The following is a 472815-nucleotide window of genomic DNA, read 5'->3' as shown; positions in this document are numbered from 1 at the left end:
GCGGAAGGCAGAGGCTTTAACCCACCGAGCCACCCAGGCGCCCCCAGAGTAGGTTTATTTTAAAGCCAGATGCTGTTTCTTTGAAAATGCTTTCCGGGGCGCCTGGGTGGCTCAGTGGGTTAAAGCCTCTGCCTTCGGCTCAGGTCATGATCTCAGGGTCCTGGGATCGAGCCCCCATCGGGCTCTCCACTCAGCGGTGAGCCTGCTTCCTCCTCTCTCCCTCTCTGCCTGCCTCTCTGCCTACTTGTGATCTCTGTCAAATAAATAAATAAAATCTTTAAAACAAACAAACAAAAGAAACCAAAAAAAAAAAAAGAAAATGCTTTCGTCCCAAGTGCTATCCGGGCTCTGCCAAAGCCCGTCCTATGTACCTACCAGGGGTTCCCCCGCAGGTGGTGTGGTCTTTCTGGTGGAGAGGGGACTCACGCGCCGTGGCTGCTGAGTGTCACAAGTTCCCGTTGTGAGCAGAGCGTGAGCAGGGACCAGTGTCCTAGTGGTCGGGGCGGGTGGGGGGGGGCGGAAGACGGGAGGGAGAAGCGGCATTCAGACAAAGGGCAGCGATGGGGTCGGTGCCCATCTGAGCGCCCACCCCATGCCGGTGCCCGGGGTACAATAACTCAGCAGCAAACAGAATACGCCCCAGCATTCGTGTTTCTTTGAGGAAAGACCTTTGTGTCATGAAGGTGGAATGTGTAACGTCGAGTGCTCAGTGACAGGGCAAGTGGCCGCTGAGTGGAAGGGGAGAAGGGTTGGGAGGGAGCATCCCAGAGCTTGTCGTCGGGAGGTCCTGTGTTGGCGGAGGACTTTTGAGCAGACACTTGAACGAGGGAGCGCATATGCATGCCAAGCCTGGGCAAGGAGGTCTCCAGGCAGAGAGGCCAAGCCCTTGGGGCATCAGTGTCCTCTGGAGGGCCCAAAGGTAGCAAGCAGGCCCGTCTGGGTAAGGGGGAGAGCGCTAGAGCCGTGGCGGCCCCAAGTAGCCAAAGACCGGGTGGTTTAAGGCTTAGGTAGCTCCAATTCCCTTAGTGTGAAGTAGAAGTCAGTGAAGGGTTTGGGGGCGATGAGTCACGCGGTCCTATTTGTTGGCAGAAGCCCCTTCCGACCGCTGAGTGGAAAACAGCCTGTGGGGGTGTGGATGGGGGCTCGTGGAGGAAGGGAGACAAAATAGGAAATTGTTGCCCAGTGTCCCCAGGGGAGGGCGGCAGCGGGGACACAGGTGGGAGCAGTGAAGGCGGGAGGTGGGCTCCGACCTGGATAGTCTGACGTCAGAGCCCGCAGATCCGCTGAGCCACCGCGCGGAGCCGGGGAGAAGGGCAACGAGCGACGTGTGCTGGGTGCGTGGAGCGGGGTGCAGTTGCCTTAAAATGAAGATGGGAGAAGGCGGGGGGGGCTCGGTGAAGGATTAGGTTCTGGTCACGCTCACTCGGAAACCCGACATTTGCACCTGACTCCGCAGCCACTGAGGCAGCTGGACTCAAGCGGAGAGGTGGGGCGTTTGGGATTTGTCAGCGCGAGGGGGACCGAGCCAGGCGGAGGCGAGGAGGCCCGGGAACGAGTAGCCGCTGAGAACCGAGGCTCGAGTCCTGAACCCCGCCACCGGGACAAGCCAGGAGGGGGAGGACGGACGCGAAGCAGGGGCTGGTGGGGAGAGAGGGACACGGCAGCCGGGCTGAGGACGCGGTGAGGACGGGCCCAGTGAGAACTGTGTCCAGGGCAGCTGCGACAGGTTAAGGTCGAACCGAGCAGCGACCTCGGGTTTCGGCAACAGGGAGGTCCAGGACGTGTGGGGGAGCCAGAGCCGACCTAGAGATAATAAGGCTCGCAGCAGATCAGAATAATCTTGATTACTATGAAAGGTTCTGTCAGAGTGTGAGGGTTCGAGCGTTGGCGCCCCGACTCCCGGCCGGTCTCCTGAGCAGGGATTCTGGCTTGCAGCCTGCGCTGTGGCCCAAGTCCCGCATGTCTGTGCAGCTTCCAACGGGGACGCCTGTGCTGCTGTCCTGGGCCTCCTCCGAGGTGCAGAAGGAGAGAGGAACAGCAGACTGTCCGGTGGGGGAGGGGGGCAGGCGGGTCTTCCTGGAGGAGAGGAAGTGGCCGGGCTGTCCATACTTTCCAAACTCGCACCGACCGCTTCTCTCCCGGGGTTCCGTGAGGGGCTGGCAGGAGCAGGAAGGTTCCAGTAACGGAGCCCACTTCACGTGGGAGGAGACGTCAGGAGTGTCTGCCCTAGCAAGGTCCTTGGTGAGTAGAGCAGCAGTCTTGAGTGGTGCCAAAGAAAGCCCAGCTGGGGTAGGTTCAAGGGAAAAGGGGAGGAGAGGAGGTTGCAATGGTACGGCTAATTCTTCCGGAGCAAGGACAAGGACACGGAGTTTTAAAGGAGAGAGCTTTACGTCCAGACGTGTGTGTGTGTCTGTGTGTGTCTGTGTGAGTGAGCAGGAAGGGAAACCTGGCGCCGGGAAGCGAGCGGGGTGGAGAGCTTTGCTAGAGCCATACCCTGGAGGCTGGGGCGGGGGCGCGCTGGGTCTCAGCCCCCCAGGGGCTCCGGGAGGCCTGGCACGGCGGCGGGAACACACGCAGGGCCGCTAGTGGTTGCCACAGCTTCTCTCCGTGGGCCTCCTCAGCCTTAGAAGGTGGGAGGGCTCCAGGGGTTAGGCCTTCCTGAGCCCCACCGGACTATGCCCTGACTCTGACTTGCTCTCACAGAGTGGGGTGTCACCTGCAACCGGGCCTCATCCTGGCTCGGGAGCACTTGGTCCCTCCCCAGGGTCGCTCTCTTGAGAGTCGCCACGTCTCTCACAAAGCGGGCACGTGGGACGTCAGGAGGTCCCCTGGAGCAGCGCACACTGAACGCATCACTTTTCTACCGGGTGCTTCTTGTCATGCCACTTGCCGTCGGGTTCCCTTAGGAGCTCTTTGTCTCCGCACAGCCCCTTGTAACCCAGCTTTTTGCGTACTTCACCTGCTTGCTCCCCTGGCTTTTGAAGATATGGTGTCCTGGCTTTTTCCCACGATTGCTCCTTCTGGGTCGCAAGTGAACGAGTCCTTTGAGTTCAGATGCGGGGGTTAGAGCAAGCGAGTGGCAGGGCTGGGATTTTCAGATCTGCCCCAACTAGGATGTTTGTTAACTCAGACACCCTCTTACGTAAATCTAAAAAGGATTCTGCTCTGGGAGAGTTGCACACAAGGGCTGTTTCTCTAGAATTCATAGCCGTGCTTTGATCTGGGATTTGCGGATTTAGGGCAAGGGCGAAAAGTTAAGGTGAATAATAACGTGAGTTGACTTTCTTAAGCCTGGTAAGCCAAGCATTTGAGGATTTTCTAAAAACTAAAGGTCAGCTTGCTCCGGCTCTAACAAGCCTTGGCTTTACTCCGTTGGTCTCCGGGAGAGACTTGCCTTTGTCCCCGCCCAGCCGTTGTGCGTGGGTCTCAGCCTATGGACCCGCGCGTGGTGGCTAGACCAGCCCCGTGGTTGAGGATTTTAATTGCAAGGTGCCCTTCAGCAAAAACAATCAGGAAACTGGGGAACAACAACAACAAAAAAGTTTGTGATTTTAATAGGACCTGGAAATTGCCTGGCACTCCTGGGGCCACCCAGCAAGGTCGCAGTGAGGGCGCCCAGGCCTGGGGCTCTGCTTCCGTTAGGGGAGGGGGTCCAGGGTTTAGCTGGGTTCACTTTTTTTTTTTTTTAAAGATTTTATTTATTTGTCAGAGAGGGGGAGAGAGCACAAGCAGGGGAAAAGGGAGAAGCAGGCCCCCCCCCCGGAGCAGGGAGCCAGACACAGGGCTGGATCCCAGGACCGCAGGATCATGACCTGAGCCAAAAGCAGACACTTAACAGACTGAGCCACCTGGGCATCCCTGCGCTCACTCTTTATTGGTGAATTTAAAACAAAAGAAGGAACTTAAAGGGAGGAGGAATAAACAAGTGGCCCAAATGATCAATTAATCAAGATCTCTAAAAAACAGGAGCCTGGGGAATTGGGGAGAGCGGGACGGGCTCTCAAGTAGCCTGGCTGCAAGACGTCTGAGATCCCCTTCAAAGCTGAAGTGTCAGGGACTTAGAAAAAAAAAGAAAACCCAGCTGTCACTGTACTGACACCTGTCCTCTCCTAAACCAGTTCGCGGCATGTGGCCAACAGTCCTGGGAAGCAGCATTTTTTTGCGGGTTGTTAGCCCCTTAGCAGAGAAACGGGACAGGTGTGCCGCAGGTAGCATTAGTAATATAAGGAAACAAACGGGGGCTGTTGGAGTCGATACTTAAACATATTTGCCTAAAGCAAGGCCTGTTCAGTAATAACTTGGGTGTGTGCAGATGTTTAGTCACATTGACTCAGCATAATTTCTCTCTTGCCAAATCTCAGACTAGAGCAATCAACTTGTTCCTGCTGCCAAACCTGGTGGTCAGGCTTCCTTGCAGCCGAGCCCCACGGAAAGAGGGAACCCTTGCAACAAAGCTGAGAGGTGTGCGGGCATCGAGGCCCTCTTGAAGGGAGCCGCCGTGACAAGTCCCACCTGTACGATTTCCAGAAGGGCTGTTGGTTCTCTGAAACTAGTCACAGGAAGGCCATTTCGATTTAGCTTTCCCTTTAAAGTCAACTGAAGGTCACTAACATGCAGCAAAACTCCCCAGTTTCGCTGGGGAGACATGTCTCTGTGAGCCTCCTGACCACAGACGGCCTGCCACTCCCATGAGGACGGAGTACCGGCTTCTGCCTCTGCCAGCTTGGCCCAGGTTCTGTTCTGCCTCTAACTGGCTGAGGAAGTCCGCTTCCCTGCACCGCGTGCCCTTGTCACGTTAGATAAAACGGCGTCTTGAGGGGCGCCTGGGTGGCTCAGTCGGTTAAGCGTCTGACTCTTGATTTTAGCTCAGATCATGATCTCAGGGTCATGAGATCAAGCCCCAGGTTGGGTTCTGCTGTGCTCAGTGAGGAGTCGCCTTCTCTCTCTCCCCCTGCACCGCCCCCCACGCTCTCTCTCAAAAAACATAGCAATTTGAAGTTTGCGAGGAACTTTGCTATATATTAGCGGACTTGGCTCTGCCCGCCCTCGGAAGGAGGCGGTACAGACAGGAGGTCGTCCTGCAGTCAAGGACCCTACAAACTTCTTCTCTTTTTTTAAATAAACTCTGCCCGGCCTGGGGCTCAAACTCCAGGTCAAGGGTCGCATGGTCTGCCGACTGAGCCAGCCAGGCTTCCGAAGGACCTGCAAACTTTTGTTAGCCCCGGGGGGAAAACAAGAATTGGGGGAGGTCCCTGATGCCTTCGAGCTCTTCAAAGCTTCTCGGTGCACGTTGTGCTTCTTGGTGGCTCTCGTCCCGTTACAGGACGAATGCCAGTGGAGGCAGCCCTGGCCCAGAGTCTGTTTCATTTTCCGCCCAGATCAGTGTCTGGAAACCCCCAGACCCTGACCACTCTCTGACGGACTCAAGGTGAAGGCCCTCACGGCCAACCAAAGGACAGTACTGTGGAGGGACTGATGAAGAAAGTCAACTCGATCTTTAAAATGGATTTGGCTGAACTTTTATTTAACAGGTTTGGCAGCAGCAGTGAGACCTGAAGCGAACTTCCAGCAGCACTTGGGGACAGAGAGGAACCGGTGTGATACCCGTGAACCGGTAGAGTTCACTGCCTTTCTCACTGTTTCCAAGGGCTTTTGGATCCGTGAGTTCCTCCCGGATCTAAGCTCTGCCCTTTTTCTATTCCGGCTCCTGATCCAATCAGCTCTGCGTTACAGGGTCGGTCAGTTTGAGTGGCAGAGAGTGATGCCCGGAGCCAAGCCCGTGGCCTTTCAGATCACAGATCACAGGTTCTCCCTGCTGGGAGAACCTCCGCAGTGTCCCCGGGTAGCGGCGGCGGTGCCCACGGGGCCTTCTTGCGGCCGATACTGTAACATCTCTTGGTCCTGCCAATGCGTTAAGATACACGTTTGTTTGTCTGGTTTCATAGAGATACAGGCTTACTAGCGGGGATCACAGAAGAGGCCTAAAAGCCCCAAAAACTGGTGGGCCAGGCTGAACATTTAAAGACGGTCTGAGCACTTGCCACCTCCAGAAGACTCCTGTGATCGGATCACGCTGGTCATGGAACAGGTTAGACCGACCTCAGGTCACCCACCGACCTCAAAAAAGCTTCATGCAACGAGGTGCGCCGTCCAACACACAGTCTTGGCCTCGCCGCACCTCCCGTTACGTATCAGCTCGGCTCCAAGAAACCCAAAGTCTTAGCTAACAGGATCCTTAAATTCTAAAGAGTCGGGGCGCCTGGGTGGCTCAGTGGGTTAAGCCTCTGCCTTTCGCTCAGGTCATGATCCCAGCGTCCTGGATCGAGCCTCGCATCAGGCTCTCTGCTTGGCGGGGAGCCTGCTTCCTCCTCTCTCTCTCTCTCTCTCTGCCTGCCTCTCTCCCTACTTGTGATCTCTGTCTGTCAAAGAAATAAATAAAATCTTAAAAAAAAAAAAAAATTCTAAAGAGTCACACACGCTCAACCTTCCAGCAGCCCACCTGCTTATTTTATGTGTAAGAACAACAGAAGCTTTTCTTGAAGTTGCAGAACTAGCAAAAACAGCAAAATCTCTCTTGGCTTCTTTTGTGTCCTGGGAATTTGGTTCTGGAACTGGCAGTCCGGAGGCCCCAGAACAAGGCCAAACAGAACCTTGTGTTGCCTGCCATGGGCAGGGGATACGGCTGTACACAAGTCCATTTGCAGCCAGGGTCCTACGGAGCTGCCGCAAACCCTCAGAATTACAGCCTAAAAATACAATCGCGCCTGAGGGGAATATTCCAATTAGAAAAGCTCAGTTAGGAAGTACCCTTGGAAGCAAAGTTTCCCAAATTAAGCCAAATGGGATACCTGTTTTAATTGGCAAGTAGAAGCCTCTAAAAGCCTTCAAAACCCCAAAGTGGTTTCATTAAGATTCATTGCGAGAGGCTAATGAAAAATCACAGAGGTGAGAGGAGCCTAAAAACAAAGCCTAGAAGCCTGATAAATCCCTGTTCCCCTCTGTCCTTCCAGTGCTCGCTCTGCTAATCCTCTGAATGGTTTCTCCACTCTGGAAGGACTACAGAACTGTAGACAGAAGTCCACCAAGCGAATGGCCTTACCCACACACCCCATCTACCTTCGAAGAAGGGCGCCACACGGGCCCCTCCAGAGTTGATGGAAGGGAGGGGTTTTCTGGTAAACAGGCAAGGGGCAACTCTGGTAGATCCCAGAGCCAGCAGCGGGGATCCTGGAGAAACTGGCAGAAGCCAGCAAAGGGTGGAAATTCTTACCGGGATCAGCTCTTCGGAATCTCTCTGCTGTGTCCAGTTTCGAGCGGAAAATTTCATGTGGTCCCTTTCCCTCCAGACCCGCTGGTCATTGATTCTCTGCGTCCAGCGGCTGCCGCCTTGCTCCTCTCACTCATGCAGCCGGGCTTGGCCTTCTGCCTGCTTGGGACTTGCGGTTGTGTTTCTTTCTTTTGGCTCTCACGGGGAGCCATTCTGGATCTTGGGAAGTTACTGTCCTTCGCACCCTCTTTGTGGGCCGTCTTACACCAAAGGGGGGATTATTCAATACTGCCAGAAATATTTCAAATTAGAACTATGGACCCAGGGGTGCCTGGGTGGCTCAGTGGGTTAAGCATGAGCCTTTGGCTCAGGTCATGATCCCAGGGTCCTGGGATCGAGCCCTGCGTTGGGCTCCTTGCTCTCAGTGGGGAGTCTGTTTCCCCCTCTGCCCAACTCCCCTTTGCGCTCTCCCTCTCTCAAATAAATGAATAAAATCTTAAAAAACAACAACAACAACAACAACAACAACAAAAAACTGTGTACCCAGAGGGAAAAAAACAAATTGAGATAATGTAGTGGGGAAGGTAGATGACCTAGGATATCATTTAAGATACAACCCAATTGTTTGATTAACTGAAAGCAACTACCCTTATGGTTCAAATCTTTACAGAACTAGAAATGCAGCTCTAGAAGCAATTCAAAGTTCACCTGTTTCTTTCACAGTCCCCAAATTTCCCCTGATTATCTTAAACCACTTGTTAACTATTGGCTTTAAGAAACCAAAGTCCTTCTAGAGGAACGTGCATTCTTTCTCTGTCCCTCAAACTTAACACATCGTATCAGGACTTTGAAATGCAAACACAGCCCACAATCACCTGAGATTGAAGGGGGAAAAGGGGGGAAAGAGGCCTTTTAATAATATAAACCACTAAAAGGTTCTCATGCACTTCTTCCTCACAATCAATTCCAAGAACAAAGACAAGTCTTGAAAATCGTCTCTGCAAATACTAGAACGACAGTGTCCCTGCGCCTGCCTGGGTGTCCTTATGTACCTATGGTACAAATGTGACATTTTTCTACCTCCGGTAGGATTGCTTAAATTAATTTGTCAAAGAGCTCTATTTAGTTGGACAAGTGCTTGTCCAGATAGAGGTATTCTAAAATTCTCAGACGCGCAGAAGCTAATCCAAACGCTTTTTCAAGTTCACGTGATCTGGGAAAATATTCCGTTCCTGGTTTAATTAAAGTAGACTTGTCTCTAGAGTTATCAGCATTAAAATTAAAATTTTCATTCTGCCTGAGTTTACTGAAAGTCAAACAGGTTGATATCAGGATCTCTTGCACAAAATGTTTTTTTGTTTCCTTTTTAAGTAGCTCGGAAGAATGATGGACTTTGGTGTCTCATGAAGTTTCTATATACCCATAAAGATTTTGGTAACCTAAAATCTTAAAGTTTTGCTGAGTTAAGTTAAATGATGAATTAAGTTAAATTCATTAAATATGTAGATCAATAAAGATATAACACTAAAATATTAGTTACTGAACATAGGTTTATTTACTTTTGGTTTCCTACTTAACAGAGAAACTACAGATAAATTTGGGTCATTAGTAAATGTGGGTGGGGTTTTTTATTTATTTTTTTAAGTTTATTTATGGGGGGGCGCCTGGGTGGCTCAGTTGGCTAAGCAGCCAACTCCTTTTTTTTTCTTTCTTTCTTTCTTTTCTTTCTTTCTTTTTTTTTTTTTTTTAAGATTTTACTTATTTATCTGAAAGAGAGAGATATCACAAGTAGGCAGAGAGGCAGGCAGAGAGAGGGAGGGGGAATCAGGCTCCCCACTGAACAGAGAGCCCGATGCCGGTTGATCCCAGGACCCTGAGATCATGACCTGAGCGGAAGGCAGAGGCTTAACCCACTGAGCCACCCAGGTGCCCCTTGAGCAGCCAACTCTTGATTTTTGACTCAGGTCGTGATCTCAGGGTCCTGGGATCGAGCCCCGCATCAGGCTCCCTGCTCAGTGAGGAGCCTTCTTCTCCTTCTCACTCTCCCCCTGCACTCTCTCTCTCTCTCAAATAAATAAAGATTTCTTGGGGGGCGCCTGGGTGGCTCAGATGGTGGAGCGTTTGCCTTCGGCTCGGGTCATGATCTCCGGGTCCTGGGACTGAGCCCCATGTCGCGCTCCCAGCTCAGTGCGGAGTCTGCTTCTCCCTCTCCCTCTGCCTCTCCCCCTGCTTGCGCTCTGTCTCTCCATCTCTGTCTCTAAATCTCTCTCAAATGAATAAATAAAATCTTTAAAATATATATATATGTTTCTTGGGTTTTTTGTTTTACTTTTAGTCTGCTTAAGTCTTTCTGACCTGGAACATTCCAAAGGATTTGTCCAACGAGTTGGCCTTCTCTGCTGTGTTAAATTGCACGGGAAGCGTCGTCAAACAGGAAACAAAACTCAGTTTTCTTTATGCTGCACTTGTACAGTGGCGGCAGATGCGCATAAAGTCCCTTCTGCTCCTACAGTAACGGCCCCTCGTTGCCAGGCCTGCCACCCTGACGTCCTGGTACCGGGGCAACAGTCCGCTCCTGAATCAGAGGAGATAAGGGCGCTGACCCGCGTCTGTAAATTACCCGAACCGCCAGGGCCTCGGGCAAACCAGGACGGCACTCGGTGCTTCCCAATTTCCCGGCAAACGCCATTTTTCCATTTCTGCAATCCCCTACCTACCATAGGGCATTTCAAATAAGATGACTCAAATTATGGGCAGACATTGGTGGAGAAGCTTCTGTATTACAGAAACAGTCTACCTGCAATGTCTACTTGTCAGGTCCGTAATCCCTAATCCATAATCGACTTCGAACACCTGCCGCTGGCCTTCGCTTTCCACCTAGTGTGAGTTCCCGTTTTCCAGGTGGGTTAACGTCTTTCCCTGCCTCATGGCTATTGGCCTCACAATGGCAAAGAAACCGTTAAAAATGTGTTTTTCATTTGGGTGTATCTTCTATAATCTCCAGTGATCAAGGCACTCACTTCACTGGGCAAATCACATGAGCCTTAATGAAAACCTAACGAACTGACATTCTATCGGCGTAGGACCTTCTGTCAACTACCGTTAAGCCTCCGGTGTCTCCCACGTAAGTCTGTCACCGAAGTTCAAGAGGCCTTCCCAGATCCCAGTTCAGAGGATCTTGTGGGTCCCAGTCCAGAGCCTGATGAGTGGGTGTCCTGCCACGTGAGCCGTGCAAGACAGCCCTCGAGCCCCGTCGGAAGGGACCATGGCAAGTCCTGCTGACGGTGTTAAGCCTCAGGTTCATGTCCCACAGCTGAACCAGGTGCCACCTGCCACCTGGCCCGGCATAGACGCTGGAGACCTCACGAGTCCAAGTGCAAGGAAGAAGAGTAGCTGATGCCAAGGCATCTTTTTTGCCGAAGCCAAGGGATCAAGTCTCCTTACTTTAAACACAAGAACGTTCTCCTTCTTTTCCTTTCTTTTACTCTGGCATTGTCCTGGACAGATAACGCTTTCCTCTCTATGTCCCAGGCCACAGCTAAGGGGAAGAGTCCAACCTCAGGACTCACAGTGACCTTTTATTTCAGGCTACGAGAAAATCAACCTGTGCTCCTGACTTTTCGCAAGCGAAATCAGACATCTCGTTGGTCAACTGCCCTGCCAGGAGGCTTTTGTGATTCTGGACACACTCCTTTCCCCCTCCTTCCCTGGTTAGGGATGGATGTCGGCGAGGGCTCTACCATCAGGAACGTCTCCTCGGCTCTGGAAATGACAGCAAAATCTGCTTCTGATTTCAGAGCTCACAGTTCAGGAGCGCTCCACCAGCAAACCTAGGACTTTCCGGCCAAAGTAGTTCTTGATAACAACATAGCCCTGGATGACACTCCAGCTGAGCCAGGAGGCCTCTGGCCGACACCACCTTCTGCACCTGGATCGACACTTCCGGGAAGTCAAAACAAAGTCACTTGACCCAAAGAGTACCTCCTCCAGCCGGGGCTTGCTTTGACTTACCTGATTTTAGTTTGGTTCTCAGGGACCATGGCTTCAAAGTGTACACCAAACATTGGAAGTTATCCTGCTCGTAGTAATCATAATAATCTCGCGGTGTGTTACGTGCTCCCAAAAGCTTTACATGCTTGTTTGCAGCCACTAACCCACGACAAACGATCTCCCTGAGCCCTGAACGTCAGGAAAGGAATAAAGAGGACAAGCAACTTAAAAACTGTGCACCCAAGGGCACCTGGGTTGTTCAGTGGGTTAAGCCTCTGCCTTCGACTCAGGTCATGGTCTCAGGGTCCTGGGATGGAGCCCCACAGGAGGCTCTCTGCTCAGCAGGGATCCTGCTTCCCTTCCTCTCTCCCTCTCTGCCTACTTGTGATCTCTGTCTGTCAAATAAATAAATAAAATCTTAAAAAGAAATTGTGCACCTGAAGTCATGACTATGCCAGAGAATAAGTAAAAATGTCACGAACTGTGAATACCACACAAAGAATCGACAGAAGCTTCCAGAAATAGCGCATTAGCTGAGAGTGGTGTTAATGCCTTAAATTTTGATCGTGTCTCTTAGCTAAGCGGAGAGTCTGATCAAAAGAGGGAATTTTTTTTTCTTTTAAGATTTTATTTCTTTATTTGACAGAGAGAGACACAGCAGGAGAGGGGACACAAGCAGGGGGAGTGGGAGAAGCAGGCTTCCCGCTGAGCAGGAACCCGATGCGGGGCTCGATCCCAAAACCCTGGCACCATGACCTGAGCCGAAGGCAGATGCCCAACAACGGAGCCACCCAGGCGCCCCAAAAGAGGAAATGGTTAAAAAGAAACCACAGGCCTGAGGCCCCTGGGTTAAGGCCCCAAGTCAGTAAACAAACAATACCTAATCTAACTACAGTTTCGACACCCCCCCACCCCAAACCCACCTCTAAATGTGTAACCTTTAACATGAGAATTTCCTGGCCAGCATTAGGAAATTTACAGAGAGACTCTTCTGTTCTCATTAGGAGGGCAACCTTGCCTAAAGCAATGAAATCTTTTTTTTTTTAAGATTTTATTTATTTATTTGACAGACAGAGATCACAAGTAGGCAGAGAGGCAGGCAGAGAGAGAGAGGAGGAAGCAGGCTCCCTGTTGAGCAGAGAGCCTGATGATGTGGGGCTCGATCCCAGGACCCTGGGATCATGACCTGAGCCGAAGGCAGAGGCTTTAACCCACTGAGCCACCCAGGTGCCCCTAAAACAATGAACTCTCTGCGAACAATTTCCTTTTTTTCCCACTTTCTTCTCTACCTTTAAAAGCCTTTCCTTTTCTGGGTGGGGGGATAGGCTAGCCCGGTGACGGGCATTAAGGAGGGCACGTGTCGTAATGAGCACTGGGTGTTCTACGCAAATAACGAATCATGGACACGACATCAAAAACTAATGGTGTACTGTATGGTGACTAACATAACATAATTTAAAAACAAAAAAAGCCTTTCCTTTTCTGTAGCCCTTTGGAGCTCTGCTCTACTTGCTAGACAGGATGCTGCCGATTCATGAATCAGTAAAGTAAATGAAATCTTTAAAATGGACTTGGTTGGGGGCACCGGGCGATCTCAGTCAGCAGAAGGTGTGACTCCTGTTCTTGGGGTTGTAATGTCGAGCCCCACATTGGGTGGGGCTATCTATCTAAATAAATAGATAGATAAATAAATAAGATGTACTTGGTTGACTTTTTGTTACTTAACAGATTCAAAGAGGAACCGTTCGTGGTGGTGAGGGATCACTACAGCAGGAAGATAGAACCATTATAAGCATTATCTGCACCTAACCGGGGCATAACATACGAGGCAAAGACAAGCGAAAGGAGAAGTGAACAACTGAAAATTCATGATAAAAATCCTCAGCAAATTAGAAATAATCGAATTTTCTCAACATAATGAAAGACATCTATGAACAACCTAAAACATCATGCTTAGTGATGAAGACCTGATGCTTTCCCCCTAAGATTGGGAACAAGGCAAATCTATCTCCTCTTACCACAGCAACACAACAGTGTACGCGAGGCGCTCTCCAGAGCAAAAAACAAGGAGAGTAAAAAACAAATTGGAAAGGAAGAATTAAAACTGTGCATTCACAGATAGCGTGATCGCAGATGACAAGGCGTTGGGACACGACAATCAACGAACAACAATTAGTTGGTTTCTAAGTACCAGTAATGAACAGTCCGAAACTGGTCACGGGAAAGTCCCATTCACAACGACACCAAAAGGAGTCTTTGGAATTCAGTTAACAAAAGTGCAAAGTTCCTGCACTCAAACTACAAACATTGCCGGAGCAAATTAAAGAGGATCTAAATACAAGGAAACATTGTAACATGTTCATGGCTTGGAAGACTCAATATCCTTGAGGTGGCCATTCTCCCCAAATTAACTGTAGATTCAGCGCACTCCCAATAAAATCCCAGGGTGCTTCTCTGTAGAAACTGCAAATCTCATCCTACACTTGATCTTAGCCAAAAGGCCAAGAAGCGATTGAGCATCTCATTCTGAAATTTATATGAAAATGGCAAACGACCTAGAATAGCCAAAAAAAAAAAAAAAAAAGACAAGTGTTGCTTGAACAGTTGGATATCCATATGGAAAAAATATGAACTTAGACCCTTCCCTTACATGTCATACAAAAATTAACTCAACATGGGGCGCCTGGGTGGCTCAGTGGGTTAAAGCCTTTGCCTTCGGCTTGGGTCATGATCCCAGGGTCCTGGGATCGAGCCCTGCATCGGGCTCTCTGCTCAGCAGGGAGCCTGCTTTCCTTCCTCTCTCTGCCTGCCTCTCTGACTACTTGTGATCTCTGTCAAATAAATAAATAAAATCTTAAAAAAAAATTAACTCAACATGGATCATGGATCTACATGCAAGAGCTAAAATTATAAGAGTTCTGGATGAGAACAAAGGAGAAAATCTTTGTGACCTTGGCTTAGGCCGAGATTTTTTGGATATGGCACCGAGAGCATGATCAATTGAACTTTATCAAAATCATAAATCTTTACTCTTTAGAAGACACCGAGAAAATGAAAAGACAAGCCCCAAACTGGGAGAAAAATATGTGCAAATCATATATCTAATAAAGAATTTGTATTTAGAATATACAAAGACCTTTAGAACGCAGTAAGACAAACGCTCCTACTTTTTAAAAAAACAAACAGGCAGAAGTAGGCTGTACTTACGTAACGGCTTCCAAAGAATAGAACATGGGAAGGAGGAAAGAGATAACTTAAAAGTTAAAAAATAACTTACTAGTTGGAGGGGCTGGACAGACACCGCCTCGGCTGGTGGTGAGTGGTACCATCCTGGTGAAAGCCTGTACCTCTGCCGTGATGACAAGAGAATGGCAGTTTACCTCGGCGGCATTCTTCCACAAAACCCACAACCCCAGTATAACCAAGAGAAAAAACGTGAAAAAAAAAAATCCAAATCGAAGGACATTCCATGAAATCCTTGACCAGCATTCCTCAAAATGAAGGTCACAAGGGGCACTTGGTGAAGTCGATGGAGCACGTGATTTGAGCTTGGGTTTGTAAGTTCGAACCCCACGTTGGGAGTAGACATTACTTAAGAATAAAATCTTAGGGCGCCTGGGTGGCTCAGTGGTTTAGGCCGCTGCCTTCGGCTCAGGTCATGATCTCAGGGTCCTGGGATCGAGTCCCGCATCGGGCTCTCTGCTCAGCGGGGAGCCTGCTTCCTCCTCTCTCTCTGCCTGCCTCTCTGCCTACTTGTGATCTCTCTCTGTCAAAATAAATAAGTAAAATCTTTAAAAGAAAAAAAAAGAATAAAATCTTAAAAAAAAAAATGAAGGTCATTAAAAACAAGAAAAGACCAAGAAATTGTCATAGCCCAGAGGAAACAAGACAAGATAGCTAAATGTAATGTATCCTGGTTAGCCCCAAACAGGAAAAGTGCATTTATAGAAAACACTGTTCTAATGAAGTCTGGAGTTCAGTGAACAGTATTATACCAATGTTGTGCTTTCTTAGTTGTGACAAATACGCCACGGTAACGTCAAGATGTTAACCACAGGGGAAACTAGGTGAAGCCTGTAAGGTTACTCTCTGAACTTCTGCGACTTTTAAAATAAATCTAAAATTTATTAAAAACAAACAATGGGGGCGCCTGGGTGGCTCATTCGTTAAGTGTCTGCCTTTGGCTCGGGTCGTGATCCTAGGGTCCTGGGATCAAGTCCCGCATCGGGCTCTCTGCTCCGCAGGAAGCCTGCTTCTCCCTCTCCCACTCCCCCTGCTTATGCTCTCTCTATGTCTCTCTCTCTGTCAAATAAATAAATAAAATCTTAAAAAGTTTAAAAAAACAAGAATAAAAACAAACAGTGAAGGGGTGCCTGGGTGGCTCAGATGGTTAAGCCTCTGACTCTTGGTTTTGGCATAGGTCTTGATCTCAGGGTCATCGAGACCCTCATTGGGCTCAGCAGTGGGCATGGAGACTGATCTCCCTCTCCTTTCCTGCTTCCTTCTTTCTCTCTAAACAAAAGAAGACAAAACAAAACAGGCAAAAAAAAAAAAAAAAAAAAAACAAGGAGAAATTTGAATGACTATTTCATCAGAGACAATACATGAATAGCAAATGAGCATCTGAAAATATGCTCATCATCATTAGACATTAGGGAGATGCAAACTGAAGCCACAAGGAGCTACCCCCTCACGCCCACTGGGATGGCTGGGATCACTCAGACCGCACTAAGCTTTAGCGAGGATGCGAGAATCAGGAAGGCTCCCACACTGCCCGCAAGGATGGAGAATGGTGCGGCCGCTGTGGAACCAGCTCAGCCCCTCCTCAGAAGTTAAACACATACCACTGGGGCCGTTTCTGCGAAGTGTCTACCCAAGAGAAATGAAAACATGCCCACACGACGATTTTGTATGTGAACATTCAAAATTTATTCATTTATTTTTATTTATTTATTACTGATTTATTTATTACTTTTATTTATTTACTTACTTTTTAATTAATTAATTTATTTGCATTTCCAAACGTCCATCAACAGACAAATTGCGTGGCTAGGTGACGCACAGCGGACTACCACTGGGCGATAAACAGCAAGTACCGTTCATTTGTGCCGCAGCACGGACAAGGCTCAGAAACGTGCTGCGTGGAGGAAGCCAGACACGAAACATCACACCCTCCAGTCCTACGAAGTTTCTAGGACAGGCAAAACCACAGAGACCAGAGGTTGCCTGAGGCTGGTGGGTGGGAGCAGAAGTTGACTACAGACAGGCACAAGGGAACATTTTTGGGGTGACGGGGGCTGGTGAGTGTCACACTGCACAAACTAACTAAAGTCGTCCGACCATACACCTACCATCTAGGGATTGTGTGGCCCATGAATTACACTTGGAAACATTTTCTTTTCCAGCTTTATTGAGGTAGGGTAGGAAATTTAAAGTCTGCCTCCTGATGGTTTGATATACACCCACACTGTGAAAGGTACGCGTCCCATCTAGGCAACGCGTCTATCACCTCATTACTTGTGTCTGTACGGGTCTTTGGGAAAACATGCGAGTTCTACTCTCTCAGCAAGGGTCAGTCATACAGTATCGTGTTATCAGGTGTAGGGTCCGTGTCCACATCACATCTCAGAACTTGCTCATCTCCCAGCTGAAAGTCTGTGTCCTTTCACCAGTCCCTTCTTTCCCGCACTCCCCTATACGTCAATAGATCTTTTTTTTTTTTTAAAGGATAGCCCTATGAAGAAGTTGTGACATATTTTTTTTCTATGTAAGCTCTATGCCCAACATGGGGCTCGAACTCATGACTCCGAGATCGAGAGTCACAGACTCCACCGACTGAGCCCACCCGTCACCCCAGCATACGATTTTTTTAAAAGATTTTATTTATTTGACAGACAGATCACACCAGCAATGATTTTAAGCCAGCATGCCGATAGAGTTTATCATTCAAGCCAGAACAATTTAGAGAGTGAGAAGGATTGCTTCTAAAGCTATGCAGGAAAACATGTGTGAGTGAAGGCTATTCCAGACATCTGCCTGAACTGTACCCCTTTAAAAAACAAAACAAAACGGTATAAACCAGACATTTGACAGCAACAGTTAGTGAGTGGCCATCCGTTGTGTGGAAGGCACAGGAAGGTGATACAAACACACAGGACCGAGATAGACATGGTGTCTCTGCTGCTGCCCCCTACCTGGGATCCCCTAAGGGGGTGTAGGGCAGAGACAATGACTATGGGGAAGAGATAGGCTGCTTGGAATGACACGCATTTGGATGAGGAAAACAGATATTGTGCGATTCAAGGGTAGGTCAGGGGAAGTTTTTCCATAGCGAACAACTCAAACAATGGAGCATTTTATCACCAGCTGAGTTAGAACTACAGGAACCGCTCAGAAGCCTTGCAGGAAGCTGCAAGGTTGCTTTTCTGTGTCTGTCCCCAGAAGGCTGGGAGAAGCCTGGGAGAAATGCTCTGATTCAATCCTACTTTCCACTACAGTTCGCATCTCTTCTGTGTCCATTCCATAGAAAAAGACAGAGGCCAGCATGTCCCTGTTGTGTCATTTCACCCTGGAGCTACCCTCTGAGGTTTTGTCTTTCCTGTTTTACACATGAAACTCTTGAGACTCGATAACTGGCCCCAAATTGCACAGCTGGAAAGAAGCGGAACCGGAGCGAGCGAAGGACAGTGTGGCAGCAAGATCCACTCTTCCCCTTCTCTAGCAAGCAGCTTCCGGATCATCTGAGCAGCCGTCTGATGGGACTTCTGCGAGCTGTCCTACCACTGAATCCGTCTCCGGACCCCAGGGTCCACTGAGGGGGACCTTGGAGAGCATCTGTCCCCAGAGGGGCAGTTCTGATGTACGTCCCCAATTAAGCCAGTCTCGGCTCTCTGAACCTCAATTTCCTCCTCTCTGAACCAGGAGTTGGGCTAGATCTGTGGTTCGCAAACCACTGCTCTCAAACCCTTTTATACTCTTAAAAAGGACTGCTGATATACAGAGAGCTTTCGTTTCTATTCTATGAATATTTACTATTTTAGAAATCAAAACAGAGACGTTTTTGAATAACAATTTCCCCCCAAAAAAGGAAACTCAGTGATACGTGTCATCGTTGGACAGTTGTGAAACCTAATGTCTGGCTTACTACAGTTTAAGACAGCTGGATTCTCTTACTTGCTTTCTGCATTTAATCTCTTCCCTAGCACCTGTCTCAGAGCCTCTAGAAAACTCCACTGGACACTTGTTAAGAGAATGAGGACGAAAAAGGCAAGTCACATCTTGCTAGTGCTATCGAAATGGCAGCAAATGCCCACTTCTCCCTGGGACCTCCATGGTCATGGACCACCCTTCAAGAACTATTGCAAAAGGTGGTCCAGAGACCATCTGGAGTGAGAATCACGGGGTGATAAAAGGCACTTCCAGACCTACCCCAGATCTGTGAAATCGGAGTTCATATTTATCAAGCTTCTTTGCACACTGAGTGTGGAGACACTTGGTTGGGAGAGCCCCAAGATTCCTGTCAGCTGGGTCCATCCGAAACTACAAGGTCGCCGAAGCTGGGGTGAAGACCCAGGTCCCTAGGCCTCGGCGGTGACCAGTGGCCGGTGACGGCAGCGGCTCTGCCCTCCCTGGTTTTGCCTGCTCCGGCAGCTCCCCATCTCCATGTTCACTTCCTTCCCCCTTCAGGGAGGTGCTGAGGGCAGCGGGCATCTCGCTTCTAGCTTTAAAATACATTCTGGGGTGGTGCCTGGGAGGCTCAGTTGGTTAAGCATCCGACTCTTGATCTCAGGGTCGTGAGTTCAAGCCCTGAGCTGGGCTCTATGCTGGGTGTGGAGCCTACTTGGAAAACAAACGCACCAATTTGAAAAGATGTATGCACCCTTATGTTTATAGCGGCAGTATTTCCAGTAACCAAACTATGGGAGCATCCCAGTGTCCGTCGATGGGTGAATGGATAAAGACGATGCGGTAAATATATATAAAAGATTCCTATCGGAATCTTACTCAGCCTTAGAAAGAATGAAATCTTGCCTTTTGCAACATGGATGGAGCTAGAGAGCATCATGCTAAGTGAAGTCAGTCAGAGAAAGACAAGTACCGTATGATTTCACTCACAGGTGAAATTTAAGAAACAAAACAAACGAAAAACAGACAAACCAAAAAACAGACTCTTAACTGTAGAGAATAAACTAATGGTCACCAGAGAGGAGGTGGGGGGGGGGATGCGTGAAACAGGTGGAAGGGATTAAGAGTGACCTTATTGTGGGGTGCCTGGCTGGCTTAGCTGGTACAGCGCGTGACTCCCCAAGCCCTTCATTGGGGGTAAACATTACTTTTTCAAAAAAGGGTTCACTTATTGCGATCAGCACTAAGTAATGTAGAGAATTCTTGAGTCACTACACTGCATACCTGAGACATATTAAAATACAGCATGTTAACTATACTGGAATTTAAAAAAAAAATGACTAATGCTGAACCAATACATAATTAAGATAAATTCTGGGCTTGCTTCCAAGCCCGTATTTCTGCAACCAGGAAAAGCAAGAAGGAATGAAGGAAAGGGCCTCATGGGACAGGGCCTTTTTCTTCCTCAGAAGGAAGTTCTGTTCTAATCTTGGCCCCACCTGGACATTGTACAGTGGGTCAACCACAGAGCTCATGAACACCACCCTCCACGCAGGAGAGGAGAGAAAGAAAATTCCAACTTCAGGACTGTGAGCCCTGGCAGGTACAAAACAGGCAAACAGGGAAGCAACTCAAGGAGAGGAACAAATTAACAGAATCCCTTCAGTGCAGAAAATAATACAGGAATATTTCTACATCCAAGACAAATCCTGAGATTTTAAATATTCAGAGTGAGATTCCATTAGCATTCAAAAATACTGTTAACTGTGATTCACTCAGACCTAACTTCCAACAGGAAAAGACACGATCGTGGGACACAGCTTACAGGTAAGTTATTACAGTGTATCTCTTAACACCTGTATTACAAAGTAACTTGTGCAGTTGCTGGGATGGAACTAGCTTTGGCCTTGAAGGGGTCACAGCTGCGCCACTAACTAGCCACTAACCAGCTGCGTGACTCCTGCTTCTGATGAGCACTTACTACGTGCAAGGGTGCAAGGTACATGTTAGATGAGATGAAGCGTTCACAGAAGAAACAAATCATAAAATGTACTGGAGGCGCCAACCCGAGCGTCCTCTGCTCCGGGGTCCGGGTGGAGCCGCCCGCCGTCCCTCCGCCGGTGACCGCGAGCCGCCGGGCCCCCAGTGCCCGTCCCGGGAGCCCTCACCGCGCCCCCTGTGTCAGTCCCGGGAGCCCCCTGCTCCCGACCCGGCCCCCTCACTTGTCCCGGCGCCCCCGCTCCACCAGTGGTCCTCGCGCCCCGCCCACGCCCCCGTGCCCGTCCCGGGTGCCTCCCGGCCTCCTGCACCTGTCCCGCCTCCTCCACCAGTCCCGGGCGCCCCCGCCCTGCCTGCCTCGGCGTTGCCATCGATGTGCTCGGCGCTCTCCTGAGCCAGCCCCGAGAGTGGGCGGGTCCGTTTGTCTCAGGTGGTCTAACAGGCGCCGGGCAGGGCCAATGGCGTAGCTACAATCCCCGCCCCTTCCTTCCGATTGGTCGGCGCCGGAAGGCCGCGGCCAAGGCCCTGGGGACCAGAGCAGGAGCGGGACTCAGCCTCGGTCGCCGCGCCCTGCGCTCTCCGCTCTTCGGTTCCGTCCACTCCTGCCGAGTCTGCCGCCGCCGCCGCCGCCGCCATGGCCCAGTGAGTGACGGCCCGCGGGCCGCGGGGGAACTTTCCGGGGGCCGGCGCCGAGGGTGGAGCCACCCCTGACGCCGCCTTGACCACGGGGGTCGCGGGAGCCCGGCCTCGTGGCGCCCGGAGTCCCGGACCTTCAGGGTCTCAGCCCCGTCGGGCCCAGGCCCTCTGCCTCTCGCGGCGGTGCCGGGCGGATCCCCGTGTCCGGAAGGAGCCCGGCGGGGAGGGGACCGGCATGAACGAGGGAAGCCCGGGCCGGAGGGGAAGTGCCTGGACGGTCGGCGGCTGTGCCTGCGGGGCTTCTTGCTGGCGTGGGGGCGTGGGGGCCGGGGGCAGCCGCAGTGAGTCATTCGCGGGTGGCCCGGGGCAGAGCAGAGGTTGCACGGCCTCCTGCAGGATTAGTGGATGTCGAGAGAACCACTCGAGAGCGCGGGGAGGCCCGTCTGCGGTGGCCTGGGAGGTGCACGCCTGGTTCTCCAGGGTGAGGCGGGGCGGGGGAAGAGGGAAGGCAGCTTGCTCGTAGGAAAAGCTGGGACACTCTGGGTCTCCGCGTTGGAATGGATTAAGTGGAACTGACGCGTTTTCTTTGTTCCCTTTCCTGGTCTTTTAGAGCCGACATTGCACTGATTGGACTGGCTGTCATGGGCCAGAACTTAATTTTGAACATGAATGACCACGGCTTTGTGGTAAGTTGGGAGACACACACTTGGCTTGTGGGTTCTCGGTGTGTCTTGGTGCGCTGCTGCTGATTCCCAAGATCCTATGTAACTGCCACTCACTTCTGACAGATGCCCTGTTGCTGCTCATGAGGGTTTGCCAAGGAAGGACAAGCACCAGTTCGGGTGTGGGCGGTGGGGCTGCGGGTGCAGCTCCACCGTTCTCCAAAGGAAAGTCTTGCTAAATGCATCTGTAAGGTTGCAGCCGGAAGAAACCTATCCGGATCTTTCTTTTCTTTTTTTAAGATTTTATTTATTTATTTGAGAGAGCGGGAGAGAGAAAGTACGAGCAGGGGTGAGGGGCAGAGGGAGAGGGAGAAGCAGACTCCCTGCGGGCGGGGCTCCATCCCAGGACCCCAGGATCACGACCTGAGGGGTAGGCAGACGCTTAACTGACTGAGCCACCCAGGCGCCCCATCTTGCCCATAGCTGGAGGAGGAGGAATCTGCCCTGGGTTGGAAGAGCTCTAACTTCATTGTCTAGTGCGAACTGGGGTGAGTGAAAGTTGAAACAGTACAAACACTAAGCTTGTTCTGATCCAAAGAGTATTGGTGATAAAAGATAACAGTTTGCAGCATCGGCCCCTTGATTGGAATCTGAGTCCCAATCAGCTGGTGACAGACTCGGGCCTGATTGGCCTCGGGCAGCTGACCTTTGCTTCTGTTCCTTTCTCTGCCGGTGGAAGTTTCACTGCCACTTCATCTACGGTCTGAAGGTCTTCTGTGTCCCGGATCTCCTGAGCAGACCTTTTTTTGTCCTTCTAGGTTTGTGCTTTCAATAGGACAGTCTCCAAAGTTGATGATTTCTTGGCCAATGAGGCAAAGGGAACCAAAGTGGTCGGTGCTCACTCCTTGGAGGAGATGGTCTCGAAGCTGAAGAAGCCGAGGCGGGTCATACTGCTGGTGAAGGCCGGCCAAGCGGTGGACGATTTCATCGACAAACTGGTGAGGCCAGCTCTGCTCCCAGCTGCAGGCGGGACGGCGGCTCTTCAGCTCTGTCACCTCTTTTTACTTAAGAGATTTTTTTTTTTTTTGCCTCTTTGGTGTCTGGATGTGAGCTGCTTAGTTCAGACGAAACAGTGCTTCGATGTCTCAGTGTTGGTTAACCTGATCCGCACGGATTAAGTCACAGCGTATCCTCAAGTGGTAATAATTCCATATATACGAAATTCTGGGACACCAAGAAACATTTCAATTAGAATTCACTAACAGTAGGAGCAGAAATAATAGGGAGCTCGGTCTGTCTCTGTCGTCGATGGTCAAAAAAATTTACTGTTTTGGTTGTGGATTGTGCGTGCTTAGAGCTGTTCACCAATAAACCGTGGTGTCCAAATTTAGAAGTAGATTTCACTTTTTTCAGCATTTGTATAAAGTAACAATATGTAAATCGTTGTATAATTTAATATAAATGATGAGATCCCCTTAGGGAATCCTGGGGATACCTTCATGCTGGGTACTTATTTCTGAATGATTTGTTGGCTCTAGCAGGTATATCTTTTTTGGAAGAAAAAAAAACCTGTGTGTATAGGCTGCGATGGCCTTGCGAGGACAGGAGGGTGACCCTCAGGCAGGTGCGCAGAGAGGGCGTCTGTTGCGCTTCCGGCCCTGAGTCTCAGCTGTAGGGGGACCGCTTTGTGTAGGAGCTGATTCTGTTTCTGACTCCTTTAGGGTTTCCCCCGAGGCCCCAGGGCGAGGGGGCGGTGGGCCTCCCTGTGTGCTTCACCAGGCTGTGCCCTCCTGAAGGGCCATCCGCTCACCGGCTGGGATGGCAGACCACAGCTTCTTCCGCAGGGAACGTGCCCAGCAGCATTTGGTTGAAGCTCTGTTGCTGTGAGTGGTTTCTGGGGCGCCTCTGGGGCTCTTCCTCAGCACCGCTCACCGCCAGGCAGTCGGTGGAGACAAGCTCGCCGCCAGTGCCCTGCAGCCTTCGCGTGCTTTTCCCGCCAGCAAAACCCACAAAGCCACACACAGCATATGGGCGAAGGGGAACGTGTGGCAATAACTTACGAAGATAACTCACATTCTCAGTGACAGCTCTGGAAAAACCAGGGCATTAGCTGTGAGAACGCAGTGATAGACAAAGGCAAGGGAGGAACATTCCTTTTCTGCGGGAGTCCTGTTAACAGTGGAGGGTTCTCTGCAGGGAGCGGAATTTGTAACCAGTGTGTTACCACTTCAAAAAAGAATGACCTAGAAAGGAAGAATGCTGTGATAAGGAAAGGACACACCAAGCTTTTCGAGTAGCGAGATGCTAAGCTGATCATGATTAGCTATACACAGAGTGGCCTGGAAGGCCCTAGCTTATTCGCCAGCATAAGAAAGTACGAAGTCGGGCGCCTGGGTGGCTCAGTGGGTTAAGCCACTGCCTTCGGCTCAGGTCGTGATCTCAGGGTCCTGGGATCGAGTCCCGCATCGGGCTCTCTGTTCAGCAGCGAGCCTGCTTCCCTCCCTCTCTCTCTGCCTGCCTCTCTGTCTACTTGTGATCTCTCTCTGTCAAATAAATAAAATCTTTAAAAAAAAAAAAAAAGTACGAAGTCAAGTTCACTGGATCCTTGTGCGGGGAGACGGAAGAATAACTAGTAAAGTCAGCCTCGTGGTGCCCTGTAGGAAGACGTGCTTGTCTGAGGCCTGGTCTCCTCCTGCCACCTCCAGACAGGGCTGGTCATGGAGTCACGCACCAGACCCGCTGATGGCTGCTTACTGGGCCCCTCCGCCGCTGTGGGCAGATTCTGTTGGAAATGATGGGATCCTTTAGAACGAGTCCCATTGCTGGGGTTTGGGACTGTAAAACAGCCGGTGGCACCCAGTGGAAACACAGAATTTTTCAAGCAGGTTTTGGTTGTTGTAAAATTTTAAATCTCGTTTTTTTTTTTTTTTAAGATTTTATTCATTTATTTGTCAGAGAGAGAGAGAGATCACAAGTAGGCAGAGCAGCAGGCAGAGAGAGAGGGGAAAGCAGGCTCCCCGCTGAGCAGAGAGCCCGATGCGGGGCTCAATCCCAGGACCCTGAGATCATGACCTGAGCCGAAGGCAGAGGCTTTAACCCACTGAGCCACCCAGGCGCCCTGGTTTTGGTAAAATTTTAAAGAGAACAAGCTTTAGGGGCGCCTGGGTGGCTCAGTGGATTAAGCCGCTGCCTTCGGCTCAGGTCATGATCTCAGGGTCCTGGGATCGAGCCCCGCATCGGGATCTCTGCTCCGCAGGGAGCCTGCTTCCTCCTCTCTCTCTGCCTGCCTCTCTGCCTACTTGTGATCTCTGTCTGTCAAATAAATAAATAAAAAATCTTTAAAAAAAAAAAAAAAAAAAAGAGAGAGAACAAGCTTTATTGCGGTGAGTTCTGACTGGGTTGCAAGCCTTCACGTACATAGGCTCCACTCTAGCCATGGAGGATTACCGAAAATTAAACGTGCTTTTATTTTTTATTTATTTTTTAAAAGAAAGATTTTATTTATTTATTTGACAGAGACCATAAGTAGGCAGAGAGGCAGGTAGAGAGGGGGAAGCAGGCTCCCCGCTGAGCAGAGAGCCCGATGCAGGGCTCGATCCCAGGACCCTGAGATCATGACCTGAGCCGAAGGCAGAGGCTTAACCCACTGAGCCACCCAGATGCCCCAACATGTGCTTCTAGATTGGATTTATCTGGGATAAATTCTCATTTGTTTTAATTGGTCAAGGTACGTTCTATTTTGTCTTCCATTTCTTTGGCCCACCGTAATGCTTGCGTCTGGTTACAGGTACCGTTGTTGGACGCTGGTGACATCATCATTGATGGAGGAAATTCTGAATACAGGGACACCACAGTAAGTATTCTTAGTCTGAGTTCTTCCTGGTTCTGAGAACATTCTAGAAAAAAGTATCAGCATTGCACACGTGCTAAAAGAGTGGACCGTCCTTCTGCAGTGCTGATCCTGGGGTTTGGTGCAGACGCTGCTGTCCTCCGCCTCTGTTTCGGCTAAGACGTCCTTGAGGTCACCTCAGGCATACGTGTAACTCAAGAGGAGGGCTTCCGTGTAGATGCAGGAGGTAGACGGTGCACGCTTAGCTCTTCCCTTCTCCGCCAGCAGCCCGTGATGCGTCCGTGAACAACGTGGTTGAGAACCACGGCTTTACTGGCCTCGTGTGCTGGGAGAAGACCCTGTATCATCCTAAATGCCGAGTGGCAGGAAGTCATACTTGTATGAAGCCGACTCTTTTTTTTTTTTTTTTTTTAAGATTTTATTTATTTATTTGACAGAGAGAGATCACAAGCAGGCAGAGAGGCAGGCAGAGAGAGAGAGGAGGAAGCAGGCTCCCCGCGGAGCAGAGAGCCCGATGCGGGGCTCGATCCCAGGACCCTGAGATCATGACCTGAGCCGAAGGCAGTGGCTTAATCCACTGAGCCACCCAGGCGCCCCTAAAGCCGACTCTTAAAAACCAAACCCGCACCCCCCAAAGCCCACCAGCTCTTACTGGAGTCTGACGGTACTAGACGTTCCAGGAAAATGAGATTTATTTATTATTTCCCTTTGGGGGAAGGGTAGCTATTTTAAACTTCCATGGATTTTTTCTTTAATATTTTACTTATTTATTTATTTGTCAGAGAGAGCACAACCAGAGGGAGTGGGAGGCAGAGGGAGAAGCAGGTCCCCTGCCGAACAAGGAGCCTGATGTGGGACTTGATCCCAGGAGCCTGGCATCATGACCTGAGCCAAAGGCAACGCTTAACCACCTGAGCCACCCAAGTGTCCCAGATTTTTTTTTTTTTTTTAGTTAAGTAATTTCTACACCCTACGTGGGGCTCAAACTCACAACCTCGAGATCAAGAATCACACACGCTTTACTGACTGAGCTAGCCAGGCTCCCCGGATTTTTTTTTTTTTTTTGTCCTGACTCCCAAACTGAGGGTATTAAATCTCTTTAAAATTATTTATTTCTTTTTATTATTTATTTTTTAAGTAGGCGCCACACCCAGCATGGGGCTTGAACTCACAACCCTGAGATCAAAAGTGGCATGCTCTACCACTGAGCCAGCCAGGTGCCCCGGGATAAAATTTCTGGAATGATCAGGTTATTCTTGGATCCTGGGGTCATTTCATGTCCCCATTATGCTGTCTTATGGAAGATTTCTTATGAAATCCCCATTTCATTATGCTGTCTTATGGAAGCATAATGAAATTCTTTTTCTGTCACGTAGAGACGATGTCGCGACCTCAAGGCCAAGGGAATCTTGTTTGTGGGGAGCGGAGTCAGTGGTGGAGAGGAGGGGGCCCGGTATGGCCCCTCACTTATGCCAGGAGGGGACAAGGAAGCCTGGTGAGTATCAAAGGTGCCACCCGTTTCAGCCCAAGGGAGGCTGAGCTGTGAGGGAAGTGAGCCGTGGGTACCTCTTGCTACCCTGATCCCTGTGGGGCCTGAGTGGCGGAGATGCCAGGAGTAGTTTTTCTGTCTGTACATTTACTGCTTTGACATCCTGTGCGCGCAGATTCTCTTTTGCTCTTTGTTCTGTTATTCCCTCCAAGACTGATACTAGAAGTTCTTTTTTTTTTTTTTTAAGATTTTATTTATTTATTTGTCAGAGAGAGAGAGACAGAGAGAGAAAGATCACAAGTAGCAGAGAGGCAGGCAGAGGCAGAGGGAGAAGCAGGCTCCCTGCCGAGCAAGGAGCCCGATATGGGACTCGATCCCAGGATGCTAGGATCATGACCTGAGCCGAAGGCAGCCGCTTAACCAACTGAGCCACCCAGGCGTCCCCTGATACTAGAAGTTCTAAACAGGCTTACCGAGTTCAGGGGCTTTAAGGCAGCCGTTTGAATAATGTCCTGGGCGCCGTGTGGACTGAGAAGTAAAGTCTGCCTCTCTAAGTGGTGCCCAGTCCTAGGATAACTGCTCGTTTAATAATTGTGAGTGACGGAAAAGTCTGACGGGGCCTGTTTTGTCCCTGGGAGCGTGAGGTGGAAGTTTCGTATCTGACTTGGGGACAAAACAAGTTTTACACTGTGCACTGTGCTGGCCGTAAGAGGAAGTGTTGGCCTTGGCGTCGGTGATGTAAGAGCAGGGGTGCACGAGGTGTGGGGGGGGGGGGCAGTGAATGGGACAGAATCAAAATGAAAAGGTAGGAGTAATAATCACACCTGACACAGACGGAGGGAAACCCGTGAGATTGCAGAGAGAGCAAGCCAGACGGAGGGAGGTGGGCGAGCAGGAGAGAAAGAAAAAGGGATCCTTTTGAGGGAGACATGGAAAGGTACCATTCTTTTCTGAATGAGTTTGATTTCCAGTGTGCTAGAATTATATTAGGGGTTAAAGTAAGGAGTGATCAAACCTAATTCCCAGAGGTAAAGGGTTTCCTGGGGAAGTTATTCTGTAAACTAGCTCTCTGATGAGTGACTTGGGATTCTGTGCAGCATGTGAGATCGAAAAATTTTATTTGTTTCTTTATTTATTTGAGAGGGAGAGAGAGCGTGTGGGTCAGTGGGGGAGAGGCAAAGGCAGAGGGAGAGAGAGAATCCCAAGCAGACTCCCCACCTAGCGTGGAACCCAAAGTAGGACTCGATCCCAGGATCCTGAGATCATGACCTGAGCTGACATCAAGAGGATGCTTAACCCACTGAGCCACCCAGGCGCCCCTGTAGTGTGTGAAATCTGGAAGTCGATAGAGGCCTTCCTGCTTCCCAGAAGTTTACAAACATTGATCTCGGGCTAGACATGCACACGATACACACGAAGATACTTGCTAAGGCAGCGACGCCCCACTCACTCAGTGACTCCTTCTCTCAGACCGTCTGGCAGTCGCAAGCATACGGAGGACTTGTTCAAACTGTTCGCTCAAAGTAGTCAGAACGATGGTTAATACAGTGTTTAAAGGCGGTTGCCTGGGTGGCTCAGTTGGCTGAGTGTCCAACTCCAGATTTCGGCTCAGGTCATGGCCTTGGGGTGGTGAGATCGAGCCCCAGCAGAGGTAGGAGTGGCTCCGTTGCCCAGAATGCTCCGAACGAGTTCAGGGAGGTTCTGAAGCTTCACGTGAAGCTGTCTTAGCTCTGATCCTGGGCATAAACTTTTGCAACCATGGCAGTCCCGTGCCTTTACCAAAAACTTTTTGGGAAGAAGCCTTCAGTGGTCGGTAGCGAGGAGAGCATAAGCAGAAAGCCTCGTGAGTTCGCGTCTCCTCCCCGGGAGCAGTGGGAGGGATGAGGAACAGCCGCCTTTTCTCCGTGTGATAACGAAGCTGCCCTGGGAAACCTTGCCCGGTCCTGCGGATGCGGAATCCCGCCGGGCCTGAGGCCTCATGTCCAGACCGATGACAAGCATCTCCCCAGGGCCTCCCTGTTGCTTGCTGTTTGAGTCACAGCGCCCGAGAAATTTCTCCTGCTGCTTTGGTGCTTCCGGCTGGCCTTCCTGTCTTCTCTCACCAGCCAGTCTGCAGCCTCTGCGGGGCTTACCTCGTGGACTTGGCACATTCGTTACCTTTTCCACAGTGGGGGGTGGGGGGGGCCCTTCCACCTCCCATCCGCAAGAAAACGATTGGGGTCGGGGAGTCCTTGAGTGTTTAACTGAGATCTCCGTCCCTCTTTTCAGCAGCTAAACTACATGGTTCCTTCCCACAGGCCCCACATCAAGACAATCTTCCAAGGCATCGCTGCAAAAGTAGGAACGGGGGAACCCTGCTGTGACTGGGCAAGTTCTGGCTCCTTTTTCAAGCCGGCTGGTAACACGGGCACAGACGGGACAAAGCGCACAGAGCCAGGACCACCTGGGGGGCCACAGTTAGTTTGGTGACCAGCTTCACGGTCTTGAAGTCGCTAGCGCAGCGATGGCCTAGGACGCGAGCCTCTTTCACGTGGCCTTGCCTCCTAACTGAGTATTGCAGAGCCTCGAGGCTGGTGTTAGAAACAGCCCTGCTCCATTCATCTAGAAGTTGGATTCTTCAAGAAGGCACAGCAAGGACGAGGTGAAACGAGACTCGTGTCATTAGTTGTGTGACTTCACGAAAATGAAGAAAGTGTCACAGTCAAAGGTGGGCTTTGCCTGCCTGCACGGAAGGAGGATTGAGGGGCTGGTGCGGTGCGCTCAGAGGTCCAGGCCACAGATATGGAAAATCTGTCCCGTAGCTCGGGATCAGGTGTTCTGTGCTCGAACGGAGCCCGCGACGTCAGGCCTTTCGCCCGCACGAAGCAGGAGGGAGGCCTGGGCTTGTTCCTGTGCGCCTCCCTCCCTGCGTTTTGTGTTGCCGCTAAGATCAGTTCCGTCCCTATCTCAGGCCGTGCCATGGGTGGGCAAAGCGCCGGCCTGAGAGACCTGGCCTGTCCTCCCGGCTCTCCGTCCACTGGGGGCCGTTAGCGAGTCAGTCAGGAAAGAACGCGGGCTTCAGTGTTTTGTCCCTAAAATGTGGGGTGAGGGGCTGGTCTCCAGGGTCTCTAACTCCTAGTCCTCTCTGTTGGTTTTACTTCGTGTGAGGGAGGGAAAAGGCAGAGATGGAGGAGACCTGAGGCGGACGAGCCCATGCGGGGGAGTCCTGATGGGTGCCGGCTGCAGGAGCCCCCGGTCTGGTCCGTGCCTCTTAACCAGTGTCCCCAAGCCCGGCCCAGTCTGCTTAGGGTGGAGAGGGGCGGGGCTGGATCTAGAGGGTTGAGGATGCTCCCACTAGTGTCAAGGACTATAAAGGGAACATTCCAGCCTCGTAGTCAATTACTGCAGTGAAAGGACAGCCGCAGTCACTCCCTTGTAGACGCGCTTGGGACAGATCATGACGAGAAGCCAGTCCTGGCCCTGCTGGGTCTTGACCGAGTCGGGGGCTGACATTCCAGAGCCTCTGGGCTTATGCTCGGGCTGTCGAGAAAGCTGGTGTGGATACTGAGAGCAGGCGCTCCTTCGTTCACTCCAAGTTCCAGGAGCGACGGGGTGAAGTAAGACGTTGTAGGCCGTGGTACGTGGCAGCCACAGAAGGCGTCAGGATCAGAAGGGGGCAGGTCAGCAGCGGAAACGCAGACGGCAGGAGTCTGATGGAGAGGTCAGTCGTACGGATCCCAGCGGTGACAGCAGAGAGTGCGCAGGTCAAGCAAACCTTGGGCCACCGCGCACGTGGATGCCTGTCGTGGAGATGGCTGCGCCCGACTGCGGAGCTTGTTGCCACCGGATGTTTGACCCCGAAACTCCCTGTGTTGTGATTCCTGGCCCACCGAGCAATTTTCAGATGCTTTGGTTCCCAGTTCGTCCGTTGGGACTGAGACTTGTAACCACTAAAATCTGCAGTTACTTTAACCTGAATTCACAGACCGGTGTTCCGACTGGCGTCTCGCCAGCTTTCTCATAAACCCGTATCTCGTCAGCTGAGACGCTGGCACGATCACATTTTGAGGCTTACCGGGTGGACGGCCAGACCGGGGGTCCAGGGTCATTTTACCCCTTGGTAGCCCCTTAGCAGCAACTACGACACAGTTACATGTTTTCTAACTTGCTGGTGGTTTAAGCAGCCAACGGCTGTAAGCCCCGGCGGTGGGAGAGTGGTGACTTCGGGAAGAGGAGGTCTTTCACTGAGCGAGGGCCCTTCCTAGCAAGGGAGGGCGGGAGATGGAGGTTCATGAGCTGCGCGTGCTTGCAGCGAGTTGGGAGGCTTGGAAAAAGCTCGAGAGGAACAAGTTCAGAGTGAGGTTGAGGGAACACTCGAGACTGGATGGGAGCTTTTACTGAATTGTTACGTAGTGATGCTTAGTCTTAAAATACTACAGATACTTGCATCCAACCTGTTATTTTTTGTATGGGGAGGGACCCTCGCCAAAGAATGTGCCGTGGGCTTTTCCGGGGTCCTGCCTCTGAAGGTCGCCTGGTGCCTGTCGCCCTGACAGGTGGGAGACGAAGGAGCCGGCCACTTCGTCAAGATGGTGCACAACGGGATCGAGTACGGGGACATGCAGCTCATCTGTGAGGCCTACCACCTGATGAAGGACGTGCTGGCCATGGAGCACGACGAGATGGCAAAGGTGAGTCCCAGGCCTGCGTCTGGGCTGCAGCGGGCCCTCCTGCTCAGGTGAGAGGGATTTGCCTGTGGCAGTAAAGCCTTCCTCCGCCTCCTTCCAGCAGTCGTGCTGGTGGCAGGATGGACTCAGCCCAGGGGCATCCAGGAGGCTCCGTCGGTGAAGCGTCTGCCTTCAGCTCAGGTCATGATTCAGGGTCCCGGGATCGAGTCCCGCATTGAGCTTAGCGCGGAGCCTGCTTCTCCCTCTCCTCCCCGAGCATGCGCCCTCTCTTACGCTCACTCTCACAAGTAAATAAAAATCTTAAAAAAAAAAAAGGATGGACTCAGCCCGATTTAAGGGAAGCTGTATGATGGGATAGCTAGCCACGGAGCCAGATGTCCCCTGAGAACCTTGGCATTGATCACTAGCTCCATTTAATGGCCCTTCCTGTGTTGGGCCTGTGTCCTTTCATGGTCGTTACCTCATTTGGTCCCGCATCATCCCACGGGGAGGCGGAATGGAAGCTTGCTTTCCTGGTCAGGTTGGGACTGGCTGTTGGACAATTAATCAAAAGTTAGTCAAAGTGGGGGAAACAAACATTCCCCCCCAGGGCGCCTGGGTGACCTAGTGGGTTAAATCCTCTGCCTTTGGCTCAGGTCATGATCTCAGGGTCCTGAGATTGAGCTCCGCATCGGGCTCTCTGCTCAGCAGGGAGCCTGCTTCCTCCTCTCTCTCTGCCTGCTTCTCTGCCTACTTGTGATCTCTGTCTGTCAAATAAACAAAATCTTAAAAAAAAAAAAATTCCCCCCATCATTTTATTAGGAACCAGATGTTCAAACACACAGCAAAGTTGAAAGAATTTGGTCGTGAATATCTGTGTGCTCACCACCCACATTGTCCTACTAGCATTTTTCTTGCTTTGTCGAATGTCTGTCCGTCCCTCTTTTATCAGTTTGATCTTTTAAAAATATATTTCAAGGGGTACCTCAGTGACTCAGTGGGTTAAGCCTCTGCCTTCTGCTCAGGTCATGATCTCAGGGTCCTGGGATCGAGCCCCGCATCGGGCTCTCTGCTCAGCGGGGAGCCTACTTCCCCCTCTCTCTCTGCCTACTTGTGATCTCTGTCTGTCAAATAAATAAATAAAATATTTTTAAAAAATAAATAAGATTAAAAAATAAAAATACATTTCAAGGTAAGCACCAGTACTCTTGTCTCTAAAGACTTCAGCATTGTCACTAGGTAAACATCTATTTTAACTGGAAATAGAGGAAGACACATTCCTCACCCATCCAGTCCTTTCCTCCAAGTGTGGCTCTGCTGGCCAGCGCCATAGTCCTCTTTCTCGTCGTCTCAGGTTTCCCCTTCCAGTGCCTTCGAGTGGAACATGATTTAGGGACACTTCCTTGCAAGGTGCACGTTGCAGAATCCTTCCAGACTTTTTACAGTTTCTCCCCCTCATGTTTTGTTTTAAAGATTATTTTTTTTAGTAAATCTCTACACCCAAGATGGGGCTCGAACTGCGAACCCCGAGATCCAGAGCTGCAGCTCCCCGACTGAACGCTCCCCCGCCCCGGCCGCCCCTCCTCCCAACTTTGAAACGTGTCATCCCTGCTCTGTGTCGCTGACCTGCCTTCACTCTTCTAAAACAATTTAACTTTATTTTCGTAGAAACAGTGCTACTCTTGTTGTGTTCAGATGTAATCAATTTACTGAAAACAGCATATTTATGGATACGAGTGCAGTCCTATGTGCTGGGAACCGTTCTCGGGGTTGGGAATGTAAAAGCAGAACAACCAAAGCCCCTGCCCCCTGGCCGCATGGAGCTGGGACGACACGATGTCGCTCCGCGGTCAGTGTGCAGCTGGCTGGCAGGAGCTTATGCAGGAGAGGAGGGGGGCGTAAGGAGGTCCAGTGAGCGGGGACGGCCTCCGAGGAGGCGACGGTGCGAGCAAACACAGCTGACTCGTAGGGAGCAGCAAACTCGACTCAGGAGCGGGGCTCAGACCCGTATGCGGAGCGAGTCGTGAGCGCCGGTCGCTGCAGACGAAAGCCGGGGGCCCGGGGGGCTTCTGCGTGGGCCTGGTTTCTCTCACGCTGTTCCTCCCACGTCCCGCGCTAGGTGTTTGAGGAATGGAATAAGACAGAGCTCGACTCCTTCCTCATCGAGATCACGGCCAACATCCTCAAGTTCCGAGACAGCGACGGCAGACACCTGCTGCCGAAGATCAGGGACAGCGCGGGCCAGAAGGGCACGGGCAAGTGGACCGCCATCTCGGCCCTGGAGTACGGCGTTCCCGTCACCCTGATCGGTAACGTGCGCTCCCCGCCGAAGCCCCTCGTCTCTCTTCCGCTCTTGCTGTCCTTCTGGGATGCTGGTGTAGACCGGCCACTAAGAACGGCCTTCGGGAGCTTGTGTGCGGTGCTCAGGGGCGTTCAGTGCTTTCTGCTTCTCCAGCGCGGGAGCCTGCACTCGAGCGTCTCCTCCTGCCAACCTTCCCTCCGTCATACGGGCTCTAAGGGGCCTTTGGGAGTTCCTGGCTTTCTTACCCAGTTCAACCTGCTGGCTGGCTTTTGTCTTGGGGACTGAACTGTGGTCAGTGACCTCCATGACCTTCTAATGGGGAAGGTCACGGTAACGAAATTGTTTATGAATGACATGAGTTTCCGTCCTCAACATTTGTTAATATTTTGCTGTGGTTCCCCCTCCCCGATATTTTACTTATTTTTTATTTTATTTATTTTTTTAAAAAAAGATTTTATTTATTTATTTGACAGAGAGAGATCACAAGTAGAGAGTCAGGCAGAAGGCGAGGGGGAAGCAGGCTCCCCGCCGAACAGAGAGCCCGATGTGGGGCTCGATCCCAGGACCCTGGGATCATGACCTGAGCCAAAGGCAGAGGCTTTAACCCACTGAGCCACCCAGGCGCCCCTATTTTTTATTTTATTTAAAGGTTATTTATTTATTCTTAAGTAATCTCTACACCCAACATGGGGCCTGAACTCATGACCCTGAGGTCGAGAGTCACATGCTCTTCTACTGAACCAGTGAGACCCCCTTCCCCCAGATATTTTAAAAATAAAATACAGCCTATACATTTCAGGTCCTTTAGGAACTCTCTTCCTTTGTTCCTTCCCTTTCGTTTAAGGAAAGCCACGATCCTGACCATTGGCAGGTGTCCTTTTCTTGGATGTTGTGTTTTAGAGCAGCGACCTCAGCCTCAAACTGGAAGGTATAGGGCGATGGAAGCTGTAGAAAGCAGAAATGAACAGATGACAAATAAGAGGATTCATAAAACAAGTTGGTCCTTTAAGAATAAAACAAGATACTCTTCTGGCAAGATTGCAAACAATAGAACAAGGTGCCTGGCGTGCTGACTGAAAGGCTCATCTCCGCTCCTGGCAGAGCGGCTCCCCTTCCAAAACCAGATTTTCCTCTCTGCTCGGCCGTTAGAGGCTGCCTTTCCCCCCGCCGAGTCTCCTCCCGCCTTTCCTTTTCCTATGGATTAGGGCTCCCCACAGCAGGGCTGTGAGTCACGCAAGGAGAAGCGGGTTGCTTAGCCAGCTTGGTGCAGAGGGCAGCGGCCGCTCTTGAGCTAACGTGAGGGCTGCCCAGGGCAGGGGAACGAGGGAACAGCCGCCAGGAACAGTTTCTTGGTCCCCGACGCCGGTGGAAGGGCGAGGGAGGGTCAGAAAGGCTCCTGCTCTCGGGTGGAGAATGGCCCACTTCTCCCGGTCGGAGGCAGGCCAGGCTTCGTCCCTGGGTGGGCGCCCTTCGTGTTTGCTGGACCAACGGGGAAGGAAGTCTTCGAGCTGACCCTTGGGTAACACGGGGTGTTGGGCCACCCTGGCCTCCTTGCGCCAGCCGCGTCACACTGACACTTCCGTCCCCGGTGCCGAGTCATCGTGTGTGTGCAAGGCTGCGAGGGCCGGCCCACTGGGCCGCCCCGTGATGCCGGTGTGTGTTCCGAGTTTGGGCAGCGCTGTCGGGGGTGTGGCCGGTCCCCTTCCCTCGAAAACAAAGCCCAGAGGTTTTACTTCATTTTATCTGCGGGGGACGGATTCGTGTGTGTAATTTACTCTAATTGTGTAACGTGTCAGTTGAGCAAGTCGTCTTTTCGAAGGGCAAACTTTTGAGAAGTTTAAATGTCTTGATATTAAAATACCGTATTGAAATGTTGTTCATTCAGATGAAACAAAATTATGGTGAGTGTGGACGCACTGGAAAAGAAATTTAAATAATTAGAAAATGGGGTTTTTGGGGGCTCCTGGGTGGCTCAGATGGTGAAGCGTCTACCTTTGTTTCAGATCATGATCCCCGGGGTCCTGGGATCGAGTCCCACATCGGGCTCCCTGCTCGGTGGGGAGTTTGCTTCTCCCTCTGCCTCTGCTGCTCCCCCTGCTTGTGCGCTCTGTCTCTGTCAAAATAAGTAAAATCTTAAAAAAAAAAAAATGGAGTTTGTTGAGGGGCGAGTCTGCTGTTTCTCCGTGTACTGGCTGTTGCAGACAACCCCCCAGGTCAGGGCGACACCACGGTAGTTGAGCACAGAGCAGAAGTTCAAGGCTGCCTGCTGTGAGCTAGTTTTGGAGGGGCAGTGAGCGCTCCTAAAGAAGAGTCTTTGGTGAGCATTCCAAAATCAGAGCCCTCCCAAGTGAACTTGAAATTTTACATGTGGACCCACAGAGTAATTCTGAACCAAAGTGGTTTTACTTCCTTGTTTTTTTCCCTAGAACTCCTCCCGTTTACTTTTTTTAAGATTTTTTTTTTTTAAGAATTTTTTTTTTGACAGATCACAAGGAGGCAGAGAGGCAGGCAGAGAGGAGGAAGCAGGCTCCCCGCTGAGCAGGGAGCCCGATGCGGGGCTTGATCCCAGGACCCTGGGATCATGACTTCGAGCTGAAAGCAGAGGCCTTAACCCACTGAGCCACCCAGGCACCCCAAGACTGTATTTTTTTTAACAATTTTATTTATTTATTTGACAGACAGAGATCACAGGTAGGCAGAGAGGCAGGCAGAGAGGGAGAGAGGATCCCCATACCAACGTGGGATTCGAACTTATAACCCCGAGATCAAGAGTCGCAAGCTCCACCGGCTGAGCCTGCCAGGCGCTCAGAGCTGCTCTTGTGAATTAATTGCACGTTGATCATTGTGACTGTACCTGTGTTTATGCTGGAAGATTGATTTCTTTGGAGTTTTAATTATCAAATCAGCTGTCCAGAGGGTTTTATAAGTTCAAAACTTTTTATAAGTTTGAAAATTCTTTTTTTTTAAGATTTTGTTTATTTATTTGATAGAGAGACAGAGATCACAGGTAGGCAGAGAAGCCGGCGGGGGTGGGGGAAGCAGGCTCCCCGCTGAGCAGAGAGCCCGATGCCGTGCTCGATCCCAGGACCCTGAGATTATGACCTGAGCTGAAGACAGAGGCCCAACCCACTGAGCCACCAGGCGCCCCAAGTTTGAAAATTCTTTCTGAGCCAGGTTCAATTTTGCGGCCTAAGGTTGAGACTTCAGCTCTTGGTACAACTGGAAATCCGTTCTTTTACTAATTCCCCTCATTCTTTCTGGCGTGTGTGTACTCTTTTCCGGCCCGCTTCCTGAGTGAGCGCCGGTCACGTTCTCCCCTCCCCTCCGCAGGAGAAGCGGTTTTTGCTCGATGCTTGTCATCTCTGAAGGACGAGAGGATTCAAGCTAGCAAAAAGCTGACAGGTCCCCAGAAGATCCAGTTTGAAGGTGATAAGAAAGTGTTCCTGGAGGATATTCGGAAGGTGGGGCCCAGTCCCTGACCTCGGTGGCTGTGGGTGCCTTGGGCGGCAGTGGGGGCGGGAGGCCACGGGAAGCCGCAGAGTCCAGCGTGTCCTGTTGCCACCGTCCACGACAGGCCCGGCCTGCTGGCAGGTAGGACGCGACTAACTCTCGCTCGCACGGGTCCATCCTTCCTTAGGCCCTCTACGCTTCCAAGATCATCTCGTACGCGCAAGGCTTTATGCTGCTGAGACAGGCGGCCACGGAATTCGGCTGGACCCTCAACTACGGCGGCATCGCCCTGATGTGGAGAGGGGGTTGCATCATCAGGAGGTGAGTGTGGGGCAACCCCCCCCCCACCGTGCGCCAGGGCGGTGCTCTTGGCACCCATGTGGACAGTCTCCCCGCCGACTCCTTCTTCTGGTTCCTGCCAGGCGCTCAGTGCGCCCAGGTTAAGGCGGTGCTTTCTTCCCTCCTGATCATTTCAGCGTGTTCCTAGGAAAGATAAAGGATGCGTTTGACCGGAACCCACAACTCCAGAATCTCCTGCTCGATGACTTCTTTAAGTCAGCTGTCGAGAACTGCCAGGTAGGCCGCCAGAGCTGGGTGCGGGGGTCTGGTTTTTCACTTCCCAGCCGCGGCGCTCGTGGAATTCTGTCACTTGGGAAGGAAGCAGGCGTCTTCCCTGCGGGCTGACCCCTCGTCTTTGGCTTGTTTTGGCTCAGGGCGCATGGCGGCGGGCAGTGAGCACCGGGGTCCAGGCGGGCATCCCGATGCCCTGCTTCACCACCGCCCTGTCCTTCTACGACGGGTACAGACATGACATGCTGCCGGCCAACCTCATCCAGGTGAGCTGTCCGCGCAGGTGGTCGGCGCTGACCGGGCGGCGGCCCGTCCCTGTTACTCCAACCACCCGACTTCTTGTCTTCTAGGCTCAGCGGGATTACTTCGGGGCTCACACTTACGAACTCTTAGCCAAACCCGGACAGTTTATCCACACTAACTGGACGGGCCACGGGGGCAGCGTGTCGTCCTCTTCATACAATGCCTGATCAGACCAGTCACCTGCCACGGTTCCCGGGACAGGGGGAGACATTCCAGGGGCCGCCCGACGCTGCTCACCCAGCCCTCCGCCCCGCTCTCTGCTCAGACCTTTTCTAAAATAAAGTCTCCTAAGGGACCCTTGACAAGGTCACGTGAGTGTCCATGTGCAGTGGCCCTGGGAGAAGCACGGTGCCCTCTGCCCTGGCGTCCTGGGGCCGAGCAGGAGGCCAGCCTGTGCGCCCGTGGGCCCCAGCCCCACGCGACCGTGTCCCCTGCTCGAGGCATGCGTTGGGGGGGACGTCGCTCAGACTGGAATATTTGCATCATGTGGTAGGTTTCCCGCTTTTCTCCACATAATAAAAGGTAGATCCTACGTGTGCCTGTTCTCCCGACTCCTCAGTGCTCTCCCCTCGGCCACACGGAGCCACCGGTTTCCTCCCACTGGAGCCCGTTTCCTTCCAGCCTCGTGCGCGTTTTCTTCTCTGTTTTCTTCTTAACCCACTGAGCCCCCCAGGCGCCCCATCTCCGTTTTCTTTTTAAAAAGACTCCCAAACAATACAAGAAACACAGCAGAGTTAGCGTCATGGTTACCTGTGCGGGGAGGGACGAGAGGGCGACACGGGACACGAATGTTTTCTCGGGTTGGGTGCTGGTGTGTGGCTGTTCGTGGAAAAGTCTACGTGCCTTCTCTGTGTCACACTTCACGCTGAACGTGTCAGGAACTACATTTAAACGACGTGAGGGGCTCAGTGTGCCCCCCTCTTCCTGTTTGTCCCTAAGCCGGGCGCATGGGTGTGGGGTGGGATTTTTAGCGACCTGGGCCTAGTCTTCAAATTGGGCCTGTTCGCTTGATCTTGTTTACTCAAGAGAAAGAATCCTGCTGGCGTACTTACTTACTGGTAGGGTTACGTGGCCTGGGGCCAGTGGAATTGCTTTATTCTAATAGCTTAACTCCAGAAGAGTTCTCTGGAACGCTCTACACAGTCCTGCGAGAATCCTAGCATAGAGCAGAGTGCTTCCTTGTTTTGACAGCTGGCGTTACTCTGGCCTCTGGCCTCTTTCAGAAAAGCGCAGGGGCTCGCAGAGCTGGCCCGAGAGCCCGTCCTTTTCATTAAATGCTCAGCTTTTGAAGTTCTCAGCCTGGACGTGAAGCCTTAGCTAGACGTGGCCCTGTCACCCCTCCCCGCTCCCCACGTTCAGATCTCAGAGGTGCTGAGTCACTGCCCACGACAGTGTTTTTTCTTTCTTCAAAGATTTTATTTGTCAGAGCGCACAGGCACATCGGAGAAGGAGGCTCCTTGTTCAGCAGGGAGCCCGATGCGGGGCTCGATCCCAGGACCCCGGGATCATGACCTGAGCTGAAGGCAGACACTTACCTAACTAAGCCTCCCAGGTGCCCCGACAGGGCCTTTTTTTTTTTTTTTTAATTTCAGCTGGCCACCGAATGTAAGTACGTCCTTAGTTTCTGACGTAGCGTTCAGTGATTCACGTGTTACATAGAACACCCGGTGCTCGCCACACACGTGCCCTCGCCCCCTGACGGGGTTCTGTTTTAGGGGATGGGAACCCCTCGATGCAGCGTCTCTCACAGGTGATCTCTGACCACCTGCGCCGAGGCAGGCAGGTGCCCCTCGGGTGGAGAGCGAGTCCTTGGAGAGCAACACTAGGGCGGGGCGGGAGGCCAAGTGTCAACAGCGTGTGACGCAGAGCTGGACCGTCCAGAGGAGTGAAATCCTGCTATCGCGCGCAGCAGAACTCTTGGCCCTGCTCACCACCCAGAAGTTACGGAGCTTCAGATCCAGCCCCTCCCTGCCCCCCCGCCACCTACTGCCGAACCCCTGATGCTCCCTGCCCTCAGTTTTCCCGTGTGTAAAATGGGATAATAGGGCCGGTCTGCTCACGGCTATTTTGAGGACTCCAGTGAGAACAGGCCAACACCTGCAGGTAGTAAGCCCCTCTGTGCGGCATTACTGTTCCCGCTTCGGGCTTTCTGCCGGTTGGAAACCACATTTGCGTCCCAGCACCCGCGGCGAGTTCACTCTGCAGACCAGGCCTTGGGAGGCCCCCGGTGGGCTCCCCTGCGTCTGCCGGTGGGGCGTGTCGGTCAGGACCGACATCTTCCAGAAGGCCAGAGGAGGCCAGTGGTGCTTCTCCAGTTGTGGTCAACCCCCCAGCCCCGGGGAAGGGTCTCGAGAAAAAGGGCAGATTCGGATTCAGCAGGATGGGGTGCGGCCCCACGCTGTGCGCATCCGATGAGCTCCCCGCTGCCGCTGCGGTGGCCCCTGGACCCGAGAAGGGCCTGGGCGCATGGGGAGGGCGGCCGGGCCCTGGGGGTGCGCGCCCCAACTCTGCTGGCCAGCAGCAGCACCGGAGGCCTCCGACCGCCACTTCCTCATCTGCGGAAGCGGGTTAAACGCTTCCCCGTCCCCGGGGACGGTAACGCTGTGTTAAGTGGTCAGCCCAGTACCTGGCACAGCAAGGCCATAATGAACGGCAGCTGTTCTCACCGTGGGAGACTAACGGCCTCTGCCCATGCCCTTGGTGGGGAGACTGTTCCTACCAGATCGCCTTTTGGGTTTCTTGAATTTTATATCCCGTGACTGCCTTGAAGAACAGACCGGTAAGGACTGTTAGCTCCGGTAAGGCCTGCCCGGCTACCCGGCGAGGAGCCCGGGTCCCCTGCTCAGCCCAGCCGCCAACTCACCGCCGCACCGCACGTTACTGACCCTCTGGGCCCGAGCGCTTTCTCAGCAGCAGAGGCCACCGCGCAGGGTCCCGGTCCGCCTCCTCTTCCCCGGCCCCTGCGGGGGGTGAGCTGGTCCGCAGTTCCCAGCGCAGTGGCCGTGGCCGCCCTGGGGTTCGGCCCCCCGCTGAGTCTGTGTCCTTCGGCCTGGCCGCGCAGGGACAAGCCAGTGGCTACTCCGGGAAAGGGCCTCTCTGGGCAGACACCCTAGGCCTACTCGTTTCGGGACACAGACAAGTTGGTTATAAAGAGCGACGGGTCAGATGGGAGCAGACAGGATTTCTCAGCAAGGAGACTTCAGGCAGGGGCTGGACGAGTCACACATTCCTGGAGGAAGATGCGGAATGTCCTTTCAGGACAGGCAGGGGGACTTCGGGATAAAGGTCCTATGTTATAGTACGCTCACATGTACATTAGCGCGTCTGTGTTCACTGCCCGGTAATCCTGCGTGCTGTCGCAGTTACTGCTGCGGGGTACATAGCAAAGCACCCTAAGAGCGGGTAATAACCATTAGTCCCCTAATTCTGTGCGTCAGGAACTGGAAGGCACAGAGGGCATAGCTTGTCTCTGTTCGACGGTCTCTGGGGCTCAGCACAAAGACCTGAAAGCTCGGGGCCACTCCATGGCCGGGGGTACTCGGAGGTGTCTGTCCTCTTCGGTCATCTGGTGGCCCGTGCTGGCTGCTGGCTGGGGCCTCAGCGAGGCTGAGGAAGGTACGTGTGGCTTCACCAGGTGGCCTTGGGCCTCCTCATGGCCTGGCAGCCCCGGGCTGGGCTAACGTCTTACCTGGGGGCGCGCTCCAAAGTGGAGTTCCCGCGAACAAAGCAGACATGACCTTGGCCTTTTAAGACCTAACCGTGGATGCCGTGGATGCCGTGCGGCACTGTTTCAGCCACATCCTGTCAGTTACGAGCAAGTCATCAGCATCCCAAACCCAACAGGTGGAAGGCAGCGCGGCAAGCTTCCAGGGGAAGCATGTGGGTCGGGAGAGGGGAGCTCGATTTTTTGAGCCAATAGCGGCCACATATGCTTCTCTGGAAAAAGGCGATTTGTTACATGAAGCCGGGGGCTCTGGCCCTATTCGGGAGTTTTCCCGAGCGTCTCACACCGTATCGATGGCACATCCACGAACGTAATCAGAACTGTGGGCCAGACACTGTTTGTTTGTTTATTTATTTGCCAGAGATCACAAGTAGGCAGAGAGGCAGGCAGAGAGAGAGGAGGAAGCAGGCCATCCCAGGACCCTGGGATCATGACCTGAGCCGAAGGCAGAGGCTTTAACCCACTGAGCCACCCAGGCGCCCCCAGACACTGTTTCAAGGGACTTATTTACTACAACACCCCTGAAGCGGGTACCTTGTTACCCTAGCTTACAGTCGAGACACAGGGATGTGGAGGAACTTGTCCGAGGTCACAGGCCCCCGAAGGCCTGTCGCTGGAACACGGCCACCCCGCCAACACCCTCCTGCTCCACGGGCACAGTAACTCCTCCACGTGGCCCCCCGCATGCTTCCTGTCATCTCCACGTGCCAGGCACGGTGGCGGGGACCCCTCGTCTGTGCAGGGAGCAGACAGGAGGTCCTGAATCCTTACGACGGCCAACCGAGATCGAGTGTTCGGAGTCAGCATTTTACAGGGCAGTTTTGGAGGAAATAAGTGATGACTGTTAGTGAACTAAGTGTTCAGGGCACCCTGTTTAAATGCAGCTGAAAAGGATCCAGGAAACTCGCAAAGTTCCGTCTGACTTAGGGCGAGGGCTCAGAAGTCGGGCGGCCACTCGTCAGATCCGGGCTCCACCATTTCCCAGAGTGTCAGCCTCGAGCAAAGTCCTCTCGCCTCGGTGACCCTGGCCCCTCACGTGTCAAATGGGGCCCAGTAGCCACCTGTGAGGGCGCCTAGAACAGCCCAGGAGCCTAGTAAGCCCTCACCCTCGCAGGACCTGCCTGGTGTCACAATGTGGCACAAGGCTGACATCTAGTGGCCATTGTCATGGCTGAGTCTTCACCAGGGAAAATCCGCTCCCTCCGAATCGGTCCATTTTCTGTGCGGTAAGGTCTCAGCTCCAGACCCTCTCCATCAGACTCTGAAGTGCGTGGGTCCCCCACGGATCCCTACAATAATGTTCTTTTGCCCTGGGAAGCGACTGATTTTATACATATAGATAGATGTGTGTGTGTGTGTGTGTGTGTGTGTGTGTGTGTGTGTGTGTGTCTTAGAGAGGGCGGGGAGGGCAGAGCAGGAGGGAGAGTCCCAAGCGGACTTCACACCTAGCGCGGAGCCCGACACAGGTCTCAGTCTCATGATCCTGAGATCACAGCCTGAGCCGAAATCAAGAAGAGGACGTCTAACCGACGGAGCCACCCAGGAGCCCTGGCAAGCAGCTGCTTTAAAATGGGGTAACATGCAAGGGACAAGGCATAGACACGGCCCAGGAGATAACTATTTCTTGAGCACTTAGGTGCAATTCCGGCCTCACAACCACTCTCTGACATTAGCGCTAGGGTCCCCACTTTATAAATGCAGGAACTGGGGCTTGGAGAGGTTCTGTGGCTCGCTCTGGGTCACAAAGCTTGTGATAGGGGCTGGGCTCTGAGCCTGAGGTCTGGAGCTCCCCTGCTCCCAATCCACGCCACACCCCCCAACCTCGGGGCCCCCTTCTTTGCTGCTGGAGACCAGAGAGTGGCAGCCGGGGGGAGCAGGGTGGCTTCCGACGGGCAGAACCGAGCCTGCTAAGGCAGAGGCCGCACGTCAGGGACGTCCCATGAGAGATTGACCCTGCATGGCACTGGGAACCATCCCAGAAGACTGGACACTGGGATGGTCTCAGGGAGCAAGAGAGGAGGCCGGAGGCACCTGTCATCTCAGAGTCCATGGAAACTGATCAGAAGGCCGATTCCTCCAAAAAGAGGTTCTCTGGTCTCAGCCATCTGCACTCCTGTGGGGCCTGGGGGGCACTTCTGTGGAAAAGACCAGGAGTGGCTTATGGGCTTCCCTTTACTTGTCACACACATACACACACACACATGAGAAATGTGGAATACAGGAAAGTACGAAGTGAAAATCTGAGTGTCTTTCTCTGCCTTCTCCTCAACTCACTGCTCAGAAGTCAACTGTGTTTATCACGGGTCCTTCTGGCTCTTTTATTCCTTTCAAGTATCCCACATCTCCACACAGATGCGCATGCTCTTTTTTTTTTTTTTAAACAAAAAATCTTATTCGGTTCATACCGGTCTGTCTGCAAGTTTTCTCTCCCTTAGCATCATCATTCTATAAAGTGGCAATTAAAATGTCAAAGGGAAATCCCTGTGGGATTCTGCCCTGCAACTTCTCCCCCTGGCCCCGACCTTCTCCACACAGGTGGCAAGTGGGGAGGTTGCCTGTGTGTTCTCTCGGTTGAACACATGCCAAGCGCCCTGCTTTTCTTTCTTAATTCTGTTATTTGTCAGGAAAGGCCAGCGATTTCCCCTGCACCGGGAAGGGGTTGGAAATATCCTCAGCGGCTCTCAACGCTCACCTCCGGCTGTAACCAGGAATGAACACAACCCTAAATCTTAAGTGTGGGGAGGCCCAAGGACAATGTCTGCTCCCTAATGACTGCAGCGACACCAGAAAAATATACAACCAGGTCAAAGGCCTTTTGAAAAACTGGGGGCCCTGGGGTGCCAGGCTGGCTCCGGAGGTGGGGTTCCTACTCCTGATTTCAGGGCACGATCTCAGATTCCACGTGGCTCCGAGTCTGCTTTCTCCCTCTCCCTCTGCCCAAGCACACGCTCTCTCTCTTTAAAATAAATAAATAATTAAAAAACAAAAACTTGGGGGCCCTGGAGCACCTGGCTGGTTCAGTTGGACCAACATTAAGTCTCCGGTGCGTGAGTTCGAGCCCCATGTTGGGCGGAGCTTACTTTTTTTTTTTTTTTTTAATTGGGGGCCCTTGGACTGCTGATGAGTGACTGAGCCTCTGCTGTGTCACCTACTCATTGACCGTGCTGCCGAATGGGACAGTCATCCAGCAGGTGTCTGCAGTCTGACGCCCTAACGCAGCTGTTGGCGACACAGTTACGGACACTGAGTGGATTTTGCAAGGCCTGCGACGGTTAGAGGCACACGCATTTTATTTACGGGGAAGGGTGCCGCCCGGCGACGCCGTCCCCGTTCCAAGGGCTCGACTGAGCCACCAGCCAGGGGCCGAGCCGCGGGGAGCCGGTGGGGGGATGGCTTTGCGCCGCCGGGCCCCACCCCCGGACCGCGAAGGACCGTTCCCGGAACGGCCGCCAGAGGGCGCGCGCGGCGCGGCGGTCTGGTGCTTCGCGCTTTGAACCCCCGCGCGGCCCGTCGCCCGGCGCCGCGGCGGGAATTCCGACGCGCTCCTCCCGGCCACCGCCTCCTGCTCTCGCGCGCCTGCCGGGGTCTCCCCTGCTGTGATGGAGGAGGAGGAAGAGGGAGCGGCTGAGGAGCAGCAGCGATTCTCCTACCGACAGGTACGGGAAAATCGAGTCCGCCGGGCTGGAGGAGGACGGCGTCGAGCTTCCGGAGAGGGAAAGCCTTCGAAACCTCCCCCGCGCGCTCCTCGGGGCGCGTTCCCGGGGGCGGAGAGCGCGCTCCGGCCGCCTGCGCCTGCGCCAGCTGGGCTGCCGCGGGGGGTGCTGGGAGGCGGTCTCCAGGGCAACGCGGGTCGGAGTCGGGCGGCGGGGGGCCACCTTCTGGCTGGGACCGCCCGGTCGGCCTTCTCATGACAGGGCTGCAGTGAGGATAGGGTGTGCGCCCCGAAAGGGGATCCAGGCGAAGCCCTCCGCGCGGGGCCCGGCTCGTCGCCGCCGGAACGTGCGCGCTCCGACGTGCAGACGCGGGGACGGCGTGCGAGCCCGATGGCCGGCCGGCTCCTTCCCGCGTGGGTCCCAGCCCGGGCTCCGCCCCGGCCCGGCTGGCCCGCCTGCAGAAGCCGAGCGACCCGAACCTCCTCCCAGGGCGGTTGCGGGCAGCGCCGGGAACCAGCGCCCGGCGCGGAGGCCTGAGAACGAGCCGCAGCGCCCTGAGGAGGTAAAAAGCAAGAACCAGGGCGGCCGCCGGGAAGAAGGTGAACTGAAGAGCCGGGAATGAGCTCAGGGCCCGGGAGCTGTTTGCGCACCAGCTCCCTCTCTCTCGGGAAGCGCACGGTTTCGGCACAAGTTGCGAGAACAGTGCACGCAGCAGCCGCGCGCCCCTCACCCGGAGTCACCCGTTGCTAGCGCTTGGCTGCGTTTACTCCTTTGCTCTCTTTTTCTGATCATTGGAGATTTCGTTGCGGGTATCTTCACACTTTCCCCTTAGTTTCAGTACCTTCGTACGCCTCACCCAGTGACCGGGGTGTGCATTTTCGTCCGTGACCTCCAGTACCACACTCAGGACGTCTACTGTTGGGAAGATCCTGTTGTCCCACGTTCAGTCCGTTCGCACAGTTCCCCAGTTGTCCCGAAGCTGTTTCTCCTACTGGCCTTTTTTCTCTCATCCAGCATCCAGTCAAGGGGCATAGCTTGAATTTAGTCTCTTTGATCTTACCTGGAATGGTTCTCCTCCACCTTCTTGTTCTTTCCCGAGGTGGTCTTTTGAAGAGCCCACTGATGGCAAAGGTGTCCCGGGAGATCACTCTGAAAGCTGGGCTGTCTTCTCCAGTTTTGTATTCTCAGACCCTAGTACAGAGCCTGGCCTCCCGTGGACAGTCGGTGCTCGCTGAAGAATCGAGTAAGGCTGCAGAGATGGGCCGAGCAGGCAGAGGGTCCTGCCGCTCATTGCGCCCGCTGTTCTTGGCGCTGGGTGGATAAGAGGGAATGAAACTGACAGGGTCCTGCCCTTGAGCGATTCAGGATCTAGGGATTCAGCCTTGAAGTGCAGTGTTGTCTGCAACACTGAAGAAGGCACTTGGCCCCGTCCAGGAAGCATGCAGAAGGAGGAGGGACAGAAAACTTCTGGAACATTCAGGAAGGTCCATGTCCTGTTCCTCTAAGGACACTCCCACATGTACATAAAAAAGATGACCGGGGAGGCTCTTTATCCCTCCCAGGGTGATGGCCTCTTTGTCTCCTCCTACCATAGGCCTCAACCTACTTTTTGACATCTGAAACTAAGAAAGGTCATTACCCTTGCTTATCTGTCTGGCCTTTCCCCGGGGGTCCTGGACCTGTGTTTCTGCAGTTCGTCCTCCTGTCTCAGCTGTGAACACTTGCTAGGAGAGTTTATGCTGTTTGGGGTTCAGCTGCCCCCCTGTGCAGCTCAGTTCTGTCTCTGGCATAGAGAAGGAGCACATCCAGGGCGCAGTAAGTTGGTTGATGGCAGACTGAGATCTTGGCTTGGCTTTGTTTTGCTTCTTTGCTCTTCTGCAAGGGAGAGCTCTGTTCTTGATTATCTAAAAGGGTTGCTAGGGAACAGTGAAGGTCCTGGTAAGGAACAAGGAGGGCTAGCAAGCCAACAAATCAAAAGAAGGTAGGATGTGCCCTCATAGGCCTTTCCCAGCATGGTCCTGAGTGTTCGTCCTTTGTCGCATGCGGGCCTGAGGCTGGCAGAGACTCGCAGCAGCGGGATGGGATCCTTTCGCATTTCACTAGAGTAACCCTTGTCTGGTTTTTCATTGTTCCCGAAACACCTAGCATTTGCCTTTGCGCAGCAGGAGCGGGTACACGTTTGTGGAATATCTGGGTGAAGTCGTGCAAATATTTTGCAAGTGCGAGTCTCACTGTCCTCCCCGCTGACCTGCCATTGTAATTCCTTATCTTTACTTGACCTAAATCATAACCATTAGCAAGGAAGTAATGTTTCTCCAAGTCACACTCCAGAGGGCCTCACTAATTTATTAGTACACTTGAAAAGTCACACAGCCATTATGGAAAGTGCTGAAGGAATTAGGCTGAGCAGACCCTCTCCTCGGTCTTAATTTTCGGAGACGCGGAAAGCTCTTATTTGCAACCTCACCCATGAAGTATTTTGCTTTTTTGCTTCAGAGGCTTAAAGCAGCCGTCCACTACACTGTTGGGTGTCTCTGCGAGGAGGTCGCATCAGACAGAGAGATGCCTTTCAGCAAACAAACCATCGCAGCGATCTCGGAGCTGACCTTCCGGCAGTGCGGTATGAAGCCAGAGCCTTCTCTGTGGATAGAAATCCCCCAATTAGCTTTGCCCGGGAGAAGCGTGTGGCTGGTCTTACCAACAGATGGAGAACGTTACCGTCCGTGCTATTCATGGAACATTCCTTTTCTTGGCTTAAGATTCAGATGTTTTATGGAAACATCTATTTCTGTTACCTAACAGTGGGCGTGAACCCCTGTATTTCTCCTGTTTTAAACTGCCGGGAACATTAGCGTAATAGACATTGTAATAGACATGGCATTGTAATAGACAATGTAATAGACATTGCATTGTTATCTCATCGCCTTATAACATTTTTTTTAAAGATTTTATTTATTTATCCAACAGAGAGAAAGATCACAAGTAGACAGAGAGGCAGGCAGAGAGAGAGGAGGAAGCAGGCTCCCTGCAGAGCAGAGAGCCCGATGTGGGGCTCGATCCCAGGACCCTGAGATCATGACCTGAGCTGAAGGCAGCGGCTTAATCCACTGAGCCACCCAGGCGCCCCGCCTTATAACATTTTTATATGGCCCCTGCCATGTTCATGTAACAGCTGAGCTTGTGACAGTGGTATCTGCCCGCCATGCAGGGAAATGAATGTCCTCTCAAGCCTTAACTTGGAGCGAAATTTGAAGCTAAGGGCTAGTTTCATGGAAGAAGAGGTGTGGCCACAATGACCACAATTATGACAAGGAGGTCGTAATGAATAAAATACACAACCCAGGCTAAAGGCTCCCAAAATAGAAAAAGCCAAAAACAGCGGAAGGCTCCTGTCCAGGGATGGGGCAACCCGGAGTGCCTCCTCCCGCCGCGGAAGGGGCTTGTCGCACTAGTCACTGGGTTGCGGGAGCCGAGGTTGCACTTTGCCTCCTTCCGAAATCAGATTGACATGAAGATCACTAAAGTACTTCTTTTTCTCTTTCAGAAACTTTTGCCAAAGACCTTGAAATGTTCGCAAGGTGGGTAGAGAGCTTGCATGCCTAATGCCGTGCGTGTTGACGTCCTATTCGCGCTTTCCATCTGGTGGTGCATTTCAGGAGAGCTTTCGGCTTTTGTGTGTGTGCGTGTGTGGATTTACTGGAAGCTCATCCCTCATCGTGATTCTGCAAGAAGAGAACATCTGCTTTAATCACATTCATTCAGACTTGATTTGGCCTTTTTTTTAAAATCTCTTCTGAGTACTTTTTGTTAAAGAAGCAGATTTGTTCAGTTCCCGGTTAAAAAGGAACAAAGAACAGCTCGAGGGCTAGGAACGCGCAGGGCATGTGTGTCCCGCAGGGCGCCGTGTGCCCGGTGTGACAGCGCCCAGCACCCAGCTGCCGGCACCCAGCGCCCGCCCGCGCTCAGCCTCGGGTTCGCGGCGTCTGTCACCAAAGAGACACACTCCTTGAGAAGTGGGTGACTTGCTTTCAGCGGGGAACCTTGAGCTTTTACATGTGATTTATGCTCATCTCTTCAATTAGTATCTCAGGTAATTGAAAACAATCGCAACGAACTGCTTTTACGGGGCAGTCTGAGTGACGGGGCCGCGAAGGGCTAACGCTTTCCAGTTTGCTCCCACCTCTGAGGCGGTGCCAGCCTCTCCCGCAGCCCGAGCTTTCACCTTGCTCCTCTCAGCTCTTTGTCGCTGCGGTGAGGATTTTGAATGAATTAAAGCAGTAGGTCTCAGAGGGCAGACTCTAAATCTTTCCTGTCCCTGTGTATATGAATCCCTAAAAACCGCTCAGCATCGCCAACTTGGCCAAGGGGTAAGAGAACATTATGGGATACTAACAGCGCCTGCCATTTCTTCGTTGTAAATCCAGGTGGTGGCTCCTCACGCGGCAACCATTACCTCCCCACGTGTCCCCTGCGGTGACGTTTGTCGCCCCTCTTGCCACATCTTTCCTTTGTTCGGAAATTACAACTTCTGTTTATTACGAAGGGTGGCACAGAAATTAAATATGTAAGCACCTGATTATTTGGTTTGAACATAAAGTTGATCGGCACCGAGCTGGGTTCTACATCTCAGCACCGCTGGCATTTTGGCGCGGCTCATTCCGGGTTGCGGTGGGGCCTGTCCTGCGCATTGGAGGGCGTTTCTGGGCCCCTCCGGCCTCTCCCTGGTAGATGCCAGCAGGAAGCCCCCAGTCGCGACTTTACCTGCCTTTTCTATGTTCGCTGTGGGAAAAGACAACCAGCGTTTTTAGATGCTTCGGTAAAAATACTAGAAATAAGAACGGAATTGGAAATATTTAGCATTGTAATACATTGACTTTCAGGTACTCTGTGTTTTATGATTGCGTAAAGAGGTTGATTTTCTTTTGCTCGCTGCTTGGTGGGTGGGGGAGAGGGGTGTGTGTCGCTTAGACTGTAAAAGCTCCCCAGGGAGGGCATCACCTAAGTTAGGGGATCTGTGTACGGAGGCTGTCTGGCTGCTGTCGTCTCAGTGGGAGAGGAGGAGGCTTACTGAGTAAGAGATGCCTCCCCTCCCGCGTGTCGGGGATGTCCTCCCGAGCTGTTCCCGCTCCCCCCCGCCCTCTGAACCCTGAGCCAACACAACTGTGGATTTTCTCTGAAGACTCGTCCTTTGTCTAATTTCATAATACTTCAGTTTGCTGTCATATAAAAAAAAATCTGGTTTTAAAGTTTATCACAAGGTGGGGGTAAGGGAGCTCCTGGGTGGCCCCGTCCGTTAAGCATCTGCCTTTGGCTCAGGGCCTGATCCTGGGGCCCTGGGATCGAGCCCCGCATCGGGCTCCCTGCTCAGCAGGGGGAGTCCGCTTCTCCCGCTGCCTCTCCTCCCTGCTCATGCTCACTGTCTCGCTCGTTCTCTCTCAAATAAATAAAATTTAAAAAAAAAATAAAGTTTATCATGGAATGGAATTGATATTCCCGGAAGGTAAGCTCTGTTTATCCTGTGGTTTTGTGTTTTCCCTGAGGCCACTGTCTTCTAGAACCATGAGTCCTGCAAAGAGTCTGAAGGACTGTTTCAGGCAGCTGTGTATTGAATGGTCTTTGTAAGCTGACTGGGAACCTAACTGGGATTTGTAACATTGTTTCCATGAGAAAAGGGGTTTAAATTTGATACAGTTCACCTGTAAACTATGGAAAATCATTTCCCAGTTTAAGTTGCGAATTTCCTTTACTTGGCTTTGAAATCTCCAGTCACCTGATACCTTTAACGGGTTAAAGATGACACGTTTTGAAGAAGATAGATACGAGACAGTAAATAGATTCTAGGAACATTTTGGGACTAGTCTTTGAAACCTGTGTTGCTAAAAGTGTTGCATGAAAAACTGCTCTGTAATTTTCCTGCTGGGTAGTTTTCTGGGTAGTTTTCTGGAGTCGGCTGTTTGATTTAGAGTGTCCGATGTGCGGGGCCCCTCTGTTGAGGGAGGCGCTGGCATTAAAGCAGGGTCCAGAGCTGGCGCGTACCCGGCTGCGTAGCGGAGAGGCTCGGCCTTGCCGTTTCCCGAACACTTCCCCGCGAACAGGTCAGCGAACCTCACTCTGCAGACAGGTCACTATGCTGCTTCCTCCTGCTTGTTCCTTTTGTGGCACTTTGCGAAGAAAGTGAAAATGGGCAGAGCGGCCCGAGCGCGTGGCTGAGGACCACACTGTGTCCGTGGCACCTAGCCGCCCCCTCCCCCTCCCGGTACGACTGTGGCCCAGCGCCTTGCTTTGTGGCTGCTGTGATCTCCCCTTCTGACCGTTCCCCTTCTCTGCTGGGCCTCACGGATGGCTAATTAGAAGTTGTCTCCTGAAGTGGAACCTGTCGCCACAGGCGGATGCTGTCAGTTCTGAGGCGAGGACATGGGCCACCTGCTCATTTAGCGGGATGTGATGGTTTAGTTCAGCCAAATTGTGGAGTGTAATTTCTGTGATTTTGTCTTTAATGGAACAAATAGCGAGGACTGTGTTGGCCAGTCTAGTGGTTATCAAGGTTACAAAGATGCCTACTTATTCCTGTGCGCAGGAAGTTTTGGCGAAACTGAGAAATGGCAAGAAATGGTGCAATTAGGGGCGCCTGGGTGGCTCAGGTCATGATCCCGGAGTCCTGGGACTGAGCGCCATGTGGGTGTCCCTGCTCGGCGGGGAGTCTGCTTCTCTCTCTCTCTCTCCCCCTTCCCCCTGCTCATGCTCTCTCATTCTCTCAAGTGAATAAATAAAAATCTTTAAAAAATGGTGTAATTAGACCAATAAATTATTCACTAGACCTTATTATCTGAAATTACCTTTTAAAGCAAAGTTAAGAGGCCTGGAATGAGAATTCGCGTCCGAGTTGTGAGCAAGACACGGTCCCCGGTTGAAAGGACGTTCTTCGTTCTAGCCCGGCTGCGTCTTGCTGGGAGGTGTGGTGTGGGGGGGACGTCTGCCTGAGCTGCTTCCTGTCATTCAGCCTTGGAGACGAGCTCCAGGGTCTTGGGATCTTTGTTCTTCTGCTTCACGTCGGTTTAAGCAGAGGCGATCTTTGTGCCGTAAGGGACAGTGCCATTTTCTCCTCCCGCTAAAGGCGTGCACAGACGTGCCGCACGCGCTTCCCGCGGTGTTCCGTGTGGCCGTTGTGCCCAAGCAAGTGCCCACTCGGGCCCCCGTGGTCTCAGGTGGAGGACGACAGATGGGCTGCTGCTTCTTTGGTCTCTTTATTTAATTAGTGTCTTGGCGAAGTCACTCCACTCATTTTTATGTCGTTGTTGCTTAATGAATTTAATCTAAAAATATGGGCTACTTAGAGATCCTTGCTAGTTTGGAGTCTGACCATGAACTTTTGGGTTCCATCAAAACTCGAAGTGGTACTAAACATTTGGTGAATTGTTCCTGCCCTTTCTACAGACACGCGAAAAGAAGCACAATTAACACTGAAGACGTGAAGCTCTTAGCCAGGAGGAGTAATTCACTGGTGAGAGATGAATTTCTTTCCTCACTCCCCTTTCCCATCAGAATACATTATTCCCAATTAATCACTTGCGGCCATGGAGCGATTCCCCAGGGCACCTTGCATTAAAAACGAGAGACGGTTGAACCATTCAGACCTGCCCGCAATTTATAGTCTCTCTTTCATTATGATGGATCTTGCTAAGCCAATTTGAAATTTTCTAATCAGCACTCTCTAGATTTCATAATTTGCCTTTTTCGTAACATCTCAAAACTTTGGCCCTGTGTTTCCTTTAGCGCGTGGTGGCAGAGACAGGCCACAGGCTAGAGCGTGTGGGGAGAGTTGTGCTGTGGTGCCCATACCTCTGATGGGCCGGGTATGGAAGGAGGGTCCGCACAGCCAGGATAGGCAGAAAACTGAGCACATTTTCTATCTCTCCAAAGAAATCTAGATGTCATCTTGGCCATGCCTTCATTTTCCAGCTGATGCTGTGATCATCCCTGGCTGTGGCCGTGACTCAGGGCAGACCCAGGGCAGCCGAGGTTTTCTGACTTTGTCTAATCCTGGCCGTGAGGATCCTTTCCATTCCCCATTGTGAGAACGCCACCGGACTGGACCTTTGTCTCTCCTCTGCTCCATCTGCGGAGCCTAGAATAGGGTCTGGCATACAGCAGGAGCTCAATAAGTCGTTGTGTAACAGTTGACAGTTTGCAGGGGGCTTTTGTAGTTATTATTTTACATATATTATTTAGACCTCATAACCACTCCCTAAGGGTTTTTCATAACACCATTTATTAGCCTGATTTTACAGGGGTGGCCGCTGGAGTTCCGGAACCTCGCAGAGCTAAACACAGAGCTCTTGGGTGGGTAGCCGAACCCAGACGGTCTAGCCCGGAGTCTGGAGCTGCTTCCACCGGGCTCTCTTTTCTAATACCCTCTCTCCAAAGTAGAAGTCAAGGTTAAGGATGATGTGATTTCTAAGGAAAACAGCTAAGGGGGCGGGCAGTGCTATGTGTCCGCAGGGAAGACACTTCCCTCTCTCCCGCCGTTCTGTGCGGGTCACAGCTGGTAGCTGGCTGGCTTCAGCGAGCCGGGTCTGCCTTTTGCAAGGGAATGGGCAGTGCCAGTCGTCTTAGAATATTAACTGGGAAGTTACCTGTTTGTTGGGCATATGTTTGCTTCCAAATACTGTTTCTATTTTGGGCTCTTAATTTTTTTTTTCATGACAGAGTTGTGGAGTTGGTAAAATTTACGCACTTTTGTAAAATTCTCTCCGATGGCTGGGACCGGAGTTATTTCCCCGTATCCCGGGCCCTGGTGCGTAGGAGCTGCTCCGCGATGTTAGCTGGATGCGCCGAGGGGTGTGGATGGTCCTGGTGCTTGGCAGTGTACGTAGGCCTGGCGGGCCTTCTGCTCGCCCCACATTTTAACTCTTCCGATCACTCGAGGAGCTCCTGCCTGTTGGGTGGCAGCGTGGGCAGCCGTCGCTTGATCTCTGGAGTGGACTGCTTCTTCCAGAAACAAATTGGAAGTTCTGGTTCACTCTGAGGAATGTAACCCAGGGTTTTCCACCCGAATTCTTTGGGCGGGGGGCAGTTAGGAGGGGTGTAGACTCCCCTCCCCTCCCCTGGGCTTATAGAGTGGCTTCACAACCAGCCAAAATGTAATTCTTTAATTGTTTTTTGGTAGCTAAAATACATCACAGAGAAAAACGAAGAGCTCGCTCAGTTTAACACAGAACAAAAAGCAAAGAAGAAGAAGAAGCTAGAGGATGACAACGCAAAATCAGTGGCCGCGGCCGCGGCTGCCGACAAGGACGGTTCTTGACCCTGGGGCCACCGGCAGACGCGGCCTCCGGCAGGGGGTGCAGCAGGGAGCAGCGCTGCCACGAAGGGATTTTCGAAGGGATCAGTAGAGATTAAAATAAAAGGCTAAGAGGCTTTCTGGGCTGCGTTCTCTGAGTCATTGGCTGAAAAAGCTAGTGTCTGAGCCGGAGGTGCTTGAGCGTAACGCTCTGTGTGTCCCCCCGCCGTGCCAGCACAGGGGTCTGAGTGGTCACTGGCGTCGTTCCTCAAGTGTGGCCGCAGTGCCATGGGCTCGACTTTTTCAATCACCCATCTTTATCTCTTTCTTCTTCTGCGTGAGTCTTCAGGCTGACGGTCCCTGAGAGAAGAATAAAGCTGTTTAGTTAGTTCTGTCGCTCGCCAGTGTGGTTTTTAAGCCTGCATCGTGTGACCACGAGGTAAATGGGGCGCTCACAGGTGCACGTTTGGAAAATGTCTGTTTTTAAAGGTGATTTCCTCCAGAAACAGCTTATGCCACTTTTCTCTGGCCATCTTGTAGTTTAACTGTGGTTCCACGGGGTGAAGACTTTGCTTGAGAGGAAAACCTCCATTTGCAAACGCTTCCGTGTGTGGGGCTCTGGTTCGGTCCGTGAGGGCCGGAGCTTCCGGCCCTGCTGTCTCCCCTGTGGGGTGTCGGGGGCGCCCAGGGCATGCCCGTGCCTGCTGGGGCAGGAGGGATAAGGAACCGGACTGCATTCGGGAGCCCTCTCTGGGCCAGGCCTCCCCGGGGCTCCGCATAGCACCTCCGTGCCCCCTCACGGCCTTAATGGGGTGGATCTGATTCTCCCCACTTTACCGATGTGCAGACTGAGGCTTGAAGAGGTTGGCACGCTGCCCGGGTCTGCTGACTGGTCGAGCCAGTATTCATCCTGGGGGGTGCTCACCCCCAAAGAGGGGGCGAGAGAACAGGACAGGTGTTCTGGATAGAACAGACACGGATCAGCAAGAGACACCCCACAACAGTTGGCTCTCGAGGGGACACGATAAGCTGTGGGCACAGGAGGGCCCCGAATGCAAGCTTCACAGCCTTGGGGTCTGTCGGTGACTCCTCCTCTCCCCTCAGAAGAGGGCTGTGACATCCATGTGTCACACCAGGTGAGAGAAGGGAACCCTAAATCTTCTGTCCGGACCGTCCTACTCCCGCCGAGATCCGTATGGCGCAGCTTCCTTTCCAGGTTGGCTCTATACGTCCACATCAGGCGACCCGGGTGGCCGGACGCGGCGGACTCGCCACAGGGCCACAGACGGGGACGGACCTCCGGGTCTCGCGACTCTGGTGGCAGTGTGACTCCCTGTAGCTCTGACTTCTCGTCAGCGAGACAGGGCATGCGCGACAGGAAGAGGGAATGAGGAGGACTGCTGCTGGGGGTCTCGTTTTTATGGCTTCCATAGCTCTCTGAGCTCCGCACCCACGGGACTGGAAGTGGAGAAGTCTGGGCACCATGGGGTCCCGCATCTGGTTACAGGGCGGGGGGGCAGGGAGGCCCTGGCCCTGGCCTGGGTACGTTGGTGAAGTTTTCTAGCCAAGGCGGAAACTCGACTTGATGTTCGTGTAATCTTTTGGTGTTTTTGCACATTTATGTATGATTATGTTTTTGAGGATTTCATTTATTTGAGCGAGAGAGAGAGAGAGAGAGTGAGTGAGAGAGAGAGCACGTGTGGGGAGGAGAGGGAGAAGCAAACTCCCCAAGTTGCTGGGAGCCCGATGCAGGGCTCGATCCCAGCACACCTGAGATCCTGACCTGAGCGGAAGGGAGCTGCTTCCCCCACTGAGTCACACACATGTCCTGTTTATACTTCAGATGAGAAGGCTTACAACACGTTTTTCACGGCTTGTAGCACAGGAGGGGTCAGATTCTGCGAGGAAGAGCCGGCTCCCTTTCCTGGGTTCTCTGGAGTGGCCTCCCTGCCCCCATATGCTCCACGTGGGGTTTTGCTCACTCTGGGAAGTCCACAGTGATGCTGATCATTCTGTGTGATTCTGTCTTTGGGGACAGATGGCAGAAGGGACTTGTGGAGGGCCCTGCTTCCGTGGCCTGGCTTCCGCAGAGTCCTGGAAGCTCCCCTAAACTTGAACCTATTAACCCTTTACCGGGTGATGAACCAGATAAGGAAGTGGGTGTCTTTGGAAGGAGTGTGTCCTGGTCGCATAGATGAGGGCAACTTCCTTTTATAATACTTGCTGTCTTCTTGTTAGACCAGTTCCTTGAAGCACTTGAAATAAAGGGCCGCTGGCGACGTGTTATTACTGAAATTCAGCGGAGTCAGGGAACTTTGAAAGCCTCCCTTTCTGCACACAGCGGCAGCTGGAACGCACCAGGAGAGGTCTCCGCGGGCTCGTGAGCAGCTGAGGCTTTAAAACCTGTAAGGCCCAGGGGTGCCTGAGTGGCTCAGTGGGTTAAAGCCTCTGCCTTCAGCTCGGGTCATGGTCTCAGGGTCCTGGGATAGAGACCTGCATTGGGCTTTCTGCTCCGTGGGGAGCCTGCTTCCCTTCCTCACTCTGCTTGCCTCTCTGCCTACTTGTGATCTCTCTGTCAAATAAATAAATAAAATTAAAAAAAAAAAAAAGCCTCTGCCCTCGGCTCAGGTCATGATCCCGAACCCATGATCGAGCCCCTTATGGCGGGGGGGGTCTCTGCTCAGCGGGGAGCCTGCTTCCTCCTCTATTGCTGCCGCTTCTCTGCCTACTTGTGATCTCTATCAAATAAATAAAATCTTTAAATAAAAAATAAATAAATAAAACCTGTAAGGCCCAGAAAGGCTCCACTGAGACATGCTTATTCCTTTACTGAACTGTGGAATTTCCAAAGAGCTCCTTGGGGTCCTTTAGTCCAGGTTCCCCTCCACCTGGGAACTCTTGCGACGTTCTCCAGGGACAAGAGCCCTTCCGGTCACGGGACGCTTGCTCTTAGGTTTCTTCTGTACTTAGAGAAAAGTTCTCCACCCTTGAACTTTCTCGGTTCCATTTGGACCTTTAGAAGGAGCACTCTTGTTTAAAATAATTCAGGACTGAGCTTCTTCTAATCAGAATTTCCCATTTGACATCTTTCCAGGAACACGTGCTTGCCTAAGACCTTAGGTTGTCAGCTTCCGGAGGGCAGGCTCTGGGCTGGACAGGTGAGGGCGGGCGCCTTGTGCGGTGTGGGGCTCGCGGCAGGCGCCCGGGATACCCGAACCCCAGCATGTAAGATGTGCTGGTGGAATAAGTGGGAGCGCTTGGGTTGCTCCGTTCTTGGGGGGGGGGGCCCACATGGAGAAGGACGGAGGATGTCTTCTTCTTAGCGCTGCCCAATGTCCGTGCTTCTCGTGGGTTCCGCGTGGGCTGGGTGCTTTATGGGACCTTCGTTGGTCCTCACAACAGCTCTCGGGGGGGGGGGGGGGTAAGTAGGACTGTCTTTTTGTAGCCCCATTTTACAGATAAGGCAGCAGGCCACAGAGAGGCCAGGAGCCAAGCCTCCAGCCCTCTCCTCGAAGGACCAAGACAGGTGGCCGCTGGCTTGAAGGCAGCCCGTAACGAGAGGGCACGTGGCCTTCCTCCGCCCGTGGCACCCACCCTCCCCGGCACACTCCCGTCGCGCTGGAGCCGTGCTTCCGCTCGTGGGCTGTGGGTGCTACCCCCCCCCCCCCCCCCCCCCCCCCCGGCTAGGCTGTCCCGGCCCTGCTGGCCTGGGCGGCGTGTGTCCCGCGCAGTTCTGTGGATGCGACTAGGTGCTCGGAGCGTCCGAGGAGTCCGTCCAGTGAACTCGGCAAGAGGAAGCCGGCCAAGCTGCTGTGAATTTCTTTTTTTGCTGTGAATTTCTTGTCTGTAAAATCTCTCCATCTGGGGGGCACCCGGCCGCCTTAGTTGGTAGAGGAGGGGACCCTTGATCTCAGGGTCATGAGTTCAAGCCCCATGTTCACTTCTGGAGAGAGCCGTCCCCTCGGTGCCTTCACCCTTCCGCTTGGAACCTGGCCATGGCTGTTGGCCCCGTGTGGCAGGTCTGTGGCCTGTGACTCAGTTTACCAGCTGTCTCAGCCGGATGAAGACGGTCTGTGCATTTGCCTGTGGAATTGGGAAACCGGGGCCAGAGAAGGGGAAGCCCCGGCGGGCAGCGCAGAGGAGGACTCCTCGCTCCAGCCTGACCTGGTCAAGTGCAGGTCGTCGAGCCGGAAGGGGCAGGTCCCTCCGGCCGGCCCCCACGCTCTGGGTTTGCAGCCGCCCTGTCTGCGGTTCGGGGACAACCTTCCGGGTGCTCAGAGCGCCTCCCTGCACCCCTCCAGCTCCCCCTTGTCTCTTGGGCCCACGGCGGATCCCGTCACACCTCCCGTGGGCGGAATTTCAGCTCCTCGGCTCCTCAGCCGCCGCTGATTTTCTATTGTGCGAAATCACTCGGCTTTGTGCTCCCGCTTCCTGCCGCCGCGCGCGTGTCGCGAGGAAGCGGGCCCCGGGGGCCGGCGCACGTGTCCTGCCACGTCAGCAGCTCCGCTCCCAACTCGCGCCACCGTCGGCGGCTTTAATGAAGGGGTTAACTCCGTTCCAAAGGCGCTTTTGTGGGCCGATGGCTTGGGCAGGTGCGTCACTGCCTGAGTGTGAGGGAAGCGGGGGCACAGGCTCTTGACAGGCACGGAGCCCCCAAACACAGCCGCAGGTGGAGCTTAATTACAATGCCCCCCGCGCCCCACCCCTCCACGAGACCCAAGTGCACAAAACACCGACTTCGGGGCTGCCCAAGACGAGCAGCCCCAGAGCTTCGGCCCGCAGAATGCCGCCACCTCTCTGCTTGCTGCTGCTGCTGCTGCTGTCGGGGGCCACGGCCCCGGCGGCCCTGCCCCTGGAAGGTGGCCTCGCGGGACACGACGACCAGGTGAGTAGTGCCACCAGCAGGAGAGTCCGCTTTCTGGCCGGCTCCTTCCTTGGCCTCTTCGGATCGCCCCCGTCTCCAGGGCCGAGTGTGGGCAGGACAGACAGCAGGCAGGGCTGACCGTTGCGGTGTGCCCTTCAGCTGCCCCCGGGGCCCAGGATGTCCCCTCTTAGACCACGGGTTCTCGTTCACCTTCGACGGTCCCAGCAACCTGCAGAGAGCTCAGACACTCAAGGGGGAGCCTCCCTGCCGGGCCATCTCCATCGCGTCATCTTCGAAACGTTGAGTGATCATACACCAGTCCATCGTGGGGCAATCACGGGCACCAACGCCCGCATTATTCACACAAGCTTCTAGAATCTTAATTTATAGGTATGGGGACTCTTCTCACCGGCTCAGATTCATTGACATCATTATAGTTTCCGTCGTGAGAATTCGTAACTTTGTAAGGTGATTTATTTTTCTCTTTTTTTTTTTTTTCCGATTTTGAAAAAGTTCCAAGAAAGAGTACATAAAGTTGGCCATTAAAAATGGATTTTTCTCTAAAATTACCAGATGAGTTTCAGACAAGTCATTTATCATCAGGTTACTCCTAGAAGCTTTCTAAGGAATTTGAAAGAGGGGACTATCACGTCTCAATCTGATCTGTCTCAAAGAGTAATTTGTGGACATCCAGGAGTCAGACCGAGCACTTGGCGGCGGGGAAAATGATAGATTTCCTGACCTCTTCTAATGAAGGACCTCAGCCAAGATTATGGGCCAAATAAGCCATTTGTTTTCTTTGAAAATGCTTTACTTTTCCTTCTCTAATTAGAACTATTTCATTAAGGTGTTCTCTTGAGTTCTTCAGCCTTTATTTTATCTTTTAACTTCCTCATCCTTTAAATGGAAATGTGATTTATTCTTCTGAAACATCTTTTTTTTAAGGAAGGAATTATGGATCTTTTAATGCTGGCTGAACCAGATGGTTGATTATTTTTCTTTCCTTTGTTCTCTGCTTCTTTTTAAAAACATCTGCAGGAAGGGATGGAAATGAAGAAAAACAGCCTCTTGACTTTCCTGGCTGGGTGGTACCGGTGGGTGTCCCAGGCGGGTGCAGCTCCCTTCACAGGAGGGGGAGCCGGGGAGGCGGCCAAGCGACAGGACGTCCCGCCCCCTCAGCGGTCACTGCGGGAGAAGACACCCTGCAAGGATTTCTTCTGGAAGACCTTCTCCTCCTGCAAATAAAACTCCACCCCCAGTCACTCATGCAAAGGAGTGTAACAAGCCATCTGAATAAATGTATTAACAGCTGTCATCTTTCTTCTACTTCCCGTGTAATATGGGTTAAAGCCTCTGCCTTCGGCTCAGGTCATGATCCCAGGGTCCTGGGATCGAGCCCCGCATCGGGCTCCCTGCTCGGCGGGGAGCCTGCTTCCTCCTCTCTCTCTCTCTCTTTCTCTGCCTGCCTCTCTGCCTACTTGTGATCTCTGTCTGCCAATAAAATAAAATAAAAATCTTAAAAAAATATATTTTATTTTTAGTAATCATCACACCCAACGTGAGGCTTGAACGCAGAACCCCAAGATCGAGAGTCCTGTGCTCCACTGACTGAACCAGGTGCTCCCTGAAGTGAACATTTTTGATAAAGATTTTCAAGTTTTCTGCTGTAGGGGACCCACTGGGCTTTCTTTCCACCTTCCTTATGTGCTTGGAAGGTCTTCCCTTATCTCCCTTCCTTTGATTTTAAACGGCTAAAGGTGACATATTTAGGAATCCAGAATGACATCTTATTCAGTTTGTTTTCATAGAAATTGTCTAATTTTAAAAAATATTCCCCTCATATTAGAAGCCAATTTTTAACATCGTGCTCCAAGGGCAAAATGATTACTTCTTGTGTTTTGGCGAAAACCAATTTAGAAACAAATGTCATGCTCTCAAGCATGATCTCCTGTTCACACACTTCTCCGAAGAGTTCCATTCAAACCTGCTCTGGTAAATACCCACACTGGTTTTCATTAGCAACTGAATTTTAATTTGTTACAGTTCTTTCACGGACCAGAGCTTCTACATTTGCGTCTTGAAGAATGAAGTGTTTGTTCCAAGGCCTTATTTCAAACCAAATACACAGCAGGGCTGCTGTCTGGCCTGGTGGCCTCAACTCTAATTCCAGGCTATCAGGATCACAGGGTCCAGGTTTTGTTCCGTGACAGATGATACGTGTATTTTAAAAAAATATATTATATTTATTTATGTAAGACAGATAGAGCGTGCACACAAGCAGGGGGGCGGCAGGCAGAGGGGGAAGCAGGCTCCCCGCAGAGCAGGGTGCCCGATGCGAGACTCGATCCCAGGACCCCGGGATCACGACCTGAGCCGAAGGCAGACGCTTCACCAACTGAGCCCCCCAGGTGCCCCCAGATTCATACACGTATTGGTGTCGTTAGGTGTATCATTGTGATATTTTCCCGATCCCCAAGAATTTCCACAGAAGGGACAAGGAGTGATGGCTTCACAGGAGGGGAGTTCCTTTTTCTGTCCTATGAGGCCGAGCAGCTGTCAAGCCCCACGCGGACGGGGATTTGGGGCTGGTCCAATGAAATGAGGGGTGAACAACTCAGTCAGTTTCTAACCCCCGATCAGGTCTTTATTCTCCCCATAGCCCCAACGTCCTCGCTTGGTTCCGTGTATCGTTTATGGCTCTTGAATGACAGACTCTAACGGAAACTTCCAGGGTGACGGTATTTAGATGCTAAACCTTGCAGTTCGGAGATTGCTACCCGGAGTTACGGGAAGTTTCTGAGGGTCTAAGAGGAGGAAGCTTGGCAAAGGCTGGCTGGAGGGGCATCGTCATCGTCTTCTCCTCTCTGGACACCAGGGGAGCAGGCGCGAAGGACTGCTGACCGTTCCGTTCTGTTTTCTGCAGCGCTGAGCTCGTGTTCATAATTACTAGCTGAGGAAAGTATAATGTGTTCGAGGAGCCTTAATAGCACCCGCACTTCCAAACACAGCAGCTTTCAGAGACCGGTAATTGGGTCAGTGCCCTGGTGCAGGATGCCGGCCTGAAGGGCCAGCTAACCTTCAGAACTTGGTCTTTTAAGATTTTTCTAGAAGAAATAGCATGCTCACTGTTTTTCAGTTTCAACTGGGGTCATACGTACAGAGTCCTTAGGATTGGGGGCTCTTAACTTTGAACTAAGTAATATCTGAAGGATAATGAGACTCTGCTAATGAGACCGGCAGGACATCTGTCAAGGCGAAGCTTACCTTACTTGGTTCGGGGGCTTAATAAAACGTTAAGTGGCCGCAGCTGCATGGTAGGCTGGATTAATACGCTCATGATGAATACATTAGGGTGAAATGGGTATATTAGGGTAATTTTCTACCATCAGGTTTCGGGTAGACTTTTCTCGAAGTATACCTTTGTGTATGTAGTTCAACATAGACAAGTGCGTAGATGTGGTCGTCGGCACCTGGACAGCTTGAAATTCATTCTTGCACACTTCTTTTTTAAAGACTTTTATTGTTTGAGAGAGAGAGAGAAGCACAGATGAGTGGGGGTTAAGGGCAGAGGGGGAGGGAGAGAATCTCAAGCAGACTCCATGCCGTGTGCAGAGTCCAATGCGGGGCTCGATCCCACGACCCTGAGATCCTGAGATCATGGGCTGAAATGAAGAGTCATACGTTCAACTGACTGAGCCACCCAGGCTCCCCTCTTGCATTTACTTCTAATATTTGGCATCAGAACGGATCCTTAACTGCTGAGAAAGAATTCAGGGTGACACGAACACTGGACAGAAATCCTTCCGAGTCGTCCTATTTCAGGACTGATGGCAAACCATTCCAGGCTTTAGGAAACTCAGACCAATAGGCTCATGGGAGACACTTAAAAAACTTGATTTAGTGGCACCTGCTGAAGGGCTCACCCACATCCTAATACCAGCTTCTTCAGTAGAGCTATGGGTTCCATTTTTAAAGTTTATTTCAAGAACCTCTACAGCCAGCGTGGGGCTCAAACTCTTGAGATCAAGAGTCGTACGCTCTGCCAACTGAGCCAGCCAGGAACCACTGGGTTCCATTTTGAACAAATCAGAAGAGGAAGAGTTAGGTAGGCATTAAAAAGAAGGAAAATTTCAGTTTTTAGATGAGAAAGGAAGAGGCAACAGGCAGCTGGGCTACCCACTATTTCTAGCTTGTCGTGACACTAATGAAAGTAATACTGATTTATCTCTTCCACTTATAATTAGTTAAGGGATCAAAAATACACGTGCTTGTCTTGTTGAAATAATTGTAAACTGGAGGAAAAGCTAGATTTTTGGTGATAGTTCTTGCAACACTGTTGGGCAATACTGAGGAAAATCCACTCTCTGTCCATTAACCTGTTGGTTCACTTCCTTGTAATTGCAAAGTGTGCTCTTTTTGAAAAAAGATTTTATTTTCGAGTAATCCTTACAACCTGCATGGGGCTTGAACTCACAACCCTGAGGTCCAGAGTAACATGTTCTATACCGACAGAGCCAGCTGGGCGCCCCTGCAAAGTGTGTTTGGATTTAGTTTGAGCGAACAGTGAACTCTGAGGTTCTGCAATCCGAAAATTCAGTGCATTTCCTGGGAATGAGTTTATCCCCCTCACTGGAAGCCTTCCAGTGGGACGGAGGACCCCACTGTCAGAGGACTCAGGCAGTGGCTGGGTGTTGAGAAATACCACTTACAAAGTCCTTAAAAACTTCAGGTAATGCAAGACACAGCAAGATATTCTAAGGCAAAACCCTACAAATAAAATAGAATGGAGAAAACCCCTGAAGGCCGCCCCCCCCAAAAAAAGAATAAAAGAAAAAATTGAGTGGATGGCTAAGAAAAAAAAAAAAGAGCTAAACAATCTGGTTAGTAAAGGCACATTAATCATTTTTGTAATTAAGGAAGGTTTTCTTTTCCCAGACTGCTATTATTTTATCCCTTTCTCTCTGGAAAATGAAAAACCCATTAGTTTTTCTTCCCTTTTGCTTTTCCCCAGAAATTAAAGGTTGGTAAGTGGTAATTAGCACAGCTCCTGTCAAAGCCAATTGCCTAATGGGGACCGACATCCGACTTGCGCTGAAAGAACGGAATGTGGCTAATGCGGGGCTCATGAGTCCCAGCTGCTTCCTTTGACATTCTTTTCTCCTACCGTAAGAACGGGCTGCCCTGCTCACTCTCTCCTATTTTTAGACATATTGCTGGCTGCTACGTTTCTGTTCTGGAAGGCTTGGAGGCACAGCGGCGCGGGGAAGGTGAACGGCACCGGGGCAGTATCATGTGTTTGCGGCTGCCGGCGCTACGCATTTTGGGCCCGGGTTTGCAGACTAAGGTCTTTGCCCTGTGGATCCGTAGCTAGGGGTCCCCTCACGCAGCTCTGTCTTTGCTCCTGCCCCGCCCCTGGGGGGACTAAGGGAACCTGCTCTCCAGCCTGCGCTAGGTACTGGGCTCCTCCTCAGACACTACTTCATTTAACCCTTTCAACAGTGGGCTTGGTTCCCTCCAAGCCTACGGTACTTTCCCCGTTATTCTAGGCAGCCAAGGGGCTTGGTGGATTGGTTTCTAGCAGAGCACACCAGCACCGACACCCAGGCCAGCCAATGAGAGCTCTCCCGCGGATCGGACACACATCACGAAAGACAGTATTTTTAACTCCGTGGGGCAAGGATGGAGATGACGTTAGGGCTGGTGAGTAGAGGTAGCGGTGTTCCTGGAATCCAGGTTCACCACGGGGCTCACTGTGCAGTGCTCGCGGGGCTGTTTCCTTCACTTGCACCACCAGCACTGTGCCCGCAGTCAGAAATCTTTCGGCAGTTATGTTGTAGGCACAGGCCTTTTCCAGTTCGAGCCGACTCCCACGTCTTAGGTTGGTGTGACAAAACCAGTGATCTGGATGCAAGAGGACAAGGGCGCGGACCCAAGAGAAAACACCTGTAAGTGGGAAGATCACCGGGAACCCGGGTGGCTCGGCCTTCAAGCGTCTGCCTCTGGCTCAGGTCATGAACCTGGGGTCCTGGGATCAAGCCCCGCATCGGGCTCCCCGATCGGCGGGGAGTCTGCTTCTCCCTCTCCCTCTGCCCCTCTCCCAGCCTGTGCATGTGCTTTCTCTCTCTAACAAATAAATAAAATCTTTAAAAAGATAAGTGGGAAGAGTACTAGAATTCGAACCAGAATCCTGGCCCTCCAATTAGCCTCCTGCCCTGGGGCCAGTCTCTGCGCCGCACGGAGCACGGCTTTGCTCATGTGTGTGAGATGACGAGCCACACCCTGGCCGGCTCAGCTTTGTGAGGCTCCAGGATGGTCGGTGCCGGCGCGGAGCAGACCGTAACATGCTAGAAGAAATCCCCATCCGGCATTAGTGTCCCTCCAGGGGCATATCCTGAAAGTGTGTGGGGATGTTTCCAGTTGTCTCGGGGCCTGCAGACTGCCCTGGCATCGAGCGGGTGGAGGGAGGTGGGCGATGCCAGTTCTGCCTGCCGAGTGCAGGAAGATTCTGGATAACGAAGAATCGGCCCATAGCATGCATGAATTTGAATGTCATGCTGGACATTCATCTGGATGGAAATCTGTTCCAAGTCAGAGTACAAGACCTAAAGACCAAGTCTGTACAGAAACAGGAAGTAGACAAACCAGAAGGCTCCGCTTTGCACCCAGAGAGACTCACAGTCATGTCACACGGAGATCGATTTAATGACCTTTCATCCCCCCTGCTGATAAAACATATTAGAAAACTGGAAACAGTCTCACAGTGGTAACAGATATAATTTCACAATTAGAAATGGCAAATTGCACTCACCATATCCCTGTGGTCTGCAAACTTAATATGTGTCTTTACACAAACCAAAAAACTCATTAACTTGAGACGCGAGTTTGTGGCTGTACATCAACTCCGTTCTGTCGCCTTCTCGGCTATCATTTGTGTTTAGAATTCTGCAGTTCTGGCTTCAGAACAAGGATAGTGCGTCTGAAGTTTCTTTTCACTGTCGTTGACGGTTTCTTTCAAACAGAGAACGTAAGAAGCTGTCATCAGAAGAGGCGGGGTTCTGTTGACACAGCCTCGTCATTCAAACAGGTGGAAGGGCGCTTCTGGAAGGGAAGGAGGCCAGTCCTCCGGCCTGTTCCGGGAGAACACCCTGTAAGGCGGGGGTGGAGGGGCAGGGAGGGGTGGTAACAGTAAGGCAGCTGCTCGGGGAGTTAGACTGAAGGTATTTCTTGCGAATAAAATCAAGGTCGGGGGCTCTCCAGCGGTGGCTACACGGGCTCTTGTTTGGCTCGCTTGGGCTCCGGCCGTTCTCCGGGCGGCGAGCTCTTCCTCGCGGACATGCTCCGGAGAGAACGCAGGCTCTGCACCTGCTGGAGACGCAGGCTGAGCTCCTGGTGACAGGCCTGCTGCACCGTTTCCGTCTTCTTGACGTCCCAGCTCAAGGCAACGGCGAGTGCGCTGGGCTCTTCCTTGATGACCAACTGCGGCAAGAATGAGAACCACTGAGAATCAAGACCTCTGCTCTCAGGCTCCCGTGGGCCTCTTTAGGGGAACAAGACCAGGCCGCACCAGCCTGGGCTACGTCCTGGCGCGGAAACGGCAGAGTTTTCTTTCGCATTTGGCGGCCACGGGCCTTTTCTTACCCTCCAACACCGCCAGGAAAGGATCTCTGGAAAGTCAAGTCCTCCACTTACAGGAAATGTAGCCCAGTGCAAGTCAACAGGCTTCCTCCCTCCCAGCGACACTGGGGAGGTGCTTGGGACAGGGACAAGGATGAAGAACGAGTGGCATCAGGCTTCTGGTTCCGTGGCTGCGGAGCCAGCAAAAGAGGACCCCCCGCAGGCGTGCCTCCCGCTACATCCTGCACGTGCCTCACCGACTACGGATCGTCCTCCGGGGCCGACAGGACCAGACACTTGAGCCCTGCCATTCCTCCCTGTCAACGTTTGCTCACTCCATAACCCGCTGTGCCCCAGAGAATAATGTTTGACGATCTGAGGGAGTTCGTGCCGTTTTGCTCAAGCCATGTGATACAGATTAAATGAGATGCTTTGCAAACGGGCAGCTGTGAGTCAGGGTCTGCAGGGGCGGAAAGCACTCTCACACGCGCCTCTGGAGGGCATCGCTGCACCCCCGGGGGGGAGTGGCTCGGTGCAGCTCAGGGTCCCTGGTTCTCGCCCACCTCCAAATCCCGACTAGACAGACTCAGCTCTGGGGCCGGCTTCTCCTTCAGTGCGGTAAGGACCTGGCTGGTAAGGGTGACTTCGGAGCTCTCGCGGTTAGTCCCCGCATCGACTGCATCCATGTCGTCACTGAAGCCTGCGCTGGACTCTGCAAAGCAGAGGCGACAGAGACGGCACAGTGTGAGCGCACCGCCGCACACCCAGCAAGCAGTCAGGCAGGACGGAAGCAAGTCACTTCATTTCAGGACCCCAGCAGCTGCAGCTGCTCGCCTGTCTGACCCCATTATAAACCCCGGTTCTCTCCCCAGGAAAGGCTCTCCAGGCCCTCGGCCCTCAGGGGGACTCCCCTGGCCAGCGGTTCCTACCTTGCTGCTTTGACAAGATGCTGCCCTCCTTCTCCAAAGCCCGGAGGTAGAGCTCCAAGAGCTGCTTGGACTGACGGGCTTCCTCCCTCTGGTCAAGCACCTGCTGGAGGGTGTTCTGAAGCCCCTGCACCGTGATGCAACTTTGGCAGAGTTCCTGAGCCAGGTCTGAACACGGAACGTCAATGAGCACCTAATGAGCAAAACAGACTTTAAGAAACCTACAAATAGGGGCTCCTGGGTGGCTCAGTGGGTTAAGCCTCTGCCTTCAGCTCAGGTCATGATCTCAGGGTCCTGGGATCGAGTCCAGGGGGGAAGCAGGCCCCCCCCCCCAGCTGCTCTCTGCCTACTTGTGATCTCTCTCTGTCAAATAAATAAATAAAATCTTAAAAAAAGAAAGAAAGAAAGAAACCTACAAAAACTTTCAAAACCCAATGGCCCTGACCCGGCAGGCTCTCTCCTTCCTTCAGCAATTCATGTCCTTGCCGCCTCTAGGGAACCTGCCAATGTTTGCCAACTACACTTCTGAGGATTTATTCTATAGAAAGCATGTGGGTGAGAGGACACTGGTCTAAATTTTTGGTCACACTGTCTGGACCAGCAGGACTGATGACAGCCCAAAGGTCCACCCGATGGGGATGACTCCTTAAATAAGTCATGGTACACCACAAAATGGAATACCATGCAGTGGTAAAAAAAGAACAAGTGTCTTTCAGATACTGATTTAGAATAATCTCCGAATATTTTTTCATGAAAGATTTATTTATGGGGCACCTGGGTGGCTCAGTCATTAAGCATCTGCCTTCGGCTCAGGTCATGATCGTCCTGGGATCAAGCCCCCCATTAGGCTCCCTGCTCAGCGAGAAATCTCCTTCTCCCTCTCCTACTCCCTTGGCTTGTGTTCCCTCTCTCACTGTGTCTCTGTCAAATAAATAAATAAAATCTTGAAAAAATATATAAAATAAAATGAGTTGTTTGTCTGGGAAAAAAAAGATTTATTTTTTTTAGAGAGAGAGCACATGTGCGTGCGTGAGCGGTGGTGGGGGACAGAGAGGGAGGGAGACTCTCCAGCAGCCCCCTGCTGAGCAGGGAGCCTGTAGCGGGGCTCGATCTCATGACCCTGAGATCATGACCTGAGCCAAAATCAAGCTGGAGACTCGACCGACTGAGCCACCTGGGTGTCCCTCTCCAATTATTTCTTTAAAAAAGAGGAGATATGTTTCCACTTGTGTAATACAGGGGAGGAGAAAATAGACTTGTATTTACTGGTATATAAAATAGCCCTAGAATGGGAATCTGAGAGATTGGTTATCTCTGGGAAGGGAAACGTGGTGGCCAGGGCAGGAGTTAAGATTTTTCATGTATATCCCTCCCCCTCCCCCGGCACCCCCTCCCACTCCCCTCCCCACCAGGCCAGGCAAACAGCTTTATTGAGATATAATTCACACACCTCACAATTCACCCATCGGACGGGCATACCTAGGTGGGTTAGCACCTGCACAGAGCTGTGCAGTCCTCGCCACGATCCAGGTCGGAACATTGGCGCCGGCCGGAAAGAACGGTACTCCCTGTTTCTTCTCCAGGTTCCCCCAACCGCGGCCCTAGGCAGTCCACTCGCCTACCTTCTACCGCTATGGATTTGGCTATTCCGGCCCCTTCATATAAATGCAACTGTAAATCCATGGTCTTACACGTCCGGCTTCTCTCAGCACAGTATTTTGAGGCTTGTCCGCGTCACAGCGCGTGTTAATACGGCATTCCTCTAAGGGCTGAGTGACACGCCATCGTGCAGCTCGGCCACACTGTACTCACCCGTTCATCAGTGCCTGACGTTTGGGTTGCTTTCACTTCTGGGCTACCGGACACCTTTCCGTACCTCTTGGATGCTGAGCCATGTGACTGTATTCATATTATTTACTAAGTTTATAAGTTTAAACAATTACCAAAGCCACTCCTTGAAGGGGCCTCCCTTGACCTCCCCAACTAGACCACTGGCCTGGCTGCTCTCGGCACACTGCCCTACCTGCAGTGCAAGACGCTTCCCTCCATCAGAATTCTGTGTCTGGCTTGTTCACCACTGTACCACCTGGACAGGACCCTGCCAGGCACAGGGCAGGAACTCAAGAAATATTTTGTGGAATTCACACATACTATTTTTATCCCAGTTTTACTGGACAGGAAATGCAGGCAAAGAGGCTAAGTTACTGGCTCAAAGTCCTAGTGAAGGAGCTGGGATTTCATTTGGCTCTTCTCAACTCATACTCTTTGGCACTACGTCCTTAACTCCCCGCCCCGCTCCGTGAGCCTAAATAGGTCTAGTGGGGCCTGGATGTCTGTATTTTCTTTTTTAAGATTTTATTTATTTTGAGAGAGATGGAGAGTGAGAGAGCAGGGGGAGGAGCAGAGGGAGAGAGAGAGAATCTCAAGCAGATTTCATGCTGAACACAGAGCCCGATGCGGGGCTCCATCTCACCACCCTGAGATCATGACCTAAGCCAAAAATCAAGAGTTGGGGGGGCGCCTGGGTGGCTCAGTGGGTTAAAGCCTCTGTCTTCGGCTCAGGTCATGATCCCAGGGTCCTGGGATCAAGCCCCACATCGGGCTCTCTGCTCTGCGGGGAGCCTGCTTCCTCCTCTCTCTCTGCCTGTCTCTCGGCCTACTTGTGATTTCTCTCTGTTAAATAAATAAAATATTAAAAAAAAAAATCAAGAGTTGGACACTTAAGTGACTGCGCCCCCCAGGCGCCCCTGAGCTTCTGTATTTTCTACTCTAGGTGCGAGAATTAGAAAATGAAGAGTCTTGGCTGTCACCAAAGCCGTGTTTGAAAATTAAGAAATAATGAAATTATTCTGGCAAGATGCATAGAAACTAAGGGGCTGGGGGCAGCGGAGGCCAGGTGAGCGATGGCCGCGGGCTGTGGAGGGGGCTTACCTGGAGGTCTTCCTCGGATAGGAGGATGATGCTGGACAGGTCCTCCTTCAGCCGCCTGGCCACATTCTTCCACTTCAGCCCTGCCCCGCTGTCTGTTTCATCCACATCGAAGGACTCTTGGGCAATCCACGCTGTGCCTCCATCTGACATGGGGGGAGCCAGTCACGGGGAGACCCGGGGTGCAATGTTCACCTCGTCCTCCAGCACACAGGCCTCGAGGACGCTGTACGCGCTTCCCTGACCAGTTAGGGTAATTTCAGTAGTGAAGGAAGAGCCTTTCTTCAGGGGATCAGAGGAAAGCCAATCCTCATCTGGGACCTCTATTTCCCCTTCCTTCCCACCTTTGATTTTTTCTGTTTGAAACTGCTCTGTACCCTTCTTACGGAAAGAAGCCGCTTTAAACCTGCTGCACGGTCGTGTACACCCAGGACCCTACCACACTTCCCTTTAGGTGGGCTGTATTTCTGCGTGCGCCCCGTTTCCGTACACAAAAACGTTCATTGTCCCCAGCACTTCTCCTGTGCTTGGGGTTAGTCTCGTCCTTGACTGGAGGAGCTGTGGCCACTGTCTGCTGTCCCTGGGGCTGAGTACAAAGGTGGCTGGTAGAACCACTGCTGGAGGGTGACTTCTTCAACCGAGCGGCATGGTGGCTTTCTGCAATGCGGACATTTCTTAGCCTTTGACCCTTGCTCATCAATATTAGTCCCTTTTGTATCTCCAGTGATGATGATGGTGTAACACTTACTGAGCGCTTTCTGTGGGTCAGGCAAGATCTACAGGCTTTTTAGTCAGCGGTTCTTCTTTTTTTAATTTTTTTTTTTTTATTTTTAAAGATTTTATTTATTTATTTGACAGACAGAGATCACAAGTAGGCAGAGAGGCAGGCAGAGACAGGGAAAGCAGGCTCCCTGCTGAGCAGAGAGAGCAATGTGGGGCTCGATCCCAGGAACCTGGGATCATGACCTGAGCCGAAGGCAGAGACTTTAACCCACCGAGCCACCCAGGCGCCCCTAATCAGTGGTTCTTAACTGGGAGTGATTTTGCCTCCCCTCAGAAGACATCTGACAATGTCTGAAGGCATTTTTGGTTGTCACAATTGGGGTAAAGAGATACTGCAGGCATCTAGTCGGCAAAGGCCAAGGGTGCTGTCAACATCCTGCAATGGGCAGAACGGTCCCCGTAACAAAGAATTCTCCAGCACAAAATGTCAATAGTATTGTTGAGAAAGCCCGGTGTGGTATATACTATGTTCCATCAGCCCTACCACACCTAGGAGAGAGAGGTACTAAAATTATTACCTCAGTAAGGTGCTAAGAAGTTAGAGAACTTGCTCCAGGTCCCATGGCTAGCAAACAGTGCTCTGGAGTGAATCTGGACAGCTTGACTCTGCCTGGATCTCCCTGCCATGCCGCATTTTAGTTACTGCTGGTCTGTAAAGTTATTTAAGAACCGGGCCCACGTCTCATTCATCTTTACCCCAAGACTCAGCACCATGCCGTGGCATGCAGAAGGTGCTCAGTAAATGTTAGCTGCCTAAATGCTGAACCAGACAAACAGCAACTAGGCGTCTGTGCAGTAAAACAAATCACGGGGGATGCTGTATTGCATAGATGACTTTATACGCGGCCAGGGTTTCTTACCTGAATTGCTGTATGCCCACTTCTCATTATTGGCCAACGCTACAAACTTGGTATTGGAAGGCAGACACAGGAAGTAATCGTCATCATCCACAATGGTGCCATCCTCTGCCAGAACCAGGGTGACTGGAGCCAGGGACTTATCAATGGCCAGAATGTCACAGGCTGAGAGGAATAAAATATTTGGCAATTGACAAAGTATCCATAAGGAAGTTATATCTGTCCCTGTACTCTCACTATATATATGCTCCCAGAGCATAGCAGAATTCCTGGTAGTTAACAGTAACTACAATACCAGCTAAAACTACTGGCAAATATACCACTTACCACATGCCTGGTACTAAGTGCTTTCCGTATACAGTCTTCTCCTAAAAATCCTCTAAGTATAGATGATTGTTATTCCCATTTTACAGATGTCAAACCCAAGGCTCAGGGAGGTTAAGTAACTTGTTCAAAGTCACACAGTAAGTGTCAGAGCTGAGATTTAAACCCACCGACTGACTCTTGAGGTAGCTTCTCTACCTGCACATTAGAAGGCCCTCACACATCTTTACTTGAAAGGTGGTTTTGGTTTGAAAAACAAAGCAAAGTCTGATTTGATTCCATGGGAATGAGCCGTCTTTCATTCATTTATTCGGTGGTCATCTTAAATTCTCCGGTGCCAAAAGTCAAAAGAAAGAAAGAAAAGAGAGGAGAGAAAAGAAGGAAAAGAAAAGAAAAAAAAGAGAAGACTAGAAAAAAGGAAATGCTTTGTGTTCTTTGAAGCATTGCTTTCTGCAGCCTTTCTAACCTACAGGAAGGCACAAGAGAAGCAGACGTTTGTGTCGGTCGCTTCTCATCTTTATTGTCACAGGGCAAGAGGCTTGTCCAGGGAGGTCTGCACCTCCCACTTGGTGACGACAAAGTCTAAAACGCGACTGGGATGAGAGTGAGCAGCAAAGTAGCCACGAGATGAAATATATGGTCGGGCAGTGCTGTCCAGCACCCAGACAGAACCGTGAGTCTTGCAAAGGCTGAGCTCCAGAGGACACAAACACGTATACAAGCTTCTGTGCCCACTGCATCCAGCTGATGCACTCAAGGGGAACTAAAACTTAAGCACCCTAATGTCCAGAAAAATATGTTCATGTAGGTATGGCAAAAACCATGTCACTAAAGCATTTATAACGCTTTGGCTGCTCCTGGGTCTCTGAAAGCTTCCTGTCTGGTATCTTTCGGGTCTTGGTGACTCTGAGAAAAAGCACTGAACACTGACATCCCCTTTGACTACATTCCTGCGGACCGCTCGGCTCACACCTTTAACCAGTAGAACTTCTGTGGATAAACAATTCTTTGCTACCGGCTCATAATACTTGTAAGGCATGTAAATGCATCATCTGCTTCGAGAGTCCCAACGATCCTGTGAAGCAGGGCTGGAAATATTCTACCCATTTTGCGGATGAGAAAACTGAGGGACGTGGGCTGCTTAAGTACAAGGTCAAGCTGCGAGTCAGGGCGGGGCTGGGACTCGGAACTCTGGTCACTCACAGCACCTGCTCCTTGCCTGGAACTCCAGAATGGTCGGTAGCATTTCCCTCTTGGCCGCACAAGCGCCTGCTAGAACTGACGGTGGAAAGGCGCTCCCACCCCGCCCGGGGGGCTCAGCCGGGGGCGCCGGCATCACCGTACGGAGCCCGGGTGACAGGAAGACACCCCGGGCTGGGTCTGGTCCGAGGTCTGAGTGATTTTAGGCAATGCACCCAAGTCGAGTCGGTCTTGATTTGCATATTGCTTCCCGTCTACCTTCCCACTATTAGGAGTCTCACACGACATAATCGCTTTGAAACTTGTCAATCGCTATGCCCACATCGGTTATTTCCGGCCCAAGTCGCTCCTGCTGACCCGGCTTCGCCCCCGCCAGATATCCTCACCCGGGCCGGCTCCCCGCAGCCACAGCCCCGGCCTCGACCCCGGCCCCGGCCCTCACAGCCTCCGCCCGCGTCCCGCGCCCACCCTTGTTCCTCAGCTCCTCGAGACAGGAGGCCGCCACGCCATGCTGCTCACGGCTGTGGTTGCGGCGCAGCAGACAAGGCTTCAGAGCCCGGGTCTCAGTCTCGGCTTCCCCGACTACCTCCATTCTCTTCAGGGTGGGACCTGACTGACTCGGGGAAGTCAGGGAGGTTCGGCGCGGCGCCCTCCTCCCACCCGCGGCGCGCCGGGAGATGTAGTTTTCTTTGCGGCAAATCACGCGTACGACCAAGGCACGCCGGGAGATGTAGTTTTAGTTGTGGCTAATCACGTATGGCTTCGGGGGCATGCCTGGAGCTGTAGTCTCTTGGTTCGAAGCCTACTTCGTTATGTTGCTCAATTCGGCCCAGAGGAGTGTTTTTGTACTTTATATTTAGGAGTTTCAGTACCGGGATCAAAATGAGGTCAACAGGGATTTATTTTGCATTATGAAAGACACGCATATATATTCCCTTGGGTTTTTAGAGCACTCTTGTTTACATATATAGATGCATAATGTTAATATTTAAATGGAACAATCTGTCATTGTACTGTATTCGTTTGTTTTCCCTCTCCAAACTGAAAAGATCTGTAAGATGTCCCAACTTTCAGGATAATCTGAAGGAAGTCAGTTTAAAAATTGATGACTGTAGTTTTCAGTCCTGCTGAAAATGTAACAGAGAAGCATAAGATACATTTCCACCAGTTCGATTCCCTGCTTTAGCTGTGCAAATTGGGTTGGGATCCCGGAACAAAATGCTTACATAACTAGATTAAACATTAAGGTCTCAAAGAAATCAGAGGGGAAAGGGAAAATGCGAACCACATTAACAGTTTGAGATTGTCCAGATGCTGCTTGGCAATAAATTCATCTTCGTTCTAATACTGCTACTTACCCACTCTGAAAAAAATAAACATTAAAATAATAACAAAAAAATCAGGGGCACCTGGGAGGCTCAGTGGGTTAAGCCTCTGCCTTTGGCTCAGGTCATGATCTCGGCGTCCTGGGATTGAGGCCTGCAGGGGGCTCTGCTCAGCGGGGAGCCTGCTCCCCGGCCTCCCCCTTGCCTACTTGTGATCTCTCTCTCTCTCAGTCAAATAAATAAATAAAATCTTAAAAAGTAAAAAAAAAAAAAAAAAAAATCAAAAAGTTTCCTCGTTTAAAAGTGGGGGCATATTATGTAAACAAGAAATAGCCCATATTCACTAAGTCTCTTTCATATTTTGTTTATAAGAAAATAAGATATCTCCTAAGAAAAGAGTAGGCATTTAAAACGCTTTTGGTAGGGGGAATTGTTACTTGAGGCAACCGTTTTGAACACTCCATAATCAATCACAAAACACAACTGCAATACGAACTAAGTTCTAATACATGTAATCTTTTCGTGTAATTTTATAGTTAGCTTAAAATCTAACTACTATAAAGTAAGAATGTGGAAGCCTCTCCTCTCCAAAAAAGCTCCATTCAGCGTTCTTCTAATAGATCTGCAAACCTTTATCAGACTCCTACCTCCAAGATGCTGTAGTTGTGTGTGCAGGAGCTGAGTCTTGGATCTTTTTATTTCTAGCGGTTACCAAAGTGCCTGGCAAATAGTAGGCATTCAACAAAGGGTACTGAACTGAACCATAAATTAATTAATTTCCAAATTTCTTCCCATTCATTCATTTATTAAAGACTTCGTGAGTCCCTGCGTGTACCTAAGGCATCGTGGGGATGGGCAGAGATTTAATTCAATGGGAATAATACGCATATAAAAATGCAAAAAGGACGGACTTAGGATCTTCCTGGCCAGTGGAGACCTAATGGCAATAGCGTGAGGTGACCCAAACGTGGGAGTTCACTCTCCTCCCTATGTGCATGCCATCGACCAGCTCAGTTCCGGCTACTTCGGTCTGGGCGTATGTGCGAGAGCGAGGGCGCTTGGGAGAAGCCTCGCCCAGCGGCGATAGATTAGTTAGGCCTCAGAAAGATGGCGTCCTCGGAGCAGGCAGAGCAGCCGAGCCAGGTAAGGGGAGTGGGACTGCCCTGCCGTAGTGATGGGGACCCTGGCTGGAGGGGGCGCTCGGCGTGCGGCTGGCAGCCGGGCGAGGGCCCAGAGCCTCCGCAGCGAGTGGCCCCGACCTCTTGCCCCCTCTTGGGCCCCGCCCCTCCTCAGGTCCTAGCCGTCCGGCCCCTCCCCCGGTGACCCCTCTTAGACCACATTCCCGAGCTCGGGCTCGGGGGCGCCCGCGGGCCCCTACTTCCAGCCTGAGGGCCCCTCGGGCCCCACTTGCGCTTGGGCGGGACGGTGGCAGGACCCTTGAGAAGCCTCCAGCCCTGAGCTGTAAGGGCCCCCGCTTGAGAAGATAGGGGTGAGAGGCTCGATCGTTCTCGGTTGTCCCCTCCAAGGAGGGCCCTGACTCCATCAGGGTTCCCACTTTCCCACAGCCTCAGCCTCGCTGAAGTGGCCCCACTGCCAGCCTCTTTGTCACCTTTGCGCTTCCCCTGCCAAATTGGAGGGTCGGAAATGTGCTCGGACCCTCGCAGTGCGCTGGTAGGAAAGGGACTCACTTGTAAACAACAGACGCCACCAGGCTTTTGCTTGAGGATCCGTCCTCGCTTCCCAGAGTTTGGTTTTCTCTGCCAAAGGACTCCGTTCTGGCGTTTCAGACACCGATTCAGCTAACTCCCATTCCATTTAGGGGACCTTGTGGGCCAGTGCTCTTCCCTGTCGGGAAGCAGTAGATGATAAGGCCTAGAAAAGGATTTGAAATTCAGAGCTGGGGTGGGCTGGAGTGAGATGGATGGAGTAAGCGGTACTTAGCATTTACTGAGGGTGTGCTGTCGTGCTGGGGACAAATTAACGTTTATGGTTGCTTACTGCTCATTATGATCTTTATGAAAATCAGGCTATTAACCGCCATTTCACAGAAGTGGATGCTTAAGGTCTGTAACATGCCCTAAATCATGTGTCTGATTGGGCCTGGATTTAAACCCAGATGTGTGATTCCACTAGTTACCACACATGCTTAAATTCAGTTAGGATTAGACAGAGGAAAAAGAAAATGGTTCCAGTCCGGACTTCATCATTCACCTCCCACCTCCTTGAAACACCTGTAAACTTTTCACAGGTTACTGGTATTTTCCTTCCTTGGGAGAAGAACATTGCTTAAAGTTTCTTACTGTTATATTCTTCATGATAAGTCTATTACAGGAATAGCACTTAGAGGAGCTGCGTGTTCCCCAGACCAGCTTCTGTTAGCAGAGTGCGTGATTATTCAGAAAGATGTCTGGATTGTAAATTATGGGAAATAACTAAGACTGATTCTGGCCTTCCCACTGTCAGAAATTCTGGAGGGTAGGAGTGTCTCAGAGGAGGGGGCCTTCTTTCTTGCCTTCTCCCACTTAGTTTGCTCAAATGCTGAGGCTTCTCAGAATCTAGGCCTTTCTGAACGGTTATATGTTAGGAATGTTCACAGCCTGAGATTAAAGGTGTCTTCGGTCTTGATTCTTCTAGGACTTTTAATTTGCCAGTGCTGTGAAGGTTACTAAAACACTTGCCACTTGGAACCATTGTAGCGCCCGAGGATTCCTTTGGTTCTGGAAATTGTCCTCTCTGTACGTGTAGAAGGGATCTAAGGTCCTTTCAGAGGGTTTGGCCAGCTCTTGTTTGGTTTTCAGCTCTGCTTCTCCTTTGCCCTCCTTTCCAAAGCTGGTAGAGATGGGATTGCATCAGAATACGCTGGCAGTCTTGGGAGAATTTGAGCTCTTCATGCCAAATTCTGTCACTGTCTAACAATAAGCTGCAAATGCACACTTACTAAATGAACTAACTCTTTTCAGCGGTTGCTTGTCATTTTATTTTCAAGTCCTGATCTACTCGGCTTCTCATTCCTCCAGTCAAAGCAGAATGGAATTGAAAGGACTATTTGGATGATTCCCTGAAAATCTGGTCTGTAAGAAAGAACACATTTTGCCTTTGGGGCTGAGTCAGTATTTGTTTCCAAAAAGGTCTGTTGGTTGGCTTTGTGGCCTCAGTCTCTCATTTTGAAAGATACAGGGTGATACCCCTGCCAGATTGGAGGGTGATACCCAACCCTTTCTTCCTTTGAGGACAGTGTAGAACAGTGGTGTGGGCTCCAAAGCCATCCCTATTGGCTTAGAATCCTAGCCCCACTACTTAACAGCTGTGTGGTCTTGGGCAAGATACTTCTTTGGCTTTAGTTTCTCCATCTGCACAATAGGAATAACACCAGGGTCTATCTCAAAGGATTTCTCTGAGGATAAATAAACTCACTTATTTTATTTATTTATTTAAAATATTTATTTGTTTATTTTTAAGATTTTATTTATTTATTTGACAGACAGAGATCACAAGTAGGCAGAGAGGCAAGCAGAGAGAGAGGAAGGGAAGCAGGCTCCCCGCTGAGCAGAGAGCCCGATGCGTGGCTCTATCCCAGGACCCCAGGATCATGACCTGAGCTGAAGGCAGAGGCTTTAACCCACTGAGCCATCCAGGCGCCCCTATTTTAAAGATTTATTTATTTGAAAGAGAGAGTGCACACGTGTGCGCCAGCAGGTGAGGGGCAGAGGGAGAGGGAGACAGTCTCAAGCAGACTTCCCACTGAGTGTGGAGCCTGATGGGGACTTGATCCCACAACCCTGAGATCATGACCTGAGCTGAAACCAAGAGTCAGACACTTAACCAATTGAGCCACCTAGGTGCTTCTAAATTAACTTAATTTTAGAACAGTCCTTGACATAGTGTGTTATCTGTTATTATTGCATTCATTAAACTCTGGATTTTCAGTTACAAACAAGAAATCCTTTTTCAAGTCTTATAATGTTTTTTGGGGATATGATTTTTCACATATTGACTGCCAGCCCACTAAAGTTCTTTTATTTGTTTTGGAGTAATTTCCTTCCAATTTACAGGAATATCCTGAACTCTGGCGTTTATTCTACCTGTCCTTTGTGACTTTTAGAAATCAGCGACATACTTCCTTTTTTTTTCATAATGGTGGTCTTTTTAGTCTTTCTTCAGGATGGTGTGTTGGAGTTAGAAGTCACATTTATTGCTTCCTATCCTTACTCTGTTTTCTTCATGTTACTCTGGTGTGCATGGTTGTTCTTACGCGAGGCCCTTCTAGTCTGTATGTGGTGTGGCCCATAGGAACGGGAGCTGTTATCCCTGTTTCTGTACGTCCCCGCCAGTTGTCTTCAATGAAGAGCAGAAGCACGGTTCAGTCTGATTGTTTAGTGGTTCCTGACTGTTGAGTATATTACAGAACATAGATTTCAAATCTGTCGAGATTCCCTGGATATAGTATATTTGGGATTGAGAAAACCCAGAGCAGGGAAGGGAGAAGAGCACAGTGAGGACAGTAAGGAGTAGAAGAGCGTGACCTTGTATCCTGACAGACTTTGAACTCCAGCACTCACGCGCTATGGGACTTGCCACTCCACCTCTCTGACCCTGTTTTCCCCTTTGTAAAATAGCGATTACCCTGCAGGGTTGTTCTGAGGGTCCACTGAAATCGTGGACGTAAAGAGCATCTGCTTCAGTCGGTGCTCAGTCTGCGTTGGTTCCCTTCTCCGGGAATCTATGGGCAGTTTTGGAAGTCTGCTGAACTCTTGAACCACAGTAGTTCAAATGAGCTACTTTCCCCCTCACCTTTTTTCTATTTTGAAAAATTTCCAACCTCTAAGAATGTTGAAAAAATAATACAGAGAACTCTTGTAAAACTCCTATGAAAACTTCAAAATACACAGTTTACATTTTTGCTGAATTTGCTTTATTTCTGTCTCTTTACATATATTTTTTTAAAGATTTGAGGGTGAGTTACGGACATCATGGTATTCCATTCTAGAATACCGCACCTTGTCATAAGAGTGAGGTTATTCTCTTAAATAACCATGATGCCATTATCACACAAGAAATTTAGTATTGAGGGGTGCCTGGGTGGCTCAGTGGGTTAAAGCCTCTGCCTTCGGGTCAGGTCGTGATCCCAGGGTCCTAGGATCGAGCCCCGTATCGGGCTCTCTGCTCAGTGGGGAGCCTGCTTCCTCTTCTCTCTCTGCCTGCCTCTCTGCCTACTTGTGATCTCTGTCAAATAAATAAATAAAATTAAAAAAAAAGAAATTTAGTATTGATAAAATCTTATTTACTAATATAGTTCACATTCAGATTCTCCCAATTAAGAAAAACCCAAATCCAATCAAGAAATAGGGATTGCATTGATTTTTCTCTTTCGTATGCTTCAATCTAGAATGATCCCCTAGTCTTTAAATTTTTTCTTTTTCTTTTCTTTTTTTTTAACTGAAGTTTAACATACACTCAGAAAGTGTACAAATTATGAGTCCAGCCTGGTGAATTCTAACAGTGAAAATACTTGTGTAACCAGTACTTACATTAAGAAATCAAACATTACCAGGACTTCGGAAGCCCCTCTGATGTCCCTCCTGTCCAGCCCCCTAAATGTTGCCCCCATCGTGACTTAAAATCCATATATTAATTTAATAGCTTATTGAGTGACAAAGTCCTTATGGCCAAAAACTTTATTGTGGAATTTTAAGAGGTGTGTTGTAGTCAGTTTAATGAGTTTTGACAAATGTATATACCCGTGTAACCACCACCACGGTCAAGATTAAAACAGTTCCAGTTTTCCTAAGTGTCCCCTTATGCTTTGTCCCAGTAAATCCTAGCCCTTGGCCTCAGGAAATCTGAACTACTTTCTGTCATATTGATTATATTTGTCTTTCCTAGAATTACATATGAATGAATTCATAGTGTATTTGTTCTTTTGTGTCTCACTTGCTCAGAGTAATGTCTGTGAAGCTTACATTGTTGTATCAGTAATTCATTACTTTTATTAGTATGTAATATTCTCTTATATAGACACACCACAATTTGTTGATCTGTTAGCCAGTTTATGGACATTTGGATTCTGTTAATTATCTATTTCTGCATAACAGCATTACAGCAAATTTACATAAAGTACCAAAAAGAGCACGCATTTTTTGTTTCAGTTTCTACGAGTCAGGACACAGTTTAGCTGAGTCTGACAAGACAAGAAATCAAGGTGTCTGCTGGGGCTGTGAACTCATCTGTCTTGGCTGGGGAGGGATCTGCTTCCTAGCTCGTGTGGCTGTTGGCAGCATTTAGTTCCTGATGGCCTGCAGACTGAGGACCTCAGTTGCTGGCAGTGAGCCAGAGGCTACCAACATGTTTTTTGCCACAGGGGTCTTCCTAACATGGTTTCTTGGCTTCTTCAAAGCCAGTGAGGAAGAGAGTCTCTTAGCAAAATGGACATGATAGTCTTACATAGTGTAACCACATACATGAAATTATGTTCATCCTGTCGTGTTTGCCATGTCCTGTTGGCCAGAAGCAAGTCACAGGTCCTGCCCGTTCTCAGTGGGAGCACACAGGGGCAGAATACTAGGAAGTGGGGGTTCTGGGAATTACCTTTGAGTCTGTTCCCCCACATGATTGGTTCTAGTGGGGCTGCTCTGAATACTCATGTATTGTGAGGAGATATGTTTTCATCTTTTTTGGTAAAAACTTATGAGGGGAATTGCTGGGTCATATGGTAAGTTTATGTTTAGTCTTATAATAAACTGCCTAAGTGTTTTTGCACAGTTATACTTTTTATTCTCACCAGCAGTACGAACTGCTGGTGAGAATAAAAAGTACAAATACGAACATTCCACTGTCCTACATCCATACCCACACTTGATATTGTGTCTTTTTAATTTTAGCCTTTCTACTGAGTATGTATGTAGTGGTATTTCCTTGTGGTTTTAATTTGCATTTTTGTGATGACTAATAACATTAGGATCTTTTCATGTGCGTATTGGTAGAGACCGGGGTTCACTGCCCCCCATATGGATATGACTTATTCCAGTATCATTTCTTGAACAGGTTACCCTCCCTCCATTGAATTATCTTGCCACCTTTGTCAAAAATTAAAAAATTGAGGGCACCTGGGTGGCTCAGTCTGTTAGGTGTCTGCCTTCGGCTCATGTTGTGATCCTGGATCCAGTCCCGGGATTGAGCCCCACATCGGGCTCCCTGCTCAGCAGAGAGTCTGCTTCTCCCTCTGTCTCTCACCCCACTCATGTTCTCTCTCTCAAATAAAAATCTTTTTAAAAAAAATTTTAAAATTGTATATATGTAGGTCAGTTTCCGAGCTCTGTTTTGTTTCTTTTATCTTTATGTCTCTCCTAATGCAAATGAAATACTGTCTTGATTGCTGTAGATTTATAGTAGATCTTAAAATCAGGTGGTGTAATGTCTTTTGACTGATTTTTCATAATTTGTATTTCCATACAAATTTTCATTTCAGGGGCACCTGGGTGGCTCAGTGGGTTAAAGCCTCTGCCTTCGGCTCAGGTCATGATCTCAGGGTCCTGGGATCGAGCCCCGCATCAGGCTTTCTGCTCTGCAGGGAGCCTGCTTCCCCTCTCTCTCTGCCTGCCTCTCTGCCTACTTGTGATCTCTCTCTGTGTGTCTAATAAATAAATAAAATCTTTAAAAAATTTTTTTCATTTCATGTCATTTATTATTATTATTTTTTAAGATTTTATTTATTCATTTGAGAGAAAGAGACAATATGAGCAGGGGGAGGGGCAGAAGAAGAGGGAGAAGCAAACTCCCTGCTGAGCAAGGAGCCCGACACAGGGTTCGATCCCAGGACCCCAAGATCATGACCTGAGATGAAGATAGATGCTTAACCGACTGAGCCACCCAGGCACCCCTTCATACAAATTTAGAATCACTTTACAGAAAAGCTTGTTAGAATTTTTGTTGGGATTGTGTAGAATCTACAGATCAATTTGGGGGAGAATTGACATCTTGGCAATATTGATCTTTTAATTCATTAACATGATAGGTGTCTCATTTAGCTTGTCTTTTATTTTTCTCAGTAGTGTTTTGTAGCTTTAAGTTTGTGGGTCATGTACACATTTTGTTAAATTTCTCCTCTAATATTTCATATTTTGGCATGCTATTTATGGATGTCATGTTAAAATTTCATTTTTAATTGTTGAATGCTAGTATATAGAAATAAAATAAAATTGTATCATTGTTTACAATAGTCATACTATGGAAACAGCCCAAATGTTCTTTGATAGATAAATGAATAAAGAAAGTGTGATATATATTTATATATATGTATATATATGAATATATATAATGGATTTTTTTTTTAAGATTTTATTTATTTACTTGAGAGTGATATAGCAAGCACTAGGGGCAGAGGGACAAGCAGACTCCCCCCTGAGCAGGGAGCCAGACGTGGGGCTCAATCCCAGGACCCCGGAACCGTGACCTGAGTTGAAGGCAGACACTTAACTGACTGAGACACCCAGGCGCCCCTGTATAATGGAATATTAATTCAACTATAAAAAAAGAATGAAATCTTGCCATTTGCAACAACATAGGTTGAGCTAGAGAGTATAATGCTAAGTGAAATAAGTCAGAGAAAGACAAATACCATATAATTTCACTCATATGTGGAATTTAAGAAACAAACGAGCAGAGGGAAAAAAATAAGAGAGACAAACCAAGAAACAGACTCTTTTTTTTTTTTTTAATATTTTATTTATTTATTTGACAGAGATCACAAGCAGATAGAGAGGCAGGCAGAGAGAGAGAGAGGGAAGCAGGCTCCCTGCTGAGCAGAAAGCCCGATGCGAGACTCGATCCCAGGACCCTGAGATCATGACCTGAGCCAAAGGCAGCGGCTTAACCCACTGAGCCACCCAGGCGCCCAAGAAACAGACTCTTAACTGTAGAGAACAGACTGATGGTTGCCAGAGGGGAGGGGGGTAGGGGGATGGGTGAAATAGGTGATGGGGATTAAAGAGTGCACTCATCATGATAAAAAATAATAATAATAAAATAAATAAAATTGGGTTTGTATATTGATCTTGTATCTGTAGCCTTGTTACACTCACTTATAATTCTAATAGCTTTTTTTGTAGATTGGGTGATTTCTCTGTAGATGATCCTCGCATCTGCAAATGAAGATAGCTTTACTTACTGCTTTCCGATTTAGGTGCTCTCTAGGACTTCTCAGGCAGTGTTAAGAGGAGTATTGAGAATAGATATTCTTTTTTTTTTTTTTTAAAGATTTTTATTAATTTATGTGACAGAGAAAGGGAGAGATCACAAGTAGGCAGAGAGGCAGGCAGAGAGAGAGAGGGAGGCAGGCTCCCCGCTGAGCAGAGAGCCCAATGCGGGGTTCAATCTCAGGACCCTGGGATCATGACCTGAGCCGAAGGCAGAGGCTGAACCCACTGAGCCACCCAGGTGCCCGAGAATAGATATTCTTGCCTTATTCTTTATCTTAGAAAATTCAGTCTTTACATTTAAATATGATATTAGCTGTAAGTTTTTTTGAAGGTGCCCTTTATCAAATGCAGGAGATTTAATTTTTTTCAACTTTTTGATTTGTTGAGTGTTTTTGAAAAAATTATGTGTGTTTTGACTGTTGTCATGTGCTGTTTTGCTATGTGTTCATCCTGTTGTTTTCTTTATTAATATGATGCTTCATGTTGATTGATTTTCAAATGTTAAACCAACTTACTATTTGTGGAATAAATCCTACTTGGTTATGATGTGTTACCCATTTTATAGATACCTGGATTTGGTTTGTTAGTATTTTGTTAAGGGTTTCATCATATGGTTTTTTTTTGAAGATTTTATTTATTTATTTGACAGAGAGAGAGAGAGATCACAAGTAGGCAGAGAGGCAGGCAGAGAGAGGGGGGAAGCAGGCTCCCTGCTGAGCAGAAAGCCCAATGGAGGGCTCAATCCCAGGACCCTGAGATCATGACCCGAGCTGAAGGCAGCGGCTTAATCCACTGAGCCACCCAGTCGCCCCATTGTCATTTATGTTTAAGAGAGGTATTGATTTGGGGCGCCTGGGTGGCTCAGTGGATTAAGCCGCTGCCTTCGGCTCAGGTCATGATCTCAGGGTCCTGGGATCGAGCCCCGCATTGGGCTCTCTGCTCCGCAGGGAGCCTGCTTCCTCCTCTCTCTCTGCCTGCCTCTCTGCCTACTTGAGATCTCTCTCTGTCAAATAAATAAATAAAATCTTAAAAAAAAAAAAAAAGAGAGAGGTATTGATTTGTAGTTTCTTTTTGCGTGTGTGAAATCGCTGTCTAGTTTTCATATTAAGGTAATGTTGCAAGGTAATGTTGCCCTCATAGAATGAATTGGGAAATTTTACCATTTTTTTCTTTTTTTCTTCTGAAGTAGTCTGTATATGGATGCCTGACTGGCTCAGTCGGTTGGGCCACTGCCTTCGGCTCGGGTCATGATGCAAGGGCCCTGAGATCGAGTCCCACACTGGGCTTCTTGCTCAGCGGGGAGCCTGCTTCTCTCTCTGCCTCTGCCTGCGTTTGCTCGATTGCTTGCTCTCTCTCTCTCTCTGACAAATAAATAAATAAATAAAATCTTAAAAAAAAAAGTTTGTATAAGATTGGCTGTATTTTTTCCTTAAATGTTTACTGGAATTCACCAGTGAAGCCACCTGAGCCTAGAATTTTTTTTTTTTAAGTTTCATTACATACTTAATTTCTATTTTATTTTATTATTTATTTTTTAAAAGATTTTATTTATTTATTTGACAGAAATTGAGAGATCACAAGTAGGCAGAGAGGCAGGCAGAGAAAGAGCAGGGGAAGCAGGCCTCCTGCTGAGCAGAGAGCCTGATGCTGGGCTCAGTCCCAGGATCCTGAGATCATGACCTGAGCCAAAGGCAGAGGCTTTAACCCACTGAGCCACCCATGCACCCGTATTTATTTATTTTTAATGATTTTATTTATTTTGAGCTGAGAGAGCATGTGAATAGGGGAAGGGCAAAGGGAGAGGGAGAGAGAATTTCAGGAAGACCCCTTTTTTTTTTCTTAAAGATTTTATTTATTTATTTGACAGACAGAGATCGGAAGTAGGCAGAGAGGAAGGCAGAGAGAGAGAGGAAGGGAAGCAGGCTCCCCGCTGAGCAGAGAGCCCGATGCGGGGCTCGATCCCAGGACCCTGGGATCACGACCTGACCCGAAGGCAGAGGCTTTAACCCACTGAGCCACCCAGACACCCCCTCAGGAAGACCCTTTAAAGGTTATGATCCTGGAGTCCTGGGACGGAGTCCCACATCAGGCTCTTTCCTCAGCAGGGTGTCTGCTTCTCCCTCTGACTTTCCCCCTCTCCTGATCGCTCCCTCTCATTCTCTCTTTCTCAAATAAATAAATAATATCTTTTAAAAAAATAAACTAGAAATCGATAATAGAAAAAAAATCTGGAAAAATCCCAAATGTTTGGAAATTAAACAACAGATTTCTAAATTATGGGTGAAAGAAGAAATCATAGGGAAGTAAAATATTCTGAGCTGAACAAAAATGAAAACAATATAATTTAAATTTGTGGAATGTAACCAAAGCAGTGCTGGGAAGGAAATAACATTTTGAGTACCATACTAACTTTAGAAAATATGCTAGAGAAATAAGAGCAAATGAAACCCAAAATAGAAGGAAAGAAATAAATGAGAAATTCTACACGTTGCAAAAAACATGGAATATTTTCAGATTTGCATGTCATCTTTGTGCAGGGGCCATGCTAATCTTCTCTGTGTTGTTCCAATTTTGGTATATGTGCTGCTGAAGCAAGCACGTATTTTATTTTGTATTTATTTTTGGAATAGATTTTCACTGGATATAGAATTCTAGGTTGACAGTTTTCCCCTCACAGGCATTTTAAAGATATGGTGCTATTATATTTTTTATATAATATATATTATATATAATATCTTCTGATTAGGAGTCTGAATTCATTCTTAGTCTTGATTAATATTTGTAGGTAATGGTTTTCTGTTTTCTGGCTGCTTGTAAGATTTCTCCCTTTTCATGGGTTTTTAGCAGTTTGATTGTATAGTGCTTTAGAATGCTATGTGTTTGCTTTGCTTAGGATTTGTTGAGCTTCTTGGACTTAGGAGTTTGTAGTTTTCATCAAACTTGGAGAATTTTCAGCCATTATTTCTTCAAATATTTTTTGTTCTTTTTCTTTTTTTCTTTGCCTTTCATTTTGGTCAGTTTCTGTTGCTGTGTCTTCAAGTTCACTTACCTTTTTTTCTGCAGTATCTAATCTACTGTCATTCCCATTTGGTGAAAAAAAATTTTTTTTTTAAATATTTATTTATTTGACAGAGAGAAATCACAACTAGGCAGAGAGGCAGGCAGAGAGAGAGGAGGAAGCAGGCTCCCCGCGGAGCAGAGAGCCCGATGCGGGGCCCGATCCCAGGACCCCGAGATCATGACCCGAGCCGAAGGCAGAGGCCTTAACCCACTGAGCCACCCAGGTGCCCCTATTTGGTGAAATTTTTATTTCAGATACTGTATTTTCATCTCTTGAAGTTTGACTTGTTTTATGCAGTATATTTCTCTCCTTACTACGATCCTGTTTTCCTTTGAATTTTATTGAGGCATAATTGACATATGTCATGTTAGTTTCAGGCATGCAACATAATGATTCAGGTACGTATTTTTAAAATTGCATTAAGTTCTTGAATAAAGTTATGACACCTGTCTTAATGTTGTCTGTGAATTATTTCTTCTAATTTTTCTTATTATTATAGATTACACTTCCCTGTTTTTTGACATCTTTGAGATTATTATTATTTTTTAAAGATTTTATTTATTCATTTTACAGAGATCACAAGTAGGCAGAGAGATGGGCAGAGAGAGAGGAGGAAGCAGGCTCCCTGCCGAGCAGAGAGCCTGATGTGGGGCTCGATCCCAGGACCCTGAGATCGTGACCCCAGCCGAAGGCAGAGGCTTAACCCACTGAGCCACCCAGGTGCCCCCATCTTTGAGATTATTGATTGGGTGCTGGATGCTGTGAATTTTTATGTTGTTGAGGGTCTGGATTTTGTGGTCTTACTTTGAAAAGTGTTGAGATTTATTCTGGTAGGTAGTTGGGTTACTTTCTGTTCATTTTGATCCCATCAAGTCCCGTTTTTAAACTTTGTTAGGGTGGACCTAGGATGGTCTTTACCCTAGGGATAGTCTGCCCTTCCCCTGCCAGGCTGTGGTCCTTCCAGGTCTCCACTGAATGCTCTGACCGAACAGTGAGGACACCCCTTCTGGTGCTCATGGCTCACGAGGGCCTGTGAGGGCTCCGGGGCCATTCACCTCACAGCTTCTTCATTGCTGTTTCTCAGCCTGTGGAGTTTCACTCTGTGCTTGCACACATTTACTCAGGGACCCTCTGTGCAGGTTTCTGGAGCTCTCTTTTGGCGTAGCCCTCTCCTCTCTGGAACTCGGTCTTACAGCTTTCAGCTGCCTTAACCTCCCTGACCCCTAATCTCTGTTTCCTCAATTCAGCAAGAGACCGCCATGTTCTGCTGGGATCCCCTCCCCGTGACCCCATTCCCCTTCTTCGTCTGAAACATGCCTCTTGGCAGAAAACCAGAGTGACCGTAGGGTCATATCATTTGTTTCTGTTCTGTCTGGAATCAGTACTATCCAGTGTCTACAAACAGTGGTGTTCTGTATTTTGTTTAGTTTTTTCATTGTTCATAGTGGGAGGTTAAGTCTGGTCCCAGACTCCATCACAGACAGAGCAGAACTCTGTTGGTTGATTTTGAACAGAGGAGTGAGAGCATATACCTTCTATCCGCTCATCTCACCCTCGACTCGAGGTGGTGGTCTTTTCCCATTATTCCCACCACAGCGCCTCTCAGAACCTAGTTGTTGAATCGAACCTTATTCTTCTCTGCAAAGAACTACAGGCCAGGCCGGCATAGGATGTACTCAGCGTTGCCCAGCCTCGGGGCAGGCGTGGGACAGGATGTTCAGCCAGGTGCTCGGACCTGAGCTGTGTTTGCCATCGGTCTTCGTCGTGCCTCAAGGTCAGCACTTGGGCACACCTTCTGGCTGGGGGAGGTCGGCGCCTGGGCATCAGGAGAGAGAGCCCCTTTGTGCCCATCAAACTGGAAGCGTCTCTCTGCCACTGGGGTCTTTTTTTGTCCGTGTGTTTTTTTTAAAACAGTCTTACACTCTTGCTCTTGAGGCCACATTGAGAGAGGGTTTTCTGTGTTAGAGCCGTTGTTGTAATGGTTTGGGGCGGGGGCGGGGGCGAGATCTGATTATTACTGTTTTGAAATTATAGTCTGTTTGCAGCGTGGAAAATGGATTAGAAGAAGCCAGCCAACATGGATGTGGGCGAACCGATGCGAAGGCTCTTGGCAGTGGTCCGGGGAGGAGATTTTGGAAGCTTTGGCCGAAGTGATGGCAGTAGAAGTGGTGAGAGGGGGCCAGACTGGTCCGTGGGTATCTAGGAGGGAATGTTGGCAGGACTTGATAATGTGTTAGCTCTGGCGAGTGGGGGAGGAAGAGCTGTCCAGAATGGTCCTTTGGACCCGGGTCTGTGTACTTTGCTGGAAGACTGTGCCATTCTCGCGGACGGGGGCCACCAGAAGAGGACCTGTGGCAGAGGGAGAGGATCGTGAACCTGAGGAGGAACTTGGTGAATCCAGAGGAGGCCGGAAGGCGGCTGAATGGAGAACTCGGAGGGGGTCAGGGCTAGAGGTGTAAATGCGGGAGGTTATTCCTGCCCACTGGGAGCCTTAGGAGGGAGCGAGCAGGGTGGGGGAGGGGAGGCAGGGAACAGGAGCTCAGACTCCCTGAGACTTTACACTTGGTTTCATGCGGGCTGACCTCGTCCTGGGACTTCGGATGAGGAGACAGAGTCCTTCTCCCAGCAGAGTCCTTGTCATTGTGCTGTGTGCCAGCCATTCGGGGGCTACGGGGAGCAAGGAGATCTTTGGGGACCCTCTGTGGACTGGATTCTTTCCTCTCCCACCTTCCCCCTGCCCCAGCAGGAGGCCTGGCACTTGCCATCTGAATGAGGTGGGAGGAGTATGGAGGCCGGAGGCTGGCTCCGGAGACCCACAGATGAGCTGCACTTGTCTGGATATTATCTGTAGATAATTGGAAATTGGCTTGAACATCAGTAACAGTAAACTAATCAGAACTCCCTCAAACTGCTTGTTCTATTCTTTTGGAGATTTGTGAGTTTCCTCTGAGTCTGTCTGTCTCTGTCTCTTCCTTTCTTTAAATTTGGCGAGATCATCAGCCAAGGGTTGGAGGCAAATGTGAGATTCAGTGAGAGGAGAGGGTAACAGACTGCAGCTGGCGAGTGGGCCACATACTCCTTGCCGGCTGGTTGGTCTTTAGGCCCGTCACCAGCTTACTTACACAGCAGGTTCCAGCTTCCTTACTGCTGGGGATTGGGGTCCTCCGTGATAGGTGATAGTAGGAAGCAGTGTCCACAGTTTTTTTGCTTCCTGGCTCCAAGTAGATGCCCAGAGAAAATCCAGATTGTGGGCACCTGGGGCCCCCTTGTGGCTGGATCCTGTTCTCCACGTCGTCTCTGCTTTTCCTGGTCGCTCGGTGGGAAGATGGCAAAAGGGACGTTTCCCTCTCACATGAAGCCTTTCCTCTGGACTTTGCTCTTCCTGTGGCTCTTGTGATGGTCCGCAGCCCTCGATGCTCAGCTGCTGATCTCGGGCCCTCCTCAGCCAAACCTAGCCTTCTCCTTGAGTCGCTGTGGCAGTGAACCCACAAGCAGTCTCTTCACTGTTCACCAGCAAATTCAGACTCTGTGGGTGGGCCGCTTCTTACAGGCAGCCCACCGTGGAGCCCTCTATAGTCTGAGAGCTGGTGAGAAGTAGGAGGAACAGGTGCTGGTGTGTGGCTTGAGAACAGCATATCTTTGGTTTTTGGATGTCCATTGGGTGGCACTGTGATCTTATTTTTGTTTCTGTTTTTCTTTGCAGCCCAGCTCTACTCCAGGAAGTGAAAATGTGGTGCCTCGAGAGCCTCTGGTAAGTACCCAGGATGTATAGTATCGTTTCTAGTCATGAAAATAGTGTGCAAGTGTGGAGAAACCCCAGGACCCGGTAGTTTTGCCTCCTCATTGTCTCCTCAAAATTAAGTGCTGTGTGGAGACCAACTTAGTGACCTTTGACTTCTGACTTATTGTCTGGCATTTAGGGGTTAGTGGGCCGCCTCCTTAGGAAAGCCTGGTCTTTTCTGGAACGGAAAGCATCCACTGCAGGGCGTGGTGCACCGCTTTGTTTGTTGCTGATCGGTAGTGATCAGTGGGATGCCCGAACCTTTTGGAGGTGGGGTTGGGACCAAGTTGCGACTTGATTGTCTGAAATAGCCATTTTGCCCTTCAGGGTGAGGGCACGGTACGGTGGCCTTTGAGGAGCAGGTCAGGCAGGGAGTTCTCTTTTTGCCTGGCGGGTCATTTGTGATGCTCGCTACCAACAACATGTGGTTCTAGTACTGACAGGGCAGTGGCCTCCTGAGCACTGAGTGAAGGTAACCCTTCTTTACGAAGTGCTTTTGCTCTGATGTTCTGAGCCCCAGTCCCTGCCAGCAGCTCCCCCACCCCCCGCCATGTTCATCCTGGCTTGCATTTCAGGGCCCACAGCCAATCCTGTTTGTTGGGTAGCAAGACCTGTTCTGCACTAGCCAGAGAAGTTTAACGGCGGGCCAGCTTTTAGAGCTTTGTCTTTGTTTGGATGGCGATAGCAAGCTCAGGGATGCGCCGCCCCGCTTTGGTTTCCCAGGCGTGGTTTTCTTGCCTCTCCTCCAGCAGTAGTGGGAGGAGGTGATGTGAGGCCCTTAGCTGGCATGAATAGGCCTGAATTCTAGCCCACACTCAGGCTTTCCAAGGCAGAAGGTGAGCTGGATTTGGCGGAGGCTGAAAGACCAGGGTGACGCAAGCGCTGCTGGGGCTGTTTCAGGGAAGTGTGGTTGTCTTCTGTGGCTTCTGTGACGCCCGCTGTTACCAAGCGTTACCAAGTCCGGCTCCCTTCCACCACACCCCACAGTGCCTTCGTTTCACTCTTGGTATTGCCTGGGTTTGTCCTGGAGATCAGGGAGGTGGGAAAGCCAAAGACTTCAGAAGGGCTTCCCCTTGCCAGGCCCTTAGCTAGGAAGCTGGAGTGTTCTGGGGCCTGTCAGTGCCCCGCAGGCTGGAGTTGCGGTTGGTTTTGGATTAAAGTCCAAATTGAACCCTGTAGTCCTCTGCAGCCCTACCTCCTCGGTCTCCTTTTACATTTTTATCTACTGACCTGACTACTAACCCCCAGCAAAGCTGGCTGGTCCGTCTTTTGCAGCATGATTGGGTCAACACTGGGGGGTTCTTTCTAGCAGCGAGCGCTAAGCAGGGGCAGCCTTGCTGATTTCTGGGCATTTGGAGCCCTGCAGCCCCTTTGCTCGGCTCGTGTTTCTGGATGCTGTTCTTTTTCCTGCTCTACTCTTCATCTGCTTGGTGTTTGGTTGGATTTTCATTTCTTTCTTTTCTGGGAGGCCCCGAGCAGTCTTCAAACCCTAGTAGCCTGTGATCGTCCAGAGTTCAGACTCATTCTCTCCAGGCCAACTCTACAATTACCTTATATTTAATTAATATTTTTTTCCCCTCTTTACGTACTTGCTGCATAATTGCTCAGAGGAAAGAAAACACATAGCAGCAATTTATATATATATAAAAAAACAATAATTAAAAAAAAAACCCGAAATAAACTCCCATCTCATTTGGGCTGATCCTATGAGTTGGGTAATTAGGGCCCTATTAAAAGGTAGACCCTTTCTCCTTCCCCTCCTTTTTTTTTTATTAATTTTTTTATATTAAACTCCCACAGTCTCTCAGTCATGCCCTTATTGCTTTTGGCCAGCCATTCGCAGCAGCCTGATTAAATGAGGGCACCAGCCGAGTTGTATGGTCTTGTGTGAGCTACTTCTGCCTCTCGAGAGCAGTGGTGGGAGGGTGCCAGGCAGTGGGGCCGGCCGAGGCCCAGCGAGGACTCATGGTGCGTAGGGGAACAGGTCTTTGAGCTGGCAGTGGGCTAGATGAGAGTCACGGGGTGCTGGCGAAGGGATGGGGTGGTATCCCCCACCCACAGAAAGCCCACAGCCCTCCGTCTGAGCCCGCCTTCCCTAGGGGACGTTTCTCAGGCGTGTGTGTTAGCCGTCTCTCGGATGCTCAGGAGGAACAGACAATTGAAGAAGAAAATTAAGCCTTCTTCTTAAGTAATTTATGCACTTTATTGGGGGAAGAAAAGGCATTTGTATACCTGAAACAATTAGTAGACAACACAAGAACATATATAATTTCAGCAAACAGTACAAAATCGCATATAATTTGGTGCAGAATTGCCTGGCTGGGAGTATAAGAGCCCTCATTATTCAGGGAAGGGAGAGTTCTGCCCGGGGTATACTTAGGGATGTTTTTTGGTGAAACTTGAAGCGAGGTCTTCAGGAGTAGTAGGATTTTCCCGTGTTGGGGGAACACCCTGCGAAGTTGCTTTTGGTTTTGTTTTTAACTGAGAGCATATTTTCCATAAAATTCTTCCATGGAAGCTGCCTGTTCTCTACTCTGAAAGGGCTGAGCATGGGATACTGAAGGCATCTCATCTTACTCTTGGTCTCCGGAAATGGAGGATGACTCTGGAGTAATTTTTCCCTTTACTGGGGAAGTGAGTCGTGACCGAAGCGGCTCCGAGGAGTGGTCAGTACAACGCAGATGGCACGGATGGGTGATATTCTGGGGTTCGCACTAGTTTTTTGCTTTATCTTCTGGAGAAGGAGGGCCTGATTTTCATTTCTGCCCTCTCCGGGCCTGTCCAGCCAGGTTGTGATTGTGGTGGTGAGAAGTATTGCCTTGTAGTCTCTGAAGGACGCACTGAGGTTTTTCGCCACCCCCTTGTCCAGGTGACACCCACGCAGTGACTGCATGTTACCTTCCCTTGCCCCTCAGTCCTCCTCCCTGCCATGAAAAAACCACCCCAGCAACCCCAACCGTGTGAGTGAGATAGTTGCCCTGTAATGTCGTAATGCTCTCGGGGGTGGAGATTGGTGAACAGACCGGTCTTGATAAATTCTGTAAACTCCCAGTTGAAATTCCCTTATTATTGACGATAAAACTCTGCCCAAGTTAAAATGGCCGATTGCTGTTTCTTCTTCATACTTTCTTCCCTGAGCTTTGCCTCCCGGGGCAAGGAGCTTTGGCAGTCCTCCAGAGTATTGACTTCCAGCTCCCCCGAACCCCCAGACAGATGTAAACCTTCCGTAAATTCTCCCAGACCCGAGTTTTCTCGTCCCCTGCGGTGGGCATGTGCTCCGGCCTTGGGTCAGGTTCTGCACGGCTCTTGCAGGATCAAGCCCCACCTGGCTGATGGGTCTTTAAATGGGTGGACGGTTGTTTGCACGGAGTAACTGGGGTTCTGTCTTGCTGGGATTCAGAAACTACGTGGCCTTTTTTTTTTTTAAGATTTTATTTGTTTATTTGACAGAGAGAGAGAGAGTGTGCAAGCTGGGGGAGTGGCAGGGAGAGGGAGAAGCAGGCTCCCCGTTGAGCAGAGAGCCCGACATGGGGCTCGATCTCAGCACCTTGGGATCATGACCTGAGCCAAAGGCAGATGCTTAGCCTACTGAGCCACCCAGGTGCCCCAGAAACTAGGGTTAAGTAACCGTCTTTTAGTCATCTGAGTTTAGGTTATTTGAAATGAGCAATAAATAAAGTTTCATGTGTACCTTGCTCACTGGTTTCAACACAAGCTCCTCAATACCCAGCAGTCCTGGAAGCCGCCTGTTTTATATGATGCTAAAACTGGCATTTTGGCTTTTTGCTCCTTGACGCCAAGTTCTTCCTAATGGATGTGTCTTCTGCCATTCTTTCTTCCTCTGACTTACGGGTGTAGTTTTTTGGTTCTGTTTTGGTTTTTATCCGTACCCTGCATCCCTGCACCCCAATATTCCCAAACTATGATGAATTTATTTTTATAAAATATGGTCATTTCTACTTTATTACCTTCCCTAGGCTTAATTGTTTTTAGTAGGGTGAGTTATTACTAAAAATAAGGATGCCCTGCACTCGTAGAGCCAGGCCGCGTCTCAGCTTCACCCTCTAAGTACGGACTATCCTGTGGCCTCCGGTTTCTCCTTGAGGCTGACAGAAACTTGCCCGGGGGGTCCTACATCATGGAACCGATCTCAGTCCTTCTTGGGGAACTCATCTACTTTATGCCCGGAACACCGAAGATTTTCTGTTTGGTTTTTGAAGTCAGTTAATCAGAGGCCAGTAATCAAAAGGCCATTAATCATTAATATCTTGCTGAATTCAGGGAGTTTGTGAGCTCTTCGTTAAGAATACCTATGGCTAGTTGCCTGTCTCCTAGAGACCTTGAGAGTGTATTCCTGGCACTCACCCTGTGTTTGTATCTTTAGTGGCTAGAGTAATTTGGTTGTACCTCCTGGCGGGCTCACCAGGGACAGGTGCTTCTCGTGTCTTGTCCCCACCAAAAATCTCTGAAGGATGACATCCACATGCTCAACCCATTTCTTCGTGTACACTCATGTGCCCATATGTGTATGTACGTGTGTGTATGTAGGACGGGTAATGGATATATTCATAAATGCCAAAGCAGTTGGCGGAGAAATAAAATGGATTTTTTAAAAAAGATTTTATTTTTAAGTAATTTTTGTATCCGATGTGGGGCCTGAACTCAAAAACCCCAAGATCAAGGGTAGCACGCTCCATTGACTGAGCCAGCCAGATGGCCCAAATTCATTTTAATATTGTGTTCGTGAGGATGTATTCACAAGCTCAGGGGTAATGAAACTGGCACATTTCGAGATTTCAGACAATTGTCATTGTCTTTAGGAAACCCAATCAGTGTGGCAGATCTAAGGTATTAAGCATCATTATTGTGAGGGTCTGTCGTGGTTGAGCCCTGTGCTTAGTTAGGGTTACTCAAGTCAGCTGTAATTTCCACTCGGGGACATCTGTCTGGGTACAGGTGAGTGGGGGCAACTTCATAGGGCTAATCCTAAATCTGCTCTACTTATTCCTTTTTAAAAAGTGAATCATGTACAGATGTTAGTACTTAAACCATTACTAGCAGCACATGGGGGGTGGGTGAGCCCGTCACAAGTGCTGCTGAGAAACTTGGGACTGAAATCAGGAGCAGACAACTGAAGGGTGGGGACGGCGGGACACCCCTCTGATGACACGCCTTTGTCGTGGGAGCAGGCCTGAGGCCCGGTGCCTTTCAGATAGGGAAGGTGGTTGGCTCTCCTTTCCCACTCTTAATGGTGGAAATCCTTCAGTGATGAAAATGCTTATTTTGACACTGACACCCTTTGTGGGGAGGGTGCCAGAGAGTCCCACAGGTCACGGGGAGAGGAAGCTGATGAGAGTCCTTGGTGTTGGACGAACTTGAGAAAAACCTCATTCCAGCTCTGGGTGGATTGTCTATAAGCTCTAGGCCACTTGCTGATTTTGAAATTACTGTCTCTCCCTACTTCATCCTTCCCGTTCTAGAGGAGGTTTATTGAATAGATTAGGTGGAGGCCCTTCAAGTTCTTTCCTCTTTCAGGTAAATGAAGAGGTGGTTTTCTTCGTTTTAAGGTGTCCTTTTACAAATAATTATTAGACGAATCGAAACTCTTAGGAATAATAATTAGGGAAATGGAATTTGAAATAGTTACTCCGCTTTGTTTTTACGTTGAGTTCCTGGCTTTCATGGAAATACCTGCCATTTGTGATAGTTCCTGCAGTCAGAGTCCCTGACTGGCGACCAACCCAGCAAGTGTCCTGGGGACTCAGGAGCCGAGCACCCCTGTGTCTTTTGCAGAGTCGCACAGAGACTGGGTGAATTCAGTGCATAATCTTGTCACCCGCATCATTTGTCCAGAAGGACAGGCTGCAGTTGCCCGCTGTCTCCTGGAGATGGTCTCAGAGGTCTTCAGGTGTTCTTGGTCATTGCTGAAGAGGGGGGAAAGGAAGCTCTTACTTGGGCACAGGGACAGTCAGAGGTTTTTCTTCTGCTGCACATCGATCATTATCTTTCAGGTCTTTCAGACTTTCCTCTTAGAAGCATTTTTTTTAAAGTGCCACCTAAAGGATGGGTGTTCCATACACCAACTCCGTAAATCTCCCACGAGGCCCTGGTTTGAGGACCGCCGAATGTCATGTTACTGAGGACTGCCAGGTGCCCTGCGTTTTCCGGGATAATTTCAGTTGAAATATCTTCACGCATTCTCCAGCCATGCAGACCAATTTGGGTTTGAGAAATACGGTCCTGTAGTTCATCCCACTTCTGCGCTCTGCGAAGCCGCGGGAAGATGAAGTAGCGCTTTGCAGGAGGGCGCGTTCGCCGCCCTGCCTTCTCCCCTCCCAGCTCTCCTTTCTTTCACGGTTTGTAGTTATCACCGAGATTTATGCTTGTTGCTCCACAAATCTTCTCCCTGCCATTATAAGTTTGTCTCAACAGCCTAGAGACGGGGCTGACACTGAGTGATTCTTGAGGTAAATCTACCCGGGGGGACTCCGTGGCGCTCAGAGTCACCCAGGAGCTAACTCATAGCCCCCAGCGGGCCGGAGAAATTGCCCTTGTCGAGAAAAAGACGTCCTGCCGCCTTTGTGAGCTCTTGCCTCAGCAGTGTCCCTGGTGGCACAGGGGCCTGTTTGTGCTCACTGAGTCTGGGGGGTGGCGCTCTGGGTCCCAGCCACGCCCTTCACCCAGCAGTGTCTGTCAAGAGGCCTTTCTCTGTCTCTCTGCTTCTCTCCCCCCTCCCTGTCTCTCTCTCTCTCAGTCCCCTGTGGCCCCAGTGGGCCGCAGCAACAGGGTCTCTGGGGGGACAGGCCAGCTTTCTGCAGCCTGGTGGGGAGGGGCTGCTAACGGGAGCGGCGCGTACCTTGATGGTTTGTACAAATGGCTTAGTTTGTCTGCTTTTCACTGCAGATGGATTTTGGTGGAGAAGGGGAAAAAGTAGACCGCACATCTTAAACATCGTTTCTCCCCTTTCCTTATACTTGGTCTTTGCAGCATCCTTTTTGGTTTCTGTGTACTTTCAAGACTTATTTCAGACCTCTTGTCATGTGAAGCACCAGCATCAGTAAATACGTATTTTTTAAAGTATCAAGAGCTCACATTAGACAACTCCTCGAGGCGACCGACCTGCTGTTTGGCACCAGGAGGCGCCGCTCCAGGAGGCCTGGGGGGTTCCGAACGGGCGCCTCCTGGCCCATCCCGTCTGCCGCCACTCTGCAGACCACAAGGCCCTCAGCTCGCCCTGAACCTGTGCGTGCCCATCATATTTGTTAGCGAATGAGGCAGTTTTGTTAAATATGCTGTAAACACGCGAAATACAGAAGGGCGCGGAGGGAACTACAAATACGGGGTGTTTTATAAACACGAATGTGAAAAGAAGGTTCTGTGGAGCCTAAGCCGAATGCTTTGGTACATGTGAATTTACCGAAAGAGAATGACTTCTCAAGTGTGAGCAGGATGACAGTTAAACTGGGGGAAGATCATAAAAATCTAGAAGTATCCAGTACTTTGATTTGCCTTACTGGTGTCTTTAAGTTCTCACTTTGCTTTAGAAATTGCGAAGGGTGTGTCATGGGTGGGGTTAATGCGAGAAAGATGTCTGGGAACTTCAGTCTGTGGGCCCACACTCAAAGAAAAGGGCTTGGCTCCACATCAAAAGATTAGCAAATGACTGTACGTTTATAGGTTTTGAGTTAATGTGAAATGTTTAAGGTATGTGAACTAGGCTCCGTTTTTAATGATTCCTGGCCTTAACCGATTTTTCGATTAACTGACCGATTACCAGCTCTGATGCCCTAGGTCAGGAGGGGTCTTCCATGTGCTTTTGCTGGGCTTGGTGCTGGTCTCTTTATTTTTGTTAGTTTGCTTCACCCTAACAAGCAGGAGAGAACTACTCTTTTCCTCCGTTGACAGCGAGGAAACCAGCCCAGGGCAGTCCAGTTCCTACAGCTTGCAAGGGGTGGGAAAAGGAGTGACCCCCCCCCCCCCGCCCCCACCAAGTGCAGGTGCGGACAGCCGAGCTCTCTCATCTGGGTCACAGGCAGGGACAGCGTGCTGACCTCGGTCTGCCTCCAGCCGGGGTGCGGGAGGGGCCTTGGCTCTGTTCAGGGGCTGCCGGGTGAGTCTGGGCCGCCTCTGAAGCTGCTACCTTCGTGCGCGCTCCCCGGTTGGAGTGTTTCGTACACATCTTTGCTGTTGAAAAGGCACCTATTAATTTATCAGAGGTGATGTGGGCCTCCTCGCGCTGGAGGAGGCATCTGCGCCCGTGTACCTCACTAATGACAGGTTAAGGGATCGAGGCGAGATAATAGGGTCTTTTCAGCCGTGCGCCTCGAGCACAGTGCTGTGTCCCTGCTAGCTTCTAGGGGGCAGCAGCTGCTCGCTGTTTTACCTCCTGCCGGCGGAGGAAAGGTTCCACAATCGAGCCCTTTGCTTTCCACTCGAGCTCCGCAGTGGTGCCGAGCTGTGCAGGTCTCCGGGAGTCGCCTGAACCCGCATGAGTAAAGAAATGGCAGGATCCAGGGCATTTCTTCCTTCTTTCACTGCCCCCCTCGGGTAGATCCTTTATCTGCGTCCCCATCAACACCTATAAATCCCTCACTGTCAAGGTGAACAGCAGAGTTCACTTGCTTTGAAGATAAGAGACTAGAGACATCGTTAAGAGGGTAAAATCTCTTTGTCAGATCTTACTTGTTGCCATTGATAACCCACTCTAGTAACGTGTAGATGTTTTGAAATTTTCCCCTGTGGGCACGTGTCTTTTCTCTGCTGGGAACAAGACTGTCACATGCTCGATTACCTGTTCTTCCTCTGGGCGCGTCCCTCGGCTTCCCTCCCCTTCTCTCCCCCACCCCAGCCGGGGTTTACAGAGGTGTGTGTGTGGTTTTGGTTCTAAGTGACTCACTTTCATGAGCACATCCAAGGGGAGATTTTGGATTTGCCGGTTTTTTGAGACGTGGGGGCCCAAGCGTGCACATGGCTAACTTGTGCCTGGGGTTGAAGTGAGTGACTAGCACCCGCCCTCCCGCACGCTGGCATTTCACCAGGGCCCTGGCTCTCAGGTCATCCAGCTCTGTGGCTCAGGCGAGAGGCGGAAGGGGGAAGGCTTGGTTGCAGGCAGAACTGGATGGTTACAGTACACACTGAGAAGCAAATTGGCCACGACATTTCAGCCCTGGGAGGTTTATTTAGGATTAGCTAAGAATTCTCAGCCCTGACTCCCCTGTGGGAGGAGCTGGTGACTGACGGCCGCTCTCGGTTGGGGGGGGGCTCTGCCTGCTTGCAGGGCTTTCATCTGAGGACCCCCGAGCACTGGGAAAGGGTGGGAGTTTCCATGCCAGCTCCCAGAGTGGCTTTCCTCAAAGACAAAGGCGTGCCTCTTCACCTCTCCAGCTCTCTCTGTTGTCTGTCTGAAAAATGGCAGTTAATAGAACCTACTAATGAACAGAAGAAATAACTAGAAATAGTGGCAAGTCATTTGACAGTGAAGTGGTTTATAACTTCTGTTTATCAAATGATTATAATTATTATTATTGTTATCTCTATTGGATTTTTGAAGAACTCAGCCTGGTCTCCAGAGCCCCATTGATACCGCCTTTTCTTATTTTCTTCGTCATGTCTAGAAAATAACTTTATTCCAGTGAAATCCAGATCTGTAGTCCTCCCCCCGCCCCCGGGCCCCCACGCCCTGGCTCCGTCTCTCCCCTCTCTGCTTATCTTCCGTGGCCTCAGCGGGCTCCATCAGGTGGGGTATCCCCCACTGACCAGCCCCGCAGAGCTAATACTGGCTGCAGGAACGCTGCGGTGTTTGTTTTTGCCGTTCCTGGATTTGGTTTAATGTACAATTGATTTTTTTAATGTATTTAATCATTTTTTTCTTACCTCATAAGGATTAACCTGCACAAACCTCATTTTATCCTAAGTGTGGCTTTGGGAGGAAGGGAGAAGAAAATTGAGTTTCTCTAGCTTATTTTTATTCTTTCACTTTTTATTTTCCGAATGGCTTTTCCTGCTGAAGCAGCTCCGTAAAATACAATGTATTTTAGTGGCCATTACTTACTCATTACTAACTGGTCTCTCCTGCTTCCCTTTGTCTGTGAACTAAATACAGGGGGCCTAAAGATAATTGGTAGCTCTATCACAGACTCGCCAATTATAGATCAACAGGGAAGACAGCCCCGTGATGGTTTGTGGTTGCCACTGGCTGCCCACCTAGCAAATGTGAGTTATCCCTCCGTATCGGCCACCGGGCTGGGCTTGACTGCAACAGGCCTTTCCTAATTTTGTACCTTGGCTTTCCTAATTGCTGCACATGGTTTCCCTGATTTACAGATGTCAGCTTCACTCTATTTCTCCCTGTGAGTGGTTCTCACGTCCGTCTTGGTCTTCTTATTAGTTCCTGCATCTTTGCTATGTCTGTGCAGTATTAACATAGGTTTTGTTTCTGTTTTTCTTTGCGGTTCCCTGTGGGCCTAGAATGGTTAGGTGGCAGGCTGCAGATAAAAGATGCTCTTGAAATTAGTGCTTTTCTGTAGTTTGGTCTGCTGAGTCCAAGTAAAGGCAAGTCTTTGTGGGTGCCGGGTTTCGTCCCCTTTTCAAGTGTTTATCTGAGGAGGCCCAGGACGGGGGAGGAGAGTTGCATCTCACTGTTGGGTTACCAAGCTCCGGTGGAAGGCTGTCGGGTGCAGACATTGCATGGGAGTCCCCATGTCGTGCAGCCGAATTTCCAGGCAGAACATATTTCGTTCGTTTGTCTCCTGGGTATCTGGCACCTAGGCATCATGCTGACACCTCTGTGGGATGGGAAAACATCCTTATAGCTCTGCTCTGGGCAGGAAGTAGGCGCTCAGTACATGTCTATGGAATGTGTGTGTGTGTGTGTGTGTACGCGTGCAAGCGTGCAGAGACTCACTTCGGTCAGTGGTGATGAGCCCGGGAGCCGGAGAGCACAGCTGCTGCCGGGCTCCGATGGGGTCTCCGGGTGCGACGTTCCCACTGGTGCCTATGCACGCGGGAGTGGAGTGTATCATTGCCACGTAAGCAACACAAAGCGGGCATTTTATGACAGGGAACATCAGAGGAAACATTAGAGCTGAGACCTTTAGAGCCTTTCCATTATTATGGTTTAAATCTTGACAGTCTTTATTTGCAGTGACACTGGGACCAGCAAAGACCGTGCTCACTCCCACCGCCCTGTCCTCTCTCCACATCCTGTTCCGTCGCCGTGATAGGCATCACGGGCAGCAGGGCCACTCTGCAGTTTGTCTAGAAACAGCCCCTTTTGACTCAGAAGTTGGAAACCAGATGACTCACCGTTCTGTTTGTTTTATTGTAACTGTCATTTTGTAAAATGCCCTGAAAGCTTTAAACTGTAAATGCCAAAGTGGGCTTTTCGTCTTTTTCAGTTTGTTTCCTGTTGCGTTATCTCTCATCTTTTCTCTCATGCCTCTCCTTTCTCCTTCCCTTTCATACTTTGTTTCTCTTTCATTACTCTCTCTCTCCCTTCCTCCCTGCCTCCCCTCTCCGCCTTTTGAGGGCTGTCCCGGCCTCTGCAGTTGAGGCAGTCCGCTAACATCATGCTGCTCTCTCTCCCGCCACCTCATCGAGAGTCTCTACCCTCCAGTTTTTGTGCGGGGCTTAGACTTAGAAACAAACATCTGCGCACGTCAAAGTTTATGAAGTACTCGTTGGCAGCAGCTCTAGAAGCAAAGTGCCATGTCAGATCATAACAGCTACTCACCTTTCGTGAATCTATGTTTTGCACAGTGGGTACATCCTGGGTCTCCCCACATACCCATCTCTGCCCTTATGGGTGCCACAGTCACGGTGAGAGCACAGGATTTCCTACGACTGACTGGAGGACCAGGTACCAGTCTCCCTCAGCAAAGTGCTGATTTCTATGAGAGGCCTTGAGCCAGCATGCCAACCGTTTTTGCTCCAAGATGTCATTCAACTGGAATTCCTGAAGTCAAGAGCACCTGCTGAGTCTTATAGCTTGGGTGGGATGTTGGGATCTAAATTTTTAAGGACCTGAGCTCTCAAACCAGGACTTGCAGGATCTTTTTTCCCAGCAGTTTCTGACACCGTGGCACTTGGCTGAGTCACCTGATTGATGACATGAGCATCACTGGGTGTTAAACACCTGGCCAGGGAAACAGGGACCCTCAGTGGATTCCCCCAAAGGATGGCAGACAGATTGTGGAATTTTAATGAAGGTGGGGTGAGTCCCCGGTGTTCATCTGCTTTGGAGCACAGCAGAATCCCAGCATTAACTTCAGGATTGTCGGTCGGAAGCCTGCACTGGTTTCAGTGGTTCTATTCCGTGCTGGTCAGATCCACAAATCCAACTGAACTAATTTTAGAAGGAGCTGGTTAGAATGAAAAGGAGCAAAAACTTCAGATGCACAGGAACCTCTCTTAATCGGATACTCCTTGTTGTTTTTCTTCTTTTTCTAAAGGCTTTTGGTCTGTTTTGGCCTTCAGAGTGAGCCATCCTCTGAAGTCTGTTACAATTAAACTTCTTTCCTATATGTGTCCAAGGAAGGAGAGTGTTTCCCAAGTTGTGAATCAGGGCGGGGTGGGGGAAATGGGCTATCGTTATAATATTTAATAGATTGATGGCTGTGAGTTTTAAAAATGAGTTCTGTGTATCTGTCCGCTGGGTGGCATTCAACATAGATGCTCTGTTTCTCACCCCCTTGGCTGGATGTCTGATTCCAACACGACCGCCATCCCTGCTGCTGGAAAACAGAAAACCACAGGCTGTTAACTTAATACTCTTCTCTTCTGGGGCTAGGGTGGGAGCGGGGCGGGAGTGGGCAGGCAGGAATGGGGAGGGGGCCACAGGCTTCACATTAAGATATTCTCACCCCCCACTGGAGACAGATGTTCCCCTGTTCCAGCTGACCTTTGAGCAAGGATTCCAGAGTTTCTGGCCACTTTAATTAAATCTCAACGAGAGGTGCCCGGAAAGCCTGCGTATGACCTGGACATTTACTCCTCGGGACCAGGAGCAGCCTGCCAAGTGTCCGTTGCAGGCTCCCCCCAGAATCCCTGCCTATGGATGATTTCTCCCTTCCTGGGCAGGGCCTGTTGGAGAAGCAGAAGGATCATTTAGTGCTCGTGGCTTCTCTGCTGAGCTGTCCAGCAGGGGTGCCAATTCTTCCATTTAGCTGACTATTATATAGCCCTTAAAAGGGAAGGGTTTATTTTAGCTGGCTGCTATATTGATTGCTACAGGGACGTTTCTATTTTCACTGGCTGCTATATTGACTGGGAAAGGGAAAGGGGCCGTATTGCCGGGAGCTGTCATATTGACTGTTACAGAAAAGATCTGTATTTAAGCAGTACCAGTGCGCTGGGATCTCCCAGGCAGGATATTAATGCTAATTCATCCGCTCACCCCCTGCTGCGAGTGTTATTTGTTTAAATCTGTAGATTCCCACAGCGCGTTTATATCCTCACTAGAGTGAGCTCTGCTCCCTGTAATTATTTAACATTATATGCTGATATAAATTGTAACAGTTAAAGAATGGTAATGAGTAGCCAAAAAGAAAAGAAGAAAAAAGAAAAGAAGGAAATGGGAAAATGGGGGGGAAAAAAAAGAAAGGGAGAAGATATATTAAAAACACATATGATGTATGTGTGTTAGAGGCGTGTACATGTACACATATGACATTAGAAACAGAGTCAGGTTCTAAAACAGCAGCATACAACTTGTGGCATCCTTTCTCCCCCTTCAAGTTGACTTGTACAGTGCGGCAGAGTCCCTGCCTTGTGCATTGGTGTGTGTGCGTGCACACATGTGCTCACATCTCCCGTCAGAGAGAGACTGTACTGATGCGTGTTCTCTGCAGTTTGCACCCATGTGTATTATCACATGCGGTGTGTATATGTACTCCGTGTAGCGGCAGGAAATTTATCCATTAGCAATTCAGTTTCTTTAAAGATTTTTATTTTATTTTTTTTGATAGAGATCACAAGTAGGCAGAGAGGCAGGAAGAGAGGAAGGGAAGCAGGCTTCCTGCTGAGCAGAGAGCCAGGGACCCTGGGATCATGACCTGAGCCGAAGGCAGAGGCTTTAACCCACTGAGCCACCCAGGCGCCCCAGCAATTCAGTTTCTTGATGACTACCTGATATCTGAGTTTCTTTCGAGCTTCTGTGTTTGGGCAGGAACTCTGGGCCTGAGACCCATCTCTGGGAGAGCCACGGGGAATGCTCAGTTGGGATTGAACCAACAGGCCATTGGGTGTCACTGTCGCTCTGTTGGCTGTAGTTGAAAGAGGGCTTTTCTGCTGGGGAAACTGGATCTCAAAAGAAGTTCTGCTCAAGTTGGAGGTGTTGTCTTTGAGTTGTTTGTCTACATTTTGAGACACCCTCCCCACCCTCGTTGTAGAAATGGTTGTTTTTTTGCTTGTTTTTGCTGTGTTAAGCCCTGGCATTTATATTGTTCTTGAAAACTGTGTGCAGATGGCCAGTTTGGCTATGACCTGGAACACGCAGGTTGAGGACTTGCCCTGAATAGAAAACTTCCGCCTTCATAGAAAGAGCCCGCTCAACAGCATTCTGGAAACCCTTATTGAACGAGGAGAGGGGGTTTGGGCAAGAGCTAGAAAACAGAGGAAGAGAAATCTCCTAGCATCGTCTAAATTTGGTGAGTGCCTGCAGCTTCTCTGCTGCCTGTCCTGGCCTCGTGGAGGTGGGAAGTGTGCTGAGCGCCAAGCTGCCGCCTGGTCTCGGAGGAGCGGGTGTGCTCCTCCAGCTGGCTGCTCCGGCAGGCGTGGAGCCGTGCCAGGCTTCACCACAATTCATACTGTGTCAGTTTAATAAATGCACTACTTAAATTATGAAATTACAAAAGAAAAAAGAGAATGCACTTATTCAGACTCTTAATACATTAAAAATAAGGCATTAAAACTCTGACTTTTTTTTTTTCTTCCAGAATCAATAATGAACAGGAAGGGTTGTAGACATTAACAGTCATGGACATTCAAACTCTTATACATAAATTATCTCAGAAAAATGCACATAAGACTTGAATAATGTAAATACATTAATGCATTTAATAATTTAAACATTAAAGCGCAAGCAGGAATTTGAGGCAGAGGCTGTTCTGAGGTAAGGGATTGGTCCTAGAACGCGTGTGTCCTAGGATCGATGGGTGATTTCCCCTAGAGACACCCTGGGAAGAGAGTGCCTGGCTTGCTGGTGTGTGTCCCATGCCAAGAATCCCTGGGCATTTCTGAGCTCAGCTGCCTCCCAGCCCTGCATTTTCATATGTCCCGACCTTCATCCTCAATTCCGCGTTCTCACTAGTTCCGTGTTTCTAATTGTTTGTTCGAAAATCAAATGCTTCCACTTCAAAAACCAGTGAACTTTGAGAGTGTCTTGGTTGGAAAACCAAGCCAAATTAAAAAAAATCCTTCATCCAGCTCTGGCTGCTTGTGTCTGGGAATACGGAAGTGCTTGTTCTTATCATCTGGCGGCGCGCTCAGCCGGGACCTCCCCTGCAGCCCCGCAGTCAGTGGGTCCAGGTCCAGGTGCGCTGATGGATTTGGAGACAGATCGGATGGGAGTGCAGAAGGAATGCACGGTGTCGGCGGCTGGGTGTTGGGCATGAAGGCCACCGGTCGCCCTGCCAGGAAACAAGACAGGGGCCGTGGTGTTAGACTCAGTGGTTGGTGACTGCTTGTGCCTCACTTTGATTTGAGGGTTTAATCACCGGAGAGACCGATGTTACTGTTTGTTCCCCTGTCTTCCAAAATCATATTCACAACAGCAGAAGCACTGGAAAGTTAAAGCCCCCTTTTCTGGCAGAATACACAATGACTGGACTCAGTCTTTTGGCATCTGCACTGTAGAGTGCCCTAGGAAACACTCGGAAGCCCAGTGTTCATTTGTTCGGCCCGCCGCTGTTTCCCGGTAGCTCCCCAGCATCGTTTGATAACCCGAATCACGTGCGAAACTGGCAGAACCACAGCAAGTGTGTTACCGGGCACGGAGTCTGAGAACTTTTTCTCCACCTGTGGAGGAGGTGTGTTCACTGGGTCAGTGACGCAGGTTTGCTCCCCTGGGTTTGCCGTGGGCCTGAGGGACCCTTGAGAAATGGTTATCAGATGGTAGTGACCAGACAGAACCTGTTTTCGTGATTGCCAGATCCGTAAGAGACTCTCACCTGGATCTCCAATCTCCTACCTGAAACTTGACCGGGGGTCATCTTGATTTGACCTCGGCTTGTCTGTTCTGGCATCTGTGGCTTTGTTTGCAACCATTTCCAGGCTCTGTTGCAGCCAAAGGCAGCCTGCTCTCCAGCGACCAGTGATCGTGGTTATGAGCCAGCGTGTAACCATTCTCAGGACCAGCAGTAGGCTGTCTTGGTGTGGGGACGGTACAAACAGCATTGGGCTGTGCTGCCCAGACAGCCAGAAGGAAAATCAGTTCTTTCTTTTTTTTTTTTTAAAGAGTTTATTTATTTATTGGACAGAGATCACAAGTACGCAGAGAGGCGGGTGGGATTGCGCGGGGGGTGGGGAGGGGTGGCCGGTGAAGCAGGCTCCCTGCTGAGCAGAGAGCCCAATGCAGCTCAATCCCAGGACCCTGAGATCATGACCTGAGCTGAAGGCAGAGACTTTAACCCACCGAGCCACCCAGGCGCCCCAGGAAAACCAGTTCTTTAAAAACTGGTAATCAGGTGTTGGTTTTGAAGGGGGTAGTGTCAGGAATGGGTGAGGAACGCCTGGGAAGAGATCTTGAGGTCATTTTGTCACCCTTGGGTGGTACACAGGTTCTTCTCCATACCTTGTAAACAGTATCTTCAGGTCATGACCCCTTCCCCACCTGTTTTGCCTTAAAGAGGCATGGGCTTCCTGGCCAGTTTCTTTTCAGCTTCGGGATGAGATGTCAGTCCCAGGTCTGTTGTGTTTATTTCTTTTCAGAGTTTTTCAAAGCCCAGGCCTGGTCCCTCGGTTGCTTGTCGACTGGAGACTGGACTTGTGAATAGTGGCTGTCTTTCCTGCCTGCACTCCCCTCTTCCTCCTGGCGGAGGGAAGAAAGTGAAATCGGGGAGCACTCGGATCAGGGGGAGTCTAATTCTCTTTGGGTTAAATCTAATCTAATTCTCCCTGGTCACACCCAGGGAGGCTTGCTTCTCTTCCCTTAAGTTCCAAGAAATGTTTTATGGCCTTAACCGCATAATATGCTTGTGCCAGATTGGGATGTGTAGCAGAGGTGACGGTCGGGGGGCGGGGGGGTGCACAACCTCGCTCTCTTGTTGGAGGTACACAGTGCTGGCTGCCGTCAGGCGGAGTGAGCAGATAGCGCTGATTGGGGGTCAGTTCACCCCTGTGATATATCCCTTATGCAGATTTCCTTTGAAGAGTGAGGAGTCAGGTTCATTAATTAAAGGAGCCTGGCTCGAGCGCCCTGTAATTATAGGTGCTAGAAATCTGAATTTTAAGAGGTCTGTGCAGCTGCATTTTGAAAAATGTAAGGGAGGCACCGAGAAGTACAGGCTGTGGGCAAGAATGTGGCTGAACCAGATTTGGGAGGTTCAGGTTTTGGCAGAATTCCCCTTTAAATTCATATTTATTCTGTCTTTTTTTTTTTTAAATGGGTAGCTGAAGCTCTGATTTTTCTTTATTTATTATTGTTATTGTCATTATTTTGGGGGATGAAATTTACACCCTGTGACAGGCTGGTATTGTCAGAGTACGGAGGCAAAAAGTATAAATTAGAAGATGCTTTGTTTTTAAGGAAGCAAAGGATATCCTTGGGTTCTAGGGATGCAGAGTTTGAAGAAATTAAGTAACTTCTTTCTTGAAACAAGTGAGGGGGAAGGGAACAGGAAGTTATTTTGAATGCGATATAGGGAGAGCAGTCCCAGGCATGTGCCGGACTTTAGAATCTTTGTGCCTCCTTCTCTTCCCCAGAACAGTGTCCCTTCTGCCATAAATCACTTTTTGATGTGAACCCAGAGGTATAAGCAGAAAACTTCAGACCTTTGTGGGAAGTCCTGACCTGTCCCTTTTCTTTCTCATTTCCTTAATTATTTGTAGGTTGACCTTTTGCTTTGGGTGGTTTCTCTCTCTCTCTCTCTCCTTTTTTCTTTTTTCTTTTTTTAAATTTTTCTGTTTGATTTATAAGGTCTCTTCTTACTTCTTATTAAAAGCCTTTATTTTGGACTATGACTGTTTGCATCTCTGTTAATTAACACAGCTAATTTGGAATGTGGATAGGAGGGGGGGAATGAAGATGTGTAGGGGTCCCTCACTCACTTCCCCCAAGAAGGAAAGAGGAGGCAGGCGGTGAGTGGGGTCTCACTAGAGACCTGTGCGGCCAAACATGCGGCTCAGACACACAAACCCGAGGCCTCTGTGAGCCTCCTTTGTCCTTACTGGCCGTCTTTTTGGGGGTCTTGCAGATGTTATCCCATTTCACAGTGTGGACCCTCTGCCTCTCCTTTGGGAATTATAAGAGGCTGAGGAAATTTTTTTTTTTTTTGAGGAAATATTTTTAATGAATAAATACGCACACACACACACATATATATATAAATATAAATGTTACAATGTAACCTTCTGGGCTCTTTTCTTCCATTCGCTTATGTGCGTATACTGGGAAATCTAGTGAACCTATAAACTGTGGAGCAGAACAAAAGTCTCGAAGGCTGTCATTTGCTGCATTTACAATATGCAGATTGCAATTCCAATTAGATTGAAACCTCTATTTAGCAGAGTGGTTTTGTGAAATAAATAACTTTTGAAGAAGGTCTACTACATATAATAAATACCTATTTTTCCTTCACTCGCTGGCATCGAGCTTCCTGCCTTCCAAACACTTGCCCTGAAGTGCTGATTCAGAAGCAGGCGGCATCTTTGGGCTCTTTACAGAAGAAATGCTTCTCCCTTGCTTTCCTGGCACAGGGATTTCATCCTTGATTTACAGGGCTCAGCTTGTTAGCGCCGGCAAAGGGGAGATGGTGTGAAGGTCATTATGTCCGTTTTGTCCTCTTGGAGAGAGAATGAGGGTGTGTGTGTCTCCCTGTGTGCGTGCGGTGGTAGTGGTGGTGTTCCGGTGCCCCCCGCTCTGTCCAAATGAGTCAGCCAAAACTCTTGTGTCTCTTTCCCACCTCTCTACTACATGTCATCCAACAGGGGGTGAGCGATTTTGAAAGCCTAATTCAGAATTTCAGGAAGATTAGCGCACCGCCTAGTAGAGAGTTTCCTCGTGGCGCGCCCCCCCGCCCCCCTTTCATCATCCTCCCCTTCTCAGCCCAGGCGTGACAAACTGGCGGGTAATGAACAGATCAGGTCCTCCTATTAGGCAAGTCCCAGGGCTGGAAGCTGCTCTCGCTTTGTGCAGGCCCTTTAGTAGCTCTGCGCTTGTGGGTGGTGTTGCTCTAAGTGGCCCTAGTAGAGGGCAGTGAGTGCTTTGGGGAAAAGCGAACAGAACGCTCTTTGGAAGAGAGAGTGCTTAAAAGGGAGAGAGGGGGCAGTAGGTGCCCAGCTTGAAAGCACCTGGTGAAAATACTTGGACTTGCACGGTTGCGGTCCTGAACACGGCTGCCTGTCTCAGCAGCGGTCCTCTGGGTTATAATAGGATGCCTGATCACAAAGAACATTTTGAAGGCCACTTAGTCCCAGGTCGGGCTGTGCATTAGGCGGCTCATCCTTTGCCGTAGCGCCAGACTAGAATCGCAAAATTGGAAGTAAGCCGTGTGTCGTGTTCCAGCTTTGGCGGTAAATGATCCTGTTACAGGTGCTGCCCTGTGTGGCTTTTTCTCAGCTCCCCAACTTCTCTTTCCCCAGTGGAAAGAAAAATTCGTTGTGAGAGTGTCTTCTTCTACCTACCAGTGACTTTTAAACACGATTTTTCTACTTACCTTATGTGGCTGCTTTTCTCTTCTTTGTGATTTGAAATATGGACATGTAGATTAATACAGTAACATGCAGGGGCTACACATAGGCTCAGGTCCTTGGGCCTGGCATGTTGGAGCAGAAAGAAATACCTAATTGCATCAAAACCACTCTAAGTTCATATATGTGGAACCCATCAAGCTGAAAGCATCCAGACAGCATCTGCTGTTATCAAATCACTCGCGAATCCAGCTAATTAAAATAGAGCTTCATTTTTCTGAACCATTGTTTGGCAGGAATTCGAAACGGGTCTAACCCAATTTCTGCGTGTTTATGAGCCTTTATTATATCAGAGGTACTTTTCTGTAAATGTACAGGGCAGCGTTAAATGAATTGACCCGCGCGGTGTTGCTGTAGACGCACTGTGGACTTGCTAATGATCTCTCCTCCAGCTTTCTGCTTTCCAGACAGACTCCGGAAAGCCTCATGCTCTCCTTTTCTATCCTCTGCTCTTTGTCCTCCTCCTCTTCTTCTTCTTCTTTTTTTTTTAATTTGCAGTTTTTAGTTTTTACTTTTGACTGTCTTGCTTTTTTTTTTTTTAAAAAACAAGACACACTTTTCATGTTTGCTCCCGCAATGTTTGCTTTTTCCATTTCTCGGGTTTTCTCTTTCTTCCACCCTTCCTGCTCTTCCTGTGCTTCCAGGGGTTGGGGTTTGCACGCTCTTGATTTCTCGCTGTTCCCTATTCCTTCTTCCCCCTCCCTTGTCTCTCCTCCGGTCTCTTGCCTTTGACATTCTCTTCATCGCCTTTCCTGGAACCTTCTCTTTCTCCTTTTCGCCCCCTCCCATTTTTCGCAATAAAACGTTCTTACACCTTTGTCTCCACAGGCAGATACAGACTAGGGCAGAAAGTCGTGCCTGGGTAGGTAGAGGCATTGGCTGGTGGGAGGTGACGTCAGCCTGTTTTGTTTCTCTGAATTTGCTTGCATGCTTTATTTTCGGTTTTTAAAAGATTTTTCAAACCACATCTACTCTAGTTTATAGTCTAATAATCTCACTTTGAAGATCAAAAGTGTGGTATAAATGCTCACTTACTCTCCCACGTGACACTTCGGCGCGTCTCTAGGCAGCCTTAGTTCCATTTTACAGATGAGGAAGTAGAAACAGGAAAGGTAAGCACCTCTTGGAAAGTTACCAAAGAAGTTGGTGACTGAATTAGAATTAGAACCAGGTCAAGTTTGGCTCTGCTTGGCAGAGGATCCCTCCTTACCAGAGCCTATTCTTCGCCCTGTGAGAGTCCTTTGTCTGTACGAAAGGGCGAGAGGACACTGCTCTGCCTTTTTGCCCTTCTCTTCGTGTGCTTCCTTTTAGCCTTGTGAAGTTTTTGACATTTATAGTCTTTAGACGTTAAATGAATTTCTAGGTAATGCCTGGGAAAGGAGGAGGCCAAACCATTTACGGGCTGGTGAAAACCCGTCCCTTGCAGTCTTGAAGCAGAGAGCTCACTTTCTGCTTCCAGCGGCTTCCAGTAAGTGGGTCCACGTCCCACGCGCTGGCCCCAGTGAGCAGAGCATTGTAGGAAGCATTGCCGTATTTGATTGAATTTAGCCATTCGGGAGTGACGTGTATATGAAGTCGTCTCTTGCATTACTGTGGCCTTTATTATTGCTAATGCATTCTGACATTACAGGTGTAGCCTTGGCCCTCCCACAAAGGGCAAGGCTGCTCTTACCAGGCTTAAGAGCAGAATTCATGAAGCTGTTATACGGTGAAACTGGTGTTCACATTTAGTTAATAAGCAGAGTAAGGGAGATGCTTTTATGGAAAAGATAGCCAAGTGACAGAGGCCTTTCCTAATTTCTCACCCAGCATTGTTTCAAAACCTGGATCTGTTATTGTTCTCCTGCAGAGAACTGGGGTCGAATGGATAGAAGGCTCAGGGAAGTAGATTTCAGTAGAGGATGGGACTGTTGGTCTCGGGGGTGTGAGTCTGAGCCCCACATTGGATGTAGAGATTACTTAAAAAAAAAAAAAAAAAAAAAAAGACTCCTGAAAATGAATTGACAGTCTCTTGAGAGTGCGTTCTCTTGTTTCTCTTGTTTTATCTGTAAGCATTGAAGTGGAAGCCCATGATCATTCGTCTAGGTTGTTGAAGAGAGGGGAGTCTTAGATTGTATGTGGGACCGGATGGCCCAAGATCCCTTTTGACTCCTTTCCTTCTCCTGGATTATAACAGCAAAAGCCACATCTCTGCTTGTTGTACCTGGTTTTGTAAGTGCCTGGTGTGCTGTGTGGAACCCGTGGATGCTTAGCCACGAGTCATTATTTAGTCATGGGCTTCCTGCTTCCTAATCTATCTTCAATAAAAACTGTTCTTGTTCAGTCCAGGAAAACTACCATCTCTTGCTCCCTCCTGGATGAGTCATTTTAGACAGGCACAGTGAAATGGCCATCCAGATCCAAACAAAACACTTTGAAACTTTGGGCTGGGAATGACATAAAATGGGTTATATACTTTCTTACTTTATTAGGCAGAGGATCTGGAATATAATTTAGTCCTCATGACTCAGTATTGTCGTTGTAGATATAAATGTTTATGTTGTGGTACAAGCGTAGCTCTGCTTTCAAAAACTGTTGTTGGGCTGTAGGCATGTTGTATGACTCCACCTATGCCGAACGACCCCTGACTAATAAACTTTTGAGTTTTTTGTTTGCTTTCCATAGATGTTTCTCTCTTGACATTTGTTGCTAGGCTTCTTCCACGGTCTGGTCTTTGTCCCCTAAGTATATCTCTGTTAGCTGGCTTGTTTCTCCTTTCTCATTTACAGTATTAAAACTGCAAATGGCCATCAGATAACTAAGCCTGTATGTAAAATAAGCTGTAAGTAAGTAGTGTGAGTAAAGCTTTACTAGGTCCAAAATATGTGGAATCTGTCGTTTCTTTTTTGACAATGGTGATTTTTCCCCCTGCTTTCCTTCTCTCCTTCCTCTTCTCTGTTGGTTTTCTTACCCCCCCCCCCTTTTTTTTATTTGGGTGAGATTAAAGAGTTGAGCTCCAGAAGGGTTGGGTCTTATATCCTTGACCCTCCTTGACCCGAGCCGGTATCCCAGGGTGAGGTATCACAACAGGCCTGCGGCCTCTGGGAGTCAGCTGATAAGTGACAGAGTGGATGGCAGGAGGGTCCAGAAGGTCTTCTGCTTAAGCTCTTGTTTTACGGAAATGAAGGAATGAATCTACGCCCGGAGCTGGACTTGAGAGGCCGGGTCTCAGGACGTGTTAGTGTGAGGGCTGGACTCTGTGTGCAGGTGTCTTGGGACCCAGCCTGCTCTCTGTCCTGCCATCCTACCAGGGTCCGTTCCTTACCAGTTTTGAGCAAAACGTGGGTGAATGAGGAAATACAGGGTTTGTGTAAGGTAAAGTCATGGAGAAAACCTCTCTACTGGCTAGGGGCAGGTTCAGATCAAAGTACATAAAACCAAAAATGGTTTCTATTTGTTGCACTGTTTGGCTGTGTTTGCACTCAAGGCTGATATCGATATTGTAGGAGAAGCTTTAATCCTTTCATTCAAATTTACAAGAAATGCTGTTTCCTTTTAGTTAAAAAAAAAAAAAAAAGTCCAAGAGAGCATTTGATTTGAGGAACCAAAAGTCTAGAAAATGTATCCGGGAGTCCTCGTCAATTTGGGGCATAATGAAATATAAAAAATACTCAATAAAAGCTCCTTTATTACTTTAACTGTTTAAATGTGGAGTTTTTAGCCATCAGGTTAATGTTTTGGTATCATTTTTTTATTTGATTGTGAGCACTCTTCCAGGTAGCTCCGCCACCCGAGCGCTAATCAGATTCCCGCAGATGAATGGCGCTAGCTGCGGCCTGACATCACCGCAGCTTTGCTTCGACATTATTTTATTTGGTTTTCCTGTAAAAGTTAATAACTCTGTGTCCATGTGTTTAAACAGGCAGGAAGAGAGGGAGAGAAAGGACAATGAACAGAGAACGGTGAGCGAGGTCTCAGGAAGCTTCTGCCAGACTGAGGAACTGTAGGGATTTTTGTGATTTCAGAATATTTCACCCTCCTGGGGGGGGGGGGGGCGGGCGCCGTGGAGAATCAAGAAGGTTGCAGAGCAAGATGGTAATTCATAATCCTTCAGATGACAAAACGTGAACTTCTCTGTTTCCCAGGCAGAGCTGGAAGGAATTGGAAACAAACTACTGTTGATTTAGAGGGGGAGGAGCAAGGTGCTCAACAGAACTGATTTGCTTAATGGTGAAAATTGTTTAAATGTTGCGTTAATTGTAAGTCAATTAGGTGCTCATTTTAGATGACCAAGATTGGTAAGAACATCAGATGTCGGGTGTAGAGACCCTCCGTTTGATCTGCCCATCAGAGGTGGGAGGTCTGTAATGAGGGCCTCATGGCCAAGGTGGCTGTGGTGTCTAGTAGGCTTCTCTCAAATCTTTTATCTTTAAAGGTGTATTTTTTTTTTTATTGGTAGCGTTGTTAATAATAGGAATGTTCACCACGTTTAGTGAAAGATAACAGAATGGTTCAAGGCCATGATAATTACCATTTGATTCTTCCCGTGAGCAGATTTCCTTGCTGAGCTAAAAGTTTTTAAATTGGGGCTTATCAGAGAAGGCAACTGGAGTGATAGTGTTTGATTCACTCTCTTTTCTGAGTGGCCTGTGGGTACGAATCTGACGGTGGGGGTGAGAGTTCCACAGCCCTTGTTTCAGTGCTTCCGGAAGACCCGAGAAGAGCGATGCCTCTTTCCCTGTCTGTGTCCGAGGCATAGCTTGACTTGCTTCTCTGTTCTGTACTCACGGTGTCCATAAGTTCCTCCTAAAGTCAGCTACAGCGGCATGACCTACATCAGATATCCCTTTCTTAGAAGATAGAAGCTGGCCACCAAGTTTCTTATCTCTCATGGATGACAGATAGCCAGAGTCGCTTCTACCGATGTGGCCCATCTCTGTGGACGGCCTATTCCCGTCTGCTCTCTGGGGCTCGTGTGCTTGGGGAGGAGGGTCCTTTTCCTCTGAGAGGAGCTGATTTCATTTCACTTGTTTCTAGAAACTGTTTCTAATCCCTATCATCTTACTACAAATTTGAGGATATTTGTGTCTGCCAGTATAAGGAATAATACTTTTGGATCTCATACTTTTACTTTTTTCCTCTTAGGCTATAAAAGAACCTAAACTAATAGCAGAAACGAGGACTTGGTGGTCTTGTGTTACTGCAGATGTTAACTCTTTACTTACCTGGGCTCTCCAGTGGATGTAAGGGTGATTTAAAGGCTTTCCACGTTTGTCACTTTATATTTATTTATTTATTGGTATGCAAAATATTTTACATTTAAAAAAAGATTTATCTGTTTATTAGAGAGAGAGCAAACTTGAGCAGGAGGGGCAGAGGGAGAGGGAGGGGGACTCTGAAGCAGACTCTGTGCTCGGGGTTTGATCTCATGACCCTGAGATCATAACCTGAGCCAAAAACCAAGAGTCAGAGACTTAACTGACTGCACCACCTGGGCAGCCCGTATACAAGATATTTCAAATAACACACTATCCCGTTAAGCAATATCCAGCCTCAAGGCCAAGGCAATTGCACGTGAGGTAGAATGGAGTCCAGGTGGCCCAGCCGAACATTCCTCTTTTCTTTCTTTCTTTTTCCTTTTTTTGTTTTGGAGGAGTACAAATTAATTCAGTAGGTTAAGTAGGGAATGCTCCATGCAGAGAGGGCAGATCAAGTACAAAAGCAAAAAAGTACAGCATAATGTCACAGTGTGGAAAGAGCTAGACCTTGTCTCTCCTTTTGTGTGTGGCACCGCACTGAAGAAGAGCTAGAGGCATACTTGCTTCTGTTATGAAAACAGTTTTCTCTCTTCTTTTTACCGCTGTCCGTCGTCTGTCTGCTTATTTGCTCAGTCCCAGTACACGTGTATAGTGGTACCAGGACTGTTGACTTGCAGTCCCTGGGAAACAGCTGTGCTTGGAAGCTACGTCAGTGCTTACATATGGTTCCTTTAGTCCTCAGACTGTGGTCTGCACTTGTTTCCAAAGGTACGTTCGTAATTTTCCCTCCATGCCCTTCAGTGAACTTATGTCCTACACCTGAAACACAGATTCTTTTTTTATTTTTTATTTTTTTTTAATTTTTAAAAAGATTTTATTTATTTATTTGACAGAGATCACAAGTAGGCAGAGAGAGAGGGGGAAGCAGGCTCCCCGCAGAACAGAGCCCAAAGCGGGGCTCGATCCCAGGACCCTGAGATCATGACCTGAGCCGAAGGCAGAGGTTTAACCCACTGAGCCGCCCACGCACCCCCCCAGATGCTTTTTTTAAAATAAATTTTTACCCCCTTCACCCGTTTCTTCTATCCCTCAGCCCCTGTCTCTGGCAACTACTAATCTGTTCTCCCTATCTATGAGCTTGTGGTAGTGGTGTTGTTGCTGTTGTTTTAAGATTTTATTTCTTTATTTGAGCAGTGGGGAGGGACAGAAGGAGAGGGCGAGGGAATCCCAAGCAGACTTCCTGCCGAGTGTGGAGCCCAACAGGGGCCTCCCTCCCACCTTGAGACCCTGACCTAAGCTGAAACCAGGAGTCCAACGCTTAACTGACTAAGCCACTCAGGGGCCCCTTATTTGTTTGTTTGTTTTCAATTCCACATATAACAGAGATTATATGGTATTTGTCTTTGTCTGATTTCACTTGGCATAATACCCTTGAAGTTCTCCAGGTTGTCACAGATGGCAAGATTTCGTTCTTTTCTTTTATGGCTGTATAATAGTCCTCCGTGTGTGTGTGCGCTTGTGTGTGTGTGTGTGTGTGTGTGTGTGGGGAGCAGGGAGAGAGAAGGAGAAAGAGAGAAAGGGAGAACACACATAATAATTTCTTTATCCATTCATCCATTGGACACTTAGGTTGTTTCCATAGCTTGGCTACTGTAAATAATGACATTTGTCATTTTAAATTCTTTTCTCGCTGTCTTTGCATTCAAACTGTTTCTAGGCTATGTCTGTTTCTATTGTATTCAGATTTATTTTTTAACATTATGTCTTTCTAGTTTTTTTGTAGGATGTCTGGTAGGAGCATCTTTTAGTGATGCCTCGAAGGTTTTAGTATTGTGTTGTATGTGGGGTGACTATAGACAGAATTTCTTGGTCCAGAGCTTTTCTTCCGTGGAATCCAGGAGCCCATCTCATTGCCTCCGAGCCCAAGGTGCTAAACCAACCTGAAGGGGCCCTGTCCCGCACCGCCTGATGGTCATCCGGTCAGTGTCCAGCCTCTACCATCTCTATCTATGCCATAACCTCTGTCCCCTTTCTAGTCGTCCCACATCTTGATAATGCATGACCGGAGAGGGCTTTGCCAGTCTCCGTGTGGCCCCGACTTTCAAAAGAAGGGGAACGTGAGGCGCATCTGAGAAGTAGTGGTGTTGGGGAGCCGTAAGCTTCAGAAAGCAGAAAATTCAGCCTGCGGTGGAGAGGGACAGGGAAGCAGAAGCAGTGGTATCATTAGGAAGGTCCTGGGGACTGAGTGCTACATATTTTTAGTGTTGGAGTCACCGGCCACCGTCACTGAGTGAGCTCACAGTTCTAGGAGCATCTTGGACACTGAGTCATTACATTCCTTTGGAGTGATTCAGCTCAACAGCTTGACACCTTCATTAATTTTACAACATGAAGCCTGGGTGCTCTCTGCTTCCTCTTTAGCGGCACAGGGAAATTAGAGGAATACAGAAAATGCAAAACCGAGGGAAACTGGCAGAAGGAGCAGTCAAGGAGCTGTTGAAAGACACCGTGTTAAGGGATTGAACTCCTTGCCTTTTCTTGGTACCTCTTGGGACCGAGCACCCAACTCTTGCCACACATCTCTGGCACATAAACCTTTTATTTCTGTTCCTGGCACGCCGGCTGGACCTCCGACTTGCAGCCAGCTCGTTTGCCTTCTGCGCTGAGGTCACTGCTACCGTGATCCGTGTATAATGGCATTTTCCTCCTCTTTTCAGTATGGAGGCTATTACAGTTTCTTCTCTAAGCAGGACTTCAAACAATTTGCTGCCAGTTGGATTTCAAAGCCAAGGAAAAGGCAAATGTCATCCTTTTTTCCTCCCCTCTTTGGGTAACTGCTTTGTTGGTCGCATCAAAAATTAGAGGGGCTGCTATCTAAATTCAGGTGGGGAATACATGGGGACAAGGCATTTAAATTTGCTTTTCTTTCTCCCTGAAGGAGAAAATTCTTTTCCTTCTCAACCTTTCCTAAAAAGGAACTTTGATCTTCTCAACCCAGAAGCAAGGGTTTTCATTTCCTCTCCGGCAAGCGTGTGCACTCCGGCCCTGTGTGCGGCAGGCATGGTGACAGGCGAGCCGGCCGGCACCGCTCCTGCCTCTCAGCTCTGCCGCCGGCTCCCGGGGCTGCAGGCTGGCACCAGAGTACCCTCCAGAGTCACCCTCCCGCCCTGAAATCACTGTCACTTGATAGTAAACCACGCACGTTGGCTTGAGATGCTTTTTATTTCCACACACATTTCTGGAAGAACTAGTTTAATCAAATAACAAAACAGTGACATGGCGACAAGCAGTTCATGCAATATTTTTAACTCGGGCCAAGAAGAAAAATGTAAATGCAGAGGTATTTCACTTTGAAAGGTAGTTTTGGTGCACACGACGTTGCCACTTTTCATAAAGGCTTTTACTACATATATCAGTGTGTTTTAAGAGAGACTAGGGTCAATAATGCGTGCTTTGGAATTCCCTAAATACAGATTTATACAGCAGACCTTAAAATATTATGTTCTATCATGTCAACTCTCGTGCACTCCTACCAGATACATTTTATTTCTTTAATGTGAAAAACAAAAGGACAGAGGAAAGTAAAACAAAGGAAATTAGGGCCCACAAGCTTAATTAGTATAGGGTTGGAACCCAAATCAACAATGGGAAGGACACAGTGACAAAAACCAGGAAATTCCAAGTTGAAAGAGAAGCTCCTTCCTTTAACTCCTTGAGTGCTGGGCACTTTGCTAGGTGCAGGACTGGCCCTGGTACAACGCACTGTCTTTAGCTTTGAACTTCCTGGCTTTTGTTGACTTCCCCCTCTCCTTTCCCCCCTTGATGTAAATGAAACATACCTCTGTGTGTGTGTGTGTGTACTGTAGATAAATGGGCTAGAAGTACCTCTTGATTTTGTAACCCTCAGAGGAGGAGAAAGAGTAAAAAAAAAAATTCCTGTCACTGTCATCTGTTCATTTTTAATGAGCAATTTTAAAAAATTGAAAATAAAAGAGGAAAATGAATAGGTGTTGAACCAGCCCGTGATATGTAAATGCCAACTAGTAATTACCTAAAACCTCAATTTTCATTCTGTTTCATCTTGCAAAACATTTCATTTTCCCTGAGTGAAAACACTTCACTGGGGCTGTGCGAGTCAGCGGGGCGGCTGCCCTTGGCCTGCGCGGCCGCCGGCTCCGGCTAGGGGGCACTTTGGCTCTGCGCTTGGGCTGCCCGAGCGGCGCGTCCACCTCAAGGTTATTCCCCTCTTGCCATTCCAGTGGTTTTGCTCCGTGCGTTCCGTGGCGCCCCTCCCCCCGCTCCCACTAGTCTGGTTTGGGGAGCCTCGTTCCTCCTTGTCCTTGCACGGACGGGATCGTATTGAATTTTGGCTGACCGAGCCTCCCTGTGCATATTAACTTTCCCCTCACCTGCCTGCAAGCCCCTCGCACTCTTCAGAGCGGCTTTCTGCCAGGCCCCCTTCCTCCCTGTGGAGTTTCAAACGCAGCAGTCTCAGTTTTTATGTTTACTGCTGCTGCTTTTTCTTCTTTCTTTTCATTTGGGCGACTGGGGGGAGGATGGGGGGGCTGCCCCCCTGGTTCTGAGCTCACACGCGTTTGCTCCCGTGCCGTACTTAGAACGAGGGTTCTGACATTTCTTTTGCGGGCTCATAGATTTCCTTTCGTTCTGGTCTAGGATCTGACCCCTGGTGGGTGCATTCATGCAGCGTCTTGCTGTGTGGCTCATGGGTGCCCCTGCTCCTAGGGCGGTTACCCTTCTCAGCCCCTTCCCTAGCTAGAAGGAGAGCAAGGAGGCTGGAAAGAGCCTGAGACGGGCGGCTGCAGATTAGAGAGGATTCTGGATGCCGGGAGCCAGAATTATGTTGTCCTAGGACCCTGGATCTCAGAGTGCTTTGCCTGGAATCTCAAGGAACACGGCCTCTTTAGTGAGATATATAGCTTCATAATTAGCCCGTTGCATTTTTTCACGAGTGCTAGCATCAGCGTTCTATGATGTGTTTCTCTGATTAACAGCTGCTTTGCAACTATTTCCTTGTGCCACCGATGACCATATTTGTCAAGGAACTCCTGACAGAGTACTGTTTCCTTACTAAAATGCAGCATTTCTGTTTGAAGAGGGTGCTCTCATTCTCAGCACTACCCAGCTTTTAAAGTCAGTCCTTGTTAAAACTCCAGTTGGCTTTGGTCTAACGCTTGTTAACAGGATTCTGGGTATCTATCTACTTTAGAGCTCGAGCATAGGAACCTTTCACAGGCAATTTAATCTTCTGAGCAGCGCACGTGCGGCCGCGCAGCCTCGGGAGTGGGGTTTCCGGGCTGCACATCGGTCATTTCTTTTGCCCTCTGGTTGTGATCTCTCTGGGTTAAAAAGGACTTGGCTTTGGTTGTTGGTGTCATTAATTTTTGAATATTTTTAATATTTTAAAATGGCTAATGAAGGCTCACAGTTTAGGAGATGGATGTGTATGTTGCACACAGGAGTGCTGGAGTTGGTGGCATTCCAAATAAGTGTCACTGGAGACAATGCATCCGGTTTACATGTCAGGTGCAAAGTGCTCAGGCTTCCTCACACCCCGGCTCGTTATTAGGCAAGCTCTGTTCTCCCGTCCCCCTGGTGCAGAGAATAAAGTGTGCGTTCTGAAGATCACAGTGTGCAGGTCCTTTGTAGGAGAGTGGGAAACACATAGGAAGCACCTCTCCAGCGAGGACTGCCAGAACCTCGATTCTTCTCACCAGGGATTACTTACCCTACACAGTGCATTTAACAGCGCATAGTTCATTGTAGATAGCCGCCGAGTATACCGTATTCATTTGATTTACAGTTACAAATCCTGGGCTCTCAAAGAAGGATCTTGCGATTGGCCGATCATCTGGGGTCCATAGGGACGTTCAGCCCCAAGTCCCCTCTTCCTCCTGGCTGCAGCGGTCCCTCTGGCACGCCCAGTGTGGAGGTGGGCAGTCACTTTAGTGACAAACAGGGAAAATGACTAAATCTCACCAAGACTGAGGAGTTGGTGGTGCCAGCGTGGTTTTTTTTTTTTTTTTTTTTTTTTTGCTTTTGGGGGAGGGGGAGGGAGAAGATAGGGTCACTGGAATAGGAGTGGCAAAAAACTTTGCTTCTGTTTTCTTCTGAGTTCGTCACCTGTATTTTTATGACTCCAGCTGCTGGTAATTCAAGGTGTATTCATTAGGAACTCTCGGTGCAAGAGGAGGGGAAAGGAACGCCGATTCCACGTTTCTCGTGGGCTCAACAGCGAGTGGCTTCCCACAGCGGCATCAGGTGCTTTGCACCAGAATTTTCCCTGGCTTGCTGCACTCCCACAACATGTGCAATAAAGTTCCTGTCTCCGTTTTACATCTTTGACATTGAGGCGGAAGATTTGGCCTGAATTTATGTAATTTAGTTGGGCACAAATATAACCCATGAATAGTCACATTCATCTCCTAATTAGAAAATCAAACGATAATACAGGACAGGCTGCAGGCACCCCAATCACGGCGGCCAACAAAAGCATGCTGTGTGTGTTGGGCCTCTGCAGAGGAAGAGTCAGTTGAGTTGCTTCATGAAGTTAATGAAAAGTGTCCAACAATGGGTGAATGAAAGATGCAGCCGAGGGGCGCTGGCAGTTATTCGTGTGCTAAAATCTCCGCATTGTGGGTACAGATTTGGGGTAAATCTTGGACCATCTGTAGATGAATCAGCGGGCATATAAAATTCCAGATAGGACAGGCCTTTCCCCCCTTTTGTGGCGCCAGGGCCTCGGGTGGCGGGGTGGGGTCGGGGGACGAGGGGGAGTAAAGAGTAGCCGAAGAAATAATTAGTGCAGGCGGAGGGAGGTTTTCCCGTGTTCACACTTACACGGAGCTGCTTCCCTGGGTATCTTTCTTATTCAGCACATTATGTTGAGGCTGTTAGTTTGGATGCTTTATTTTTTTGCATCTGGTGTAGTGATACCGCCGCTGTTAAATATGTGATTTGCCTGTCGCCTGCATTTTCAGACAAAGATCAAGAGGAACATAAACAAGCCCCAGATGTACTTTATGTAGGTGTTTGGCAGTATGATTTTATATGGCTTGAAATTAGTGAATGGAAACTTTAAAAGAAATTGTTCATATTTTTCCAAGTTTGAAGTGTGCCGGGACTTTGTCAAATTCCCGTTAAAATAAATACGTCAATTTCATCTCCCTTCCGAATTCATTTATCTTGCTTTTTTAAAAGGTGTTTTCTACTTTACCTGATGTTTAAATTGGATTCGCTCGTTTATGCTGTTCTTTGCTATATCCCCCACGTTTTTCTTAAATGAATTACTAATGACAGAGCACTCCATCATTCCCTCTCTACAGCCACTTTAAGGAAAGCATGGTGATCTAAACCTTTTAACCTATTAAAGATGATTTTTCCCAATTGAATCAGACCCACCACAGGTGTAATAACTAATCATTTAAACTACACCTGCTATTATGTATTTTTAAGCCATTATGCGTGTTGGATAGATGATAATTCATGTTTATTGCATTGTCCGATGGATCTGTTTTGCCTACACTAGGCTGATTAATGTATTTAAAGAAATAAGAGATGCAATTTTTAAAAAAAAAATTGATGGAATGCGCCAAGCACTGCATTGAGTGCACCATTAAACCCATCAGAACTTTGCTCTCTGACCAGAAATGCATATACCAAGGACTATATTAAAAAAGCAAGGTGAAACCTGTGCATTTTAGTGGTGGGATTCTGTTTTCTTTCTCTGTCATGGAAAATTTTGGAAGGATGAAGGGAAGGTCGATGCTTCTATGGGTAAATGAGAGGAGCCGTGCCGTTAATATCTGCTGCTTAAGGCCCGCTCATCCACATTCGCTCTGACACCTGGTACACACGCCAGCGCGTGCACTCTCTGCCGCATGATGCCGGTGCCATAATTGTCTTGTGTGCAGAAGGTGTGTTTTTCCTCCAGAGGAAGAACAGTCATCCCCGAGCCATCTGAACCAGGCCGGTGGTCACTGACCCCGTGGGGCCTGTGACTGTGTAGCTGTCCACTCCTTCCTGGACGTGGACCTCTCTTCCTCTTGTCTCTCACCTTCCTCCTTCCCCACGTCCTCTTCCCACTTTCCTTCCCCACTTCTTCTGCCTCCCATTCTGGTCCAGCTCCTCTGCTTTCTCCGCTTGTCCCATGGACACCTTCTCCCCTGCCGCTCCGTCCTCCTCCCCTCTTCTGTTTTCCTCTTCTTTCTCTCCCTTCTCCCATCGGTTCATTAAAATGCATCCATTTTGTCGATGTCTATCAGATTTTTCTTAGATTTGGTACCACCCGAGGGGGATGCATGCGGAGTTGGGTGTCTAGAATCTGGAGCGTCTGTTCCTCTCTGGTCCAGAGCTGGTTGGCTACCACCGCAGCTCATGATGGGCGCTAAGAGGTTCGCAGTGCTGGACGGATTACAGCCCGTCTCCAGGAACATGAATGTGTCTTATCGCCACCGGGCCTGCGTCTGAAGGTCTGGGACACCTGAATTCATCCTTCAGGGAGAATGTCTCGGGCAGCCTCCAATAGAGGGATTACAGGGGAAGGTACATGAGGGAATTGACCTGCCCCCCCTCCTTTATCCTCATATCTTATGTTACCAGAGAGGTCTGGCTGGTCTCAGGATTAAATTCATATAAAATATGAGGGGAATATTTGTAAGTTGTCGTCCTTTGATAGTCATAGTACTTCGTGTTGAGTCTCTGGATAGCTGCCACCCTGAGTCTGAAGGATCTTAGAAAAGTTCCTTATATTTGGTCCCTTACAAAATGTTTTCTTTCAACAGCTTGGGAGTGAACGCCGGGGTCTGTTGACTTTACCTGTAACGCGAGACTGTATTATTCTTTTGGACTTGATGAGATGAATAATGCCAGTCATTTAAAATGGCCCCTTTCCTCTGGGGGGCAGGTTGTCGTGTCCCCCCATTGCAGTAGTGCCTGGGACGGAGCGCACACAAGCGATGTGCAAACACACGCATCGTGTGTGCCGAGTGGTGCGAAGGCTAATACCTTCGTGGTTTTCCTTCCTCCCCCTCCTTGGCTTATTTGCAGATATGAAGATTTCATTAAATAATATCATTACCAGAGATGGGGGAGCATCTGTCAGTCTGTCAGCTTTAGCCATGAAACCCCAAACTTTGTCCTTTGAAGTCTCTTCAGTATTGAGCTCCGTTGCATAAGAGGGACCAGTGTGAATGGCCGTGCGCGTCGTCTCTTATGTAATCCTTCCCAGCCGGTCTGTGCTCAGCACTTTGCCAGGCTCTGTGGAGGCAGCTTGGTCTCTTCTCCTCCGATGCTTGCAGTGTAGTTGGGGAGGCAGCCTGAACATTAGAAGACAGTATAATTATGTCTTCAATTATATGGTTCACACTACGAGCATTAAAGAATTTAAGAGAATAGGGAGATCAGAGATGGCTTGCTTACTTAGGGAGGGCTTCGAGGAGTTAGCACAGGCTATAAAAGGGCCGTGCTGGTATGCGTGTGTGTGTGTGTGTGTGTGTGTGTACATGTGTACGTGTGTGTGTGTGTGTGTGTGTGTGTGATGTTCAAACTGGTAGAGGCGAGAAGAGAGACCTTTTAGAACAAGGGCATAGCTCGAGCACAAGGATCGTGACATGGATGAGCATCGCCAGGAGAGGGCTACCTGCCGAGGAGTAGGAACATTCAGCTTGAACAGGGAGAAAAAGAAAAGATTATGGCAGGTCTTAAAAGCTAGGCTGAGGGGATTAGGTTTGATAGAAACAGATACAGGAAGCCAGTGGGAACTGACATAGTCTCTTATTTAGGTAGATTTTTAAATGTGAGAAACAACTGATTATATATTTGACCACAGTGGCGTGCTTATTTCTGTGGACCTAGGAACTGGTGGGATTTTTTAATCTTGAAATTCAGACTCTTGAAGTTTACTTTTCTCTCTCTTTTATCTCCCTGACCAGATTGCCACAGCAGTGAAGTTTCTACAGAATTCCCGGGTCCGCCAGAGCCCACTTGCAACCAGGAGAGCATTCCTTAAGAAGAAAGGTACAGGTTCCCCATGGCCATGCAGCGTGGCCTGCGGAAAGGGATTGGGGATGGGACAGATGGAAGCCATGGTGTTGCTGGAGGGACCTTCCGTAGCTGTCCCATTGGTGTAGGGGTGAGGGGAGCCCCCTCAGTGGGAATGCAGGCTTCTTTCCTTACAGTGGAGCAGAGAGATGATACTGTCTGGATGACCCAGCACCAGATGTAAGGCCAACAGCTTAGCCCAGCACAGCCCGGCATGGGCAGCAAGAAGAGGCCCACTGGATAAGACTGGAGGACTTCTGCTTCTGGTCCGTTCTCTGCTAATGCGACCCTGGCTACACAGTGACTGGCTTTAGGTTAGGAGGTCAGCTGCCTCAGTAAAGAATCAGGAAGAAAGAAATTGAAGGACGAGGGAAATGAGATGACTAAACAAGGTCAGGTTAAGGTCAAGCTTGGGGTCAGTCTGATTTACGGATTGAAGTGGTAAATTACTGGTTTTATGGTATTTCTGTAAGCAGGGATTAAATGGGTCTTGACAAATTCAATATTGTCCAAAGCAGAAAGAATCTCTTCTGGCTCTGTTGCAATTTAGGATTTTTTCTTGTTCTGTAAAATAGAAAGCAAACCCCAAAACAAACAAAAAAAGGAATCTGACTTTTTTACTCTTTGAACATCTGATTTCCTAGAAAGCTGGAAAGTTATGTAGAGGCCCTTATACACTATGGTGGGGGGAGTGTTTTCTTCCTCCTCCTCCCCCTCCCCCTGCCCAGCCAGGGCAAACAAAACTCTTTTTCCTTCAGGAGCTGGAATGTCAGCTTCAGAATTCGAGGTTGCGAGCTTTAAGTCAGCCGGCGGGAATAGAAGGCGGAGTGATTTGGTGGTGTTTCCTTGGTCTGCCCCATGGCGTCCCACTGCAGAGAGGCTCTCAGGACCATGTCCCAGGCCTGCACCCTTGGGGTCGGGGCAGAACGAGCCTGAAGCTCTCCATTTGCAGGCATATGTTCAGAGGTAGCCTTAGGGCTGGCCTCTGCGACGGAGTTGGTGAGGGGCGCTGTGCACTTGCAGGCGGCATCGCGCTCGCCCCCCATCAGTGGGAGGTTATTACAATTTGGAGTGCGTTGGCCGGCCTCTCTACTCCGCAACCATCATGCCATAAAAGAGTTTTTCCTTGAAATATGTGTACCTATGGGGAGTAATTAATCATAAAAGCTTGGGGATTTCAGCTCTCTCATCAAAGCATCGAAGCCGGGGAAAGCTGAGCCTAAAAGCTGTGCTGATTACCCGGGGTAACCTGAGACAAAATCTATGGTTGCCGAGAGATCCTCTGCCCCAGTATATTGTGTGGTATTATAACTGCCTGATCTTCTCTCCCACTGACAATGACCAGTTATTCCTCATTTTCTCTCAAACGCAGCTGGGTTAGAATTTCATTTGCAGAAGGTATTTAGAGCAATTTAGAGACAAATGTCTCTGGTGTTTGCTCGGCACTTCCCCACCGCAGGCTTTGCTGAGCAGTTTTAGTATCGGGAGCTCCATCTAATCTGTTTAATTTTAATAAATCCCTGACTGGGAGAGGGAGAGGGAAAAAAAGAGAGAGAGAGAAACTCTGGGACCAAATAATACTTCTTTTGAGTTAGTTGGCTGATAATTACTGTGGAGAGGAAACTGTTTTGTGCAATTATTATTTGTTGCTCCTTTAAAAATAACACAAAACAAAACTGATCGATTAGTTAACCCATCGAAGAGTGTCTGCCCTACACATGCCCCATTCTGGGCCCCAGGGACTCAGCAGAGAAAAGGGCAGACAGCATTCCTGCCCTCGCCGGGCTGACATTCTAAGGGGAAGGCAGACATTTAACCAATGAGAAAACGAGATCCATAGGATGTAGAGTGGCAGGTGCCACGGAGAAAGACAGTGCCGGGTATGCAGGGCTGAGGAGGACCAGTGCGGGTGCGGGGGAGCTCCGGCTTGCACACCTGGACACGGCCACCGGAGCACGCCTCTCCGAGACGGAGATGAGTATTGGCCAGTGTGGAGTGGGCGCAGTTCCTCCTCGACCCCTGATGTGGGTAAGAGCTTTTAGAATTTCAGGCAGCAGGAACCCAGAGAGGCCTCCTACCCTTCTTCCTCTAAAGAGAGCCACAGGAGTCTACCCTGCGCCTCTGTCCAGAATCACTGGCCGTAATCACCCACCTCCATTACCCTGTAAAATACTGCTTCAGTCAGTAATTATCTGTTTCCGAGTTGAGTCCCAGTAGGGTTAGTTCTGGCAGGACCTTTTCTGGGCAGAGGATTCCAAGATTTGATTGGAGTCTGGGGAAGAAGCACCCCTACATGGATTTACACTTCACTTTTTAAATTTCCGACTGTTCCTTGAGTCAGGTGTGCACGGTCCGCGGCCGGCGCTGACGGGGTGAGGGAGGAGGGGCTTTTGGAGAGGAGCCAGCATCTCCCCTGTCCCTAACGGTGCTTGGGAAGGAAAGAGAACTGGCTGGCTGCTGTGTAGGGGCGGGGAGGGTGTCCTGAGGGGAGGGACCAAGGTTCTGGCATCCTTCCCACGGCTCCCCGCAGGGCTCGTTGCAGGGGTGGGTTTGGAGTGCTGGCTTTGGGCGAGCTCGCAGCTACTGTAGTCTTGGCTTTTCCTAGCAAATGTCACTTCAGGGAATTGCAGTGGAACACTGCCTTGAATTATAATCTTGACTTTCTTTTTTTTAATAAACATCTCTTTCCTGAAAAGGCAAATCCAATTTTGTTTTTCTTTTAATATTATTTAATATTTAATATAGAAATTGAGGTCCCTGTAGTGCGTGTCGGTTCAGCGGAAACTGAGGGTTACTTTAGGCACATCAGCTGAGTTTGTTTTAATGTGAAGCCACAGCCCGGAGCAGGGCAGCAGCCTGCCTCTGTCACTGACAGGTCACATGTTGTGCTTTCTGATTCGGGGTGCTGGGGGCACCGGGGGCAGGCTAGTGGGGAGTGGATGCAATAGGCGGGCAAGGGCACTGGTCTGCAAAGGTCTTCTGTGTTTGTGGTTTTCTGGTTTTGTTTTGTTTTTGTGTTTCGAGTTCTCTCTTAGATGCTTTAAAGTCTGAATATGGAGTCATTAATGAGAAACATGAAGTTATTGGAATCATTTATCATTTTCCTTGAAGTGTGTACTGCCATTTTGTGTAATTTACAACATTTCTTTCTTTTATCGGGAATTTTTTGGATGGAAGAGAAAAGCAGCTGTTCACCTTCGGAGTATTAGAATAAGCGTTTTTGTTTTCCTTCCAAGCACTCGATTTTGCAGACGGCACGTCAGCCACACAGGCAGCCACGCGTGAGCATCGCTGGACGGTGCGTGGGGTTTATGCCCTCCTGGAGCTGGACCACGTACGGAGGCCATTCTCACCAGGCAGGCATCATGTCTGGGCTTTAAGTGGGCTGCAGTTCAGGAGGTTAGAGCAGCTTAAAAACAGCCATAGAATCGGTCCAGAAAGTTGAAGGCTTGGACAGTGTTGTCAATAGGCTTACCTTGATTTGACACCCTATCCGACCACAAAGTGTGGAGTCAGGCTGCTTCCAGACATGTTGGCAAGCTGAGTGTAAGGTGGGTAAAAGTGATGCCTGTTCGTTGTGGGGGGCCCGAGGGGAGTAGGTGAGGTGGGGGGAAGATAGCGCTGCCTGGTAGCTTACTCCTAATACATCTGCTGCAGAGCAGGCTTCTAGAAGAATGAGCATCATTCACTTCTCTGTGTAATCCTGTATAATGGGGTCTGGGTGGTGTTGGATGAGACTTCTGCTCATTGTGCCTTTCTCAAGTGTCTAAGTAAAGGGCTATGTTCTTGCTTATCTAATAAATAGTCCAGGGGGAAAGGAAAACTAAACAAAAGAGACACACCACCATCCTTTCTCATTCTAAAAGGTGAAACAAGATCTTATCTTTCTTCTGTTCCTGGAAGCGGAACTCCTAATAGCAAAGCCGCCTCCTTGCTGGAAATGAACTTGAGGAAGAAACCTGATGGTCTCAACCTTGGTAGTGGGGTAGAGGTGAAGGGCTGATCTCGATGGAGTATTTCAAGGGGGAGTAAATTCTTACACAGATTTCAATTTAACTCTCTTTTATTACTTTTCTTTTTTATCATTTACGTCCATTTCATGAGGTAGTTTGCATGTCCTTGAATGGAATCTCGTTACCATGAAAGCTTTTTTAGCATTGATTTCATAACAGTCTTAATTTAATAGCTCCGTCATTACTGAGAAGCTCTGGGAGTGGGGCCCTGGCTTTCCAGGTCACTGACCTTTTAATTACAAACCTTGTTCTGATGGCCAGGTTATCGACTGGACAGCTCCCAGCTTGTGCCCCCAGGATGAGAACGAAAATAACTGTTTCCTCCCCCATCTCCAGGAAAAAAAAAATTGTAACCTCATGTGTTTCTAAAATTAATTTTCTCCTTCAGCTTTACTTTGTAATTAATTCTTTAATGTGTCTTAGTGAAGCCAGAAGTATTTTTATAACGCTGTTTTTTCTAGAGCTTGGGTCCAGCAGAGAGCTTGAGGGGGCAGGGAAGGAAGACCCCATGCTTGGCTGTGGCCCATTTCCTCACCCTCAGAAACTTCTGTGGCTGAGCTAGAAGGCAGGGAATTGGCTCTGTGAGGGGTTGTCTGGCCCTTCTCATTCTTTCTTAATGAGATGTGCATTGTGGCATCGAGACTCAGATCCATTCCTGCATTTGCTGGAGTAATTGTGTCTTTTCTGTCATGGACGTTTTATTTTATTTCTCTGTTCTTTTAAAAGTAATCTCTACCGGGGCGCCTGGGTGGCTCAGTGGTTTAGGCCACTGCCTTCGGCTCAGGTCATGATCTCAGGGTCCTGGGATCGAGTCCCACGTCCGGCTCTCTGCTCTGAAGGGAGCCTGCTACCCTCTCACTCTCTCTTCCTGCCTCTCTGCCTACTTGTGATCTCTCTCTGTCAAATAAATAAATAAAATCTTTAAAAAAAAAAAAAGTAATCTCTATCCCCAATGTGGGGCTTGAACCCACGACCCCAAAGTCAAGAGTCACACGCTCCACCGACTGAGCCCGCTGGGTGCCCCTAACACGGACATTTTAAAAAGATGCTCCCCTTCTGGGCAAAGACGGGGATTAGGTGATTTTTCTCATTGTCTTATCTCTCTGTTAGACAGAGATGACTGGAAGAAACAAAATACCCGACCTCGAGAGTTCTGTTCAGTGATGAGGTTGAACGAATTAGATGATCTAGGTTCTCTCTCACTGTTGATGAAGAGGGAAAGAAAGGCGAGAGGATGGTGGCAGGTGAGTAGGGTGGCCACCGGCTCTGGTTTGCCCCACACTGTCGTGGCTGTAACACTGGAACTCCTGTGTCCCGGAATCCCTGTGTTCCTTAGGTCTGGGCACACGGGTTACCCCACCCGGGAAGGCCGGCCTTACCCCAGAGTGTGAGTGACCCAGAGAGACAAACTGGGTGTGTTTTTGGAAGCTGGAGGAAGTTCACCAGCAGTCAGTCCCCGAGAGTCCCGCCTGCAGTCCAGTGGCATTTCCTCAGACACTGCCTGCTGTCACTGCCCTGGAGCCCGGCCCGGCATGGGTCCCGTGCGGAGAGCCTCTGGGGCTGGGGCGGCGCCTGCAGGCGAGTGAGGAGTTGCCTGTGCCCCAGCCGACGGGGCTGCGTACGGCGGCCTCGGGCTTGTTCCCGAGGATGATGGAGCACCTCCGTCCATCTGTTGTGAGCGGGCCGTCCTCCTTCCCTGCCAGTCTCGCACCTGCAGATCCATCACCTGCTGCTCTGGACCGGCCCATCCATCACACTGACTGGTGTTCCCCCATCAATTTTCCTGCTCCCCTTGTTATCCAGACTTGTCTTAAACTCCAGAGATTTTTTTCAGCATCCAGGATGAGAGCTGCAACCGCCAGGCCAGCGGAAGGCTGTGGAAATGGGGACGCCATGGCTTCCCTGTTCAGAGGGGGAGCTGGTAGCGCTTGTTCCCCCAAGAGTCACGTGGTTCCTGCACAACCTACCACGGGGGACCACCGCCCAGAGGAGCTTTGGGGGTGGGGTGCGGCGGGCAAAGCTCTTTTGGATTTACCCAGTTGCTTTGAGGTTTTTCCTGAAAATGAAGAATGATTCCTCTTTTCTTAACCTTGTGTGCCTGCAACAAGGCCACAAAGAAAAGCAAAGTGACATTATCATGTATGGTAGTAGTAGTTTTGAAGTTTTTTTTTTTTTTTCTTTTGGAAAGGTAAGCTACGTTTGTGGCTTCAGATATTAAAACCATAAGGAAAGATACGCGGTAAAAAAATCAGTCTTCTTTTCGTCTCTTTTTCCCGTCCCCCTCATTCTCTTTTCCAGAGGATGCTTCTGTTTATTCACAGTTTCTTCTGTATCCTTCCCAAGACCATCTCTCCATGTAAAAGCACGTTAATATTTATCACTCCTCTCAGAGAAGCGCAAAGACTTTAAATACAGTAGTAGTGTATTTCACACTTCGCCTTTGCACTTGACACTACATTTGGGCATTCATTCCACATCAGCACCTACGGACTGGACCCGCTCTTCTCAGTGGCTGTGTAGTACTCCAGGAAGAGCGTGCAGCAGAAATTCTTTTTAACCAGTCCCAAATTAGCGGACATTTAGATTGGTTCCTGCCTTCTGCGAATGCCCCAGCGAATATTCTCGTGTCGACGTTGTTGACCCCGTTAGTTGGCACCATGCTAAGGTAGAAGCGCTTTGCATATGTGAGTAGGCCACGGGGCATTTTTCTTGCCTAAGGTTTTGTGAGACTTTGAATAGAAAGAATATAGAAAGCATATAAAACTGTTTTCTAATATAAATGTGACTATAGGTAGAAAGAAATTAACAAGAGAGAAAAGGCTGCGTAACAAATTGTCATTAACGCTTAGCACAGATTTGGATTCTGAGAGGACGTTCTGGTCATTGGTTACAGGAAAAACGCTTTCTAAGAGAATCTTTTTCCAGCCCATTTTTGAAGGGATATGGGCTCAGAAATTTACTTTTTGATGCAAAAAAGCGTTCAAATAAATGGAAAGCTTCAGAAACTTGGCTGGAACCTATTCCAAATGGAACACATGGCTTCGTTTTCTTTTGTCATTTTTGGATGTTTTACGGGTCTTTGGCCATTGGTGAGATGGTCAGTCTTTACTCAGTACCTGTTGTGTGCAGAGTGTTACCATGTGAGGCACTTGCCAGAGAAGAATGAAGCACCTGTCTTTCACAGTGCATAAGGCTCCTTAGAAGGAGGCGGGGACGGGGGTGGAGTGCCTCTGAACAGTGTCAACGCGGACCCTCTAAGGGCGCCAGTGTCTCAGTGAGAAGGCGGCCCTGTCTGACCAGGATAGACCAGCCTGTAAAGCTGGCGCTGGGCTGTGAGTCCCTCGAGGGCAGAGACTGTCTTGCTCATCCCAGCTTCCTCCATCGCCAGCAGAGCCAGCCCCAGTGAGAGGCTAAGGCTAAGGAGGGATGGCCTGGGCAGACTAGGAATAGAAGGTACTTACCAGGACGAGTCGCGGAAGGAGTTCGGTTTTCCTTGACTCGACAGCTGCACACATCTGTCCGTCTCCGGCGCACACGCATGGCGTTCGTATGCAGTTCTTTTTGTCGTTAGCCTTGTAGTGTCCAGTGAAAATGCTCTTTTCCAGTTACTCAGATCAGCAGAGCTCCTTCTTAACCGTCTTAACGTGGACAACCCGGGAGGCAGTGGGTGTAGATGGTCAAAAGAGTGGGGAAGGCTATGTTAGGGAGCGAGGCTCATGCGGAGGCTTACGTGCTGTTAGCTGGGTTGGCCCCTGGGCTCTGCAGAGAAGAGAATTGAGGTTGGCGAGATGGGCAACAAGGAAGGAGCCAGCCTGAGGACTCGATACTATAAATCACAGTTGACAGCAGTATTTGAACCAGTTGCAACTCTGGCACGGTACTACCGAGGAAGTTAACTCTGGGCTCTGCATTTAAGCTGAATAGGCCTGGCAGTAGTAGGACCCAGGGAGAAGGCACTGCCATGTCTCTTGTCAAGTGTGGAGGATCTGGATGGGAAGGTGGCAGCACAGGGGCTGCCGGGGGGCTCAGTCAGTTAAGTGTCTGCCTCCGGCTCAGGTGCCCCCCAGGATCTCGGGGTCCTGGGATCGAGTCCTGGATTGGCCTCCCTGCGCAGTGGGGAGTCTGCTTCTCCCTCTGCCACCACCCCCTGCCCCCGCCGCCTGCTCGTGCTCTCTCTCGCGCTCTCAATGAAAGACAATCTTAAAAAAAAATGCCAGCATATTTATGTAAAGAATTTTAAGGTTTACAAAACACAGATTAATTTCTTCTTCACTGTGGTCTTTTAGTAGGCAAGTTAGTAAACATTTGTTGAATGAATGAATACGTGATTTAATGAATCTCCCATTTTATAGATGAGGACACAGAGGCTCAGAAAGATTAGGTAGTGCAAATACGTGGCCGAAGTAGAGGTAGGACCAGGTCTTCTGACTAGAATTCTTTCTGGGAAGAAAGGACAGAGCTACAGACATTGTAGGAAAAAGAGTTAAGCCTTGCTCTGTAGCAGACTGGGTGTGAGAGGTGAAGGAGACAGGACCTAAGGAGACTCAGGGTGGTTTTGGTGTGTTACGCAGCTTTACAGGGGTCTAATTGACAAAGAATAAGCTATTATATTTAAATTGTGCAACATTTAAATTTCTGACATGTGTATAGCTGTGAAACCATCACTGTAGTCGAGATAGTGGGCACCCTGGTCACACCCAGGTGTTTCCTCCTGCCACATCCCGCACCCCCCACTCCGGTTCCCATGTAAGCTCCCGTCTGCTTTCTTTCACATAGATTACTTCATGTTTTCCAGAATTTTATATAAATGGGATTGTAACTGTGTATACGTTTTGGTCTGACTCTTTTCACACAGCATAATTACTCTGAGGTTGTCTACGTTGTTATGTGTATTAGCGGTTCGTTCCTTTTTTATTGCTGAATAGTATTCCATTGTTTGGATAGAATACGACTTGTTTATCCATTCACCTGCTGATGATTGTTTGAGTTTCTGGTTTTTAGCTAATAAAAATAAGGCTGTTTTGAATATTTGTGTATAAGTCTTTGTAGGGACATATGATTCTTTTTCTCTAGAGCAGGTACTCAGGGGTAGAATGTCTGGATCCTGTGGTAGGTGTATGTTTAACTCTTGAACAAATTTCCAAACCGTTTTCGAAAGTGGTTGTGCCATTTTGTTCTCCCCAGTTGGGTATGAGTGTGTAGGTTTGGAGCCTGGAGAAGAGGAAGATGCGGGTGTCATATTTATAATGTCTTTTCAGTGGTGAAGCCACGTGGCTTTGGAAGCATTGTTAAAAGAGACTAAATAATAGGTCATGTCTGGAGTACTCCAGCGTGGGAGGTAAGAGTGCACAGACCGTCTGGGTTGAAATGCGAACGTCACCACCTTCTAGCTGTGTGGCCCTGGCTGAAATACTTACCCTCACTGTGCTGTGGTTTGTCTATCTGTAAAATGGGGTTAATGGTAGCATTTACCACAAAAGGTTCTTGTAAGGATTAAATGAAGGTAAGGTGAAAAGCACTTAGCAGAGTGCCTGGTGCTGAAAATAAGGGCTTAGTTGACGGTGAGCCTGCTGTGACAGGGGCGCTGTCGGTTTGCTGCCGTGTTGTTGTCATTTTAATTTATTTGTTTGACAGGGGCGCCTCGGTGGCTCGGTGGGTTAAAGCCTCTGCCTTTGGCTCAGGTCATGATCCCATGATCCCAGGGTCCTGGGGTCGAGCCCCGCATCGGGTTCTCTGCTCAGCAGGGAGCCTGCTTCCTCCTCTCTCTCTCTGCCTGCCTCTCTGCCTACTTGAAATCTGTCAAATAAATAAATAAAATCTTTAAAAAAAAATGTTAAAAAGCTTTTAAAAAAAATTTATTTGTTTGACAGAGAGAGTTCACAGGTAGGCGGAGAGGCAGGCAGTGGGTCGGGGGTGGGGGGAGCAGGCTCCCTGCTGAGCAGAGAGCCCGATGCAGGGCTCGATCCCAGGACCCTGGGATCATGACCTGAGCCGAAGGCAGAGGCTTAACCCACTGAGCCGCCCAGGCGCCCCACTGTCATGCTATGTTAAAAAGACAACTGTGTTGGTATCATAAAAATCCACGTCACGAGAACCTCTAGGAATTTTGAGCAGAGAGGGATTGAATGCAGGCAGTTAGAAGCTTGCTCACTATAGAAAGGGCCGGAGAGTGGAATCAAAGCCAGGCCTCCAGGAATGACTTTCAGAGCACGGAAGGAATGACTTGCCGGGGGGTGCTGCTCTGCTCCCTGTTCCAGTCAGGAAAGCGGGGAATCCGGAGGCTGCCATCACAACATTCAAGTTCAAGAACACAGCCTCGTAGTTGTGACTCAGGGATCAGGAAGTTGCCGTTGCCACCGCTGCAGTGTGTTCTACATCTGTAGAAACAGTGACAGGACATTAGGGTGTGAACTTGGCTTCTGCCTCCGTAAAATTGCCCCCGAGCCCTGTGAAGCAAGGGCTAGAGATTGGGCACTGCGATAGGGAACCTAGGTATTTCCAGTATCTGGCTTGCCGATTGGCCCATGTTCGCCACAGTCAGAAGCAGCGGGTACAGGTTTTTGACCTCGTTTCCACTTTTCAGATCACCTGCGAGGGCCCCTAACTCCCATCCAGAACCCTTCCTGCCAAGGAGTCTGGGGAGGGTAGCCTTTAGCATGCGGCGTCTCTAATAGAGGAAGACACACTTGGAAGAGGTGGGAATGGACGCTGAGCGCCATCGGAGGAGCCCGTAGAAGAAAAAAGATTCACACATGCAACGTACTTGCCCCCAAACAGCTTCTAAGCGCCTCTTGATCACAAGCCTCTTTCTTACTGAAGGCTTAACTGGGGATTTTTCAAGCCATTTAGATAAACGGCCCACAAAATGAGGGAGGCATTCATTGGGCTCCGAAACACTCTAATAAAAAAGTTCCGCCGAGAGAGTTCAAGGTTTCAGTCTTCAAGCAGGTGGCGGTGGCTTAGTTGTCGATCTGAAGTACTTCATTCAACAAAGAGCAAGTTGTGTGTATGGAGGGTTTTGTGTTTAGTCACCTGTTTTGAGAAGAGCTGGCCCGTTTGTTGTTAACGGAAGCCCTGTGGTGGTGTGCCTTTAGTTTGTCCGAGAGATAAATATTGACGTGTTCTTTATCGCCACTGGCTTTCTGAGCTGATTGTAAGAGTACGTGCCAGTCCTTCCTGGCTCACTTAGGGATGGGGCCATAATGAGATTCAGCTGCTAAGGGTGGGCAAGCGAGTTTTCACCAAAGGGACTCCATGGTACGTGGGTTTGTCCGGGAAATGTGGGATGTTTAACCTGAGGTCTGACATGAGGCAATCTCTGCTTTACAACGTTTTATGTTGACTGGACTACAGTTAGAAAGATTTTCAACTAACTTCTACTAGTATTCATTCATGTACCAGTCGTTATTATATTAACATTTGTGAGCCTCTCCTGCTGTGTGTGTGTGCATGTGTTAAGAATATCTGTATTTGGGAAGCATGAGTTAGTGTGTTTTTATTTATTTATAAAAAGATTTTATTTATTTGACAGACAGAGATCACAAGTAGGCTGAGAGGCAGGCAGAGAGAGGGGGAAGCAGGGTCCCCGCCAAGCAGAGAGCCCGACTCGGAGCTCGATCCCAGGACCCTGAGATCATGACCTGAGCCGAAGGCAGAGGCTTAACCCACTGAGCCACCCAGGTGCCCCTAGTGTGCTTTTATTTTAAATTTACTTTTTGTTGTAGGCTTGCTAGGTTGGTCAGTCGACAGCTCTGTCTTCTTTCCATTTGGGATAGTGAGTAGAGGTCGCTCCTAACGGTCCTGAGGCAGCAGCATGATGGGGCAAGCAGGCTCCTGTTTCCATTGAACAACTCAACTGCTTTTTCCCTTCCAACTGTCCACAGGCCTGCGTCTGGTTTCGAAACTGGCCTGGTAGGTACTAGTCTTCTCAGATGTCTCTCCTTTCATCAGACAGAAGACTTGAGAGCGCTCCAGTCTCTTACTGTTAATTATTCTTTTTAGTTTGAAAGCCCTTTCGAGCAATCTTTCTGTAATTAGATTGTCGAGGAGATTGTCTGTAGTAAGATAGTGGTCTTTAAGTTTTGTGTAGATTTTCAGTTTGTTAAATGATTGCAAAGGCTTTCATTCATAAAGTTGAAGTTTACTTTATCATGGCATTTCAGGGGGAAAAATCATGACCCTCTGTGATAAATTAAATATCACAACTACACAAATGTCATCTTTTCAATGAAACCTAAAAGTGCAGAGGAACGGGGCTCTCGTCCACTCTGTTTTGGGCTTCAAGCTGGATCTATACTCTCAGCCGACAGGAAAAATATTTTACCACTGACAGGGGTAAACCTGTGAAGCTGAAGAACAAAGCCATACCCTCTCCTGCTTTGTGAGTCACAAACAGAATTGTCAATTAAATTATTCTAATTGCAAAATTTGGGGTCTTGGCCGAAAGAACACAGGTTGAGTTTGAAGAAGAGGCTGTTAGAAAAATCGGTTTAATTTACAAACGGAGCTAATTTGTATAGAATGTAATTGAAAGAGAATAAATATGGAGATTCATGATGACCTCTTTTGAGTCCATTTCTGATATTTACTTACAGTTTTTTTCAGTCAGAGCCTCTCCGTGCAGCAGTCCTGAAAAGAGCAGACTAAGTACTAAAATAGAACAGAAAATAGTGCCGTTGTGTGCAAGACCTGAATACCTGATTTTGAAAGATTTTTACCCTTCATTCATGCATTCATCCAGCAAGTATTTATTGAGCCTGTTTTTTTACAAGGCATTTTGCTGGCCCTAGGACCAAGAATATCAGGGTTGATAAAGCAGCATTTTGGGGTGGAGACGGAAGTGTGGAACGTGCAGAATTGTAACGGAGAAGCAGTGATGCTCTGATAGAGGGTATTGGGAGGGCGGAGGCAGGAGTGTTTGCATCGGGGAGGGTCGCTGAAACCGGGCTACAAAGAACAAGAGTGTCGGCCAAGCAACAGCCATCTCAAAGACTCCAAGGCAGAAAAGGAGCCTGATGTGACCCAAGAACCCATAGTAGTCGTGAGTGAAAAGAAGAGTCACATCTTACCAGCTTCCATCTGGAGAAGCCATTGAAAAGAAAAGTTCCGTTGGAGTTTCATATCCGTCAGTCTGTAATGTTTCATATCATCAATGACCAAGTTCATCCCTGTTCTCCAGGCATTCCTAGCGTGTGGTCTGCTGAGCACAGAGCTGAGTGCACGCAATGGGGACACAAAAACCCATGTCATTGGAGAACTTGGTGCTGAGACCGTAGAAACTGCTAGGGATGCAGTTACCGTGACTCATAAGCAAGCCCGAGGTGATTTGATACCGCCTGTAGGATCACCGCTAGCCTATATAGATTGCTTTACATTTAAAAAAGTGTTCTCACATATGTTTACTCATTTAATCTTCATGCTAACCCGAATTAGTTCCTCAAAAAAAGTGCCCGTGAGTGTGAAGGCTTTGGGCAGCCCGCTGAAGCTGAGGAGCAGGTGTCTGCCGTCACTGAGCCATTGAATTTCAGTGCACCGTCTGCGCATACGGACTGGGGCGCTCTCCTTGAAGAGTCCTGTTATTAGCAAGGAAAGCCGGAGTGACCACAGAGGTGGTTTATTTCCTGCACGCCTTTTCACATACATTTCTGTGATCAGGAATAGACGTTGAATGCAATTTTAGTTTTATTTAGTGGGATTTTCTCGCTGCCTTCTTCGAGGGTTCTTGCCTAGAGAGCTTATTCTTGTGTTCGAGGAGAGGAAGGTTCAGGTTTGAGAGGATGGCTGTGTTTGTAAACGCTGTTGACTTTGTTGTTCTGTGTGGAGGCTTTTATCAGGACAGTAAAGGGTAAACAGGGTGATCTCTGCTCTAGCGGAGAGGTCGAATGGTTGCATCACACAATCTTCTAGAGCATCTTGCAGCAAATACATGGGTTATATTAAAAATTGCAATCATATCATTTTTTATAGTAAATTGCTGACCTTATGCAGTAGAATCAGCTTTATTGAATTTCGCCAAAAATGCGTTTATAATTCTGCCATACACACATGATATTCATGTCCTTGCTGTCCATGTGGAAATGTCCCTCTTTATGATGTTAAACAAATTAAATCGACTTTCTCCTGAGCGGCTGTGCCTCACCTTTAAGATCCACTCTCAGGAGCTGAACCTCCACGGAGCAGAGCTCACCTCCGTCAGCGCGGGCGTCATCACATTACCCAGAACACCGGAGTCTGGTGCCCTAGGCAGCCTTGCCCCAGCGACACAGACCTGGCTTTGAGATTATTTTGAGGTGGTTCCGGGACCGTTAATGTGTATCGCGCGTACAGCTTTATGCTAACAAGGCCTTACCATAATTGCTCTGTTTGGTTTGAGGAAGTGGTAGGTATTTGTTTAAAAGCATCTCATGATGCGCCGAGAGTAGTACACACGGTATGGTTGGTTCTCAGCTACTCGCTGGTGAATATTCATCGCAGAAGTTTAATCCTGGATCAGTTCTTTAATTCTCCGTAGCTCTGCTCCCTTTCCAGCCAGGGGTGGATCCAGGATGCAAACTAGTTTTCAGGTCAGTCTGACAACAAACATGGTCAGGAAGTTATAAAGCATTTTCAGGTCAAACAAGCATTTTTAAATTTTCTGGTTCTTAGAATCATAGCTCTGAGTTTGTTTCTCCTTTATAGGGACTGTTAGGTATATGTCTATAGATGACTTTTACGAATTGCTAGTTCCCAGTTTCATACACAGAGACAGTATGATTCAGTAGGAAATCCATCCGTCCATTCTCTCATTTAGTAAATGCCCGTTTTCTCTGTGGCCAACGTTTGTGCTAAGCGCCGAAAATATAAAAATAAGATTTAATATTCATGGCCTACTGAGGTTCCATGATGTGTAAACAGGCGTCGTATGCGTGGTTACAGATTACAGGGCTCTAATAGGTATACGTGGAGGGGTCCAGAGGAGGGGGTGACCAGTTCTTTGGTGGGGCAGGAGGATTAGAGTAGAAGGGTTAGAAAAGGCATCATTGTAGGGGAAGTTACCCTTATAGTCTCCCCAAGAGGATTAGTTGTCTTTAGGGTTTGGGGAGCAGCGGCTGACTTTAATCTCTGCAGGGATGTCATTTTCTCTGACAGCGGGAATGGCCTGGAGATTCAGGAAACAGGCTGGAAAGTTGGAGAGGTAGAAGGGGGTCAGACCTGAGGTGTGGAAACTCGGGGTTTGGATTTTATTACATGGACGGTGGGGAAACACTGAAGGTTTTATGTTGAGTATTATGTGCTGTTTGTGTTTGAGAAAGCTCTCTCTGGAGGCCGGGTAGGCGGTTGGGAGTTTGGTGCAGTAATTCAGGTGAGAAATGTTGGATGGACGAGGGCGGTTGTTGTGGGGCTGGAGAGGATGGGTTAGGGACGGTATGGAAGTAGAATCTGCAGGCATTGGTCGCCGAGTGATGGAAGGAGTGCAGGCGTGAGAGGCGTCTGCCCTCACTGTCGAGGTTTGGCCTGGGGACCTGGGTGGAGGAGAATGGATAGAGTGGAGAGAGTTCCGGTCCGGGAGTCAGACGACATGGGGTCCAGAGAGGCCCCGTGTGATGAGTGCTCACACCGGTGGCTGCACCACAGTGTGTCACTGTCAGACGCCAGTGGCGTGGTGTGGGTCTCCTGGCTTTCATTGCTTCCACGTGGTGACTGTCCGATGTGCTCTCTGTGCAGACACTGCTGGGTGGTCTCCCAGACACTGGAAGCTCTCTGAAGCTAGAGATGGCCTTTGTGAAGCAAGTGGTATTTTATCTGGAAATGGCTTCTCTCTATTTTTATTTTATTTTTTAGATTTTATTTATTTATTTGACAGATAGAGATCACAAGTAGGCAGAGAGGCAGGTGGGGTGGGGCGGGAAGCAGGCTCCCCGCTGAGCAGAGACCCCCCCCCCCAATACAGGGCTCGATTCCAGGATCCTGAGATCATGACCCGAGCCGAAGGCAGAGGCTTAACCCACTGAGCCACCCAGGCGCCCCTGGAAATGGCTTCTCTATGAGAAGGCGGTCACTGCTTCCTGGTGAAGCCTGCCTCTCCTTTCCAAGAAGAGGGTCCCACTGAATCGGATCAGGATCATGGTGGGCTGTCACTGGAAACACTTCTTCCAGAAAGCGCCTCTCTCCCTCGCCATCTGTCCTGTTTGGCTGTTTATTTTATTTATTTATTTGGTCCTTTTATATTTGCATGTATTTCCACTAACCTACTCACGACAGCCAGTAGGCTCTGCTGACGTCTCCACGAGTGTCAAGGCCTCCCTGCATAGTGTACGACCTGATGGTGACAGCGACCTGACCCTGCATGTGCCTTGGTTTTCTGGTAGCAGATGGCCTTCTTGGTACCTTAACTCTTATGAATCTGTGAGCCAGAGGGGTAAAAAGCGTGTGGAGCTCAGACAGAAAGCCCGAGGCAGCAGCTCCAGCAGGAGTGAGCGGGAAAGAGACCCAGTTAGTGCTGTTGGTGATGGATGACTCCCTGGGAGGTCGCAGAGCTCAGTGCAGATCCCCGGGAGGAGGAATGGGGAAGAGCATTTTCTTCCTCAGACTGCTCCTCTGGTGCTGGTCCGGCTCCACCCCAGGTGCAGACACTCAGCCTCAGACTGCCCTGCGGCTCCCATGCCTGGGGCAGAGTGCACTTGTTTTGGTGGTGGGTTATGATCTGCAGTTTTATTTATTTATTTATATTTTAAAAGAATTTATTTATTTATTTGTTTATCTGACACAGAGAGCGCACAAGTAGTCAGAGTGGGAGGCAGAGGGAGAAGCAGGCTCCACGCTGAGCAGAGAGCCCAACGTGGGGTTCGATCCCAGGACCCTGGGATCCTGACCTGAGCCGACGGCAGCCGCTTAACCAACCGAGCCCGGCTCCCCATAACCTGCCGTTTTAGAGATCATGTAGGCTGCACACCTTTTTCAAAAGAGCGTACGCGGGAGCAAGTTTCTTCCCTGTAGAGATCTTGCTCAGTTGACTTTTGTCCAGCCTCTTCATGGAAAACAGCCTCCTTGTTTGCTTGGGGCAGCTTTAAAGCTGGACGCCTCCAGAATTCACCCCTCGGGTCCCCGCGCTAGAGTCATCTGCAGGACGGTTCCCTGTCCCCACGCGTCCCCCCACCCCCACCCCAGCCCTGTCGGGTCTCTCACTGACCATTTCTGTCTGGGGTGGTCACTGTCGTAGTCCGCTTTGATGGCTTTTGCCTCTTCTGCTTTTTTTAAGATTAAGATTTTTAAACATTATATTAAAAAGAAATTGTTAGTGAATGGTTTGGATGGGTGGTATTGGCATCCTTTCCCCTCTGGTAACTTTTCAAGACATTGACCTAAAGAACCTTTCTCCTTCCTCCTTCCCTGCACACATGGTGGCGGTGGGAGGGGGGGATGGGGAAAACGACGGAGAAAAACATGTTAAAGATGACTTCCAGTGTAAAACGAGAGGGAAAAATCAATGTTTAAGGAAACCCAAAAAAAGCACCTCTCATTATAGTAATTAAATGGCAGCATTTAACCTATCAGAATGTTCTGCATGTGTGAGAGACAAGCCGAGGAGCTGTGGGTTTGAAATTACAGCTCTAATCCTCAGGGAAGAGAATAGTTAAATAATTTGTTTTTGAGGTGCAAGAGCAGAGCCGGGGAGGTTGTGAGTGTGCGTGTACGTGTGTGTGCGCGCGCGTGTGCCCCCGTGAGGGTGAGGGGCCGCGGTGCCTGTGTTTACCGAGAATACCCTGGAGATCGGTATTTATCAGCACCTGTGTGCTGTCAAGAAGAACACAAGCTGCTGTTGCCCGTTCATTAGGTTTCCAGAAGAGTCCTGGTCTCACCTGTGGCCAGGCGTTGCATCATAACCGTAGGACTTGCTTCACGCTGGCCCGCTGGGACACACAGGAATAGATTGGAGAGAAGGCTGGGTGAGACAGAAAGAGAGACTTTCTCTTCCCTAAAAGAATTAGGGAAGGAAGGAAGCGGGATAATTTTAAAGAATGTGCATGGCACAGACTGTCAGGGCAAAGCATTCCGACTTACAGGCCTGGCACTCACAGGCCCGGCTGGACATTCAGTGAGCGCGGGGCCAGAGGGAAAGGGGCCGCCCTCTCCATATGGCCTCCTCTGCCAGTGTTCACGGCTGCTGGCAGGGTTTGTCCCACGCCGTGATGCAGCGTTGGGGTCTCTGTGAACGACGGGGATTAGCCGTGGGTCCTGTCTGCCCCGACAGTGGCGTGACCTTTGTCTCTCTGTGCCCCTGGCTGCACTTTGTGCTACTGTGAACGCTCTGGCCTCTGCAAGCTGCTCTGTTTCTCCCCGGTTAGTCCCAGAGCTTGGCAGCTGCAGCCAGAATTCCACAGGATAGGCTGACACATAGCAAAGGGGAGCCGTGCACATCTGTCCCCGTGCCCCTCATTAGGGCATGAGCTCTTCGGTGACTTGGGGTGGGGGTGCTGAGATGCTGTGTTCCTTTTCGGCTCACAGTCCCTGCAGGTCTCTATGAGAGTACGAAGGGTTTCTATTATACTAATAAGGAGCCCTGGGGACTCTGGTTACAGTGTGATAATCGTCCCCTTGGAGGGCCTGAGGCAGTCTGTGTGCGCTGACCTCATCCTGGGGGAGAGCTGATGAAACTCAGGCAGGCCCGGCTGCCTGCCGTGGAGGGGGAGGGGACAGGGTTGCCGGGTTTTTCTTCTCCTGCTTCATTATTATCACTCTTGCTTGTCTTTGGGGCATTTCATCAAAACTTATTCAGTTTTGCATAAGAACTTTCAAGAGCTGATGAACCTAATGGAAAATTTTCTGTAGTAACTCAGTACAGCACCTCACTTCACAAATACGAGCTAATTCATCCTCAGAGCACCCTGGGGAGAGTGGAGGGGATCATAAGGGCAGTGACATTTTAAAATTTCCATTTTATAGACTGAGAGACTGAGGCACCTGGAAGAATCTGTGACTTGGGTCCAAGGTCGGGGGGTGGGTGCCACAGATCAAGAAGCTGAGCTTAGAGCTTCTCTGCCTTTTGGCTTCTGTTGGAACGGCTGGGTCCCACCTTCGAGGCACTGAGAAAACCACCTGGATTTTGCTTCTCCTCCCATCCTTCCCCTGATCCCCATGTGACGCTGGGTCTGGGACCCAAGTTCATGTTCATAACTACAGGCCCCTGCCGTCCGTTGTCATCGCTGCCTGGTATCTGCTGAGAGTCTCTGCCGTCGCTTGCTTTAGCCGGTCCCCTAGATGGACATCTAGATGATTTCTGCTTATTGTCACTGTAGCAGCCCTTCTTTAATATCCTTGAGAAATAGGCATTTTCTTCCTTTTGTGATTACCTTTTTAGAGTAAAGACCTTAGAGTGGAACTCTGGGGTAGGGAAACGGGCTCGTCTTTGTGTCCTTGCGCATTGCTGGCCTGTGCTTTGACCGCCTGTGCCGGCTCCCACGTCGACGGCTGCCGCTGGTGCGTGTACGTGAGCCCGCACTTGAGCTCCGTGAACTCAGCTGCGCCGCCGTCACTGTGTCTTCTTCTGGGCAAGTGTAGAAGCTGCTGCCCAGGTGCACACACACCTAAACAGAATAGAAATACTCACCTATTTCTCTTCTTTTATGCATTTAGTTTTCTTGTATGGGATTTGATTTGTTGTTAGTAGAGCCACAGGAGAGAGAGCTTTCTTTCTTCCTAGTGACCAACTTGATTGTTCCAGCACCATTTTTCCCCACTCATGTCATGTCACTGTTACCATATATGAAACTCTTAAGTATGCTGATGTGCGGTTAAGGACGATCTGTTCTTGTTCTCGGATATATGTATTGCTTGTTGTATCTTAATTGTTGTAGACTCGTTACATTTTTTTATCTGTGTAGTGTAAGTTGTACTCTCCCTTTATACTTTGGAAGAATATTCCTGGCTTTCCTGGCCCTTGTGTACTACTTTTTTTTTTTTTTAAGATTTTAAAAAATTTATTTGACAGGGCACAAGTAGGGTGGGTGGTAGGTGGAGGGAGGAGGAGAAGCAGGCTCCCCGCCGAGCAAAGAGCCTGACGTGGGACTTGACCCCAGGACCCTGGGATCATGACGTGAGCTGAAGGCAGATGCTTAACCGACTGAGCCACCCAGGCGCCCCGTGGCCCTTGTGTACTTCTAAGCTCATGTTCAAATCACTGTATCAGGTTTCCTCCTCTCCTCCTTGATCCCACCCCTCCCCATGCCAATCAAAAATAAAAATCCTTTTGGAATTTGGAATTACATCCAATGTAGAAATGACTTTGGGGAGAATTGACATCTTAGTGATACACAGTTTTCCACTCATAAAGATGGTGTATCTTTCAAGTAAACTATGGTCCTTGCTGATGAATTTGACCCTGTTCTTTTTTTATATATAATTTTTTAAATAAACATATAATGTATTATTAGCCCCAGGGGTACGGGTCTGTGAATCGCCAGGTTTACACACTTCACAGCACTCACCATAGCACATACCCTCCCTAGTGTCTATAACCCCCCTCTCCGCAACCCTCAGTTTGTTTTGTGAGATTAAGAGTCTTTTATGGTTTGTCTCCCTCCCGATCCCATCTTGTTTCATTTATTCTTTTCTTACCCCCCAAACTCCCCACGTTGCATCTCCACTTCCTCATATCAGGGAAAAGTTTCACACTGTTCTTGCATTTACACTTACAGTGCCTTAATTTTTTTATATTTTCTAATCTTTGCCAATATTTAGGAAAGCTATGGATTTTTATGCTTTAAAAATTATCTTACTGCATTCTTTTTAGTAGTTCTAATTGTTCTTACTGGTTTTCTTAGTAACACATAATGTGGAAATAACATTCTCTCTTTCCAGTGTTATATGACTTTGTTATTATTTTGACTGGGCCTCCCAGAACAGGATTAATCAAATACATGTGCTTAAGGAAGTGAAATGTTTCTCTTCAAAGCATCTGTTTAGAAACGAAAGGCATAGGAATATGAAAGAAATAATAACAATCCCTAGACTTTTAACCTATGTTAGCCAATATGTATTCTTTGACCAAAAATGTTTGACATGCTCATAACAACTTGGTATTAGACTAGACAGTCAACATTATTTCCATTTTTTCAGGCGGAAAAGCTGAAAGACAGTGGACATGATTTCCAAAGTCGCTTGGCCAGTAGATCAGCGACTAGACTCCAGAAGTGTGGCTCTCTGTGTGAAACAGAGCCACCGCCTCGGACAGGGAGGCGGAAGGGCTGGTGGCCAGTAGAGCTGCTGCCCTTGCCAGCACCAACACAGCTCTTCCTACAGACACTGTAAAGTCTGGGGCGAAAGGGCAAGTGTTTGACTTAAAGAGTACGTAAGAGGAGAATACCACAGGACATCAAAGGTGACCTCTCCCGTCTCCAGGAGGTGTGCACTCATGGCACCTTCCGTGTCCTCAGGCCGCTGCAGTCCTCACCCTGAGACTGATTACGGCAATGGATGGCGCATGGAGTCGTTTGATGAATGTGGGGCGGGACAACTGCAGGGTAGGACACTGGGGCTGCTGTGGTCCCCAGATCTTGTCCCTCTGTGCGTTGTCACCAGATGGTACGATCTGAACTCTGCTTTTAGCTGTCTCTTCCCTGCATAGAAACTTCGGGTAGCTCTTCGTCTTCTTTTTTTTTTTTTTTTTTAAGATTTATTCATTGAGAGAGCGAGCGAGCGAGTGTGCGTGCATGTGGGCACACTAGTGGGAGGGGCAGAGGGAGAGGGAGAGAGAGAGAATCCCTAGCAGACTCCTCACTGAGCGTCCAGCCCAGCTTGGGGTTCGATCTCACAACCCCAAGATCGCAACCTGAGTAGAAACGGAGAGTCAGAGGCCCAGTCAACTTCGCACCCAAGCACCCCTATAGTTCTATATTTCTTATAGGATCAGATCCTGCCTGTGCATACGATTTCCAACCTGGGCTGCTGCTGCTGCTGCTTCTTTTTTTCTTTGCCATCTTTTTATTTTGAATAAAATTTATTTCAGAACTACTGAAGAATTGACTGGTGCACTCAACATCCAGATACCTCAGATACCTCTTATCCAGTCTCTCAGTCAACATTTTGCGACACTTGCTTTCTCTCTTTCTCACTCTTTCTACACACACACACTTATTTTTCCCGTATTAAAAGTAAGTTGCAGGTACCATGACACTTCAACCCCAGTTACGTCAGCCTGTCTCCCCAAGTAGGGCATTCTCTCGTGTGACCACAGCACCTTGTCACACCTAGGAGATTAACACTAATTCCATAAAACGGTCTCACGTGTAGCCCATACTTAAATTTTCCCAGTCCCCAGATCTCTTCTATACCCTCTAGTCTGGCGCTCATGCAGGGCATTTTACTGCTGTGTCTCTTCATCAGGAACTGTCCTCTTGCCTTTTCTTGTTTTACTTGTCATTGACTGTTTTGAAAAGGTCAGTCAGGTCAGTTTTATAGCATATCATACATACTGGATTTGTCTCATTGTTTCCCCTTGATAAGGTTGAAATTAAACATTTTTGGCAAGGATACTTGATAAGCAATATCATGTCTTTATTATTGTATCACATCAGAAGGTGAGAAATGTCAGATTCTTGCTAATGGTGGCGTTACGTCGATCACTTGGTTCGTCAGGTCGCTACCAGATTTCGCCACTGTAAAATTCTCCTTTGTAACGAGTAAATCATCTGAGACGTGCTTCTTTGAGGGCATGTTCTCTTAGTGCTCAAGAACCTGTCATTCGGTGGTTTTAGCGACCACTGGAGATCCTTGCTCGAATCAGCTGTTTCTTTGGGATTTTAAAAATAGTAATTTCCTAATTTTATTGTCTTATATGCATTCATTGCATAGTATTTTTCTATAAAGAAGAACTTTCTCACCTTCCCTTTTCTGTCTCTCTCTCTCTTGCTCTCACTTTCCTTCGAGTATCACAGTATGCTCTTTAGTTCAGAGTATTACAGTTCATTATTATCATATTTCATTTTAATCCTCACATTGTTCCAAGTTAGATCAGTGGGTGCCTCGTTCAGGTTAGCTCCTGGGTCCTTTGCTTTCTGGCACAAATGTCTCAGGTGCACCTTTTACTGTCTGTGACCTAAGCCAGGCATCAGACATTTTCCTCAAGTGTTGTTTAGTAGGAACGTTACTTAGAAGCTGGGATCTGGACACTGGTTTTTTTTTTTTTTTAATATTTTATTTATTTGACAGAGAGAAATCACAACTAGGCAGAGAGGCAGGCAGAGAGAGAGGAGGAAGCAGGCTCCCTGCGGAGCAGAGAGCCTGATGTGGGACTCGATCCCAGGACCCTGGGATCATGACCCGAGCCGAAGGCAGAGGCTTTAACCCACTGAGCCACCCAGGTGCCCCTGGACACTGGTTTTACACACACACACACACACACACACACACACACACACACACACACAGACGGTTTTTTTTTCACATGATAACTTATGTGTATATATATATATATATATATGCAATTACAAACAATATTACAAGATTTTCCTTTTGCCTCTTATTTTGCATTTATATATTTTCTTATAGTGAAAACTGGATTTTTCAGAAGTTTTATACAGTTATCATTTATTGTTTCTCATAAAGAAAAATGATTTTTAAGTTACAAACTAATATTATCATCAACATTTCTCTCACTGAGGAGCTTAAGAAAGCTTTGAGCTATCTTTGCAGTTCTTTCTGTCCTTAGAGTAGATTAGAAGTTTTCTAAGTTTTAGGTCTGTGGAGCTCTAGGGTCCCCCACAACCCTTTCAGGGAGTCAGGTCAGAATGATTGTCAAAGCCAGCAGGAAGGCATTATTTACCTCTTCACTATGTTGATGTTGGCAGTGACCCTGCAGAAGCGAGGCTGGGTAAACCTGCTGGCCTCTCGCTGTAGTTTCTACTGCTGCGCACTGGTGGCTTAAAACAATGCCGTTTCGCTGAAGACCGTTCTTGATGAAAGAGTGAAAATGATTAATTTCATTAACTCTTTTTAAAAATTTTATTTATTTATTTGACACACAGAGAGAGATCACAAGTAGGCAGAGAGGCAGGCAGAGAGAGAGGAGGAAGCAGGGGAGCCCCATGCGGGACTCGATCCCAGGACTCTGAGATCATGACCTGAGCCGAAGGCAGGGGCTTAACCCACTGAGCCACCCAGGCGCCCCAATTTCATTAAATCTTGCCACTTGAGTATGTATCTTTGTAATATTCATGTGATGAAATAGGAAATAGGCATTAAGTACTTCTGCGTTCGCAGCAGAGTGGGTGCCTGAGGAGAAGTTCTTGTGTGATCGTTTGAGTTATGAGCTGAACTAGCTGCTTTTTTTCTTGGATATCAGTTTTACTTGGGGGAGTGACAGAGACGCTGTGACCAAGTCAGACTTCAGTGTTTGGAAGACACAGTCTCAAAAAAAAAGGAATAAAATGAGCCTGTTGTTTTGTGGGAAGCATACTGACAGTATTTGTTGTCAGTAATAAAAGTTGAACTTTTAAATGAAATTAGAATTTTGGAAAAACATGTATCCACCACCGTGAACTAGGCAGTTTCCCCCAGTTAATGAATTCTGAGGAGATCATGGTTATCTAATGAGTGTGCTGTTTTGATAGTATATAAAAAGTATGTTGGGGCACCTGGGTGGCTCAGTGGGTTAAAGCCTCTGCCTTCAGTTCAAGTCATGATCCCAGGGTCCTGGGATCGAGCCCCACATCGGGCTCTCTGCTCAGCAGGGAGCTGCTTCCCCCTCTTTCTCTCTGCCTGCCTTTCTGCGTATTTGTGATCTCTGTCTGTCAGATAAATAAATACAATCTTCAAAGTGCAAGATAGACCAATAGATTTTAATGGAACAGGATATGGAAGTTTAGTGATAGAATTTCAGATACCACATTGCAATGAATCCTTAAGAAACTGGCACTTGTGGCGATGCCTGGGTGGCTCAGTTGGTTAAGCGGCTGCCTTCAGCTCAGGCTGTGATTCCTGGGATGAGTCCCACATCAGGCCCCTTGCTCAGTGGGGAGTCTGCTTCTCCCCCTGCCTGCTGCTCCCCCTGCTTGTGCTCTCTCTCTCTCTCTCTAACTCTAAACAAATAAATAAAATCTTAAGAAAGAAAGAAAGAAAAGAAAAAGAAAAAGGAAACAAAAGGAAAAAGAAACGAAACGAAACTGCCACTTGTAGAGTTTTGGTGTCGTATCACAGAATATCCACAATTATCTGAGAAAGCTATTAAAAGACTTCTCTTGGGGCACCTGGATGGCTCAGTAGGTTAAGCCTCTGACTTCAGCTCAGGTCATAATCTGGGGGTCTTGAGATCGAGCCCCATGTTGGGCTCCTTGCTCAGCGGGTAGTCTGCTTCTCCCTCTGCCTCTGCCCTGACTCTGTCCCTGACTCATGCTCACGCTCTCTCTTTCAAATACAAAATAAAGAAGTAAATAAAAGACTCCTCTCTTTTTGCGCTGTGTATTTGTACTAGTCTGTATTTTCTTCTTTTGCTTCAGCCAAACCAACATATCACAACAAATATGAGAATCCTGTTGTCTTCCATTAAGCCAGATATAAAAGAGATTTGCAGAAAAGTTAAATTGTGCTACCCTTCTCAGTAATTATTTTTTCTTCTGGAAACTAGTTCTTTTTTTTAAGATGACTTATTTGAGAGAGCGCGTGTAATTGTGCGTGCGAGTGGGTGGAGTGGCAGAGGAAGAGAATCTTCAAGCAGAGTCCCTGCTGAGGGACAGAGGGGCTCAGTCTCATGGCGCATGAGACCATGACCTGAGCTGGAACCAAGGCTCGGACGGTTAACTGACTGAGCCATACAGGAGCCCCTACTTATGCTGTTTTGTCTTTTTTAAATAAAAATATTTCTCATATTAATATGTAATAAGTTTATTACTATTATTTTTAACTGAATTATTTTGAAATTTCTTAGTTTTGATATTTTTTTAAAGACTTTTTTTTTAAGATTTTTTATTTATTTATTTGACAGAGATCACAAGTAGGTAGAGAGGCAGGCAGAGAGAGAGAGGAGGAAGCAGGCTCCCCGCCAAGCAGAGAGCCTGAGGCAAGGCTGGATCCCAGGACCCTGGGATCATGACCTGAGCCGAAGGCAGAGGCTTAACCCACTGAGCCACCCAGGTGCCCCAAGACTTTTTAATTAATCTCTGCACCCAGCGCTGGGCCCGAACTCACAACCCAGGGACCAAGAGTCACATGCTCTTCTGACTGAGTCAGCCAAGCGCCCCTTCAGTTTTGATTTTTAAATTGAGGAATAATTGACATACAATATTATATTAGTTTCAGGTGTCCAACATAGTGACTCAGTATTTATATACATTATGCAGTGGTTGCCAGGATAAGGCTGGTTACCATCTGTCACCATACAAAGTGGTTACAGTGTTATTGACTCTCTTCCCTTTGCTGTACATTGTATCCCTGTGTCTTACTTACTTTGTAACTAGAAGGTTGTGCATCTTAATGCCCTTCACGGATTTCGTTCACCTCCCTCCCCCTTCCCTCTGGCAGCCATCAGGTCTCTGTCTCTATGAGTCTATTTCTGCTTTATTTTTTTAGATTCATGTAGAAGTGGAATCATACAGTGTTTGTCTTTGATATTCCACTTAGCCTAACATCCTCTACGTTCATCCGTGTCATCATAAATGGCAAGATTTCATTCATTTTTTAATGGCTGAGTAATATTCTGTTTATATACCAGGTTTTCTTTATCTGTTCGTCAGTTGGAAGACCCCTCAGCTTGCTTCAGATCTTGGCTGTTGCAGACAGTGCTGTGATGAATATAGGAGTGTGTATATCTCTTTGAATTAGAGTTTTCAGTTTCTTTGAATAAGCACCTAGAAGTGGAATTGCTAGATTGTAGGATAGTTTTATTTTTAATGTTTTGAGGAAACGCCATACTGTTTTCCATTGTGTTACACTAATTTACATTCCCAACCAACAGTGCAGGAGGGTTTGGTTTTCTCTGTATCCTTTGCCGACACTTGCTCTTTCTTGTCTTTTTGATAACAGCCCTTCTGACAGGTGTGAGGTGATACTTCATTTTGGTTTTAATGTGCATTTCCCTGATGGTTAGTGATGTTGAGCATCTTTTTTATGTGCCTGTTGGCCATCTGTATGTCTTGTTTGGAAAAATCTCTATTTTTAGGTCATCTGCCTATTTTAAAATTGGATTGTTTGTGGGTTGTTTTTTTTTTAAGATTTTATTTATTTATTTATTTGACAGAGAGAGAGAGAGAGAGAGACAGATCACAATAGGCAGAGAGGCAGGCAGAGAGAGAGGGGAAAGCAGGCTCCCTGCTGAGCAGAGAGCCGGGTGTGGGGCTTGATCCCAGGACCCTGAGATCATGAGCTGAGGTGAAGGCAGAGGCTTAATCCACTGAGCCACCCAGGTGCCCCTGTTTGTGTTTTGATATTGAGTTATATATATGCTTTATATGTTTTAGATGTTAATCACTTACGGGTATATTATCTGCGAATATCTTCTCCCAATGAAGAGGCTGTCTTTTTGATTCATTGATGGTTTCCTGGCCGTGTAAAATCTTTTTAGTTTGATGTAGTGTCAGTTGTTTATTTCTGCTTTTGTTGTCTTTCTCTGAGGAGACAGATCTAGAATAGGACTAAGACCAATGTCAAAGAACTTACTGCCTTTTTCTTCTGGGAGCATTATGGTGTCAGGTCTTAATTTAAGTCTTTCATCCATTTTGAATTTGTTTTTGTATGTGGTGTAAGAAAGTGGTCCAGTTTCATCTTTTTTATGTAGCTGTCCAATTTTCTCAGTACCGTTTATTGAAGAGACTACCTTTCCCCGATTGTATATTCTTGTCTTCTGTATTGTAGATTAATTGGCCATATGTAGTGGGCTTATTTCTGGGGTCTTCGTTCCATTGATCTTTGTGTCTGTTTTTGTGCTAGTCCCATACTCTTTTGATTATTGTAGCTTTGTAGTATAGTTTGAAATCTGGGAGCACGATATATCCTCCAGCTTGTTCCTTCTCAAGATCACTTTAGCTAGTCAGGACATTTTGTGATTCCATGCAAATTTTAGGATTATTTGTTCTAGTTCTGTGAAAAATACCACTGGTGTTTTGATAGGGATTGCATTAAATCTGTAGATTGCTTTAGGTACTGTGGACATTTTAACAGTATTCTTTTTTTTTTTTTTTAAAGGTTTTTGTTTATTTGAGAGAGAGGGAGAGTACAAGTGGGGTGAGGGGCAAAGGGAGAGGGAGGAGAAGCAGACTCCCTGCTGAGCAGGGAGCCTGATGAGGGGCTCAATCCTAGGATCCTGAGATCATCACCTGAGCCAAAGGCAGATGCTTAACTGTTAGAGCCACCCAGACACCCCTTAACAATATTAATTCTTTCAATCCATGAACATGGTTATCTTTCTGTTTATTTGTGTTGTCTTCAAATTCTTTAATCAGTGTCATAGTTTTCAGAGTTTCAGAGTTTTACCTTCTTGGTTTAATTCCTAGATATTTTATTCTTTTGGATGCAATTATAAGTGGGATTGTTTTCTTAGTTTCTCGTTCTGATAGTTATTGGTGTGTAGAAACACAACAGATTTCTCTGTGTTGATATTGTATCCAGCTTTACTGAATTCATTTATTCTGATAGTTTCTGGGTGGAGGCTTTAGGGTTTTCTGTTTATAGTATCATGTCATTGGCAAACAATGATAGTTCTACTTTTCCCTTACCAAGTTGGATGCTGTTTATTTCTTTCCCCTGCCTAATTGCTGTGGTTAGGACTTCCAATTCTGTAATGACTAAAAGTAACAAGAGTGGACATCCTTGTCTTGTTCTTGATCTTAGAGGAAGAACTTTTAACTTTTCACCAATTGAGTATGATACCAGTTGTGCGTGTTTGTAATATATGGCTTTGATTATGTTGAAGTACATTCCCTCTCTACCTACTTTGTTGAGAGTTTTTATCATAAGTGGATGTTGAATTTGTCAAACTCTTTTTCTGCATCTACTGAGATGATGACTTGATTTTTTAAAAAAGATTTATTTTAGGGGCGCCTGGGTGGCTCAGTGGGTTAAGCCGCTGCCTTCGGCTCAGATCATGATCTCAGGGTCCTGGGATCGAGTCCCACATTGGGCTCTCTGCTCCACGGAGAGCCTGCTTCCCTTCCTCTCTCTCTGCCTGCCTCTCTTGTGATTTCTCTCTGTCAAATAAATAAATAAAATCTTTAAAAAAAAAAAAAGATTTAGAGAAAGTGAGAGCATGAGGGGAGTGGCAGAGGGAGTGAGAGGGAGTCTCCAGCAGACTTTGCACTGAGCAGGGGGCCTGATGCAGGGCTCAATCTCATGACCCTGAGATCATGACCTGAGCTGAAATCAGAGTCAGACACTTAACCGACTGAGCCAGGAATCCCAGATGATCTGATTTTTTATCCTTTGATATGTTGACGTGGTGTGTCATGTTGATTGATTTGTGGATATCGAACCCTCTTTGCATCCTTGGATTAAATTCCACATGATTGTGGTTTATGATCCTCTTAACATATTGCTGAATGCAGTTTTGCAGATTTTTGTACCTTTGTTCACCAGGGATATTGGCTTGTGTGGGTTTGTTTTTGTTTTTGTTTTGTTTTGTAGTGTCTTTGGTTTAGGTATCAGGGTAATGCTGCTCTCAGAATGAGCATGGAAGCATACCTTCCTCTTGAGTTTTTTGGAACAGTTTGAGAATGATAAATATTAACTCTTAAAATGTTTGATATAATTTACCTGTGAAGCCATCTGGTCATGGACTTTTGTTTTTGATTATAGATGCAATTTCATTACTAGTAATCAGCTGTCCATATTTTCTATATCTTCCTGATTTTTCCTGATTTTCTATATCTTCCCGATTCAGTCTTGGAAGATTGTTTATTTCTAGGAAATATTTATTCCAGATTGTCCAGTTTGTTGATGTATAATTGCTTGTGGTAGTCTTTTTTATCCTTTGTATTTCTGTGGTATTGGTAACTTCTCTTTCATTTCTGATTTTATTTATTTGGACTCTCTTTTTTCTTGATGAGTCTTGCTAAAGGGTTATCAGTATCTTTTCAAAGAACCAGCTCTTAGTTTTATTTGTCTTTATATTTAAAGTTTTTGTTTCATTTATTTCTTCTCTGATCTGTATCATTTTCTTCTTCCACCTCCTTACTTTGGGCTTCATTTGTTCTTTTTAAGTTTCTGTAGATGTAAGGTAGATTGTTTATTTGAGATTTTTCTTGTTTCTTGAGGTAGGCCTCAATTGCCATCACCTTCCCTCTTAGAACTGCTTTTGCTGCGTCTCATAGAGTTTGGAACATTGTGTTTTCATTTTTATTTATCTCAAGGTCATCTTTCATTTCTTTGATTTCTTCATTGACCCACTGATTGTTTAATAGCACGTGTTGTTCATTCTCCACATATTTGTGTGCTTTTTTTTTTTTCCCCCAGTTCTTTCCTTGTAACTGATTTCTAGTTTCATGAAATTATGGGCAGAAAAGATGTTTGCTGTGATTTCAGTCTTAAATTTATTGAGACTTACTTTGTAGCCTAACATGTGATCTGTCCTAGAGAATGTTCCATGTGCCCTTGAGAGGAATGTGTATTCTGTAGTTTTGGATGGAATGTTCTGTATCTGTCCGTCTGTCTATCTATTAAGTCCATTTGGTCTACCGTATTGTTCAAGGCCTGTGTTTCCTTATTAATTTCCTGTCTGGATGATCTAGCCACTGATATAATGGGGTGTTAAAGTTCCATACTGTTGTGTTACTGTCAGTTTCTCCCTTTGCATCTGTTAATATTTGTTCCATATATTTAGGTATTCTGATTCTGATTTCTAATACGGTTAAGTATCAATGCATATGATCTTTACTAACAAAAGTTGTTTGAAATCATTAATAGTTTCTAAGAGTGTCAAGGGGTCAGGAGATCAAAATGTTTGAGAACCACTGCCCTTGAGATTGCAATAAACATCTTTATTCACTAAAGTCTCATATCAGTGAGGATCTGTACCATTTCCCAACGTGCTTGCTCCTTAGAACATTTCACTTCTCTTTGTTCTCTTCCTGCCTTTTGTGTTATTTTTGTAGTTTAGTACAACATAGATTTCAAACCCTATAATATACATATTATATATATAATAAACAACATTAAACATTATAATGTATAATCAACAACATCATTGTTGTTATTATATACAGTCTGTATTTATTTATATTTGGTTTTACTTTGTTCTTCATACCTTCCTGCATTTCTGCCATCTGTCTAGGATCGTTTTCCTCTGTCTGAAGAACTCATAGAGTGTTTCATTTAGTGCAGGTCTGCTAGTGATGAATCCTCTGATTTTATTTGTTTGAAAATGACTTCATTTCTCTTCATTTTTTAAAAGGCTTTTTGATTTTGAAATGATTCTTTTAATACTTAATATATCTTTTTGAAGATTTTATTTATTAGAGAGAGTGCACAAGTGAGTGAAGGGGCAGAGGGAGAGAATGTCAAACAGACTCCGTGCTGAGTGTGGAGCCCTATGGGGATTGATCTCATGACCCTGAGATCATGAATTGAGCCAAAACCAAGAGTTGGTCACTCAACTGATTGAGCCAACCAGTCGCCCCTCCTTAATCATATTTTTAGTATCACAATGAATTCCCATATACCTTTCACCAGATTCCTCAAATGTTAACATTTACTTCACCATATATACTTTCTCCCCACTTCCTCTCCCCTTCCCTTCTCCTTTCCTATAGGCACATGTACACATGCATCAAAATCAGGAAAATAATTTGATAAAGTTCAATCATGTAATCAATGCACGTAGTTCAAATATAGTCAGTTGTCCTAATAATGTCCTTTGTAGCAAAAAAGAAATTTCTTTCCTGGTCCGCCATCTAATCCATGATCTTGAGTTTCTTATGACTGCTGTTACCTCATTAGCCTCCTCTAACTTGGAACACAAAAGGCTTTGTCTTTTGTGACCTTGAAATTTTTGTAGGATAAGAGGACAGTTTTGTACTCTGTACCTCATTCCATCTCTGCTCTTTCCTGAAGACTGGATTTAGTTCCCGTACTTTGCATGGGAATTCCATGGCAGTGGTGCTGTGTTGTTCTCAGGGCGTTGTGTAAGGAGGCATATGACACCGGTCTGTCCCACTGTTGTGGTTTCACGTGGGTTTGTTGGCTGAGGTGGCGCCTCCCAGGGTTCTCCACTAGAGAGTTAAGATTTTTTCCCTTTTGTAATTAATAAGTATCTTTTGAGGAGATACTTTGAGATTTTGTAAATATCCTATTTTTAATCAACTTTCATCCACTCTTTTTACCGTTAATGATTCTTAATCAGTTATTGTGGGAGTTGCTGAATCCTCCTATCAGCTGCCTCAGATAAATTATTATGAGGATTGCTGAATGGTGATTTTCTGATCCTTTCTTTTGAAATATGTTCTTGCTGGTACAGAATTCTAGATTGGCAGCGGTTTTCTTTCAGCGCTTTGAAGATGTTATTTCATTATTTTCTGGCTCCCATTGTCATTTATCAGTCTTATTATTGCTTCTTTGAAGGTAATACGTCTTTTTCTTCTTTAGTTGCTTTTAAGATTTTTCTTTTTCTTTTTAAAGCAGTTTTACTGTGATTTGCCTAAGGTGTTTTCTTTATAGTTATCCTGCTTGAATTTTATAGAGCCTTTGAATATGTGCCTTGATTGCTTTTTGTTGGCTTTATAAAATTATTGACCATTATATCTTTAAATATGGCTTCTGCTGTGCTCTTATTTAGTTCTCTTTCTTGGACTTCAATTAAGATTATGTAAGAGTGTTTTTTCCATGTTCCATATGTCCGTATGTCTTTTATGCTCTGTTCTGTGTTCTCCATCCATTTCCTCTTCTTTCTCTTTACCAACCTATCTTCTAGTTAACTAATCCTCTCTTCTGCTGCGTCCAATCTGCTGGTAAACTATCTATTGAGTTCTTAATTTCAGTAAGTGCATTTTACAACTGTAGAGTTTCCCTGTGATTCCTTTGCACCTACTCTGACTGTCTCCTTGTGTGCCACATGATCTTAGAATGTGTTTAATTAGGGCTAATCTTCCCTCATTGTCTTTTCAGTTACTCAGAATTTATTTTTTTGGCCTTTTTTTTTTTTTTAAGATTTTATTTATTTATTTGACAGAGAGAGAGAGAGAGAGAGATGGCAAAGGGGACTACAAGCAGAGGGAGTGGGAGAGGGAGAAGCAGGCTTACTGCTGAGCAGGGAGCCCATTGCGGGGCTTGATCCCAGGATGCTGGGATCGTGACCTGAGCTGAAGGCAGATGCTTAATGACTGAGCCACCCAGGTGCCCTTTTTTGGTTATCCTTATTACTTCCCGTATAATTTTCAAAGTTAGCTTGCCTAGTTAGAAGAAAAACATAAAACTGTTAATGTTTTAAATATTGGAATCATGTTAAATTTATAGATTAGTTTAGGCCAGATGAAATCTTTATAATATTGATACTTCCTGTGTAAGAGTAAGGTAACCCTTTCCAAGTATTCAAGATTTCTTTAATATCCCTTAATATCTTTATATAGATCTTGCCCCCATTTACTTCTAAATTTATGTTCTGGTATTTTTCTTTTGTTTCTGCTTAAGTGGTATCTGTTCTTTCATTATGTCCTCCATCCAGCCTTTAAAAAATTTATTTTATTTTATTTTCTTAAGATTTTATTTATTTATTGGAGAGAGAGAGCATGACCAGAGGAAGGGGCAGGAGAGAAAGAGAGAGAGAATCTCAAGCCAACTCCCTGCTGAGTGCAGAGCCCAGCACGGGGCTCAGTCTCATGACCCTGAGATCATGACCTGAGCTGAAATCAAAGAGTCGGACACTTAACTGACTGAGCCACCCAGGTGCCCCCAGCCTTTCAATTTAAAGGTGATTTTCTTTCTTTATTTTTATTTATTATTTTTTAAAGATTTTATTTATTTATTTGACAGACAGAGATCACAAGTAGGCAGAGAGACAGGTAGAGAGAGAGGGGGAAGCAGGCTCCCTGCTGAGCAGAGAGCCCAATGCGGGACTCGATCCCAGGACCCTGGGATCATGACCTGAGCCAAAGGCAGAGGCTTTAACCCACTGAGCCACCCAGGCGCCCCTCTTTATTATTTTTTTAAAAGATTTTATTTATTTATTTGACAGAGATCACAAGTAGGCAGAGAGAGAGGAGGAAGCAGGCTTCCCACAGAGTAGAGAGGCTGATGCGGGGCTCAATCCCAGGACCCTGGGATCATGACCTGAGCTGAAGGCAGAATCTTTAACCCACTAAGCCACCCAGGCACCCCAAAGGTGATTTTCATGTACAGTTGGGCCTTGAGCAATGCGCGGTTTAGGGATACCACCCCATCCATCCTGTGCAGTTGCCGATCTGTGTATAACTTTTGACTCCCCCAACACTTCACGGCTAATCAACAGTGTTGATTGGAAGCCATACTGATAATAGTTGATCATTACATATTTTGTGTGTTATATATATTATATACTGTATTCTTATAATAAAGTAAATGAGAAAAAACAAAATGTTATAAAGGAAATCATAAGGAAGAGAAATTTCACTTACAGTACTGGATAGAAAAACCGCATGTAAGTGGACCTGCTCAGTTCAAACCCATGTTGTTCAGGGTCAGCTGTACTGATTTTGAATGCAAACATGTGACTGTATGGTTTATAAAAGGTGTTTTTCTTCCTCTTTTTTCAGTTGACTCCTATTAGTTTTCCTGGCATATCAGTTTTCTAGGTACTATTGGGAAATTACATTTTCACCTGTTCCTTTACAGTGTTTCTGTCTCTTCTCTTCTTGTCCAGTGGCATCATCTAATACCTCCAGAAAAGTAAATAAAAGTAAATACGATGCTTTGTGAACATCTGTGTCCTGTTCTTGGCTCTAAATGAAATGCATTTATGTTTCCCTGTTAAACATGATGTCAGCTTCGGAGAGTGACGCTAACCTGCATGTATACAAGTACTCCTGCATCTGTCTGTCTCCCTCTCCCACCTTCCCATCACGTTAAGGAAATATTTATTAAGAGTTTTTACTGTTCTTGGGGTGGGGCAGGTTGCTTAGTGTTCTATATACTTATCAATAAGGAATCCTCAGAGTTTCTGCTGGAGCTGTAAAATTCCCCTCAGTATCATCAAAAACATCAGGCGACTTATTTTTTTCTTGGTGTCATTTGCTCTCTTGCACTAGTCTGAACTTTTTGCTCTCTAGGCCTGCCGTGTAGCTGTCACCTTTCTGCTGTTATTCTGGGTAGTCCCTTTATCTCTCTCTTCTGATCAGTTTCCTCTGGTCTGGCTCCTAGTGTTCTTTCTTGGATTGCTTCTTTGGTTCGGTAGAACAAATCTTTCCAAAGCTTCCTAAGGAGCAAGTGGGAAGAGGGGAGTAAACATTATTAGACCTAGCATTTCTGAAAATGTTCTTAATTTTACCTTCATGTTTCATGTTTAAGTTGGCTGGGTTTAGAGTTGTAGTTTGGAACTGTGTCGCATCAGAATTTTGAGGGTACAGCAGCGTTGCCGCTGAGAAGTCTGATGCCATTCAGATTCCTGATCCTTTCTTTGAGAACTGTTGGTTTCCCTCTGAAAGTTTACTTTTTTTTTTCCTTTATTTTTAAGGATTTTATTTATTAGAGAGAGAGGAGAGCTCCCAAGTTGGGGGGAGGGCCCGAGGAAGAGGGAGGAGCAAACTCCCTGCTGACATGTGGGGCTTGATCCCCTCAGGTTCATAACCTAAGCCAAGAGCAGATGCTCAACCAACTGAGCCACCCAGGTGCCCCTGAGGGTTTACTTCTTATCTTTATTCTACATATTCTGAATTTCACTGAAATTTCCCCTGTGCATTAGGGAGGTTCCCCCCCCCCCATTCACTGTGTTCATCATTTGCTGACCTTTCATTAGAAAACTCATATCCTTTAGCTTTGTGGAATGTTCCTATACCATTTCTTCAATAATTTTCTCTCCTTTGTGTTCTGTGTTTTGTTTTACAGGAATTCCTGTTGGATTTCAGATATCCTAGGTTGACTCTCAAATATTTTCAAAAACTTTTTCTTTCCTATTTTCCATCTTTTGGGGGGTTTTGCCCTGCTTTGTGGCTAGTTCCTTCCAATATTTTATCTTCTAATAATTTTATCTTCCAATATTATTCTTGCAAAAAGGTGGGGGTTTTTTGTTTTTTTGCTCAGATCTTTAAATCTCTTCTTTTTCTCTGAGTGTTCTCTTTTTCTGACATTCTGTTCTTGTTTCTTGACTGCAATGTCTGTTTTTTTTCCTTGAGAATATTTTTTTTTCTGTTGCCCAAGTAATTTGTTTCCTCTGAGTTCTTTTTTATTGTTTTTGGGGCTCTGATTTTCATTTTTGTGATTTTGTTTAAATGTCTGGTGATCCTTTACTATCTAATATTTAAGACAGAGGCTGTAAAAAAATTATTTGAACTATTTGGAATAGTTTGGGCATGAATCCTTTTTATCATGTTAATGTAGAATGAGTTAGGGACGCCTGGGTGGCTCAGTTGGTTAAGCCGCTGCCTTCGGCTCAGGTCATGATCCTGGGGTCCTGGGATCGAGTCCCGCATTCGGCTCCTTGCTCGGCAGGGATCCTGCTTCCTCCTCTCTCTCTGCCTGCTTGTGTGTACTCTCTCTCTCTCTGACAAATAAATAAAATCTTTAAAAAAAAAAATGTAGAATGAGTTAAAATCACAATCAGAGCTGTGTGCTCAAGCTGCCATATCCAACCGAAGTCTCCTTTAAAGGGGATTTCAAGAGCTATTTTGACTCCACAGAATTTTCATTGTATAAATAACTAAAATCTCTGGCGAAAATGTGATTTCATTTTATGTTCGATGTATTAACAGTAATTGCTTCTGGATGGTATTATGTAGGTGATTTTTCTCATTTGGCTTCTTTCAGATTTTCTCTGTTAAAATAGTTGTTTTCAGTTTTGGAATATTACTTTCATAATCAGAAAAATAGCAAAAGGACTGAGTTTTCTTCCTGTTCCTTCCCTTAAACCCCATCATTCTGTAGGATATTTGGGACAATTGAAGCAGAAAATGGAGTTTAATTAATTTAGTGCAATCAGGTGGCTAGATATTGGATACAAGTTAGAGATTTTTATTCAGTTGTTTCCTCAAATCAAGAATTTTCTGAAATTGGGGGCACCTGGGTGGCTCAGTGGATTAAGCTGCTGCCTTTGGCTCAGGTCATGATCTCAGGGTCTTGGGATCGAGCCCCGCATCGGGCTCTCTGCTCTGCAGGTGAGCCTGCTTCCTCCTCTCTCTTTGCCTGCCTCTCTGCCTACTTGTGATCTCTCTCTCTGTCAAATAAATAAATAAATAAAAATCTTTAAAAAAAAAAAAAAAAGGAATTTTCTGAAATTAAGGGCTGGCAGACCCGACTTGTTAAACCGCTCAGTAGATTCCATGAGGATAGGAATGATATCTTTCTTGTTTACTGATTTGTCTTCAACTCCAATATAGTGTCTGATTTAGTAGGCTCTCTATAATACATTTTTTAAAAGATTTTTAATTTGTTTATTCAGAGAGAGAGAGCGAGAGATAGAGCATGAGGGGGGAGGGTGGTGTGGAAGAAGCAGGCTCCCCAGCTGAGCAGGGAGCCTGACGCGGGGCTTGATCCCAGAACCTTGGGATCATGACCTGAGCCAAAGGCAGCTTCTTAACCGCTGAGCCACCCAGGAGCCCTGTATATAGTATATGCTGATGAATAGGTGAGTTAACAGAACATGCCATTGCTCCAAAAAATGGTTTTGGAATAATCAGATACTTATGTGAAAAAGTCAGCTTTGATTCTTACCTCACAACAAACATAAACAATAAAGATAAATCTGTGAAGTTTCTACAGAAACACAGCAGAGTATCTTCATAATCTTTAAGTAAACAAAGATTTCTTATTTAGCCACAAAACCTACTACCATAAAAAGAAAAAAAAAGCTACATCAAAAGTAAAACTTTTATTCATGAAACAGTAACAGTGAGAGCAAAAGGACAAACCATACATCTGGGAAAAGGTATTCATGATACATGTATTCGACAGAGGTCTTGTATCTAGAATGTATAAAGAACTCCTACAGATCAATAAGAAAAAGTCAAATAACCTGGTTTTAAAAAGTGTTCAGAAGGGGCATCTGGGTGGCACAGTTGGTTAAGCATCTGACTCTTGATTTTGGCTCAGGTCATGATCTCAGGGTTGTGAGATGGAGCCCTTAGTCAGGCTCTCTGCTCAGCATGGAGTCGCTTGTCTCTCTCCTTCTTCTGTCCCTCCCCCTGCTCATGCTTGTTTGTCTTCTCTCTCTTTCTCTCTCTCAAATAAATAAAAAATTTTAAAAAGTGTTCAGAAGATTTGAACAGATGTTTTATTAAAGAGCATTTCCAAATGATTGATGGGCTTATAAAAAAGATGCCCAATATCGTAACTTACAGGAGTAATATAATTCAAAACCGCAGCAAGTCACCACCATATGCCCACCAGAACGACTAAAATTTAAAAAACTGAGAATACCAAGTGTCGACATGAATGTGGAACGACTGTAACCCTCATACTTTGTTGGTGGGCCTGCAGCCACCTTGAAGAAAACTGTCATTTTTCACTGAAGTTAGATATATCCTTGTTCTGTGACCTAGCAATTCCAGGTACTGGGTACAGACCCAAAAGATATGAGTGTATATAGCCATGAAAAGACATGTGCACAAGTACATATATCAGTTTTTTCTTCTATTCAAAATAGCCTAAACCTGGGGGGAAGTGTCCATCAGCAGAATAATGGGTAATTTGTGGTATAGACACATAATAGAATATTACACAGAAAGAATCAGTTACTGCTTTGTGCAGCCAAATGGATGAATCTTAAAGCATTTTGTCAAGGAAGTCAGATGTAAAAGAACAGATACCATTTATATGACGTTCCAGAACAGGGAAGACTGCTATTAAGGATCAGAGTAATAGTGTTGCCTTGAGGAGGGTGTGGCCGGGAAGGGCTGCCTTACTGCATACTAAGAAGTGTTCTGGGTCGCCATCCGAGTGGTGGTTACACAGTATATGCATATGGACAGACTCTCCAAGCTGTGTACATAAGAGTAACTGGTATATTATCTCTCAGATTTTTAAAAAATATTTTACCCATTTTTTGGGCAGAGAGACAGCAAGAGAGGAAACATAAGCAGGGGGAGTGGGAGAGAGAGGACAGGCTTCCCGGCCAGCAGAGAGCCTGATGCAGGGCTTGATCCCAGGATCATGGGATCACGACCGGAGAGCTGAAGGCACACACTTAATGACTGAGCCACCCAGGTGTCCCTTATTTCTCAATTTTAAAAAACAGGGCTCATTCTTATTAGACTAGAGGAAAATAGGATTTAGGATTAGGATTTCAAATTACATTCAGAGGGAAGAAAATGGTCAGATCAACAAAGATCAGGAAAGGAAAAACAAAAACTAAAACTAGAGGCAGTGAACACAATAAATATTTGTGGGATTAAAACAATCCCCTATTGGGGCATCTGGGTGGTTCAGTGGGTTAAGTCTCTGCCTTCGGCTCAGGTCATGGTCTCAGGGTCCTGGGATCGAGCCCCGCATCGGGCTCTCTGCTCAGCAGGAAGCCTGCTTCCTTCCTCTCTCTCTGCCTGCCTCTCTGCCTGCTTGTGATCTCTCTTTCTGTCAAATAAATAAATAAATAATTAAAAACAAAACAAAACAAACAAAAAACAAAAAAACAATCCCCTATTAAACAACAGATCCCAGACCCACTGCAACCTGAGGGAAAAAACAAAGGCCAGTTTTATGCTGTTTATGGGAGAAACACTGAAATGAAACAACCTAGGAAAATTGAAAACAAGGGACGGGCCGGATGTAATGAGCAATGCAATCCAAAAGAAGCAGAATTGACAGTATTTATATTTGGCAGATTAGAAATTCCAGATTAGAAAATATTAAAAAGAATGGTCAGTTTATACCATTACAAAGTTCACTCCAGCCAGAAGACATAATCGTGAAACTTTATGCACTTGAGAACATTTAATAAAACTGTATAGAGCAAAAGCTTTTCGAAATATAAGAAGGGGCACCTGGGTGCCTCAGCTGTAAGCATCTGCCTTTGGCTTGGGTCATGATCCCAAGGTCCTAGGATCGAGTGCCATATAGGGCTCCCTGCTCAGTGGGAAGCCTGCTTCTCCCTCTCCCACTCCCCCTGTTTGTGTTCCCTCTCTCACTGTGTCTGTATTAAATAAATAAACAAAATCTTAAAAAAAAACCCCAGAAATACAAGAATTTAAAACTGCATAGTTGAAGATATTAACATACTTCAGAATTTAATATACCAATGTCACAAAATAAATAGGAATGTGAAATAATTGGATAACAATGAATAAACTTGCATATAAATATGTAGAATTTTGTACCCACCAAACAGGGAATATTCAATTTTTCAGTATGTATGGTACATCTATAAAAAGGTAAATTGACTGCAAAGAAAAATCTCAAAGTCCAAAGACAGAAATCACTTAACACCCCCTTCTCTGTCCAAAAGACAATAAAAGTAAGATTTACAGTAAGACCCATAAGAAAATTTGGCCACTGGAAAACTTATAACATTTTTCTACAGAATTCCTTTCATCTATTTTGTTTGGATTTTTCTGACATTCTTCTTTTAGCTTCTTGAGATGAGTACTTTATTTTCTTTCTTAATTTTTATTTTTAGGAATTAGAAGAAAAACCCCAGAGATATCTAATACTCTTTCAAAATAGATTCCTGAAATGAGGAAGTATTGACTCACAGGGAATGATTTTTTTTTTTTTTTTGGACTCTGGATACACAGCAATAGTTTTCCACATAATCTTACCAATTCCTTCACCAGGGTCTGAAAGTATCCGTCTTAATATACTAAATACTAAATGTGTCTGGTTCCTAAAAAACAACAAAACAGGAACAAGATCACTTTCTCAGATTACTTTCATTTGCATTTATTTGATTAGTAACACAGTTGAACTTTTATAATATGTTTATTTCTTCTCAGAAATGTTCATTCAATCCTTTATTTTCTACTGGGATATTAGTGCTTTACTTATTGATTTTTAAATGCCCTTTATATATTAAGAATATTAATTCTTTGTCATGTTTGCAAACATTTTCCCCATTGTTCCTTGCCTTTTATGTTTTTTAATATATAAAAGTGATTATTTTTACATAATCAAATCTATCAATCTTCTAATAACTTCTCTATTATTTTTATGAAAGAGATTCCTTTCCCATAATTATTAAATAATAATAATTATAGTAACAACAACAGCAACAGCTAACATTTATTGAGGGGTGATTATGTGTCAGGCAATGGGCTAAGTGACTTTATTTAATCATAAGAGCCCTGTGAGGTGGGTATTTTTTTTATTATCTTCTCATATTTGAGAAAGAAACTAATGAGAGAGGTTCAGTAGTTTATCCACAAACATCAAACCAGCAACAAGTTAAACATTCATGTATATTTTATTTCAGTATATGGTTTAAGTTTTATCTTTAACTCTTTGATTCCTGAATTTAATGAAGTGATATGAAGTAACATTCTTCAACTATCAGTTTTCCCAAAAATGTTCTTCAGATAGTTTTCCCCGTTTGTTTGTTTTGTTTCCTTTATCATATATTAAATTCTAGTATATAACAACGTCTCTTTCAAAGATATCTGTTGTATTTATTGGCCTGTACATTCTTACACAAGTGCCACAATGCTTTAATTTCTATATCTTTATCATTAGTATTAATATATACAAGAACAAAATTCACTCCATCATTTTTCTCTTCCAGAAACATTCTGGGGACACCTCAGTAGTTTATTTGGTTAAGTGTTTGATTTCAGCTCAGATCATGATCTCAGAATTGTGGGATCAAGCCCTGTGTAGGGCTTTGTGCTCAGCAGGGAGTCTGCTCGAGATTTCTCTCTTTTCCACTCCCCCTTCCCTGCTTGCGTATGTATGTGTGCACTCTTTCTCTCTAAGACATAAATAAATCTTAAAAAAAAAAAAAAAAAAAAAAAGCCCAAAACATTCTGAGTTAGAGTTCTGGCTTTCAGTCATAACCAAGTATCTTGTATCAGAATAACATTCCCACCAATAATGGATATAAATTCTGGACAAAATATTTGGAAAATGTTATTTGAAGGCAAAGAAAGCAACCAAATGCAATCAGAAATTGGGGGTGGATTTGATTCTTGAGAGAAGGAATCACTTTGGGTGAGAGCCAACTCTGTATGCCTTATCCTTGAGGGATTCTGTCTATTAAGTTCTAGCAAGTAGAAGTTAAACAGAAAGCTGCTTCCATCTTGGTTTGAGGAATTGGGGGATGGATTTCAAAGATGTCAGATTGGCTAGAACTTAGAAATGGAAATTACAGGAAGAAGAACTTTGGAGGGAGTAACCCCAGCCTGCATATAAACACCCTTCAAATTGTAGGCTAACTCCTGAACTGCCCATGCACAGGGCAGGTGTCCCAGGTCCCAGGCTGATTTCAGCAGCTATGTACTGTAGGAAAGGCAGCATTTAGAGCTTGAGTCTTATCAGCTTAGAGGGTCTTGATAAACCCTTTGGGCTTTCATTTGAATCTGCAGGAGGAGCACCCAGTAGGAGGAAACAGGTAGGAAATGCCTACGACTATGACATTTTCCCTAGGATTAAGGATTAAGCACAAAAAAGAAATAGGTATAAAATGGCCTGCCCCAGATTTAGATGATCTGCCAGTAATTTGACTGACTGCCTACCGGGATAAAACTCAGGTCTTTAGAAGGGGACAGCAGGATCCAGAGCCTCTACAGCCTACCGTCCACAATGTCCAGTATAAAATAAAGACTTTCTAGACACGCAAAGATGAGCAAACAGGAACCTGCGACTCTTACTTGAAGGGAGAATCAATAGAAGTAGACTCACAGATGCACACACAAAAGCGCTGGAAAATACATTGAGTGTATGTGAAAAATATGGGTGAAAGAATAAAGAGGTGGGGAGTTGCTGTATAGATATGGAAGCTGTAAGGAAGAACCAGGTGAAATCTTAGAACTGAAAAAGATAGTACTTGTCACTGAGATTTCACTGGATGGGACTAATAGCCAACTGGGCCCAAGAGAAGAAAGGATCAGTGATCTTAAAGACAGGTCAGTAGAAGTCATCCAAACTAGAATACCAAGAGGGAGAAAAGATTGGAAAAAATAGGACCAGACCTTCACTGATCAAGTTGGCTAATACTCGGGTAATCACAACCTTCAAATCTGAGAAGAATGAGGCTGAAAAAATATTTGAAGAAATGTCGGGGCACCTGGGTGGCTCAGTGGGTTAAAGCCTCTGCCTTTGGCTCAGGTCATGATCCCAGGGTCCTGGGATTGAGCCCCGCATCGGGCTCTCTGGTTGGCGGGGAGCCTGCTTTCCCCTCTCTCTCTCTGCCTGCTTCTCTCCCTACTTGTGATCTCTGTCTGTCAAATAAATAAAATCTTTTAAAAAATATTTGAAGAAATGTTGGCTGAAAAACTTACAATTTTGGTTAAAACATGCACGCACAGAGCAGCCAGGAAGCATGGCCAACCTCAAGCAGGATAAATACAGAGAAAATTACATATATTATATTATAGCGAAGCTGCTGGACACTAAAGACAAGAAAAAAGAACAGTAATCAGAATGATGCTGAGTTACAGTCAGAAGATAGGTAGCCCATTAGACAGTGGAATAACATCTTCTAAAAACTGAAAAAAAAAAAGACCATCAACCTAGAATTCTATACACAGTAAAAATATCCATCAAATATGAAGAAGAAATAATGGTATTTCTAGTAAAAGCTAAGAGAGATCATTGCTGGCAGACATGCATTATAATAAATATCAGTGGAAGATCTTCATACTGAAGAGAAACTAATACCAGGAGGAAATTTGGATCCTCGGACAGAATAAAGAGCATAGGGAATGTGAAATTTGTGGGTGAATACAAAATGCCATTTTTATTATTTTTTTTCTTAAGAAAAAAGTTGTCTAAAGCAAGAAGATACTTTTGGATTTATAGCACATACATGTATGTGTATATGCGATGAACATTAGAACAACAGCACAGAAAGCACAAGGAGGTGTAAATGAAATTGATTCCTAGTAAAATGTGTTAATATGTACAATATGGCACATATAATAATATGTATCATATTAAGGCCCTTAATATGTAAAGTGGTAGAACATTAATTCCAAGTAGACCCTGATGAGTTATGGAAACATACTGAAATCCCTAGAGGAGGTAGTTTAAATGGATTTCAAAGAAGTAGAGGAGACAGAATGAACTCCCAAACATTCCTTATTATTCTTAGTTACACATCTTTTTTTTTTTTTTTAAAGATTAGTTTTTTTATTTGAGAGAGAGGGAGGGAGAGAAAGCATAGAGTGAAAGGGAGAAGCAGACTCCCCGCTGAGCAGGGAGCCCGACATGGGGCTTGATCGCAGGAGCCTGAGGTCATAACCCGAGCTGAAGGCAGCCACTTAACCGACTGAGCCGCCCAGGCCTCCCTTACTTGTACATTCTTATGTGCCTACGCAAGATAATCTTTTGGAACTTTGGAAAATATTTAAAATAATAGTAATTTTTATTGATCAAATCTTTCAAATTAATTTGAAAAGACTATTCCATTTATTTTAGTATTTTTATTTCTTTGTTTGAAAGGGAGGGGTAGGTAGGGGGAAGGAGAGAGGGAAAGAGGGAGAAAGAGGATCTCAGGCAGGCTCCATGGTCAGCGCAGAGCCTGATGTGGGGTTCGATCCCTTGACCTTGAGATCATGACCTGAACTGAGACCAAGAGTCGGATATTTAACCCACTGAGCCACCCAGGAGCCCCATCAACATTCTTACTTCTCTTGCAAGGTTTTCTTTATATAGATCTAACATACTTTAAGATTACTCATAGTAATTTTATATTTCTTGTAGCTATTGTGAAAGGAATTGATCATCATTTTAATTTTTAATTACTTGTTGCTGGTATGTAAGAATACTCTTGAATTTTTTAAAAGTATATATTAGAAATCTAGCTATGTCATTAAACTTTTTTATTGAATTGATTTTTTTTGATATGTAATCCTGTTGTCTAAAAGTGATTGTTTTGTGATCTTCTTTCCAGTTCTTAAATATTTTAATTTTATATCCTGCCTTATCACATGGGGTAGAACTTCAGAAATAATGTTACGTGCCTATTGTGGCAGTGGTAATGAGTTTTATGTACATAACTTTATTTTAAAGAGAGAAAAGAAGAGATTGTCCCCACGTGTTATAAGTATATCTTTCAGTTATTAGCAATCTGCAGTCCATTAAATACCAGTAGGCTTTATTCACGTTTACTGATGCACTGAACAACTGTTCAGTGACTACCCACCATAGGTTGATCCATATGTTAGGCTTTGGGGATACAGCAGTGAATAAGACAATAAAAGTCAAAGTTCAACAATGTTAGACTCCTTAGAAAACCATCCAAGACAAAAGGAAGGTTACAAAGCTACCTATGTTTGGCAGCCAGAGGAATACTGTATAGATGGCAGTCACTGCAGACATGTGATCTGGCTGGCGGGTGACCAGAGGAGACTCCGGTGGTGGAGAGAGAACCCAGGACAAGGGACAAGACTGGAGTAGGACTGGAAGGAGTGTGTGGTGTGTGGAGCATCAGGGGAGAGGACTGAAGAGTACAAGGCCTGTCGGGCTGGGAACAAACTAGTTTGCCCTAGTGCAGGGTGAATACACAGTTTTACATTCACCTCTGGGGCTCCTTGGAGGTTCTAAAGAGATGTTTCAAGGGCAAAGAGGGGTCAAGAAAGTCGGACTCTTGGTTTGCTCCATGTGCCAGCTGGTTTTCCCGAAACCTGAGCAGCTGTTTTGCATATGGGTTTCCATTGATTTATTTCTTCTGGACAGTTTCGTTGAGCACCTGCGTACGTGCCCGTAGAATCTAGGCGGTGTTCTAGTCCTGGGAGTACAGCAGTGAATGAAATAGCCCCCATCTCTGCCTTCAGGGAGCTTCCATTCTAGTGGTGGGAAGGAAGGGAGACCGTTAGGGGAAGAAAATGTAACCGTCATGGGAGTAAGAGCAATAGAGAGTTCTTAGAAGGTTGTGATTTTAAATGAAATGATCTGGAAAGTCTCCACCAAGGTGACATTTAAGCAAAAACTTGAAGAAAAGGAGGAAGCAAGCCATGCAGATTTCTGGGCAGAAAGAGTTCCTGGAAAAGGGAACCATCTGTACAAAAGCCTGAAGAGGGAGCTTGCCTGGCAAATTCTAGGAACAGAAAGGAGGCCAGAGTGCAGGCAAGGTGGGTCACAGTGAAAGCTGAAGACGGGCAGCATTGGTAGGAGGTGAAGTTGTATAGAGCAGCACTGATCCATAGGAAGACTTCGGTTTTACTTTTTTAATAAAATGAAGACCATAATAGGGTTTAAGCAGAGGACTTACATAATCTGACTTAAGCTTTTACAGGATCACCCTGGCTGCCACCGTAAGAGTAGACAGTTGGAGAACAATAATGGAAACTGAGAGAGCAGTCACATTGCTGGCTGTTACGTGGCGGTAAATCCAGCAGAATATCCTGATTTGTTGGATCTGAAGTCTGAAAGAGAAGCAGAAGTTAAGGATGACTCTCAGGGTTTTGGCCTTGTGATTAGAAGGATGGCGTCGCCATTAATCTTAGCAGGGCAAGATGAGGAGCTCGGTAGGTTGAGGTCTCTATCAGGCCTACAGGTGAAGCTGCAGGTGGGCAGACGGATTGATGTGAATAGAGTTCAGAGGGGAGGTCTGAGCTGCAGATAAAAACTCAACAGTGTTAACTTCTTGATTTTGATAGTTGTACTATGGTTATGTATGAGCATGGACTCCCTGCCCCAGAGTCAGGAAATGAATACTGAAATACTTAGGGAGGAAGGGGCATCCTGTCTGTAACATAGTCTTAAACCGTTCAGGAAAAAAACCAGGTAGATAGATCGATAGAGAATAATAAAGCAGATTTAACATTTGAAGAACCGGGGGGAAAATATGTAAGATTTCTTTGTACTATTCTTGCACCTCTTCTGTAAGCCTGAAATTATTTCACAATAGAACACTTTTTAAAAGTGAGGGAAAATACAGATATTCCGGATAAACAAAACAGGGAATTCATTGCCAGCACACCTGCACCGAAAGGAACACTAATGGGCTTTTCAGACAGAAAGAAAGTGATCCTACCTGAAGACGCAGAAATGCAGGCAGGCAAGGGAAGGGACAAACGGAAATGGATATTGGCTGTATAAAATAACACAGCGTCTTTCTTGTGGGGTTTAAGACACACGTATCAGTGTGATGCGTGACAGTAACACAGACAGAAGGATGGATGAAAGTGTTGGAATTGCTGACAAAATGGTAACATTTCTCATTTATATGAAACGATAGTAAGTCAGGGGTGTATGGTGGCATCTAGGGCATTGGTTTCAGACACTTTGAGCCTCGGGCCCCTTTCACTTTTAAGAATCCAGGGTCCCCCATTAGGCAAATACAACAGTGGTTATCATTGCAGATGCACAGTCCACCAATGGTTGCTGAAATTGGATGGGAAAGTTTGAGAGTCTCTCCTCTAAGCTATTTAGTAACTATAAAAGGAAGGTTAGTAACACTACAGTGAAGAAGTCCATCAAAAACCACCTTGTCTACAAGCCGATGGAGGGGAAAGCTGAATTAAAAAGTTGGCAAAAAGAGAAAGGAGGACATTAAACAGATCAAAAGGAAAACAAATTGTGAGATGAAAGAGATAAACCCCCAAATTTCAGTATTCATGTTAGATGTAAATAGACTAACTACTCCCATAAAAGCAAAGTTTGTCAAAATTAGATTAAAAAAAAAAAAAAGCTAACCCCCATCAGTGCTGCTTACATCAAACACACCTTTAATGAAAAGACGCATAGGATTAAGAGTAAAATGATGGGAGAAGATACTAAGCAAACACTAACCAAAGAAACCAGGTACTAATATCAGACAAGATAGACTTCAGAGTAGAGTGAGAGGTAAGGAAATTTCAGAATGATCAATCACCAGGAAGATTTGACATTTCTAAGTATGTATATACCAAATAACATCACTCGATTATACAGAAAAGCAAAAATGGACAGAACTGAAAGGAGAAGTAGGCAAATCTGTTATCACAATGGAAAGTTTTAAAACCTCTTTCTTAATAATTGATAGTACACACAGGCAGCAGTCAAGTTTCTAACAACACAGTTAACCAACTTACCATATTTATGCATCTGTATATAAATGGCGTGTATCTATACATGTACATGACACTGTACCCAGTGAAGACACTAAGTATGCAGAAAGACAGTTCAACCTCATTAGTCATCAGAGAAATGCAGATTAAATTCAGAATGAGATAATCACTTCACACCCACCAGAATGGCCAAAATGGAAAAACCCTGAACTTTGGTGTTGGATGGAACGGCTAGAACTCTCCCGCACTCCTGATGTGAGTGGAAATTGGCCTGACCACTTTGGAAATTTGACAGTGTCTGTTTGACTGAGAATACGCACACCCCACGTGATCGAGCAGTTCCCCTCCGAAGTCTGTGCGTAGAAACGTGGTTAGCAGCACTGCTGTGGAACAAGCAGATACGTTGTCGTTCATGCTTGTCCTGTGTAAGGGTACTGTACGGCAGTCGGAGGGAGTGAACCAGGCGCATCACGCAGGCAGCATGTTGAAAGAATGCTTTTGGAATCGTTCCATTTATATGTAGTTCAAAAATGGGCACATTTCTTCCGTATTGTTAGAAGTTCAGTGGTGACAGGGAGGACACAGGAGAGCTGCTCCCAGGGACTGTTGTTTTATTATTATAATTTTTTAATCTGGGTGGTGGCTACATGGAGATTTTCACTGTGTGAAAATACATCAAGCTGTCTGCTTAAAATGTGTGCTCCTCTGTATGTATGTGGAACGCTAACAGAAGTTTACTTAAAACTACAATGAGGCTATTCTTTCACCTTTCAGGATGACAAAGAAAAAGCTTGATAGCCTCATGCAGGCAGTCGTGGGAAACACATGCACGCCGGTGGGAAGTAAATGGAAACCACTCTCAGGAGGGTCGGTCAATGTTTATCAACATTAGAGCTGCACGTATCAGAGCCTGCTTCCAGGGACAACTTGCACGTGTACAAGTGGCACATAGAAGGACTTGTTTGGGGGCTTTGTAGTGTATGTGCAATAGGGGACACGTTAAATAAATCATGGTATAGCCACAGAATGGATCGCCTTATAGTCAGTGAGTAGAATGAGAGAGCGCTACAGATGCTAGGAAGACACGCTCTGTAAGATGTGTTAATTACAGATAGCAGCTGGTAGGATAGTGTTTACACCATGCTATTATTTGTACCAAAAGTATGCATGTGCCTGTAGACACTAACATGTAAAGTGTACATTATGTGGATATGGAAAAGCACTTTCATATTCACAGACTCTCTCTAGAAGACACCTAGGAGACGAGTAGCAGTGGTTGTCTCTGGGAAGATCTAACGGCGTGGCCAGCTGGCAGGAGTGGGAGGGCGACAGCTTTTCACTATGTGCCCTTCTGTATCTTCAGAATACAGAATTGTGCTGTGGAAATATGTCTGTTGGATATTTCTAAAACAATTGTTAAAAATCCCGTAGGTGGTGTTTCGCAGGATGCCGCTGTGTCATTTCTTAGTAAGTCTGGTACGGCCACGTTTTTCTTCCCATTGAAGCAGACCTTTGGTTTAACACCAGACGACACAGTTGGCTTTGCATATGGGTGCCAAGATGTATGGGGAAAATGTTCCCCGTGTCAGGATGCTCCGACTGTAGGGCGTGTGGGAATGAGTTGATGAGCAGACAGCAAATTCATTCGTCCTGTGTCATGCCTGCTTGCAAACACAACCCTTGAATGGAATGGGGGGCCCTCCCTGCGGCTTGTCGTGTAATTTCCCTTCTCTCTTCTGAACATGTATAAGTTGGATTCAGATTAAGTTAAAAATGATGCAACTCTCCTGCTTCCTTTTGTTCTTTTTTTAAATGTAATTAAGATCAAGCTATGAATATAACATCTGCTTTTTATGTCTTAATGTATCAAAAGCATTTTCCCATGCCATCAGAAATTGTTCATGAGAATGTGCACAGTTGAATAATATCACATTACTGAAATATGTCCTAATTTGTCTAATCAGTCCTCTTTGGACATTTATGTTGTTTAAATGTTTTGCTTTTCTTAAAAATAAGGTGAGGAACCGTCTTTGCATGGTAGTTTTATACTACATTTTTTTATTATTTCCTAGAAGCAAAATTGTTGAATCAAAGGGTTATGAACATTTTTATTTTTATTTTTTTTGTTGAAAAAAAATTTTTTAAAGATTTTATTTATTTATTTGTCAGACAGAGATCACAAGTAGGCAGAGAGGCAGACAGAGAGGGGGGGGGGGAAGCAGGCTCCCTGCTGAGCAGAGAGCCGGATGCGGGGCTTGATCCTAGGATCCTGGGATCATGACCTGAGCCGAAGGCAGAGGCTTTAACCCACTGAGCCACCCAGGCGCCCCTTTTATTTTTATTTTTAAGATTTTATTTCTTTGGAGGGGGAGGGACAAAGGCAGAGGGAGAGAGAGAATCTCAAGCAGATGTCATACTGAGCACAGAACCCAGCACGGGGCTTGATCTCAAGACTCTGAGATCATGACCTGAGCCGAAACCAAGAGTCGGATGCTCAACCCACTGAGCCACCCAGGCGCCCCTGAACATTTTTAATACTGTTGAGATAAAGTGCTGACTTACCTTCTAGAAGCTTCTCGGGTTGCACTTCCACAGCAGACTTCTCAGTTGGCACTTCCTTTGCCAGCTTTGGGGTATTCTCATGCCCAAAAGTCATTTTTATTTTGAAGAAATTCAATCTTAATAACTTTACCAACACATCTGAATGATACGCCCGGAGCGAGGGCAGGATGTCAGTGTCTCCTTTCAACATGAATAGAGGTTTGGAATACTTCCCCTATGTTGTCTGGAGTCGTGCGGATTCCTGAGCGTCCCCACCCGCGGGCACTGGGACCTGAGCTAGACCACTAACTGTCCCTGTAGCCCAGCTTCCTTACCTGTAAACTGGGAGCCAGAGGGGCTACCCCTGTCACCGCTCGCTGCATGGGCTACACGCTGCACAGGCCCACGGGATGCCACGGGTACAGTGACATGGGGCCCTGCTCCTGTTTAGGATTCAAACAGTTAAAAATACAAAAACTCCTTAAATTATTCTTTGACACTTGGGCTTAATAAATTTTGGTTGTTATTTCTAGGAGAGTGGAAATGTGAATGATTTTTACTTTTCGTATTTTTATTTTCTGCGTGTTTTGCAGTCGATGTGCTATTTTTACTGTCAATAGATACGTCTCTGTGTTACAGATCTTATGTTTATATATTATACAATATTACATGTTTTATATTATAAATAGAAGATAGACAAAATATTCTTTCAGCCTAAGAAATTGAGGCGGAAAGAGGTCTAAAGGAGGCTGCCATTTAACAGGTAGGGAAGATGAGGTCTTGGTTCTCACACTGCCTAGCAAAATCAACTCTCAAATATTTATGCATTTGGTTGAATACTAAATATTTATCTCTGCGCTAGTAATGTTGACTCTAGCAACCAATACCAAAGTCATTGTGCTACACACATAGGTGGTGACAAAATAATTTGTGTACTGTATTGGCCTATTAGGACATAGAATGTTTTAATGTGTGAATATCAGATTAACGTGAAGACTTTTTAAAAAGTTTGATAGCTGCATAGTAATTTAAAACTTCAGGAAGTAAGTCGAATGCCAAATAGTAAGCCTTTTCATCATATATTTAAGATTCAGGATGTTAAAGAAAATCCCAAATGAACATTGAACCATCACAGCGTTCAGCGGAGTGACTGTGTCTTGGTACACTGAGCTCTGGTGCTACCGTTCTCCTTAAGGAGCAAAAATCTCCACCTTGATTTGGGTCCCACAGTAAGTCGTTTCCCAAATCAGTAACATATGAAACAGCTTATGGCTGTCCCTACCATCCCAAAGCAAATGTTTGTTTTGTTGCAGTGATGGAAACATTTCCATTGGCGAAGCAAATATTTAGAGCTGAAAGAAACATTTGGGCAGCCAGGATGTGTCAAAATAGAACAGATGCCTGCCTTTTAAAAACACACATTAAAAAAAAAAAAAAAAAAGAAGAAAGCAAGCTACCTTATACTTGGCTGCTGTGGTTACAGCCACAATGGGTTAAGCAAGAAATCAGAAAATGTGGATATCGTTCCAGTCTGTTTCTGGGCTCGTTTCTATACCTTTTTCTGTCTTGGTTTTTCTCTTCCAGGAAATGGGGATTACCATTTTAAGTGATCTTGCTCCGGATTCAGGGATTTTGCCCCCTCCCCCCCACTTCTCGATATTTTTTTGTTCTTAAAAAGTAATTTATCCTTTGGGGGCACTGGGGTGGTTCAGTGGGTAAAAGCCTCTGCCTTCGGCTCAGGTCATGATCTCAGGGTCCTGGGACGGAGCCCTGCATCAGGCTCCCTGCTCAGTGGGGAGCCTGCCTTCCCCCTCTCTCTGCCTGCCTCTCTGCCTACTTGTGATCTGTCTGTCAAATAAATAAATAAAATCTTTAAAAAGAAAAAGTAGTTTATCCTTTTGAATTGGAAATATATTCACATGGAATACAGTTCCTAAGGATAGACAGTGTAAAGTCTGTCTTCAGCCTCTGTCCCCAGCTAGGTCTCTTCTCTGTCTGTAACCAGAGTTACTTCTGTCCTCTCTCTCTCTCTTATTTTATGCCCGCAATGACTAACTAGATATGTTTGTGTGTGTGTAGATACATATATTTTTTTTTTTTTGACACAGAAGTTCTATCTACCCTTTACCTTGTTTTCTCCCTGTGGTCATATACATTCTTTTTGTTTTTCTTTTTGAAACGATTGATTTTAAGAGTTTGCTTATCAAAACTGTTCTAGGTGTGTCTGATAGTAGAGGGGAGCAGGCATGTCAGGCTGCTCATACTTAACACCCCCCCATAAAAATAACTCAGTGTTGAAAATCTGGTTCTGCCTCTGGACTCACTGGGGGCTGTAGGTGAGTCACTGTCCCTCTCCATATCATTTTCTCTTGATTTTTAAAACAGAAGAAAAAGGAAAGGAAAAGAACAGGTCAAGCAGATGAGCTTCAGCTTTTCTGCTGGATCTGAATTTCTTGCTTGGAAGTCAAAGGTGGAAAAAAAATTGAAAAAAAAAATACACTTCTTCACCTCTTCTAAAACAGGAGCAGGATTCAAGTAGAGTTAAAAGTGCTTATTAATTTGGGTTTTGCACAAACATACCTTTGGCTTAGCTGCCCTTGGCATTCAGATAGCTGTGATGACTGATTATCACACCCTTCGGTCTTTAAAGACACAGTTCTTCCCCAGGACTTGTACAGGGTGCCGTGGCAGGGCTGGCTTAGCCTGTTGCCAAGGACCTGCTGGCGTAGATGCTGCCGTCCACAGCCGGCAACAATATTTGCCGTGCTATTAATCCTTTGGAATTGATGATCAAATAACAAAATCAACTCCTCTTTGTTTTTGTTTTTAATTTAGCGGAGAGGGATTAAAAGGAAAAAAAAACCCTTTAGACTATAGATCTAAAAATAGACATCGTGGCTGCTGATTGGAAACCCTCCCAGTCTTTCATATGAGAGATCTCAATTTGTGTTACACCGAGGGGCAGCTCACTTCTGTCTTGTTCACCAGTTATACTACTCCCCAGAGAAGCTCAATAAATTTTATAGGGAAGTTTCCTCCTTAGGCGGAAGGAGCTAAGCTCAGTGACTGGTGTGGCTGAAGTAATTTAGGGCTCCAAGGGAGTACGTCTGGCTGTGGCATAACGTATCCGAAGTAAATGTACAAAACTTGTGATCCTGGCCATTGATGCTGCTGAGCACCGGGTCCCGTGGCCCCAGCCTGCCTGATTTGGAGTGAAATTGATCCCTGAAACTTGCATTTAATTCGCGGCTCAGACAGTCCTGCAGTCTTCACTAGTGGAGGCTGCAAAGCCTGCCTGCTGTTGTGCTGGCGTTTTCACCACCAACTGTTTGAAACATCCAAACTTGGACTTGGCTGAGTTTTTACATCTCTCATCTGCCTCTCTGAGACGCAGAGGAATCCTCTTCCTCTGACTTCAGGGGAGCAGCCTGCCTTCCCTTTCAGACTTACAGTAGAGCAAGGCTTCCCGGTTCCTCCGTCTCGAAGCTAACAGTGCAATACATTTTGCATTGGCTTTTTACTCAGTGATTTATACTAGGAGACGTGCTGGGTGATATCCAGTGTCCTTTTGTCTTTGTGTTTATTTTTCTTGCGCATTTAATGTATTTAAAGGATATATTGTCTTTATGGTTCACTGGGATAAGGACGGGGTTGGTGCAAGTTTTAATGAGGGGTCCCCGGCTCCCTGTGTTGAGATGAGAATTATATTCATGGTTGGGTATCTTTCTTGCTTTCCTTAGGTGGCAGGAGGCAGTGTTTTGCTGCTTTTTGAACGAGCATTTCTACCTAACGATTTTTAGAAGGGTACTGTGAGGGCATTCAATTTCAGGGCATCACCAGCGACTTTTTTCCTGCTGTTTAAACTTTCCTCGTTTAAGGAGACAGGAAAGTCTCATGTCTTGTTCCTGAATTTACGTATTCGTGTCAGGGTGGTGGGGACCGGCCCTACCATCAGGTCAATTTTTATAAAAACTCTCATTCGTGAGGTAATGATATTTGGAACTAGTTTTCTCAAAAACTGTTTTCGCCGCTTGGGAATAGTTAATCAGTAGGGGAGAAAGCACTTGGCTTATTTGCTTAATATTTTAACCAAGTGAATTAGACAGGTTGGGGGGCTGGGGGAGGGGATAAGAAAGTGGGTGGGGGAGGCCCCATAAACAAGGTGATATATAATATTTTTTTTGTTCTCCTTTTAAATAAATACCGATCAGCTTTATGTTCAGAGACAATAGGAGCCGTTGGCTTAAATTTGCAGTTTACTGTATTTATGGCTGTAATATCAAGGTGCTGCCGTCGTAATTTCATGCCCCAATGAGAAGAGCAAGGTCGAAGCAAATGCTTCCATCGGCATCTGCTAACACACTGACTCATAAACAAGGCCCGGCTGGATCAGGTGGCACGGAATAATACAGGCTAATGAAATACAGCACAGCTTTCCATTACTGTTAGTTTTTACAGTGTCGTCATTACGTGTAATTTATGTTTAAAAAATTCAATTTTATACAAGGCACTGGGAAATAGGGGTCTACAGGTCATCCAACGACTTTTAGAGGCTCTGAGAGTCCTTATTGTACTCTACTGTTCCAACAAAATGTTAATAAAATAAAATAAAAATACTTTTTCCCCTCCCCCCCCCAAGCCTTTTCTGAGAGAGTTGATTTTTCTTTTAATTTGGGGAGTATTTTTAGCCAGCTGTCTTCTCTGCCTCATCTCCTCTCAGAGTGCGCATGGGGAGATAACTAGTGTTCTCAGAGAGGTGACCCCCGCACGGTCTCCGCGCGTCCCAGATGAATCACCCAAGTCCTGTGCATGGGCGGACTGTGACAGGGGAGGAAGATGGTCCCAGTGGCCAGCCCGCAGCTGCTGCCCTTTGCTGCTGGCCCTCTGGCCCTCTTCCCTAATCCCAGCCAGACTTGACATTTTTATTATAAAACTCAGGCCCGGCTGGAAGGTGCCGTTGGGTGTTCATTACCTTGCTTATTTCCAAACTATTCCTAACCCCGCTGTCCCGGTGGTTGTTTGACCTACAAGATGCAGGGAATGCTGCTGTCTGCTGTCACCCGTCTTTCTGCTTCACCTGCATAGGGCCAGGCCCCGTGGCAGTGCCCCGCGGTCACTGGGGACAGCACCGAGGTGACTTATTCTGAGAAGCCCTTGCACTGCCCATCCCGCAGGGAAAAGCTCTTCCCGCTGCCCAGTCTTGTCTGAGTCGGTGGGAAAGAACCTGCCTCCTTGTGCTCCCAGCCAGCAGGCTGCAGCTCACAAAGTCAGCCCGTTTGGTTTTGTTTGCATTTGAACCGAAACCTTCAGAAAAAGAAAACAAACCTGTGGATTTTCTAGGGTATACAAATAAGCAGGTGTGGTAGCCCCAAGGCACTTCAGTTGCCCGCAGCAGTAACAAGGGGCTTGATTAATCAATAGCTTGTAGCTTGCTTGCTCTGTTCTTTTAAAAGAATCCCACCCTGGAGAAAGTGTTGGAAAAGAAATCTTTGGCCAGCTCCCGCACAGGGGCAGCAGCCATCTCCTTGTAAAGGGCACTGGTTCTGGAAGTAGATTGCAGACAGCCGAGGACAAGGAGTCCACCCTGATGGCTGGTGCCCGGGACCTTCGTTTGCACAGTGTGCAAGCACTGAGAGCTCTTGGTTTTGCCAGTCAGGCAGCTGTGGCCTTTTTTCTTTTCTTTTCTTTTTTATTTTAAAGATTTTACTTATTTGAGAGAGAGAAAGAATGAGCAGTGGTAGGGGCAGAGGGAGAAGCAGATGCCCCCGCTGCTGAGAGAGAGCCGGACTTGTGGCTCCATCCCAGGACCCTGGGATCATGACTTGAGCCGAAGGCAGACGCTTCACCGACTGAGCCACCCAGGCGCCCCCAGACACCTGCGGTCTTGAAGGTGAAATGACACTGCCTCTCAGGGGCAGGCGTCCTGGCCTTCTCACTTTGGACAGGTGCCCTCGCTCCTTTCTCCTCCTCTTGGCCAAAGCTAGTGAGTGGACAGAATACCTAAGCGGGACTTTTAGTTTTATTCTCTGTCAATGATACGTTTTAACTGTCACAGACCAGGGCTGGTAGCTCTTGGAATTGGCAAGTGGCAGAGGTTGACGTTACTGAAAGCGTGTGAATGCAAAGTGCTGGTGATACCACGTAATGCAAACTGATACTCCAGCTGAAAGAAAATCTTGGGCTTTACTTTATCGAAATTGGCTGATTCTTCCAAAGGTGGCAGCTAAAGGAAGACTTGAGGGCAGGAAGTTTTCCTGCCCCGGGATGGCGACACCCTTTGCCCCCATCTCTGCTCTGCTCAGCCCTTGCACCGTCCCTCTGCGGTTAGATTTTTCCTTGCAGATAGCAATCAACTGGAAGGAAGTGTGTGTGTCTAATTTGCATGAGATTATTTAAAACAACAACAAAAAAAAGGTCTGCATTAGTCAGGGTGATGGTAAACAACGCAGAGATGCCTTTTATAATATAGCCTGTGCCTCAGCCTTCACGGCCAAATATAATTCACTTCCAATTGGCGGTTTCCTTTATTATTCCTTTTAACCTTTGGGATTCTGCAAGGTCTAGATCTAAGCTCCCCGTCGCTTGTCTCACGGGGGTGGGCGGGGACCTGGATGTCCTGTGTGTGGGTCCTGTAGCTGTCCCTCTTCCCGAAGGCAGGGTCGGTTCAGCACCAGGAGCCCATGACTGCACAGTTAACTGCTGTGTTCTGAAGGAGAGGACACCCCTTCCAGCCGAGTCTCCGTGAGTCCGATATATGAGTCCCCTGAGTTGAGAGAGTCCTGAACCTGAGCCTGAACCTGGCTGGCCAGTGCCCCCGAGCTGGGGACACTCCAAGGAAGGGGGCTCTGAGGGAAGCATGGGCACCGGTCTGTGAGAGGCCTCCGGATTTACTGGGAGTTAGAATATTAGAACGACGCGGGGACACTACCCTTGTCATTCCGGAGTTGTACAAAAAGTTGTCCCGGTGTCATTTGCAGATAGGGTGCAGGCGCTCTCCTCCTGTGCTTCTTTGGTCTCTCGCCTCCCAACACCATTCGTCAGCCCTCGCCTGGAGCTGGGGGTGCCACGTGGGGCTCAGAGAGGCCATCTGGTGCTTCTCGCAACCTCTCACAAGCTTGAAGACGTAAGACGTGGTCTCAGAAGCTGCCTTTTGTTGTTTCTGTGCTCGAAGGGGCGGTCACCAGGCCCCAGACAGAGAGCTGTGGAGCCGCGGGTCGTCAAGCCAGCAGCACCGTGCCCTGCCTCGCTGGTTCTGAGGCACGTTTTCCCCCTCCTTGGGCTGAGTTGTTGTTCTTTATCTGTTAAATGAACGCAGTGACTGGGATCATGGTCCAGCTCTGAAATTATATTATTCAGTGAGATCATGAAAATGCCTTTTTTTTTTTTTTTTACAAGAAGAAAAGTGATTCATTTTATGTAACTAAATCAAAATCCTGGCTCTCCGGAGGACTGGGGATATCAGAATTCCAGCCAATGTAAATTTAGAGCATCAAATGATAAGGTCTCTGAAAAACAAGAGCTTGGAAGGAAGTGCTGATGCCCTTTAAACCGCGGCCTCACTAGTGGGCTCGGCTGCAATAATGCAAGGAACATGTTTTATTAGGAAAATAGGCTTTGTAGGAGCTGTGGGCCAGAGGGCAGAGCAACGGGCAGGGAGTGCTGTCCCTTTAACCAGCTCCGCTCTCAGGGCCGCAGCACAAGCCGGTGACTTACTGTATATTTCCCCAGCGTTAAACGTTCTCGTACTTGTTTATATTTGAAAGAGCCAAAAGGGAAAATGAGAAAGCAACTGAATGCTCCTTTTGGGAAAATTATCCTCATTTGCAGCCAGCGGCTGACAAGGCACACAAACCACCAGGTTTATGAAATCCCAGGGTGTACTGGTGACCACCCGTCCCGGCCCATGCCGCATGCGTGCCTGCTTCTCCTGCGGCTGATGATGAACTCGTTAAAACCGGGTCTTTCCTCCCAGAACTCTGAAGGGGGTTCCCCTTCCCCTTTGGAAGTTGAGGGCCGTGCCTCCAAGCTGGATGGAACCTGAGAGACACACGCTCAGGGTTCCTGCCCGGCTGTCCTGCTCCCTGTTTCTCTCAGGAGGCCTTTGGGGCAAGCGGGGAATTTGGGAGGAGGAGCGGCACAGTATAGCCCCACATACTTTTGTCCCTGAAGGTGCTGGCGCCGGCCTTTTCATCTGCCCTGACAGTGCGTGGAGAGCGGGGTGTGCTGTGGGGGGAGGAGGGCCAGCAGCACTCAGGCTTCCCAGAGGGGCGGCCTTGCCCACCGCTGGCTGGCTCCCCTGGGTGCCGAGAGGGGGAAGGGGCAGGGCCGCGGTTTCAAAGGGGGCACAGTGCTCAACTGCTCAGCGCAGGGAGGGGCAGGGCCCGCAGTCAGAGTAGTTCAGGCCTTGTTGCCGACCTGGGAAGGGGCAGAGGCGCTCAGCCTGCCACATGCCAGTGTGGTGTGGGCAGCACTGGGCTTCGGAGCATTAATGTGCTCCATCTGTCAGCCCCGTGGCACAGAGCGTGCGGCACCGAAGCTGGAAGATGCCCGTCCTCCGAGTACTTCCTCTCCCCCCCGGGGCGGATCCACGGTGCCACGGCCCGGGTGGAGAGCTGCCCGCCAGTGGGGAGAAGCTCTCGGCCCCTCGTGTAAAGGCTCTGTGTGGCAGCCGCCCTGGATCCTGGGATTCCTGGAACAGCACAGGCTGGCCAGAGGGGTGTCTGCAGACTTAGCGATATCTCCCCACTGCTGCTCCCACTCTCGGTGGCCCGAGCACTTTTGTACCCACTGTACCCACTTCTCGGACCGGCCTTGTGGGCAAGTCTTTCTCATACCTGTGCGCCACACCTGTTCCTGTTTGTCGGTGAGTGGGCACACTCGTCCTCTTCCCACAGGGCCAGCGTCCCCAGTCGGCCGCAGCCGTGTACCCCCTGGAAGTGGGGTCTCATCTGGCCCACCCCGGCCTGTTACTCTCCCGTGGGCAGATCCTCGCCACACCCGGCAGCCACTGCAGATGGCGCCCTGCCATTCCCCGGCCGTCCTGAGCACAGCGCGCTGGTGTCGGAGGATTAAGACAAAGAGAAGCGGAAAAGCTAGCCAAGGGCGGTACAGGCAGCCTGTGCTAGGCTAGAGCAATAACCATCTGAAAGTTTGGGCCTGGCCTTGTTTTGATCTGTTTTCTTGTTTTATTTTCTTCTTTACATTCTATATCCCATTCATACTAATCACAGTCAGTCCTGATTTTTCTTTTTATTTCTGCATTTGTCATAAAATAAAGCAAATTATTCCCGTCTTCGGAAACGATCGAGACTAATTAGTCGTCTCACCCAATAATTAGTTTTTTGTTTCCCTGTCTGTTTTCATGCATTATTGTTAGTTTTTCCCCCTCTTTTTTTAACACCATTACAGATTAAAATGAGTCACATTTGCAGTTGATGGTATCTGTTTTCGGGGGAAGAATGGAGAATTGCAGTACGGAGTGACTTCAAAAGCAGCAATAAACTCAAGGATAAATTAAGGAAATTGAATGAGCCACATTTGGAAGCAGTGTGGAGGCTAATATTCTGTCGCTTAAGGTTAAATTGCAACTGAGAGAGGTTCCGGAGAATCCGAAATCGGAGAGGAAACTTACCAGGATGCTAGGCACTCTGTGGCTCTCAGGGTCTTTTCTCAACGAAGATTTTGAAGAGTTCGTTGTGTCCAGGGACAGTGGCAAAAGGTATTCACCTGCAATTATGTCCTCTTCTCCCCCCAGGGCTGACAGATGAAGAGATCGATTTGGCTTTCCAGCAGTCGGGCACGGCTGCCGACGAGCCTCCGCCCTTGGGCCCAGCCACACAGGCAGTTCCTGTCCAGCCCCCGCACCTCATTTCTCAGCCGTACAGTAAGTCATCCGCTCACACTCCTGCTTTGACCTTGACCGGGGCTCAGGACTCTGGCCAAAGAGCAGTGCTTCCCAGCTCCCAAACGCAGAAAGCCAGGGGGGTTTAACTGGGACTGGTAGACTAGCTCTTGGGTTTTCCCAAAGGAATGTGCCACACCCAGATCCTCTCCTAGACAAACTTTTAAGTATGTGACAAAGGTTTAAGAAGAGACGAGGGACCAGAGTAAATGAGTATATTGTGTTGTTTCAAATATTCTGGTTACAAGTAAGAATCTATAAAAGTATTTCTTGGTTCTGTTTCTATTTTCTTACACCGTGCTTTGCGCGTCACTCTTTCATCAGGTACGTGAACGTCTGATTCATGACCCCGTTCTAAGCTCACTGAAATGACTCCTCTCCTAATTTTACTTTTTTTTTTTTTAAGATTTTTATTTATTTATTTATTTGACAGAGAGAGACCACAAGTAGACAGAGAGGCAGGCAGAGAGAGAGAGGGGGAAGCAGGCTCGCCGCCGAGCAGAGAGCCCGATGTGGGACTCGATCCCAGGACCCTGAGATCATAACCTGAGCCGAAGGCAGCGGCTTAACCCACTGAGCCACCCAGGCATCCCCTAATTTTACTTTTTAAAGTTAATGTTAGTAGATTTGGGGTGGCTCCTTCCTTCCTCCCTTTTCCCTTCCCCCCTTCCTCCCTTCCTCCCTTCTCCTGGCTATACCATGTGTATTTGTGTGGTGACCGTCTCTTAGAGAATTTCAAATTAAACGTAAAAAGGTCCTTTTTGAGTTCACTTTTAATTATTACATGAGAACATACCCATGCTGTTTTTAAGCGAAGCTGTTTGAAGAATAATGCTTCTTCAAACTGGTAATAAATGTACAATCTCCAAAATACGGCTAGAACCCCTTCTTTAAGTCACTTACGAAAAGTCGAAAAAGATTAAAATTCACTTCAGAGTGATGGAAAATAGCTCAAGTTTCATGTCTTGAACATAACTCAGCCTCGGATCTGTTGTCTTTCAAAATGCCTTTTCTGTAATTGTCTTCATTTTAATTGTCTATCTCGGAAGTTTTATTTTTTCAAAACTTGTTAATTTAAAACAGTGTTAGATGTCAGATTTTGGAAGGCATAACAAAATGCCTTCCAAGCCGGGCTTGTTTGGACCCCACCACGTGGTCTGGCCCCTTACTCTGCCGCCCTTACGGCCTCAGGCAGTGCAGGGGCCTGGGCGGTGGGTTATGGTGTCACAGATCTCAGTTAGACATCTCCTTTTGCTTTCTGGATAAGGCTGAATGGGCGAGGTCAGGGAACAGAATTCAAGTTCACTTCATCCGCAGTCACCTTGTCTCACAAACCACTGGCATCCTCTGCCCTCTGAGACCCAAGAAACTGTGCTCAGCGGTGAGCCCTTGTACTGGAGCTACTGAGTCAGGAGCGACCACGTGTCAGCCTGGGACCCACGTCTCCTTCCTGGCCAGCATTCTTTCCCATCTGTTGTGTTTGTTTTGGGTCACTAAACATACTCTCCATGTTTCCTTCTATCCAAAGACTAGGTCTCCACACTTTTTCTTTAGTCATGTCCCCGGGCCCAGCCATTTAATGGGATTTGTTGAGGACAGGCAGTGGCAGCTGGGGTGCAGAATTGTCTAAGACGCACATCTGTTCTGTTCCAGCTGTTCCTCCATGGCTTAAAACCAAACAGGTCTCTCGGCTACTTAGAAACTTCTTGCTCAGAACAGATTGTTCCGGTGGTCACAGAGTTGGCCTAAAACCTCATGTGCGTGTTGACTTCTGGTAGGCACAAGGGGTTAAACTGTTGGTCTTTCTGAAAAAGGAGAAGGGGGGTGTGGAGGGGGACAGTGCCGTCATCTAGATTCTTCTGTCCAGGTCTCTCTGAGAAGAAGCATTACACGTTTAGGTATTTAGGTAGGAGTATTTTTAAGAGTCTCCCAGCCCTAAAAATAAAATACATCTTCTTAGAGACAGACTCCTTCCTGCTTTGACGCTAGTATAAAAACAATGGTAATGGCAATTTGAAATCCCTGGAGTTTCTGCTCGTCATCGTTGCGCTTCCCTCCTCTTGGACTGTCACACCGCTCCTTTCAGCTCGGGGGTGACTCTACCTCTTCACTTCTGTACTTTTGCCAAGAGGTGTCAAAACTGCTCAAAAGGAAAAAAAAAAAAAGCTTGATTTTGATTAATATAGAGAAACAAGACTTTGCCTGACTGATAATAAAACTGATAAATGACATTTGAATTACTTGTAGCGGTAATTTATTACATAAAATATCTTTTATTTGACATGCGATTAGTTGCTGGAAGCATCACTCAATCTGACTAGTTTAAACATGCTCTAAAATGAACCCCAGTAAAAACCAGGGCTGTCTGCTGCCGGCGTTATGAAATACACTAATCCTGGAGTGAGGAAAAAATCTGACTTTAAATATTTAAATGATTAATTGGGTTTATATATTTTTTTTACCTTTCTAACCCCCTTAATTACAAGCAAACTCAGGGGAGTTTCTGAACTAGGTGTGCAATCTGCATGCTTATCACTGAGGCATTGTCTGCGTCCCGGGAGGGATTTATGGCCTCCGCTCATGTGTATTCCTGCCCATTTCACATCTAGAGCCCTTTCCTTTCCATGTCTTGGCTCTTTAAGGACAGATAGTCCATCTCTGAACCTTAGCCCAGAAAATGGGATCCTCTGGCTCAGCCCCAGATGCTCACGTCTTGAGGAGGGGTAAGCTTTTCAAGACCGCCCGGGGGAGTCCGGTGCTCTTGGATGATCCCCTTTGGACCCACTGGCCCTTATGCTTTGGTGGCAGATGTCCCACTCTGTACCTCTTTTGGTATCTCTGCTCTTTGGTGAATGCGGTTGACCTTGAGATGGTAGCAAATGCCTGTGTCAGCAAAGAGAACTTGGACACCTGCCAGAAAGGTACCAGGTCAAATCCATCCGTGTTTGCTAAGCATCTACTGTGTGTCATCAGAGATACAAAACATGATCCTTAAAAATCTTACAGGCTCTCTGGGAGAGAAAAGATGAACTCTTAAGAAAAGGATAATAATCGAAGACATTGTGATTTAATGCCAAAATTAATTATACAGACAAGAAATTCCGTAAGAATACAGAAAAGAGAAAAATTAATGTGGGCTAGAGAAGTCAGAGAAGTCTTTGTGAGAGCAGTAGGAGGTTGACATTGAGGGGAAGCTTGATGTCACCTGGTGTGAGAATAAACCAGTGTTGTCAGGGCTCAGAGGAAAGTCAGGCAGAGCTCAGGAAAAGTCAGACTGGGATTCGAGAGGAAATCTGATGTTCTCTGCTTCTCGTTTTGCTTTCTTTTTTCTCCAACTTTGAATCAGGAATCGGTACGTGTGTATATTCACAGCGCCTATCCAGTCCTGAGCGTAAAGTTCTGATAAGTGCTTGATTGATTTCCTGCAAGCTGTTTCCCAAAGAAACAAGAAGCAAGGTAGCTTTGGGATTTAGGCAGGGCCATTGTAAATTTTGTAGGATAATATTTTTTTCTTAGGCTTAAATATTTTCCCTCACTGTCTTTGTTAACCAACTTAGGCCTTTTCAAGAGTGACCTGTATAGCTCCAGTTAGGATGTACGTGTGTGAGGTTATTGAAAGGCTTTGACGTTTGATTAGAAATCTCGAGAGTGTGGGTTCTTTCTCACCATGCTTCTTCATAGCCCTGTTTAGCACCCTGTACTTACCTTGGCTATCTTCATTCACTGAGCAAGCATTTATTATTTCATTCCTGCTATGGGCCAGGCACTGTGCTAGACCCCTACAGGGAAGAGATTAATAAGGCCTAGTTGCTTTCTCTAGTTTTTCCTGTTGAGCAGAAAAGGCAGTTAAGCAAACAGCGGCGCCTGCGAAGTAGGTCCAGGTGAAGCCGTGGCGCAGATGAGGCAAAGGGGCGCTTCAGACCGTGGGAGAGGCTTACCTGGGCGGGCGGAGGGGGACATGGTCAGTTCATTCACCAACCAAGATGGGTAAGAGCACCCAGGCTAACAAGGCAAAGGCACACGGACCGTCAGAAGTACATTGATTTTTTTTTTTTTTACATCAAAATGTGTCACCTAATCATTCTTGAGGCTGTATTACCTGTCTGACCATATTATTCTTAGACTAATATGACAATTACTTATATCATCTGAGAGGATGCTGCGTGGAGTTCGGGAAGGTGTTCTGGGACTGAGTGAGGGGCTCTCCAGATGCTCTGCCGGAGCGCCTTCCCCTCTTTGCCCGGCCAGCTCATTGCTGTCCCTCAGGGTCCGGGGCAGACACCAGCTCCTCCAGGGACGCTCTTGGATGCCTCTGTTCCAGCAGGACGGAGGTTCCCTTTGGCCTGCGCTCAGTCCGGTTTCCTGCCATACTACCCTTAAGTGTGTATTCACTTGTCTTTTCTTTTATGTCGGAGTTCTGGAATTAGAGGCTTCTTTTCTTTTTTTTTTAAATCTGTAGCCCAGCACTCAGCCTCAGCTCTGGAAGTGCTTGTGGAATGGGTGGGTGGTAGCGGAGATGCGCGTGGGAACCGACAGGCCGTTTCTGTAACACCGCCAGCGGGGGTGGGGGGCTTCCCAGGCAGCCAGCGAGTGGGGCCTCCTGCGTGCTCGGCCATGCGGGCTGCGGGAGCAGAGGACGGGCCTTGCCTTCATGAGGCCGCCGTTTGACCATTTAGAGGAAAGCCCAGTGCTTGCGGGAGTCCAGCGAGGACTAACCCATGCCATCTTGCTGGGGGCGACGGGGAGAGCTTTCGGAATTTATGAAGGCACATCTTGCTTTTGACTTACATAGGAGTGTTTGGTTTGTGTATTGCAGGAAATATTTCTCTGATTTCTAGGAAATTATATTTTTTCTTTTGCCCGTGTGACTGGTTTAATAAGTGGTTTAGCATTTCGAGAGCTGGCACCCTGTGTGTTCTGTGCTTTGTGTTTCCCCCATTGCCGTGCCATGTGGATGCCGCCTAAGTGCCATTTGTAGACCCTGAGGAGGGCAAGTGTCGCAGGAAAGAGCCAAGTGAAGGACCCCATGCCTTAGGTTTCTTAGGCCGCTGAAAGCGTCTTTGGTGCTGGTGGTAGGTAGGATTGCCCACAGTGCAGCCTGTGTTCATTTTACAAGTTTCTGCAACAACTAACAGGAAACCCAAGACAAGAATGGCCTTAAACGAGATGGAAGACTATTTCTCAGTTCTGTGAACGTGCTCTGCACCCCAACACCTGGCCGGCAGCCGGCCTGCGCTCCAGCCCCAGCTGTCCCTTCTGCTGTCCAGCCAGCACGAGGAGGGACAGGAGGGAGAAGGGTCAGCCTTCTAAGGACACACACCCGTCTGCACAGGAGGCTGAGAAGTGCAGTCCTTGTCCCGGTGGGCACGTTCCCAGCTTTTCGTACCCCGCGGAAGGTTTGAGTTAGAAAACACACTGACTGCGGATGATGGTTTCCCTTGGGTGAGAGGAGCACGTGGCTGGTTGCAGTGGTGTTGGAAAAGCTTTAGCTGGTAGAGTAGGTGGGTTTAGGATGCTAATTTGTCATGCTTCATAACTTACATAATGTTACATTCTTTTGTAGGTCTCAGAAATTGCGGGGGGGGCCACTTTAAAAAGTTGAATGTGGGGGCGCCTGGGTGGCTCAGTGGGTTAAGCCTCTGCCTTCGGCTCAGGTCATGATCTCAGGGTCCTGGGATCGAGCCTCGCATCGGGCTCTCTGCTCAGCAGGGAGACTGCTTCTCCCTCTCTCTCTCTGCCTGCCTCTCTGCCTACTTGTGATCTCTGTCTGTCAAATAAATAAATAAAATCTTTAAAAGAAAATCTCTAAAAAAAAAAAAAAGAAAATGCCAAACTCGTTTTCAAAGTGGTTGCACTGTTTCCCATCCCCATCAGCAACGTGTGAAAGATGTGGTCGCCCCGTAGCCTTGCTGTTGGATGTTCTGTCTTTTCTAACGCCAGCAGTTTTCATGAGTATACAGTGGTATCTCATAGTGCTTTGAGATTACGTTTCCGGGATGGCTAATCACGTCGAGCATCTCTTTACGTGCTCACTGCAAAGAAGCATTTGCATAGCTTCTTTCTTGAAGTGGCTGTTCCATCTTTTGCCAATCTTTAATCATCTTCTTGAGTTGGAAGTGTTCTTCCCATCTTCTGGATTCCTGTGCTTTGTTGGATGTCTGTCTGTCAGTATTTCCTCATGGCCCGTGGCTACCTTTTTCTTTTTGACATTGTCTTTTGCAAAAGATTTAAAAATTGCTGATGTCCTTTTATCTTTGGGTTTCTTTTTTTGTTTTGTTTTATTTTGTTGTTTTCATTTTTGTTTTTACAGCTTACGGTTTTGGTGTCTTACCTGTGATGACTTTACTTCACCCAACGTTGGAGAGGTTTTAAAAAAAATTTTTTTTACACGAAGCTACCGAAGTGCATTTTACATATCATAACACTCACCCGTTTCAAAGGTGCAGTTCCTGACTTTCCGTATCTTACTGAGTGGTACACTCATAATCAGTGTGAGCACTTTCCTTCCCAGATGAGATCCTCTGTGTCTGTTTACCAAGACTCTCACCACCCACCCCAGGCAGGCACTAATCTGCCACTGTAAATTTACCTTTTCTGGACATTTCTGGTAAATGGAATCATCCTGTATGTGGTCCCCCGTGCCTGCCTCCTTTCAGTGAGCGCTTTTGTGGCTTCTCCATGGGCTGGCATCCAGCAGCACTTCCCTTGTATTGCTTTCTTCTGTACCCATTGTATGGGCAGACCATCTCGAGTCCAGCAGCTCACCGGCTGACCCACAGTTAGGTTACCTCCAGTTTTGGCCAACCTGAACCACACCACTGAGAGCACTGTGTGCAAGTCCGACGTGGGTGTACGTTTTCAGTCCTCTTGAGTAGACCTCTGGGAGTTAAATTGCTAGGTCATATGGCATTTTTGTATTTCTGGATTTTTCTTAATTTTTCTTTCTAGCCAGCTTTCTTGAAGTATGATTTTTTTTAAAGATTTTATTTATTTATTTGACAGAGAGAGATCACAAATAGGCAGAGAGGCACGCAGAGAGAGGGGGAAGCAGGCTCCCTGCCGAGCAGAGAGCCCGATGTGGGGCTCGATCCCAGGACCCTGAGATCATGACCCGAGCCGAAGGCAGAGGCTTAACCCACTGAGCCACCCAGGCGCCCCTGAAGTATGATTTATACACAAGAAGATTAATCAATTTTAGGGGCATCTGGGTGGCTCAGTTAAGCCTGAGCCTTCGGCTCAGGTCATCATCTCGGGGTCCTGGGATCGAGCCCCTCATCGGCCTCCCTGCTCCGCGGGGAGCCTGCTCCTCCCTCTCCCCTGCCCCTCCCCTGCTTGTGTGTGTGCGTGCTTTTTCTTTCTCACAAATAAATAATCTTTTTAAAAAAAGAATCAATTTTAAGTGTATAGTTTGGTGAGTTCACAAGTTGTAACTCATTTAACTCATGTCACCAACACTACAATTACAATATAGTAAATTTCCATGATCCCAGGAAGTGTCTTTGTGCCCCCCACCCTGCCCCACACCAGTCTTCTCCCCAACATCAGGTTCTTTCGAACCAGCAGTCTACTTTGGATCATGCAATTTCCGCCTTCCAGAAATTTTTCACATAAATGGTGTCATGTAGCAGGTCGTCTTTTGTGTCTAGTTTCTTTACCCCGAGGTAATTCTTTGAGACTGATCCTTTGAGATATATAGACTGATCAGATTACACACACACACACACACACACACACACACACACACACGTATAAATACACACGTTTCTGTGACATATTACCCCCCCCCCCCACATTCCTTTAAAATATGAAAACCGTTCTGAACTCACAGCTGGATAGAAGAAGGTCAAGATGGGGCTTAGCCAAGTGGGCAGTTAACTCCGCTCTTTGGATATATCACAATTTGTCCATCGACTATTGATAATTGTTTGGGTTTCCAGTTTGGGGCTCTTACAAGTAACGAATGCTGCCGTGAACATTCACGTGCAAGTGCAAGCATGCTTCCTTCTCTCTTAGATTCGCACCTGGGGGTAGATTGCATTAGCCACACGTTAGGTGGATGTTTGACTTTGTAAGAAATTATAAGACTAGTTTGCAAAGTGGTTACACCATTTTACACTCCCTTCAACAATGCAGGAGAATTTAAGTTGCTCTGCTTCCTCGTCTGCATTTGGTGTTCTCAGTTTTTAAGTTTAGCCATCCTAGAAATATGTGTGTAATAGAACCTCATTGTACTTTGAATTTGTATCTCTCTAATGACTACTAGTGATATTTTCATGCGCTATGGCCATGCATAGGTCTCTTATGGAGCATCTCTTCCAATCTTGCACTTTTTTCCAAGTCATGTCATTTTATTGTCGAGTTGTATGGATGTAGCCTTTTATCAAGTACATGTTTTGCAGATATTTCCCCCACCTCCAGCCCGTGACGTGCCTTTTTGTTTTCTTGGCAGTGTCTTTTGAAAAGCCCCGATTCAAGCTTTTGATCATGTCCATTTTATTCCTTTTTTCCCCTTTTATGGCTCATTCTTTTTGTTTTTTAAGATGTCTTTGCCCACCCCAAAGATTTTCTTCTCTGGTTTCTTATAACAGCTTTAGAGTTTTTGCTTTTTGGCCCCAGCGTGTGATCTGTTTTGAGTTCATGTTTACGTATGACACAAGGAAGGGGAGGGTCAGGATTCGGTCTCCTCCCCCCGTGGCTCTCCACTTGTCCCGGCACAGGTGTTACACAGATTATTCTCCCCCCGTAGAATTACGTGGGCCTCTTCGTCAGAAGAATCCCTGGACTAGATAAGTCCGGGCCTATTCCTGGGCTCTTCTGAATTCTTACGGTTTAATTAGAGCTCGTATATTTTAGTCTGCGAGTGAGGATACAGATATGACTGTCAGTGTCCTTCCCGTCTAAAGATGATGCTAGCGATAGCATAGCGGCCCATGGGAAGTGGGAAGATTGTCTTTCACAGGATGTTCACGTGAAGACAGGCCTTGGATTTTCAGACGTGACCGCTACGGGGCTACTGTGGTGTCTTTGCCTCACAGCTGTCCAGGTGCTTCTGTTCGGAGCTGTCGTGTTTCTAGCCCCTGCTCTCTGGTCGGTGTGTCCTTCCGGCTGCCGCCAGCCATGCTCTGCCGTGGGCCTCAGTGAGCCCCCTGCACGGTGGCCAGCCCCCCGCAGCTCCACCGGTTACAACTGTCCCCATGGGTCTCTGGCCTCGGTGTGTGTCGCTAGCCCCGCCCCTCCGTGCTGTAACAAGCCCGGGTTTGGCAGACTGGCTTGACGCCAGGACCTTGCTGTGGAGGAGCCTGTCTTATTTAATTTTCAGGGTGGCTTGTTGGGATGATTTGAGCAGCTAGATGCGGCACCGTGTGGCATCACAGCCCCAGCCTTGGGGAGCGTGGAGGGGACCTTGCCCCACGCTCAGGCTGTCGGCCTCCCCGAGGACTTGACAGTTTCTCCGCGTGGTCAGAAGCTCCTCAGACTGCCGCAGCAGGATGATCCTGGGCCGTCCCAGCTCTTCTCTGCTGACGGCCCGTTAGTGGCTGTGGCGTTTCCACGGCATCAGTGAGTCCAGGTGCATGACCAGGTGGCTTCAGGTTCAACGTTGCTGCGATGTGTGTGGGATTGCCAGCCCCACACGTGCTACCCGATGTCCGTTCCGCCTGCTGGGTGAGAATTTCTTGGTCAGTGGAGGTTTGACTAAAGGAATGGAGTCATGTTGGTTTGTGTGTGTTCACGGAATGGTTAGGGAGCCCCAGAAATGCGTCTCTCCTGCCCCCGACGGGGCCGCCGTGCGCCGTGGAGTCGCCTTTGGGCAGCCGGACCTCCGCGGAGAGTGTCCGAGCTCCTGCCAGCGGACAGAGTCCTTGGGAGGTGAGAGAAGCCGTTGGGGTTCGAAGAGCCGCTCGCTCTTCTCCCTGCACGTTTGTCCTTGGACCTCGTTGCCGCCCGAGGCGGAGCAGGGCCAGCAGCGCCCGTGCGGGGAGACACCTGCTGCCACCGTTGACCTCCTCATTCTTCGTGAGATGCCAGCAATGGGGTCTTGGTAAAATACTGGGCCATTCAGCTCACGAGCTGGTCGCGCCTGTTGCGGGAGTGCTGTGGACAATTTGAACCTGAGCGACAGTACACATATCACTGTTCCTCGTTCTTCCAACGTAGCAGAGCTCTGCCCCCTTCAGACAAGTGGCCTGTGCTTGACGAGAAGAGGAGAACGTCCTTGGGAGCCGTCGGGTTGGTGGTGTGGAACCAGGATCTCTGATCTCGGCCTTCGTGTCGGCTTTGTACGCAGACAGGCCTCTGTTTCCAGATTGGAGGCTCAGAAGCTTTTAAAAAGCTCATTCCTTCCACTCCCCTTTCTCCTGAGTGAGAGTGGAAAAGTGACCATCCCCATTTTCTGCCCTTGACTATAAAATTCTGGACCTTCAAGGAGCGTGGGGACCTGCTGCCCTGCTCTCCGTGCTCTTGTGGGGGTCTCCACCCACTTTGGGGAAGATGGGCCCCAGGGTGGGCGGCAGACAGGACTCCAGGCGGTCACGGCTGGGGCTCTGAGCCAGTTTGGGATCACGCCGAACGCTTTCCTGAGAGCCCTTGTCTGTTACCCTTTGAAAGGCGTGCGGCGGGTCAGAGTTCCCTCCATCTTCGTTTCTCTCTTTTTTCATTTCGCCACAAGACAGAATTGTATCACACATCTCCAAAACGAGTAAAATGGCATTTCAGCTTCTTGTCTTTATAGACTCTCTGAACTTTAGGAAAGATCATTCTGGTCCCTTTTCATTAATAATGAAAACCAAGGGGCAATAAAATGTTCTTAACGTGAGCATGTCAGGAGCGAGGCGCGGTGCGGCGGGTGAAGGGTGCGGCCGGTAGGGAGCTACAGGTGTTGCTTGGTGCTGAGGAGGTCAGCGCTCTGGGGAGGTGGCTGCAGCTGTCGCCGGGGCTCCGGTTCGTGGACCCGTGAACTGCCAGTACCCGTTCAACCGTCCAGCTCTGGCGCCCAGAGTGAGAGGCTGCGTTTCTCAAGACAGCGTACATTTGCGGGCAAGAAGGACCCAGGCGGACTTCGGGCTTGTTAGTTTCTTACCCGGTTGCTGCTGTTTTCTTGCAAGGTTTTGAGGGGGGATTTGAGAAGTCGGTGGTGAATAGAGGGTTCTGGACACGTGCCTGTCTTGAAGGTGCTCTCTCTGAGGACTTCGACAGCACGGATGGATGTTCTGCGCCTGGATGAAAGCCCTCCTGGCCAGCGACTCTCTCGAAGAGTGATAAGGTTACTTTGTCTCCACTTTTTCCTCCTAAAAATGAGCTCGTGCTGGATGTTGGGTGTTGTATCAGGGCACTCAGAGCCGAGTGGACTTGGAATGAGACAAACGAGAAGGTTGCCCGGAACTCAGAGCCTCCTGGCTCAGCCAGGTCAGCATGAAAGGTCCATCCACGGCCTTAGCGGTCTCAGAGCTTATGATTTAATGAGCTGCAGCTTGGCCACGTAGATGCTTACTGCCTGGGGGTGTTCCCACAGCAGAACCGCAGGTTCCTTCCTTCTTCTTGTTAAGAGAGGGAGTCGGGGGAGGGACAGAGGGAGAGGGAGAGAGAGAATCCCAAGCAGGCTTCATACCCAGCACAGAGCCCGGGACGGGGCTCCATCCCAGGACCCTGAGGTCATGACCTGAGCCGAAATCAAGAGTCGGACATTTAACCGACTGAGACTGAGCCACCCAGACACCCTGGCGGAGCTCCTTTCTGGAGACAGTTTCTGTGACCCTGCATGTCACTACACAACCCTGGGAGGGAGTGGGGATGTCCTGGCTTGCCCTAACCCACACCCCAGAGCCCAATGCGAGAATGGACAGACACATTTACATAAACATGGATACGCTACACGCCAGAAGACACCATAAGCAGAGTCAAAAGAAAAATACACTGGAAAGGATTTTTCCAATTTTTTAAAAGGATTTTATTTATTTATTTGAGAGAGAGAGAGTGAGCACACAAGCAGGGGGAAGGGCAGGCAGAGGGAGAAGCAGACTCCCCACTGAGCAGGGGGCCCAACACAGGGCTCGATCCCAGGACACTGGGATCATGACCTGAGCTGAAGGCAGACCCGAGCTGAGGGCGACTGAGCCCTACAGGCGTCCCGGTTCGACAACTTCTGTCGTACACAGGGGCTCGTTTTCCAGGCTCCCATTGCTGTCAGCTTGGCCTCCAGAAAGCACATTCAGCTGCATAAGAAGTTCCCATAAAGTGATGAGGACATTGCTAAAGACAGGGAGTAGGGGAGTAGGGATCGTACACAATACACCAAAAAGGACAGGTCGTGCAGGGATGCTCAGTCCTCACTCACAGTGAGGTTCATGCAAATGAAAACGAGCTTGAAGTAGTCTCTTCTGGTTTAGTATGGGCAGCAGTCCGGTGTGATGAGCCCATGTTGGCCCATGTGTTGGCGGCCGTGAGGGGATGGGCACTCTGGGACATGGCTGGTGGGAGTGGACCGGTTCAGCTCCCAGGGAGGACTATTTAAAAATCTCTTTCAGGGGCGCCTGGGTGACTCAGTGGGTTAAAGCCTCTGCCTTCGGCTCAGGTCATGATCCCAGGATCCTGGGATTGAGCCCCACATCGGGCTCTCTGCTTAGCGGGGAGCCTGCTTCCTCCTCTCTCTCTCTGCCTGCCTCTCTGCCTACTTGTGATCTCTGTCGAATAAACAAATAAAATCTTAAAAAAACTCTTTCAGAATTGCACATTGCACCCAGGCTCCTAGGAATTCACGTGTACAGGTGTCCTCGTACATACATGTGAGATGACGTGTGTACACGGCCCTTGGGGCAGCATTGTGTGACATAGTAGAGGCTGGAAATCAGTGGGGAATGGCTTCAATGGAGTATTACGCAGCTCTGGGCAAAAAAGCAGGAGGAGAGGTAGGAGGAACGAGAGGGAAAATAGTGCATATCTGTGTTGCCCTCCATGTGCATAAGAAGTCTCGGGCCGGACAGACAGGAAGCTCTTCACGGGGGCTCGTGATGGTGGAGGGAACCAGTTGGCAGTAGCGTGACGATGCTCTGTGCCGTTTAGACCACATGTATCCATGAGCCACTCAAAAGTTGCCAAACGCAAAAGGGAGCTGGGGGCTGAGGGAGAGGCCACCTGGTGATTACGGTGTGTGGGCCACCCTGGGAGGCGGGCTTGGGAGCCACAGGCCATGCTGGCGGTGGGGGGAAGTGGCCAAGGCCCCTTCCTGGGAAGGGACCCAGGCCCCTGCGTCACGGTCACATCTGTGTCCTGGAACCCCATCAGCCGCTCCGGGAGGAGGGAGTGTCTGCCTTGCCCTTTGGAGGTCTTTGGCCCTTGGGTCCCCCTGCCACTGAGCCTGGAGAAGGTCCCTCTCCTGTTCCCCTTTGTCAGGAGACGCCAGGATATGACGAGTACCTGGCGAGCTTGCGGGTGCGGGGAGAGGTGAAGGCTGAGACACAGTGTCTGTCCCTGCAGGTGCCCACAGCGCTCTGCTCCAGGAGCCGCGGTGCACTTTTCAGGAAGTTGGGGACAGCTGCTGCCCTCCCCTCTTCACTTTATTGCTCCCAAATGTGCGTCCAGACCCCAGCTTCCTTGTCATAACAGCAGGCCCTGGGTGGGCGCCCTCTGGATGACTTGCCGTGGGCGCTGTGGTCTGATTCTGCAGACCCGATTGGCGTCCTGCCCCACCGATCGTTCTGGAAATGGTGTGCGGGGCCTTCGTGGCTGATCGCTTGAGAGGAGGCAGAGCGTCCGGGGAGATTGTGGGCATGCAAGCCCTTTGTGAACCGTCCGTGGGAAAGATCACAAGGTAGAAACCTCCGCTCTCCTCCTGTGGGATTGGAATTCCATTCAGGAGTCGGGGGAGCCCCTGAGATGGTGTTCTAGAGCCCCAGGCCGGGAACCTGCCCCTGCAGGGGGACTGACTGCCCGTGTCCGGTTCCTGCCCAGTAGCCGCAGTGTTCTCTTGAGCCTCTGCCCTCTCAGGTCGGTCTTACCTTTTGTAGCCCCTGGCGGGAGCCTCCTCCCACCTTTGCATCTCTCCCCGCCCAACCTGTATTGCCCTCGGCCCTCCAGCGACCCGGCGTTATTCTCCCGGAACGTAGAGCTGACCGGGCCACTGCCAGATTCAGAGCCTTCAGTGACCCTACTGCCTGTGACCGACGAGCGGGTGGCCCGGCCCCGCCCTCCGCCTGGCTGCTGGGTGTCCCACCTCTTTCCCCCCACTCCCCCCCCCGCCACTCCCTCTTGGTTTTCGCCGTCTCCCCTCTTGGGTAGCCCCACTTGCTCACTTGGGCCACACCAGCTGCCTTCTCTCCTTTGAGCCTAGTCAACCCCTGCCTTGGCACTTGCTTGTCCCCTTCCTGGACCTCTGTCCCTGGGACCCCACAAGTTTCAGCGTCTGCCTCCTCCAAGGCCCTGCCAGCCCCGGCTCCCCTCTCTGGCCCTCCCCCCCAACATGGCCCCATTGGGCCTTCTTTTTGTTGTTGTTTGAAGATTTTATTTATTTAAGTAATCTTTCCACCCAGTGTGGGGCTCAAACTCAGGACCGCGAGATCAAGACTTGTATGGGCCTGCTGGGCCCCCCTCCGCACCGAACCTTCCTGGTCACTCTCTGGAGTTACTTTGTCGCGTCCTTCGTAAGCTGCCTGCTGCACGGTTCAGGGTGGAGCAGGCAGGGCACCCGTCTCGGCACCGCACGCCGCTGGGCCTGCAGCACTGTGGGGCACACAGCTGATGCTTCGTGAAGTCTTGAATGCACAGATGGTCCTGTCTCCTCCTTGTCCCTCCCCTGTTCTGAGGTGGCTCTTAGCTCATCCTTGTCTGCACTGGGGCGTGGGAACGCGCATTTATGCACACCCAAGTGTGTTTGTGTCAGCCTCACAGGACCCTTCGTTCCCTGAGAGTGGAGACCATGCCCTAGGTCTGCAGATCACCTCTGCCACCTGCCTGGCGCCTGGGACTTGGCTCCTGGCTACCCACCTCCACCCAGCAGGTGTGCGGTTGAGGCGGGTTGTTCCGAGAGCCGGGACCGAAGAGGGGACGCGGCCAGGCCGCTGTTCCCACTGGCACATGCTGTGTCCTACAGTTGTGTGTCGTAGTTGCTGATCCTTCGAGATGAAGAGATGGTGCACGGGCCCTCCCCTGCCCGGGAAGGACGCGTGTGCTTCTCCTGACGCGCCTTTTCTCCCAACCTCAGGCCCCGTCGGGTCCCGATGGAGAGACTACGGTGCCCTGGCTGTCATCACGGCAGGCATCGCGTTCGGCTTTCACCAGCTCTACAAGGTACGTCCGCCCTTCCCTGTGCCCCCCACCCCAGCATTCAGCCCCGCTCCCCCCCGTCGCGAGGTTGACCTGTGTCGAGGTGCCCAGCCCTGGAGCGCGATGGCAGGAGAACGGCTGTCCGGGGGCAGAGCACGCATGAGCACGTTTTCTGCGGGCGGCGTCTGGTTCAGTCTCCGTCCCCTGCCGCCACCTGAGCGGGTGCCCTTGGCGACTTCAGACCCTGCTCATCTGTGACACTGGGCATCTCTCCTCAGAGTCCCCACTGTGCAGAGTGACCGTGGGGCCCGTCCATCAGCAGGCTGTGTCGGGTACTTAGAACAGTGCCTGGCATACGCTGAGCAGTCGCGACATTTTTGAGACAGAATGACAAGGTTGCTGAGAGCACGGCCCTGGAGCCCAGCGGCTGTGTCGCGTCCCAGCTCTGCCACTTAGCAGGAGCTCAGTGGGCTCTTCTGGAAAGTGGGGACAATTGTATCTACCTCATGAGGCTGTGGTGAAGCTTCTTCGGAACGTCTGTGTGCCCGGCACACAGGAACCACTCTCTGTGCGGTTCTCAGCATCTTATTTATGGGCTCTGGTTTTGTCTTCTACATATTGTGTTGGCATCCGTGTGAATCTAGGATTTTCCCCCCAAACTTCATAGTCAGTCCTCAGAATCCCAGACTTGGTTGCTTCCAGCAGAACTGCAGGCATGAAATGAACACGTATTTCCTTGATATCAAATACTAAGCAGATACGAACTACCAGATACTAATTTTGACGAGAAGCAGGCAGGTCTTTTTCTGGAGGATGCAGAGCCAGGGTAGGTCCCGGAGACAAAAGGCAAAACAGTGGCCAGAGGACTTGCGCTCTGCTGTCCCTGGAGAGAAGGCCTCTTTCCTCCCGATGCCGCCTGCAGCTCCCGCCCTTAGAATCTGAGCGGACGCCCAGCCTCGCGGTTGTCACTTTCAGCACATGAGACATGTTTCAACTCTGGGATTCGTAATTTTTGACTTCCGCAAAAGCTAGTGACAGGGTTGTTGCAGAGTATGCTTTTTTCAGCGGAATGTCTATTCTTGGAATTAGAAATTTCCATGTCAAAAATCCAGAAGCAAAATGTTCTAGGTCCCGGGACTTCTCCCCTTGACCCGATGCCCTTCCCTTACCCTGTGTGCTGAAAGCCTATTTCCAGTCACTGGGTACAGTCACCAAGAAGAGTAAAATTCTAAGCCACAATTCTCAAAATAATGTCCCAGCTCTACTAAGCGGTACCTAATGATCACGTGACCTCCCTCGGACAGCCTGTGGTCTGCTGGAAGCGACTTTGTTCCCGTTGCAGCGAAGAAGACGTTTCTTCAGTTTTTCCCACGAAGCTCTGATCTTTATTCTTTGCCTTAAAAAATGAAAGAGACATTGAAAGACCAGTGGCCGTGGTGATGAGAATTTCTTTTGTTTCTTTAAATTAAAAAAAAAAAAAAAAGAGGTAAGAGTCATCACCTTGTTTTGTAACCGTGTAACGGTTTAGCCTAGGGGGAGCGTGTGTGCTCTTTCCTTTGGCTTTTTTGATCTCAGAAGTTTTCGCCTGTTACCTGTGTAAGAATCCCTGACTTATCCTCAGGGAAACTCTCAGCCTGGAAAGTAAGGCTGCATTTGATGAGTTTCCGCTCAGTTGTGGGTAATAACTCACATAATGGTTGAAAAGCACTTTGCGAAATAGAAAATGTTTCTGTGTGTTTGCTAAATAATGATCTTCACTCCGGAGTTGCTCCTGAAGGGAGTCTCCCGCAAACACCTAGTGAGAGAGCCCTCCTTTTCCTTCCCCAGTACGGAACCCTTAATGGAGAAGTTGCTGCCTTTTTTCCCCATCTGGGCCCCCAATGGAGTAGGAAGCCAAGTGCTTTGGTCGCACCTGCCAGTTACCCCACCTGCCAGCCCGCACTGCCTCCCATTAAAGCCAGAGACTTGAGCTCACGCTTCCGAAACAAGAGGCATCAAATACAGAGCTGCTGGGGTGTGATGCCCGTGTTCTGTCACCCAGCCCTCCCAGTGGCCGCCCTGCTACCGACCTTCTACCCCTTCCCACCTCAAAGCAGGCAGCCAGTTACCAGCGACGCCCCACTTGCCTTCTTCCTGAATGTTCCAAGACCCACATCCTCGCCTGAGCTTCCCCAATTCTGGGCTGCCTTGTTTGGTTGCCCTGTGGCATCTGCTTCCTTCTCCCCGGGGTCAGTTTCTTCAGGTTCTGCCCCTTCCTCTGCCTTCTGGCCTTGTGTCTGGAAGAATTTGACCGCATCTGATTCTTACGCGAAAGGACGCTGGTTCTGAGGACTCAAGGCTTAGTTTAGAAGTAACTGAGGTGTGACCTCCTTCACTGGCCTCAGAATACCGTGTATTGTTCCCTCATAAAAGGACCAAAGGCCCAGAAATCTGCTGTGGATTTTCATCCAGTTTCTTGAGTAATTTTGTTTTTTTTGTTTTATTTTGCTCATTTGTCTCTGAATGGTGGTTCATTCACGTGCGTCCAAACGTTTCAAGGGTCGGAGAAGTGTGCAGTCGAACGCGCCCTCCTGCTGGTGCCCGGAGGCCTCCAGGGGTGCCACTGTCTTGTATCACCTTCTACATTTTTATCTCACAGCTTTCAAGCGGAATCTTATTTTTTGTTACAGAAATATACGTAGCATCATGGAGGTAATTAAATAAAAGGGCCCAAAATAGACTGACTTGACTTTAACTTGTCCCTACTTCCTGGTCCTCGTCCTTAGGCAGAATCTTAATCAGCCTCGTAACTTTCAAGCGTCTCATTTACGGTGTTTGCGTTGGTTTCCGAAGCCCAGAGGTGACAGAGAGTTGGGTGGGCAGCATTTCAGACGTGGCTGGAGAATGACCCCCACGTGTGCCCGCTGCTCATGCCCGCCCTGCTCCTTCTAGAGATACCTGCTCCCTCTCATCATGGGTGGCCGAGAGGACAGGAAGCACCTGGAAAGGATGGAGGCGAGTCTCTCGGAGCTGAGTGGCAGCATGGCACAGACAGGTAAAGATTAATGACTCCATCAAGTCGCCCCTTCGAGCCTCCGCGAGCAGCCCCTTCTCTGCCCCGCCCCTCCCCCTCCGTCTCCACTTTATGTGGTGACTTCATTTATCTGCTCTGAGAATCTGTTCACATTTGCAAATGAAGCCGCCGTCATTTCGGTTTAATTTGAAATTGCTTGTTTACTGTCGGCGCGGCCTCAATTAATTATGTTTTTACGGAAAGGCTCCCAACCTCAGAATATTAATAAGGGGAATAAAATGACAGCCTTTCTAAGGGCTGTAAAGTTCATTTTTAATTTCTGCTTCTGTGAGGTTTTCAGGGGGGTTTTCGGCGGTTTTTCCCCCTTCCCTCTAAGAATCCAGCTCAGGGTCAAGAAAGGCTGTAATTACTGCGGCTCCGAGGACCCCAGCCGCCTCCTCTGGCATCAACTCCACGGGGCTGGCGTTCATTACCCAGTGCCCCGGCGATGGCCCAGATTAGCTGGGACCTGTCGCACCAGAGGTGGCTTTTCCTCTTTATAAACTTGTTTACTAGATGGAGGCTCTGAAACTAAAAACTCCCGCAAGCTCCAGAGCCACTGTCCCAGGCAGGAGGAGCCTGTCCCCGCCAGAGTGCGTTCACAGAGCCTTCAGGAAAGCCGTGGTGTGTCAGCCCCCGGGGCCCATGGCTCCTACTCAGTCTGCTGACACCTTGGTTGGTGGGGGGGGCACCTGCAGCCTTGGGACTGGGTGTGGAGGGCAGGGAGGAGCCGCGAGAGGACAGGGCTGTAGCCTTGAACCGCTCCCAGGATCGCGGACCTGAGATGCGTTTCTGCCAGCATGGGAGAGTCCGCAAGTCCCACCAGGACGCGGTGAGGGGCTGCGATGAGGGAGCACTGAAGTCGGCAGAGCCGAGCAAATCATAAGCACATGTAATTGGAGGGGAGAAGTTTCAGACGGATACACTGTTGACCACGGACAAGTGCACAATGGAAAGATGGAGTGGGAATGCTAGAGGTTAGATACGGTGCAGGTAGATGGCCCAGAGCGCAGATAAATTACATGCATTGCGGGGTGGGGGGGGGGGTGTCTGCACATCAATGAGATGCGGCCGCTCTAGGTGTGTGGACAGAGAGGAGAAGAATCCGTGTGTATCATTTAACAGAGATGTGACTGCTTTCTCCTCGCAGTGACTCAGTTACAGATGACTTTAGCGTCCGTCCAGGAGCTGCTGATTCAGCAGCAGCAGAAGGTGCAGGAGCTTGCCCGTGAACTGGCTGCAGCCAAGGTAACTCGTCCCCGACCCTCTCCGGATCTAGGTCTGCCCTGCTCGGGGCTCGGCCTGGGGCTTTTGTGCCCGGTTCACTGCATTCCGTGGGGGCCGACTCTGTCTTTTCTCATGCCTGGTACATGTCAGGGGCTCACATCGTCCTCCGAAGAGAGAGGAGACAGGCACCCTCTCCGTGTCCCCTCCTAGCAAGAGGAGGGAGAAGCAGCTCTTGGCCTATGGGCCTCCAGCGGGAGCATACACCCAAGCTCTGGACCTGGTTGGGGTAGACACAGGATGGTCTTCACAAGCATGTTAGGTCACAGGGAAGTAGGGGGAGTGTGCCAGGAGTCTGGTGAAGTCTGCTACAATGAACAGATTCTCTGCACCCAGCTCTCTTGAGTCACATGAGATCAGGTGACCCCCAAAGGTACACCAGCTGGGATCGCCCGGGGCAGTTTCCGTGCCTCACTGCCCACATCTGAGTAGTCTCGGCAGTATGAGAGCCTAGGATCAGACCGTCTGGGTTGAAATCTGCGTCTGCCACGGGCTAGCTGTGTGAGCACAGGCAAGTTCCTTAACCTCCCTGAGTCTTCATTTCCTCACCTGTAAAATGAAGCTGTCATGGCACCACCGTCATTGTCTGTGCCCACAGCAGGGCCTGGCTCCTGCCGCAGCCGGCCTGGGTCTGTGCGCGCGCGATGGGTCATTCCCGGGGCACTGTCTTGGACAGACCCAGTCCGAGAGAGATTGGTCCAGGGGCTCCAGGACGTCCGCTGTGCACCCCACCCCCTCCCCTTCCCCATGCTGCTTTCTGGTTGCTTCCACGCACATACAGTCAAGAAACCTCCTCTGAGTGGCTCTCCCAGGAGAAGCCCCGCCCAGCACAGAACCACATGGGAGCCCGCACTCAAATCTTTTGCATTTGCGAAACCAAGTGAAACAGGAATCTTTCCATTTCCGGTGGACTCCGGGGTGCTTCCTATGAAGAGGGTCCCCAAGAATCCCCTTCAAGTGCGTTGCCTGCACTTCCTCCTCAGATGGCCGTGGTTGCCCGTGGCCACCTCTGGCCACCGTGCGCGCTCCCCGTGGGCGGGCAGCCCGTAAAGCCGCGGGAAGGCTGGGGTATGGCCCCCTCCCTCCCTGCTCTCTGTTATCTTTGGGAGCGGCGGCCTGCCAATGGCCAGAAGCCATTCCGGAAGTCGGCAAACGGTTTGCAGACCTTAAGCATTAAGATTAAGACCACCTGTTGCACTCTGGTGGGGGGGCAAGATGGTGCTTGGAGGCTGAGAGCCGGCTCTGAGTTTCTCGTGCTTGCTTCCCTGACGGTGCCCCCCACGTCCCGCCCGTCCCCAGCCCCCTTTCATCCCCCTGTACTGAAGCGGGGCTCGCTGGTGTGGTGTCTGAACCAGACGCGTGAAGACTTCGGTTACCCCATAAACCAGCGACTCAGAGCCGTGTTTTCTCAGCTGTAATGTAAGTCTTTATGTCGGCTTCCAAACTCCTACCGCAACACTGTAAAAAATTAAAAAGAAGAGCGTTAAGTAATTAAAAAACCTACATAAAACTGAAGGCTGAGAGTTTTCTACAACTGTTTTTTAAAGAGACTGGCTAAAAAGCCCCAGATGTCAGATTTTATTTCTAAATCCCAGCATCTGGCACCATATGCGTTTGGAAACTTGAGTCCTTTGTAGGCCGGTGAGTGGAAATTGCTCCCTTGTTAATGGGCTGCTATGGCTTTCAAGGTCTCCGAGAAGCCAGAACGGTGGCTCCTGGATCTGCGCCGTCTGGTGGTCTGGAGTAAGGACCCCGAGGGGATGTGTGTGCGGGCGACTGGTGTTTGCAGGGGGTTGCGTGCGCTCCCTCCCAGACCTCCAGCCCCTCTGCAGGGCTTCTCCCGTAGAGGAGTGCTTGCCCGAGCGGGACCCCTACCCCAGGTCAGAGCCCCCCCCCCCCCGACTCCCCCCCACCAGGCTGGTGGGAACAGCCGGGGTCCCTCCCCTCTGCCAGTCTGGGCCTCCCTACGTTCTCCTGAACTTACGGTTCTGGTCTCTGGGTCAGGCCAGGGTAGAGGTGTCAGGGAAGCTGGGTCTTGCATGACGCGTCCGTGCACTTGAAGGAACCCGGAGCGGACCTCCAGGCTGACCGGTGCAGCCCCACACCTGGGCCCATCACACCTGGAATTGGCCACGTGGCCACCAGCAACTGCCATTTGGGGGACCGATGTTTGGACTTTTCCCTTTTCCGTCTAACCCAACAAGATTTGCCGAAGAAAGGTGTGGTTCTCTGAAGTTTATTTGGAAAACGGTCAAGGATGGCGTCTGGCCGAGGGGTTGTGGCAGTTTCTCCCGCGGGCCCTCTTCAGGGAGGGAATTGGCCTTAGGTCCTGGGACAGCTTCTTTCTCTGCTGAGCCTTCAGGATCATCCCAAAGTGGTAGCTGTGGACAGGTGGTGTGGCCCATGCGTTTCGGAGCTTTGCAGATAGCAGGGTCCAGCCTGGGAGCCTGACCTTGCTGCGGCAGGAACCACGGGCTGCCCGGCAGCGTGGGAAGGTGTTTCCGAGGTGAAGCCTGCCTTCCGGCCTGCTCGGGGCTAAAGCTGGGGGCCGGGCCAGGCAGGTGCTCAGCGGTCTCCCCGGCCCTCCAGCACGGGCAGCACCTCAGGGATACTGCGGGTCTGGTTCCAGATCTCCACAGTAAAGCCAGTGTTGGAATGAAGTGAGTTAAATTACTTTTTTGGTTTCCCAGTGCGTATGAAAGTTACGTTTACACTATAGTCTATTAAGGGTGTAAGAGCATTATACCCCAAAAACGTGCATACCTTTTAATTTAAAAATACTTTATTGCTAAAAATTGCTCCCCGTCACTTGAGCTTTCAGTGAGCTCTATGCGCTGATCATAGAGCACGATACCAAACACAACAATAATGGAAAGGTTTGAAATACTGCGAGAATTGCCGAAACGTGACGCAGACACACAGAGTGAGCAGATGGTGTTGGGAAAATGGTGCTCGACGCAGGGCTGCCCACAAACCTTCACTTGGTAAAAACACTCCCAGTCCCTGTGGAGCAGCGTGAAACGAGGTGGGCTGTCCGGCGTGGGTCGTGGCGGCCGGCGGTCTCGGCCCCCGGGTTCCCTCCTGTGTGTGCTGGGATCGTCTCTGCAGGGAGGGCGGCTCCAGGGGAGCAGCCCGTGTGGAGCTGGAATTCACTCCGTTGATTAGTTTAGTTTTAATGGGACATTTCAAACACGGGCGGAAATGGCCACAGAGCGGACAGCGTGCCGCTGGCACACCGCGGGGCATGGTCTCGGCCCCCCGGCCCGCAGCCCCCGGCTCGCTTGGTGGCACACACCAGACGGGGGTCATATTCCCCTGCAGACACTTCCGTCTGCAGCTCTTGGGGATGAGGGCTCTTGTGTTGCTGTTGTTTTACATAGTCCGAATGCCGTTGTTAGGATCTAGTACGCGTCATAATTGCCAGCATCCTAAGATGCCCGGACAGAGGGTGCCATCCCTGGAACAGAGAGACCCAGAGGCAGAACCTTCCCAAGGGGTCTCCAGTCTGTGCCCAGGACATAGCAGGCCCTGGGTGTCGCACTCACGCCCTGGGTCCTCTAGAAGTGGCCGCCCCTCCTGCCACCCTGGCGTCTGAGCCCCGTGGGGCGGCGGGGAGGTGGTCACTCTGATGCTTGTTCTCCCGTGTTCTGACTTTCAGGCCACCACATCTACCAACTGGATCGTGGAGTCTCAGAATATCAATGAGCTCAAGTCGGAAATTAACTCCTTGAAAGGGCTGCTTTTAAATCGGTAGGAGGAGAGCGGGCGTGGGCTGTGGAGCCGGCGCTCCGGGGGCTCGGCCAGCTGCCATGGGAAGGGGCACGTCTCCCCGAGGGGCCCCTGTCCATCCAGCGCCCGATGGAGCTGGGCGACTCAGGCATTGAGTTTGGAAATCTTCGGAACTTCTGCCTTCCCTCCCTGGGAGGCCCCCTCCCTCCCCACTCCATGGGGGACAGTGTGCCGTGCCCCCGAGTTCTCAAGCACAACAGTTCCTCGGCCCTGTCAAGACCCGCTCAGGGATACCTGGAACCAAAATGCAGGACCTGGGCCAAAGGAGAACATCCCCGTCCTGAACCAGGGCCTCCAGGCAGGGACACCACCTCCTCCTCTGTCCTCAGCCCCAGCCTGGGCCACTCAGGGACAGTTTGGCCCCAGAGAAGTTCTTTGCTGAAGGGCCAGGGAGTCCTTGGTTGGAAGGATTCTGGGTTCGAGGCAGGGACTGCAACAGTGCCTGCCTCCCCCTCCCCTAGCTCCTTTGGTCTCCTGCCGCTGTCCCTCTGCGCTGCTGGCCCTTTCCAGGAGCCCCCCCAGGGGAGGCTGTGTGACCATTGCTGCCCTGAGTGGAGGGTGACCCACTTGTCCTGGTTTTAAAACCGCGAGCCCTGTGTCCCAGGAGCCACTCTGTCCTGGGATGGGTACTGGGACGGTTGGTCACCTCGCCTGCGGTGCAGTGAGGGTGCTCAGGTAGCCTCGCCTGCATTCTCAGTTCCCCAGGGCTTCGTGGGGACTCCGTGAGGCAGTGCAAAGGCACCAGACGGCCCTTCACTTGGGGTCAAAGATGGGGGCTGCGGGGGTCTTGTGGCCCCAACTAGGGGATCCAGTTCTCCAAGGCACCTACTTGTAGGCCCTCTCGAAAGGAAGGAACATGGCCCTAAGAGAGGTGTGTCATGAGGAGAAATCCTTTGTTTCTGAACCTCGGAGGTAAGAGCCTTGGAGGTCAGAGGGACAGAGTGTGGGCCTTTGGGGAATGTCGGAGCCAGAGAAAGCTCAAAGCGCTCATTGTAGCATCTGGGCCGTGTTCACTGTGTGCTCTCCGTGCCATGGGATCCGATGGGGAGGAGCTGTTCTGGGACCAGCACCGGGGGACAGTGTGCCCAGGAGAGAGCAGGCTTTTGTCCTCTTGGCTCAGGCAGAGATGGGCCCGTATGCCCTAGACCATTGCCAAGTGGACCTGACCTCCCGGGTCCCCCGTGGAATCGGCTTTGGGCCGTCTGTCTGGCTGCGGGCGCAGGGCCTAGGGCTCAGGGCCCAGGGCGGGGAAGTGGGAGCAGAGAAGTGACTTCCCTGTCAAGTGTGGAGCTCAGAGGTTTTCTAGCAAAGTGCACCAGTGTTAGCCTTCTGGTTGGGAGGTTTCTGACTCCACGGCCGGTGGCCAGGTCTTCCCACTTCTGGCCAGGCCGTGGACAAGGTAGATGGAGTCGAGGCCACGTGGCTTGGGTTCCCGATTCTCTGGCTCAGTCTCAGCGCCCTGCTGGCTCCCCGTCCTCACCGCCCTTGCGGCAGGGCCGAAGGGCCAGGGGGGAGCGGGCTTTGGTGGGGGCAGCCCCTGGGGCCAGCTGGCCAGTCCCTGCCAGGGAAGGTGGGCCCAATCCCAGCAGGGAGGGCCTGAGAGGGACCCTGAGCGGGGCCGCAGCGGCACAGGCCTCCCCTGGCTTCCACCGCAGCTGCTCCAGCCTCCCGCTGGCCAAGAGGCCTTCTTCGCCAGAAGCCGGTGGGGAGGGAGGTGAGGGGCTGAGCTCCGTCCTGTCCCCTGCTCAGCGGCCCTGGGGGAGCGCTGTGCCCAGGGGGTGGGGGCTGGGGCTCTGCTCAGGGCCCCAGGGTCCTGGCACCAATGCTGCTTCTCGTCCCCTGTTAGGAGGCAGTTCCCGCCGTCGCCCTCCGCTCCGAAGATCCCGTCTTGGCAGATCCCGGTCAAGACCCCGTCACCCTCCAGCCCCGCGGCTGCCAACCACCACAGCAGCAGCGACATCTCACCCGTCAGCAACGAGTCCACGTCGTCCTCGCCCGTGAAGGAGGGCCACAGCCCCGAGGGCTCCACGGCCACCTACCACCTGCTGGGCCCCCAGGAGGAGGGCCAGGGCGTGCTGGACGTCAAGGGCCAGGTGCGGATGGAGGTGCAGGGCGAGGAGGAGAAGAGGGAGGACGAGGAGGACGAGGAGGACGAGGACGTGAGCCACGTGGACGAGGAGGACTGCCTCGGGGTGCAGAGGGAGGACCGCCGGGGCGGGGACGGGCAGATCAATGAGCAGGTAGAGAAGCTGCGCCGGCCGGAGGGTGCCAGCAACGAGAACGAGCGGGACTAGGCCCCGGGGTGGTCCCCCGCCAGAGGGACCGGGGCCTGGCTCCTTCTCTGGCTCTGGGAGGGCGGCCTCGAGCCGTGTCCGGGCAGAGCCGTTGCAGCCTCCGTGGGCCTGAGCCCTGTGCGTGGGGTCGCATTTCCACGGCCGGCTGCCCCTCACCCGAACGCCAGCCCCAGCCCGTCACTTCCTCGGCTCAGCCTCAGCCCCGTGGGCCTGTGACCTCGTGCTCATGCCAGGCGGGGGGCGCCGAGTGCTCTGGGCTCCAGCTCCCGAGCCCCGGCTCCCGGACGGAGGTCTTGGCCAGGGTGGATCTGCAGGGCAGCTTAGCTAAGCAAACACCGTGCATGACAAGAGGCAGCTGAATTACCTGGCTGCGGGTCCCCGTGGGGGCAGGGCTGCCCTGACGTGTCTGCTGTCCTGCCTCCCTCTTGTCCTGCCGTGGCTCCTGTATCTGTCTCACGAGGGGCAGGGGGGGTCCTGTCGTGTCTCCGGAAGCCACAACCCCGCGCTCTTCTCTCTCGGCCGGGGCCCCCCAGCCAGGTCTCCTCCAGGTGATGCTGCCCCACGCGCTGCCCCGGCCCCGCCGTACCCCGTCATCCTTCCAGACGAACGAAATCGTACTGCACTTCCGCCGTCCTCGCCTGCTGCGTTGTGGCTCAGCTAACCCCGTGGCGGGACGTGGCTCGCTCTCCCACGTGGGAGCCGGGCACCAGGGCCTCCCTGTCTGCCCTTCCCACCCGGAAACACTTGTTCATCTGTGTGATCAGGTAGAGGTTTCAGAATACAAGATGCTACTGTATATAATTGTAATAAATACGAGTTGTCACTATTTAACTCCTGCCTGTGGCTGCCTGTCTGTCGTGGTACCCTGTGCCCAGTGGCGGGGCTCCCCTGGGGCTCTGCCAGGTGCGCCCTGGGGTGGGGGTTGCGGCTGGGGGGCCAGGCCTGGGCAGCCCTGCCCTTGGGTCCAGCGGGTGGCGGTCCCCTTCCCGAGGCGGGTTTTGTGAGCTGCGCGCTGCCTGCTGGAGTGTGGTCCTCGGTGCCGAAGGGCGACATCCTGGTGCAGGAGGAGAAGGGACCTCATGTTACTGTATATAGACCTGGCGTGAATGTGATGAGCTTCTCCTTCCTTAAATGGATGCGTGTGCTCCCAGGAGAGCGTGTGTCTCGCTCTGTCTTCCTCCCCCGTCTCCCGCTCTCCCTCCCTGTCTCCCGTTAACCTTCACACGGCGCTCAGCTGCGCCCGGAAAAACAGCGCGCGCGACCCTCCTTCCGAGGAGCCCCCCCTCCCCCGTGCTGTGGCCAGGCGTGGGGACAGAGGGCACGGCCACCTCCAGGTGCCTGTGTAGATACAGAGTGAGGACAGACACAGCGCAGGATGCGTGGCCGTGGAGGCGGAGCCCCGCAGGGCGCTCAGTCCCCGCTGTGGGCGCGCGCCTCGCGGGCCTGCTGACCCCCACGCTTGTGCCGCTGCCCCCGGGGAAGGAGGGGCCGCGGATCGATGGGTGACAGACTTGCTTGGGTCTGTTCGGGCTCAGAAAACATTTCTTCTCCTGCCTGCGCACCTTTCGGGGCTCAGAGCCCAATCCCCTCCCCGCCGCTGCAGGCTCATTCCTGGCTCCGAGGCCCAGGGCACCACGCAGGGGTCACGCGACGGTGATTCAGCTCTTCCTGCTCCTCCTGACTGTCCAGCCCTCTGGCTGGCGCCCAGGTGTCACCTTTGACACCATGATCTCCCGCAGCAGCCCTGTGGTCCCTTGTCCCCGCCATGTGCTGCCTAGGGCCCAGCAGATTCCGCATTGAGAGGCCCCCTGCCGCCTTGGCTGGCCCCGAAGCAGCCAGGCTTCTCAGTATGCGGGGAACACACCAGCCTGTCGGGGGCGGGGGCTCCCCCATGTTGGGGAGCCAGGGGTGGGGGGTGGACCCAAGACAAATGAGCAGGGGGCGGGAGGCCTGGTCCCAGCCCTCAGCCTCTGTGGGATGTGGCCGGAGACCGAGCTGCCTGCTGTCGGGCCCGCTGGGCCACTGCCTCTCCTCAGGGAACAGAAACCCCAGGTCGTCGGTGGGTGCTTTGGGGCTCCCCCCATTCAGCTCTTCAGCTTGGTGACCACTTGTCACTGTCTCTGACTTGGTCTCAAGCTTCACAGAGGTCCCTCCTGCAGCGGCCCCAGAGGGGGAGAGCAGAGGGCAGGGAGCCTGGGGAGGGGCTGGCCAGAGCTGTCGGGGTGGGTGTGCGGGGCAAGCGGGCGGGCAGCGGCCCCCCGAGACGGGGCGACCCGAGGCCTCGCCATCCCCAGCCAGGGGCAGCGGGGTTCACCGGGTAGGCAGGGCCCTGGGGCTCCCGTGCAGGGGATGGGGAAGGAAAACTGGACCTGGAGGCCTTTTGCCCTGCGGGTCCTGAGCGCCAATGACAGCTTTTGAGGACAGAGAGTCTGGCGAGATTTCAGGGAGGAAAAAACCCCTCCCCAAAACGGCGTGAGTGCTGCCTAATAAAGGCAGCTGCTGGACGGAGGGAAAACAGCCCTTTGAAAAAAAAAAGCCTTTCATTAGAAAAATAATGCATTTCATCCAAATAAGGTAAAAATATTTGGAATGGGGCAGAAGTGAGCAGCAGGCAGCGCCCGTCAGGCCTTTCTGGAAGGGGGAAGATTATTAAACTCAATGACAATGTAGTTTTGAAAAGTGTCTTTTAGGAAGGAACCAGCCCCAGCTCTGGGAGGCTGCGGGGCCTCTGTCCCGGCCCCGAGGTCTCCGCCACGGCAACCCTGTGACTCCCAGGCTTTGGCCCCGCCGTGGCCGAAGCCCACCCGGCCAGCCCAGCCTCGTGTTGGCCCTGCTCCAGGAGGCCGCTCGCCCACCTGCCCGCCGGCCTCTTGCGCTCTGGGCCCGGCCCCTGGGGCTGGGGACGGAGAGCTTTCTGGGGGCGGGAAGGGACTGCTTTGGAGTATCCCGTGTTTGTCCTACGGTGGAAGCACCGCGCAGAGGTTTAAAAAGTCCCGTCAGTGCAGAAAGGAGAGCACAGGTCTCCCCTCCTCTCCGTCTGGGCGGGTGGCTGTGCCTGCGGGCCTCGCCCCTGTATTTTAGTAAAGACCCGAGTGGTCCTGCGACCTTGTCGCGTGTCTTCGGGGGCTCACACCGAGCGGGAGTGGAGGGCTTCTCCTCTCCCGCCCTTGCCCTCTGCCCCGCTAGGAGCGCTGAGGTTGGTTCTTGGGTTCTGGGTTCTTGGGTCTGGTCCCGGAACCGCCCTCTCCTCTGGTGACTGCCGCAGCCCTGCCCCTGCCCTCCTCCTGCCTCAGCCCTGCCCCAGCTCTACCCCTGCCCCAGAGCCCAAGGAGGAGGAAGGGCAGGCAGGAGACGTTTTCTGACAACCTGACCTCGGGAGTTTACTTAATCCTTAGTGTTTCTTCGTCTGTTTGTTTAAGACAGTTTCTGCCAAGGCACCCAGGGAAGAGGGTCGAGGGCTCCAGGCAGCAGAAACGAAGGTGCTAGTGAGACCCTGCAGGTGCCTGGGGTGCTCACCTGGGGGTAGACCCCCGTCCTGCAACTTGGCCTTGCGCAGCTGTCTCCCACCCTGGGGGCAGCCGCCCCTGCTGGGGAGGGGGCGGCAGGGGGGACAGCCACCAGGGGGAGACACCCTCAGGGTGTGGTGCTGGGATGAGGCCATCCGTGGGAGGGCCTGAGCTGGGGGGTTGCTCTCCGCAGCCCCCTGGGGCGCCCCAGCCCCCCGCTCCCCGACCACCCTCCAGCATCGTGGGTGCCTTTGACCTGGATTATGAACAAATCTTAGTACTTACTGAGCACTTTAAAGTTCAGGCTTTTCTAGAAGAAGAGAAGATTTTACTCTTTTGTAAGGGGAATGCCTGAAGCCCTTCCTTGCTTCCTGGCAAGTCCTGGAAGGACCTTCCTCGTGTGACGGCCACATTTTTAAATCCCCTGCAAACTCACGTGTCCGGCCTCGGCCTCCCCCAGCCAGCGGCCCTGGGAGAGTGGTTTGCAATTTAGCAGTTCCGGGGATGCCCGAGGGGGGCTCTGGCCGGGGCTGAGCGGGTGCTTTGGTGGGGAGAAAGCTTTGGACTTCCCGAGGCCACGAGGCCACGTGTCTCCCCCCGGAGTGGCAGGGGGCGCGGGGCTCACAAAAGCAGCAGCTGGGGCGCGCTGCCCCAGGCGCCGTGTGCCTCCCGTGCTGGCTGCGGGCCTCCTGGGAGCCGCTTCCTGTCTGGCCGGCGGAGAAGGTGGGGCAGCTCCTCCCGGCGAGGGTGGCACGGGCCGGGCCCCACAAGGTCCCCAGGGCTCCGGCCCGTCTCAAGGGCCCTGCTGTCCACCCTGCTTCCGGGAGGCCTGGCCTAGGCCTTGGAGAGGCCACACTTCTGCCACTCGTTGTGCCCTGGTCCCCGGCCAAGAGTGCCCGAGAGGCCAGGGCCACCTCATGGGGGCCGGCGAGCAGGGCCGCCTTTGCCCAGGTTGACTGGGCGTGCCGGCGACGGCGCCCAGGGAGGGGGCCGGCCTGTCGCTGGGTCGGGGTGGGGATGGGGCAAGGAGGCTCGTGAAGGCCGGGCCCGACTCCCGTGGCTGGATGACTCAGCTGCGGGTGGCACCCAAGCCGGGCCAGGTCTGTGGGAGGTGGGCCGGCCGCTGAGCTCAGCGCGAGCCTGTGCAGCTGGTTCTGGCTCTTTCCGAGAGGTTACAAAACTCTTCAGTTTGCCCCAGTTTGGGTGTAGGAGCATCACACCACCGCAGCTCATGAAATCCAAGAATGAAGACGTGTTTTACTGCGCTTCCTGCTGGGTCCGACGGGGGCGGGGGGGGGGGGGGGTGCGGTGCTGCAGGTGCAAGCCCCTCCCTCTTGGGGGCGGAGGAACATGGTCTCCGGGGGCACTGGCTCCTGGTGGGTGAGGTGGCCACTTCTCTCTGCCCTCATCTGGGGGCCGTGCCTGGGACTCGGGGCAGGGAGCTGGCCTGGGCAGCCTCCTGATGGGTCCCAGGTCCTTGTCCCCCGTAAGGTGTTTGGAGGGCCACCTCGAGACCCAGCGCCCGCCTCCTTGGGCCGGGTACAAGGCCCTCCTGATCTATCCCCTTGGGCCTGGTGCCTGCCTTGCCCCGAGTCAAGCTTGGAAGCCGGACCTGCCGGCACCTCGGCTGGGCCGCCCTCCTGTCCACGGTGTGGGGGTCTGCCGAGATCCGTGTGGGCCGGGAAGACCTGGGGGGACCTGGGGAGGGAGAGTTTGTGTTTCGGGGGCGCGTCTGCTCTGAGTCACTCCTTCCTTCCCTGGGCCCCAGGAGTCCCTGAGAGGCAGCGGATGCAGGAGCGCCTGCGAGCTGGCCCTCCAAGGCCTCCCTGGGCCCTGCCCCCCAGCCCCCCGCTGCGGCACCCAGGGGCGGCCCTGCGGCCGCGCCACCCACTCACCAGCTGCGGTCCGGGCTTGGCTCCGTGCCGCCCCTCGGGCCCCATGGGAGGGCTGCTCGGCCCACCAGGGCCTGTGAAGCTCCAATAATGGTTTTAATTTGTTGAACTTGTGTTTTATCCCATAAATTAGTCACTGTTTTATTTAACAGAATCGAGATATCCACAAACAATAGGCGAGTTCCAACTTGAACATTTTAATAAGACAGAAAAAAGTATATATTTTCGCGTCTGTTACAAACATATTTATGTAAATAGCCTGTGGGCTGCGTTCCAGGAAGAGAGAAGAAAAGGAAGGGCCTTCTGTGCTGGGGCTGGGCTGGAAAGGAGGCTTTTGCGGTGGGAAGGACACCGAGCAGGGTGCTGGGCCGTGCGGCCCTGGGGAACTCGGGGGGAGCGGCAGCCCCCGCGCAGGTCCAGCCCTGGCAGGCTGCTGCCCAACCAGGAAAGCGGGGCCCCTGGTTCCCGCCTCAGGAAGGTGGGTGTGCTCGGTGCAAGGCTGTGCCATGCAGGGAGGTGGTCCTCCAAGTGGAAGGACTTGGGGGATCCCACACATGCCCCCCCCCACCGCCCCCCATGGGGCTTTGAGATGCTTTGGCCACCTGGAAGGAGGTCAACTCAGGGCAAGGCTGGCAAGATGGTGCCGATGATGAGGGCTAATGGGAAGTGGGTCACCATTTAGAAGTGTCAGGGAACGCCAGGCCTGCGCTCTGGGCCCGCCTGGTATTGATCCTGCCACCAGCCACGCTTGCGAGGGAGCCCCCCGCCACGGGGCCACCAGGGCCAGCAGCTCAGGCCCGGGGCTGGTGGCTGCAGACCTAGGAATCGGCCCTCTCTGGCTCTGCCCCCGTGTGCTCCAGGCAGGAGCCGAGCCAGCATCCGGATGGGATCCGGGTACGCGCCGTTCCCAGCCCAGGCAGGTCCCTGCAGGAAGGAGGAAGGAGCCGGAGGAGGAGGCAGAGGGATGACCCTGCCAAGCGCCTGCCCAGTAGCCCTGGCCATGAGAAGTTGGGGCCGGCCAGGGTCTCGGGGGGCCCGGGGAGCCCACGGAGCCTTTGCCTGAGGCCAGAGGCTTCCGTGCCAGTCGGCTGTGCCCTCCAGCAGCCCCTGAGCCTCACGCGGGGGCTTTGGGCAGCGCTGGGGAAGGAGGCCGCCCCGAGTGCACAGGGCCTGAGCGCGCCCCCCCCGCCCCCACCTCCTGTGCCCAGCAACCGGGAGGAAATTGAGCCCATCCCAGGGCGAAACTGGTGTGCCCCTTTCCTGCCAGGGTTGAGGGGTGACTGACTCCCTCCATGCCTGCCTGGCCCGTGGAGCCCGGCCGTGGCTGGGCCACCCTGCACAGCTGGGTTCCTGCTGGCCACTTGGAACTGATTTTTAAAAATAAAAGATCACTTGATAGATTTTTTTTTCCAGTTTTTATTGAGTGAAAATGTCAAACCTTGCATCAGTCATGCAAAAAAAAAAAAATCAAATAAATAAAACACATATATTAAATTTCTAATAGCACTAAATTCAAGTGGAAAAATATTCAGTTAACCAGGTGCCGAGGAGACCAGATTCAAGTAATCAGAGCACACGCTGTTGAGTTCGGTTTTCACGTTCTGCATTTTTCGTCTCAAAACCTCTCTATATATCTCTATATATCCATATATGTATATACATATAGATATATACACACATCTGTGCATACATATTATTTTATATTTATATATATACACATACATAGTTATAAAACATTAAAAAGAGCATCGGTGGATCAAGCATTGTTCTCCCCACGGAAAGAAGAGAAAACTCACGCATCGAAACCTAAACTGAGCGAAGAGCAATGGCTTGTAGTCCTATCCTGGTGTGCAACATGAAGTCTACAAAAGGCGAGACCGCGCGCTGTCGGCATCTCCGAGTTTCTTTTCTCTTTTGAATCCTGCTACATTGAAAACTGTTTTTGTGTTTTGTTTTTTTGTGTTTTTTCTTTTTTTTTTTTTTGTTTGTTTTCCTTTATAAAACTCCCGCCACACACCCAGCGGTTCGGTGGTGGGGCCCAGAGTCCGGGCAGGCGGCTGGCTGTGCGGCGCCCGCAGAATTCGGGAGGCTCCGGCAGGGGCTGTTTCAGACAACGACTTGCTGCCTGTTGAATCAGGTACGCTCCGTGTGGCCGCTCCTCCCTCCCTCCCTCTCCAGTGCGGATGATCCTGGCTCTCTGGCTGTGGGCAGCCGAGAGGACACACACGCACACGCACACACACACACACACACACACACACACACACACACAAAACAAAAAACCAGTTCCCCCTGCCATCTGGGGCTCCCCTTTGGAGATCTGCGGGGAGGCTCCGGGTGACAGGCCTCCTCCAGGCTGGGCTTGGCTCTCTCTCCCTGTGGCCAAGTCTCAGGGTCCCACCTGAGCCAGGCTGGTGGCCAGGACTGGAGACACGGGAAGCTCGGGCCCTCTGCCCTCGTCCCTGTCCCCGTCACAGCCACTGGCCACCTGGGGCCCTCCCCCCCACCCTGCCAAGATGGGCTCAGTGACCTCATCCACTCTGGGAAGGGGGGATGTTTTTTGCAAAGGGAAGCAAATCTGGGTGGGTTGCACCAGTAAAGAAACATCCCAAACAAACAAAAAATAAAAACAAACTGGGGGGGAAAAAAAGCCCTATAAAGCCACACGCATAACCAATAGAGAAAAACTCAGTTGTTAAGTTAACTACAAACTTGTATCAACAGTAATAGTCCTTTTTCCTTGTTTCTAGAAAATTCAAGTTAAAAGTCGGAATCGCGCGGCTCCCGTCAGTGCTAGTATCAGGACAGACAGCCTCAGACTGGTAAGGCCTCGAAAACCAATGCGAAACGAAATCCCACGTGAGCGATTGCACTCGGTCTCCAACCTCAGGGCTGGTCCAAGGCGGGCCTGTGCTCTTGGGGCCCGCCTGCCGGTTTTTTTTTTTTTTCTTTTTGTTCTATGTAGAATAATAACCTTTACAGGAAAAATACTGTACAACTTTCTCGCATTTCCCCCCCCCCCATTTTGAATATTAAAGCCCCAAACAGTGGTATCCTTCCTGTTCCCACCACGTGGGTGGCTGAGACCCCTGCCGGGCCCAGCACCCCAGCACCCGCTTGCTGCTAGTTGGTTTGGAAGCGCACCCAGCTTCGGCCTCCCCCGCGGGGGGAGAGGCTGGGGCCTGGGAGTCACACAGCCCTCGGGAGCAGACCAGGGCTGGGCCCCGCGGTGGGGGCGGCGCCCTGGCCTCCCAGCTCGCCTAAATTCTTCCGTGAGGTTCCCTCCGCGGTCCCTGCAGTGTCGCCTCTGCCCCGCCCCCCACAACGCCCCAGGGCCCGGAGGGAGCGTCTTAGCTGCATGAATGGAAGGCCCTGCCAGATGCTGCTGGGGCCCGCTTCTGGGGGTGAGGGGTGGGGGTCGCGGTGACCCCCAGCGCCCTTCCCAGTCCTGAGCAATGAGGAATCCCACCGGCCTGGTCGTGGGGCCAGGGGTCCGGCCGCGGGGAGGGGCGCGCGGGGGGCGGCTGCCGGGTCGTCGGCGCCCGCCCGGCCCTGGGGGGGGGGGGGGGCCCTGCTCCTCGGTCCCACCCCGGACAAGAGCACCTTCTGTTTCCCTGAAGAAGATCCCCGAAGTGCAGCCAGAGGAGGGTCGCTCGCAGCCTGTCCTTCCAGCCGCGGGCCGCATGCCGCGGGCGGGGCGGGGGCAGCCCGGGAGCACCAGAGGGAGGCCCCCGCCTCTGTCCTGAGACGGACTCGGGGTCCGGAAGCACCGACGGGGCCGCCCCGAGCCCGGCAGCAGGGGCGACCGTCTCCCTCTGGACCGAGGGCAGCGCTGCCCAGAAACAGCATCTCTTACGAAGGGAATCGCAGTGGCCACCAGGGCAGGGGGCGCGGGCGAGGCGGCCCCGGCCCCCCCCCCCTCCCCCCCGTCCCGGCCGGCCGGCTAGGGCGAGGCTGCGGCGGGCGCAGGGGCCGCCAGTTCCGGGCTCCGCGCCCTGGGCCCTGCCGCCGCCGCCGCCGTCGCCGCCTCGGCCAGCGACTCCTCCGAGTCGGTGCGCAGGTCCTCGTCGTCGTCGTCGTCGTCGTCGTCGTCCTCCTCGTCGTCGTCGTCGTCCTCGTCCTCGTCGTCGTCGGCCTCCTCCTCGGGCAGCTCCAGCTCCTCCTCCTCGTCCTCCTGCGACGACTCCCCGGCCGCGGGGCCAGGTGCGGGCGCAGCGGGGCCATCGCGGGGCCCAGGGCCGTCGGGCGGGCCGGGGTCGCCGGGATCGCCCGCGTCGCCCAGCCCCAGCGCCCCGGGCCCACCGGCAGCGGCGGCGGCGGCGGCGGCGGCGGGCGGCAGGAAGAGCAGGGCGCCCCCGGGCTCGGCGCCCAGCGACAGCGCCCCGTCCAGGCCGCCGGCGGGGCCCGGGGAGGCGGCGGGCGGCTCCCCGCGCTCCTGCTTCCCGTGCTTGCGCTTGTGCGAGTCCATCTGCGACATGCCCACCACCGTGTGGCGGCAGCCCGGGTAGGTGCAGTGGAAGTGCGAGCACTTGAGTTTGTACTTGCAGTCGGGCACCGCGCAGTCGGCGCTCGAGCTGAACTGGCAGAAGCCCGCCGCGCTGATCACGTCCTGCTTGCCGTGGTGCTTGCGGTGCGCCGTGACCTTGGTGCTGTCGGTGCAGCGGAAGCGGCAGCGCAGGCAGTGGAAGTGCGTGCTGCTGCCGGAGAAGGGGCAGTCGGCGAAGTGGCAGCTGAGTGAGGCCTTGAAGCGCTTGAAGTCGTCCAGCACGAGGTTGTCCACGCGGTCGTGGTGCTGCGCGTGTTTGTACATGTGCGTGCGCCCGCAGAACTTGTAGCCGCAGTTCTCCCGCGTGCAGTGGTAGTGGGTGACCTTGAGCGAGAACTGGCACGCTGCGTCCTTGCAGTCCTCGTAGAGGTCGAAGCGCCGGAAGCCCTCCAGCATCATGCCCTCGTCCAGCATCTTCCGCGAGGAGGCCGTCTTGCGCCTCTTGCCGAAGGGCGACATGTCCTCAATGATCCAGAAGCGCTTCTTGGCCCCGGAGGCTGTCGGCATGGAGATGGTGTTCCCTGGGGAGGGGTGGCGGAGGTCAGTGCCCCGGGGGCACCATTCTCAGCCTGCACCCATGCCGGCTCCCAGGGCCTGGCACCATGGCCAGAGGGTGCCCCTGGGGGGGGTCACCGCCTTGGCTCCTTCCCCCCCCCCCCCGGGGGGGCCTCTGGGGGCCTCTGCTCTGCCCCTCCCCAGAAGAGCCCGGGAGCCCCAGGCTCCCCCTTGCGTCATCCCGTCTGCAGGATAACCGCACAGGCATCCGCCGGGGGTGGCAGAGCAAGAAGCTGGGGGGGGGGGGCGGGGATGTGGTGGCTGCTTCCTGGCCAGTTTGGGTGGAAAGTGAGGACACGTCCTGGCGCTAATTGAAGCTGAAGGGGGAATCGAGGTCGGCAGAGTATAATTACCCAGGTTGGACGGGGGCCAGGACGCCATCATGCACCCGCCTCTAATGAGGGACAAGCCAGCTCCTTCTCCGGCTGGCTAACCAGTTCCCCTGGCTGCCCACCTGTCTGCCCAGGGACCAGCCTACTTGCAACAGGGAGGCCAGGCACCCTGGGGCTGTTTGGGACTGTACCTCCCTGCCCCGAGGGACACCTTCCCCCTTGTACCACAAGGTTCTTTAAGGTCTTATTGGGGTCTTCTGGCCCCAGTTAGCCGGGAGAGGGCAGCTCTGCTGAGGGCTCAGGGCCAGAGCAGGGGCTCAGCCAACAGGTGGGTGCCCATCGGCGCCCTCCCTCCTGGACCCGACTGCTTCCCTAGACTTAGGGTGCCCTATAGCCAGGGCTGCCTGACTGGCAGTGTGGCTTTGCTTCCGCTACCCCCTTTCTGGGATGCACCGTGGCCCCTATGGCTGCAGGGTGAGGGGTGCGGCACAGGATACCCAGGAAGGGGCGGCCATCCTAGGGCTCCCTGCCCACACCCTAGAAACCAGAGGGAAAGCTTCACGGCCCAGCCCTAGCCAGGGTCAAGGGTGGGCACCCCCCAGGCTTCTCCCATGTGGCTGCCCCATTCAGCCCGCCGTGAACCTGCCTAGAAGGCCCAGCCTGCACGGCCCCACTGGGCGGCACCGTCCACCAAGGGACGGACCCAGTCACTCACCCTTAGCAGGTGAAAGCAAGGCCTGCCATGGGTTGGGGGTGCCCAGCAGAGGACCAGGGACAGTCTGGGGCCAGGAGATCAGGTGTGTGAGCAGCAGCAGCTGTGACAGGGTCCTGTCTGGTTATGCTAGTGACCGCTTTCCATGGGCTGAATTCCATCGGGGTGGGGGGGGCCTCGACCCTGCTCTCTGCCACAGCCCGGGGTCTGGCACAGTACTGGCCTGGCACTCGGGCGGAATGGGAGGCACGAATGAGTGAGGGCAGGTGCAGAGCCGGGGGGATGAGTATAGTGAAGGGGAAGGAAGGTAGGTCTCACCCCTGCACAGCATCAGAAGCGTGGAGGTGGGGGGTGGGAAGAGGAGGTCCCTCTGCCAGCGAGCAGCGAGCACTGCCTTGGGGCTGGGCCCCGGAGACCCCCTGCCTCTCCCTGCTTGGCCCCAGGGATGGGGTTCAGGCCACCGTCGGGACCTTGCCTGGACCCAGTGCGGGCAGGAGTCGAGAGGAGCTGTCCGCGGCGCAGGACTAGGCTCTCTGGTTTCGGGCTGGGGGTACTGGGCTGTGAGGGGCACGAGGTGGCCTGGTCCTCGGCCCAGCGAAGCCACAGAAAAAGGTCAGGTCCCGGATCATGGCCTTGAGGGTCAGCTGGGGTGACAGACACTGTGTGAATTACCTGCGGCGTCCTGAACTAGGGGCACGTCACTTTTTACTGGAGTTGGAGTGGCGGGCGGGAAGCGGGGTGGGCTGCCGACAGGGTGGCCCAGGCCCCGCGTGGCTCCGAGAGTGGCACTGAGCAGAGAGTATGAGAGACAGGGCGGAGAAAAGAGGCAGGGGAGGGAGGGGAGGGGTGCCCGGAGCACGGCGGCTGAGAAGGATGGGGTCAGTGGGGGCTGCGGAGCCCCGCGGGCAGCCTCGTCGCCAGCGCCAGCGGCAGCAGGAGGAGGAAGAGGAGGAGGAAGAGGAGCCGGGCAGCCTGGAGAGGGTGGAGAAAAGCAGAAAAAAAAAAAAAGAAAAAAAAAAAAAAGAAAACCAAAACAAAGAAAAAACAAACAAAAAACCCAAATGAGAAACCCAATGGCAGAAGCAAGTATGATATGAAAACGTGTGGACAGAGGAGGAGCAGAGAGGCAACAGGAGAGAGTAGGGAAGGAGGGGGCAGGGGGAGGAGAGAACGGGGACGGGGAGGCTGTGCAGGGGGAGGTCACAGAGGCCTGGGGGTGGGCCTGGGGCCCAGCCCAGCCTGGGGCGGAGTCCGGTCTGGGCCAGCCGCTGGGGTGGTGGGCCGGGTACCTGCGCCCCCGGCTCTGGCAAGTCCCCGGCCTACCTGCCCCCCGGGCAGAGGGCTGTGCTACTCTGTTCGCGCTCAGAGAGGACAACCCAGGGTCCCCTCCTGGAAACTGAAGCCAAGGGCTGAGTGCTGGCGGGAGGCGACCTCTACGACCCGTGTCCCAAAGGCCCCCCCCCCCGTGCCACACCCAGCGGCCGGCTCTGTCCTCCTCTGAGGCCACTTGACCATGACCCTCCAGTCCTCAGGGGGACCCAGCCGTGCCTGGGGACCTGGAAGGAGGGGCCCCGTCTGGAAGTCCCCAGGCCCCCGCACTCACCGGCCGCGGTGCTTTCGTTGCCCACCGGGGTGCTGGAGCAGCTCCGGTCCATGGTGGACGACTCGGAGGACACGGCGCCGGGGCTGCAGCCCGTGTAGTCCATGTAGTCATCTGTCTCCGCGTCCATCAGGCTCGGGGGGCCCTGAAAGCAAGCAGGGGAGCCCTGAGGAAGCTGGGCTGGCGGCTGCGCTACCCCCGGGGAGGGGGCAGGCTGTCGCTTCGGGGCGGTGTGCGCCGTGCCCCCCACCCGGATGCCCTGTCGCCACCCCGGCGCGGGGGGGGGGGGGGGGTGGGGAGGAGGTGGGGGTGGCGGCTGGCCGGCCCCGCCCCGGGCTCTCACCTGGGCTGGGGGCGCGCGATCGAAGTTCTTCCCCAGCATCCTGCGCATGTGCTTCCGGGCGTGGGAGGTCATCTGGTGCTTGAGCAGGAAGGAGAACTGGCAGCCCTCCCGGATGCAGTGGAAGTGGCTGTTCACCTGGTTGTACTTGCAGCCTGTGGACGGAGCCCCGCCCGGCCATGAGCGCCCGCCGCACCTGCTGCGGGTCGCAGCGGCTGGGCCCCGGGGAAGTGTGGCCCGCGGTGAAAACGGCGTCCCCCCCCCTCCTCCTGCGAGGGCCTGTATTCCACCCCACCCCCCGGGGGGCACGAGGGCGTGTGCCATGGCAGGCTGGGCCCCCGGCCCCGGCCCCTCCATCCCCCGGGGCTCCAGGTGAGAGAACTTAGTGACCCATCCACCAGGTCGGCCCCCTCCCAGCAAGCGAGATGTGTCACCCAGTCCCCTGTGGGGAGCCCTGGTGCCTGTCCCCGGCTCTGTTTAGGCCTCTGCCCTGCCCCCACCCACCTCCTCTCGGCTCTGGGCTGAGAACAAACAGCGGGCAGGGCTGAGCCAGTGTTGGCGTGGGGCAGGTGAAGGCCTGCCCGTCTCCATGGCGCCGGAGCTGGCCAGGTGTCTTATATCACCCCCCAGCTTTGTTTGGCCCCAACTACCACCCAAACCCCCCGACGTTGAGTAAATACAGACAGCTACGGAGCACCCCGACACCCGTAAGCTGAGCCCGAGGAAGGACAGCACGGGCCACCGAATATTGACATCTGTTGCCACGGTTACCAGCCCTCTCTGGGGCCATGAATTCTTCTTGAATTAATACTTGAAAAAAAGGTCTGTTTCCTGCCTTTCTCTGGCCATCGCCCCGGCTGTCTCACCCTCTCCCTCTGGAAGGGGCGGGCAGCAGAGGCAGCGGCCCCACCGCAGCTCTGGCCACCTGAGTCCCAGCAGGTCCAGCCTGCAGCCCAGAGGTCTGCTTGCCTGCCTCACAGCCACCTGCCTTCCAGGTTCCAGTTTGTTCCTGGCAGATTCCTGCCCCACCTCAGCAGGCCTGGGAACATGTGGCTCTATCCTGAGGCAGATGCGTGGGCTTGGCCTTTGCCCGCTCATGGCGGAGCCCAAAAGACATCCCCACTCAGGGGGCCCTGGCTGGGGGCTGTTGAGAAACTCAGGGCACATGTGGTCTCCTTCCCGACCCCACGGCCACCTCCCTCTGGGTCGGCCGGGTCGCAGACACTCTGGGCTGACCCACAGTGCCCCTGCTCATCCCACCAGCTGCCCCCGACCAAGCACGGTGTTAGCGGAGCAGACATTCCAAACCCTGGCGGCCGCCGGCCCTGCCACCGGCTTCAGCAGCGCGCTCCACACACAGCCACATCCCTCGATGACACGTGCTACACGACCACGGGAGCAGACAAGGCAGGGTCTGCTCTGGACAAAGCCCTTGCAGTGCAAGCCCGGGAAAGAGATCCCGGGGCGGGGCCACTTCAGGAACTTCTACGTTACCCGCACGGCCTCAAGGGAAAAGGAAAGAGCAGCAGGTTCAGGGCCTGACTCTGCCCATGCGGCGTTTTCCCCGGGGGGATGTGGGGGGTGGCTGGGGCACTCCGAGTCACCCTCACCCCGCTTCCGGGGCTCTTTGCGTTGGATGGTTTTCCCCATGTGACAATGCCCAGCCTGTGAGATCTGGGACGTTAACGGATCGCAGAGCCTGAGAGGCAGGGAGGAGAGGTGGGTCCGGGGAGAAGGGGCCAGAGCCGCACCCCGCCACCTGCCGTAAGCCACCGCCCCAGTCCCGGCCGCCAGTACCTAGCCTGCCGCACTCTTCGCGCTTGGTGAAGTACTTGAACCCGTTGGCCGCCCGCCGCTCGGCCTTCTCGTGCTTCTTTATGTGCCACGGCAACTTGGTGGTGATGTTGGTCACGAAGTAGCAGCCGGTCCGGAGGCAGTGGTAGTGTCCGCGCATCCGGAACTCGCAGTGCTGCAGGAAGGGGCGGGGGGGGTGGGGGTCAGGAGCAGGCCAGTGGCCTCTGTAAGCTCCCGCCTCTGGGCCATGGGAGGCCATTCTCTGTGCTCAGAATCAGGAAACGTGGTCAGGGGCAGGCCTTTCACGAGTCCAAAAGCAGTATGTCCCTTTTGTCATGTGACTGAAACATCGACCTGGTGATCTTGCCCACCGCTACTGATCTCACGCCCGGAGCAGACATCACTAATCTATCCCCGTGCTCTTCCCCGCATCACTCAGCTCGGGGATCAGACTCCTCCTCAAGGCGTTCTGACAAACAGCCCCTCCCAGTCTCAGGGTAGGCCTTTATGAAGGTGAACTGGATCTGCCCTTCCTGCCTGGGGCATGGACAGTTCAATCTCTAGCTGACCAGTGGGCTAGGCATCTGCGGAGAGAGAGCACAGTTCCAGAGTGGGTGGAATGATGCCAAGTGTAGAGCAGTGGTCCAGCATGAGGTCCCCACCGAGGGCTAGAATGACGTGACGACCCTCACCAACGGAGCCCCAGTTTGGACCCCTGCCCAGGAACCTCCAAGGGCCCAAGGCACGACGGCGCCGTTTCCAGGGCGGAGGGCGTAAGGCAGGAATCCCTGCCAGGCGGAGCTGGTCCCGGGCCCTGCCCTGGGCCCCCCACCCTCCCCCGCTCCCATGCTAACCTGGTTGGGGCAGAGACACTGCAGGGAGTAGTACGCGAACTGGTCTCGCACGTTCACCAGGTTGTTGCTGGGGTTGATGTGGTCCAGGCAGTGCGACTCGGCCTTGCCGGAGGTTTTACACACGTACTTGCAGTTCCCAAACAGACAGTGGAAGTGGAACTTGTTGGCGTACTTGCAGTCCGTCGTGAGGCAAGGGTCGCTGGAATGAAACCACAGCCCAGAAGGTCACTGGCATTGCCAGGGCCCTCCCTTCTGACATCCTGACATTCGTCGTGTCGGGGTTTTGTTCCCTCATCCCCCGTGGCGCAGCCCAGAGGAATGGCCCCTGGGCTGCCCTCCTGAGCAGCAAGTGGCTTTGGCCAGAGGAGACTACAGATCCCAGCATGCACTCTGGCCTTCTTTTTGGACTGGATGGTGCAGGAAGGATTGCACTGTGCAGGCTGCCCAGAGCATTGCATGCTGGGACACGTAGTTTCCATGGCCACACCTCAGGATTATAGATAAGGACGGCTGCAGTAACCTCTTGGATGTGAAAATGAGAGATGGTGCTGCCAGCCCTGGCGGGGGGCCAGTGAGGGCCTGGCCGGCCTGGCACGGGCACTGCCCTGGGTGTGGCTGACTGACAGGGTGCAGATGGGTGGGCAGCCCTACCAGGAAGCTCAGCTACCACGGGGCCCTGGCCATTGGGAACGTGCGCCTGGTGTTGGGTCCTGCTGAGGCGCACGGCTGCCGGGGCCCCCCCAGGGTCGGCCCAGGGTGTGGGGCTCCCGTCCATTCAGAGGACCTCACACGCCGGCTGAGTGGTAGAGCTCGGGGCGGAGGGGTGCTGGGCCGAGTCCCCGTGTCGGCCGGCCCCAGGAGCAGCAGCCCTGCCCCACGGCCTGCCCCCCGGGCGGGCAGACAGGTGGGGAGGACGCTGTACGCCAGCCTTCCACCCTGGCCCCGGGCATGGCTGGCCCCACGGCGGCTCCGGGGTGGGCACCTGACCACACTGGGGAAACGAAGAGGGCTGCCGCTGAGGGGAGGTGGAACGGAGGAAAGGAAGCCCGGGGAGGCACGGAGAGGAGCGCAGGTCCCTTTCCATGCCACAGGCCCGGCCCCAGGTGCTCAGAGAGGGAGGACAGCTGCCACTCAGGCCATGTGTGTTCACATCCAATTTATTACTTTTATTGAGAACAGGAAACCGCACACATAACGATACAGAGTCACCGTTCTCGCCACAAGGCACCACCACCATCCAGTGAGGAGGGGCCCTTCCGCCCCTGAGAGCTCAGGCCATCATGCAGATGGGCGCGGGCCTGGGGAGCGCCTAGCCCCCTCCCCTCCTACTCGTGACTTCTCTCGTTCTGCAAAGGGTTGGCCGTGAACACGAGCCACAGAGACCAACAAGGAGGCCCAGGGCAAGACGCAGCCCTCCTTGCGAGGCAAGGCCTACCACTCCCAGCCCACCTAAGCTGGTCCTCGCAGTGTCAACACCGCCCCTCTGGAACAGCGGCCACGACCACCACCATCTCCCCCCACCCCAGATGGCCGCTCTGGGAACAGGCGGGGAGGTCCGAGCAGCAGCATCTTTGCTAGAAGGACATTGCCCGGTGGCGGTGTCCCCGAGACGCTGGGGACAGCCAGGGCTGAGCGCAGGGTGAGGAGTTGGGCCTCCTCGGCTGCCCTTGCTACCACCTACTCCCGAGACATGCGGGGGACGCGGGACTCCCGGCTCATCGAGGGACTCACTTCTCCTGGAACTGGAGGAATCCGGGTTTGACCTGGGGCTTGGCGTTTTCTAGAGAAGTCGTTGCCAAGGGCGAAGCGGGCAGGTGAGGCACAGGCGCTGGAATCTGAGGCATCTGGGGGATGGCGGAAGCCAGCTGCTTCCAGGCGAGCAGCGTGGGGGTGGAGGGCACGGCGGCCGGGCTGGGAGTGGGACCCTCCAGGGAGGACACTGTGGCTGTCGTGACAGGAGGGGCTGGAGGGGATGACGGGGCCAAGGCAGGTTTGGTCTCAGCAGCCGAGGTGGGGAAGGAGGCCTCCGTGTTTCCCTTCACTGCTCCTCCCTCCGTCCGGAAGTGGAAGCTGCAATAGGCCGGAGCCACGTCTCAGGTGGGGAGTGACAAGGGCCCTGAGCAGCTAGCCTTTCCTGGGGTCTGATCTCATCACGAACCTTGGGGCCCAGTGTCCCCCCGCCAAGTCTCCAACCCTAGACGTGATTCTACCAGGAAGGAAGGACGGACAACAAGTGGTTGTATCCTCTGGGCCTGAACTTGGGCTCCTGGCTCTGCCCTAACTGTACCTTCCTGTGACCTTCCTGCTGTGGCTGTCCCTAGCTCCTCCCTACATGGAGTGGGGCAGGGGATAGGGACACCAGGCCCTGGTGCACAAAGTCCATGCTTCCAGAATCTGCTCTGAGAATTAAAGGCGGGTGTCAGCCTTCGGGGAAGCTGGCTGATCCGCAGACGAGCCCTGGGGCTGCCGCAGAGGGAGCAGAGCCGAAGCGAGGGCCCCGCAGCCGCGGTCTGTTTGAAATGTCCGCAAGTTCTGGGTTCAGTTACGCTGGGCGGCTGGCCTGCTGCTCTTCAGCTCAGTGGGTTTACAAATTAATTTCATTATCTTTAGGTCAAAGAGAATCTACAAATCTACAACTGTGGCTTAGAAAGATCTTCACCTAGGGTCCCTGACTGGTCAGAGCAGGGTCCCTCCGGCTAACTCTGCAGGAACCATCTGTGGTCGGGCTGCACTGGGCGGGGGGCCTGAAGCAGACCCTGTTCCAGGTCTCTAAGTGGGGCCTGGACTGGCTCAGAGGGCCCTGCTGGGAGTTGAACTGGTGGAAGGGCAGGGAAGTCCGCCTTCTTCTCAGGCAGTACCTTCTAAGAAGCCAGCTCAGCTTCCGAGGTCTGGTGGGAGCTGCACATGGGGCAGCCCCCGGCCCCACCCGGCCCGGAACCAGGCTGGGATGAATGAGGCTGGGTTGCCATGGGCCCTGGGGACCCCCACTCACTTGGCGTGCTTGATGGCCCCGTCCAGGGTGCTGAAAAGCGCGCCGCACTCCTCCACCACGCAGTGGAAGTGGGCCTTGTGCAGGAAGTCACACTGGGCGTCACAGAAGTCCTTGGTGCCAAACCTGGCAGAGGAACCGCTGGTCAGAGGAGACCCTGGGGCACTGGCCACCACGAAGAGTGGGCGTGGCCCTCCCTGCGCCTCTGCTCTGCCAGGAAGCCCCTCACCTTCGAAGGTACACCTTCCAGGGCTCGGACAGCTTCTCCTGAACCAGCGCCTTCACAGCCTTGCCCAGGAAGGGCGAGGACTCCACGGCGGCACTGCCCTCTGCTTCCGTCTTGATGTTCAACAGGCTGCCGAGGTTGGGGTTGCCCTGAGACATCTGCGAAGGGCACAGGGGCTGTGCTTGAGGCTGGGGACCTCAGGACACAAACGTGGCCGCCCTGGGAGCAGGAGCAGCTCTGGGCCCCTGGGGCCTCTCGCAGCGGACCAGAGCCACGGAGAGGAGCGGAGGCCTGGCCACAGCCAAGCCTGCTCTGAACGGAGGTCGCCGCAGGCAACGTGCAGCGCTACCCTGGCCCCATGGAGGTGTCCGGACTCCTCCACACAAGCCCCGCGGTGCTACGATCCATCACTCAAGTAAGGCCAAGACTCTGGGCACACACTCCAGCCTAGCTTTTCCCAGACTTCGTGGCTCCCTGGTTATTTTCCTGCCAGGTTTTCAAAAGAAGTGCAGGAGGAGGGGGGGAGCCCCTATGAATTCCTTGAGAACAAGAGAAGGCACACAAAGGAGGAGTCGAGAGGGAGGGAGGGAGGCTCACAGGGTGAGATCAAGATGGCTCACTGCTGCTGGGGCCTGGAGGGGGAGCGGGGGGGCGTGTAAAGGCTCGACCCACATGGGGCGTGGGGCCCTGACAGGAAGGAACCAGAGGGTGCAGGGGGCAGTGACCCGAGAAGGGAAAAGGAAAGCAAGAGAGCTAGGAGGTAGGGAGGGAGGGAGGGAAGGCGGAGGGCACGGGGCCTGGGGCGGAGGGCAGAGGGTGGCAGGGGGCTCCTCTCCTGCCAAGGGCCCAGCCGGGACCCCCGTCCATGAGGTCCGGCCCGGGCCCGGCTCCTTCAGCACTCACTTGTGTGCGGTGACCAAATTAATCTTGCTGTAGTCAAATTTATCATGTGAAGGGGGAAAATATATTTGAGATGATGTATAATTTACAAAGACCCTGCATTATTTAAAATAAATATTCTGGAGCGACCTCTGCGGAAGGCGTCCGAGACCATTACTCAACCCGAAAAGTGGAAATTGATGCTTTGCTCCCATTTTGGGGCCCCTCCCCCACCTCTTTTTAAACAAACAAAAAAATATATAAAATAAATAAATAAAATTAATAACTGAGAGCAGAAGAAGTTAGAGGGCTCCGGAAAAGCTTTTGGAGCCCTCCATCTGAAGGGAAAAAAAGGGTGTCAGAGGCTGGAATATATTTCTTCAGCCAGTTCATTAAATTAATTTGTAAGCAGTGGCTCTGAAATTATATCCGATGAAAAATGGCCTCAAAATTTAAATGGTACAAACTCATCTTATTAGAGGCAAAACATTAAAAAACAAACACATCCCCCCCACCCCCCAGCGTAGCTTTAATTTCTCTGGGTGGGGGAACGGGGGGCGTGTGATGGATGGTCCTTACCTTATTCATAAGCGAGGATAAAAGAGATGAATTTGCCGGGACTGCGTGGCCATTTGATTCATTACTGGAACATACAAACCAAGGGGCTTTAGCTTGGATGTACGTGGGACTGAGCCCAGATACTCACCCTTCCCAGGCCACTCCTCGGGCCCCGGCCCCCACCTCCCCCACACCCCCCACCAGGCTCCATGTGCCCGGGCAGGAGGATGCCCCCCGCTAGGAGGGGTCACTGGCTGGCCTCTGTGGGCTCTGCCTCCAGGGCTGCTGTCCCAGAGCCTGTGGCCTGGAGCAGAGCTGGGAGGCCTCACCTGGGCTCCTTCACAGTCAGGTCTAAACTGCGGTCCTGGGAGACCTCGTGGGGAACCGGGGCACCAGCATTCTCACCGGGCTCCTGCTTCACCGGGGCCGGGGGGAACCTGGCGGGGGTGGCCTGCTGCCCGCTTCCTAAAGGGGAGGGGAAGGAAGATGGTGTTAGAGGGGCTGAGGGCTTCCTCCGGGTATAAACCGGAACCCCCCCCACCCTGTCAGGCTGGGGCCGTGGGGGAGCCCTGGCTGCTGGTCAGCGATTCTGCCCACTGACATGATCGCTTGTGACGCTTACCCCTGTGTGGCAATTCTTCAAGTGATAATTATTGCAAAATTATGTCAAAGTTGTCCCGGCTCAGGGCCTCCTGGAGGAGAAGGGCGGGAGGCTGGGGAGGGAGCTGGCAAGGAGGTGGGGACCCTTCCTTTTCTCCACCGACTGTCACAGTCAATTTGCGGGGCTGCCGCTTAGGCTTTTATCACAGACTCTGTTACTGCTGAGGCAAAGTGGCAGATCTAGACTGGGAGCTGCGCCCCCTCCGAGGTCCCCGGCCCACTGTTGCCGGGGCGACGGCCCTGCCTTCCACTGAGCATGCCTGGGAGGGGCACCTGCCCCGTCAGGGCTATGGGAGCTGACAGCCAATCAGAGTGGTTCCAACTACCTGACCTCGGCCGTCAAGCTGTCCGGCCGGGCTGGGCTGCACCGGGGCTAGGTGGGAGCGGGCGGTGCAGCCCTTGGGGGAAAGGCTGAGCAAAGCAGGGGCAGAAGAAACAGCTGATGGGAACGTGTCCACCGAGTCCTTCTCCACAATCCCCAAGTGGCTCAAATATTACTTTGCCCCAAGGCAGTGCGGCTCACAGAGGGCTGTTTCACAGGCAGCAAGTGGCATTTTATTAAAAAATCAAGGAAAACGGGCCCCCTCCCCTTCCCTTGACCTTTGTTTTGGGGGAAGGAGATTTTTCTGATGAAAAGGAAGAATTGGCCAGTCTGGCCACGGAGCCCCGTGTGGCCCTGAAGTGGGTCCCACCCCGGCTGGCAGGCAGCTGGCCAGAGGGGCTCGGCCCCAGGGTGGTCCTGCTGTCCCTCCCACACCTGGAACGGAAGGTGGGTCACTCCACTTCCAGCTGACAGGAGCGTCCCACAGGGGACAGACGAGTTTTTGGAACTCAGCATCCACATGCCGGGAGGTCCCCAAAGTCACTTGCTCAAGGTCCCCCAGGACATGGCCCGGCCCCCCCGCCCAGTACTGGCTGGCCCTCCGGGGGGTCTGGGCACATCCCCGGGATAGGCTGCAGGTCTTTAGGGCTTGGGGTTGTGGGGTCTCGAGAGGCTCTCGTGGAGGAGCAGGGTGCTAGGGCTCAGCAGTTGGCCCACGGAGGTCCAAGGCCAGACTTCGTACCCCCCTAGCCATGTGCCCGCGAGCAGACCATCCCCACTGGCCCTTCAGCTCCACAAGGCAGGACTCTGGGTCCCTGCTGTGCCGCGGCACTGGCCCGGCGCGCGGCCCCCGGCAAGCACAGTGGTTGCTGAGTGAGCGGGTAGAGCGGCGGCTGACGGAATCAGCCGAGTGCCGAAGGGAGGCTGGGGGCGACAGGGGGCAGGAGCCAGGTAAGCAGAAACGCCAAAGAGCTCCAGAGACACAGAAGATGTTTACAAAGAGTAAAAATGTGAGAGAGGAGAACCACGCCTCACAACAAGCCAGAGGGAGGGCGGAGGTGTCGCATGGAGCCTCGGGCTGTGTTGTCCAACGGGGCAGCCACTGGCCAGGCGTGACTCAGTTAAACTAATTCCAGTAGAAATCCAGTTCCCTGGCCGCACAGCTGACCTGAAGCACTCAACAGCCACCTGTGACCAGTGGCTGCATACGGGACAGTGCCGAACAGAACATTTTCCATGGCCGCAGAAAGTTCTACCAGATGGCACCGACTGACGGGGAGAGACTGGCAAGATGTCCTTGGCCTCGAGGGGCTGGCCAAGGGTGAATCCCAAGGATCCCCGAAGTCTGGCCACCCCACTGGCCACCCCTGAAGTCCTGCCCCCTCCAGGGACACAGATGGGGCCCTAGGGAAACATGGGCCTCTGGACCGCTCTCATCAGGGGCCAGACCTGGTATGACGTAAGGTGAGAAGTCAGAGAGGTGGGCAAGGACCAGTTGTCCCCAGGATGTAAAGGCTTAACCACCTCTGCTTCACAGATGAGGGACCAGAGCTGCCTGGGGTGGGGTGGGCAGGCCAGAACGAGGGTCCCCCCAAGAGCACATAAACAGGAGGAGGCAGAGACCAGGCAAGGTGGGGGTCTGAGCAGGCAGGGACCGTGGATGTGGGAGTAGAAAGGGCCCTCGCCAGCCTCCACCCCCACTCCCACTCCGCTCCGCAAACCGACCCTGCGGGCTCCGGGGGTCTGCGAGCCACCTGCTTCCTGGGCAGGGCCCAGCCTGCTCACCTGGGTCAAAAGTGGCAGAGGGCTTGAGGGCAGCAGCGGCCAGCCTGGCCATCATGGGTGAGATGAGGCCCTTGCTCGCTGAGATCCTTTCCATGATAGAGGCGGGGGGCACCGGGACAGAGGAGGCAGCCGCAGGGGCAGAGTCGCCGGCTCCCGAGGCAGCCAGAGCAGGTGTGTCAGCGGCTGCCGAGGCCACTGCCCCTGACGACATGGCCCCCAGGAGGCCAGGGGTGCCCACAGGTAGGGAGGCACCACTCCGGCCAGGCAGGATGGGAAAGTAGGGGGCAGCGGTGGGCAGGCCCGAGTTGGAGAGGGCCAGGGCCAGCGGGATGGACGCGGGCAGGCCCTGGGACAGCAGGCCGGAGATCTTGCTGTTGGGAGGCTTGGCGGCCCCAGGCACGGCCTCGGCAGCGGCGGCGGCAGCGGCCAGGGAGGCGGAGGACTGCTGGCTGGTCGGGGAGGCGCTGAGGCTGGAGTTCTTGCTGCTCAAGGCCGAGAAGTCGACCAGGTCGTCGTTGCTCGACTCCTCGTGCTCCGCGTCCTTGGCGCCCGGCAGCGAGGACGGCAGCCCCGGCGGGCCCGAGGGGCGGACGTGCCTGCGCTCGTGCTTGCGCTTGTGCGAGGTCATCTGGCTGGTGGAGGTGAAGGTGAAGCCGCAGCCGGCGCGGATGCAGTGGAAGTGGTTGGTAGCCTTGCTGTACACGCAGCCGTCGTAGCGGCACTCCTCGTACTTGTAGAACTTCTTGAAGCCGTCCTTGGCGTACGCGTCGTCCTTGATGTGGTAGCTCTTGTGCTTCTCGATGTCGCATTTGTTCTTAAAGGTGAATGTGCAGCCGGGGCGCCTGGACGGGGCGTCGGGAGCCTGTTGCGGGGGCCTCGGGGAAGGGGGAGCCCAGGAGGAGCTTCTGGGCGGACCCCCCCAGCCCTGTGCCCACTGCCTTGAGGCAGCGGGACCCCAAGCCCCGCACAGGCCCACCGGCCTGGGTCCGTCCCTCCCCCTGGCTGGCACCCCACTCACCTGCAGTGGAAATGGGTGGTCTTCTGCCCGTAGAACTGGCAGTCGGTTGTGCCGCAGTCCTCGGTCGCTCGGAAGCGCTGGAAGCCGTCGTTGATGAGCTGGGTGTTCTTCTTGTGGAAGTTCTCGTGGGTCATCACGTCGGATGTACTGGTATACACCTTGTTACAGCCCACCTGCAGGCAGGACGGCCGTGGGGGCAACTGAGGCCCGCAGCCCTTGGGCCCAGGCCAGAGCAGCCGTGCTGTTGGCCACTGACCTCCCCGCTCAGGGGCTTCGGCCCTGGAAATGCCACCCGCCCCCCCGGGCCGTGGGGAGTCTCTAACATCCTCTCCAGCCCTCCAGGCCTTGCCTGTGCTGAGGGCCGGCTTGCCCTCAGGGCCTCTCCTATGCCCCCTCCAGGCAGAGGTGTGGCAGTCCCCTCCTGCAGGAGGGGACTTTGGGGTCCTCATTGGTGCCTCTCTTTCCATAGCCCCTGGCGGTGGGCAGGGTTGGACCTGGGGGGCCTGGCAGTCACCTTCAGCCCAGGGACTCAATTAGTGGACAGTTCCTGGCACGGGGCCCTCCGCACCCCACCCGGGATGGGCCGAGGCAGGCAACGTTGCCATATTGAGTAAAAACCCGTGGAATCCGAGCACTCTTGAAGGCTGGGCCGTGCCAGTGTCTGCACCATCTCAGGGCCCGGAGACCGAGCCCCCCTCTGCTCCTGGCCCAGGTTGTTCCACGGAGCCCATAACAACCCCCTGACAAATACCGGGGGGAGGCACGCCTGCTGTTATGTGCAACCCCCAGCCGCTCCCCCGGGACCTGACACCTTGAAAAAGCCCAGACGCTGCGTGGCATTAAAACAGAGAATTAAACAAAAACCTCCTCGGGAACCATTTGCGATGTGGCTCTTGGTGTTAAAGCCTGAAAAATGTCGGTCTGTATAAACAGCTCCCTGAATTTCGCCCGCACCAACTAAGGCCACGGGGGTGGCCCCGCCCCTGGCCCCGCCCCCAGCCCCGCCCAGCCCGCGGGTGGGCACCTGCATGCAGTGATAGTGGGTGCTCTTTCCGTTGAGGTGGCAGCCGTGGTAGTAGACGCTGCAGTCGTCCAGCGGGCTGAAGCGCATGAAGCCGTGCTGCAGGGAGTTGTCGCGCTTTTTGTGCATGTTGTAGTGACGGATCACGTCCTGCTTGCTCGTGAACCTCTGTGGGACAGCGCCACGTGGGTCGGGTTGGCCACCCGGTGGGGACCGGCCCTACCCTCGCCCCCACAGCCCAGACCGCGGGCCCCCAGCTCTCCCAGGGAACAATCCTGTCTCTGGCAGAGGCAGCCTGCGTGGCCTCTAGGCCAGCACCGGGGACCCAGCTGGAGCCATTCCAGTGGTTCCGGAGCCCCCCAACCCCCGGTCCTGGCCTGCCTGACCTCCCGCCAGGCTCCCCCGCAGTCACGCCCAGGAGCAGAAAAGCTCGGAGTGGGCTGGGCCGTTCAGGCAGGGGCTCTGGGGGGTGAGGACGACTTTTGCCTATGGGCCCCCTGGTGAGCAAGAGGGGACGACGCTCTCTGCAGGGACCAGAGGTGGTTTGACCATAAGCAACAATCTGTCTGGGCCTCAGTGTGATCATCGGTTAGATGGGGCAGGAGTCCTGACCTCATGAGGACACTGGGAGGCGTCCCAAAAGGGCGCTCAGCCCGCGGGCTCCATCCCTGGGGCAGGGCGGGCTCCCAGGGAATGGGAGCTTCCGTTACTGTCCCGGTGGTGCAGAAGGCGCTGGAATCTATCAGGTGGTTTTCTGGGTTCTCCGCCTGCTTGGGTTCAGCGCCCCCAACCCACATGTGAAAAGCTTGTCTGCCCCCTGGGGCCAGCACGCGGGGGCAGGGCTGGTGCCCACCGGGCCCTACCTGGTAGTTGCACTCGGGGTCCAGGCAATGGTAGTGCTCTCGGTACTGGTAGGCGCAGTGGATGTGGCCACAGTGCTGACTGCCCGAGAACCTGCAGGGAGGAGGCGAGGTGGGCTCAGGCCTCTCTGGCCAGCAGCCCCAGGGAGGACACCACCCAGGCTCTCGGCCCGAGAAGCTGAGAAAATCCGTGCCTACACCTCAGGGAAGTGCTGCTGGGGTTCAGAGACCCTGTGTTGGGGTGCAGGGGTGGGAGGCAGAGGTCATCTGTAGGGGCGAAAGGGCAGGGGCCTAAAAAAGCCAGGGGGCGTGACCGCACCTGTTGTGAATCCCAGAGCCACTGAACAGCAGACCTTTGCCCCCTACCCTGGGGATGAGGGCCCAGGGAGGCACACAAGCCTAGCACCAAGGTGGGAAGGAAGAAGCCAGGGCAGGCCAAAAGTCAGAGCAGAGACAGAGGAAGAGGCCGGGATAGGATGGCGTGGGATGGGGTGAGGCAGTGAGGGCAGGGACCCCCATGGTGGCCTGACTACCGTTCCTGCGGGGCCACCGCTGGCCCCCCACCCAGGGCTCAGCTAGGTGCGGCAGATACAGACTGGGAAGGCCCGGCTGCCGAGAGGTGTTAAAGCCTCTCTCTTTCCTAGGCTTTCCTGACACTTGAAACAGCCCAGGGTTATGAATTTTTAAAGTACAGCATCTGTTCGGCGCCCTGCGGCAGGGAGGCTACGCTCCAGCCAACCCGGCAGCCGGGAGCCCCGTGCTGCCCGGCTGTGGCCTGCCTCCCGGGAAACCCCGTGCCTTCTCCAGGCCCCGAAGACGCCGGCTACCCTGGGGAGGCCGCTCTGGGGGAGAGCCCGTGATGACAGCAGGGGAGGGGACGGGTCTCAGCCGGCAGGACAGAGCTGGAGACCCCCTCGTACGGAGAGAACGGCTCGCAAATACACATTTACGCTGAAGCTGCCAAAAGGGCCATCTGCTGAGGCCCTAATAATAATGATAATAATAATAATAGAGAGAATGGAGCGAAGCTGAAAAGACAGAGAGGGGTGGGAAGAAGCGGGCAGATCAGCAGAAAGATGGAGGCTGGGGAGAGCCCCCGCCATGTGCTGCCCCATCGGCAGCTGGCAGTGAGAGACCTGGTTTGGGGGAAATCTGTCGAGGTGAAGGTTCTCGACCTGCCCATCCCACTGCCTCAGAAATGTACAGGAGCGGGTCTGGAGTCAGGCGCTGAGGCCTGGCTCAGGGACCACACTGAGGCCAGGTCAGGGAGGACCATCGCCCATACCCCTTCTCATCCCCAAGGGTTCGGCGCTGGTCTGCATCCCACCCAAGACTCTGCAAGCGATTGCGGGGCTCTGGGCTCCCTTGTGGCCTTCGGACACTGTGGCACTGCCTAGGGCTTGAGGACATGCAGCCCAGAACACATTAAGGGGCCGCGGCTCTGAGATGGGGCGGAGTCCCTCAGGGGAATTCGAGGGCAGCAGCGCACAAGAGTGGGCAGGCAGCAGGCACCTTGGCACTGGCCAAGATGGACCTACGGTCCCGCAGTCCCCAGGCGCTCCTGGCACCACCCCCTTCTCTCCGTGGCCGTCTCCTCCCCAGGGGCCTACCTGGCAATATATTTCTGGTAAATGTTTACATCTTCGGTGACAGCTGGTTTATCTGTGGGCAATCCGTTCCTGGCAAGAGACACACAGGGCACAGCTGATTAGCGGACGGGGGTAGCCTCATGCCCCAGGAGCATCTAGGGGGGCAGCTCCCTGCCCTGGGGCCCCGACCCTTCCCTCTCTTGCTCTGTCGTGTTCTGAGGCCCTCAAGGTGGGACTGAAAAGCGCTTTTGGCAGAACCCTGGCTCAGGTTCAAGAGGCCCAACTGTGGCAAAGACAGGGCCACCCAAGCTGGCCGGCTGGAGGGCTCCACCTCAGTGGTGGGCCCGACCTGGAGTCCAGCTGGGGAGGAAGCCTTGGAGGCGGGGGCCTGGCCCCTCTTGTACACTGGGAGTCAGGAGGATGCTGGGAAGACCCCAGGGGAAGGGGCGAGAGCAGTGCCGAGAAAGTGTGGTGAGCTGGTCAGAAGCCCCCCTCCCAGGCCAGCGGGCAGCTCCCTAGATCACTCCCAGGTTGGGGTCTGTCTCCAGGGGGACAGCGGCATGGGGGAGGGTGTCTCTGGCCCACACAACTGATCCAGGGAGCAGTTTGCCATGGCCTGGGCGTTAGCAAAGAGTGGGTTCTCCCCCACCCCAGACTCCTGCCTTCCCTGGGACCTAGGCTTCGAGCCTGGGAGCCAAGGTCACCAGCTTGGAGCCCAGAACCCCTAACCCGGACTGGGACTTCCCCAGCCAACTGTGAGGCTGCATCCGAGGCAGAGAAAGCCTGTCACAGGGGGTCACAGAATTCCCCGGTGTGCGTGCTGGCGGACGAGCACATGCAAGAGCAAGTGTGCCCACCGCGAGATGTCTGGCCCATAAACCGAGCATGAGCGATTACGTGTGTGTATGTAAGTGTGCATGCGTGTGCACACATGTGTGCAAGCCTGCGTATGAGAATCTGGGTGTGGTGGATACGTTCGTTGAGGTATGAGTGGGTGTGTGCCCAAGGCTGGCCTTCTGAGGCAGAGAGTGGCCTTCCCGGCGACTCTAGTCCCGAGCTCAGGACAGGGGTGCCTTACTTGACAGTGGAGACGGTTCCCGTGGTGATGGAGTCTGTTTTGGAGAAGGTCGACTTCAGGTACTCAGGAGTGTTGAAGGGCAGGGAGGCAGGTGGCTCAGGCCCTGGCCCAGGGGCGCTGGGAGCACTGGGCACACTGGGGAGGGGCGCAGGGGCCAGGCTGGGGGTGGGTGGGACCTTGGCGGGGCCCGGCTTCTGGATGGCCCGGACGTCGTACTTGGAGGGGCGTCCCACCTTGCCCGTCTTGAAGGCAATGGCCCCGCCCATATCGGGGCTGCCCTCCCCAGGCTTGAAGAGATGGAGGTATTTGACGTTCTCCAGGTCGTACTTGGATGGCTTCTTGTAAGTGCTTCCATTCTGGGGCCGCAGGTTGTCGCCTGTCTTCAGTTTTTGGATGAAGAAGTCGTACTTGGAGGCGCGGGCCACCAGGCCCTGCATGGGGACGCTGCTGTGTGACGGCAGGGGCAGGATGGTAGCCTTGGTCTCCAGGTGGGCCGTGCTGCTGGGCAGCCGCAGGCCAGGCAGGGGCCCCGCCCCCTCCTTGCCCGCCCGCTCCTCGGCCTTGGTGCTGTGGGCCGGCCAGGAGAGCTGCTCGCCGGCCTTGAGCTTGCGGATGTACTCCTCGTATTTGGAGAAGCGCGCCCGCTTGCTGAGGGCGTCCTCGGAAGCAGGCAGCACGGAGGAGGAGGCCACCTCGGGGGTGGAGCCCGCCTGTAGCTTCTCGAAGCTGATCTTCCTGGCCAGCTCGTCCCTCGTGTTCTGGTCATCGTAGCCGAACATGCCGAGGAATTCAGTCATGGTGGAAGCCGCGTAGTCCCGGAGCGAGGAGGCCTCTCCTGTAGCACAGGGAGAGCCTAGTCACCTCTGGGAGGGAGCAGGGTGGCCGAGGGCTGGGGGGCGCCCCCTCCCCACAAGCCCCCACCCACAGAGGGAGGAGGCTGGCGTGGGGAGGGGGCGGAGCACGACATGATCTATGGACATTTGGCTCACTTGTTAGGTTTTACGACTCTTAAATTAATTTGTTTAAAAAAAAAGTAATTAATACCGGGGTAAAATAAAACGAGTTCATCAATGCCAGGAAAATCAATTTCCTAAATGTTCTGGCCGATGGCTTTTCAGTACATTAAACAAAGTTTCATAAATGTCTCCTCTCTCTTGCCTTGGCCTAATATGAAAGAGAAGTCACTTTACTGGAAGTAAGGCCGGATCCCAACCTGCCTCCTCGGGGTGGGGTGACGCAGGGGCTGGGGACAGGTAGGGATGTGGGGTGGCGGCTGGGCAGTCAGGAGGGACCCCCGGAGCTGAAGGAGCCACTGGGGACAGGGATGGGATGGGACTGGCTGAGCCCACCTGGGGGACTCTCCCTGGCCCTCCACGAGTGGACATACAGCCCCTCATCCCTGGGAGGTGGACAGCTTGCCCCAAGCCTCCCCAGGAGCGGGTCTCTTGGCTCCGCAACGGCCCCCAGGTGAATGAGGGTCCCAGACAGCAGGGCGGAGGGGGGCAGGGGCCCGGCTGAGGTATTTACTCAGATTCACTCAGGGCTCCTTGCCCCAGGGAAGACTGATGACGGGGGGAGTCCTATGCACCTCCCCTGTCAACCCACCGCTCGCGTGTGAGGGTGGTCCTGCTGAGGAGAGTCCGGCCCGAGAGGCTGGCCCTGCTAGCCCTAGCAGCGCTCACTGCAGCGCGTCTGGGGGCCCCGTGCCCAGTGCAGGGCAACTTCTCCACAGTGGCGTGAACAAACACACGTGCACACACACACGTACGTCCCCAGCTACCTGCCCAGCTCTACAGACACACACACACACGCGCGGATACAAACCACCCCAAATCCTGCACGCATCTCCCTAGGACGAGTCTCCTGGTGGCGGAGGCAAGCCGATCCTATTCTGCCGGGGTTTTTCCTGTGGGGACCCACCTCCGTGCACACACGACCTTTCACCACAGCAGACGTGTGGCTTCCAGGCATGCCCAGACCTGCTCATCCCGTGCAGAAACTCACTCCGCACCTACTACGTGCTGTGCCCGAATCAGGGGAAGGTGCACCTAGAATGGGGAGGCCCACACCCGCCTCAGGGACACACACGTTCTCTCCATGCTCATCTGAACCAGCAAGGCCGGGCATACTCAGCAGGAGGACACTGGGACAGCCGGGGAAGGCGTGGCTACAAAAGAGGTGGCCCAGGACCCCAGCAGGGTGACCAATTATGGGGGCTCACGCCTATCAGGTCCGTGTGAGAAGGACAGTCACAGGCAGCACCTGACCCCCAGGGTGGGCAGAGTGACTCCAGGAGCCAACAGGTGGCTGTTCCTTGGACAGGGTGGCCAGTGGGCCACTGTCCTGACCTCAGGCTATGTGGGGTGGGGAGCCTAGCCTGGGAGGAGTGGGCTCTGGCTGCTAGATTCTGTGGTTCAGGGACCAGGGAAAGGGGCTAAAAATAGCAGGACGCAGCTGATACCTCACTATATATGGCAGAGAGACAGAAGGCTTTGAAGGGCAGGCAGCTTCGTGGAGGGAGGGGGCCTGGTGAGGGTCTAGGGCAGCCCCGAGGCCTGCATTCCTGAGCCCCCAGGCCCAGGGAAGGTGGCCCGCCCCAGCCCCGGTCGGTGGCTAGGGCTCCAGCTGGTTCTCTCTGGTCCCCCAGGCTGAGCAGGCTGCCCCAGGTGTCAGACTACAGTCCCTCGGGACCTCTAACCGAGGAATGATGCCTGCCTGGATCATGGGGCCACTGGCAGCTCCGGCCCTGCCTCCTACGGTCCCAGCTCTCCACTTGCAGTGAGACAAGGCAGAAGTCAGGACAGAGCTGGTCCTGGGAGGGGCTGGGGCCCTGACAGGACGGCAGCCCTGTCCCTGTCCCTCCCTCTCCTCTGGCTCAGCACAATCACCTTGTGTCTGGGAACGGCAAGGGCTTTTCCTATCAGAGGAAACGGAAGGTCACACTTTTCCTCATTGATCTTGCAATGTTTGTTAATTACTCTGTCACTGATGTGGCGAAGGATAATTAAACAGCTCTGTTTATATCTTATATGCATAATTATGTGGCTGCGCAGGGCTCCCCGCGCAGGGAGGAGATGCGCCCCTCGCTGCAGGGGGAAGGGGATCGGGGAGCAGGCAGGGGAGGCTCGGGGCGCCAAGCACAGGCCTGAGGAGGAGACTGGGAGCTGGAGAAAAGACCCCAGACCTGGGGTTCCGTCCTGGCGGTGGGGACCAGGGGCCCTCCACCCGAAACCACCGGCCCTCCCTCCCTGGAGGGGAAGGAGCTCTCCGGCCGCTCCAAGTCGTAAGGACAAGGAGACGGCCGCAAAGCCAGGCCTTAGCCGTCTCACGGGCGGGGAAAGAGGTCAGCCAGAGGAGCGGGTCCCAGGCAGGTGGGTGTAATGGGACATTCGGGCTGGACCGGGTGGGGCCGTCCTGCTCCCTGGGCCTCACCCCTGAGAGGTCCTGCCGGGGACAGCCAGTGTCCTTGGTGAGGGGAAGCCCTCCAGGAGAGGGCAGGGCAGGGTGGGACAGCAGGCCCATCCCGGAGCTGAGCAGCCCTGCCCCCACCCAGCAGATTCCTCTGATGCAGGTGTGGAGAGACAGCCCCACTGTCTGTCCTCCGTCCCGCGTCCCTGCAGCTATCAGACTGTCTGTGCTCACGGCGGCCCCCAGCCGGGAAGCTTCCCTCCCACCCCGAAAAATTCTCCCCTGTTCTTGCCACTACTTTGGCCCCGGGCCCCCATATCAGGAGAACTGGTGGGGCAGAATGAGGTACCCATAAGGGGAGCATGCGTGGGGGAAGCGGGCAGGGTCTACAGACCCCCGACTCCTTCCCCTCCAGGGTCATGCCATCCATCTATCCGTCCGTCTGTCTGTCCGGGGCTCAGACGCCTACCTGAAGCCTGCTTGGCTCTGGGGCTGCTGTCGTCCTTGGAGGCTGCCCCGCTAGATTCCTTCTCCTCTGCCAGGCCACTGCCATCCTTGGAGGGCTCTTCGCCGTGGTCCTCCTCGTCGCTGCAGCCCTGGGGCTGCACCATGTAGACGCCCTCAGGGGGCAGCTCCAGGCCCTCGCGGCCGATCCTCCCCAGGCTGGGCGCGGGCGCCGGCTCCTCGCTGTACTCGCCATTGACCCACTTCTCGATCACCGCCCGCCTCTTGTCTTCCTCGCTGCGGGCGCCCCGGGCCACGCCGGCCTCTCTGTCCCGCGGCCGCAGCGGGCTGCCCTCGGCCTGGGGCCCCGCCTCCGCCCCCTTCTCCACCACCACCTGGCGGCTCAGCTTGGCGCAGATGGCGTTGAGCTTCAGGCCGCCTTTGCGCTTGGCCGCCATCGCGGGCTTGCCTGCGGGCGGGTCGGTGCACCGGGTGCCTTCAGCTGCGGACAGACGGAGAGGTCAGAGGTGGGCACATGCCAGGCTCGGCCCCCCAACCCCCGGCAGCCCCCAGGCCCTAGGTCTTCCCAATCCTGCCTTCCTTGCACTGCCCTGAGCCTGGATGGTGGGGCTTCGGGCCCCTCCCCAGACCCTGAACTCTAGGGGCCCTGCTCCCCCAGCGCTCCATCCCCAGAGCTGGGCACTGGGTGGGCCTGGACTGGGTGGTTCAGGGAGAGCTTGTTTGTAAACGAGCATACACATGGATGATCTTCAAACACCAAGGGCAGGCTTTCTTCAGCACCTGGTTTCTGGAAGCATTTCCTACACCTGTTCGGCCCTCAGTTCCTCTCCTGAGAGGCAGGCCAGACACGACCCCAGATAGAGGAGACAATGTGTCCTTGGACGCTCAAGGGTACTGAGGCACGCACGCTGGCTGAGGGGCTGGTCACTGGGGAGCACTGGCAAGTGACAGCGGCCTACTTGTGAGCCTCTGCCACGCGGGGAGGAGGCAGCTGAGAGCCCGGGAGCAGCCCGCACCAGCCTCCTGCTTCCCTGTCGCAGCCGCAAGGGGCCGGCACCCTTGCCTACCTGAGCATCCCATCCCCGGCCGCCCTTCAGCAGACCTGGGCCCTGGGCCCTCCCGGACCCTGGGCCCTCCCGGACCCCTACCTCTGCTCACTGGAGAGCTCCGATAGCTCTTCCTTCGTCCCTGGCTACCCAGGACCCTCCAAAGGCCTCTGTTTTTCCTCCCACCCCTCCCCTTCACAGACCCGCTCGAATTCTCTGGCCATTTCCCTTCCCCAAGCCGCAGTGAGGGCCACTTCAGGACAAAGCTCCTCACAGCCGCTCCGAGAACGGCTCATCCCTGTCTGGGGATCTCACTCTGCCTGCTCGGCCTCGGCCAGCTCCCGCAGCCCTCGAAGGCCTGGCTGATTCCGGGAAGCCCACAGCCCAGCCTGGAGAAGCCACAGCTGGAAGAGGTTGGCTTCCTCAGATTGCCAGCAGGGAGCCCGAAGGCTGCAGGCGCAGGGCGGAATTGCTGCACAAGACGGGAGCTCGAACGAAGGCTGTCCGAGGTGCTGCCGCCCCTGTCACGGCGGCTGAGCGGGGGCGCCCAGGGCCCGGGTGGGGGTCCAGCGCCCAGCAAGTCCCCTCACCACACAGCCTGCGACCTGCCACGAGGGCCAAGTGTGGACACACATATGCCTGCTTGCGTGCCTGTCTGTCTGTCCTCCGCCCTTCCATCCGTCCATTTAGTCAGCTCCTGCTGTGGGCCAGATCCCGTGGTGGGCCCCACACACAGGTTCAGCCCAAACCGGCTTTGGGCACGGGGGGCCCTGCTGGAGTCTCTCAGTGGTGGGACCCCCTTGCGTGGGCTTGTCTGAGTCTCCACCCACAGTGGTCAAAAGGCTGAGGGCGGGCAGGGGCTCTACTCCCCAGGCCGTGGGCAGAAGGGGCTCCCCTATAATGGGTCAAAACCCCCACACCTGGAAGGCCCCCGAGAGGCATGCTCAGATGGGATGACCACAGCTGGGCCTCCCCAGGGACCCTGTCCGAGGAGACTGGGCTTGTGTGCACCGGTGCTCATACAATGCCCAGCAGCCCCAGAGCTGCCCTGAAGCTGGCCGCTGGTGCACATGGCCTCACTAAGCCCAGGGGCCTGGCGACCTAGCCCAGTCCAGGCAGCACCCGGCCAGAGAAGGCTCTGCTCCGCTCCCAGTCCTGGGGTCCTGGCTCTGCCGGACCCCATGCTTGCCCAGGCCAGGGGCCCACTCTACTGAAGTTCACCCAGATCTCCAAGTCTGTGCTGCCCACACCCAAGTCTCCAAGCATTGATGTGGGCTCCTCCTCAAAGTGCAGCGATGGGTCCCCTGTTCACACCGTCCCACCTAACTGCTGGGCTGGCTGCCAGGCCACACCACACCAGGTTTCCTCCAGCAGACCCATAGGCAGCGGGCCTCACCTGGCCCCCTCGGTCCTCTGCCCTGGTGGGGAGGGGAAGGGGGGGAGCAGGGGTGCCTGCTCTATTTTTACCAGGAGGTAAGCAGCCAAGTGTATATGGCAGACAGCAAATGGATCTATAAATATTTATCCCAAGGAAGAGGGAAGCAGAAGCTCCCAGGGCTGCACTTGCCGCTGGTGACTCCCCCTTCCCTGGGCTCCCACCCATCCTGGAGCCTCCTGGCACTTGGGCCCACCCTCCCCTGGTCTCGGCCCTGTGCCTGGCTCCGTCCCTCCTGGGCCCCCACCAGCTGCAAGGCAGCTGTGCACCCAGGGCCCGCCCCCAGCCCGCAGGCCCCTTTGCTCCGCCCACACCCCCCCACACCTGCCCTCCAGCTGCTGCTCTGACCCAGCCCACCTGCCTTCCAGATGTTGCCCTCCCTCTGACTCTACTCCTGGCCCCAGGGGTAGAGGCGGAGAAGAGAAGGCGTGTGGGCCGGGGGAGCAGGGCGGGAGGCAGAGGCTAGGGCAGCGGTAGGGAGTATGAAAGAGCTAAGGTCCAAGTTGCCTGCCCATCCGTCTGCCTTCCGGCCCACTCTGTGGAGCCCTTCTCCCTCCCCCTCCCACAGGGCCCTGGGACATACAGACTACCCCCCTCGTGGTCTGACCCCAGGCTCCTGTCCATGTAAACATTCCCCCGACTTTCTTCCCTAAAATATAAACGCCGTGGCCAGGCCTCAATGGGAGGAAGCCATCCGTCCCCGGCCCTGTCACTGCCCCTTTCATCTCCTTCCCGCCACCAGCCTGCCCGCTGCTCTATTTACACTGGACACTTCCTCTGGGAACAATACTGCCCAGGAGGCAGGCTTCAGCCAGAGGGTGGGAAGGCAAGGGGACTCCTGCCCTGCTTACTCAGGGCCGGGCTCCAGAAAGGAGGCAAGGGGCGAGGCAGCTCAGGTGGGCCCAGTCAGGCCCGGGGGAAGGGGCGACCAGGACCTGCACACAGGTAGCAAGCCCAGCGGCTCTCCCAGACTCTCGCCCTTGGCCTTGGTGGCTCTGGCTCTGTGGGGTGAGCCTCAGAAGGTGGCACGGCTCCAGGACATAGCCTGGTTCTCCCCCTTGCTAGCTCAGGACCCTGGGCGGTCTTTCTCCGCGAGACAGGGCCACGGGGCTATAAGGTGGGAGAGTTGTGGCAAGCAAGGACCTGGGAGAAGGCTGCTGAGCTCCGGCGGGGACAGGCAAGCAGGTGTGATGCGCATCTAGGCACGAGATCCCAAGACCTGGAAACCTCACCCGGCGCAGAAGAGAGAGGGGAGAGCAGAGAGGCTGGGGGGCCTGGTGGGGGACAGGCAGCCCACTCAGCAAAAACAGCACCACCCTCCCATCAGCTCCCAGAGTCTGACCCTTCCCTCCCAGGGCTCCAGACTCCACCAGCCCACCTGCAAGCCGCTTTCCTCTCTGAGCTGAGCAGATCCTGGCGGCAGGCAGGCGGGGCAGAAATCGGACACACATTTCTGGGTACTATCTCACCCTATGCCTCACGATGACCCAGCCAAGCAGGGACTGCCATCATCCCATTTGATGGAAGAGGCAACTGATCCCGGAGCCGCGCAGACACCCCAGAGCCTGGGGTCACAAAGGCTCCCAGGATCAGCACGGTGCGAGAACTGCCACCCCCTCCCCAGTTCGGGCTCCTGGGTGGGCTGTAGGAAGTCCTGGGCCTCTCTGCCCCGTCTCCTCCTCACTCCCACTCCCGGTTCCCATAACACAGAGCCCCCTAAAGTGTTAACTGCAATGGGTAAAATGGTGCAGCAGATTGCTACAATAAATAATTTACTGATATTTATAAATATTCAAATCAGCCAGCTTCAGAAATCAAATGACGGGAGGGCCTCGGGAGAAGGCCTGTTACGGCAGGAATCTCATCCCTCCCTCCAAAGGCTGAGGAGGCCAGGGCTCCTGCCAGTTACGGGGGAGACAGGGGGGCTCCCAAAGCTGCACCTGGGCCCCTGGGCCCTCATCTCAGGGGACTAAGGGGTTGGGGGTGGCTGGGACAGCTCCACCCCCTGGCCAGGTTGGGGCCAGGCCCTTCCCTGATCTGCGCAGCCCATGCTCAAGGGGATGAGAAGTTCCAGTACCCGGTGCCCACGGCCTGGGTCTCCAAGTTGCCTGTCCTGCTGTGGGTGGGGGCGGGGGGCGGTCCCTGGGGGCTGGGCAGGCCTGGCAGCGCACCCCCCCACCCTGCACACTTGTGAGTAATGTGTTTCGGGGCCGGGCGGCCTGTCAGCTACCAGGCTCCGGGTGCTTTATGGGCTCTGCCTGGTGGCTTTGAACTCCCTGGTAGGAAATAAAGTTCTCCCTGTGCGTCCCTTCTAAACATTTCACTCAGTGGAAACGGTGTTTAAGAAAAATGAGGACATATTTCTTCCTAAGGATGCAGTGTCCCCTTTGGGCAGCCTAATGCCCGCTGTATATCAGGGGTGGGGAGGCAGGGCCCGGGCACCCGTCCCCTGGGGTGCGGATGCTCCAGGGCCCACCTGTCCATGGCCAGGCAGCTCAGGGGCCACGGGCACCGCCAGGCCACTGGTGGCTGCCCTGTCCCACAGCCCGGAGGGACAGGGCAGCTGACCGGCTCTGAATGCCTGGCCGATGCCAGATACCACACCGGGCACTTCACAGTGTCGCTTCAGTGGATGCCTCCCCCCATGAGGCTTTTGAACTGTCCCCATTTCCAGACGAGGAAGCAGAGACTGGTGAGATTGGTAACTGCCCATGGTACCCTGCCCCAGGTCAGTGCTGGAACTGGACTCCCACGGGGCTCGGATGTCCGCGGTCATGGTCTAACACCCCACACACCGCTCCCACAGCCTCCCAGTCTGGGTGGTGGTAATGTTGGAGTCTCTGCCCTGTCATCCCTAAGAACTTGAACTTGATGGGCCACAGGCCCCAGTTTTGGGGCGGGGGCGGGGGGAATGCATCTATGTTTGTTCAACAACCCCTCTGAGTTCCTTCTATAGGCCAGGCTCTGGGCTTAATCCTCTGGACACGACGTGAGCAAGAAAGACTGTCCTGGTTCCTGCCACCACAGCCAGCCCAAATTTAGACAAGGGGGCAGACGTTCACGTCATTACAAGCACGACTGCTGTGGTGGAAGGTCCAGGTGCCACAGGGGCAGTGAGCCTGGGGAGCCAGAAGATCCCGCAGGGACAGGTGTCCCATTCCCTGCTCCCCCCAAGCTCCCTGACCACCCCTCCCACCTCTCTCCTCGCTCCCAGTGCCAGCCCAGTTCACTCCCCTATCTTCTATCTTCTCCGGCTGTGACCCCCTCCCCCAAGCAGCACCTGTCCCCTAGGAGAGGGTGTCCTCCTCTCTCGGGCCAGAGTGCACCCCCAGCTTGGAACAGAAGGGCCGTCCTGCTTTTGCGGGCGGGAGCAGTAGCCACCGCTCCCCAGGGCTCTCAGCCAGGCCTGCTGGTCCCCAGCAGCGTTAAGACGGGAACTGGGGGGGCCCCGGCCACCGGGCCCTACTTGCCCCCCTTTGTTTATTTATTTATTATGATTTTTTAGTCCAGTTAAAAGGTTTACTATCCAGACGCGTCTAAGTGGCCTCACTTAGCGTAAGTAACTCTATAAATCAGGGCAACTGTTAGCATCCACCGCGCGGGCTGGCTATCAATCTCCCCCAGGTCACAGCCAAACAGGAAGGGGAGAAAAAAAGAGCTACCACCCAGGGGAGATTTAAAACACACACGCACGCACACACACACACACGGGCGCGCGCAAGGCCCACACACGCACCGTGCACGCGCACGCACACTCGGGCGGCTCCATATTTGTACAATCATGTTAGAAATCACACATGCACGCGCAGAGCGGCCCGGAAACTGGCCGTGCCGCGTGTGGTCACGATAACAGAGCACAAACGAGCCTCCTGCAGCCGAACGAGGAGTCAGAGCCCGACGGCAGGGAGCCTCCGTGGGACCCCCAAGGCCCGGCGTTCACTGCTGGAGCTGCCCTGCTGGGGGAAGTGGCTCTGGAGGGCTGGGGAGGGGCACTGCTTGGTCCCCTCCGCTCTCTGTGGCCCCTGCCTCTGCAAACCCAAAGGGCTGAGCGTTCCCCTTTTCCGTGCCCAACATAAACAGCAGGGAGGCTGGGGCTCACCATGGTCCGGGGTCTTTGCCAGCCACGCCCGAGGCCGGGCACGCCCCCGACACAGGGTGGCACCATCTGAAGGAGTGACCAGCTGCCTCGGAGGGTGCCAAGGCTAGGAGAGTGGCCGGAGCCACCTGTCTACAGGGACGCCCCACCTTTTTCCTCCCCTAGGTGTGGCTGGATGTGCACGTCGATTGGACACAGGCCCCCACGGCCATCACCCCGAGAGGCCCCAGACCTGGAAGGACCCAACGGCTGGGCCACAGCAGGCAGCGGAGTGGGGGGGACCTCCTGGGCCTCCTCTGTGGATCCCCAAGGCCAGACAAGGCGGCCTGAGGGGGGACGGCCCACCCGGGACCCTCCTCTCCCACCTGGCCCTGGAGGCCTCCCAGCTCACCCGCCCGCCTGCCCGCAGCATCTCCTGTGAACTCTATTTCTCTTTCCTCTCTGAAAACAACTGAGCTGTAAATACTGTTTAACCTTCTCCCCCCCTCCCCCCTGCCCCCTCCCCTCCGCACTATAAAAACACAAATATGCCATAACTCAGCCGGCCCGGCCGCCCAGCCTCCAACATGCCCCGCGCCCGGGCCTCTCAGGAAGGTCATTACAAACGACTTTCCGATTCACTGCTCCTGAAATAATTTTGTGTATTAAAACCTGAATCTGCACTTTCTGGGGCCGAAAGCCTCGCTTAATTATGGCGGGTGTCCTTGGGACGGACAGTGATCCTTCACTCGCCAGCCCGCTCCAGCCCTCCGCCCGCCAGCCCGCCCCCCTCCCTGGGCCCAATCTGTTTTCAAAGTGTGTCTGTCCTTTATTAAATTGTTTTCTTTTCCACATTATCAGTTGCCATGGAGACCTCATCTCTCGGATTATTTGAATTTCATTATATCTATTGATTTGGGAGCATTTCATCTTTTTTATTGTTTTTCTGTCAATTTTCAAAACGAATAACCATCTAATTTGCGTCAGTGCTGATTATGTTTGTCCCTCAATAGAGGTCGGCAGCTGCGCTGGGGAAACAAATCAATGAAAAACCATCATAAAACTCCCCACTCCAGTCTCCGGGATGTGTGGGTGACATTCCACGCCTGTGAGAGACACACTCATCAGCTCCAAGTTCGGCTACGGTGGCAGCGCTCAGCTCCACGTCCGCCTCTTCTGGCCTTAATATTTAATTTCGCGATTTGGGCCATTATTAGTGGTGTTTTTATTAGTGCGTGTGCATGTGAGTGTCTGGTGGTGGGCCGGCTGTTCCGTTAATTTGTGGGTGAGGCTGGGAAAGCCCGGAGGAGGGCAGGGCGGACGGTGCTGGGGGTGCGGTGGGAAGTGGAAGGAGCAGGAGGGGATCCCCGAGGAGGGGGGTGGGGGGCCCCCGGGAACGGAAGGACCACGCCGAGGGCCCGGAAAAGGGGGGTCGCAGAAGGGGGACCAAGCGAAGGGGAGGAAAAGAGGGAATTCAAATTGCTTACTTTGTTGGTTTTTTTTAAATAATTTATGCAATTTTAAGCATTTATGTATAAATTTTTTAATAAGCCACCCTGGAGCAGGATGGCCATTAACATCCCAACGTCCTTCTGTCCAATGGGCTGGCGGAGAGGATCAATTTCTGAGAGTACTTTCCCTTTTTTATGACATGATAAAATGCTTTTAAAGCAACTTACACAAATATGGAAATTTTTTTTTTCTTTTTTCCCTGTCCCCTCTCCCTTCCCCTAACAGCCTTCTTATCCACCAGGGTGTGGGGCGGGGGGGGGGGTATGTGTGTACACACACGCGGGGACACGCATGCACACACACACACACACACTCACGCTTGCGCTCCTCCTGCTCCCTCTCCTGCTGGGGAGGGGGGCTGGGGGGGGGCTGGCAGGGAGACAGCCCCAGTTCTAACTGGAACTGGCCGCCTGTCCTTCTAACAAGGGCATAAACTTTCATTACCCATGCACGCAGTCAAAGACAATTTAGGGAAACGCGCTGCTCGGAAAAGGAAAACCTCAGCGATTCGTGACCCACGCCGCTGCCATCTGGGGGGCTCTCGCCTCCAGCTCCAGGGAGCCTGGGTCCTGAACCTCTGGCCCTGCCCACTGGAGGGTCAGGGAGGGGCCCTCGTGGGGGCAGCCTGTGGAGGGAAGGGAGAGAGCAGAGGGAGAGCAAGGGTCTCTGCCTTGGCTGGCCGGGAACACCTGGGCAGACCAGAGGGCAGAGCCCCTTGCCATGCTCTCGCCCAACACGCCTTCACTGGCCCCACCAGGCATGGGCCTCCGCGGGCAAGCATGGGGCTCCTACCCTTCTGCACCCAGTGCTGGCACAGAGCAGAAGCTCAGCTCTGTGGCTGGACGGATGGATGGACGGATGGATGAACGGATGGATGGACGGGTGGATGGACGGATGGATGGACGGGTGGATGGACGGGTGGATGGATGCATGGATGGATGGATGGGCAGATGGAGGGACTGAGTGAAGACAAAGTAGGAAACCAGGCCCAGATGCCCTCAGGCCCCAGCAGGAGACTCACAGATGCTGGAGAAAGGCTCCCTGTCCAGGTTATCACCTGCTCTGGAAGGGGGGATGGGACGGGAGTACCTCTGGGTAGGGAGGGTGGGGGGCACTGGAGAAAGAGGGGCGGCCTGGCTACCATCGCCCCTGCCCTAGGCCTGAGTCCCAACTCCCTGAGATGGAGCCAGGTCTTGTGAGGAAGAGGACACGTTTCCTACACCCAGGCTTGGGGACAACCCTTACTTCCATGTCCCCTTCCCTTTGCAGCCCTTCCTCCCTGTGGGCCAGCAGGAGGAGGGGCCCAAGTGGGGAGCCCCACCCCAGGGCTGAGGGGGATGGTCCCGGTTCCCAGCACAGAGCCTGGAGCCTTTCCCTGCCTTGCCATTGTCGGGACATTGCCTGGCCCTCCCATACCACCCACGCTTGGGCACTGCGACTCTGGCCGCATCCAGATCAGACAAATTGACACCAGAAACTCAGTCCTCCTCTTAAAGCTTGCCACTTCTGACAGAGTTTGGTCTCTGCCCTGGAACTCGGTGTCCTCCTCTGAAACAGGGCTCTTGAAAGGATGGCATCGAGTGACCGGTCTGGCACAGCACCACGGAGCACGTGGGACCTGCTCCTTTACCGGACAGTGACTGTGGGCAGGGTCCCTGTCTTGGGAGCGGGGAGGGCTGCTCCTTCCCAGACCTGGGGGCAGACGCGGGCAGGGCAGAAGCGTCCAGCCTCCCCGAGCTCTAGGAACCCTGGGTCCTCCTGCTTCTCCCAACCCCCAAAGCCCCTTTTGCTCCTGAGGCCCTCAGCTGTCCAGGCTACTGAGACCCAAGTGCTGGAGCATCTCCTGGGAAGCATCTCTCCCTCTGGGCGGGCCTGACCCTTGGCAGTCCAGGAAGAGACCCTCAGCGTCCTTGGAGGCAGCAGCAAGGGGAACCCCTGCTGTCGCCAGGCCACCCTAGCCCTTGGTGGGGACCGGAGGGGAGCCCACACTCCGCCCCTTCTGGGTTCAGATCCCCCCCAACTGTCATTAAAATAACAAGTTTCTGTTACAATCTAAACATTCCCACATCGCATAAAGGGTTATATTACACCCGAGTCACTCCCGGGCCCGTGTTTGCACAGAAAAGCTCACGGCAGGTCCCCCCTCCTGACGAAGTGACTTATTAAAGTTTAAACAGTAATTAACAGAACAATAAAAATAAAGGGATGTTTGGGGAGTCATAGCGCACACAGGGTTTTTGGCGGTGCCAGCAGTTTTTCAGTGCCCTGTGCTGGCAGCAAAATGCGACTGTGAAGCCAGGGGGGACGGAGGACGGGGCCAGGCCGGGGCCAGGGAGGCTTCAGGCCGGAGGGGTAAGGAAGCTCGGCCAGACTGGAGGGAGGGGAAGCGGGGCCCGGGACGCTCACGCGGAGCTGTGCGGGGGGTCACCATCCCCCCCGCCCCCAGACCCAGAGGAGCAGGGTGGGTACCCCGGTAGCAGGAGAGAGAGAGAAGGCCTGACGCTGGCAGGAAACGGCCAAGCCCAGGCTCTGCCATACCAGAGCCCAGCTTGGCCCCGGGCACTTCCGGGAGCCCAGTGCCTTGATCACATCCAGCCAACTCCAGCGCGGTCCTGGCTGGGGGAGCCCTGTGGGCATCATCAGACCCTGCCGAGAATGATTCCCAGGGCTGGACCCCGGCCACTCTGGGCTCCTCTCCCAGTCGGGCAGGTAGCTCTCCCGGCTCCTGTGGCTGGGGCACCGCACACCCCTCAGATCTCTCCGGGAGCTTCTGGCCACTACGAAGCACAAGCAAAGACTCCGGGGAGAGACCCTGGTCTCTGCAGCTCGGTGGCAGGGCGATCAGCCCACTCACGCTGGGCCCCAAAGGGAGGAAGCCCGGGGCCATCGAGGCCAGGGTGGGCCCTGCTGGTGGGAGTCCTCACTCAAAAACTGCCTCAGAGGGCCGGGCCCCAGAGGTCTGGTCCAACCAAGGCCAAGTCAGTCATCCTTCACCCTCTCTGGTTCTCCGGGCACAAACTCCGCCTAGAGGAGCTCAGACACCTGGCCGTAGGGATGGCAGAGAGCCAGGAAGGAGCCCTGGAAAGAGGAGGGGCTCCACCTGGACAAGGCTAGCACGTTCTGCTTTTTCCTAAAGCCGTGGGGGCCAGGGAGGAAGGGTGGGTGGGAACCCCTGGAGGCCACAGCGCACGTGTGTTCTCAAACGCCGGCTGGGTGATGGGTACCAGGTGCTGCTGGGCGGGCCTCGGACTCGGCAGCCCCCAAATGCCCCCACTTCATCCCTCTCCCAGACTCCTTGGGCTGTCCTGGGCTGTGCTGTGGGGTGTTCTCTCTCTCTCTCTCTCTCAGAGCCTGTGGCTAGTCTTGAGGACCTCGCCTACGTGCCCACTGCCTATGCCTGTCCTTCCCAGAGAAGCCGCTGCACAAAGCTCTCTCCTCGCCGCACAGGATTCGTTCCCAACGCGGTTTTGGGTACAGCACCCGCAACTGCGTTTCTTCCCACAAAGGCAGAGCAAAGGGCCAACCTTGGGGACACCATGAGGCCCTCAAGGGCACTCTTGACCCTTCTCTTGGCCTCTTCCATCTCCCTGTGCCTCAGTGCACCAACCTGTCCAGGCCTGCCTGGGCATCTGACCTCTGCTGGAGCCTCTCTCCACCGTGGTGGCTGCCCCCAGTGGCCCGGGCCAGCACCAAGCCAAGACCGGCCCCCGGCCCCGCGAAAGCAGCCCGGCTGGGTCGCTGGCACTGCGTCCCAGGCCAGTTCCTCCGCATCACAGCTTTGGGGGCGGACGGGAGCTGCTGACAGCCACATGTGGAGGTGAGGCGCTGGCTCGGGCCAGATGTGCTCTCTTAGCTCTGAGTCTCCTGGGATCTAGTTCCCGGGCAGCTGGCCGGCATAAAGGGCAGGGACTCTGGCTCTGGGTGGCCCCCATGGTGCCGGGCTGTGCCCCTGCCTCTCACCAAGTTCCCGCAGGTACATCTAGGGGAGTGCTGGGCCCAAATGACCTCCTTGCCGCCTAGGCTCTAGGCATGAAGAATTTTGCCCTGAAGACGTGGAGAAGAGCCAGTAGAAGAAGGGCTCTCCCCCCCCTCTTTCCTGGGCAGAGTGCTTTGGGGCTCCAAAAAGAGTGACTCTGCCCCAAGAAGAGTAACTTATGGTAGAGTAGAGGGTCAGGCAATGCTTCCCAATCCCGCAGCTGCTCAGCTTGGGAGCCAGCCTGGAAGGAAGTCAGGGGCTCGATCCCCCCCTTGCTCCTGGAGGAGGCCCCCCACCAAGTCACCCAGCACCAAAGCTGGGGTAGGAGCCGGGAGACACAGTCAGGGTTAGGATAAGGACTGATGGAAGGAGGGCAGGTGGGGCCAGTGGGTTTCTAACAGGTGTGTTGTAATGTGGGGCAAACTGGGAGCAGACTGCTCATCCTAAATGCTCTGTTTCTAGAACCTTCCACCTTTCCCCTTATCCCAGGGGCATGGCAAGGAGCTCTGGCTAGACAAGGAGTTCCAAGGGTGGCACCCATCAGAGCACAGGTTGCCCTAGATTTGCACAGAACTTTAGAACTGGAAGGGAACTGAGGCCCAGGAGGTTGAGAGGCTCGTCTGTCAGAAGCCCACATCACTAACTTGGGAGGACTAGACAAATCCAGGCTCCCCACCTGGGCCCTTCTTGTGACCAGCAGATCAAATTGCTCCCCATTGGTGCTTTAAAGGGGAACTTTCTGCAGCCCTCGCAGACCGACTGCTCTAGGACCCCCTGGCCCCAAACCCCACAAGGGCTCCCTGCTGAAAAGCTTCAACCCCATACTGGCCCACCTGGGCAAGGACCCCAAATAGCTCTGAACCAACACTTCCAGGGTGCAGGGCCTGCAAGGGGCACACGGGGAGATCCTGTGGCCTGGCTCACGCCCTGGAAAAGGGGCAGGACATGGGGGTGGCCATCTGAGGGGGAGCCTGCCTGGGCTCAGGGTGGGAGCATGTGTGTTCGAGGGAGGGGACCCTCCTCTTGCAGAGACTGAGAACCCCAGAACTTGCGATTTGTTCTGTGAAGGGGAAAACACCGTTCTGGGATTTAGAGGAAAGGCCTGTGAGAGAGGCAGCCCCGGGCGAGAAGGTGGGGACGGCAGCAGGTGGCAGTGGGGTGCCATGGGGGACGCAGCCGTCCCCACCCTCCCTACAGCCCATCTCCACAATCCCCTTGCTGAGGCTGCCAACGACATGAGGGGACTAATTTAGGAGTATTTTTAAAACCGTGGCCCTGGTGGAGGGGTTTAGCAGTTGTCAGCCATCTGGAGTAAGGAATTACCGTCACCTCCCTGATCCTATGGCCCTAAACCCAAAGCTGGTTACAGCTCAAGGGGGAGGCAGCAGGTGGGTGGGGTGGGGGCCTGTCCCAGGGAGGTGGCCCCAGGCCTGGGGAGCCCCCCCCCTTTGCCCTGGGAGGGGGCCTGGGTCTGGGGAGGGGGCTGGAGAGCCCAGTGTCCTCTGTGCCCACTCAGGCTCCCCCGCCTGCTCACGCGCGCTCACTCCCCGGGCCGCGCCGGCTCGCGCAGGGGCCGTCAGGTAAATTAGATCTGAAAGCTGACAATTTCTGACCATATTTCCTTGATTATTTCAAACAAATGCACAGCAGCCGCTGTAAGGAGATTAAAGTGACATAAACGTCCCGAGTGGGAGGGGGGAGGGCAGAGGATTCAGGTCACCCCCATCCGTCCCCCGCCTGACAGACGCTATATCGCTATCCAATCCAATAAAAAATCCCCCCCTTTTGCTTTAATTAATTTTACAGCTAGCTTGCTTAATTACTTTCAATCAAAATCCTCCTGCCATCGCAAAATTAGAGATGGTTGAGCTCCATTAGCCTAAATTCTTCATTTCCATATAGAAAAGAGGCTGTCTGCGTAGCCAGCCTAGGCCCCTGGCAGGACAGACGCCCGTCTGCCCGCCCGCTGCCAGCCAGCCCACTCCTGGCCTGCGCTCCCTGGCTGGCTGTGGTCTGGGCATTTCCCCCATCCCACTCCACCACTGCTCCTTGGGGCGGGGGGGGGGAGGCGCAGGCAGAGTTGAGGTCCAGGAGGGGTACACGCCCCCAAACCCCCAGCCCTTCCCCTGACTCATTAAGGGACTGTGGAAAAGAGCAGGGCTGGACGGCCAGGGCCCTGGGGCCGGCAGCTCCTGGCTGAAGGAATGGAGGATCCTGGGATCCCGCTTTCCTGCTCAGGGGCCCCTGCTGCTCCCTGGAGGAGCCTAGTCCCCTGGCCGCCCAAGCCCCCCATGGGACCCTTCTAGGTCCCCTGCCTCAGGCCTCTTTAGGAAGCAAAGCTCCTGGGAGCACAGAAGCCCTTCCTGCCTTGCACTTAAGCCCTGGTCGGTGGAGACCCCCGGAACCCACAGCACTCAGGGTCCCCTCCCTGCTGTCTCCAGGCTGGAGTCCTTGCTCACTGTCTGAGCGACTCCAGGGCCAGCTGTCTCAATGGTGCTAACAGACCACGCAAGCAGCCCCCACAGACTCTGGTGTTCTCCAGGGGGCCCCCGTGTGGGCCCCTCCTCGTCCTCTCATATCCCTGGTTCCCAGTCTGCAACAGCTGCTCCTCCACCCCCAGCCTGGGTCGGGTGGGTGGCGGCTCTGGGCTCTGTCCACATCCTGTGCCTGCACTGGCTCTCTTCTCCTCCCCTCCACCTGCCTCCTCCTCGCAGCCCCCAACCCCAACTCCGGAAGCTCCACTTCAGGTTTTCCATCCTACAGCCCTGAGTGTCACCACAGGGTCCGGCCCAACCTGGGCTCCGGCTGATTAAGGATCTGCAACAGGATGTAGGGATTACAGTAAAACCTGGCTCCGGATCTACAGGGGCAGGGGGCCAAGTCCTGGCTCTGGGACTCCCCTTCCCTCCCATTTCTGCACACCTCCTTCCTCTCGTCTGCCTAAGATCCTGGAAGGCTGACCCTCTGGGGCCTTCCTGGGGTCTTGGCTGGACTCTGAGAAGTGGATGACAAGGGGTGGCATTATGGGACCCGAATCTGGCAAAAAAGGCAGTGTGGGGATGGGATGGGGATGGGGAGTTACGGCTGAAATCTGCCCTGGACCATTGAACAACGGGGACCGGGAGCTAACCTGGTCCTCCTCAGGGATCAGGTATGGAGGCAAGGTGTCCCGGGTCTGACCTCTGGGCACAGGTAGAGCAAGGTAGGGAAGGAAGTGCTCTAAAGGCTCTGTGAGGCCCTTCTAGGCAGCGGGTCTTCTGGCTGCCCCATTGCCATGGCTGACTGACTCTGGGGTGTGGGGCCAGCTCAGGTCGGGTGAGGAAACTGACCCTAGACCCCCAGAGCCTGGCTTCCTGGACACCAGGGGCCTCCTGGTCTGTCTCCGGGCTCCTCCCTTCTAAGGGTCAGCACACGTCCTCCTCTTTCACAGCTCAGGTGAGTTTCTCCAATATATCCCAAGTACCTACAGGCAGATACTTTCCAGGGTCTCGCTGGCCCTAGGGACGCAGGGAGCACGGTTTCAGGTGTCAGAGGGCTCAGGGTCTCCTGGGGAAGACACACCAGCCTGGGAGTATTTTGCACACCACGCAAGGCCCGGGAGGGAGGCCAGCTGTGAGTTCGAGGAGGGCCTCACGGAGGCCAGCAGGTGCAGGAGGTAAGAGGTGGGTAGTAAGCAGATACTCGGACTCGTGCCACAGTCCCAGCTGGACTCCCCTGGGCTCCTGCAGCAGCTCTGCCCCCGACGCGGGTCTGCACACTCTCTCCTGCCCCCCTCTTCCGCGAGGCATCAGCAGGAGGAATGGGGAGCAGCCCACCCCTCCGTGGCACTTGCTGACTTCCGGGCTACTCTCCGTCCCTCAGGAACAGGGCTGAGCCCATTCCTGCTCTGCCTCCAAGCACTGTCCCTGGCACAGATGGGTCTACTTGGTAGGAGGGTGGCTGGAAGAGCAAGTCCCGGGCCAGTTAGCCAGAGCTTGAAGGAGCACGGCCCTAGCGGGCTGGCACAATTCACCATCCAGCCCTGGCTGGCCAGCCAGCACCTGTGGAACAGGGACCAGCAGCCCCGCCCCCACAACCTCCTTTAGTTCGGGGCGAATCCCACCCGGACCTCTATGCATCCATGCATCCTTCTGACATCCCAGGTGAAATTTCACTTCCTCCTGGAAGGCCTCCGAGATCACCACACTCTGTAGGGCCCTGGCCTTGTCCTCTCCTGACGCCCTCCTCCGTGTGCAGCTTTGGTAATGACTTGCTTAATGACCCTTCTATCTCCTTAGACTGCAGGATCCGTAGGACGGGACTACTGTTTCAGCAGAGCGCCTGACCCAAATAAATATTTACTGAATGAATACAGAAAACTAAGTGCTTCTTAAGTTCATTAGGGGAAGAGCGGGGACTGGGGGGGTGTGGCCGGGCTTCTGTACCAAGCAGGCCCTGTGGAGCTCTAGGAACCTCTCCTCCCTGGCATGGGACAGAGGCTGAAGCTTTTGGGTCTCTGACCCTCTTGTGCCTCAGGCTCACCTCCAAATGCCCTCCGCAGGGCTCTGCCTCGAGAACAAAAGAGGCCCCAGTTGTTCCAACACTTCTCTGGGAGAGGAACAACTGTTACCGGCCAGGCCCCTTCGGAATCAATCCAGCAACTGTTTGCACTGTGCTGCCCGGCTCTCCGCCACCTCCTGTCTCTGTCCCAAAAAGGAGAAAAGAAATTGAAAAAAGATGGGGTGGGGGGGATCCCATCCACAGCCCCACCATCTCCCTGCAGCCCCTCTCAAGTCTGTCTGAAAATGTTATTAACACAAAGAGGGCACAGGGACAGACACCTGCCGCAGCAAACACAGCCGAGGGTGAGGCTGTGAGATCAGGACCCAAAAAAAGGAGAAGGGAGTGCAGGCTGCCTGGAGAGATCAAAGCGGAGGGAGGGGCTGTGGGTGGCAGGGGGAGAGCTGGGAGAGCTGGGAGAGCTGGCCCTGCCCAGGACAACAGCTCCAGGGTGAGGGAGGGAGAGGCCAAGGCCAGCAGAGACCCCGGAATTGGAGGCTCCCTGAGGCCAGGCTCCCGGAGGCCGGGCTGAATGGAGAGGCAGGAGGCTTCTGTGGGGGCAGTGGCTACGACGTGGGGGAGAAGAGGGAAGGAGAAGTTGACTGGGGAGGAGAGAGAGAGGTCTATTAAAAACCTCTCAGTGCATAACACAAAATGTCAGGGTTTATAGCTTCATTCTTGGCATTGCCGGGACCGAGAACCCTGCACAGAAATGTCACCGCTTGTCATGTTTAATCACCTGCTGTTTGTTAACACCTTCCCTGCAAGGAGCCTGTCTCAATCTGCCCCTGGGCCCCCAAGGGACCCCGAAACAGAAAACATCCTGGGTTCCTTCTCTGGACTCTTGGCCCTGCCCTGGGGTCTCAGGGAGGCACGCCATTCACCACCTATCTGAAGGCCTCCCGGGAACCCCCAAAGTGACCCTTCCAATCAGGCAGGCCCAGGGAAAGGGGCCCATGCGGACTGAGCAGGAGGCTGTACCCTCTGGCCGCGGGGGCTGGGTGTTCCTCGGCTGCCTGTCTCCTGCTCTGTCCACCGGCCTTTCTAGAGCTGGCTGGCCGGCTGGCCCCTCTGTCTAACCCAGCCTCACTCCCTCCCCTCCAGGGGTGAGAGAAGATGAACAGAGGAAGGCCTGCTCAGATCCCCACAGGCAGGAGTTCCCCAATCGGTCTGCTTGAACAGCAACTGCCGTAGGACACGGAACATTCGCAGCTCCTGTCCGCATAGTTACAACCCAGGCTCACACCAGCTGAGGTTCCGGCTTGGCTCACTCTTGGAACATGCTTTCCTGAGTTGTTTAGACTAGGAATTCTCAGTCCTAATGCCCCATAATTCCTTCCTCTGGGGTGGCGGTGGGGGGATAGGTGTGCGGTAGGAGCCTGGAAGAGGCCACTCAAGCAGGCTCAGTCCGCCCCAGAGCACCCGGCCGCTCCCGCCCTCCCTCGGAAAGCAGCGTGGGCAACACGGGTCCTCTCTAGGATTATACCTGCCATACTCAGTACGGCCCCGAGCTCAAATCCCAGGCAGGGACAGCAGCAAGTTTATCCGCTCTGGTTCCCAAGGAGGCCCCATTGCTTCTAGAAGCCGTGAAGGCCAATGGTGATATGCACCCCTTCTCTGAGCTGCAAGGGTCTCCTGGTGAACCAGGGGAAACACGCTGATCTTCCCTCCAGCGAAGTCTCTGCGTGCACAGAAACACATCCGACAAACACGCTTTTGCAGTCCTGTCTCCTCGGGGAACGCCCGAGACTCTCCTCCTGAAGGGCCCAGGGTCCAGTCTGCTCATTGCCATTTCACCAAAGAGACAAGTCAGGATGTTTTCCCACTCCCCTGCAGCCCGTCCCTGCAAACAGAAGGGGAGACCCTTTTTCAGGAGATGGGCAGTAACGAGTGCCTCGAGGGGAGGCTTCCTCCAAAAAGCTCAAAATGCAACCGTGTGAAAAAGTGCATTTTATTTTGCAGGGAAGGCCCAGGATGTGCCCACATGTTAGGGGTGGGATCTGGGGGGACCCAGAGATGTTTGGGGGCAGTGGGCCCAGCAGCATGGGAGATATCCAGGACTGGGCTGCCCAGCAGAGGGGTCCTCCAGTAAGACCCTCTTCCTCATGGGAGGCTGCCCCGCTCCCTGACCTATCCGTGTCTCTGAGCCACAGGACAACTCCCTGTCTGTCTCCCGGGGACTGTGGTATTAGACGTGGGGAACTCGGAATCTCTCGGAAGGCAGGTAGGCACTAGGTAAACTTGCAGGTGTTCTGCTGCCATGATTCTGCCCTGTGTGCCCATCCTTGCCATGGGGAAAGAGCTCAGCGGAAAGGGGCGGGGTGTGGAGGTGGGTGCCCAGGGGCAAGTCCCTTCCTGCGCCCAGCAGAGGCTCCGAGGCAGTGCCCCGTCCTGCCTGGGAAGGCGTGTGTCATACCCGCTTGAGTTCACACGCGCCTCGCCAAAGGCAGCAGCTGGGGGTTTTAGGTGGTGCCTGTTGTAAATCACCCATCCTGGACAGAGAGCATTCTAGTCCAGGAGGTGCTTGGGCCCTCCGGGACCCCAAGGGAGGGGCCGTGTCAATCAGCCTGTCCACGGGCCTCCAACACTCAGGTGTTCACAGGATGTGGGTCTTTCCGGTCCTGGGCGAACTAGGGTGGCTGGTCACCATGCTGGGATCCGGAAAGTGCTCCCAAAGCTCTGTGTTCTTGGGTGTCAAGAGACATGCTCTCTTGATGCCCAAAACGTGCTCCTGGGTGAAATGACCACCTAGAGCCTTCTCATGCCTAAGGGACATCAGACTCGAGCCTCTCCCACCTGGGGGCTTTGAAAAGCCGGTCCCCAGCATTGACAGGGACTTGAATGCGCATGGGATGTGTCCTCTTGGCTCAGCAGGCCATGGTGAAGCGTGAGAGGAGCTGGGGGGCAGGGCCTGGCCTGAGGTTTGGGGACCCCGACTCTAGACCTGTTCTGCCCAAGCCACTTGGCTTTATCCGATGAGCACACGGCCTCCGAGCCAGGCCCTCTGGTATAACCCTTCCATTAACTTACTATTCGATGGGAAATTACGCCTCACCCAGGAATATAAGTTTTCATCTTATTTTAAGTTAGATTCTTAAAGCAATTAGCAAGGCATCTGGCGATGACCTCACTGCTGTGGCTGGGCCCCGCAGGGGAGGAAGGCTGCCCTGAAGCTGCACAGACCCCGGGCTCCAGGCCATGAGGGGAGCTCAGCGAGAGCTGGGAGCCTCTAGACACCTGTCCTGGGTCCTGGGAGGGAAGTTGGTGGTGGGGGGGGGGGGCGCAGAGTAGTGTCTGATATTCGCTATTTGTGGAAAAACGCCTTTCCAGCACCACCTGCCCCGTGAAGCTCCCGGTGGCAGTTGCCGAAAAGCCTCAGCAGCTGGGGCCGCGGGCACATTTTCTATTTTTAATTGTTCGATCGGAATATTAACTCATCTAGGTCCGCTCCCAAGACACACTTCCCAGCCAGAGGGTTTCCCCCATTTCCCAGACCTTCCTCTCTTTCTCCCTCTCGAGTCAGAAATCAACTTTCAAATTAAAAATTGGAGACACAGACCTCGGTGAGTTTGCAAAGGATCGGGGCACTGGGGAGAAAAAGAAAGTAGGCGCTCCTCACCCAGAAGCGTCCCCAACGCCTTGTCTGCTCTTCTCTCTGAGCTACTGACCCAAAGTTTTGGGGCAGCAGCGACGGGCTCGAGCACACACAGGCACTGCCCCGGAGCCCTGCTCTTCCTGGCTGAGGAAGACTCTGCTCTCCGCCCCCCCTCCCGCTCAGCCCCACGGACTGGCTGCTCATTTGTCAATCTCGAGGGCCACCCAGAGGGGCTGGGGCCACTCAGGAGGCCCCTAGGGAAGAAGGCACGTGCCCCTGGGCTCAGACGGCCTTGGCAAGAGGCTGACTTTCCTTTTAGCTTCCATCTCCGTAAGGAAGGGAGGGCCGCGTCTCTATGGAGCCCAGAGGAGAACCTGCCAGAAACTCCTCTGTGGGAGCAACACCAAGGGCTCCCAGCCCAGTCCACCAGCGGGAAAGTCACACACGCCAGCCCGAGCCAAGTGTCGCTCGAGCTTGAGGCTTGGAAGAGACTGTTAGGGCCAAACCCAAACATTTTGGCCTCCTCACCCCATTCTAGGGGGCCCCCCAACAGCACCGGGACCACTCGGTCTCCTTTCCCCTGCATGCCCTTGGCCCTCCTGCGACGCTCCTCCTTCTCAAGGTCACGGGGCTGTCCACACCAGGAATATTTACTCACCAGACTGGCCCTGTTAGCAGCACTCACCACAAATATGCTTTCTGATAAAGTTGGCAGAAAAAAAGTTCTAGCGCTCAAAGCAATGTCAGAAACCATCCCCCACCCCACCAAGGGAGGGTGAGGTGAGGCCTGCAGCCGGGCAGCCCGGCCGGAGGAGTCCCGGGGCAGGGGCAGGGTTCTGTCACTCTCACGGGTCTCCTTCCTGCGCTACTTCCCAACACACAGCCTGCTGCCAGGGCACTGAGGGCTGGGGACGGTTCTGAGCGAGCCCTGGGTCTCAGCCCCCAAAGGGTACAGCTCAGAAGCCAGGCCATGGTGAGCGGTCCACTGCTCCCACCGGCCAGGAGCCCTCTTGGCGGCCTCTTACCTCCGCTTCTCCCTGGGCCGTCTCACCTCACCGAGCCCCCTTCCCACCCACCCGCCCTCCCTCAGTGCACATGGGCTTTAATGTTTTTATTACCTGTTTGACTCGCTGCCTTATTGCTTCTCCCCTTAATGGGGCCGTAACCGTGGAAACGAGGAATAAACGGCCACCAGAAAATGAGATGATTAAACAGGTCACCCTGGCAAAACAAACTCAGCCAAGGAACCTCTGGGGGTGGGGAGGGGAGGCTACCCCTCCCCCCCCTCCCCACCAGGGCCAGAAGGCTCAGACCAGACGGGGGACCAACATCCTTGTCCTTAGAACTAGGGCAGATACGCTGGGGCGCCCCCTGCTGGGCAGCGGGGCACCTGGCCAACCCCTCCCCCAGGCAGCCCACCTGGCTTGCTGTGGCCTTGGGCTGAGGGGATGACAGGGAGGCAGGCCCTGGTCTATAGGCAGGTGATGATCTAGCCACAGAGATGTACTTGCGGCAGCCATGAGGTGGTGGACCCCCACTTAACTCATCACCAGTTTGCACGCAGCACATTCCCTCCCGGGGGGTCCCCCGAAAGCCCTATAAGGAAAGGCCAATGTGGGCTAAAGCTCAGCTCGAGAAGGTTTCCTCTGGGAATCCCTGGTCTTTGGCAACACAAACGTGTCCACTCCTCTCCTCTACTCTGCTCCCCCAAAGCCAGCCAGTGCCCTAGCCTCAGGCCAGAAGACAACAGGGAGGGCCCTCTTGGCTTTCAGGAGAGTCTCAGCAGCCTGGAGCCCAGGGCACCAGCCGAGACTGTGGGGCCAGAAGAAGCCCCAGGAGGCAGCCTATGGGATGCTGTAAGAACCACAGCAAGCTCAGGAGGGGCCCCAACGCCACGCCAGGGGACAGAGGTCCAAGGTCTCGGCAATGCAGGCCGGGCCCTCTTTCTGGCACAGGGTCTACCTAGGTGGAGGGCTCCTGGGACCTGGGAGGTCCTGGGATCAGGACCTACAGAGGATGGACATGTTGCTGTGAGGTCTGCCTGGGGGCGGGCGGTAGAGTCGCAGACCGTACATCAGTCACTGCCCGCTTGCCCCTCACAGGGTAGCAGGCTGCAGACACCAAAGACCCTCCCAGGCCCAAGCCAGAGTCACGGTGAGTAGCTAATGCAGGCCCCCATCTAACCATACAATGCCTATCTTTATCCTTGGACCCCCTTCTTGTCATCCTTAATCCCAGCCCCACTCCTTCCTGTAAAGCAGGCTATAGAAAGCTCTCAAGGAGCTAAAACCCAGGTCCCAGGGGAACCGGCCAATGTTTCCTGCCTGCCTCCTTCTGCCCCCACTAAGAAGCCGGGAGGCACTTGGCGAAGAGGTACATCAATCAATCAATTCCACCAGCACTAACAGTGGGAAGGCGCGAGACCAGCCCCAGCCCGAGTGCTGGGAGGGGATGTCAACACAGAGCTAACTCTAATGGTGGCCATTAGAAGCAGGAGTAGCAGAAGCAAGCACTTTGCTTGACCTTCTGGGGGCCAGGGGCCAGAAGTCTGAGTGCCACCTGGACACACCCCTGCTGTGGGTCTAACCAGAGCCTCAGAGATGCAGGCCCCCAGCCAGCCTCTTATCTGCTATGTCTTTCCAGGGCCAACTGGGTACCAGGCTGTAAGGAGGAGGGACGAAGTAGGCAGGAGGGCCTGCCTTTAGGGAGCTGGGCGGCCTGGAGGAAAAGGGCAGAAGGTTGTGGTTGCACGATGGGAAGCAGGAGTTCTGCTGCGGGTGAGGGGGGTGGGTGGCCAGGGACTAGAAGGCAAGGGAGGCAAGGCCGTGTGAAGTCCAGAAGGTGCTGGCGGGTGCAGGGAACATCCCGCCGCCTATTTCCTCTGTCCCACTACTTCCCATCCTTTATCAAGTTCAAAGGCCACTCCTTCACAGAGCTCCTGGGGCTCTCTGCCCTGTGCTCCTCTGCCCCTGGTGGCAGATGAACACACCTGTCTCCCTCCACTGGACGGAGAGAGGTGGATTGAGGCTCCTGGAACACAAGGAAGGACCAGGCGGCTTCGTTGCTGTGGCAATTCTAGCAGGTTCTCCCCAACATGTTCTGAATCACCAGCCTCACCACCTGCATGGGGTCTCCTCCAGACAGGGGACACTATGAGCTGATGAACGCAGGGTGTGAGGATGCCTCCCGAGAATGACATTGGGCAGCCAGAAGGTGAATGCTAGACCAAGTGGTTGCCTTTTGCAATCGGTCCAAGGGATGCAGGCCGTCCTCTGCCCTCTGGGATGGCCAGCCTTCTCCTCCTCCCCTGCTCCTTCTTCCTCCTGCTGTACCCTGGCCCAGGGACCCTGGGACAGCTGCTGCTTGCCTTGGGGGACCCACAGGCTGGAAATACTAGAGAGCAACTTCCTGCCCTCCCCAACCCCAAAGATGAGAAGGGGATGCGTCCCCCACCAGGTTGGTCAGGGTTTAAAAACCAGCTCGGAGAGGGCAGTGGTAAAGGACAAGGCTGGGGGCCCCGGGTTGGGGGTGGGGAGGAGAAACGGCCTGACCCCTCTAAGCATGGCTGGCCTGCCGGAGGAGGCTGATGGGGGGACAGGCGCACCCCTAACCTGGCAGGGTCCAGGCGGAGGAGCCGGCGCCCAGAATCTTCCCCGGCCCCACCCGATCCCCAGACCAGGGACTTGAGCCAGGGGCAGCAGCTTTAATGAGGAGATGCTGCTGCGTGACTCAGCCCTCCAAAGGTGTCTCCATTTATTTTATTTTTCCATCATAAAAACCCAAGCTGCAACTCAGCCAGATTCCCTGGCCGTGGGGGATGGGCGAACGGTGGCAGCCATGGCAAGGCGGCGGGGAGGTCTGGCTAGGTGGGCCCAGTGTCCTTCTCGGAGAGGAGAGTTAATGGGTTCTCCTGGCTGGTCCCTACAGGAATAAATGGCCCAGGGTGGGGCCCTTCTAGGGATCCTTCCCGATCTGCCCTTGCTGCCTCTGCCTCCGGTTGCAAGAATGGTTACGCCAGGGCTTTTATCCCGTGTTCTGCTCTGCCGTCTCACAACCAGGACCGGGGCTGGTGCGAGGGCCACCTGGCAGTCCAGAGCCCCGGGTCTCAAATGCCATCTTCCAAAGAGAAGGCCCAAATGATGTGCTTCTCACTTCATCCCCCCGCCCCAGAACGTCATGAACTGCCCCCACCGAAGCTTCCCAGTAAGATCCAGCTGGGAGCTGGAGAGCCAGAGACCTTAAAGGTCATCTGATGCTCCAGTCCCCACACACGTCACAGCCAGCCTCTGTTTGAATGGTACCAGGAAACTCACTACTTCCGAGTCAGCCCATTCTGTCCTTGGCTCTGACTGCTCCTTCCTGCCAAGATGGCACCTACCCCTTGCGGCAGACTGGCAGAACCGGTGCACAGCCTGACTGCAGGGACTGGCCCCAGCTTAGACTGGTCGAGTGGGTGTATCGGGCCAAGTAAAGGCTTGAGGAAGGAAAATTGAGGACAACCTGCTCAGGCTTCCTCCAACCGCTGAGGCCGGGGCTGGGATGCAATGGTGGCGGTTGGGGGGGGGGGCGGTGTCCTGGCCCAGAGTTCCAGCAGAGTTTATCCCAGGGAAGAAGCAGCAGGCCTGGCTCAGTGAGCAGCCCCGATTCCTCCCACTGACCTCACCTTGACCCCATGGCTACCAAGTGGACAGTGCCACCCCTCTCTGGCCCTCCATCTGTGGCCATCCCCTTGAACTCACTCTCTTGCCTCTTTGGCCCTTGACCTGGCAGGGCCTAGCTTGGATCCTGACATACAGCTCTAGCCCTGGACAGCCTCTCCTCTTCTTCTCATGCTCTCCCTGGGCAGAGTGGGGGCAGTTACAAGCAGACCCTGAGAATCAAGGGCAAGGTCCTTCCCAAAGCTTCACTGTTGCTTCGCGGCCCTTGTGCCCCTGCCTCTGGTCTTGCTGGGGCTTAGCCATCAGCCTAGTGGGGCCTAACCCTGGGGAGCTTCCCAACTGCAGGATGGATTTACCTGTGCCTGAAAGCTCCCTCCCCCTCTCCCCTCCCCTGCCCGGCTCCCTCCCCCAGGGAAATCACTCTAAAAGGGCCTAATGGAACTATGTCCTCCTCTCTTCCTCTCTCTCCTCCCTCCCTCCTCTCTTTCCCTTTCCTTTTTTTTTATTAGCATTTGTGGAATTTATTCCCAAACTCTCCTAATCTTCCGTACACAACCATTTGATTTGCATAACCCAACCCCCTCTCATAAAAACTGGCTGCTAGTTTAATTAAAAAATGTAAATTTGCTGTCATCTCGGGGCCTGGTGAATTAGGACGACATCGGCATTTTTTATTGCTAAAGACGTCCAGATTGATCCAGCCCTTGGCTGAACTATGGTGGGGGAACAGGGGTCCACATGGCCCCTAAGGGTCCTGAGGTCCTGCTGTCCCCTTCTGAGAAGCCTAGGTTCTGCCACCACTGAATGGCTTCTGAATGGAATGCTTCGAGACCTGGACCTGTCCAAGGCAGGACAGGATGTTAACCCTAATCCAATGCTTGTAGGGTCCCTGGTGCCAGCAACCTCTTTGGAGTTTGTGCCTTCAGTCTTGTCCTGTGCTAGAGAAGCTCTTGGTGGAAGCTGTCCAGGGTCCCCCCAAAGAAGAGAGCCCCTCACAGTCCCAGCAATGAACCCTGGCCAGTAGGGAAACCTTAGGTCATGGCTGGGTCCAGAAGTACCTTCCAGATCTTGAAGGAAGGTGAGCACGGAGTCAGGCCAGAGCTGGGCTCAGAGGGGGATCTCAGAGTTCCCACCTGCTTCCCTTTTTTTGTGAAGAGAGAAAAAAACGTTTTTCTTCTGAAGTTCTGAAATTAAGCGAAACTTCCAAATTCAAAGAAAAGGCTGAGATGGTCTCACCAGATGACTCCTCCAGGAAGCAGTCAGAACTCTGACACCCAAACCTCCCCTCACTGAGCGGCCAGAGTACAGGTTTGCGCCCTGCGGGGAGAGCCCTGCTCAGCTAGAGAACGCAGCAGTCCATCTCAGTGGCTCCTCCAGGTTCGAGGAAAAGTTTCCAGAACCTATCCCTGGAGTGCTGGGAGAAGTCAGTCTCCCGAAGGCCCAGGAGAGATGCTCTAAGATGTTCTGTACCCGCAGGCCCGGGAGGCTCTCTCTCCAGTCGGGGACACCCTCCAGAAGGGCTTCGGAGTCGTGCGCCCACAGCAGACTGGGAGGCACTGTTTGGGGTAACGGCAGGAGGATGGACGCCCGCTCTAGTTGGCAGACAAGTTGGAGGGAGGTACACGAGGACGGTCCACCTTCCAGCTGAGTAATGCCCAGGTCCACTGTGCCCGCCCACAAACAGAGGCCCGTCTGTAAGGACTGCTGCTTGGCTGCTTGGGTGGGGGCCCTTTTTCCGAAGAAAGGGGGTGGGGCCCGAGGGAAGGAGGTGATGAGACACCTGATTAGAGAGGGGGTGGACTGCCTCTCTGGGGCGTGGAGGCCAGGGAGGGGCAGGGTGGCAGCACTGGCCTTAGACACCTTCACTGATTTGCCCAGCAGGGGGTGTCACACCTTCCCTGCGCGCAGAGGTCCCGAGGCCCTCCACATCCGATTACCCAAGATCGCACCTGGTTGGACACTGTCACAAAACTCTGAGCCATCTCCCTCCCCACAAAACACACACCCACTTCCCAAAGCTGACCACCATGTTCACCCACCCTGGGCCCCACAGTGCTGCCTTCTTCCTGTTCTCTCTGCCTACTCCCCTTTGACCTCAGAAGGTCAAATGTCAGCTCATGGGTCCCAAGGGGCAATGCCATGAACTTGAGCCCATTATAAAGAACAACCCAACTGCCACCTCTCCTTCTATAAATGAGACACAAGGGTTCGGAGATCAGCCTCAATGAACGATAAGCCTGTTTCTTACGGACTTCTTTCAAATACATTCAAGAAGACGACGGTGGCTTTTGTCAGGCTAGGATCTGAGGGTCCTGGTCACAATGTGGTTTCAACAAAGAGGGCTAATTGAGAGCCTATGGTAAACCTCACTCTGGCCTCAGGTGCCCCCTCAGGAACCCCAGATGGGAAGAGAAGCAAAATATTGAAAAAAAGAGAAAAGATTAAAACCAATAAAAACACCAACATATCAGGATAAACTGCTCAAGGCCAACATCATGCTACCTGGAACACCAGCCTAGGTGCCATACTAGGCCCCCCAAAACCCAGAGTCCAAATTTAGTAGTTTGCCTGGTGTATCCCCTGGGGGGAGCTCAAAAGGGGGATGGGAGAGAGTCCTGGGCCCCTCACTTTGAACTGATAACAGCCGCCTCATCCCACGGATTCTCGGGTGAAAAATACTCATTAGCCATAATAAGCGGCTTGATCATCCGACACAGCCTTGTCCCAAATAAATTAAATTCCTTTACCTTGAGACAGTCGCCCCGAAACCAGACTAACCACCTTTCCCAACAGGACGCTGCTTTCAAAAACTAAACCACCCCCCACTAAAAAAATAAAAACACACACCCCACAGCCTGACACACAATCTTTGCAGGAGAAAAAGAAAAACACAACACACACAAAACACGGAGCCATTCAAAAAACACGGAGAACAAAAACCCCCACAAAAAACCCCTAAATCCTCTCTTTGGGTGCCCCCCAGCTCCCTCTCCCCTCTGTTCTTTCATAATGACAAGCATCAAATTAGTCACAGTCACTAAGCAAGTAACAAATAATAACAATAATATCAACCAAAGCCTCGCAATCCAGAAACCAGGGCGAGAAGCGCAGCGGGCGCCGGACCCTCTCCAGGCCAGCCCCCACCCCCTGCTCAGCTGCTACTTCATTGGGCTAAAAATACTAACTTCCGTAAAAGAACCGAAAGAAAAGTGAAAGAGCCTCCCCACCCCCCCGCGTTCCCACCGCCGGTACCTGTACCAAGATCCATTCTCCTCTCTTTGGTCCCAAACTCTTCGAGGAACGCCAAAAACCGAAGGGGAAAGAAAAAACATCTGTTTAGTCTCCCGCAGTGGCCCCCGCTGCCCCTCTCCCGCCCCCCTCCGCTCGCCGCAGCCCCCCGCGAGGGCCGGACGAGTCCCCGGGACCCGGCCGGCAGTGACAGGGGGACCCGGGAGGGAGAGCGAAAGTTTCTCCCTCCCTCCCCCGTCGCTCTCACGCTCCGGCATTGCACACTCGGAGCAGCTCCTCTCGGCTCTCGAGTTTATTAAACTAAAAGAGAAACTATTTATAGACGCGGCCCGGGTCGGGGGGCCCGAGCTGCCCGAGAGGCCGAGGGGGGCCCCCCGCCCGCGCCCGGCCCGGCCCGGCCCGGCCCCGCCCGCGCCCCCCGCCCGCGCCGGGGTCGAGCCCCGCGGCGGCGCCCCCTGCCCTCCCCCGCCCCACCGCCGTACTCACCATAGTCGGAGAGTCGAAAGCCGAATTCACTTAAATAATCAACTTTCATAATACTTAATTAATGCCTAATTGCAACTGATTACTCCCCGAATAACAAGTTGTTTTAAAGCCCTGATGTCATTGCTCCTGACGGTAACACTCAGGGTAACAGTTTGGCAGGAGGGAGCGGGCGGGCGGGAGCGGCCGGGGGCGCTGCCAGGCGCCGAGGTGATTGGCAGGGCGGCCGCGGCGCCGCCTCCTCCGGGCCGAGCCGCGCCGCCCCGGCAGGTGAAAGAGCAGAGCTCGGCCCGCCCGCGCGCGCGCCCGCCTGCCCGCCCGCCGCGGTGCTGGAGTGAATGGGCGCGCGCTCGCCCGCCCGCCGGCCGCGCCGCACGCGCGCCCCCGCCGCTCTGCGCCCCCCCCCGCCCCCCGCCGCCTGCGCGCTCGCGCGCGGCTCCAGCACACCCGCTCGGGCGGCCCGCCTCATTGGCTCAGTGATTCCCCAAACCTTAGACTTCGGAGGAGGAAGGCGGGGACTCGGCGCGCGGACCCGGACGGCTGGGGCGAGGCGGGCGGCGCTCGCGTCCCCGCGCCAACTCTGGCCGGACAACGGCGGGCCCGCGCGCTCGCTCTCTCCTGAACGCGCCCCGGTCCCGGCCCCGCGCGCGCCCCTCGACGGAGGCCGCGCGCGGACTCGCTCCAGGTGCCGGCCGGCCCAAGGCTAGCGGGGCGCGCGGCCGCGCAAACTTTTCCGCGAGGGCGGACGCAGGTGTGAGCGCCTCGGAGTCGCGCCTCCTCGGTCGCGCGCCCCCGTGCTCGCTCTCGCGCGCCCTGTGGGCTTTAGGTGAGGCGGTACCAAGGCTTGTATTTCCCTTCATACCCGACTCTCATGGTGGGGGTGGTGGCCGGGCTCTTTAGTCGCAAGGAGGCTACCGGGAGGTGAGCCTGGCGGGCGGGGGGGGGGGGGGGCGGGAAGGGGGACAGGACATGCGCGTTGGCCTCGCGCAGCTCTGCCTGCCACCTGCAGCAGGTTCCAAGGAGAGTCAGGACCCCTAGCTTCCACCATTTGGGCTTGGCTGTCCCTTGAAATGGGCGCTGGTGCCCTGCCAACCGAGCCGACCCAGGCCCCCTAAACATCCCTGCTCTCCGCCCGGGTCTTTCTTCTCCTCCTCTGCCCCAATTCGGCCCCCCAGCCCTGCAACTGGACCCCGAGGGGCAGCCAGTACCTCACTCCGCTGGGCAGCCTGCAGTCCAAGCTCCCACCACAGATCCATGCCATCAACTGGGCTTCCCTCCCACCCTCTTGCCTCATTAAGAACCTTGGCATGGAGGGGAAAGGCACCCTTGAACCAAGGAACCAGCCTCTCGCTACCTGCCCCTAGGGCAATGGCTGCATTTCCTGTCTGCCATCTCATCTCTGGACAAGGGTTCCTGTGCTCTCTTTGGCCCTCCTCCTTTTCCCTCAGAGAAAGTACTTTGGTGGGTCTCTCTGTGCCCAGACATCCCTGTTAGGGCCAGATACGTTGAAATTCCTTAAATTTTAGTGATCCAAGTTACCCAATGGATGTGGGGGGGGCGGCGCTCAGGAAGGAGGCAGGTGAGCAAGAACGTGGGCAGCTTTGCTGGTCCAGTACCTAGATCTCCCTGTCACAAGCTCTTTGTCCCTTGTGTCTCCACACTGCCACCTTCCTCTCCTTCTGTTTTAGGAAAGGCCACACTGCCTCCAATTAGGGCAGTGTTTTCTCTGGTCTGGACCCTGGGTTTTCTCTGGTCTTTGGGCAGCATTCAGCAAAATGGCACTGGCCTATTGTTGCAATATTTCTATTTTGCAAAAGGAGAGGCCCAGGGAAACCTTGGGGTAAAGAAGTCAGAGACTAACCAATCTACTTGTTCTCCCACTTTCCCCTTATTTTTCTTAGTTTTTTTTTTGTTTTTTTTTTTTTTAGTTCCAAATGGCTTCACAGAGAGTTAGCATCTCTTCCCTATTTGACTGCCTTCCCTGATCCCTTCTTGGCAAGCCCCTTTCCTGGTTGCCACATGCAACCCTCCACCCTTCACACCTGGCCTGTTCCTGTGTAGGAAAAGTAGCTAGAGAGGCCCAGACACTTTGCTGACAGTCCCCTGTCCTTAAAACACTGAATGGTACCCTTATGGTACACGGAGGCCAGGACAAGCGTTGGTACAGGGCAATCACACACAGAAGACCATGAGCTCCGAGCCCCACGCAGGATCTCAGGGAGGACATCTCCGTGTCCAGGACTACTCCGGAGTATACACAGGCCTCTGGCTGCTCTCACCCACGACTCTCCAAAGCAAGGCTTACAGCTTTGGATTGTAATAACAGGCACTCAGTCCCGAACCCCAGTCTTGGGCAGCTGGGGTGCGGCAGAGTAAGAGTCACAGAGGAGTGGAGGGGTGATTTCTGGGTTTATCTGATGATGCACGTGTGGGAGGCCCCCTGCATATGTGACCCGCACGACCTGCTGGCTGTGTCTAAGTATCCTTCTGGGCTTCTGCTGCTGGTGGTCAGGGCATAGGAGGGCGTAACTTCCAGTTACCTGGACAAGGCCAAGAGGGTTGGCTGTGCAGTGACTCTGGGGCCTCTGATGGACAAAAGCTGGAGGCACCCGTCAGGCCCAGTGGTGGAGGGGGGGTGTGGGCAGCCCGAAGAGCCTCTGTTCTGCCAAGGTGACAGGCACAATCAGCCACTACAGGCTTAAGTGGCCTCGCCCCGGAGCGGAGGACAGGCCAGAGAGGCCCAGAGAATGAGGCCATCTTGGTGTGTTATGATTTAAGAAAGTCTGAGAAGAAGGCTGAGGCATCGAGGTCATGAGGTGTGAGTCAGAGGCTGCATAATGGAGGGGTCCTCAGACTTCTCCCTCTTTCTTTCTCTTTGGGTGTGTGCTTGTAGGAAGTGGGGAGGCCCAGAGCTCTGCCATCTCTGAGGCTATGGCCCATTTTTGCCTTGAGGACCCCGATGAGGGGACACCTCTTAGACCCTGAGGCCAGGCCACGGTGAGGACATTTGTGCCCAGGACTCGGGTCATGGAAAGGCCAATGCCTCAATTCCTCCTGGTCTCGAGGCCCCAGGTCCTCCTCACGCACCCCATCCCATCCCCAAGAGAAGACGCGGAGCTCTGCACGGCAAATCCCAGCCACCGGGCCCCTCACACGAGTCCATAGAAAACCGTCAGCTCTCCCCAGGACGGCTTCCACGCTTGGCTCCCGGTCCCCTCACACCTCCAGAGCGTGCCCACTCATTCTCTATCCCTCCCGAGCCCGGGGCCTTCTCACTCACCAGCCTGTTTACACACCAGGTATCTCAGGCTTTATCTGCTCTCATTCTGAATTTGTAACTTTCACATAAACTTGAACAAAGCTCCTTTTGTTCCTGCACCCCACCCCAAGATCCCAATAAACTGGTTCCCTCCGAGGCGACTGGGCCAGGGCACGGAAGCCTTGGCCAAAGGGCTGTGTGTGCATGTGAACAAGCATGTTCGCACCTGCGAGGGAGTCCGTGTGTTTGCGTGTGAGCGCACTGCTCGGGCTGACAGAGGGAGGGTATCGGGGAGAGCGTCGAGTGAGCAAAGTGTGGGCAGGAACCATTGTGGCACGGGCACTGGACGGTCCGCCAGGCCGCAAGAGGCCATGGGCCAGGGATGGGTGGGTGTCCGGGCAGGGGCACACAGGGATGGAGAAGGTGCAAAGGGCCGAGAGGAGCAGGGGAGTGAGTGGTGGAGCGAGGGGCCGAGGCCAGGCTCTGGCTAAGTATAAGGCAGATACAGGGATCGCATTATGGCCCATGTAGGGGCTGGCACAGCCGCGCGCTCGGCCCCGTAATCCTGTTAGCCAGCAATCTCCATTCCGAAAGAGCTTCATTTCTTTGTGAATATTTGTAAACTAGATATCTAATGGAAAATTATAGGAAAATTATAGTGAAATTCATGACGGAGAAATCCGATTATCCCTAATTCAATTATGCCATCTTAGCCCACACAGCACATTTCCCATTTTTTTCCCATAAATACCGATGCCAGGGGTCCCGGTAATCAAATAAAATTGAAAATCATCTTCCCATTAAATTCAATTAGCCGCAATTTCTAAAGCCTATCAGAGATTTTAATTACTAAATTATAAAATTCTCCAATGCTAAATTGAAACCAAAAAAATTGCACATCCTTATATTTCAGAGAAAAAAAAAAGGGCCAGCAAAATCCTTGAAAAAGAATGCCCTCCTTTCTGTACCCAGCTCCAAGGCGGGCTCCCCACCCAGAGGGACCTCATATCGCTGCCTACTTGCCGAACTGGGGTTGCAGCCAGGGGCATGGAGGAGAGGTCTCTGCCCGGGGAGGGGCTGAGGCATATTCATTTAGCAGAGGGACAAACCACACCTCCAACTCTAAGCTTTGGCTTGGCTGGCCCCTAGGGAGGACCTGTCTTCCTCGCTGGCTGTCCCGGCTCCCGAGATACTCTCTACTCTGTCCCCCCATGGAGACAGTCTAGGACTGCCACCTTCTTGGCCCACGGACAGGGCTCAGGCTCAGGTCGGGGCTTGGCCTCGGGGCTCTGCATGTTCTAGGGCGGCAGGCCAGAAGCAGCACAGGGTTCCCTCACCACGTTGCGGGGCCCCCGGATGGCCTGGGCTGGGACAGAGGTGGGAGTGGGATGGAGGCCGGTGTTGAGGGTAGACAGCTATGGCGGGTTGGTTCCGTGGAACCAAGTCTCCTCCGAAGAATACCCAAGGCCCATAGGTCCTGGCAGTGTACCAGCCTCCTAGGAGAGCTTGGGGGCGGACGGGGCCTCAGCCTTGCCTCTCTTCCACTTGCAGCTCATTCTCTGTCCTCCTCACCCTCTTCTGGAAAGCGGACAGCCCCGAGCTGGCCAAGGGGCATATGCCCCAGCCCAGCGGTAGCCCTCGCTTTTTGGCCGCTTCTCCTTTCAGGGAAGTGGTGGCCATAACCCCAACAGTAGCCCTCTTCTCTCTCCCCCACTTACCCAGCTCTAAAGGGTGCTCTAGAAGTCAGGAGAGCCTGGGGACGTGGCATCGGTGACGGCATAGAGTGACCCTAGGTCTGACCCCCCGAGGTGGGTGGCTGGGGCGGCAGCCGAGGGGCCGGGCGGTTCCTGGGCAGCCAACAGCCGAGTTGCCAGCAGCCCAGCGCCCTGGGAGCAGGGAGAAGCTTTAATTTGCCAGGCAGTCAGGAGTGCCAGCAGGGGAGGCACCCGCAAACAAAACAAAAACAAAAAAGTTAATTATCTTTGGCTTTTTCTTAATAAATATCCAAACTGGCCGGGCCGGATCCTCCGCTTTGGAGGGAGAGAGGAGAAGGAGGAAAAAACCCCAAACCAAATCCAACAGACTCATTCTCTGGTCTACATTTCCCTTTGTGTCTCCTCCTGTATTCATCTCTTATCAGAGGCGGGATGAGTTTCAGATTAATGTCCAAATTTTGCAAGTCAAGAGTATGGCCACCCAAAAAAAAAAAAATTTTTCTTTTTGAAGCTTTGGGGGTGGGACAGCGGGGGTGTAAAGAAGAAAGAGGCGGGGGGAGGACAGGACAGGAGCAAAGGAGAGAGCGAGAGTCCGACGGAAAGAGAGTAAGTGTGATGTGGGTGCTGAGCTTCTCCAGTTCCCCTGTGGGCAACCCACGGCCCAGCCTGTGGCCCCAACCCGGGCGGGACCTGTTCTGGAATGTTGTGTTGGCATTGGATTTTAGTTACAACAATCAGCTACAGGAGATGTGGAGATTTCTCCTTTTAAAACTCTGAAACAACTGAGGTCTCACTGGCCACTCTAGCTCCCCTGTTGGGAGATCCAGATCCCCCTTGGATCCTGTGCCAACCCTCCCTTCCAGGAGCTGGGCTGGGGAAGAGGCTGGCTGGCCTTCTGCGGGGTGTGAGATTTTTCTGTATGGGCTCGCAAGGGGACCTAGGGAGAGAGATGCGTGTTGCCGCCTGGGCCTACGTGTTTGGATGGTGCTTGTACACGCCTGAGCCTGGGCTGTTAGAAACGTGTGGCAGGGGAGAGGGGGTGGGGGCGGCCGGGGCAGCCAGGACATGGGGCAGACCGTCCCTCAAGGAGCACTGACTCGGGGGGAACCCACTACCTGGATTCACACTCCCGCTCCCTCACTCACTGACTGTGCCACCCTGACCAAATCGCTGACCCTCTCTGAGCCTCCATTTTCTCAGCATCAAAGGGAATAATTAGTGACTGCCTCGGGCTGGGGGTCAAGGAGGAATGTGGAGTGACTCCTAATGAGTATGGGGTTTCTTTCTGGAGTGATGGAAATATTCTAAAATTAGATAGTGATGGTGATCACACGATATTGGGAATATACTAAAAAACCACTGAATTGTACACTTGGCATGTAAATTACAGCTCAGAGAAGTGGATTATAACAAAGTGGGGATGAAATGGGGGGGGAAGAACAATAGCACTGCACAGGGTGGGGGTAGAGGGCACAGCGCGTATCCTGGCACAGAGTAAGCACTCGGTAAGGACTGGTGAGCAGAGATGAACACGGACCTCGCCGGATGGGTTGGCATCCTGGGCCCTGGGCTGGGTGCCCACAGACATCTACCTGGATCCCCAGCACTGGTCCAGCGGGTCGTTGAGCAAGCTGAGCCACCCCCCCTACGTGGATGGGGTCCTGGGTGGCTGTTCCCTGGCAGGGATGGGAGAGGGCATGGCCCTCCTCCTGCCTCTCTGCCCAGGTCCCTGGAGAGGAGGCTGCCCACCGTGGCAGGCAGACTCTGCCGTTCACTTTCCTCGTCTCACAGAGCACTCATATTTTCCATGTGCAGCAGACCGTGAATTCACCTTCATACTAGTTACAGGGTTATTTAGCTTCTCCTGACACTGACAATCACCAAACTTTAATTCGCTGCTTGGCTTCTCCCTGCTGTGCCCTCTGCCCACCCCCAAAATCCCTGGGAGAGGGTGGGAAGGATCTAGTCCGGCCCCCTGTTGCCAAAGCCTGCCCTTCCGAGTGATGGAGTGACAGCAGGAGGGGGGTGCTCAGAAGAAGATGATGGGCAGAGAGTGGGGGCGGCGAGCAGGGGGGGAACAGTGCGGGAGAGAGGAAGTACCACCAGGGCTAAGGGGAGCTTCCGTCCCGCTCCTCCGGCCTGACACTAATGTATTCAACCCGGCATCCATCCTATTGTGAGTGAAGATTCGGCTGACGGGGCTTCGGGTCTGAGGGCTGGGAGACTCAGCCAGGACCTTCAAGGCCGGGGCTCACTGAGCTCCCAGGACCGGGCAGCTGGCACGGACCGGCTCGTTTGCCTGATTGTTGGATGAGGAGGTGCCTGCCTGGGAACCCGTGAGGGAGCCCGTTTTTGCTAACCTGAGAAGCCAGCTTTCGTTTTCCTCTGCCTCCCCCATGCCAGGTCCTCCATGAGGCTAAGGCTGCCTGCCTTGCAGAAGCTTCTCTCTGGTTTACTGCTCCGCTGCCTGCATCCCCTCTCTCGGCCTCCTGAGGTGGTCACCAGTATCTTTCCCCAAAGCCCCTGAGGCAAGCGAAGGAGGGCCAGTTTGATCTGAGAACCCTCTGGTGGAACCGGGATTCTCTTATTCCCCAAATCCAAGCTGGTCCCATCAGCCACTCATTAGTCAGAGTCCCAGGAGCAGAGAGCCCAGCTGAGAGGATTCTCCAAGACCAGAGGTCTGGGGAAGGACCTGGGCTGGGAGGCTCTGAGGAGAAGGAGAGGGACAGCAGGGGCAGAGCCAGGAGGAGGGGAGGTACTGGGAGATCCCCGGGGGGGTGGCAGGAACCAGGCTGTATCTGCTTCCACCCAGCCTCATTCCGCCACCCCACCCCTGCCCACGGGGGAAGTGGCCATGGTGGCCGGGGCAAGAGAGATGTCACGGGGCCAATGGCAGAGAAGGGAGAAGGAGCTTGTTGACTGTAAACTGTCCATTATGGCTCAGATTATAAGCATATTGCGCAGGGCTCTCTGCACGATGCCGAGGAATCCAATACGCTGAAAGGTTAATGCAATCAATTAGGGTGACAAGGAAGTAAAGTAAAGCCTTCGGAGTAGATGAAAAGGAGAGAGAGAGAGATTGAACGCGCGCACGCGCGCTGTGGAGGTGGGAAGGCCAGGAGGAAGAGAAACCAGCGGGATGCTGGGAGGGGAAAGAGATGGACAAAAGGCCGGGAGCCCAAGGAAAGAGGGCAGTAAGAGAGCCGGCAGCAGAAGCAGCAAGAGTGGGCAGCCAGGGGACAAGCTCTGGCCTCAGACCTCCAACTGCTGCCCAGCTTCACCTTCCCTCCCCCTCCCCCGGCCCCCTCTCCGCCAGCTGCTCCCCTAGGGCTTGGAGCCAGGCTCCCAGATCAGCTCAGAGCAGCCTTGGTCCCTGCCCCCGTGCGCAGCAAGGGCCCACCACACAACTTCTGCGGCCTTCTCAAATGGAACTAGGGCCTAGTTGCCACCTTCCCCAGAATGGGCCCAGGTTCAAATGCAGACTGTCCCCTTGGCCTGCTTCACTCCCAGCAGCACCCATGAACACAACCTTCACGGCTCTCCCGAGTACCTACTTCCTCCTTGCAACAGCCCGGGAAGCACAGAACATGGTGCAGGGCGCCCTTTTACAGAGAGAGAGACGGGTGCTCGGAAAACTTGTGTGGTTTCCCAGAGCCTGCCGCAGCGGAGGACCCTGCAGGGGAGGGCACAGAGGACCCTGCACTGACCTGGGAACCCCAACCCACTCAGCCTGCCACCCACGGGGCTTTTCTTTCCAGGGCACCCACTGGAGTGAGGAGACTCATCTTCCCCAAGAAGTCAGCTTCACAAGTCCTTGGGCAGGGGTGGGGAACCCCTGAGAACCTGCCCAGGGATGGCTAGGGCTCTGGGATGTGAAAAGCTACGGGGGAAGGAGGGAATGTGAGCTCTTCCTACCGGTCAGGCCCTAGGCCAAACACCTTTGACCACGTGAACTCACTCATCCCCGTAATTTGTCTGCAAAAGTAGTTGTTTTGGGGGTGCCTGGGTGGTTCTGTGGGCTAAGCATCTGAGTCTCGATTTTGGTTCAGGTCATCCTCTTAGCGTCCTGAGATCCAGTCCCGCATCAGGCTCTGCGCTGAGTGGGGGGTCTGCCTGAGGTTCTCTCCCTCTCTCTCTCTCCCTCTGCCCCTCTCCCCCACCACAGGCACACTCTCTCAAATAAATAAACAAATCTCAAAAAAAAAAAAAAAGTAGCTATTCTGCTCACTTTACAGAAGAGGAAACTGGACGTGAGAGCTCAGTAAAGGCAGAAAGCTATGCTGGGCTCCTGGAATGGGATGCCAAGCTCTCAGGAAACGGTGGCTGTCAAAGGAAAGACAAACCTGGACTTGCAGGTGGGTGGGACTGAGCAGAGGACGAGGCCCTGAGGAGGGTCGAGAGAGGGAGGGCAGCCTCTAGCAGACCAGGTCTGCCAAGTAGCCTGCAGCCCCCAGGATGGGCTCCCACACCACTGCTGGAACCCCTCGGAGCAATCCCATGGAAGACAAGAGCATAGGGCAGATGACAGGCAATACTGTGGACATCCTTAACGTCAGGAGACTCTACACTTAAAAATGGTTACAGTGGTAATTTTTACTTTAGGTATATTTTGCCAGTTTAAAAAAAAAAAAGAGCAGAGGTCAAGAGACAGCAATCTTTTTCTATAGAGGCTTAGAAAGTATTTACTCTTTGGGGGCCAAATGTTCTCTGTTGTAGCTGCTCAGCTCTGCCACTGAACAGTAAGCTGCAGCCATGACCCATATGCAAATGAGTGGGTGTGGCTATGTGCCAATAAAACTTTATTTACAAAAACAGGCAGTGGGCCTCCAGAGAACAGAAGCACCTAGGGCTGATTTTCAAGATCCAGGATGCTGTCCCACTGCCTGGGGACAGGAGTATCCAATCTGGACCTTGCCTAGAGTGGAGGGAAGGGCTGGGCAGAGGCCTCAGGCAGAAGTTGGGCTCTCATGATCAGCAGAGAATAGATTAAAAGAAGGGAAAGAACAGGTGCTGACAGGGGGAAACCCATGTCCCCGAACCGGGCCTGGCACCCAGCCTGCCGAGAAGCCCTTCACTTGGCTTCGGATCCTCATGGATGATACACAGGGGCAGGCGGTGGTGACTTGGAGCTCTCTACATTCTAGGAGTCTTGACACCACAAGAGAAGCATTACGCTATGGCAAAGAAGGGATGGGAGTGGGCAGCGGAGGGCCAGGCTGGTCAGAGGGGACGCCAGGGGAGAGGAAGGCGAGGAGAGAGGCCGGGGGAGTAGGGCTGTAACCAGGGTGGAGCTGGCGGCAAAGGGAGGAATCTACGGGCCCCAGCGAGAGCGCAGGGCGCGGACCGGGCCTGCCCTACACCGGCCGCCTCTGATCACGTTTTCAGGGCCACTGCCCGCAGGCACAGACAATGCTGGGGGAGCCTTTGAAGTCCGAAAGGGATGCCGCGGTGGGAGCCGCACGAATCTCCTCCCTTCCCCCCATCCTCCCGGGGGAGGGGGCCAGCAGGACAAAACCGGGAGCCGGTCACAGCCAGGCCCGAAATGCGGGAGACAAAGGGAAAACAAACAGGTTTGGAGCCAGGCGCACGGTGCCCTGTCTGTCCCCCGCCCCGCCAAGCCAGGATGATGGATGGCTGCAGCCAGCCAGCTCGCCCGCCGGGCGGGTCCCGCTATTTACATAACACTGGCGTTCCACCGGTCACCTCTGACACCGCGCTGCCTGGGGCCGAGGCCCGGTGGCCCCCAAGGTTCCTCCAGCCACCAGCGAGGGAGGGGGGAGGGACTGGGGACTGAGACAGCCTGTGAAGGCCCAGCCAGACGGGGGAAGCCCCAGGTCTGGGAAGGGCAGGTCAGCAGCCAGATCTGGGCTCAGGATCTATGGCTTCCTCCCTACCAGCCACTCTTGGAGAGAGGAGGAGGCCACCGGGGACCTGCAGCTCCAAGGAGAGAGGCAGGGCTGGAGTTCTAGGGCTTTCAAGTCCACGAGGCTCCCCAAGAGCTATAGAAGCAGTGCTTCCAGAGACACCGACAGAGGCTGCCACAGTGGGCAGACGGCGCTGTGCAGAACCGGGGCTGGCACCGACGGGCGGCCGAACCCCGGCACCAGGGAGGCCTCTGCCCCCCACCACCTCGAACACATTTCATGCCCACAGTCCACTAGCCACGTGCCCCTGGCCCATTTCCAGCCTAAGAGCCAATCTGACACGTTCCAATTAGGCCATCGTTTCTGGCCAGGTTCAAATGGGCAGTGTGGCTCCAATCCTGTCTCCATCTTCCCAGTCCCCCCTGGGTGCTCCACACGACTGGACCCAGCCCTGACCAGCTCTCCGGTGTAGGCGGGAGGACAGCCTATCAGGGAGGGGTCTCGGCCTTACCTCGCAGGGGGTCCTAGAGGCTCCTCTTTAACAGTAGGGGCGTCACTTCATCCTGGGGAGGGAGAGAGAAAAGCCCAGTTAGTCTTTCAAGGCAGGATGCCCACAACTCCCTAGTGCATGCCCTCCATCCTGCTCTGTGCCCAAGGACTCCCTGACACTATGGGCCAAGGAGCTGACACTCCACACTGGCAAAGGGGGTCAAAAATGGATTTTTGGATCATTTAAGTATATTCCAACCAAAATTTGAAAAAGTTCAGAAAGCAGCGGGAGCTGATGCCAGGGGAAATAGTGTCCTCGGGACACACCCCTAACCAAAGAGGGAACAGTCACACCCTACTGCACACATGTCTGCGGAGGCAGAGACAGAAGTCTGTTGGTGGCCGGGGAGGGGGTGCAGTGGCTAAACCGAGGGGCCTGTGACGGCAGCACACAGCAGCGCCCATTCCCTCAATCTCTTCCCCAGCCCCTGGGAATAAAAATGGCACATGCCAAGCTGTTCACTACTGTAAGTAAGAGACAGAGGGCAAAGATGGGGCCACATACCAAGAAGTCTCACCTCCCAGGAACAGACTATGACAGTGCCTTCTACCTTGAGGTCCTACCAAGGAGACGAACCCACCCGCGCCGGGGGCCCACGCTAGGGGCCCACGTAAGGAAAGGGACACGGTCCAACAACGGAGAGGATCTTTAGCCAACATATAACTCAGCCCAGCTTGCCAGGCTCAGACCCTCCTGCCCGGAGCTTGAGTTTGGGAAGACAGACTCCTGATGTGGATAAAAAACCCAAGGAGCCCTTGGTCCCCCACCCCGACTCCCACCCCCACCCTCCTGCCCCGAGGCCTCAGAACCCTACCCCTACTCGGGAAGACTTTTCTGTTTATTACGTTTTTTTCCTCCCCACTCCCTCACTTGTGGCTTATCAATGATGCAAGAGGAATAACACCAATTTCCTTAGGCTGTGTAATCCCCAAATCAGATTGGGGGGATTGCAAGAGGTGAGGTGACCTTGTGCAGGGCTCCCGGAATGCCACCCAGTCCTGCTGCCGCCCTCTCTTTCCCAGGACGTATTTAGACAGATAATGCTAATTGTACTTGACAAGTCCTCCTAAGGAGGGCTGGGTCTTCTGCCAGCTTTCGCGGCCTTTGCTGGGCTGCCTGGGCAGAGGGGCCTACCCAGGCAGAACCCAGCCTGCCAGGCACAGGGCTCTGGGGGCCGCTGGGCTGTCGGGAAGGCTGCCCCCCTCCCCCAGTGGGGCCTCCTAGGCCCACCCGACCCAGAGGGTGAGAGGCCGGGGGTCCAGCAGAGGACGGACCGAATGAGATAGGGGGCAGTAGAGAGGAAGGGGGAGGCTCTGAGGTAGGAGAGTGGAAAGAGCAAGAGGCCAGAGAAGGGAGCTGGGGGACACGGAGGCCGAGCAGGGCAGGGCCGCAGGGCAGGGGCTGGAGATCTCGGCCTCGGCTGAGAGACTCTGGGCAGACCTGGCTGTCAGAACCCGGCCGCGCGTCCATCCCACACTTGCTGCCTGAGAATTCTCCGGGTACCCTGACCAGCCTCCCTTGAACCCCCAAAGCCCCCCAACCCCGTAACTCCAGTATCTCCCTTCCACCACCTTTTTCTCCCCTCCCATCCTCCCCTGCAACTGTGCATTTATTAATTCATGAGGCACTAATTAGTTCTTTGTTTAATTTTGTGTTAAACAGACTGACCGGAATGATAACGACTTGCAGCACGGTGTTGCTGTCCCCAACCGCCCCTGTTTTCTGACAACAAGGGAGCGAGGGAGGCCGGAGCTCTGAACCCAAATCCCTCAGCAGTTGCACTTCATTAAGTCAAAATGTGACAAGAAGCTTAGAGAGCAACTTGCAGATCCGATCGCACACAACAATCACAGGAAACTTTGCGGGAGTTGGCCTGGGCGGGGGGAGGGGGGGGGAGGGAGGGGGAGGGGCAGGGATGCTGCTCGTGGGGCCCCAGACCGGAGGTGGCGCCTCTCGCGGGCCCTGGGGCAGGTGGCCTGGCAGACAGGAGCAGCAGGGCGGCTGGGTGCGTTTTGGAACCCCAGGGGGAGCCTGAGAAGTTCAACTTCTCTCTTTTCTTTCTTCCCTCTATCCCCCCCTGCTCCCAGGCATCTTCTCCTGTCTCTCTCTGCACCCCCACTGTCCCTGACGTCTGGTCTGGTCTGTGTGAGCTAGTGGCCGGGCACACACTCAGGGCCCCGCAGAGGACCAGAAGAGCGCTGGGGCTCAGGAAGGGCTTCGGGAAGGCCAGGGAAAGGACACAGAGTGAAAACACAGAGGAGAGCAGGAAGCTCTAGGTTTGACCGAGAAAGAAAAGTAACGCGTGCTCAGAGATCATGGCTCATGCGTCTCTTCTCTGCCAGCTGTCCACCCACTGCCCCTCTGGCCCATCCACCCATCCGATGGTCTTTCTCTTAAGTACTCCAACCAGAAAACCGAGGACCGAAAGGTTGCATTCTGTGTCGAGGTGCCCAGCAAACCAGATACAGAACCAGGTCCTGGAGCTTCCAGATGGGAGGCAGGCAGCTGAGCTAACCAGGCCAACAGCGGGAAGACTGGATCCCTCCTGTCCCTGTGAAAAAGCAGAAGCCTGGCCCCAGAGGTGTGAAGCCGCTAACCCCACCGGCCCGCGGCCCCAGTGAGGATGGGTAGGAGCACAGTCCAGCCAGCCCCACCCCAGGCTGAAGGCAGGACCCCAGCCCTCCCTTTATACCTGGCCCTAATTTCAGCAGATGTGGACGACACCATCCGGGAATGAGAACACGGGAGGGGTGTGAGGAGGAGGAGAAGAACAGAAGTGCCCAGAGAAAGTTGCCAGCTATGTGCCTCGTGTGCCAAGAGTCATCATTGCCTTCTTCCCATTGGCCACTGCGCGCAGGTGCGGCCCGGCCCTGGCTGTGAGCGCTGTGCTTCCTGCCCTCGCCCGGCCAGCGCTGGAGCGCGGTGGTCTCTCCCCGAGCCTGGCAGCCCTGGGCTGGCTTCTGTTAATTTGCTGTCAGGCTGCCTAAGCAAACCAATTAAAACTAATCATTAATTATGAAAGAGAGTGAGGAGAAGGTGAACATCTGAGGTGGGAAGGAGGAAGAGGGAAATGGGAAGGAGAGGGGAGACCCCTGAGGGCCAGCGGGGAGCTCTGGGGGGGGGGTAGCCCGGGGGGTAGGACACGAGGGGCTCCTCCAGGCCCAAGGAGTGCTGGGGTAGAAGGAGGGCTGGATGGAGCCCAGAGCCATGGAGAGGGGCTGCCCCCGGTGAGGGGTGGAGGGACAGGCCAGGAGAGGAGGGAAGGGGCAGAGGGAAGGGTGAGGAAGCGGCTGTGCCCAGCATGCTGGGACCTGAGGAGGCCTCACCCAGCTGTAGTCCCCTCTGGCTGGAGCCACCGACTATCCCGGACTTGGCTTCGGAGTGTCTCCCCCACAGCTCCCCAGCCCCGTATGTATGAGGCTCGGCTGATTATGCAGCCCAGGCCAGGCTCCTGGGCCCTGCCGCCCCTACCTGCTTCCCCAACCCTCTCAGGCCATGGCGGCTCGGGGCAGCTGTCGGCCGCCCATCTACCCCCCCCCCCCAGCGATGCCGTCCCCTGCCCCCTCCCCCATCCTCACACACACCCTCTCCACGGCCCTTTCACAGGAGCTGAGGCCGTGTCAGCCGGCAGCTTGAGGAGGGGGGCAGCACAGACAAGGGGCAGTGTCATGGAAACGGGCACTTTCCCCGAGAAATATTCTGTTTGGCCTCCTTCCTGCATTGAGGAGCTGTCAGGAGCCTGAGTGAGAGCCACACCACCCCGGGACCAGGCGTGACAAAACCTATTTTCTGCCTCAAATTTGATTGATTAAAAAACTTTTTAGGAAAACCATGTTAAAAGAGTGAAAGAGGGAGAGAGAGAGAGAGAGAGAGGGAAAGAGAGGGAGGGAGGCAGGGAGGAATAGAGGGGGAAGAAAGAAAGAATGGAAAGTTCTGCCAGGGTGAGAAAGGCCGCAGGCAGGCAGGAGCTGAGCAGTTACCCCCGCAAACAGGCCAGGGGATGTGGGTCAGTGGGACAGCCGCAGTGTAACCAAGCAAAACGGAAAGGTCAAAGGAAGCCTGAAACTTTTACACAGTGGTTAGCAGGACAAAGAGGGGTCCAAGGGCTCTGCACAATCCAGCAGGTGCCTGTCCCCTCTTAGGGAAAGGGACCTAACACCCCAAGGCAGGCAGGGGGCAGGACCCCCAGCACCAGGAGTCTGAGCAGTTCTCTGGATGGGTTCTGGGGGTGGGGTGAGTGGGGACCTGGTTTCCAAACACAGTCTGGGCTGGAATTTGGCCAGAATCCTGAAAAATCTGTACAGAGTCAACAGAGAGAGAGGGTCCAGTCGTTTGGGGGCAGGAAAGGGGTCTTCCCACCTTGATCTGTCAAGTCTTGGCTCAGGAAATATGTTTAATAAACACATAAATGAAAAGCAGGGAAGTACTCAGTTGACTCCTACCAGCCCCAGGGCCTCTTGCTTGCCCTCTCCGCCTTAGACGTTCCCTGCCCAGGCCTTGGTCCCTTTGCCGGATGATGCCCTGAAAATCCCCATTCCCGGCTTGCCCTCTCTCTTCTTCCTGTCTCAGGAACTGAGGCCAACCCGGCTGGGGTTCAGCCTGTGATGGGATGGGAGGCTCCTGCCTTATGCTCTCAGGCTTCCAGAAGAGGGGCCAGCCTCCCCACCCCTCCTGAGACCCTGCGAGAGGAAGACACTTTTCCATTTCCCAGAGGCCCTGCCTGATCATTGAAGGCAGAAGTGCCTGAGGTCTTCCTGGTGGGGCCCATCCTCTCCCTACTCAGAGGGAGCCAGCTCGGCAGCGGGGTTTGCACGTGCTTCCCCATCCGAGAGCCTCGAAGGTCAAGGCGAGGAGTCATTCTGGCCAGACCATCAGCAAGAAAGTTTCCTGGGAGGAGTGCTTGGCAATGTCCAATCCAGTCCTTGCCAGCTCAGAGCTCAATGAGGGTAAGGCAGCGCCTCCTTGGAAGGACGGTCACATTCTGCCACATAGATGCACAGAAAGACACCACCTGCTCTGGGCGTCGCCCAGCCCCTCCACCAAGTGATCTGACCCTAGATCTCTCTCTGTCCCCTGCTCTGCAGTGGTCTTAGAAATTCAGGGAGTGCATATGGTGTGCATGGGGTGCGGTTCTAGGCATGTGGAAGAAAAAACGTCCAGCACATGGGAGCGAGAACAGAGTCAGGGTGGAGGGACCACAATCTTGCCTCTGTCACTTATAACCACGGGATCTGGCAGGCCAGTCTGCTTAACCTTTTCCAGACCTCAGCTCCTTCAATGAATGAATGAAAAGTAGGAGCGGAAGTGCCCACCTCAAAGGCAGTTGGTTCCCTGAGACTCCCCTGAGTATGTACCACATGCTGGATACAGCCCTAGGCCTAGAGAACTGTGGAAAACCAAAGACAGTCCTCACGGAGCTTCTGTACTCACGGCTGTGGCCAAGATCTGCTGAAATAACGCACCGCACTCTGGTCTCACGCATGGGGAGTGCTCAAGCCACATTCCCCGTTCCTACCTTTCAGGGTCCCTGCCTTGAAGAAGCTGGGGGGAGATGCAGGTATAAGCCCAAAAGAATGGAAAATGGACCCAAGTAAACTTGGACACAGACATTCACAGATGCTCTCCTTACAAGAGCCCAAAGGCAAACAACAGCCCAAACGTGCACCAGCAGATGACAGGATGAACGAGGCGGGGCGGAACCGCGCTGCGGAATATTGGGCAGCTGTAGAAAGGAACGGGATCCTCAGACACACCCCAGCGTTGCCGCGCCTCGAGAACGTGCTAAGTGAGAGAAGCCAGACGCAGAGATCATGGATCGTCCCATGGCGTGTACGTGGAATATCCAGAGCTGGCAAATCCATGGGGACAGAGGGCAGGTGAGTGGTTGGCAGGGGTAGGGCGAAGGGGGACTGCGGAGTGGCCGCTAACAGGCATAGGGTTTCTGTCTGGGGTGATGACCAATTCCCAGAACTGGATGTTGGTGAGGGTTGCACGACACCGTGAAGGTGCTTAATGCTACTGAACCATACGGTTTAAAATAGTGACGATGGTAAATTTTAGGGGACGTCCCTTTTACCCCAATGAGGTAAAATAAGAAAGCCAAAGAAACGGCGGCGGAAGCAGTCCTGGCAGCTTGAGAAAGGAGAAAGATGGCCCCTGCGTGTCAGCTCAGCCTGGATTTTACAAGGTCAATTGTCACAACTCACATGGTCCCTTATCCTCGAGAATGGCAGGTGCCCCTGCCCAGGGACTTCCTAGGCCTCTGCGAGATGCGGTTTATGACCGCCAGGGGAAAAAAGACAACGTGGAAAGGCGAAGGTGGCTCCGGGGTGGGCCTCCCGGCAGTCTACGTCACTTAAGAGCCCAGGATTCCGTATCCCGGATGCTCCGGTTCCCGCGAACACGCGTGCGTCCGGTCTGGTGAGCGGAGCCCAATGCATATGGCCCTGGCCAGCCGTCTCTGCCAGGGTCCCACGATGACTTCCGCTGCTGCTCAGACGCCTGGTACGACACGACAGGCTGCCCTCTGGGCGGGGAAGGAGGGTCTGGATCAAGGACTTCCCCACCCACAGGGATAAGGGCCCCTCCACCAAAGGGTGGGGTTCCACCTGGCAGGGAAAGCCTGGGATACTGGGAGCATCGGGCCCTGGGGGCAGCCCCCCCCCAGCCCTCTCCCCGCCCTCCTGCCCGCATCCTGAATGCGTGTGCGCACGGAAACCCCTGCCTTGGCCCGGGAACTGTCAGGAGATCAACAAACAAAAGCTGCTTCTTGACAGGGAGTCATTTATATTTTAGCTTCGTTCCATTATCCTAACGAATCCTTCATCAGCAGAGGCAATATTAACAGCAGAAAATCAGCTCATTACATCCGGGGGGAGTTCATCAAGACGGCAATCATGTATGCAGCTCCCCAAGCCTGCGAGCGGCCAGTGTGGCTGTTATTTATTTATTTTGTTAGTTATTTATTTAATTTTGGGGGTTCTTTCCACATAATTGCGCCGCATCTCAGATCTTTAATAAATAATTTGTAGGTCCCGAACTGCAGATGGCTTTGCTCTCTGCCATGAGAGCCTGCATTAGCCAAAATATTTACCAATATTTAGGAGTCATTAGAACCGGGAGGGAAGTGAGGAGGGGTACTCTGTTCTTCCACAGACAGCCTGGTTTGGGGCTAAAGTGCTCTGCCCTCACTCCGGTCCTCTGACCCCATCTCCTGGTCTGAGAGGAACCGTTCTGGATGGGATGCTGCTGCAGGCCAGGCCTGCATCACTTGCTTGGGCTCACTTGGTTGAGTTGGGGGTTTCCTGGGAGCCCTTAGACACACAGAGCACAGAGGTACTGCAGGCTGCTCACGGCTGATGGGGCCGGCTGCTGGAAGGGCCCTCCTGGGTGCAGGGGTGGGCACCTCGGCTTGGCATGCCGCAGCATCCTGCAGGAACAGCACTCCCCGGGTCCATCCAGCACTGGGGAGCTCAGCGAGGGAAGCCTGACCCTTTCCTCTCAGCTTTCCCAAGACTATGCCTTCAACATCAAAGGACAGGAAAGTTCAGTGGCTCCAGAAGGCAGACTTGTCCCATTTTACAGATGCGGAAACTGAGGTTCAACCAACTTAATTAAGCTCTCTCCCCAAGGCAGCACCACTAGGCAGAGGCCTAGAAACAAGGTTTAGACCCAGAAGGGGCTCTGCTGCACTTCCATTGTTTCCGCTGGGCCCGAGGCTTCCAATGACACAGCCCCGCCTCCCGAAGGCTCCTGGCTCCAGCCCACAGAGCTGAGGTGGCCACTGGGCCTGATGGGCACCCCCGCCACTGCCCCTGGGCTGGCCATGCTTTCACAGGTTTTTCCCAGCGGGGGCTGGATTTCTGCCCAGCCAGGAATGTGCTCCCGGGATGTCAATTCTAATCTCCCCAGCGCTCTGACAGAATTAAGCTTCAGTTTGTCCGACAACATCCCAAAGTTTCAGAAATCCAGGGCAGACTCTCTAATCAGGCTGGAGGACAAAGGTCTGGCCTGACCCTGTCACTTCCATTTACTCCTCCTGTCTGTCTCCCAGCTGCGGCCTTTCCACAGCTTCCTCCACCCTCTGCCCTTCCCTGGCCAGCTCAGCTCCCCCCTCTCCTCCAAGCTCCCCTGTTTCTCCGCCCAGGCCCAGCACTTCCCCTCTCCTGGCAGTCGGGCTAATCCTAGGGCTCCACTATCTGAAGCCGTGGCCCTCGGCCTGGCTGGCCTCACCTCCGCCAGGTGACCTCCAGGTCGCTGCCTCTAGAGAGCACACGGGCACGGCCCCTCCTCGGCTCCAGGTAAAGGGTGCTCAGGGCAGAGCTGTTCTCAAACTCTGCCTCCCCTTGCCTTGGGTCAGCCTGACTTTGGGTTCCCCGCAACTGCTCCTGAAGGATCTTCTGGCCCTTAGCTCTGCCAGGCCATGACACCCCTAGAAAGGGGTGAGGGGCCCAGCAGCTAGGGAGCAGCCCCTAGCTGGGCAGAGGACAGTCCCCAGGAAGCCGCAGCAACAGAGGTGCCTCCTTTTCTACTACACACAGCACCCAACTCACTCCTCTCCACGTGGCTCTCATCTGGACCCAGAGAGGTGGTACCTGCCTCCGTTTCTGGAAGGAATCCGAATAGGCCCAACCTTCATAGAACACACAAAGAGGCGTCGTGGGGACCGCGGCTTAAATTCCGTCCGCTCACATCGAAAGGTGCACACGGAGCCCAGGGAAAAGGGGGGGGGGGCAGGGGCAGTCCTTGAGCCAGAAAGCCAGATCGATCAGGGAGGGGCTCCCCGAGAGAAAGGGGCAAGAAGAAACATACGGGGTGCAGAGAGAAGGCTTGAGGAGGAAGAGTCCAAAGTGGAGATGTCGTTCTGTCTTTCTGCTGACCCTCCAGAAGGTACAGAAATCTAGAGTGGCCAGGATAGGGGCTCCCCCAGAGCCACCCAACTGGCAGAGAGCTTGGAAAGCCCTGGAGTGTTGCAGTAGGCGGGGCCTGCCAAAGCGCCTCCAGCTTCCTCCTGTGACCTGGGCAGAGACTTGACCCTGGGCAGGGATCCTCCCTGCCCCTGCTTTCTCGGCCATACGGCCATACAGAGGGACGGACCCCCTTTCCAGAGTTGCAACTCGCCATGCCTGAGGGTCTCTCCTGCATTCAGCCTTCACCAGCTCAGCTCGAAGGATTCACCTAGAGACTGAGGTGGGCTGGGATGGCAGAGGGACAGGAGGAACAGATAAAAGCAGCCAAGGAGAACGAAAGGTCTCTTTCACCAGCCCTTTCCCTGGAAGAATGAAGATATTTCTTGCTTTTGCCAAAAACCAGAAAGATCTACAAAGGCCACCAGTGGAGAATGGAAGAACACCTGCCTGTTAGCACTTTCCAGAAAGCCCCTGCGATTCCCACTGCTCCCATGAGCCCTCCCACCCCTTGCAGCTCCACAATGCCCCAAACTTCCAAGCTGGCTCCTCTGCCCTCCGGCCCGCCTTGCCTTCTCTCCCTCGCCGTGCTGGGTGTTGGTGAGATGTTGGGTTTTTTTCTTTTTTGCAATTTATCAGCGGATTGTGTGGAGCTGAGTGGTGTGAGCCTCACCCTGCTAAATAAAGCTTTGGTATTTCTGATAAAGCCATCAAATTCCTTATCACACTGACACAAAGTGCATTTAAAGAGACAGACACCCTGTCCCTCCCGCCGCACCGGCCCCTGCCCCCTCCACTCAGTTCAGATTTCCAGCTGCTCTGGCTCCTCTGGATCAGACACCAAATAGAGCTTCTGAGGATGTGGAGGGGGGTCAGGGGGAGAGGGCGCAGGCCCTCTCCGACTCCCACCCACCCACCCATGTCAGAGCGGCCGGCACCCAGACCAGGGACCCAGGTCCGCAGGGAGTGGCATGTACTTCCTGCTCCAACTCTGGAAGCAGAAGGAAGCTATCAATAGAAACGTCCTACAACAGGGGACGTCCTCATAAACAGAACAATCCTGTGTTAGGACAACAGCCGGCAGCTGGAGGAAGAGGTCCTGATGAGCTGCCGGACCAGCAAGGCTGCTCAGTTGATGTGAACACGTCCGGTCACTGTGCCCACAGCAGTACCAAAGGGGGTGCCCCGGCCGTGATGCTGCCCAAGACGGGGTGCTCTGGGAGTAACAAACTGGGGGTCCCCGGCCACAGCAGTACCAAAGTGGGGTGCCCTGGCACTGCCCAAGGTGGGGTGCCCCGGGAGTACCAAGGTGGGGTACCCTGGCCATGGCACTGCCAAAAGGGGGTGCCCGGGCCATGGCAGTGCCAAAGTGGTGTAAAAGGAAGACCAAGAGGGGCCGCTGGACCCCACTCAATATAGGGCTGACCAGCGTCCACATCAGGCTCCCACTCCTCCCACTGCCCCATGAGGTGGGGGACAGATGAGGAAACCGAGGCTGGCCCAAGGCCACAGAGCCAATGGCAGGCCCCAGTGGGGGCTCCAGCCCAGGCCGGCCAACAGCTCTGTGGAGGGAAAGACCCTCTTCCCCTAACTGATTTGCCAAGCTCACGCCTACCTCCTCGTTTATGATCCCACAAAGACAGGCCTTCCTGTGTCCCACGGCCCCCTCCCACCTCCCCGGCCCTAGCTCGGCAGCCCAGGCCCTGCGCCCACACACAGCCTGTTGGTTGAGGAATCAAATTTATTATTTTTAATTATTTTGATTTATCAAAGCAGCAGCTACAATCATATTAAACCAACTTGGCTTCTTGGCATTTAACAGAAATGCTGCTGCAGGACTCCCCCAGACTCCATAAAACATCCAGCCTGTCCACGGGCTCCTCAAGGAGGGCACCCAATGCCCCTTCTCCAAGAACTCCAAATTTGAGGGCCACGAGATACCCCCACCTGCCCTGCCGGAAACACATGCTGACGAAGTTGCTGACGGCCAGAGAGGAAAAGGAACAAGCTGGGCAAAGCCGCCAGGTCCTTTGGGAAATGATCGCTTCCATTCCAAAGTCCTGACCTCCTGCGGAGTGGGCAGTAGACCCAAGCATCTGCCCTCTTAGCTGGCATGTGTGTGGGGTCTGTCTTATCCCAGGCCCGTGTCTGGGCCCTCAACAGAGATGAGCCAGATTACTCTTTGGGAGGAACGACTGCCCGTTTTTTGCAAGGGAAGAAATCCTGCCCAAGGTACACAGCTCAAAAAAACCAACCAGGCCAGTGTCCAGGCTGATTCATTTTGAATGAAAAGCCCTGATTCTTTCTACCATACCTCCCTGCCTTCCCCCAGACCCAGGAGCAGTGTTCCTGCCCAAGCACCATGGTTAGTGGACGAAGAAGGCGAAAGCAAAAGAACCCTGAAGTTCAAGGTGATGGCCCAAGGCTGCACATGCCAAACATTCAGAATCTGGGTGCTTGGGAGAAGGGGTCCCTAGAAGCAGCACTGTGGGGCAGGCGACACCAACCCAATAGCCTTCCACTGGATGCTCAGGCCCACCGCAGGGCACGAGGAGAGGCTGGCCCGCTTTTCGGGTAGGGTAGGGGGAGTTGCACAGGTGAGCGGCTTCTCAGTTCAGCCAGGGAGCTGACCACGCCCTCAGGGCCAGCCCAATCCCTAGGGAGCCCAGGATCCCAGGGCCCTGCATGGGCAAGGACCAGCAGGGTGTGGGAACAGGGGAAGTGGGCACTTCACAGTTCTAAGCAAAACCGCACACCAGGAGCACGGGTGGGCTTGGAACAGACCCCTCCGGTTCAGGGGCCCACAGGACCCCCAGGAGTCAGCCGCCTGCAAGTCTTGTGAACACGGGCCGGGCTCTCTCGGTGGGGTGAGAGGAGGCAGCAGTGTCGAGACAGAGTCTCAACCCACGTCCTCTGATTTCATATGTGGAAATTATAGTCAGCAGCCATCAAACCAGGATCCGGACCCCACTGGTCCCCACGGCCCAGAGGCCCCACAGGCTTGCGTAAAGAGAGCGCTGTGGCTGCAGGTTCTGAACCCTGATGGCACCCTCGGGCACCTTATCCGGTCCCTCTGAGGTCAAGTTTCCTTATCTATCAAATGCACGGGCTGATAGTGGCCGTGAGGATTCGGGGAGACAAGCAGTGCCAAGCCTGGCCAAGTGTCTGCACGTTTCCTATGTGCAGACAGCAGCGGCAGTCAACCTTGTCGTCATTGTCACCATCATCATCATCATCATCATCACCTAAACACAAGGGATTGTCGCTTTAGGCCCAGGGAGGGCAGAGAGACTGGGGAGCAAATTTGATATTGCTGACGGGCCTCACTGCTGCACTCCTCAAGGAGTCCGGGGGAGCTCCGAAATGTCTAGAGGAGGCTGTCCCTGGTGCCTGCCCAGGCCACAAGGACCTAGAGTTGAAGGTAGGCGGGGGAAACCAGGATGACTCTCGGGCAGTCACATTTGCCTATCAAAAACTCTACGTTCACTCAGCTTTCCTGGGGAACTCATGCCCTAATATGGGCCCAGCAGCTTTCTGGGTTATTTCGAGTGAGTGCTTGTGATAATGACTCCAGGCTTTGCTTCTACTGCCCCCAGAAAACTTTCCATGTGGGGACAGGAAGGATGGCGGGCGCAGGGAAGCCCGAGGTCAGAGAGCATGCCAGAAAGGAGGCACAGACGGGTAAGCCAAGGGGAAAGGAAGAGAAAGAGGCCAGAGGAGCAGCTGACCCAGAGGTCAAGGTGGTGGGGGAACAGAGAGCGGGGCAAAGCAAGCCAAGATCCCCAAGACCACTCCCTCTGCCCACTACTCCCTGCCCCTGGGAAACACACCTGGGACAGTAGTCAGGATGGCACCCTGCCTCCTCGCCCACATCTCTGGTAGGGGTCCCTTTTGCACAGAGGCCAAGTCGGGCTCCTGGGCCACCCCGAGATGCCTTGGGGCCCCTGGGCTCCTGGATTGATTTACATATTAATGATCTTCTGCCCAAGCTTGGCCCAGGACTCCAGCCCGCACAGGGTTAACTCAGACAGAGGGGCTGGCTTGCCTTCACTCTACCTCAATTTCTACTGCACCCATCACCTACCTCCCCCACCCCCTGATCTTAGGGAAAAAAACCCATCAAAATAACTATTTTATGTCTCCAAATATGCAGATCATTTTCTTTAATGAAAGATGCTTGACGTCTCCGATCCAATTAATATGCAAATGCAGGAGAGGATTTATTTGTGACATTCTGTCTGGGTGAGAGAAAACAAAAAAGGCCTGTTAACCAAAACACTAATTGCTGTGACTGATTGTCACATATCATCATTTTCATAGGATCTCCTCCATTCCTAGCTCTCAGGGAGCTCGAAAGCAGGACTCATCCACGTAGGCATCCAGGAGAAGCAGGGCAGACCGGCTGATTGTCTGTGTGGCCCCTCCCCACCAGACCTATGTCTGGGGCCAGCTGCCTGCTTCTGGTCCCACGGGGCGGCCGGTGACCCTAACCTTCTACAGGACTTTGCCAGTGGTTCTCCCTTCCTATGTGTGCTTCATTCAGGTGTTGGCCCGCAAACTGGGGAGAGGGAGGCTCGGGGTCTATTGGGTCCGATCGGCTGGGGCGGGCCTCAGGCAGGCCACCTTTCTGCCTCACTCCTGGCCAGGTGCTTTTTTGCTTTCCATTCCCTCCTGCTAGGAAGCTTTTAGAGGAAGGAGCGGGAGCCTCTTTGGGTCCTGCAGATGCCCAACCCCAACTCTCTTCCCCTGCCTCTCCAGAGAGATTTCTCACAGCACTTGTTGAGAGAAGCCACCTGGGGAAACTGAGGCATGGCACCCTCCCCTTAGATGACACAGGGAGTCTACGGAAATGTCCGAAATGCCTGGGCACACACACCAGCTAGGCAGACATCTGCACGTCAGCCCCCACCTGGTGACCTCAGTGAAGGGGGCGGGTCAGCTGTCACAGCCCAGGCCCCTCCGAGCCACTTAGACCCCTCAGCAGGACATGGGGCTTCCTTTTCCTTTAGAGGGAATGGGGAAGGGAATGAGTGGTGACGGGCATCCTTATTACCAAAGGCCAAACGGAAACGGTAAAGACAGTTTTTTGCTCAAGCTACCAGGGGAAGAACAAGAGGGGTCCAGGTGTGACGCACTTCTCCCCCACACAAGGGGCCAGCAGACCAGGGAAGACCAGAGGGCATAGACTTGTGGCTCAGGAGCTTGGAAGGCTGGTCTCTTGCCATTTGGGCTCAAACGTTCTGGACACTCAGAAGGCCTCTACTACCTTCCTGCCTCCTCCCTAGAACCCCACCGGGTTCCCAAGGACATCGAAAACAGGGGTTGGGGAGCCAGTGTGGGCAAGGCCAAAGAGCCACTCGGGTCCCCGAGCACCGCTGCGGGTGCTGGGCACAGCTGAGGGCGCAGTGAGGGACTCTGTGGGCCTCCTGCAGGGCAAGTCCCCCCTGAGGGCCACTGAAGCCACGGCCACCTAGTGGGCACCGACACACATCTGCCCGGGGCTCTGCAGTTGTCTCCGGCCGGGGCCGTGGTGGTGGCGACAGGGAGGTGTCTCCATCCCAGTTGACTCCCATCTCCGACATCCCCCGCTCCTGCCCTGGCCCAGCTGCCTGCCTCCGGCAACTCCAACATGGGCCTCCAGGAAGAGCTGGCGCCAGGGCAGCATGGGGCAGACACTCTCCCCCCAAAAGGCCTGCCCCCGCACCCCAGGAACAGGCTCAACAGGATGCCGTGCGGGGGAGCTTGGAAGCCTTCCGGGAAGAGCGCAGCCCTGGCACCGGTCCCGCGGGGAAGGAGGTGAGCTGGGTCTGCCACTCCGTCTGCCGCTCACCTGACTCGCGCCCATGGCGGCTCAGCACCAATGGGGTGTGCGTGGGCGCAGACGGGAGGCGCGCATCATGGCGCCAGGAGCCAAAGGGGGAAGGGCAGGCGGCTGGGGAGTGGCAGCAGGTGGGCCGGTCAGCTGGAGGGCGCTCTGACTGTACGCCCCAGGCGGGAGGGACCCACCTGCCAGTGGGGAACCCAAGAAAGGGTCTTCTGGAACACTCAGCCTTGCCCTCGCCCGGCCGGAAGTGCCCGCTCTCCCCTTGGCCTGTTCTCCACCACTGGCCCGGAGAGAGAGGACAGGCCTTGTTCCGACTTTGCATGTGTCCACCCCGCGGGCGCTCCCAGGCACAACCAGTGGGGCACTGGGGTGTGGGGAACAGCGATATGGTCTCACGGGGCCATAACTTAGAGTCCCTTTAAAACCAACCCACTGTCCAGTAAACCTTCCCATAAAACAAAGGAGGACATGGCCGTGGCTCTGAGCAGTGTGTTAAGGTCAGACGCCTGCCCCCCAGCCCACTGCCTCACCCTTCCCCGGTGCCCGGCCTGGGACCAGCACACGCCCAGCTGGACATGGCAGCCCGACCTATGGAAGGCACGATGACCGGGTCTGGGTCAAGCTAGACCAGCTTCCTGGCACAGGGCAGAGAGGACCTGCCCTTCACAGGTGCCCTTGTCTGGGAAGGCCAAGACCCCAGGGCACCAAACTGGAAGCACCTTCCCTCCCTCCGTCTTCCTTGGCCCCGTCTCCCATTTCACATTCCACAAGTGGTATGGGTCCAGAGCCAGAAGCCTAGGAAACTTGTCTGATTGTTGCATTTCCCCTAAATTCCATCCACAATGTGGCTGCTCCCAAGTCTGCTTTACGCCAGCTGCTGCAGGTGGCCACCACGTTCAGCACGGCCTCGGCTTCATGCAAAGCCCTCTTTCTCCAGGACCTCAGCGTTCTCACCAAGTCCAAACCACACCAGCCTGGGTCAGCCCAATCCTGGGGTCTCCTAGGGTCTCCCAGATCATTCAGGTTCTTGGAAGGGAAGAGTCTAGAATCTGTTCTCAATCCGAGACCCAGGAGCTCTTTCACTCTGGGTCACTTTCAGAGAGGTAGAAGCGTCCCCCCATCTTTGCTGTACAGGGTAGAACGTTAACACCATACTAACGTTAAAAATACCCCAGCATACAATCCACGGGGTTAGAGCAAAGGCCACATGGTCAGAGCCGGACTATAAATAACCAGCAAATCATTTCCCAGAGCCGCGGCCCCCTCCCCAGCACCAAGAACCTTTCTGAGGAAATCAAAGTGAACACAACTGTTACCAAGTCACTACTAAAATATTTACCAGCCTGGCGAAGTGCCGAAGGTGCTTGGCACCGAGTGTTTGCTTATTTACAAGGCTGTTTTAAAGGGTAGAAAGCAAAATAAGGTAACCTGAGCTATTAAATGGAGGGGCCAGGTGGTACCTACCAGCTGTCAGCTGTCCCAGGCACACGGGGAGCTGGGCGAGCATGGGTGCAGAGTCCCCCAAAATGGGCTGGAAAAGCAGAGACAGGCTTTGGAGCTCCAGAATAGCCCAATCAGCAGTGGGGAGCTCGGGGCTATCAGTTGTGGGTGTGGGGGGGTTTCTCCTTGGCCCCAAACACCAGCTAACACAAGCCCCCAACCTGCTCCTGGACTTCCACATCCACACTCAGACGGGAAACAGGGGTCACCGCCCTATCTAGAGGGGGGCACCCAGGCAAGGAGAGGGGAAGTAGAGGAAGGCGGGCGGTGGGGCCCCCCAGAGGACGCCATACGAGGATCCAGGGGAACCTGAGGGAGAGAATTGCACGCAAGTGTTCTCATCTTCCTCCTCTTCCTCTTTCTTTGAAGTTCCCTTGTGGTTTGAATTTCATTTTGATTTTCTCAACTTTGGCAGATTGGAGTTGAAATAACCTACAAATTACTTAATGTGTTGTAAATCTGGGGGAATTCAGGAGTAATGGGGACCACATGTTGGCCCGGAGGAAGCCCACAGAGGGCTGAGGGAAGGCGGCTCTCGCAGACACACAGGTGTCTGTCCCAGGCAGGGACCCTGGATGCCCGCGGTCCCCTGGAAGGAGGGGGCGTGGGCTCCCCTGCAGGTGGGGTAGCCTCCCCGAGTGGGACAGGGAGCTCCGGATGGACGCAGAGAGAACGTGTCAGGACAGCGGGCTGACCGAGTCGCTGCCTGGGGCAGCCTGGTGACCCTGGACAGGGGGCAGCCAAGTAGGCAGCGTGCCAGGTGCCTGCCAGGCCCCTCGGCTTCACCAAAGCCGCTGCGCTGGCCTTGCTCCCCTCTGGCCTCCCACTGCCTGCGTGTGGCTGTCAGCTGAGCTCCCACCGCCCTCCCCCCCCCCCCCCCCGCCCTCCCTCTTCAGCAGATTTCTCTCAAGTACTAAGCCATATGGTTCCAGTTAAGCTCCATATTTTTCCTTGTCGATTGAAGAGACACACTTTCCTCTTTGCCAGACAGTTTGCAGATTGCTCTGTTGGCTCAATTTCTTATTGGATTTCTCAAAAAACCTGACATTTTAAATTAATTTACAGCCACAACAAAAAGAGTTCAGAATTTTAATGGTGTTGTAAGTAATTTTTAGGTAATCCACTCCAGATTTTGATATTAACCTTTGAAACTGGAGTTCATTCAGCTACTATGTTACAATACCCACTCAGATTCCAGGCCTGGGGGAGGCCAGGCTGGGCTAGGAGGCAGAAGTGGGGTTCTGGGGGAGCCCTTTCTGCCAGGAAAGCCCAGGGGGATGATGCCTGGGGAATCCTAGACCAGTGGGTGACAGTGACAGAGGGCCCAGAGGGCATGGCCTTGTAAGACAGCGGGGCAGATGGTGGAGAGTAAATGTGGGGGCAAGAGGACCTACGGAACATTCTAGAAGGACCAGCCAGAAGGGCAGCAACCCCAGAATCCCTCAGTAGTAAGAGCAGGGCTCCGGGTACGGGGTGTGCCCTATGAGAGAGGATCCACCTCAGTGCTCCAGGAAATAATAATGATACTAGTAATAATAATGGTGACCGCTAACATTTGCTGAGCTCGCTGTTTGTCAGGCAGCGTATGAAGTGCTTCACGGGCTCTAGCTCACCCGCTCCTCAAACCACCTCTGGGGTAGCCACTGTCACAGCTGCAAACACTAATGCGCCTTGTTCTCGTGTGTGGAGGGCTTCCCGTATCCCAAGCAGGTCAAAGCCCTTTACACCCACCGCCTCATTCGATGATAACAGAAACCCAAGACGGTTTTTACTGAGGAGGAAATGAGGCTCTGAAAGGTGAAGCCAGGCCCCCACTGTTTGGCCTCTACTGACCAACAGCCAGAGAGTTCTGGGACCCCAGCCTGCCCCGGCTGAGCTGGCACCGTGTGGCCCCCTTGTCCCCAGTGCGACGAAACCGCCCCATATGGTCCTTCTGGCGGGGGCTAGCGCAAGGTGGCGAGGAGGTGTGGTCCTCCAGGCAGGCCAGGCTGGGCCCTGCCCTGCCACCTCTTCCCCGTGGTGCCCTGGGTCGGCTGAAGGCCACATGCCAGTCCGGACAGAGGAAACTCTGGGCATGGGAGAGGAGCCCTCGCCAGCGTCTTTACTAGGTTCTGGCACTGAGCAGCCCCTGCCTGGGTACGGAGCCAGCTCACTACACCAGCAGATTGCTCGCATTCCTTCCCTGCAGGAGCTTCCCGGGGCACCCAGGAAAGGAGAAGCAAAGACAGAGCCCCGGCCAAGGCTGTTCCAGTCCCTGGAGGGTCCTCACGCCAGCAGCGATCCAGAGCTCTGAAGAGAGGCCAGAGACAGGCTGGACCGGGCCTGCCCTGAAACTGGGGTGGCTCCCTTGGCCTTCTCCTCTTGGGGGAGAATGGCTCAGGGCAGGAGGGGGGTGTAGGAATCCACCCCTGCCAAGCCCACTGAGATGTCATGTAAATAGTGCTGTGTGGGCCCTGGGGGGGCTTCCCCCTACCCCATCATCAAAGCTAGGAGAAAGGAAAGAGCTGAGGGCTGGGTGGGGGATGGGATGGGAAGGTTTTCACTTTGCTGGCCCCGCCTGTGAACAGAGCCCCAGGGCACACGAGTGTGAGACTGAAGGACCCAGGACTGAAGTGAAGGCAGACAGGGGAGTGATGGGAGCCAGGGTCAAGGCCTACAACTTGTCAGGGAGGGCAGGGGGGGAGCGAGAGGGCCATGGGAGAACTGGGCCGAGGTAGCGGGGTGCCCATGGCAGTGCCGAGTCTGGGCGACCAGGGTGTCATGCAGAGCCCTGGCCATGAGGCCTACATATGCCCTTCAAGCCCAGCCCACGGCCCCAGTATAGGAAGTGGCCCCGGGACCCCATGCTCTGGCCAGGTCATCCATCCATCCATGCATCCACCCACAACCACTGGTTGTTTGCTTATTCTGGGTGCCAGGTTTTTGCAAGGCCTTAGAAGTCCAGGAAAAAAACTAGCCTCCTGGAAGCCCACGGACTCCAGAACTCCAGCCCTTTCATCCTCTGGAACCTGAGCAATCAGCGTGGCCTAAGGGTGCTGAACAAATGCAGACCCAAGGTCCACTCTTGGACAGGCTCTGCCCTCCTGGGTCCCTTCCTCGCTCCCCTCAGACCGAAGCTGGATTCCTAGACTCCAAGAAAGAGAAAAACCTCCTGAGGTGCTGGGAACCATGAGCTTCTGACTTTCCCCCACTCCCGGGGAGAAAGGAGACCTGGGGCCCCAATTTCCGGGTGGTCGGCATCCCGGAGAGAGAAGGTCCAGGGCTCGAAGCTTCCCTTTGCCTGCTTCCTGAGCACAGAAGGGCCAGGCAGCAGCTGCCAGGCCACCCGTGCCCAGACTGCGCCCGTGCCCAGACTGTGCAGACCTTGGAACCTGTGGAGCCCCTGGCTAGCGGCCAGACAGCATGTATGAGTATCAGGGGGTGAGGTGGGGGGGGTTGAGGATTCAGGCTTTCCGTGCCCCCGGCACCATGCCAACACGTGGAAGGTTGAACTCACCCCTGGCGGGATGCCACGTGCCCAAGGAGTGGGCATCTGCTGGCATGGCATCGTGCGAAGAACTAGGGGTCCAGGCACCGCCTGTCGCTCCGGGCTTTCCCTGACACGTCACAGGGGTATGTCTGCTCCTTCCCCACATGGCATGGAGTACAGGGGCCCCCAAATGTCCCTTTGGCGCAATGCCCACCGCATACCGTGGGCCATCCCCATTGGCACCCGGCCGCACGTGGAAGAGCTCAGACGCTCTGCTGGACCCCAGCCAGGCTCGGAATGGTTCTCCCTGCTGGCTCGAGGCCATAAACGGGGCATCTCCGTGTTTGGGCCCATGGTACCATCTTTTCACTATGGCAGCCCAGAGGACCGCCCCACCTCCCACTCTGTCCACAGACAACCATCTTTGGCCATTTTATGGACCACGGGATGATGTCAGAAGCCTTTGTCAAATTAGTTGCAACATAGGTACTATATGTAAAAATTAAAGTGAATGTCCTTCCTCTACAGTCACTGGGACAGCCCACCCGACAGAGTAAATTTTCATCTGCGTTCCCACTGAGGGAGCAAACCCCAGAAACTTTCTGAATTGTACCCCACCCCCCGCCCTCCCTCGAGTTGTCTACTGGCCTCTCACTCTCTTTCCAAGTCTTTCTTTCTTGGCTTTTTTTTTTTATTATTATTTTATTTTTTATTTCCCCCTCTGGGTCAGGTTAAAGCGCTCCTGAGGGGTGACTGACGGGGGTTGCCATGGAGACCCAGGCTTGAAAAAAAGGCTCGTTAGTTGCCAACTCTGTGTGTTGTTGTTTTACAACTGTGACCGACCGTCACATGAGAGGGGGGACAGCTGGGGGCCGGGCAGCACAAAGGGGAATGGCTTTTTAATGGAGTGCCTGGCCAGCGCTTGAAGACTCAATAAAGAGTTGCTGGTGAGTCCCCTCACTGGGCCCGGCCCAGCACGGCCCAGCACACGGGAGCCAGAGGCCCTTTGTTCCTCAGGAGCTGGGATGGGAAAGTTGAGAAAACCAGCCACTGGGAGGTGAAAACAAGGGGCCTTCCCCCACCGCTCACAGGACTGCTATTTCCCCTCTCTCTCAGGGTGCCGGGATGGAGGGGACAAAACCCAGTCTCGGTCAGGCTGCCATGCTGGGGCGGGGGGGGTTGGCTGGAAGGCAGCTGGGGGAAGCCGAGTGGGGAAGCAGAGGGAGGAGAAGGGGGCAGGGGGGGGCCTGCCTCTGGCTCCTGCATGCCGCCCCCCAGCCCCCAGCGTGAAGGCAGGTGGCCGCTGGGAAACTGGGCCACTGTGGGGTAGGCACAGAGAGAGCCTAAGCTCAACACAGGCTGGGCCCTAATGGGAAACCAGGGGGTTACAGGAGGGTTTTCTGGGGGAAGGAGACCCTGTAGGAGTGATTCAGACCACGGCCAGGAGGGTGCCAGTGTCCACGGACACAGACCGCAGGGTGGTTCCTGTCCCACTCCCTGGGCCACCTGTGAGGACCTCCTTGATGTCCCTCCCCATAGCAGCTCTTGATGGGCCCTGTCCCCAGGGGGCCCAAGGGAGGGGCTGAATCCGGTCAAGACCTTAGCTTTTTCTGATGGGAGAGACAAGGTGCTAGAGCAAAACGCTTTTCTTCAGCCCTGACCAGAGAGACAGACAGAGATGGAGAGCGAGAGGGACACTGGGGTGTCTTAGGGTGGCGGTTCTCAAAGTGTGGCCCGTTGGCCTCTGGGGGTTCCTGAGAACTTTTCATAAAGATGCAAAGGTGTAACTGCTTTTCTCACCGCGGCAACCCGGGCATCGAGGGTGGGAAGCAGTGGCAGGTAACACTGATGTGCCCCCACGCCAAGCAGTGTGCCGGCGGTCACCGTGGTCGTCATCGCTGTGCCCTTGCCGGGAAAGAAGAGCTGTACTCGCTTAAGAATGTCCTTGATGAAGCTATAAAAATTGTTAATTTTTATGAAATCTCACCCCTGGAGTACGTGTCTTTTTAACATTCTGAGGGATGGAAAGGGAAGTACCCACAAAGCTCTCGCTGTGTCCTGACATTCAGGGCTTGGCCTTGAGGACAGGTACTCTCGTGACTACGCCGAGAGCCACTTTTTTCACCAAACGCCACTTGAACTTGAAAGAGTGACTGACAGACAAACCCTGATTTTTTTGGATTTGGGTATCTGGCAGACGTTTTCTCAAAAGTGAACAAAGTCGGACTGTCACTTCAAAGGGGAAACAAAACTGACAGTATTTGTCACTAGTAATAAAATCTGAGCTTTCAAGTGAAAATGAGACTTTTGGATAAAAATCTCGGGCACCGTGACTTTGACAGTGTCCTACAACTCACCCAGTCACGTGTTCCGATGAGACCGGTGATGATACCAAGGAATGTCATTTTCTAAAACATCGTGGCATGAAACATGTCGACATTCGGAAGATCTGCATTCCTCAGTGAACCAGCATTTTCTGAATGACCCACACATCAGGTTACAAAATCACGCATTGGGAAATGACTCATTCAAAGTGCAAGGCAGACCAGTGGGTTTTAATGGGAGAGTGCGCCAAGTTCAGAGCCGTGGTTTCAAGGTTCCACGCTGCACCCGACCTTCGAGAAGCCATCACTGGCCGAGTTTTAGTGTAATAGCAAAGAAGAGCAGCCCCCGGGATCTGGAAAGTCCACTTCAATAGTCCTCCCTTGGCCAAACACACATCCGTGGGAAGCTGGATTTTTTCCACAGCCTGACCAAAACAATGTATCAGCCAGGACTGAAGACAGAAGCACACCTGAGAGCCCGGCTGTCCTCTGTTAAGTCAGACACTAAAGAAGCTTACGAACACGTCATGCATTAATGTGTTACCACTGTTATCTTTACAGAAATTAGTAAGTTCTGGGTTTTTTTTCTCAGTTGTAATTTCTCATACACTGAATATCCACAGCAATTGGCCACATGAAGCCAAAGCTCCTTGGGGTCCTCAATACTTTTTAAGAGCGTCAAGGGGCGCTGAGACCAATGGTTCTAGAACCACTGGCTTAAGGCATGGGAAACAGACAGGAAGAGGGCAGAGGGCATGTGTTGTCACGTTTTGTGGAGCAGGGCGCCGGCAGGAATCATTCTCTGCCCCCACAGTTGGCCTTGGACTCAGTAAGGGCGTTTGAGAATTCTACCCTGCATCCTATGGCGAGAGACACAACCTTAGGCGGGATGGTGATATGTGTGAGATGGTCCTGGCAGGTAGTAGAAGAGCCACCCGGAGGCCCTGAGTGAGCAGAGGGCGAGGGAGAGGAGGCGGCCACTTCCGAGTTGGCCTGGGAGAGGTGGGGCAGGGGGCGGCGACGGCGGGGGCAGCTTGGGAATCCGGGCTGCGAGGGAGGTAACACGCCCTGGGCCCCACTGCTCCATCAGAAAGTAAAGAGGAGCTGGTGGAGGGGGTGCCCAAGAATTTAGAGTTGAACAGGGAGGGATTCCTGCCACCAGTGTGCAATTCACAGGATGCCCCGGGCCCTTTCCCAGGGACGTGTTAATTACCTTCCCCCACTGGTCCCCATGGGTAACCAGGCTGGAAATGAGCAGAGGCAGTCTCCAGCTCACTTTCCTCTCTTCTGGCTGGGAAAACCAATGATCCTCAGCCCCAACCTTGTCTCTGGTACAGAGATGTGGAATTTTCCAGGAAAACTTCAAAATCATCACTGAGAGGGAAAGACAGTTGAAAACTGATCTCAAAGAGGGGAGAGAAAATAAAAGGGCAGGCTGGGTTCCCCAGGTACCCCCAGAACACAGGGCGCTGGGGATGTGAACGCTGAAAGTCTGTGTTTTCATCTCACACACAAAGTCCCCAGGCCAGCACTCAAACTTGACCTGGCGCCCCCAGTCATCACCTCCTCCCAGGATTTGAAGCTAGGGGACCCACAGGCCTTATGGTTTCTGCTGAGAGCAGCATCTCAGAGGGAGTCTCTGGACAGTCAACCAGCCAAACGTCTAGGGTCTGATATCCCAAACGGAGGTGAGAGTACAGCACTCCACCAGACACACCTGTAGGGCCATCCATCCCCCAGACAGCCATGAGAGCTGGCTTTGCACCAGGCACCAAATTACATGCGAGGAGCCCATCAGGGACAATGGCAGAAAGCCCTCCACCCTCACAGATCTCACTCTCAGAGAAGGAACCAGGCCACTGGGGCAGACACCTTGCCTGCAAAGCTGTGGGAATACAGGAAGAGAACCTGAACTCAGCCTTGGGCAATCTGGGAAGGTGTCTGGAGGACCTGCTCAGAAGAGATAATACAGTGTAGGTGGTAGGAGCCTTGGGTTTGAAACCTACTTCTCAGCTCTGTGATTCCAAGCCTTGACCCCTCCTCTATAAATTAAGATGATATTAGTATCTGTATCAAGGGTTGCTAAAGAATTAAGCAAAATAATGCAGGTAAAGAGCATGAGATGGGGATTGCCACATAAATGTTAAGCGTTCTATTTACAACCATGCCAGGTCCTAGTCTCAGCCTTGATAAGTCCACCCGGAGCAGACCCCAGACTGGCCCATACCAGGCCAAGCTGCCAACGCTGGGTAGGAGCACTGATAGACCACCTGGCCCAATCAGCCTCAACCCTGACCCTTTCCATACAGCAGGCACACCCGGGTTGGAAGGGTTCAACCCCAGGGCCTGGTCCGGCAGATGACAAGCAGAGGGGGCAGCTGCCCACTCTCCTGGGTCTGTGGAGCGTCGAGCACAACTCAGTGCTGATCTTGATGAATGTTATCTTCCAGCATGGAAACTCCAAGTCACCTGCCTGGGAAGAAGCCGGGAAAAAAAAAATCCCACGGCCATGCCCTCCCCTGGAAAAAAAAAAAAAAAAAAAAAAAATTTCTAGGAAACAAAATACAACGACATCTTTTTATTTTGTTTTTTTCGGTAATTATACTAAAGATGAAAAACTCATAATAAACATCTCCCAGTCCCCACCTGCTAACAGTAATTATAATAGACTCAACAATAAATGGTAAAGCAGGGCAGAGCTGCATCTCGGGAATTCTCTAGGGCATGTGGATTAGCTCGGAAAGCCTGAATGATTAAAATACACTAATTAAAATTTTGTGTTCCTTGGTAACTCGTCTGCCTGGGCCCCTGGTGTTGGCAAAATGGGAATTAACGTGACAAAAGCAACACAGAGGGTTTTTGTTTTAAATAAAGAAAAAAAGAGAGAGAGAGAGAGAGAGGGAGAAGGGAAGATCTATATAAACAAGTTAGACACCAGGAGAAAAGAAAGATGAGGTGGTTTTCTTTTTCTAACTGGAGCACCAAGATGTTTGGGACAGCAAAGTGTAAGGGACAGGGTCTGGGGCCTGGAAGGGAGTCCCTCTGACTGCTCTGGGGTCCTGTGCGGGGCACGAGGAGCATGTGTCCAGGGGTCACTGTTTAAAAACAATTACTGAAGAGAGGAGGGTGGGAGGGAGAGAAGTGGGGGCAGCAGGCGCCCACCCAGTCCGGCTTTCCAACGACATTCCTCTAGGGCAGGCCACATACCCCCAACTCCCCACCCCACGGCCAACGGGACCCTGGGAGGACGCAAGGGAGCTTCTACCCCATTGCAGTTGCACAAAAGAAATTGAACACTTTTGAGTTGCCCTTAGCAACCTAATTGCATCAGTACATTGCACACAGGAGCCAAAGTAACTGAATTTTGATGAAAAGACGGCGGTAATTTACGGCATCACAAAATTAGTTGTCATGGCGACGGGTTAATTACATCTCAAATTAACAATGCAAGTGTGGTGAAATTAAATATAAATCATATTTTCTGCATAAATTATAGGGGTTGATTAGACCGGGGCTCTGGGAGAGGGAAAGGTTGAGCCGCCACGGGCCCCAAGCTGCATTCTGAGCTGCCGAGAGAGGCGCCTGCAAATGCAGGCGCGGATGGGGAGCTCTTGGAGGGGACGGGGGACCCGCGGAGTCAGGCGCCGGGGCTGCCGAGGCTGCCTCCCTCTGCTCCCGCTGCCACTCGCAGGCTCAGCTGGCTCCACGCAGTGCCAGGGCTGTCCCCAAAGTTTGCTTCTGTTTGGATCAAACTTTGGCTGGGGGAGGGGGCGGGCAAGCGAGGAGGAGGGACGGCAGGTGCCTCTTAGCTGAGTTCTACCTTCAACCATCCCAGATGACTTTCCCGCTTTCCGTGCCCTGAGCCCTCGGAGAACCCTCCACAGATGGCCGGCTTAACCTCCCTCTCCTCAGTTAAATGGGGTCAAATGGTTTCTGAGTCACAGGCATCTGACTACCAGGGGACAGGCCCCATGCCACCCGCCAGGCAAACCGCGTATGGCCAGGGCTGCACCAAACGGGCAGCCTTCGTTGTGGGTGTCCAGGGTATCCAGAGACAGACCGTGGGGGGGGCGGGCAGCAAGCACATCTGGCTGAAAAATGAGCTTTTTGAGCCAGCTCTGGTCAGGGAGTCACCCTGCTGACCCCGCTCCCCAGGGGCAGGGCAGGCTGACCCTGCCTTCTTTGAATGGGGGTAGAACAGCAGAGAGCAAAAAGCAGAAGAGACCCCGAAGAGCACCATGGGCATGCCCCCCGGGGGCTCTGCCAGCAACACGCAGCCCCGGTACCACCCACCTGTCGCAGAGGGCCAGCCCTGCCGCCGAGCACTAGCTCTGGGCCAGGTGCTCATCGGAACCCCCCAGGTGGTAGAGGGTTTAGAATCGTGCCTCCCTCCTCCCACTCCTGGCCTTGTTTCTTGGCTTCTAGGGATTACGCCCTAGAACTCTGGTTCCCAGACGAAAGCCCGGTTTGTTACTCGGACAAAGGTATCATGAGGCAATAAACCGGGAGTTCCAAACTTTGGTGATCAGTGACTCACTGGAGAACCTCCTTAAACCTGTGGGCTCATCAGGCCCTGGCTTTGGAGAATCTGATGCTGTATCTGGAGGGACCAGAATCTGAGTTTTTAACCTGTGTCCCCCTGAGAGCCTGAGACAGGCAACCCCAGGCCCACACTTAAGAGGCACAGACAACATGGTCTGTGATCCCAGTCTGCAGACGAACGGAGGCCCAGCCGGGTTAAGCCACTTTTGCAGATAGGGCAGGACTGAGATTTGAAGCCACCTCCGAGCTGTCACCCGTAACATGCAATGCCCCTCTCCCAAGGCCGTGTTAGGCACCGGGCCAGGCCACGTGGGAAACACAGGGACCAAGGGAGCCACGAGCCTGTCCTTGAGGAATGCACTGTCTAGTGAGGACACAGAGGGTCAAGCAAACACACATGGCCCGAAGTGTCCAGTCCGTCACTAAGGGACAGGGACATGGGAGCACAGGAGCGATAGTGGGGACAAATGGAAGGCAGGGATCAACATGCAGTGAGGCGCTCCCCCCAGGGTACCTGGCTGGGCTGAGCACCCCGCTGGGTGCGCCAAACTTCACCTGGCCCAGGTGGGAGGAATTTCCTGAAAGGCCCCTGCAGAGAGATGGGGCGGAGGAAGGAAGAGAAGGCCCTTGGCGGTCCCCTGACCACGGATGTGCATGTGCAGCTCATGAATATTTCAGCGGCCATTTATTTATCCCTGCACCATCCAGCTGCTGGGGCCACAGACCCAAGGTGGGTAAATATAGCCACTGGGCGATCAATGAGGCATCCGCTCCCCCCCAGCCACATCCATTAGGCCCCTTGTTCCCACAGCCTGCTGGCTGGGCACCCTGTCCTGCTCAATTGGTTTCCGATTTTCATTAGCGGTGGAGGCACAGCCCTGCTCCAAGGCTGGGCGTCCCCCTCACCCCTCTGGGCCCTCCCCCCTTGGGCTGGGCATGGCGCCCGGGGCTGCCTGCCGTCAGCCTAGAGGGGCCGTTCAGAGAGACCAACCCACGAGAGTGGTGAAGCTGGGACGTGCAGATCTCAGCAGCCAGACCTCGCTTCCCTGGCTGGCCCTTGGGCAACGCAGAGGATGGCGGGGTTTCCCTAGGACTCCGACACCCACATCAGGACCAGCCGGTGAGCATGAGCTGGTTCTAGAAAGCTGAGGTTCTCGTTTGCTGGCTCTGAGGTTTCTGGGGGGCCTCCACTTTCCACACCTGGAGTGACAGAGCCCGGGGGGAGTCTGGTGGCTGTAGGGTTGGGCTGCCACAAGGTGACCCCGGCTCTCTCGGCCCCCACTCTTCCCCTGAGCCTGAAGTTGCACCCAGGCCACCCTGGCCGCCTGTCCTCCAGGGTCGGGTCTGGCTCCAACCTCCTGTCCAGTGGGCTACCATGCTCTCTTCAAGGGCCTCACATCAGACTGGAAGGTGCTACCCAATTCCCAGTCCCCGCTCCTCTTGCCAGGTGGAGCGCCCCTCATGCAAGCTGGGCTCAGCACTGTGCTCAGCTGGGTAGAGACTCCAGGGGTGGTCTCAGCCCTGGCTGGGGTCCGGGCACCTACTCCTTCATCCGACAGACGGTTGGTTCCTCAACACCACGATGTGTCAGACATTGTCGCGGGGGTACAGGTATGGACGAGACAGATCCAAATCCCTGCCTTCATGGGGCTTAGCCTCGGCGGGGGGGGGGTGGGGGGGGTGGGGGGGGGGGAGGGAGGGTAGGAACAAATAATTGAGTGAACCAAAAACTACTGAGTTCTGGGGGACAATAAAATAAGGACTGTGATACAGAGTGATAGAGGACAGAGGTGGGATTACCTGAGTTGCCTCTGAGGAGGTAACATTCAAACCAGATACCAGAAAGATAAAAGGGAGCAGGGCAGCCTGGGCCTTCCAGTTGAGGAACGTCTCAGTCCCAGGGGGCTGACGCAGCAGAAAATGCCAGAAGGAGCACCCCCTTGGTGCCAGGTGCCCAAAGGCTTAGGCCAGTGGGCGCCCTGAGGCAGGCTTGCCGAGCATCCCCATGGCCTGGGAAAGGGTAAGAGAGGTAGAATGGAGAAAGGAGGACAATGGCTGGCACAGGACCAGGGACATGAGGCCACCTGCCCTGTTGCTGTGAACACAGGGCCCTCCTCCAGGGCCGCCGCCAGGACAGAAGGGAACTGTGTGGCCTGCGTGGGGTCCTGCCTGCACTGGGAGGCTGGAAGGCCAGGGGATGACCAAGGGCCCCTTGACTCCACCCCAGGCCAGCCCCAGAGACGGATGGCCTTGACCCTTCTGTCCGCTGGCAAGGAAGACACAAAGGGTGGGGTGGGAGGTGAGAGGCAAAGAGTGAGCATGAATTCCAGAGGGAGCAGGAGAGGGAGGCAGGCCTGTGCCTTTAAAAGAATTTTCATTTAAAGGCTCTTCTCTCTTCCACCATTTCAGTGATCTATATGCAAATATGCTAATGCATGCAAATTAAGACACCACTTTTAGTCCCAATTTAATAGAAAGCATTAAAATACCATTTTTTTTTCCAAAAAACTCCATATGCATGAAGGAAGGATTTTTTTTTTCTTTTTCTTTTTTTTTTTTTTTTTTTTTTTTTTACTTTTCACTAAAGTCACATTCCGGCAGCAATTTTATGCTGTCAAAATGTTCTCAACGAGGGGAGATTTGACTGGCTTCTCTGAGAGCCAGTCACAGGAAGCTTGGGCTCTGCTTCGTGTTGAGTTTTTCTTTTTTTTTTCATTTTGGGGGGGGGTGTCAGAAGGAAAAAAAAAAAAAAGGAAGGAAGGAACAACAGAAAACAAGACACCCAAGAATTTTCTGATGGGTCGTTTCTAATTCCGGGCCGGGGTCCAGTCTGCTCTCTATCAAGCATGTCACTCAACCACAGCCCCCAAAGACGCGCGGGCAGTCTGGGTGTGTGTGCGCGTGGGTCACCCCTGCTCTCAAGTGTGGGCGCAGAGAGAGTGGGCAGGTGCCGCTCTGTGTATGACACTTGGCGGGAACATCCTCCCAGGGGCCTGGAACCGCCAGCCACACACACCTCAGGAGGGCAGTGCCCTTGGAGAGGAGAGGACGGCGGAGGGCACCGGGGCTGGGGGAAGGGTGCCGGGGAGGCGGGGGACGTGTGCTGGCCGCTCGGCAGCCCCAGCTGCACATCAAGGACGGCGTATTTTCACTCCACTCGCTGCTCTGTAATTAAACTCGGCTGCTCCCACTTGGGCTAACAGACCTTTTCCGGAGCGCCCCAACCCTCCCCGCCTCTAAGGAGCCCATTCCCCCTTCCCCAGCCTTGTTGGCCCCTGGGTCTTCCCAGAGACCCTTCAAGAGACTTCTGATTCTTGATCTGAAAGGCCTTGGTCAAAACCACGGGTGCCCAGTCCCTGAACGGCCGGCCGCTGTGGGTCATCTCTCCCACTCCCTGGGCCCACTCCCCGGGGTACGGCTCCGGATTAGACCCCCGCGCCTCCGGCACCCGCGCTCCGCCGGCTCCTCCACCGTCCCTGGCTTTTCCTTCTGGGCTCAAGTTGGTCAGGGCCTGAGCTCTGGGAAGCTGCAAGGTGCTCTGATCCCAGCTGGGGGCCTCCTGAAGGGGTGACACTCGGCCATTCAGGGGGAAAGGCCACCCTGCTGTGTGTGGGGCACCCCTGGCGGGCAAGGCTTCAGTCCCGTGTCACAACAGGTCCTCATTTCACAGTTACGGTGAACACTGACTCCCACCACCCTCTACAGGAGGGCGGCCCACAGGCCGAGCGCCCACCTAGGGGCTCGTCAGCGGCTGGCGCCTTTACTCTTCTCAGTGACCCTGCGGCATCAGAATGACCCGTTCCAAGTTACAAATACAGAAAAGCAAGGCCAAGGGAGGTGAGGCCACTTGCCCAAAGTCTCACAGAAACGACTGCCGACTGGCGGTGCGGCCTGTGGGTCTGTCCCACTCCCCAAACCAGCTGGAAGGCCAGGGGTCACACTCCCTACCCCGGCTCGGCCCCGTCCCAGTTAGGAACCCCGCCTGCGCCATGTGGGGCTTCAGGTCTCCATCTGTAGAATGGGAGAGGGAGGCCGTGTTCGTACTTGGCTTTTTTGGCTCCATCTGTTCACAACTGTGTAACAGATGGAAGAGAATCTGGGGCGGGGGGTGTTCTCCCCAAGCCGGGGAGGTAAGGCAGACTGGCTCCCCCAGGCCGCCTCATGCTGCGGAAGAGGCCCTGAATGGGCCAGGAGGTTAAGCAGGGCTCGGGAAAGTGGGGAAAGAAGGATCCAGAAGCAGGAGACTGAGGAAGCTGAAAACTGGGGGTAAGAGGCCTTAAAGAAATCAGAAAAAATACTTAGATGGGGCTTTAAGGGATAATGAGGCAGAAACCCCATGCCAGAGAACTGTTCAAAGGGAAAAAACAGCAAAGAACAGAGAAAAGACCCCCGGGCAGTGGCCCCAGGCTGGGTGAGAGCAGAGGACAGGGACACGCAGCAGACGCGAGATACGCGAGTGCCCACGCGGGCCCCGGGCTCGGCGTGCAGGGAGCGGGGCTCGGCACACACAGGGTTCTCCAGTGCGCATGAGAAGGCAGGAGGGAACAGCGGAGCTGGGCTGACGCGCCGGGCCGCCTAGCAGAAGTCACGGTGCAAAAAGGCTGAGATATTTACCGGAAGTGCATCGGTTGGTGCCAAAGCTCTGTTTTTATTGTCAGGGAAAAAACAAACCCAACCACCGAAACTCGTCTTCAACTGAGAATCCACGCAGAGGGAAACAATTTCCCAACAAACCTGTTTTATTGGATATAAATATCTAATTATTTGTACCAGGCCCTGGAATGCCAGACATTTTGCAGCTTTTATAACATGTGTAGGAGTCTTTACAAACGACATATATACAACTATACACATATATATCGTTATATAGAGAGTTATATATAAATATAGCTATATATTAGCAAACCTGATTTGAATTTCATCTGAATTTTTTGCTTAGTGAGCAGTTTTTTGTGTTCCCCCCCACCCCCGAACCTGGGAAAGAGCTAGAACACTTCGGGGCTGCTCAGACCCTCTTTCTGGGGGGCATATTTCTGCGCCCTAATGTGCCCGACCCAGAAAGCTCCAGAGAAAGGGCCACTGCGCCGTATGCAATGACACACATGCCCGCCCCTCCCGCGGCCGCTCGGTGGCTCTGAACCGCACACTGGCTCACAGCACTTCACAACCACGGACGCACGGCTGCAAGTCGATACCTCACACATGACACAAACATGCTGTCCCAAACAGACAGACAAAAGTATTGACTTTTCAGACACAAAGAGCACCATCACGCTTCAGAGCAAGCCCGTTGTTGGCTTTGCACAAACCGCGGAGGGCGACAAAGAACCGGGCAGAGGGGCAGGGAGGGGGGAGGGGGAGAGAGGGGGAACTTGTCTTGTGGGGAATAATGTAGATCAGCCTGTCATCTGGAGACCCATCTTCATCTAGAATTAATGCACTAAAGTTCTTTTGTTTTTCCCCTAAATGGTTTTAAAGAGACGGGCGAACGCTCCGTCCGGACCCGGGGGCTTGGTGTGCAGCTGGCCCGGCCTCTGGAAAGTGAACAGGCGGCCCATTCTCGCCAGGCCTGAGTCCATTATCTTTCTTTCCCTGGCCCACCCTGCTGCCGCCTGGTCTTCTCCCAACTTGTAGAAAGAAAGTTACACATGTCTGGTTTTCACGGTTCCCGGTCTGGGCGGCAGCACACAGCACAGCCCGCGGCTGGGGCAGGAGAAGGGGTGCGGCAAGGACTGTGAATCAAGGTGCCAGGGTCAGTGCCGGGGTAGGGGGGAGGCTGGTGGCAGTCTCCCGGAGACAGCGCTAAGAGAGCATGCAGGGAGGGCAGAGGTCGGCTCCCCTGAGATAGGAGTCCCCTGCAGCTGAGGACAGAGGGGCAGAGGCTGGGGAAAGGAGGAGACTGAGCATCAACCACAGAATTCCAGGGGGGCCCTGAAGGAAATCACGGTCAGGGGAAACTGTCCCTTGAGGCCCAAGGGCTGAAGGAACCAGTCCAGTTTGAGTGATATTTGGAGAGAACATAGCCAGGGGTTGGCTGTTGGCATGGGTGGTGAGAAGGAAACCACATTTCCAAATGCCTCTGTCTTAGTCCTAGGGATCCTCAGGGAGAAAGGGCTCCACCAAGAACCTTCTGAGAATGCCCGCCCACCCTCTGCTTAGAGACCCGTACTCCGGGGGGCTGGGCCAGGGACCCAGGGGCCGAGAACAGACAGTAGCAACAGGAACAGAGTTGAGCCATTTCAATTATTCATATGCCAGATGGATTCTTTTCCTGCCTTTTTTTTTTTTTTTCTATAAAAATAAGGAGGGTGGCAGGATTGGGTCTTACGACAGTCTCCAAAATGGGGGGAGGAAGGGGAAGGGGAGAAACATAGAAATCAAACCCCTCGTTTGTGCCCGTCCCCTTCCCTGGAGACCCCTGGTCTACCGACAGGAGGGCAGGAAGGACAGAATGCCCTATGGGGCCAAGATCAGAGGTGTCATTTAGGTTCCCTGTGAGCAGAGAGCAAGAAGCAAGGAAAATGGTTGAAGGAAGGGAGGGAGAGAGAGAGAGGAGCACGGAGCATGGGGTGGAGGGGGGAGGCAGGCAGAAGAGGGTTCCGACCTTCTGTGAAGGATATAAAAAATCCAGCCGCCTCGGGGGACACCCAACTATCTAGCATATTGCTGTTAAAATGTCTGCAAAATTTAATACACTTGGCATGCCATCTAATCAGTCCTTGGAAACTCGGGCACTCTCTCCCTCCTATCGTCAAACTGCCTCAGACCTCAAGCCTATGGGGTTCCCACCTCCACCCTGCCCCCCGATTTTAGATAAAACTGCCCCCCCCCCATAAAACCAGCTGCTGTGGCTTTTAGGACGCATTTCATCCTGAAGTTCGCCCAAGGTCCACAATCTACAAGGTTTTCTAGGAGGCAGGCAGTGCCAGAGCGAGCCGGAGGTGGGGTCCTGGGGCCAGGACTTTGGTCCCCAGACTTCCTGGGGGGGTGGGTGGGGTGCATTAGTAGGAGAGAGAAGGAACGTGAGGGGTGGCATGGACTGCCACAGGAGCGTGGTCCCAGACGGCCAGGCAAAGGCTGCTCTGTCCGGGGGAGCCAGCGATAGCCATTCACTCGGTTCTTCTTTAAGTGGTGGCCAGGGACCCTGAGAGTGGTGTCCACACCTGAGCACACGCACACCCCACTGCACGTGTGGGCCTGTGCCCGCCTGGGCGCTCTATCCGTCCATCCATTATTGGGAAACTTTGGTGAACCCCACAAGGTTCTGTGGCTACTCCAAGTCCCCAACAACCCACCAGGAAGTTTCCAGATCAGCCCCAGAAGTGGCCGCCGGACCTTCTACCCCAAGTGCAGCACTCGGAGCCCAGCAAGACATGGATACTTTGGCAGGTCGAAGCCTGCTTCGACGTGACCAGGAGAGATCTGTGGAGCTCCTGAAGGGTCCTGGAGGATCAATGCCCAGAACCTTCCCTCCACCCTATAGAAATTGAGTTTGTACCAAATTCTCTTTATTCTTTTTTTTCCCCCCCTTACTTCTGACTGACTTAAAGTCTCAGGAGAACTTAAGGAGGCCTGGAGGACCCTAAGAGACTCAGGGAACCCCAGAAAGCCCACACCACGCTAAGGCAAAGGTTCTCCAGAAGATAGGGGTCAGGCGGGACAGGCCAAGAATCAGAAGAACCCAGAATCCCTTCCATTTGCAGGAGAAAGCCATAGTGGCTGGGGACCCAGAGCACAAGTGACCCCTTGTGAAATTCCCTGCCCCTCACCACACAGGCAGGAATGTTGGCAAACAAGAGAAGGGAGCTCAAGGGGGTGGAGACAGGGGGTGCTGTCTGGGTGGGCAACCCACACAGTTAGCCAGGGCCCCATGCTCAGGAGGGCACATACTGTCACTGCCGTGAAATCACTATTTTTTTTTTAAGATTTATTCATTTATTGGAGAAAGAGAGAGGGAAAGGGAGGAGCAGAAGGAGAGGGAGGAGAATCACAAGCTGACTCCCTGACATGGGGCTTGGTCCTAGCACTGAGTTCATGACCTGAGCCGAAACCAAGAGTTGGGCACCCAACCGACTGAGCCACCCAGGCACCCCTGTCATGAAATTCTTAATAGTTTAGAACAAGGTGCCCCATATTTTCATTATGCACTGGGCCCCTCAAATTTTGAAGCTGGTCCTGAGTGTGGGTTTTGGGAGATCAGAGGATCTGGATTAGAATCCCAAGGCTCTGCCCCCTATAAGCCAAGTGACATCAGAAAAGCTACTTATTATCTCTGGCTGCAGGGAGCCTCGCCTATCAAGTGGGGTGATCACACCTGCTCTCACAGTGGCCGGGGGAACCAAGACGGGCAGAGTGGGGGGAAGAAATTTGGGAATATGATTACATGATCCTGCCAAACAGGAGGTGTGTTGACCAAGAGGGAAAAGTGAAGCCAGTCCAGGTTCATGTTGGTGGTGGCTTCCTCCCACCCCAGGGATGACCTTCCCCCTTGTGGCGAGATGTCTGCTTCAAAGCAGTGTGGTAGGGAAGCCTGTGCCATATGCCCAACCTCCTGGCCCCATTCTCCGTTGAAGAAACTGGGACAGAGTCAACAGATGACCTGCCTGTTGTCACAGAGCCGCCTCCGGGCAGGGCAAGGCTGAGGACATACTGTTCCTGCTGTCCAGGCTTTGTTTTGGCCACAGGACACTTGAGATGGGGACAGTGAGAAGGAGAAGGAGGCAGGATTTGGAATGGGGAGACGGAAAGGCTTCATTCCATTCTATCATACACACACACACACACATGCACACACAACTTGGGCGCGCATGTGTGTGCGTACACACGGCGAAATTAAAGCTGAGAACTTGGCCAAAAAGAAAAATCCTACCCCTGTTCCATCGAAACTTATTTTAGGGCGGGAGGTAATTGCCAAAGACCCAAATAAAAAGCCAACCACAGGCTGTAAACGGTTCCAAGTCTTTAATTAGACCCCAAGAAAAAATAGTGGCAAAAGGAAAATGAACGTAGGAGACGGCTCCCTGAGGAGGGATTACGCGTGTGGTCCCTTCCCCCTTCCTAGGGCCAGGGGATTCGGAGGAAGGCTACCCCTCCTGGGGTGGGCACTGGGGTGTGGGCACTGCCCATCGTGAGGGCAGGCACGAAGCCAAGCATGGCACACCCCAGGCGAGGGCCAGGCTTTGTCTTGGGTCCTTCACCCAGGGCTTTCCTAGGCCCCAGCCTGAGGAGGCTCACCCAGCGTTGGGCACCATGAGGCTGAAGGGAAGGGAAGCTCTTTCCACCAGCCCTGGAGGTGAGGGAGCAAGGAAAGAGGTAAAGCTTTGGGTCTGGAATGGCCTTTGACTCACTGCAAGATGTGCCCATCAAGTCACAAGGCCCGGCTCGTAGGCTACCGACCAATCTACCCACATGACACGGCTCCCATTCCCCGGAGCTGCCCTCCCACCTGTGACTCGAGACCCTTGTTCTGGGTCCATGAGGAACTGGGTGGCCCTGAGGTCATGTAGGCAAAGCAGATGCCCCAAGGCCTCTCTTCACCCGGGCCCTCCATGTGAGGGTGTGCTCTCAGGAGCCCTCGGGGTGACAATGTGCCCAGGCAAGGGAAGCACACACGGCCCTGGGCTCCAGGTCGCACTGGTCACCCCACGATCCTCCCCCAAGCCCCTTCCCTGCCCTGGCCTTGGAGGACACAGGGGACCCTGGACTGGGTTTGTGGGTCCGGAAAGAAAAGAGAAGGTAAGGGTGTGCCGAGAAAGGTGTCCATACTCTTCCCTCTCCTATCACCAGATGCGACTCAGCAGACTAGCAAATCCCACGGCAGGGGGATCGTGCTAAGCAGCAAGGCCAGCAGGAACCCCACCACGGCCGAAGCGCCGCCTGGCATCAATGTCATAACAGCAGCTGGTCCCCATGGCAGGAGAGAGGCGCTGAGCCCAGGACCCGGGGAAGAACCCCGGAGGGGAATGAGCCCCAGCCTGCCTCAAGCCCACCGGCGGGATCAGGTGGCCTGACCCCCCACCTGTGAGGCATGGCAGGACGGTGAGGGGGCTTTCCAACTAAAGCCAGCCGACGACAATTGGGCACGTCCAAGGGAGGGACAGGAAGACCTTGCCTCACTGCTGGCATCCAAGGCAGTGGGACAACCATGTTGAAGACCCCTGCCCTGCTTTGTCCCACGTCACCCCAGCGACCACACCCACACTTGGCTCCCCTACCAGAACGGGCACTCGGGCTGAGTGGGGAGCACGGTGCTCTCCTGGCTTTCCTCTGCACTACCCCCCACCGCCTCTTCTAAGCCTAGGCTAGGAGGACGTGCTCCAGAAACCCCACCGAATGGATGGGTCAGCCCTTGCCTGCTGAAAAGACGATGGCTTGCTGGAGTGGGGGGCCGGGCCCCGCCAGATATGCTGTGTTCTTTACCAGTTTCCTTTCCCAGATCTCGAACAGAATGTCAGAGACCGCAGATAACCAGCGGGAGAGGCCAGGCAGCACGGAGCACTCCCTGTTTATTAATAAGCTATTTATTCACCAGCAGTGAAGGCAGGAGCACCTAAGGGGCCCAGACCCTGTTGTGAGCACTGTAGAGGCCATACCCCTTGCAGAGAGGGGATTGTCATGTCCATTTTACAGAGGAGGACATTGAGGCTGAGCATGGTGACGTGATGTCCACACATGGACCAGGGGTGGTCCTGACTGCAGCCCAGGTGGGCCCAGCTCCAAAGCCTGTCTCTCACCACCAGCCCCCTCTGCTACCCAAGTTCTCTAGTCTGACCCCTGGCGCTGGCCCATGCCCGCGGGCTGCTGGATTCTCTGGTTACTGGTTTAATGCATGTGCCTTGAGCGCTCAGAGTGTCAAGCAGGTGATAAGAATGACTCTTTTCCTAGCTACCCACCATGGTGAAGGTCAAGGCCTGCATGGCCAGAGCAAGCTGGAAGGTCTCTCCAGGAGGAGAAGGAGGCGTGAATCCGACCTTCCAAGGTGGTCCCCACATCACCATCTGGTCAAGTGGGCCTCCCTGCTGGCACCTTCCTGTTCGCCTTGCTCTGTGCGGCTGGACAGGCTTCCATCCATCAGGACAGGTGGGATTCCTCCTGGACGAGCCCTGTGGCCACTGCTTCCCAACTTCCTTCCCAGCTTGGGAACAGGACGGGAGAAGCAGTCCAAGCTCCTGGCGGAGGCAGCAGAGGTCTGCTAATTATTTCACTCTCCATCTTCCCCAAGTGCTCCCCAGACAGAACCAGATGGTCCCAGCGACGTGCCCTCTACTCCTGTCCTCCCCTTTAAATGACATCTTCACCTTACACCCTGTCTCCAGCTTCCCCTTCTATACTGCAAAAGCCCCCCCAAAACCCCTTCTCTGCCTCAGCCTGTCCTGGGCCCAGAGAGCCCCAGGAGGATGGGGAGGACGATGAGAACTCTGATCCCGATTTGCAGTGGAGAGAGTTCTAAGGGGAGCCAAAGTTTAGACAAGACCACTTTCTTCTTGCCTTCAAATAATTCAGCAAGGGGGTAGGAGACCCAGGGCTGAGTCTGCCCCATTTCTTGGAAGTGTTAAGAGCTGACTCTGTGTCCAAAACTACTAACTTAAAACCCGACAATCAAAGCTGGCTGGTCCCCCCTCCCCTGCCCCAGGAGGACACCATAGAGAAGCTGCTCCAATCAGAAGCAAAACACTCACTGGGGGCTTCTGCGGTACCATGAACTCCTCCCGGGGCTCATTGTTGACATTTCTGGGTCCTTGGCGGGGTGGTGGCCTACAAGGGGCATGACTGTGCCCTCTGGGTGGCCAGCCTGTGTAGACACACTCACCCAGACATCGAGCGATGGAACAGCACGGTCCCAGGGCAAGGAGCTAGGGACAATCAAGGCTGAGAAGCCCTGCTGTGTCCCAGAGGCCCTGGGGCGGGGATGGCCCTGTTCCGGGAGGCCACCCGATGCCCCAGTGCCAGCACCTGTGAGGTGTAGACTCTGGCTGGTGAACCCGACCCACTCTTCTGGGCGTTGGTTTTCCCGCTTGTAAAACGAACCTGAGCTGCACGACCCCTGGGGTCGCAGGGAGCAGGCCAGAGCTGCTACATGGGAGAGGCGGGTCACTCCCAGTCAGGCGGGCCTGCTCCCAGTCAGCCCTCAGAGCTGCCAACTGTGATTATCATTGTCATGATGATTATTATTATTAGCAACATTTTCAGGCACATTGCTCCAAACATTCTATGTGCCTCCTCTCAGAACTACAGAGTGATGAGGTAGATCTGAGCTTATGGCCTAGAAAAGCCACATTTCCTGAAATGTTGAGCCCAGAATTGAAACTGGAGAAGAGAGAGAGGGCAGTGACGATTTGATTCGAGGCTGTGAGGGGTCTGGCCGGGTTGCATGAGCCTGAGTGACCCCAAACTGGCCCACTCGGGCCCACGAGGCACCCAGCTCAGAGCAGCCAGAACTCGGACCCCCGGCTGCATCGTCCAGGCCCACAGTGGAGTTGGGGTAGAGGGTCTTTGGGACGAAACACGATTATCTCGGGCAGCAAGGGTTAACGCCGGGGCTGGGAGAGGCCAGGCAGCAAGGAGCACTCCCTGTTTATTAATAAGCTATTTATCACCAGCTTTGCTTTTAATGCCATTTGGGCTTAATGTCGTTAATGAAATATAAATGCCCATGCTAACGATGTGGGTCAGAGGCAGCGCGGGCAGCAGACGGCTCGCGAAACACGGCCAAACCGCCGGGCACGCTGGGGAAGAGACTGAGAGCTCGGCGGGAGGAAGAGGTTCCCACCGGCTCGGCACCCCCGGCCCCCTCTGCTCCTGCGCGGGGAGCTTCCTCGGCTGCCAGTGCTGGGAAGGGCTGGGAGGAGGGTAGCCCAGGGGCTCGGGGAGAGGAGGCCTCGAGGGCGCAGGCTGCCGTTACCTCCTAGAGGACGGAGCGGGAGTGAGAGGGCTCCCACCTCGGGGGCACCGCCTGCCTGGCATCGGGCTCCTTGGCTGCAGGCAGCTGGACTACCACCAGCTGGCAGTGGGCCCCTCTCCCCGCCCTGAGCGCCCTGACCACTGGGAACCGAGCCAGGGTGAGAAGGGTCATGACAGGGAACAGGGAGGATCCTGCAGCAAGGGCGGACTCCAGTAAAGACCACCCCTAGCCTGGCATCCCAGGCTACCCTGGCTTCGGCTGCTCGGCAGCCTTGGGGGTGGGCCCCAAGAGGTCCGCACATGGGCATTTCCGTCCCATGCCCTGAGGCCCTGGAACCTGGCGGGGGGCCCTGCGTGGCAGGTTGTTGTCCCTGACCTCCTACCTGACCTGGTCTGGCCTTGCCCACATAGTGGGCCCTCCCTGCTGACCTCTTCCTGGGCTCAGAGCAGACAGGTGCCCTTAGCAAATGACGGCCACCTAGCCCAGCTGACCCTAGCAACTTCACACCTTCCCCTCTGGAGAGGCCCCAGACTCTTTCCAGACACCAGCACCCCTCCTGGCCATCGCTCCCCCACCCCCGCCCGGGTGGGGGCAGCCTTGGGACTTCCTTCTGGGCCTGGAGGTCATGGATCCTTTGGAGGAGACTTGGACTCTACTCATCCAAGGGCCACCTGGGCCCAAATATAGGTTAGAGACTCCTGCAAGCGGCTGGCCTCTGTTCCATCCTCCTTGTCCTGCAGCAGCAGGCCCATGGAGGTCTCTGGCCTGGTCCCCCCTTGCTCCCCAAGGATAGCTCTAGGCTGTTCTTGGGAGAGAGCCCAGAAGCCTCCATCCCTCTCTGCTCAGGACCGACCGTCTGAGAAAATGCAGGACGACCACTGGCGAGATCTGAATTTCAGATAAACCTCACGTACTTTTTTGGTGTACGTCCCCGATATTACACGGAACATGCTTCTACGAAAATTTACTTGTGGTTTATCTGAAATGCAAATCTCACGGAGCATCCTGTATTTTTTTTTTTTTTTTCAGTTTTTATTTTAATTCCGGTTCGGTAACATATAGCATTCTGTTAGTTTCAGGAGTCTGGCTCCCAGCCTGTATTTTTATTTGCGGAGTCTGGCCCCTCTCTCCCACTTCTCAGCCAGGAACACCTGGCCGGTGGCTGAGCAGGACTGTAGGGGGCAGTGAGGGAGAGCGGAGATCCCTGCCGATCTTGGGACAACCATCCATTTAAGAGGCTGCTTGTCACTGTTCCCCCACTTCCGCCCCCAGCCTCTCCCCTCAGTGGCCACTACAGCACAGCCTGGTGCCGCGGCTCACCTGTGGGGGTCCCCTCTCCCTGCACCCCTCAAAGTCACCTCCGTGTCCCCAAGGAGTACAGGGCTCATTTGCTGGGGCTTGGTGGAGCTCAGCTCAGCGGCTAATCCCCTGGGTGGCTCCTGTCAGATTATTAATTAGCTAAAGCGGATCGGTCCTGGAACAACATGCGCTTGGACTTCAGATAAAGCAGGCCAGGGAAGCTGGGCGGGGGGCTGCTTAAAGGGACAAGAGCCTGTTTCTGAACCGCTCCCTGAGGAGGACTGAGGGGGGCAGGCAGAGGCTAGGGAGGGTGGTTTGCAACAGAGCCCTCGGCACTCCCCTCCCCTGCTCAGAAGAGCCCACCCAATGCCAATGCACCCAGGGACCCCACCTAGGGACCCGGGAGAGGAGGAGTCAGTGACAGTTGGGTTTTGCTTTTTAATAAAGAGCTTGTGCCTAATCAGATCGAGTCACCCAGAACTCTTCCAAAAGCTTCTTATTTCACTTGGGGTAATGGCGAGGAGGCCTGTGGGATCTGGGGTCCCCCATGCACCCCCATGACCTCATGTGGCATCTGCCCCATGAGCTGCCCTCCAGCAAGTTGGGCTGCTCTTGCGTCCAGGAGTTCACACTTGCTGATCCCCCTGTTGCAACACTTTTCTCCCAGGTATTAAGGAGGGGGACTTGTTCCCTCGCCTCCTCCATCCCTACCCAGACGTCACCATCCCAGTGCTGTGTCCCCCAGATGCCACACCTAGAATTATAAACCGTCCCTTCCACTCCCGCCGCACGCTCTCCCCAACCTAGTCTCCAAACCTGCTGGTTTTCTCCTGGACACACGTGACCATCCAACAAATACCACATTTCTTTATCTCATTTGTCATTTGCCTCCCTCCACTAAAACGCAGTCCCACAGCACTGTTCATTCACTGCTGTGGTTCGGGTCCAGTTCGCCGTGTCTCTCGGTAAGGCTTGACGAGTGAATGAAAATGAGGAATGAATGACTGCGACTGAAGGTCGAGATTTGCACCACCATCTCTTCCGGCTCTGAGCTGATTGTGGCTGAACCCTGGGCCGCCCTGGGGGCTTCCCGGGCACCCATGTCCCTGATTCCTCCTTCCCCAGCTCTGGCCCACTGAGGTAGGCATTCCTCTCAGCTGGTCCTATCATTTCCCCTAAGCTGCATTTCTGGCTCCGGGTCTCCTGAGGGATGGCCCCGGGGACCCATCTCCCTGCTACCCAGACCCTGCCCTCCCAGCTGGGCCTGCTAGGGGCTCTGTCCCAGAAGCAGGGGTTGTGGGGGGGGGTGGCAGTGAGGAATGAGGGAAGAGGAGAGGGAGCGGGGATTCCCAGCTGCTGCCCATGCCCAGCTCAGCTGCCAGCAAACTCCTGGGCTTGGATTGTTTTGACTTGAGTCGGTGAAGCTGAAATATTGAGTCACGACGGCCCTAAACTTCATTACCAGCTTTTAGCGCAGATTACTAAGGAAAAAAAGTTGCTTTTAATTGCTTCTCCTGATTAGCATTTCTGGAGGAGAAACTAGTGATTAATTACACCTTCCCATTTCCACTCGCCCTGGCCACAGGGGTCCCAACCCCAGGTTGGGGGCTTAGGGGCAGGAAAGGCGCCTGCTCCCTAGGGGCCAGGAAACCAAATGAGAGAAAACCCAAGTGGGGAGTGGAAGGTGAGGAACATGCCCGGAGCTGATTTACCGGAGAAGCAATAGCTGGTGGTGTGAAGTGGCCGCACAAAGGTCTCCACACTGGGCTGCCCCAGGCCTCCGTGTGGGGTCCTCTGGGCTGGAGGGCTTTCTAGACCTTTCTACACCTGGGTAGATTCTGGAATAACAGAGCCCAGAGAAGATGGGGAAAACAAGATCTGCAGAAGCCCCGAGATCTGCCAGAGAGGATGACGTGTTCACAGCCCCCCGGACTTGCTGTCTGGGAGCAGACCGATGGTGGGCCTCCAACACCACCAGAGCGCTCTCCCTGTAGAGGCCCCAAGGTCACGAGGATGGAGGCAGGGCAGAAGGGCTCCTCGCCTTGTCCACCATACATTAACCCTCCCAAAGCCATGGGCGTCACCAAATAAAGAGAGGCTCTGAGGCAGCTCCAGGCAGGCAGGAACGGCCGACCCTTCCCCATCCCTCTCCCCTTGGGTCTGTGCCTGGTGGGACCCAGGGGCTTCCTGATTTCTGAGTCTGCTAGGAGACAAGGGAGAACTGAGAAAGCAGGCCCAGGGCTGGGGAGTCCACAGCATCAGGACTAAAGTCCCAGATAGAAACCAGAAGGATCGGTGACACTTCCCAAGCCTTGTGTTCAGCCATCCCCTCAGGCGTAAAGTGCCCCAGGGTGGGGGGCAGAGGGATCGGGCCCCCAAGTCCTGCAGCCAGCTCCTCTCCTGATCACCCCCTAGCCCAGCTGCTGGCCTCGAGCGGCCAGCCCCACATCAGATCAGAGCCCGGGAGGAAGGAGTTAGAACTGTCCAGTCTGGTTACGAGTGAAGGCCACGGATCTAGTACAGGCCACGGAGGCAGAAAGCCAAAGAGCCTCCCATGAGCGCAGACGCAGACGCACACGGCTGCCCGCCCAGATGCACCCTCCCCCGGGGCTCAGCCCAGCTTTCTGATGTTGGCAGACACACCCAGGAAGGCTGGCTGCCACCCGCTCGGAGCCAGGCGGAGGCACCAGCTGCCCGCTCGGGACATCCCTGTCACCCCCTGCGAGATGTCGCCAGCCTGCCCTTCTGCTCCCTCCTGTCACTCCCCCTGGAGGTCAAGCCTCCAGAGCTTTCCTGGAGGGCTGAGCTGGCCCATATGGCTGGGAATATGTTGCCAACATGGGCAAGTACTCACTGGGGCCCCCGCAGCCGGCTGTGACAGCTCCGTGCTCCCTCCCGCCAGACCTCTGGCTTACTGTTTGGGATGCGCGACACTCAGCGAGGAGGGCCCGAGGTCGCTTCGCTGTGACAGCATCGCTGTTTGGGGTTGCCTATCTCACCTGAGCCCCAGCAGATGATACCAAGACCCAGGAGAGTCGAGCCTTGTATCAGAGGCCCAGAGAAAAGGGACACAAGTCAAATCTTACAGCGGTACCCACGGGAATCCACACCGTGAACTGTGAAAAGACTTGCCCCATGCAAGGACTGCCAGGATCCCTGCCCATACAGCTGAGCTGGCCCCAGCGGAAATAAGGTCTTAGACAAATCCTTTCCTCAGTCCTGGGTGACCGGAGGCCTCGGGGAAGGTACGCCGATGCTCAGCCCTTGAGAACACAGATCCGATTCAAGACCGCAGTGACAAGAGCGATGTGAACTAGGCCCAACCTCAGACCCAGCACTGAGCCCACGGGGCAGAGGCACAAACCAGGCTCCAGTGCAGTCTCAGGGGCCAAAAGGACGGCGAGCTTGGAGATCCCAGCTGAAAACGATGCCTGAGATGAGCGGGCCTCTGGCCTTCTCTCTGCACAGTGCCGGCCAAGATGTGCCTAACCCACTCAACCACGCTCTCTCAGCAACCAGCCCCGGGCCCCGGGTGGTGCTTCTCCCTAATCCACAAAACACAGGGCCTCTAAAGGGCATGGGAAGTTCCTGGCACTGGCAGGATGGGGACAAGAGAGGGGAGGAGATGCGGGGCGACATCGGGGCTCCCGGAATCTGGAGCTGGCCTGGCTCCTCTCTTCACCATTCGCTCCCACAGCAAGTGCTACTCACCCTCCCCCTTAACGCATGGACCCTGAGCCCCGCCTCCTGGTGTCAGCGCCCAGAGCAGCCTCCCCTTGGGCCTCCTGCTTTCAGCCCCAGCCAGTTTTCAAAGCAAAACCCAGATTGCTTTCCCTCCGCGCTGAAAACCCTCCAGCGGCTTCCAGTCACCTGAAGAATAAAACGTCAGCTTGCCTGGGCTCAGCGACGCCTACAAACCTGGTCCCTGTCCCGGCCACCAGGACCTTGGGTCTGTTACCAAATGTACCGAGCTCAGACTACCTCAGGACCTTTTGACCAGTTGTTTTTTTTCTGGAATATTCTGCCTGCTCCCCCGATAGCTGTCCACTTCCTCTCCTTCCATCTCAGTTGCCTGTCACCTCCTCAAAAGGGCCACTGGGGACATCCGAGTGATGTCCATGAGAGTCAGAACTGTTTTCTCCACTCTACCCCTAATGACTGGAAGACAACAGGCCCTCGGTTTCTGTTGATTAAACAACCAGCTCTTACGCAGCACAGCCAGAAATGGGGAAAGTCTGAACTAGACAGGAGCAGGCCTGTGGACAGGGCCCGAGTGTAGACTCGCTTCTGGCCCACACTCCGGGGTGGTGGGGAAGGACCCCTCTGAGACCATGGGTCAGCCCTGTCCCAGAGGACGCGGGCCTGTGGCCAAACCCAGTCCCTGGGAAGAGGTGGATGAAAGCAGAGGGGCTTAGCCACGACATTCCCTCTCAGGGCCCTCGGAGTTCCCAAGCTTTATTATGAAGCCCTAGACGGCCGATGCCAGGATGCGGGAGCCCCACAGGACTCATGAAGCCCGTCCCCTAGGCCAGGCTGGCCCCTGGGAGTCAACAGTGAGTGGAAACTTCAGAAAGGGAAAAACTAATAGGCATGTTTTGCTGAGGGAACGAAGAAAACAAAAAGCCTGCCACTGAGAACAGGACGGGCAACGTTCCCCCTTCAAAGGGGGGCCACACGCACTTTGGCAAACCTGCTCACAGGTTGGGCCCAGGTGGGGTCTGGAAGGCCAGCAGAGGCTCGAAGACACATGGGCCTGCTTCCCCGGGACCCCTGATCATCAGAGGTGCCGAGTCAAGCAAGAAGAACCCAAGAAGCGTAGAGCCATCCAGGTGCTCATGCCAAACGCCCAGCAAGACCAACGGTCGCCAGACGCCAACAGTCTGGACACTGCCATCAGAGGACAATGGCGGCACCTCTTCAATGTGGACAGACCAACTCCTGGCGAGTGACTGCATTCTAGACACCGGGAAGGAGAGTCTCCGCCACCCAGTTGCTCCCCTGCAGTAACCCAAGGCGACATTTACATCTGATTTGCAAATCCCTGCTCTGTATCCAAGGCTTCTGCTGGTCCCTGAGGTGGCACGGCCCGGAACGAAGCAGGCCCACAGCTTCAGGGACCTCTCAAACCCCAGTGGGCACCAACGCACCCATCGCTGCCAAGTGCTTCCTCCCTGGAAGTTCAAAGTCCAGAGTTGCAGAGCCCGGCCACGGAGGGAGGGGCAAGACACACCTGCCCATGGCGCCCACGGGGAGGGACGAGACTGGTAAGTAAGCTGGGCTGCTGACTCCCGTCCGGCGCACACAGAAGGAGTGGCTTACAGCCTTGCCCTCCCTGCCATTTCCTAGACCCCCCACCTTGGCCCCTGTCCTAACACCATGCCCATCAACTTCATCAGCACCCAACCCCTCTGGACTGGTTTCCTCGGGATCCCGAGGGAACGCTGAACGACGACCAACACATGGTAAGTCACCTGCTGTGTGGCAGTCTCCCACCACAAACCCGCCAAGTCTGCTGCCTGCAGGGAGAGGTCTGACAGCCCAAGCCTCACGGACGACCCTTCCCTGCTGTAAGGGACCGGCCTTCAGCGAGGGGCAATTTCTGAGCCTGGATCAAAAGACACCTGTGGGATGTGCCTGGGTGGGTCAGCTGGTTGAGCATCAGACCCTTGATTTTGGCTCAGGTCGTGATGTCAGGACCTTAGGATCGAGCCCAGCACTGGGCTCCAGGCTCTGTGCCCAGCAGAGTCTGCTTGAGATTCTTTCTCTTCCTCTGCCCCTCCCTGGGCTTGCGTATACACACACGCAAACACACACACACTCTCTCTCCCAATAAATGAATAAAATCTCTAGGGGGAAAAAAAAAGACACCTGTGGCTTCTCCTCTCAGGAAGGTCCTGCCTGGGCTGGAGGACCACGCATAAGAGCTCCCACAAGTCCCATGTGAGCTCAGAGCAGCTCCGCAGCCTCTGGACACGCAGCCGGACCAGACGTACGGCTCCTAGAGAGGATGCACAGAAAGGAGCCGACACGCTCCAAGAGTGCTGTCTGCTAGGGCACAGGCCTCGCCTACAGCACCCGCACGTTGCTGGCACCAGTCAATGTCATACACTGGTAATGCTGGGAGCATTCTAAAGGCCAGTTATTCTAAGATCCTTATTTTACCCATGGCCCAACCAGACCTGGAGGGGAGAAAGCAGAGACTCAATGTCAAAGCCAGGGCCAATACGCCTGGTCCTGTTCCTTGGCCAGGGCTCTGTCCTCAATCCTACATCTTCTTACTTTCACCTAGGGTGCCTGAGCTGCTGCCATCCAGGTCAGAACCCTCTGAGAAGGGCCCTCTCCTAAGAAAGAACCCCCAAACTGGCCAAGCACAGCCCCCGCCCCCATTTCCCAGCCATATTCTGGGCATCAGGAGCAGCTACCTTTGCATCCCAGGAGGCCGGTGTCCGAAGTCCACTCCAATGCTGGGGCTGCAGGCTCCCCTTCTATGGGAGGGGGTCGACAACCGTGGCGGCTGACAGGGCAGGTGAGACGGAAGGAGTCTTTGCCTTCTTCAGTCAACGAGTTCAGTTTGCCTACCAGAATGGAGAGGGAGAGCAGATTATTAGGCTACAGTGGAGACCCACAGAACTACTCCAGAGAAGAGGACAACAGATGGCGTGGTGCCGACATCTCACACCGCACCCAGCCGGCAGTTGCTGGTAAGAGAGCCTCGGACTCTGCCTGCCAGTCAGCAGACCGCATGGCCGTGCGACATCCGTGAACAACCCGACGACCAGTGTCCCCTTTGCACAATCACTAGCCAATTGCTAAGCAGCTGTCCCACCGAACGAAAGAATCAGACAGGTAGGAACCAGGATAGGCCGATCAGATGCCACCCCGGCTAGTAACAGAGGGATCGCACCCAAGGCTCGGCGCCCCAGGGGGAAGGTCAGCCTGACAAGGGATCATGCGGACCCTGGAAGCCGGATCAGAGCCACGCAACCGCACGAAGCCTTGGGCTCCCCAGCCTCCGCTCCCTCCAGACTTTCCCCAGACCAGCTCCCAGCTGCTCTCATGACCCCCCCAGCGGCCGTGTGGGAGTCTCTAAAAACGGAATCGACAGGTGTCTCTGCAACGACCCCGGATGGTCAGTTTGGTTTCTTCTGTCCCCCGGCCCCCAATGGCCCGCCATCCGTGCTGGCCCCGTGCCATCTCGTCCCCACTGGACAGAACAGAGGGCGCAGGCACATACCGAGAGGGGCTGCGGAGATTCGTGTCATAGGTGGCGGGCCAAAAAAATGTGGCCAAAGAAAGTTGGTGCCCTGCTACCGGCAACCTTTGTGTCAATTTAAGCAAATATTGTGGTGTTTCCATGGTGATTCCTGTTTTGAATATCCACTACACTCACTTTTTTAAAGGGCTTTTCCTGTTTGCGTTTCAACTTCAAATCTGTAAATATTTTCGGCCTTTTTAGAAAAATCGGCCCGTGCGCGTTCAAACACAAGCACAGCCCCTGGCCTCGGCGCACAAGCTCCCAGGCCCAGAGGTCCAGCCACACGGACGGCAGAGTGGGGTGTGGAATCCCCAAGGGGGTTCTCTATCTGCTCCCACACCCACCCCCCTTGCACATGGGGTTGGCATCAGGGAGGGTGGTGGCTGGAATTCCGGTCCCTTCCTTCCCCCCTTGGCCGGGGGGATGGCAGCGTCCAAGGTGCCAGTGTGCTCCCAGAGCGTGTGAGCGGGCTCGGCCTGACTCGACGGTGTGGTGTGGTGTGGTGTGGGCAGCAACCCAGCAGGTTCTCCAACATGGCCCAGCCCTCGGGTCCCCGAGCCTCCCTGGAGGGCAGGAACCCCTCCTCTCCTCTGTCTCCCAAGGTCAGGCCCAGAGTGGCAGGAAGGCGAGAGGTCTCAGTAGCAGCTCCCCCACCCCCCACCCCCCGCTCTGGGGCACTGCCACTGTGATGGGCCAGTGACAGTGGCCCGGGGCTTGAGTCAGTCTGAATCCCACCCCACCCTTCGGCACCATACAGGGTTAACAGCGGGTTTCCTGGTTTCCATGGATTCCCGCCAGGCCCCTAATGTGAGTTTCGTGTGATTTGGGGGAAGTGGATTTCCTTTGTTTTCCAGTTTGGGAATATTTTTTTCTTTAAAAAAGAGGAAAAAACACTTTAATGGGAACTTCAGGGCCACTGGGAGACTTACTCCTCTGGGCTCTGACATTCCCCTGCCTGTTAGTCCAGAATCCTCCAGAGTTCTGGGCAGCCCACCCACCAACCAAATATCTCCGAGCCAGAGAGAAAGGGGTGCCTCAGACCATCTCTAGCTCCCTGCCCCCAGAACATTCTTGGGCTGTGTGTGGGGGGCTCCAGCACTATTCCAATATCCCATCAGAAAGGCCCCGTCTCACCTGAAAGCCAACTTCTTGTACAGGCGGCCCACACTCTCCCCTTGCAGACACACACATTTCCCAGGGGAAAGGTCAAGAAAAGCCCTCCCAGCTCCCTGACTCCTGGCAAGGAGCTTTCTAGAAAGACCAGAGCCTGGGGGCACCTGGGTGGTTCAGTGGGTTAAGCCTCTGTCTTTGGTTCAGGTCATGGTCTCAGGGTCCTTGGATCGAGCCCCGCATCAGGCTCTCTGCTCAGCAGGGAGCCTGCTTTCCTCTCTGTCTCTGCCTGCCTCTGCCTACTTGTGATCTCTCTCTGTCAAACCAATAAATAAAAAATAATTAAAAAAAAGAAAGACCAGAGCCTGATCACACACAAATGGGAATGTGAACGATACTAGGCTCTTGTGCCCTGGCTCAGAAGGGGGTTCTAGTTACAGGAGAAGAGGGGTTTCTAGCCCCTGACCGGGCCCTTGTCTGGCCTCTTCTAGCTGAGGTAGGGGCCTACCCAGGGCAGAGGGAGCTTCTCACCTTGGCAGCAAGAACAACTGAAGAAAGGGTGTGGCCAGGGCTCTTCCTCCCCCTCCTCCTCAGTCTTCCCCATTCCTGCCATCCTCCAGCCCTGCCAGGGTGCAGCCTTGCTCAGGGACTGTCCCCAAGCAAGTGGCCTGACCTATTTACCAAACCAGGGCACAGGCCTCGGGGCCTGCCATGGACGGGGCCCTCCCACAGCACAGGCCCCCGGGGCCATGGTGGCAGCAGGAATCTCGGTCAGTAGGTAGAGAGCCCAGAGGACAGAGCTCTCTGGCCAGCGGCTCTGGGGTGAAGGGGTGAGAAGCCATGTGCAGGTACAGAAATAACACTGGGCCGAGAATCAGAAGACATGGGTCTGAGTCCCAGTCAGGCCACTATAGACCTCTCCGGGGCCCCATTTCCTCACACTGTCTTCCCTCCTCCCTAGCAGCTGTGGTAGGGCATGCCCAAGAGAGGGGCAAGGTGCTACCAGCGCTCCAGAAACTTCTCCACTCCCACCGCCTTCTCCTTCTACACTTCTTCAAGGTAACCTTCCAGAATCCGCTCCAAGCAGGCCCATATACTTCTCTGCTCTGCTCCTCACGCATCCTTCACTGTGGCATTTAAATCTGTACGGGACTAAAGCAATTTGTTCACGAGTCTGTCCCCACCATTGGGTTTTTAACTCCTCAAGGGCAGAGACCGGGTCCTAATTATCTTTGTGTCCGCAGCATTTAGCACAACAGCTGGCCCAGGGTGGGCAGCGTAAGTGTTCGCGGAACTGAACTCATGTCCCTGATCTCACGTCACAGTCAGATGGGCCCGGAGCAGCTTCCTCCCTCTCTAACGACAGAACACTCCACGGGCCGTTTTTTCTGCTCCACTCCCTCTGGTTCCCCTAAGCCCCCACCCACATCTAGATCTCATTCCTCCATTATATGGTAAACGAACAACTCTCAGGTTCAAGGGGAGTGCTTGGTGACCTGACCCTCCTCTGACTGATGCCAGTGAGAATGGACTGAGCAGCTACTATGTGACGGAGAGCATGCCGGGAGTGCAGGGCACACCAGCTGAGCGGTTTTCACCCTCTGCCAACAGGCCCACGTGATGCCTTCTATTCGCCAAGCCCTGTGCTAAGTGTTGTACACGTGTGATCTCGCCAAATCTTTACAACGCGAGGTAGGAAGGATTAAGGTCCCCGTGGATTGATTAGGGAAGGGAGACACGGAGATATGAAGTGACTTGCCAAAGGTCACACAGCTCGGGCCTGGACTCGGGGCTGACAGGCTCCCAGGCCCAACTCACATGAAAGCTCCCCTCTGTCCCCAACCCTGGTCTCAGCAGCCACCCATACCTAAGGCTTTTTCTGCTCCTGGATCTCAGTCCTCCTGCCCCCAGACAGTTCTCCCTCAAACCCCCGAGAGCCTGCAGGAAGCACCCAGAGGTCACAGCAAGAGGGAAGACAAAGGTCATGCTTACGTTCTTCCTTCTGGCTGGGCTGTGAATGGCGGCAGGTGAGGCCTATGGGGAGGTGCCTGGGGAGCAGGAGAAACACCTGAATCTATTTGGTAAATGGGTCCCAGCCAAGGGCATGGCCTCCTGGAGGGGAAAGGGGCTGAGCAGCCCACTGCTGTCATTTGGTGAGATGGGGACAGGAAGGCCACCCAGAAGAAGGCCGCTCTGAGTCAGAAGGTTGTGTGGGAATGCAACAGCTTCCATTTCTTCTGTCCAGACCAGCAAGGTCGGGGGGGGGGGGGGCGGGCAAGCTAAGGGGCTTCACCGTGGGGAATGAGCGGTAGGGGGGGGAAGGGGCACAGAGATTTCTGCTGCCTCCTCCACACAGGGACCTCCTATAACCAGGCCCCTCTGCCACAGAGATGTGGGATTGAGAAGCAGGGACACAGGAACTTCTGATTTTCATCTGGGTTAATGCAGATGGTGAGGGTACCCAGCAGCTCCCCAAAGGAGAGAAGACAGCAGGAGGTGATGGGGAAAGAGCTACACCCGAGAGGATAAAGGGTTGTGGGGGCAGGACAGAGCCCTAATGAGCAGATTTCATAAACCACCCAGAGTGAAAACAAAAACACAGACGTGTACATTGCCCAACTTCAGGCTGTATGGAAAAGGGGGAAAAAAAAAACAATAAAAAAATCCACATCTTAATACAAAAATCCTACATGATGTGTTGTGGCACGAAAGTGTTTTTCACTGCATTTTTCATCTGTGATCTCACACAGCCTACGACGGGTCCGCCCAAAGCAGAAGGTATTTGATGGTACACAAACAGAGCAAACACACACACAATTAACCAAAACAAGGGCAGCAAATATTCAAATCGGTCCGAGCTGGCATCTCAGGACTTTGGGTGGCCACCGGAGATGGCTACATTGGCTCTGCAGATGGGCCCCTCGATTTCTAAGGGAGAAATAAGGAGGGACAAGAGCGCAGCTCAAATGGAAGGAAACCCGGGATTCCGAATTCTCAGAGCCCCGCAAGCAGAGCTCTGGGCCAGCTGCTTATGTGATACTTAAGGTGCTGTCCTGCTGCCGATGGGGGAGAGGGAGGGGACCCATGCCCCGGACGCCCCTCCTGCCTCGCTCACCCCAGTTGCTCACCCCAGTTACTATCCGTCTCCTTTTTGTTCCGCCCCTCCCCCCTTTTAATTGTTGGATGAGTTTACAGAGCTGTGTGCCAAAGACAATCAACTCTAGGGAACAGAGTTCTACAAAAAGGGCGTGTCGCCAGAGGGAGCCGGATATCCATGGAAACCACCACCTTTTCAGGGCAGCCTAGGTGAAGCCAGGATGAGGGGGATGGTGCAACGGTAGGGAGAGGACACTCCATGCAGAACAGGGCCCCAGAAAATGCTGGGCTTCCCAATGATCCGATGATCCGAAGGAGCCCCATGAAGTGTGGAGGGTCAGGAGGAAGGGCTGGCCGGAGACCACCATGACGGCAGGGCTCTTGCAGCTCGTGTGAGCGCACACGTGCAGGCACACGCACGTGGGCCACCCCTGCCAGATCCTGGGGACAACACGACACGGGGGTTTAGTGTATAAGCCTCGGAGCCAGGCAGTCAGTCAGGAATCCAGGCTCTGCCATTTACAATTTGGGTGACCTGGGGCAACTGATTTTATCCTCTCTGTGCCTCAGTTTCCCCATCTGTAAAATGGAATCATAAATCAAAAAGCCTAAATGAAGGCGGTCTCCAGACTCTGCTGCAATGCAGGAAAATAACAGTTGATGTTTATTAAGCAGTACGTGCTAAGGATTTTAACCCATTCATATGTATCATCATCACAGGAACCCGACGAGGTGGGTTATCATCTCGACTGGAGAGCTGAGGAGCTAAGACTCAGGGAAGGATGTGACCCACCCAAGGTCACACACTCAGAAGCGGATTGAACCCAGGCCTGTCAGCCACCTTTGCACCATACTGCTTGACAAGGAGAGGCAGGGGAAAGGAGTTGGGGAGAGAGTGAGGGAGGGATGGGCTTCCAGGAGGTTCTCTTTCCAGACTGGACCCCTGGGTGCACAGCAGTGGGACCCAGACCTGTTTCTCTCAAGCTTCCAAAGGGAAAACAGAAATCTTCCAAGCCAGTGACTGCAGATGGAAGGAACAAGCAGCAGGGAAAAGCTGAAGTGGTCACGTTCTTCCGGAGCCTCCATCCCAGTCCTGACTAAAGGAGGCCCCCTGAATCTCCCCAGGGCCCAGGCGGGCATGTCTAGAACCAAGACCTCCCTGGAGGGAACACAGCAGCACCTCCCAGCCACAGAGGCCCAAAGCCTGGGAAAGGTCTTTCTTCTGGGTCGGAGCCCTGCAAACAGTCCAACTGTCTGCCTTCCCAGAAGCTAGCCAGATCCCTGCAGGGGATGGGGCACAGGTAAGGGAAGCAAAGGGGAGCACAGGCTTCCGCGATGGCAGGTGTAGGCTGGAATCACAGGCTGCCGCCCGAGCGGTCTGGTCCTCTCCCTGCTCTGGAGACGGAGGCCACACAGGCTTGGTGGCTCAGCCCTTTCTGCCATCGACCACCCAAACTCATTCAGATATTTCCTCTCTCACTTGCTTTTTAAAAAAAATTTAATGTTCTCTATAATTCATCCGTCCCAGAAGATAATCGATAGAGCCCGTAATGAAAATCTGAGCCATATTTTATGATCCGCTGCGAGCAGAAAGGGCCACATCAGCAGGTCCGGTTTCGGCTCTGCCGATCTGTCTTGCCCACCGCTCCGGGGATTACACTTCCCCAGCCGGTCCTGCCCACCCACAGCCCCCCATCCGGAGCGCGGCCCTCAGCCACGTGACCGGGGCGTGGACCACCCCGCTGGAGAAGAGGCTCGGGCACGACCCCAGGACCCCAACACTCCCTCCAGCACCCCGCTGCAGGACGCGACCTGTCATCGCGAGGTCTTCCTGAAGCAGCCCCGGGCCGAGACCCCCGGGACCTCCACCCTGCCACCTCACCCCCACCTTTAGTCCCGGCCCTTCCGAAACCTGAAGGCCCTCACTAGGATCTGGAGTCCTGCGCTGGGGACCCCCAACCACAACATTCATCCCCACCCAGAAAGGCCGCCCGCTCCATGGGGGCTCCCTGAGTGGGGGAGGGGTCTCGCGGGGGGAGGCGGGCTTCGAGGTACACGTGGGATTCTCCAGTCCGTGGAGGGTGGGTCAGTATTGCTCGTTTTTACTACCTCAGACACGTTCCTCCTCTCCCTGGCCTGGGAATTGTGAGGTGACGATGTGGATGAGCCAGTCTGAGGGGGACACACTGGGGGTTCAGAGGAGGCACCCTCCTCCTGCTCTGCCAGGGCCAGCTCGGGGGGCAAGCAGAGCCCCGCCCCTTGCCCTGGCACCACCATCGGCAGCCAATCAGCGGGCAAGGCTCTGCTCCTCCCAGAACCCCTTGCTGCCTAGCACCAATCAGAGAGCGCCACAGCACCTGAGCCAGGCAACCCCAGCAGGCCCAATCAGAGCCCAGAGGATGCTCCAACACCCCAGGAACAAAGCTTCAAGCCAATGAGAAGGGCGATTCCCACCTCACAAACTTCTATGCAGCCATCAACACCCATTTACCCAAAGCAAGAAAACTCAGATGGCTCTATTGTTTAGAATGCGGTCCAGTAGAACTTTCGGTGCTGTCCACTATGGGCAGCCACTGGCACTGGCCACGTGTGGCTGTGGAGTCCTTGAAGTCCGGCGGGGGTGACGGTGGCACTTTTTTTATTTGACTTAATTTAAACAGCGACACGTGGCTAGAGGCTATGGTATTGGGCCGCACGGGGTTAGACAGAATTTCATCGATGCGGAAAAAAAAAATTCTTAATAAAAAATTTAAAAGCCTGGGGCGCCTGGGTGGCTCAGTGGTTTAAGCCTCTGCCTTCGGCTCAGGTCATGATCTCAGGGTCCTGGGATCGAGCCCCGCATCAGGCTCTCTGCTCAGTGGGGAGCCTGTTTCTCCCTCTCTCTCTGCCTGCCTCTCTGCCTACTTGTGACCTCTCTCTCTGTCAAATAAATAAATAAAATATTTTTTAAAAATTTTAAAAGCCTATTATCCCAAAGCAGTGGAATAATCATTATTAACTACAATAACAGAAATAGTGAATGTTTACGGGCGCTGTGTGCCAGGCTCGGTGCTCAATATTTTATGCGGATCCTCACGCGGAATCGGACCACTTCCAAGTTGCAGACGACCACGATCCCCACTCTATAGGCGAGGACACTGGGATTCAGCAAGCTTGAGTGACCCACCCGAAGTCGCCCTGCTGGGTGGTGGCAAAATTGGGTTTCAAACCCAGGTCGCTCTGTTCCCCTAGCTCATGTGTTTAACGAGTGCACTGCATATTTTTAAAATTATTTTCTTCACACTTTCTTTGTATTTTCCAATGAGCCATAAGCATGCGTTATATCATCAAGGAGAAAAATGTGCTTTTTAAGACCCTAAAAAGAGGCAAATCCTTCCTCCCCTGGTGGAGAGTGTAGAGAGAGATCTCTGGGAACCCTGACCAACTGGGCCTCCCACTTTCAGATGGAGAAAGAGAAGGAGGTGAGGTCAAGGGTCCCCTCCGTCCGTCATGCTCCCACTGCCCAGATGCCAACACTGAGACGGCGGGGGTGGGGGGGTGCCCACAGACCACGCTGGGGCCTAGGCTCCTCCAGCAGCCAGGCTGCCAGCCGGATCCGGGTTCCTCCCAGCCCCACCCCAGAGTCAGTTCCTAACAGGTTTCTCAGCAGGTTTGCAACCACCACCCAGGTCTGTGTCTTAAAGAAGGCAGCAGGCCACAGGGCTGTCTGCAAAAGACAGTGCACACCATTCTTAGCATGGACCACCTTTCCCACTGCGTTCTAGGAGAGCCAGGAACTCTGGGCCAGCAGCCCAAGCCTGGGGACACCCTGTCTTCCCTTTGTGAGCATGGAGAGGCTTGTTCATCCCGGGGGTGGGGCGGGGGGCAGCCACTGCCTTCATTTGCTCCCTCTTGGGACTGCATCTAGGCTCAGAACAAGGGGGACGATGAAAATCCTCTTGAAAGGTCTGTGATGAAAGAAGCAGCCCCAGCAAAGAAATGGAACCAGGGAAGAGTCCAAGTTGTTTTGGTTTTTTTTTTTCCATAGCACCAACCAGGGGGTGCGGGATAGCGATAACCCCCCTTGGTCTCATTTCCATTTCAGCTCCCCCTTCTCCCCCACAACCCCAGATGGGCAGACCAGTTCTCCTTTCAGGCTAGGCAGGATAAATGTCCTTACTTAAAAGGGGTTTTTTCCCCCCTTATTATTATTATGGATTTTCGGTTCCCTGCTGTCTGCCGTTCTCTGTCATTTCCAATCTACCTTAAGATCCCCTTGGATTTATATATTTATTTTTTGGGTTGGTTTCAGGTGCTTCTAGTTTATCAAACAATCAGCCCTGTGAGGTACACTGGGTGTTTCCAGAAATTACATCACAAAAAATCATGCAATTAAAGTGTAAGGGAAAAAAAAACATAGCTGTTGCTTCACTTTGTATTTTAATTAGCGACTTATTGTAAACGTAGACTTTTAAAATGGAGGTGCCTAAGCAAAGCCAGTAAACAAGTTTTTCTAATGAATTAATTTCACTTCTTCCCTCCTCCTCCTCCTTCTCCTCCTCCTCCCCACTGGCCCAACTCTCATCTTCCAGAACTTCTTGGCCCTCTTTTTATCTATTCCACTTTTTAATCCTTGCCCAACACATACTAGAAAAAGAATACCCCAAAATAAAATTAGGAGCCCAGCTAGTATGATCGCAGAAGAAGCCTGGCTGGGAAGCATCCTGGCTGAGGACCCCGAATGCCACACCCTCTGTCCTGTCCCTGGCCCTGCAAACCCCAGAGATCCCTCTGCTCCTGTCGGTGCCCTGCACTCAGAAAGGGAAAGAGAAGAAGCCCAGCGCGACTGCCCCGGCAACGGGGACAGTGTGGACCCCTGGAAAATCTGCAGCAGGATGGAGAGTAGACCACCTGGAGAGTGAGGGAAAACCAAGCCATGTCCCCACTGCCCGGAGGAAGAAGGGGAGAGAGAAAGAAGAGGGAACCTGCAGCTAGGGAAAGAGAGGCTGAAACTGGAAGGGTCTGTCTAGGTCACGTGGCAGCTCAGACACAGGACACACCCATCAGTCCCAGGTACCCACGAAGGGTAGATCCAAGCTACCACCGCCGGTGACGTTTCTGAAGGTTGCTGTAGAGCCCTGCCTCTCCCTTCCTAGAAAGTTCCCAGCCTTGGGGGTGGTGGTGGATAGGGAGAGTAAGTTAACCTGCACCTTTAGCGTAGTTTCCAAAAGAGAAGGCTGAGCATGGGGACAGAGTTCGCAGGAAAGGGAGACAAGCCCCGGATATCCCAGAAAAGGGAAGATCCCTGGAAGCCGCCTCTGCCCCAGATCAGAAAGTGAACATCACTGGGTGATTGAATGTCCCCGTTCACTGGGGAGTCTCTGAGCCCTCCTGTCGCTCCTCCCCGAGGCCAGGCCAGCTTAACTAGGGCTGCCAGGAACACACAGCCTCCCCTAGTCCTGCCTCTCCAAAACCAGCGTGGAGACACCATGGAGGAACAGGTTTGCCTTGTGGACTATCTCCTGGGGCGAGCCAGGCTATTTAGCATGGTGAGCAGAACTCCATGCTGGCTGAGTGGGAAGAATCCAAACGATGTCCTCGGGAGAGGCTGTCGTTCACCTGCTCATTCCCATCGCAGACCGTCCTCGAGCTGGGGTCCTCCTTGCTTCTGACACTAAGCCTACTCTGGGGTTCCCTCCCCTAGATGACAGCAGGCGACCTCCAAGACAAAACTGGTGGGGAAAGGGGCAATCAAGAAGGCTCTAGAACACCTGGCAGCAGAATCCTGGCCTCCCCACTCACTAAGATTCCCAGAGAAAGGAAGGAGGAGAGGAAGGAAGAACCGGGGAGGAAGGGGCTGGCCCTCCATGTCATCGAGCACCGGTGGGAAGCCAGACCCAGCCTCGCGACAGATCCTGCTCGGTTCAGCTTCAATCGGAAAGGAAAGCTCCCATCAAACATGGGCTGGGCAGGGATGTGGGCACTGAGATTAGGAATTTGGAAAACCATCTGAGGAACCTGGCCCTGGGAAGACAGCAACAGGATTTAATACCTTATCCCTGCTGTCTGGTAAACACCCTGAACCATCCCCGCACTCCGTTAGGCAGCCTCGGATCCTCAGGTGTGCCGGCGACGGGCAGGTAGAGACAGACGTGGGCAGAGACAGGAAGGGAGGGAGTGTGGGCCTGGGGGGAGGGGGGCGGGGGAGGAGCTGGCCTGGGAGGTAGGATGGGTGGCAGCCAAGCCAGACAGTCAATGAAACAGCTGACAGGTGCAGGGAAGGGGGGCAGGGAGAAGAGAGAGGTGAGCCAGGGGTTTGCAATACTTGGGGATACCATCGTCACACCCCAGGGGGCTGAGTAGGATGACAGGAAGGGTCACGGGCTTGTGGGCCAAAGACCTAGAAGTTCTGGCCACCTTTTCGCCCGATTAAAAGGGCATCTGGGGAGACGCTGTGGACCAGGCCACCGGCTCCCCCAAACCAAACAGGACAAAGCAGCAGATAGGGAGCTAGCTTCTGGGGCTTACCAATGCCACCTATGAGAGCGACCCACGGTGTCCTCTAGGGTCACTCTCTTTCTCCGACACGCGTGCATAGACCTCACACTGAGAAGAAAGTCCGGTCCTTCTATTCCAGGCTGGAACTGACATGTGGAAGCCAGCGCTGTGAGGAAGCAGGGAGGACGGGGAGGCAGCCCTCGAGCTGCATGGGGGAGCCTCAACTCTCCAGGGGTGGCCTGGGGGCCGTTAAGATCAGACGAGCAGAAAAGAAGTGCCCAGGGTCCTGGCTGTTCCTTGGGGTGGTTGGGGGCCACCTTGGCTAGGGTCGTGGCACAGAGGTCGAGCCCGAGAGGGGCTCCAGGAGCCACTTCCACCACTAGGCCCAAGCGGGCCACATCACTAATCTGCTTTTCCCATTTCTGTCTGCTCCTTGATGTAATTACAGTTTGGGGTTGAAACCCACCCGGAGTGTAACCCCCCCCCCGACCACCTGATCACTCTTTAAATGCTTGGGTACACAGCAGCACACCTCCCTGCTCCCTGAGAATCGGAGACTATTGCAAAAGTGGAAAGTCGTACCTCTCTTCAGTGTCCTCATCTCTGGTTTCTTTCAGCAACCCTCTCAAAGCTGTCCTCACCCTGGCCGCCTCGGCCAGCTCAGGTCCTCCCCTTCTCTTGTCCCCTCAGCCACAGGGGCCTCCTGGGCAGCACCCAGCAGGGGAACAAAGAGGTTCCTGGCCTGTTACAGGGCTGGGTCTGGAGTTCCTTGTCTTTTGCACAAACACCATGATCCCAAGAAATGCCACCTACAGACCCTGGGTCCAAAAGGAAGCTGAGAGGCCCAGATGCAGAACTTTCCTGCCCTAAGCAAAACGGTGTGGGGTGCTGGCTTTGCTGCTGGAAGCCTGACCCTTGGTGATTTCCTGGCACCCCAGTCTGCTCCAAATGTGACCCTGTAGGCCCGACTATAGCTCGTGCCCACCCTCCTCTGCTCCAGCCAAGTTCCCTGCAAACCCACAGAACGCTGACACCCAGAGCTCACACCGTCTGCAGTCAAAGGAATCTTCGATTGCCTTCTGCCACCATTCTCCTCCAGTTTCTCAGCTCTGGTCTTGCCAGTATCAACACTTTGAATCTTTGCATTAAAAACACACACACACATTACACTCCCAAACGAGGGAGAGAGAACACACTGACAAAAAACCCATAGGACCCAGGGTTGGGGCTGGAAACCGGAGTCACCAGCTCACTGTTTCCCCCACATCAGGCAGACGGCCAGAGAACCCTGGGCAACACGTGTCATAGACCTCGCCAGACATCGGTACACTTGTTCGGGTCCCTACCCTTTGGAAGCTGGTCCCCCAGTGCATTGCTTCGGGCCACTGCTGCTGATAATTTCTCAGAGATAAACAAACCGGTTTGGATAAAACAAGAACCAACCTGAAGTCTTCACCCAAAACTCAAAATGAAACTCTCCGATCTCCCGTTTCCTTCCCTTCTCCACCTTCCTAAGCCATCATCAGGTTCCCTAAAACTCAGACAACTGGAATTTTTTTTTTTTTTTTAATTCAGTTCTCTAGCCTTTTTGTTCATGGATATGACCATACCTGGGCCCAACCTGATGGGATGCTGGCTTTTACCGAAAAACGTTTTGCTTTCTTTCTCTTAAGTATGCACAGGTCAGAAGGAAGAACAGACAAGGGGAACATGCCTTGGAACATGGACTGGTGTCCTGCCTGGGTCCCTTTCCCCAAGCTCCTTTTAGGTTCAGGTCTTTCCCCCACACCCCATGACTCCCCTCAATTGTCAGCCACTTAAAAAAAAGGGGGGCACCTGGGTGGCTCAGTGGGTTAAAGCCTCTGCCTTCAGCTCAGGTCATGATCCCAGGGTCCTGGGATCGAGCCCCGCATCGGACTTTCTGCTTAGCGGGGAGCCTCCCCCGCCCCCCACCTCTGCCTGCCTCTCTGCCTACTTGTGACCTCTGTCTGTCAAAGAAATAAATACTATCTTTAAAAAAAAAAAAAAGGGACCAGATATCTGGTCTACCCCTCCTTTCTAGGTGCAGAGGAAAGAGTTGCTCAGTTCCCTCTGAGGAGTCACCTGCTTAATCGAGGCTCAATGTCAAGACAGGAAGGAGGCCAAATGGCAGAGAGGAAAGACACAGCCCTGAGGTCTGTGGCCACGTATGTCTCCCCACAGGCTCCGTGAGTGACATGCTTGCCTACCCCCAGGTTCGTTCGTGCCTGACACGCCCTCACCACCTCCGCATCCACCCAGTGAGACCTCTGTGCCCCTCCAGCCTCTCTGTGGAACGCGGTCTGCTTTCTGCTCTGAGGTGGTCTGGAACCCCTGCCAGGGCTCCCGCCTCCCAAGTCCCCCTCAGTGGGGTCTGCTCCGTCCCTGTAGCTAATTTACACCCGTCAGGGTTTAAAATAGCAGAGGCATAAATGAAAAGTCCAATTTCTTCAAATTTGCATTGTAAAACCATCCTTCAACTTCCTTGAAATAAATTTTACTATTTTATTAGTGCAAACAAAATGGTAATAAAACACTAATACAGCGCCTTGTATCCAGGGGAAGAGCGAAAATTAACATAGCGCGAGCAGTGTTTGCTATTACATTCAATTACCTTTTTACTTGAGATTTACATTCTCATCCCCTTAATCTCCATAGTAGTGGCTTCAAAATCATTCCTCCCAGGCGCTGCCCTTCCGGAGCCCCCACAGCTGGAAGCCAGGCCTCCCGCCCAGATGGCGCTCACCCTGGACATGGCGCCTACCCCCGTCACCACAGCTGCCTCTGGTCAGAGGGTACCACTTCTCTCCCCTGCTCGTATTTCCTCATGCCCCAGCCTCTCAGTGCTCAGCAAGTCCGAGCAAAGGGCTCGGACACAAGGCACATTCAGATACGCGGTTATCAATAAGCAGGTGCGTGGGGCAGGGGCCGGGGCATTGCTTCCCAAGCCGGCAGAGGCTCTTCTTGGCATAAGAAAGGGGCCAGGAGCTCGTGGAAGCCCTGAGGAGACTGGCGCCTCTCGTTTGACAGGTTGTGGGAGAGGGTTTGCTGCGTGGCACGGCTGGGGACTGGATTGTGGCAGGAAGCTCAGCTGTCCTGACGTGGGACAGGACGGGAACCACTGGGGACAGTCTCTGACTCTGCACACAGACAGCCAAGCGGAGGGCTTGGGACGTGGCGGCTCGGGGGGGGGGGGGGGGGCTCGCCCTCCAGTGCTCTTTCCTCCACAGAGACAGACCCTAAAACCGGACCGGTCACTCCAACCACAGCCACAAAGCGTCGGATGCTCCAAGAGGGTCCCTTTGTTTCCCGGAAGAGGTAGAAAGCAGAATTCCTTGTCGGGGACCAGCCAGCCTTGCCCCGAGACACTGCTGCAGATGACCACGTTTCCAAGTGGCCCCAAACACTGTCCTGGTTCTAGATCTGTCACTGACTAGCTGTGTGGTCGTGGACAAGGTGCCTCTCCTCTCTGGGCCTCAGTCTGTCCATCTGTGAAACAGGCACAAGAGCGTCGGCACGGCCTTCTTCCCAGGCAGGATCACTGGGACTGGAAGATCAAGAAGGCCCACTGCAGCCCGCAGAGCCTGGAAGCTCAACAGCAAATCCATCCCCAAGACGGCCTAGACGAGGAGGGACTGGGGAGGCAGGGCCGGGGCCCCAACAGGGCCTCAGACATAGACACCTGAGTTCCAGTCCCGGCCGCCACAGACCTCTGCATCTTTGCCTCTAACCCAAAAGACTCCTTTCTCTTACTGGTCAAACCACTGCCAAGAACCTGGATTATGCCTCCGGAATCCTTTGAACTACTCTTGAAGAAAGAATCACCAATCCGCCCAGGGTCCAGACCGCCTGAGGGGTTCATTAGGAGAAATGGTTTGGGGCAGGGAGACAAGGTAATACAGGAAAAAAATCGATGTAAAGCACCCCCCCCCCCCCGCCCCATAAGCCTTGCTTAGCCCCGCCATTACAACCAGGGAAAAAAGTGGTCTGGGGAAACACATGCACACGCACACACAGTCATACACAATCACACAACCACACGCAATATCGCTCACACCCTATTAGACAGGCAATCTCACGTACGCAATCACCCATGCCCCCCTCCCCATTCCCCACTCTACCCTCCCAAGGTCTTTCTTCCTGAATCTCAAGCTTAAAACATCTTCCAGTGGACACTGGGAAAAACATTCTGCTCCAAGCTGGTCCAAGCCAAACTCATCCTTATTCCTGATTCACATGGAATTCTGAGCCCCACTCACACAAAGCTGCTTCAGGGACACCAGGAGGTAGGAATCTCCCTTAACACAACCAGCAGTGGGGGCAAAGGCTGTTGGCAGTTAGGCATGATTGGCCGCAACAGCCAAGAGTGAACACTGACGTTCTCTAGAGCCCAATCTGGCTGTCCTTGCTCCAGCCCTTTCGGCTCAGGCCCCTCCGTTCCTGCCCTCGTCATGTTCTGGCCCAGAGATGAGATTCATGCAGTAGTTTTCTTACTTAACAAAGGGCAAAACCCACTGTAAGAAACAACCCCATGCACAATACACGAGGAGCTTTATTTGGTTCAAACTGGTCCTCTGCATTTTTTCCGCCTTATTTTTTTCTCCCCAGGGGGAAACAAAAGAAAGTTTGTTGGTGAGGCTCAAACGTTTCTTGGGCCTTGTCCGAGTTCTACCTTGTTTTTCTTCTCCTTTCTATCTGCCCCCCAACCCCCACCCCGCCCTCCCTGCCTCCCCACCTTGAATAAATAAAGCACCCGAAGCCAGCATGGGCTGGGAAGGAAAGTACAAACTATCTCATAATTTTATAATTTTTTTTAACACACTGGCCTAGGGTTTTGGGCAAAGGACAAAAGCTATTGTTGAACAGCATAACACGAAGGTCTGAGTCACCGATACGCCTCGGCTTCTGGAGATCTCATAGGTTTCTGCTGCTGCCACAGCCGGTGAGCTCAGCACCCTGCGGGGGCCGTGGGAGCAGGCGCCCTCCCGCCTGGCGCTGCCCCGCCCCCTCCCCCTCCCCAGGCTCCCTCCTGGGCCGCCACGTTGGCTTTGTTGGTTTTTAATCACAGGGGGGAATTTAAAGAAAATGTTGTGAAATAAAAAACAAATCACCGTGGTCCCACCGCTCGTGCTGTCATTTTCATTTTGGAGGATTACCTTCCAAGCTTCGTCCATATGCGTTTGTGATTTTTCTATAGTTTCTATAGTGGTGTACACTTGGCCTTCGGTGTTTTTTTTTTTCACTCACGTAATAAACATTTTTCCATGTTTCGAAATCATCTTCAACATTATTACCTGCAGAGGTGACACAGAATTTCTTCCGCCCTGTTATTCTTGGGCTGACGCTAGGAAGCCAGAGGGGGAGAAGGGGCCTGTGGGAGACCTTTCCATGAATGGAACCATTTAGCCACGTACTTGTGGCCGAGGTGGGGGCTTTGCCCGCATGATCTGGATCACCCTGGCCTTGGAGTGTGAACCTGGAAGACAGGCAGAGCCTCCACCAAAACCCTCCCCATCTTGTACTGGGCCATGCACGCCTCTGCCCTCCTGCCCAGAGAGACGCTGGTTCCAGCAATGGCCTTCATCCTCACGCTGACCTTCACCCCCACGAGCCGTACTTCCTCTTTATAAAGCGCCTGGCAGCAAAAGGCCCATGACAACACTCTGCTCTCCATTTTTATATCTGAATATCGCAAAGCACTTAGCAAAGACTTTCATTTTCTCATTACCCCAAGGAGAGGAGGTCATTCGGGAAAATGGTACAAGTATTCCCATTTGTCAAAAGCAAGGAGGAAGTGAGTTAAAAGGAAAATTCTACCACTTAACTGCGCCCGACCAGCCCAGGAGGGAACGCAAGGGTCTTCTCTGCCTCTCCATTCACCCAGTTTGCTTTTTCCGATGCAACTTCAGGAACCTCGTTACGGAAAAGATGGCTCAGGGCCAAAGCCAGGTTTCCATTTTGCTGAGAATCAATCACTCCCCGGTGGCTCCGGCTCAGGAGACCCTCTCACTTCTCAACTAAAACCATACTCTCTTATGATTATAATTATGTAAAATGTATATTATACAAATATATGCAGTCACCAAAGTGGGGGAAAAGACACCAGAAGACACTAAATGCTAAAGGAGGTGACAATATTACAATCGTTAAATTATGAGCGAATGTTTCCCCTTTTTTTATTCTCAAAAACTATTTAAAATATGATTATATTCTCCAAGCACGTGGAGAAAAGCATCAAAAATCATCGGAATCAACATAAACATCAGAATCGTATCAGCCTGCGTTCAAAGGCTGGCGCTCCTCTCGGCAGCTGGGTTATCTCAGACAAACAACTTAGCCTCTCTGAGCCTTATTTCGGGACTGGTACAGCAGGAGTCGAGCCACCACCCGCCCTGTGTCCTTCAGTCCCACAGAACGTCACGGTCCAGCATCTGACACCTGGTTGGCACTCAGAAAATGTCTATTTCTTTCCCCTCTTAATAAACTGAAAAGGGAAAATCACCTCCGCTTGCTTGCTGCCCGTTGGGGCCAAAAGCGAGAGGCTTCACCCGCATCCCCTCCACGTTCCTCCTCCACCCTACATCCCTTCTCCTGGCTCCCGTCACTCCCCCAGCAAGTCCCCAACACAGCCCTCAGGCTGCTGGTCCCAGCTCTCCTGGGACCCTCCTGGGACTCACCTGGAGGGCTTGCAGGGCAGGGGGGTTCGGGGACAACAACGCGAGCCCTGCTCTGACCTCCTCCAGCAGGTCAGGCCCAGGTGAGCCCCTCCAGGGAGTAAACAGGCCTCGCGGAAGGACTCACTCGGCAGACATACTGGGCGATCCCCAGGTTTGCGCCTTCCTGGCAGCCGCCGTCCAGGAACAGGTGCCAGGTTGCAAAGGCTACCTGCTCCTGGGGGAGGGCAAGGGCCACGCTCCCAACCGCAGAGGGGAGGCCAAGGAGAATCAAGATGGTGCCAGCGTCTGGGAGCCAACGCCTCCCTGGGCCAGGCAGGCCAGGCCAGCCCACGGGCTGCCACTTTGGGGGTGTCCGTGAACCCAGCCCTGAGCGTGGCAAGCCTTCTCCCTGCTCCCCTCCAGTGCTCTGTGCTGGGCCGACACGTTCATGTTCATGTTCACTCTGCTGGTTTGGCAAGTATGCTTCGGCAGAATTCTGGTGGCCACGGCCTCCGGGCTGGGGTGCCAAGGCTCCAGCCTGGCCCGGGGCGTCCTGGAACCTGAATACAGCAACAGGTCTGAGCCCTCCACCTCCCTGCCTTCCTGATAACAGACGGGGAGCGAGGAGTCATCATAGTGATGGTCGCCCTCATGGCTACCCCTAGTTCAAGGCGCCAAGGGCCTCACCTGCATTATTTCATTTAATCCCAACAGCAACCCCATGCTGGAAGCACTGTGATCGCTCTCCTTCCACAAGGAAGGAAACTGAGCCTTGCAAGGGTTAGGGAAGTGCCTAAAGTCAGAACTAATAAAGGAGGAACTAGGAATTTTAACGTTCACCCTCAAGCATCCCACAGTGCCTTGGCAAGGGGGCCATTCTCCTGCACTCCACGGGACCTCTTCCAGAAAGGGACCTCCTCAGAGGCGCCCGCAGCCACTGGGGGACACAGGACCCACCCCCCAAATCAGGCCGCGATCCTGCCAAAATGAGTGCTTCTCCTTGCCTCTTGCCCCCGAGGAAGAAGAGGTACTGCACACCCCCACCGAGAGAGGATGGTCGAGCGAACGAGCTACCGCTTTAGAAACATACAGACCTTTGCACCTGTACAGTGGCGCTGTCCCTCCCTGGCTCTCTTGGGCATGTTGAAGTGGGGAGGTCTAGGGACATGGGGCTGTCGCAAGGGCCAAGTACAAGTAAATGTCTGTTGACCAACTTACTAGTGTGCGCGTGGTGGAGAGGGGAAATACGGGGCGTGAGGTGCGGGGGAAGAGCAGGGCCCACGGCACACCCAAACCATCGAACCCGCGCGCCTTCTTTGCAGACCAGGCATGACACCAGCCCAAGAGGAGGCACCCTTTCCTTTTAAAATTCAAATAGGTCTGTCGTGGAGGCTGGACGTGGGGACCCCCGGACAAGGCTCCCCCGTGGCCAGCAGCAGGTCCCGTGGAAGCTGGTGGAGCCTAGCGGGGTGGGGGCCCGGTGGGCCACCCGGGGCAGACAGTCTCCAATCGTGCTGAGCACAGCACATCGCTTCATTCAGGAACCCAGAGTTAAACGTACAGCTGGGTCTCGAGTTGATTCAGCCTTTAACTCGTTCGGGATCGCTGGCGGCGCCACCACCGGGGCGATGGGGAGGGGGGGAGGCCCTCCCTGGGGAAAGGGGCAGGTTGGGGCCGAACCCCTGCTGATAACGTGGATATGTATGAAAAGAAACAGTGATTTTTTTTTTTTTTTTCAAAACCCCTCTAAAAAACCCGACGAGCCTTGGGGGTTTAGGGAGGGACGAGTGAGGGTGCGTTCGGTGGGGGGCAGGGGTGGGGGTTGTTTTCTACCCACTGCCAAATTCTCATTTACTGTCAGCTTCAATCCATTCAGAACTCACTGACTCAATTGCCTTTTCACGGGGAAAGGAGCCTACACAATACAGGGGACTTTTCTGTTCCACATTAGCACACAGGGCACTGGGCAATGTCCAGGAATAAACACACACACACACGTCCCTCCCAGAGGCCACGGCCCCCACCCCCAGCCCCAAACAATCCAGCCAACCCCGCCTGGGCCACATCTGCTCTCCCCTATTTTAATACTTTGGGTGGTTGTTTTATTTATTTATTTTTTTAATAAATAAATTTTGGCCAGTAGAGAAGTGTGTGTGTGTGTGTGTGTGTGTGTGGTACGTGTACATGCACGCATGGGCACAATTTTCTGTGTGCTAGGAAAAGTAGGGGCTCTCACAAGTAGAAAGGCTTGCAAGAGTTAATTCTAGGGCAGTTCCAACTCTTCTTTTTGCCCAAAGAAAGAAGGGATGGAGAGAGATGGAAAGAGATCCAAATTAGGCTCCCAGAAGGTAGGGATTTTGGCCCGGGCGGGGTGGGTGGGTGGGAAGGGTTGGGGTGGTGGAGGGGTGTGTGGAGGGGGGGTAGGCTCCATTTAACCGAATTCTGGAAAGTGTTGATTGTAGGGAAATTAGCATGTGGTCTGGGAATGTTCCTAAGAACTTGGCAGCCGCAAAATCTCTTCAATAATCACATTAAAATAAAATCAACAGTAATAATATAATTATTATAAAAACCGGGGTCCCCATTTTCCACGTGTTCACAATGAGCCCAGCACTCTACTAAGTGCTCTCACCCATCGGCTCAGGCAATGAGCCCAAAGGCCCACCGAGCAGATGCTGCCTCCCGGTAGCCCACGTCCACACAATCAGACAGTTAGGACCCCCGCCCCAAGTCAAAAAGACAGCGAGAAAAGAATTAAATCCCATTCTGCCAACTGTAGCCCCACCATCTCGCCCTGCCCTGGGAGAGAGGAAACCTCCAGCCCCTGCCTCCATCACTGTCCTCTGGGGGCTCCTGCATCCCTTTAGCCTAGGCCCTAGGAGGGAAGCTCCCGCCCCTCTTATACCCCGCCTTGTCCAATAGAACTTGCCAGTGATGTTGGAAGTGCTCCTTATCTGTGCGGCCCAACACAGTAGCCCCGAGTGGCCGTGGAGTACTTGAAATGTGGCTAGTTCACTGACGAACTGAGTTTTTCACTTCAGTTCCTTTCCATTGCCACATGGGCTAGGGGCCGCCGGACTGGCCAGTCCAGATCCAGAATCCCTCCAGCTGCCCCTTTCCCTCCCAGCCAAGAGCGATGTTGGAAGTAAACGTAAAAGCGGCAAAAGACCGAAGTGTGGCCCACTTGTAAGGTCCGTGCTCAGACACCAAGCCTCTCCTCCATCCTGGCACAGCCCTCCAAAAATCACGGGTCTGCCTCCAACTTCTCTCTCTCTCCTTCCCTCCCTCCCTCCCTTGCTCCCATCTTTCTTTTTACTTTTCTTCTCTTTTTTCTTTTCTTTCCCTTCCTTTCCTGCCATCCTTCCTCCCTCCCGCCCTCCTCCCTTCCCTCCCTCCATCCTTCCTTCTCTCCCTCCATTTCTTCTTCCTTCTTTCCTCCCTTTCTTCCTATCTTTCTTTAGTCCCTCCCTTCTGTCCTTTCTTTCTTAGAAAAAAAAAAAGCATCAGTTTAATTAGATAAATCCTCTGAGCACGTGGCCTGGAGTTCGTCATGGAAATTAACCTGCTCCCAGATCGCAGATAGTGAAACAAGAACCGGGGTGTTTTGGCATAGCACAGTGAAATGGGAGAGGCTGGTGGCGACTCACACACCTCATCTTCTGTAAGTGCCCCTCGCCCCTCCGGTGCCCCCTGCTTCACAGCCCCCACGTCCTTGGCTCCCTAGGTCACTACCTCCAAGCCACCTCTGCTTCTTCCCCTAGCGCCTCCCTCCCCATCTCCTCAGGCCCCGGGCTGCTCCCCAAGGCAGGACCACCCAAGGGCAGCGGGGGGAAGCCTGGGTTCCATCCCCACCATGCCCCATTTCCCTCCAGCTCTGCCCTCTGGCTGAGCACCGAGCTTAGCGTTCAGTGCGAGATAGTCCAGGGATCAGCTTGGGCTCAGTGCCCGCTGCTCCTCGAATTTTCACCCCGCAGTCCCTACTGTGTGCTGCTCCCCGGGCTAAGTGAATCCCGGAAAGAAGGCTCCAAGTCAAACCTCAGTGAATGGGACAGTGAATACTGCCCTTCTCTGTGCTCACAGGTGGAAATCCAACCCCATTTTACAGATGCAGGAACAAAGGATTAGAGAAATTAATCTGCCTAAGCAAGAGAAACATGGTTCGCATTGGGTCCAGCCTGACTCCAAAAGTGGGCTCTCTGCCCCTCTGCTGTCCACGTCATCTCTGCCACAACAGCCCACACGCGCTGCCATCCAGGGCCCGCCGGCCCTCCGCATGAAACTCGTAGGCCCCCAGCACCTTACAGCCGTTCCCAGGGGCTTCCTCCACCAGACCCCTCGCCTCCCGTCCCCAAAAGCTCCTGTGATGAGCCTCCCTGCCTCCCCAGCTCCAGAAACATCTACTCTGGCCACATGGAAGATAAGAAACCAGCGGCCCGTCTCCCATTTGGGGTGGGAAGCCAAAGGTGGGCACTGTCTCGCTTCTCGACACCTTCTGACTCGTCGCCAAAACCAGGAGGCCTCAGGGTAGCCCCGAAAGATAAAATGCAAACTCAGAATTTCCACCTAACACCATCGCACCCCACACCTCCAGATATAGAAGAGTGGGTTCTCCCTTCTCTCTCACTCACAGCACGCCCTGGTGTGTCCACACTCCCTCCCACGCAAGTCTGAAACACACACAGGGGCCAGGCTGGTTCTGAATACTTCGCAAGTCTCAGCTCATCGGATCCTCACATCAACCACACAAGGCTGGCAGAGTTATCCCCATTTTACAGATGAGAACACTGAGGCACAGGCTAGTTAAATAACTGATGTAAGGACATGACTTTGATCCCCAGGTAATTAGGTTCAGAATGCATGATCTATAAAGATACACAGCTCTTCAGGGGATCCCTCATCCTGCCTGAAAAGCAACTACCCACCCCGCTCTCCAACTCAGCCCCAAGCTCCCGAGGATGAGAACCAGAAAACACAACCTGATACAAACATGCAGCCCCAGCACCGCACACACCATGTCCAGGCCCCTGGCTTTCTGGAATCCCTGATACCATATTACATAAAACGGACTCATCTTACGCTGGGGGCACCCTGCGCTCCACGGGGCCGTGATCCATTCTCCATCACGTTTCACGATTTCAACGAATGTTCACAGCTATGAAGCCAGCTGACCCGCAGAGCGACCCTGTCAGGGAAATCGTGTCGGAGGCCATTTGATAAGAGAGGAAACCGAGGCCCAGAGAGGTCAAATGACTCAACCAAGACCACACAGTGATTTACTGCAGAGCCAGACCGGGAACGCGGTCCCCTGACCCCTACAACTAGGCCTCAGCGGGGCTCCGAACCACCCAGGTCCCACCCCGTCCCCTGATGCCAGACCAGGGATGTTGGGCTCGGCCCATGGTCCCCCGAGGGATCAGATTTCCCTGAAATTCCCAAAGGAGCCTCTGGGACTAGTGGGCCCGGAAATGGCCCTCACATAGCGAGCGAACTGCACAGCTGAGCTCCCCAGGGCTGAGGGGGGCGGGCGGAGCTGGAGACGCTGGAGCGGCCCCCGTGGGTGCTCCGCCAGCAATTAGTGCCGGGGAAGGGTGCCAGCCTGGCAGAGCTGATTCCCCCACCCCTCCTTCCCATCACACACACACAGACACACACACACACACATACGCACGCTCACACACGCACACACGCGCTTACCCACCCCGAGACCAGCAGAGAAGCTGTGCGCCTTCCTTTCGGTAAATCTCGTCAGCGAGCACACGCAGGGCATGCAATTTGGTCATTACTGCTTTTAAACAACAGAAAAGCAGAATCCACCCGCCATTAACCCGTCCTGCTCTCCCTCTGGGTTTCACACCAGCTCAGTCACCAGCCTTCATCTCCAACTCCCACGCACCCCCTTTTGCATGCTCCCCAGAAGTTGCTTTCCAAACGAAACACAGAGTTAAAACACACACACGCTCACACACACACACACACACACACCCTGCCTACTGTAAGTCAAACCTGAATTGTATCTCTTGCCTGCTCTGTCCCCAGAGAAAATCATCCAAGGTTTGGACATGACCTTGGCTAAGACCCCTCCTCAGATAACCCTGGAAATCCTAGAGTATGCCTGCCAGACGAGGGGGGGAGGCTGCCTTTGTCCCGGAGAGGGGAATCTACCTGAGCAGGTGTGGGTTCTTCAGGCGGGACTCTGAGTGCTGGCCCCAGTCCATTTGCGGGGGACCCTGGATCACAATTGATGTGGGCTCAGCTCCCCCAGTACAGAGGCAGGCAGGGGTGTGAATGGACATGAGCCCTGATTTTGCTCCTCACTTCTTTACCACCCCCCCCCAAAAGAGTCCTGGAGAATTGGAAAGAAACCCACCAGAGCCAGGGACCCTAGAGGGTCCTTAGCTCGGTTTATAAGACCTGTGAAACCCCTCAAACAATAAGCAGTATTTATGTTTAGGAGATCTTGTTTTATGAAGAGGATTCTCAGAGGGGGCACATGAACTCGAAAGAGGAAGAAGCAGAGACACCCCCCACCCAGACCACTAGCGCGGTGGGCTCAGCAGTGTGGCATGCCCCCACTGTCCCTCTCCAGTGGTCCTGACCAGCTGCCTCTCTGGCCCCCGAACGCTTCCTCCTCGCCTGGCCGGGAAGCCGGTCATCGGGAGCGCTGGCCCCGGGAGCTGTGCCAAGTCCCTGTGCCAAGGCCCACTCACCCTCCTGCCAGTGTGCCAGGACGGCCGCAAAGCCCGACAGAGGACAGGCACGGCAGAGCCCACCAGCGGGGAGGAGAGAGGAAGCCAGCGGCTATCTTGGAAAACCTCGAAGATCCTCTAAGCCACCTAGTGTCCAGAGCTGAGCTCTGGCCGCGGCTCTGTCCCTCCCGCTTAGCAGGGCGGACAATGCGGGGGAGCCCAAGGGAGCAGGACAAGCCACCCTCCCTCCTCTTCCAGGGACCTGAGGCCAGGGCGCCAGGGGCTGAGCCTGCTGGGGAGACAGGGCCCGGGAAAGAGGAAAGGCCCTGTGCCCCTGCTCCCCACCCCAACCCAAAGCTGGGCAGACCCAATGCCCATGATAGCCTCACCCCTGCTCCTCGCCTCAGCGAGTCACCCTCTCCTGGAGATCCCCAGTGTCCTCTCCAACAACCGGCTGGCGGGGCTCCTCTGGGTTCCCCCCACCCCAGGCCTCCCACAGAAACTCCCAAACGCTGGGCCCACCACTCCCCCAGGACTGCTTGCCCCCCCTCCTCTGCTCTCTCTTTTCTCTGTGTCCTCAAGACTCCTCTCACCTTGAGAAGTGTTAGGATTACCCAGCATTTACACTCAACGCTCTTCTTTATTCCTTAAGGCTTATTAAGAATGATAATGAGTTCCAAAGGAGCCACACGTCTCTCTCTCTCTCTCTCTCTCTCTCTCTCTCCGTCTCTCTCTCTCTCTTCTCTATCCTTCCCTCTCTCTCCCCACCCCCCTCCTTTGCTCTCTTTCTCTACGTGTCTTTTCCACCAAAGACACACAGGACAAATCCAGACCAAAAGGAAAAAAAAATTCCAACAATATGGACCAAGGGCACTTGAGGATTTATATTCCATAAATCCCTTTCTCTTCTTCCCTCTCCCTAGTTGTTGTCAATCATTGAGATTAAACACACACACACACACGCACGCGCGCACGCACACACACGCACACACACGCACACACACACACACACACATGCACAAAACCCTCCCCCTTCTACTCCCCACCCTCCAGGCCACCCCTCACTCTGCTGGACTTTGAGCAGGGGGAACTGGAGAAGGGCCCGGCTTGCCTGCACAACCTCGTTAACGTCCGGCTCTTAAACGGTTGATTAATTTCTGCAGAATTTATGACAGGCTTCAGCTTCCCCCCGCCCCCCACCGCCCCACAGAGTGGCCTCAACACCACAGCAACTTAACTTGGTGAACTTGACTGGGGCGGGATTGGGGGGCAGAGCTGGGATGCCCCCCGTGCCAGTGGCTTCCTGCAGCCGGAACCACAGCAGCCCAGCGCCAGACAGAGGACACACAGAATGCAAAGGCCAGGCGGGAGACAGATCCGCACAAGGAACGGCATGGCACCAACGGGGGGCGGGGGGCGGTCCCCGGGCACCCAGAAGCCATGGCTAACTTTTGGCTCTGTGCGACTTTCTAATTCCAAAACAGGGAAGCCGTCAGAATATGGGACAAGGAAAGGAACCCGAGGGGTTGAAAACGACGTCCAAGTTCGCGCCCACCGAGCCACACCACGCAATCCCAGCAGAGGGACCGGCCTTATCGGTCTGCCGGGCTGCCCTTCAGAGAAGGGGAAGAACATATCCTAATGAAATTACAGTTTTTAAAATGTCTATAAATTAAATCTCCCCCCCACCCCCGGCTCGCTCGCTCGCTCTCTCTCTCTGAATCTCCCTGTGAGCTCCCTCCTTTACAAGGCTTGTTTGCCTCTCTTCGGTTCCCTCTGCTCATGTCTGCTTTTCTGATATAGACATCAAGAGGTTACGGGCTCAATTACAGCTCCGTTTGAGTCTCAGCACCAGACTCGCCTGGCCTTCTCTTCTGCTCTTCAGAAACCAGATACCAAAGAAATCTCTCTTCTGCTTTATATTTTTATTTTTAATGCCAAAAGCCTCAAGATTCATTCAGTTGACTCACGGCCTTTTTTAACTTACTTCAAATGGTGGTGGTGGGGGGGATATCCTTTTTAATTGTGTCCGAGTATAAATATCATGGAAATGCTTTTCTCTTTATCTCATTCCCCTTTCTTAAGGACACGCACAAAACCTTAGCGATACGTGGAATTTCAAAAGGGGGGGGGGACACAGTACAAGTATGCTTAATTAATGCATGTCTGTGCTGGGGGGGCAGAGCTGCTGGAGAGTATCAGTTGGACATCTCGTGTATTTCTAAAGTTAAGGAGTGACATCATAAGACTTGTTATTAGCAAAAAAGTCCATTTGAAAAGGGTGGAACATACACGGTGATTTTTTTTTTTTTTTTAAAGGAAAATGTTTCTTCTGCCTTCCATAACACTGTCTCTTGATACAGGAGATAGGCCGTCTATACGTTACATCCTCAAAAAGCCACCCCCTCCCCAAAAAGTGAAAAAAATCCAAGTCACAGTCAATCACCATAGTGGATTCCTGAGAAGCAGAAAGCAGTTTCGAATTGTGGGTCTAAGGGGAAAAAACAACCCCTCCACTATAATTCTGGAAATACGAACCAGAGGGGATTCCAAAAAGTACTTTTCCAGGAAAAAACACTTGAGACAAAGGCTGGAGATAGCTGAAGCTCAAGGTGAATCAAAAAAGGAAAACTTTGTCTTTGCAATTAACTAGACTGGGGAAAAGGGGGGGGGGGACACATTAATACCAACTCATTAATTCCTTCCTGTAAACAATTTAATTAAATTCTGCTAAATACAGGAGAAATACTCATTTTGGAGGGCTTCTCCCCCCCACCTCAAAAGCAAATTCCTGCAGGTTACTCCCCCCCAATGCCAACACTTCCCCTGCTGTATAACCTCCAAATGGATTTCCAGCCCAGGCGAGGTCTCTACACGGCTCGCGGCTCTGCCAGAATGACAGCCTCATATGTCTGAAAGCTGACACTTTAGCTTTTAAAAGAAATGGGGGAAAATAAGCTGTTGACTTCTTGGTTAAAGTATTTTCTTGTTCTAACTCATGTTCTTATGTCACTGGGCTAAAAAAAAGAGAGAGAGAGAGAAGAGAGAAGAGAGAGATATGACTTTCCTTGAATGATCTGTTTAACCTAAGCCAGAGGAAAAAAAAGAAAGTCATTAATTACTTATGTGAGCTATTGCTTCAGAAAGACAATAAACCTGCCCGGTCGCCATGGATATGACATATTTGCTCTGAAAACAACACAATAATTAGCAAAGGGGAAAGATACAAGGAGAATATGCAAACTCCTGAGTTTAAAGCCACAGTGCTCTTTTCTCCCGTAAGCCTGTTCTGTTTGCAATCCAAATCAAACAAATTTTTAAAATATAGCGAAGGGGGAAAGAGCAGGAACGGCTCCTCTCTCCTCTGAGCTGAGAAGCAACAACTCCGCCACCCCCTTCTAAAATAAAATAATGTAAAAGAGAACCAGGATGGCATGGGGGGGTCAAGTATTGACTCTGTTATATTTCCTATAGCAGGGGTGGAGTCTGAGGTTTGTTTTTGCTTCTTTCTTTTTTTTAAAGTGTGCTCTTATTCAGCTTTGGACCTTCTGGCCAGATATAAATTTATTTATGAAAGCCAAATGCCCTGTTGTGCCTCACCCCTCCCCAAACTAAATGGAAATGTGAAGGGATGGAGGTGGGGAGACTGTACTTGAAAAAGCAAAACAGTATACTCAGAAAGCATCAGCTCTGGAGAGGGACATCCACTCCCCCCACCTCCAAGAAAATGGAACCTGGGCCTTACTTTAAAATTAAAAATGCATTAAATGGTTTTACCTACAACTTAGTCCCAGAGGATCATTAGGAAATGCAATCGCTTTGTATCATGTCTGTCAGTGTGATAAATACTGAGCTCAGAGTAGGTTTGCAATTTTTCAGAGTGTCACAGACCAAGGTAATTTTTTTTTCTGCCTTACTTTCTTAATTCACTGCACCCACCCCCTCAAAGTCAGGAGTCTACCGAAAAATACCTGAGAAGAACACAGGAGAAGAAAAGGAGAAAAAGTTGATATGCTTTTATACACGGGACAGAGGTTACGGATCTTCCCCCCCACCCAAAAAGTGGGGAAATCACGACTGTCAAATATTTGGATATTTTAAAAAAATTTTTAAAGTACTCCATTAAGTTTGAGTAGAAACTTTCCCCCTCTTCCCAGAGGCTAATTTTCCAAAAACAGATGGTCAGGATCTAAAAGAGAAGCAAATATACCTCAACCCCCACAGGCAGAGAAATTCTAACTTTGAACTTCCTTTTAAATTAAAAAAAAGGGGGGGGAGCAGATAAACTATTAATAAGTATGAAAAATTAGCTGAGCTACAAGTTTTGTTTTTCTTATTAAAAAAATTCTTTCAACACAAGGGGAGCAGATACAAAGGAGAGGTTCACATTCGACTGACTTCCTATTTTTTTTTAACAATAGTTGTTTTTTTTTTCTTTGTTTTAGATTGGACTCTTTGATCTTGAAAGAATTTTGCTCTTATACGATGGGGAAGATGGGGGTGAAATGATCTGTTTTAAATGATGATGCAACTTCGGGATCAAAGCCTTCGCTCTCTTCTAGCCATAATAAGCTGTACTTGCCACAAAGCGCCAGTCTCCCGGCTCCTCTCCTTCGTAAGAAGGAAATAAAATGCACGGAGACTCAGGGAAAGACGCGAAGTCTCTGCAAGGTGCAAAGTCTAAAAAAACAAAAATCAAAAAGACAGAGAGAGAGAGGCACTGCCCCTTTAAACGTTTTAGTGCATATGGAGTTTGATTTCTGAAAGAGATCAGTTTAACATCTCCATAGAAACCAGCAACAGATTATCATCAACAGAATAAATAACTAGTCTAATAAATTAAACAGGAGGCATAAGATCGCTGGAAACCTGATTACTGAAGTTCAACAATATTCCCCATAAACTCTCGTTAACCGCCTCTAAGGTGGCTAACAAGATGGGGGTGGGGGGGGGCCATCTCTCCAGCTCGCGGGATCCCCGGAGAGGCGGTGGCCGCCGCCCGGGGAGGGAAAAGTTCCCCACACTGCCCTGCAGAGGATCTGAGAGCTCGAGTGAGGGGCAAACCGTAGAGCCGAAGTTTGGCAAGTGGGAAAGCGGCTGGCGTCGGGGGAGGTAGCGCGAGTCGCCGGAGATGGCGCGGGACGCGACGCCGGCCCGGGACGCACCTCCTGGCCGCCACCAAGGCGCAAACCCGGAGCTTTGCGCTCGGGCGCCGAACAGCCCAGCGCCCCCTCTGGGCACGTGGAGCGCAGCCCGGGCGCAGCCCCCGGGGACCAACTACCCCCCTCACCACGCCCGGCGCAGCTGCTCCTGCTCAGCCCGGACAGCTCCCTTTAGGACGGCGACGTGTGTGGGGTGTGTGTGCGCGCGCGCGCGCACGCGCGTGTGTGGGGTGTGTGTGTGTGCGCGCGCGCGCGCGCGCGCCGTGGGGTGGGCGGGGGGGGGGCCGCCAATTTACCGGGCGATCTGTTTCCCAGTCCCCTCGCGCGCTCTTACCGAGCGCCTGTACCAGCTCCGAGACGTCCTAAATTTACCAACTTTGCTTCACGTCTACCCTTGGCCTTTCCCCCCCTCGCCGCCCCCATCTCTTTGAGTGTACCGGGTGTTGGCGGGACAACCACACGCTCTGGGAGTCGTGCCCCCAGACTCCGCTGGGACAGCGACGCATAATTCTCCCCCCCCCCCGTCGCCCCTTGATCCAGCTGGGTTTGGGGGAGCTCCGGGCTTGTTGGAGGGGTGTTTTCTCTGCTTCCCTGGTGGAGAAATGATACGCACCCGCACACGCACACGCACCCGCACCCTCCCCAGCGTGACTGGAAGGAGGTCCTCGCCGCACCCAGGGCCCGCTTCCCAAGCTGAGGCTGGGTCGGGAAGAACTTGTGTAGAGGGAGAAGCGGCCCCCTGCCTCCCTCGGCACTCTTCTCCTCCCCCAACTTCGGACCTGGGTCGGGGACGACTTGGAAGAAGAATCTGCGCCCACCCCCTAGAGAAAAATCTATTATTATTATCTTAATCTACGCCCCCGAAGTGTCCCTCCCGCCGTGATTGACGGCGCATACACCTGTTCCCCTCGCCGAGAAGCTCCCAGCGCTGGGGACAGACATTCGCCCAAATGCTCCGCAGCGACCCAGCGCCCGCTCGCCGCCCTCGCCGGCCAGCCCCCGCCCGCCACCCCAGCGCGCCCCTGCCCGCACCTTGCCACCCCGGCAGCCGCCCCCTCCCCTCCCAGGCCCGGCTCCCCAGTCCACCCGCTCCCGGCCGCTCTGGCTTCGGGAAGAGAGAAAGAACAGAAAGCAAAACTTCCTGGCGGCCGACGGCCATCAGCTGCACATTCTGCAAATGCCACCGAGTAAAAATAAACCGGCCGCCGCTCCGCCCGGCCGGCTCACCCCGGGCGCACGACTCGGCCCCTGCCCCGGGAGCTCCCTGACTGTCGGTCCGACCCGGTCCCCCATTCCGGCGCGCCCCCTGGAGCCCCGCTTCGCGACGCTCCTCCGCCAGCCACCACGGGCTCCTCTGCCCTGAAGGTCGACCCCAAGTGACCGGGTGGTCCATCCAGCCCTCTTCCCTTCGGTGCCCCCCTGCTCCCCCACGAGCTACTCTTCTCTCTGTCCTCCCCCTCGTGCCTATTTCAGCCGCGCGTCCCTGGATTCACGGATTCCTCTCCCCAACTGCTAAGCCCCGGGGTCACCCTCAGCCCACCCTGGGGCACAGACCCCGCCAGACCCTCTCCCACCTCGGCTGAGCCCCCTGGGAGCGCACCGCTCTACCCGCCTGCCGCCCCGCCAGCCCCAAGTCCCACATCCCCGGGCGCAACTTCTCTCCCAGCGCACACAACAACCGCGGCAACTCCCCCGAACTTTTCCCCGGACCCAAGCGGGCTCTGGCGGACAGCTGCATGGCCGTGAGCCGGTGCCCCGGCTCCCTGTGCCCAGCACTGCCAGCCCTGCGCCCGGGGAAGGCTGGGGTGGGGGTGGGGGCAGTGAGGAGCGCCACTTGCCGCGCCCGGAGCAGCGCACTTGAGACAAACTTCCCAGGCACGAATGAAAAAGGGGGCGCCGCTCCCCCCAGCCAAGCAGCCCTTCGCCTTCGTTTTCCCACCCGGAGGCACCCCTTGGCACCCCGCGCCTAAGTGAACACTGCCTACCTCTGCCGGTGGCACCTACACCCTGGTTTGGGGGCACAAGAGTCGGCTGGAGGGGTTCCCCACCCACCCCTTCCCCTGGGCAAAGTCTTGCAAAGTCACCCCAGGCACCCCTCATGCCTGCCTCCTTCTCTGCCCTGACGGGCGCTCGAACCCCTGCAGCCGGGGGCGGGGGTGGGGGGGCGTAGGGGGAAGGAGTGATTACCCGGTATTGGCGAGCACCTGCCCCCCCCCAGCCTGCAGCGCGGGGGGGCGCCCCCACCCTATTCGCAAAGTCCTGCACTCGCGCCTGGCACCTCCCCCTCTTCTCCCCTACCCCGCCGCCCCCTCAGCTGGAGTAAGTGACCCCCAGGAGCAGCAGCCCTCCCCTCTCCCCGAGTCGCGCGCTGGGCATTCCCCTGGCCGCGGCGGGCGACGCGCCGCCCCGCGCCCGGATGCCAGCCCTCTGTGCCCCCTGCCTCCCGCACTGCCGGAGTTGGGTGGCAGCCGCCGCGCGCAGGCAGGCTGGCTGGCTGGCTCTCTCGCTCGCTCGCTCGCCCGCTCCCTGCTGCAAGCGGCAGCCCCGGGTCTGGGGGGCTGCACCGGGACAGGGGGCGAGGCGGGGAAGCACCTCGGGAGGCCCCGGGAGCTGAGGGGCGTGGGGGGGCCGCGGCGGAGAGAGCGCCGAGTCTCTTACCTGCACTTGGGGCGGCTTTGGGTGACTTTCCAAGTCCGGGGGAAAAATGTGTGTGTGTTTGGGATGGAGCGCCGCCGGCGCGCATGCGCTGCCCAAAGTTGCCGGATCCCGGATTTTTCGCTCCCAGTCTCCGCTCTCGCCCGCTGTGATTATGGAATTCTCCGCGGCCGAGCGGGCGAGTGGGTGGCATGCAAAACCCGGGCCGGATCTCTGGGCCGGGCTCCGCTCCACCCTCACACCCCCAGACCTTCCCCTCCCGGTTTCTTCCCACCCACCGCCCGGGCTAAGCGCTGCTCGTGCGCTCAGCGAGACGGGGCCTGCGGAGGAGGATCTGAGCGCAGGACTGCCTTTTGCGGCTGGAGAAGCTCTCCATACCCACCTCACCCCCCCAAGTTGAGAGGAGCTGAGGCTGGGGGACAAGAGAGAAGGGGCAGGAGTGGGTTACTTTTCACCTGTTCTGATCCCGGAAAGCCAGTCGGCTTCCCGCTTTCCCACTGAAGACCTAGCTCTTTTCTGCAAGTTAAAATGTTAGAATTGTCGAACCCAAAGGAACGTGATGTTCTCACTGTTTGGTATCTGCTTTGCATTTACTCTTTGCAAGGGAGTTTTTCATTCAGTCCATTGTGCAAGAAATAAATCCTTAAGTGAGCAAGATAGGCCGAGAAGAATGGGGGCGGAGGGGGTGTGAAGGCGAGAAGGTAATGAACATTAAAACAAATGAATAATATTATTTCAGAAAGTGAAAGGATCCGTGAAGAAAATAAAGCCAGGCAATTGGATAACGTGTTTTTAGGAGAGCTATTGTACCCCTCCCAGGTGAAGGAGGACGGCCTCTGTGGGGAAGGGGGGGAGAACCTTCCAACCCCATTGCAGAAGCCCCTGCCTTTTCTCCCTTTGTCCCCATGCCCACCTCCCAGCTGGTCTGAGGTGGCCACACCAGGCTGAGCCTGGAGATCAGCTGCAGTCTTGGCGCGGTAGCTCTGGTCCTGCCCTTCTCCTCCAGGCCACCACTGTCCCAGGACTGAGCTAGTCGCTGTACCTGGTTTTCTTTCTGAACAAGGACATGATGGAAATAACATAAGATGCGAAAGAAATGGGTAAACACTCTGGTGGTGAGAGAAGTGAAAAACTGACCACCATAGTAAACGAAATAACTAAACAATTTGTTGAATAAATGAATACAGATTCAAAGTGTGACCTACAATTTGGAAAGTGCATTAAACTAAGAGGAAAGGCCACAGGCTAGTAAATGGTGTTGCTGGCCGGTAGATTTTTGGGACCTAATCTGCAAGGTTTCGGCAAAGCTTCTCAGGACCGGAAGTTTCCAGAAGCCCTGGATGGTAATTGCCCAAGACAGAGACATCCGCTGGGATGCATTCCATGCCCTGCCTTAAACTGGAAGTTTATTGGTAAATGCATAGAGACTGGGGACTCCATGGCCCTCTGGCCTTGAAGTGGCCAGGATTTGCCCTATTCCCTCATAAAACCTCCAGATTTGGGAGAGGAGGCCCAACCATGCCCTTATCCCATAGTTGCTGAGTGATCTCTACTTGTTTTGGACCAGCTGAGAAAAAAAAACACACCAAAAAAACCCTCAAAAGTACAGCTTGTCTCCTTCCCACCTGGAACGGGTCTGAGAATCCCATGTTTGGGATTTGTCCACACAGGAAGGCCAGATTTGAGGGTGAGACACACCTCTCAGGTTCAGAGAATTTTCTCCCCTCTTTAACCCTGTAATTAACAGGACGCAGCAACACATCAATAATTAGCACTTCCCATGGACCGCTGACCCCTTACTCTCTACCACCACTCCATGCCATCAGATCAGTGCCCTGTTTCAGGAGTTGCTGTCCTGGCCTACCACGCATAAGACCCTGTGTCTGGGGACTCAGCGGTACACACAGCCCCAAAGATCTCAGCCCGATCCCTCCATTCTGCAGAAGGAAAAACTGAGGCACAGTGAGGGTAATGACCTGAGTAGTGGTGAGGGAGGTTTTCTAGCTTTGGATCTGAGGCTAATTCCATTCCTGGGGCTATATGGACAAGTGGCTCACAGCTTGAACTTTGGGGTCAGACCCTAGCTACTCACCAGCAGGGTGACCTTGAGTAAGGCATATGACCCCTCTGTGCCTCAGTTGCCTCAACCGTAAAATGGGAATAATAATAGTCCTGCTGCCTGGGCTTGTTGGGAGGCTAAAATGAGTTAATGCAGGAAAAGTGCTTGAGCCAAGCGAGTGATCGATAAATGCCAGTAATTGTCATTGCTCGTTGGGACATCCGGTGCTCCCTCTACTTCTCATTTCTTCCTGTCCTCTCTCCTTTCCTTCTTCTCGTCTGTCCTTTCCTTCCTCCAGAATGGCTGGAGGTGTCTTTTGCCACCTGCCCTGCCGGTAAAGAGCAGGTCCTTCCCAGGGAAGACACAAAGGTCTGCTCGCTAGTTTTCGCCTTCCTGCTTTCTCACTAGAAGCCTCACCCCCCCTCCCAACAGCCATGTCTCAAGCACCAAAGTTTTATTAAGACATTTATTCTTCCCTCCATTTTTTCTCAGCTACTTCACAATTCTCCCGTCCTCTGGGGGGTTTTTCTACCTCCTCTGAAGGAACCTCATCTGGGAGGGGGAAGCTGGAAACAGTGACAAGAGTGGGAAGGGGGAGGAGGACTTTGGGGTGAGGTGAACAGGGACTCTAATTCTTCCTTCCCAAACCACCCCCCCAACTCAAAAAAATTTTTGTTTTAAACAAAACAAGGGGCTAGGAGAGAACACCATACCTAAAATGTAGCCCTGGTCTCTCAAGCCTCTTGCTGTCTTGTTCCGCCCCCACCCCACCCCCACTCGCCTTGCAGAGACTGAAATCACATGCTGTTTTCCTCATCTGCTTCATCTTAGCATGTCCTGAGCTTTCCATAAAATAAAATACAAACTCTTCCCCATGGTCAACAAGATCTAACACTGCCTGTCCCTGGACCTCCCTCAGTCACATTGTCCTGACACACTAGCTTCTTGCTGTCCTGGAAAACTAAGCTTATCCCTACCCCAGGGCCTTTGCACTTGTTCCCTCTGCCTGGAAGGCCCGTTCTGCGCCTGCTTCCTTGGCATCACTTAGGTCTCTGCTCACATGCCACCTCCTCAGGGAGGCTTTCTCCCTGAAGTATTTCTCTAGCTTTCTCTCTCGTCTTACCCTGTTGGAGTGTTTACAATGATTTTGCTTATTCATTTTGTTCTCATATTTCCTGTCCAGTTGCCCCCGCTAGAATGGGAGCTCCTGGGGGCACCTGGGTGGCTCAGTGGGTTAAGCCTCTGCCTTCGGCTCGGGTCATGATCTCAGGTCCTGGGATCGAGCCCCGCATCGGGCTCTCTGCTCAGCGGGGAGCCTGCTTCCTCCTCTCTCTCTGCCTGCCTCTCTGCCTACTTGTGATCTCTCTGTCAAATAAATAAATAAAAATCTTAAAAAAAAAAAAAAAAAGAATGGGAGCTCCTGGGAGGCAGGGACTTTGTTCTGTGTCCCTTCATGTCCTCAGCACCTCAAACTGTGCCTGGTGCATAGAAGACCTTCACTCTCTTTGAGTCAGGCACCAAATCAAGAGGAGTCTACACGGTCCCTGTCCTCGAGGAGCCCAGGCTGCAGGAAAAGAATGACTAAGTTCCTAGGACAAAGTTTGGGGGAAGGAGGAGGAGCTGGTACAACCCAGGAATTGCCAGAAGTTGCCAAGTTGGCACGGCCACTTTGCTGAGTTTCCCACTCCCTGACCTGAGGCCAGGGGTCAACAGTGGGGAGGGAGTAGGTTCTATGAAACCAGGCCCCGGCAGAACAGCCTCCATAGGCAGAAGAGGGATCGGGTCAGTGAGGGACCCTACGGAGGTCATCTATCTAGCCCCTGTCTCCACTGAGAGCCTCTTCTGAGTCCCGAGGGGAAGACCCCCTCCTCTTGCCCTTACCAACTTCCCTACTGGACTGTGAGCTTCCTGAGCAGAGGATCTGGGCCTTTTTGGCAGAAGCCAGGGTGACAAGCACAGTTCCTGGCACCCAGGCGTCTCCTGATGATTGTTGCACAAAGACATTGGTCTGTCTCAGTCTGTGTAACTGGGAAAGACTTGAAAGAAGCAATCACAGCTCAGCCTCCTGGTCACAGTCATTTGGTTTCTGGCCCCTCTGCAGTGACGGAAAGCAACACCCAGCCGGACGTCAATCAGTACTATTTGCTGAGTGGTTTAAGGCACCAGGCTAAGCCCTTGGGTCATCTTATTAGACCCTCACAACAGCTGTAACGAGGAGGGGATTTGTCTATATAATATACCCATTATACAGATGAGGATAGCAGAGTAACGTTCCCAAGGCTGAACTGAGCTGTCTGAACCCAGAACCAATGTTTTTCACATTTGGGCTGGGAGGTAACTTAGCCCAGAGCAACAAGCATTTTTTTTACCCTTACTCTGAGCTCATAAAGAGATGAAAGTTGAAGGTGAGCGCGTTGGGAGAGGAGAAGAGAGGAAGGAGAACAGATCTGTCCTTTAATTGTAAATTGTATCTCAGTGTTGTAAAAGACGAAAAAAGGAACCAAAGAGATTCAGGACCCAGTGCTAGATTCTGTATACAGTAAGCACTCAATAAGTGTTGATGAAGAATGATGATTTTTTTCATTAAAAAAATTACAGACTATGTGCTGTGCTCTGTCTCCCCTTCCCCTAAGCTGCTCCTGGTCTCGAGACTCTCCTTGGCGAGGTCTCTTTTCTGGAGTCCCTGGGCCTAGCCTGGTACTAGCCTCACAGTAGGCGCTCAATAGATGCTTAGTGACTGAATAATTCAACAAATGTCCGAGATAAGTAATTATGGTGATTACTGGGCAAGTTGTAATTAAAAAAAAAAAAAAGCTGAGTGCATTTCTTTTATTTACAAATGCCTCTCTTGGGAGTCCTGGGAAGGGAGAATGGGAGAGGGTCTTCTTCCCAAAAGCCAAGCGTGGTTCCTGAATCCCATCCAAGACGATGAACTTGACAAATCCTTCCAACTGCCCTCCACCCCCCCCACCCCGGTTTCCTCATTCTTTTTGCAAAGTACAGGATTATTTGTTTCTGACTATATATTTATAATATGTATTTAGCGCAGGAAAGTCACAAAACACAGATAAACAGGAAGAAGAAAATTTACATCATCTGTAATCCCACCATCCATGAATAATCACTGTGGATGTTTTGGTGTACTTCCTCCAGTCTACTTTTTTTTGTCCGTTTGCTTGCGATTTTTCACTGCGTTTTGTTTTATAAAATCAGAATGGCGCCAAACACACCTGTCCGCGGCGGCGGCTGTGTTGGCCTGCCACGTGCATGGAGTGTGGACATTTCTGCAACCACTGGCTACTCTTCTTCCACGCCAGGATTCTTGCTGGCCGGATTGTAGAGGGTGTCCTAATTTGCAGAACCAGTCCCTCACTCTGAGAAATTTTAGACATCAGACTTCTTTCTAATACTTTCCAATATTCTGAAGAACTCTAATGAATACCCTTGTCCAGAAAGAATCGTGCACCATCCTTAAAATGGAAATGTTGAGTCAAAAAGTACATATATCTCCAAGCTTCTAATTCCCGTTGCCAGTTGCCCCTTCCAGGGAAAGGCCATGTGGATTTGCTCTCCCACAGGCCATGTTCTCCCGGGAAGCTCTCCAACCTTTGGTATTCGTTCTCTCCTTTTATTTTTTTAATTTTTTTTTTAACCCCTGTTAATTTAATGGGTGAAAGAGTCTGTGATTCTGGTAATGAACCTTGTTAGAACCATGCTGGCCACAAGCAGGGGCTGCTTCAAGGTTTGAGCGGCCGTGTTCAGACTTGCAGGCTAGGGCAGAGATGAGCAGAAGGGCAGACTCCCGGAGCTGAGGGCAGAGTCCTTTTGTAGAACATCTACCTGAGCCCAGGCTCCTCGGCCATCCACTCAACTGTCGGGGGCGGAGGGGTGGGGCCTGTCTCAGTCTTTCAGCCTCCACAGAGATGAGCGCTGGCTGCCTCCCACCTCTCTGCACCCACACCTTCCAGAAACCTCTCTCTCGACAGAGGAGCCTTAGGGATTTCTGTGCCATAAATACTGTCTGTTTTCCAAGCTCAGGATCCACACATTGTACCTGCTTTCGCTTTCCCTGCCTGGCCTCTCACTCAGCTCCTGTTCAAGCTTCTCCTTTCCAGTTCTTTCTAATGAAGTCACTTTTGAGGGGTTTGTGTTTACCTCTGCCTGATCACAGGAGAATGGCAGGTGACTAATTTCTTCCCTTGTAGGAAATATTTTCCGATCCCAGGGTTTCTGGTGTCTATGGCCCTTTCCAGTTTTAATAGCCTCTGAACCATCTTACTTTAAAAAAAAAAAAAAGACAGCTTTACATTTCTGAAGAAAAGGGTAATTCACATTCTGTGCTAATGGTTCAGGAAACATAGAGAAATACACATAGAAATATCATGCAGAAAATTAAAAAAAAAAACAAAAACAAAAAACCGACATTCAGAAAGTCATGTATTTGGATGTGACTTGGATTTAAAAAAAAAAAAAACAAACTGGAATGAATCTAAATGAACCCCCTTCCCCCTCCCCTCCCTCTTTTGGGGGCCCACGCCAGCGGTGGGCCTGGGCGATTGGAGGATGTGTGTGGACAGGAGTGACTTTCATGCCCAGCAGTGAGGTGTGCGTCTGATTTTATCTGCAACAGGAAAGTGTGTGTCTGAGGGTGTCCACACGTGCGGGACTCCATGTCCCTTTAAAGGAGGGTTTGGTCACGGAGGTATGGCCGGCCGCTGTTTGCACACCACAAGATCGTGCTCACGCTGTCAGCAGACACCCGAACGCAGAGAAGTGCAGCCAGGTGAAGGGCAGGGCTGACAGCTGACATCACCTCTTACCCAAAGACCCACGGGCAACACCTGACCCCTCCCACGCCTGCCGGGGAGGGGCAGGCCTGGCTCGGGGTGGCAGGGGGGACGCTGGGGAGCCAGGGAGACCCCATGATGGAGAAGCAGAAGGGCCCACCTGGGGGAGGAGTCAAGATGGCGGAGAAGTAGCAGCCAGAAGGGCCCACCTGTGCTTGGAGTAAAAGCCACGCTCCCGCGGCCACCATGGAGCGCGTTCTTGCCACGGGCCACGGGCCACGTGCGCCCCTGTCCCTTCCTTCCCCGCCTCGCCCAGATCTGAAATCAACGCGGTCCTCCGGGGGCGGGAGCAGAACCGACCCGCCTTGGTGGGCCGGCCTCGGCCCCGGGATGTGACCCCGTGTGAGGTCGGCGTGGCCGGACCACGGCCCGGGGAACCTGCTGCGAGACTCCGGAAGTAGCCATGTTTCCGCCGGTGGCACTGCGCAGGTGCCAGCCGCCGCCCGTGGCACGGTGTCTCAGAGGGCGGGGCTGGCCGGGGAGGCAGGAAAGAGCTGTTTTGCTGAGGAGGTGCCTTCGTGTCACACGGACGTGCCAGGTAGCTGAATGTGGGTGGGGGAGGGCTGGCCCGCTGCGCCAGCCTGGCCAGGACGTGAGCGACGGCCCGCCCGCCTCTCCAGCCTCCCCTCTCGACATTCTCTCTGTTGCGCATTTGCACAGCCTCTGTCCCAGCCACACGGAGCTGCTCAGAGATCCTCCAGGCTTTTGTCCAAGCTGTTCCTCCTGCCCCGAAGGCCTTCCTTCCCTTTCTTTACTTGTCCTGCTCCCACTTGCCCGTTCAGACCAAAGGAGGCATCACCTCTTCCAGGGAGCCTTCCCGGATGTCCCCCTGCCCCAAATTGGCTTGGAGGCCACTGTTTGGGCTCCCCGCCGGCCTCTTGTTTCCTCTGTGCCAATACTTGTCACGCTGTATTATAATTATCTTCTCGCACCAGATGACGTTGTGATTTTTTTTTTAAAGATTTATTTATTTGACAGATAGAGATCACAAGTAGGCAGAGAGGCAGGCAGAGAGAGAGAGAGGGAGGAGGAAGCAGGCTCCCCGCTAAGCAGAGAGCCTGGTGAGGGGCTCGATCCCAGGACCCTGGGATCATGACCTGAGCTGAAGGCAGAGGCTTTAACCCGCTGAGCCACCCAGGCGCCCCACGTATGTGATTTTTAAGTCTGTGTTTAAATAATGGGTCTATGGGAGTGCGGATTTCTGAATTGGGTAACATGGGTTCAAATTCTGCCTCTGCTACTTACTAGCTTACTACATACTAGCCGTATGATGTTGGGCAGGTTCCTGACCTCCCTCAGCTTACAGTACCCATCTGTAAAATGGCAATGCAATCAGTGTCTGCCTCACACAGCACCGTCAGAAGAATGAACGCAGGTAATTCGTGCACAGCACTGCGCCTAGATTCACACATAACAGTATTATAATAATCCAGCAAAATGCTTAGGAAATGTCTGGGGAACGAGCAGCGCCCTGTGTTTGATGTACACATGTGTGTGGATGTGAGGTAGGTGTGTCCCAGGGCATGGGGGGAGGGCCAGCATCTAGAAGGAGCAGGTCCTGTATGGATATGTGTGTCCACTCTGAAGGGTAATGGGCTGGTTATTTATGGTCATGGCTTAAGAAAAAAAAAAAAAAAGACAAACCAGTGTTCAGTAATGACAAAGTAATTACCTTTTTATTATTTTTTCAATAGGATTCAGAGGGAGTGTGGGCCTTGGTTATGACCAGAACAGCCCGGCTTTGAGAATATCCTGGTGCTTTGATCTACCCCCATTGCAACTGCCCAGGCAGGGAAAAGGCTGGAGAGGGCTAAGGGATGGTCTTCAACATGGCGGGGGGAGGGGGGCCTACGACCGTTGGAGAGGGACTGCCCGGACTACAGAACAGGAGGTAGAGTTCTTCCGAGTTCTGGCTGAATTGTCTGCCTTGAAGGGACCAGACTCTGAGCCTAGAACATTTAATAGAGGGCATTCCAGAGGAGACAGCTGAGGCCCAGAGGGAGGAAGCCACGGGTCACCCGGGACCATGCAACAAGTCAGTGACAGTGTAAGAACAGAGCTCCTGTCCCCCAACCCCAGACCGATGCTCTTTACCGCATGATTCATTTGAACATAGGGCCTTCTTGGTCCCAGAGCTCTGCCTCAAATTTCTACCTGGAAGGGGTCTGACTTGCTAGTAGGTGATTTTTTTCTGGGGTCCTTCAGGAGATTGTTGGAGACCCCAGATGTTAAGTGATTGTTAAGTGATTGGCTTATCTATCTGTTAGTAAGCTAATGGCTAGTGAGGGGACCAGATCAGCTTAACCTCTATTCATCCATCCATCATCCTTCCACCCATCTGTCTGTCCATCCAACCATCCTTCCATCCATCCATCAGTCCATCCATATCCATCATCCATTCATTCATCATCCACCCATCCACCCATCCATCCAACCATCTGTTCATCATCCGTCCATCCATTCATCCATCCATCCGTCCATCCATCCATCGTCCATCCATCCATCCATCCATCCAACCATCTGTCCGTCATCCATCCATCCATCCATCCACCCATCCATCCATCCATTCATCATTCACCCATCCACCCATCCATCCAACCATCCATCATCCGTCTCTCCATCCATCCATCCATCCATCATCCATCCATCCATCTGTCCATCCATCCATTTCCACCATCCACCCATCCATCTGTTTCTCATCCGTCCATCCATCCATCCATCCATCCATGCACTCGCCAATCCATATATCTTACAAACACTTGGTGAGTGCCCCCATGTACCAGGAACCTTGCTAGAACCTGAGTATCTGGGGATGCTGAGATGCACAAAACCCAACACCAGGAACAGGTTATGAAGAAAAGTCAGTTTCAAGTGCAAGTACATGACGGGTGGCCCGACAGGGAGTCAAGCCCCCAGAGTTCCAGGTCCAGCCCTGCCACTAGTTTGCTGGGGTGTCTTGGATATGTCCCTTCGTTCTCTCTTTCCTATGGTTTCCTCCTCTATCCACTGAGAGGGTTGGACTAGCTCAGAGGACAGGCAGACGCTATACAGAGAAGATCCCTTGGACGGGCAGCCTTTTGAGAGGGACGCTGTGAAACTCCAAGGGGGCAGGGGCAGGAGTTCCCTTGATTTACAGTGAGAGGATGAGGAGCAGAAAATTCTGGAATAAAGAAGAGGAAATGAGGGTGGAGAGTGTGTTCCAGCTCCACCCTGCTCTCTGGGTCTTCAAACACTTACTCTCCTATTCTGACCCTGCCTGTGGGTCCCTTAGAACTGGGTGTCTGTTCCCAGGTAACTGACAAGGCCCCTGTCCCTTTGTCCTCCCTTCCCCACCCCCCAGCCCCTGCCTCCTCGCAGCTGTCATAACCCACACGTAGCACTCTGCCCTCTGGAATTTATTTTAAGGTCTTGGCTGTTTATTTATTTTATTTAGAGATTTCTCGGTGCTTTGAGGGGAGGAAAATTCGAATGGGGTGATTATGAAATACTATTTCACCTCGCCGTTCATTCACAACAAACAAAGAGAAATGATTGGTGATTAAAAATGCATTCTCTCTGCTTGTTTTCTTTTGTTTTACCATTATGGAAATATTATAAATACTGAATACTAATCTGGACCTGCGGGGACCTCACAGACCTTCCAGAAACCAAGGCTCTTGCTCTTCCCTGGGGCAACCTCATGCTGTCCTCTCAGGCACAAAACTATGGCTCAGACCCTCCCAAGAGGGTCCCAGGTAGGCCAGGAGGCCCTAGCATTCCGTCATCACGGGACAGGTGTTATAAGCGTCTCCCCCATTTCCTTGTCCTGGTTCCCTGCTTAAGCAGAACCAGTCAGGAAGAGCAGAGCTGCAAATATCAAGTCCAAAAGTCACGACCATGGGGTTTTATTCCCAGAGTCAGGCTGCCCGAGCCCCACTCCCTGCCCGCCCCCCACTTCCTGGCGGTGTGACCTTGGGCACCCTGCTCCACTTCTCTGAGCTTCCGTTTTGTCCTCTGTAAGACGGTGGTGAAAGTGGTACCCTCGCAAAGCAAAGCCCTCCTGAATGTTGGTTCCCAGAGTGATTAATATTCTTCACCCTTCTTTTGGAGGCTCAGTTTCTCCTTCTGGAAGGGGAGAGAACTGCGCTGGCGGTCGTCTCTGTCCCTCCCCTGCCAGCTCTGGCGGACGAGGCTTCTGCCTCCAGGATGGGGTGCAGCGGGGACATCCTCACCCACCTTGACTCTCTGTCGGAGACCTTGGCTCCTTCCTGGGAACGCAGCCGGCACCTGTTCGGAGGCCTCCTAATCAGAACCTGCTTTCCGTGGCCTCTTTTGGAGCCATAAACCCGGCACTTGCCCATTTATGCCGATCACAAACAAATAAATAAGAGCCAAAGGGCCCGATCCAATTCCAAAGTGTTACACCAAGTCCAGATAAACAGCGAGTTCTGTGGCGTCCGCGTTCCTTTTATCTTTCACTTTATTTAACCAAATTAACTGCTCTCCATGTCCCCTGCGTGTGAGTGTCTCTCTCTGTCATATAAAATACAATCACGCCTGCTTGCTACATGTTTCAGATACTTTATCATTAACATCAATTCCAGCCAAATTAGGAGTTTCTCCCAACATAATTGCCCTTCCCATTATCCAGCACTTTATTTTTTCAAAGCACTTTCCAACCATTAATTAGTTAACCCTTAGGACGCCCCAGAGCCCGCGCTCAATGTCACCCTCCCTGTCTCCCAGCTGGGAAAGGGGGGGGAGTGGGGGTCAGGTGGTTTGTTGGAAGTCACCCTGGATGTGGGGGCTGGGGGCCAGGGTGGGACCTTGGAAATCCTCCCTCCAGCCTCAGACCCTGTCTCAGCTGGCCGGGTCCAGGCCTGGGCAGCAACTGACTTTCATCTGATCTGAGTTGGCAGAGCCCGCGGGGGCCGGCTGCATGACGGGGGGCGGGAGGGGGGTGGTCCTCCACACCTTCAAGTCGGCTCACTCCTGATTCTCTCTATGGCTCGCCCAAGGAAGGAGGGAGCAGAATGAAGGAGTGTGGCTGGGTGGTGGTGCCTTCTCTGCTACGGGGAGCCCCAGGGCAAAGGGAGGAGAGAACAAGATACCCCTTGGAACGTCCAGGAAGTGAAGTGACTTTGGCCTTATGGTTATGGATGCTGATAACCAAGGTTAGGGGGCTGGGGGGTGTCTGGAGGATTGGCTCTCTTGGACGCCCTTACCACAGGGGGTCCAGACCTTTCTTTCTGCCGAGGCTTTGGATGCCTCCTTGGCTAGGTGTAGCCACGGTCTTCATGGGTCCCAGGTAGGCGGGTCAATTAAGACTGGGTGCAGACACCCTGGGAAGATTCAGGGGGAGCCATCTGGGGAAAACAAAATGATTTACTTCTTGGACCGAGTTCTGCCTTGTCAAGATGAACTCTGCTCGCGGCTGCTCGAGATACACTGTCGAACCACCAATATTTTACATTTACGGCCTCTCCATCGTCCTAACTTCTTTAATGATTTTCTTTTTCCTTAAAATCCATGAACTGGCTCCCACAGGGACATTGCCAGGAACCTTCAGAGAGGTTGTCCAAGCTTCTCGTGACCTCAGAGCCTGGTGAGTTTCCCAGCGCTTCTGTTCCCGCTTCTCCCCTTCCTGCCCATTGCCTTGAGGCCGGGGTCATGCATGCTGAGGCAGCCTTGCAGAGAAGACACCAGCTACCAGCCTCGGGACACGCCTCTGCCTTCCCCCCACTTGCCCTGTGCCACTGTGCTGTGTGCAATGGGACTGCGGGGAGCTTTTCCAACCCAAGGAAGGGACGCCTCGGAGCGCACGCTGACCGCCTGGTCTCTGTGCTCAGACACTGTGGGGTCCGAATCTCAGGTCCCCTTACTAGCAGTTTGACCTTGGGCAAGGTGACCTCTCTAAGCCTCCGTTTTTCAGCTGCCAAGTGGAGTTGTTTGGAGGGCCGAGGGCGATAAAGCATATGGGGGGCTCAGCACCCCACAGTGGACGTGAGCTATCCTTTTGGTCGAGGAGCAGATTGGAGGCTGTCCTGTGGCTTTCATTCTTCCAACCTCCAGTCTGTCACTGCGTCTCCATCCGTAAAGCAAGGAGATGGGATTGGACCATGCCCTCGTTCTCAAACCCTTCATCTCCCAGAAGAGAGTGGGCACATAGAGCGGGTGAGATGTGGTTGGCCCCAAGCCCCCGACCTGCTGCCCCAGATGCGTTCCCTTCCACCAGGCCCTCCTGCGCGAGGCTATGCCTTTGCCACATGCCAGAAGCCCCCTGAGGGCAGGACGATGTCGGGTCCATCCAGTGTTGCGTCCTGAGCCCCGCCCCCAGTGCCCAGCGGGTAGTAGCTCCTCCAGGACTCAGAGACTATTGACACTGGCCATGGCCATGGAACTCCACACTCTTCCTTCTGGGCAGGTTCCTTCCTTCCCCTGGGCTCTTCCTTCTTTCAGGATTTTTCTTTTCTTTTCCCTTCCCTTCCCTTCCCTTCCCTTCCCTTCCCTTCCCTTCCCTTCCCTTCTCCTCTCCTCTCCTTGTCTCTTTTCTCTTAAGCTTCTGGAGTTCTAAGCAATAACAGGTAACAGCTTGAGACCGACCGAAGCCATGGGGGACTCTCTCCCCACGCCCCCTGCCTTTGTAGCTTCACTGAAAACCAAGAGGCCACTCATTACCCCCCAACCAACGATGTCCCTGAACCCCGCGTTCATCTGCTCACTTCTTCACTCTGTAAACGTGCACTGAGGGCTCGGGGCGGCTGACCTGGGTTGGAATCTTGGCTCGACCCCTTCGCAGCTGGAAGAACTTCGTCGAGAGACTTCACCACGCTGCTCCTGGCTTCCTCATCGGTGAGAGGGCCGAAGAGTGCCCGTCTCTCCCATGAGGGGTTCACGGTGAGGAGTCAAGACAGAAGGAATGCCCAGCGCTTAGCACTGTGCCTGGCACACAGTAGGTCCTGCAAATATGGCAGGGATTCTCATGCGGGGTAAGACTCCGTGTGAGGAGCACAGTGGCTGCAGCTGAATTTGAGTCTCTGTAAAGATTTCTGTAGCCGATAAAGGATTCTGTAGGACCATCAGCCAATTTGGGTTCCTAAATAACACAATCCCTGAAGTTTTACGGCAGGCTGTCAATTTACAGAGCACTCGACTGGAGACGCGGTCTCCTGCAGGACCTGCCATCCTCCTCCCACCTACGAAAATCAAAACTCAGAGAGGTTGTGCGGCTTTCTTCAGGTCACAGAGCAGAGCCATGTGGTCCATCAGAGAAGCTCAGACTCAGTTCTGAGCACCTCCCTCTACCGCTCCCCTGCTCTGCCTTACAGCTGCCCCCAACCTCCACCTCTTGGTAATACCTTTCCCTTACACCGGGGCAGCCGGGACCTTCTCTCATGCCCATGGATGGTCAACTAACATTCTAAGGGGCTGAGATGCATTCCCCCACCCCCAAGACCCACCATTGCAGAGGGTCATGCTAGAGACCCTACTGATGCCCCTTCCATGACAGCAAGGAATGAAAGCCATCTATGGGGCCCAGCATCTTCAGGGAATGCCGAGGGAGAAGGAACATGTCAATGTGTTTGGAAGAGAAGGACTGGACTTGACTACATCTGTCCATGGCTCCCCTGACAAGGACCCACTGAGACCTACAGCCATGTCCCTAAGTCCTGGCCCTGAGTGGGGGAGCCCTCCCAAGCAATCCCACCAGCCCTGCCCCCAGCTTGGCACAGCCCCAGCGGCCAAGGGATGGAACCACCTTTCCAGGTGGGTCCTGGGAGCAAATCTGGGCTCTGAGTAATGGAGGTAGGGACCACCTGCCTGGCCTGCAGCCCCCCACACCCCAGTTCTCCTGGGGCCCTTATTCCCCCTCCTCCTACCTATACCCAGCAGCGTGGGGCTCAGCTTGCGGCAGGCCCGGAGCCGAGGGTTTTGACTTACAGCATCGCACCCAGGCCCTGTGCTGGGCGGTACCCAGGAAACGTCTGCGGGAGAAATAAAAACACAACCAAGAGGGTGGATGAATGAAAGAGAAGAGCTCCTTTCAGTGGGGGGCCAACCACAGGCCAGCCACGGTCTGCGGAGTGTGGAGTGTCCCCGAGTTAGCTTGTTTAATCTCTGCTGCAGTCCTATGGGCAGGTACCGCGATCATCACCTCGACCCAAAACAAGACCCAAGGAGATTAAGTGACTCCCTCGGGGCACACGGGTCTCCGGCAGTGGGGCCGGGAGTCAGCCCCAGACGTCTAGCTGCAGAGCCCACCTTGTGACTGTTCTCAGCTGTGGGGGGTAAGTTAGTGCGTGTGGGGGTGGATGAGGGTTTGGGGGTCCAGGAGCTCTGCCCCCTGGGTCTCTCTCTGCCTCTGCAGCACCGGTGTTCCCAGCTCGCATCCGAGCAAGGGGAAGCGTTTCCTCTAAGTCCTGACCGCTCTCCCAGGCACATTCCCACCGTTACCTACACAGGGAATTAAGACTCAAATCCTCGTTTGACACGATGCAGAAGGATGCTAAGTACTTAAGCGCTAATTAATTAGTGAGCTGTACCCGCCGCAACCAGCCGCTGGAGGAAACCTCAAACAGACCCCCAGAGCGAGCGCCAGCGCTCTCCCTGCCACGGAGGCCAAGGCACTGGCCAAGTATAGGGGACAGAGAGGAGGGGGGGCTCCACGGGCAGCCCCAAGCCCAGCCTCTGCAGAGAAGGGGGTCCAGGCCAGGTCTGACCCCTGCCTTCGGGTCTTCAGAACCCCGTGGGAGCTGGAGTTCTGCGACCCTGTCGTGGCCGGAGCCCTGAATGTGACTCTCCCATGATGAGCAAGCCTGAGTTTGTCTGACTTCACAACAGGCTTTCAAAGGAAAGCAAGATTCCAGGGGCCACACTGACCCCCCACATCTGGGGAAATTTCTGGGACCCTTTAGATAAGCCGGAAGAATCTTCTTGCCCCAAACCAGCAGGTATGTGTTTGTCAGGCATGGAACCTCCAGTCATCCGGGCCTCCCAAGACGGGTAGTCAAGGGCACCATAAAGCCAGCCACACGGAGGGAACAGTTAAAGACAGGGCTCTCTCCACCTCTCTTGACCTTGGTCTTACCATCTGTAGTTGGCCAAGGTCAGTCTCCCAGATGGGGCCAAGAGTAACTGAAAGCTAGGGCTTTGGAAACCCATAGGGTTTACCTCGCTGCACTGCCCCTTCCCAGCTGCATGAGCTCACACAGGTCAGTTTCTGAGCCTCCGTCTTCTCAGCTGTGAAATGGGCCTCCCGGTTGCCGTCACTCAATAAATGGAGGCAGTGGTAGGAGCGGTTGTGGTCAGCCTCCTCCTCCTCCTCCTCATCTCCAAGGAATCATCCCTGTGCACTCTCAACGCTCGGAGCCCTGTAGGGTGACCAGTCAGCCTGGTTTACTCCAGACTCTCCCAGTTCTAGCACTGACGGTCCCATCACAAGAAACCCCACAGTCCAGAGCAAACTGGGGCAGTCCGTCAAACTCCCTAGTGCCCTCGAGAGGGTGGAGAGAGAGGGAGGCCTGGTGTTGGGGGGCAATCCTGCTCTCCCCATAACAACTCCTCTCAAGTCAGGGCTCCCTCGGATCCCAGTCCCTGAGGGCCCCTCCCCAGAGGTGGCTGGACTTGGGAGGGGTGGACAGGGGGACCCGGAGTCCCCGGGGAAGAATCTGTAGGAATCAGGGCCCTGGGACCGGGGTGGCAGCTCTGATAATACCCCAGCCTGCGTCAGCGGTGCGGCCCGCCTCCTGGAATATTTGCTCAGCAACCAGCCCAGAAACGGCATTGTTCAGGACAAAAATACAAAACACTGGGCTGGGGCTTGTTGTTTTTTCTTTGCTGTCCAAATTCCTCTGGGCCCTGGGGAGGGGAGCCCGGGTCTCGGCGCTGCCACCCCAAGGACAGGCAGAGGCAGGAGGGGGCCCGCCCAGGTTCTCTTCCCCACCTGGACCCCCAGGAGCAAGGGAACAGGTCCTCAGGCTCCCGGGGTGCTCAGAAGGAGGAACGTCAGCCCAGTAGCCGAGGCAGGGCAGGATCTGGTTAAGCTGGAGTAGCCGTCCCTCCTGGTGCTTTTACTGAAGCCTCCTGACCCTGCAGGAAGGAAGTCTCGGCCCATTTTACAGAGGAGGAGGTTGAGGCCCAGAGCACTCAGCGGAGCCAACATCTAAGCCAAAGCCGGTCCCGGCGGGGGTGAGAGAGGGAATGGCTTATGTGGCAACTCAGAGGAGGCGGTCTTCCCAGAAGCGGGCCTCCTCTTTATACCTGTGTTTGCTCACGAAACACCTTTACGGAGGGCTGAGGAAGCAGCCTGGGAGAATTGGGGGAGGGGCTTCGCCCTTTCTCCAGAACTCTCAGGTCCTCAGAGAGCATGGCTGCCCTCTGTGCCCAGCACCCACGCTCCCCCTGCCCCAGCCAGGAGCCCCCCGCCCAGCGCCCAGGTGGGACGCCCCAGGGCCCAGCCCTCTCCCCCTCGCCCGTGCACAGGAGGCAGGGCGGGAGGCGGGCCGGGCTCACCGTCCAAGGCTGGCGGCTTGGCATGCAAATGGGCGTGGGGACTGAGTGTGCCCGGGGACAGGTGCGTGCGACCGACGGAGGCCGGGCAGGGCCAGGCTGGCTGCCGGACGCCCTTCCAGCTCCGGACCCTCGGGATGCATCCCCTCCCGCGTCTTCAGAGCAGCTCCGTGAGGTCAACTCATCCTCATCCCCACGTGCCGGAAACAGAGGAAGGAAACTGAGGCTCGGGAAGCCAGATAAATGACAATGGTCACTTCGTGGCGTGGCGTGGTGTGGGCTCAGGCCTGTCTGACCCTCAACTTGGCATAACCCGGGTCTGCCCTGCGGTGTTAAGAGACGGCTCTGGGTTCAGGCCTGTCAGGGTCCGATCCTGACTCGCACGGACGGCTGTCACAACAATCTGTCACTGGTCTGTGCCTCTGTTTCTTCAGCTGGAAGATGAGGCAATGGCTCAACCTCCGTACAGGTGGTCCCGAGGGCCAGTAAGCTAGTGCTGGGCACGTAGCGGGTGCTTGGCGGAGGGTGGCCGTGTTGTCACTCCTATAGCTAGAGTAAGACCATTGTTACTTTATGACCCAGGCGGCCTCTTTGAAAGCAGCCAGGTTGGCAGGGGTCCCCCAGGGCTGGGGCTCCGTGGGCTGCGGATCCCGCATCACACTCACACCTGGTCCTCGACACGCTCTCCCTCCCCCGTTTCTCATCCCCGCCCCCAGTTCTGGACTATTCTAAATGCCCTGATCTTGCCAGGACTACTCAAGACTACCTTGCCTGTGGCCTGAGCACGTGCGTCCTGATGCACCCCTGCTCTCACAGGTGCCCACCGCCCTTCCCTGGGGACCTGGCCTGAGGCCTGGGATCCAGGTTCAGGTTCTCACCCCCAGCTCCTTCTCAAACTTGAGCAAGTCTGGCCCTAGTTCTGGGCCTCGGTGGAAGTCGAAGACAAGACTGAATGAGCCCCAAGCATCCCTGGAGGCTAAGATCTGGAAGCCCCAGACCGTCCCAGCTGAGGAAGGAAGAGCGGTAAATGCAGCTGCCCTCAGGCTCTTGGGGAATCCTACAGCTGCCCAACAGGACACCGGTCCCCGGCTGGTCCTGCTGACCGGCCGTCGGTGCCACAGGGCCCCAAGCCCATCAGTGGCTCCCCGGGGCCTGTACGATGGTCCAGTCCAGCCTCCATCACACGACTCACGAGGTCCCACCTAGTGGGGTCTAGCCTCCCTCCCCTGCCCTGCCCTCTCCGCTCTCCTCCGTGGCTGCCCCTTTCCAACACTGACCTTCTGCACTCCCTTAAAAGTGCCATGTGATCTTGGCCCTGGCCCTGGCATGGCCTTCCTAGGAATGGTTTCCCCCAACCCTGCTCCCTGCCCCTACCCTTCTCTCCCCTGCCCTCTCCCCCTCGCCTTCCTTTGTCAGATCTGCAAAGACACCGCACTAGCTACCCACCTTAGGCCGGAGACACCTGCTTTTCCTGGGTGTGAGACCACCTGGTCCCTGCCCTCGAGAAGCTTAGCATCCAGGAGAGGGAATGACGCCAACCCACGGGTACCGGGTCATTCATTCATTCTTCATCCAGCAAGTACTTTTTGAGGACCTACTGGGAGCCGACCCCAGGGCTGAACCCAGGGCGGCTGTACCCCTGGGGCTAGAGACGACCTGGGGACCTGGGGGGGCACGGGAGGGTGCTCGTGCTACTTAGAAAAGTGCTGTGGGGATGTACGAGGAGATCTCCCTCCCTGACAAGGCTGGGCTGTGTGTTGCTACTGGTTTCTCTCCCACCCCCCAACCCAGAGAGCCTGGCGCGTGGACCAGCCCACGGGAGGGGCTCGGTGAGCGTGACCGAAGAGGACTGCACAAGGCACAGAGGTCTCATTCGAGCTTTGCAGGCTCGGGGTTGAGGGGTGAGGGGGACGGTTGTGGCCTGCAGCAGCCGGAGAGGCCTTTCTGGGGAGGCTCTAGGAGCAGGGCCTTGGAGACCGGCACTCTCTAGGTATGGTGAGGGTGAGGCTCGGGGTCGGGGAGCAGGGGCTGTGGTTGAAAACAGGGTGTGAGGGGGAAGGGGGCATCGGCACAAACTTTGGGGCTGAGGGTCTTGTCTGTGAATTCTATTTAGGAAAGATCCAGGCTGCCCACCTGGCCACTGTCGTGCCTGGGACCCCCTAAGCCCCACTCTGACTGGGGATGACGGGGAACCCCAGCTCTCGGGCGTGAGGAAAACTGTGTCTGTAGTCAAAGATGTGGGCGCCCTCCCCCGAGCCCCAGAGCATGGGGAGTGTCCTGGGCAGGGCTTGCCCAGGCCTGGCGCTCAGGCTGCGCCCTCTGCCCTGGGACGTCCTGTACCAAGAAGGACCTATTAAAGGGACAAAGGTCCTCGCAGGGCGCAGGCACCCCAGCTCAGCCCTGGCAGCTGGCCCGGGTTCGGGCTGCGGCAGGAACCCCCACTCTCAGGGCAGAGAGGGAAAGAGCCGGGTCCTTGGGCTGTCTTCCTTCGGGTACAGCCACCCAAGTTACGGGAGGCCAGGATGCCTCTTGGCAGGTTCTCCCCACAGGCAGGAGGCAGGTAAGTCTAGATCCTGCCATCTAGCAGTCCTGAGTCGGAATCTTGACTCTGTCCCTAAGCAGCTGCGTGATCTTGGGCAAGCTGCTTGACCTCTCTGAGCCTCAGTTCGCTCATCTCTGAGTAAAATGGGGTTAAGAATAATACCTATGATTTAAGATTTATGGAGAAAGTGCTCGGGACACTTGCCACAGAGCCCATCCCCAAATAGGGGCTCAGTTAACAGTAGCTGCTCCTTGCTGTGTTTGGAGAGGGGGATGGACAGACGGACACCACACGTGAGTCTCTAGGTCCCCAGAGAAAAGGGAGCAGCTCTGAGATACTTCGAGAGATGGGAGGCTTCATCCTTTCCCCAAGCGACCCAAGGGAGCCAACCGGGGGTGGGGTGATGAAAGTGGCCTCAGCTGCCGCGGGGCCGCACCGAGGTCTCCTGCGGGGGCCACGGGCTGCGGTATCGCTGGATCAGGGTGTGGGGCAATCAGCTGTTAGAAAGTGGAGTCGGGTTTATTATTGCTGAATGTTATCATCCCTGATAAGAACTAGATTAAAAGGAGGGAGGGGGAAGCAGAGGCGGGGTGAGGGGTGGGGGAGAAGCAAAGGGCAGCATTGGTCTTGCTGAGCAAGCCCTCTGGCCTGGGCCTGGCGGGGACCCCGGAACCAAGCCCCTTCCTTGGAGACGCTGGGCAGAGAGGGCGGGGCTGCCGAGCCTGGCGAGGGGGTTGCGGGCACCTGCCTGGTAGGACACGGTCGGGGGTGGTGGTGCAGGGACTTTGCAAGCCGAGGGCTTGGCACAGGGACACAGCTCTCCCCGGCGCCAGCCATCGTGGGGGGCTGCCTGCTCAAAGGACCCAAAGGAGGGACAGAACTGAACGCGGATCCTGGCTCCGCCCTATCAGCCGGGGGACCGTGGGTGAGCCGCTTCAGCTCTGCCGGCCATGGTGTCCCCATCTGTCAACCACGCTGATGACGGTCGCTTCTACTCCCAGGCTCAGGGGGAGGATTAACTGAGATAGAGGAGGCAGCGCGCCTGCGACACAGAAACACTTCCTCCCTCCTCCTGCTAAGCCCTTTAGCGCCGCAGGCCTGAACGAGGCTCTGACAGGGACACGGGCCTGCCCACCGTTTCCCTCGTCCCCTTCCCTCTCCCTCTTGCCATCCCAGGGTCCTGGTCATGAGACGGCTGACCCTCTGTCCCATTCATTCCAAAGCTTCCTGACCTTTCACCGCTGCCGCCCGAGGCGGGCAAGGCCCAGTAGTCCTATTTTACAGATAGGGAAACTGAACCCAGCGAGGATCGTGATTCGCCCAAACACCACAGTTGGAATTGGGGACTCCTAGCTCTCTGTCCAGGGCACTTCGCCTTCTTGGCCAGCCTCCTTGCCCCTTTGGCACCTGGTGGTGGGGGGAGTGCCTGGCCTGGGAGGGCCCCAGACTCCTGGGGTGTCAGGCTGGCATGGCTGTGGGGCCCCCTGCCCCTGGAGGTGTCTCTGCCCCAGGACAGGACTTCCCAGGACGGGCCCCACAGGCATTCCTTGCCATCAGGGAAGGCTATAAAAAGCAACACTTTTCAGCCCCAGAGTGTGACCTATGCGACTTCACAGAATCCAGAGAAAAACAGAGATAACCTTGGGAAGGCCCGACCTTCCAGAGGAGTGGGGACAGGAAGGGGGCGCCCCTGGGCCTGGCCTGGGTTTAGGATGGGGCATGGGGGAATGTCTAAAATGAAAAACAGAGCTTCTTGGTAGTAGTTAGAACAGTAATTACTATTATTACCATTAATAATTAGTCAAATTATTAGTAGTAGTAATAGTATCGCCACTGGATATTCAGGACTGGCCACGGGCCGGCCCCGTGCGCTGATGCCTGGGTTCTCCCAGCTGCGCATGACATGGATCCTTTTACTCTCTCATTTGACAGTCCAGGGGACTGAGGCTCGGCGAGAACCAGTGACCTGTCCAAGGTTAAACCGCGTCCCACTGCAGCCACATCCGTCTTGTCTGCTTTTCCAACACTCGCTCATTCGGGCTCGGTTTGCCTGAAGACCTCCGGCCATGCTGTTCCCTCTGCCTCGAGGGCTTGTCCCTTTTCTCCCACCTCCTTATCCCTCAAACTGCGACTGGAACGTCACTTCCCTGGTCTGTCCCTCCCACATACACAGAACACCTACTGCATGACCAGCGCGGTTGCGGCCGCTGATGACGCAGCAGCGAACAGCGCTGACCGACTCCTCCGTCCTTGAGGGGCTGGTGTCCGGAGTGAACCGGAAAACCCTGAGTGTCTCTAGCCAGGGGAGCTGTCCCCCTGCAGAGCTACTGCCCCACGCTTGGGGGACACAAATCAGCAAGATCAACTTAGCATATCATCTCAATACATCACTTTCTTAAACTGGCCTGGGCGGGGAATCATGGGGGCTTGTGGGAAGAAGCATTATCTTTTATTTAAGCAGCACGGATCCATTATGGGATAGCCTCTCAGACGTCCGTCACATTTTTAATTTGGGGAGACCCCTGGGGCTTCACCCTCAGCTCGCCCTGGTTGGGGGCGCTCTTTGTGGCTCTTTGGGGGAGAAGGTTGGAGACCTCACATCCAAGGGATGGAGCTGTCCTAGCCTGAGAAAGCAGGGTGTCCAGAGTCTTCTGGATCCCTCTGGCTGAGCCCAGAGCTGCGAGGTCAGGAGGGCGTTGAGCACCGAGGCTCAAGCTGGGGTTTTGCTCCTGCCTGCCGTTCAAGCCCTCACCCCTCTGGGTCTTCTCGGTCTTGTGGATGAAGCGATGCACTTGGACTAGAGCTTCTTTGGGAGTCCAGCAGGCCCGAAAAACCCATCTGACTCTAAGGCCAGAATTGGTTGACCCACTCATCAGCCCCATACCACCTCCCAGACCCCTCCCCGCGGTCTTCTCCCCCCACCCGCCCCACACCCTGCTTCCCCATCCTCACCCCCGACCTGGTGGTACCTCCTGTCTGAGGCCCGACTGAAGGCAAAGACCCCCGCAGGCTCGGAGAGGAGAAAGAGGAGAGGCAGGAGGAAGGTCACATTTCTGACTTGGCCCGCTGCCTGGTTTTCATTAGGCCCACTGCCTAATTTTCCTGGGCGGCACTCGCTTTCTTGGCTAGTCTCCCCTCTTTCTTAACCGTTTCAGAGGAAAGAGCCGTCACACCCCCGGCCCCACTGCTGCCGCTGGTTTCGTGGCCTGAAGTGTTTTCCTGCTGTGTCACCTCCGTGTCACTCGGGGCCACGTCGGCCACATCTCCTGTACCTGGAGTCCCCAGGCACAGACAGCAGCAGCTCAGATGTACCCAGACTTGAAGAATAACACGAATTATGACCATTAGCACTGACTGAGCACCTACTATGGGCTGGGCTCTGTGAACTCGGTGACTTCCTCCAACGACCTCATGAAGTAAGACTACCGTCATCGCTCCCATTTCATCAACGGGAAAACTGAGGCTCAGAGTTGTTACGCAACGGAGGGGGGACCCCACATCAACGCCACCACCCACCATGCCCTCGGGACTCCAAGAGCCTTCAAATATCCCTCTTCTGGTTAAGTGCACCTTTCCTCCACCCCTACGCCCTTGTCTTCTGGATCTCTCCGTCTGCTCCAGAATGGGGATTAAGGGTAAAGGCCAAAAGCCCAGACACAATGCCTTCGGGGTACACACAACCCATTTGAAAGGTGAAGGAGGTGAGGCTGCTCAGGGAGGACTTTGGGGCCCCCAAAGCCAGTTTCTGGGTACTCGAGGGGCTGGACCTCTTTCTGGGAGCAAGATCAGCTGAAGGTGGCCCCAAGGGGAAATCGAGTCACCTGGAAAAAGATGAGGAGCTTCATGGGGCGAAGCAGGGTGGAGAGGTCATGCTGGAAGCGCGTCATTCCCATCGGGGGACTCCGTGGGTGTGGAGCGGGGAAGAGGGCGCTTGGAAGTCTGGCTGATGTCCTAGCTAGATGGGGGGACTGCGGTCCCTCCATCAGAAGAGCCCCTCCCCCCCAGGAAGGGCTGCCCAGCTCTCCTGGGACCCAGTGCTCCGCAGGTACCAATGGGGCTGCCCAGCTCCTCCGGCCAGGCCTGTGATAAAAATCCTGCAGTGATCTGCGTCAGAGAGAGAGAGAGAGAGAAGGGGAGAAACACCCTCCAGTGCCTGACATTCTTTTTAGGATGCCCATAAAAAATAATGTAACCTGTAAAACCGGCAAGCTGCTTCCCAGCCCGTGACATGGGGGCCTCCACGCCCCACTCCCACTCCCCTGGTCCACTCTCTTGCCCTCAGGCCGGAGGCATTACCCTGGGCATCCCTGAGGGTTCAGGTCTTCAGAGTGCTGGGGACCCTCAGGCCGGGGGAGACAGCAACCCCAAACCACTGCGGTCTGCCCACGTGGGGCCCCTTCCTCCACTTCCTCCTCTGCATCCCCGCCCCTTCCCGGGCCCTCGGGTCAGCAGAGCTGCTGCTGCCAGGCCAGGGGGTGGGAATGTGCTGGGACAGGTGTGTTCTGCTTTTGCCCTCGCTCTCCCAGGTGAGTCGCCCCGTGGGAGTGTGTTGATGAATCCGAACCCCGGCTCTTTGTTTGGAGCTCCTGGGAATTCATGCACGGGGGGCAGACACCCCGGCCCGCTGTGGCCGGACGGCACTGAGAGCTGGGAGTCGGGAGCTGGAAGTTCCGGTCCCAGTCTTGCCACCAGCCGGCTGCTCGAAAACGTGTCCATTCGGAGACCATTTGGGTCTGGGTTTCTCTACCTTGAAAATGGGCATAACAATCGCGTCCTTTGTCATTTTGCTGGAAGGCAATAAAGTGGGTATGTCCTAGCAAGGGTAGTTTCTGGGCTGGTGACACTAACTGCAGTTTCCTGAGCATCTACTATGTACCAGGCACTGAACGGGGGGGTTTACAGTCCACTCTCCCCGCAGCCTGAGGGGGTCTGTGAGATTACCATTCCTTCTGTTAAAGGAGGAGACTGAGGCTCAGAGAGGTTAAGTAACTCCCCTCAGGCCACAAGGCATACACCCAATGGCCAGGCTCCCTGGCCACCCACAGTGGGAATTAAGGACATTCCTGCAAGCGCCAGGCACAGTGATCATAGCTGAGCCCCTTCCCTGCCCTCTAGGTGAGACCAGTCCAGAATGAAACCAGGTGTTCCTCTCCCCAGTTTCTTCTAGGCATGGCCTGCCCCTGCCAGCGACCTAATGGAAGTCACAGCATCCTCCCAGTGCCCTGCCTCCCCAGCCCTGCCCCAACTCCCAGAGGCCTTGGCTTCTCCCAGCTCCCTCCCGTGGGCGGGCAGGGCTTAACGCTGTGTCCCAAAACTCAGAGGTACATGCGTCATGGCTAGGGAGCCTTTCAGATCTGCCTCGGGAAGGGCCCACTGGCCAGATTTCCCAATTTCCTGGACTCCACATCTTCACCCCAGCCAGGGCAGCGAGAGCCTCCTTGGGTCCCCAAGGCTGTGGGAGGACAGACCCTAGGAACACCCTTCCTTGGTGGGGGCTAGAAATCTGAGTTGCGTTCATACTCTCCCCCGGGCACATTTCCTGGGGTTCATCCGTCATTTCTGAACCCTTCAGCTGGGCAGTGAGGCAAGGCTGTAAATGTTCCCTCCCTGCTGCGCCGGGGGGCGGGGGGCTCAGGAGGTTAAGCGTCGGCTCTTTGATGCTTGGTTCACATCATGATCTCAGGGTCATGATCTCGGGGTCTTGAGATCAAGCCCTGACTCTGGCTCTGCGATCAGCAGGGAGTCCGCTTGGGATTCTCTCTCTCCCTCTCTCTTTGCCCCTCCCCCGCCTTGCACCTGAGCACAGGCCCTCTCTAAAATAGATTAATAAATAAATCTTAAGGGGCACCTGGGTGGTTCAGTGGGTTAAGCCGCTGCCTTTGGCTCAGGTCATGATCCCAGGGTCCTGGGATCCAGTCCCGCATCATCGGGCTCTCTGCTCAGCAGGGACCCTGCTTCCCTTCCTCTCTCTCTCTCTGCCTCTCTGCCTACTTGTGATCTCTGTCTGTCAAATAAATAAATAAAATCTTTAAAAAAATAATAAATAAATAAATAAATAAATCTTATAAAACATAAATAAATGCTCCCTCCCAGGGCAGAAGCCCCTGAACCCACGCTTCTGTCCTCCCTTACATTTCTCTAAGCAGCTCGCTCACATTTTTGACTCCCTATGTGGCTTGGGAATTCCACTGTCTCACTGCACCCTCAGAGCGACAAGACGACAATGGCCACAGGAGTCACGGCTCGAGCATGTGTTCTGTATTAGATGCTTTCCAGACAGTCACTCACGTCAGCCCCATTTTGCGGATGAGGGACCAGAGATGTCCCGAGGGCAAATGACTTGCCTAAGGTCATAGAGAGAGTCAGTGACAGAGCCAGGATTCAGAACCCACATCGTTGGGCACAAAGGCTCCGGCTTTTAACCACCAAGGTTGCTTCCGGCTCCAGCAGCTGACAAGTCTTTTGCTGATTCTGTCTGTGAGCAGAACGGCCTGGTATACAGCAGGGGTCCGACCAGTGCTTACAGAGAGGATGAACATACTGAGGGGTTTTTGAATGTGTGCAGATGAGTGAGTGAATCAGCAAGGGAATGAATGAATGACCTCAGCTCTCACCATAACCATGAGAGATGAGCTGCACTGATCCTTGTGCATCAGACGAGGAAATCGAGGCTCAGAGAGGGAAAGCAACATGCTTGGGGTCACACGGTGAGCTGAGGCAGAGACGACGACGATCAAGCCTCCTGACCCCTTCCCCAGGAGCCCTTCCCACCTCTCTCCTCTGGTTGTCCCAGCCGCACTCTGGGCCCGGCTCTGCCTCCCATCTCTGAGGGAGGCTGCGGGCACAGCGTCTTTAAGCTGCCCTTTGAGGGACGAGCCAAGGAGGGGGCTGGGGAGGGGGCCTCCACCCAGCAGGCAGGGCAAGGAGCCCAAACCCGTCCGTCTGAGATGGGGTCAGTGCGGGGGGTCTTTCTCTGCAAGCACTTACGGCACAATTGATGGGAGAAGCTCTCATCAAACAAGGGACAAATCATAAAGTTCGGGAGATGGAAATTAGGCACGGACAAACGACCCAGGTGCAAGGGAGAGATTTATGGGGGAGGCTGTATTCTAGCTAATGATTTCTGCTAATGATTCTCCGAAGTGTACAGTGGCACAGAGCCCGCGCTCCATGGGGTGACGTGAACCCTGCGGGCCGGATGAAGGACATTCCTGGGAAGACAGGGATGGCAAGGGGATGATGAAGAATGATGGAGGCACCCCCAGATCCCCGGCGCCCCCTCCCTCGGCGGGTGGCTGGAGGGGATGGGGGTTCTTGGGGTGTGAACGGGCTCGGCCGGAGATTAATCGCTCGACCCGGCTCTTTGGCTCTTTCTCCACTTGCCCTGAAAGTGCCTCCCGGCCTGGCAGCTCTGAGCATTGGCGGGGTCTGCCCACTGCTGACACACACATTTTCAGAGCCCACCACCATCTTTCATTCCACCAGCCCCCTCGCAGACGCAGGGTTCTGGCTGCAAATGGTCCCTCCCTCCTCCCCAGTCCTCCCCTCTGGAAGAGCCGTCTTCTCAAACATATCACCTGCCCCGACTTCATGGCCCTTCTTGTCCACCCTCAAGGGTCAATGCCATACAGGCGGCCACCTCCGCCGTGGCAAGGGTGGGGGGCTCCGCCGGCTTCTGGTCCTGGGGCACCTGGCCCTTCTCTGTTTTCCTCCGCCACCTGAGCTAGGGATGCTGACCCTCTTGGCTGGGACAATCCCTCCCCAATTTACCTTCAGTCCTACTTAACAGCCGACCACATCCCAACCTCCTGGTTCTGTAGTGCAGGGCCCTCAGCAAGGCTCTGCCTTTCAAATCCATGAGCAGAGAACGTTCACAGTACTTAATTCACGGGAGAGAATCGCCAGGGAATGCCATTTGCTTTCTTAGAATCCCTCTGTGTTTTCTGACTTCTCCTAGATGAGCGTGTGCGTGTCTTTTTTTCTTTTTTCTTTTTTTTTTTAAAAGATTTTATTCATTTATTTGACAGAGAGAGATCGCAAGTAGGCAGAGAGGCAGGCAGAGAGAAGAAGGGAAGCAGGCTCCCTGCTGAGCAGAGAGCCCGATGATGTGGGGCTTCATCCCAGGACCCTGAGATCATGACCTGAGCCGAAGGCAGAGGCTTTAACCCACTGAGCCACCCAGGTGCCCCCTGTCTTTTTTATTTTTAAAGCAAAGAATGAAAAGGAGAATATGAGTGGCTGTGAGAAAGAAGGAATGGAGTCCCTCCCCACATCACTGCTCGGCCTGTTTCTGCCTTGGCTTTACCGTGCTGAGCCCCCACCAGATGCCCAGGACTGGCTCCCACCCACAAGCTCACAAATTCCTCAGATTGGCCCTAAAAGAGGGGTTTACTAGTTCCCCCATTTTTCAGATGGGAAAATTGAGGCTCATCAAGGTAAAGCGCTTATTCAAATCCTCATGGTTCACAGATGGCCCCAGGTGACGCTTCAGCCCAGGTCTCCTGTGTTCACACCCAAGCTTCTTCCACGGGGTCGAAACCTTGCCCACCACACGCACCAGCTCGTGGCCTGTGAGCTGAGACCCTTCTCGGCGGAAGGAGCTGGAGGAGCCCAGGGGGAGGTGGAGGCCGAGACGCCTGGCGGGAAGGGCCAGAAGGAAAGCAGTTTCCATGTGCAGCGGGAAGGAATTGGTTAATTAACAGCCCAGCAAGGACCCCTGTCTGGTCACTAAATGTAGCTTTCAATGGCCACGGAGAAATGTTCAGAATACCTCGGAAGCAAAAAAGGCAGGTCTGAACACTGTGAGACAGACTGTCCTGTTTCCACCAGCGGAGAAAGACCTCTGCGGGCACGGAGGCAGAGAATCAGTCCCCCCTCCCTGGTGTCAGCCACAAGGAGGGAAGATTTGGGGGAGTTTGACTTCTGTGTCACCTGAGCCTCATGAAACAAACATACGTGGCCTTAACAATCGGGGGGTGGGGAGCTCAGCAAAGCAACTTTCATCCGGAAAACAAGAAAAGAAGTAGCCCCAGGAGTGGGCCAGAGGCGATGTCCGGTTGGGGACCTTGTGTTGGAGCCTGGGCTCGGGCCGTGTTTGTCACTTGTCCTCAGAGCATCACTCCTGACCATGGGGGAGGGATTTCTCCTTGGAATCCACTCTCCCCCACAGCCTGTCCTCCCCGGCCCACCCGCCACCCCCCTCCGGGTGTGAGCAAAGGCCAGAGTGAAAACGAGACATGAAACTCGAACCTGGGTAACCAGCGTGGCGCTGATGGCGGATAAGGAGGGCTCACCGCTCACCAGCTGGGCGCCCCCCACCCTGGGAGCCGCCCCTTCCCTCTCGTCACCTTCTCCCTGCATCCTAGGCCCTGTGTGGGGATGTGACGCCAGGAGCGCCCCCCACCCCCACCCCTCCACCGCGAGCGCAGACTGAGAGACGCCCGTTACCCTGCACGGCCCTGTGCACTCAGGCAGCAGCTCTAGAAGGCGCCCGTGACAATGAGCAAGTCCATCCATGTAACTGGTGGGAGAGATCCAATTGGCTGCTGAGAGAACAGAGCCCTGGTGGGCTTGGGCCTGGGACAAGGACGTGGGGTTCCCTGGCCAGGGCACTTGTACGGGAGGGAGGACCCCTAGAGAGCTAGGAGGGCACGATGCACGCCAACTGCGCAAAGCATCATGGGAAAATCTCATGCTCTGCCATCAGAGCGACACAGCTGAGATCCCCGCCTCACCGCGCCTAGCTCTGCAACCTTGGGCCAGCCACTCACCTTCTCCGAGCCTCCTTTCCATCCCCCGTAAAATGGGATAATAATCATAACAACCTCGCCCCGCATATAGAGCGATTAGACTCAATGCACGTAAAGCAGTGTGTAATTGGTAAGTCCTCAAGAAATGAAGCTATTACTGTTGTCATCGAACGTGGAGACAGAAGGCCTAGGAGGACCAGAGCGCTTGTCTGGCGTAGGAGGAATCTGGGGCTGAGTAGTTGCAGTGTCGGCCTGGCCCACCCAATGACAGGGTGGGGATGGGAGGGTGAGAACAGGAAGAGGAAGGGGAAGGGGAGTCACTGGGGAGATGACAGAGATAAAGATATGTCCTGGTCTTACCCCATCTGGGTCACCAGCTGCACCCCAGGGGTGATGACTCAACTAGTGAGGAAAAGTCCCCACCCAAAGACTCGTCCCACAGGCTGTGGCCCGGTCCCATGGGCACAACAGACACACGCCAGGGAGGCCCATGGAGTGATGCCCAGGGTCATCGGTCTGCACCACGGCTCACGCATCCCCTTGTCTCTTTACCGCCCCCCCCCCCCCCCAGCCCGGGCTGAGGACCCGGAGCTGGCTAAGTGACTTCCCCGAGACGGGGCAGATGCAAGGACGGGAAGGAGTTTGCGGGACTACATAGCAAGTCCCGTGGGCTTCATCCCATTCACACCCAGAGAGGTCAAGTCACCTGCCCAAGGTTCCACAGTCAGCCAAGTTTCCAGTGTTAGAGCCGGGAAGCCAAGATCTTGCCTGTGATGGCAGGGTGCCCGGAGTCTGGCTGGAGATGGCACTGGTCTGAGTCGTTTTACTCCTACAACCCAAGAACCATGGAATGTTCGACAGCAGTGGCCCTGGGGGACCCTGGCGTTCAGAGCGTGCTTCCGTAAGGCTCCCAAGGACCAGATCCATGGGTGTTTCCACTGCAGACCCTGGCCTGGGAGTGAGAGATGGACAATCCCACTTATCCACATGCCCTTGGGGATTCGCCTCATCCCTGAGCTCCCCAAACGCCGCTCCTTCCACTGGGAACAGCTCGTTCTTGCCTCCACAGCCCCTCTGCACCCCTGATTAAAGCTCTTGTCCTCCTCCAGGCAGCCTCCCTGAGCCATTATGGACCTCAGGCCCCATGCCCTGGACGCAGCGTCCCTGACTCTGGGGGCTGGGTTACTTCTTCAGCCTTTTTTCTCCTTTTCCCCAAAGTGTGTGTGTGTGTGTGTGTGTATCCGCTCGTTGGTTTCTTCATGGCATTTACCACCGTGTGTGCCTGTCTTACCCCCCAGCTAGGCTCCAAGCTTCCAGAGAGTGGTAACCATGTCGTCACTGCCCTCCACCCCCAACCCCCCAAAGAGGCCCTTGCCCACAACGGGAGGGTTCCAGCACCCTCCTGGGACGCACAGATCAGGCCCGCCTTGCTCTAAGCAAAAGCAACTCTTTTAAGTGGCTGATCCAGTGCTCAGGGATGGGGAGGATCATTCACTTTTAAGAAAGTCTTTGCTTGGGGCACCTGGGTGGCTCAGTGGGTTAAAGTCTCTGCCTTCGGCTCAGGTCATGATCCCAGGGTCCTGGGATCAAGCCCCGCATCGGGCTCTCTGCTCAGTGGGGAGCCTGCTTCCCCTCCTTTCTCTCTCTGCCTATTTGTGATCTCTGTCAAATAAATAAATAAAATCTTTAAAAAAAGAAAAAAAAGAAAGTCTTTGCTTGAGAGAAGGATGTTGGCAGAGACCCTCAAACGGCTCTCCCAGTCCCTGCCAAACATATATGTCTGCAGAGATCCCCCTTGCCTGCCCAGCTCTGCTCTGAGAGTCTTGGGCTGGGTTCACCAGCGGCCTGAGAAACCCACATACCTACCTGCTCTTTGGTGTGGCATTCAAGGCCTTCCCCTGTCTAGCGCCAGTGTGCCTTCTTAATAGAAATAAAATGACGGTGGTTGACATTCGCCAAGTGCCTGCTCTGGGAGGACAGCTGCCATCTTCGTCACTCATTCATTCCTCAGGTGACTCTCCGATGAATTCTCCTCTGTCGCTCTCACCGTAGAGAGGGAGACAGAAAATCTAAAATGTCCAGAAAGGGGCTGGGACTTGAGCCCCGTTAGCCGGGTGTCCCTGGGCACAGCCCTAATCCCAGGGCCACACAAGTCCCCGTAGCGGCAGCCTCTCCTACGGGCAAGCCGGCCAGCCCTGTCGATGCCGACCAGAAGGCCTCGATATACACCCTGCCTGAAAGTTCTCCCCCTGCTTGTCCTGGGGTCCACCTCCTCTTTATCTTTTCTGAGCCAGCTCGAACGTCCCCTCCTCCATCCTGCCACCCAGAACTAGGGCCACTGTGGTGGCCCTGAGTTCAGATCCTTGGGTGACACAGTGACACGGCCCGAGGGTTGCCTGTGTCTGTCACCCTTGCTGAACCAGGAGCCCAGCCATGCTGTCGGGATGGCTCAGACCCACTCGGATACTCAGCTGACAGCGAACACGTACTAGACCCCAGGACTCGTGGTGAACAAGACAGACAAGGCCTTGAACTCGTGGAGCCCAAACCCGAGAAGGAGAGGCAGACAATGCATGTGTCGACAAGATCGTTTCAGATAGCCACGAGCAAAGGAGGTGATGTTCCAGAGAGAGCCTCCGCAGGCAGACGTCCCTCCGGTCTTTAGCGAGTGAGTCCTGCTCTGAGCCTGACTTGGCCCTGACGTTTGGCCCCATCTGTCACTCACTCACCCGCTGACTCACTCATTCATTTGTGGACTCATTGAATCACTAGTTCACTGAGAGCAGACCGCGCGGGGTGTTGTCTTCCAGCGCCCCAGGCTGTCCCTGTGGGAGGCAAACCTGCTCTGAGTCCCCATGAGCCCAGGGAGACTGAGACCAGGGCGGGGAGAGAGCCAGGGGGTGCTCCATGGTATAGACCATCTCCACTCCCTCTGATCAGTCATGCTTCCTAATTCAATAAGGTGAGAAGGAGCATAATTTGATCATATTTGTTTTGCATCACTGCAAAAACAGAAAATGAAGGGCTGCAGAACCGCGCCAATTTACTTCATCCGACCTTGATTAAAAGAAAATTAATTGTCGCATCTCTCAGGATATCACAGGCAGCAGCCAATGGCCCTCCAGGATACCACAAAGAGAGGGAAAGGCAGCGCGAGAGGCTCCGTGCCCTTTTCTCTAACCACTTCCAGCCCGGCTGGCAGCAGACATCCAAGCTGCCGTGGCCTCGTGCAGTGCGGGCGACTGATGGCGGGGGCGGGGGGGGGGAAGGGCGAGCGGGGTGTCCCTGAGCCCTTCCTCTTTCTCCCATCCACTCGGGGTTCTGTGCACCCCCATGGCTGCCCGCTGCCCAGAAAAGATTCTGTGGGCTGGAGCCCCTACCCCAAAAGCCCTCTGGGGGTCCCCTCCCTCCCCAAAGTTGGCAGATGTCCTGGGGAGAAGCCCCCCCAAGAAGGGTCCTCCCAAAGAGCCAGGCCCCCTCGGGCTTACCCCACCCCCACTGCAGGCTGCCCAGCCCGGCTCGGAGAGGGAAGAAAGGAGGGAGGGGGCTTGGTGCTGCCCGGGTGAGCCAGGGCAGGGGGGTGGCTGGTGTCAGTGGGGAGAGCATCTCATGAAAAGTTAATGCCCCCTTGCAGGTTGTTGATTTTTGTTTGTTTTTCTCTTTTTGCCAGAAGAGAAGCCTCTTTCATTAGCCCAGACTGTCATTACCCGGCATTAAATTTTCATAGAGCGGACGGGAGGCCGGGCAAGGGGAGGCAGGCAGGGGGGAGTAGGCTGGGGGGTCCCTTGGCTGGGCCTGCTGGGGGCTAAGACTGGCTCCCCTGGGTTCCCGCCTGCATGCCACCAGCTCTCAATAATCATAATGGCTTTTCTCTGTCCCCAATAGGTATTCAATATGACATGGACTGTACTGCCTTTGATCTTCGTAACGCCCCTATGGGGTGTGTCCAATGATTATCCCCATTCTACAGATGAGAAACTGAGGCTCAGAGCCCGTGTGTCTCTTGCCCATTACAGCCAGCAAGTGGTGTCACTGACATGGGCTCAGAGGCAAAGAGAGGACCGGGGAGGTGGTGGGTTTGGAGGGGCTGGGGGCACAGACCTCAGGGCAGGGACTCAGGGTGTGGCTGGGGTGCTCTACCTTGGGAAGAGCAGCGGGAACCTGGCCCCCAGCTCGACCCCTGGAGGCGGGTGGGCTGCCGTTCTCAGCCAGGCGAGGGTCCTTGCACGGGGAGCCCGTGCCCCGCCAGGCAGGTGTCAGAACCCTCACAATGGTGCACCTGGCGTGGGCGCCAGGCCTGCCCATTCAGCCCTGAACAATCACTGCTCCGCAGCCGCCGGCCCAGCGGCCTCCAGGGGCGGGAGGACAGGAGGGCAGCAGATGGGCCCCGGGTGTCAGATTTCCAGTACCAGGGTGGGGGGTGGGGGGCGGCCCGGGATGGGATGGGGGAGGGGTCAGGCTCCTCCCCACCCTTCAGCGGCCCCTCCCACCTCGGGTCCCTGAGGGAGAGTGGGAGGGACAGAGTTAGGGGTTGGGGGGACTGTTAGCCCACAACCACTGCCACCTAGAGCGGGGCAGAGGGGGAACACCGGCCCCAGGCCAGACTGGGCTGACTGGTGGAACTGGTGGGCTTCTCGCAGCACTGGGGAATGCCGAGAAGACTGTACTCGGGCCCAAGCTGCCACCCACTGGAGCAGTGCACAGAACCTCTCTGGGCCTCAGTTTCTCCATCTGTAAAATGGGTGTCTACTCACTAGATCTATACAGAGCACTTGCTATGTGCCCGGCACAGTCCTGGGCACGAGACGAGCAACAATGGACAATGGGGGGTGAAAAAACAGATCCAAGTCCCCGCCACACAGAGCTCACATCCTGGTGTAAGAGACAGACAAGAGTCAAGAGAAAGAAATTAATTACCTCGCCGGACTAGGAGGGAAGCCAAGGAAGTGCAGTGAGGGGTTACAACTTGAAACAGGAGATCAATCCCCAAAAAAGGTCTGGAGCGACCCAGGCAGATCTGAGGGAAAGGCATTCCTGGCAGAGGGAACGGCAGGTGGCTGGTGAGAGTGCCTGCCTCATAGGATTTGGGGCGGGGGGAGCTGGAGAAGGGGACACAGGTGAAGTGCTTAGAACAAAAAACACGCTAACAACAGTGCTGATGATGACTCTTGCCGATGCATTTATCCAGCCCATGGCCTCTGAGCCCCAGAAATGCAGACTCGTCATCCCCATTTTCCAGATGAGAACACTGAGGCTCGAGAAGGGGAGCACCATCAGTCATGGCCCGGGTGCTGGGTGCTGTGCTCCCCTGTTCCGGGTCAGGGGTGAGGACGTGATGCCAAGACCACGTGGAGCCAAGACCACTCCAGCGCTACGGAACCAGACAGACAGAGAACAGGACGGGGAAGGTGGAGAAAGGGCGAGTGCCCCATAGCTGGTGCGGGTGTGGCCATCTCTGGAGGGGTCTCTGGTGAGTTTCCTCCCCCTGCAGCTTGGGAGACCTTCCGTGTGGCTCTGAGCTTGGCTCTGAGGCACCAGGTGCCTGTCGGGGTGGAGACAGGAGGATCTGAGAAGGAACGGGAGAGAGTCCAACCTTCTCTTGTTACGGAAGGGGAAAGCGCAGCCCCGAGGATGCCGTTGGAAAAGCCCCTGCCCATCCCTGGCCTCAGCGGCTGCATCTGTGCCATGAGACTGGGGCCATCGTGAGTAGAAAGTACCCGCGGCTGGAGGGGTCGAAGGGATTCCCTTCATCTAAGGTCCGGAAGCAGGAGCCTCAGAGATCAAGTCTCTGCCATGGGCCTGGCATGTGTGGGAGGGTCCTTGGGAGGAGGAAGCCCTCCCCGTGAGCAGCGAGTGGGGGTGCTCCTGCGGGCCCTGGGGCAAAGGGCAGGGCACCTGGCCCCATGCAGATGGGAACCAAGGAGAGGCTGCAGAAGGTGGCTTGCGTGCTACGCCTCCATTGGCTGCGGTGGCCTCATTTCCTTGGGGGACAAGCCACGTTTCTCCTTGGAGGGATGTCACGCAGGCTGCGGGGCCCTTCGCTGGGCCAGGAGAGGGCTGCCGGCAGACACGGGGTGTCCCAGAGACCTGGCTTAAACCCGAGCTCTGCCCCTTGCTCGCCTGTGACCCCAGCTCTTGGTATGGCCTCCCCATGCCCTCGGGGGCTGGGGGGGAGGACTTGCTGAGAGTGCACGCTGGGCCCTTGCCCAGCCTGGCCACGGGGTCAGCGTGGGCACTGTCGTTAGTGCTCCGTGACCTGAGAGTGCTGAGCCAGCCAGGAAGGGTCATGGGGCTCGAAGCGTTCAGGGCGTCACCCAAGGTGACAGAGCCCAAAGGGCAGGAGTCAGGATTTGAATTCGGGTCCATGTTGTTCCTGGGCCCTTGGCCGCTTCTCTGGTGCACAGTGTGGAGGGCAAGGCCAAGGGGAAGGCAAGGGCAATGAGGCGGCTCTCAGGCCCCTCCAAGGCCCAGCTGGTCCCCGGGGGCTCCCCCACTGGTGGGCTTGGGTCCTGACGGTGCCAGCAGATGAGGGAGGAGGGCGCCCCGCTTCCCCTCCCCGCTTCCCCTGAGCTTGGCTGGGTTCCTTCTCTCCCATCCCCCACGGATTCATTGTAGGAACAAAGGCGAGGCGGGCACACCCCCACTCCTGGCGGTGCTGGTTATCTAATTCTCTACCCCGCAATTACTACTTCCGGAGGAGGGAGGCATTACCCAGGGAGCGCCCACCCTCTTGTCGGTCCCAGAGGCTGTCGGGGGTGTTTGTAGTGGGGGGTCCCCATCCATTCGGGGAAGACCATGGGGCGCCACGCTGGGCCCTGATGGCTGGCCTCCCGGGCAGCCTCCAAGAAGCGGCCTTCCCGTCGGTCTCTGTAGGTCAGTCAGTAAGTCCGTCTGTCTGTCTGTTGGTTGGTCTGAGCGTCCAGTCTGCCCACGTCCCCAGCCACCTGCCTCTCCCAGAACCCCGGACTCTTGGCCTGGATGGGTCACAGGTCCACAGGTTCCCACGAGTTCAAGGCCCCCACGAGTTCAAGGTTAAGTGTGTGCAGGCGTGAGAGTGGGTGTGTGCTAACACGTGCAAGTGGTTGTGTGTGCAGACAAGTGTGCTACGGAATAAGTGTGTGTGAATGTGCCGCTACAAGGACGTGACTGTGTGTGGGTACATGCGACAAAGTGAAAGCGTGCAAAGATGTCTGTGAACACTTAGGTGGGTACTGTGAATTATTGCACAAGTGAGTGTGCTGATGAGTGTGACAGGGTGTGGCTGAGTGTGGTCAGGGTCAGCTGAGGTTGGAGCAGGAGGAGGGGGACCCCACTCCCTATCAGGGGGGCGGGCTGGGCCCGCAGTGGGGAGGAGGGGGATTGGCCCCCAGGCTAGCAGGCAGGGACCTGCTTCCTCCTGGGGCTGGAGCTCCCATCCTTCCTGTGAGAGGGAAGGAAGCGCTCACCTAGGGCAGGTCGGGCTGGTTGCAGATGCAAAAAGGCTCAGTGCTGATTTGCATCTTTCATTTGCATATATTTCCATAAGGGCTCCTGATTGGTTATTTGAAAGCCCCCCTCCCCAACCCCTGCCTGCTAGCGAGGGCCCAGCTTGGAAAAAGAAGCAAGATTGCCGTTCTGCTTGACAGAGGCCTGAAGCTAACACAACCAAAGCCTGGTCTGGGAGGGATCGGGTGCTCAGGGCCGTAGGGACTCCTCACTAGCTCACAGTCAGGTCTCCCGACATCTAGAAGGTGCTCCCTGGCTACCCCATCTATGAATGAGCAAAGGCATGAATAGGGGCAAAGCAGTCTTAGATCTTCAGGTGGGGTCTTAGGGGATGAGATCCCCAGAAGCTCTAAGCTGGGGGGCCAGCCCTGGGGGAGGCTGCTGGGGGAAACCTGAGGGCTGCTAGTCAGGACCCTGCCTCTGGCTTTGCCTCCTGCCTCCCACCGTCCCTTCCCCGTTTCCCTCCAGTCCTCGCTACGAAGATGGGATCCAGAGCCATGACTTCCTCTCTCCAGATCAGGCCCAGATGCCTGGTCATGCATTTTTGGAAACCCTTTCTGTTCGCCCAGGCCTCGGAGTCTCCCAGTCACCCAGAGGGCGGGTAGCAAGAGTGGGCAAATTCTCAGGGAGGAGGGAAAACCTGAGATGCCCGCAGAGGGGTGTCTGTGTGTGTGTGTGTTGGTGTGTACACAACTGCATATGCCTGTGAGCACGAGAGTGTGGCGAGTCAAAGGGCCGTTTACTGTGGGTGTGTGTGACAGTCTCCGCGGGCGGGGGAGGGAGCAGACGTGCACCCCGGGCGTGGCACGTTCGCGGACCTGCGGGTCTGGGTCCTCGGGGCCTCATCCGTGTGCCGGGCGCGCGTGCTCACTAACATGTCAGGGAAAATACAAGTTTTCAACATGAAAGGCCTCCATGCCCCTTCCCATCGGTCTTTTCACCTAAATCGCCTAATTTTTCCTTACGGTGAAGTACTCGCGACACAAACTGGCCGTGTTTCTTTTCTCAGCAAAACCTCACACACGCGCGTGTGTAAGCACGGGTCCCCGAGCGGCTGTATCGCGGATGTGTTTCCCTCTGTGTAAGCACGTGAGAAATGAGTGCGTGCACGCACACCCACCCAGAGGGACTGCCAACACGCTCACGTTCACACCCACGGGGGCTCTGTCCGTGTTTGGGCGCACGCCCGTCCGCAGGCACAGACTGCCCGTCTGCCTCTATGTGGGGCTCCTGTGCGAGTGCTGGGCAGGTGTGCACGTGTGGGCATGGGTGTGCGTGACCGTGGGCAGTGGGTGTGTGGGCGGTACAGCGCGTGTTTGCACATTGGGAGTCAGGGATGTTTAGTAATGAAATCCCTTTTCATCCTCCCGCACCTGTCTCCTTCTGAAAGCTGAGAGAACAGACGTCAAACGGGACAAGGGCTGGATTGAATACAGCCCAGCCTGAAATATTTATTAGCTCGCGACTCTGCTCAATGGAGGAGAAGGAAGGCTAGCTAGTCCACCCAGCAGGGCTCACAGCGGGGACATTTTTCAGCAGGGACTTCTTATATTTCAGCGATGTCCCACTCTGTCCAAAAACGGGAGCATTTTCATCGGGGCCTGTGTGGGGTTCTCTAGCGCTCTCGTTAAGGACCCACAGGCCAGAGAGCAAACCTGAGCGTTTACCCTCTGTCACCCACTCGCCCCCTCCCGGGGCCCCTCCTCAGGCAAAGTCCTGAGGAGCCTGTGGGTAATCATTCTGGCCCTTGCCAGCACTGTCCCTGGGGCCGTCGCTATGTCCCCAGCGCCGCGCCTGGGGCTGTCCATATGTTCTCTCATCTGATCAGCACAAAAACTCAATGAGCTAAGTGTCAGCGAAGCCACGAGGCTCGTCGGGAACAATTAACAGAGAAGGGAACCGAGGTTCAGAGTAATGAAGTAACTTGCTCAAAGTCACAAGCTGCTTAGTGGTGAAGCCAGGATTTGAACCCAGGAAATCAGGCCTCCAAGGGCAAACTGTCAACTGTTACACCTGTTGCCTCCTACGTGAACCAGCGGGGCCTACCGTGTGCATTCCGAGGTTGTATCTGAGGTCAGTGAGGAGGAGCAGGGCAGTGCGTCCGTGATGCCTGCCACGGTGGCAGGAGATGGCTCTGTGCGAGCTGTCCCCAGTTCTCACCCCGCCCCACGACCAGCTCATTATGAAGTCTTCTCTTCCTATAAATGGTAACTCAGTGCCTCTTGACTGCCAGGCCAAAGCTCTGTTGAAGTCTTCCATACTGTCCTTTCTCTCTACCCCACATCCAACCCCTAGGCAAATCCTGATGTCTCTACTTTCACAAGACACCTATCCAGACTCCCGCCCCCTCCCACCATCTGCAAGGGTGTTGCCCTAGTCTGGGTCACTAACGTTTCCTCCTTGGATTATTGCAATGGCTCCCCAGTCTCCCTCCTGTCAATCTTGCCCCTCGAGGTCCAGAGAGAACCTTCTAAAACCCTATTCAGTTCTGCCATTCCTCAAGGTCCTCCAAGATTCCCGTCTTGCTCTGTGGAAAAGCCAATGTCTTGACCTTGTCCGCAAAACCCAAACGCACGGACCTCACGTGCCTGAGCTAAGCCCTGCTCATTCCCGTTGCACTGGCTGGCTTGTTCTTCCTTGAACACTCCAGGCTTGGTCCCTTTAGGGCCTTTGACCATCCTCTTCTTCCGCCTGGAATCTCTTTCCCCAAACACCCACCATGCCTCTTGCTGCCTTGTCTCCTTTAAGCTCCCCTCCAAGGTTGCGTTATCAGACGCACCCGACGGAAAACTTCCTTCCCCTGAGTCTGACACTCCCTTTCCCCCTTATCTTACCGAATTGTTCTCCTTAGCTTTCATTTGACATTCTATATATTTGTTATTTTCATCCATTTCGATAGTTGGCAGATATTTATTGAATATTTGTGCCGAGCACTGTTCTTTCATCACGAATTAGTTTTCAGCAATTTGCCTAGGATGTCCCCAGGTGCGTTTCTCTTGGGGTTCATGAAGCTTTTGAGGTTTGGAGGGGATAAGAGTTTCATCCAATTTGGAAAAAAATTTAGCAATATTTCTTCAAATATCTTTTCCTACCATCTCCTTCTGGAACTCGATTACACATATGTTAGACTGCTTGGTGGTGTCCCACAGGTCCCTGAGGCTCTGTTACATTCCCCGCCCCCCCCCCCCCAGTGGTCTTCCCCTCTGCATTTTATTTAAGGTCATTTCTACTGTGAAACTCTAAGGTCACTGAATTTAAAGAATTTTTTTTTTAATTTATTTATTTGACAGACAGAGATCACAAGTAGGCAGAGAGGCAGGCAGAGAGAAGGAAGTAGGCTCCCTGCTGAGCAAAAAGCCAGATTCAGGGCTCCATCCCAGGACCCCAAGGTCATGACCTGAGCCTAAAGCAGAGGCTTTAACCCACTGAGCCACCCAGGCGCCCCTGGTCACTGACTTTAAACCTGCTGTCAATCCTATCCAGTATACTTTTCATTTCAGATACTGTCTTTTCCACCTCTAGAATTTGAGAGTCCTTCTTACATTTTTAAAAAATATTTTATTTACTTATTTGACAGAGAGAGAGGTCACAAGTAGGCAGAGAGTCAGGCAGAGAGAGAGGGAGAAACAGGCTCCCCACTGAGCAGAGAGCCCGATGGGGGCTCGATCCCAGGACCCTGAGGTCATGACCTGAGCCGAATGCAGAGGCTTAAACCACTGAGCCACCCAGGCGCCCCCCTTCTTACATTTTTAAACTTCCCTCATCATGTTTTTGCTTTTCCTCTACCATCTCGAACGTGGGGGGGGTTGGTTTAATAACAGTTATTCTAAACGTTCTCATCTGCTGATTCCAACTGTGGCATTTCTGAGTCTATCTCTATTGAGTGGCATTTTTTAAAGATTTTATTTTATTTTTTTTAAATATTATTTATTTATTTAGTTGACAGAGAGAGAGAGACAGCGAGAGAGGGAACACAAGTAGGGAGAGTGGGAGAGGGAGAAGTAGGCTTCCTGCCAAGCGGGGAGCCTGACACGGGGCTCAATCCCAGGATCCTGAGATCATGACCTGAGCTGAAGGCAGACGCTTAACAACTGAGCCACCCAGGTGCCCTAAGATTTTATTTATTTATTTATTTGTTTGTTTTTAATTTTATTTATTTATTTGACAGAGAGAGAGAGAGATCACAAGTAGGCAGAGAAAAGTAGAGGCGGATGGGGAAGCAGGCTCCCTGCTGAGCAGAGAGCCTGATGCGGGGTTCAATCCCAGGACCCTGAGATCATGACCTGAGTCAAAGGCAGAGGCTCAACCCACTGAACCACCCAGGCGCCCCAAGATTTTATTTTTAAATCATCTCTACACCCAGCATGGGGCTCGAACTCACAACCCCGAGATCAAGAGTTGCCCACCAGGCTCCCCAGAACTTTACTGATCACAATTTCTCCTGGTTATATGTCATATTTTTCTCCTTCTTGGCTTACTTGGTAATTTTTATTGGGTGCTGGACATTTTTTAAATAATTCTTTTATTTTGGAATAGCTTCAGACTTCTGGAAAAGTTGCAGACATGGTATAGAAAGTTGCATATATGTCCTATTCGATATCTCCCGTTGTTGACATCTTTTTTTTTTTAAAGATTTTATTTATTTATTTGACAGACAGAGAACACAAGTAGGCAGAGAGGCAGGCAGAGGGAGGGAGGGAAGCAGGCCTCCTGCTGAGCAGAGAGCCCGTTGCGGGGCTGCATCCCAGGACCCTGGGATCATGACCTGAGCTGAAAGCAGAGGCTTTAACCCACTGAGCCACCCAGGTGCCCCCCATTGTTGACATCTTAATGACCATGGTATATTAGATAAAGCTAAGCAACTGACATTAGCACGTTACAACGAACAAATGAACTCCACATTCCAATGAACTCCAGACTATATTTGGGATTCACCAATTTTCCCATTAATGCCTCTTTCCATCCCAGGATCTAACCCTGAATAACACATTCCATTGAATTTGTCACATCTCCCCAAAGTCCTCTGGTCTGTATCAATTTCTTAGTCTCTTCTTATTTTTCATGACCTTGACTGTCTTGAGGAGTAACTTGTCCAGGTAGCTTACAGAGTGTCCCCCGAGCTGGGTTTGTCTGTTGTTTTTCTCATGATTAGGTTGGAGTTATGGATCTTTGGGAAGAGTATCATCAAGGAGAAGAGCTCGTTTTAGGGCATCATAGTAGGAGTAGCTGATATTGACATGACATCACCGGTGTCGTTAAACTTCATCCCTGGGTTAAGGTGGTGTTTGTCAGATTTCTCCACTGTAAGGTTACGATTGTTTCCTTTCCCTACTCTATTTTTTGGAAACAAGTCGCTAGGTCTAGACAACACTAAAGGGGAATTAAGCCTTACCTCCTATAGGACGGACACTGATATATATTTTTCGGAATTCTTCTCTAAGGAAGATTTACCCATCTCCGCCCATCCCTTTCCTCAATCAACCTTATATTTATATCAGTATGGACTTACATATTTATTTTATATTTTGGATTATAATCCAATACCACACTATTTATTTTATTGTCCAAATTGTTCCTGCTTTGGTTAGTGGGAGTTCTTTGAGTTTGCTTCCTGTGTCCCTTTGACATATTTCATACTTTTGGTTTTATAGTGCTTCCTTACTTTCCAGTGATACGAGATGGTCTGGCTCATTTTGAGTTTTCCCTACCCCGGTCCTAAAATCTCTCATTTCTTCTTTTGTTGGGGAATGGTATTAAAAACCAAGATCTGTCTGGGGATGTCTGTTGCTCTTAGCATATCAATGCTTCTAGGCCCTTCCATCAGACACAACCCATGTATGTGCCCATATTGATCATTTGTTCACATGGTTCCATCTGTATCTACATTACACCAAACATGAATTCGTACTGACGTCTGTAACTAATCTAATCCCCAGAGTTCAGTCTAACTCCCCTTAATCTGAAACTCCCTCCCCAGCCACGAGGAACCCGGCTTCCAGCATCCACCATCCACGTACTTTTTTGTCCCACCGACATTTTAATTTGACATGGTTGGAGGCTGGATTTGGTTGTATTCCTTTAAATATTACTGGCTGCGTTCCAAGGCGAGTTAGACTACATGGAGTTGGCTTGACTCCATGAAGGAGACTTGCTTTTAAGCTTTGTTAACGTCAGTTCAGCAAAGCCTTAGTCTGGGGCTCAGTTGGCCCCACTCCTAAAGCAATGTCCTTCCAAGGACTCCGCCTGATGCCCCATGTAGCGGGGAGTCTTTCCACTCCAGGGGTCCGAGAGAGGACTTCTCTTCACATCTGTGCACACACACTCTGCATGGGTTTCCTCTTCCACATTTGGCTCCCAAATTCAGTCTCTTACCCTCCCTGAACCCAAATTGCATCTCCTCATCTCAGGGAGACCACCAGGCTCCACTTCGCTTTCCTCTATTCATTCCCTGTCCCCGTACCTTTGCTGGCCTGGTGCTTTTCTCTAGGCGGTAAGCTGGGGGTGATCTCGGGCTCACTTAGTGTTTTCCTCCTCTTATGAATCACTGTCCTGTGCCAGCTGCTGTTCAATGTCCAAAAACCATGGTTTCATAGATTTTGTCCAGTTTTCTAACACTTGAGGTGAGAGGATAAATCCCAGTCCTGATACCCCATCTGTCTAGAACGTAAGTCCAATCAGTGTTCTAGAGGCTGGGGACGCAGTAGCAAGCAAATAGACAAAAGTCCCTGCCTTGTGGAGCTCGCATTCTAATGCAGGGGTCAGCAGACTTCTGTGAAAAGCCAGATAGTAAATATTTAGGCTTTGTGGGCCAAGAGGCAAAATCGAGTTGTAACATGTCACTGTGATTTGTAGCGTGCTGGGCAGCAAGCAGAGAGTGCCACATACGGCTTCGGCCACCACTGCTCAGCTCTGCCGTTACAGTGTGAAAGCAGCCAGAGACAGTACGTAAATGAATGAGCATGGCCGTGTTCCAATAAAACTTTATTTATGGGTATTGAAATTTGGATTTTATATCATTTTCACGTGTCACAAAATACTATTCTTTTTATTTTTTTCTTTAACCATTTAAGAATGTAAAAACCATTCTTAGCTCACCAGCTGTAGGTAAACAGGCAGTGAGCCAGAGCTGAAGGACTGCGGTTTGCCAGGCTCTGATCTGGTGGGAGAGATGGAAAAAAAGACAAAGATGTTAAGAATACTGTATTTTAGACAATCCGAGCCGAGGAAAAGCAAAGCCCAACAAAGCAAGAGGGGGCAGGGGGAAATCTTGGACAAGATGTTCAAGCTTCCCTGAAAAGGTGGTTTTGTGTCGAAACCTGGAGTAAGCGTGAGCATGAGCTACTTGGTGTTTATAGTAAGTAAGCAAGAGGTCAATTGGCCATTGGTCTAGCGCCTGCCTCGCTGATCAGACTGGGCTCCTTGAGAGAGTGGAGACTGCTTGTGTCCCTGCCTGGTTCAGAGCAGGTGCTTAGGTAATACGTGTGTGTGTGTGTGAGAGAGAGAGAGAGAGACTTCTTCACTGACCAAATGTATCCATAGGCATCAGGCGGGTTCAAATTCAAGTTCAGCCACCTGTCCACCATGAAACTTGAGGCAAGCTGCTTTACCTCTCTGAGCCTCGTTTCCCATCGATCAAACGAAGGGCACCCCACCAGATGGTTGTGGGATTTATATGAGATGGCATATGGAATGTGCCTGGCTTGTCCTGATGGTTGGTAACAGGCTGCTATTTTATCAGAAAGAGACGAGGATCTGCCGTGGAGCAGCCTCTGGGCTGTGTCTATGAAGACGGAGCCCTGGGCTCCCTGCTCCCTACCCATCACCTCTGTCCCGAGAGGGCTTGGATGCTCCACAGCCGGGCCCAAAGCACAGGGATCCCCCACCCAATTCACTGTAGGGAAGTGGACAGAGGAAGGAGCACTGGGCCAGGAGTCCAGAGCCCCGAGTTCTAGTCCTGACAGCATCACTGCCTCCTTTGAAACTCTGAGCAGGTCTATGCCTTTTGACGGGACAGTGATTCCTGAGAGAAGGACAATGAACAAGATGGGCCCCACGACTCTCCCAGCTTATTGCCCAGAGAATAAGTAAATCAGTAAAAAGAAGCAACTAGGAAGCAGCGGAACCAGGATTCAAAACGAAGCCTCAGGCTTAACGAGCACGCTGGTCTGCTCCTCCCAGCGCCCAACCAGCTTTGGCCCAGGCGGCTGCCCTGGAAAGGGGTGGGAGCCGGGAGACCCATGGTGGTCTTGCCACGGTCACTTCCGATTGGAGGGGGGATGCTGCCTGCAAGCCGAGTACTTCTTCTGCTTGTGTCATCCGGGCTAATGTCACTTCCCCAAGAGTCTCCGGCCCGCCCATGACCCCCAGGAAGACAGGGCTCATGTTGGCTCGCGCAGCCGGCACAGAGTCTGGCCACTTATAGGTGCTCAGAACACGCTCGCGGACTGGATGAAAAGCCAAAGGAGCTCAGCGATTTTCAGTTCCGCACCGTGCCGCGCCCCGTGACACAGATTTGGGGGAGCTAAAGGCCACGTGGGGGCGGGCTTGCTAAGGGTCGCTGGGACTTGGAAGCTGAGCATGGCTTGTTCCCTGACTGTGCACGGTTCCTGCTTGAGCCTCAGTTTCCACATCAGGACAATGGGCTGCCGTGGGCTGTCAGTGAGGGCTGGGGCATAGGAGCTGGCTCCAGCCCCTTGTTCTTTGTGATTCTGTGGCATGGTGCAAAAGGGGAGGGGCCCTACTTTATTGTTATGACCAATAACTGCATCCCGGACTTGTATTTTCATGGACCACCCCCCCCCCCGAAGGTATAAACAGGGTGATATAAATCTGCTCGCACTGACAGATGCTGAGAGGTACGAAAGCAAGGAGGGCTCTAACCCGATCATCCAGGACCTGGAGAGGTGAGGCTACTTGTCCTAGGGCTCCTGGTCGGTGGCCTGGCTGTACCCACCCCAGCCACCCCCAGAGCCCAGGATGCTCTCCCTCCCTTGCTCCCTGGGTCTGCTGGCCAAAATCCAGCCCGTGCCCCCAACCCTCCCCCCACACCCACTTCCCCCCCTAGCTTGGCTGACTCTTCCAAGGCAGGCCCCCAGGGAGGTCCCCGTCCCTGGGCGGGGAAGGGACAAGTCAAGGACAGACAAGGCTGGTTTGGTTCTGATGCTGTTAAATTCACGGTGCCCAGTCAGCCATTAGTCAGCCCCTCGGGACAGACAGAGCATTAAAGGGGGCTCAGCCCACAGGAGCTGCTCGGCTGTTACATCCCAGCCCCAAATCCTCCCTTCGCTGGCCCTAGACTGACAGGGGAGCCAGGCCCGCCCAGGTTCTGTCCTCGCTCCTGAGACTAGAGGCCCGTGCGCACCTGAGAGCGGAGCAGCAGAGCCAAAAGGGGTGCAGGCATGGTGGAGGAGGGGCTTGAATCACCTTGTGACCAAGACCAATAAATATGGCATTTCCTGAGCTCTCCCTGAGTCAGGGGGCCGGAGGTAAAGGCAGGTGTCTGCCCAGCCAGCTCACACTCAGTCTAATTGTGGAGCGAGACAGATCACCAGGGTACAGCACCAGGACCATCCCAGGGTACAGCACCGGGTCCCCCACCTCCTCTGGGATGGCCAGAGGAGGTGGGGGACCCCCCTGAGGCTGCTCACCCAGGAGGCCACCCACTGTGCTAGCCAGGGCAGGGGTGGGGGGTGCGGGAGAGGGCCAGCAGGGTTACTAAAGGGGAGAAGAGGAGAGAGTAAATCGAGGCAAAATAGTTTCCTCCTCTGTAAAATGAGTAACAGTGCCCATTTCCAAGTGCTGTTGTGAGTTTACAAGACAGGAGGGAAGAGAAAGTTCTTTTCACACGGTGAATGGGGGGTACCTGGGTGGCTCAGTCAGTAAGCCTCTGCCTTCGGTTCAGATCTTGGTCTCAGGGTCCCGGGATCGAGCTCCACATCTGGCTCCCTGCTTGGCGGGAGGTCTGCTTCTCCCTCTCCCACTCCCCTGCTTGTTTTCTCTGACTCACTGTCTCTCTCTCTCTCTGTCAAATAAATAAATAAAATCTTAAAAATAAATAATAATTTTAAAAGGTGAGTCGCAGGACACATGGGAAGAAGTAATAGTTGGGCCCTTAATACAGACAGGAGCCCTCCTCCATCAGACCCTCCAGCTCTGGTATCCCTGAGCTACTCCCACCGCCGTGGCTCATGCTGTCGTCCCTGTGGAGAGTCCAGACCCTGCAGGTCCTCTAGGTCACGAGGCCCACCCTGGGCCCACACCAGGCCCAGGCAAACAACAGCTCCCGCCCAAGCTCCCTGCCAACAGACTTGGATGTGCGCCCTGTGCCCTCAAGTCCTGACTCTGTCTAGCTCTCAGTCCTTCTTCAAGTCCTTTTGCTTCATGTCCTGTTTCCATCCATACCTTGCCTGTCAACCTCGACACGGAGAACCAAATTGGGACTTGACGGTCTCTTACCAGGCATGATTAAGATCTACCACGTTCCTGCCGAGGGCTACACTGAGGCAAATAACCCTTTTGGTTTGATTCAGCGATCACCACGACGACCATCAAAGGATCACCTCTTGGATCAGTCCGATCACCACCATCGTTAGCCTTACCACAGGCCCCAGCCAGGACGCTCATCCCTCCCACCGTCACCACCACCATCACCACCAAGGTCATCACCACCGTGATCGCCACCATCACCACGGGCACATGCTTTTCAACATCTGTACCCCCACGTACCACCAGCACCCACATCCCATCACCCCCCTTCTCCCTCATCATCCCTCCTGGTTATCATCATCGTCTTCATCATCCTGCCACCACCTGTCATCTTACATAACCTACAAAAAGAACTTTTAAAAGCCCATTCCCTACACCCCCCCCCGCCGCCACCACCACCAGGGGACCAATGATCCTAGGTCTGGTCCCTGTTTTCTGGTGCTTCTAAATTGAAGACCTGCGCTGCTCTGAGGGACGGGCACGCGGAGGGTGGCTTGTAAGAGTCCTTCCTTCCCAGCCACTGCTGCTGAGCTCAGCCAGACCAGACTCTTACAGGTGTCCCCAGGGCTGTGCTCTTGCTTACCTCTGCTCCCTGCCCTGTCTGTTTCCTTCGCTTGCATTGTTTTTCCCCTTGACACCTCCACGAACCAGCCCCTGATAACTCAAGACCCAGCCCCTCCAGGGAGCATCTTGCCCCAAGACCAAGTGGAGAACCTCTTCTCTGCTCCCAGGACCCATTCTGCCCATGGAGATCAGGAGCCTTGGCACCCGTAGCTCCCTTGTCTTACTGCCCTGCTGTCTGCCCCGCTAGATGGGGAGCTCCTTGGGGGCAGGGCTGCGTCTGCTTCAGCTTGACAGCCCTGGCACAGAGCCCGGCTCAGAGCAGGAGCTCTAGGAGTATCTGTTGAATAAATGAACACTTGTTAAGCCCATGTATGAGATGCCCGCCCACCCCGGCCCGGCCTCGGGATCCTGACTCAGACAGCTTTCGGCAGGAAAGAAGAGGGGACCATGTTCTGTATTTCTCAGGGTGGAGCCAAGGAGGGGAGCAAAGGAGGAGGAGACCCTGGAGGGGAGTGGGGGGTGAAGTTTGGTAAAACTTCCCCAGAGTGGAGAGGCCTGGCTCAGATACGCTCCATTGGCTGAGGAGCCCTCTGCAGCCGCAGCCTCCGGGCCGGGATGTTTGGGGAAGTGGGGTCAGGGGTTCAACTGCCCAGCGGCCTGGCCCTTTCCTCGGGGACCCTCCAGCAGGGGAGGTGGAGGAAGAGGCAGGCCAGCACCCCTTGCAGCCACGCGCGCTGTGGCCTCCACTCGACCCCTTTAAGACAGCCTGGGCGGCTTCCCTTTGCTTGTTGAAACTGTTCAGTTTTCGGACAGGACAGAGGAGGGGGGCGGGGGAGAGGTCACACCTGTTGTGGAACTTGAGAGAAGGCTTATTTATAAATGTTCAGGGCTCGGGATTCTTGCGGAGCTGATGTCCGGAGGGGAAGGTCACCAAAATGCTTGTTTATAAAAGCAACAGCAACTGGGAGCACCATAAACGGGCTAAACGATGAAATTAACAAGCTACCCGAGGGGGGGGGGGGGGCGGCGGGGCACAGCCTGGCTGGGGTGTCGCTGCTGGGCAGAGCCCCAGGCCTGCCTCCAGGCCAGGTCGCTCCCCGGCCTTAGCCGCCCTGCCTGTCCCCCACGGCCCAGCCCGGCTCCACAGACACCCCCACCCCAAGCCTGCCCTTGCCCCGCCCCCACCCAGGGACTCGCAGCTCACAAAGCTCTTGCTAGGCCGCTGTCACTCGGGCACTTCTGGGTCCCCCACCCCTCGGGGCCTCCCCAATGCCTCACAATGGTGCCAGATTGGGAAGTTTCTGGTTTCCGTTTTTGGTGGAGTTTGTTGGAGTTTTGGGGGTTTTGTTGTTGTTTGTTTGTTTGTTTGTTTTTGGCTCTCAGGCCAGACACAGGCTGCCTGGCCAAGGGGAGGGCCCCCTGGAAGTGGCAGAGGGCAGGCACTTCCCCCACGCACACTCCCTCCCGGGACTGTCTGTCCAATTCCCAGTTTCAGGAAAGCTGTGTTTTCCTTGGGTGACTGATGGTTGAACAGGTGGCTTCTGGGTTGGAGAGTGTCAAGTGAACGGCGGCCAGAAAAGTGGCCCTTTGACGGTTCACTTTCACTGCCTGCCTGGTCCTTGGCCGCTGATGGCTCACGGGCCTCCCGCTCCCGGGGAGGGCGTGCGTCTGGCTGCCCACCCGTCCCGGCCCCGCAGCCCTCCAGCCGGGGCCAAGTGCACACAGAGTCCTCACCGAGGGGGCACGGGGACAGCTGAGGGGGAAACTGAGCCCTGCCCCAGCTCTGCACAGCATCACACACTCACATGCGTGCCCGCCCCACACATGTGATCGCAGACTCGGGAACAGTAACACGAGGAGGACACGCGTTCTCTGGGATGCAGGACACCTGCCCCGCCTCTCAATTTTCCATCAGATTTCAAGTGTTGGCCAAACAGCTCTGTGCCTAGCAGTGTGCTCGCAGCCCTTGGCCCAACAGGCAGACCCGCTGAGTTCCGACGCTCGCTGTGTCTGTCCGTCTGCCTTGCGCACGTGCACACGCTCCCCCGGGCCTCACGCTCTGCCATCTTGGCTTCAGGCCCCCTCATCGTGGGTCTGTCTGTGTCTGAGGAGTCACCCGTGGCCGCTCCCTCCTGCTGTCCGGCATCTTTCGGTGTCCCTCGGTCTCTGCTTCTTTGTCCCTGGTCCTCTCTTTTCTCTCCTCACCACCCCCCCTTGAATCTTTTTCCAGATAAATCTGTCTCTTTTTGTCTTTCTCTGCCTCTGCGTCTGGCTGTCTTTCCCTACTCCCTCCCCGCCTGTCTGTCACAGAACCCCCAGGCCCCTCCGGCCCATGGCCACCCCCGCACGCTGGAAGGCTCAGCCTTCCAGATCTGTTTTCTTCCTCAGTGTCAGTTGCTGCACTTCAGCCTGGACCTTGCTGAGGGCCCTGCAGGGTGGCATGGCCAGTCCTCGAGGGCCACTGTGTCCTCGGACCCAGGTGCCTCCTCTGCCCAGGGCACGGGCAGGCCTGGCTCGGATGCCTTGTAGCTTGGGCTTCGGGTGGGCTGCCGGCCTCTGGCCTGTCCTTGCTGCCAGAGTCCATGAGGCCCTGAGATGTGGGTGACTTGGGGCCACGTGGACTATGGCAGTGGGACTGGGGTTGTGGGAGGGGGCACTGGCAACGTTTCTTCTTCATCCTCCTTGGCCACTGTCCCAAGCTCCCCGAAATCCCCAGCACCCTGCGAAACCCACCTGGAACGCTGGTCTTCGGCTCTCTGTTCAAGGGCTGCAGCCTCCCTGGGGAAGGGAGGTCAGGCCACTGGTTTTTTAATTTATTATTTTTTAAAGATTTTACTTATTTGAGAGAGAGCGAGCATGCGCAGGGGGGCAGAGGCAGAAGGAGAGGGAGAAGCAGACTCCCCGCTGAGCAGGGAGCCTGACATGGGACTTGATTCCAGGACCCTGGGATTATGACCAAAGTCAAAGGCAGCCACTTAACCAACTGAGCCACCCTGGTGCCCCAGGCCACTGTTTAGACCCTGAGGAAGGACAGCTCAACTGTGCTGGGGAGGCTTCAGTCCCAAGGGCTGGGGAAGAAGTCAGCCAGGAGGCGAGGGGCCTAGACACCGTGCGTGGCCTTGGGCAGGCAGAAAAGGAAGAGCCTGGGAACCCAGCTTGGAATGGGCCCCCCGCCCCATCCCCATGCCCTCCAGCAGCACCTCGGCTCCGGAATCCACAGGGAGCAGGAAAACCCCATCCTGGTGACCAAATGGGGACAGGACCATGGGCAGGGCAGGATTTGTTCCTGAGGCCCAAGACAGAAGTAAGGTGGGTCCAGGAGACCGCCCGCCCCCCGGTACCTTTGAATCTCCCCTCCCTGTGCCCTTTGCCTCCCGCTCTTCTGCATTGGGTCTCCTTCCGTGACCTGCAAGTCTTTCTGCAAGTCTTCATTGAGCACCTGCTATGTGCCAGGCTCGACTCCAGGTGCCCTGATAAGCCCACAGTCTAGAGAGAGAGACAGACAATAAGCAAGAAAACAAATATTTAGCGACAGGCCGGGTAAGCTCAGTGAAGGAGCAGAGAGCAGGCTCCCCTGGAGATGAGCGGGACAGGAGGCGGTAGAAGGCCCTGAGGATGGGCCACGTGAGCCTCAAGACTCTCCTCTCCTGGGAGAATGCCTCCTCCAGGGAGGAGGCCAGGAGTCCCACACTCGACCTCACACAGACTGTGGGCAGAGCCTTGTCGGATGAATAGTTATGCAAACTTCAGCTGTGAGTTCACCTGTTGAAGACCCACACGAACCAAGTGCCCTGCAGTTTGGTCTCTTTTCACGTATGGCCCAACTGAGAGGAACATACTAGTAAAAGAAGACTTCTAAAGATGAGAAAACCGAGGCTCAGAGAGGTTGAGGGGCCTGTTTAATGTCACCCAGCCGGTGAGAGGCAGAAGCAGGATCTGTGTGGTCCCTGACCCCCCCCCATCCTTCCGGATTCTCCTTCCCCTCAAGGGGCTGTGTCCTCCCAGGAAAGGGAATCGGCCTGTGCCCTGGTGAGTCATGAGGAGTTGGAGGAAGAAGGTTCTGATCCCCTTTCCAGGGCTTCTGGCCCCAGTCAGACCCTCTAGACTGGGACCCTAGTCCCTCTCAGCTTCTCCTCTACTGTGAACTGTGGACCCCACGGTCCCCAGAGGCTCCCAGAGGGCTCAGGGCCCCAGCCTCCCCATGGCAGCCCAGGCTCCCGCACCCTGCAGGCTCTCTGAGCCCAGAGAAGGCCCCGTCCCAGTTCTCCAGTCGTCATTGTCTTCTCCAGACAACCATTAGCATATGCGCAATACAATTACCCTTCAGCTCTCCTGGCCTGGGCTGACACGGAGGTCCCATCCCCAGTGATTTGGGGGAAAGGGGGGTTATTACAACTCACAAAACCTTAAATTAAGAATGAATAAGGGAAGCATCGCATGCCACTTCTGAAGGGCTGCCAGCCGGGGCTGAGGTGGGCGACGGGTGTATTATATTCCTCGTCGATGGAGGAGCTGATGGATGGGCGGATGGCGGCGAAGACGGGGTTCGGCTCGTACCTGCCCTCGGCGTGGGCCCTGCGCATGCCCAGTCTTGCCTGCTGGGTGCGGACAGCCAGACCCCAGATGGCCCCTTATGGAGGTAGGATTCGCAAAGGGAAGAAGTGGGGCTTGACTGGGACCGGATTGAGGGGGGTGGGGGGTGGGACCAGAGGTCTTCCCGGGAAAGGCGAAGTAGAGCCTGAGGGTTGAAAAGAAGGGAGGCAGGTCAAGTGGGGAGTACAGCGATCCAGGCAGAGGGACCAGCTTGTGTCAAAGTCCTGTGATGGAGGGACCCGTCACATGGGTGGTCCATGTGGCCCATGGCAGGTCAACAGTTGGAAAGGCCGTGGAGGCCACCGGAAATGGAGCCAGAGAGGAGCGGATGACCCTGGGGACGTCGGCAGGGTCCCCCCCCCCCCACCCGGAGCCGTCTTGGCCAACGTACAGATGCAGGGTCAAGCCCAAGAGTATAGGAGAAGAGTACGACTTAGCTGCGATGCGCTTTAACACCGTGTGTCTGGCCACCGGACAGAGCACAGACTGGAGTTGGCAGGCGACTTCGGGGACACTCTGGGAGGCCCTGCAGCCTTCCCAGGAGAGGGATGGTGGCGAGGGAGGCAATGTTGCAGGCTGGCTGGTCCGGCCGAGGTGGGGGTGTGGCTTGGGGAGGCGGAGTTGGGGGGTGGTGGAGATCCCAGATGGGCAAGCGGCTGGGGGCCGGTGTGAGGCTGGAGAGACAGCCAGGTTCACGTTTGGGTGCGAAGGTCACAACCTTCCTGAACTTCAATTTCCTCAATGTGTAAAGCGTGACAGGAGGCCTGGCTCCGCTGTGGGAAGGTCAGCACTAAGCTAACAGGTGTGGGAGTCCTGGGGGGGGTGGGGGCGTGAGCCATCCTGAAAGCACCGTGAAGGTGCAAGGGCACGGACCCCGCTTGTCCAATGGGGCTAATGGCAGGCAGTGGGGGTGGGCAGGGGATGGGTAGGGCTCCCCCTCCACCCCCCGCCGCCGTAGCTGCTTCCCAGCCAAGTGTCCACAGCCTTGTCCTTTGCCCACCGTGAGCCTTAGCTTCCTGGAGAGGGGCCTCCTTGCTCTAGGGCCCTTAGAAGAGGAAAAGACCCCTGGCCTGCCCCCAGCCCAGGGTTGGGGGAGGGGAGGTCTGGGGATGGTTGGATCTGACCTGCCCATCCCTGGGCAGGACTGAGCAGGAAGCTTCCACACACCCGCAGAGCAACCTGAAGCCAAAGCTATCTCCTTCTTTACTAGAGCCTGGAGTTGAAGGTGGAGTTCAGAGACCCTCTCCCTTCCCATCCCACCCCCTCTCCTGTTGGTCAGGAGGGGCCCTCTGCCTCCCCCAGCTCCGGGGCCTGTGCCTGGGGGATCCTCCCTCCCTGCACACACCTGCCGGCTTACAACTTGGCCTGGAGCTGGGAGAAGCAGCAGCTTCAAGGTCAGTGGAGATGAGCTCACAGGCAGGAGAAAGATGGGGCTGAGATACCCCCACTACCTTCCACGGGCGTGGGGGCACAGAGGGCTCCCTCCAAAGCTCTGTGCCCCCTTGGCTGCAGGGGAGTGGGGGCGGGGAGGAGAGAGCAGCCCCCTTCCCCCAGCCAAGAGCCCTGGGCCACTGCTCGTATATCTGTCCCTGGATAATGTATATCCAGCTTATGGAAAATATTCATAATGCTCCTTACACCAAACTGGCCCCCTTCCACAGTGCGTGATCTAAAATTAAATCCATTTCAAATATACAGTAGATCGAGTCAAGCTAATATAAATGAAACATGATTAATAGGCAGAACGCTGTCCTCCTTCACAGGGACAAGGAGGCAGGACTGGGGCCCCTCTCCCTCTCCCTCCTCACAGCTCCTAAACCACCCCCCTGCAAAGCCTCCGAGCCCCTCTCCCCCAGACTCCCGCACTCTCCCCCATCCTGAACCGCGAACCAACCCTGGGATTCACCCAAACGGTGCTGGGCCATTAGAGCAGAGCTGCTAAGAGAGTGGACTTTGATGTCAGCGCGGAGCTGAGACTGGAAGCACGTGACTTGGCATCTCGGGGCTCAGTTTTCTCATCTATACAATGGGATCTTAAAGACCCCTGCCTGTTGCGGTCGTCTTAAGCGAGATGAGAACGCTGGGAAAGCACAAGAGAGCTGGAACCCTCATAAAGATATTAAGCACGGTCCTGTCTGTCGTCCCCTCCCCACCACCCCTCGCCAAGGTCTGTTCCTTCTGTCCCCAATGGGAGTCAGGCTCTGTGCCCCCCGCGGGCCCCCTGACCAGGCAGCAGAACCAGGGCCAGCCAGAATTCCTGCCATTGCAGGGATACGCTGGGTGGGTTATTTTTAGTTCATTGGCAAGTGACTGTTACTGACCAAATGTTCCCACCACTGGGGACAGACCCTGTGAAGAGGGCACTTGTGTGCTGAATGCAGGGCGGGGAGGGGCGTTTGGGGCCTGTCCCCAGGGGCTCCACGAGCCTCCCTTTCAAAGGCACACACGTTTGGACACGGGTCCTGTGGCCACCGAGAGAGTGGGGAAGCCGAAGGGCCTGGCTAGGTCAGGGAAGCACGAGTGTCTGGCCTTTCTGTCCCTCCCAGCTGGGACCGTGGCCGCCTCCCACTAAGGGCGCGCCTCGGTGTGGAACCGAGAAACAATATCACCCTTGGACAGCAGTATACCGCTCAGCTCTTGGCCGGCACATCATGTTCCTCCCTTCAGGAAAGACCTAGGCTTGCGCTGGCTGAGTGCGTGTGCACATGTGTGTGCGTGTGTCTGGTCACTGCTCGCCCGGGGACATCCTGCTCCAGGGAAGGGGGGGGCGCGCCCTTTCTACCTGTCTGCCTTCCCCCACGCTCGGTGTTCTGGGTCTCGGGCCCCACACCATCATCCCCACGGTGGGTGGTCTGAACTTCTTGTGTACTTGCCCCAGTGGGAGAACCGTGCCTTTATCGCTAGCCCAGGACAGTCCTCCAACCATCCATCCCTGGCGCACTCACCCCTGGGCTGCTCTTTTCTTCTCCCTGGAGGGTGGGGAAGGGGGCCAGCCCCACGGAGGTGGGGGGGGGGGGGTTGCCGATGGCTTTTTCCTTGTCATTGGCCATTTGCTGCCTGCTTCACCAGGCGTGTTTTGAGCGTGTTTGCATAAAGTGGATGCAGGCTGCAATTCGGTGATGAATTCTATGAATACTAATCCGCTACTACCCTTGACCTTGGGGTCACTGAAAGATCAAAACCAAACCATTTAATATTTTCCTTTTGCAGATCAATAGAAGCATAAATTCCCCCTCAATGACAAGTATAATTTCAAACAGATCTATAGGAGGCAGGCATGCATTTCCAGCCGGAGACGCTCGCCGCCTGCTTTGCCTTTTGGGGAGCAAACGAGGAGTTTCTTGCCTTTTCTACCATTGAATTTCTTTTTGCCTTTTTTATGGCTCTGAAATGCTATTTTCAGCAGCTGCTGTCATATAAATATCTCTTGTTTTTCTTCTCCTCTTTCCCTCCTGGTGAAAAGGGCAGGGGACCTATTGAAAATTCTGCTTTATCTCTTTCAGTCGGGTTCAAGTACAGGTCGAATAATCGATCCCTCCTCCTTTTCTTTTTTAAGTTTCCTGTCGTTCTTTTGGCCGGATCAGCAGCCGAGAGAGGCATCAGGGAGGGAGAGGGCAGCTCTCTTTATGCAGATCCGAGCCCGCCGTGTCTGTGTGTGTCTGCACGTGCAGGCGGGCAGTCTGGGGGGGGGGGGGGCGGTGCGGAGCATGTGCGTGCACGCGTGTGTACCTCTGTGCACACGACAGGAAACGCTCGTGCTGGTTCAAACTCTCACTCAGAACTTGAGGAGGCAGGAAATGGGAAATCATCAGAGAGAAGAAAGTGAAGGGCACAAGGGGGCATCATTAACCCTGCCTCATCCAGGCCGAGCTGGGGTGGGGCCAGGAGTATCTCCCTGCCAGCCACGCCATGGCTCCGTGGCTCTGTGGCTCCGTGGCTCCAGGTCCCCCTTGCCCCAGCGCCTCGCTGTTTATGAACGCAACTCTGAGAAGGGAAAAGAAGGTGCAAAAGGAAGGCGGGGGGGGGGGGGGGTGGCTGGCGAAACAAAACCAAACAAAACAGGAGGCAGAGGGGAAAATGCAAAAGAAAAGAGAGAGAATTAAACCATTAATCTGCCCGGATTTTCCACTTCACAGAGTAATCAATCTGGAAGGGACTGAAATAAAGTGGAATGCAGGATTGTTACCATCTCTTCCCTCCAGTTCACATTGCTTATTGGCAGAAAAGCAGGGAGCCAAGCGGGCAACCTCCCTGCCCCTCCCCCCCGCAAAGGCTCCCCCGGTGTCTGCCCCCGGGGTGGTGGTGGGGGGGGGGGGGACAAGGACCCCAGCGCTCAGCCGCAGTCGCCCCATGCCTCGACACCCGGGCGACGGCTGCCCTGAGCTAGAGGTGCAAAACCAAGATGATTTAATTTATAGAAAGGACAAGGATGTCGTGTAGCAGATTTAATCATCGGAGAGTTTAAAAAAAAATAAGGACCGGGCTAATGTCGTAATTTACATTTCAGGATAATAAAGAGAGAAAGACAGAAAAGGAAGGGCCCATAGCCTTCAAGAGGGAGCGAGGAGGGAGGCCGACCAGGGGGCCGAGGGAGCCCAATAGATTTGCCTGAAATACCAATAAATTTAAAAACAAACCCAGAAAGCTAAAGACAGCCCCTGGAAAGTGCTGGGAAAATGGACCATCGATTTCAGACTTGATCTGCATTTTGTATTTTAATAATGCTCTCTCTGTCTTTCCTTTTCCCTCTCTCCCTCTCTCTCTCTTTTGCAAAATATAAAAGCTGATCTGATAAATATTAATTTGAACCATCATAATGTATTTGAAAATTCCAGCTAAAATGTCACCACATGGAACATTAATGTAATATTTCAAGGCCCTGAGAGCAATACTCATATTGATTGCATTTATTTCACTCTGGGGAGGAGAGATAATTCTTCAATGTGGGACACATCTGGGAGCCAAGGAGGCAGGGGCTGAGGGGAGAAATGCGAAATTATATATGGTCATAAAAAATACAAAACAGAAAATCCTCCCCAAAACTCTCCCCTCTCCTGCAGCGCCCCACACCCAAACTTGGCTTTTTAATTTCCCAGCACCGTGCAGGGCAGAGGGAGGCAGAAAGCTCGCATGCCTTTGGGCAAAGGACACACGCTGGAGTGTGTGTGTGTGCCTGGGGGGGCGGGCTGTGGGTGCAGAATTAGGCGGCCTTTCTTGGGCGCCACTGCGCGGGCCCTGCCTCCCCTACGCTGTCTCCTGGGAAGGTGTCAGGGCCCAGCTGGGGATGGACAGATGACAGGGGGACTGGCCCAGCTGGGAATCCCCTGAGCGGCTGGGTGAAAGTTTGTGAATGCCTGAGAGCTGTGGGGTCCTGGGAGGAGGAGGAGAGGGAGAGGAGGGGAGGGCAGAAGAGGGGAGGCGAGGGGAGTCACCCCCCCCACCCCCCAGCAAGGATAGAAGAAAGGGAGGAAAGACAGCAGGACAGAGAGAGAGGAAAGGAGAGGAGCGGCAGGGACAGGCATGTGTGAGAAAGGAGGGAGAGAGGACACAGGGAATGAGGGAGAAAAGGAGGAAGAGGCAACGGGGAGGGGTGAGGGTGGGGGGCGCAGGCGTCTGCAGTCCGGCTCCTCTCACTGTCATTAAGGATATTGATGTGCTCAGGCGTCAACGAGTCTTTGCACAAGTGAAAGGAAATCCGATGCTGGTGATGACCCCGAGCCCACGCCCTCCATGCCCCCTGCCCGCAGGCCCGAAGCCAGCCAGGGACCTGGGAGGCCGCCAGGAGGTGGGGGCAGGGGATGGTGAGACCCTCATGGAGGGCCCCATGAGGAGGCTCCCCAGCCCAGGGTCTGCGCAGGGGTGGGGAGGGGGCGCCTTTCAACACAGATGCCCCGCTCCAGGCCTGGCTGCCTGGCCTCCTGCCTGGGCTTCAGCCATGCCTGCAGCCCAGAGGCAAGCTGGGAGGGGGTGCCCTCCTGGCTGAGCCCTGGGTTCCCTCAGGGCCTCCCCCTTCTCCCTGTTTCTCGGGGTGGTGGGGGTTGACCTCTCTATAGCACCCCTAGAAGGCCGAAGGCGGGACAAGGAGAGAGACAGACCCCAGAGGCCCAGGGACTGGCCAAGGTCAGGCTCATCCAGGCATTCTTCCGGCCTCTACACAAATGTCCCCTTCTCACAGGAGCCCTCGGTGACCACCCAAACAGCCCCCAGCACACACCCGCTGTCAGGCCTGCGTGTTTTGTTTTATTCAAAGCCCCTGCCACTATCTGGAATTATCTTAATTATGCGTTTACATGCATTTTATCAGTCTCCCCCCACCATACCGCCCCGCACTTGGAGATGAAGTTTTGTCAGGATGGGGACCTTGCCTACCTTGTTCACCCTTACAGCCCCTACACCTCGCACAGAGCCGAGCTCCCTTAGGTGTGGGTTGGCGGATGGAGGCAAGGAAGGAAGGAAGGAAGGAAGGGGAGACGAACGGACGGACGGATGCACGGACAGATGGAGGGATGGACGCGGAAAGCCCTGCCGGTCCGCGAAACCACACACCATCCTCGCCTGAGCTCCCCCCGCCCCACACCCCGGGCCGTGTGACCCCGCATCGCCCCCACCCCCGACCCCTCCCAGCCCCAGCTCCCGCTGCCGCCCGCCGCCCGCCGCCCAGGCTGCGCACCCCCGCCTCCCCTGAGCCGTCACTCGCGGAGCTGCCACAATATTGTGAAGGCTCCGCGCTCCCGCTCCTCGGCGCAGCCCGCAGCCCGCGCGGGGAAAGCGAGGGAGGCGGCGGCGGCGCGGGCGGCGGGCGGCGGGCGGCTCGGCGATGAATAATGCATGACCAAGGCGCCCCCTACCGGCGGCCGCGGGCTCCGCGGGGACACGGCCCCACCGCGCCCGGGACCGAGCCTGGACCAGGCGAACGGGGCCGGTCTCCCTGCACGCCCCTCCGCCCCGCGTCCTCCCTCCCCGGCCCAGCCGCCCAGCGCTCGCCCTCCCCGGCTCGCCCTCCCTCCCTCCCTCGGTGTCTGGAGACGGGGGCGGCCTCCACCCACCCGGAGACCGAGGACCGAGTTTGGGGAGGAGGCGGGGCGGCTGCGCAGCGCCTGGGACCTCCCGCGCCGGGATCCCGGGCTGGGGCGGGGGGAGGATGGGGAAGCCCGCTCCCACCCACCCCGGGGCTCCTGAACTAGGACTTGGTCCGGGCCAGGAAGGCAGCCCCCGAGAAGGACCAGCTGGAAGGCCAGAGAGAGCAGAGGACGTGACTTAATTCATTTATAAAAATTAGCAGGACTGATTTGGTGACATTTTTGTCTCTATAGCTCATGGTAAAGATCTAAATATATAATTATCTGATTAAGTTAATGATATTTTTTAAAAAAACAGTGCAATTTCACAAGTGTTTCCAAGTTTCTGTAGAACATTTAGAACAATAAGGTATCTTTTTTTTTTCTTTTTTTTTTAAGTTAAAATGAAACACAGGAAAGCCCACTGGGTCCCTGAGGCTATCTGTCGATTTAGAACACGGGTCGTGGCGGTGTCTTCCTCAGGGCTCCTTTCTGCGGGGAATGGACCTTCTTGGCAGCCCTCCACCCGGAAATGCCAGGTGGCAGACACAGGCCAAGAGCAGGCCCCTGCCAGGCCTGGGGTGTCCCCCGAGATGGCTGTGGTCTCTGGGGGTCTGGGGCCATGACTGCCTGTGCTCTGGGCCCACTGCCTCCTCCCGACAAGCAGGTCATAAGAAGGGGAGCAGAGGTCTTAGCTGAGCTTTCCAGCCGCTGATCTAGCTCCCAGTCATGCAGGTCCCTGGAGACATTGGGAACAGATTCTACTGAAACCCCCAGACACTCCTGCTTGCGCCTGCCCCACTGTCCAGCTTCAGTGAGCCAGAAGGGTGGGGCAGCCATTCCAGAGGCTGGGACCTTGGGCCTCTGGGTCACATCTCCAGCGCATCTGTTGAGCACCTGCTGAAAGTCTGTCACGTTTTGGGATCTCTAGTCCCAGCAACATCCTGCAAAGTAGGGCTGCAGGCCCCATCTGCACGCTACAGATGACGAGACTGAGGCTCAGAGAGGTACCGTCATCAGCCCAAGATCACACAGCAAACCTGAACTCAGTCTTACGCTCTACAGAGACTGAGATTCGAATGGAACAGGAGACCTGGAGCAGGGAGGAGGAAAGCCATCCTTCCACCCAGAGAGCCCTCTTTGTGTCCTGGACCCCAGCCCCGGAAGTTAGACTTGAACCTTGAGCTGGACCACCGGCCTCCTGGATTGGGCCAGCACTTGGTCTGGGCCACTAGAAACAGGTTGCAAAGTCAAGTGCCCAGGGGGGGCCCGGACTGGTCACACCACACGTGGGAAACGTACGGTCCCCCAGGAACTTCCCGAACAGTCTCGGTTCTTTTTTCTTTCCTTTTTTTTTTTTTTTTAAATTTTATTTATTTGACAGACAGAGATCACAAGTAGGCAAGTGGGGGGGGAGCAGGCTCCCTGCTGAGCAGAGAGCCCGATGCAGGGGGTTCGATCCCAGGATCCTGGGATCATGACCTGAGCCGAAGGCAGAGGCTTTAACCCACTGAGCCATCCAGGCGCCCCAACAGTCTTGGTTCTTAAGAGGATAACAGTTCAAGGTCGTGAGGACAACCTGTAAGCAACCTTCACCTTGGAATCTTGCTCCTTCAAGCACGGCCCGGGGTTCCAGGCCCTGGTTTCCTTCTGCTCTGCTCTGCTCTGTTAGCCCCGCTGAGGAGTCTGCCGTCTCTGTGCCTGGCTTTCTTCATCTGTCAAGTTGGGAAGGAAAGCAGTGCCGTCATCCCACAGGCTTGCATGGGCCGGGGGAGATGAGGGGTGAGCAGGGTTTTGGAGGGCAACCCAGCCTCCTTGGGGAGAATTCTGGTTGGTAAGCAGGGGTCCTCCTGTGGATGCTGTCTCGGTTTGGGCTTCGCCGAAAGCAGACCAACCACCTGGGTGTGTGACATTTGGGAGAACGGTGAGCGAGTGGGGAGATGGGCCAGGGAAGGGGGGCCCGTGTGCAGTTGCTGCTGTGGACAGTGGGGGTTCACTTCACCGGGGAATCCTGCACAGATGAGAGTCCATCTCAGGACTGTCCCAAGGAGTGCGTGTGTTGGCGGTAGGGCGGCTGCGGTGTTTATCCAGCAACTTCCATCTGTTGCTGGTTGCGAGGCATGGGGACCAAGCTTGCTCCTATGGCCAGAGGGATGTCCTTGGGGTGCTTGAGTCAGAGTGATGGGGCCTGTCTGGTAAAAGTTGCAGGTGCCTTCTGGGGCAGGCTGAAGGATCTGATGGGGGCCCAGTTATACTTGTCATCCTCAGCGCCTACCTCAGGCCAGAGATGGCCAGACTCAGCCTTAGCCCTGTTGGAGGGTAGAGAGGAAGCCCACCTTTCGTGAGAATTAGTGCTGAGGCGGGGGAGGGGGTTCTCTTGGTTGTTTAGGAGTCCAAAGACGGGGTACTTACTCAGTTAACTTGGGGGCTGAGAAGGCTTCCTGGAGGAGGGGACATTTTCCTAGCAGAACCATGAGTCAGAGACTCTGCCGGGGTCCAAAGGGGCCTCCTCCCACACTGTCCCCTGTGCCCCAAAGCTCCTCTGACTGGGAGCTGATACCGTGTGGCTGGTTGCTGTGCTGGGCCCCCGGCTATGCCCCCTTCATCATCCTGGACTCCAGGACAGCTGTCCCGTGGCCCAGACACTCATGGCGGGTAGTAAGGAGCAAGGCCAGTTCTGGACCCAGGACCTGAGGAGCTGCCTGCGATTAGCCAGCAAGAAGTTCCCAAAGCTTCCAGAATGCCTGCAGAACTTGCTTTAAGTAGGGACACGGGCCCATTCAGACCTCCTGACTCAGAATGTTCAGGGGAGGATGTGAGGGTCTGCATTTTCAAGCAAGCACCCCAGGGTCTTGTCACAAGGCCAGCGGACTTGGGTTGAGGACCCATCCCCTGCTGCAAGCTGAGCTACTGACCACCTCCCCCAAATTCGGGGGTGTTGCCACGAGACTTCCCGGGGCTGTGAGTCCTGGGAACATCCCTCCTGCTCCCCTCATCTTCCCTGCATCACCCCTCCCCCACCTTGCACCTGTGGAGCGAAAGGCCAAACAAAGGGGGTGAGGAAGGGGATCCCCGGGGATGTCCTCCCCCTCTCTGGGAGCTCCACCTGGCAAAGACCCCCGACCTCTGTTCCCTGCAGAGCATAGAGAAGTGCGGGGCTCTTCTGTGAATGAAACTGTGACCTCCCATTCATTCATATGCATGGATCAGATTTTGGAAATGCAATTAATTACCTGTTGTTGTGTCTGCTTTAATTATTGTCGTGTTTTCTATGCACTCTACACAACCTAATAAACAGTTGGAGAAACAAGGTCCTCGTGGGGGCCGGGGCTCAGGAGAAACTGGGCTCTGCCCCCAGCCCTGGGAAGCTCTTTCCAACCCGTCCTTCATGATGGCATCCATTCATTCTCTTGCTCGTGTATTCATTCACTCTCCAGTCAGCCAGTCATTGATTCATTCACGCGGCCCCTCATTCATTCAGAAATAAATTCATTCATTCATTCATTCATTCACTCACTTATCCAGTGAATGCATATTAGCATAGCATGTGACAAGCTCCAGGAAAGGTGCCAGGGAAGTCATGGTAAATAAAACACGAAGGTTCCTGCCTTTGAGGAGCTGACAGTCTGGTGGGAGAGACAGACACATGCAAGGTATACAAATACAAATACAAATAGAGCTAGGATAGTCAGGGAGGACTTCTTGGAGGAGGCAACATTTAACCCCGCTTCCTGATTTATTCATTTGCTTTTTCGTCCATTTGGGCAGAGCAGGCTCTATTCCTAGAAAGGGCTAGAGATGGAAGGCTCAGTTCTGAGCCAAGTCCTAGGGCAAGAGACAACCTGGAGCCAAATTATTACAGGGTAATGGAAAACCTGGAGGTGAAGGAATGAACCAAGTGAGATGGGAACATGGAAGCTGGGGAAACAGCCAAAAAAGGTTTTCCTTGGGAGGAGGCATGGAGGGGGTCCTCCAGGACTCACAAAAGGTGACTAATCTGAGCCCCCAGAGGACAGCCTCACCAGGGTGCATGTCCCAGCTGCTTTGAATAAGGACTGGCCGGCAGGTCCCCATTACGAGCGCTGGGCACCGTGGTGGTGGCAGAGAAGAGGAAGGGGAGGACAGGTGACTAAAGCTTCCGGTTCCCAGCCCCCTAGGTGGACTCTGATGCTCGCTTGGAGTCTGTGGGAGCTTGGTAAGGCTGGGCCTTTGCAAAGGAGGAGAAATTTATCAGTCCGAGAAGGGTACCCGGAGATAAGCCCTGCATTCACAGAGACCTGGGGGCAGGAGGGAACAGGCATGCTTGGGGAGGGAGAGAAGCCTGGCTCCTGGCAGAAGATGGTGCCTTAGGCCCAGCAGGTGGGAGAACAGTGATCACGGATCACGGATCACGGGGGAGGGGGTGGGGAGGGGTGAGTGGGGGGAGCAGCGCTGGGGAGAGGTGGGAGCGAAACTGAAAGCGCTCAGGAGCCATCGATGGTCTGCACGTGGGGAAGCACCTGTCAGAGCTGAGTATCCCGTGTTTGTTTACAGACGTGTTTGCCGGCTGTGGGCAGGGGATAGGGTAATAAGCAAGATGTGGCCTTGACCTGTACAGAGCCAGTGACACCAAGGGGGGCCGGCTCAGGAGGTAAGAGTGCCATTGGGGCAACCGTCCCAGGTGCCCAGGAGCCCGGAAGAGCAGCTTGGGCTCGGGACAGGAAAAGTAAAAGCCTCGTATAAATACCTCGTATTTGTCAAGTCCTTCTGCCACGCCGGATGCTTCCCACTCGGTACCCGTTAATAATAACCATAGCAGGAACGGCAGCTATAACTAAGTCTTATTCTGTGCCGGCTTCTTTCTGTTCCATGTGCTTTTACCCACGTTACATTATCATCACTGTCCCCCCTGGACCCACGAGGACCTGGAGGCTCAGAACGGAGTGACTTCTCCGAGGAGCCGGGGGCTGGGCCAGGATATGAACTCAGAAGTTCCCAGTCCCTCAGTTGAGGCTGGCTTCACCCCTCCCCCACCCTCCCCTCTCCCGCCCCCCCCTACCCCATCGGCCCCCTGCTCCACCAAAGGATGGGCTGGGGGCCCAGAGCTCTGGGTGGGCTCTGGGGATGAGCCCACGGCCTGGTCCTCTCCCCTCAGGCGGCCTCTGGCTGCCGCATTCCCCTTCTGCCGACCGAGGCTGGTGTTTTATGAACCCAGAACCGCAGCAAGATTCTGCTATTAATTTATTGGTATCGCTAATTAAACATCATATTCGCAAATGTAAATTTCCTAATGGCCTCCCTTCCATTTCCGAAGCTTCCTTAAAGAGCCTTCTTGTTATGCTTGTCAATTGAAACCAATTAAATCACGCCGGATGGGTGGGCTTTGGCTGGCTCAGGGGTCACTGAGGGGCCCCGGGGCCTCTGGACAGGGACTGGCTGAGGCCTTTCTTGACCTCAGAGGAAAACTGGGCAGGCAGAGTTGGGGACACAGGGACAGAGAGCTCCTGAGGGTCATCAGCCTTCTCCCTGACATGCCCTGGCCAAGAACAGGTTCTCTTCTTACTGGGTGTGCCTGCCGGTGGGGCCTGTGGCTGGTCCCGAGGCTGGGTGGTTTGGGGGGCCAGGACTAGGCTGAGTGAGGGTGGGGAAGCTGAAGGGGGGCTTGGAGAGGATCCAATGGGAGGATCCAAGGAGTGAATGACAGGGCTGGGAGGGGCCTCAAAGGATTTTCCATTCAAAGCCCTAGTTTGAAAATGGGGAAACTGAGGCACGGGGGAGGAAGTGACTTGGCCAAGGCTCACAGAGTCGTGAAGTGGAGGAGCTGGGACTTAACCAGAGGCCTGTCTCTGATCCCTTGGAGAATCTGGTGTGGTAGGTGCCTTCACTCCTACGAAGAGATTGCATAATCACTGGGACCTGCTACCCCAACTCACTCACTGCATAGTGTTTGGAACGACGGCTCTTGGCTCAGAAGCACTGCCTTTGAACCCCCTTTCAGCAAGCTCTCTGCCTCTGTGGACCTCAGTCTCCCTCTCCGTAAAATGGGGCAACAGTCTTTCCCAACCAGGGCTGCCAGGAGGATTGTTTGACCAGGCAGGTGAGCCAGCACTCCAACGGGTGGCCCAGATCAAGATGAACCTCGTTTTGAGAGCCCAGTGCGGCAGGGGTGCCGGCGGGCCTTGGGACAGGGTGCCACGTGGACCCAGGGATGCTGAGAGAGGTGAACCGCACAGGCCTGGGGGCTTGGCCTCGTGTCTGGAATGATGATCACTGTTTGCTCAGCACTGAGACATCGCCCATGCATCATCTCTAACCCTCCCCAGCCAGTGAGGTAGGTGTTGTCATTGCTCTCTTTACAGATGGGGAAACTGAGGCTTGGAAATTTGGTGACTCACCTGGCCTGGGGTTCCCTGGGGGAAGGTCTCTCTGGCGGTTGTCCTATCTATGCTGAGCAGCGGCGCGAAATTTAAGAACTAACAGTGTCAGGCCTAGCATCCTCTCCCGCCACCCCTGAGCGCAGCCTCTGGAAGGACAAGCAGAAAAGAGAGGCTGTGGACAGCGCCAAGTCCAAGGGCCAAGGCATTTGGTGAGAACCTGGAGGGTACATAAGACCCCCTCCTTTGCCTTTGTCCTTTGTACCCCCGGATAGAGCTGGGGAGGGAAGCTGGTGGGGGGTGGGGATAAGTGAGGGGCGCTGCCCAAATGCCAGGAAGCTTCCACCTCACCCCAGCCCTCTGTGGCCCACACGGCTTTTATGTGTCAGTATCTTTAGGGGACCAGTGGGTAATTTGAGTGTTTTGGTTCCTGCCCGGGAATCTCCATTAAGGAAAGTTTTAAAAATACACTCTATTGTTGTTTATTATTAATGGTAATGACACAGGGAGCGAGGCTGCCCATCAGCTCCCTGTTGTCCCAGGCTCCCAACATGCTGGGGCTGAGCAGCCACAACCAAGAGCCTTCCATAGAGTGTGATCTGGGCTCAGGCACAGGACTGGGCCCTGGGGTGTCCAGACATTAAAAAAAAATTTTTATTGTGGTGAAATACACAGAGCATGAAATGTAACATTGTAAGCATTTTAAAGTATATGAGTCAGTAGCATTAAGCACATTCACAATGTTACGTGACCATTTAGTTCCAGAAATTTTTCATCACCCCAAAAAGTAACCTTACACCCATTAAGTGGTCACTCCCCATTTCCCCATTCCCCAGGCAGCCACTAATCTGCTTTCTGTCACTACGGATTTCCTTTTTCTGGGTTTGCCTACTCTGTACCCATTCAACACTAACTCCCCCTAACCCCTGCTCCTAGTCCCTGGTAACCACCATTCTACTTCTGTGTCTGGATTTGCCTGTTCTCCGTACTGCATATAAATGGAATCATGCACCATCTGGCCTTTTGTGTCTGGCTTCTTGTTTTCCAGGTTTATCCGTATCGTGGCATATACCAGAACCTCATTCCAGTTTATAGCAGAATAATGTTTCATTGCATGGATATACCCCATTTTGTCCATCCGTCCATCCATCCACCCACCCATCCATCCATCTACTCATCCATCCATCCATCCATCCATCAGTTCGTCCATCCACGCATATATCCTTCCATCTATCCATCCATCCAAATTTCCTTCCTTCCATCTGTCCATCCTTCTACCTATCCATCCATCCATCCATCCATCCATCTTTCCTTCTGTCCATTCATCCTTCCTTCCTTCCAAAGTCTATCCTTCCTTCCATCCATCCATCCGCCCACCCACTCATCCATCCATCCACGGACATTTGGGCTATTGCCACCTTTCAGGCACTGTGAATACTGCAGCTATGAGATGTCCAGATCCTGGGATAGAGTGATCTGGATTCTGACCAAGGAGATGTCTTGATCCTGGTACATAAATATCTTGAATAGCAGATATAAGGATATCCACAAAGGCTGGCTATGAAAGTGTCTGGGTGCTGGACATGAAGGTGTGAGGGTGTCCAGACTTTAAATTCCCAGCTCGGGGGGTCTGAAGGACCACCTTGGTGCTCTCATTAGGTAGGTAAGCTGTCATAGGGCTCAACCCTAAGGTGCAGGGAAATTATCTGCAGCTTGCAAAGGTACAAATTTAAGGCACCTGCCCGGCTCAGTAGGTAGATCATGGGATTCTTGATCTCCAGTTGAGAGTTCGAGCCCTATGTTGGGTGTAGAGTTTACTTTAAAAAAAAAAAAAAAGTGTACATTGCTTGAGGTGGAGGGAAGAGGGGCTGGGGAGTACCCCTCAGACATGGAAGCCTGCGTGAGGGTAGGGCTGGATAAGATGAACTTCTGAGGGCCCTTTGGGGCTGGTATTCAGGCTGGCGTCTCTCCCTAACAGGGCAGAACCCTGGTGCATAGATCATAATGCCAGAGAGAGACAGGCCTTGCCATTGTCCTGTTCAAGTGCCCCACCCAGAACATTTTAGACATGGGGAAACTGAGGCCAGGAAAAAGAAATGACATCTTCATTAGCGTCACCAATACCATCATAACTACTGATGACTGGCATTTCCCATGTGCCTGGTACCACGGTCAGCACGAGCTCCCTTAAACCACGCACTTAGTGAAGGGCATTCTAACGTGATTCCCATTTTACAGATGAAAACGGGAAGGTTCAGAGAGGTGAACCCCTTATCTAAATTGTACGGAAGGGGTGGAAATTCTCAGGCGTCCTAAAGGGAACCAGAGGTTTTCTGGCTAAGTTTCCACACCCCTGTGGCCAGTGACAGCTGTCCTTGAGGTTGGCACTGAGTCATCGTTGCCCAGGGGGTTGGCTCAGCACCCGTGGAGCCTCCTGCCGACATCCCCGTCTCTCAGCCTGCCCCCTTGGTAAGTCTAGCTCCCTGAGCCTCAGTGTGCACATCTGTAAAGTGGGGTGACTTGCAGACACCTGCTGCAGAGTGTTATTTAAGCGTTAAGTGAGTTGACATACCGACGTGGCGTGGGTAGAGTTGGCGCACAGGGAGTGCTCCAAAAATGGAGCCTCGACAAAAATGGCCTGCTTCGTGGGCTCCCCCTGGCCTCCCCCGTGTGGGAAGAGCAGCCGGGAGATCAAGGGAGCCTCGTGCTGGCCCCTGGGACTCAGAGCGGAGAAGGAGCGGCACTCACGGTCTCCACGGGATAATCGGAGAGGACACCACCTTAATTCCACCTCCATCAGACCTCCGCCAGAAGACACGACCCTTTCACCTCATCAATATTCAAGAGCTTAACAAAAAAAGCTATAACTAGGGAAGTCAGAAATAATGGAATGCGGTATTGATTATTTTATGGTGCGATTAGGGGTAATTACATCTCTCAAATTTTATTTTAATGTTACTTTCTACTACTTTTAGCCTTTTAAAATTATCCCAAACATCCCCATTTAATGGAACACACATGCCTTCAATTTCAATGTGAAATACTTTTTTTCTGCTAAAGTGTGACCTCAATATATTTGAAAACATAAATTACACCATGTATAAACCATAAAAAATGAATGATGAATTTAATTCTGGTGAAGCGTGAGGGATTGAGGAGGCAGGCGGGCGGAGGCGCTGTTTATCCAGTGTGGCGGGGACAGTCGGAGGCGGGAGGGGGCAGCGGGGGCCGGAGGGGCTGCCTGACCTTCAGGGGCACCAGAACAGGGCTCAGAGCTCTTGGACGCAGGCCAGGGAGGGACTCAGGGGCTGTGCCTGCCCCAACCTCTCTTAGTGACCTTGCAGCCACTTCCTCTGCTCACCTTCCCTGGGCGGCCAGTTTCCAAAACACCTGCCGGGCAGCCTCCAGTGCAATTCTGTCCACAACAGGCAGTGTGGTGCGGCCACAAAAGCGCTGTTGCTGTTTGATTGGTCCATTAGACAGATGAGCAAACTAAGGGGGCAGGGGCTCCCCTCCGGGAACTGGGCAGGGAACTACTGCAGGGCTCGGGGCTGGCCATGGAGCCAGAACTGGGGACTCTGCAGTCGGAGAGCTTCGAGCTGCCAGAGGGAGAACAGTCTGCTGTCAGATGCCCATATCCCTATGGACATCCAGGCAGGGAGCAGAGCCCCATAGGCTTTGGGGCCAGAGAGCCCTGAGTTCAAATCCTGACTTCTTCTAGGAATGCTACCCCTGTTCTTCCCTCGTCCTGGGTCTATGCTGGGGTGGGGGAGGGGGGCAAGAGGCTTTTGGACTCAGGGATGGGGTCTTTCTCTGATCCCCCTGGGCAGGAACTTGGCACCTCAGTTCTGGGCTTTTCTGGCTCTCCTCCTTTCCCTTTCCTCCAGGTAACTCACAGCCCATTATTTGGGGGCCCTGCCCACCCCCCCCCCCAGCTACATGGTGAGCTTCGGGGGGAGGGCAAAGGCCCATTCGCCTTGTTCACTGTTGTACCTCCAGCCAACAGCAGTGATAGGAACTCCGGAGTACGGGAGGAGTGAAATGTTCTGGTCGGCCGGTGACCAGGTTGCCAATTCCGATGGTCAGCTCGGGGCCTTCCCCAGCATATCAGAGCATTTTACCCCAGGGCGGGCCTCCCTGCTCGCAGAAGCTTTCATGCCATGGTTTCTGGGACAGAGCCCTCCCCCCGCCTCCCACTCTTCCTCCAACCTCCCTCATTGCTTCTTCTGGCCTCCTGAGCGATTCTGCCTCAAACTTTTCATTGCGGAGGCTCGGCGGCACGTCCTGGAGTCTCTGCTCCGTCACACTCATTCCCACGGTGACCTCATTCCGCTGATGCCTTTTAACCAGCATCCAGACCAGCGCTGTCCAACGGAAATATCACACAAGCCTCTTGGACAACGAAGCCTTTTTTCAGTAGCCACATTTTTTTTAAGTACAAAAAAAAGTGAAATGAAATAAATACTGTATTTTATCTAACCAAATATATTCAAAATATGATTATTTCCACTCATCAATGGAAAAGAATCATTAATGAGCAGTTTTAGGTTTTGTTCTTTTTTTTTTTCCCCCACCCTGAGCCTTTGAAATCTGGTGTGCATTGTACACCGAGAGAGCATCTCAGTCGGACTGGCTGCCTTTCAGGTGCTCACCAGACCCCTGGGGTTCACAGCCTTCCTGCCAGCAGCGAAGGTCTCCGCACAGTTTCCAGCGCCTGTGTCCAGCCCAGATCTCTCTTCTCCGCTGGGGACAGGACTGTTTCCTCCTACTCAGCGGCTCCATGTAGAGGTCTAAGAGCATCTCAAACATCAAACGTCCAAAGCTGAGCTCCTGATCCCACCACCACCAGCCTTCTTGCCTCTGTAAAATGGCAGCTTCTGCCTTCCAAAGCTCCAATCAAAACCCCTGAAGTCATCCTTGACCCCCTCTTCCCCGACCCACCCAATCTATCAGCAAATCCTGTCTATCTTCAAAATATGTCCAGAATCTGACTTTTCCTTTCCTCCATGCTTCCACCCTGGTACCCCTGGGTAACTGTAGTCGCCATCCTCCCTGGTCAACGTAAGTCAACTCTTGCTCTGACCCTTACAATCTATGCTCCTCCCAGACCACAGGGGTCCAGTTAAAGCATAAATTGGTTCCTGTCACACTTCTGCCCCCAGCTCCCTCAGGGTGAAAGTTCAAGTCCATACATTGGAGCTCAAAACACACAAATATGTTCCTGCCCCAGGGCCTTTGCACTGTCTGTTCCCTGAGCTCAGATGGCTCTTCTAGACATCTACAAGGCCAACGTCCTCATCTCCTTTGAGTTTTGACTGAAATATCACCTGTTCATTGAAGTCTTTCCTTCCCTTTCTATTTTAAATTGCCATTTCTCACAGATCACATAACTTACTTATGTATTGTATTGATTAACTGCCTTTCTCACCAGAATGTCAGTTCCACAAGGCCAGAATTTCTGTCCTTTTGCTGTTCCGTTCACTGCTTCACCCACACGCAGGGTGCGTGGTCCGTATTAAACATTTACAAATATTCAATGGATAAATGAATAAACATTCACTACCAAGTGGATAACATGACCCAGGACCACTTGTTGAATTCTGCTTATTTGAAATGTCATCTTTATCATAAAGTAAACTTTCATATAAACACGGACCTGTTTCTTTCCATTGATCAATCTACCTGATCTCATTCCAATACTATACTATTTCTTAAAGTTTCTTTTTTTTTTTTTTTAAGTAATCTCTGTGCCCAACATGGGGCTTGAACTCACGACCCTGAAATCAAGAGTTGTATGCTCTACCAACTGAGCCCGCCAGATGCTCCTCCAACACCACACTATTTTAAATACTATGACTCTACAATGTATTCTGCAAACCGTTCAACTACTCACGTTTGAATTTTTTAAATTACTCATTCCCTTTTTATATATTCTATCACATTTGATAAAAACATTAGATTTATTTGTTAATTTAAGAAGATTTATTATTTAATTAATTAGATTTATTAGTTAATTTAAGGAGAATTTATTTTACTTCAAAATTGTCATCACACCCAAAATACATCTCTCCATGTACCTTTTAATACTAGAGAAAATATTAAAGGAAACTCTTTTCACAAATTTGGGGTAGGAAAAATAAGACACGAAACCCAGGAGCCAAAAAAGAAGAGGGTTGCGCTCTTTGTATAGATATGAAATTTAACATTTCTATGTGAATAAAGACCGAGCCACGAGAAAAATAATCCACATCCAGACTATATAAGTCTGGATTTCCACCTCTAGGGCTTTAAAAAAAGCTCACTTGGGTACACAAAGATGTGTGTAAGGATGTTTACATGTTTTGTAAGAGAAAACATTTCTGAAAACCATATACGTCCATCCATCAGGGATGGGGATAAATACTGATAGCCCAGCCACACTATGAAACCTTGAATAGCTACTTAAGAATAGTGTAGTAGGGGGTGCCTGGGTGGCTCAGTGGGTTAAAGCCTCTGCCTTCAGCTCAGGTCATGATCTCAGGGTCCTGAGATCGAGCCCCGCATCGGGCTCTCTACACAGCAGGGAGCATGCTTCCCCTTCTCTCTCTGCCTGCCTCTCTGCCTACTTGTGATCTCTCTCTCTGTCAAATAAATAAATAAAAATCTTTAAAATTCTAGATAAAATACTGAAATTACTTTAAAAAAATTAGTGTAGGGGGTGCAGAGCACCTGGGTGGGTAAGTCTGTTAAGCGGCTGACTCTTGATTTTGGCTCAGGTTGATTTCAGGATTGTGAAGTCGAGCCCCGCGTTGGGCTCTTGAGGGTCATGAGCCTGCTTAAGATTCTCTCTCTCCCTCTCCCTTTGCCTGTGTAAAATAATAATAATAACAACAATAATAATTTTTTAAAAAATAGTGAGGTTGATCTATAAAGATCATGAAAAGATCTCCAAAGCATACATACCATCAAGTCCAAAGACGCAAGTCAGAACAGTGAGTGGGTTGTGATGCCATTTGTTTAAAAGACGATTAAGACTTTTGAAAAATGGGCAAAGAGTTTGAGCAGACATTCCTTCAAAGAAGATACACAAACCTCCGAAAAGTATGTGAAAAGATGCTCAACATCATTAGCCATTAGGGACATGCACATCAAAACCACAATGAGATCCCACTTCACACACGCTAACAAAGCTGTAATCCAAAAGACAGATAATTGCAAGTGCTGGTGACGCTGGGCGGAATACGGAGTCCTCGTACATGGCTGATGGGACTGTAACAGATCACAGCCCCTTTTAAAAAACAGCCTGGGGTGCTTGGGTGGCTCAGGGGGTTAAGCCTCTGCCTTCGGCCCATGTCATGATCTCAGGGTCCTGGGATCGAGCCCTGCATGGGGCTCTCTGCTCCCCAGGGAGCCTGCTTTCCACCCCCCCACCCCCCTGCCTGCCTCTCTGCCTACTTGTGATCTCTCTCTGTCGAATAAATAAATAAAATCTTAAAAAAAGAAAGAAAGAAAGAAACAGAAAAACAGCCTGGCAGTTCCTCAAAAGGTTCACGGAGTTACCACGTAACCCAGAAATTCTACTCTAGGTAGACACCGGAGAGAAACGAAAACATATGTCCACAAAAAAACCTTGTACATAAATGTTTGTAACAGCATTATTCATTACAGCCCCAAAGGAGAAACAACCCAGATGTCCATCAGCTGATGAATGCATGAGTAAAATGTGGTAAGTCTGTACAAGGGCAGATCACTGGGCACTAGGAAGGAAGGACTCCTACACGCCGGGACAGGGATGAGCCTTGAAAGCATTATACTTAAGTGAAAAAGCCCCACACGAGAGACCACATGTTGTATGGTTCCATTTATAGGAAAGAGCCAGAATAGGCAAATCCATAGAGACCAAAAGATTAGTGGTTGCCTAGGGCTGGGGAAATTGAGGGGAACGGACAGCTGACATTAGTGGGTCCAGGGATTCTTCTGGGGGTGATGGAAATGTTCCAGAATGGGGGTGATGGAAATGTTCCAGAATGGGGGTGGTGATGGTTGCTCAATTCTGAATGTATCAAAAACCATTGAATCCGATGCTTTGAATGGGCGAATCGTATGGTGTGTAAATGATCAAACAGCTCATTAAAATTGATGCTTTCTCACTGGTTAATCATAGCCCTGGGTGTGAAATCCCGCCCAGAAGCCCAGCACCCTTCTGGATCAACCTCCTTTTAAAGTCAGGAACAATCCAAGATGAACAATATACCAACATTTGATTTTTTTTTTTTTAAGATTTTATTTGTTTATTTGACAGAGATCACAAGTAGGCAGAGAGGCAGGCAGAGAGAGGAAGGGAATCAGGCTCCCTGCTGAGCAGAGAGCCCTATGCGGGGCTTGATCCTTGGACTCCGAGTTCATAACCTAAGCAGAAGGCAGAGCCTTAACCCACTGAGTCACCCAGGCGCCCCTATTTTATTTTTAAATATTTTATTTTTAAGCAATCTTTGCACCAAACTTGGGGCTCGACCCACAACCCAGACACCAAGAGCCACACGTGCCACCCACTGAGCGGGCCAGGAGCCCCAGAACTGCAACATTTTAAATAAAAAAGGATCGTTTTCTCCCTTTGCTGCAGGGCCCCACTACGGCTCTGCTTGACAGTTACGGACCTTGCACTTAAAATGTTGATATATTTATTGTTCACCGAATTTTTTTTGCATTAAGTTTGCTTTCTAAAAGTATTGCATTGAAGTATTATTTTGATCCCGACTTTTTAGGGTTTGGGGGGGCATTCCTCAAGTTTTGCCGCCCAGTGCCTCATTTGCCTCACCCTGGTTCCCCTGGCCTTGGCTTTGTCCCCAAAGGAGCCTCCGGGGACTCCCAGGCTCCCAGCGGCGAGAGGAGCGGCAAAGGGGAGCCCGGGAGGGGGTGGGGGGGTGTTGGGGGGACAGGAGGCCACCAAGCCACTGGCCCCAGGCTGCGGACAAAGGCCAAAGCCTCCCGGCTGGGGCGGCTGATCGGTCGTCCCGGAGACCCCGACCCCGACCCCGACGCGGAGAGCCAGAGACCGCGAGCGGGGAAGGAAAGGGGCCGACGGGGCCCGCGGAACCAGGACAGGGGCAGGGAGCGAGAGATGGGAGAGCGCGAGCCGCGGAGAGGAGCCCGGGGCGACCCCCGGCGGGGCGCCCCCCTCCCCGCGTCGCCCGCCGCCGCCCCCCGCGCGGGAGGCCCCGGAACGGCCGGGCAGAGGCGCCCGGGGGAGGGGGCGCTCCCGGCCGCCCGCCGCCTGATGCGTATCGATCGGCTCCCGGGGTCGGCGCGGGGGCACCAGCTGCCGGCGGGCGGGGCGACCGCACATTAGCGCGGCCGGGGACCACTCCCCGGAACCCGGGCCGCGCAGCCCATTAGACGCCCCCGGCCGGCCGCGCGACCCCCGCGCGGGCGGGGCGAGCTGGCTCCGCGGAGGCGGCCCCTGCGGCGGGCGGGCCGGGAGGGGATGCGGGGACCCGACCCCGCGGGTCCGACCCCCGTTCGCCCCATGCCCGCTCCGCACAGCTGGTTCCCTGTCGGTGGGGCGGTCCAGCCTCGAGGCCTTGGTGCGTGCTGTGCCCCCTGCGGGACACCCGTGGATCCTCCCACCGCTCCTGACCAAGCCCCCTCGCTCATTCTGTGGCTCGCCACTTCGAAGTAGGCTCTGGGGAGGCCTTCCTGACCACCCCCTCTCCCCACACCTAGTGGGGTACCTGTGCACGTCTCACCGGCCCCCTGAACAGTCCGCAGGACAACTGACCCCCCTTCTCATAGTTGGGATCGTGGGTGGATCTCCCGGGGGGGGGGTCTGCGAGCCCTTTGGGGGCTACTCCTTGTGTCACATCTTCCTGGCCAGCCGGGCACCCCTGTAGCAGGGGTGAAGGAAGGAAAGAAGAACACAAAGGCTAGTGGGAAGCACCATCCGCAGAGCCCACAGGGTCTTGAGTATGGGGGAGGAGGGCGGGCAGAATTAGGGTAGATAGTTCTAGTTCTGCCACTTAGTAGCTGTGGGACCTGGGGCAAATTGTTTGACCTCTCTGGGCCTCCGTTTCCCCATCTATAGCTTTGTTCAGGTTTGAATCCTAATTCCGGCACCGCAGAAGACACGCCCTCCCCTCCCTGACAGGGATTAGTACCCGGGCTGGGAAGGGGAGTGGAAACCCCATAAGGTTTCTCGAAGAGGGTATGAGATGCTCCAATGGGTCCGGGTGTGTGTGTTGGAGGGGTTGGGAACTGGCTGTCCTCACCTGCTGCAGCTAGTGGGGGTCTGCAACCAGAACTTTCTGGCCACAGGGACTCTCCTGCCTTCCTGGTCTTTCTCATCAGCTTCTTGTGCACACGACTTCTTCCTCAACCCCGTTTGCCCAACGACCACCCTGTCCTCTGCGCCTTGGCCAGTAAGAGTCCTTGAAAGAGGCACCTGAGTTCCCTGTTCTCCAGTCCTCACCCCCCCCCCCCCATCTTCTCTTGAACCAGATCCCTGCAGCTGCCCTCTGCCAGGACACCTGTGGGTCCCGAGGAGCTAAAGCCCAGTGTTCAGTTCTCGGCGTTTGGTTTTACTGGAACGGGCTAGTCAGTTCCACCCTTGGGAACCTCTTCTTACTTGGCTTGTTCTCTCGCGTGTCCAAGCTGCTCCTTCTGCTCCCAGAGGGAATCAGAGGCTCGGTCTTCTGCCCCTTCTCCATGTGAAATTTCCCCCGCTAGGACAACCCCCCCCACAACTAGTACCGTGGCTCCTTAAACACCAGTATATGCTGGCAATTCCCAGATTTGCGTCTGAAGCTCAAACATCTCTCCAGAGCTCCAAGCTTGCCTCTGATCTGTCTTCCTTAAGAAAAACAGTGCTGTCCTTAAGAAAGGAAACGAAACTTTTTGAAAAACTTCATACTGCATATTAATCTGTAGGCAGGCTGGCCACAGGAAAGCAGAATGAGCTGCCCACTCATTCCAGGCTGCGCTGGGCAACCCCAGACCAGCCCTCCTATAAAGCAGGGGGAGGGGAGGAGAGCGAAGAGAGGCAGGAGGGGAGAGGTGGAGGCAGCCCTAGATCTGAGGCTTAATCAGTAGCATCCAGCTTAAATTCGTATGAATGGCAGTTCCATAAATCAGACTTCTTGTTAAATCTGTAGCCAGAGCATATGTATCCCGTTAGGAAGCAGTGAAGCTTCTGGAGCGTAACTCTGTCCCCTCACTCCCCTCAGCTTGGCCCAGATCTGCCCAGGAGAAGCTTTCCCGGTAGTGGTAGCCCTCACTGGGGACACACTCATATCCACACTCTTGCTCACTTATTACACTTATGTGCTAAGGCAACAGTCCCACTCTGAACACACCCACCACCCCAGAGAGGCTGGGGCAGGCTTAGAGTTGGGTGGGGGGGTGGGGGGGGGAAATCGGGCCTTTGAGAGAGCCTAGTAAACAAGAAGAGCAGCCTCAGGAGTGCCCTGAGCATGGTTGCAACAGCCAAGTCTATGATCAGAATGAAACCCCTTTGGGGATGCTGCCCTGGTGCAGTGTACAACCTGTGCAACCTTACATAGCAATCCTACTAATAAGTGCCTGTATTATTCAGGAGAGGATAAGTTATGCTGTGATAACAAACAACATCAAGGAGCACCTGGGCGGCTCAGTTGGTTGAGCGTCTGACTCTTGATTTCAGCTCAGGCCAAGATCTCAGGGTCAAGCTCTGCATTGGGTTCCACGCTCAGTAGGGAGCCTGCTTGAGGATTCTCTTTCTCCCTCTCCTTCTGCTCCTCCCTGCTCTCCTGCATTCTCTTTCTCTCTCTCTCTCTCTCTCGCTCTAAAATAAATAAATAATTCTTAAAAAAAATCAAAATCTCAGTGTCTTAGAACAACAAACTTTTTTTTTTTAAAGACAGAGAGAGAGCACAAGTAGGCAGAGCAGCAGATGGAGGGAGAGAGAGAAGCAGGCTCCCCGCTGAGCAGAGACCCTGACACAAGGCTCCATCCCAGGACCCCGGGATCGTGACCTGAGCGGAAGGCAGACACTTAATCCACTTAGCCACCCAGGTGCCCTCAAATATTTATTTCTGATGAGACATGTCCAGGGCAGATGGGCAGAGGACTTTCCTCCGTGGGTCACTCAGGGGCTCTGGCTGGTGGAGGTTGTACCTCAGAATGTGCTCAGCAAGGGACCAGCAGAGATGGAGGCAATAAAACCCTAGCCCAGGAGTTACACACATCGCTCCCACCCACAACTCCTTGACCGGAGCTCATCTGTATGTCTAACTTCAAGCTGGCAGGACGTCCCCTCCTCCTGGAGGCCAGACAGAAGGAACGGGCTAGCGGGCTAGCAGTGATGTCTGCCTTAGCGTCCAGAATGGGTTGAGTTCAACCCATTCAAACCAAATTCCTCCCACACTTTTCTCAGCTGGGCTAAATGCATCCCCACCCCCCGCCGCCCACCCCCCCCCCCCCCGCCCCACTCCAGGGCTCAAGCTCCAGACTGTGGAGATATTCTTGAGTCCTTAATGTCCCATAGCCAAGCGATTTATAAATCCTGTCAACTCCATTTTTAAAAAATATATCCAGAAGGAAACCACTTCTTTCCACCCCACACTCCCAGCCTGGTCTAAACCGCCAGCTCCAGCCTCCATTGTTGCAGGGGCCTTCCAGCGGCCACCGTTGCCCCTTACAGAGGTTCTCCACCCACTAGCTGGAGGGATCCTGTTGGATCAGGTCCTATGAGGGTAGGATCACATCACTGCTCTGCTCCAAAACCTTCCAGGGCTCCCGCCTCTCTGGGAGAAAAGTCCAAGCCCTTACAGTGGCCCTTGGAGACCTGAGACCTGACCCTCTGTGATCCGTCTGACCTCCCTCCCCCCACACTCCACCTCTCACTCGACTCCAGCCTCACTGGCCTCCTTGCTGCCCCTTCCACAGTCAGCTCACTGTTGCCTCAGGACATTTGCACCTGCAGATCCTTCTATCTGGAGTGTTCTCCCATCAATTCACAGGAGCTCCCCCTCCCTCACCTCCTTCAAGACTATTCTAGAGGCACCTGGGTGGCTGGCAGTTAAACATCTGCCTCTGGCTCAGGTCGTAATCCCAGGGTCCTGGGATCGAGAGCCCCGCATCGGGCTCCCTGTTCAGTGGGGAGTCTGCTTCTCCCTCTCCCTCCCCGCCCCAGCTTGTGCTTTCTCTCTCACTCGGTCTCTCTCAAGTAAATAAATAAAAGCTTTCAAAAAAAGACTTTGTTCTAATGTCTCTTTCTCAGTGAGTCCTTCCCTGACCCCTTCCCTCCCACATTTTAAAATTGCATATCTACCTCTGCATTTCCTCTCCGTTTTATTTTTTTATTTTTTTGCCAGGAGATTTATCACTTTCTAATAATCTGAAGATTTCACTTACTGTGTTTACCATCTATCCTCCCAAGTGGCATGTAGGGCAGAGATTTTCATCCATGTGGTTCACGGCTATATGCCCATCAACTGTAATAGTGCCTGGCACATAGTAGGTGCTCAGAAAAAACTTTGTTGAATGAATGACCGGACCAAAGCATGTCATAGGGGCTAAGGGCTCAGCCTTTGGAATGAGGCTGCGACTAGCTTTGCCACTTACTACCATGGAATTTGAGGCAATTTGCTTCACTTCCTCACCTTCGGTTTGCTCATCTGTACAATGGGCATAAGAATAGTACCCACCAGGGCGCCTGGGTGGCTCAGTGGGTTAAAGCCTCTGCCTTCAGCTCAGGTCATGATCCCAGAGTCCTGGGATCGAGTCCCGCATCGGGCTCTCTGCTCAGCAGGGAGCCTGCTTCCTCCTCTCTCTCCCTGCCTGCCTCTCTGACTAGTTGCAATCTCTGTCTATCAAATAAATAAATAAAATCTTTAAAAAAAAAAAAGAATAGTACCCACCACTTGGAGCTGTGTATTTCAATGAGCTAATGGGTACAGAGCGGTCTGCACCATGCCTGGCAAAGAAATGCTTAGTGTATATTGGCTGTTACCATTTCAAAACTCTACAATTCCACTTCTATCCACTTAAAGAAACAGAGATCATTCTGATTATGGACAAAGATTTACATCTGATAGGGTTCATCACAGTGTTCTTTGAAATATAGAAAATCAGGAACAATCTGAATTTCTAAGAAGATGGGATTTGTTGAATAAAATATGGTATAGCCTTTGGAGGGAGATGAGGCAGCCAATAAAACTCAGGTTCTCAAAGAATATTTAATGGCATGGGAAAATGTCCACAGCGTAACAGGAAGTGAAAAAGTAGTATATAATTCTTAAACGGATCGTGGATATCTGGCTGTCCGTTTTATTATTGTTTTTTTTTTTAAAGATTTTATTTATTTATTTGACACACAGAGAGAGATCACAAGTAGGCAGAGAGGCAGGCAGAGAGAGAGAGAGGAGGAAGCAGGCCCCCCGCTGAGCAGAGAGCCCGATGCGGGGCTCGATCCCAGGACCCTGAGATCACGACCTGAGCCGAAGGCAGCGGCTTAACCCACTGAGCCACCCAGGCACCCCTTATTATTGTTCTTTAACCGGTGCATATATTCTTGAACAGTATTACGTAATTCATAAGGATGCAGTAAAAAAGCAGGATACAAGACTGTATGATCCCAATATATTTTTTTAAGATTTTATTTTTTTAAGTGATCTCCACACCCAATGTGGGGCTCAAACTCACAACCATGATAGAGTCGCACGCTCCACTGACTGAGCCGGCCGGGTGCCCCTCTGTAAATTTAGATTTACGTGTTTTTATGCACTTCCCCACAGGCTTACACGTTCATAGGAAAAAGAAAGACTGGAAAGAAATAGACCAAAATGTTAACAGTGGTCCCTTCTGGGTGATGAGATATTAAAAGATCTAAACAACCTTTTTTCTTCTTTTTGATATTTTGCAAGTCTCTCACAATGAACAGGGAAACTGCAATGCTTGGGTAATCAGGACAAAGGGGATTTTAAAGATGTAGGGCAGAGTTTTCCAAATGCTGGTGTCACAGCGTATGACAAGGTGAAGTTTTCGTGGTGTCAGGGAAGTATGACCACGGCACAAGTAGCCTCACCTCTGCAGGCCTTATCAGAGCCTCTACTGTAGCGCCCATGACAGCTGTCAGTAAGAGGACGCTCCTTGCCTCACAAGGGATTCGTGGCAAGTCTCTGCATATGAAACGGTGTGGGGAGTGCTTGAGGGCCACCCGTATGCTCTGTGGGGCCTCTGGGGGCTATGCTGCTCTCTCCAGGCGTCCCCGGACAGGGTCTGGAGCTTGGAGTCTGCCTCTTTGCCTTTTCTCTGTACTGACCCCAATGTACCTGTCTCTGGGCCACTCTCACCCAAGGCTCCCCAACTGCTTTGAGCTCCAGGGGCGCTAACTGGGTGGCTAACTTGGGTGGGGGCTCTTAATGCTCCCATAATTTCATGATTGTATTTAGATGACGGAAATGATCTGGCCTCCCAGCTGACCCACAAGGTTCCTGGCGATGAGGCTGCCTCTGAGGGCCTCCCTGGGTCTCACAGCGCACCCAGCACAGCCTGGCTGTGTGCAAACGTGCCATCAGGAAGCCCACCCCCGCCGCTCTCACTGCCCCCTGCTCCCAGAGCCTGCCTCCGTTCCCTAACCCAAGTGGGGACAGCCAGCCTACAACTCTCACATGCCCACTTCCCCATTCCTCTCTGAAGACCTCCTCTGCCCATCCCCTCCTCCAAAAAGTCCCCCATGATTCTCAGTGTGGGCGGAAGCCATCTCCTCCTCTACTGTTGCTAGAAAGAGCTCTCCACACACCCATCCATGCCAGGCCCAGGGGCACTGAGACCAATACGACAAACACAGAGGCATCCAGCCTGTTTTTCTGGAGCATCGGGAATCCAGGTGCCTTCCTGGGGTTGGCTGCCTGCTGACTCACCCAGAGTCTGAATCATTTCTCTTTCCTAGGTTTTGGTGTGCCCATCTCTCCAGTAGGAACAGGATAGAGAGGAAAAAAAAAAGTTGCTGTTTCTAATCACCGGAGAGCGCGTTGTCCCGGTGCACACATTGGGGACTGCTCCAACGCCACGAGTCACCCCTGCTGCGGGTGTTACCTGGGGGCACACACATCCAGGTGCCCCTGTGACGGGCGCACCTGCGTCAAGGGCTCACTTTCGTGGGCGTGATGCCTCGAGGGCCTGGCTCTGTCCCTGTGTGTGTGTGCGTGTGTGCGTCCCTGAAGAGACATGCGTGGAGGCGGAGGACATGGGAATCAGAAGCAGTAGGACGTTCGTGGGATCTAGTTAGTGGCCCCTCCCCTCCCTCAGCCCCAGGAGTCACTGCAAAATTCAGACCAAGCAAGGGACAGCTGAGGAGTCCACCCCTCCCCGAGTCAAGCCAGCCACTCTGAGGGGACGACCAGGACCCCAAGGGGCCAGAGGATCCCTTCCCGTGTTGCTGGACCCCCAGGGCCCTCTCTCTGTCCCCCCACAGCAAGGCTGAGCAGCTGGGGAACACCTCCCACCCTGCCCAGAGAGACCTAACTTTGACTCACAGCCACAGACAAATGGAGTGAGGACCCCTGGCGCCCCACCCCCCTCCCCTCGTGGCCACTCTTCCTGCAAAATCAATCATCCTACCGCTTCGTTTGCGGGAAGTGGGGGCAGGCAGGAGGGCTCTCAGGGCACCTGCTCCCTGGAGGGGTGGCAGTCCAGTATGGGTGGAGGACAGGGTTTGTGGGGCGCTGGAGGGACGCCGGCCACAGCAACTCCCAGCAGACTCCTGTCCCAAGTTCTCGGCCCCTTCCCCGCTGGCCAGGTCCTGAGCTGAGCTCCTGGAGCCGGTGGGAGTCACTGGGGCTCTGCCAAGGGTGTGGCAGACAAGGCTGGACACGGAACAGCCCCCAGGAGGCTGGGGTTGGCGGTGGGTGTTGGGGGGGGAGGAGGTGAGTGTAACTGACTTTGCCGTGTTAAGTGCCTCCTGAGTGGGAAGTTGGACCTGATTCATTCCTCCCTGGGTTCGGAGCCTTCCCCACACCCTGATGGGCGGGGCAGGTGACGGAGCAGCCTCCTCTGCCCTCCAGGAGCTGAGTGTTAGGATACCGGGAGTCTGGGGGGGGATGGAATTGTGAGGAAGAGCCCCAGGCACCTGCTTCATGGGCTGGTCTCTGCTGCCACGGCATTCAACCATTACCAGCTCCCCACCCCAGAGGGGATACCTCCCCGGCCCCCTCTTTGTCACAGGGAAATGCCCCAGGGTGAGGCACAGCTGAAGGGCCGCCCTCTCTACTATCCACTACCTGCCCACACGGTGTCTACAGGAAAAAGACAGCTAAGGCTCACGTTTGCTCGGGGCTTTCGCAGGTCAAAGGACCCTGTGCAGGTGGGCAGAGCGGCAGGCAGCATGATTTTCAGCCCCATTTTACAGAGGAAGTAACTGAAGCTCAGGGAGGCCCACCAGTCTGAGCAAATGAGTAAATGGCAACGGGGTCAGGGCGGGCAGGGCCAGAGGCACAGGGAGGAAGGCCCGAGTGTGCAGAGTGTGTGGTGGGAGGTGGGGAGGGCTGAAGTGGGAGGGCGGAGGGTGGTCTACCAGGAGACGCGTTGTTTTTGTGGGAAGAGCACTAAACCGGGAGTCCTGCAGCCTGGGTAGAGCGCTGGCTCTTGCACTGACTCGCCTGGCAAGCTGCGTCTCCTCCCTGGGCCTCCACTTCTCCTTCTGTAAAATGGAGCTCATAATCCCTGCCCTACCCTGCCCTGCCCTGCCTGTGGGATATTGTAGGGAACAAACCAGTGCTACTGGATAGGACGGCTTTGGAAACTGCAGACAGCGAGCTGCCCATGTGCGGGAGTTTTCGGCCCACGGCTGCCTTCCATTAGCGCCGTGCCCAGAGCGAGGCGCCCCAGCTGGTCGCGGGGTTCCAGAGCCTGGAACTTGGCCATCTTGCCGTTTCTGAGCCATGTCCTTGGCCCACCAGCCCCTTCTCTAGACTTTGAGCTGCTGGATCTCGGCGGGGCGCTAAGGAGCCCCGCACCCCAGGATCCAACGGGGGGGGGGCGCCTCCGCCCTCCTGGGGCCAGACTGCCAATGTGAATATTAGCTGGTGTGAACTAATTTGATGGTGCTGATAAAGGCTAGGCTGCCTGGGGCCCCGGAGCCCCACCCAGCACCCCCTCCGCCCTCCCGATAACATCGAGGCTGAGTTGTCCCGGCTCCCTGTTCTCGGGTGACGAAATCCCCACCCGGGCTTGGTTGAGCTGGCTAGCTCTGAAGTTACCAAATCGCTGTAATTGAGATTAATTTGGGTGCTTGATTGGGTCAGCCCTCACAGGCACCCATTAATTAGTGGGGGAAGCCAAAACCCCAACAGCTGGGCCCTGCACCCAGCAGGGGCTGGAGCCCCTCTCTGGGTAGGGGAGCACGTGGTGGGGTATGGGGGGCACACTGGGCAGACCTTCCACACCCCCCACGCCCCTCCCTCAGCCCACTCACTCCTGAGCCCTTCCTCCCCTGCCCCTCGGACTGGGGCCCTAAGGCAGCTCTGGGTCTCCAAGGGTTAAAGGGCTCATTACAGGGGTGGGGAGAGGTGTGTGTAGGGGGGTGCTCAGAGGCCTCTTGGACATCAAACAGCTCTTGCAAAACTTCTAGATGAGTTAAGTGCAAATGAATTTGAAACAGACAATGAAGTTCCCTTTAGAGACACCTGGGCAGAAAAATGAAGGGAAAAGTGCCCCAGGGAGAGCTCATTTGGGGATTTTTTTTTTTTTCCCTGAACCCAAAACATACAGGGAAAAACAAACCCACCCGTCTACACTGCGTGCCAGAGGCGGGCTGCTGGCGCGCCCTGACTCGGTGCTGGACCGGCAGGGGGCTGGGCGCGCATGGGAGGCCTGGGAGCAGGTATGCGAGTGGAGAGCTCCAACCGGAAGTGCCGGGCACACGCATGCTGGGGTGGGAGCTGGGGGAGGGGTGCGGCAGGGAGGGCCGCCGCCCTGGCATGGAGCAGAGCCCAGCTCACTCGGGGAGGATGAGGGCACTCGAGGGTGGGCGACTGGATGGAGGCTACGTGGAGGTGGGGAGAGCAGGGTTCGTCTGTGGCAAGGGGCAGAGCCCAGGGTCCCGGAGGGTGGCAGCGGGCAGGTCTCTCCCATCACGTGAGTGCTCCCAGCCTGGGCGAGGTCCTCCAGATCGCAGGGCAGGTGCCCCGCCCGCCCTGTCCCACTCACCTGACTTGCTCTGGTTAATTGCCAGGGTGTTTTATTTTTTCCCTGTGAATCTCACAGAGGGACAAAAGCAGGCTCTGAGTCACCAAGAACTGGGCCCCACTTCCACCCACTCTGGAGCCTGGTCCTTGCCCCCACCCTCCCTGAGGCTTAGGACCCTGAGGTAGCTGGGACCTGGCCCAGCGTGACTGCAGGAAGCCCCAGACCCTGCTGGGTCTCCTAGGTGTCCCCATCACTGTCCGGCGCCCTGGGGCGCAGGGCGTGTGACCTCCCTGGGGGGGCCTAATGGAGCCGCCTTCTCCATACAGCACATTTGCAATTCATGGCTCCAGCCGAGATTGCATTAGGGCCCGGCTGTCACTAGTGATGAATGTCGCTTGTTTTCCAGAAAAAAACGGACCCTGGATGCAGAGTGACAGAGCCCAGGGAGGCACCCGGCCCTTCCCTGGCCTGATCACCAGGGCATGGCCGGAGGCCATCACCAGTGGCCTGTCAGTGGCCTTGGAACTTGACTCCTTCTTAGGGCTCTCAGGGGTTCCACGCAGACTCTCCTGTTCAGCAAGCCCTTTGCGCTCCCTGCCCCGCACGGTTCCCACAACGGTTCCCGCAACGGCCCTGCCAGAGAGGCTCAACCTCAGTGGTTCCGCCTGGCAGACAACACACTGAGGTCTGCAGGAGGCCGGAAGCTCCACGGTGTGTGTTGGCTGCAGGTGAACCGGAGAGTGGCCCAGGAGCACGCAGGCTCAGGGGGCTTCCCGATGGGGGGTGTCTAGGTGCTCTGGGGGGAGGCTGGCGGAAGGGGGAGAGAAGAAGCTTCCGTAGATTCAGCCGTCCCTAGTCCCTACTTCATCATAGCGCAGAGATGAGGGCCCGGCCTGGGGGCCCAGAGCACCTACCTGCCACTGGCCTGCCCCAGTTCTGCTTTCTCTCTCCTGGCAACTCCCTTCCTGTCCGAAAGAGGAGAGTCTCACAGTTCGGAGGCTCTGGGCAGCACCTCTTGCTAGACGCTAACTTTGATGGGGCAAAGGGAGTTCTTTCCTTCCCATCCACCCGATAGCAGGCCCACAGCCAGGTCAGGGAGAGCAGAGAACTGGGGCGCGGGGATTAGCTGGGCATCTTCTCTCGGGCTCCTCCCGCCTGTCCCTGACCCTCGACTTCTCCCTGACCCTCGATTTTTGGAGCAGAGAAGCCTGGATAGGCCTCCTCGGTGACTTATTCTGGCTCAAGAACCCACAAGTGCTCCCAGTTTCCCAAAGTCCCATATTTAATTCTGTTTCCCCTCTGCTCCTGCCCTTACCTTCTGCAGGGACACAGACAGAAGAAAATCATCCTATTCATGAGGGTCCTGTCAAGTCTGTGCATTCACTGGAAAAAGCACAACAGCTCACTTGAAGGCAGCTTTCATCATGGGCCAGGTCCCCTCGGAGATTTTACACAATTTAGCCAGAAGCAGCGGGAACGGGCCATGCTAATCCCCTCGTCCCAGATGACAAAACCGAGGCAGAACACCCCTGGCAAGAGGGAGGCAGGGGCTCAATCTCGGGCTACAAGTGCTGCTTTGTTCCCTCATGGATCCCGGGCCCGGGACTAGTGCTCAGACTGTAACAGGTGTTTGCTAAAAGAGTTCGAGAATGAATGGATGCTCTCAACATGTGGGAGCTGTGGGCGCTGGAGAGGCTGAGCCGCAGGGCCGGGCACTCATGTCCCGGTGCCGCCCTCTCCCCTGACCCTCCTGCCTCCCCTGTGCCCTAGGTCTGGAGAGAGGCAACCTGCAGACATAGGCTCATGGGTCTCCCCCCGCCCCCCGGCAGAGGCATCTGCCGGGAGTGGGAGCTGGGCTCTCCCCCTAACCAAAGGCCTGGTTTTTTGGCCCCCAGCCCCGCAGCCCCAAACCCACCCAACGGGACTAGGGCCGTGCAGACCAGAAGGAAAACGTTGCTCTGGAGGTCTGGAGGCCAAGTGTGACCCCAGATAGCCATTGTTATAGCAGCTGCGGCAGCCGTCTACCACACGAATGGGCCCTTCCTATGAGAAGCCACTCAGGCAGGTAAGTACCTTCTCCTCATTTCACAGATGCGAAGTAAGACTCAGAGACTCAGAGGTGTTTTGGGACCAGAGCGAGTGTACCTGGCCTCACCCCTGCTCCTCCTGATGGTCCATCCTTGCTGGGCTTGTGAAGCAGCAGGTACCACCCCCTCGTGGGCCCTCCCCTCCCCAGTCGGAGCTCCTGTCCTGGTATCTTTGTCCGATGTGGAAAGGCTCCGCTCCGGCCAGCTGCCCGCCCTGCCTGGTCTAGGGTGGTCCCAGGGACATCGTTGTCCTCGGGCTTCCCTCCCTGTCAGTCCAATACTTGGGCTGTCCTTGGTGACAAGGCCAGAGGTCCAGCTCTGGATCCCCCTGAGCGACCCTTACCTGGCTCCAGAGTCCAGGGACCAGACAGGTTCCCAGAACCCAGATGTGCCAAGTCCTTGCCCCTCCCCCGTAGGGACAGCTGTGGGTCCATCTACACAGCTCTGCAGCATGCCAGCGCCCGAAGCTCGGGGTCACCGTCATCCCCACCCTCCAAGTGCACCTTGCCAGAGAAGCCGGGAGCCACTGCAAGGAGAACTCTGGTTCTGGAATGCGCTGGCTCTGCCAGGCCCAAACTCGTGGGACCTTGGCTTCATCGTGGTGTCCCTCTGAACTCCAGCTTTCTCCTCCATAAAATGGGCATGACCATGCCTTACAGGGAACGGGGGTAAGCAGGGCTCACGTGAGCTGTACGTAAAGCCCTTGGCGCGCAGTAGGTGCTTTCAGAAGTGGGGGTCAATGATTCCTTCCGTCCTGTAACTGGGCAGAGGCTCGGTGCTCTGAGCCAGTGGGCACCAGCCCTCCAGGTCCCTGGGTCCTATCCACTCCTGTCATCCATCGACACGGCCCTGCCCCTTCCAAGGCCATCTGTCAGCCCCGGCTGCCATCAGGCCACCATCCAAGGCCCCAGATGCCCCCAGGGGCCCTGCCACGCCCCGTCCTCCAGGGCCGGACTCCCCCAGCTGCCTTCAGGACCCCACCGGCAAGGACGGCAGCAGGGCACCCCTTCCTCCTCACCCCAGGGGGTCTTCTGCAGCCACAGGGGCTCCTAGCCCGAGGTCTGGGGCCCAGGGACCAGCCTGGAGGCCCCCCCGCTCCCGCTCCCGCCCCCTGCCCCCCCGTCCCCCCGCCAGACCACATCCTGCCGGCAGCCCCGCGTCTATTTCATCAAGCCAAGGATTGCTTTTTAAATAAATCTAAAAAACTCCACTTCCTCCTTGGCAAGTTCATTTTAAGTCATTTTATCTCTTTCCCCCCTATATTTTTCCCAAATAATGTGATTAAGTGACTCAGCGCCGGCTGCCTCTGGCAGGCCTGGCCTCTAATTCAGTTTGAGGACGGCCACCTCTGACCCTGCTCCACTCAGGCTAAGAGAACACTTAAGCGCTGTTCTACCACTTCCTACAGAGAGAGGCTGGGGGCGGGGGGCGCGGCGAGGGGTGGGGGGTGGCGGCGGCGGGGGCGGGGGGGGGAGCGAAACAAACTTTCACATAAAATTATGGTATATGGATAATTGAGAAGTTTAAAAACATGAATCTAATTGTACGGTCCCCGGAGAAACCCATATCGAGCCACCCTATAAGAGGCCTGGAATCTCCCGATGATGATTTATTGCTAAATCCTAGTATTTTTCAATACATTATAGTTTTTAAATTGTGTTTAAATTGAGTGTAGAGGAGCAGAGGCCATTAGGAGATGCAGAAATGATGATTATATTTAAATATTCATGCACGCAGTACCTTATTATTGAATCTGAACACTAACAAAATCAATATTAAGTGCGGTTTGACATGAATTTATTTATGAATTTCGACTTTCTAAGTACTGTATTTTTTCACTCAAAAATTGTGAGTATAATGTAGTAATGATATCAAAACACAGTGTCAGAGAGCATTAGCTGGGGAGGTTATAAACCTCTGGATTAGGGGGCCCCAGATTGCCCTCAAAAGTGCTTAGTACACAAAACCCAATTCTTTTTTTTTTTTTTTTTTTCCTTCCCTGTTTCTGAATCGTGCAAATCCACATATACTCCGGGGAGGGCGGGCGGGGAGGCTGGGGAGGAAGGGAGGCTCGGCTGGAGTGGCTGGCGGAGCGCAGGCACTCGGCTCAGCCTCAGCCGGAGGGGGGTAGGGGATCCGTGGTCCTCTGCTGGGTCCTCCCCTGAGCTGGACACCCAGGAAGCAGCACCTCTAGCTGGGGGGCTGGGGGTGTCCCAGGGGGTCCCAGGTGGGGAGGGTCTGAGGGTCCCTTTATTTTTCCCCGACTTTTGATCCTGGAGGCAGGGTGGAAGCTGGCAGGGTCTGGCCCCATGGAAACCAACTCCTAAGGATATAGAAAGAGAGGCTTTGCCCCCCCCCCCCGATTCTGGGTACTGCCACTGGGTGCGTCAACAAGGCAGAGTGTTAAGGCTACTGCCTCTTGCGAGGCCCACCACGACCTCCTGCCCACACTTTGGCCGCGGTGTTGGCGAAGAGGCTGGGTGGATGGCTTGTCACCTGCCCGGGAGATCCCCGTTCCTTCTCTCCATCCACAGCTTCTCCTTCCCGTGGCCTGGGACCCTTACCCTACCTTGTTCCCCTGCACCACTCCTGCCCAGGAGGACACCACCATCGGGGGGTGCCCCCCCAACCCTTCCAGACACTTGATGTCTGCCTGTAACCTAGCCCCCGAGCCCCCGCACTGCCATACCAGCCGGTAGTGGTCCCTGGACACGTGGAACCACTTTGCCACGCCTCGTTCTTACACACCACAGGGACCTGTGTAGACATACACCTCGACACCCAAAACCCCCTACGTCACCCCCCCCCCAAGAAACATTCACCTGGACAGGCGTTCCCTAGCACCCGCGTTAGTGCATATCCCCGGACACGCAGTCAGACCGCAATCATCTTTACACAGAGCCCTGCGCACCTCGGCACCCAGACGCCCCGACACAGATACACCCCCACTTCCCAACACCCAGAGTGCTCAGCACCCGCACGCCCCTGCCCTGAAGCTGGCGGGGGGCCAGGTGAGCCGAGCAGCCATCCGACAGGCAGCGGTGGACACAACCTGAGCCCCGGGTCAAAAAGCACTTAGAAGCCTTGATTCAGAAAGAATATTCATCAGTCTTGGGTGGGGGGTGGGGGAAGAAGCCCACACAAGGGGAGGGGGAGAAAAAAAACTCAACCCCGACCCTAAACTCTTTTCCAGTAAATCGATGTATTTTGCTATAATTTTATTAGGAATATAAAAGGAGCCTTTTCAAAAGTGCTTAGGACGCAAAAAAAAGAGGCGGGCGATGGAAACATTAGTCTGTCTGTATTAGCAATCCCATAGTCACATTTTATTGTTACTGTCAGGATGCAAAAGCTGTGTTTAAAACAAAATAATACATAATGTATTACTGAGGCATAAACATCAGTGAGCCGCGAGCGGCCGGCGTTTTTATTTTAAAAAGGAGATGCAAGGGGAAAAAAAGATTGAGGGACATTGGGTGGGGGAAGGGTGCAGCCGCCTCTGGGGACCAGCGAGTCGCGCGTGCTGGGATCCCAGGCTCGGAGGCCTGGGGAGCCCAGAACAGCGATGAGGGCTGATCCCCCCAGGGATGATTTCAACCACAATGTCATCCTCTTATCAGCTCCTCCCAGAAAAAATCCTGCCCCCCCAATGTGGCCCCAGGTTCAGGGACCTCCCATCTTCTGGCTTCACCCTCGACACCCTAAGGCTGATAAAGCTCTGGCCCTTTGTCCTGTCCCCACCGTGACCTTCACTGCATCCCAGGGAAGGAGTCTGGGCGGCCGTTCTTGTCCACATTTTGCAGTTAAAGATATTGAGGCTCAAAGCGGAGAAGGGGGGCAGTTACTGACTCCAGGTCACACAGCCAGTGACCCAGGTGGTCAGGACATGTGGTCAGGGCTAGAATCAGGGCAGAGTCCCAGAGACCCAGTTCCATGCCCTTCCCATGGTACCCAGGTACCCAGGTGCTTGGCAGTCTCCAGGCTGGGCCCCTCGGCCCTCGGGTTGGGGTCTCTCTGTCCCACCCTTGCCCATCTAACCCATTCGCTAAAATCGGCCAGGGCCATCTTCCAAAATGCAAATCACTTCTTGTCTAATACTCTCCAGGCACATTCCATCCCACCCAGGCAACGTTCTGCACCCCAGAACGTTGCATCCCCGGTCTGGCCCTGCCCTCCTCTGTTGCCTTCTCTCCCACTCCCTGCCTCTTGCTCACTCCGTAGCGGAGCTACAGATCTTTGCTCTTTTCCTCCAGCCACTAAGCTCGCTCTGGCCTTAAGAGTCTGGGATCCTGCTGTTCCCTCTGCTTGAAGTGTTTTCTGGCCCTTTCCATTGAATGCTGCCTCCTCCAAGAAGCCGTCCACGATCACTCGATCTGTACTAGACTCTCCATTACTTTTCACGTTACCTCTCTGCTTACATTCACTTGTTTTTTCGCCAGTTTCTTCCAAACTAGAGGATAAGGCCCAATGAGGCAAGGATCCCCTTGGTCTTCTTCACTGCACTGTCCCCAGTACCTGGTACTATCCGTGTGTAGACAGAAGGCTGGATGGATGGACGCTGTCATCGTGGCCACGCCTAGAGCCCATCTGGCCCATGACCCATCCTGCTCTGTTTCCCAAAGCCCAGAGAGCAAGCCCAGCTTCCCACATTTGGGGGTTCCACCACTCCACCAGCGCCAGGGCCCCCAGTCTGGGCCTGACCCATCACGGCCTGTGCAGTTGAAGACAGGGCCTCCCCATTTCAGCACCATATGGACACAGCACTGCCTGTAACATCTGGAATGGCTCCTCCTCCATCCTGTGCCTCCCCCACCCCAGAAGTTTCTCCCAGCTCCTCTTGGCACTCTGGGGGAGCTGGCTCTGCCTCTCCACCTCGGTTTCCCTTCTAGGCCCTGACCCCCTCCTGGTACTCCTGCTTCCGTCTTCTGGCCCCTTGGTGGGACAGCTGCTGGGGGATCGGGAGGAGCAGGGACTTTTCTACCACAGCCTCCGTCCTGCTGTAAGGTCCTTGTTTCTCTCTCCACACCCACCCCTGCCCCCCAAGCCAGCTTCCTCCCTTCTGAAGACTTCCTCAGAGCCTCAGGCCAGCTCTGGGACCCCATCGTTCACTCAGGGGGACACAAAACCCTTAGGAGAGAGCTTCAGGGAAGCATCGGTTAAGAGTAGAACCAGGCTCTGCTTCTTATTAGCTATGTGACTTAGACACGTAGCTTCAACCTCAGTTTCCTTATCTGTAAAATGGGGCAAGGATGGTGCCTACCTCCTCCGGCCTTTGTGAGGCTTGCAGGGGAGTGTGAGGTCATATATGAAAATCCGCTAGCCTAGAGCTCAGCATTTAGGGGCTGCTCTGCCATTCGAAGGAAGGGCCATGGCGGCAGGAAGCCCAGCCAGCGCCAGAATGTATGATGCGGGGACCCACCCCAACCTGTCCCCACCCCTGAGAACTTGCAGGGCGCGGGGTGGGAGGGGGGGAGCTCCCCACTGTCTCAGAGCACTTGGTGCCACCTAGTGGTAGGCAGGGGCACCAGGGGGCCTGGCCGGGGCAGGTGGGGCTTTGGGGCAGGATGGAGACCAGAGAAGCATCCAGGAACAGGGATCCGCCACCTCTCCGGGCACTGCCTGGGGCCCGTGTGCACCCAAGAGGCTACCCCACCCCAGACCTGCTGTCCATGTGGGAGAGCAGAACAGGGAAGGGACACCTCCAGGACACCCAGTGCCCACCAGTCCCGAGTCAGCCCCCACCCAGCCACAGCTCAGATATCTGTACTCCCACCAAGAGACACCGAGAGTGAGGCAGGAAGGAGCTAAGAGGGTCTTCGGCAGCCCCCCAGTGGCCACAGCCTCCTGCCTCACAGCCCTCCCTCCTCGGGGCCTGGAACAGCCAGAGGTCCCGTGTGTTCGCGGGGATGACCCTGTTCATTCATGTACCAGTCCTTGCGGGCAGCACAGAGCTCTTGAGTCCCGCTGTGTGCCAGGACACCGGGAGTGCAGACAGGACGAGACACGTGCTCGTTTGTAATTCTGGGGGGGTTACATGGTGCGTGGGGTGGGGGCTGGCAGAGGGCAGGTAGGGAAGGGGAGAGGAGGGGGCAGAAAAGCCAAGAAGCCCCAATTCACGGTGTGTTTAAACCAGCACAGATGGTTAAAGTGCTGGGGCCCCTAGGGTGGGGGGTGGGGACGGGGTGCCAAGTGGGGGAGGCTGTGATGGAATGCCATATTAGGGCCCCCGCACTGTCTCAGCCTCCCCGGGCAAGGAAGGCCTGGGGCTCGGGGCTGCCACGCTGCCTGACGCCATCCCAGCTGTGTGATTTTGGGTGAGCTGCTTAACGTCTCTGAGCCCTCTGTTCTTCATCATTACCGAAATGAGGTACAATAGGAACTACCATCTTGGGGCTCCCGGGTGGCTCAGTTGGTTAAGCGTCCGACTCTTGGTTTCGGCTCGGGTCATGATCTCAGGGTCGTGAGATGGGTCTGCTTGAGATTCTGTCTCTCCCTCTGCCTCTGTCCCTCCCCACGCTCGTTCACTCTCTCTCTCTCTCAAATAATAAATCAATAAATCTTTAAAAAAAAAAAAAAAGTGACTCTCTTACTACCTGATGGATGGGATTGTCCCCAGGACTGAATGAGGCTCAGAACACAGGCAGATCTGCAGCTTGGATGGAAGTCTCGGCTCTGGGACCTTCTGCCTCTCAAGACCCCGCCCTGCCTTCTCCATGTGTCTGCCCAGAGCCAGGGGACACCAGGGGCTGGGGGCCTGCTGCATATCTGCATAGACATGCCCAGCTGGTCTTAGGAATCAGCGCTGAGCCCGGATGGGGGGGCGAGGCCACGAGCGCACCAGGCCCTGCATATCTAGAACGCCGACCCACGTGGCCTCTTCGCATGTGGTAAGCAAGCACACGTGAGCCTGTGAACACAACCCTGTGTGTGCCCGTGTGTCTGCTGGGCTGGGGGCCTGTCCCTATGTCCGCGTGCGTCCCCGCGTGAGGTCAGGATTGCACGGGGCAGGACTGTGCTCACCTAATTACCGCCATCACCGGTCAGTGGGGCAGAGTGTCACTCACCCACTCCTCTCAGCCTGCCCCCAGCCTGGCCTCTGCCGGTCAGAGCTGGGAGTGAGGGGAGCTGCCAGCCCACCACAGAGCAGGCTCATGGCCCCATCCTGGTGCCTACTCACCTACGGGGTTCGGCCCAAAGCAGGGATGGGGAAAGAGACCAGGAGGGCCATACCCCCCTCTTCTGCCGCCATGTCAGAGGCAGTGCCGAAGTTGGCTCTTTGTGCCACGGTGTCCGCTGTCACAGCTCTGGGCCCTGCCCTGCCCAGAAATACACAAGGATGGGAGGAAGGGAGATCTCTGGGATCAGCCGGACCTGGGTTCTAATTTCCAGGCCCGTCTCTCCATGGCTGTGTGACCTTGGACTAGTCATGCAACCTCTCTGAGCCTCATTCCCTCCCCTATGAAAGAGCAGTAAAGATATTCACCCCTGCAGGATCCTGGTGGGAACTGACCGCAAGAGAACACGTGACACCCAGCCCCTTGCGCCTGGCAAGTTCCCATCAAGGGCGGCTTCTAATACACTAATGGTCTCGCCAGTGGGGAACACGGAGCACTGCACAGAGCCCTTGGCGCACACCCTGCAGTCTTCAAATCCTCCAAGCAGCTCCCCACAGCGTTTGCTTTATTGCTGTCTCCATTCTCCAGATGAGGAAACCGAGGCTTTCTGAGTGATTTGCCCGAGTCACACCAGTGAGGAAGAGAAGCGGACTGGCAGGCAGGTAGGCAGACTCCAAATTTTGCCCTTGCCCCTCAGTGGTCCTGGCCCTGCCCCCAAGGTACACCTGCTCCCAGCAGACCCTCAGTCATGCCTGGGATTAGGCCCCAGGGCTGCATTTTGCTGAGTCTCGCCAGAATTCCAACAAAGTCCATGAAAAGGCGCCAAGATGGCCAGACAGAACCTCCTTCCCAGAGCCATCCCTGCCCCATGCCCTGTCCGGTTTCATCCTGTGCGTCTGTCCCAGGAAAAGTGCCTCACTCTTCTCGAAGGATCCCAGAGAAAATGAGCTGGGGGAGCCCCAGTCTCCTCGTCATCCCACATTCTCCTTTCACAGGGGGGGAAACTGAGGCCTGGAAATGGGAAAGGCCAACCCCAGGTCACTGAGAGTGCAGCTCAGGCCCTCATGTCCAATGTGATCCCTACAATGGGAGCTCAGAGGACAGACAAGGGTGGCCCCTGAACTTCAAGGAAGGACCACCAGGCTCCCTGGAACAGCATGCATCCTCTGTCCCTTCCACTCAGTCAGAGGAGCCTGTGTCTTTGCCAGACACAAGGGCCCCAGGTGCTGGCTGGGGCAGGAAGCAAGGGTGCCTGGGAGAAACAGCGTCTGTGGCCTGCTCCCCAACATCTCACAGCCCACTGGGGGAACCTGGGACTGCTAAAATAGTAGAAATCAGTGAGATGAGTCTTGCAGGGAAACAGAAGAGCACCTCACCAGCTGTAGAATATCAGGGAAGTCTTCCTGGAGGAGGAGACTCTCGGCCAGAGTTTGAGCTGCTTCTTAAAGGAAGAGTCAGACATTTGCCTGGAAAATGGAGAAGGAAGGACATTCTAGGCCAGGGGAAGAGTGCAGTCAAAGGCAGGGAGTGTGGGAGAACACGGCCTGCTCCCTCCAGGGAGGGAAACACATGTGGGAAAATGGAGAGGTCCATGCGAGATTGTTCTAGCAACTACGGCTGCATAACAGCCAACTTGCGAAACTTAGTGGCTTTAGAGAGCCGTCTCACCAGGGCCACAGACTGCGTGGGGCAGGAACTTAAATAGGGCACGATGAGTCTACAGCGTCATCTGGAAGACCCAGAGGCTGGAATCCTTGATGGCTCTTGTTCACGCATCTGGCTTTGGCCGGGGCCTCAGCTGGGCTCTTGGCCAGAACCCTCTGCGCCGCTTCTCTATGGTCTCTCCCTGGGTCTCCTGCACGGCACGGTGCCGCGGTCCCCAAGGCTGGCGTCCCGAGGGAACAAGACTGAAGTACGTGCACGTTCAACGACGGAGCTTCGGGAGGCCCGGAGTGTCACAGCCGGCCCGTCCATGGGTCGAGGCATTCCCAGAGATCTGCCTACATTCAAGGGGAGGGTCGCAGACCCCACCCCTGGCAGGCAGGGCTGTCGCGATCACACTGAGCATGTACTCGTGGGAGGAGAGATGGGGTGGCGACGTCTTTGGCAAACGATGACCAGAGATCACGCACATCCTGAGTGCCGGGCTCGTGGGGCGGACGTCCCCCAGGACAGGGGGACAGCAAAGCCTGTCAGGACACAGACGGCACAGAAGACAGGAAACCTGGTGGGTCTGCTCACCGATCAGGGATGGAAGCTGACGTCTCGCTTTAGGATTTCCCAGATGGCCCACCAAGGATGCTTCGAGGCCCCATCCCTAGGTCCTGGTGCCCACACAACACAACCTGGGAAGGCCTCGAGGCCCGCTACCTCCCCGGAGCCCCTTATCCTGGGCTGAGGGTCCCTGCTTGTGGGGGGTCTTGCTGAGAACAGTAATGGGGGTAGCAGCAGGAGGGGGCTCTCTGTTCCCACACCACCGCCTCCTAGGCAGGCCCAGGACATCTCCCAGCAGGTGGTAAACTTCACCGAAGGACCAGCTGTCCTCTCTGGTGTCTAAGACAGGGAGTCGGGGCAGAGCAAGGGGACGTGTCTCCTAGACCCTGCCAGGCTGGGCCTTGCGTCTCTCTGCCCCCATGGACCTCAGGGCTGGGACAGGGGGAGCCTGTCAGCTTCAGCGCCCTTCCTTGTCATCAGATTCACAGGTCCAGGCCACAGGGCTCAGAAGCCACAGGGTCTCCCTCCTTCACTGGGCTGCTTCCATCCACAAGGGGACAACCGAGGCAGGGCTGGGCCCCCCCAGCCTGATCAACTCGTTAACTCATTATCTGCCTAGAAGGCTGTCTCCCCAGCTTCCCTGCCAGCAGGGAGCACCACAGAACCCGGCACCTGTTAGGTGAACAAATGAATGCGAACAAATCAATCTTTGTAAGATCTGTCTTCCTGGTGCACCGCACCGCGCTTGGCCCATGGAGGGGCTCAATCGGCATTTATCGGAGGAACGAATGAACGAATGAGTTTTAGTCTTCTCTGGATCCCAGCACATAGCAGACATTCAAGGTTTGTGGAAGTGAAATGACAAAGCAATCCCCCGTGGGCCTATCTGGTCGGATGGGCCCTTGCTCAGACCGACCCACGGAGCCCTGGCCTTGAGACATCGGGAGGGTCTGGGATCTGGGGGCTGTGGCCATGCTTTTCCTGCCCCCGACCCCAGCCTGTCCAGGGCAGGGGTGAGGATAGGGAGCCTTCTTTCCCCCAGCACAGGACAGACGGGACACAGGCAAGAGGAAGAATGCGGAGAGGCAGACAACCCAGACGGAACTTTCCCGCAGGGGTGACACCAGGGCCCCCACCCCCACCCCCGGGGGCATGTCTGAAGGCCCCTCCCCTGCCAACCACACCATCCCTGTGAGTGTCCCCAGTGGGAAGGGCTTCCCACAGCCCCCCACTCCCCCAGAGTCTGGCTTCCCGCCCCGCAGTGCACTCAGTGAGTCGGGGGCGTGGTGGGGGGGCAAGTCGAGGGGGAGACAGAATCCTTCCTGACAGTTTAAAGAGTTTTGGCATTTTCACGAGGGCACATGTAATATTTAAATTACTTCCCCCCAGCACGCCCTCATGCCTGCCTTGGCTTCCCCAGGTGAATTTGTAGGCGCTGAAATGGTCTAATTTCCCACACAAGCCATGTCAAATATAATTTGGGTGCAAAGTTGGTAATTATATGTAACATCAGTCTGATGTTAAAAACACTGAAAAATTTAGCAAGAAGACATTACTGGAGAGACATGAGTCTGAGGCCCAGCCAGAAGAAGGCAGGCCTGGGCCCCGCCGAAGCCAAAGTCTTTAATTAATAATGGCATGTTTTCAGGGACTCAAAGGACGCAGGTCCCCAACTGTCTGAAACTCCTTTGTCTACCAATTACCAGCATTTGGGGGGAGAGGCAAAGAGGAAGTCATGGGGGGTGCACCCAGATCCCGGCTGAGAAGGGGCCGGGGTTTGGGTCGGGGCTACGCCTCATCTGCGGGCCAGGGTCCTGCCATCCGGTGACCCCACTCTGCTCACCTTGTCCCAAGAAACCAATGCCAGTGAGTCCAGGGTCAGCTGCCGGAGAGGCATGTCGCCCCAGGCTCTGTGGGAGAATTGCAGGGAAGGGGGGAGGTTTGGCTGCTGGCCAAGCAGCCCCGCACGGCTCAGAGGGTCCATAAAAACAATGTCTGTGCCCCTCTTGGTTTGGGGGGGCTTTTTTCTTTTCTTTGCAAAGAGTTTAATGGGCTGTTTCTGGGAGGACAGGGACCACATCTTGTTTGCTCGCCCCTATGTCTGTAGCACCTGGCACATGGTAAACGCTCAAAAAGTACGTGCTAAAGGAAGGTACCGTGTGAAGCAAGCTCTAATTACCCCTCGCCCGAGCTCCGTGTGGTCCAAGTGAGACCCGGAATTCCTTCCTGCCCTGAGAAAAACACAGCAGACATCTGAGAGGTTAAGGGATCAGGATCCCAGCCTGGATTAGAATCACACAGTTCCACACTTACAAGCCCCGTGGCCTTGGAACGATCACCCAAACTCGGCCTCAGTTCCTCACCTGTAAAATGGGCATAAGAAGAGGTCTACCTCCTGGGACGACCAGGAATTCTGCATAAGCCTTTCCGTGTAAAGCACTCTGAGCCGCACAGGGCAGGGAGCTTTTGTTTTGCTAAGGGACGTGGGTGACATGGGGCTTTGTAGAATTTCTCTTTGGAAACGGTTCCCAAGGGCTGTCCGAGGAAGAAGAGAGAAGGGGCAGCCAGGAAGGTGGAGGAGGCTGGGGTAGAGAAAGAGATCCCAGGAGACAGTTTGGAAGCTTTGCTGCTGTCGGGGCCATGACCAAAATACCTTCTTCCTTGATTACTTAGGAACCTTCGATAAAATAGCTTCTGTCTTGTGCTACACGCATGGAGCTGCGTCTGTTGGGACGTCTGGTCTCCAGTGGGGCAAGGACGTAAGCTTGTGGCATCTGTCGGCAGGGTGGGGGGGGGGGTGAAGGCACACCCCGAGGTGGGCACTGTTACTATTACCAACATTTTCTCGATGCGAGAGCAAGGCTCAGACAGGTTAAAGGATGGCCCCACACGTCACACTTTGGCACAGTGGGTTTCCCCCTGACTCTGCGGGTAACCCACCGAAATTCATATCCGAGGATTCTGCCCCATGGTGAGAAAAGCCACAGCTGACACGAAGCACTTCCCGAGAGCCGGACGTCCTGTGTGCCCCACTTCATCCCGACGGCCCCGGGAGGCAAGCATTCTCCTCTCACAGATGAGGAAGCGGGGCCACAGGGCTTAAGTAACCTGCCCCAGATCACAGGATGTGGGAAGTGGAATGAAATCCAGGCTGATCCCAGAGGAGCCCCTAACCGGGAACCCCCAACCCAGCTAAGCCTTCCACATAGAGGTTCCCAGCCCCGCACGTTGGAATCACCTGGGGACCTTTCAAACCAGTGACGCCCAGCCCTGGGTGCTGCCTGGGGAGGAGGGTTTTTCTTAACTGCCACGTTATCTTAATGTTGGGACCCCCTGCCTTCGCTGGGCTTCAACTAAATCCTCTGAAGCTTCTCCGACGTCAATCCTGATCCAATGCCAGGGCTGACCCAGCGGGTTACAGTGAGTTGGAGCTTGGGGTTCTCTTTTTCTAACAAGCCCCCAGGGAAGGATGAGGCTGATCGTTCAAGGACCCCGTCAAGGCTCTTGAGCTCTTCTGCCCATTGGAATCCGCAGCGGAGTTTTTAAAAATCCAAATGCCAAGATCTGAGCCCAGAGATTCTGATGTCATTGGAAAGGATCGCTAGCGATTCTTGGGGTGCTTTGGAAAAAATGTCAGTGCCCAGACCACACCCTAGATGGGTTAAATCAGTCCCTGGGGGGCGTCTTGTTGGCTTAGTTCATAAAGCATGCAACTCTCCATCAGGAGGTCGTGAGTTCAAGCCCCACGTTGGGCATGGAGCCTACTTAAAAAAAAATAATAATCATAAATAAAAATAATTCGAAAATCAATCAGTCAGAGTCTCTGGGGTGGCACCTGGCCACCAATATTTTTTAAAGCACCCCAGGGTTGAGCACGATAGCTTTGCACGGTTACAGCCGAATCTGATCAAACCTGGGCTTTGATTTCGTTCTTCAGTGGCTCAGAGTCACTGGGTCTGGGGTGAAGCCCAGGGGGCGGGGGTGGTCAGCATTCTCAATACACTTCCCAGGGGATGCTGACACAAGTAGACCCCAGGTCCTGTGTGAATAAATGCCCTTTTATCTTCCTCACCCTCAGTCCCTGCTCAGCGAGCCCCTCTAAGCAGCACCCCCCAACCTCAATCATCAGGAAGTCTTCCCGGGGCCGTTGGGGGGGCCATTCCCTGGGGCACCAGGACATGCAGAGATGAGAAAGGCCACAGAAGGAGACCAGAGGCAAGGCCAAGGAGGGGCCAGCCCAGGCTGTAGGCTTCCGTCACCCCTTCTGTGGCTGACCAGGCCTCAGAGGTCAGCTTTGCCCCGGATCGGGCAAGGAGGCAGGACTCCAGGCTTCTGAAGAAGGCGGAGTAGAGCAGCCGCTGGAAAACCAGACAGGAGGACTCCCGTCTAGCCAGTTCCTGCCTCTGGCTCCCTGAGCCACCCACTTGGGCAAGTCACGACAGCCCCTCACCCATGCCTCCATTCTTGCATTTCTAAAATAAAGGAAATAATCTCACCCCGCCTCACCTTGTATGTGTGATTGTGTGTGTTTTATTTTTAGATTAAAGTAGTAACTGCTCAAGGCAAGGTAGTCAAACAGATCAGAAGCGTGTTAAGCGAAAAGTCTCTTTCGGAGGTACCACGGTTCATAGTTTCTTGTGTGTGGTTCCAGACGTTTGCTTTGTGTGTACAAACATACATCTGTATATCCTTTTTTTTTTAAAAGACGAGATCTTGTATGTTGCAATTTGTTTTTCGGACTTAGCAATAGGTCACGGGGATCTTTCCGTGGAAATCCATAGAGACCGCCTCATCCTGCTTGAGCCTGGCACGGTATGTTGTCGTTGTCAACTTCGCCATCCTCCTGTCGGTCGACATTTAGACTGTTTTCATTTCATTTTTCTTCCCCGCAATAGAGAACAGTGCAACAGACCCCATGACATGGGCGCCTCCGAAAACTTCCACAAGTATGTCCACGGCACATTTTTTGGGAAGGGCACTGAAGTTCACCTGACTTCCCTTTTTTCTCTTCCATTTTATTAGAAATTGTCAAGCAGGAGTCTCCAACAGGCACGGATCCTTAATGAAAAGGGACACGTTGGTGACAAATAGCAACTCCGGTCCGAGAGGACGAGGCTGCCATGAATTTCGTTATCGCAGTAGGATTTCACCTAGAAACTAGTCAACCACACCTCATTCCCTCCATTATTACCACCACACTATCTTCAGATCATAGCTGTGAGCACTGCTGTCCCCCACCAGGCAGACCGCTGACCCCCGTGCCATCACCATAACCACCAACACCATCTCCACATCAGCCCGTGTTCTCAGTTGCAGACAGCAGAACCCACTCTGATTTGAGTGAAAAGGGTAGTAGGCAAATGCCTAAATGTAAAATGTAAAATTGTAAAACTCCTAGGGAGGAAAAAATGTAAGAGAAAGTCTTTAAGACCTTGAGTTAAGCAAAGATTTCTTAGGACAAAAGCACAGACCATAAAAGAAAAAAAAAAGATGACTTTAATTTCATCAAAATTAGAAATGATGCGGCACCTGGGTGGCTCAGTGGGTTAAGGCTCCGCCTTCGGCTCGGGTCATGATCTCTGGGTCCTGGGATCGAGCCCCGCATCGGGCTCTCTGCTCAGCGGGGTACCTGCTTCCCCTCCTCTCTCTGCCTGCCTCTCTGCTTACTTGTGATCTCTGTCTGTTGGGTGAATAAATAAAATCTTAAAAAAAAAAAAAGAAAGAAAGAAAATGAGAAGACAAGCCAGAGACTGAAAGGGAACATTTCCAAAATGCCTGTGTGATCCAGGACCGGTAGCCAGATATACAAAGAACTCTCAAAACTCAAAAACAAGAAAGGAGACAACTCGGGAAAAATGCGGGCTAAAGAATTGAATAGACGCGTCAGCCGAGAGGACACACGGATGGAGAACAAGCACACGAAAGACACTTAACGTCATTAGCCATGGGAGCGCGAACACTACACGCTAAAGCCACAATGAGATACCAGCACACACCTCTTAGAACGGTTTGAATTTTAAAAACTTACCAATATGAAATGTTGGCGAGGGTGCAGAACAAATGCAAAGCTCGTGCGTCCCTGGTACGAACACAAAACAGTGCGGCCACTTTGGAAAGCTGTCAGGTAGGCGGGTTCTGATCAAGTTAAACATGCACTAAACTTAGGACCCACCAACCGCACTCTGGGTATTAACCAGACAGAAACTGAGATACGGAGCCTCCCGAAAACCTGTACGTGATGTTCGTAAAATCTTTATTCATTATCAGAGACTGGAAACGATCCAAATGTCCCTCATCAGGTAAATGGACAAGCAAGGATGGTACCTCCATTCAAGTACGATCCAGCCAAGAAAAGGAACAAATCGCTGATATGGGCCACACCAGGATGGTCCTCAAAGGCATTATACTAAGAGGAAGAAGGCAGATCCCAAAGGCTACATATTGTATAATTCAATTTATATGATGTTCCAGACGGCAAATGTGTAGCAACGGAAATCAGATGAATGGCCACAAAAGGCTGGAAGTAAGGAAGGCGCAACAGTGATGCACTCTTTTTTTTTTTTTTTTTAAAGATTTTATTTATTTATTTGACAGGCAGAGATCACAAGTAGGCAAAGAGGCAGGCAGAGAGAGAGGAGGAAGCAGACTCCCCGCGGAGCAGAGAGCCCGATGTGGGGCTTGATGTGGGGCTTGATCCCAGGACCCTGGGATCATGACCTGAGCTGAAGGCAGAGGCTTAACCCACTGAGCCACCCAGGCGCCCCGACAGTGATGCACTCTTAATGTCTAATGACCGGCTTGTGACGGCGACGTGTGTGTATATGTATATTCGCGTGCATGTGCACACATATGTATATTCATGTGTGTGTACACGTATGTGGGTATGTTGCTATGTGCACAGCAAGTATATACACACATACATGTTTATTATAAATCTTACCAACATAGAAGATGTGTAGCACATTTTTTTTTCATTTTTTTTATATTTAGGTAAAAGTCACATAACATACAATCAACCATTTTAAAGTATACAATTCAAGGGCATTTGGTGCATTCACAGTGTGAAGCAACCAACACCTCTCTCCAGTTTCACAACATTTCACATCCTCTAAAACCCCGTACCTTGTGAGTGATCGCTGCCCATTCTCCCCTCCCCCATTGCTTAGCAACTACTGCCTTGCTCTCTGTCTCTATGGCTTTGCCTGGTTCGGACATCTCATGTAATGGAATCATACAACACGTGAACCTTGTGTCTGGCTCCTATCACTCAGCGTGTTTTCAAGGCTCACCCAGGTTGTAGTATATCTGGGAACTTTGTTCCTTTTCATGGCTGAATAATATTCCATCGTGCGGATGTACCACAGTTGGTTTATCTGTTGATGGACATTTGGGTTGTCTTCAGCCTTTGGCTGTATGAATAATGCTGGTGTAAACATTCATGTATAACTTTCTATGTATATGTATGTTTTCATTTCTCTTGGGTCTATACCTATAAAATCGTTGGGTGAGACAGTAATACTGTACTTAAATTTCCAAGGGATTGCTAAACTGTTTTCCATGGTGGTGACACCATTTTACATTTCTGTCAGTGATGTGCAAAGGTTACTATTTCTCCATATCCTCATCAACAAATACTATTTTCCTTAAAAAAAAAAAAAAGATTACAGGGCTGCCTGGGTGACTCAGTTGGTTGGGTGTTTGACTCTTGGTTTTGGGTTGGGTCCTTATCTCATGGGTTGTGGGATAGAGCCCCATGTCAGGCTCATCACTCAGCAGGGAGTCTGCTTGAAAGATTCTAGAAAGAAGGGAAGAAAGAAAGAAAGAAAGAGGAGGGAGGGAAAGAAAGAGGAGGAAGAGAAGGAAGGAAGGAAGCACAGATGGACGGACAGACGGAAGGAAGGAAAGAAGGAAAAGAGAGAGGGAGGGAGGGAAGGAGGAAGAAAGAAAGGTTGAGGAAGGAAGGAAGGAGAAGGAAAAGAAAAGAGAGGGAGGGAGCAAGGAAGAAAGGAAGGAAGAGGGCGGGAGGGAGGAAGAAAGGTAGAGAAAGAAAGAAAGGAAGAGAGAAAGAAAGAAAGAAAGAAAGAAATCCTCTCCCTCTACCCCTTCCCCCATTTGTGCTTTCTCCCTCCCTCTCTCTCTCTCAAAAATAAATAAGTCTTTTTTAAAAATTGTAATCATTGCAAAAATTGCAATTTTTTAAAAATTCCAACCCACTGGGTGGCTCAGTGGGTTAAAGCCTCTGCCTTCGGCTCAGGTCATGATCCCAGGGTCCTGGGATCGAGCCCCGCATCGGGCTCTCTGCTCTGCGGGGAGCCTGCTTCCTCCTCTCTCTCTGCCTGCCTCTCTGCCTACTTGCGATCTCTCTCTCTGTCAAATAAATAAATAAAATCTTTAAAAAATTTGCAATCAGTCTAGTGATTATGAGTGAGTGAGTATGAGGTGGTATGTCACCGTGGTTTAATTTGCATTTTTCCTTAATGACAAATGGTATCAAATACCTTTTCACATGTTTCTTGGCTATTGGTATATCTTCTTGAGAGAAAGGTCCGTTCTATTCTTTTGCTCATTCTTAAGTTGGATTGGATGTCTTTTTGTTGTTGACTTTTAAGAGTTCCTTAGATGTTCTGGATATTAAGCCCTTATCAGATACACGTTTTGCAAATATTTTCTCCCGTTCTGTAGGTTGTCTTTTCACATTCTTGACACTATCCTTTGAGGCACAAACATTTTAATCTGATGAAGTCCAATTTATCCATTTTTTCTTTCACTTACTGCTCGTGCTTTTGTTGCCAAGTCTAAGAATCCATTGCCAAATCCAAGATCATGGAGATTTACTCCTATATTTCCAATAATAGCTTCATAGTTTTTGCTCTTATATTTAGGTCACTGACCCACTTTTGTGTTAATTTCTATATAAAGAGTGAAGTTGGGGTCCAATTTCATCCTTTTGTTTATTTATTTTAAAGATTTTAGGTTATCGCTACACCCAACGTAGGTCTCGAACTCACAACCCTGGGATCAAGAGTCGCATGTTCCATCTACTGAGGCAGCCAGGCGCCCCCATCCTGTTACATGTGGATATCCAGCCATCCCAGCACCCCTGGTTGCCCCCTTGAATGGTCTGGGCACCCTTGTGGAAAATCAACTGCTCACAGATGTTTGGGTCTATTTCTGGACTCTCGCTTCTACTCCCTGGCTTATATTATCTATACTCATGCCAATACCGCACCGTATTGATTACTGTCACTTTGCAGTAACTTGACATTGAGAAGTGTGATCCTTATTATGAGCTGAACTCTGTCCTCCCCATCCCCCAAATTCACAGGCTGAAGTCCTGACCTCCAGTAACTCAGCTTGTGATTATATTTGGAGATAGATTCTTTGGAGAGGTGATTAAGTTAAACTTAGGTCACTAAGGTAGGCCCTAACCCAATATCACCAGTGTTGGAACGTGAAGAGGAAATTTGGACACAGACATGCACAGAGAGAAGATCATGAGAAAGCACACGGAAGAGAAGATGGCCACTCACAAGCCAAGGAGAGAGGCTGCAGAGGAAACCGAACCTGCCCAACACCGTGATCTCAGCCTTCCAGTCTCCAAAATGATGAGAAAATACATTTCTGCTGTTCAAGCCTCCCATTCTGCAGGACATTGTTATGGCTGCCCCAGCAGACGCATACATCCCTTTGTTTTTCTTTTCCAATATTCTTTTAGCCATTTGGGGCTCCTTTCAATTTTATAGGATTCTGAGGATCAGCGTTTCCATCCCTACAAACAAGGCTACTGGAATTTTGAATGGGATTGCTTTGGACTGTACATCTCTTTGAGGAATACTGCCATCTTAACAGTATTAAATGTTCCAATCTCT

At 53.2% G+C, this 472815-nt stretch overlaps 6 protein-coding genes and 1 non-coding gene across 11 annotated transcripts; 4 read left to right on the top strand and 3 right to left on the bottom strand.

The window, feature by feature from the left end:
• Positions 1-20879: 20879 nt before the first annotated feature.
• On the top strand, positions 20880-38820 carry PGD (phosphogluconate dehydrogenase). The gene is made up of 13 exons (XM_045998461.1): positions 20880-21022; positions 21627-21702; positions 22497-22676; positions 25466-25531; positions 26905-27023; positions 29315-29384; positions 31553-31687; positions 33783-33972; positions 37296-37426; positions 37603-37736; positions 37892-37991; positions 38129-38251; positions 38336-38820. Exons 1-13 carry the CDS (start codon positions 21015-21017, stop codon positions 38453-38455), a joined length of 1452 nt encoding a protein of 483 aa, XP_045854417.1. The 5' UTR covers positions 20880-21014; the 3' UTR covers positions 38456-38820.
• A 6476-nt stretch (positions 38821-45296) lies between these two features.
• Positions 45297-56645, top strand: CENPS (centromere protein S). 2 transcript variants are annotated; one of them, XM_045998476.1, is made up of 5 exons: positions 45297-45668; positions 48162-48384; positions 49210-49243; positions 53100-53166; positions 54832-56645. In XM_045998476.1, the coding sequence occupies exons 1-5, from the start codon at positions 45612-45614 to the stop codon at positions 54967-54969; spliced, it is 519 nt and encodes a 172-aa protein (XP_045854432.1). In that variant the 5' UTR covers positions 45297-45611; the 3' UTR covers positions 54970-56645. The 2 variants fall into 2 exon arrangements, with proteins under 2 accessions (XP_045854432.1, XP_045854439.1); XM_045998483.1 differs by having other exon boundaries at positions 45319-45668; positions 48162-48285.
• A 2832-nt stretch (positions 56646-59477) lies between these two features.
• CORT (cortistatin) lies at positions 59478-61145 on the top strand. The gene is made up of 2 exons (XM_045998496.1): positions 59478-59830; positions 60848-61145. Exons 1-2 carry the CDS (start codon positions 59729-59731, stop codon positions 61052-61054), a joined length of 309 nt encoding a protein of 102 aa, XP_045854452.1. The 5' UTR covers positions 59478-59728; the 3' UTR covers positions 61055-61145.
• Positions 61146-66492: 5347 nt separating this feature from the next.
• Positions 66493-75082, bottom strand: DFFA (DNA fragmentation factor subunit alpha). The gene is made up of 6 exons (XM_046028191.1): positions 74910-75082; positions 72921-73082; positions 71281-71423; positions 68353-68542; positions 67987-68135; positions 66493-67285 (listed from the first exon to the last, which is right to left on the bottom strand). The coding sequence occupies exons 1-6, from the start codon at positions 75031-75033 to the stop codon at positions 67073-67075; spliced, it is 981 nt and encodes a 326-aa protein (XP_045884147.1). The 5' UTR covers positions 75034-75082; the 3' UTR covers positions 66493-67072.
• Positions 75083-76834: 1752 nt separating this feature from the next.
• PEX14 (peroxisomal biogenesis factor 14) lies at positions 76835-214173 on the top strand. 2 transcript variants are annotated; one of them, XM_046010448.1, is made up of 9 exons: positions 76835-76909; positions 91725-91772; positions 126895-126979; positions 187522-187650; positions 202862-202947; positions 205855-205957; positions 207126-207223; positions 210918-211009; positions 212895-214173. In XM_046010448.1, exons 1-9 carry the CDS (start codon positions 76874-76876, stop codon positions 213340-213342), a joined length of 1125 nt encoding a protein of 374 aa, XP_045866404.1. In that variant the 5' UTR covers positions 76835-76873; the 3' UTR covers positions 213343-214173. The 2 variants fall into 2 exon arrangements, with proteins under 2 accessions (XP_045866404.1, XP_045866405.1); XM_046010449.1 differs by lacking the exon at positions 76835-76909 and adding an exon at positions 90412-90461.
• LOC123928100 lies at positions 87453-87559 on the bottom strand. Its single transcript, XR_006815612.1, has one exon. It is a non-coding gene; the product is annotated as a U6 spliceosomal RNA (small nuclear RNA).
• An 8508-nt stretch (positions 214174-222681) lies between the features above and the next one.
• CASZ1 (castor zinc finger 1) lies at positions 222682-366302 on the bottom strand. 3 transcript variants are annotated; one of them, XM_045984290.1, is made up of 21 exons: positions 366171-366302; positions 333475-333627; positions 286249-286300; positions 274420-274458; positions 246336-246812; positions 242459-243293; positions 241402-241470; positions 239795-239885; positions 238935-239099; positions 237911-238083; positions 236893-237734; positions 234455-234590; positions 234147-234210; positions 232692-232846; positions 232466-232588; positions 231205-231543; positions 229474-229672; positions 228623-228794; positions 226829-226980; positions 226489-226630; positions 222682-223807 (listed from the first exon to the last, which is right to left on the bottom strand). In XM_045984290.1, the coding sequence occupies exons 4-21, from the start codon at positions 274433-274435 to the stop codon at positions 222684-222686; spliced, it is 5274 nt and encodes a 1757-aa protein (XP_045840246.1). In that variant the 5' UTR covers positions 274436-274458; positions 286249-286300; positions 333475-333627; positions 366171-366302; the 3' UTR covers positions 222682-222683. The 3 variants fall into 3 exon arrangements, with proteins under 3 accessions (XP_045840246.1, XP_045840327.1, XP_045840162.1); XM_045984371.1 differs by lacking the exon at positions 366171-366302 and adding an exon at positions 334287-334306; XM_045984206.1 differs by lacking the exons at positions 286249-286300; positions 333475-333627; positions 366171-366302 and adding an exon at positions 274903-275014.
• Between the last annotated feature and the right edge of the window lie 106513 nt (positions 366303-472815).

This window comes from Meles meles, chromosome 1 (genome assembly GCF_922984935.1).
Source record: "Meles meles chromosome 1, mMelMel3.1 paternal haplotype, whole genome shotgun sequence".
Taxonomy (NCBI): domain Eukaryota; kingdom Metazoa; phylum Chordata; class Mammalia; order Carnivora; family Mustelidae; genus Meles; species Meles meles.
Note: the sequence above shows the minus strand (reverse complement) of the source record. Positions and strands in the feature narration are given on the sequence as shown.

Excerpts from the sequence above, each read along its gene's own strand:
- PGD (XM_045998461.1), top strand. Across the intron at positions 33,973-37,295 it reads CGTTCCCGTCACCCTGATCG|GAGAAGCGGTTTTTGCTCGA; the intron begins GTAACGTGCGCT and ends TCCCCTCCGCAG. Across the intron at positions 37,427-37,602 it reads TCCTGGAGGATATTCGGAAG|GCCCTCTACGCTTCCAAGAT; the intron begins GTGGGGCCCAGT and ends ATCCTTCCTTAG.
- CENPS (XM_045998476.1), top strand. The coding sequence starts at position 45,612 with ATGGAGGAGGAGGAAGAGGGAGCGGCTGAGGAGCAGCAGCGATTCTCC. Across the intron at positions 45,669-48,161 it reads AGCGATTCTCCTACCGACAG|AGGCTTAAAGCAGCCGTCCA; the intron begins GTACGGGAAAAT and ends TTTTTGCTTCAG. Across the intron at positions 48,385-49,209 it reads AACAGATGGAGAACGTTACC|AAACTTTTGCCAAAGACCTT; the intron begins GTCCGTGCTATT and ends TTTCTCTTTCAG.
- CORT (XM_045998496.1), top strand. The coding sequence starts at position 59,729 with ATGCCGCCACCTCTCTGCTTGCTGCTGCTGCTGCTGCTGTCGGGGGCC. Across the intron at positions 59,831-60,847 it reads TCGCGGGACACGACGACCAG|GAAGGGATGGAAATGAAGAA; the intron begins GTGAGTAGTGCC and ends AAACATCTGCAG.
- DFFA (XM_046028191.1), bottom strand. The coding sequence starts at position 75,033 with ATGGAGGTAGTCGGGGAAGCCGAGACTGAGACCCGGGCTCTGAAGCCT. Across the intron at positions 68,543-71,280 it reads TATCCGAGGAAGACCTCCAG|GTGCTCATTGACGTTCCGTG; the intron begins GTAAGCCCCCTC and ends TTTGCTCATTAG. Across the intron at positions 67,286-67,986 it reads TGTCTAGTCGGGATTTGGAG|TTGGTCATCAAGGAAGAGCC; the intron begins GTGGGCGAGAAC and ends TTCTTGCCGCAG.
- PEX14 (XM_046010448.1), top strand. The coding sequence starts at position 76,874 with ATGGCGTCCTCGGAGCAGGCAGAGCAGCCGAGCCAG. Across the intron at positions 202,948-205,854 it reads GCTTTCACCAGCTCTACAAG|AGATACCTGCTCCCTCTCAT; the intron begins GTACGTCCGCCC and ends TGCTCCTTCTAG. Across the intron at positions 205,958-207,125 it reads TGGCAGCATGGCACAGACAG|TGACTCAGTTACAGATGACT; the intron begins GTAAAGATTAAT and ends TTCTCCTCGCAG.
- CASZ1 (XM_045984206.1), bottom strand. The coding sequence starts at position 274,951 with ATGAAAGTTGATTATTTAAGTGAATTCGGCTTTCGACTCTCCGACTAT. Across the intron at positions 241,471-242,458 it reads GGAACCGTCTCCACTGTCAA|GAACGGATTGCCCACAGATA; the intron begins GTAAGGCACCCC and ends GTCTCTTGCCAG. Across the intron at positions 228,795-229,473 it reads AGTGTCTCTGCCCCAACCAG|CACTGCGAGTTCCGGATGCG; the intron begins GTTAGCATGGGA and ends CCCTTCCTGCAG.